Source organism: Crinia signifera, chromosome 2, assembly GCF_055691185.1.
Source record: "Crinia signifera chromosome 2, ASM5569118v1, whole genome shotgun sequence".
Taxonomy (NCBI): Eukaryota; Metazoa; Chordata; class Amphibia; order Anura; family Myobatrachidae; genus Crinia; species Crinia signifera.
Genome location: NC_139218.1, coordinates 243667656 through 244215909, shown reverse-complemented (window position 1 = coordinate 244215909; position 548254 = coordinate 243667656). Strand labels below are relative to the sequence as shown.

At 43.6% G+C, this 548254-nt stretch overlaps 6 protein-coding genes across 21 annotated transcripts; 1 reads left to right on the top strand and 5 right to left on the bottom strand.

Moving 5' to 3' along the window:
• Positions 1–7078: 7078 nt before the first annotated feature.
• RPAIN (RPA interacting protein) lies at positions 7079–12240 on the bottom strand. The gene is made up of 7 exons (XM_083174161.1): positions 12052–12240; positions 11127–11315; positions 10066–10138; positions 9045–9156; positions 8896–8959; positions 8002–8142; positions 7079–7223 (listed from the first exon to the last, which is right to left on the bottom strand). Exons 1-7 carry the CDS (start codon positions 12121–12123, stop codon positions 7194–7196), a joined length of 681 nt encoding a protein of 226 aa, XP_083030287.1. The 5' UTR covers positions 12124–12240; the 3' UTR covers positions 7079–7193.
• Positions 12241–30054: 17814 nt separating this feature from the next.
• DHX33 (DEAH-box helicase 33) lies at positions 30055–49062 on the bottom strand. The gene is made up of 12 exons (XM_083174160.1): positions 48696–49062; positions 45279–45439; positions 43731–43958; positions 43039–43209; positions 41930–42115; positions 41213–41324; positions 40668–40827; positions 38673–38761; positions 37674–37801; positions 34756–34959; positions 32490–32576; positions 30055–31472 (listed from the first exon to the last, which is right to left on the bottom strand). The coding sequence occupies exons 1-12, from the start codon at positions 48898–48900 to the stop codon at positions 31164–31166; spliced, it is 2040 nt and encodes a 679-aa protein (XP_083030286.1). The 5' UTR covers positions 48901–49062; the 3' UTR covers positions 30055–31163.
• A 5831-nt stretch (positions 49063–54893) lies between these two features.
• DERL2 (derlin 2) lies at positions 54894–67071 on the bottom strand. Its single transcript, XM_083174144.1, has 7 exons — positions 66809–67071; positions 64719–64784; positions 62992–63065; positions 61046–61139; positions 59178–59373; positions 56864–56954; positions 54894–55722 (listed from the first exon to the last, which is right to left on the bottom strand). Exons 1-7 carry the CDS (start codon positions 66899–66901, stop codon positions 55617–55619), a joined length of 720 nt encoding a protein of 239 aa, XP_083030270.1. The 5' UTR covers positions 66902–67071; the 3' UTR covers positions 54894–55616.
• Positions 67072–67128: 57 nt separating this feature from the next.
• MIS12 (MIS12 kinetochore complex component) lies at positions 67129–76258 on the top strand. Of its 14 annotated transcripts, none has more exons than XM_083174154.1 (4): positions 67159–67257; positions 69638–69727; positions 71453–71545; positions 75489–76258. In XM_083174154.1, the coding sequence occupies exon 4, from the start codon at positions 75509–75511 to the stop codon at positions 76190–76192; it is 684 nt and encodes a 227-aa protein (XP_083030280.1). In that variant the 5' UTR covers positions 67159–67257; positions 69638–69727; positions 71453–71545; positions 75489–75508; the 3' UTR covers positions 76193–76258. The 14 variants fall into 14 exon arrangements, with proteins under 14 accessions (XP_083030285.1, XP_083030280.1, XP_083030273.1 ...); XM_083174153.1 differs by lacking the exon at positions 67159–67257 and adding an exon at positions 67459–67668; XM_083174149.1 differs by lacking the exon at positions 67159–67257 and adding an exon at positions 67459–67668 and having other exon boundaries at positions 69635–69727.
• A 102783-nt stretch (positions 76259–179041) lies between these two features.
• On the bottom strand, positions 179042–428245 carry CAMKK1 (calcium/calmodulin dependent protein kinase kinase 1). 2 transcript variants are annotated; one of them, XM_083174142.1, is made up of 17 exons: positions 428087–428245; positions 372900–373395; positions 359116–359163; positions 335247–335300; positions 323446–323497; positions 322548–322681; positions 318655–318691; positions 296862–296883; positions 294912–295000; positions 239967–240166; positions 236840–236893; positions 233465–233538; positions 228228–228315; positions 226922–227050; positions 212222–212322; positions 204211–204252; positions 179042–181384 (listed from the first exon to the last, which is right to left on the bottom strand). In XM_083174142.1, the coding sequence occupies exons 2-17, from the start codon at positions 373293–373295 to the stop codon at positions 181312–181314; spliced, it is 1593 nt and encodes a 530-aa protein (XP_083030268.1). In that variant the 5' UTR covers positions 373296–373395; positions 428087–428245; the 3' UTR covers positions 179042–181311. The 2 variants fall into 2 exon arrangements, with proteins under 2 accessions (XP_083030268.1, XP_083030269.1); XM_083174143.1 differs by lacking the exon at positions 204211–204252.
• An 11796-nt stretch (positions 428246–440041) lies between these two features.
• On the bottom strand, positions 440042–533418 carry P2RX1 (purinergic receptor P2X 1). Of its 2 annotated transcripts, XM_083174139.1 has the most exons (14): positions 532915–533418; positions 501512–501659; positions 499101–499172; positions 496631–496697; positions 491444–491476; positions 472999–473086; positions 469117–469197; positions 463474–463615; positions 460653–460780; positions 455284–455374; positions 451339–451404; positions 446097–446192; positions 441855–441986; positions 440042–441439 (listed from the first exon to the last, which is right to left on the bottom strand). In XM_083174139.1, exons 1-13 carry the CDS (start codon positions 533064–533066, stop codon positions 441888–441890), a joined length of 1263 nt encoding a protein of 420 aa, XP_083030265.1. In that variant the 5' UTR covers positions 533067–533418; the 3' UTR covers positions 440042–441439; positions 441855–441887. The 2 variants fall into 2 exon arrangements, with proteins under 2 accessions (XP_083030265.1, XP_083030266.1); XM_083174140.1 differs by lacking the exon at positions 491444–491476 and having other exon boundaries at positions 532915–533417.
• Between the last annotated feature and the right edge of the window lie 14836 nt (positions 533419–548254).

Below are 548254 nucleotides of genomic sequence, written 5' to 3'. Positions count from 1 at the left end.
CTCATCCAACAGCTGGACCACATACAATACATTGTTTCGCAGTCCTTTTGCATGGGATGTATAGCATGCAATCTCAGTCATGGCTTTAGGATCTGATCGATCCTGTTACAGCCTAAAGGTGGCCATACCTCTACAGATTGATTGAATGACAGTTTTTGGCAGTTTTCCAGCATTTCAACTGTCATTACCAGGGGTTTGTTCCAATTAGTCCAATGTGACAATCGATCTGTAGATGTATGGCCACCTTAAGATCTGTGATTGCAATGCAATATGCATGGGAATGCACCTCACAATTGCAGGAAAAGGACATGTGAAGTTACACTTTATTTGATTTGTTGCAACAATTCATCGGAATTGCTTGAAAGGCGCCTATATCGCACTAGTGGATGGGGCCTTTTAGATCTACACCACATCTTTTCAAGCATTTGGGTGCAAATTGTTGATAGTCATACTCTCCCATACTTTACCAGATATTTCTTTCCACCAGACTGATAAATCTGTAGGTGTGCACCCAGCTATAGGGGGTATATTCAATATGGGATCCAGATTGTTGGAAACCCTGCCAGTTTACATCTAATCTGCCAGTAACTCGACAGTCTGAATTAAATTTTCCTGCTGTAGAGGGCAGTATTCAATGCTCCCGATTCCTCTGTTTTTTTTCGCCCAATCAGGCTGTTTTCACTCTCTGCTGTGAATCTTTTCATTGAAAATCTGATTCAATGTTCACCGAAAGCAAACGGTGAATGCCGGACAGTTCTGTTTCATGCTCTCTGCAATTCGCTGGTGTATTTCAATGGGGTTTTCACTGTGATTCACTGAGAGTGCATTCAATGCTAGGATGGAGAACTGCTTTCAGCATGATTTTCGCTGTGATTCACCATTTTGCATTCGACATCTTTGTAAGGTGAACTGGAATGTGATCTTTTAAAATAAAGTTTTTGTTTTTTTTATTAATTTTTTTGGTGTAAAAAAAATAAGTAATTTTATTATGTGAAGGGGCATGCTATTTGGATTCATGAATTGCAGCACATGAATATTTTAATTTTCTTATTTTTACACACAACGTCACAGGGCAGGGAGCCGCTCATTAGATATTCATTGTGCCTGGTCCCGCTAATTACATATGCACGAGCGGGACCAACACAGCACTCCCTGGGCGGCAGCTGCTGCTGCCTGTGTCCCTGCCACCCTCCTTCTCCCCCACACATTCTGGTGCAGACAGGGAGGCTTCCATCTCCCTGCCTTCTGCCGGCTCCCTGCGGCATTCGCCAAGGGTTCAAATTCTCCATCAGGGGCAGGGAGCCCCTGATGCATTGAATAGGGAAGGGAGGGCTGGCAGCGAATCTTAACAGGACTCGCTGCACATAGTGGAAATAAAAATTGAATACTGCCCACAGTGGATTAGTAATCAACAATCTATGGCCATTTCCGGCTTAAAAAAAAAAAGTTGTATCTGACACCCTTCAATGCTGTTAATAGTAGCATTCTCCAACAAGTAGTAGTGGCGCATATTGAATACCCCTATAGTCTGCTGTGGAGCATAGTTTGTAAATCACTAAAAAAAACTATGTACTTTTATACCAAAATAGCCAGCAGCAAGCTTGGTGTAACAATATTTCTCCCTCGGCCAGCAGGGGACACTGCAGTCATCACGTGTGGGATAGAGCTGGTGTACTGGAGGAGTTGGCACTTTAAGAAAATTTAGATGTGGCTGGCTCCTTCCCCCTCTATCCCCACCAGACCTCAGTCTTAGAAAAAAGTGCCTGGTGGAGTCGGTCTCCTGGGCAAGGGTCTCCTTAGGGAGACTAATTTACTCTTTTTTTTATTTTATTTAAATGTATTTTATTTTCTTTAATATATCTTATATATTGAGGACAGGTCTGCCTGCTACGTGGGAGCCTGGAGGGGTCAGGTCGACACTGCTCGCAGTGCTTCCTCCTGTACCCAAGCCACCAGAGCTTCCACCCCGGGGACCCGCTGCAGCTGCACGTGGCTTTGCGTCACAGGTCCACACCACATCCCCCACTCTCCAGGAGGTTATCATTCGGGTAAGGGCGCTGTGCGCCATTCAGGGGGGCAGCCAGATACAGCGCTCTGGCTGTATTGAGAGAGCAGCAGTCTGCGGTGCTCGCACGCTGACAAGATGTCGGGCGGAGCGAGGCTCTTAGCCTCCGCTTAGGGCTCAGTGCACTAAGCACTTTTGAAACTCACCCCATAAGATCGGCATGGGAAAGAGTCTGTGCAGGTGGGCGGAGCTTACTTCACCTCACGGCGGGCGCCTTTTCCCAGACAGCGTGGCTCTAAACTCTTCTCTGCTCAGCCCTGCAGTACCGGTTCACCGGACCCTGCACGGACTTTAGCGCTCTCCCCTGGGACAGCAAGTATCACTCTGTGTGTCATAAGGGGATTGATTTATTTAAAATTGGGGGGTTGTGGCTCCTTCCTCACTCCTGAACCACAGACCTAGGTTTTTGGTGGTTATCTAACTACATACCCTATCTTTGGGATCCTGTTTGTTTGCCTGTGTGGGTGATTTGTGTACCTGCCCTATAGTGTAACATGGCAGGAAGGGCTACCTCTTCTAAAGCAGCTCAGAAGGTGTACACCTGCAACAAAATGCAGGGTTCAGTACAACCAGCACATAAAGGGTGTATCCCTTTGTGAAGCCTGCTATGCAGCTGCACAGGTTTCTGTTTTCCCTCAGTCACCTATACCCCAAACTCCCACCCAGACTCCCGGGGATGCTTTGCAGGCTGTTCTGTCTAATCTCACTGCAGAGTTAGCAGCATCCAGGAGGGATAGGGAAGTTTTTCAAACCCAACTGTCTCAACTAACCACAACTGTGGATTCGTTGAAGCAGTCTGTGACTACTTCTTGCTGACCTTCTCCAGGTCCTGACAAAAGAAAGGCTGTTTCCACCCTATTCATTGCCAACGATGCAGATGAATATGGTAATTTGGAAGAGGGTGAGTGTCCTCCTCACCCCATTCAGGACCCCTTTCTAGAGGAACCTGTGGACGAGGACCCCCAGGGTGTAGAGGGGTTAATCAGGGAAGTTCGTACTACCCTTAATATATCGGATACATTGGTGCCTTCTCAGACATCTATTTTTGGTGGTGTTCAAAAACAGCCATCAAGGGCAAAATGTTAGACTTCATCCACTCCTGACGTGTCTTTGTCTCGCCTCTCTAAAAAACCACACTCCCCATACCGGGCGCGGTCTCGCTTAAAGAAGCTCCAGACAGACGCCTGGATAGCTCACTCAAAAACATTTATTCCACAGTGGGAGTACTTTTACGGCCAACTCTCGCCTCCGCTTGGGTGGCAAGAGCCATGGAAAAATGGGCTACAGACCTTATCACGGGTCTTGAACAGAACACCCCTAGGGCAGATCTGATATCCTTAGCAGAATGCATCAGGGACGCTTCCACTTATGTGGGAGAAGCGGTTTCTGATATTTCTATTCTAGGGGCAAAAGCCTCAGCTTCAGCAGTCGTGGCCAGATGCAGAGTTTGGTTGCGTTCTTGGCAGGCTGAGCCTAAAATAAAGAAGGCAGTGGAGGCCCTTCCCGGGAGATGTGCTCTTTGGGCCGGAGCTAGATAAACTTCTTTTGCAGTCCACAGGGGGAAAGTCCACTTTCCTCCCTTCATCAGCACCACCTCCAAAAAGGCAATTTGCGGCACCTACTTTTCGTGCCTTTCGAGGTAACACTGGATTCAGAGGTCGGTCCAGGGGTGGTTTCTTTTCCTACAGAGGTCGCAGAGGTCGTGGTGCTAGACCGGCACAGCCCTCCACCACCACATCTCATAGGGACCCCAAGTCCACTGATAAGACAGTGGCATGACGGTCTCCCCGCTCACTTGGGAGATCCCAAGGTGGGCGCCAGACTTACTTTTAGCGGAGACATGGAAAACCCACTGCAGGGATGCCTGGGTGCTCCAGATAGTCTCGCAGGGTTACAGGTTGGAGTTCACCAACCTTCCTCCAAACAAATATTTTCCAATAGGTCTTCCATCATCCTCAGAGGCAAGAGAAGCCTTGTGTAGCTCAATTTAGACACTCCTCTCGTCAAGGGTAATTATACCTGTTCCGGCTCATCAGGAGGGCAAGGGGTACTACTCCAGCGTTTTTGTAGTGCCAAAGCCAGACGGCACTGTCCGCCCCATCCTAAACTTAAAACAGCTAAACGATTTTGTGTTCTACCACAAGTTCAAAATGGAGTCTATTCAATCAGTAATAGCGCCTTTGGAAAAGAGAGAATTTCTTCTTTCCTTCGATATAAAGGACAAATACCTGCACATTCCAATCTGGGAACCGGATCAAAGGTTTCTAAGGTTTGCAATACAAAATTGCCATTACCAGTTCAGGGGGCTCCCTTTAGGACTCTCCTCCGCCCCTCGTGTCTTTACCAAGATAATGGCGTGTATGGTTACAGCTCTTCATCGCATGGTATCTGCTCATCTTTGTACTGTACCCGTCTGTTAGGATTAATGGTGGCCTCTTTCGAGGCTCTCCCATATGGATGCCTCCACTCTCAGACGTTCCAGGAGAATCTGTTATCTCAATGGTCTGGATCACAGATCCACAAAAGAATCACTTTGACGCTCCTCTCTCAAATGGTGCCTCCACACTCCCAATTTACTACAGGGTCGCAGTTTCAGACCCTGTACCTGGACCATAGTCACGACAGATGCCAGTCTCCGGGATTGGGGAGCGGTGGCCCTCGACCACAGATTCCTGGGGAAGTGGTCTCCTCAGGAGTCGAAACTCCCCATAAACATTCTGGAACTGAGAGCCATCAGACTAACCCTTTTACAGGGTCACCACCTTCTCAGGGGTCGACATATAAGAATTCAGTCAGACAACGTGACAGCGGTCGCTTACATAAATCAGCAGGGAGGCACAAGGAGCCATGCGAGAGGTTCGACCCAGAAGCCCATGCCACAAGCTTCTCGGCAGTTTTCATTCCGGGGGGGTGGAAAATTGGTAGGCGGACTATCTCAGTCGCCAAGACTTCCATCCAGGGGAATGGACCCTCAATCCAGAAGTCTTTCAACAACTGACCCTTCATTGGGGGATGCCTGAAATAGACCTGATGGCCTCCAGACTGAACCATCAGGTACTGCTCTATTGTGCCAGTTCCCTGGACCCAGCGGCAGTGGATGCCCTGTCCATACCGTGGAACTACAGTCTAATTTTTCCATTACTTCCAAGAGTTCTGAAAAGAATAAAGAGAGGCCACGTCAGTAATTGTAATAGCCAAGGAGGTCATGGTACTCCGACCTCTAGCTCCTAGTGGCGGACACACCATGGTGACTACCCCTACGACAAGATCTACTCCAACAAGGACCATTCGTCTAACCAAGCTTGCATCATCTACATTTAACGGCCTGGCTGTTGAGGCCGAATTGTTAAAAAAATCCCATCAGTAGTAATACCAACTATGCTTAAGGCTCGAAAAGGTGTAACTTTGGCCCACTACCATTTTAATCTCTCTAGACTGCTAAAATTCCTACAAGTAGGTTTTGAAAAGGGACTACGTCTGGAGACGCTAAAAAGGTACAAGTTTCAGCACTATCAGTATTTTTTCACCGTCGGTTAGCCCTCATCCCGGAGGTGCAGACCTTCCTAAAGGGAGTGTTGAGGCTACAACCTCCTTTTGTGTCGCCTACGGAACCCTGGGACTTATCCTTGGTACTTAACTTCCTAAAATCTGATTTTTTCGAACCCCTTGATACAGTTGACCTCAAATACCTTACTTGGAAAACGGTTATGTTACTGGCGTTAGCTTCTGCTCGTAGGCTCTCAGAGCTAGGGGCTTTGTCCTGCCGTTCCCCCTTCTTGATTCTACATAAGGACAGGGCTGAATTAAAGACAAATAGGTCTTTTCTAGCCAAGGTGGTTTCAGCATATCATTTAAACCAGCCTATTGTTGTTCCGTTTTTTTTCTGAGGACTCCGCTTTGTTGGACGTGGTGCGAGCTTTACGCATTTACCTAGCTAGAACAGCTCCCTTACGCAAGACGGATAGTCTTTTTGTTCTTTATGGTGCTGACCAAAGGGGTTGGCCTGCGTCAAAACAGACATGGTCTCGCAATATCTGTCTGACCATCAAGGAAGCTTATTCTCAGGCCAATGAAAGGGCTTCCTCTGGGATATCGGCCCATTCAACCCTATCAGTTAGCACCTCGTGGGCTCTGGCTACAGGGGTTTCCCCTTACACAGGTATGCCGGGCAGCCACTTGGTCCAGTTACGTTTGCTCGTTTTTATAAGTTTGACACCTTCGCAAGTTCAGAGGCATCTTTTGGTAGAGCAGTATTGCAGGAATCTCAGCGCTCTCCCACCCGGGAGTAGTGCTTTGGTATTATTCCCACACGTGATGACTGCAGTGTCCCCTGCTGGCCGAGGGAGAAATAAGGAATTTGGTACTCACTGATAATTCCCTTTCGCCAATGCAGCAGGGGACACTGCACGCCCTCCCAGCGCTAGTCTTCCTGCCATGTTATACTTCACGTATTTACCGTTATTCTGTTACGACCTCCATGACTCATGTTTAGGAGAGTATGACAGTTATGTATGCATATAGATTTTATCTGTTTGTCTTCTTGCTAACCTCTGTTGTTTACATGACAGGATGGTATCCTCCTCCTTTCGGGTATCTGCCCTATCACCTTCCTCTCGTGGACACAGTTTTCTAAGACTGAGGTCTAGCGGGTTCCCACTCTGCCGCCCGGCAAATACCGCTACCAGCTCCCCGGGAGTTCTTACATGCAATAAAACACATTTTTAGATGCAATAAAATTGCATGTAAAAAAGGACTCAGAGCTCAAGCTAAGTTGTATGCAATACATCACTGGTGCTAAAAAAAAAAAAAAAAAAAACCCGTAATGTGCTACTGATTGTAGCATATATTTTTTATCTTATGTGCAGCCCCTCCCACCTCCTACTCTGACCTGCACAAAACTGTGAATCAGGGTGGAGCAGATTGTCGGAATCGGGTGAAATCAGGCCAAGATCACACTTGTGTATGGGGGTCTTTATAGTTTAGGTCACAGAAAAAATAAAAATAAAAAAAAGATTTAGTAGCAAAAGTTTTATTGAAAGAATATTTACACTTAAACTGTACAGACAAATAAAATTAGAGACTTGAGCAAGATATGTCCTCACATGTAGAAATATATGCCAGCTTCAGTCTAGATTATCACAGACATCACATCACAAGCCTGAGAAAGAAAAAATAAAGTTATAAGATCTTGGAAATTGCAAGTCTGGATTCATTGTTTCACACAAAAAACTATATATAAAGCAGTACAGAACTGATGAGGGGTGGGGTGGGGTGGGGGGGGCAATGGACTCCCCAAGGAAGCCTTGAGGACCGCATTTGGAACCTCTGATGAACATTTACATTAAAATTGATGGTTTAAAATTTAAAAGCATGGTTCATGAGAACAATAAATTTGTTTACACATTGGACCAGAACAGACTTTCACTCTACCTGCAGCAGACACCAGGTACACACTGAGTTTAGTTAAGCTTAGATTTGTTCCAAGCAGATGCTAATGTCTGCTTTGTGTATTGTATGCTCTGCTGCAGTCAGGCTCCCTGCATTAGTGGTTGGGCCTGGAACACTCCATAGTGGGTAAGACAAGTCAGTGTTACTTAACTTTTCTTCCAAGCAGGGAGGAGCAATATGTGTCTTTGCCCCATGGTGACAGACTGGCTTCACCTTAATTTTTCATATTTTTATTATTTTATTTTATTAACAGTTTCTTATATAGCGCAGCATATTCCGTTGCGCTTTACAATAGCAGACAGTGATACAACAAAACAGTGTATTTACAGACAGTCAAAATGTAGGAGGGCCCTGCTCGCAAGCTTACAATCTATAGCCTCAATATAAAGGGGAATACTCCAGCTGGACTAATGCCTACAGTAGTGAGTCTCAGCAGATATTATGGTCCCATTACAATGCACATTATGCAAGAACTATTAAATACTTACATAGCAACTCATGAACAGACTGGGAACGCCCTCTGCACCCAGAGCAACTGAAAACACTGGAAGTTCAGAGCAGATGTTCGTGTGGGAAGACAGGTTTGCATCAAGTAATGCCCGAAGCTTTTCAACGCTCATGCCTTGGGACTAAATGTGCACATATAATATATACAGGTTACAAGTAGTGTAAAATATCCTTGATGAACCCTAGTTCTACAGAAACCCCCTTCCACACTGAATGGTCTCCGATTACAACATTGAAATTCTCATCCCTTATGAAACCTCCAACAGAATAACGGCAGCATGAACTAGCATTTGCCGCCCCTCACGCATTCTTACTAATCGCATATGCACTAACATACTATTAGTAACACAAGGGACAGCTCTTGCAATAAGTGCTGTCCCTTGCGATGCAGCTCCGGCGCTGGGCTTCTGAGACCAAGGATGCATGCACAGAGTGACAGCACTGGCCACAGGGCATGCTGGGAGGGATCTGTGACTGATCCCTCACTCAGCAAGGCTGAGAGAAGCCCATAGGCTTCTATAGGGTATCGCCAGCCCTGCCCCAGCGGATGGGGGTGGATTGAGGATACGAAAATGTGGTAAAAACCAGATAACAGGGGGTTCAATCACATTTTCATGTTAGTGCATAATAATGTCCCCAGCACCTGATTAGGCTGCCATGTAAAACTGCACAAACAGATACAGCATCAGGTAAATTGGTCAGTTGAAACATCATTTAACCCAGTGTCATCACTGCAGGAAACCAGCAATTGGTAGGAATTAAGGCCAAGGTTAACAGCCATGAGTTCGGTATCCGAACTAAACCATTTTAAAATTGTGTATTTGATCTTGTCCATCAGTCGTGATAATGGAATACAGTTTTATCACTCTACTTACTTTGCAGTTTATGTAGACTCCACACTGACATAAGACAAAGCAACTGGTTACCGTCAAGTAATTCCTGCAAGACAAAAGGTTATTTTCTCAGTTTTTAAAAGACTTCTAGCAAAGTGATTTCAGTAATAGAATGCAGATAAAAAACATACCGATTACATACAGGGCACACTATCTGGTTCACAGTATTCAGCCCAACAACAGAATCCAAGCACTCATCTTCAAATTGTAGAATGCTTTCAATTTCAGCAACCATTGCTTGCTCTGCAAAATACAGAAAATGTTAAGATGGGACCTAACATTAACTTTCAGTGAATTTACTGCCACGAACACACCAGGGCCCTTATTCTGGTTCACTTGCAAAGGTAAATTCCTTCTCAAAATGGACAAAACCATGTGCACTGCAGGGGGGGTGTAACATGTGCATAGAGCAGGGGTTCCCAATCTTTTTTGAATCCCGGCACCCTAGAGTATCGGAATTTTTTCACGGCACCCCTAGGCCCCCCAAAAAATTATTAGATTGCAATTCTTAGGTTCAGTTATGTGGTAAAGGGCAGGATTTGCTTCTGTTTGTACACATTTTACCACTGGCAGCCACCAGCACTGGTTTTGCCCATTAATAATTAACCATAAATAATTTGAATTGGTCCTGGATCACCAAACCGGGGCACCCCTGCAAGTGTTCCGAGGCACCCCAGGGAGCCACGGCACACAGTTTCGGTACCACTGGCATATAGAATTAGATTTGGGCGAGTTATTTTGTTTCTGTGCAGGGAAAATACTGACTGTTTTATTTCTACACTGCAATATAGATCTCACTTTGCAGTAAAATCCCCACCCAACTCTAACTCTGCACAGATTACATTTGTCCCGCCTGCAGTGCACATGGGTTTGTCCATTTGAGAAGGAATTTGCCTTTGAGAGTGAACCAGAATAAGGGCCTAAGTACCTGGGGAATACTTTAACCGATGTGCCTGGTTATTAAACTGTGCCTATCTGAAGGACTGTTATATATAGTTAAGCTTCATACACCACATCAGGTGTTTCATTTATTCCAAGTAATCCCAGACTGGGGGACACAGAACAGGTAGTATTACCAAGAAACTTCAGCAAACTTGTGCAGAACAGAAAGATACTGAAAGTACAGTAAGTGTTACAGGTGAGAAGAACTACCTTCTAAAATAAGCTCTTGCTTGATTTCCTCCAGCGATGTCAATTCATCAAAATCATGTAAGATGCCTAAAGCCTAAGGGAAAGAGCAATTGAGTTATGTAGTCAGGGATATGGATGCCAAGAAGGGATGGTCAGTGGCAAAATATTGACAATAGTTCTACATAAAGAAGTTACACTATAACAGTAGCGCTGACTCCTGCAGGAGACCAGCACCCAAATGCCAACATCATTTAAGTATGCAGTGCAGATTAGGGGCTGGAGTTAGGCTACAATGATACTTATGATGGATAGAGATCTGTTTTGGTGGTTAGAGGCCAGTATGGTATTGTGGAATTATATAGTATAGAGTACCCCAATGAGAACCAGAATTCTGTGCCCACCCAGGGAAGCAGACAGGTTAGCAATAGGAAAGCTCAGGCTTTTATAGTACAATGAGCCCAACAAGGGTCTCACTTACACCAGGTCAGTAGCAGAACCCAAGTAAATCCAATTACAAAGTTTTCACACACAGTAGTCTCATGCTGTAAGCGGATGTTGCAGTTTGGAATTATAGGTGATCATCCAGTATTCAAATATCCCACCCAAAAGGGCTATTATAAGAGGGACATTTAATAGACGTAGGGGGCACTAGCAGGACAAAAGTGCCAGGACCACATGGGGACATCATGAAGCTACAGGCAAGCATTTTCTTTTCTTTTTTTTTTAGCTCAATATTAGTGCCCTGGGTCATTTTCTGAAGCATAGCAGTGACTTTATTAATGCTATCGCCCACTGTAGTTCCCTAGTTTATTTTATGAAACATAGTAGTGCCCTAGTTTATGTTCTGGTCATATTATAGGGCTGCCAGTGCACATTCTGCAACACAATATCCCCAATACACATTCCAGCATAGTGTCATGTCATGTAACACTACAATGGCCTACACTACACTTTATTTTATACCACATTACAATGAACAGGTCCAAGGGAATAATTAGATTTATTACAAAAAGTTTATATCATCCAATGATAAAAGATGTATGTAGCCCATGGCAGCTACACCCTTGGGTATTAGACATTACCTTGGAGAATGAATCCTTTTTCCAGAGAGAGGGCAGACTTCCATCATCTGATTGCATAGCTTTCCATTCCTCTTCCATAACTTCTTGAACTAGGAATGAGCCACCAATGCCAGCATTCACCCTCTCTCCAACCTGTCGAAATCTATCCAGCAGTCTGGAGCGGTTACCCTTCAGTCGTTCCACACATCTCTACACAGATGGATTTATCAATATAGCATCATCCAGTAAAACAGTATGGTAAGCCTAGCTATTCTGTGTCTAGCTCTTTTACACCAGGACACTCATGGATTACAAGGATTTAGTAGAAACAAGAACTGGTCCAGCTCCAATTATGAAATGGCCAGGGGTGTCCTGTCCTGTGCCACCTGGCAGACAGGTAAGGAGATATTACAGACTCCCTATATGGTCCAGACCATTACAGTTTTTACTACATCACCAGACCTTACAGGGAGGATATAATCTCTCCCACCCAGCCTCTCAAGTGACAGCTGTCACACAGGCACCACCCAGACAGTACATTACAAGCTCCATAATGCCAGTTTAATCAATGAAGCATGTCCAGTCCGGGATTCCAGTGTCTGGCTCCAGTGTTTACCCATTCCCTGGATTACACAGGCTCTACAGCTGATTAAAAGCACGTAAATTGCAGGTTTGAAGCCAGACAGCCACAAAACAGGAGTAATATATCAGTGTCCCAATTTAAGAGAATTGTATGGAGAATTGCAGAAGATCGGTTACAGAACTTTACAGTTAAGGGCTGGTACATGAATCGGCACCCTATGTAAAGACAAACACCTACTGCACTCTACTGTTCGGCTTATCACTGTACAGGACGATACAAGGGCCTAGCTAAACTAGACTATAACAGCGTCTACAAGGACAGAGCTACGGAAAGAGCAGGCGAAGCGTAGTCTGTAGCGGTTACCTTCCTGTACGTCTCCTTCCATGGAGGGGTAGTCCCCTTATACAGGGCACGATGTCTCTTTCCAGCCTCCATCACTATACACACGCCTGCCCTTACGAGCACAAACACACCACCTCTGCGGCAATAGTAAGTATATATAATAACAGAGTCCAACGAGTACTTCCCATCGGCAATATTTAAATACCCGCCCACGTGTGACACGCTGCTATCGCAGGGCTTGACGGTTGTTGTAGTCCTCTTCAATTAGCCAGCACTGCCTCCTAGAGTACTAGCACCTATATTGCCCCTTATTCATAGACGCTATGGTACACGTCTCTAGCTGTAGTAAATGGCTTTTAAATAAGCTCTACAGTATATATGTAACTGTGGAAATCGTTGTATTAATAAATATGAATACTAACTGAGAACTAACGTGTGCTCATACGTACAAATACATATACAATGTGTCGTAACTGTTAGGTATATGCATACTCAGTGGCATAAGTTCGTCCCAGTTGCCCGGAGGCAAGATAAATATTGGTGCCCCCTTCCCCAAAAACACACACATACAGGGCCGCCGACAGGGGGGTCTGGGGGTACTTGAGTCCCAGGCCCCGCCGGCTGTGGGGGCCCGGGCAACTCTCCGGGATCCAGGTGAGCAGCACCAGCCGCCTCTGGTAGGAGCACAGCCTGCCCAGGAAGGGCAGCACAGAGCCTTCATAGTCCAGCAGCCTGGGCTGGAGACGTCGGCACTGCGGAGACCCCCTTCGGTGCGGGGATGGCTGAGCTGGAGGCCGGCAGCACGGAGCCATTCTCCTCGGCCTCGGGCTGCCTCATCCAGCCGGACTCGCGATTGCGGTCTACAGACATAATGTCGCCTCCTCCCCGGGGCAGCAGTGAGCTAACAGCGGCAGCCGATCTAGGACAGAGCACAGGGATGCGGGCACTGGCACATGCTGATGCACAGGTGATCACTATGGTAAGCAGCACACGCCTCCCCCTGCTGCCAGGCTCCCCAATGCGGGGGGGGGGGGTGCCCACTGCCCACCAATGTGTTTTTTTGTTTTTGTTTGGGGGGTGGTGGGAGCCGATCTGTCTGGGCTGTCCTGGACCCCACAATATGTAGTGGCAGCCCTGCACACATATACCATCTTCTATAACTATATGTATTCATGTGTGTATGTATATTGTGCACTGTATATTATGTTTAAAATAAAAAGAGTGTAACATCTATTTATCCTGCTAGAGAATTAACTGATTTAAACATACAAGGGAATAGAGGTGCCCCCTTGGGCATACCTCCCAACATGACCCCCTCCAGGAGGGACACATTGCTCTGTTTCTGGCCTTTCCTCTTAATGTAAAATTACCATCACCTGTTTTAAACAAGTTAATTGATAAGAAAGGCGTTTCACCACAGGTGAGGGTAATCATAAATGAAGAGGGAAGTCCAGAAACAGAGCATTGTGTCCCTTCTGGAGAGGGTCATGTTGGGAGGTATGCCCTTGGGAGCAGGAGCCCGGCGGCAGATGACTCCATTGCCTCCCAGAGTTACGCCTCTGTGCATACTTGCCTACATTTGAAAACTAGTTTCAGGGAGATTATAGTTAGTAGCAGAATTTTGCACAGCACCTCATTGAGGGGGTGTGCCATGCTCCACTTAAAGGGCGTGTTTAGTTCCATATATGGAGAGATTGTGAATGTGGCACCTAGAAGCGTGGGGTATGTACTACTACATCTGAAAGGAATCTTTTAAATGACATATCCAAATGTAGATGAGCCCAAAGCAGTTAGTAAGAGCTACTAAACTTGGTAAAGTGCTGGGTAATGGCGCTGATGATTCAATGTAAATGTATCTAGCTCTCATTCCTTTTTTCCCAAAAAAATGTAACAGTGTATTGGGGGCTAGGTGACATGAGGGAGATTGCTAGACTATTGAGGGAGAGAGGGAGATTGCTGCTATTTCAGGGAGTCTCCTGCAGAATGCAGGAGGGTAGGCAACTATGGATGTGTTATTTACTTGTTAGTGTTAATACACATGGCTTTGTTACCTGCCTTTTAAACACTTTCAGAATTATATATGGAGAGCATGCTTATCTTATTAACATTAACATCCTTAATAAAAAGGAAAGGAATTCTGAATATTTTACAGGGGGATCAAACTGAACACAGCGAGACTGGGTGTGTATGAGGTGAAATTAGTGTAGCAGGCTCAACATGCTTTACAAGATTTTACTGTAGCTATAAAAAAATACATACATTTTGTGGCTTGCTTGCTGCATGGTTGGCTTAGTGGTTAGCATTTTTGTCTCACAGCACATGAGACTTGAAGCTGTTTCCCACCAAGTGGATACTGGTAAAGGAACCCACGTAATATGCGCGTTCTGTATTGTCTTTGGAGAGACCTTAAAGAATTATTAAAAGTATTCTAATACTGATGTTAAAATACCTCCATTTAGCCTCATTTACCCCATAGAAAGCCAATATACCTGATAGTTTCCTATCTTCCCATATAGTAAATGGTGGGGATTAGGAGAAAGCTTGCGCAGGACAGAAAACAGTGTCATAAGTGAGGTGCACCAAAAAGAAGAAAAAGTATAAAATATAACTTTTAATGTATATGTGTGAAAAATATAAAACAAAAATTACACAAACAAGGTGAGATTCTCTTTAATTCTTGAAGTATATCAGAAAGTCCTTATTATCTCCTCTCAATTATAGAATCGGCTGTTTAGCCACATTAATCAGAGAAGAAAATATCCTCAGAGATATTGAATAAACATAAAATGAGATACGTTATTTTGTATATGGTACACTGAACCATAATATCTTATAAGGGGGATTACATTAGGCACACAGCATCCCCCAAGGGGCTTTTTTAACACGCACCTATCTCACCTTGTTTATTTGTTATGTGTTTTATATTTCTCACAGTTTTAACACATATACATTAAAAATGATATTTTATAGTTCTTCTTTTTGGTGCACCACACTTAGACAAACTGTCTTCTGTCCTTCTCAAACATTCCAATAATTTATGGGGGTTATTCTAGTTCACTCTTTCTGACAAAATCCTTCTTAGATGGACAAAACTATGTGCACTGCAGGGGGGCAGATGTAAAATGTGCAGAGAGAATTCGATTTGGGTGAGTTATTTTGTTTCTGTGCAGGGTAAATACTGGCTGCTTTATTTTTACACTGCAATATAGATCTCACTTTGAAGTAAAACTCACCCAAATCTAACTCTCTCTACACGTTGCATCTGCCCCCCTGCAGTACACATGGTTTTGTCCATCTAAGAAGGATTTTATCAGAAAGCGTGAACTAGAATAAGGCCCTTTGTCTGTTGGATAGATATCCATTAACAATATACTAACCTGGGTCCTCTGACCGAGTAAGGTCCATAAATATTGGGACATCTACACAATTCTCATATATTGGGCTATATTCACCACCACAATGGATTTGAAATTAATTACATTTTGATGTGAAAGTCCTGTCCAGGCACTGTCCTGACCCCCACCTGAGTGTCTGCAGTGTTGTTTGGTCTTATTTGAGGTCGGGAGGCCCCCTCTCACACGCTCCTCTGCCAGAGATCCAGTGCAAATGGTTAGTAAATGCCATGTGCATACAAAACTAGTCACCAACATATCCCCGGATACACCTTTTAGTAGGTGTATCTCTTTTTATGGTGTAGGACTGGCGCAATAATCATTATTATCATCAGCACTATCAAACTGCTTCTGATTTACCAACTGAGTATTGATATTTGGACTATTTCATGAAAACAAGATTCTCAGGAGTATATGTATGAAGCAGTGATAAGGGAGGAGAAGTGATAAAGTGCCTGGTAATTTATCCCCAGCCAATCAGCTCCTGACTGTTAAGTTACAGGCTGGTTTTTAAAAGGGAAAGTTAGGAACTGATTGGCTGGTGATATAGTACCAGGCACTTTATCACTTCTCCTCTCTTCTCACCCCTCAATGTGTAAAGGGCAATACACACTGGGCGATTATGCCCAGCGTGTATGGACAGCAATGATCGCTATCATCACTGGGGGGAAAGCCGCTCAGTGCATACACACTGAACGGCTTTCCCGCTGCCTGGCGCCATCAGAGGGGGAGGATGGCTTTGCATAGTGCAGCAAAACCATCCCTAAAGCCGCTCATCTGCTGGTAATACCAGCAGATGAGTGGCTGTCCCGGCAAAGATGCCACTGCTTATCGCTGGCCCGTACATACTGGGCGGCTTTGAGCTGAAAGACGCTCAAACTTGCTGTTTTGAGCAGCTTTCAGCTTAATGTTGCCCAGTGTGTATGGGCCTTTAAGGAGAAAACACCATGGCCCTTATTCAGATCTGATTGCAGTACAAATTTGTTTGGAAAATGGGCAAAATCATGTGCACTACAGGTGGGGCAGATGTAACATATGCAGAGAGTTACATTTGGGTGAGGTGTGTTGAAACTGAAATCTAAATTGCAGTGTAAAAATAATGCAGCCAGTATTTACCCTGCGCAGAATAAATTAACTCACACAAATCTAATTCTCTCTGCACATGTTACATCTGCCCCACCTGCAGCGCACATGGTTTTGCCCATTTTCCAAACAAAATTGTACTGCGATCAGATCTGAATAAAGGCCAATATGTGGATCTATTTGTATTAATTATATGTTATGTGGAAAAATAACTATCAGGACAGTCTCTGTTGTATTTATGACACATAAAAAGTATAGATAGGATAGTGTGATTTCCATCTACTGTAATCATTGTCAGGAGATAACTTTAGACTATGGTTATACAAAGTATATATGCATATACACTGCTCAAAAAAATAAAGGGAACACTAATGGCCCCCATACATTAGTCCGACTTGTCCTTAGGACAAGTCGGACCTGATTTCCCCCTGCAGCTCCCCGAGAGGACACAGGATTTGACACTTGATGTGCCAAGTTTTGCAAATGATACATCACATGCAATGTATCATATGCAACTCCTGGGGAGCTGCAAGGTGGAGGGGGGCGGGGGACATCGAGGTGGTGGGAGGGGAACGCTGCGAGGCGGCTGGGGGGGGGTGGACGCTGCTAGTAGTGCAGAGGCAGCGGACGCTGCGGGGGACCGTGATACCGAGGCAGCAGTAACAAAGCTGGGCAGGGGGAGCCGTCAGTACTGAAAAAAAAAGTCCATACAATGAATGGGCAGCCTGTGATTGGCTGAGCGCTCTCTCAGCCAATTGCTGACTGGCTGAGAGAGCGCTCAGCCAATCACAGGCTGCCCATTCATTGTATGGGCTTTTTTTTTCCAGCGCTGATAGCTCCCGGCTCCCCCTGCCCTCATCTACATTACTGCCGCTTCTGTGTCCCCCGCAAAGTCCGCTGCCTCTGCACTACTAGCAGCACCCCCCGCCCTCCTCCTCCTTCCCGGAGCATTGACAGCTCCCTGCTCCGGCTCCCCCTGCCGGACTCCTTCACCGGCGTCACCCACCCCCCTGTCCAACTCCCTCGCCGGCGTCTGCCGCCTCTGTGTCCCCTGCCCGGCTGCACATAAGATTTAAGCCGTGTACACACGGCAGCGATATGGGCTGAAATCGCTGGGAATATGGTCGCTGGCGACCATATTTCCAGTGATGGGAGTGTGCCCCGGCGATAAATCGCCGGGTGCGCGGTCCCGTTTTCAGCCCCATTATAATTGTTGGACGCAGGAGCTTGCTGTTGTCTATTCCATTTGCTCAACAGCATGTAAAACGATTTTTTTTCCTTGTGTAAAGGACATAATTGGGTACTAAATAGACCTTTTTATCCCACACGACTCACTTCATCCAGTATACACTGATCTGTTCCAGTTTTAGCATATACTTTTGCTGACATCATTTATATTTAATATGTTATATAGTTTTATTGTGTTTCCTTATTTCTGCAGTAGAAAAACAAGCGATCAGCACAGTGATATGCCCTGTACACACAAGGTCAGCAGAGCTTTGTGCTAAGCGACACTGAATCGCTCAGCACACAATCGAGAGAACACAGGCGATGATTAGATAGTTCAAGCATGCTTGAAACATATAGCCTGACTTTAGCAATGTACGGGGCCGCACATCGCTATGGGGCGTGTACACACACACACACACATCGATTTGTGCTTCATTAGAAATGGGGCTTAAATCGCCTCGTGTGTATGCCCCAATAGATTGTTGCATCACAGCCGTGTACACACTTGACACCATTTTAAACATATTTACCGATAACAACCATTCTTCCGTCAAACTCTTTTTTTTTTTTTTTTAATATATTTTATTAGTTTTATAATACATACAAGTACATTTCACATACATTTCAACCATTACAGCAATCTTCTTGACATAATACATTATCACATCTTATCAGGCGTTCGACCCTTTCTTGCCGCTAGATACTTTTAAGACGGATATTTTATCCCTATGTCTGCGCCATGACTAGATTGCCTAATGGTTAACATTTTATACATGACAAACTACACATTACATAACACCCCAGCTTGCCCAGCTATCGCTTTCTTCCCCTACATCCTATCTTGTTCTGCATGCTCTTAGGCACATATTCTTATCGCATGTATTAAGCACTACCATTGGACAGTCCTATGACTCATTACCTATGCCGAACATACTGCTATCTACCCTTAAGATCATTCTGCAACTACCACTCCTACTACACTAACTGGTGCCACATATGGTTATAACATTTTAGTTTAACTTTCTATGGGAAACTTCCGATCCTACTACCCTGATTAGTGCCCATTTAGGGTTAAAACATGTTCTTTGGCCTACAATGGGTCATATTTGCCAGCTCCATCGCTGATGGATTATCCCTTCACATTATAGATACTGACTGTGATGTGTTGTTAGTGTTTGTGAAGTTATTTATTCTTCTAACTACTCTTACTACGTGAGATTTGTGTAATCCCTAACCCCTTACCTTCCTCTATTCCTTGCGTATTCTACCTCTTCTTTATTAGTAATTTGTGCACTCTACTAATTATTTATATTGCTTTGTGTGCTTTAACCCTTCCCCCCCCCCTTTATTAATAATTTGTGCACTCTACTGGTTATCTATATTACTTGTGTGCCTTCGCCCTCCCCCCCCTTTTTTTTTTTTTTTTTTTTTTATTATAATTAATTTTATTATTATATTACTTTTAGTGATTAGTTGTGCATTTACTTCCATTAGTCTATCTAAGTCTGATAGGCTATTTTAGTGTCATACTTCCTTACCCCATGTGCCCCAAATCTTCTCATACTTACATATAGTGTTCCTGTGCATGTATATGTATCTTTCATGTGACGCCGTATAATCCACCAGCGATTCCCACTTCTTATAGTCTGGACCTACATCGGCCAGCCAAGTCCTTGCGATCATTACTTTCGCTAGGGCACACATATTTAAGATCAATGCTTTTGTATACCTACTTATACCACTACTTATAAATATACCCAACAGGCAGCATTTGACTGAAAGCCACTCATCCTTAATGCCCATATCGCTCATTGTTTGCTTGACCTTGACCCAGAACTCCTGCACATACGGGCATTCCCAGATCAGATGGTAAAATGTACCCTGGGTAAGTTTACATTTTGGGCATTTATCCGAGGTTCTTCCTCCGAACTTTATTAACCTTAACGGCGTTAGATATGACCGATGCAACACATACATCTGTACTTGTTGCACTCTAATTGAGTTTGTTGCCTTCGCAACTGCTGCCATCGCCTCGGTCCATTCCTCTATCCCCAACGGGCCCAAGTCTCCCTCCCATTTTTTTCTCGTCTCATCCATCTCCCCCACTTTTGACCGCAGCAACATATTATATAGTTTGGATGTTAGTTTCCGTTTATTATTGTCTCTCAGCATTTTCTTAATTGGAGAATCCCCGAACTCCGGCGGGTGTTCCTTAAATTGTACCTCCATCACACTCCGTAACTGGAGATATCTAATGGCATAGCCCCTGGGAACAGAGAACTCTTCTTGCAGTTGACTATATGACTTCATCTTGCTATTATCATAGATTTGGCACAGCCTGGTTATCCCCAATTTTCCCCAGGCCCAGGATATTTGCTGTTCTTTTGTTTCCCTAGTTCCCCGGGGTATGTCCAATGGATACTCCGTATCTAACGCCGTAAATTCCACAATCTTATTCGCTTCCCTCCATATTTTCACTGCTTGAGTGAGTATCGGAGCTTCTTTCCTATTTACCTGCCCTTTTACCAATTTTTGGATCATAGTTATCCCTCTTTCTTCCTGGCTCAACAGATCATAAATCCCCTCATCTTGCGGTGTGGTTGCTATCCAATCAACTAGAGATGTCAATTGGCTTGCCACATAATATAATCGGAGGTCTGGGAGACCCATTCCCCCCCCATCCCTTCTCCTCATTAGTGCCGCCAGTTGTATTTTGGGGCGTGAATTACCCCATATAAAGGACGAGAGCAGACTGTTTGTTTTTCTGAAAAAGGATTCTGGTACATACTGAGGTGCATGCTGCAGGGCATATAAATATTTGGGAAGCACTACCATTGTAATTAAATTTACCCTGCCCATATTCGTCAAGGGTAGCCTCCGCCATACCTTGATTTTGTTAGTTAAGTATGTTATTAGTGGATCTAAATTTAATTTCTGGTACTCCTTAGGGTCTCTAGAAATCCAGATTCCTAAGTACTTGAAGGTTTGGGCCCATTTTAATGGTGTAACCAAGTTGGGTACCCCCCGATTCTCGTGCTTTATTGCAAATATGTTGGACTTGGTCCAATTTATTCTAAAGCCTGAATAATCTCCGTACCTTTTTATCTCCTCCATCACTATTGGCACAGCCTGTGTGCCGTCGGCAGCGAAAATTAATAAATCATCAGCATATAATGCTGTTACGTCTGTGGTGGATCCTGCTTTTAATCCCCTAATTCCAAGATGTCCCCGCAGGATACAAGCCAGGGGCTCTATGGCCAAAGCAAATAAGGCAGGTGATAACGGGCACCCCTGCCTTGTACCCCTATGGAGAAAAAATGGAAATGATGTTTGTCCATTTACCGCCATTCTTGCCGATGGGGACGCGTATAACATTTTTACCCATTTGATAAACTTAGGGCCCACTTTCATTACTCTCATTACTTCCCATAGGTAATGCCACTCGACCGCGTCAAATGCCTTGACGGCGTCGAGTGACATCACCACTGGGAACGGATCGTCCACATTAGGACTCTGTAAATGTCTATGGAGTTTCCTCAAATTGATTGCGGTTGATTTCCCCGGCATGAAGCCGGTTTGATCTTTATTGACTATTTTGTCAATATGTTTATTTAATCTTGACGCAAGAATTTTTGCAATAATTTTCGCTTCCGTGTTTATCAAAGATATTGGACGATAAGAGTCCAATGAAAGTGGGTCCTTATCCGCCTTGAGCAGTACAACTATTTTCGCCTCCAACATGGATTGAGGGAGTCTGTTCTCATTATAGCTAGAGTTAAATGTTTCTAATATGAAGGGAGCGAGTGTATCGACATATCTTTTATATATCTCCCCTGGGATTCCATCGAGTCCCGGGGATTTCCCACTTGGTAGGGATTCAATTGCCTCCTTTATTTCTTGAATACTTAATGGGATATCCAATTCCCTCGTAGCCTCTAACGGGAGTGATGGTATAGTTATTTTGTCCAGGTATTCTCCAATATCTGCTTGACTATATTTAACCCTCGATTCATATATCCCCTCAAAGTAATCCCTAAACACTTCTCCAATTCCTTCCTTATCGGAGACCTCATTCCCCATTTTATCTTTTATTTTCAATATAATATTAGATGGCTTGTCTGCCTGGGCTATATTGGCTAGGAATTTCCCCATTCTATCAGCGGATGCATATCTAACATGTGCTCCGTGTAGCATCATCTTGCAGTTTTCATCCTCAATACATTCAAGCCACTCCTTCTGAACTTTTAACCAGGCATTTTTCCTCCCTTCATCCTTATTTGTAATATACAACCTTTCACATTCTACACATTCCTTCTCTAGCTGCAATATTTTATTCCTGCTAGTTCTTTTAACTTCAGAGACTCCGCTTTTCAATGTACCTCTCATGTAGGCTTTAAAACTGTCCCACACCACACCTCCGGATGCCGTATCCCTATTTATCTCCCAATATTCTGTCCAGTATTCCCTAAATTTCTCCTTATCTTTCAACTTCTCCAACCACCTAGCATCGAATTTCCAAAACCCTTGCTCTCTCCCTTTGTTTTCAGATAACTCAATCGCCACTGGGGAGTGGTCCGATATACCTCTATTTTTATAATCTACTTTTATCACCTCAGGCATCAATTTCCTAGATACTAACATTAGGTCTATTCTCGAAAAAGAGTGGTGGGAGGATGAGAAACAGGAGTACTGGACAGAATCTGGATTTTTTTCCCTCCAAGCATCCACCCAATTTAAATCCTTAATAAACTCATCAAATCCTCTATTATTTCTTCCGCTCCCCGCTGGTGACTTACTCCATCTATCCATCTTGGTATTTAATACATTATTAAAATCTCCTGTACAGATTATCGGTAGGTCCGGCGCTATGGAGATAAATTCCACCGCCATCTTTAAGACCTCATATGTAAATGGAGGTGGAATATAAGTCACCAGTAGGAGTACTCGTCTTATACCCAAGGTACAATCCAGAAATATATACCGTCCCAGTGGGTCAATTTTCTTCCCATGAAGAACGAAGGGGAGGGATTTTTTAACTAAGATCGAGATACCCCGAGAGGTATTAGTAAAGGGGGCATGGTATGTCCATCCCACCCAGGGTTTCTTGAGAGATAGGAGCTTGTTCCCAGTAAGGTGGGTTTCCACCAGGCATGTTACATCCGCGTTATAGTGCTTTATTTGTTTTAACACTAATGATCTTTTTATTTTATCGTTTATACCCCTGATATTCCAGGACAGTATTACCACCATACTAACTTGTTAACCATATGGGAATCATACAAAATAATCAACATAGATACTCCTCCATCCCCCAAATCCAAGGTATTATGATTATTAAGCTCATCCGGGTGGTTACAAAAAAATTTCTCAACCACCTCTGGATATGTTTGGGCACTAAGACCGCATGCAGAAAAAATTGTCACAAATACATTTACACATATAGCTGGGCACATAAAAACATTAAACATACTCCCCCCCCCCCTCCCCCCGCCCCGTATACCAACCTCCCTCTGGCATACATTACATCCCCCCTTTACCCCCAATCTTTTCCCCGAGGCTATTCTCAAAATGGCACACCCTAGCACGGTGAGCCCCCCAGACATTCAATTATATAAACATATTTTATCAGGTTGCACATCCAGTTGCTAATTGATAGCTGCCCGGAGTCCATTTATCAACCCAGACAGCCGCTTCATTTGCCGTCTGGAAAAAAAGGGTTTCCCCATTAGCCACCACCCTCAATTTGGATGGAAACATCATCGAATATTTAATTCCCTTTTCCCGAAGACTCTGCTTAACTTCATAAAATTTTGCTCTGTCCTTTTGGACCTGAATTGCGAAGTCGGGAAAAAGGGATATCTTTGAGCCATTATGCTCCAGGGGGCCCTTCTCCCTGGCCAGACGGAGTACAGTGTCCCTGTCTTGAAAGTTCAGGAATTTAATAATTAAAGTACGTGGAGCTGAGCCAGGTGGTAATGGTCTGGTTGGAACTCTGTGTGCTCTTTCAATAATAAATGCTTTAGAAAATGGTTCACTGCCGAACTTATCCAATATCCATTTCTCAACATAGGCTGTTGTATTCGCCCCTTCCTCACGCTCAGGCAAACCAACCAACCTTACATTGTTCCTGCGGATCCGTCCCTCCATATCGGACATTTTATGCTTAATCTCGCGAACCTGCTCTGACAGCAAATTAACTTTAGTGATCAGGACATTGTTACTGTCTTCCAAATTAGAAACACGTGTCTCTGCTTCTTTTATTTGGCTTTTGACCTCTTTAATGTCCTGCTTCACAGTGCTGACATCCATTTGGACGTCATTAATTTTTTCCATGAGGCGTTGCTCGCTACCTTTGATGGCTTCTAATACCTGCTGTAAAGATATCTCAGGGGGCAATGGAAGGTCTTGACCTTTTACAGGTGTACTATGTGGAGTTGAGGCCGGGGTTTGTGGGTTTCCACTGGGCTGGGACCTGGCGTATCTTTCCAGTCGCGCTGCTGCGGCTGTATTCCCTGTTTTCCCCATTTTCCCGTATTATATCGTCAGGGAAGGGGTTAGTTTTAGCGTTACACCACTGAGAACCAATTTACCGGCCTAACCCTCTTTACAGTAGCAACCCCTGTGAGCACACACAATAAGCAAGTAATGTAGGTATGATCGAATACAATGACAGTAGTCCCAGCAGTCGCTTTGTTTCAGATAGATCCTTAGGAACAAAATAAAGATAAGATTCTAACAGTGTTCGTCAGAGCGTTATAATAGGTTCCAGTGACACCGTCTTTCCATCAGTACAGACCCCTAGGGCCAAAACGCATTAAGTTTGTGGATGCCTTTATTACTGATCCTATTTGAGTACAGCAGTTACTGTGTTAGACAGGCCCTTCGGGTCCAACACTAGTGACCTGCCACGAGTCCAAATTCCACGGTATCTCTGTTAAAACAGACTCCCACAGTCCAATAACCGTGACTTCCAAACCGTGCCTACCCGACAGGCTATCAATAAGCACTGCAGTCACTTTTATTCAAAAACCGCCCCTGAAGTCAGCACACAATAGATTGTTACAGCATTTGCAGGTGCTTTTCCTTTCAAGCCGCACTGCAGCCACAATCTTCAGCTCCTTATCTCTGGCCCTTGCAGAGGAGCCTATAACAGGAGAATAGTCTCTGCACTATACTCACAGGCACCACTTACTTGAATTTTTCCAAGTGTTATCCGCACTGCCTACTCACAGTTTGCTGCCGTTGTGCTCACTGGGGGGGGGGAGGGGGGGTTGCTGTCCCCACTGCCCGGCTCTCACTCCAGGTCCTCCACTGCCCACCTTCAGGATGTCACCGGATAGACACGTGTTTTTTCGCGGTCCAGGCGCGGGTTGCTGCGGACTTCTTTGTGCTGCTGCATACAGCTGGGAATATCTCGGGGGGAAGGAGGGGGGAGATGCTGTCCCCGCGGCCCGTCTCTCACTTCGCGGCCGCCGCCGCCCGCCTCGAGGAGGAGACGCTAGCCGGCTATCAGCTGACCGGCGCGTCACTGCACAGCGTCGCACGCCTTCCCTCTCCTCTCGTCAGACTCTCTGCTGCCGATACTGACAGAGGGAGTCACCTTCTCGCACCCGCTCTCCGGCCACCAATGGACTCGCCGACCAGCCACTCCACACACGGAGCTCGCCTCTGGGTATATTTTATTTTCTGCCGCTCATATGCACATGACGGAGGTCTGTCTGGGGAGCTCGCTCACCAACTCCCTCACTCCCGCCCTGCCGTGGCCACGCCTCCGAACTGATTCTTCCGTCAAACTCTTAATACCGTCCAGTGTGTACTCACTACATCGCTAATGATGTGTGCTCCGGCTCACTAGCGACACCCCATGTCCTCAATAAGGGGATGTCGGTAGTGATCCAGCAGCATGGCCCTGTCACTAATGAGGTTGTACTGGGTGAAATGGATCATGATTACAGTACTTAATTTTTAGTAATCATTACCGATAATAAGGACAATTGGAAGATGTGGCAGATGAATTAAAAAGAGACAAATGTGAGGGTGATAATCGTCCAGTCATTCTGCTCCTATGTGCAAATTTTTCAAACAAAGCATATTGAGTTAGGAGCTGATTGGCTGGATGTTTATCACTCCTGATCACCCTCACATTTATCTCTTTTTAAGGCTTAATTCATCTGCCCCAATATGTGCTAATATACGAATATATCACACTAGTTAAAAACCTGTCAATATGGCTTCTGCAATGTACTTTCACTATGAGCTTTACAAAGGAGTAATTTGGTCTGTCTAGTGGTCACTTGTGGTACTTAACCTCATAGAGGTGATTAGTTAGCTTTTTATACAGTATATATAGATGTTTCAGACAGTGAAACATTAATCTTCTTATGGAATATTTATATAGTCCAGGTGGGGAAATTATACCTTGAAGTGAATGCCTCATTTTCTTTTATGTGTATTTTAGGCCACGATGAAATAATTATGATAATTGTAGTTAATTTGTGGCCTACATGATATATCTCCAGCCAAGATCAGACAGAAGCATTTAGAGAAAAGGGGTGTGTGATGTCATATTACCGCTGTAGACTTATTATAGGGTAATTGTTACCAGTTATACATTACACTGCAAACTTACAGTTTCTTCCAATACTCCAAACATACAGTATACTGGTAGGTCAATTCCCCCCACCCCCACCCCCCACAAAAAAATAATCCTAATGTGTGCATGTACATGTGAAGATTATATATGGGCCAAGTGGTTATCTGCAAATGTATATGTTTCTATGAGGATGAAAATAAGCTAGATTACTATTTTACGGACCAAATGTCTCCTTTGTGTACAAAAAATTGTCGTAACAGAAAGTGAAAGCTATTTTTGCAGGGAGACTGATCTGTTTCAAACTTGCTGTATATGAAGAGAGGGAGCTGTGAAGACAGAAACTGGAGGTAGCAGCCATCCTTTTGATGAGCTTTTATCCACAAGGAATACATTGCAAATAAATTGGTTTGTCAGTCATCTAAGAAGATGAGAAATTGGCACATTGATGCATTCCTCATAACAATATACCATATCCATCTGCATGAGGTTTGGGCTTATACTACATGACATGAAAGCACATCAATTAATATACAAATGTCAACTTTACCTCCAGCATATTATGGACCATCCCTTTAATTTTTCACATTTTTCTTCTGCCAAATATTATTTTATGTTTAACTTTTATTTGCATACATGTTATCCATAAATGTCAAGGAAACTAGGGGCGGGATGTATAAATATACATCGCCGCCCTTCGCATGGCAGCCGCCGCGATGCTGCCGCATATGTACTAACATATGCAGCTAGCATCGGGTTGCGGTGACGGAGACCCCCACGATACCTTTGATGTGGTCTGCGGGGGTCTCCATCACCTCCCGGCGGCTGCCAGCGTCCCCTCCTCCCCCCTGAAGCCGGATGTCGTGCCGGCTGTGACACCTGCTGGGGGAGGAGGAGATCAGGAGGATGTGAGGGGGGGCCCGCGGACATCGGGCCCATAGGCTTCTATAGGGTATCTCTGGGTGGCGATACCCTGCCAAGCGAAAACGGGGCGGACGGGTGATGGTAAATAGGAAAATGTGGTAAAACCCCCGTTTTACCGCATTTTCCCTTTAGTACATCCCGCCCTAGGTGTAAAAATTGCCACGCAAACCTTTTTATGAAACTCTAGGAGTGCCAAAGTTGCTGTGAGAGATTCTCAAAATATCCGTTAAATATGCCAGCGCCACTCACAGCAGCTGTTTTTTTTTGGGTGCAATATTTAACTAAACTTAAATTAATCCACTTGGCTGTATTTGTATTTATTTATAATAAAAGAAGTCACTGAGCAATGATGGCATTTTTTAGCAGCTATTTTGATTATCACTCACAGCAACAGTAGCACACAAAGGGTTAATGTTTCTGTGCAGAAATTGCTTCTATATGGCACAAAATGCATCCTATTGTAAGCCGTGGTCAATGTGCAATTGCCGTCAACTCGTTGTGATGTAAAATCTCCTCTTCTAACTATACCCCTCCTGAAGCAGGGATAGAGATTAAATGGTATCTGGTCGACATACACTAAGTGAACATTGACAGGTCAACACAAGCAAAAATGTCAACATGAGCATGGTCTATATATGGAAAAGATCGACATGAGTTGATGATTTTTTTTTTTTTTTTTTAACCGACTTGTTCATACATTACCATCCCAGTGGGCACAGAGGTAGAATATAATAGTGCCCCAAGCACAGCAAGACATCGAGCCATGCAAGGGAACATAGTAGACCTATACAGTGTCCATGTCAACATATGTAGACACATAAAATGCAAACATGCCATGACAACCTTTTCCTATGTCAACCTTCTGTCAAGGTCGATCTAGTGTATGTTGACCATTCATAGGTGTCAGCCTAGACATTGCTGACCATTTATCCCAGAAGCCATGGAAAACCAGGGGAACAAAACATTTAAAGTAATTATTAACATGAAACCATTTGTTAAAGACATCAGTATGCAACCCTATCAACAATAAGGAACTCAGAGTTTTCTGTATTGTGGATGCCTTTATAGATAACTGCATCTAACAGAAGAGTCTGGACACAGTTTGCCTCTTGCTGGCTGTATCAGAAAGGTTGCACACTCCTCCTCCTAGGGGACCATCCTTAAATAACAAATTTGTTTATTACTTGTCATTTTGAAGGTGATTATTTTACCCCTATAGCACATCCGGTATTATGATGTGTATACTCACTGGGGTGACCACTAAAGGTCAACATGGGCTATGTCGACAGTGAAAAAAAAGGCCGACATGGCGTTTTCAACTTTATTATCCCGAATGTTGACACAGTCAACATGGTCTCTAAAAAAGTGCACCCTTGCATGTCGAGCATTCCAGGCACACTATTTTGTTCTCCCACCACAGCCTAGTGGATGGTAGGGCATGAAATACCGCCTGTCAGCACGTCAGCTCAAACAAAAAATGAAAACCCCCATGTCGACCTTTTCACTTTTGCCCTAGCCCATGTCCGCCTAAGTCCATGTGTCATTTCGATCTTCATCGGTCGACCCGTTGCATGTCGACCTTAGTACTGTCGACTTAACAACCGTATATCCTTATGACAAAAAAGTTTTTAGGTTGTTTTAGTAAATGTACTAATTATTGTATTTATCACAGATATTATTATACACGTAATGTAACGGTGCGTACACAGTGTAATAAATATATATATATATTTTTTAGCATTTGTGACTATTGCATAAAATGTAGATAAAAGTGTTATTATAGTTAATATATATTGTTTTCTACACAAACTACTACACCATTTGATTGGTTTGTAACCATAAAAACATAGTGCAAACTTGGTGGTCTAAATAATAGATGTCACTTAGCAGCTCTGCTGAAGTAATTAATGCAGCAAAAGAGACCTCGGCATAGATGATTTTAGGGAGATTCAATTAGCCACAGCTTGACCTGCATGGTCTATTCCACTAGGTGCACAGGCCTATCCAATTATAGGGTCTGAGTCAGTCGCGCTATTAACTTCATGGTGTCAAAAGTCAGCAATTCTTAGTAGGCCACACATGCTTCGCGGTCTCTATGCAAAAGTGCCAATGTAACTTTTCAGTGACACTCACAGTGAGGAGTCAGTCACAGAGTGATTGACAGGAGACCATTTGGGGGAGGAAACAGGGAATGTCTCCAAAAAGACAGACACAACTGTGATCTTATACACATAAAACATGAGACCAGCAGCGCCTGAGGCCATTTTGCACTGCTAGGCGGGCACTCATGGATTCGATGTTCCTGTATTGCGGTTGTGATATCATACAGAGTTGCTGAACATACTGCGGTGGCTTCAGTAGGTGTCTCTGTTTACTTACGTATGGTTGCTACACTTGCATTGCCTCGCAGTTCCGTCACAAAAAAGGATTGGGTACTTATGTAATATCCGGGCTCCTGTTTTTCTTATGAGACCGCGGGGCTCGCCACACTATATAAAATCAACTCCATGCGTAGTTGGATAGTAGGGGTATGAAAAAATGGGAGCCCAGATAATACATAAGTACCAAGGATTGCTACTGCAGGCCCACAGACACACAGAACCCACAAACATCAGGCAACAGTTAATGTTCATCACCGCTGGCACCACTGCAAGGTGAATAAATTAACTGCTGCCTAAGGTTTTCATGTGATTCAAACCACAGCTAATGGAATCTGGCCCTATGATGGAGACAGATGCTGGACTAAAAGGCTAACTATAAAGTACAATTATCCCACAAAATGAAAATGTTTACATAGAAGCAACAGTGGGGGAAAACAATAATAGTACTCTGAAACATCAGGTAGATACAACAAAAAATATCAACAGACCCAAAACAATATATCCAAACAATATGAAGCAGTATGTAAATAAACAATAAGACCCCCCCAAAAAAGGGTAAACAGACATAATAAGAGTTCTCTTCCCAGCATTCTCAACGCATTGACTATCTGCCTAACAAGCAAAAAAATAAAAATAATCAGTTTTATCATTGAGAGTATAAGTAACGCAATAGTCTCTTCCGATGAGGAAGGAGTTTCCCTACGTTACTTGTGAGCATACATACACGTCGGTTTGTTCCTCCTAGGAGCTGTTATTGTAACCATTTCTCATCCTAAACACATGCACAGACTAATTGTCAAAGCCAACAGGTTGCAAAAAAAGCCTAATCTGTTATTCTAGAGATAATTTGGTTTGTAAATGGAATGAATAAAATTATACTATCCTACATCCCAAACGCATTTTAGGCTATTTGGTCACACCTCTGGTTTATAAATTTGCTAGCAGCATGTGCCTTGAATTTACCATAGTATCCATTCCATTCGGATATAGCTGCTATTCTGTGTATCTAGCCAGTAATACAACTGAAACTGCTAAATAGTCAGCATTCCAAGTTGTCCCCATTTTCCAAAATGTTGTTGAAATTACAGCTCCCCCCCCCCCCCCCCCCCCCAAAAAAAAAAGAGTAATTTTAGTACTCAATGTCACATTAATTACTTCTTATCCACCTGGAGCAGTCACTGAGCAATCCCCCCCCCCACACACACACCTTCTGCTCCTGCAGATTCACAGGTGAGCTCCACAGAAGCTATGCAGGCGCACTGGTGAAAATAAAACAGTATAGCAGCACTAGGGAAAATGGCGCGCACATTAGGGCACACAAAATAGAGTGATTTGCTATATGGATGTAGAGAGGGAGGAGCACCCTACTTGAACAGCTCTCTCTACACCCCATGCTATATAATGTCCCCCAGATAAGATGCCAGAGAGATAATCTTCTAATATATGTATATCCACACAGTGTGATGTCAGGATAAAGTAGCTGTTGACCATTGTTCCAATTCAGCACACACTGAAATATTTTACAGTCACTTGTTAGTTCTTAGCACTTTTTAACTTCCTTCTGAAATATTCCGGGGCTGCCTCAAATAGCCAATCTGCATCCACCACACACAGGTCTCTCATATAACACTTAGATGTGTGAAGAAGCTCATTGTACACAACACAGGCTGGTTTGCAGTGGAAAAGTACTGAGGAGGGGTGAATGGCGACAGGCTGATGCGTCTCCACAGTGGTGTATGTTCCATCTGGCTGCAGCTCTGCTGCATTCATAAACAGACCATGTGCTAAGCATTGGCGGATATTGCGCGTATCTGTTCTTGAGGACTCTATTGGCATGGACATCTGTAAATTTAATCGGAAAGAAAAAAAGTTTTAGATCAGATTGTCCTAGTGTACAGACATCATGGGCTATTCTCATTGTTCACACCCTTGAAAGTCAACCAGAACCCGCCCTGCGAATGGCGGTACGCCCACCCCCCACCCTTGCAGCGTATGTTTGCTTGCAGGGCCTGTGAATGGATATTTAACATAAACATCCATTTGCAGCCTGTGGGTGAAAACCCACATAATTCGATGGTCACTTAGATTTGCATGCACCATCAGGAGTAAGTAGGCGGGCAGCTGACATCCAATGAGGTCAGCTGCCCGCCCCAGGCACCAATGCCACGAGCCAAATACCATGGGAACGCTCAGCATTTACATGGGATCACCCATGATGCGCTGGGCGTGCCCACGGGTGCAACTATCTGCTGTCAACCTACGCAGCAGCCTTGGGTGCGTGTACCCGGCGAATAGTCTGTTTGCTGTGGCCGCATGCACACAGCATATGCACATGTGCAGAAATGCGGCTGCGCATACGCCAAGCATCGGTCCCTGTGCAAACAACCACTGGCTGCGAATGGACCAGAATAAGGTCTGACAAGTACAGATGTGTCCTCTTGTATTTTTGCCTCAGTATAAACTTCGAACAGATTGTGGTGCGAGCCTCCACTCACACGAGCTATCAGTACATTGCATGCCCACGCAACTTTACCATGATGCACATACGTGTGCGCACTGCATACACGGTACAAGAGATCACATCTGTATACTAAGAAAATGTAATATATTAAAATTATAGTAATAGATTTTAAAGTTAACACAGACCATTAATTTTAATATTTGCTATCGGAAACAACCCATTATGGCTTATTTTCATGTAAGCTTGCATGTAAAACACTGGGAATTTTAAATATAGAATAGGATAAATCTGAGTATATGCCTCATACGTATGTACACAAAAATTGATAGGCAATTTAACCATGCCACACTGTTCATACATTGTATACAACATACAGAATGATAAAAGAGAATAAATACCTTTATACAAATGTCTCGGAGTTGAGAGCGGACCTCTGAAACCAACATCATATTTCTCCCATTAACAAAGTTCTCTCTGCACCACTCCTGAGAGATAGAAAACAGACATTTAAAAATCGAAAAAAAAAAAAAAAAAGCATCTATATATAAAAGGGTAAATACGCCTCACCTCTGAGGTGAAGTAACGCTATTGACCACTAGAAGACACTCAATGGACCAAATTACTCCTTTAAGGCCCATACACACTGGATAGCTTAAAACCAAACATGGATTAATGTAATCTACTGCATTTTTCAGAAAAATAAATCCTGTTTTTTCTTTAAACAGCACTACGTCATTAAAAATGAGGTCCTCAGATCTTGGCAAATCCTTCAACCCTAACCAAGACACTGTGGTTTATGTAATAGACCACAAAATGCAGGCTCTGCAGCAATTCCAAAGCAGCAATTATTTACAAGGCAACCCCAGCCTGGTTTGGCCTTTGAAAGGATTGTCCAGTTACAAACACAGCAGAGGTGTATAGGATTTGTTGCCCTATTGTTGATATAAAATCAGACTTGCTCACGATTTTTACCAGAGCCTCCCACTGCCCCGCAAACCCCCTAATTCCTCCTGGTTTCTGGGACTCCTCCATTAAAGTTCTAACTGCGCATGCGCACCTGGATCGGGCAGATGACATCGAGTCGGCAACTGCAGTGTTGTGGGTAGGGGTGGTCGGCCTGAGCTACAGTGCACGCTTACAGGAAGTCACATTGGGAGAAGCAGAAGAGCCAGCAGCAAGGTCTCTTCTTCACGGAAGTTGGCTCCACCCCCACCACACTGATAATGTGCTGTGCATCAGGCCAGCCTGCTCCTCTCCTCTGCCTGCAGTGACCTGTCCCTTCCCTAACACACTGCTGGGTCCCTGCATCTCCAAGTGAATAGTGTGTGCCCTGGGGAGTGTGTGGGTGTTTTTTTTTATTTAACTGTGTGTGTGGAGTATGTACTGGCAGTAACGGGGGGGGGGGGGGGGGGGGGGATATACTGTATGTAATGTAATTAAGCGGTCTGAGTACTGGCAGTAATATGGAGGGAGGGGTGTGCATACGTGTGATGTAATGTGTGTGTACTGGCTGTAATGGGGGGGGGGGTGCTGTGTGCAATGTAAATCAGTGGTGAGTGTACTGGCAGTAATATTGGGGGGGGGGGGGGTGAATATGTGTAATGTAATATAATGGTGTGTGTATTGGCTGTAATATGGAGGGAAGTATATGTGTGTAATGTAATATAGTGGTATATGGACTGGTTGTGAGATGGGAGGGTGTGTAATGGCGGGGAGGGGGGGCTAATGTCATATAATGGTGTGTACTGGATGTAATATGGGGGATATGCAATGTAATATAGTGGTGTGCAGTGCTCGAAGTGTGCTGGTATGGTAAAGCATGAAATACCAGCACTTCTAAATTTGCCCGGTCCCTCCCCTGCAGATATGCTGCAGTATATACTAACCAAATCAACAGAAGCTCCTCTGCGAGGGACAAGGGCTGAAAAAAGCCACATCCCATATGATTCAATGTTTCCCAGCCATTATGCCCCCTTTCTTCATCTGCCCACAGGGGAATGTGCAGGCTGGCTGTATACGAGCAACAGCAAGCGCTCCTTCCCTGCTGTCCAGGTGCACATGGTACCATTGGCAACTCCCTACTACTTAACACAGCTGGATCTAATACTTCCCATACTATACAGGGCACCATCCAGGTGGCCCATCCCACACTACCTGGAGACTGGGCAACCCAGATCTAAGCAGCCTGCAGGATCCAGGGAGGGACACATGGTGTCCTATGTCAATATAAGATTCAGACAGGCTGTTATAAAGCCTCTTACTAAGAGGAGCTCTTAGTTATGTCAAATAGATGGGACTCAGGCTGTGTTTATAACTAGAACTGAAAGCTCTCTGTGGGAAGTTTCCTTGCATCTCAATACTGGGCACAACTTTATTCCTGTTTATTTTAAGGGAAGACGTCTGCAATAATGGGTAATAGAGAAGAATCTAAAATTGGTGCAGCACATGTCTCACAATCTATCTCCACTTTTTTTGCCTCTCAAATTCTCCCACTCGGTCTTTCACACTTTCTCCCTCTCACTCACACATTCCCTCTCTCTCTCCCACCTGTGTCTCTCTCACATGGCGCCTTCTACTAGCCGCAATAATCTCCCTGAAACTAGTTTTCAAAAGTAGGCAAGTATGATATAAAGGTGTTATTTTGTTGAAGACAGGAGGACTTGCCTTATTTTTACCCAGGTTTTTGAATGTCCGGAAGACATTGAGTAAAGTGAAGTGGTCACCCTCGCTAGAGATGAACTTCTTGCGTGCTGCCTGCACTTCGTCCCGCTTAGCAGGTGGATTATGGAGGACACTGTCCACCGACAGCAGAGCCACGATAGTCAGGATTTCTTCTGTGCAGTGAAATTTTGGAGAAAGAAGGATGGTCTGAAATACAGGAAACATAATTTTGTACTGTTTTGCCTCTTAGTAGGATACACATAATACAGTGTTATTACTCAAATCTGTCCAGTCTAAAGAAAAAAATAATAATAAGGAGTTAGCAGATAAAAGATTTACTAATCACAAACTCCTGTTTGACAAATTTCCTGTAGGTGCAGTGTCATCCACACACTTTAAATTATGGGCAGTCTGCCTGGCGTGCCGCATATACACCTGGCAACCAGGAGACGCCATCAGGTAGCCGCGACTAGCCTGCACAGATATATGACAGGATTGGACAACACGAACACCTGTGTCAGTGACTGAATGCTGAGGGAGAAAGGACTAGTCAACAAGTAAAAACCTGCACTGCCCCAGCTCCCCCAACCTGCTCCTGGGTCTAGGGTCCATAGGGAGCACACAGACTGCATAAGATGGACAGCACCGCTGGAGCACAGATGATTAGAACACGGGACAACTACCCTTGAAAATTTAAATTGTGGGGAGAACACTGGGCAGTGTGCATGAAGACGTGGCATTACTGCTAGTCTGGGATTCCAGTACCTACATAAGACAGGATTTATTAATAGGGAGACCACAACACACAAACAAATCCACTAAGGGGCACAGACTGTGTCCCAAGTGGATCGCCCACAGCCGCAGTAATGTGTGCACCCCCTGTTGTTCTCTGTTTGTAGGGGCAGTCAGTATTTCTTGGCCTCTAAAAAGAAGAGGAAAATTAAATCATTGTGGTAATGATTTAAACATTTTAGAATTGTGACAGCCCCTACCCACTACTTCTTGATGCCAACCCGCTGGGCTGGAAAACTTTTCTGGGGAGAACACAATGTAGGGGCCAATGTGTTATACCCTGTGGGGGACTGATCGTGTGCCTTGGCAATTCTAAAATCCTTTTTGGATTTGCCCTGTGCAAAGTTGCAAATGCATCAGTAATCCCTGTGCATTCATAAAAAAATCCATTCACAATTCCTGGAAAATCGAAAAGTACCTGCCAACTGTGCAAATTGAAGTGAGAGGTGATATGATTAGTATGTTCATTTACAGGATTGGGAATCATAAGGAACCGGTGGATGATTTTTTTCAGCAACAGAGCTATACTTAAAACACGCGGGCATGTAATGAGGCTCGAGGAAAATAAATTCTGTGCTGAATTAAGAAGAGGATTCTTCACCATGAGAGCAGTATTCTGGATCTCATTGCCAGTGGGGTGGATACAGCAACTACTGTTAATGAATTTACCACTAAGGGAATCCTATAGAAATTATTTACTCAAGCCAGGAGTTACAAGTCAAATAGATTGAACTCAATGGACGAACGTCTTTTTCGACCTTAAGTACTATGTTACTATGTATTATACATTAAGCTTTGACCGTTTAGGTTTATTGCATTTCTTCACAATGCATTTATATTGTTTACATTTGTCCCCACTGTAAGGAGCATACCGGACATCTCAAACCAGTGCCATCCTACCTCTAGAGCAGGGGTGTCAAACTCAAATTCATCGGGGGCCGCATCAGCAGTTTGGTCACCCTCAAAGGGCCGGTTGTATCTGTAGGACTATGTGTCCACTCTTTATTATCATAAATTATTGTTACTGCATTCAATTATTGTATACTCAGCAGTAGCATTTCCCTCCTGCTATTGCTGTGAACTGCAGTGCATTAAGGCACACGCTGCCTGCACAGGGGGGCAGCACTCAGTCTTAGGGCACATGTCCTGCTTATTATCATGGGACACAGCAATTAATGATGGGCTGCAATGTGCCAGGGCACACACACACATAGGCAGAGAGTTTGACACTTACCCGCTCTGATGCGTCCACTCCAGTCTGAGCTGCTCCACCACCAAGGACACAGCTGCGCTCTCACACAGGTGCATTTCCCCCTCCCTCCTGTGAGTAGCGCTCCTCGCACTATCTATCCAGGAGTGGGGGGCAGCGTGCTTCCGGTCACTGTGCAGTGCACACTCAGCAGTAAGTGACCTGGAGCGCACAGCAGCAGCAGCACCATTCACCACGACGGACCTGCTCTTTCCTCTCTCTGGCTCCTATACAGCAGGTGGGAGCGGAGGAGGGGTTGACGACCGGCGGCACTGCGCTAGAGGGCAGACATTCTCTGGCTTGTAGGCTGCCGCGCATGCGCTGAAGAGGCGGCTTTCTTGTTTAAAAAAAAAAAAATCGAGAATAAAAGGTGAAGGCTGGCGGCGGCTGCGCGGGCCACATGAAGAGGTCTGGCGGGCCGTATTTGGCCCGCGGGCCTTGTGTTTGACACCCCTGCTCTAGAGGAAAGCATGGCAGTCGCCTGCTTGACTGTGCCCGCCAAACAGCAAGTGAGATGCCGGATGGAAGAGGGGAAGGGTGCACAATGGACCACTGCTTAGCTGCTGGAGTTCAGTTTGCCCACCCCAACTGGTTCATATGCAGCCACACACCTCTCTTATGGGATGCCAATAAGAAGTTACATTTAAAGAAAATAGCTACACAACACCACTGAAGCATCTCAGTCTTGAACATATGGCATAATAAGGCTACCTATGTGAGGACACTTTATATAAAGCACACCAGCAATACACACGTACATGTGGGATGCTGGTCTTTGACAAGTTGTTTTGTTTGTTGTACAGGGAACTGCTTTGCAAATGCCAGCAGCAAATGTTGGGGGAAGGCACAGAGTATATTCTAGCAGTTGGAAAATAACTACCTTGGAGAACTTAGGCTCCAGAGGAAAAGCAGCCATCTTCCTTCCCAGGGGTGTGAGAATGATCTGGTCCTCCTTCCTCTCCAGTGCCCCCAGAAGATCCAGCTGTTCTATCGCAGCTTGTATGGAGTCTGGAATCAAACAATCACAGCTTATAAATGACAATATTGCAGCAATTATTGCTTGTACCAGTAAAATACTGGGAAGAAATGACAAGAAATTAAGGTATAACCCTTAACCCATTTTGCTACTAAATTGGGATACTAATATTAATGTCCACGGCTAGTCTAAGAGGCTCACTATAGCGATCATTAGCTTAATACATATATTGCAGACCCAGCCCAAGTATATGAAAGCAACAGACAAATCTGACATTTACTGCTTTCATTCTGTGTCCCTTATGTTAATGTGACTCTAGGGCAGCACGGTTCATACACAAAAAGTGGAACAGCTGACCAATTCAAGGGGAACATTCAGTAATTAAACTCAATATAAAAGTTTAATATGTAATTAATGAATAGAAGATATGCCAAATATCAGAGTAGGGTTATTTATAAAAGAAAAATGAACAAAGTACATATTAAATGGCAAACATTTTATCCATTCAAGGGCTCCTTGGAATAAACTGAAATAATTAAAGTTACTTTGTATATATTTACCAATATGATACACAAAAGGGTGAAAAACTGCTCTGGGATTATAGCAGCTCAATACTTGCAAAACTTAGGTCTAGTTTTATCACCTCTGGCTAAAACACGCATCTGCCTCTATGCAGCCAGTATCCTTATTGACATAAGGCACATCAAGTCTCTTTATTTGGCATAAGGCCAGGTACCTAAAATGTACGATTGGGCTGCCAATTATTAGTTGTTCAAGACCAAGCTGGTGATCTATTGCAATGGGTTAGAAGGCAGCAGGAACCTCTGATAATATAGAATTAGCCATCCACTTTACAAATGTCCAAACCAGTTAATGTACATCGCAGAACATACACGCACACACCTGGAGAGGGCTTGGAGACAAAGTCAAAAGTGAGAATCTTTGGAACCCTCAGGACAAGAAGCTGCAGCATTACACTGGCCAGATTACACCTGCACAAAGCATACAAAATTATTCACAATTTACATGTTAAATCTCCCTTTCCCTTATAATATAAAATATGAGAAAGAAATCTAGGACATCCTATATATCATATACATTTTAACAGTCCCCAAAATTTTTTATTTTCTTTTATTAATCCTACTCTTAAAATAATTTCCCTAACAATTTGGTTAACCCCTTTAGTGGTGGGTGTTTCTGGGGGCAGGACAAACCGCCTAGGACAGGGTTCTGCCCCCAAAATACTCTCCACTGAAGGGGTTGGTGCTGCTCCCCTGCTGGTTCTCCTGGCAGGCATTTGGGAGCGGCCAAGCAGGTGGTGCTGCCAGATGGTGCACACCTAGATGTCTGTGGTATGCCTGAAGATCTTCCGAGGGAACCCGCGCCAGCAGAGCAGCTCAGCTGGGGCATACCACTGAAGAGGTTATAGAGTCAGTATAAGAACACTCAGAGCTGAACCAAAGCCACCTTTGATGCTATTTAGGTGGTTTTCCAATGGGATAGCATCTGGATTTACTAAAGCCAAAACCGAAGATAATCCACACCTTAGAAAACAAATAAACATCACCATTATTTTTAACATTAGAAGTATAGAAACCCCAAACTTACCGGTGGCTTTAGAAAAAGCTAAATCTGCCCAAATAAATATTCTGCCCAAAGCAGATGTGTTTGTAGAAACGGGTGTGGGGTCCCCCAGGGCAGGTGATGCCATAGCAGGGAGACACTCAGCACGTAGTCCAGGGCAGGCCAACCTGTGGCTCTCCAGATGTTGTGAAACTACAAATCCCAGCATGCCTTGCCACAGTTTTAAATACTCCCTTATAGCAAAACTGTGGCAAGGCATGATGGGATTTGTAGTTTGACATTATCTGGAGAGCCACAGGTTGGTCATGCCTGACGCAGTCCTTCTGACATAATGTCAACCAGCCCTAGACTGATCAACCCACGTGTTCCTATTCATGGTGTCTTGCTCCCATGGGTTCTATAAAAGTTTGGCAGGGTCTTTAATACAAAAAATTACAACAATCTCTGTGTCTAGCCAATTTGTTTAATATAGATTTTTACTACAGGTACAAGCAGGCTCTGGAAATCTGGGTATGCTTGCATTTGTAGTTCTCCCAATGCCATCATGCCGTAGCAAGACTACTGCAAACAGTAGCCCCCCTGTAAATAACAGTATTTATTACTACTTATAACGTTGGTGCTAACCACCCTGGGGTACCGAAAAAAGTTTAAGCATTGATCAGCACCGGCTCCTCCTCACCTTTATCTCTCCCCCTGCCCAAAGCAGCTATTCATTACTAACAAATGCCCAAAGGACAGAGAAGGTGAAGAGGAAAAACAGGCACACAAAAAAAACACAAACTAAAGGCTATTTAGTTTACGCTATTGCGAAATATCACATGTGATACCCCGCCAACTCACCCGAAAGCTGCGAGGTGGCAGGATCCCATACAATATATACCATATGCGGTCCTTTTGCATACATTGTATCCTAATCATGACAAATCCTTGTGGAAGCCATAACCATCGCCAAATCCGATCAGACATGCATGGGATCAAGCATCAGATCCCGAGGTAAAATACACAAGATATGGCACTTTTCACACTATCAGGCAGATGGGTCGAAAGAGAGTGTAAAAGGGCCATTTCATATAAGAGGATGGGCACTTAAAAGGGACTTGTGGGCCTGGAACATTACAACCCAGAAAAACCTATGGGGGACACTGGAACACTGCAACGCTTTCCCGTAAGTAAGGGAACAATCTGCGGTGATGGTGGGGGTACAAGTACATCCCTGACAGTGTGTACTAAGGTGAAAAAGTACGATAACCACTGATCTTCTGCATGCAGTAGACAATATATTTATATACAGCTTTGAGCAGTTATTTAACTCACCTCTGTATTTCTGGCAGAGTCATTTTCTCAAGCTTCTCAAACTCATCCTCTGTATAGAGTCTATAGCATATGCCACTGTCCTCCCTCCCTGCTCTTCCAGTGCGTTGCCAGGCCTGAGCCTTGGATACTCGCTGCACTGCTAGAATTTCAAGGCCACTTTCTAAGGGAAAAGATATATTCAAATGAGGTGAGGAGCAGTCAACATCTGCTCTGTAAAGTGGTGACTGATGTGTGCAATGGTGAGATGGGTACAGTTATTCCGTGTAGACCATCACAAATATAACAGGGCTACATTACACAATGATGTTACAGGAAAGAGCAAAGGTGCAACATTCCAGAATGAAAGGGGTGCCAGAGAAAATCAATGCAGTGTTAGGCTATATTACAACATTAACATGGCTTGAACGACAAATAGCCAACCCATGTACAATGACCAGACTAGTCACAGCAAGACAGGTGCGGAAATTCATGGGTCATCTGTTTTACCTGTCAAGTATTTATGCTCATTATGTATATCTTAAATACTTCTAAAGACAAAATCTTACCAGGGTTATACTTTTTTGCTTTCACCATGCCAGTGTCTACTACATATTTGATTCCTGTTATGGTGATGGAGGTCTCTGCAATATTGGTGGAAAGAATAACCTTGCGGTGATCCTGAAAGAAATTAAATGCATCAAAGTCAATGAAAGATCTCAAAAAGAGCGGTCCTAGATTTATCAGTTATACTGCATCATTTAAAAGGGATTTGCTATCATTTTTCTGGTGAGAGAGGTTGGCATAACAATAGATGTTTATATAGATGACCAGGTCTGAAAAGATTATGATGTATTATTGCGCACAGTGCTGTAGTATCCCGGCCCCCTGTGCATGATGTTGTGCAGAGGGGACAGAGCCGTCAGCACCAGGATGAGCAGCACTGCTCAGCCTGTCCTGAGGATGCTCAGAATGGGTGTACACACTGCTGGGTGAAGGTCTGGAGTATACAAAGGATGCTCCAGACAGCACTGTAGCAGCTATACTGGCTGCAGGGAGCTGCTCCAAGCATCCGGATAGCCAGAAGTACTGTAGGGGCTGTGGGCCAGACAGAGTGCTCACACACCCCAGACACCTGCGTGACGGGAACCCCACTTATGGTCATGATTGTAAAAGACTTTCAGAATAAAATGAGAGTACTAGCCACTGGTGACACAAGAAGAATTTTCAACAAAGAACTTTCACCCAGCAACCCTGTGTGTAAGAATAGTTATGGACTCACATACCTTGGGCGCATTCTGGAATACTCTGAGTTGTTGTGAATGAGGTAGGGAGGCATAAAGAGGCATCACAGTCATCTGTGGGCAGCCATCTGGAAGATGCTTTGCTATGTCTCTGCAGGTCTTAGTCATTGCCTCAATTTCTTCCTGGCCAGTCAGAAACACTAGTATGTCATGAGATGCTGGTGCTTCCTTCAGGAACAAAAACAAGCTTTAGAAGTTAGGGCAAATCTGTTGGACCCGTGTATTTTATCAGTGTATAAATTACTTTAATAGAGGATCTCAACTAACAAAAAGCCCTCATGGTACTATAAAACATGAATATAGGCTACCTCCAGCATTTTGCATTAATAAGTCAGAGGATTCAGTGGCCATGTTTTGTCATATGGAAAAATACAGGTGTTGGGAGTTTTAAGATAGGTGGACGTGGTCACCCAGACTTTTAACTTTGTTTTACATGGAACTACTATTGTAAACCCTTTTCACCTCTAAGGACCCATTATATGCAGATCCAATCTCCGTCGGCAGCGGATAACCCTGAGGAAATACAAGCATACCTTGCGGGCTGGAAACCGGGTCCACGGCTGCAGACACACAGTGTGTGTGTGAAAACTCAGGTCTCCGCCGGAGACATACACGGACATTTGGAAGCACATACATTGGACTTTGGAGACGGGAGTAGAGGTACTGTTTTAACATCATATATTCCTACCCCGCTTGCTCCTACACAAAAATTGCTTTCTTCTATACAAAGATTGTTTTTTCTCATTGTCTTGGAAAACAGATATTGGACAGTGCAATACAGACCTTTTTTCCCAATTTTTTATTTTCCTTGCTTTTAAATAATTTGTAAATATTGATGTTTGAATTTTTTTCTGTGCATATCTACATTGTTTCAAGATGCGTGAATAAATTTTGTATTTTTTACCACCAAAAGGGTAAAAACAATTATTCTTCCACCTAAGCGCCTTCTATCTTAAAACTCCCAACACCTGTATTTTTCATAATCAATCGCTGGCTGATTGAACTAGCGGGGAGTCCGGATTTGGGCTGCTGGGAAGGGCGCGCTCGAGTATAACCACACAAAACCTATCTTCAATGTTTTGTCATATTACCTGATGAATTTGGAAGACTGTAACCAATGCCGCTTGGAGGTAGTCACTTTGTGACTGCTTGGTGTAGAAGACTTGTATGGGATGCTGTCTGCCTTCCAGGTAAAGAACCGGGGCCCCATTGAAGTAGTGGGAGAACAGATCCACATCCATTGTGGCTGACATAATAATGACCTGACATGAGAAAGAGGCAATTACCAGGATATCCAGGAAGTCTGGCCTCAGCTATATCAGACAAATAGAAAACATGCATAATGGTCCAAGTCTATTGGTATAACAATTTATCTAGTAGCAACATTAATAATAGGTTTATATTTTCATACATGGTGCCATTTGCCCAAATACATTTCTTGTAATGGATTAGTTTATTTATTTAATGCAAATAGAATTGCCCTAGGTAATTGGCCCATTATGCTCTAAGGAGCCCTCCTTCTCCCCCACAGATTCTGGAGCAGGCAGAGAGCCTTACATCTCCCTGCCTGCCGCCATCCCCCGGCTCCCTACTGCGTTAAAATTCGCCGTCAGGGGCAGCGAGCCCCAGCTGCATTAAATAGGGTGCTGCAGCCCTCCGGAACCCTGCAAATCGTGAAAAAACATATTGAATACTCCACTCTGCCAGCAGATGGCAGTGTTTCGGAGACTCACGGACACTAGACAAATAATATATATTTTTTTCAATCTCCTTATGTATTTACTTTTAGTGGTAGCTTCCCAAGCTCTTTTCTCTTCTTTTGGGCCATTTTGACAACCCCAAACAGTACATCAGTGTGCACAGTCCTCTCGTGAGCCTCATCCAGGATAACCACACTGTACTTGCACATCAGCGGGTCTCCTATAGCCTCACGGAGCAGCATGCCATCAGTGAGGAACTTTATTCTTGTCTCTTCTGACGTAAAATCTTCAAAACGGACGTTGTAACCAACCTGGCAATTAAGAACACAAATGAATAATTAAGAAAACTTGCAGATCAGAAAATCCCTATAAAACCAACTGTAATGAGCAAAAAGAGAGGATTTAGAAGGTACACTCTATTACTGAGTGTATCCGACCATTAATGCCATGCTCTAACACACATCTGATATTAGGAGTACTTTGTGAACGTGCCAAGTCAGCCTGGTTATAGTTACAATATACTAAGTCAGTGGTTCCCAAACTTTTTTTTTTTTTAATAAGAGCTCCCTAGAGCAGGCATTCCCAACCACGGTCCCCAAGACACACCAACAGTGCAGGTTTTGTAGATATCCAGGCTTGAGCACAGGTGACTTAATTAGTATCTGAGGGATTCTGATTAAACCATCTGTGCTGAAGCCTGGATATCACTAACACCTGCACTGTTGGTGTGCCTTGAGGACAGTTGTTTGGAAAGCCTGCCCTAGAGTATCAAAAATATTTTCAAGGCACCCCTAGACATAAAGTTTCTTATTCAGAAAAAAATAAAAAATAATAATTATATATATATATATATATATATATATATATATATATATATATATATATATATATATATATATATATATATATATATATATATATATACATATACATATACACACACGCGAGTCAAATTGGCGGCACTCACGGCAATAATTTCAAGCAAACAGCAACGTATAATCCATTGTATTACACGTTGCTGTTTGCTTGAAATTATTGCCGTGAGTGCCGCCAATTCGACTCGTGTATTGTGACCCCCAGATTGGAGGTATCATGGAGGGCACCGGCTGGACTTATAAGGTCAATACGTGCCACTACAGATCTCTCTCTCTCTATATATATATATTTAAGTAAATTGTTTTTACTTAGGTTTAATTATGTGGTGAGGGGGCAAGTTTTCGTACTATCGAATGTTTGTAAAAAAGTCATAGGGACCTTTTGAACCTGTCGACATGTTAACTGTTGACCTTTGGACCTTGTCGACCAATCTATCATGAGTCCGAATACCGTTTATCCACATAATTTATGATGGCAGCCACAAGCACTGGTTTTGACTACTTCACTGACCATAAATAATTAGACTTGGTACTGGACCACCAATCCAAGGCTCCCCTGCAAGTGTTCTGAGGCACCCCAGGGTGACACGGCACACACTTTGGGAACCACAGTACAGAGTAAACATTATTCAGAGTGCCAACCTTTGTAGGGTTGTTGAATATTGTGGAGCCGGGCACGCTTGAGCACAATGGGAATGACAGTGTACCCAGATGCTTGGACAATATAAATATAACAAGTAGAATCTGGTGGCATACCAGTTTACTGAGCTCCGTCTTCCTCTCCTCTGACACTCTGGTTGCCAGAGATATAGCTGCCACTCTGCGGGGTTGAGTCACACCAATGATACCTTGTCGCCCTATGCTGGCTTCATACAGATACTGTGGAATCTGAGTAGTTTTGCCTGATCCAGTCTCCCCTTTATAAAAATAGATAAAGATCTAACAGATTATAGAATACAACAACAGTACATAATTCCCTACATACACAGACAGATGGCAGGCGTAAATTTATGCAATTATGTTCTTTCTGAAAACAAACTGAATAAGTACCAGACATAATCGATGAGTCTCGGAATGGAAGAGAAGGAAATTGTTGGTGTTACTCCTAGCAATATCCTGAGAAATACAGTACAGCAATATCACACATTTTCTTGCGTATATTACAGTGCTCAATACAAAACGCACAGAGCTGGCTTCTGTAAAGCGATGGCATTCCATCTGTCCACATGGCATGGCGCAGACATTGGCAGTAATTGACTAGCCCCCAGTTTATTAAAGTGCAGGGAAAACCGCATAACATAGATGGTGGATGTGATCTCTTTCCAAACAACACAAGCTAGATTTCTTTTGTAAATAAATCACAAATTATAGGCATAATTTAAGATTAAATAAACACTGGTTTAAATGTTTTTAGGTTTCCTTGTTTTAAATAACAGTAAGTCTGTTAATGTATAAATGGGAAAGGGTTTGATTAGGTCATTCAATTTAAAAAGGTTATGTTTAAACTGATAAACGAATGAATTACACAGGTTATGTGGCTGCCTGACTTCAGGCCTGCAAATCAACCACAGAACCTGCGTAATCCACAAATGTTTAAAGTGCTAGCAGGGTAAAACTGGGTACACATACATACAATCGTCGGGCCGTTCTTCCGTTCTAGGTCGGATGGCCGTTCAATTGTATAGGAGTGTACGCTGTCCTGTACGAGCGATAAACAGCTAAAAATGGTCTTGTCTGTCCATACTCGGTCGGTCAAAGGTTCATTGCTGTTTAATTTTCATTCGACCGTTCGGGTCCATATCGGAACAAAAGTGCAGTGTGTAAGCACGTTCGATCGATATGCTGGACGTTCTTGCGACTATACTGCCAAAGCTATAGCTGCATGATCTCTCCTACAGCACAGCATGTAGTCACTCTCTCGATTGTCATTGTATGATGGTTAACACCCCTGCTGCACAGTACTTGTAATGCCATGTAAAAAGTGAAGTCCTGCAAACCGCTCTGAAGAATGGTGTATCTGGCCGTCTAGATGTAGTCAGCCGGCAGGGTGACTAGAGACAGACATACAGCAAAAAGCCAGGGTGCGCGTCTAGATGTAGTCAGCCGGCTACAACAAAGAAGAAAGAAACAAAGAAGAAAGAAACCAGGGGACCAGCGGGCACTGCCGGTGGGGTCCAGCAGTGGTGCCAGCGGAGGGGGGGGGGGGGGGGAAGGACATTGGAGCAGCCCCCCTTCTCCACAGAGGTAAGAGCAGCCACTGTTTAAAGCTTGAAAAAAAAAGAAAATAATGACAGCGCCTGGACTGCTGCGGCCTTAGATACACCTCAAGACTCCTAGGATCTTAAACCATGTATACAATAAAAAATGGTAATCGATTAGGCGCGGCGGTCCCCTCTTTTTAGATGATCAAAGTCTATCACCAATGGAATGTAACTAGCTCCGCAATTCTTCTGTCTGGTCGTTACTATAGAAATGACGAACTGACCTGGGAGAATTGCCCTATATGCACGTAGCAATTTCTTTAGATCTACTCTACCTCCGCATACACAGATAACGAAAACCAGTCAGAAACCATCACCAGGTGGCCGTTGAAATGCACACTCACCGAGATCAGGTGCCCTATGTTCGCTGAAAGGTTTCTTTGAATGCGTCACTCCTCCTCACAGGACACAGGTAACTTGCTGACTCCAAATGGTTTTCAAAGAATTTATTTTCCAGCAGCAAAAAATTTAAAAGACAAGTCTAAAACAGGTCTAAAAAAATGGGAAGAGAATCCCTAGGTGAGTGGTGGTCTGGGTTACCTCCCTATCCAGATAGAAGGACACCCAGCAGCTGAAGATGACAACCAGCACCAACCACAAACCTCCTGGGTACTCTCTCTGCCTCCAACCACCTGACCTGTGTCCTGTGATTCTCTTCCCACTTTTTTTAGACTAGTCTTTTAAATTTTTTGCTGCTGGAAAATAAATTCTTTGAAAACCATTTGGAGTGACGCATTCAAAGAAACCTTTCAGCAAACATAGGGCACCTGATCTCGGTGAGTGTGCATTTCAACGGCCACCTGGTGATGGTTTCTGACTGGTTTTCGTTATCTGTGTATGCGGAGGTCGAGGAGATCTCTGATCTCGGTGAGTGTGCATTTCAACGGCCACCTGGTGATGGTTTCTGACTGTTTTTTGTTATCTGTGTATGCGGAGGTCGAGGAGATCTAAAAAAATTGCTATGTGCATATAGGGCAATTCTCCCAGGTCAGTTCTTCATCTCTATAGGAACGACCAGACGGAAGAATTGCGGAGCTAGTTACATTCCATTGGTGATAGAATTTGATCATCTAAAAAGAGGGGACCGCCGCGCCTAAATCGATCAACATTTTTAATTGTATACACTGTTTAAAGCTTAACTGTGATGGCAAAGTTTTGTAAACTGTGGTACTTGATGCTTAAGCAGAATGATGCCCGTAGATGCGTTGGTTTTGATCACGATTGTCTCGCAGTTGAACTGCTGGGATCTTGAAATCGATATACAGACCATCGTAGGCACCCCATTTCAGTGGTTGCCAATAAAATGCTTCAGTTGCACTGCCACTAGTAAAACCCCTGCTGCTCTATATACCTTCACCTAGGGAGGGGGGGGGGGTCTTGCCCCTTGTGTAGGCCCGTCAAAGCAGCTCAATTTTGCCATTTGAGCGGCGTTTAGCTCAAAAGCCGCTAAGTGTGTACGAGCCAGAGGTGAGCCCTGATGTGCGCTCCTGCATCGTCGCCGGCAGCCACCTCTCATCTGCTGATTTTACCAGTGCACTTATCGCTTCCTGCTATGGAAAGTAGTCCACCACCGGGAAAATTTCTTAGATGGGTGAAAAAGCGATTTTCCCCATCATCATCATCACTGCCCATACATACTGGGCAAAATCACCCAGTGTGTATTGACCTTTACACATCCTAATCAGCATTACCCACATCATAGCTACTTTGCATAAATGACAATCTACTCTGGTGTATGCTACCCTCGGAAATGCATTATAGGACTATAAACACCCAGCATTTATAGATATGGGTCACTCACAGTGGGCACAGCTGGGTGTCAGGCGAAAGTAGTTGGAGGACATACACAAATACATGCAGGCGCATACTGTACATGGTGATGCATACACACACACGGCCTCTCTTCACTCACCGATGATGACCGCACTCTCCAGCTGCCGGAGCTGCCCGATCAGCTGAGCCCGGGCCTGGTATATAGGGAGACTGCGCCGCTGCTGCTCCATGGGCACCGGCTGCTTCCTGGGCCCGGGCTGCATGGTTCCTCTCCGGTTTGGTGTAAACGAAAGGGATCCCGGTTTGAACCTTTTGGCCGGCGGGTGATAGGAGTGCTGCGACATAGTATCATATGCGGGTCCCAGCGCTGCCTAATCGCTGCGTCCCCCGGATAGCCTGCAGCGGCGGCGGCCCAGGGGAAATCATGCCTTCCTGCAGCTGCTGCGCCACACGTGCTTCTCCCTTACCAGCTGCGACCACCAGGGGGCGCAGGCAGAGCTCTGTTGTCAGCGCTGAACACTGTCCCATTCCCTGCAGTGTGTGTGGCGTGCTATAGTATGTATGACTGTATGTTATATGACTGTATGTAATACAGTCAATGACGTAGCTGAAGTCTCTAGTCTAGTGTGTGCGAAACTATTACTGTTCAAGCAGTGTGTGTGATAGTGGGCTTATTTATCATTCAATATTGTTTTCAATAATAAAAATTAAAGAATATTGGTAAATGAGCAAAACCACAAAACAGCAACTTTCCGTACAAGACAATGTATGTGGTATCTATGTATATGTCTAGTCAAGTGTCTGATTGTGATTGTTTGGTACTTGTTTCCTAGCACGGCGCCCATCGCATCGTATACCATAAGCCTTAAGGGCCCTACATACACAGAGATGTGTGCAAGAGATACATAACGGGAGATTCAGCACAAGAGATTTCACTCTTGTGGCTCATTTCAGACAATGAGCCACATACAGAGAGATTTATGTCAGAGATTCAAATTGGGAGATTCAGCACGGGAGATTTCAAATCTGTCACAGAAAGTGAAGTAAAACACTGCACTTCATCACAAAAATTTTATTATTACTGAACACATCTAGCACATAACTAATGTCTTCTTTAATAAGTATTCTTTCACCTCCCCCTAATATTGCCCCCCTCCCCAAAAAAAAGTTAATCATTGGTGGTGGCTAGTGGACCCCCCCCAAATGTAATCATGATGGCTAGTGGTTCCCCCAGAACCGACCCCCCCCCCCATATGCAAACTTTTAAACATTGGTGGTACAGTGGGAACGGACATAAAAAAAAATACTTACCAAGTCCGGGGTCCAGCGTCTCGTCCTGTCATACAATCATTTTGTAAAATAAAAAAATGGCATGGGGTCCCCCCTCCCAGGCATGACCAGCCCCGGGCTTTTTGAGTGGTCCTGGTTCCCAAATTCCAGAGGACAAAGTGCGTGGGGTCCCCCGGATTTTGGGGACCAGCACCAGGCTCTTGAGCTGGCCCCGGTTTCCAAAATACGGGGGACAAAATGAATAGGGGTCTGGTGGGGGAGGGGGGTCAGGGGTGGCGGCGGCGGTGGGTTCTGCGGCGCGGTATGCGGCGTCTGCAGTCGCTCGCCCTGCTCATCTGCCCGCAGCCACACATGCGGGAGATGAGCAGGAGCTTTCTGAGCGACTGCTCTGAATTGTAAAGCCCGTCCGTTCTGAATCTTGGACAGATTCAGAACGGCGGGGGCGCGCATGTAAATCGCTGTGTGGGCTATATACACAGCGATTTACATGCATTTTCTGGCATTATCTGAGCGATTTGTTAGAATCGCTCAGAAAATGCCTGATTATCGTGCTGTGTGTGGGGCCCATTACAATGGTATGCATTGCGATGCGACGTGATGGCACCCGATGTTATACAATTTAAAATCGTATACCATTGTATATGGCATACAATGCGATGGGATACGATTTTAAATTGTATAAGCACCCTAATGGGTGCTTTCAATGTTAAATGGCCCCCCTATAAGATTATTAATTGTATAAGCACCGTAATGGGTGCTTACAATGTTAAAAGCACCTCCACGCCACCCCCACTATCAACGCCAACCAGAAGCGTGGCGAGCGCGAGGGGCGGCGGTACGCGTCCTCCGACCTTTTCATACCCCCACCATCCACGTCGGCATGGAGTTGATTTTAGATAGTGTGGCGAGCACAGCGCGCCCCGCGAGGGGGCACGGAATACATGTAAAGTAATACGCGCTCGACACACTATCTAAAATCAACTCCACATTGACATGGATACTGGGGGTATGAAAAACCCAGGGTTACTTTTCAAAATTGCTGTAAAAAAAAAAAAAAGGAAGAAGAGGTGGACGAAACATTGTCCACCATGCCATAAATAGCCACCCACAAACCACAGCTGTGGCCATGGGTAGCACTGCCCCCCACTACTACCCTTGCTGTGATCATGGGAGTCCTTTGGTGTATTACCACTGGCGGATTTAGGGGGGGGGGGGGGCACCCGGGCACGTGCCCCCCCCCCCCTGTCATTTCCGACTTTAAATTATTTATTTTAAACCTATAGATGTTAATTACTTTCAGCAGCTAGCAGTGGCTGCAGCGTTCCCAGGTATGCATCGCGGCTGGTGCACGGGTGACGTCACCGCGCACCCACACACCGCTAGTGAGGAGTTATGGGAGGCTGGTGGTTGGGGTGCACTGGCAGCAGCTGCCAGAAGGCGCATGGTTGAGAGCAACGGCACAGCAGTAAGGATCATGAGGAGCGGTGGCCGGTTTGCAGCTGCAGACATCGTTATAGTACAGTGCTGTAACAGTCTGTTGTCAGAAGCCCCGGCTGCAGAGAAGCCCGTCTCCTCTGCTCACCTCTCAGACTGACGGAGACTACCTGCAAGGGGCTGCTCAAACACTGGTGAATAAGAGCACAGTGCTGCAGCTACTTACCAGGTATGCCTGGACTGGTAGACCAGCACCATCCCCAGGTCATTGCTTCTATCCCACTGTCTGCCTTTTCTCCAGCCCACTGTCCCCTCCATCCAGTTTCTCCCATCCAACCAGCCCACTGCACCCATCTTTCAGCCCCACACCTAGAAACCCCCAGCCAGTCCAATCACAGTGTACCCTCATGCTGTATTTGTAGTCTCCCATATTTAATGCCTCCTTTTCTATTCAGTTTAATTGCCCCCTCCTTTATCCAGTTAAATGTCACTCTGTATATAAACCTGTCTAAAGTCCTGGTTAGGACAAATTTCCTCTCCCTGTCACCTTCTGCCTCTCCATGTCCCCTTTCTCTGGTCACTGCCACTCGCTGCTATCAAATCACTGCCTCATTCTCTTTATGTCAGTCCCAGCCTATCACCCTCTCCCTAACTTTATGTTACCTTCCCCTGGTGCAACCCTCTCCTTTGTTTTTTGTTTTATTTTAATGGGGGACACAAATCTCCATTACAGGCAACTGGGTTAAACTTGTAAAAAGACCCCCTCCCGCTGTATAATAGCATATTCAAAATATTGTATATACTGTAATATGTTTTTTTTTTTAATATGTCCATGTGTCTTAATGTAAATTTTGGCTCAAAACCTGTATTTTAATGGGAATTTTGGCTCAAACCATGTGTCTTTAATGTGAATTTCGGCTCAAAACCTGTGTCCTGGTGTGTCTTTTGGCTCAAAACCTGTGTCCTGGTGTGTCTTTTGGCTCAAAACCTGTGTCCTGGTGTGTCGTTTGGCTCAAAACCTGTGTCCTGGTGTGTCTTTTGGCTCAAAACCTGTGTCCTGGTGTGTCTTTTGGCTCAAAACCTGTGTCCTGGTGTGACTTTTGGCGCAAAACCTGTGTCTTGGTGTGAATTTTTGATTATTATGTGTGGCATAATGTGTAAGGGGCGTATTGCACTGGGAGGGGAATATTGTTTGCACATGGGGAAATGCCGGCAGATCACCGGTAAGTAAATGTACAAAAAGTAGATCCCGGATTACAAAGGTCCGGCTACCCCTGCCGTAGGGAAATGCTGCTCCCGGCCTTTGCTTACACACATGAACCTGCTGTGGAAGGCTCCCGGATGCTGCTCAGACACACTGACATGAGCTGGTGCTGCTGTGGAAGGCCTCCTTCAGCTTACCGCAGCAGCACCAGCTCATGTCAGTGTGTGTACGCAACAACCGGGAGCCTTCTGCAGCAGGCTCATGTCAGTGTGTGTAAGTGACGGCCGGGAGCTGCGTGTCCCTACAGGTCATCCTCATGCAGCTCCCGCCCACCGCAGTCGGAGGCCTCCCTTCCACTCCCAAGTACTGCCCGCAGTGGTACGCTCTGCTGGCGAATTTCTGTCCCAGCGGCTCCCACATGGCAACGAGCAAGTAAACCCCCATGGCAATGAGCATGGAACCCCTGGCAACAGCATGTAGGTAAGCAGCACTTATGTAGCATAATTTGTAATATGCATTACGGTGTTTGGCATAATACGTAATGGACATTATGGTGTGTGGCTTAATGTGTAATGAGCATTATGGTGTAAATTTTTGGTGGTGGCGCGCAATTACGCTGTTTCTGTTGTGTTTGTTGTGAATTTTAGCTTAATCCGTGTGGCATTACAGGAATTTTGGCTCAATCCGTGTGACATTATGTGAATTTTAGCTCAATCCGTGTAGCATTATGTGAATTTTAGCTCAATCCGTGTGGCAATATCTGAAATTTAGCTCATTCCGTTTGACGTCATGTGTAAGGAGAAAGTGTAATGTGGTATATGGTGTGGTACATTTCACTCAAGGACATGCCCCCTTTTCAAAGGCCATGCCCTCTTTTCCAGAGCGCGCACGCACAACTACATCCTACACTTTTGACGCCAAGGTGGGCCTGTGTATTTCAAATGCCAGGGCCTATTTATAATCCCTGCTCTCTCTGCTCTTCTCCTCTCCCTCTGCTCTCTGAGCGGGCACACTGGCACCACTAACACCCCCCTCCAATTCCCTCCCCTATCATGGTGCCCCCCCTGTCATTTTCTCCTGGATCCGCCCCTGTGTATTACCTTTGGTTTAATAAATGTAGTTATACTGTATGTGTATTTATTTTATTTGTATTATGTTTACCAACACAAATGTTATTTACCAATGTATTGCAATCAACATGGCTACCTCACCTGGTACCCGCATAGATGGGATGAAAAATACATGGACCTGATGGCCCTAGTCCAAGCAAAAGGGCACTGCAATTCATCCCATTTCGGGTTATCTCTTTTAAATGTGACCTATTCCACCCAGATTATTTTTCTGTATGGAGTGCTAGGACCATTTCCTCATGTGGTATATTTTGTGGCTGGAAAATAACCAGTGGCATTAATTACCCAAATGAATTGCTCCATTCTTATCCTCTCTATTTTTCATTTAGATTTTGTGTGGTTGTTGGCCTTGCTGTAAACTAAGGGGGTTATTCAGTCCTGATTGCTGCTCGGTTATACTGCAGAGCCCTATGATTAGGTATACGCCACCCAGTCGGAGTGCAATCCCATTAAAATGGCTTACAAAAATTAGCTGGATCTGCGATTCGCTTCAAATCCATTCACAAGCCACCCACAATCTAATTATTTTTCCACTGTATGCAGTCTTTGCCCAGGAAATACTCCGGCAGTTGGATTGGGGCCGAAGCAATTTCTCCTCTAGACCAGCGATTCTCAAACTATTTTGCTCTGAGACCCCGTCAGACAATAAAAATGATTACAGGACCCCAGCAAGTTACCACAGAACGGTCACCTCACGTGTGGTCTGCAGACAGCACATGCATGGCAGCACTGTGGAGGCACAAAATGATGCAAGGAGTGTGAAGTAACAGGCAATTCAACTGATTTTTCAAACTCCTTGAATCACTGGCTGAGAGATTGGAGAATAATCAGCCGGATGGTCAGCAACATGGAGTTAGTTGCAACCCCATGCAGAGATGGTCGCGACCCTCTTTTGGGTCAGGGCACACAGATTGAGAACCACTGCTCTAGACAATCCTGCATTGTCCCCGACACTCATGGAAGATCTGGACCCCCCCCCCAAACGCCGGCTTTCTGTCTATTAACTTGTGTACAGCTAGCGATCAAAACATTTGCAGTATTTTACTGTAGGTTGGCCTTGCGCCGGCATAGTCATTAAATTATTGCCCGGCCTGCAAATTTCCAGCTGTACAATCAGGTCTGAATGACCCCCGAAATCCTTTGTAAAAATAAGCTATGTTTTTTTAGGTTTGTAAAGCACCTTCAGTTATGAGAGACAGAGGGCTATATAAATAATTATGTCATAAATAATCAAATGTTGTTCTGTTACACATTTCTGCCAATACAATTTTGGACACTATTACAACTTAAAAGGATTTATTGCACACATTAAAAACTGCTGATACATGTTCCCCAATATGGTTATAAGGACATCACCATACCATATTATCTTAACTTAAATCCCAAAATAAGACAGATGGTGACATTTTGATGATGAACTCTTATTATAGTATAACCTATAAAGTCAGAAAACATTGCAGTTCTTATATGCCACTGCTTAAACAGTGCATGGTTTTTGTTGCTATTTCTATGTGTGTAAAAAATGACTAGCATTGCATTTTAAGTTACACAGCAGAGGAATGGTTGTTTGAGTTGCTCCACCTTACTTTGTGCATTATGTGCGAGGAGTACACTGGCACAGACTTATCAACACTTCACATAATGTCTGTGGTTGCAAACAGCAATACGGTTCATACATCTCAAAAAGGAACAAAAAAACGCACACCAACTATTAAAAAGCAATAAAGAAGTCTGCACAGTCTAGTTGGTAACCGTTGGTTTCCCCATTTCCAGTTTTTGTGTTCTTGGGTCCAAGAGCTTCAAGTACCAATGCAAACAAAACCTCAACTCAGAGGCACTGTGGGAAAATGAAAAGGTTTCCTTGGGTCATTCATTGGATTATAAAGTGCTTCCTGTTCTGGAGAACTGAAAGTCAGCTCTGCAACAGGGCCAATGTGCATTCCAGAAGTTATAAAATAAGTTCAGCTCCCAGTTGCCATGTTTCTCTGAACATCTTGTTAAATTAACCTCCAAGTCGTTGTCCTTCTCCCCAAGCAAAACCCCCAGGACGATCTTCGGGCAGTGGGTTGTAATTTGGGTCTTCATCTGGAGTATCGAATATTGCTTTCCTATAAAATAGATTATATTTAACTACAGACAGTAACTAGAAGTCAAACAAGATCTAACTGATACAGCAACGGGCTGACAATGGTGTAGTCTTTTCCTCATCAACCAGGTATTTCACACAGGTAAGTGGTCATAAGTAAACAAGAAGAAAGGAGACACAAATCAATGAAGAGATCCTCTTTTTCAATTTTTATAAAGGGACAGAAGTTTCTGATACACTGACCTGTGTAACAGGCCCTATAGGCAATTTTCCTCAGTAAGCAATTTATGCCAACAGTCCAAAAAACATATCACAATAAAATGATATATATATATATATATATATATATATATATATATATATATATATATATATATATATATATATATATATATATATATATATATATATATATATATATATATATATATATATATATATATATATATATAGTGATATGTTTTTAGGACTGTTGGAATAAATGGCTTACTGATTCACTTTACTGAGGGTTCATTCGACTTGGATGAAAAAAACCTTTTGTTGAACATAGGGCACCATATAAAAGGTGAGCCTTTTTACATGGGAATGGGAGACATGCGTCAATAGAGAAAGATACCTTTATGTGCCTATAGGGCCTGTTACACAGGTCAGTGTATTAGAAACTTCTGTCCCTTATAAAAAATGAAAAAAAGAGGATATCTTTATTGATTTGTGTCTCCTTTCTTCTTGTTTACGTATGATCACTTACCTGTGTGAAATACATGGTTGACGAGTAAAAGATTACGCCATATTCATGAATAGAGACAGCGCACTATTATTAGCCCATTGCTGTATTTGTATGTTCTTTTTTGGGGGTTGGTATCCCTGGTTGATACACTGTGCAGCATTCTTTCTGGCGTGATTATACCCCTTGTAAAAATCTTCTCAAGATCTTACTGAGAATTATAGACTAATTGTAGGGTACTCAATCAGTGCAAATATTTGCAAAATTCAGAAATATCGGCACTTTTCGGTGATAGGTTGAATTTACAGTTACACTTTGACAATTTAGTGGCCCTTTTCACCCATCTGCGGCCGATATTTTAGTCTGTTGGAAATATAAGTGAAGAAAATGTGTATGAAGGGTATCGGAAAAGCAGAAGCAATTAAACCAATTTACTTACAAAATATAAGGTGTTTTAAGAATTCTTCCACCTCCAGGTTGGTTAGGGAACACATCCTCTAGAAAGAAATAGATGTGCCCAACTGCAATACCTAAAAGAAGCCATACGGAACAGAACAGGTGAAATAAACATGTACCGATAAGTATACCTGGGTGACTTGAAATCAGAAATCTAGATTGGGATTGCAGAAAAGACCCTTCAGTTATATCTAGCTCATGAGTACGTATACGTGTAGTTTATATAGCATGGGTGTGTACCTGAGTCTTATACCCCTTTCACATTGCAAATGCCGGGTCACACCAGTTATTTGGACACTGGTCCTTCCTTGGAGCAACCTGGCATTTGCGAGGTGAAGCTCCACTCAGCAACCTGGCAATAAGGGGAGTTGGTAATGTCACAAGGGGGCAGTGCTTGGAGCAGACACTGCCTCCTCCCTATAGTGTAAATGGGCCCCGGGTTACCAGTTTACACTGCCCAGCAAACCAGGTAAAACCCTTCTTTTAACCCAGGTCGGCTGGGTCCGGGTTTTTCCCTAATGGTACTTTCACACCACATAGCGTTCCGGGTCGACCTGGCAACAACTAGGTCAGACCCCGGTTATTTATTTGGAAATGGTATTAGGGGTGTATGCAATTAGCCATACATTACATGTAGTTAAATTCCACTGCCAGCCCATTATCCTGTGTGATTACCTCAGGGAGCCAATTGAATCTTCTTCTATAGTAACACATTTCCCATACCAACCTATCCACTGTAATCGGCTTGTGCAAGCATTGGGCTTAAGGTAACAGTGGCACATATTAGTGATAGACAAGGCAGGCACACCATTTCTAACACTGGATCCTACTGTAAGTAAGAAGTACACATTCCTTGCATAGGTGGGATGCGGTCGGCAGGCTATAGCTTGACATGGAAAAGGCCGACATGGTCAAAAGGTCAACACAAGCAATAGGTCGACAGGAGTTTTTCACTTTTTTTTATTAAAGGACTTTTTTCTTACTTTACCATACAAGTGGACATATTTAGATTACAATAGTGTGCTCGGGGCAACGGGACACAATACAATGTCCATGTCAACCTAGCCACCAAAAAAACACACGTGAAAAACGCATGTTGACCTATTGCTTGGTCCACATTTTGACCATGTCGATCCAAGCGTTGCTATCCCCTGTCCACCAATAGTGGTTGACCTATTGACAGTCGACTGTGTCAACCCTAGGACCCATACCCACTAATGGCAGGTTACAGTTCCTATAACAACCTCATGGAGCCATTTATAGTAAAACCTAAATAGGCATTAGTTTATTGCCACAGTTATACTATAAGGAACTAGTAGTCAGCTGAAGACTTGGGTATGGAAGCTGATAACATCCTAAATTAAGTTTACAAGTATAAACGTGCTTATCTCAAGCATTAAATAAAAAAATGTATTGGTACCTGCTGCAAAATTACACATGAAACAGGAGTTTTGGGTTTCTAAATCTTTAAGCAAATAGATCTTTACAAAATCTAATGAGCCAGAAGCAGATGGACATGCTGAGTGCATTGCCAAGTCATAGAAGATTAGAGGTTTACGTATTTATCAACGGTGAGGGTTATATGTTCTTAGGGTAAAAAAAACCCCAAAACTGGGATTAGTGAAATAATCAAGAGTCATACGATGTAGTTTAATGGCTTTAAATAAATGTATATAACTATATGAACATACTGCTAGACAGCTTTAAAAAGGGAGGTGGAATAAAGAAAAATGTAAATTGTTGCCTGCTGAACTTTGTAGGTGGTGCGAGTTATTGTATTAAGTTGGCACTACATAAATAATGATTTACACATTTACCAAAAGATATTATGACGCAACTTTAGCAGTTTCATCCCTTAAGTGACGTGGGTTAGGCCAAAAGATTTCCAGGCTACACCACTTTCAGGTTCCCTGAGGTCCACAGCACTGATTGCCATGGCCTGGGAATCAGCATAATGCATTATACGATTAATCCCCAGACTTCTATTGGCAGGGGGTGGGGCTTAACTGTATAATGAATTATGCTGATACCCAGGCCCAGCAGGGTAGCTGGAAATCAGCAGTAATGATGGGGGTACCCGCTGGCAATTGGCCCATGCGATCCTCCCCTGCACTACCCCCTGGCCCACATTTAGAAGACACCACAGGGGTGTTTCTTTTTTTTTTTAAATAGAACAATAACCTGCCACTGAAGGGATACATGAATTAATAAATGCAGGCAAGTACAGTTCACGTCACCTGCTTTTCCCCTTAGAGTGTATGAGCACTAAGTGGTCAGCACAGAAATGCACATCTTACCCAAGAGGTCCACAATAATGGAGTTCCCCAGCAACAGCGAAAAGCCCATGAGGACCCATGGAAGGAATGGAGCCTGGAAATTGAGAAGCCCAAAAAAGTTCATCCGAACATAAGGATTCCTTCTGCTCCATACATACACCAGCATTATTGTAAAAGCTTGGCCTAGGAACACTAAATTGACAAACAGCCCAAAGATCTAAAGAGAATTAAGGAATATTAAACTCAATTCATCCAGTGTAAGTCACATTGCACTGAAACAGCCCCCAAACCTACTGCTTCATTCCATGCTATGGCCTCAATACCAACTGTTTTACAGTTGTGCTAATAAAGAGCTTCTGTTAACAGTGGGGGTTATTCAAACTTGATCGCTGCGGTGTGAATTCACAAGCTGATCACTCATCATGACTGTGCATGCATTCTCAGGGAGGGAGTGTGATGTCCAGCCTTGATCAGCCTGCACACTTGCATTCTGGAAAAATCATGCAATGGTGAGCGAGTTCTGAATGGGTTTGCAGATGGCCAGTGATCAGCAATTGATTCGCAAATAATCAGCAGACTTGTACTGTACGAGATTTCACTCACAATTTCACACAGCAGCGATCAGGTTTGAATTAGGCCCAATGACAAAACACGCTTCCCACCCCTTACACAAGAAAATAAGAATACCTTAGAGCTTTACTCAGTTTATGCCAAGTCAATTAAATTGGAACTAGGCTTTTAATCCATGGATCACTCATGAACAACCTATCCTTTAAATTATTTTCAATTGTACTACATTTAAATTAATCTTACTGCTACACTTCAAACTGTATTTAACCATCAGTGGATGAACCCATTACTTTATATACTGGGAGAGCCATTGGAAACATTAACTTACGAAAACCCTTCGCAGATCAAACAGTCTGGGTTAAAATGTTTAAATTGTAATTTTTTGAAATACTAAAATGGTCTACATTGAATGTTGAACAATATTAATGTTCTTATTTTAAAGTGGCAGGCCAGACATTGGACCTGGAAGGGTTAAATGTGAAGATGCCAAAGAATTGTGCTATAAACCAATTATTTCCATGCAATAGCATGTGGGAAAGAGGACTTAGTATAATGTTATTGCTGCTTTGGTGGCTATAAGCATGTTAGGAAATAACGATTGGTTGTTCAGAACTGTAGGGAAAACAGTACAATTGGGCCAGTTCTGTAAGTTGATTTACCCTGTTTAAGAAGTAGGCCACAATACTATAAAAATAAATAAAAAATAATCAGTGCCATTGAAAGGAGGGGGGGGGGGGGGTGTCTGTCTACTTTTTACCTTGCCAGGGTCTGTTGGAGGGGCCTGGGTCCTGCGTCCCCTCCCCTGCTGCAGAGATCCGGAAGTAGTAGTAGGGAGCAGAGGCTGCCGCACCAACACAGCCCCTCTCCCCTGCTCAGCACACACTGCTCAGTGCTGAGAAGGGGAGAGAGGCACACAGCCCGAACCCCTGCTAAAAAAAAATGGTTTACAGGGGGCATGGCCACAACCCCTTTATACCGGGGCTCAGCAGCGCTTTCAGTGCCCTGGTTGTATTCAGAAAGTCATAAGATTTCCAAAGACATATCACAATGAATGCCAAGAACAGAAATAGCATAGTCCCTTATGACAGCACCCTTAAGGGATCGTCCGATTAAACATATCTTCGAACTTAGATCGTCCCTTAAGATTATAAGGGGGTGTGCAAAGTTTGAAGACTATTGGAGAAAGCGTTCAAGAGTTATTGTGGAACATCCATACACACACATTCAATTATAGTTATATACAGTAGATATAAAGTATGTACACAAACGACACACACACACACTACAATACAAAACCCGTTTACTTATTAGAAGGATACAGCCATTAGAAGGCCACCAAAAAGGAACATAAATACAAAATCTGCTGTGCGACCACGAAAAGATCCTTCTTCAAGCATCCGACAGTATCTGTATCTGTAGTAATTGCCTAGTCAAAGAAAACGTCTCTCTAAAGAGCTGGATGAGTCCATGAAGTTATGGATAATACATTCCAACATAAAACCTTTAGCAATTCAATTGTTCAATGAAATAATTCCTTAGATATCTATAGCAGTGAAATCTCCCTTAATGCTATGTCAATGTTGAGCCATTTTTAAAGGCATATTACTCTAATGCACCAATGCCTTTTGTAGGAAGTTTCAAACCAATGATATGAGACTCCAATTTTACCTTGCAAATCAACTGAGAGCTTTTCTTTATTTTTTTCTCCATTTAAAAAGGTGCATACATGGAGAAATATGATCGCTAGCAATATATTGCTCAGTGTCCCGTTTTCATCAGTGACCAGAGATGGTCGCTGATGAAAAGGTCACACTGACGGGAGAAGAGGCAGGGGAAGTCGCTGGTCAGAGGAGCATGCTCCTCCAACCAGCGACCATTAGGGGGCTGAAAACGGGAGCGCGCACCAGGTGATTTATTGCCGGTGCACACTCAAAACACTCAGCGACCATATTGCCAGCGATTTTAGCCCATGTGTACGCACCTTTAGAAATAAAGTCTTCCTCAATGCATGCCATGTTCAGCGGGTTTCTAGGGCATGTATCACATGCTCTATAAGACTTAACGGTACTGGTTTCCTAGCACGGCGCCACCGATTTCAATGATATGAAATTGGGTCGATCGCATCGCATGCGATGCGCCCAAATTTACCCAATTTTTTTATTGTACAGCCACCCTCATGGCTGATTACAATGTTAAATGCCCCCACAGACCTGATTTTTAATTGTATACCCACCCTGATGGGTAATTACTATGTCACATGCCCCACATTGTTAACGCCACGATCAACGCCAACCCGAAGCGTGGCGAGCCAGCGAGGGGTGGCGGTATGTCCTGATTTTATATAGCGAGGCGAGCGCAGCGAGCCCCGCATTACTTCACACGTATTACGCGTCCCCTCGCCACACTATATAAAATCAACTCCACGCCGACGTGGATAGTGTGGGTATGAAAAGGTCGGAGGACGCGCTCGCTGCGCTTCGGGTTGACATTGACCGTGGCGTTAACAATGGGGTGCATATGACATAATTAACCATCAGGGTGGGTATACAATTAAAAATCGGGTCTGGGGGGCATTTAACATTGGGTCCAATGTAAAATCGGGTTACATGGGACCATTTTTACATTGGGTCCAATGTAAAAGTCGGGTCTGTCGCGTCGCATGCCATTATAATGGCATGCGATGCGACCAATTTTTTAATTGTACGGGAAATGTCTTTAAAGCCCGAAAATCGGGTTGGTCGGGTCTGATTGGGTCCCATCACATACCTTAAGTTATGGTATGCAATGGGACCCGACGGGCGCCGTGCTAGGAAACAAGTACCAACTTAACTAAACAGATTACCATTTAGCATGGTTTAAGTAATGGCCCGCATACACTATTCCAAATTGTCTGAAGAGCAAGCTAACACAATTTCCCGTGAACTCCTGACTTGGCACTTGATGTGCCATTTTGTACATGAGATAAAGCACATGCAATATATCGCATGTAAAAGGACTCCGGGGAAGCTGCCAAGGGAGTTCAATGGAAATCACATGCAATACAGTGCATATGCTAAAAAGCACCCATGATGTGCCGCTGATTGATACGATTCAGATTTCTCCTATGTCCTGCAAATATGATCCCTGACTCTGATCCAATGCACACAGGAAACCATTAATCTTTCTAATCAAGTAAAACTGAAACCTGAACATGTTAATGTGATCTACTTGTACACTCATTAACAATCATGCCATATTTAAGATGATAAAGATCTTAAAAGGATACAGAAAAATCATATTAAATAAAAAATTAAATCCAACTGGGCCAAAAAACAAGAAGTTTGTTATTAGTCGCCATACCTGGAAGGAAAAAACAAACAAAAACAAGACATAGTTATAAGCAATTCCACCTCAATATATAATACTAATCTATTGCATGACCACAATGAGTTTACTGTTAGCTATGCTTTTTTGAAAAGGACATAACATTTTTTTTTTTTTTTTTAAAGCCTCAATGTGCAAAAAGGGTTACATTTTTGAGTATGCCAACTGCTGACCGTCTAAACAAAAGCATTTAACACAGCTGACAGCTGTGGGTTAAGATCCTGTTTGATGCCCAGACTATGGACTTGCACACTTTTCCACAGACATCCAGAAGCGGTAAGAAAAAAAAATGTGTCCACCACAGCTATTGGGCAGAGCAACAATTGAACAGCTCTGATAAGACACCCATTTGTTTAGATGGCAAGCAGAGGGCGGGCTCTACAATTAAATCAGACCCCAAATATTTTACATAACAGAACTATAGAAAGAAAACATATATGCAAAGGTGCCCATACTTTTAACAAAAGTAAAAGAAAGGTAAATCATTAACTTACTATGCAGTGTACATAAGTAACTGCTGTATTGCATCAGTCATTTTCTGCCAAATATTTTTTATTATTCTGGTTGAGGGGATCATGCAATAAGAATTCTGAAAGCCAGTCAGTTGTTTATAGGTAAATATTTACCAATGAACTGTATCAGATATGAACATCATGAAGTGCTTAATTACATATTTCATTCATGTATGGCCTTGAATATAAAAAAAAGCTATTAAAAAAAAAAAAAACTGGTGAAGCTTTCCCCACGCCATTAGGAGTGATTTAACCTCACAGAAGGTAAAAAAAAAACAGGTCATCATTTCAGTGAATAGGACATTATGGTCCCTAACTGAGGGCATGAATCTACCAATACACACAGTAGATTTGTGTACACCAACCACAAAGCAATCACTAAACCTATGCTTGGTTAGAGAAGCAACTCCCTTATATCTTGGCAATCTGTTGGAGGAGTGAGTCAGAACAATGAGCATATTTTGTGCAAACTAAAGACTCCAGTTTGTCTGGTGTATATAATATAGAACCCTATGCAAACTACATACATAAGCGAGCTAAAATAAATTGGAAGCACTATAGGGTTCAAAATGATCTGTGTTGGTTACACTGAAAGAACATCTGTTGTGTTGAGAGGTCATTCTTTTGGATTGTTGATGCTGTACATTACAGATTATTCTATCAATTTGCCTGAAAGTACTGAAACACGGGACACTTGTCACATTTAATGGAACTTTTCAAGAATGGTAGCAAAAAACAAACAAACAAAAAAAATGTATGCTCCCAATAGCCCAGTAATACACAATGTTGAGGGCAGCACTAACGAGTCTTCAAGATAAGGAATCATAGACTGTATAGTCATTCAACATCTGTTCAGAAACATGTTCGACAAAGGTCAAAAGACCGAAATCTTCCTTATCTTTAATCCCATGAGAGCGCTATCAAGTAGCTCATATAATATACAGTAATTTTCTGTACGTGTCAAATTTTGATTTCAAATAGAACTGAAACCATAATACAAAGATAGTACACTACTTCCTGTGAGAAGAATCGGTTATAGAATATTACAGGGCCAAGTTGTACAGCACACCTAGTAAGCATAACATTAAGCATATAACTAAACTAAAATGGTATTTACCTGATAATGTCTAAATATCAATTCTGGGTTAAAGTATAGCTGAAATGGTGTTATGAGTTCTAATTGCTGAAAGAGAAACAAAAAGCAAATTGTTTTAGTACAATTTAGCAAAATAAAAAATATTGCACAGAACAGCATGGAATGTGTTAGCTGAATTCTCCTTTCTATTTTAAAAACCCAGAACACAATAGAAAATATAATAGCTTCACTTATTGTCAGTCGTACCCATACACGGTGCGACTGACAGGTGGGAGGTGATGCGTGCTCCCATGGACATCCAATCACATGGCACATAAGTATTTGCTGCCCATACTTTTTTAACTAGATTGCATCATATCTAGTTCAAAACAAATGGTGCTTTAGCCCATCGCATGTGTTTTGTTTAGATGCGATGCAATCTAGTTCCTAACGCACTGAGTTTATCGCTCCGTGTATGGGCGGCATTAGAGCATTTCGCTAACCTAGAAACAAGGAATACAGTTATTTACAATAAAACAAATCATTTATCTTTGCTTAAAACCAATGACATTAGCACCAGAAGCCTACTGTACATACCCTAATTCTGAGACATATTCTATATTATACCCCTTTCACATAACACTTATAACCCAAGTTATTGCTGGGTCGACCTGGGTTAAAAAGGAGGGTTCAGTATGAAAAGGCTTGACCCAGGTCAGTTCCGATCTCAAAATCCAATGCCCAACCAGTGTTTGCGATGTGAATACTGTATTAGAAAGAGGGTGTACAACAGGTATTAATGTAAAGACTATCTTGGAAAAACAAAGCCTTTGCAGGTGATTCAATTGTGCCATGTGCCCATTTGTTGTATATATACACGAATAGGTGCCTATTGGAGCTATTCAATTTTTGTTCCAATCAGACACCCATTAGTATATAAACTAGACACCCATTAGCTCCCAAACTAGACTTTTTAGCCACCTCCAGAGGCTACGGGTGAAAAAAATAAAATAAAAAGTGTTTGCTATGGCTGATGGGCATCTGATCTGAGCAAAAGATTGAATAGCTCCTATAGACGCTGAGCATGGCACAATTGAATTGTCCACTTTCTAAAATTACGGTTAAGCTGTGAGTTTATTTTCAATATAACTAAGTGTGGCTGTATGCCACACTTAGAATACTGCTGAATTCACATTTTTTATCACAACCCACATAGGGCTGCATCCAAAAATACACATGCCTGAGGTCAGATGGTATTCCTCAAGCTACAACTTTCAGTTTTTACTTAATTTAAACTTCTAAATTAAGCTAGGTACAGAATTGAAAAGATAAACAATACACAGTTTCGTTTGACAGCTGAAACAATGATTAGAATATCTGATTTCTATGTAATGATCACTCCAAATTGAACTACACATTTCCCTTAAGATTGTTAAAGTGAGGTTTTCTGATGATATTAGTACCCGCTAGATGTCAGGAGCCGATGGGACTGGCTTGCAGATGTCTGTCGGCTCCAGGTGCTGCGCAATAAGCGGATTGTCCAGCCGTGAATTAGCTGATTGGCCCGATTATTGCACAGTGATTAATTTAGTGTTACACTAAACAACAACAAAAAAAATTCTGTATATACTAAACACTAGCACCTAGATGGGAAAATAAAGAACCAAGTAGAGTAGAAATTTAGATTATTAATACTTCTTTGCAAGAGAGAGTCTATCATCTGGGACATACCCACTACTGCAACTAGTAAGGCAGAAGTACAGTAAGGAAGCCAGCAAGGACGTGTGTCACACACATTGCTGAATATCATACTCAAGACTTCAGCAAGTAGTGAGTAGATGGTGCAGCAGCCTCCTAGTTACTACAGAGCACCAGCCTCACTGTGCAGCTCCCTCATATACTCTCCCACTGCACTGACGTGTCCCTATGGCCAGGGTAGCAGCGCAGGGTAACAAGACCTCATGGCATGTGTGGGGCATGGTGTAACAGAGTACAGAGAACCAGGGATTGGCTTAATGAGCACAGATAGCTGGATGACAACCCACTAGGGACTCACACACAGACCAGTGACAGCTCAGTGCGGCCCCAGCGGGCACCTGTGTGTCAGGGGGTGGGAGGAGATCAGCCCTTACCACTACAGCGGTGGTGAGCACGCAGGCCGTGGTGTAGGAGCGGGTCACCGGGGGGATCTGCATGTATTCCTGCCGGAAGGTCTGGTACGCCATCTTGCTGCTGCCTCCCACCTCTCGCCCGCTCTCATCTCCGCCTCGGCCACAACTCTCTCACATCGATCACACAGACAACATTCAAAAGCCAGTACAACGCCCGTCCAATGAACGCACAGCTGCTCCGAGCTCTGTTTTCTTATTGGTCAATCGCGCTGTCGCTCCCGCCTACCACGTGCTCTATGTCACGTCTGCCTGGCATTGGTCCGCGTGGCGTCTGTTAGTGAGCCCTGATTGGCGATGGCAGCGCTCACTGACATCTGCCGCACGTCACCCGGATGTGGCAGGAGTAGAAGCAGGGTGGGGCTTCCAGGCTCCTCATTACGCGGATACGGATATTGCACATAGATTGCAGGGTGAGGGGCGTGTCTCACCTCATGCCACATACACCCGCTCGCAGCAGTGGTTGTATGTACAGTTCAAAAAAAAAAAAAAACTCTGGAAGCACATGTAATCTGCATGGTGTCGGTATTATCTGATTCGTATCGCGACAGTGAGAGGCTATTTCGTGAGCTGTTCGTAAAAATGAACTGATGGGTTTTTCCCAAATCAGCTATGGCCGTTTCTGGTCTTCTGGGTCGCGCGAGACAGGACGTCTGGTCCTGTTGCTGGGGGAGTGGTGTGGGTAGAGGTTGTCGGCCGGGCAGTTTCTACTGGTTGTTCGTGTTCGAGAGAGTTGGATTAGGCGGGAAGAGAGGCAGGGCAGTCGGGCAGCTGACTACTGTGTGAGACCGAGCGGTGTCTGTCTGTGGGTCATGCAACAGGAGGTAACCGGACCTCGCGTCCTGGCATACAGTGCTGTGTGATCCTATGCGTGTCCAGAATCTTAGTACTTTGGTTCTCGTCGGTTGCGCTCGGCTGCTTGGGCATATTGATGGATGGATGAATAGACAGCTGGGCACTCCAGTATATGTAGCAGGCTCCTGGGCCAGTCATATAACGTGTTATTATTGCTCCCTCTCAAATGCTGGTATTTTTGCAGTGCACTGGCTGGTGTAACCCGGATGATTTGTTACTTTGGTGGCGAATGACAGTAATGCTGTTGTAAAAATTGTCAATACTCGTGGTAACAGAACCAAATATAGCAGTACTATAGCCATCATTCAGTATGGCTTAATTCTAATACTGCAACATCATGGTTGGCATATATGAATATACAAATTGTACATAAGCCCAATAGAGCACATTTACTTTCACCCACCTACAACAAAGGCACGGGCTAAGTAATGCTGCCCATACACTTATGTGATCGAATGCAATGCAACATTGAAGTGCGATGTCCATTGCATCTTATGGTGCAAAAAGTGCTCCCTCAGCACCCGATGGCACATCGGGTGTTGAAGATGGTGACAGTAGCAGGCGGTGGGGGTCAGCGTAGCAGCAGAATTTGAAAATTATTGTAACAGTTTTTTAGCTGCTTCTGGTAAACCTTTACAGCGCTAAACTACACAGACAAATTTCCAGCGGTCCCTTTGGCCACCTCTCCCCAAACCTGCCACCAAACGTGTTCCCTCCACTTCCCACCCACGATTGCATTTGAGTGGTCGCATGTGGTTAAAAACCACATGAGATCCCTCCTGCGATTCAAAAGCTATTATGTGCAGCACATACTATCTATCAACAAAACATTTGACCATTGGGCCCATGCATCACGTCGCGTGGTCCCTAAAAAGTGCATACATTAATTTGATTTATCGAACTAATGTGGTCGACATTGAATATCTCACGAGCAATATCTCACGAGTGTATGGGCTACTTAAGATACATTAAAAAAAATCGGAGGACCTATAAAGATTCCCTCTTCCTATACAATTACCTGTGTGGCCTATAAGCAATGAAGGGAATTAATGTACTGTATATACCCCTTTCAGATCTCAAACCCAGTTCCAACCTGGAATTTTGAACCCATGTCCGACCTTTTCACACTGAACCAGATCACCATTTATAAGCACTGCAACGCATATTTAACCCTTCTTTTAACCCGGGTTATTCACGTTGGTGCTTTCACAGTGCACCTTGACTTGGCAGTTAAATAGGTTATTTGTTTGATGTGATAGCACAGTCTTGCAAATCTGAGGTTATTGTCAATGACAGGTATACGCCTCGATGTGGTTACTAATGGGCCATTGTGTCGGCCTACTTTAGGTTGACCACTGAAGTTTGTCATGGCTTAGTTCGAAAACTAAAATAGGTTGACATGCCTAAGGTTGACACAAGCATTAGGTTGACAATGGCTAGGTTGACAATCAAAAGTTCCATATGGGGTTTTGACTTTTTTTTGCCCGAATGTCGATACAGTGGACATTGTCAAAGTGTACCATGTCCCATCGCATGGCTCACTGCACTCGCCATGCTTCGGGCACTATTCTGTTCTCCCTCCATGCCCTAGTGGATGGTAGGCCATGAAATACCACCTGTTGGCTCAAAAAAACAGTGAAAACCCCATGTCGACTTTTTGACTGTTGACCTAGCCGTTGTTAACCTACTTGTTTCAACCTTCACCCATGTCGACATATTTCAGGTGTCGACCTAAGCCATGTTGACCTTCAGTGGTCTACTCAATGCATGTCAACCTTTGGTGCGTTGACCTAATGACCGTACCCACTGACTATCGTTTGTGACAGTGCTCGGTGTGTACGCATGATACAGTTGTCCAGGAGTTCACGGGAAATTGTTGATGACATTGCATGGTTTACAGGGTCAATCCTAAAATACAGTTTTTTTTTTTCCTAGCAGGTCCAACCATCTGAACGATTGACTAATTAACAAACCTTACATGGATTCAATTCATTGAGCACTTAAGCCCCATACGCACGAGAGGAGAAAGTAAGAGCCCTTCTGTGCGACATCTTTTACGGTACTTGTGTATTATCACGGCGCCCATAAGGCATACGATGGTATGTGATGCGATACAATGTTAGCATTATGGCTTAATTCTAATACTGCAACATCATGGTTGGCATATATGAATATACAAATTGTACATAAGCCCAATAGAGCACATTTACTTTCACCCACCTACAACAAAGGCACGGGCTAAGTAATGCTGCCCATACACTTATGTGATCGAATGCAATGCAACATTGAAGTGCGATGTCCATTGCATCTTATGGTGCAAAAAGTGCTCCCTCAGCACCCGATGGCACATCGGGTGTTGAAGATGGTGACAGTAGCAGGCGGTGGGGGTCAGCGTAGCAGCAGAATTTGAAAATTATTGTAACAGTTTTTTAGCTGCTTCTGGTAAACCTTTACAGCGCTAAACTACACAGACAAATTTCCAGCGGTCCCTTTGGCCACCTCTCCCCAAACCTGCCACCAAACGTGTTCCCTCCACTTCCCACCCACGATTGCATTTGAGTGGTCGCATGTGGTTAAAAACCACATGAGATCCCTCCTGCGATTCAAAAGCTATTATGTGCAGCACATACTATCTATCAACAAAACATTTGACCATTGGGCCCATGCATCACGTCGCGTGGTCCCTAAAAAGTGCATACATTAATTTGATTTATCGAACTAATGTGGTCGACATTGAATATCTCACGAGCAATATCTCACGAGTGTATGGGCTACTTAAGATACATTAAAAAAAATCGGAGGACCTATAAAGATTCCCTCTTCCTATACAATTACCTGTGTGGCCTATAAGCAATGAAGGGAATTAATGTACTGTATATACCCCTTTCAGATCTCAAACCCAGTTCCAACCTGGAATTTTGAACCCATGTCCGACCTTTTCACACTGAACCAGATCACCATTTATAAGCACTGCAACGCATATTTAACCCTTCTTTTAACCCGGGTTATTCACGTTGGTGCTTTCACAGTGCACCTTGACTTGGCAGTTAAATAGGTTATTTGTTTGATGTGATAGCACAGTCTTGCAAATCTGAGGTTATTGTCAATGACAGGTATACGCCTCGATGTGGTTACTAATGGGCCATTGTGTCGGCCTACTTTAGGTTGACCACTGAAGTTTGTCATGGCTTAGTTCGAAAACTAAAATAGGTTGACATGCCTAAGGTTGACACAAGCATTAGGTTGACAATGGCTAGGTTGACAATCAAAAGTTCCATATGGGGTTTTGACTTTTTTTTGCCCGAATGTCGATACAGTGGACATTGTCAAAGTGTACCATGTCCCATCGCATGGCTCACTGCACTCGCCATGCTTCGGGCACTATTCTGTTCTCCCTCCATGCCCTAGTGGATGGTAGGCCATGAAATACCACCTGTTGGCTCAAAAAAACAGTGAAAACCCCATGTCGACTTTTTGGCTGTTGACCTAGCCGTTGTTAACCTACTTGTTTCAACCTTCACCCATGTCGACATATTTCAGGTGTCGACCTAAGCCATGTTGACCTTCAGTGGTCTACTCAATGCATGTCAACCTTTGGTGCGTTGACCTAATGACCGTACCCACTGACTATCGTTTGTGACAGTGCTCGGTGTGTACGCATGATACAGTTGTCCAGGAGTTCACGGGAAATTGTTGATGACATTGCATGGTTTACAGGGTCAATCCTAAAATACAGTTTTTTTTTTTTCCTAGCAGGTCCAACCATCTGAACGATTGACTAATTAACAAACCTTACATGGATTCAATTCATTGAGCACTTAAGCCCCATACGCACGAGAGGAGAAAGTAAGAGCCCTTCTGTGCGACATCTTTTACGGTACTTGTGTATTATCACGGCGCCCATAAGGCATACGATGGTATGTGATGCGATACAATGTTAGCAGATGTTATACAATTTCAAATTGTATACCATCGAATTGTATGGCATATACAATGGTATAATATTTTAAGTTGTATAAGCACCCTAATGGGTGTTTTCAATGTTAAATGTGCCCCCTATAAGATAAATAATTGTATAAGCACCATAATAGGTGCTTACAATGTTAAAAGTACCCCCACGCCACCTGTGCTATCCATGCCAACCCAAAGCGTGGCGAGTGGTGGCGGTACGCGTCCTCCGACCTTTTCATACCCCCACTATCCACGTCGGCGTGGAGTTGACTTTATATAGTGTGGCGAGCGAATCGAGCCACCGAGTCCGAAGCGTGGCGAGCGCACGCGGAATACATGTGAAGTAATGCGCGGCCCCGCCACGATTCGGGCTCAGTGGCTCGCTGCGCTCGCCACACTATATAAAATCAACTCCATGCCGACGTGGATAGTGGGGGTATGAAAAGGTCGGAGGACGCGTACCGCCCCCCCCCCCTCGCAGGCTCGCTATGCTCGCCACGCTTTGGGTTGGCATTGATAGTGGCAGTGCCGTGGGGGTGCATTTAACATTGTAAGCACCTATTAAGGTGCTTATACAATTAAAAATTGTATATACAATTTAAAATCGCATCTCATTGCATTGTATGCCATATACAATGGTATACAATTTTAAATGGAATACAATGCCATATGACTGAATATCGTGGGCGCCGTGATAACACACAAGTACCTCTTTTACTCTCTCATCTAGTGTAAACACAACATCATTAATGATGTGCGATCCTGCTCATTGTTAACACCCCCCTTCTGTTCATTACAGACATGGTCCCCACTCCCTCTGCCAACATTGGCAACTCTTCATGCCCTTGCGGGTCCCCGCCGGCGCCCATATTGCAGGATACACACATCTCCGTGTGTATCCAGCATTAGTTGCCAGAAGGGACTGATTATCTATCTCTAACATTCATTTAGTGAGAAAATCTTTTCTCAACACGCAAGTTATAATTTGTCTCCAGAGTGAAAGTACAGCAATATTTTATATAAGGGGATGCACAGCAGGAGCACACTAACAGTGCAGGTTTTAGTGATATCCAGGCTTCAGCACATATGGTTCAATCAGAATCCCTCAGATACCAATTAAGTAACCTGTGCTCAAGCCTGGATATCTACAAAACCTGCACTGTTGGTGTGCCTTGAGGACCATGGTTGGGAATGCCTGCACTAAAAGAACAGAAGCAGATGGCACTACCACTGTTGTTCATCAATCCTAAAATTGTAACTAGCATTTCAATCTAACTCTAGATCAGTGGAACACCAAAATGGTGTCCTTCCTGTTTTATGCTAATCAGTACTAGGTAGAACCATAGAGGGGAGAACCACAATGTGCGAATTCCCTAGAGGTCACACTTGTACAATCTGCATGAGATCCAGATGAGATTTTGACTATATAGTCAAAATCTCATCTGGATCTCATGCAGATTGTATGGCTTTTATCCCAAGCGATCCATATGCGTTCAAGATGCGCACTCCCATATCTCACCCAGAAAGTCTTGGCTGCCCTGTCTATATAGTGCAGATCTGCACTATATAGTGTAAATTGTATGCAGATAGTCTAAATTGTAATCACATCTGGATCTCATGCAGATTGTACAAGTGTGTACGTATGCTGTGTACACACTTGTACAATCTGCATAAGATCCAGATGAGATTACAATTTACACTATCTGCATACAATTTACACTATCTGCATTCAATTTACACTATATAGTGCAGATCTGCACTATATAGACAGGGCAGCCAAGACTTTCTGGTTGAGATATGGGAGCGCGCATCTTGAACACATCTGGATCGCTTGGGATAAAACCCATACAATCTGCATGAGATCCAGATGAGATTTTGACTATATAGTCAAAATCTCATCTAGATTGTACAAGTGTGTACACAGCAGGCAAAATGACTGAGAATAGGCACAATAAATAACAGCTAGCCTTATTTTAAGTACAGAGCATTTGTAAAAAACAATGTTGTGTGTGAGACCCAGGAGCATACAAGATGAAATATTACAGATAGAAAAATAAAATGGCTGCAGTTTCAATCAAATTACTTGATCCCGACTGCTCCCTCATGGGGGTCCACAACCCCCATAGAGGAAGAATAAAATAGGTGGCGAGCGCAGCGAGCCCACAAGGTGTTTTCTTGCAATCAAGCCCCCCCCCCCCCCCCCCCCCCCTGCTGTGCAGTCGGGATTCCGACGTCTGAGTAATGTCTGTCGGAATCCCGACTGTCAGTGAATTATACCACACCCGAAATAATAGGGGATACATACGGATTACCGCCTGCATTCTCAAAGGAGAGAATCCTGACAGGATTCAGGTAAGTATACGAATAGCCTTTTGATGGTTTGGAAAATTGTGAAATGGATTTGTGAGTGCATAGTGATTGACGATCCATTCGCAATCCTCTTGAAATGTAGCAAGTGGAGTTTACTCTGTCTAGCCAGTGACTTTCTCCTCATAGTCCACTGGAAATGATCACATTAGCATTAACAATGCTGAAGTAGCCCATAGTGTGGACAGGTCAGGAGGTGGTTTAGGCCTGGATGGCACTAAGAGGGTAGAAATCTTCAAAGCAGGTTCTGGGCTGCTGCAAATGTGGATGCTTGGAAACTTCAGGCAGGCTCTTATGAGACAGCCTCATGGTGACAAGGTGTAGAATTAGCTATGTTGTAAGTTACTAGACATGTATAGTGCCAGGACCTTCAGTTTTACAGCTGAAACTGTACCAGCATCTCATCTTGCCTCCTGTACCTGACGGCCAGTGAATCTGCCAGCTGTTACCTAAGTAAGAAAAGGTGGGATGCATGTTTTGTAGGCATTGCCCCGGGATAAATGCAGATGACTGGCGGTTGGGGTGTGGGCGGTCAGAATACCAACCTCGGCTTCCCAAAGTAGGGAATCTTGATGGGTCAGGTAACCCTAACCCTCCCCACTAGTGCCTTTCCTCTGAATCTGCTGCTTATACCTTACGTCCCCACCTTACAGCCAAACCTTTCCCTGCCCCCATGCCATTCTTGAGCATGTGACCTCATTAATTTCCATACACTGACAGATGATTGTGCAGAACTGATTTCTTATTGGGTAATTTTCTAGAGTACCTGTCATTGTATATCAACTATTTTCTTCTAGTGAGAATTTTTTCTCAAACTCTGGTGCTTAAAGAGCTTAGTGGGCCAGATGTATCAAGCTTCAAAAGTGATAAACAACCAGCCAATCAGCTCCTACCTGTCATTTTTCAAACCTAGCCTGTAACATGACAGGAGCTGATTGGCTGGCTGCTTATCACGCTTCATTTTATCACTTTTTGAAATTGGTACATCTGGCCCAGTGTGTGATATTAACTACTGACAAAATGCACAATATATTTAAAGCTTCTGTAAACCTTGATGACTGTGTCCTATTGAGGCAAGAGATTGTACTCATTGCATCATAATTAATTCTGCATTTTTAAAAGTTTTCTTAAACTGCCTACATTTATTTTTAATCAATGGAAATGTAGCATAACATTGAAAAGGTCAATATGTAATATTTTCCCATGACTATGTTGCAGTACTCAAAAGTTAGACTAGATGGCACCAAAGCCAACAGGTTTATATCTTCCAGCTGAGAAAAAGGAACTTGTATACAAATGTATGGGATAAGCTTCCCTAGTAACAATAAACACTATATATAAAATCAGTGCTCTTGCAATGTTCATGAAACATGTAGATAATGTTAGTGCTATTTATGTTAGCTAAGCGCTATTTATAAATGTTAGCTGGATATAGTACTAATCCTTTTTTTTTTTTTTTGTATTATTGCAGATCTCCTCTGACCATTTATAATGTCTGTTGCTCCAATGTGTTATGAAACCCAATTTTTTGGGTTTACACCACAAACCTGCATATTCAGATTATACATTGCTTTTCAAGACTACATATTTGACATGGTGCTGCTTGTGGAATCGGTAATCCTGAAGAAACTAGGGAAATATCCTGGCTGTGGGATAAGTCCCTTTGATATTCGAGAAAGCACTGAGAAGTATCTGAAATTTATAAATGAACGTTTCAATTACTTGTTTCAGAAAGTAGAGCATTGTCTTTTACATCTTGTGCTTAAAATTCCCAAGAATGTTCTGTTGTCAGAAGATAAGGTTCATGCAGAATATCCCTACACAAAAGAACAGTTTGATGATCTGCAGAGAGTAACAATGACTTTACAGGAGCAGTACAAGGCAGAAACATTTGCTACAAAGTCTCTGTTAGCTGAGCTGGAAGAGCAGAAAAATGTGCAAACCGGGCTGGAAGAGATTCTAACAATGTTTGATGGGTTGGACAAAAGTTGCAGAGAGCATGGAAATATAGATTTGGAGAGTTTTGCATTTATGGTTCAGACTTCAAAAAAACTTGAGGTCACTGTGAAAGAAATAGATATGAAACATAAAAAACTGAAACATGATTTGACTTGCAATACTCCAGTCCAATTAAGATCTCGAAGATCTAACAAGTCAACAATGAAATTTTGTTGAATCTTACAACAAATTTTTTTATCTTTTAAAATAAGAATGTTGTAATAAAAAATATTTTGCTATAAATCCCTTTTGCTCTAAATTGAATTGTGGGGGTAGATATACTTCCTTGGTGCCTGCAGTATATTTAGGCAGAGAGCCTGATTTGCAGATAGGGTGCAGCAATCACTGTGGTTCCAAATTGAGCTGCCTAGCTGAGGTACAGGAGTAATTTCATGGGAGTGAGACACACTTCACTTAAGGTATTGGAAGCATGATTACAATGAGATGTCACCTGTTAATTACCATTTTACATAAAGTGGGTCTCGCACTGTGCTTATAACAGCAATTGGAGTAGGTTGTGATCAGAAATCAGCTACTTAGACATATAAGATAAGAACCACTTGGCTGATCTAGTCTGACACCTTTTTTTTATCTTTTTGGTAATTTCAACCCTATTTGATTATTTAAGTCTTTGTAAGGATGTCCTTGTGTCTTTCCCAAGCATGTCAATACTTAAGATGGTGGCATTTTAAGCATGTCAACATAATGTCCATCTGCTGTTGACATTGTAACTGATGATATTCTAACAGCATACCATTCATTAATATAAATTAAACATTAATTGTGTAATCGGTAATTTCGGAAATGTGATTATGTTGAATGTCTGAGGGCTCATGGTAAAGTATACAGAAGTGTGCTAGGCAGCATATGTAACCTTGACATGTGGAAGGGTATAGGTTACAGATGTTTCCCTAGTAGTCTTGGAACTCCCTCACACTGTGACTGAAGACCTATGACGGAAGGCAATTATACTGTTGTAAGTTGCAGCCATCGATGAGTCACCTTCAAATCAAAGGAAACATTTGTGCTGTAAATTATGTCTTGGGAGCTGCCTTCTGCAGTATTGGCACCCATTGTCACTATGGAAACCTAGGTTCAACGACTGGGCCTTATTAAGGCAGGTGGAAAGCTCTTCAGTGTGTAATGTTCATGATGACCTTGAGCAGCATGATGGCTATAAAGCGTGGATGGGAAAAAAAATTGCTTTATTTTCCCCCAAATATATACTTAGGTTTGTATTGCTAGTCACATGCGTTGCACGGTTGATTTAATTTTTATAAATATCTTTTTCTGTAGCCTGTTAAAATACATTTCTTTACCTTCGATTTGCATTGGGGGTAGAATAGACCACCTTGAGTCTAAATGGAAGAAACCAGTCACATAACTACTTAATTGTTCAGTAAGCAAAACAGAATGATATCTTGAATTTAAAATAAGTGACCTAGAAGACTGGTTCCATCAAGATAATATAAAAATGAGGTATTTGAGAATCTATACAGAAATCTGTCTTAAAGGACTTTGCTCTAAATTTATTTAAATATGCTTTTTTTCCTGACCTTACAGAAAAATATTTGATCAAATACACAGCATTACGAAATGTTTAAATTCACAAAAATTCTATATGAAAGACTGAGGCCCTTTATTGTGCTGAGGAAGGAACCAAGAACATCCAGATGTAGAATCCATTAACTACCACAGTATATCCACCAAAGACACTACACCAAGGGGTATATTTACAAAAGTGTTTGGTTTTAGAACCTTCTAGAACACAGGTCTTCAACCTGTGGCCCTCCAGATGTTGTGGAACTACATGTCCCAGCATGCCCTGACAGTTTTGGCATGCCCTTATAGGAAAAAATGTGGCAATGCATGTTGGAACATGTAGTTTCACAACATCTGGAGGGCCACAGGTTGAAGACCCATGTTCTAGAAGGTGCTAGTTAAAAGTAGTAGAAGTAGAATCTGATTGGTTGCTTGCAAAGACCCACAACAAGGGTCTGGAATATAGCAGGACGTACTACATAACTATCTAAAGATCAGACTTGGTAGAAAAACTCTAATTTTTAGAGATGCAAAAACTATCTAGAAACCCTTTCCTGTTTACTCAATGCACAAGCCTCAACAGCTCCCAATGCGAGAAACCTAGGACAGCTTTAGCAGAGGAGGACTGGCCAATTGGGAAAGTATGTGATTGTTTGGGGGCGGGGCAGAACTGCATCAGAGGAAGATCCATGGCAGAGAGGACAGCAGTCGGTGGTTAGCTTTTACGGGTTCTAAATAGTGTTTCCCCCCCCCCATTTCTAAAGGTACTTTGCAGTACCGTGCTATGGTTGTACAACTAATTGCTTTTAATGGTGTAATAATGGTAAACATTTGACCAATTATTGCAAAGGGTCTTAATTTGACTTAAAAAGTAAAGGCCAACATTATTGCTATGCAATCCACCCACTCTGAAGCCTCCTTCCCTCACAGAGAGACGTGATGGGTGACAAAGGCAGCACTTGTCTGATTTTAGCCTTTAACATTGCCTGCCTAAGGTATTCGGTAACATACATAGGTGTTCTTTATCGAAAACTGTAAATCCCCTAGTCCAACATCAACAATATTTACCAAATGGGATCGTTTACATAAGTTTTGCTGTGAAGTATGGCCCACGAGATTTCCTGTTTTTACTGATCAACATAGACCTACATCTTAGTATGTAAGGGCTGCAAGTGTCTTTTGGCTCTTGTGCTGGTCTAATTTATGCAAACCATATTCCTTGTATTATTATTTTTATGTTCCTATAGTCTGAGGAAATACAAATGTACCTTTTTCCTGCCATATTTGTTTATATGCTATGCCCCTTCCCTCTGTGTCTTTATTGAATAAAAACAATTAAAACAAAAAAACTTATTTTCCTTTTTAATCTTATTTAATCTAATTTTTCCCATAATTTAATCTTTGCAGTAGTTAGATCTGTTTTCTTTTTTTAAGCAAGATCACTTGTTAAGCAATATATTTGTGCGACTCCTTTGTGTGTTCTGTCTTGAACTGATCAATGAAGAAGTAGTAAACTTTGGCTTAAGGGTGGGGGTATATATATATATATATATATATATATATATATATGTTTAAGGTATGATTATTATAAAGCATATAGCAGAAGCATATTCTTTTACAATTTGTAAATATAGCAAGACTGGGTATTAGCAGACAGGTAAAAGGGCCCTGCTCGCAAGGTTTACAATCTATAAGATTACTTATGTATGCATGAGAAGTGCCACATATTGGTGCAGCCCATTGCAAAATTACTAGATGGTTACATGATCAAGTCTCACACAGCAACGTTGGTCTGGGACCAGTGGATTGTTTGATTATAGAAAAAGGACATGTAAGGGTATTAATTGCATACAATTAGATTACGTTGGCTCAATCATTTCATAAGTTTGGGTGGGAATATTAACATTTTGAAATAGCCAATATAAGTAATGTGAGCCAATGTGGATGGCGAGAAATCTGGAAAGGATATGTAAATTTGGTATATGCAGAGAGGATTCTGGAACACAAACAAGAAGTAGTATAGAAAGAGAAGAGCTAGGAACCTATCACTGAGCCTTTTAGTGTGGCAGCTGGGTATCTGTTTGATGGGTTGACAACATACTGTCAACCTGTAAAAGGTTAACTGGTACAAATGGTTGACATGATAATAGTCATGCCCCTTTTTCTTTTTCTTTTTTTTCTTCATTTTTTTTCTTTTTTGTATTTACCATCTGTGACCTGATTGGGAATAGTAACTTTCCTGAAGTATGGTGAGTGAACACTGTACACTAATTGGGGTTACATGTGACCTAAACTGGTAAATGGCATACACAAAAAAAGTAAACTTTTGTGTCGTGTGTGTGTGTGTATATATATATATATATATATATATATATATATTCTATGTCGACCAAATGACCTTTGGACCCATCTGACTTATGCCAAGTTGACCATGTTGGGTCGTGCCCTCTTGACTTAAGTAGGGTTGAGCCAATGATCCATAACTCTGCAACTGAGAGTAAGTGGATAGAAGGTGAATCTATAAAAATGTTGAAAGTCATTTGATAAATTGAGATTCAAGATAGGACTGTGAGAGTGGTCGACATTGTCAAAGCCATGGAGAGAGTAAAGTGAGGAATAGCTTCTTTTTTTTTTTTTTACGGAATCAGTGTTTATTATAATAAGATAGCAAACATACATTGTGGTATAAAAAGTTCCAGAGGGTCAACAATGAGTTGAAAAGATGTAAAATCAAAATAACATATTGTCCGTATTATGATTGCTGGTAAACGTATGTATAAACATAAACTGAGAAGAATAACACACTTTGATATAAAAGTATTAGACAAGAAAATAAAGGTAGTGGTAAAAGAACGTAAAGAGAAGGGAATTGGAGAATGGAAATGGCAGGAATAGCTTTTTATATTTAACTGTGATTAAATAATTTACCACCTTTTTGTGCGGGATCTGGTGCTGGGTTGTTTGATGCAATATATGATAGTTTCGGTAGCAATACCTTTTTTATTTTTTTCCATAATAGTAATCACTCCTGAGTCCTACATGAATTATGATGGAAAAGAAGATTTTACTTTTGTTTCGGATGAGCACAAAAGACAGATCTCTAGTGATTTGTGAGTGCATAGAAAGTGTAGAAATAAAAGAGTAAATACTTCCTTGTCATTTGCAGAATCAAGAAAAATATTATTCCAGAAGTATCAGGGATGGAATTACAATGGGAGTAGACAGAGATGGTTTAGTAAGGAGTGCGCACCTCTGGTAGGACCAGGAAATGTTGCAGTATGGAGCGTATACCATGAGGACTAGACCATGAAATTTGACCTCTGTTTTGTTCTGCAGACTGTTCATCTCTTACATCATGGATACTAACCAGATCCTATTGACCAGCTTCTGATGATTTGGAGAATTGGTCCTTTTCCAAACATTAGCTATTTGATATCTAGCTGTGCAGGTAATATGTAGAATAATGTTATTGACATGGGATGCAGTTAAAATCCCGGCGGCCGGAATCCCGACCGCCGAAATCCCGACACTTTCTCCCTCCTTGGGTGTCCACGACACCCCTGGAGGGAGAATAAATTAGTGTGCCGAGCGTAGCAAGGCACCGGGCCCGCTGCGTGGCGAGCGCAGCGAGCCCGCAAGGGGGGGCGATCCACGTCCCCCCCCCTTGTCGGGATTTCGGCGGTCGGGATTCCGGCATCGGGATTTTGAACGCCGGGATCCCGACCGCCGGGATTTCATAATGCTTCCATTGACATGATTAGACATCAGACTTGTCACGGACAGCAGCATACGGCGGGTCGCTACTCGCCCATCCTTGTCCACCAACGGCTGTCCGTGCGGCTCTAGTGCCAGTCAGAGGGTGCGGTGGGGGGCAGATCATCGCACCATGTATGGGCACCTTTAGGAGTGTGTGGAACCTTATGCCAATTCCCCAAAGCCGCAAATCTCCAGGTACACTCATGGCACCCGATCTACAATGGAACCAGACAGAACATAGAAACATACATGTTAAGTCATAACTCCCAACATGACCCATGCCAGAAGGGACACAATGCTCTGTTTCTGGACTTCCCTTTTAATTAATGTTTGCCATCACCTTTTTCAAACAGTATAATTGATACGAGGGAAGTCCAGGAATAGAGCATTCTGTCCCTCCTGGAGATGTCGTGTTGGGAGGTATGGCTAAACGGTTTCCTCCTTGCACTATACCAGTGGTTCCCAACCTTTTTTCTCTCCCATACCCCTTAATTAGGCTTTTCATTGAAGAGTACCCCCTCCTCTCAATTTGAAATATAGACAGTACTTACGAGTGGAGAGGAAGTGAGCATTATGCTTGTCCTTCTATTAAGGAGTAACGGATAGGAATCGTGCCCTTCCATGTCTGGTTGCTGGTTGTGTACTGTCTCCAGGGTTCCCCCAACACCTGTAGAATTAATGCTGCTGCTTCCTCCACCTGTGTCAGCACAAGGCAGATGATTGCTGATGTCTGAGGGCTGATGATGCGGATGATGCTAAAGACAGAACCGTGACACAACATGGTTCGTCTCCATGGCAATGGGTCTTCTGCCATCAAAATACTTTTTTTCATCTTCCGCCATTACCAATATTATTTTCAAGTACCCCCAACTGGTATGCAGAGTACCCCCAGGGGTACTAGTACCCTAGGTTGGGAACCACTGCACTATATGGTCGGTGCTGCAGCTACCGTTGAATAACAATCTCCTACAAGTAACAGTTAATGGTATTTGGTCCCTGGGTTGACTGTCTAGGTCGACACCTGTAACTGGACCAAATACCCTAGGTCGACATTGACAGGTCAACACAAGCAAAAGGTTGACATTGACATGGTCGACACTGAAAAGGTTTACATGAGATTTTCATGGTTTTGTTTTTGTTTTTTTAGACCGAGTTGGTTCATACTTTACCATCCAAATGTACACAAAGTTAGATTATAGTAGTGGGCTGAGCACAGCGAGGCACTGTGCCCTAAGCAGGCACAGTACTCTTATACGATGCCAATGTCGACATAGTCACAAAAAGAAATGAAAAACTCATGTTGACCTTTTCAAGGTCGACCATGTCAATATAGACCTTGTGCTGGCCTTCGGTCAACATCAACCTAGGGTATGTCGGCCATTTATAGGTGTCTACCTAGTCACTGTCGACCATGGCATTGTCGACACACTATCCCAGAACCGCAGATGGTATAATGTCTATGGTGAAAGAGAATGGTTTAGGATCTACATTTACACAACTACCTAAGAACTATATATAGGTAGGGTGCCACTACCACTAGCTGGAGCCCCTGTGGTGCTACATGCAGACATATTTCCATCAGGCTGAAAACCCCATTAGGGTAGGAGGCAGTGATGGCCAGGGGCCTAGTGAAGCAGGTAGGATGAAGAGATCATACAGGCAATTGTAATGTAGTATTGAGAACAGGGCTTAATAAGGCAAAATCGCGTCATATGGCTCCGCCCGCTCCTTGCAGGCCAGTGAATTGGGACTTTTGGGAGAGGGCAGTCACAACCAAGCCAGCCAGTGACAAGCAAGCCAGCCAGTGATTCCCCACCTGCAGTACATGATCGGCGCAGTTGCCACTGGAAGGGGAGGTGGTCAGAATCAAATATACATTAAATAGGTCGACAGGTTATAGGTCTACACATGAAAAATTTTGACATACCTTAGGTTGACATGAAAATGGTCGACCTGAGTTTTTCACATTTCTTCCCCCCAGAACAGGTGTTTTTTCATACTTTACTATCCAAGTAGACATAGAGATAGAATATAATAGTGTGCCAAGCGTATTGAGGCACCATGCGAGGGGATGTGGTGCACTTATATGTAAGTCAACACAAAAAGTCAACCTTTGCCATTTTTAATGTGTCGACCTATGGCCTGTCAACCAAATGACTGTCAACCTTAATATAGTTGACCCTATGACCCATACACGCTCAAAATAGCCTTCAGACTTTGCATCCTTTGAAATGCCTTTTGCTTCTTTCCAGTAGAGGTGAATTTACACTGATATAATAAAACAATACAATGTGCTCTAGTTCACAGGTTCTCAAAGTAGGTCCTCAGGACCCCACAAAGTGCATGTTTTGCACGTCTCCTCACAGAATCAAATGAAATAATTAGCTCCACCTGTAGATCTTTTAAAAAGGAGTCCTGTGTGGGGGCCTGAGGACCGAATTTGAGAACCACTGTGTTAAGTCGTCTCATTATGATATTTAGCAGAGGTCCTCTAGGCACTCCAACGGTCCAAGATTTAAGCGTAAAAATCCAGACATTAATCTAACTTTGCTATTTTTTATATTTTGCATGACTACCCTGAGTCTTTCAAACTATTATTTGAATTTAGAAAAATAGAGCTATTAATGTTTTGGGTATGTTCATTTTGGTACTTGTGTAGTTTCACGGCGCCAGCATGGCATGGTGCTACGGGTTCTACGCTCGCCACAAACTATGTAAAATAAAGTAACTTTACTCCATGCCAACATGGATAGTTCATACCCCCACTATCCATGTTGGAGTATCCAGCTTGGGCGAGCTGGCGCTGTGAAACTACACAAGTACCTTCATTTTTTTGGTATTTTTTCTAGCACTCCATTGTACAAATGTTACATGTACATAGTTCTTTTTAAATAAGAAAATAATAATGAAATGCTTTGACACTACCATAATTTTGTCACTCAATATTTTCAATAGGGTTGTGTTCTTACAATGGAATTATCTGCAATGCAATGATTTTTATGCAGCTTTTAGAAAGCCTAATTCTATTTAAATTGAAAATATATGTCCTAAAAATGTCACTGCGTATTATGATTTACATCTCAATTGCTTCTTATTTAAATCACAGACTTATATAAGCAATGTGATTAAAGAACTTTAATAGCTCAAACCATTTTTAATACAAAAACAAAAAGCTTGATTTTAAATGTTCTCCAAAATGATATTTTCAGCAGCCCCTCTCGCAGATCAGTTGTGCTGTGCAAGCTATTGAGCTGCGAAACTGCTGAGCTTATTGTAACTGTTTCAAATGGAGAAATATTTGGGTAGCTGCACAATGTTATTGTGAAAAGGGGTCCCTGTGCCTTTAACCCCTTAAATATACACATTATTATAAAAAAAAAATCAGACACCTGAAACTCCATTTAATATCTGCGATGCAATAAATTCTTTAATTCAAAACCAAACAAACAATATTGCTGTATTCCTATTTACAAACTGTGACAAATTCAAACTTGAATGTCAACAATGGGGTATATTCAATGTAGAGTAGTGCCAGCCCCCGCCACTGCTTGGAGGAGCAAGCGCTGCAGGGGGCGCCGGGTTCGATGCAGTACAGGTGCTGTCTGTGAGAAGTGCAGAGGCGTCCGGCAGCAAGATCAGCAAGGTGCAGAGAGGGACCTTGTTGATCTTGCTGCCGGCCACCTCTGCACTTCTCACACTGACAGGCAGCAGCGCTAGCAGCAGGAAGCAGGGGTGAAACCCTTCCGTCCTGGAGGACCTCACTGTCGCGTCGAGAAGGCGCCGGACCCGTTGCCAGGGATACGCGGCGGGCTGGACATGGAGCCGCTGGTCCAGGCTTGGAGCTACTTTCGCCGCAGGAAGTCGCTGGATCTTGGAGAAAGAGCCCTGTGACCAGGTACCATGGCGGCTGTGTGCCGTGGCCGGGGGTGTGATGGGGTGGAGGGCTGTGTGCCATGGCCGGGGGTGTGATGGGGTGGAGGGGGGCACCACAGATTTTTTTGACTTGGGGGGCGCAAAATTTGAAGTTATGACCCTAAGTAGTGCCTATTGTTCGCCGTCATAGCCACCCTCAGTATTCAACCCATGAATTGTTTGAAAAGTGCCATATGGTATGTGACTTCCCTCTGATTCTGATCTGATGTGCGGTCCCATGCCCATTGGATGTGGAGATCATGATGACTGCCACAAGGATTTGTCGCAGCCATCACTGGGATCGCATAGGATACATCATATGCAAAACAACCCCATATGATGTATCATACACAGTCCAGCCGGTGGTCAGATGCCATGTCGCCCCCCCCCCCCAACAAAAAAAACACACATTGGTGGGTAGTGGGCATCCCCCCCCCCTGCATTGGGAGCCTGGCAGCAGGGGGAGGCGTGTGCTGCTTACCATAGTGATCACCTGTGCATCAGCATGTGCCAGTGCCCGCATCTCTGTGCTCTGTCCTAGATCGGCAGCGCACTGACCACTGTCCTCCGTCACTAGGAGCACAGACACCCCGACACTCAGCCTCCAACCGGGGGGTCCGCAGCCCACAACAGCAGGGCCGGATTTGCGACACGGGCCTAGGGGCGGCACATATTAAGGGCGGCAGCCAGCAGGGAAGTTTTTTCGGGGGACGAGCTGCGCAGCTGCACGGAGCGCCGCACGGCTCATCATCCCACAGCAGCATCATCATCATCCCGTCATTCTCCAACACCTCGGTTGCGGTACTCCCTGCGTGTCGGCCTGGGCGCACTATGGGCTGCAGCGTCCTCCCTCAGCCCTGTTAGGGTGTGTTAACCGGCTCTTAGCTCCACTGCTGCCACTGACAGGATGTCTCAGCCCTTTCCCTGCCCGCCGATGACTGCTGCTACTGCGGAGCACGGTGACTGGCCTGCTGGTGCCTGCCAACACCGCTATTGCTGCCGCTGCCACCCGGATATTTCTGCCCTCTCCCTGCCTGCTGGTGTCTGCTGTGGAGGAGGAGTGCGGTGTCCGGGCTACCAGTGCCTGCCACCACTGCTATTGCCACCTCTGCTGCCGCCCGGGTGTCTCACCCCTCTCTGCCCGCCGGTGACTGCTGCTGCTGCAGAGGAGGCGCGTGGTGTCCTGGACAAGTGGAAGAGGTAACCCCGGGGAGCAGCACTCTTGTGCTCCCTCCACTCTGACCTATTTAAAAAATTTCAAAAGGGTCCTCCCTTTCGGTGCAGGGGGCGGCCCAAAAATGTGTGCCTACGGGCGGCCTGACCCCTAAATCCGGCCATGCACAACAGCCCCGGCGAGTCTCCTAGCCTGGGCTTGGAGAGAGGATCAGGACGGCAGAGGCGCCGCTGTGAATCAGGCTGCAGCCCGGGGATAGCAGCAGCAGCAGCAGGACCGAGCCCTCCTGGCCGCTGCATGCTGCCGCTGTTAGCTCACTGCTGCCCTGGGGAGGAGGTAGCATTATATCTGTAGACCGCAATCGCAAGTCCGGCTGGATGAGGCAGCCCGAGGCCGAGGAGAATGGCTCCGTGCTGCCGGCCTCCAGCTCAGCCATCCTCGCACCGAAGGGGCTCTCCGCAGCGCCAATGTCTCCAGCCCAGGCTGCTGGACTATGAAGGCTCTGTGCTGCCCTTCCTGGGAAGGCTGGGCTTCTACCAGAGGCGGCTGGTGCTGCTCACCTGGATCCTGGAGAGTTAGCCGGGCCCCCAGAGCCGGCGGGGCCCGGGACTCAAGTACCCCCAGACCCCCCCTGTCGGCGGCCCTGCCCCCTGTCATCTGTTACCTGCAGAATACTTGCACTACAGCATCTTCCCTGTCCTCTTTATCCTGATGGAATAAATCTAGCCTACATTATTCATTGTTGCTGCTGATGAAAGTATTGGACTCCATGCACCGCAGACAATTGATGTGCAACTCCTAATCTGCATTTATGTGATGACAGAGTTACAGGTTACACCAGTTTTCCCACAATAGCACACTCCACCATTACAACGCTTGGCTTGTAAACCTTTTTCACTGTTGTCCCTACTTGGCATAATGCCGATGGTGAAGGCAGCAGAGTCGGGTCCTGAGCCAGCGGGCAGTGATTATTACTTGGGGTATAACGTGTGAGGCACTACTGAGGATATTATGTGTGAGGCATCTCTCTCTTTGCTCTCAACTGCCACACTTTTCTCTATCCATTCCCTGGGCTAATTTCCTGAGCCTATAGTTCACCCACTAAGGGGCATTTTAGTTAAGTGCCGGGTAGCACTGTAGACTCACATTTTGGGTCAGTACAGTGCTTATTTATGCTCACACCTCATAGAGCAAGAAGATGCTGTGATTGGTGGAAATTATACAGTAGGGGCGGCCTACATGTAGGAGTGCCCTGTGTCCGCATTCTGGGTGTCGATTGGCTTAGCCACACCTCCCTGCCAATTTTACCCCCCAAAATCCCTCCCTCCCCATTTCATTGTGGTTGTAGCTGTTATTTTCTGGATAGCCAGTCCTCGTTTATTATGAATAAAATAAAATAAATAAGTCCAATTTCTTGTCTACAAGTACTTATTTCTTAGTTGATTAAGTTTATTTAGAGGTACACACACACAGCCAGTGCATACCTCACAACTGTCTCAATTTTGGTAGGGCCGTCCTGTGTACTGGGGACTGTCCCAACGGCAACATCCATCACCGATATAGTATAAGCAATTTCTAGTTTCTTACCATGCCAAAGAAAGCAGGTGACAGCGCTGATTCAACTCAACTGTGTTGATAGTTACAGTGTTGCACAGAGGTGTGACTGCTTAATACTGCCACTGTATGGTCCCCGTACTGCTGTATGTACACCATTGTTTCCATAATAAACCTGCAAGCCTGGATAAGGATCACTGTGTGGCCTGAATTTCCTTTCACCATTCACTGGTGCCTACTGCAAGCTACCTAGGTTCTAAACTAATAGGACACATCTAGAAATTAGAAATCTAGAAAAAAAGTTGTCCCGAATTTCGAAACCCTGTCGACCTAATGACCCTGTTGACCTAACCTATGTGGTACTACCCCACCTAGGTCTGAAATGCATTGAGCAACTGTACCCGTGGCTGGAGTGACAGTACCGCAATTGAAAAGACCACCGAATCCTGCTTGGGCACCCCGCAGTTCCGAACAACAGAGGACTTGCTATTTTGGCATCCAAGTTGGAACCACAGGCAGTGGTTGGTGAGATCTGCTCGTTTTCCATCACCGGCTGGTGATTACATGCTTGTTTTAACCCATTTTTGTGAGTGCAATCCTTGAACAAATTGTTCCCCCCTGTGTTATAAAGGAGTTGCACTATGTCATTTATTTTCCAGAAAAGCACTAAGGGATCAATTCATCACTTGTGAAAAAGAACTGGGTACTTGATATCTCCATACAGGAGAAACTTTGGCACTTTAAAGTGTAAGTGTCGATTTATTGTATCTCTCCGACCTCAGCGCCAGGAACACAGACATTTTTTCTGTTGTGCTATTTGTTTCCAGTTTTGGTGTAACTTGGTTTGTGTTCCCAGCAGCTTTGGTATATCATGCGCAATCTGTACAGACTACTTTTTCTCCCCTATGTGGAACTAGACTCATGTCCACCTTCCTGCATGTCGACCTAGACTCATGTCTTCCTAATGGTGTTGACCTAATGACTGTCGTCCAACATGCTGGTGACCCAATTACAGTATCCCTGACAAAACTGGGCACCAGCTCACCTGCCCCTGAAAACAAATGCTGTAAACCACAAAGTAATATGTATTTACATTAAATTACAAATATTTGTGAAATGTGCCTTTGTATACCATTTTAGCAGCAATGTAAAGCCACTGATTAACATGGGACATACCAGCCATTTACTTTTTTTGAAGTACATTTGTATAGCTGCTGCTGCTGCCAAACAAAGATATTTTGATTTAAAGCAAAGGTATGTTTCTCTTTTAAGCTGTATAAAGTAAAACCCTTATTAATGCCTGCTGTTAGACTATACATTTTGCTGTTCAGTCATGTACTGAAATAATGTAATATCCTGGGGCACTTAGTTCTATTTATTGCTCCCTTTCATATTGTACACCACAGCGCAGATCTGTGGAGCAGTGAGCTGCACGAGTTCTTTATGCTGGCCCATAACCCATTAGAAAAGGTATATTATTTACATTGTTCTCCTCCACTATATCATTCTGTTCACCTTCCCTCTAATTCCACCATTATTGTGTCAATAAGCAAAAGTTCACTGCACATACAATGATTCTGACTTCTGCTAGGATCCAGCATCCAGGTGCTCTGTAAGTTCAACATTTCTTGCTTGGATGACAGAAAATCCGTAAAGCTGTATGTATATTTTTAATTTTAAGCCATAAGTGTTTACAGTAGAGTCTGGTATTATATAGAGATGAGCAGGGGCTGGCTGGCAACTTTTAGCCTGGGGGGCAAGTTCAGGGTACTGGCCCATAAGAAACGGACGATCCTTAAATTAGTAGCAGATAGTCAAGCATGGCCGCCCCACTGCACAGTAAACATACTGGCTTAGTGAGCTTACAGATATGCAAAACATGATAAGCCATAAAAGTATGCTTATTGTTGTAATAAACATCTGCATGATTTCCTTCAGTGAAACTGCGAATGGCTCATTAAATCAGTTATGGTATGGTGTTGGCAAAATCATTAGATGTTTGCAGATATTATAATATACAAAGTATTATATAAAGCAAAAATCTACGTGAATATAATAATAATGGGCCAAAGATATAATTATAATAGGAATACTGTACATAGTAAAGTCCTTAAAAAAAAAAGCAAAATAAGGAGATACTGTATATATTTAATCCTGCCAGGCGGCGAAACCCCGCACGGCCAAATGCCGTGCCGCACACAGTAGTGAATAATGGACACTATTGTGTCCATACACACGGGACGGCCACGGCCCGGCCACCCGGTTGCAGCAGGATCCCACCACTGTAAACTGCTGTGTGCGGCATGGCTTCCTGGCCGTGCGGGGTTTCGCCACCCGGCAGGAGCCGGAGCGTGTGAAATAGCCCTTAGGGTCTCCCCAGCTGTGATAGCACTACAAGTCCTAGCACATTTAGCTGACAAGGTATGCTGGAACTTATAGTACCACCACATCTGGACAGACACAGTCAGCATTGTTGTTCTCCACCCAACCACAGCCGATTCTGCAGTGCTTACCTCTAATTGCAGAGCTGCAGGAACAGAGCACTAAGGGCCAGATGTATCAAGCTTCACAAAGTGATAAAATGGAGAGTGATAAACAGACAGCCAATCAGCTCCTACCTGTCCTGCTACAGGCAGAGTTTGAAAAATGACAGGTAGGAGCTGATTGGTTGGCTTGATACATCTGGCTCTAAGTGTCAAACTTGAAAAGACCCACAAAGGGAAGACCCTTCACCGCGCTGTCAGCATGCTCTAAATAACCAATGCTGCAGCCTCCATCTCTGTAGCAGCCTCCTGTCACATGGGGGAGGATTTGAGAACCACTAATGTAGTCAGACTGTGTGGGGCACTGGGAAGGTGGAAGAGGAAGGGGAGGAGCACACAGAACTCCCTAAATCATATTGCTGCAGCGCTCAGCGGGACTTCCTGTCTCTGCGATCCATTTAAGACATGGAGGATTGCACACAGCGCAGATGCACTGATAAGTACAGGTTGGTCCTGTCACTGTTCACAAAGAGCCCACTCCTGTACCACGCTAATTGCGGTCCTGAATGCTAGTATGACTTCTGCTTATGCCTGCGCTGCCGATCAGTGATACAATTCCAATCCGCTGCAGGGGGGCCTGGGGTACTTACCCCCTGTGATCCCCCCTTAATCCTACTCTGTGTCCACAATGTGATACAGCCGCCTATGCGTTGCTGCATCACAGACTGGTAATAACTGTGAGCTTACAGGGCTTCCATAGCCCTGAAAGTCCACCATTATCAGCAGTCTGTGATACGGCCGCACTGCCATGCATAGGCGGCCGTATCACACTGTGGACGTACTCATAGCCCTGTATGGTGGACTATGTGCCTGTGGCTGCTGACAGTAGCAGTCTGACTGCAGCTGCAGAAACCACTGGACCACCAAGATACTTCTCGAAGGACATGGCCCTGTACAATAGATGGCAGAGTGGCCCAGGGGGCACATGGCACCCTGCCCCCCGGCCCAGCCCGCCACTGGAGATGAGCGTGTCCGGATATCTAAAATCTGGACCCTACCAAACAGATCCGACCTGAGATCAGAGCGCCGTTCGGTAATTCCCACCAAGCTCATAGCACAGAACAAGGAAAAATTTCATCATCAATATATATAGAATTGTGCTTGCATAATCGCTAGCGCATTTCAGATCATATATATCAATATTCGAGACAGATAATTGGAATTTCGGTACTTGTGTACAATCACGGCTCCCACGATGGGCATCGTATACGGAAAAATCGCATCGCATGCGATCGCATGAGATCTGATGCGATGCGATGTCATTTTTCACAGAAATTATGGACATGAGTTGAAATCATGTAAAATGCACCCCAAATGTAATTTTTCACACTGTACCACCCCCACTATCAACGCCAACCCGAAGCGTGGCGAGCGGCGGCGGTACGCGTCCTACAACCTTTTCATACCCCCACTATCCACGTCGGTGTGGAGTTGAGAATAGAAAGTGTGGCGAGCGCAGCGAGGCGAGCGAACACGAATACCTGTGAAGCCCGCAAGGGGACACGGATACCTGTGAAGGTATCCGCGTCCCCTCGCGGGGCTCGCTGCGCTTGCCACGCTTCGGGCTCGCCACACTTTCTATTCTCGGCTCCACGCCGACGTGGATAGTGGGGGTATGAAAAGGTCGTAGGACGCGTACCGCCGCCCCTCGCGGGCTCGCTGCGCTCGCCACGCTTCGGGTTCGCGTTGATAGTGGGGGTGGTACAGTGTGAAAAATGACATTTGGGGTGCATTTTACATGATTTCAACTCATGTCCATAATTTCTGTGAAAATTGACATCGCATCGCATCAGATCACATGCGATCTCATGCGATTTTATAAAAATGCATAAAACACTTGAAAATCGCATCGCATGCCACCACATACGGCATGCGATGGCATGCGATGGGAGCCGTGAAAGTTCACAAGTACCGGAATTTCTTATTGCCGCTATTTGTAGCAAAATTAAACTATGCTGCTCAGATGTATCAATGTTCCCAAGCTGGGACAGGAGCTGCAATAGAAGCCCGTTCCTGTGATGTATTGAGAGAAGTGACTGTAGTGGTCTCTTGATTTTTCTATCGGGACACCTGCGCATGAGTGGCCACACGTGTGGTGGACATTTCCAGGGAGGGTTCCTCCAGAACCCTCTCCTGGTAAATTTTGCAAAGTGTACCCCATAGGCTACAATTATTAACTCTCTTTCATATGTCCATTGCTTAGTCACGACCACCACATGTTTTACTGGCTTGTCCACAACTTTCTCTAAACCTCAGATGGTGTTAGCAGTGGGCCAAACTCCAGTATGCATTCAAAAGCCTGTTCAAAAGGTTGAAGAGAGAGCAAGTACTGAATGCAAAATTGATATAGAACCTTTACCTTATATGCAGTACCATTCAAATGGAGTGGGTCGCCCATTTTTGATTGGTCAAAAATGTGCCTGCGGCTGGCGACAAATTTTTGTGTTTTCATACAAAAAGGTATTTGTTTACACACAACCAAAGTGAATTTATCACATGTAATTGGGTACTCTCCCTATTATTATTATTTTTATTACATTTTATTTATATGGCACTAGGGTGGCCAATCCCAGGATCAGCGGGATCCCTGGATTTGGCACCTAAATTGCCGGGAAGCTGCCTAATACAGGGCAATGTTGCAATTGCATCGCCATTATAAAATTGGTTTATGAAAAGCTTGCATTTTAGTGGTAGTCCCCTGCCTGTGCAGCCCCTAGATGCTTTGGGTTGCAGAGGCTGCGAGTGCGATGCCATGCAACCACCGTGCCCACCATGGGCGCCGGAACGGGGGGGGGCGAGGGGGCAGCTTGCCCCCCCCAAAATTACTGAGGCGCTAAAGTACCGTGGGCCCGTCTGTGTCTTGATGTATGTGTGAGGTCTTTTCTACACTCACATATCCTGCAGTGCTATGCGCGCTGGCGCCGCTGCGCCGGGTCTCTCCATCCGTCCTCCCTGTCAGACTCAGTCCCCTCCCTGCCGGCCGCCCTGCCCAGCGGTGTTTGATTGACACTTACAGTGTCCGACGCCGCGGCCGCCCGCCCCCTGCTGCTTCAGCGACGAGCGTCGCATGGGCATGGCATCCAGCATCCAGGTCCCCAGCGTGCTCCAACCCCATCCTGCTGCGGCCAGCGTGTCTGCCCTGCTGTGTATGGGAGGGATCCAGGCAGCAAAACAAAAAAAGTAAGTTGAGGAGATCTCTAAACTTGCTCACAATTTGAGTTAATTGGGGATGTATTAAGTTATGGGGAGTGTGTGAACAATTGATGTTCTGGGCATATGAGTGGTGTGGGGACATGTTCTGGGCATATGAGTGGTGTGGGGACATGTTCTGGGCAAATGAGGGTTATAGGGACATGTGCTGAACATATGAGGGATGTGGGGACATGTGCTGGACATATGAGGGATGTAGGGGCATGTGCTGGGCATATGAGGGATGTGGGGGCATGTGCTGGACATATGAGGGATGTGGGGGCATGTGCTGGACATATGAGGGATGTGGGGGCATGTGCTGGGCATATGAGGGATGTGAGGGCATGTGCTGGACATATGAGGGTTATAGGGACATGTGCTGGACATATGAGGGTTATAGGGACATGTGCTGGACATATGAGGGTTATAGGGACATGTGCTGGACAAATGAGTGGTGTGGGGACATGTGCTGGACATATGAGGGATGTGGGGGCATGTGCTGGACATATGAGGGTTATAGGGACATGTGCTGGACATATGAGGGATGTGGGGGCATGTGCTGGACATATGAGGGATGTGGGGGCATGTGCTGGACATATGAGGGATGTGGGGACATGTGCTGGACAAATGTTATTTTGTTACTAATAAAACTATAGTGTTTTTCTGTTTCTCTATTACTATTGATGAAAACATATTTCATTAACTATCAGGGGGTAACATATAGCAATTTAGGGGGCGCCAAAATGAGATTATATCTTGCCCCCCCCAACCTAAAAATGTTCCAGCGCCACTGGTGCCCACCCCGTAAACTGTCCAGATACACCTGCATTGTCCAGTACTGCGCCCCCCCTTCTGCAGCCCTTAGATTACATTCCCATTTTCCAGAATGTGACCACAGTTTCACAGCTCACAAATGTGCAAATTTTGCTTCCCGAATTAGCCTTAAAGTCCACTCTTATTGAATGTGATGGGTCAGTAGCGCATGCAGGGGGTTTTCTGAGTACCCAGAAACCCCCTCCAGGAGTCTAAGGACCTTAGTCTAAAAGCTGAGGGTCCCCTCTTTCCAGGGGTACAAGAATTTTAAAAATCGGCCCTTGGGAACCGGAGATATCTGACTTCAAAATAGTGGTCCCCATCCAAGCCTGTTAATTGCTCTTCCCAGTCAGAGCATCCCCGCCGCCGAGCGGGTCAGTTCACGCTTGCATATGCTGTCTTGAAAAAAGTTCCTTTTGTGAATTGAAACGTCGACCAGTTTGCATATGCCTATCAGACTGAATTAAAACAGTTATCCTTTATACCAAGACCCCTGGAGTGACTCAGATACTTTCCGAATATCTGCATCCCACTGCAGGCACCCGGGGCATTTGTTCACCTAATTGAGTGCCGGTTCAAAAACCCACGAGATATATATATATATATATACGTAGATAGATGCCCGGCACTCCAGGATAAGCTCAGTTCAACTGCTGCGGTGCCACGTCCTCCTCAGAAGGATATATGGTATCAGCACACTGGACGGCACTCGCATAAAACAACTCGCATACAATAAATGGAGTTCACACACGGAGGTGCAATCGACGTTTCGGGTAAACCCACAGATAAAGGGTCTGTGACCCGAAACGTCGATTGCACCTCCGTGTGTGAACTCCATTTATTGTATGCGAGTTGTTTTATGCGAGTGCCGTCCAGTGTGCTGATACTATATATATATATATATATATATATATATATATTATAATTATTATTTATATATATATATATATTATAATTATTATTTATATAAATTTGGTCTATCTATAATACTTTAACTGACCCCGCATATACTGGGTCACCTAAGTGTCCATCTCCGTGCTTTGCTCCGCCCCTCTGGAAACCCCCTTCTGAAAATCCTGCGTTTGCCCCTGATGGGTCATATTTAACACAAGTATTGTTAATATTTAATCATAATTTAGAGTCTGTATTTTTTTTGTAAGATATCTATAATGCATTGAATGTAGAGGGCTGTGCATAGGGATCATTACATAATACTTTGGCCAGTATTCAATGAGAAAAATTCGCCTTGTTTTATGGCGAGTTTGTGCTATTTTCACGTTGGAAGGAGCATTTTGCTCTCCAAAAGTGAACCACCCTATTCAATGTGATATTTTTGCTGTCTTTTTAAGTGATTTTCGCCGTGTCTCTCCGTGTAGAAATTCTCCATCTTTTCATGGAGAACTGGAATGTGAACTTTTAAACTAAAAGGTTTTTTTTTTGTTTTTTTTGGTGTAAAAAAATCAGGATTTTTTTTCTGTGAAGGGGCATGTTATTTTTATTCATGTGCTTATAGCACATGAATATATATTTAATAAAAAAAAAAATGTTTAATTATTATTTTTTTTTTACACAGAGCAGCCAGCAGGGGGCCGGAGCTCTCGAGCCGCTCATAAAATATTCATATATTCACTGAATCCGATCATTACATATGCACGATTGGGTGCAGTTAATACTGGGTCCCCCGCTGGCTATAGGGGGGGGGGGGGCAGCTTGTGCTGCCTGGGTCCCGGGGAGCCCACCTCCCCTCCACATATGTTCTGGGGCAGCCAGGGAGACTTTAATCTCCCTGGCTGCCACCGCCCCCCGGCTCCCTGCCGGCTCCCTGCCAGCTCCCTGCCGCGGACGCTCGTCCGGTGCAGGGGTTAAGACTCGCCGTGAGTGGCGGCGAGTCTTAACCACATTGAATAGTGGGAGCAGGAGTGGCAGCGAGCCCTCCGGAACAGGGCGAGTGCATGGCGAGAGAAAAAATCTCTCGCCATGCACGGAGAATTATTCTAGTTGAATACTGCCCTTAGACCCTGTGGCTTTATTGAAATATACCTTTAGAAATTGTAAGTTCCTGCAGTTTTTTTTTTGAGCTCCCAGTGTCAGAATATGATAAAATCAGTTCAACGCTGCCTATGACACAGCCCTAATTATCTGCACCAATTAAGATCCACACACAAAGGCCTTTGAGATTTAATAATCCATGATAGGTAGTGGTTTCAGATGGTATTTGTAACCACAAAATATAGCAATACATAAATCCAGGAAGTCGGTTACTTAAGTAGCACTGGAGCACATCCACATGAACCACATTAAGGGAATACAATTAGCCGTGGTAGTTTACTGTGGGATATTTTTTTCAAGACCTAAGCAGCTTCAATAAAAAAATCCCAGATATAAAGTCAGTATTTGCAAATCCATTACCAAAAACACATATGTCTGTGAGCAGTGCCTGATTAGCCAATAGGCTGATTAGCCTACAGCCTAGGGCGCCAGGGGGAGGGGGGATTGGGGGCTTTGTAGCCGAGAAATAAAATTAAGTCTAATTTATTCCATGCTTGTTAGCTATCATTCATCCCAATGTACTGTGGGGGGTAAAGTTAATAAGGTGATTGCTAGATTGTCACGCACCTTGGACCTTTAATCAGGCCCTGTCTGTAAGCTTATTACAGATTCTATGTTTTTTTTTTTTTTTACTAAGATGGGAGTTCTATTGAAGATGGGTATCCAATCAGAATATTCTTATTTATTTAGCACCTTCTAGAAGATAATAGATAGGATCTGATTGGTTGCCCAACTCTTCAACTCCCATCTTAGTAATTAAACCTCTAAGTGTTTTGCTTGAAAATAGATATTTTTCTAGAATATAAAAAGTCAAAAAGATAAAAAAAATATTGGGGATAATTTAACCCCCCCCCCCCCCCCCCAAGTAGTGTTTCATATCTCCCTACATTTGCAAATTGTAAAGGGAGCTTTTGAAAATATGTTCATAATAATAATAATGTTCTTTTTCTGCTTTCATATAAACAAGTGTGGTCTTTCTATTGCGGTATCCAATAAGCTGCCAAAGCTAATGGATTCAGCTAGGGCTATCCACGTAGCCCCAAAAGGTGGCATTTATATAGCACCCAAAGCAATCTGCTATAAACAACCGTGGGAGCCGCTACAGATCATGGGATCAGGATATAATCCCGGATCCCATGTGTAATTACATGATTGTGGATCCTTTTTCCGTTAATAAAAACAGAATATACAGTATAACTGGATAGTGCTATAATGACCATCAGACAGAAAAGTATTGCACCTAATAGGATGTCAGCATATGTATCCACCTACTCAGTCAATAACTGCAAGATACGCGTTACTGTCTTTTGCTGTAGTTGCATGTGCTAATGCTAATAAAAGGCTTTCCCCTGGTGCAAAGGGGTGTGGTGATGCCCATGGAATGAGGTACCCACTTTGTGCATTTTTAGATGCAATTATCGGTCACAACATCAAAACTAGAACCAGCCCTATGCCATGCTCCCATAACATGCTCCCATAACATGCCTATAAGACAGTGCTGTATCTGAATGTCCATGGGCGGTATGTAATGCTGCAGCACCAGAGTTCGGCTGCAGTGTGGGATGCCGGCCGAACTCAGACTTTTTTTAAATGGGCGATCACTAACAAGGTATGGTTTTGCTTTGTAAGTGATTGCCCCTTCCAGCAGAGTTGGAAGGAGGGAAAGGATAATCAGAGGTCTATAATAAACATTAGATGTAGAACATAAATTAGGGTATAGGTAAAAACTGGACCCAGACAAGAAACGGACAGCTGTCACCAGGGAGAGGAGGAGGGGGAGAATAAAGCCTCCGGGCATGTAGCAAAAACTGGAGCAGACCACACAGGGAGGCAGTAATCTCCCCTCCTTATGTCCCTGGTGAAAGGTATCACAGGCATCCCCCCGGACAAGACACCCTCAGGATGGGACACCCTCCGGACTGGACACTACAAGCGCCGTACTGAAGATTTTGATGTCCGGTCCGGGGTCTTGTCCGGGTCCGGTATTTACATAGTCCCCATAAATTACATAAAAATAATAAGTTATTACAAGGCATTAACAGCCTCACTTGTAGCACAAGTAATAAAAACATACAGCTGATGCAGTAAATACCAATTCCTAGATTCCAATAAAGAATTAAATGGTTTTGGATTGTGCGTGTCTGAGTAGTCAATACAACGCTCTCACCTTTGGCACACAAATAAATGACTCGGGCAGTGTCTCCCTCCGAAATACATAAGCTTTAAAAGTGTCTGTGGAGAGGAATGGAGGGATCAGTTTAATGAGAATAGTTTTTGGCCATAATAATGATGACACAGAGGAGAGGCATATAGGTTTTCGATGAGTGCCTAGTTATTGTAGACCAGTGGTTCTCATGTTGGACCTCAGGACCCCACACAGATCACGGTTTCCAGATTACCCGGCAGGAGCACTGTTTATCACCAACTGGCACATTTTGAAAATTCACTGGTCACCTGGAAAACATGAACTGTGTGGGGTCCTACGAAATGATTTTTAGAACCTTTTGTGTCTCTCCAACAGGTTTTTTAAAGATTATAGGTAATATTTGCATAGTGTAAGAAATTTTAGGAAAGTGCAATCCGTGTACACAGAGTCCGATTCTGAGTATCACACAGGCAAGGTGGCGCTGCATGTTTTGCCACATCTGCATCTTATACTAATACCGCATCGGTTTTGTTTAATACTAAGACGTCTTCTTGAAGTGACGCACCATCCAAACTATGGCAGGTACAGTTTCTCCATTTGACCTTCTGTGTGTGTGGCAATGGTGGGAATTTAATTGGGCGTGAGATATAGCGAGGTAAAAAAAAATCTTGCCGACTTCATGTACTGGATTAGCGTATATATATATATATATATGCACGCTCCTAATACCGGCTGTATTTAATTGCTCTAAAATCAAGTATTTGAAAATTCCTCCTCCAGAAATCCTGTACTTGCCCCATGTACTTGTTCCATCTGTGTGTAACAGCGTGGTGAGAGGGTAGATATCCCTGTAAGTAGTTACTATCAAAGTGCATAGTCAACATATCAAATACATTTACATGACTTTTTTTAATGCTAATTTATTTCTCCTAGTGAGCTATAGTTACCATATAGTAAAGTGCACTGTAACAGAAATAGTGTACATAATTCCTTCATCTCTGTACCCAGTCCGGTGTTTCCACCTGTGACTTTTTTCATGTAGTCCATGTATTGCACCTTCTCCTTCAGTCTCTGGCTCCTCCAGAACAGAGCACCACAATGATTGGCACCATTTATATCTGCAAAGAAAATATTAAATATGTTGGACAAACATTTGTTATTTTCTCCCTTAGCAAAATTAGGGCCTGGTTCAGGTCCGATCGGTGCCTGGCGTATTCACCCCGGGGACCGACGTTTTGGTTTTGCGCATGTATATATGCTTATATAAATATGTGCTGTACCACTTTGCGGATTCCTTCAGCGACTTGCACAGTAACCAAGGCATTCATTCAGATGGGCAAGATTGGTCAGGGGGAAGGAGCATTGTGGCACGGGGCGACGGGGGTGGGCATTCACTCGCTTGGCAGGTGGCGTTAGAGGGTCAGCTGCTTAGTGAGTCATTATGAATCACCCCCATTAATACTGTTTCTCTGGACAGGGCCGGCGCTACCCACTCAGCAGCTCCTGCAAAGCAGGGAGGCGCCATGCTGAAAAGGTGCTGTCTCCCTCCCTGCTCTGCTAAAGCTGCCTCAGCCCTCACTGTCACTGCCTCCTGCACCCCACCCGCAGCGCCTGTCTGACAGCGGGCGGCAGTATGGAGAGGCTGAGCAGCTCCCTGCACCGCGCACACACTGTCCTCCTCCTGTGACCTGCCCCCCTCTTCCTCACAGACACTTGCGCTGAGGCATGTAGAATGCCTGGATGACATTTCCTGTCTTGATCCGCCCCCTACCCATTGCTCCTTGCGACAGTCAGCTGTCAATCAAGTGAAGAACAGGCAGCAGCGCCGCCTCCCCTTCCTTCTTCTCAGTGTGCTGTGCCAGTGCCAATGCCAGTCCTCAACACTCCGCCCCCTCTATCTCCTCCCCTCTTCTTCCATCTCCTCCTTCTCTCCCCTCCTTTCCCCTTCAGTCACGAGTGCTGCACATACTTTTTGTACTGCTTTCAGATTGCATCGCACACACATTGCATCCATGCCGTGCGATGCGATCTACCCCATAGCGTATGCGATTCTCGCAGTGTGTATGGGCACCTTCAGTGCCTGCAACATTTTGCGGACACAGCACTGAGATGGTGTATGCATACATGTACATGCACCCGAGATCCTCCATAGGATCGCATGTTGCATACACTCCCACAATCGAGCTGCAGCTTGTTGCAATGGCAATGTGAAAGGGTGCAAAATGTATGGTTTGCAGGAGGGCGCCGGACACCCTAGCACCGGCCCTGTCTCTGGATATTTGTTTTAATATTTCTTCACATGTAGCAATCAATAAATGCACAAATAACACGTCACTAGTTGTTGCAGTTGTATATGGTGTGTTCAATTCGTTTGGCACATTTGTACAATAGACTAATGAATATCAGTTTAACATTTGCATAGTATATGGAGACACAATACATATATAAATCTCCAGTCTTTTTCCCCCTAGCAATCTGATGAAACTAGATCAGCTAGTGATATAGCCTTCTGATTGTATTTTGCACCCTCTGATATTAAACTTGTGCCCTTAGTAGTAGTTTCACCCAAGTGTAGACCATAATGTAGATCTCAATTATTGTCTGCATGGTTTTTTAGATTACAAATAGACATCCTAGCGGGAAAAACAATAAATTAAATGAGAGTTTACATCCTATTTTCACATGGTCGTGCTAAAGCCATAAAACGGCAGCTCAAGGTCAAATATATTGGTCTTCAAAATGTATCATACCCACATTAGTATAATCGTGGATTAAATGTAATTGATTTGGGAATAAATTCCCTGAAATCCCATAATCTGGATGTTAATGATATATTGCTGGTGTGTATAACTCACAAATATACTGATGCAGGACTTCACAAACACACGCGTGAACTGATTTCAGTAACAATTTAGGGGCATATTTATCACAATGAAAATTATTTATAATTTACAAAAGAGAAATCTAAACACAAAAATAGATAACCGCAAAGTAGAACAGACAACACACACTTGCTTTTGACAGTACAGAACATCCCTGCAGTTTATATAGATTGGCTTTTATCTTATAATACTCAGTACACTTATACTATATACAGCACACTACTTTTGTTCCTACACAAAATCCTTACACACTTACCCTTTCAACTCTTCAGATAACCTGCTCTTTTGGCCCCCATACACTATGCGATTTTGGTCCGATTTCATCCGATTTCGGCACTTGGTGCCGATAATCGGATGAAATCGGCCCAAAATCGTATGTGTGTGATATCTGATCCGATCCGATGCGCGGTCCCGTGCGCATCGGACCGGATCAGGGAGGTCGGACGGTCTGTACATACGATCACGTCCGACCTCCCTGTATGCATATGCCTGCCACCTGACAGGCATATGCATGCAGACACCGGGCGGGCAGCGGGTCCCTGAGCACCGGCTGACTGACCTGGCCGGGCGGTGGTGCGTGCGGGCAGCGGCCAGCGGTGGTGGGGGCGGGCGGCGGGTGCGGTGAGCGCTGCTGACCTGGCCGGGCAGTGTACTTACACATAGCAGCAGCGGGGACGGGCAGCGCAGTGGCGGCTATTATATTTTTAAAATACTTGTCAAATGACCGGCCGCTCTCTGATTGGCTGAGAGCTCTCCGGCCAATCAGAGAGCGGTCGGTCATTTGACAAGTATTTTCAAAGTATAATAGCCGCCACTGCGCTGCCCGTCCCCGCTGCTGCTATGTGTAAGTACACTGCCCGGCCAGGTCAGCAGCGCTCACCGCACCCGCCGCCCGCCCCCACCAACGCTGGCCGCCCCCACCACCACCGCTGGCCGCCCCCACCACCACCGCTGGCCGCCCCCACCACCGCAGCCGCCGCTGCCCGCCGCCGCTGCCCGCCCCCACTACTGCCGCTGCCCGCCCCCACTACTCCTCACCGCCCTGCAGCTCCCCGGGTTTTTTTTAACATGGGATAAATCGCATGCGATTTATCCCATGTAAAAAATGGCACATCAAGTGCCAAATTGTATGTGAGCCTCCCGGGGAGCTGCCGGGCGGCTCGCAGGTAAATTGGGTCCGACTTGTCCCTAGGACAAGTCGGCCTAATGTATGGGGGCCTTAGTTGTCCATACACAACTGAGATAATCATGTTAGTTTAGATCCAAGGCTCAAACAGGGGATCTATAATAGTATATTAACAAGCAATTGATTACTTACCTGTTCAATATGACCCAGTAGCAGGAGACGGAACATCGTTGAGTGCTGGAGGTCAGGTCCAGCATCGGACCTTGCCTTCAGATCTCATGAATCTACTCCCTTTGTGCAGTACAGGGGCAGATTGGGCCACTGGGAATTTAAGATATTTCCCATTGGGCTGGGGCCATATCAGAGGTGCAGGGCCACAAAGAGGATAGTATGCTCGCTGCTCCAGCAGCCTCTCTCTTACTGCCTGTCCGGAGTACCGGGTGATTGTGGCAATCAACCACATGCCTTCTCACTGCAACTGCTGCCACAAGCTTAGCTATCAGACACAGTCTAGGTTGCATCAGGGCAGGATTAAAGGCCTTATGGGCTTTGAACTAAAATGTTCAAGGGCCTATTATGAAAAATGTAGGGGAGGCCAATTCCATAGGCACGTAGAACCCATACACTATAAGCATCAATGTCTCCCTACATATATAAAAGTAGGGATGTGCACCAGCCACTTTTAGTGTTTCATGAAACGTGTTTTGGGTCTGTATGTTTTGCTCCTACGTTATTATTAACAATAACATTAATTTCTATCCTGAATACCTCACAATGTTGTTTTTAGGCCAAAAGGTTGCACTGAGGTAGCTGGATGACTATGCTAAGAGACACAAGTGGGCGGCACAAACACATGGCCCATCTAGGAGTGGCACTGCAGCGGTAGACATGATGGCAGTTTGAAAACTAGGCCCCAAAGAGCACATAATGCCCGAAAAAGAGGTACAAGATGGAAATGTCCTTGGCCACTCCCACCCATCCTTATGTTACGTAAATAGGATATGCAATCATTTCAGCGACAGGGTCTGCCACACTACTGTGGCTGAAGTGATTGGTTTGTTTGGGCCCCCACAAAAAAAAGAAGCAATTCATCTCTCCCTGTACAACCCGGTTCTACAGAGCCAAAATGTTGTCCTCACCCTCATCCTCCAATTCCTCACCCCCTTCAGAATGTACATCCTCATCCTCATCAAGATTATCAATTATCTTTAGGCTCTGGAGGCAATTACAGGTCTTCGTTGAAGAACTGAAAATTCATTTTGCTGAACATCATCTTCTCCACATTTTGTGGAAACATCCTTCTACACCACTCGCTTACCTGGTTCCCGACTGCACTAAAAACTCGTGCATGCACACAGCGTCTATTCTGTTCAGGCTGGAGGGACTTCCAACTGCCCTCCCTGCCGCTGGACACTGGCGGCCCCGGGTGGGGGGGCGGCACCGCCCCAAAATACCTGGACGGTCCTGCAAAAAATGGGACAGTTGGGAGGTATGCTACTACCTTGTCACATACTGTATGTAGGGGCTGAATTCCAAGCACTTCCTATATGCAGTCCAACTACTGTAATATAACATTCTAGCCACAAACTTCTAGTTTAAAACAGCCCTAGATGGTACAACTATAGATCATATTTTTTTGTTATACAGTAGATAAACAATATATTTGTAGCAGTATACCTACCACTAGGGGGCAATGAGGAAATGCAATTCCTAGAGCTGTTCTTCACCTTAAAATAAAAGTATGGTCTTTATACAAAATCAGTTTAATAGTTACATTAAGACATTTTAGCTTAAGCTGAGAGCAAACTAGATGATGTATACCCAGCCTGACCCGGCATGGACTCCAACATTGGCAAGTGCAACTGCATACACACAGCTATTCGGCAGCATGGTCCTAGCGAAAGTCATCCCCGTCAGTCCTGCATGTAGGATGTTGCTATTATCAGCAACATAGTGGGTACACACTAGACAATGTGCCCAATATGTTGGTCTAATCTGTTGGATCGGAAGACATGTTGTCTAGTGTGTACCCAGCAGGGTAGGGGGAAAGAGGCCTACAAAATATTAAGGGCCAGATGCACTGTTTCAACAGTGATAAAATCATGGTTGGCTGCCTGGGTCCGGACGGCTCCCCGACAGTCGGGATTCCGACAGTCATTCCTCCGACGTCGGAATCCCGACTGCTCCCTCATGGGGGTCCACGACCCCCATAGAGGGAGAATAAAATAGGTGGCGAGATACGCAAAGAGGTCTACCCAATTTCCTATTGAATGGTATCTTCTCGGACCTCTCCCAAAGAACAAACCATACTCATTTATCTGTAACAATGTTTTTGCTTTATTGGTTTGTTATGTTCTCTGAAAAATGACTTTAAAAATTCAATAAAAAAATTTCTAAAAAAAAATAAATAGGTGGCGAGTGCAGCGAGCCCGCAAGGGGCTTCATTGCGCTCCCCACGCTGTGCAGTCGGGATTCCGACGTCTGAGTAATGACTGTCGGAATCCTGACTGACGGGGTAATATACCACACTCGGCTGCCTGACCCTCTCGTTCAGGGAGAAAATGCCCTGTTCCTGGACATCCCTGGTAATGTAGGATTACCATCACCTGTGGGGAGCTAGGTAATTGATAAGAAAGGTGTTTCACCACAGGTGATGGCAAGCATACATTACCAGGTAAAGCTGGGTACACATATGTACAATCGTCGGGCCGTTCTTCCGTTCTGCGGACGAACGGCCGTTCGATTGTATATATATGTACGCAGTCCCGATCCCTTCGTTGTGATCGATAAACGGGCAAAAACGCTCTTGGCCGTCCACGGTCGGTCGGTCGAAGGTTCTTTGCTGCTTAATATTCTTCCGACAGGACGGCTCCATATCGAAAGAAAAGTGACATGTGTACGCACGTTCGATCGATATGCAGCCCGTTCCTGCGATCATTCCTCCCAAAAGCAGCACGCCCATGTGGGTGTTGACTAGCTGCGTCATCCCTCCATCAGCGCAGCATGTAAACAACAGGAAGTCTTCTCCCCCGTACTTTCCGCGCCATGCTGTTAAAGAATATTCGTTGTGTGTGCATTCCTTTTGAAATAAATAATATTATTCCTGAAGTCATCAGGATTGTTCTCCCGTATCTCCTGTAGCAATGGCATGTGGGAGAAGGTGTCTCTCCTCAGAAGCCAGTCTCTGGTCCAGCAGCTACGATTCTTGGTCCTTTTTCTTTTTTTAATAGCCTGCAATCTAGTGGCCATAGCAGCAAAAATGCACGCACGAGCCTTCCTTCTCCTCAAGCTCATAATTAAATTGTTTGTAAAAAGGGCCAAATGCACCGATAGACAAACGTACGTACGTATATCCTGTACAGCTAGCAATGATCTGAATAGTCACGGCTCTATTCACTGTACTACACGAACGATTCTTTGTTCTGTGATCACGCCTCGTTTTGGTATGCTCTTTTAATCCAGCCCATTATGATAATGTTGTGTGCATTTTTATCGTGCGAATAGCCAGATCGGGAGAGTGTGTACGGTGGTACAATCTTTTTCTTGCGATTGTTTGGACGGGAGTACATCGGACGTCGCAAGTAAAATTGTACATATGTGTACGCGCAGATCGGTCGTATGTTTTGGACGGTCGAACGTGTATTCGGTCGATCGAACGGTCGCAAGAAAAATGAAATTGTACATATGTGTACCCAGCTTAAGTCCAAGAACAGAGCATTCTCTCCCAGAAGGAGAGGGTCAGGTAGGAAACCCTGGATAAAATGTAGAGTGATAAACAGCCAGCCAATCAGATCCTACCTGCCCTGTTACAGCCTGTGGGGCAGATGTATTAAGCCTGGTGAAGAGATAAAGGTGAGATAAAGTGCAGATAAAGTGTAAGGAGATAACCAGCCAATCAACTCCCAACTGTAACTTAACACAGTTAATTGGCTGGTGCTTTATCTTCTTTCACCATCTATTCTCCAGGCTTAATACATCTGCCCCTGTGTTTGAAAAATGTCAGGCAGGAGCTGATTGGTTGGGTGTTTATCACTCTCCATTTTATCACTTTTGAAGCTTAGTGCATCTCGCCCTAAATGTGCTATATTTTAAATGCCTTATTAAGCAGAAACACAATTTAATGTCTGGCTGGCTGGGGTCGAAGAATACCTAATTTTGTAAACACTGATTATATTGCTCATAAAAAGTAAAGAATATCACAAGTTTAGACTCACAGTCATATCTGGTCGCCATCCATATAACATGAGGCTAGACATGTTTTTTCTGTTTTCTAAAACTCAGTTGAACATTCAGCAATAGCAGTTTAGCAACACACTGTATCCACAGGGGAAACGGTCATCTGTCAGACCACACTTAGGTCGACAGTCATTAGGTCGACCCCGGAAGGTCGACTGGCCCCAAGGTCAACAGGGTTAAAGGTCGACATGGGCCAAGGTCAACATGGGTTTAGGTCAACAGTCATTAGGTCGACATGCGTTTTTCACTTTTTTTTTTAGCCGACATGTGCCGACAGGCGGTATTTCATGCCCTACCATCAACTAGGGCGTGGTGGGAGAATAAAATAGTGTGCCCGTAGCATTGCGAGCGAAGCGAGGGGCTACGGTTCAACTCCAACTGTGTCCATGACTGTGTCGACATTCGGGGAAAAAACAGTGAACAACTCATGTCGACCTAATGACTATCGACCTAAACCCATGTCGACCTTGGCCCATGTCGACCTTAAGTCATGTCGTCCTTGACCCATGTCGACCTTGAGGCCAGTCGACCTTCCGGGGTCGGCCTAATGACTGTAGACCTAAGTCTGGTCTGACAGATGTACCGATTCCGTTATAGGAGGCAGCCAATCAGCTCCTGATATCTCAAGTGGAAAGTTGTACTATAACAGTTACATAGACCGTAAGGCCTATTATACATAAGACTTAGCATGCAATATCCCCAGTATACAATATATCCAACTTTTTGTATTCCAATAGCATTCTCTATAATAAGCATGTTTCTGTCCTTATGGGCCCCACACACAGCACAATATTCAGGCATTTTCTGAGCGATTTTAACAAATCGCTCAGAAAATGCCTGAAAATGCATGTAAATCGCTGTGTATATAGCCCACACAGCGATTTACATGCGCGCCCCCGCCGTTCTGAATCTGCACAAGATTCAGAACGGACCTGTCTGTCAATTCAGAGCAGTCGCTGAGATGCTCCTGCTCATCTCCCGCATGTGTGGCGCGGGGATGAGCAGGGCCATCTGAGCGACCGTCACTGAAGATGCTGCCAACAAGAAGCCCCGCTGTCACTCACCGCCGACTGAAGCCGCTGCCGCCCGGAAGCATTCCTGCGTCAGTCCGACTCCAAGTAAGTATTGGCTTCTCTCACAGCTCCCTGCAACGCACCCCCGGGCACCCAGCACACAGCAGTGTCATATATTACTCCCGCTATAGGCTGTCCTACTACTTCCGCTGGCGCTGCCGCAGCACTAATGACAGGACAGGCACCCCTGCTGCCGAGGTGATTACAGGGTCCACTGTCACTGACATTAATGTAGGGAGTCGGGACCCGCGGCAGCCGGCGCTAATGACTGGACCCGCTGCTATCGCCATTTGTGACAGGCACCCACTTCAGCCGGTGCTTATTACAGGTACCTTAATGGCGGGACCTGGTGGTTTTTGGGGAGCTGGCAGTGTCTGCGGGGAAGCTGCTGCTATGATAGGCGGGAGCAGCCTGCCCTGCCCCATCACAGACATCAGCCAGCATTGGCTTGTAAATACCAGGGACCATTGTGTTCTAGTAATCAATGGAGGCAGAATTGTCTGCAGGGCTGGTGATGAAATGCTCTCCCACATTGGTGCAAATGTCTGGTTGCCCCATATATATGGGGTGAGGTGGCTGCAGATGTCAATAATGTGCATGTTCCCTGGCTAATGTCAGGCTAGTCAGAGTACATGTGCTGGGACTTGTAGTTGTATAGATACTTATATGGTGCTGCGGAAACTTTGTCACCTAATACAAATAAAAAAGTCAAAAGTCAGTGTGTGTGTGTGTGTGTGTGTGTGTTTATATGTACAGTTTGTGTGTTTGCACTAGACGCCTATGTTTAGGAATGGGGATGGGGACCCCTATACCACATTATATATATATATATATATATATATATATATATATATATATATACACACAGTGCAGTTTGATGGCATGTGCAGCTGTCGTGACAGATTTGAGATCTCCCGTGCTGAATCTCCCAATTTGAATCTCTGACACAAATCTCTCTGTATGTGGCTCATTGTCTGAAATGAGCCAGAAGAGTGAAATCTCTTGTGCTGAATCTCCCGTTATGTATCTCTGGCACACATCTCTGCGTATGTAGGGCCCTTTAGAGTCATCCTTATTGATACAACTCACTGTAATCTATGTTTATTGAGGGCCTAAACATATAAATAAAATAAATAAATAAACAAAATTGTATTCAGTTAGCATCAATCCATTTTGACAGATATTTGTTATATATTGGATAATATTGGAAAAGACATTTAAAAGTTATCATCATTATTATTGTGATTTCTAAAATTTTTCACAGTGTCAAAAAATGTGGAAAACAGAGGACTCATAGTAAGGACAAAGGACACATTGGGGTATATTCAATGATTTTTGCGAGCTGTGACAGCAAGCAGTGCTGACTGTTAGCTGTCACAGCTCACACGGTCAGTATTCAACTCTCCCCCTGCATATGCCATTTCCCCATCACTAGGTCTCTGCAGCGACGGGGAAATGGAGTGTGCAGACGCTAAAACAGCTTGGCTCATGTCTAAATGCAGCAGGCTCCCTGCATTAGCCGCCGGCCCCGCTGTTTGGGGGAGTCCTCGCTGTCCTGTGACAGCAAGGATTCCCCCGGAACGTAGAATAGGGTGAGCGTCCGGCACGAAGGTTAAATGGCAAGGGTCGCTTGTTTTTCACAATCGCCACAGTTTACCTCGCCGGCCGTATTGAATATGGGTCATAAAGTAAGGGTATAGAAGGTAAAAAGCAGCAGTGAAAACAAAGTGTAGGGATCAGTGACTGCTCCAGGGGTGTGGCTGCAGCGCAGTCCAAAGTTGAAATAGCAACAGCAACTGACAGTAAGTCAGTTTGGGGTGACAGTTAGTAGCAGTGGGTGTGGCTCCCCGTTTGAACTTTGGATTGTGCTGCATCCCCCTACTGGAGCTGCCACATGTAGGGAGGGTCCTGACCATAGCAGAGCGTACAATCTGAAAAGGGCAGAGACAAATGGATCAAGTGGATCCTACAGCACCTTTTCAGAAGTGTGAGCTCACACTTCGAATTTTATAAAGATTCTGCTATAATTTTAAACCGACATACTGCTCATCCCGTGAACCCCTGAAGAAGTCTCCTCGGAGACGAAGCGCGTCGGGTTCTGTCTATGCGGTTTTCCATCCAAGGAATTCAAAACAAACAGATGTCTGTTCACAATTTTTATTAAATGTTATCAAAAATGTCAAGCATTGCATTACTATTTGCCTAAGCTGATCACTTAAGGTGTGGTATCTACACTAGCGCCCTCTACGCTCCATTTTCCTGATATATATATATATATATATATGTATATATATATATATTTAGGTCATGGAAAGACAGCACTCAGTTGCAGAAGTTTAAGGTGTATAGATGGCCTTATGGTGCATAGGTCCGTATTGCAGTAAATATATTGACACTCACCCTCCTTGTAGAGAGATAGAAGAACCGGCACTCCGGTAACATGGAAATGGTATATACACAGGGCCGTGTGTATATACCATTTCCATGTTATAAATAAAATCACGTTGGATTTTGTATTCTGAGTGCCGATTATTTTATCTCTCTACAAGGAGGGTGAGTGTCTATATATATATATATATATATATATATATATATATATATATATATATAGCGTCACAGGATTTCCAAGACCCAGCGGGCAGAAAATCAGCACGGCACTGCAGCAACTTTTCAAATGCTTTTATTTCCCTCTACGTTTCGAAGCTGTACGCTCCGTCTTCAGGAGGATATGTGTAACAAAATACCATAGACAGTGCTCACCTTTAAAAACCCAGACACAGCTCCACCCCTCAGTGTTTAAGGTGTTCAGTCAAACAGGTGTCCATGATGAATCTGCTAACCTGGTGAGAGATCTCATCAGTGTGCGACTCACATCACCATGACAACACTGGTACGCTCTCCATGAATCTGCAGGAGCGCCCAAATGGTGCAATCTCCATAGCACACTCAGAGGCTGATCGATGTCGACACCTGGTGGTTGAAATGGAAAACATGTTGACCTTCAGCCAAATCACGTATGGGCATGAGGCGTCCTGTTATACAAACAACATACAATAAAAAACAAACACGATACTACAGTTATATATCATATGAATGACAATATATATACACATTTACATTTACATTCACAGAAATGTCATCACAAGAGAAAGGAGATATTTCAACACATTATTGAAAATAAATGCTAACTAGTTCTAATCTAAACAAATCGCAACATTATAGCAAACTACCAAGGCAAGTGTACGTCCGTCTAAATAATTTAAATAAGCGTGTTCCACATGATACGCTCGTTCAGACCTTTGGGTGCAACTGTGTCTAACTTGAATATCCATGATGCTTCAAGTCTTAATAACTTTTTAACCCGATCCCCACCCCGAATAGATGCAGGGACGTGGTCAATAATTTGGTACTTCAGGGAACACAGCGGATGGTTGTGCTCCTTGAAGTGTACAGCCACTGGTTGGTCACATTTCTTACCCTCGAGGGTGGCTTTAATAGATGATCTGTGGGTAGCCATCCGTTCTTTAACTTTACGGCTTGTCATTCCCACATAATAAAAGCCACATAAACACGCGATAATGTACACCACAAAGCGTGTATCACACGTTAAGACATGCCTGATCTTATATTCAATGTCTGAATGAGGGTGTTTGAACTTACTGCCCTGTATAAGATAGTTGCAGGTTACACACTTCACACATCTGTAGCAGCCGGGCTTTTTGTGTGTGACTCCACTCTGTGGTGCCTGGTCAAAGCCGGTTATATCTGAGTGCACAGCATAAACAGGTCATCTATATATCTACAGAACATATGGATGTGCTGGCTTAACGGGTGTCGACATCGATCAGCCTCTGAGTCTGCTATGGAGATTGCACCATTTGGGCGCTCCTGCAGATTCATGGAGAGCGTACTGATAGCGTTAAAAAAGCTTAGCCATTGTATTTTGTTATAATAATCAATAATGTTTCAATATAAGGAAACTAATTCTTAACATATTAGCTTGTAACTGCAAAGAGAAAGTATCTGCACTCTGGTTTCCGAGAAGAACCACATGTCAGCTATCTGCGCTCATCTCAGAGTCAGACTAGACAACCAGAGACCACAAAGAGAGATGTGCAAAGAGATTGTAGCTCAACAGACGTGCAGATAGGAAACCAGAGCTGTATGAAACATATGATTAGATTAGGGACGCTAGACATTGCACGTACTCTTATGTTTTTCACCATATGTACGGGGGGGATATTTTGTAGTCTGTAAGCCCTGTGTTGGGCAGGATGTGTGGGCGGCCAGCTATGGCTGCATATAAATATGTGTTGTTCACAATTAAAGCCAGAATACTTTGAAGACATAACTGCTTGGTGGTGTCTCTCCTCATTGTGTTCTCACCAATGCATTGGTAAAAGATCTGAGAGGTGACCTGATTAATTGAAGGGATTTCTTAGTGCTTAAACAGCGTTTTCAGATGGGGGCTCGTTGCCGGATGACACATGGAAGGATCGACATCTAATGGCAAACTTCTAAACTGGACGAATCTCTTGGACTCTGACTGATAACCCCGGGTGAGTGGAAAAGATTGATTTCAGTCTATTTTACTCAAGTCAGACTCTTTGAGTTTCATCTGGTATTTTGTAGAAAACTATACATTTCCTGTCTTTCCTTGCTGTCATTATAGTAACCCAATTAACTGGTCACACAGCCTAGGTTATTTGTAGTTGTATTGTATTGTTTCTTTCTCAAGATATAATAGACTACATTGCTGCTATATATGTTTATGTTTTATATGTGTATGCAAGTTTTGGACCAGCCTTTATGGGGTTTGTTAGTTAACTAGACACTGAGGTATTGATCCGCCTGCCTCCTCAGTCGACAGTTTGTTGTCTCGTGTCTGTGTCAAGTAAACGTTGAAAAAATTGTTTTAAAGTTTAAACCAAATGAGTGTAAAGTGTATAAGGGCTGTTAATTAGTCCATAGGTACTCAAAGACCACCCTTGGCACTTGCTACCATAGGCTTGACCTGTCTCTTGTCAACGGTGGCCCCTGGATGTTCCTAAGGGACCGTACCAGCTCAGCCTTTACAATTGATCGCATTATTGTCATGTCTGTATATGTCAAACGTGTTTGAATGACTGATCCAAGTTCTTGCCTTTATGCTGTAGGCACTTGCAGCCAGTGTACAACCAGCATTGTGTTGTGGTATTATCCAGTATATGGTTTCAGTTATTATGCAACTTTAACCAGTGTTTTACAAATAGAGCACCTTTTAAGATAACCATTTCAGAAAAGGAAAAGGTTTGTTGTTATTGTGGGATGTCATTTGAATGCATAATTATTGTCAGGATATATAATTCTATCATATCTTTCATGTTTAGACAAATGGCCCATTAATCATTGCAATATACCAACAATTTGTCCAAAAAGTTTCCAAGAGTTAACAGAAATTAAATACGGTGTTAAGATTTCAAATATCATAGATGTATGATATGTTAAACCCAGACAAATTAAGTGGGTTAATTTTCAGAGTAAACAGATTGGTAAAGTCAGTGTCTAAACAAAAGCCAGCCAGTGATACACAGTTTACTTCCCGCACAACTACACATCCCGCTTCACCGCAATTGGATACGGCCAATACCCATAGAGCTTAATTACCTCTATCGGAGGGAACGGGAGTAAGATATAGGAGTGCTCACCTACAGAAGTTGTTGCGGAACGGGAAGGTAGGAAAAGGTATTAAAATCATCAATACCATTTTTAAGAGGGCTAATTTTTTCCCAAGTAAGGGACATTAGATCCACAGCAGTCTTGGAAAAGATTTCAAGTCACAGACGGTCATTGGTTACAGAGGAAGAAGGGTTATTTAGACACTGTACAAACATGGCAAATTGTTTCACAAGAAATTGATGTAGGAAAAAAAGGTCTGAACAGGAAGATTATATGACTGAGATAAAGCCACCACCGTATATGCTCCAATAATACATAATACTGTTTACAATGTTGAAACAAAAGACACCTGAAAAACGTTATTTAAAAACACTAAGTGATTCAGAAAAACCAGAGGATACACTAAGTCTTAAAAGACATAATCCACTATCCTGAGAAAAAAGTGCCCTGTTTGTGGGGAATGTGTACCGGAGGGCAGTGAAAATGGTCGATTTTGTAATATTGACTTGATGCAAAGGAGATTATGGGATTACAATACTAGTCCCAATAGAAATGGTAGTCTAAAGTCAAGATTTAACATACCTGGTAATGAATACCAAATAATGCCTGTCAGAATGAATAGACATCCTAACCCCAGACATTCAACTAATTTAGGACCTAATGATGTTGGGTATGTTGCAGAAAATGTAGAACAGGAAAAGTACATACCATGGTTTCCCTCAGATATTATGCACATTGCAAATGATTTACCAGATATCAGAAAGAGTCCAGCAAAATTTGAAAAGAGAATCAAACAACTGTGTTCAACACACCATGTTGGGTTGACGTAGAACAGATTCTTAAAGCCTCTATAGGAATAGGTGAATTCAATACTATTCAAGCCATAGGTGCCCAACAAGCACAAGGTAATAGAGGGGCAATTGAGGCAGCCCCAACTCCTCCTAATCGCTACACTATAGCTTCAGGCAAACAGTTGTTATATAGAGTGCAATTCAGATGTGATCAGATTAGAGACACTGCAGCAGCCGAGCCTGATTTGGTGCAAAATAACCTCACCATAAGACAATAGTATAACAGATTGTCAGTCAGACATGAAAATGTAGGATTTCCCCTTAACGGAGGCAATAATGTCAGACTGTTCCAACTTCTCTCCTTGTAAATGATGAATTTACACCTGTACCTAATGAATTTTTTTTAACCTCACCTACATGTCCAGAGAATCTGCTTGGAGGTGATATATACCAGTTATATTCCAGCTGCCATGAAGCCCAACATTGAAGCTGCAATCGAAGTTTACCTATTACAAGAAACTGCCACAGGGGTAAAATGCATTTAAGTAGAGTTTTATACAAGGTTCTAGCAGAAAACAACATTCAAGGTTACACCTATTTTGTTATGTTATGTTTTAAGTAAAGGTAGATGTTTATTAAGAAACCATTATTTGGCCAACTGCATTGTTTTCTTCTTCCCAAATGGGGGATGAATATATATATATAGAATGGGAAGAAGAGAGATCAATGAGTTAATTACACATGATGAGTTCATTAGCAACATTAATTAGAACATGTCTTATTTACAAAAATTAATTTGCTGGGTCAACATTAGTATTAATACCAGAGTTTGGTGTTGATTGGAAACATAGAGGTTATTGCATAGCTTCAGGTACACCTAATGCACATTCACAAACTGTAATAACATTGATGAAACATAGGAGGTTTGCAGTTATTAAATGCCAAGATCATATTAGACAAATTGATCTTGTTTCTAGGGGTAACGAATGATTGGTTGGTTGACATTGTTACTAGGGAGGTCCCTCCCATGTAATGACACATATAACAATAATTGTTGTTTGGTTTTGTTATTATATTAAGATTGATTTACTGAAAGAGTATCAAAAGGAATAGTAACTCTTCAAAAAAAAAACAAAAAAAAAAACCTGACATTTATTAGATGTTATAACAGTGTATTTGGATAAAGTCAGAAAATAAAAGAGTAACATAAAATAATTACAGAGAGTTATAAAAATGAATACAGCCATATGGCAAAGTAGTATTATTTGTTTAAGATATAATTAAGAGACAAGGGTGTTTATGAAATAAATTAAGATAAAGCATTTGTCACATTTGTAGAGGTTACAAATCGATATTATTGATTTTATTCAGTTACAGAAAAGAAGGTTTATGTACATATATGAAAGTGTTTACATGTTAGAGGTATGGCCTGAAGTGTCTGAAATTGAGCAGTTTACTGCCAGAAAAAAAGATTTTGCAAGAATTGGTATGTAGATATGGTTTATCAAGTGTCATAGAAAATGACCAAGGAACAAATACAGTATTATAGGGAAAGTTTTTCAAATAATGTGTGAAATAATGGGAATGGAATCAAAAATACATATGTCTTTATATCCAAAGGTGGTTAGGCCGGTATCTTACAAGGGAGAAAGGAGTGGCATGACCAGAAGCACTGCACTAGTGATTCATAGTATTTATACCACACCTGGGCCTCTGCTTAACCTCTCTCCACATAAATTCAGATGGCAGACCAGATACGATACGGTACTGATCCAAAGACTGACTTTGAAATTGCATCATCATTTGACTGTTCAATATGTTATCCACTTATTTAAGCAGTTACAAGACCTTCGTCGAGTTCAACAGGAGATCCAACGTCTTCTTCATTTGGTCCAGAGCACGATACACAGCCTGGAGACCATGTTATGGTGAGAAGTTTCTTGCATTCTGGTTCCTTTGCAGATACACAGCCTGGAGACCATGTTATGGTGAGAACTTTCTTGCATTCAGGTTCCCTTGCAGATTGATGGGACAGTCCTTAGCAAGTATTGCTGACAACAGATACAGCTATGAAAGATGCTGAGAAGGACATTTACCTGGATTCGCATTGCAAAACGGTGAGATGTTCAAGTTTTAAAATCACCAATGGCTAAGCTGTGTGCATACACAGAGACTTTAATAGAGTTCTTCAATCAAGATGGAAAGCATTGTTTATAACTGACTGTATACTTACGGGACAATATTCAAGTTGCGTGAGTGGAGTAATCATGGACATTGCAGTATTTGAAAGTATCGAAGATGTGAGTGTCCCCTCTAATGGTGCCAAAGCAATAGATACAGGAGATATAAGGAAGTACACCCCTTACAGATGGGAAACGATCCTCTTCTCCAAAGTACGACCACAAGTTTTAAAGTTCACAATTTCCGCCAAATGGTACCAATGGGGATTGCAGTATTTATAATTATCTACTTTGGAGAGGGGCCCAGTCGAGGTTCATGGTCTGAGTACAGTACCTGTCCATTAGTATGGATAGGGGTTATTTCACTAAGTCCAATTCCTTTGTCCCTTCTAAGCAGGTCAACAAGAACATTTAAGGATATTTATAAGGAACAGGGTACAACACCCTTTGAAAGATGAATTTGTGATTATTGTACTTCCACCAGAGGAGAAAGATATACTCTGATGTATGGATAACATGGTATATTATTCAAAAGAATATCTAAGTCGACGGTATCATTCACTGTATGGACAGGTAACAAATGCAACTGGTTGTTGAGTATGCATTAACACACCATTGATGAGTAATAACATGCCAATGTCACCATATGTCTCATATAAGGAAATAACTAAATAGTTACTTTTGGAAATTTGTGGGAAAAAAAAGGATTGTGATTTATATAAGATATCATTATTTTGTTTCAGCAAAATTATAAGTGAGATGAAGCTAGATTTTTGGTAAACAGAGGAATGTACACACTTCCACTACCAGGAAATGCCATACAAGATAAAAGTTTATGTAGGATTTGCGACAAAATTGTTACAATGCATACGCCATACAGTATGTTCTGCTGAATCATGTGCAAATATTTTTAAAGGTTTTCGGTTTATCGTATGCACCTTAGATTGAAATAATAAGGTATTTGAGTTTACACTACATATGAATGTTTCAGAGTTTAAAGTTATAAGTTAGGAATAATGGTTTGCACCATAGTTTTAGAGTTTGATGTTCTTTTTCTTTATGCTAAAACCAAAATTTATAATATTGGTTGAAAATATGGTTTGAAAAGATTACCAATAAAGTTTGAAGATTTTGCTATTTTGGAATAAAGGGAATATATACCAAAGTCTTATACAATAACCCATGATGAGTTGAATGAAGTCTTTTCACAGGTCAATCAACATCTAAAAAGAGACATTAATCCGGTTATTAGGAAATATGTTCCATTTATCGATTCTCCAGTAAAAATCATATGGATACCACCTTGGAAAATATCTGTATATATATATATATATGGAAATGGTGGTTATTTGGACAATCAACAAGAGATTATTGAGTTTGCACAATTTATGGACAATGTTACTGAACTTTACAATGACATTTTTAAATATGATGGACATGATCTAAAAGCTAAAAAGCAATGAAATATTACAACAATTATTTCGGACTTCATCTCATTACTGAAAGTTAAGTTTGGATAGGAAAAATGTAAAATTTACTAAGCCCCGAGCCAGACAAAGTAATTTACTGATGTTTTCTTTTAAAAGGTGTTGGAATTGCAATCATACTATATCTGTGTTTTAAGATACTGCTTTGCTGTTTTTCAGTTTGTCAAAAACGGATAAAGAAAGCTTGCGAATCATCTAAATATAAATCATTGCAGAAGAGTCTGGTAAAAAAAGTCCAACAGCAGTCTACCTTAATGGAGATGCGCCAACAGTCCGCCAACTGGAAACAGCCAAGGACCAACTCACTTGATAGGGTGTAGCATCCTACTTGTGGAAGCAAAGCCATGTTTCTTTTTATGCCATTAGAGTAGACTGTTATTGCTTAGACTTGTTGGGCAGAGAGATTGTAATATCAGATAATTCTGTAGTGTTTGATTATTATAAAGACGTGGGGAAATGATAGCGTTAAAAAAGCTTAGCCATTGTATTTTGTTGTTATAATAATCAATAATGTTTCAATATAAGGAAACTAATTCTTAACATATTAGCTTGTAACTGCAAAGAGAAAGTATCTGCACTCTGGTTTCCGAGAAGAACCACATGTCAGCTATCTGCGCTCATCTCAGAGTCAGACTAGACAACCAGAGACCACAAAGAGAGATGTGCAAAGAGATTGTAGCTCAACAGACGTGCAGATAGGAAACCAGAGCTGTATGAAACATATGATTAGATTAGGGACGCTAGACATTGCACGTACTCTTATGTTTTTCACCATATGTACGGGGGGGATATTTTGTAGTCTGTAAGCCCTGTGTTGGGCAGGATGTGTGGGCGGCCAGCTATGGCTGCATATAAATATGTGTTGTTCACAATTAAAGCCAGAATACTTTGAAGACATAACTGCTTGGTGGTGTCTCTCCTCATTGTGTTCTCACCAATGCATTGGTAAAAGATCTGAGAGGTGACCTGATTAATTGAAGGGATTTCTTAGTGCTTAAACAGCGTTTTCAGTACCAGTGTGGCAGATTCATCATGGACACCTGTTTGACTGAACGCCTTAAACACTGAGGGGTGGAGCTGTGCCTGGGTTTTTAAAGGTGAGCACTGTCTATGGTATTTTGTTACACATATCCTCCTGAAGATGGAGCGTACAGCTTCGAAACGTAGAGGGAAATAAAAGCATTTGAAAAGTTGCTGCAGTGCCGTGCTGATTTTCTGCCCGCCGGGTCTTGGAAATCCTGTGACGCTATTACATTGTGCAGGGGCACGCAGCTCATTATCCCTATTGGAGAGTGCCGGGCCGTGAGCTGACTACTAATAAGGACTCCCTACCAGGATTCCTGAATTGGGTTCGTGTACCTCTATTTTCATTTACCAAGTTGTCTTGGATATTGTGGACTGTGTATTTCACTGCAGCGATGGACATGGAGGGGGGTAATACCCACCCAGCTGCTTTCCATGCTACAGACATGGGACCACTTGAATTCCCTATTGGGGAGACCCTTAATATTTCTGCTGAAGAAGTGTCTCGTATTTTGTTTACAACGGATCTTGAACAAGAGAATGTGACAGCTGATGATGTTTATTACCGCCTGTTAAAGTTACGCAAAAGAGAGATAGACTTCCTTTTACATGGACAATCGTTGTCCGACTACTACCGCCAGAAGCTCATTCCCCGAGGCTTCAGGGTACGCAACACCCCGACTATTGGTCGCACAAGTCCAGAATTCGGCCGCCGCTGGGTGGCTGTGCTTAATAAGTGCAGCCTGGATCTCATGCTCCTGGTTATTGAACAGGCTGGAAAAGAACTCAAGCTTACTAAAGAAAAAAATTATGCATTTCAAACAGAGCATCAGACCCTATTGAATAATCATGAGCATGATAAAACCTGGACCAAACTACAGGCTCAATGCCAAACATATAAGGCTGAGCTCCTGCGCTTTAAGAAAACTAAACTTCTGACAGTGCAGCAGGACTATGAATATAATAGTGTATACAGATGGCTTACAGGATCTGAATCTACACAGAGGCAGTTTGGTACAGGTAATCGACGTAACTGGCGCAACAGACGTCAATATGGCAATCGCCAACCATCATCATCCCAGAGCGACAGCGACTTTAACATGGCTAATTCTGATGAACCATCCTCTTCTGCACTCCCCCTTTAGGGAGGGTTACCCGTGGCAAAACCGCAAAAACAAAGCCACCCGCAGAGGTGGTGAATGCGAAAGGAGGTTCAAAAGGACGCACCAATGCCAAGAACTGATTTTTAATCTCTCTCGACGCCCTTTGTCCGCCACCGAGGAGGGTGTTCTGAATAGAGGACTCTCGTTTATCCCCACCGTGGAGCACAATAACTTTGACTGGCAGTGTAATCTGCATCGGATTGGAAGGAACATGCGTTTGCGTGAACACTTCCAGGACTCAGCTACTGTGAGTGACTTTGATAATAATACTGTTGCAGCTTTTGCTAGACGTATTAATAAATCTACCTTTGATCCTATCAGCAACAATGCATCCATCAAGACTTTTGTTCGTCTTATGGATCAATCTATGAATAAATATACTAAAGCTAAAAATGTACAGCATAAGAATTTGTCCAGATCTGAATTTCAGGCCCTTAAATGCCTTAGCGATGATAGGAGTATCACTATCCGCCCTGCCGATAAGGGGGGTGGGATAGTGATACAAGACATTGAACAATATAGACATGAAGTGTATCGACAGTTAAATGTGACTAATGTGTATCAGAAATTGAGCCATGATCCCACTGAACGCTATCAGCGGGAATTGTTTGGGATAGTAGATGGGGCCGTGAGAGAGGGTTTAGTGGACTTGAAATGTGCTCAGGCACTGAAAGTCACGAACCCTATTATTCCGGTACTCTATACATTACCTAAACTACATAAGGATCGTGTTAATCCCCCCGGCCGACCTATCATATCGGCCCGGGGTGGATTATACCAACCGACTTCACAACTGCTAGACGTACTGTTACAACCACATGTATGCTGCCGTGATACATATTTAAAGGACACCACTGATTTCCTCAATAAATTGGGGAGGGCTGGTGACATACAGGCGCACACCATCATGTGCGTTATGGATGTCACCAGTCTCTATACCTCAATTCCACATGAGCAGGGGTTAGAGCATATGCGTATATTTTTAAACAATTTGCCTAATACCTTTGGTTTTGATATCCAACTTTTCCTTATTCTGTTGGACCTGGTGCTTAAAAGGAATTACTTTATTTTTGATGGGTCTATGTATCTGCAGTCATCTGGGTGTGCGATGGGGGCGGCGGTCGCCCCGGCATATGCTAATGTATTTATGTTTGAACTGGAACAGCATATGTTTTTTAGACACCCGTTAAGCCAGCACATCCAGATGTTCTGTAGATATATAGATGACCTGTTTATGCTGTGGAGTGGGGGCACTGAATTATTTTAAGAGATGATGGAGGACATCAATGAGATGGATTCTCCCATCAAATTCACTTACAAATCCAGTGGAAGTGAAATAGATTTTTTGGATGTCAAAGTGTCTCTTACTGATTGCAAAATTTCCACCGCAGTTTTCACCAAGCCAACGGACAGGAACACACTGCTTCAGGCAAGCAGTCACCACCCGCCATCTTTGAAGAAGGGGTTACCCTATTCACAGATGGTTAGGGTGGCACGGATTAATAGCAATCCTGATACCCTGCCAGTGGAACTTGACAAAGTGGTGTTCAAATTCCATGAAAGAGGTTACAATCTGCATACCCTCTTACAATCAAAGCTTAAGGCTCTGAGTTTGAATAAGAGCAATCTTCTGTGTTCTAATGTGAAAAGTAACAAAACTAAATTATTTCCCATGGTCTCTAATTTTGATACCTCGAGTGGAGTACTACCGGTGGCCACTAGAGCGTTATGGCCAGTGGTTGCCACTGATAGAGACTTGAAATGTTTCTCAGGTGTAAGACCCTTAAATTGCTATCAAAGAGGTCGTAATCTGAGGGACTTCTTAGTGCACTCAGATATAACCGGATTTGACCAGGCACCACAGAGTGGAGTCACACACAAAAAGCCCGGCTGCTACAGATGTGTGAAGTGTGTAACCTGCAACTATCTTATACAGGGCAGTAAGTTCAAACACCCTCATTCAGACATTGAATATAAGATCAGGCATGTCTTAACGTGTGATACACGCTTTGTGGTGTACATTATCGCGTGTTTATGTGGCTTTTATTATGTGGGAATGACAAGCCGTAAATTTAAAGAACGGATGGCTACCCACAGATCATCTATTAAAGCCGCCCTCGAGGGTAAGAAATGTGACCAACCAGTGGCTGTACACTTCAAGGAGCACAACCATCCGCTGTGTTCCCTGAAGTACCAAATTATTGACCACGTCCCTGCATCTATTCGGGGTGGGGATCGGGTTAAAAAGTTATTAAGACTTGAAGCATCATGGATATTCAAGTTAGACACAGTTGCACCCAAAGGTCTGAACGAGCGTATCATGTGGAACACGCTTATTTAAATTATTTAGACGGACGTACACTTGCCTTGGTAGTTTGCTATAATGTTGCGATTTGTTTAGATTAGAACTAGTTAGCATTTATTTTCAATAATGTGTTGAAATATCTCCTTTCTCTTGTGATGACATTTCTGTGAATGTAAATGTAAATGTGTATATATATTGTCATTCATATGATATATGTCTGTAGTATCGTGTTTGTTTTTTATTGTATGTTGTTTGTATAACAGGACGCCTCATGCCCATACGTGATTTGGCTGAAGGTCAACATGTTTTCCATTTCAACCACCAGGTGTCGACATCGATCAGCCTCTGAGTGTGCTATGGAGATTGCACCATTTGGGCGCTCCTGCAGATTCATGGAGAGCGTACCAGTGTTGTCATGGTGATGTGAGTCACACACTGATGAGATCTCTCACCAGGTGTAGCAGATTCATCATGGACACCTGTTTGACTGAACGCCTTAAACACTGAGGGGTGGAGCTGTGCCTGGGTTTTTAAAGGTGAGCACTGTCTATGGTATTTTGTTACACATATCCTCCTGAAGACGGAGCGTACAGCTTCGAAACGTAGAGGGAAATAAAAGCATTTGAAAAGTTGCTGCAGTGCCGTGCTGATTTTCTGCCTGCCGGGTCTTGGAAATCCTGTGACGCTATTACATTGTGCAGGGGCACGCAGCTCATTATCCCTATTGGAGAGTGCCGGGCCGTGAGCTGAATATATATATATATATATATATATAAAATCATAAATAATAGCCCAGAATGTTCAATCTGTGAGTGTGTGTATAATGCTGGGCGGAGTCTGGGTGGAGTATTACACACACTCACAGAGAGAGCCTGGAGCAGGGCACTAGAGAACTGCCCATAACAGCACTGGAGCAGGCCACCAGAGAACCGGCCAGTTACACACAATATAGGGCGCCAAGGCACATTTCATAGCCCATATACACATTTCCCCTTGCCAGAGCTGCACACGCGCCGCACATCCCCACTGGATGCCTATCATCAAACTCTGCCCACCCTCGTTTACTCTTGCGCCACAACTCTGCCCATACACAATGCCCACACACCACTACAATCAGGGCCGGATTTGTGCCTAGGCCCGTAAGGCACCGGCTGTTGGACGCCGTCCGGGTGTCCCTGCACCCGGACGGACGGCGAGTACTGTGTCATCTGACGCTGCGGACGCAGCGTCATCTGACGCGGCGGGGGACGTTGCTGGGCAGCGTCCCAAGCCTCACTCTGAGGCTAAGCGTCGGGGCGTTGCTAGGCAACGTCCCCGAGCTTCCGCCCGGCGGCCAGCAATGCGCGCGCCTGACGTTAGTCAGGCGGCGCGAAATTTGAATAAATAGCCGGCGTCTGCTGGGCACAGACGCCGGTTATAGCTTTTGCTTTCTTTAGCAGTGTGCTTTGCTCCCCGGTCCCCTGGGTCCTTGGTCCCAGCATCCTTTGTGGTTAGTCCCTGCTGCAGTCCTCCGGGTCTCCCAGCCTGTCAGCTGCTGTCTGCCTTTGGATTCCTGTGTTCCTGCATTTCCCTGGACTCCTCTGCTGCATTCCATCCTCAGCCTGTGAGCCTGCCGTGGACCCACAGCTTCCATCTTCCGTGGGTCACGTAAGTGCTCCAGTGGAGCTCAGGTCTTTTCCTTCTTTGGTTCCCTGGCCCTCCGTGGCCTAACCCCTCCGTGGGTTTATCCTTGGTTATCCTCTTTTGTCTCGTTGTCCCTGTCTTTTGGTAGATGTTTCCTCGCCCCCGACTGTCACTAGTGGTCTGGTTAGGCAGGAGTGTCACCGTTCATCCTGATCCCTGCTTTGGGAGTCACGGTCCCTTTGGAGTGTTTTTTGGGGACTCCCTTCTATCCGCTGGTGTCTGCGACTTGGTCGCACTCCCCGTCTTGGCCTGGTGCCGGCAGTTAGGGGCCTGTTCCTAGTTAGGTCCTTTAGTCAGCTTATCCTCTTGAGTGTTCCCCGTGGCGATCGCTTACCCCTTGTCACCCCATAAGACCTGGCTGCATCGGGGTCGGAGCGGGCTTAACTCGCTCCTTCGAACGCGGCGGCCACAGGTGAAGCCTAGCTCCGCAGGGGTTTGCCATCTGCCTCGGGGACTCAATAGAGAGAGTGTAGGATCCGCTGTGGCCGTCCTAACCGGCGGTCCCGGCTGTGGGCTCACGCCCTGTTATCTCTCCGCCTGGATCCCGCATTGTCCCTGGTGCCCAGGCCAAGGCATCGTAACACCGGCCTCAGGGCAGCACCAATTAAGGGCGGCAGGCAGGCTGACATTCTGTTAAATAGCAGCATGGCACAGCGGGTGGGCAGCGGTGAGTGACAAGCGCCGCAGACATGAATTATCATATGTCGGCGGCAGCGCCGCTCGTCACCCGCCACTGTGCTCAGTCAGTCACAGTGTGTGAGCCGGAGACTGATGGATACACTGTTCTAATCACTGTACTAATAAGTGCCTCCCTCTGGGTCCTCCGTGCAGTGAGCAGTCCAGAGTGCTTAAAAAATATTAAGGTGGGCTACAGTTACATTTTTAGGAAATTTATAAATAACAATGTATATACATATATGATTACATTAAAATAGGGGGGGGGGGGACACAAAAATGTTGTGCCTAGGGGCGGCCTGACCCCTAAATTCGCCCCTGACTACAATGCCTATACTGCACCAGCTCCCAGTGGACAGCCCACTCACCACTGCTGCGCACGGCCTCCTGCACTCCTGCACCGCAACTCTAGGAAAGAACACACGCCCACACACCCTTCTTCCACCCAGCTGCCTGTACTTAGTAAAAAAAACTCTGCCCACTGGGAGGAGCCGCTCACTGAAGCCCAAGGTCCGGGACTCCAGGGCACATTGATGCTTCACGAGAGATACGCTGTTATCCACCCTAGTATATATATATATATATATATATATATATACACATACACACACACACTTTACATTACTTTATTTGTATGGCTATATAGACAATTTTAGGGCTGGTCCCCGTTATTTTTGATGCATAATGTTCCTATTTTATTAACTATTATTGTTCCCAGTAAAACGACATTTGTCATGATATATTTGTTATTTTATATTGTCAATATTAATTTTATGCTATGTTCGGTAGGTTGCTTTAATAGCGCTTCCTTCTCAGCGGGTCACGATAATTGAATGTCACCCTGATTGCACAGTGAATGTGTTATAACTTGAGAGCCAACAGTCACTAACCACGCCCTCTGAAGAAGTTTTATATGAAATGCGTTAGGGTGGGGCTTGGTGACGTCTTTCCCTGCCCGCGTCTGTTCCTGGCTGGGCTTCCGACACACGGCATTCATGGAGCGTGTGTGCGGCAGGTGCTCGTGATTCTCAACAGTGCCCCGGACGGTGGTAGGAGATTTCCGGCCTTTTATTTAATATTAAACCTTGTGGTAACCAGCCCACAGTGATTTTAACCTTGGTACGAGCATTGAGTATCTATACCTTGTGTGCATGGTGCTGTATTGTGTAATTAAAAATCGTTTATACACTATGGAGCGCTCCTCTTGTTCCTTATTTTAATGCAGATTGAGTATCCCTTATACAAAATGCTTGGGGGAAAATAATTTTAACGAAATGACACCTACCAATATATATGCAAAGGTAGGGATCGCCACGAGCAAAAATCTGCAAATATTCTCGATATTAAAGGTAGATAATTAACTAAGTATAGACCTGCCAGGTTCATTGGGATCGTTAAGCCTAAGTAAACAAGAGAATTCTCTGCCCATAAAAATTGGAATCCAGAGGGCCATCCTAATTTTGCATCAACATGTAATGCTAATGCTTTAGTGTTTAATTTATTGACCATAAACCCGGAAATTTGTTCAAATTCAGACAATAATTTCAATAAACCCGTAAATGCTTCCTGTGGGTTAGTAAACTATAAAAGAAGATCGTCAGCATACACAGACACCATCAATTCAGTGGATCCAAACTGTATGACATGCCAGTCTGGTTGTAAATAGAATAGTTTAATAAGTTGGTCTATAGCCAGGTCGAATAGTAGAGGGGATAGTGGGCAACCGTGTCTGGTACCTCAGGCCAAATTAAAACTAGATGTATAAGGGCCGGTGCTACCCACTCAGCAGCTCCTGCAAAGCAGGGAGGCGCCATGCTGAAAAGGTGCTGTCTCCCTCCCTGCTCTGCTAAAGCTGTCACTGTCACTGCCTCCTGCATGCCGCCCGCAGCGCCTGTCTGACAGCGGGCGGCAGTATGGAGAGGCTGAGCAGCTCCCTGCACCGCGCACACACTGTCCTCCTCCTGCGACCTGCCCCCTCTTCCTCACAGACACTTGCGCTGAGGCATGCCTGGATGACATGTCCTGTCTGGATCCGCCCCCTACCCATTGCCCCTTGCGCCAGTCAGCTGTCAATCAAATGAAGAATAGACAGCAGCGCCGTCTCCCCTTCCTTCCCTCTTCTCAGTGTGCTGTGCCAGTGCCACTGCCAGTCCTCAACACTCCACCCCCTCTATCTCCTCCCCTCTTCTTCCATCTCCTCCTTCGCTCCCCTTCTTTCCCCTTCAGTCACGAGTGCTGCACATACTTTTTGTACTGCTTTCAGATTGCATCGCACACACATTGCATGCATGCCGTGCAATGCGATCTACCCCATAACGTATGCGATTCTCGCAGTGTGTATGGGCACCTGTAGTGCCTGCAACATTTTGCGGACACAGCACTGAGATGGTGTATGCATACATGTACATGCATCCGAGAGCCTCCATAGGATCGCATGTTGCATACACTTCCACAATCGAGCTGCAGCTTGTTGCAATGGCAATGTGACAGGGCGCAAAATGTATGGTTTGCAGGAGGGCGCCGGACACCCTAGCACCGGCTCTGAGATGTATTTAGCCTATTTATAGTCAAAAAGGCCGTGAATAAAGCCTATCATTTGCAGAGAAAGGGGTACTTGTTTCCTAGCACGGCGCCCATAGCATCGCATACCATAAGGCATACGATGGTATGCGATGCGATGGCAGCTGATGTTATACAGTTTTAAATTGTAGACCATTGCATTGTATGCCATATACAAAGGTATATGATTTAAAATTGTATAAGCACCCTAATGGGTGTTTTCAATGTTAAATGTGCCCCCTATAAGATAATTAATTGTATAAGCACCGTAATGGGTGCTTACAATGTTAAAAGCACCCCCATGCCACCCCCACTATCAACGCCAACCCGAAGCGTGGCGAGTGCAGTGAGCCCGTGAGGGGCGGCAGTACGCATCCTCCGACCTTTTAATACCCCAACTATCCACGTCAGCGTGGAGTTGATTGTATATAGTGTGGCGAGCGCAGCGAGCCACCAAGCCCGAAGCGTGGCCAGCCCTGCGAGGGGACGCGGAATACATGTAAAGCAATATGCGTCCCCTCGCGGGGCTCGGTGGCTCCCCACACTATATAAAGTCAATTCCACGCCGACGTGGATAGTGGGGGTATGAAAAGGTCGGAGGACACGTACCGCCGACGCTCGCCCCGCTTCGGGTTGGCGTTGATAGTGGGGGTGGCGTGGGGGTGCATTTAACATTGTAAGCACCCATTAGGGTACTTATACAATGAAAAATCGTATAGGGGCTTATACAATTTAAATACGCATCGCATGCGGGCATATGGGATGCGATGCGATGTCATACAACTTAATATCGTGGGCGCCATGCTAGGAAACAAATACCGAAAAAGGTAATAAATCCAACTGCCAAAAACAATGCTGAGTTTTTGCATATGAAACACACGTAGAAGGTGTTACTAAGACACCCGGTCAAAGGCTTTATCTGCATCACAGCTCACCAAGAGGGATTTTCCTCCAGTGACAGTCAGAGATTGAATCAAAACCGAACATTACTTGTCGTATGTTATGTACCGAGGACCTGCCACAAATATTGCCCGTTTGAGAGGGGTGGAGCAATTTTGGCAAAAGTAGTTGCAGTATTTGGGCTATGATAGTAGATAAATTGCTTGTGGCTATTCTGAGTTCCTGCTCAGTAATGGGATCAACTAAAGCAGCGGTGGCCAACCCGCGGCTCGCGAGCCGCATGCGGCTCGCCACGCTGAAATTTGTGGCTCCCATCGGGGTTTTGAATTTGGCGCCAATTCGGCTGCCAATTCAAAACGCTGCATCGGCAGCCAATAGGAAACGGCCGCGGCGAGGCAATCAGCGCTCGCCACGCCGTTTCCACCCCGGCGTCTGACATCAGACGCCAGCGGGAGGGCGAGATGTCTCCATGCCGGCGGAGCGCAGGAGCGCTCCTGAAGAGGCGAGAAGCCGCCGGAGGACGGCACAGAAGACGGCGGCGGAGAGAACAGTTCCGGCGCCGCTGAAGAGGCCAGAAGACGCCGGGATCAAGACAGAAGATCTCCGGCGCCTTCTGGAAGAACAAAGAAGATGGCTCCCGGAGAGGCCAGCGGGGGTGGGAAGCAAAAGAGCTAACGAAGCTCCCCCCAGCGGCCTCTCCCAACACCAGGTAGGGGCCTTTGGTCTCCTACCCCCCATCCACCCTAGACCACCGGGTGTCAGGCACTAGGCCCGTGGGCACATTCAGGCCCTTCCGGCCTGTGGGCGCATTAGTCGGGCCTTCTTGGCCCGTGGCTCATTTGTTTGTTGGGCCCTCCTGGCCCTCTAGGTGGGGCTTTTAGTTAGGAAGCTGGGCCCTCCAGCATAGGTGTTGCACTGTGGGCAACACCTGTGCTGGAGGGCCCAGCTTCCTAACTGTGGGGGCATATGATGTTTGGCACTGTGGGGGGCATATAATGTTTGGCACTGTGGGGGGCATATGATGTTTGGCACTGTGGGGGCATATAATGTTTGGCACTGTGGGGGCATATAATGTTTGGCACTGTGGGGGGCATATAATGTTTGGCACTGTGGGGGGCATATAATGTTTGGCACTGTGGGGGGCATATAATGTTTGGCACTGTGGGGGGCATATAATGTTTGGCACTGTGGGGGGCATATAATGTTTGGCACTGTGGGGGGCATATAATGTTTGGCACTGTGGGGGGCATATAATGTTTGGCACTGTGGGGGGCATATGATGTTTGGCACTGTGGGGGGCATATGATGTTTGGCATTGTGGGGGGCATATGATGTTTGGCATTGTGGGGGCATATGATGTTTGGCACTGTGGGGGGCATATGATTGGCACTGTGGGGGGCATATGATGTTTGGCATTGTGGGGGGCATATGATGTTTGTCATTGTGGGGGCATATGATGTTTGGCACTGTGGGGGCATATGACTGGCACTGTGGGGGGCATATGATGTTTGGCATTCTGGGGGGCATATGATTGGCACTGGGGGGAATATGATGTTTGGCATTGTGGGGGGCATATGATGTTTGGCACTGTGGGGGGCATATGATGTTTGGCACTGTGGGGGGCATATGATGTTTGGCACTGTGGGGGGCATATCTGGCACTAGGGGCATAAAGTTTTGTCATGTGGCCACTCCCATTGTGTCATATGACCACGTCCCTGGCCACTCCCCCGATCACACCCCTTTTTGGCGCGCGCGCCTTCGGCGCGCGCATGATGTTGGCTCTTTGGCTTGACCAACGATATTTTTCGGCTCTTTGCCTCTGACCGGTTGGCCACCCCTGAACTAAAGCATCATTTTCAGACTGCGACGATGTAGGGAGTGTAGCTCTTTGAAGGTAATCCATACCCAGGGTGGGAGGATCAGGGGGTGAAGCATACAAATCAGTATAATATTCTGAAAAGGAGTTCGCTATATCTGCAGTTGTTTTGTGATGGCCTTTTTCCAAAATAATATTTGGGATGTGAGTCAGCAGGCATTGTCCCCTAACTACCAAGGCTAACAGCTTTCCATCTTTATTCCCCCATCAAATCTATCTCTGTTTTTGAAAATCTAGGGAGTATTGGGACTTTTCCATGCATAGGGTGTCATACATAGCTTTCATGTCTAGATATAGTTGCCTAGAAACTGGGTTATCATTGTTTAATATGGCAGCATAGGAGGCAGAAACAGCCAAACAGTTCCAAAAAGTAATTATTCAATACCTTTCGTTTGGCTGCTACAGTACATTCACTATTATATGACCGCGAATAATGGCCTTGAAGGCAGCCCAGAATAGATTCATGTCATCTAAGTGTTGAATATTGTCCTCTACATAATTAAAAACATGTTGTTGCAATGCTAATTTGAAATCAGGGGAGGCGGCTAAATATGATGGAAATCACCATTTATGAGAATGGGCAATAGGGGAAGGTAATAACAATTCAAACCACATGGGAGCAAGGTCGGACACAACTATTGTTTCAATCTTTGAATGACATACTCAATTGGTCCGCCCACCGTAAGTATCATTTCTGAATATTTTTATATTTCAATGAGGTATCTTGAGGTATCTTGCAATTATGTATGTACTAGCTGACCCGCCCGGCGTTGCCCGGGAAAACCTTGGGGTTTTTTTATTTCCAAAATTGCTGAAAAATGTAATCTTACAGTATGCTGTGGCAAAGACCTAAGATTGTAATTTGTTGTAGATTTCACCATAATGTTAGAATGGGTTTGCATTGATATTCAATGACGGCAATGAATTCAGGTGTGGTGGTGTTGTTTGAAACACAACGATCCTGAGTTGATAACTTGTATGTGTTGATGAATTCTACATCCACTCCTGAGATTTAGCACCTATGACATAGCCTCCAACATCTGAGGGTCAGAAATCGGTACAAAATCAGAAAGGGATGTGGCCACACCTCCATTTCTATACTTTCAATGGTACAGTTTCTAGGATGTGTAAATACAGGTGCTGAGTGCGTGGAGACCGGGGTGGGCGTTACTTACCGCGCCATAATTAATAAAAAATTCAAGGCTCCCTGCCACTCCCGCTCCCCTCACCAATCCAGCCTGCAGCAGTCTCTGAGGTCTGGAGATCTGTAAAGCACATGCACCGGTCATCTCTACCAGTGGGGAAGCCCCTGAGTGTGGGAGCATGTCCGCAGGCCTGGCCACATGACGTCATAACGCGACGCAGGCTACCCGCACAACACTGCAATGCACCACTGGGAATGGGTGCAATGGGCCAAATTCTTCCCTACACCCGCCGGGCCAATCCACCGATCCAGCCATCGCAATCATCAATGGGTGCATTGATAAGGTTTGGAGTGTAAGAAGTTGAAGAAGAATAAGACTGAGATAAAGATTTTCCATGTTAAAGTGTCCAATTTACTCAATAAATCATGAAAAGATATAAGTGTACATAGAAGTACAATCAAGAAATAAAAGTAGGATTAAAAAATAAGTTCTGATTCAAACTCATAATTGTTTGGATGGGGGTGGGTTGTGAAACAAATCTATAGGTGGAGGGGGATATGGATATTGTGGGCATAATTGGTGTTTGGTACACCTACAGGGGCTACTCATTTGATGGGATTTTCACTACAGTGTCATGGTCACAGTGTCACCATAAGGGGATTCCCAATTCGGGTCCAGGTGGTCTTTTAGGAACCCTTTACAATCCCGTAGGTCTCTTCTCCTTGAGCCTACGGTCTCCCTTAATAATAGTCAATCACTGAGGGAGACCATAGGCTTTAGGAGAAGAGACCAACGGGATTGTAAAGGGGTCCCTAAAAGACCACCTGAACCCCAATTGGATTTCCCCCTACGGTGACACTCAACTGGGGACCCCCTGTAGGTGTACCAAACACCAATTATGCCCACAAAATCCATACCCCCCTCCACTTATAGATTTGTTTGGCAACCCACCCCATCCAAACAATTATCAGTTTGAATTAGAATTTATTTTTTAAACCTACTTTTATTTCTTGGTTGTACTTCTATGTACATATATTTTTTTCACGATTTATTGAGTAAATTGTACACTTTAATGTGGCAAATCTTCATCTCAGTATTATTCTTCAAATTCTTACACTCATAACATTCAAACGAATACATGCAGCGCTCATGCCCATCGACCAAACATTATCTATGAGCCAAAAGAGTCTGGGACACCCTCAAGGCAGAGCAGTGCCTAACATACAACTGACAGGGTGAGTGCAGTGTACCCACTTTGTATTGATCAAGGGGTGCATTGGCCAGGACAAAGATTTCTCAGTGCAACTGGCTGGGGAGTGCAGTGACAGGCTGGAGGACTGGAGAGACGGATATGCGGAAAAAAGAAAAAACGGTACATTAGGTACAGTTTTTATTTGCTGGTACAGACTGTTAAATAAACGTCAATTTTTTATGTGTTCTGTGTGTTGTACTGTTTTTGTGTGTGTGATGTAGTGTATGTGGTTGTGTGTGTTGCATGTATCTGTCCAATGCGTAAGTGTGTGAGGTGTGCTATGTATATACAGTATGTGTATGTTGTGTCTTTGTGTATATGTGCAATGTTTAAGTGTGTGTTTTGTGTATGTTGTACTGTTTTTTGGGTGTGTATGGTGAATGTGGGTGTGTGTTGTGTTGTTAGAGGTATGTTATGTGTGTGTGTGTGCTGTGTGTATCTGCCCTATGTGTAAGTGCGTAAGGTGTGCTACGTATAAATGTGTGTGCCGTGTGTATCTGTGCAATGTTTAAGTGTATGTGATCTGTGTATTGTACTATTTTTGTCTGTTTGTTGTAGTGAATGTGGGTGTGTGTTGTGTTGTTAGAGGTATGTTATGTGTGTGTGTGCTGTGTTTATCTGCCCTATGTGTAAGTGCGTAAGGTGTGCTACGTATAAATGTGTGTGTGTAGTGTGCCGTGTGTATCTGTGCAATGTTTAAGTGTGTGTGATCTGTGTATTGTACTGTTTTTGGCTGTGTGTTGTAGTGAATGTGGGTGTGTGTTGTACTGTGAGTGGTGTGTTATGTGTGTGTGTTGTGTGTATCTGCCGAATGTGTAAGTTTGTGAGGTGCGCTACGTATACATGTGTGTGTAGTGTAGTGTGCTGTGCCTATCCTGGCAATGTTTGTGTGTGTTTCTGTATCTGCACAATGTTTAAGTGTGTGTGTTTGTTGTACTGTTTTTGAGTGTGTGTTGTAGTGTATATGGGTTTGTGATGTACTGCATGTGGTGTGTTATGTGTGTGTTTTGTTGTGTTTGTATCTGTCCAATGTGTAAGTGTGTGAAGCTCGCTACGTATATATGTGTGTGTTGTGTACTATGTGTGCGTATGTGGTGTACTGTGTGTGTGTGTGCACGTGTACAATGTGTACATTTGTGTGTGATGTGTGGTCTATGTATATCCTCATTTATTCCTAATTGTTTAAAGTCTCCGCCATAGTGTTAGAATGTGTCATTCATACTCAATGACAGCAATGAAATCAGGTGTGGAGTTGTTCCTTCGCAACGGTTTCCCAGATCGTCGATCCTTTTCCCAGATCATCAATTAAGGCAAATTAAAACTTGGTGTTTTTTAAATTTCTAAGTGAAATTTCCCAAAAACGGCTTCGAGGTGCACACCACCGGGTACAGAGGTATCTTGTTGCAGAATTTGGTGGCTCTGAGTGCCACGGTGTGTCCGCAATGCAACGGACATGCACACACACACGCACGCACACACACACGCACGCACACAGACTCTTCAACTTATTATATAGAAGATACTTACACAATATATATATATATATATATATATATAAGGATCCAGGCGTCTGTGCACACTCCTATCCAAGGAGGTGGGTGCTAAAAACCATATACAAGGTATTCAGGGTGGACAATTAGAGGCAAGCACACCAAATAAAGTTGAAAGCATGAGAGTCTTTATAAAAAAAGTGAAGGCAAAAATCCAACTTGCAGTACAGTCATGATTAAAGGGTTGTTACCAATACCGGAGAACATAATCCATATTGCAAACAGCAAAGGTACAGGACTGCAGGGATGCCATATTCTAGCTCTACAGCTGTTTCGATGGATGTACCACCGTCATCAGGAGCATATATATATACAATCAGAATAAGAACAGGCGCTCCATAGTGCAGATAAAATATATATTTATTTGAAGACAGGTTAACATGAATAGGGATGGGATCACGTACCAAGACAGGCGGTATAGGGTACTGCAGACACAATCAGCATAATTTGGTGCCCAGCACCATTCAATCCTTGGCGCTGCTTACACCGCAGACTCCTTCGTTCTTACTGACGTCGCTAGGCCACGCCCCAACGCGTTTCATCATCGACTTCGTCAGAGGGCTGGCCTAGCGATGGTCAGTTGCTGTGTCCTCCCCAGGGATGGATGCCAGGTTGCTTGTCTGACAGTTGCTGTTTATAAGCTGTATGGAATCCTGATGATGGTCTTACACAAGACCGAAACGTCACGTCACGTCGATGGTACGTCAGCTTTTTTCATTGTGATGGAATAAAATACAAAAATTGCTTTTAAAATGGTGAGTGCCCTTTTTCACTTCCGATATACCTTGATGTTCAGTCATCTATAGGAGCACCTCCCTCATCTATGATGCTATATATGAGTGCGGACTTTATCAAAAATTATATATATATATATATAAATAAACAAACAAACAAGGAGGCACACAATACTGTAGTACAGTATGGTAAATAAAAGCACTCACATAGGGAGTTGTATTGAAATATTTTAACACAATAAACACATGATATATGATGAGAGAGCACAGCAACTACCACCGTCCTCCTCAGCGTCTGTGTTAGCCCTGGGCAAACTTAAGGGTTCTGCGTCACTGAGTTGTCCTTCGCATCAGTGTGGCTTCGTCCAAACATGTTTTATCCTTCAAAGAATTCATCAGTGGGTAACTCTGAATGATGAAACGCGTTTGTACAGAGCCACACTGACACGATGATGTCAGGAGCACAGAAGAATGAGCACCAAGACAGGTCCCAGAGGAGGAACGAGCGCCGCTGATCATCTTTTCTGGTTCAAAAATAGTGGTAAGACAGGTATGATAGGCTGGTAGTTTTAAGCAAAGGCATCGGCAAGCAGATGTTTGGTAGACTAGTGGTTACAGGTGTGCAACAGACATAATGCAATTAAAGAGTTCAGCTCTGTGGATTGATGATTCTAACATGATATTGAACTCTCCACCTAGATTAATTCACCCTTTAGGTGTTTCAGTTAGTTTAGACAAAACTTCAAGATTGCTCCCTGGCTCACATTGGATAGGTATAGCATCGCTATTAGGACACAGTGGTCCAACTAATAGTCGGTGCTAAGAAAAGGTCTCATCCCTGTGGATCCGCAAGATAGGATTCAACCAAGAATGGTGTTTAATTACTCAATTATTCCTGTCTTTAGTTTTATGATCTGATGAGGTACTGAATACATGCAGGAAAGCCGTATTGTGAGACTGTGGTCTGTATGTAAGATGTGGACTACCTAAAAAAATACCATTTGCAGTTGTCCTAGTTGGCTTTTATGTTTTGAGGGGTCATAGGGGGTATTCTGGTTGATTTTCTTGGATGCCTTAAATTCATAACTGCCTTGCAGCAAAGACTGGTTTGATCCCTGAATAATAAACCATTGTTATTGTCACTTGGTGTGGTGTTCTATCAGTAGGGTCTTCTTGGGTGTCCATCCTTTCAGCCGCAGGCTACCAACCAAGAATATCTTGAGGAGGGCCTAACCACTTCTAACTATTGTCCGGGAGAACACCGGTACAAAACTACACTTCCTCAGGGGTGGTATAATATTAAACCTTCTCCTCTCTTATACCTCCCTTTGCAAAACCCACACATGTTACATGCTTATCGCTCCTCACAAGACAAACACAGTCTACCCGTAATGCTCAAAAAATGGTTTAAAAACACCCAAAACTTTTTTTTTACTCAACAATGGCCAGTTTATACGTCTACAGTCGCATCACAACGGGGGTGCCAAATAATGGGGCAGATGTATTAAGCCTGGTGAAGAGATAAACTGGAGATAAAGTGGAAGGAGATAACGCACCAGCCAATCAGCTGTGTTTGAAATATGACAGTTGGAAGTTGATTGGCTGGTGCATTATCTCCTTTACCTTTATCTCCAGTTTATCTCTTCGCCAGGCTTAATACATCTGCCCCAATGACACCAAAATACTGGCTATTGGTGGTTACTTAACATCAAATGATTTTTCCTCCTGTGAGTGGTGCTCACAACTGCTGCAAGGCCCAGTAATCACTCGCCGGCTGCATGTATGGGCACAGTTTTGGGGTGGGCACTGACTTCATGCACCTGCCCCGAGCAGACAGGGAAACACCTGCATGCACTGGGACCCGTCCAATGTTTCTATGGGAGCACCCCTTGTTTGTCACTCAGGCTGCGAGCGCCTCCGTGAAGGGAATAGCTGCCAAAGGCAGCAACTCCTGCCACAGTGTAGGAACTGGCTCTGCAGACAAGACAGTCTCAGAGGGCAGCTAGTGTCTTCTGAACCCTTGGAGTATCTAAAACAGGTGTCAGGCTGGGAGGTCACACATACCCTTTTTCCAGCGTGCGCTGAAGGCACACTTACATACCTCCCAACAGTCCAGAAAACCGCGGGAATGTCCCGATTTTCAGGGATATTCCCGTGTCCCTCCCGCGGCCGACAGTGTCCCGCGGCGAAGGGGAGCTGTTGGGAGTGCTCCCTTTCGGCTGGTGAGCAGCGGTGAAAAAACCCGGTGCGCATGCACACAGCATCTATTCCCGCAGCCAGGGGGCTGGGGGCATGACTAGAGGCTCACAGAGCCTCTGGGTCATGCCCCCATAGCGTCAAAATGGGGGCGTGGCCTCACGGGTGAGCTGGGAGTATAGGCCATGCCTCCGAAATTAGGACACACCCCCAAAATTTTCTAGTCCCCTGTCCCTCCTCCGGCTCCCAAGAAGTAGGGAGGTATGCACTTATAGATCCATGCTGCCGCACTGCAGGGGTTATTCTGATTCACTCGGAAAGGCACAATCACTCTCTAATGGACAAAACCATATGCACTGTAGGTGGGGCTGATGTAACATATGCAGAGAGAGTTAGATTTGGGTGTTTTAGTGTTTCTGTGCAGGGTAAATACTGACTACTTTATTTTTACACTGCAATATAGATATCAGCTTGAAGTACACCCCCTACCCAAATCTAAATCTCTCTGCACCACCTGCAGTGCATATGGTTTTGTCCAATAGAGAGTGATTTTGCCTTTCCGAGTGAATCAGAATAACCCCCTGGGTGTCGCATAGAGTAGTGACACCACTGTACATCTGCTTTTACCTGTGACTTTTTCTTCTCTATGTGCACCATTTCCATGGCTAGTCAGTAGTGCCAAGTGTATTTTTGCTCAGCAATGAGTTTGTGAGTGTGTGTATGTTCATGCGTGTGTAAGTGAGTGTGTGATGTGTATGTGGAACCCCCTTCCCCAGGAGGGCAGCAGAAGAACTACATTTCCCAGCATCCACCTCCCCTCCCAACAGAACCCTCCCCATTGAGACATGGAGGTGAGGAGACCATCGTGGAAGTATAATTTATATACATAAATTGGTACTCTTTACCTAGCACGGCGCCCACGATGTCCATCGCGGTCATCGGGTGTAAAAAATCGCGGGCATCGCGTCCATCGTATGCACTAAAGTAACGGGTGCAACGCGACCGAAATGCCCGCGATTTCCCATAGGGATCAATGTTAAATTTTTCAAAGGACCCGATTTTTCAGTTCAATGCCTCAATGCCCGCGATTTTGCCATAGGAAACAATGGTAAATGGGCCACAGAGCCCAAATAGGCACCCTTAGCAGTGAAATGTCCCCCACAATTGTTAACGACATCCCACAAACCACGCGAACCCGAAGCGTGGCGAGCGCAGCGAGCCCGCGAGGGGCGGCGGTACGCGTCCTCCGACCTTTTCATACCCCCACTATCCACGTCGGCGTGGAGTTGAGAATAGAATAGTGTGGCGAGCGCAGCGAGCCACCAAGCCCGAAGCGTGGCGAGCGTAGCGAGCCCCGCGAGGGGACGCGGATACCTGTGAAGCCCGCGTAGGGCCGCGTTTACCTGTGAAGGTATCCGCGTCCCCTTGGTATCCAAGGGGACGCTGCGCTCGCCACGCTTCGGGCTCAGTGGCTCGCTGCGCTCGCCACACTATTCTATTCTCAACTCCACGCCGACGTGGATAGTGGGGGTATGAAAAGGTCGGAGGACGCGTACCGCCGCCCCTCGCAGGCTCGCTGCGCTCGCCACGCTTCGGGTTCGCGTGGATCGTGGGGTGTCGTTAACAATTGTGGGGGACATTTCACTGCTAAGGGTGCCTATTTGGGCTCTGTGGCCCATTTAACATTGTTTCCTATGGCAAAATCGCGGGCATTGAGGCATTGAACTGAAAAATCGGGTCCATTGAAAAATTTAACATTGATCCCTATGGGAAATCGCGGGCATCGCGTCGGTCGCGTCGCACCCGTTACTTTAGTGCATACGATGGACGCGATGCCCGCGATGGGCGCCGTCCTAGGTAAAGAGTACCCATTTTTTTAATACTCACTCTGCAGGGTTTTACAGAGCTGAAAACTCAGTGTCCAGTTTTTGTCAAATTGGATACCGCGTTAACCAAAATTGGGTGCGAGGTCTGCAAGGTTTATTTGCTCTCTAAACGTCGCTCCCAGTTGAATTCTATCCTATATGTTTACAACAATAATGTAAGATGCTGCCAGAAGTAAGAAAAATAAGCAAAGGATTTTATCAGCAAATGGCATTTTTAGAAGTAATTATGGAAAATGAAAATTTAGCAAAATCTAAGACAGCTTATTTCTACAGAGTAGTTTTCAAGCAGCCTCAAAATAGAATCAAAGCATGAAGCAATTAATTGCGAGATTCCATAATTAAATTGTCAAGTTAACAATTACTTTGTAATGACAGAACTTCATAAAAAAGTTTCTGAAAAGTTGACTTCTCAGAAGACTATAGAATAGTTGAACAATTTTAACAAAGACTGACTATATTGATTTATCCAGTAGAACTATTGCCAAGAATAGGAGGTACATGATGACGGTAATGTATCACCATAATTAGATAATATGGCCATTGGCCTCAGATTAACCCTTTGCTTGCCAACATCTCTATGAGATATTTAAAATGTCTGCTAAAAATGCCAGTGTCACTCACATTTGTTATATAATTTGTTATATAAATTCAAATAATAAATGTTGTGTAAAAATAGATTACATTTCCTATGTAAGGTAAACATTACAGGTCATTATGATGAATAAAAATGTTTGCTTGACAATTTTCACACCTATTTTACAAATTTAACGTAGCAATCAAAGGGTTAATACTTCTATGGTTTTATGCTGTAGCTACGACATTAACACTTCAGGATTTTGAGATTCATTTTACTTGAATCAGGGACAATTAACCAGTTCACACATTGGTAATGTATGTAGTGAAAATGTCGACATTCAGAACGTAGACAATGGGTATTATCTCGATAGTCACAATGTTGACAGCTTCGGTTAGTATTAGGCTTGGTTTAGGTCAGTGTTAACGTAGGGTTAGGGAATAAATACCCCCAAAACTCTATATCAGGGGTGGCAAACCCGCAGCTCTCGAGCCGCATGCGGCTCTCCCCCTTGTTAAGTGCGGCTCCTGCTCCCACTGCTGCCCCCCAAGCCCCCCCCGCTGCTGGTTCCCCGAATCCATCTCCTTCTGAGGAAAGGAGAGCAGGCATTGCGCATCTCTCCTACCCTACTGCGCAATTGTGCATCCTTGTGACTGGGCCGTCCGCCAATCAGAGCTCGCGGGCCGGCAGCCAATCAGGAACCGGCCCGCGAGCTTTGATTGGTGGATGGCCCAGTCACTGGGAAGTGAGGGGGGAAGGAGACGCGCGGTGTGATGTGCTGTGCTCTCCTCCCCTCGGTGACATGACATGACAGGACTGCAGGGGGACGCCAGACTGTCCTCTCCCCGCCCGGCAGCAGCAGCAACAACAACAACAGTGAGTGCTGCTGCTGGGAAATTTGCACTGTGGGGGCATAGCAGATTGTGGCACTGTGGGGGCAAATCAGATTGTGGCACTGCGGGGGGCATAGCAGATTGTGGCACTGTGGGGGCATAGCAGATTGTGGCACTGTGGGGGGCATAGCAGATTGTGGCACTGCGGGGGCATAGCAGATTGTTGCACTGTGGGGGCATAGCAGATTGTGGCACTGTGGGGGCATAGCAGTTTGTGGCACTGTGGGGGCATAGCAGATAGTTGCACTGTGGGGGCATAGCAGATTGTTGCACTGTGGGGGCATAGCAGTTTGTGGCACTGCGGGGGGCATAGCAGATTGTGGCACTGCGGGGGCATAGCAGATTGTGGCACTGTGGGGGGCATAGCAGATTGTGGCACTGCGGGGGCATAGCAGATTGTTGCACTGTGGGGGCATAGCAGATTGTGGCACTGTGGGGGCATAGCAGTTTGTGGCACTGTGGGGGCATAGCAGATAGTTGCACTGTGGGGGCATAGCAGATTGTTGCACTGTGGGGGCATAGCAGTTTGTGGCACTGTGGGGGCATAGAAGATTGTTGCACTATGGGGGCATAGCAGATTGTGGCACTGTGGGGGCATAGCAGTTTGTGGCACTGTGGGGGGCATACCAGCTTTTTGGCACTGTGGGGGCATACCAGCTTTCTGGCACTATTGGGGGCATATGTATGCATATTTGTCTCACACCCACCCAAGGGGTCAAAATAGACCACGCGCCTTTGACGCGCGCATGTTTGTTGGCTATTTAGCTTGACTACAGATATTTTTCAACTCTTTACCTCTGACTGGTTGGCCACCCCTGGTCTAGGTTAGGGCTAGACTGTGGGGAGGGGGGTTAAGTTTAGGCTTCTAGAAGGAGAGGTAGGGACATGATGGGGGGTAGGGGGGCTGGTTAACTGGCAGGGTACTGGAGTTAGGCACTAGCAGGGAGGGTGGGTATAGGGTTAGTCTGCTGAAAGTGAGTGTTACACTGGTACGGGGAGAGGGTTATGGTGCTACAGAATGGTGCCTGCTTCCAAACTGACACTGTCCAACCTGACCATAACTTACTGACCTTCTACTTCTGTCTCAGGATACTCCTCACATGCTGTGGCTATACTTTAGTGGGTGGTGTGATGTGCACGTCAAAGGCAGTGGCCAGCAGCCAGTGGGTGGTAGGAATAGTGAAGGCAGGCAGTAGGAGCTGTGCAGGCTGGCAGTAGGATAGCTGCATGCGGCAGTTGTAAGAGGGGGCAGCAGGAGAATTGCGGGTGGGTGAAAGGAGCAGTGTGGGAAGTCAGAGCAGACAGTGCCCCTGCTTAGGGAAGCCAATCCCGGGGCATTTTTTCAATCTCGGGAATGAAAAATGCTCAATCCCGGGATTCCTGGGATCCTGGGATCGGCTTCCCTAAAGAAAAAAAAATGTTTATTTACATGGAGCCCGGTGGGTGGCTGGGCATGGTGATGTTGCCGGGTGGGGTCAGGCCCTTAGTCTTTATGCACATAGGGCCAGATTCAGCAAAGAAAATAGGAAATCCCACCATATTTCAAAGCAATGAGAGCAAATGCATTTATATTATTTCTGTGCAGGTTAAATACTAGCTACTTCTGCATGCAGCCCACAGATATTAGCCAGCTGTTTTTTTACACTACAATTTTGATTTTATTTTGAACACACCCCATCCATATCTAAGAGGTATAACGAGTAATGCTTCTAAAAATGAATGTTGCCCATAGAAACCAATGAGATTCTGTCTATCATTTTCTAACATGGAATTGAGAAATGATAGACAAAAACTGATTGGTTCGTATGGGCACCTCTTTTCATTTTTGGAAACCTTAGTGAATATATCCCTCACTCTCTGTGCAGCATGGCTTTGCCCAGTTGCTTGGATTTTTGCATTGTTTGGCAATCTGAATCAGGCCCAGAGTTTTTAGGAGAACTGTTACAAATCTTACATATTACCATGGTAATACGCACAGTGCAGCAATGGAAAGCTCCTTGGAAATGTGACACGCCATAAGTAACCCTCAACATCTAAACATGGCATTGAGCATTCTAAGATTTACCTTTGGTAGCACGTTCATAAGCCAATAAGAAACTCTTTCCCTTTGCAGTCAGTAACCAAAGTATATAAGAATTTTATCCAGGTTTGTAGCAGCGATTCTGGTGTCAATTTCACAGCAAATGGGATTACCAGGGATTAAGTTACTGAAGTCTACAGAACGTTTAATTGAACATATACAATAAATAGCTCGGTACAGATAGCATGTATAAACAAATTATCCAGAGAAAAGCTAGTTTGGGTGTATACTGATTTTATGGAGTGTTTTCAAAGACCAGAAAGGGGCATTTACGTTATAACTTTACTTTAGGTTGCCAAGTACAGGTAGTAGGTGTGCCTTGCACAGGATAAAGCATTGCTTGACTGCATTTTTTGGGGTGGAAAATGTGTCTGAAAACAGAACTAGGCTTTCCCATACTATACGCTAAATCAAGGTTAAACTATGTGCAGCATATTCAATAAATATAGATATTACACAGTACAGAGCTGTACGGGAGTAGCAACAATACAGACTCTGGCTGCACACTGCCATAGGGCCTGATTCAGGTTCAATCAGTCGGGGTCGAACACCTTCTCAGAGTATCACACTCACTGAGATGTTTGCACAGAGAGGGAGGCTGGGGAACAGGGGGCTGGGGAACAGGGGGCTGGGGAACAGGGGGCTGGGGAACGCCCAGCGTCTTATGGGCCTTCCTATGAAAATACTAGGTGTTCCCCTGGGAACACAGGCATGAATGTTGATGCCTGCCCACGGTGGGTGGTTGACGTCACATTATGTCAGCACCCGCCCTCTTTTTGGCCATCTCTGTCGGAAATAAATGTCAGCATAGAATGACATTTATTTGGGAACGGGGGGGGGGGGGAATCAGTCATGCGGTCGTCGCATGCAAGAGCATATGCAAGCGTACTCATCCCCTTGCATGCAAATGTGGGTGTTCAGTTAATTTACCTGTTCACTAGGCTGCAAACATATGCAGCCTAGCAAACAGGTCTGAATCAGGCCCACAGTTCTGCAAGAAGTCTAATATATTTGACAACAAAGCTGCCTTGGAAGTAGCAATGAATTGCCCCTTTCTCACTGCAGGTCTTAAATGGTAAATTGCCATTTTTCCCCAGGAGCCGTTTATTAAATCTGCGCATATCTAATGAGCCACTAATTAAATATGCGCATATTTAATGAACGGCTCCATTATTTCCCATTCGCGGCAGGGACCCCCGCCAATGAAATGACAATCTCCTAATGGACCTTCCTCCGCGTCCTCCTCCTGAGCATGGACCGCGCTACACGGATCCCCAGTGCCCCCGCTGTCTGTGCACCAGCTGCAGCCTCCTCCTGCATGATGCTTTCATGCATCAGTCTGGGACCTGCCGACTAGGAGCCCTTCAATGCTCGCTGCCTACTCTGCCTACCATGCTGCCCCGCTGCCCGGATGCAAGGTACCAGCTGCAAGGTACCAGGGGAAGGGGGGGAGCAAGCTACCAGGGCAGGGGGGAAGGGGGTACCAGGGCAGGGGGGTAGGGGGTACCAGGGCAGGGGGGAAAGCGAGGGTACCAGCTGGTAGGTACCGGGGGGAGGGGGGGCAGGACAGGTACCAGGGGACACAAGGGGTTTAAACGGTATTACTGCAATGTGAATGGTACTTAAACGGTATTTAAAACGGTAATCTACTGCAATGTGAAAGCTAATACCGTTTAAAAATACCGGTTCTTTAAACGGCTTGGCAGTAGGAAAGCAGCATCTGTTATGCCATATATTCCCCCCACTTTTATTTCTCCGTTGTATATAATATTCACCGATGTGGATGGAAGCATCTTCAAAATCCCTAAAACACCTGTTTTACACCCGCTCCTTGCATGTAGACCCTATGATTGCACAAAGGCATCATAATGTGACTCCCATAAATAATCCCTACTGCAGATTATCGGCAGATCTTTCCTCTTTTAGTATCAGACATTTCCATCACATTCCAAAAACCTGACCCCAGGACATAGCATAGGACCAACATTACTATTGGACAAACATACATGGCCATGTTAACACTCAAGTGCTGCTACAGAAGGATGTATGGAGAAACCAGGGATTGTTTCTTGTGGTATACCAAAGTATATATATCGAGTGCTGCCGTGGGGTGGGTTGTGGAGCACACACTAGTATGGGATAGTCAGACCCATATACACAAGAATACAAGAAAAAAAATTAAGTGGTGCTGGAACAACAATGGTTTAATAAATATTTAAACATGTAAAATCGACTAAACATTATATATGCACTATTGTCTCTGTAAACTGATCATTGATCAGTTCCTATATTGCTGTCATTAATGGTAAAGTCCACAAGTATAACTCTTGGAATTGTGCTGTATTCCCTTTAGGGGATATTTCAAACGGGAAAAACTGTTGAAAGTACAGTTGGACTACAGCCAGCACCGTATTCATTTGTGGCTCAGTGGCCCAGGTCCAACTGCAAAAAAAGGCTGAGGTACCACTTTTCGGAGACATAAACCGTGCTTTTAGCAGCTTAGAACATCGGCTAGTGAATCTGAAGATACTACCCGTGACTGGCCTTCAACTTCCCAAGAGTTGACCCCTTTAGGGGTGAGCACCTGGGCAGGCCCCTTGGGGCGCAGAAGAGACCCACCAGGAGAAGAGGTCAAACGAGGAGGCAGGAGAGGCAGAAAACCTCCCAAGGGAACTAAAGCCTTTTTTTCAATTTTCAACAAACATGATTAAATTATTGTGCTCAAATCCGTAGAGTGATGCCTGTTTCTTTGCCTCTTGATCATCCGATCATCCGGGACAAAGGTATCCTATTGTATACAAGTCTGTGGGAGGGAAACCTGGCAATTGAACGTTTCAGCCAGAGTGCCAACAAGCCATAATTCTGCCGGAAGTACGCAGATGACCCGAAAGCTTGACGACATGTAATACAATTCGTCTTTAGTTCACTTCAATTGCTTCTTAAGTGCCATTATTTGCTGGAATGTATATACACACACATATATATATACTAGCTGACCCACCCGGCGTTGCCCGGGAAAACCTTGGGGTTTCTTTATTTCCAAAATTGCTGAAAAATGTAATCTTACAGTATGCTGTGACAAAGACCTAAGATTGTAATTTGTTATAGATTCCACCATAATGTTAGAATGTGTTTGCATTGATACTCAATGATGGCAATGAAATCAGGTGTGGTGTTGTTGTTTGAAACACAACGCTCCTGAGTTGAAAACTTGTATGTGTTGATGAATTCCACATCCACTCCTGAGATTAAGCACCTACTGTATGACATATCCTCCAACATCTGAAGGTCAGAAATCGGTACAAAATCAGAAAGGGACATGTCCACACCTCAATTTCTATACTTTCAATGGTACAGTTTCTAGGGTGTGTAATTACAGGCGCTGAGTGCGTGGGGTCCGGGGTGGGCGTTACTTACCGCGCCATAATTAATTACAAATTCACTGCTCCCTGCCACTGCCACTCCCTTCACCGAACCTGCCTGCCTGCAGCAGTCTCTGAGGTCTGGGGATCTGTAAAGCACATGCACCGAGCATCTCTACCAAACAGTGGGGCAGCCCCTGAGTGTGGGAGCAGGTCCGCGGGCCTGGCCACATGATGTCATGACACAACGCACACTATCCGCACCACTGTAATGCCCCACTGGGAATGGGTGCAATGGGCCAAATTCTTCCCTACACCCGCCGGGCCAATCCACTGATCCAGCCATCACAATCATCAATGGATGCATTGATAAGGTTTGGAGTTTAAGAAGTTGAAGAATAAGACTGAGAAAAAGAATTGCCGTTACAAAGTGTACAATTTACTCAATAAATCGTGAAAAAAATGTAAGTGTACATAGAAGTACAATCAAGAAATGAAAGTAGGATTAAAAAATAAGTTCTGATTCAAACTGATAATTGTTTGGATGGGGTGGGTTGTGAACCCCAATTGGAAATCCCCCTACGGTGACACTGTAGTGAGAATTTCTCATCAACTGGGGACCCCCTGTAGGTGTACCAAACACCAATTATGCCCACAATATCCATACCCCCTCCACCTATAGATTTGTTTCGCAACCCACCGCCATCCAAACAATTATCAGTTTGAATCAGAATTTATTTTTTAATCCTACTTTCATTTCTTGATTGTACTGTACTTCTATGTACACATATTTTTTTCACGATTTATTGAGTAAATTGTACACTATAACGTGACAAATCTTCATCTCAGTCTTATTCTTCAACTTCTTACACTCATAACATTCAAACAAATGCATGCAGCGCTCATGCCCATCGACCAAACATTATCTATGAACCAAAAGAGTCTGGGAAACCCTTAAGGCAGAGCAGTGCCTGATATCCAACTGACTAACAGGGTGAGTGCAGTGTACCCACTTTGTATTGATCAATGGGTGCATTGGCCAGGACAAAGATTTCTCAGTGCAACTGGCCGGGGAGCGCAGTGACAGGCTGTAGGACTGGAGAGACGGATATGGGGAACAAAGTAGAAACGGTACATTAGGTACAGTTTTTATTTGCCGGTACAGATGGTTAAATAAACGGCAAATAATTTTTTATGTGTTCTGTGTGTTTGTGTGTGTTGTACTGTTTTTGTGTGTGTGTTGTAGTGTATGTGGTTGTGTGTGTTGTATTGTATGTATCTGTCCAATGCGTAAGTGTGTGAGGTGTGCTATGTATATACAGTATGTGTGTGTTGTGTCTTTGTGTATCTGTGCAATGTTTAAGTGTGTGTTTTGTGTGTGTCGTACTGTTTTTTGGGTGTGTGTGGTGAATGTGGGTGTGTGTTGTGCTGTTAGAGGTATGTTATGTGTGTGTGTTGTGTGTATCTGCCCTATGTGTAAGTGCGTAAGGTGTGCTATGTATAAATCTGTGTGTGTGTAGTGTGCTGTGTGTATCTGTGCAATGTTTAAGTGTGTGTTTTGTGTATTGTACTTTTTTGGGTGTGTGTTGTAGTGAATGTGGGTGTGTGTTGTACTGTGAGTGTTGTGTTGTGTGTATCTGCCGAATGTGTAAGTTTGTGATGTGTGCTACGTATATATATGTGTGTGTAGTGTGCTTTGCGTATCCTGACAATGTTTAAGTGTGTGTGTTCTGTGTGTTTGTTGTACTGTTTTTGGGTGTGTGTTGTAGTGTGTATGGATTTGTATTGTACTGCATGTGGTGTGTTGTGTGTGTGTGTATCTGTCCAATGTGTAAGTGTGTGAGGTGCTCTACGTGTAAATGTGTGTGATGTGTGCGTATGTGGTGTACTGTGTGTGTGTTTGTGTGTACAATGTGTATGTGTGTGTGTTGTGTGGTCTATGTATATCCTCAATTATTTCCTAATTGTTTAAAGCCTTCACCATAATGTTAGAATGTGTCATTCATACTCAATGACAGCAATGAAATCAGGTGTGGAGTTGTTCCTTCGCAAACGGTTTCCCAGATCATCGATCTTTTCCCCAGAACATCAATGAAGGAAAATTACAACTTGGTGTTTTTAAAATTTCTAAGTGAAATTTCCCAAAAACGGCTTCGAGGTGCACACCACCGAGTCCAGAGGTATCTTGTTGCTGAATTTGGTGTCTCTGAGTGCCACGGTATGTCCGCAATGCGACGGACACACACACACACACACACACACACACACACACACACACACGCACACAGACTCTTCAACTTATTATATAGATATATATATATATATATATATATATATATATATATATATATATATAGTGGTAGAGATGTGACCCACTCGGGGTGAAGCATCACACGGCACTCCAAGGATTTTCAAGTGAATTCAAAATGATATTTATTGCAACAGTTTCGAGGCTGCTTGGCCCCTTCGTCAGGCTTACATCAAGAAATGTAAGCCTGACGAAGGGGTCAAGCAGCCTCGAAACTGTTGCAATAAATATCATTTTGAATTCACTTGAAAATCCTTGGAGTGCCGTGTGATGCTTCACCCCGAGTGGGTCACATCTCTACCACTATCTACTGCCTACAAAGGCACCCAGGTTTTTGATTCCAGGACAGCGGAGTGCCGGGTCGACACCACTTTATATATATATATATATATATATATATATATATATACCAAGCAAAGAAGAGATGTCACTCCGGGTCTTTAGTGAAAAGTGCAAAAAACTTTACTGTAGGATGTCTACGCCGTTTCGGGACTCGCCCGTCTTCACGACATGCACCTATATATACATGCATATATACATGGAGATGCCGGCACTTGGTACAGACTAACAACTTCAGGAGGTGCCTTCCACAAAAAGAAATATAGCAGCGGTATTCAAATAAATGAAGACGGGAGGCGGCACTCTCAAAAACGTGATAAACTTGTATTAAAAAGTCAAAGTGGCAAACATGTCAGCATAGCAAGACTTGCTATGCTGACATGTTTGCCACTTTGACTTTTTAATACAAGTTTATCACGTTTTTGAGAGTGCCGCCTCTGATTGATGATTGATATTTGCTAATTGGTATTTGCATGATACCCCTTCCTTTTCCTCTTGTTTCCCCCTTTTCTCTCATTTATTTACTATAAATTGATATTATGGTTTAGATATCTAGCACACATGGGATTCAGATAAAGTGTATACTTGTTCTTTATTTAGGTATGCATATAATATGGTATATCTATTACACTTGCATTTACATTGTATTTACGTTTCAATTCAGTTAAGCATAATCATTTCTGTACATGTACAACTGTTCTGATACGTTGTTCTGTGTTATAATTTGTATTGTCTAATAAAATAGACTTAAAAAAAAGCTGAGTAAAGGCCCAGTTTAGGTGGCCACACAGAGGGCTAATCAGGGCTTGTAGCTGTGGGAGGGCCTGATAGAGCTGCTAGACTGATCAGTGTGGGTAGACTGCCTGGGGAGGAACAAGTTTTCGGTACTTGTTTCCTAGAACGGCCACAATCGGGGGTAATCGTGTACCTTAACGATGTACACGATTACCCCGATGGACGATTTCCTTTGAAATTAGGTCCATTTTGCCGGCTAAGGCAAAATCGGGTCCATCGCGTCGGTCGGGTGCATTAACATGGCACGCGACGCAACCCGATTTTGCCATAGGGTTCAATGTTAAAATATTTTTAACATTGTAATCTGGGAAAAAATGGGAAATGGGCCAATATGGGCCACTTCTCATTGTATATGCCCCCCCCCCATTGTGAATGTCACCCCACGATTGATGCCAACCCGAAGCGTGGCGAGCCCGCGAGGGGCGGCGTTACGCGGCCTCCGACCTTTTCATACCCCTACTATCCACATCAGCGTGGAGTTGAGAATATAAAGTGTGGCGAGCACAGTGAGCCACCGAGCCCGAAGCGTGGCGAGCGGACGCATATACCTGTGAAGTTATACGCGTACGCTCGCCACGCTTCGGGCTCGGTGGCTCACTGCGCTCACCACACTTTATATTCTCAACTCCACGCCGACGTGGATAGTAGGGGTATGAAAAGGTCGGAGGACGCGTACCGCCACCCCTCACGGGCTCGCTACGCTCGCCACACTTCGGGTTGGCGTCAATCGTGGGGTGCCGTTAATGGGGGTTAAAATTGGGGTCTGGGGAGAATTTTACATTGAATCCAATGTAAAATAGGGTCCCAGGGACCCTATTCACATTTCAATCAATGTAAAAATCGGGGCCATCGCGTCGGTCGCATCAAAATCGGTGTGGCCGTTCTAGGAAACAAGTACCAAGTTTTCTTATGCAAGTGAGCCATCCAGTACTTTGTGTTTTGTTTAGATATAGTTAGGAATATCCTGTGTTTAGTTAGTACCTGACAGGCAAGGTATTTGCTTTTGATGCTTATTTTATTTTCTACTGAATAACACTGGTTGTGGCCAGTTGCACCACAAAGACTGGACTTGTATGATTTCGCAGCTGCTGCTGCTTGCTGCCTTCTACCCCTAGGAAAAGGCATCCAGCTCCCCTACAGTGTTACTATCTATCTATCTATCTATCTATCTATCTATCTATCTATCTATCTATCTATATATATATATATAGAGAGAGAGAGAGAGAGAGAGAATAGATTAGTATTCTTTCTTAACCCTTTGAGTGCCAAGTGAATTTGGCAAAATAGGTGTGAAAGTTGGCAAGCAAATATTTTTATTGATTATAATGACCTGTAATGTTTGCCTTATATAGGAAATATAGGGGGAGATTCTCTAAGGTAAAAATACGGTAAAAACCCCGTTAAAAATCTGGCGATGCCCCATAGAAGCCAATGGGCTTCTAACGCGAACCCACCGCCGCCCCGGCACGGACCCCCGCATCGCCCCCTCACCTGTGTCCGGGCAGCACAGAGCTGTGCTGCCCGGACCTGTGACCTCCTCCCTGCACTGATCCTCTTCCGGGTGCAGGGAGGAGGAGAGCCCGGCGCAGCAGCAGCAGCGCCGGGTGTGGGAGGGATGGGGGAGCCGCCGGGACCTGCTGGGACCCGGCGACTCTCACCGCAAAGGACAGCTCTTAACGCAAGAGCTGTCCTTTGCTATAATTATCGCATATGTTACTGCATATGCGATAATTATGTACGCGAAGAGAGGCGAAGGGGGGCGGAGCTGAGCGGCGAATATTAGAGAATCTCGCCCATAATCTTTTTTTTAAACAACATTTTTTAATTTGAATTTATAGAACAAATGTGAGTGACACTGGCATTTTTAGCAGATATTTATATCTCACAAATGTTGGCACTCAAAGGGTTAAATAAAAAGAGCTTATTCAGATTGTACACAGAATACAGTGTAATAAAGATATTACTAGTTTAGCAATCTATAATTGTGTGATTCATCCTTGCTTAATATAGCACAAGCTATTATACTCCCCCCTGAATACAAAATAAGCATGTAGAGATGCAAATTAACAATAAGCATGGATCAGAGAATAATAATTGTGACAGTCAAATGGCTGATAAGTAGGTTGATTCCTAATTAACTAATTAAAGGTTCAGATACCATTAATTTCCTCTAGACTTCTGGATTTAAGTGCACTGGCTTATCAGCTGCTTTTAATACATTTCTCAGTATCGGGCTTCTAGCAGTCCTAGGTGTTTCCTAACAGTTGTGGGCAGCAGGGTATTTACTATCCAGCGCAGCTCTAGGACAGGAGTTGACTCATCTACTGCTCTTAGCCTCAAATATGTAGAAAGGTAGTCAAAGTAAGGCTAGTAATAGTGTGACATGTACAAAACTGTACTACAGTGTAGGCGACTATGAGTAAAAGCTAATTTTGCCATGTGAAATAATTTCTTTCAATACCTATTTCTGAGCAAATACATATTGATTTATCATGTTTAAAGTTAAGTAACAATGTTTAATTATATTAAATGCATACTCTCCCTGCCACTCTCTACCTCTCACGGCCATTCACTACTTCCCTGCCGTCTCCTGTCTACCCATCACACACTGCAGGGCCGGTGCAAGGCACCGGAGCGCCCCAGGCGAGTCGGGGTGGGGGCGCCCCGGTGCCGGGGGGGGGGGGGGGTACCTGTCCTGCGGCGCTGTGTATTTAAATCTGGCGGCGGAGGCAGCGGGGGTCCCTGCAGTCCATTAGAAATAACGAGCGCTATCCGCCGGGCTATGCGGAAGCGCTTCTAGTGTGAAAACACTGGCAGCACGCTGATTGGCTGAGATCAGCGTGCGCCGTGCTGCCAGAGTTTTCACACTAGAAGCGCTTCCGCATAGCCCGGCGGATAGCGCTCGTGATTTCTAATGGACTGCAGGGACCCCCGCTGCCTCCGCCACCAGATTTAAATACACAGCGCCGTAGGACAGGTACCCGGGCAGCACAAAATGCCGCCCTCCAGTGGCCGGCGCCCTAGGCAAATGCCTAGATTTGCCTAGTGGTGGCGCCGGCCCTGACACACTGCCTGCCATTGACTCGCCCCGTCTCAGATGGGACGCCGGAGCTAAATGGGAGCTTTGGTCAGAATCCAAAGCTAAATGGGACTCACGGGGGTGGAGCTAAACAGACCTATTGGGGGCAGACCTAAATGGGACTCATGGTAGCAGAGCTACACTGGCCTTCCGGGGGCGAGCTACACAGGACCCAGGAGGTTGTTGAGCCTGAGTGCAATAGGGAGAAGAGAGGCTGCTGCAGGGCCACCCAGCCAGTAAGCCTGCACTCTGTGGGCGTTTTTAAGGTAAGAGTGATTGTGTGTATATATGTTGGGTTGGTTAGGGTAGGTTAGACTGCAGGGGCAGGGGTAAGGTCAGTGTGATAGAGCACAGTTTTATAGAGTGAAATGAGCGCTATTAAGATAAAGGAGGGAGAGATAAAGACATAGAAAAAATTTTTTTTAGAAAAAAGGAGAGGTAAAAGATGGAAAACACCTGAAAAATAAACGTAGTTAGTAATGTGTTTAAAGCTCTTTTGAGAAAAGGTTGGTGTGTCCGTGGTACCTGTACTGTCCCTAACGCTATCCAAGTTAGGTGCAGGTCAGCGGTGTTTCAGCAAGAGGCGGCGTGTAATAGCCGCTCGTCTGTGCTCCGTCTTGCCGGGTGACGTCACTCAGTGCGGTAGACGCTGCAGACGCTGCGGAGGTTCCCGATGAACGGGGAAAGCTGGGTAGAGCTTCGGGAGCCTGACAGGTTGATCCACGGGGAGCCCTTCAACGCGTTTCGTGCTTTGAAAGCACTTTTTCAAGAATGGCTGTTTGGGCATATCTTTGCGTTTTTTATTCGAAAAAACTTTATTTAAAAAAACAGGAAACAGGTAAAAAGCGGTGGGAACCGCATGTTAAAGTCCATCCACTTATATTGGACTAGCATTTCGACACATGTCTTATAAAAAGAAGGTACAAGGTGTTTTATAAAAATAGTAAAGAACAGAGAAAAAGAGAAAAAGAAAAAGAGTAGATGTTATTTGTGGTTTAAGACTGAAATAAAAATAAATAAAATAAAAGTTGTTATGAAAAAAATATAAAAAGAATTATAAAAAGGCACTGAGTTCAAAATCGATGTTCATTCCCTTTGGCATTAGGGTCTGCATTTCATAAATCCATTTTGTCTCGGTTTGTTTTAAAAGTTTAATGTAGTCGCCGCCTCTCCAGTGGCGGTCAACTTTTTTTATTCCGATGCATTGTAGGCCAGATGGGTCTTTATTGTGTTTCAATAAGAAATGATTCGACAGGCTATGAGTAGTAAGTCCTCTTTTAATATTATATATATGTTCAGAGAACCTTATTTTCAATTGACGTTTGGTCTGGCCGATGTATTGGAGGTTACAGGGGCAGCTTAAAAGATATATAACTCCTTCAGAGTCACAGGAGATATGTTCTTTAATGTTATATTTTTGTTTTGTGATTGATGATGAAAAGGTGGTAATTGGTTTGGTTGAGGTGTTTCTTTGGTTTTTACAAGCTTTACAATTCAAACAGTAATGAAATCCTTTTGTTGTTTTCTCTTTCTTTTTTAGGGTTGGTTTAATAAAACTTGTCACAAGTTCTTGACGGAGGTTTTTGGCTTTTTTGTAAATTATTTTAGGTTTATTGGATAAGAGTGGTTTGAGATCTTCGTCCAAATGTAAAATAGGCCAATTCTTCTTTAGAATCTCTTCAAAAATCGAATGGCTACTGTTGAATTGAGTGATAAACATAATATCTTCTGATAGAGATTGTTTTTTGTTTTTGTATTTGATGGTTTCTTGGCGATTTAAGTTCATGACTGATGTTAGTTGGTCATGGAGTGTTTCTGCTTTATAGCCTTTTTCCAGGAAATTCTGTGTCATTTTTTCACTTTGCTTCAAGAAGGTTCTGTCGTTAGTGCAGTTTCTTCGCAACCTTTTGTATTGACCCAGAGGAATGTTTTTTATCCAGTTCCTGTGGTGGTTACTCTGGACAGGTAGAATATTATTTCCGTCGACAGGTTTGGTGTATGTTTTAGTCGTGAGGGTCCCTTCTTCAATGCTGATTTCCAAATCAAGAAACGTGATTTTCTCTTTACTGATAACAGTGGTGAATTGCAGATTAAGAGTGTTGGTATTCAAATACTTGCAGAATTCATTCAGTTCAGTGTCTGTGCCCCCCCAGACGAAGATGATATCGTCAATATATCTTTTCCATATGACGATGTTTTTCCGATGTATATTGTCTATCCAGATGGAGTCTTCCTCCCATTTAGCGACAAATAAATTAGCATATGAGGGGGCGAAAGGAGTCCCCATCGCGGTCCCGCAGGTCTGGACATAGAAGGTGTCATTGTCCCAAAAATAATTATGTCGCAATATATATTCGATTCCTTCCATAATGAAGTTGATTTTGTTGGTTGCTAAAGTTGTCTTAGTCAAGTAGTGATGGGTATGATTGCAACCATCGTCATGGCGGATTGAAGTATATAAGGAAGTGACATCACTGGTGCATAGAGTATAGTTGTCCTTCCATTCTAGATTTTCTAAAATTTGAAGAATGTGAATAGTGTCCTTGAGATAACTGGGTTGAGTGCAAACTATGGGTTGTAAAAATGAGTCAAGAAAAACTGAAAGGTTTGATGAAATAGAGTTAATACCGGAGACAATTGGACGGCCGGGTGGATTTATGGTAATGGATAACTTCTACTCTGATAGAGCACAGGCCAAGGGGTGAGGGAGGATGTCAATGTGAAAGCGCGCATGCCACTGGTGAGGAAGGGCATCAGTTTGAAAGAGTGCAGGTTATGGGTGATTGAGGGCATCAGTGTGAGGGCACAGTCTGCAGGTTGAGGGAGTGCGTTAGTGTTGAAGAGCAAAGGCCACAGTGTGATAGAGTGGAGGCCGCGGGCTGAGAGCATGCATCAGTGTGAAAGAGTGCAGGACGCGGTGTGAGAGAGTGCAACATTGTGATAGAGCGGAGTACGCAGGGTGAGGAAGGGCATCAGTGTGATAGAGCGCAGGTTGTGGAGTATGGGAGTGCATCAGTGTGATAGAGAGCAGGACGCAGCACAGGGAGTGCATCAATGTGATAGAGCGCAGGAAGCGGGAGGGCATCAGTGTGATAGAGCGAATGACGCGAGGTGAGGGAGTGTGTCATTGTGATAGTGTGCAGGATGCATACTTTAAGTATGTTTAATAGAGCTCAGGCTGCAGGGTAAGGTGCCGTGTCAGTGTAATAGAGCACAGGGTAAGGGTAAGTGAGCACATCAGTGTGATAGAGCCTCGGCCGCGGGGTAGGGAGTGCATCAGTGTGGAGAGAACACAGGCCACAGTGTGTCCAGTTTATGTTCTATCATGGGGGGATGATAGCATTTGAGGGGTGGGGGGCCCTCAGAGTAATATCATTGTATGGGGCACCAAGATTTCTGTTGACGGCCCTGCCTCAGAAAGTGCAGTGCCAGCTTCTACACAGTGAGAAGAGACGGGTGCTGCACATTATGTTATAGTGAAGCACCCAAAAGGAGCTCATCCTTGTGATGTGCAAATAATGAAGCGATTGCATTAGCAATCACTTCACTTCTGTTTTGTGACTCTGCAGCGCTCCTGTACACAGTATTGTCTTTTAACCACACAGATGTGGCAGCCATTTTGTGGTAACTTGCTGGGGTTCTGTAATCATTTTTATTGTTAGGTGGTATCCCAGAGCAAAGTAGTCTGAGGACCAGTGGCGCACACAGGGGCTGAAAACTGAGGGTCCCCTATTTCCATGGGTACAAGAATTTTAAAAATCGTCCCTTTGTAACCGGAGATATCTGACTTCAAAGCAGTGGTCCCCATCCAAGCCTGTTAATTGCTCTTTCCAGTCAGATATTTCTGTCTGACTTAGAATTGTTTCTGATGGTATATTCCAAAAGCTGGGACTCTCCCCCTTTGACGGGCACTAGTAGCTTGTCTCTACTTTTCCCAGAACCAGAGAGATCAGCCTTATGCTAGCCACACATCAGAGCAACTTTCCTCCAACCATCCAACTACTTGCTTGGATGGAATAAAAATATGGTACTGGATGGGAGCAAATGTAATATATTTGCTCCCAAAATCTGGAAAAGGACAAAAACTGTCGCTCAGCTAGTTGATATACAGGGGTGGGGTCCTGGGGTGCACACCCATTGAGAGGTGCGACCCTGCGGAGACCTTTCAGTAGAACTGCATACAAAGTCAAAGGTGCAGGTGCACAAATTAAACTCCCAATTTCAAAATTTTTGCAATAAAATTTTGCATTTTTAGCGAGGTTCTTCGCTTAGTTATGGCCATAAGTAACGGCTTGCCCACCGCGACCAGGTGACCTCATTAGTCGGGCAAGTCCCTAACATTATGGGGGGTACAAATCTAGGGCACAGGGCACCCCAAAATTTTGGGGTGCCCTGTGCCCTAGATTTGTACCCCCCATAATTTTAGGGACTTGCCCGACTAATGAGCTCAGCTAGTTGAACCTGTTCAATTTAAACAATTTGACTGCATGTTTTTGTCCATTTTCTTGGGTTTGTGAGCACATTTCTGATTGTCCTTTGCTCCCATCCATTACCATATTTTTATTCCATCCAAGCAAGTAGTTGGATGGTTGGAAGAAAGTTGGTCTGATGTGTGGCCAGCATTACAGCAGCTGGTTACTGCTCCAGCTCCACACACCTGGTATGTAGTTTTATATACTCCTTGGCTGATTTCTCTGCCTCCTGAACTCTGATCCCCTAGTCCCCAATATCATTTGGTAGGTGAGATTCTCTAGTTTTTAATTCCATTAAAATCTAAGAAATCTATTTCTGGGAACTGGAGATATCTGCAGTCAAGCAAGCTGTCTTCCCACCAGAAAATTATGAGTAATAAGCCCACTCCACTATACACCCCTCCTCTGCATATTAAACATCCTCTACCACCCTGGAAGTTATGTATCAGGGCCCCTTCATTCAGCCCAATGCCCCGTTCTCCCATCCCATATCCCACCATCTGTGCAGTAAAGGTGAAATTAGTGGAAATTACTGATCCAGGCCCTACATGCTGAGCGGTTGATATAATGCCACCTACCACCCGCGGGACATCAAAGCTACCCCCACCCCTACCACTGGAGGATCGGTAGGGGCTCCAATGCATTGCTATGCCCAGGGGTCTACACTGCTGTTGACGCCCCTGTATGTATACATATATATATATAAAATTATTATTTATATACATTTGGTCTATTTGGTCTATCTCCGTGCTTTGCTCCGCCCCTCTGGAAACCCCCTTCTGAAAATCCTGCATTTGTCCCTGAGGACCCCGTATCCTTACGTATGCATTGCAGTAACTTTATTTTAATAAATGGTAATATGTATGCTTGCTTATGCAGTGTGCTAATATGTTTTAGTAAAAGCTGGTAGCAATGGTTAATGTAATCATTGATGGTACATCTGTAGAGGCTGGCAAACATGTCACAATTTCCTATATTAATACCTTTATATCTGGAGGTGGTTTGTGCCTCACTATAAAATTAGTTTTCTCTGAAGTCTGAGTGCAAGCAATTTATAGCAGATGAGATTAAGTATGTTTTTACTTACTGTAAGCATTTTAAAGGCAAAATATAGTTGTTGGTTTTTTTTTGTTAAAATAAAACCCAATATGAATTTCTAGCATTGTTCCCGTGGTCACCCTTACATAATAGCGCATCTCTGGAACCTTGCTGTCCATTGCACCTTTTTTTTTTTCTTTTCTATGGATCATACAAGTGTGTGTCTATTTTTTTAATTATATTATGCAACTTATTTATTAAATTGAATAATTATTTTCTCTTTTTAACTACTATAGATGTGTATTCTAGCCTAGTACCTTACATGATGTCATGCATGCATGTTAATATTTGGTACAGAGTGAAGGGCTGTCATCATAGCTGTATGAACATGGGCATATAATTCTGACATGAGCAGTAGTGCCAGCATTTAACCCACCTTTGCCCTGGCTTTATCCAGCGTATGAGGTTCTGAACTTCTGAACTCATCAACCTTCTACTGAATTACCATGTGCTGACCCTAATCCTCTTAGCTATTCCGTCTTTCATCCAAGCTGAATGTTGCTTCATGCACAGTTTTAACATCGTGTGTAGTATATTCCAGTGGTCAGGATGCCAGGAACCCAGCGAGGATTGTCCCCTTATGCTTATTTACTAATGAGTGTGGCTAGTATTGCACTGTAGATTATTTTAACACAGCTTTTGTACACATCTGATGCTGACAAATTATTATTAACAATTTACTTAAGGATATATTCCGCCCATATTAGCTACTCCTGATCTGGGGATCCTACTCTATGAACATCCACAATCCTGCAAACGTAAATTCTCTGATTAGTGAGCCATCTTACGATGCCTGCCGGGCGAGCGATTGCCCGACACAGTGCAAATTTACCCGCCACATTGCAAATGGATGTTTTGCATAAACATCCATTTTCAGGGAACCGTATGGGAGCAGGGCCGTTGCAAGGCACCGGAGCGCCCCAGGCGAGTCGAGGGGGGGGGGGCGCCCCAGTGCCGGGGGGGGGTACCTGTCCTGCGGCGCTGTGTATTTAAATCTGGCGGCGGAGGCAGCGGGGGTCCCTGCAGTCCATTAGAAATAACGAGCGCTATCCGCCGGGCTATGCGGAAGCGCTTCTAGTGTGAAAACATTGGCAGCACGCTGATTGGCTGAGATCAGCCTGCGCCGTGCTGCCAGAGTTTTCACACTAGAAGCGCTTCCGCATAGCCCGGCGGATAGCGCTCGTGATTTCTAATGGACTGCAGGGACCCCCGCTGCCTCTGCCACCAGATTTAAATACACAGCGCCGTAGGACAGGTAACCGGGCGGCACAAAATGCCGCCCTCCAGTGGCCGGCACACCTAGGCAAATGCCTAGATTTGCCTAGTGGTGGCGCCGGCCCTGTATGGGAGTGAATTCATTTGATGGTTGCCGACCATCGAATGATTTCCCCTCATTTGTAAATATAAAAGTCAGTCTTGACTGACCCACAGTATAACTGCGGCATCCAGGTCCAAGAACGGGGCGGGCGGATGACGTCCTGTGACGTCTGCCTCCCGCCCCCCCTGGCAGGCAACTGCCCATCTGCAATCGCATGGGAACGCCCAGCGGTTTCCTAGGCGCATCCACCGTTTTTGTGTGTTTGCTCCAGAAATGCTGGGTATCCCCATGTGCCAGTACCCTGCCCACCTCCATTCCGCCCACAAATACCTTGGTGACTGTGCAAGATGCGGAAGATGTCCGCACAGCAGCCCTGCACATGCGCATAGGACAATATATGCATTTGCGCAAAATGCAAACATCAGTCCCGGGAGAAAATACTCCAGGGACCTATTCAACCAGAATCCCTGAGTCCCGCCAGTGCTTCATTGCTATCACTACCAAGATTGGCAACCAAGTAGAACAGAAATCTAATAAACCTCCTGTATTCATTTACAGAAAAACAGGTCTCAACCATAGTATGAAATATACAGAAAGCTTTAAATCTATAATGTACCTTATATTTATTATGTATACGGTAAAAAAAAAAAGAAACACCAGCACAGGGATACTACAACTAGCCCCTGTGACTATAAGCATCATTTCTGGCAACGGTCCCTTATGGTCCTCACACGCTGTTTTAATTATTTGCTTGTATGACAACATGCATCATGTGAGTAAGAAAACACACCAGTCTGGGCTGCCACATCCCCCTCCCTTTCCTATTTACTATAACAGAGTTTGGCAAGCACCCTGCAGAATAGCAGTTTAGCTGATGCGTTTCCATACTATTTTGCAACAATTAGACAGCAGGACAAGGACATAAGAATTATATGCAAATCATCATCTGTGGCTTGACTTGTATGCGCCCTTCTCTTGTATACTAGAGGACTCTGCTATTTTGCAAATGTAACCAGGAGTTTAATCTCCATATAGAGCATTTCGAGTGCTAAGACCTTTATTCACCAAATCTGGCAAATAGATCAAGTTAAGAGGTTTCTTTTCTTTCCTTATTAATCCATTACATAAAATATTATATGAATTTGATTAAATAAAAAATGCTATTTGTATTGGCTTTTTTCTTTTGTAGCCATTCGTTTGTGGGATGCTGCAGAGTAAGATACTAAGATGATAGTCCAAAGAAGCGGAACAAAACCTGCAGGCGTGCTCTGAATGCACCGACTGGAACATCTTTAAATCTGCCGCTAATAACCTCAACGAACTAGCTGAGACTGTTATGGCGTACGTCAAATTCGGCGAGGACTTGTGTGTCCCATCAAAATCTGTCTGCATCTATGCCAACAACAAGCCATGGTTCACAGCTAAGCTCAGGAAGTTGCATCTTGCCAAGGAGGTAGCCCACAGGAGCGACAACAAACCCGGATATAGACAAGCCAGGAATACCCTGTGCGAGATCCAGCAAAAAGCTAGTGGAAGAACTTAACCTCTTCTACTTATAGGTTTGAGAATGCCAGTGATGCAGGGAACTCCCTGGCACATCCTGTTGGGAAAGCAGCTCCCTCGGGCTTGGCAGAAGGTACAACAACCCTCCACATTGATACTGCAGAACTCACACAGGCTCTTCAGCCGGCTGAACTCCAGGAAAGCACCTGGGACAGACAGATGTCACAACACGGGACCGTCTTTACATCGATCTTCAACAGGTCGCTCAACACCGTGATAATAGTGCCAACCTGTTTCAAGCGCACAATCATCAACCCTGTGCCGAAGAAACCTGTGGCATGCACAAATATGAACAACTAGAGGCCATTTGCCCTTACATCGGTGGTGATGAAGACATTGGAACGGCTGGTACTGGCCCACATAAAGTCCACTGTCAGTCCCCTAGTTGACCCTCTACAGTTTGCATACAAGACCAATAGCTTGGTAGAGAGGATGCAGTGAACCTGGGTCTGCACCACATCTTGAGGCATGTGGATACACCGGGCTGTTACGCAAGGATCATGTTCGTGAACTTCAGTTCGGCATTTAGCACCATACAACTTGGCCTGCTAGAAGTGAAGATGCTACAGCTAGGTGTCCCGGAAGGTCTATGCACCTGGGTGCTGAATTTCCGCACTGAACGGGAGCAAAGAGTCAGGTCGTGAAAATTCACCTTGGGAGCAAGGCTCACCAGCACAGGAGCTCCACAAGGGTGTGTTCTCTCCTCTTTCCTCTTTTCCCTGTATACAAACGACTGTGTCTCTGAGGACACATCGGTGAAACTCCTTAAATTTGCAGACGACACCACTCTAATTGGTCTCATCTCAGAGGGTACTGAGTCTGCTTTCAGGCGGGAGAGTGAGAGGCTGGTATCCTGGTGCAGAACTAATAACCTGCAGCTGAATGCATCAAAGATAGTGGAAATGATCATTGACTTCAGGAAGAGCACCCCCTACTCTCCCCCATCTAACAATCGACGGCAGTGCGTTGGCAGTAGTGGATTCCTAGGCACCATGATCACGAAGGACCTGAAATGGAGGGCCAACATTGACGGAATTGTGGGAAAAGCCCAGCAGAGACTGTTCTTCCTACGCCAATTTAGGAAGTTCAAATTGCTGCTGGAACTACTTCTGCTCTTCTATTCCGCAATTATCCAATCTGTAATCTGATCATCGATGATAGTCTGGTTTGGCATCAGCTCAGGACAGCAATAGATTACAGCGGATTGTTAGAGTAGCGGAAAAAATCATCAGTTCAGATCTTCCGGCGATTGAGGACATTTACAGGTCAAGAGTCACTAAGTGGACAGCGAGGATTATCAATGACCATCTGCACCCTGCTCATGACTTGTTTAAAAGTTTGCCATCTGGGAGGAGATACAGCTCGCAACCAGTGAGGACAGTCAGGCACAGGAACAGGTTTCTTCCCAAGCAACCATAATATTAAATGCTACCCATATTCCAGCATGTTCCCATATTGTCACTGTCATATTACTTGTTACTTGCATAAATTGCTATCACTTGTTATGTATGTCTAGGAGCAGTGGTGGTCGGAAACCAATTCCACGTGTATTGTGTTGCACTGTATACTTGGTAATAAAGCGATTCTGATTCTAATAACAGCATTATGTTATTGTTCAGTCTTACTAGGGTTGACAGTCACTAAGTCAATGCATGATCTAGATCGACATGTATTCAGCCCACACAAGCATTAGGTCGACATGAATTTTTCTTGTTTTTTTGTGTGTCTATGCTGACCTAAGTCAACATGGACACCACATCAGCAGGGTATGGGTCATAGGATTGACAGTGATTAGGTCGACCACTATAGGTCAACACACATGAAATAGGTTGACGTGGTCATTAGGTCAACATGTTTTTCACTTTTTTTGTGTGTCTGTCAACTTAAGTGGTCATGGACACCGTATAAGTGTACCGCGTCCCCTTGCATGTCTCTCTTTGCTCTCCATGATTTGGGCACGGTGCCTCACTACGCATGGCACACTATCATATTCACTCTATGCCCACTTGAATAGTAAAGTATGAAAAAAACAAACACCTGTTTTTGGAAACAATTTAAAACCCATGAAAACTCCTATCGGCCTTTTCCATGTCAACGCTTTTGTCTACTGAATAACCATGTTGATTCAATGTATGTTGACCTATTTCATGTGCCAACCCAACGACTGTCATCTTATAATAGTCTTGCTATAGATTTGGAAAGGAGTGCTGCACGTTTAATCTACAGGATCCGATCCGATGTGCTAAAGCGGACCATAATGAGTGCAATATGCGCAAAAAAAAAATCAATTGAATACCACCCTACAATCTCCCCTTACTTTAGATCAGGGTTGCCGACTTTTGTAGTCTCCTCTCCAGGAGAAGAAGCCCGGAGAGCAGACTTTCAGTAAGACTTCGGGGGGTGGGGCTTGAGTGTGTCGTCATTAAGCTCTGCCCCATGATGGTAAATGGCCCGATTTGCCTATCTCCGTGGAGGGGGCGGGGCTAAAATGACACATTATGACACTTTAGCCCCGCCCTCTCATTGGAGATCAGCAGATAGGGTTATTTAAATGCCACGGTCAGGCAGAGGAAGCCGCGATCAGGGGGCAGAGCGGGGGTCCCCCAGATTCTGGGAGGGTTGCTAACCTTTCCGGGGGGCCGGGAGGGAGACCCGATTTTCGGGACCCTCCCTGGTATTCTGGGAGGGTAGGCAACCCTGCTTTAGATGGGAGATCAGGCACAAAATAACAATTGAATACTACCCATTGTATTTGCATACCTTCCAACATTGTAATATGCAGACTTGGGAACCCGCGCATCCCCAAAAGGGGGGATGGTATTGTGGGCGTGACCATGATTTTGAGGCCATGCACCCATTTTGCCACAGTGGGGGCGTGGCCAGCTGCTTTTAGAGTGATGTTCATGCCTCCACAGCGGTTAAACAGGGGCATGGTCTCACGTTTGTGGTCACTCCCAGTGAATAGATGCTAAGCCCATGCGCACAGCCTCTATTCACCATTGCTGTCAAGCAGAGCAGGGAGTGTCAGGGGGACACCCAACTGCCCCTCCACTTTCGGAAGCTTACGGCTGTGGATGAGAGACAAAAAAATATCATGCCTGTCCAAAAAAAAAAACGGGACAGTTAGGAGGTATGTATTTATTTATGCAGCGTTACATAGAAGACATTTAAATAACTGTAGGTTTGCTTACCACTTGCTGCTTTAAAAAAAAGTTTGGAAAGCTCCGTCCTATACATAGCACAGCATCACTTCTGTATTCCTGTATAATGGATGTAATTCCCAGCAAATGTCACTGCGAACTGTGTATCTATATCACAGAGCAGCATAGCATGGCTTTTGTATTCCTTTATTCTGGAATTAATTCTTAGTGTAGGTCACTGACAATTGGACAGTACCACTTGTGCAGTCATGTGCAATGGATGCAATTCTCGGTATATGTAGCTGAAATCTACACAGCACTACTTCTGATCTCCTGTATAATGAATTCTCTGTATATTCTATAGCTGCACCGCATCACTTCTTTAATCCTGTGTTCTGGATTTATTTCTTAAGGCCCCATAAACTATGCGATTTGGGACGGATTTCTGAGAGAAGTCGCATATTGTATAGGCACCATTAGTATAGGTCACTGACAACTGGATTTATTTCTCAATATATGTTACTAATGAATGCACAACACCACACGTGTAATGGATGTGATGCTCAGTATATGTCGCTGACAGCTGCACAGCACTGTTGCTACATTCCTACAGCATTACTATATTACAAAGCCCCGGCACCTTATTGCAATTTTCTGCAGTTCATGGGTTAATAGGGAGGGGGTGGAGCCAATATAATGTGATTCCAATAGAATTGTGTTATTTTAGCCCTAATGTTTTTGCGGGAAACCTCCCCATAAATATAGTGCACTTGCACCTGCAAACAAAGAATAACTGCTGACTGGCTTGGGGTGAACAGGACCGGGACTGCAGATCCAGCCAACATGGGAAAAGGTTGACATGGGTCTAGGTCGAAAGGTCATTAGTTCGACAGATCATTAGTTTGACAATGTCTAGGTCGACAGTCAAAAGGTTGACATGGGGTTTTTCACTGTTTTTTGAGCCGACAGGCAGTATTTCATGCCCTACCATCCACTAGGGCATGGTGGGAGAATAAAATAGTGTGCCCGACGCATAGCGAGCGCCCTTGAAACTGTGTCCATGTCGACTGTGTTGACATTCAGGTAAAAATCAGTGAAAACCCCCATGTCGACCTTTTGACTGTCGACATAGATATTGTCGAACTAACGACCTGTCGAACTAATGACCTTTCGACCTTTTCCCATGTCGACCTAGACCCATGTCGACCATCATGCTGTAGACCAAATGATCCCAACCCCAATTACTCACAGTGGTGAATATCTCACCAAATTGAATTGGGCCCTATTGCTGGGCCAGATTAACAATGGGACAGATGGGGCTGCATCTTCAGGCCTCCACATAAACTTAGCTCCAGGCCCATAAGGCCGGTTTCACACACTCCGGCTCCTGCCGGACGGTGAAATCCCGCACGGCCAGGGAGCCGTGCCGAACACAGTAGTTTATCATGGAGCGGATGGCCACAGCCGGGCAGCCGTCCCTTCCAGTGGCGGGATCCGTATGCAGCCGTGCGGCCGGGCCGTGGCCGTCCCGTGTGAATGGACACAATAGTGTCCATTCACAACTAATGTGTGCGGCACGGCTCCCTGGTCGTGCGGGATTTCACCGTCCGGCAGGAGCCGGAGTGTGTGAAACCGGCCTCAGGACTTTAATCCGGCCTGGAGTACATTATGACTTTATTTACTATATTGCATACTATATAGTATATTATTAATGTGCGGTGTTATTTCTTCCAGTAATACTATATTGCCACAGAGCTGGCTTTCATGAATGGCCCTTATTCAGATCTGATCGCAGTACAAAATTGTTCTCAAAATGGGCAAAACCATGTGCACTGCAGGTGGGGCAGATGTAGCGTGCAGGGAGAGTTATGGTTAAGGATACAATCTGCATGAGATTTTAACTACCGGTATATATTCAAAATCTCATCAGGATCGAATGCAGATCGCATGGGTTTTCTTACCCTTGCGATCCCGATGCGCGTTCACGTATCGCAAGCAGAAAGCCTTGGCTGCCTTGGCTATATAGTGCAGATCAGCACTATATCGTCAAAGTTGTATGCAGATTGCATGCTGCCGTGCAATGCGATGGGGATCGCAACGCATGGTACTCGCACTGCGTGTACACAGCATTAGATTTGTGTGAGTTATTTTGTTTCTGTGCAGAGTAAATACTGGCTGCATTATTTTTATACTGCAATTTAGATTTCAGTTTCAACATACCCCCAAATTTAACTCCCTCTGCACATGTTACATCTGTCCCACCTGCAGTGCACATAGTTTTGCCCATTTTGAGAACAAATTTGTACTGCGATCAGATTTGAATAAGGGCCAATGTGCGTAAATGCTGAGACTAAACACTAATAAATAGAGCCCCGATATATGCAATGCAAGGTCCCCCACAGTGACCCTGCAATAAGTCACTGTGGGGGACTTATTGCTGAGGTCATCAGGGGCAGTGGTAGGAGGCAGTGCTTGGAGCCGACGCCGTCTACTCCCTATAGTGTGAACGGGACTCAGGTTGCTGGACCTGGGTCGGAATGCCGGGTTGCTGGATCCAGGTATTTTCTGGAGACCCTTTCACACCGCAAAATGACCCAGGTCGGACCCGGGTTATTTGTGCTATGTGAAAGAGGTATAAGAAAACCTGTTTTGTGCAGAATTATGATAATGCTGCAGGATCGGCACCCACAGCCAACTTCTGTGATCTGCTGCTGTATTCGGAGACACAGCATTGATTCAACTGTGTGAACAGTAACTGAGAACAGGACTTTTGGGGCACTGTGCACATTCGCAATATGGCTCCTGTGTAGACACAAACATGTACTGGTAGGTTAACTGGATTCTGTGGTATTTCAATTATAAATGTTCTCCTAGGTAGAACAGAATTGTATGATTAAATACACGGTATAAAGGTATACATATGGATAGCCAGTGGTGAGGATGCTGGTGGTCACAATATCGCCACCGGCATCCCGTTGGATGGAATACCTTTCCCCTCAATCCTTCTTTCTTGCAGCATAAACCTACTTCACCCCCCACACAGCCTAACCCTAACTCCCTATTCCAAGTGCCTAACCCTACCCACCCCCACAGCTAAACCCATACTAGTGCCTAAACCTATACCCCTCAATGCTACCCGTATACTTAAGTTCAGAATCCCAGCAGTCCGAATTCCAGCAACGGCATTGTCATCGATGTCAGCATTCCGGCACCCACTCCTGTCACTAGTCAGGATGACAGTGTCGGTATTGTGACTGTCAACATCCCCACCACTATATAGAACGGTGTAATACGTATGTGGAAATTAATATGTTCACAAACAACATATATAAAGTGAGGTTTGAAAAAAACAAAATCCCTTCAACAGCTGCAGGGCCAGAACTGCTGGATCACCGTATCATACAGCAGGAACTGTTGCATTCTGGTGGACTATGCACAATAAAGAATATCTATCCTTGTGTATCAATGCCTATTTCCCTATAGATTGTAAGCTTGCGAGCAGGGCCCTCATACCTTGGACTGTTCTTAAATACCCAGTTTGTTTTATCACTGTCTCCTATTGTAAAGCACAACGGAATATGCTGCGCTATACAAGAAACTGTTAATAAATTAATTATCTTCCGGCGGGGTCTGCAGACTAACAATGTCCCAGCCCCAGAGCATGCTATTGCCACTGGTGTAATAAGCATGATACTGATGTTATCTAGTCATGACCTTTTCTGTCACCAGGTATAACCCTAGTCCAGCATACTCAATATATAGACACTGTACGAGATATCTAGAATGAAGTATTTTGAAGAAGAACTTTAACTTCCTCCTTAACTATTCAGTCCCGGATGTTTTTGACAGGAAAACGTCCGGGATTTGCATTTGCAGATGCGGCTCTTTGAAATGCCAAATCTGCATTTGAAGAAACAACTGTTAATCTTTGAATTAGTGTCAGTTTCGAGAGAAAAAGATATGGATTCGCGGATTCACGTCTTTTCTGATTTTAGCATTGATTCCAAAAACAAGAAAAAAGGAAAAAGATTTAATAGATGGAATGCGAATAGGAAATAGCGGCATTGAATACCCCCTATATGTTATATGTGACTATACAGTACCTTACACAAGACATTGTTAAACTGTTATCATCTATTGCAATAGTCGCCTTCCTGGTCTTCCCCAATACAGACTCTTACCACTACAATCCATCATGAATGAAGTGTCAATGCTAATCTTCCTCACCAGATAGTCATCATCTGCAAAACTGCTGTCAGTCCCTCCATTGGTTACCTGCCTTCTACTGTATACAATATAACATTATTTTACTCACACACAAGGCCATGAATCAAACTATACCAACGCACGTCTCTTCGCTTATCTCAGAATATCTCCTAATCCGACCTCTTCGCTCTTCACAAGATCTAAGTCTCTCTTCCACACTTATTATTTGCTCCTATTCATGATTGCAGGACTTTCTTCAGGCTGCACCCACTCTATGGAATCCCCTCCCATGCACAATAAGCATCTCCCTACTCTTAACTTCTATTAACCTTGAAGCATTCCCTGAAAATTAATATCTTCAGGTAAGTTTATGAAATAGATAGATTGTAAGATTGCAAGCAGGGCCCTCCTACCTCTATGACTGTCTGTAACAACCCAGTTTGTTTTTACAAGGTCTTCAATTGTAAAGTGCAAAGTAATTTACTGCTCTATATAAAGCTGCATACACACGGGGCGATTTGTATGTGCTGTGGGCGATAAATTGTCGGGTGCGTGCTCCCGTGTTCAGCCCCTAATGGTCACTGGAGCATGCTCCTGCAACCAGCTATTTCACCCTGAGGCTCCCACGACAGAGACTCCTTTTCATCAGTGACCATCTCTGGTCGCTGATAAAAATGGGACACTGACCAATATATTGCACCATGTGTACACAGCTTAAGAGCCTGTTAATAAATAATAAACATATTTCTTAATCATCAACATGTATGTTACAGCATTGTATCTTGCATTACACTAGCAAATAATGGATTGGAAGAAACCTCATGGCCCTAGTTTGAAATTCAGTTGATAAAATCACAAGGAAATTAATTCCAGATATACAGTACTACCCAGAAATGCACATACATATGCTCGGTTTCTAGGAAGTGCACCTGTGACTCAATGAGTGCCAAATGTTATAGCTGTTGTGGACACTGCAGGGAATCAGTGAAGCCAAGTGTGTTACGTGTTCTCATTTGTTAATGCCCACTGGGAGACTGCTCTCCGCAGAGACATCATTAGAGTGTAGTCGCATGTGGTTTATAAAGTCAGAGAAGCAAATGATTGCCTGGAAAGTGCAGATTGGAGAGGAGAGCAGAATGATGCCTGGCCTCACACTGTGCAGCACCAGACAAGACTGAGGAATAAATGATAATTGCGCACGGTAACATGTACTGTACATGTCTTGGCCAGGGTCTGTTGAATTAAAAATACATTAGTCTGGATATTTTAACATATTCAAGTTATTATGTAACTTTCTTCAAATGAGCATTATACTGATAAATCAGTCAGAATTTACAGCTATGTAGGCTGTGATCCAATTGTAGAAACATTTTTGGTAGTGAGTGACAATTTTGTATTTGTTCTATTCACAATGTCATACTGAGACAGTACTTACAGTTTTGCTACACAAGGAATTACAGGAAAATGTTATACAATCCAGATTGTGACTCAGGGGAGGATTACCCAAGGGGAAACAGGGGCGGTCACCCCAGGACCCCCACACATTCGGGGCCCCCACATCCACCACTGCAGCGGTGGCATGTGGGTGGCAGGCAGTAAGGTTGGGCAGTCTGGAGTGGGCAGGGGGTCCCTGCTGCGGATGGGAAGTCAGTGACGGTGGCCCTGCGGCGGATGGGAACTAGACCACCACGGACCACACTGCCCCGATCCCTGCCTCCGTCCGGGGGGTGAGGTGGAACCTGCCTCCATCAGGGAGGGGGGTCGGGTGGGCCTGGACCTTTTGTTGTCCAGGGCCCCCACAGACCCTAATTCGGCCCTTTTGTGAATGCATTGTTGGCCACTCTGTGTAACCACATAACTATGACTAATATAAGTATGGAGGGCATTAGATGATGGGCAGAATTTTACATATTCATTATGATGACATTAATAAAAAACACCTACTTTATAAAACAAACAAAATGATCAGTAGAATGGTGGCGTGAAATAGTTGTTTAAGAGAAGTGTTCGTCATTCCATCATAAGTGACAGAAGGGTGACAATTATTGATATCTATGTAAAGCAAAATGGCTCAGACCCCATAAACTATAGGTAACAGCCCATTCATCTTCCAAAGGAATTCAATAATCTCTCTCTCTCTCCTACATGTAACTCTACACCCATGTTTTAATCATTTCAAGGGAAGGTAGAGATGTGCAGCTCACATGAAACACGTATGGGTATGTGTTGCAGAATGCTCTTAGCAGAGGATCATGTGCACACAACGCAAATTTAAGATACTTTATCATTAAATGATTTTATACACGTGGCCTTTAGCAATAAGTCATTTACCTAAAGTTCAACCACCCCCTAAACCTGTTCCAATCAACAAAAACATGGGGTGCGTAAAATTTTAGCTCAATCTGACAACTGCCAGGCGACCCCCAAACTTGTTGAAGTTGAAACAGAGTATACGCATTGATTAAGGGTAGGTATGTGTGAATGTGTGGTGTAAAAGGGGTGATGATAAAGCGGTACTATTCTATTTGTTTTTCTAATTATTCAGTGGCGTAACAATAGAGGGTGCGGTTATTATAGGTCCCGAGCGCAATCCCCTGCACCCTTTTGAATGATTATATTTTGTTAAATTGAAAATGCAGCACCGTGCTGAGCTAGAAGCTGTCACTATAGTTGCTGGGGGATATGGTCGAATGGTCGACCCCAACTAGGTCGACAGTCATTAGTGCAACTCCGTTGGGTCAACAAACAGCGGCGGAGTCCCTGCCACAGGGTTCTAGGTTGACATGGATGAAGGTCGACAGAGGTCTAGGTCGACACATACCTTAAGTTGACATAGGTTAGGTCAACATGGGTTTTTTGAGCCGACAGGCAGTATTTCATGCCCTACCATCCACTAGGGCATGGGTCCTCAAACTGCGGCCCTCCAGATGTTGTGAAACTACAAATCCCAGCATGCCTTGCCACAGTTTTGCTATAAGGGAGTGTTAAAACTGTGGCAAGGCATGCTGGGATTTGTAGTTTCACAACATCTGGAGGGCCGCAGTTTGAGGACCCATGCACTAGGGCATGGTAGGAGTATAAAATAGTGTGCCGAGTGCAGCGAGGCACCGTGCCCAAAGCATAGCGAGAGATGCAAGGGGATGCAGTGCACTTCAAATTGTGTCCATGTCGACTTTGTAGACATTTGGGTAAAAAAAAAAACAGTCAAAAAAACCATGTCGACCTTTTTGACTGTGGACCTAATGCACGTGTCGACCTTAAACCATGTCGACCTTCAACTTTGCTGTATGTCGACCCAATGGTGTTGACTAAATTACTGTCGACCTAGTTAAGGGCAACCATTCGATCCATACCCATTGTTGGTAGAGAAGGGATGGGACAGGACACAAGGCACTCGGCAGCATAGAGCACCAGACTATAGGGGGCGCTGCAGCTCCCTACTCTATCTTCGATTTGCCGGGCCACCCCTGATGAAGTCTGGAGGACATGTTGGGAAACTTCTTCTACCTACCTTAAACTGCTATGAGTTAAGTTAATACAGCCGATTAATCTATTACCCATTATTTGACTGCCATATCTTTTTCACATCTATATACATCCTATTTTTTATTTTATACCTTTACGCATTCAGCCAATAATTTGCAGATTTAACATGGAAAGTCATAATCTTATGTGTGTGTGTGTGTGTGTGTGTGTATGTATAATATATACATATACATAAACACACAGTGCTTGAAGTGGGGTGGTATGCACCAGTAAGGCATACCTCTATTTCTGTGCACACGGCTGTGTTAAGATTACATTCCGGAAATATGATTATGTTGTTTGTGGTAAATATGATTATGTTGTGTGTGGTCTATAGCATTGGCGTGAGGCGTGGTGCTGACGGTAATAAAAAGGTTCATGCACATAAAACTTTTATTTTCAGAATTTTTAAGACCAATTATATTTACAATGAAACATCTAAACCAGAGGCGGATCTACAAGATCTTCTACTAAGGTGAGGTCTGATGTACCTCAGTCTCTTCATGAAGCTGGGATGTGTGGCTTGGTTGGTGGGTGTACAGGTGGCACGGTTTCCATGGAGGGGACACACGGTAGGCGGGTAGTGTGTGGTGTGTCCCTTCAGCCCCCAGTGGTAGTGATTTGCTGTCATCTGCCATTAAACTGTGAGAAACGACCATGGAGAACGGACACAAATATATTTCTAAAAAATAAATGTGCCCTTCGGACTGCGGCTAATGTATTTATTGCTGGGTACACCACACCCTCTATAACACTTCACAAAACAATGAAACACACAAACGATAGCGCTGCACTCAAGGTTTCTTTAATTTCTCAGCAATGCACACATTCACCCTTCAATAGAGATCATTTTGTGTGTCAGCTCACCTCAATAAGAGGCCCTATATGCCGCAAAAAGTATCTTTATATTCCTCTCCAGATGGAATGTCTGTGAACATAGGGCCTGTTTTGAAGGTCAGTACTTTCTTTATTCTTGAATCACCCATGTTCGAGTACCCCAGGAAGGTGTATTGACCTGTGTAAAAGAAACCCCCACGTGCATATAGAGCATTATCACCAGGTTAGTGTGGTAACATAGAATTCCAAATTCAAATTTGAGGATTTGATTTGAAACGCCGATCCATATTTGAACGGAAGTCTTAATAAATATAGATATTAGAATACTATGATATAGGACAGATCTATAGTTTGTGTGTTTCATTGTTTTTTGACTTTAGAGAACTTCCCACCACAGCCCCTCCTACCCATATCAGCTACTGCCATGTGTATGGAGAAGTGTGTCTGGCTCAGCCTTGTTAGTGGTTGCCCTATGGATGAGGCTGGTATGGACCATTTATACTGTATAGGAAACTACATTTGTAGTAGCTGGGTCTTTGTGGGGACCTGTATATACGAAACTGCAGGAATCGGGGATGGGGTTTGGTAGGGACCTGTAAAATGGAGCTGGGTATGTGTCCTGGTAGGACCTACAGGAATAGGAGCTGGGGAAGGTGCCTTACAGGGTGATACATACACGGTCCTGGTAGTCAGGATGTCAGTGGCCATAAGACCAACCCCAGCATCCCAGGCCAGAGCATCCTTTCCCATGACCCCCTCACCCTCCTTGCTGCTTGTCCCTAACCATCCCCCTGCAGCCTAACCCTCATTTCCCCACTAGTGCTTAAACCTAAACCCCCCCTTCTTTGGTCTGACCATTACCCACCTTGGCATACTTCTTTTTGGGATGTCGACTGTTAGTATTCCAGTGTTAGCATTCTGAATCATTTGAAGTTTGAAGAAGGTAGTAAGGCTGTCCGCATCCAGACCTTATCCCCTGATGGGAACTTGTATATAGGAGCGGTCTTCTTTTATACTATAGTATAGAAAAGAATACTATCTAAAATTAATTTGAGGAATCCTAGGTGTACCTCAGACTCACCAACATTATATTCAGATTTCACTGCCCCCACTTACACCACTGTATACAGTGGGCACAGCCTGGGGTGCAGCGCTGAAATTAGGGAGAGTGTTCCGCAAAGGCTCAATCCAGCCCTGATCCAATTGCTCATGAAAGATGTTGTGTACAATAGCTATACAAAAAATATCATCAACACAATATTGTGCCACACCAGAATTTTATGTTTACTGAAGTATGTAAACAACCCTAAAGTTGATTTAACTGTTAAAAGGAGAACAGTCATCATGATGGTATTTTTTTGTATATTCTTTAAAAGCCTTCTGGGTGAAACGCCCGTAGGCTATTATTGGGCTGTTATGTGATCCTGAAAGTATGATTATAATGTATATGTGGCAGTCAGATAGAATGTACACAGAAATGTAATAGACTATAACACATTGTGGCAGTGTAGCACTCAGAAGAGAGTGATAAAGGCTTATTGAAACAGAATAGTGTTCTCACTCATGCTGCGATTATTGTATCAAAATTTCTAAGAACTTTGAAAAAGTAGTTCATTTATATTGGAATTCTGCAGCAGATATTTACAAACGCTGTATCATCATCAGCACGGTACACTGCTGTATTAACAAGCAGCAGCAGCTCTGAATGTACCCAGGATTTATGGGGACAGCAGCATAAAATAAATATTTAAGGATATGTAAAAGGGTAAATCGCACCAAATAGTGATCAATAGAGACCGGATTATATGCATTTGCATATTTATTTGCATATTTGCCCGATTTTCAGCAGAAATTGCATATCTGACCTAAATGTCCTGATGGTGCATATTTGGCATAGCGCGGTCGGCGCGGAGCGTTCACCCTCACTTCCTGACTTTTTTTTTCTTTATGTGAGGAAACACCGCTGATAGGCTGACAGAATCGCCCATCAGAGGAATGGATTGAGCGGCCTGTCAGCGCGGCGTGGGGTGGGATGTGGGTGGAAGAGCTGATACGCCGCAGTGTGTACTGTAGGCTCTTCCAGCTACATCCCACACCCGCCGCGCTGACAGGCTGCCCGCCGCGCTGACAGGCTGTCCACCTCTGCTGACACGCGGGGAATCACTGCGCGCCACACGGGTGCTGGAGGCCCCGAACAGTGGTGCTTCTGGACAGAACACTGACCTCAACCAACGGATGGCAACGGTGAGTGTAACTTACAGCACAGTTTCTGCTGGGGCAGTACAGTATGTGCGGTTTTGCTGGGGGCATTATGTGCGGTTTTGCTGGGGGCATTATGTGCACTACTGCTGGGGGGCATTATCTGGGTTATACTGCTGGGGGCATTATGTGTGTTATACTGCTGGGGGCATTATGTGTGTTATACTGCTGGGGGCATTATGTGGGGTATACTGCTGGGGGCATTATGTGGGGTATACTGCTGGGGGCCATTTACTACTTACTAATTGTATGCTGATTTAAATAAAAAACTATAAAATTTCACTTTATTTTGTATTTTTTATTTAGCATATTTTGACGCTTTTCATGCATATTTTAAGTATTTTTCATGCATATTTGCATGCATATTTCGAGCTTTTTATGTTGCATATAATCCTGTCTCTAGTGATCAATTTAGATCCAACGACACCCCATTGAATACAATTCCAGGTACAAGAATATAGTACCTTCAACGATATGTGTACACATGTAGGTTTAGCAGTGGGTTGAAATCCAAGTTTTGCATGTGAACATCTGAGTGACCGCAAACAGCTGAGGGGAGTAACATTTGCTCACTGCCACATTATTCTAGATCTCAGACAAAATTGGGAACACCCAGACATATAAACCAGAGATATAGTATTGTGTTTAGTATCTGACAGCCAGAGCTAACAAGAAGTATAGCTAATTATAAACAGTAATAATAGTCAAATACATAATGGCCCATTACGAATATTATTTTAAAACACTATTTTCTTACTTTTGCACATGCCTTTCTTTTCATATTTCACCGTTTGAGTTTATTGGTATGTATTAAAATTGTTCAATATTATAAAGTGTTTGACTTTTATATTGTAACTGATCCCAGTGTACTAAGGGGGTTATTCTGGTTCACACCTTCTGGCTAATTCCTTCTTAAATGTACAAAACCATGTGCACTGCAGGGGGGCAGATGTAAAATGTGCAGAGAGAATTAGAATTGGGTGAGTTATTTTGTGTCTGTGCAGGGTAAATACTGACTGCTTTATTTTTACAATGCAATATAGATCTCACTTTCAAGTAAAACCCCACCCAAATCTAACTCTCTCTGCACAAGTAACATCTACCCCACCTGCAGTGCACATGGTTTTGTCCATTTGAGAAGGAATTTGCCAGAAGGAGTGAACCAGATTAACCCCCATAGATCTACTTATCGTTTTTGCTACACATCGCATTAGGCTTGGAACTCTTGACTGAACGATAAGCTGCCAGGTACCCTCCAAAAGATAAATCTAATAAGGTGGCAGGCTTGGCATTAATGACACACTATCCATTACAGAGGCCACAATCATACCTGCCTACCTGACCCTCGCCATGCGGGAGAAAATGCTCTGTTCCTGGACTTCCCTGGTAATGTATGATTGCCACCACCTGTGGTGAAACGCCTTTACCTAGCTCCCCACAGGTGATGGCTATCATACATTACCAGGGAAGCACAGGAACAGAGCATTTTCTCCCGCATGGCGAGGGTCAGGTAGGCAAGTATGGCCACAATGTATCTTTCCTCCTGTTCTTATTACAAACTGTGCGCATGAAAATGTATTTAATGTTTAATAGAGAGTATTTATACAAACCTTAAGATGTGCGATGAGGTCACGTGTCACCCTTTTTATGCTAATTCCTTTATGTTCAAAATGGAGGCTCTTTTTTAAGAACAGTGAATATAAAAAAATATACTCTTTTATACCCGGTACATAGACCATGTTTTTCTTCTATGGGTAGCATCAAAGCAGGAATTTATTATAATTAACAAGGTTGATCACAATATAAAGTTTTCCTGGTACTTGTGTAGTTTCACGGCTCCAGCATGGCGCCGTGCTACTTCCGGTTTGTACGCTCGGCAAACTATCTAACAAACTAACTTAACTCCATGCCAACATGGATAGTTCATACCCCCACTATCCATGTTGGCATGGAGTTGATTTTAGATAGCGTGGCAAGCGTAGCGAGCCACCGAGCCCGCAGCGTGGGCGAGCAAAGCGAGTCCTGCAAGGGGACTCAGACATACATAGTTCTAGTCAAACCCACAGATTGTAACACTTTGTTGTTATCAGCTACAAGTCATCATCCAGAATTGTTAAAAGAGGCGACTGATATTTCCCCACGTTTTACATGTTACTTGAAGTAACGATACAGATGAACATAGACATTTCAATCAGATGACAATCAAATTCTTGGAGATAGGATACTCCAACAGGCAATTGGTAGCTGCCAGTCAAAAAGTTAGCTATACCCAGGGGTTCCCAAATGAATCATGGCGCCCTAGTGTATCACAGTTATTTCATGGCACCCCTAGGATAAATTAATTTCTTAATAAATCTGGAATACAACTAAGCAAAAGGTCCCTTTAATATCATCATAAGGTTTAGTTATGTGGAGGTATACATTTGTGCTCCTGATTGTCCACATATTTTTGGATTGGCAGCCACTAGCACTTGTTTTCCAGATCACTGTAACCATAAATAATTAAAATTTGTCCTGGACCACCAACCCGAGGCACCCCTGGCTATACCTATACAAGAGTTGTATAATTCCTTTAAACAAATAAGAAAAGCAGAAGTGTGGTATAAAACACGGACAGTCGGGATTCCGGCAGTCATTAGCCCGACATCGGAATCCCGACTGCGGGGACTCAGACAGCGGGGTGAGCACAATGAAGCCCCTTGCAGGCTCGCTGCAGGCACAGTGGCTCGCAGTTTATTCTCCCTCTATGGGGGTTATGGACCCCACGAGGGAGAATAGCTGCTGCCCGTCTGTCTGGCTTTTAGCAGTCGAGATTCCGACATTGGTGTAATGACTGTCAAAATCCCGACTTCCGGTCAGTCACCCGGCAAGCACACAATTCAGTAATATGGGTTAATAATTCTACCACCATTCATACTATGGTTAGTACAGGAAACAAGTTTTGGCCAGCTATACAAAATTACTCCAATTTATGAGCTAAATCTTCCCTTTCATGCTACAAAGGGGGCATAAATATAATCAGTCTGAATCAGGTCCTATGTTGTAAACATACTGTAGACAGAGCCACCTTCAGGGAGGTACCGCTGGTACTGCAGTCCGGGGCCCGGGCTCCGAGAGGGCCCGGCCCCCAAAGATTGCAGAGGTTTCTACCGGCAAAAAGCTCTTTACGTTCATTGCTGCTGGACTAGTCAGCAATGCTGCAGGCTCCTTATCACGCACACAGGGTTTATATGGGAGTTGCAGGAGACTGTTGGATGGTGCCTCCTTTTTTCTGCCAACAACTTCTCTCCATACCCAAGGGTTACACACTGTCGGTTCCCTAGGGTTGGGGAGGTAGAAAGAGGGCAATTAATACAGAGCACCCTGCTGTTGTGTGCTATGTAGGCTGGAGCACAGTATTCCCTGCCCCAGCACAGTGAGACACCGCCAGAGTGAAAAGCAGCAGGACTGACAGCAGTAGCTTGGCTGGGAGTGCTCTTTCCTCCCTCCCTAACTGCAGAGCTGTGCCTGTAAGCCCGTCTCCAGTGCAAAGCACCACTGGGAAGAGGTGTGTGTGTGTGTGTGTGTGTGTGTGTACACCTGCAGGGTGATTCGTGTTAGCTATATTGGATGAGCCGCAATGGCAGCAAGAGTAATTGGTAGGTAACTATTATTATTTAGGGGGAGGGGTTAGGTAAGTATGCTGAAGTGGCCGGTAACTAACTAGCAAATCTGTGCAATACCCTTAGTCCAGTCTGTCCTGCCGGGTGTCCACTAGCCCTGCCTTCCCTGCTCCCAAGCCCAGCTCTGTGCCCCTCAAAACCTTCCTTTCCTGCCCTGTGCCTCCTCAGTCCAACCTTCCCTGTCCTATCCACGCACATACTGACATTCTAGGGTTAATTTTGTTGGGAGACGATTAACCTACCAGTATATTTTTTTGGATTGTGGGAGGAAACCGGAGTACCCGGAGGAAATCCAGAGCAAGTACTGGAGAATATACAAACTCCGCACAGTTAGAGCCATGGTGGGAATCAAACCCATGACCTCAGTGCTGTGAGGCAGTAATGCTAACCATTACACCATCCGCACTGCCCATATACAATAACAGGAGAAATAACAACAACAATAGACTCAATGACAAAATTGTAAATATGGATTTTTTTTTCTTTGAGGTAAAAAGAAATAACAGTAAGAATGTATGGTAAATCATGTAACGATTATAATATATACAATTTCCAAATACTGTACATGCTGTCTGGTGACAAACTAAATAAAAAGAACATACACATGGTTCATCAGGCAATTATATAGCACATGAATAGTAAAATAAAACTAGAAAGCAAAATACATTAAAAAAATAAAGTGGAACAACCCCCGTGGATTATAAATTGGTGGATTAAGCATGTAGTGGCTGACAAAATATTTTTATGAACATTAAAAACTATAGTAGCCCATTGTTCTATTCTTACCCACAAAGAACACCCATTTGTATTTGAATGTAGTGTTTGCATTTAACTTGCATAATCTTCAAACAATATAGTACATTTGCACAGTAACTGCTGGGAAATGGATGGTTTTTCTTTTCACTATCCTGGTATCACAGGCAATCAAGAATTTAATTTAATAGGATGAGAGTTTCAGAAAGTGAGAGAAAATCACTTAGAAAGCCATTTGCCATCTGATCATTGAATACACTCACGGCGAATCCCATTGAAAAACCACAGCGAATTGCGGTGACTAACTGACGGCGAATTGTCCGTCATTCACTGTTCACCGTCGGTGAATATTGCACGTTGAATAGGGCGAATCACTTTTTCAGTAAAAAGATTCACCTTACAGCACGAAAATAGCACACATTCGCCGTAGAACATGGCGAATCAGCCTCATTGAATACTGCCCTCAGTGTTGAAATAGTAACAGAAGATATTACACTATGCTATACAGTATAATATGCTATAGACATGGTCAAATCTAAACTTTATCAATAATCTATTTATCAATGTATGCTTGCAATTATATCTTATGTTTAAAATATAAAATGGGAGCAGATTTTAAACTATATCCTAAAATAAAAACATTTGCTTTACTTGATGTTTCAGCTTTCTATTATCTTAAAACAGTAACATTTTTCTTTACTGGGAGTCATGTTATACTACATAGTACTTTGTCACCTAGAATAGTCAACCATTGGTATTTTTGAAAAGTTATTTAATTAGACAGCACGTTTCTTCATAGACAGACAACATGTTTAAAAAATACCTATAGATTGATGACATGCTTAAATGTATTAGCTGTTTGTTTTGCAGTCCACAACTTCTGTTTTAAATAAAACAAGCTGTAAACAAGAGATGGAAAACCTTCAGCAACATCCAGATCTCCCATGATGGCTTGCAAGCAGAAATATGATGTAATTTGTACACGGATGACATCATTCATAGCAGCAAGCTAATCAGTGGAACATACAAAATAAGGTGAAAATGGGATGTACGGCAGGTGCAAAGAAGAAATAGCCCTTCCTGTTGCAAATGTAAACATTCCTATATGATAACCGGTCCGCTGACTTGAACTAAGCCGTATTTACAGCCCAAAACCAATGTCCCTGCACTTAGACAGGAAATGTGCAAGTTTACACTAATGCAACACAGTTAAAATCAATGCTATCAGCAGCAAGCATGGTTTCCCAAAATAGTCCCTGTACAGCCCTCTCTATACATGTGTATATACATATAAAAAAAAAGATTAACCCCCATCCCATAGCACTAGAGAAGTCTGGAGGCGGAGCTCTAACGCTATAGAGCAAGGAATGAATTAAGGATACATTTTAACAAAAAAAAAATCTTTTGGTGTTTTTCAATTTAAATAAAAAGACATTCATAGGTCAAGCAATCTTCAAGCTACACAGTCTGTATACTACAGAAGCACAGATGGAGAGGAGGCACATTGTTCATGGTTTTTCCTGTACACATACACATATTAACATGTACATGCAGACATACACATTTAGCACAAATAAAGTCTACCAGTTGCCTAAACATAGCCGTAGCAGCTTTTTTGGACAATAATCAGCCTTTAAATAGAAACTATGTAACTGAGGCACAATGTTTCATGCCTCATAGTTGTCACTACTATAGGTCCTAAGAAATAGACTGCATTCACACGATGATTATTATTTCAGCCTACAAAATGGCTGCCTTCACGGTGTGAAACTGATAAACACATTTTAATATAGACAGTCACTATTTGATTATCGCATTCCTAAATAATTATATATGTTTTACAAAGATCTGTTGTTTGCATTGTTTACAAACCACAAGCTTTGGTTCATAATGGTAATGAGGGTGCAAGTCTGTGCAACATAGGGGAGCGAGGGGTATAGCAGCAGGCGAGTTTCATCCAGGCATGCAAGTACTCAGGACGTCCCTTCATCTTCCTCCACGTCAGCCAGCTCAGAGTCCTTCAGCGCCTCTCCACTTGCTTGCTTTCTGTGTGAATGAAAAACATGGTATTATAGGTCGGTGGTTTACTCATGTTATGTTATATGTGAGGAACTAATTTTTTCACATTGTTTTTAGGAACCAATTTAGAACATTTTATGTATTTATAAAACCATAAAGAAAAAGAAATATAGTTGGAGATATGAGATTTTTTTTAAAAACTAAACTAGGCTACAACATCACTGCATATATACAACTACTATTTACAAATACCTTGTAGGCCCTCTCACACAAAGTCCCAGACCTCTGGCTTTTGCAGGCTATTACATGCAGGGGTATATTTATTAAGCCTGTTAAAAATTTACAGTTAGGGGCAGATTGGCTGGCAGGCTTGCCTACCCTCCCAGATTTGCCGTGAGGCTCCTGAAAATCAGGTACCCCTCCCAGCCCCCGGGAAGGTGGGCATTCCTCCCGCATTGGCAATGCAGCCCCCGCAACCCCCCTTCGTTCTGCCCAAAATAACGTTTTTGTGGGTCCACAGTGAGGGGCGGGGCTAAAATGATGTGAATGGTGTCATTTTGTGTCATTTTAGCCCCTCACCCAATCCAGAGACTCGCAAATTGCAGTGTTTGCCTGCCATGGGGCAGGGCTTGAGGATGTCCACTTCCCCCCTCCCCCTGCCATACTACAATCGAGTAGCAAATGTCGGCAACTATGTTGGCTGGTGAGTTATCACTGGCCACTTTATCACTTCACCAGGCTTAATAAATATTCTCCTTGGTCCCTTATGTCCTAGCAGCTACAGTAGCATGGCTCTAAAAGTGCTCTCCCCTGATCAGTCACGATGTGATTAGGTTAATGGTAGTGATTCCCAGGACAACTATCCAGAGGTTGAAAATGCCCATGCATGAACAAGCTTTCAGTTGTCATGACATAGGGTCAGATGTAACAAGCATTTAAAAGTTCAAGATGTAGACATCTAAGCCTTCTATAGCAACCACTGAACAAATATCTATCATTTTATAGAACGTACTTAAGAAATGTTAGGTACAAGCAGATTGGTTGCTATCGCCAACTTCTCCACTTGTCCGAGTCTTGATATGCCTCTCCCGTGGTCACCAACATGTATGCAATAGTTACAAATTCTAGACCAGGGGTGCATAGGTGCCGATTTTATGGGCCCGAGCACCCACGGAAATTGATGAGCACCCACGGGCCCGAGTCCCGCTGCTGGGCCACCATATTAACTTGCCCCAAATTCACATTCTGACACAGGGAATGTGCCCGAAATTCATATTCTGACACAGGGAATGTGCCCCAAATTCACATTGTGACACAGGGAATTTGCCCCAAATGCACATTGTGACACAGGGAATTTGCCCCAAATTTACATTCTGAAACAGAGAATGTGCCCCAAATTCACATTCTGCCTCAGGGCACCATAAAACAACATCCCATTCAACTGGTCCCTTCTGCAGCATACCCCTAACCATTGCATCTGGTATAGTTAGACTGTTAAGGAACATTATGCATTTCTATATAAAGAAATGTCATTTAAATTGAAAAGTTTAACAGTTATGCCATATATGAGCCTAATTAACTATGGTGGAGCCAGTTTGCATATTCATGATGCACACATGTGTGAACCTGATCTAACATGTTCAAGCTTAAATTAATCAATGGTTAAAAAATGCTAATTATCATCGAATGATCCTGTCCTTGTCCCCCAACGTCCCCCCCCTTTCCCCGCATCACAGCATACCAACCACATTCCACACTTTGATGTGGCCATGGTTGCCGCACAACCTTCCTGCCCCACATAGCAAGCACATTATTAAGTCAGTCTTACACTTTATTATCTGAGTGCTGCTGCCACTCTGCCTCCTCCGCTGCTCAGCTCTCCTGCCAGGCGACACCTCCTCTGTCCTGCATTTCATTAGTGCGCGGGTGCATGGTGACGTCACCCGCGCAATGTACTGCTGGGACAACTGAAGCCAGAAGAGGCTTATTAATTAATTTTAAGGTAATGGGGGCTTAATACTTAAAAAAAAAGATTGCGATCTACCTGCGGAAGGTCCGCGATCGACTGGTAGTTTTGGCCACCCCTGATCTAGACACTTTCTATTACAGGACAAATTTGTCTTTCAGAGCATGCAAAAGATTTGGCACTCATGTATTCACAGCGCTTCATTTCCACATTTTGTTAGGTTACATCCTTATTCCAGAAAGGAAAAAAACAATATTTTGTATAGTAAAAATTTGAGCCTTTGTGCAATACATATTGATGCACCTTTGGCAACAATTATTGCCTCAAGTCTTTTTGAATATGATGCCACAACCTTGGCACACATATTTTTGGGCAGATTCACCCATTTCTATTTATAGAACCTCTCAAGCGCCATCATTTTGGATGGGAAGCGTTGGTGCATAGCCCATCTCTCCAGGCATGTTAAATCGGATTCAAGTCTGGGTTCTGGCTTGTCCACTCAAGCACATTCACAGTTGTCCTGAAAGTCAAGAGTGCCCTGGAGCAGGTTTTCATTCAGGATGTCACTTTACATTGCTGCATTCATGTTTCCCTCTATCTTGCTGCCACCACCATGCTTCACTGTAGGGCCTGGTGATGAGCAGTACCTGGTTTCCTTCAAACGTGATGCCTGTCATTCATGCCAAAGAGTTTAAATTTTGGCTCATCAGACTAGAAAAAAATGGTTTCTCATGGTCAAAGAGTCCTACAGGTGCATTTCGGTAAACTCCAGACGGGCTGACATATGCTTTTTACCAAGAAGTGGCTTCCATTTGGCCACTCTAGCATACAGGCTTGATTGATGGATTGCTGCAGAGATGGTAATACTTCGAGAAGGTTCTCCTCTCTCCACAGAGGAATGCGGTAGCTCTGACAGAGTGACTATCGGGTTCTTAGGTCACCTCCCTGACTAGGGCCCTTCTCCCCCATTCACCAGCTCTAGGAAGAGTCCTGGTGTTTCTGAACGTCTTCCATTCAGGGATGATGAGGGCCACTATGCTCAGTGGGACCTTCAAAGCAGCAGATATTTTTATACACCCTTCCCCAGATTTGTGCCTAGAGACAATCCGGTCTCTGAGTTCTACAGACACTTCCTTTGACTTCGTCCTTGGTTTGTGCTTTGACAGTAAGGGGGAAATTTACTAAAGGAAATTTGTAAAAAATAGGTGTATTTGTATCCAGAAATACACTTATTTTTGACATTTACTATCCCGAAAATACGGCAATTCGTATTCGTATTGATAGCACATCAATACGAATACGAATTGCCGTGTTTTCGGGATAGTAAATGTCAAAAATAAGTGTATTTCTGGATACAAACACAGCTATTTTTTACAAATTTCCTTTAGTAAATTTCCCCCTAAATGTCAAGTGTGGGACCTTATCTGTAAGGTGTGTGCCTTTCCAAATCATACCCAATAAACTGAATTTACCAGAGGTGGACACCAATGAAGCTGTAGGAATGTCTCAAAGATGGTTAGTGGAAACAGGATGCATCTGAGCTCACTTTTGAGCTTCATGGCAAAGGCTGTGAATATTTATGTACATGTGATATCTTAATTTTTAACGAATTTGCAAAAACCTCCCTCAAATTTTTTTTCTCATGTTGTCATTATGGGGTATTGTGTGTAGAATTTTGAGGAAAATGTAATTAATTGTGGAATAAGGGTGTAACATAACAAAATGTGGAAAAAGTGAAGCGCTGTGAATACTTTCCAGATGCACTGTATACAAGAGGATGTTTGGTTTGAAAAAGCACATTGGTTCTGTCCTACAGCATGACACATGTTCCTGCTTGACACTTCTCTGTTATGAAGAGAATTTCGTAATTATTTACTTAGACAACAGCAGCACACCAATAGATTGATCATATATTTAAATAATTACTGAATTCAAAAACCTACAATCCTAGGCATGCACACAGAAAGGTGGAGGGTGCTGGTGTGCACAGGCACACCCTAATGTCTTGTACGTCACACACACACCAGGACAGAAATGTGCCGATGTTCACAGCTGACTCAGCCTTGACTAGCTAATTACTTATAGCACTGGTTCTTAAACTCGGTCCTCAACAGTTCACGTGTTTCAGGTCTCCACACAGAATCACAGGTGAAATAATACCACGTGTGATCTTTTGAAATGTGTCAGTGAATAATGAGTGCACCTGCAAGTTCACCTGGAAAACGTGCACTGTTGAGGGTACTTGAGGACCGAGGTTGAGAACCACTGGCTTATAGTACGCAACCACACTGTGAGGGCGCCGCTTCACTGTGCAATTCCTAGCCTGCTGCTATCTGCTGACCAGTGCTGATGGAGCGGACATTAGATGGTTCCCTGAATCCTGTATACCTAGAGCAGGTTCTGTAAGTGAAGGAAGATGTAGGCTGTGAGCGGAAAGGGGTGTTTTTTTGCCAGAGGCTGGAGGAGAGAGGGTTGCGGTCCTGTTAGATGGGAGAGAGGGGCTCTGTACAAAGAGAGGTGATTACTGCGATGGGTAATGTGATGTGTGCTATTCCCGAAATAAGTAAGTGATGTAAGGGATGGTGTCTAACTAGTACATTTACAGCTGTAATACCTATCTAGTTACCATGCTGTAACTAACATGTTCTTAATCTTGTTCACATGCGGGCACCTTAATGCTGGGATCAAAATATTCAGAGCCAATCCCACATACCTATTCCATTCAGCACTCCCCTTTCTTTTCCTAAGTCTTACTCTCTCATATATAACATAGGGTTAAACACGCCCAATAGGTAGTAATATTCACTCCTCCAATTGAGCAGACCCTGATAAAATATGTGCTGTTCATGCCTACAATTTAGATTTGGTCTGAGCCAAGTAAGTGAAGATACAGTGTATTACTTAATGGCAGTGCAGTATTCTTCCATTCAAGCTGGTTACAGTTGTCACTACAAGAAAGATACAGCACTGGTAATAATTAACTGTACATTATCTCAACATACTAATTTCCACCTAAATCAAAATATAACGGTTGTCATCATAGGATATTGAGCTATAAAGGTACGTTTGTTGCAGCATCCCAGTGGTGTTATAACGTTTAGCATTTATAATCTGTATTTCTACAGAATGAAAAACACAGAATGTAGCATGTCTTGCAGATACAGAAACACGAGGAGTAATCATCCAATCAATGGATACATTTAGAGGAAAGATCCACATGATATACTTGGCAGATAAGACCAGAGGAAAGCTTTCCGGACCACACTGATAACGAAAATCATTTTACAGCAGTCTTTCAAAAAATAAATGCTGTGACATAAGCTTCGATCAGTCAGTCAGGGTTATGAAGCCACTGTAAGAATGATGTAATGAAGGACTCCGCATGATTCATGGTAACTAGTGCCGAGGCAAGTACAGTATTCTACAACAGCAACAAAGATCTGCCTTCTAATTGCACAGAAGCATTAATTTTACATAAATATCCACCAATATGACCAGGTGATCCTGATTGTAGAAAGTGTTAATACAAGTATTCTAAGGGATGCTGGAGGTTGTGCGGACTGTGTCTGCTCATTGTATAGAGCAGTTTTAGAAAGAATACAAAATCTTAATGGAAAGGAAACAACTGATAGGCAGTGGCATACCAAGGGTGCAGCAGCTTTGGGGCCTGGGCTAATACGCGTGCCTGCAGCTCCCCCTGTACTCAGGCACTAGCTGCCCCCAGCTCTGCATCATATTCGACCGCTGCCGATATCATATCCTCCCCACCCTTCTACCAAGGCTGCAGCCACAAGGAGGATACAGTGTAAACGGGTGTTACCTCACTGTCTCAAGTGCCGTGATTTATGTGCATTTAGGGGCATGGCCTAATGCTGGGAAGTACCCACCCCATTCAGAATATTCTGCAGCTAGAGTCAGATAGTACTCAGGTAGTACTCTCCCTGTCCTTCTAACTCTACCTGGCATAATGTGCAACAAGGGCTCTGCCTGGCGTAACGTGTGATGAGGCTCTCCTTGGTGTATTGTGTAATGGGGAAACTATGTGGCATAATGTATGAAACGGGGCTCTACCTGGAGTATTGTATATAAGGGGGCTCTACCTGACGTATTATGTATAAGGGGGTGCTACATGGCATAATGACTAACAAGAGCTCTACCTGGTGTAATGTGTAAATAGGACACTACTTGGGGTAATGTATATGAGGGGGCTCTACCTGAAGTAATATGTATAAGTTGCACTACTGTTCTGCAAAATTTGAATAATGGAGACTACTGTGCTGCATAACATGAATTGGTACTATTTTGTGACATCGCCCATTCCCCATGAAGGCACACTCTGGTGTTATTTTAAATATAGGGGAGAGGGGGCACCAACTCTTTCTGGCACATGGCACCAAAATGTCTAGTTATGGCTGTCTCTCTCCTTCTCACCTTGGCTCTCTCCCTGACCTTGTCCCTTTTTCTCTCTTGCTGACATACTCTCTCCCTGAACACTATTTCTTTCCTAGACACCCTCTTGCACCCCTATTTCTCTCTCTCCCTGACACTTGCTCCTCCCCTTACTCTCTCTCGCCGACACCTTCTTTCTCCCTGATCCCCTCTTTTGCTAATCTTTTTCTCTTATTCCCTTTTTTTCCATGAAATCCCCCATCTAGCTCTTCTTGCTCCTCCCTCTCTCTTACACCCTTTGTCTTTCAACCCCCCCCCCCTTCCTCTTTTTCTCTCTCTCCTGCAAGGAGCTTCTAGGGACAACAGCAGGCAGGGGGGTTGGAGAGCCCTTTCAAGATTTTGCGATGGGGCCCACAAAGTTCTAATTATGCCCCTACAGATAGGTAGTAGTAAATAAAAACACTTTAGGTCAGTTACTCTGTATAAATGGGCGCTCCCCTTTCCGGACTCATCGAAATAAAACAAAAAAAAACATGGAAACTATACTCCCCTTCTGATGTTGTCTGTTTCTTGTCCCTGGATTAACTTTTCAATACACTGGGTTGTGGAGGTTTGATGTGGTCACGTTGAACATCACAGTTAGGGGTCGCGCTGTCTGTCATGCGGGCCGCGTGGTATGGTCAGGGCGCCGGGGAGCAGGGGCACACAGGAGGCAGGTCCCATGGTATCGTTTCCATTTTTTTGTTTTATTTCGATGAGTCCAGAAAGGGGTGCGTCCATTTACTGAGTATTTACCCATTTATCCTAGTGTCCTTTTTCAGAAAGCCGGGAAGCTTTCTATATACTCAGACAGGCTGAACCCCTTGTGTAGCGCTACGCAATTTCTCAAAACCACTCAAATTCCATTCAGTTGCTCTGTATGCCTGGGCCTAATGACCAGTGGCGGCTCATACCTTATTGTAGAAGTGAAATCAAGGTCCAGGCGCCTGTACAGTAGAGAGGACAGGCACCGGGACCAGAGCATAGGCAGTACCGACGTAGGTACTGTGCATGCACAGACCCCAGATTTTATAGGCTGCCACGCAGCAGCCCATAGAGAGGCATCCCGGAGGGAGGGAACAGATCCAAATGGACTGCCTTGGGTGACTGGCTGGTCAGACTTCCAATTGGAAGTCAGTGCCAGTCACAGTGAAGCCAGTGCAGTCTCACAGACTGCATCTGGCTTCACCACAGTGGCGGATTTTACCTGGGTGGTAAAAACCACCACTGCTAATAACCTTAATATCTGCACATTCCTAATTCAACTGAAGATTATTCTGTTACAAACACTTACAGTTCTAATTATTGTTAAAACATCAGCATTTTTAGTCCTACCTCAGAAGCGATTGTCCTGATGGACGTTCATTACAAATGGTGTAAACTAAGGGCCAGATTCAGTACAGCAAGTCATTTTGTGCCTGGAACAAACCATGTTGTAATGCAAGGGAAGCAAATGCAACCATATTTTTTCTCTGCAGAGTAAATACTGGCTAATTTTGCGTGTAGCCCATAGATTTTAGACAAAGTTATTTTTACACTGCAATAGATTATAGTTCAAATCTAAATCTCTCTGCATATTACATCTGCCCCACCTGCAGTACAACATGGTTTTGCTTTGCTAACAAATCTTAAATCGGGCTGAGAAAGTGGTGTAGCATTAAGATTCTGGATGGGTTGCTAAGGGCAATTGTACTTTATATTTATTAATAAAATTAATATGAAATTAAATAAAATCTGACCTTGAGAGTTTACTTGTGTGGAAGGACTTACCTTTTTTGTAACAAATTAGGGATTTCTATACACTGTTTTGGATGCTCACATAATGCCAGTATTAAAAAGGTAAATAGCACAACATTTCACTTTTCATAAAAGATCACTTTCAATATTTCAGAGAGACATTTCCATGGCCAGAATAAACATTTGTTGAAACAACACATTTTCCTACAGCTGTGCCTGAGGGAAGTTGCTCGTCTTCGTAATCCATTTTCCCAGAGGCTATTAGAATGAGCTTGAACACGAAGAAAAAAAAAAGAAATAATGACTTCCAGCCTTGGATCAAAGTTTAATCTTTCATAAACACTGATGTCCTAGAACTCCAAAGGTTTTGCCAATTGCAACTTAACTGGTGGGTAGAAGTGCATTGTTCCTGTACTAATACTCATACCCAAGCTCCTGATGAAGACGCGAGCTAGCGTCAAAACGCGTTGAGCAGCATCCAGTATCTCTCCACTGCACCTAACTGCCATTTGCACAATACCAGGACTGCACTATATCCCGCACTTTATTCCGGACTGGTTTCACTATTGTCTCCAGGACCTCTCCAATTCAGCAGCTATCAGCAGTGTCATGCCAGGTATGCTTATACCAAAAGGACTGCCATAACAAACCTGCTTGGATCACCTGGACCTACTGGGCATTTATCCGGATGGGGACATAACCTATGCAGCTAGACCTTTAAGGAGACTTTCCATTTCCCCCGTCTCCCCCTGGTAAATATAACGTGCTGGTGCCAATATTGTGGAGATATTTACATCAGAGAGCCTCTGTCCTATTATATGTATTTTTAATGTATTTTTATTGTTTATGAATTATTATGAGAGCTCTCATTGAATTATATTTTTATTATTAAATGCTATAATATTCACATGTGGTAGTGTATACTTCTTCAGAACAAACCTAGCGCTGTACATCCACCTTTTTCTTGTTCCTATACTAAGTATGTCAGGAATGGACCAGTGCATCATCAGGCCACATGGCAAAACTGGGGTGGGTCCGGCGTTACAACTAAATAAATAAATATATATTAATACAGCTCGGTTCTCTTTTGACCTTTGGGCTTTAGAGCAGATATACTCCCTACAATAACAATTCCTATACATGTATTTCTTCTGTTTTTACCCATTGAATGCATCGTCTGTGTATCAAAATGCAAACTAGATGCACAAGCAGCTTTTTCTGATTAAAATGATATGCAGCATGCCTATATTCTGTATGTAATTGTGACAGTGTTTAAGAGTCAAACAGTGTAACTGTTACACAAAACATAGACAAGCCGCATTTCACTGTATGTGAGTGGATCTGCATAACAAATAAATTACATGTACAGAACATGAGTTATTTTGATAAATCAAAGTATATTTAGAATTTTTATGGTTAGAAATAATTTTTTTTAATGTTTATTACAAATGTGCTCTAATTTTGTAATTGTAATTTCATTTAAATATTGCCAAGTAAAACTCACCCAAACAAACCAGCTCTAATTTATAGAGCTTCATGCAACTGTTAAGCAATATACTTTGCATTCTGGTGGGTCTGAATAAATCGGCTGCTTCCTGATCTAAATACCACTAGAGTTCACATTCGATTTGCAAACAGAGCATAACACACCATAACATTTTGCAGGTTCCAGAAATAATTCGGACAGTCTAGCACAGGGCTGGGCAACACCGGCCCTCCAGATGTTGATGAACTACACATCCCAGCATGCCTTGCATCAGTTTCAGCATGGCCACATAGCAAAACTAATGCAAAGCATCCTGGGATGTGTAGTTCACTAACATCTGGAGGGCAGGTGTTGCCCAGCCCTGGTCTAGCATCTAACTTTGAGTGATTTTTTTGTAGATACTAAAACTAGCTCTTATTACATCCTGGTCTATGTATTTTTTTTCCACTGTATTTTTGGTACTGGCTGAAAGAGCCTGGGGATGGTTATGCTTAGGGGGGAACCCACGCCGTTTAAAGAAATAATAATAATTTAACTCTCTCACATTTTATACACATAAGCACTGCACAGATCTGACTGATCCATGTGTGCATCGTGTTTGGCAGCCAAACACGAATCACCAGAGGCGTAGGGAGGGCGGAGCCACCGGAGCTCATGCTCCGGGCGCCGATTGGTCGAATGGCGCCGCCGGCCCGCCCCCCCTCCGCAAATGATCCCTGCATAAGGAGGATCATACTTAATAGTGTAACGGTAATGGCGGGCAGCGTGCGCGGTGGCTGCCCTGCCCGGCGCCTGTCTCCTGCTCTGCTCGCCCGGCGGTCCCTGCCGCCAAGCGCACCGTCCGGGCGGCTGACTCTCTCCTGTCTAAATTGCTGCTGCCCGGTCCGGCTTCCGGGCAGCGCAGCAGCACTCCAGTCACCTGGATGTTTCTGGGTGATTACTGTGCAGATGCACAGAACCCAATGACATCCGTTTCCATTGTAAGCTGAAGCCTCTGAGAGGTTCTCAGAGACTTCAGCGTTCCCAGTAATCCAGTGCGCGGATGGCGTCATGACGTCGCCCGCGCACCGCAAGTGAGGAGCAGGAAGCAAAGCAGCAACAACGGAGAGATCACAGCAGCATGGGACTCGGGAGCCCTGTGTCAGTGGGGGATTCTCATAAGCAGTGAGGAGGCACAGCGGCAGCACGGAGGCTCAGCCGGCAGCGGGGATCCTGGCAAGTACAGTAAAATTGGGGTAAAATGCACTACATGTGGGGTGGGAGGGTTTTCTCCAGTCTTCTATGCTCTTACACGGAGGGAGGGGGAAGTGGGCATATTCACAAGTGTAATATCGTCCCAGTTGCTGCCTGTGATTGAAGTTTTGTGCCTTCCTTAAAAGTACATAAACATTTTTAAAGGGGCACAAAACTCCATCACAGGCAGCTACTGAGACAACATTACACTTGTGAAGAGACCCTCCTCCCACTGCATAACCATATTTCGGCTCAATCTGTGTGTGAATTTCGCCGCATTCTGTGTGACTTATTGTGACTTTTGGCACATTCCGTGTGACTTTTTGTGAATTTTGGCGCTTTTTAGTGTGACTTATTATGATTTTTGGCACATTCTGTGTGACTTATTGTGATTTTTGGCGCATTCCGTGTGTCTTATTGTGATTTTTGGCGCATTCCGTGTGACTTATTGTGATTTTTGGCGCATTCCGTGTGACTTATTGTGAATTTTGGCGACACTCTGTGTTACTTATTGTGAATTTTGGCACACTCTGTCTGTGTGACTTATTGTGATTTTTGGCGCATTCTGTGTGACTTATTGTGATTTTTGGCGCATTCCGTGTGACTTCTTGTGAATTTTTGGCACATTCCGTGTGGCAAAATGTGAATTTCGGTGCATTCCGTGTGGCAGACTGTAATGTGAATTTTGGCTCATTCTGTCATGATGTTTAAGGGGCATATTGCACTGGCAGGGGAATATTTTGCAAAGGGGGAGATTCCGGTAGATCCCCAGTGAGTAAGTGGATCCCCGGTGAGTAAGTGTACAAAAAGTAGATCCCGGGTTCCAAAAGTCCGGCCACCTCTGCTGTAAGGCATGGTTGAGGTTTGTGGACAGAGATGGGTAGTATGTCTCAGAGGTATCTTTTGCTTCCAGTACATGCTTGGTGTAACTGCCAATGCAAATGAGGACAGCAGCCAAGACAGCAGTGGGCACCATGACCATGTGCATGATGACAGGAAGATAATGGCAGAGATGGGCACATAACAGTGGCTGAACTCCCGGAGACAATGGAGTCATCTGCCGCCGGGCGCCAGCCTTAAAGGGGGCACTGGCTCCATTTCGCCCGATGTTCTGATCACTTTTAGAGGTGGTGCCCGGTTGGTAGTACCCTTGTACGCAGCGCCCCCCCCCCTCTCGGTAGTACCCTTGTATGCAGCGCCCCCCCTCCCGGTAGTACCCTTGTATGCAGCGGCGTCCCCCCCAACCCCTTCCTGCCACTTGATTGTACTCACTGAGTGACAGCGGCCTTAGCAAGTGGGGAGTCGGGCAAGGAGCCGCGAGATACGGCAGGGGACTCTGCAGCCAGTGCCAGTGCTACTCAGGGGGGGGGGGGGGGGGTATTGGAGGAGGCATACAAGCTTCCCAAGCGCTGGCTGTAGCCTGGAGGAGAAGAAGGTTTTCTGCTGCCGTCCTGTTATCCCGTTATTCAAGGTGGATTTCTTTTATTTTTTTTTAAGCTAATTAATGATGTTAATAAACAGTAATAAACTTGGGGTTTGGGGGATTTGTGGGGCCTGGGGGAGGGGAGGGGGGGGAGTGAATCTCTCGGGCTTCTGCTGCCGCCCTGCTGTGCTGTACAGTATTTATCTTTATCTGTATATATATTTATTTATTTACAGCTGTCAGCATCTTATATAGCGCAGCAGATTCCGTCAGTGTCTTATATAGCGCAGCAGAATCCATTACAGCGTCTTATATAGCGCAGCAGAATCCGTTACAGCGTCTTATATAGCGCAGCAGATTCCGTTACAGCGTCTTATATAGCGCAGCTGATTCCTTTGGTGAGTGGAAACACTTGTAGCTATCATTGCTTTGCACAGAAAGGACTTCTCAGGCAGGGGTATTGCTGCTAAGAAGATTGCAGCAAAAAATCTATTATTTATCAGATCATCAAGAAACTTCAATGAGAGAAGTTCAATTGCTGTGAAGAAGGCTCCAGTGCGCCCAGGAACATGCAGCAAGTGCCAGGACCATCTTCTAAAGTTTATTCAGCTTTCATGATAGCACAGTTTGCCAGAAGGCAAAAGTGATAGCCAAGTAACTCGGGAAAACAAAACATTGACATTTTGGGTTCATGGCCAGGAAATGCCTCAGGCTATAATCCCATTGAGAAGTTGGTGGTCAATCTTCAAGAAGCTGATGGACAAACATAAACCTACAATTCGGATAAACCCAGAAGTTCATTGACAGCATGCCAGGGCAAATTGCAGAGGTCTTGAAAAAGAAGGGACCACACTGCAAATATTGACTCTTTGCAAGAATAGTCAATAAAAGCCTTTGACACTTATGAAATGCTTGTCATTTGACTCCACTATACCATAGTAACATTGACAAAAAGATCTAATAGTAGCAAACTTTTTGAAATGCAATACTTGTGTGTCATTCTCAAAACTTTTGGCCATGGCTGTACCTATCCTCCTCACTTCAAAATAAATTCAGCTAATTACTACATTACATAGGAAACCTTATCAACATAAATCTAATAAAGGGATACATTTTCCCAATATTGTTACAGTTATCCTGCCTCCCTGGTGAGATTCTTGACAGAATGGTTACAAGAGAATGCAGTTTATGCCAACACATCCCTTGATTTACCATGACCTTAAATACTTTATTCATATCCATCAGCAGCAAGTTCCACTAGAGGTACATTATAATCCCTTACTAATGAAAGCCATACACCTCTGGCACATTCTGTGCCACAAATCTTGCCTTAATGCTCATAAATTATCTACCTCCTGTTCTTATAGAATTTACACTTCCAGCAGGGATGGGTGGCTGGTCTATCCTTGTATGATTTGGAGGATACCAGGGCCGTAACTAGGGGGGGGCTGGGGGGGTCACGCGCACCGGGCGATGGAGGGGGTCCGGTAAAAGGCAGCGGGGTTCCGGGTATCCGCTGTAGCGGCAGCTTGACTCTGTCCATCTCTACTCACTCCTACTAGCACGGCGGCGGGAAGCGCTGGTGATGACTTTGAAAAGACTTGCTGGACTCTGATTGGCTGAATTTAGTCAATCAGCGTCCGGCAAGTCTTTTCAAAGTCATCCCCAGCGCTTCCCACCGCCGTGCTAGTAGGAGAGACGGACAGAGTCAAGCTGCCGCTACAGCGGCTACACCAGTCCCCGGAACCCCGCTGCCTGTCCCTGGACCCCCGCTGGCTGCACACAGGAGTTTTGTAAGTTGTCAGTGGGAAGGGGGTGTCTCCGGCACCAGGGCCAAGGCGGTCATTCCCCCCCCCCCCCCCGGTCAGGCCCGGGCGCCGGAAACCCTAGTTTCTGCCCTGCACACACTGTCAGGAACTCCCTCAACTGAGTCCATTTTATTGAGATTAATTTATTCCCAGATACTACTGTTCCCTACTGCTTGATTTGAGCAACTGTAAGTGGTACCTGCAAAAAAGTGGAGTCCCTTGCCTTGATCAATACATGAACTACATCTCCACTATGTATTATTGACAGTTAATATAGTGAGTGCAGAGACCCTGTGATTGATATAGATATATAGAAATAGACAGTCTGCACTATTTTAATTTATTTATAGATTATATATACACACACACTTGAAGTGTGTGTATATATAATCAAGTGCTATAGCCAAATAAAGGTTTGTAAGAAGAAAATCAAGAAGCCAGCACATCCACTTGGAAGAGAAAAGTTTTTATATTTAAATTCTTAAGTCCTATCATTCTTCAAGTTGCAGTAGATGGATGCAAAGACAATTTACAAAAATACTGGTATTGAGCAATCCACGGCATCATAATCATATCAGCATGATGAATCAGAGTCAGGTCTCAAAAATCCAAAGACTAAATATGGTATAAATGGCACTATAATGAAAACTACTGAGGAAGAGGGATCTAGGGTGTCACTATTTCAGGGGACTTAAAGGCAGGTAGGCAATGTAAGAAAGCAATGAAAAAGGAAAGTCAGATGCTTGGTTGCATAGGGAGAGGTATCAGCAGTAGAAAGAAAGAAGTAATAATGCCACTGTATACTTCATTTGTACAACCTCATCTAGAGTACTGAATTCAGTTCTGGAGGCCATATCTCCAGAAGGATATAAATACATTAGAGACTGTCCAAAGAAGGGCAACTAAAATGGTGCATGGCCTACATCACAAAACGTACCAGGAAAGACTAAAATATCTTAATATGTATACTTTGGAGCAGAGACTGGAAAGGGGGGGAATGATAGAAACTTTCAAATATATCAAGGGCTTTAACAAGGTACAGGTGGGAGACATTCTTCACAGGAAGAGGAGCAGCAGAACACGAGGACATGCACTGAAACTAGAGGGAGGAAGATTCAGGGGAAATTTGAGGAAGAATTACTTCACAGAAAGAGTAGTAGATAAGTGGAATAGCCTCCCATCAGAGGTGGTAGAGGCAAATACAGTAGTATAATTTACACATGCCTGGGATAGGCATATTGATATCCTTACAAAAAAAATAAGGATCAAATATGGTTTGAGGTAACATGTTTAAAAAAGGGGCAGACTATTTTATTGTTTGTAACTGACCCAGAGACCTCGTTAATCTCACTTCATAACATATTGGATAGCTTTAGCGCTGCCTCATTTTATAAACTGAATACCACTAAGTCAGATGCCCTCCCCATTAATATTCCTCCTCAGATCGTAAGGTCCTTGAAATCACGCTTTCCCTTTAACTGGAAAGATACTTCCCTGCTCTATTTAGGTATTTCTATTCCCTCCAACATTCAAAATGTTCATACAGTTAATTATACTCCTTTGCTGACCCAGTTGACTACCTTAGCTGAGTCCTGGATGAACCACGAGGTCTCTTGGTTAGGCCGGTTAGCGGCATATAAAATGATGTTACTTCCGAAATTAATGTATGTATTCCGTGCCATCCCTTATGCTGTCCCCAGTAAACTGTTGATCCAGATGAGAAGACTGATGCTGACATATGTGTGGAAACGTAAGCCCCCCGATTAGCTTACACTCGTATGACCCGCTCTCGGCCACAAGGGGGTCTCTCCCTTCCTGATCTGAACAGATACCATGAAGCAGCCTTACTCTCCCAATTATGTGATATGTCTCTTCCACCTCACTCTAAACCTTGGGTTGACTTAGAACGTACCCTCTATAATGGTTTTCCACTTGCTGATCTTCTGTGGTTACCCAGACAACTTCGACCTAATTCCCCTCTGTCCCCTGCTTCTGTTCTTGACACCTTGAGAGTATGGGACCTTAGACACTCTAGCCATTTTGATTGTTCACTCCCTACTAGGAATGTATCCCTTAGGGCCTTAGATATGTTATTGCCTCATCTCCATATTTCCTATTGGGAAAGCCTGGGTATTGACTCTCTTACAGGCCTCTTTTCACAATCCTCTCTTCTATCAATCTCTGACCTTAGAGAAAAGTTTCCCTTGGGCCCCTCAGCTTGGTTTTATTACTCACAACTTAAACGTTGGGTAGAAAAGGTGGGTGGATCTCCAAAGTCTTTCCATGCCCCCCCTGACCATATTTTAAAGAGATTAACTACAGCTTCATCACGTGGGGCCATATCCTTTTGGTATGTCTTACTGTCCCCTCCGGATTCGCTAGTTAAGTCCCCTGCTCAACTGAATTGGGAGAATGACCTCCACCGCACCTTTACTCTGAAACAATGGGAAACTATCCATAGGTCTTCTTTTTACCTTTCTAAATGTACCAATCATGCTGAAATGCATGTTAAATTACTCCATAGATTGTACTTTACCCCAGCTAAATTACATAAAATATGGCCTGCTACCTCTAAACTTTGCTGGCGCCTCTGCAGCCACGAAGGTACCATTTTCCATGTTTTTTGGGATTGCCCTATTATACAGCCTTTTTGGCTTAAAGTGTTTAACCTCATCTCTGAAGTCCTCGGTCTCACACTATCTCCAGACCCCTCTGTGGCTTTATTACATTGGTATCCTAGCTCAGTACCCAAGTCTGCCCGCTATGTTTTAGGCCATATCCTACTATCTGCCAGAGCCACTATTGCCCAACACTGGAAATCCCCTGTCATACCCCCATTTGACAAAGTGGTCTCTAAAACTCAATTCAATTTTGAAATGGAGACCAAAGGTGTCTCTTACTCCACAGCACTCTCTTCTCCTGTTATGAAATGGCTCCCATGGCATGACTATGTCACAGAGGGAAAGGGAGCACCATCAACACATACTAGGTCACAGTCTCAGCCTTCTCCTTTTGATTTAAACGAGTCACCTTCAACGGCCTCTGATGTCTAACATATTCGATGTACTTTGCTTATCTTTTGTCCTTTGTCTCTTCCTTTGTCATTACTTCAAACCATCAATACCTCTGTATGTCCTGCTCCCTCAATTCCCGCACCCCTTTCCCATTGTTACCCCATTTTTTTTTTTTATGTTGTTTACCCCCTTGTAATTAAGATGAAAAATTTGAAATAAAGATTGAATGTTGAAAAAAAAAAAAAGGGGCAGACTAGATGGGCCAAGTGGTTCTTATCTGCCGTCAAATTCTATGTTTCTATACTGATATGAATATGCAACTTGGAGTCTGATATGACTTGTATTTGGACATAAAAAATGATTTTCTTCAAACTGGATGTGCTGGCTTCCCGATTTTCTTCTATCAAACCTTTATGTGGCTACAGTATTTCATAAGTGATTATAAATATATACATATACACAAACAAACAGAGTCGGCACTCTCAGCCTCCTAATAGAGCTGCCCCGGGTACCTTCTACAATGATTAACAGCAAAATAGAAGAATAAATAAGTCACTCCAGAGGTCTTTTTTCACAGAATTTCTTGTATTAAGGTAGGTACATCAGATGAGTCAACGTTTCAATGCCCTAGGGCATTTTTCCCAAGACACAAGGTTGCCCAAGAGAAACAAATACAAAACATTTGTATTTGTTTCTCTTGGACAACCTTGTGTCTTGAGGAAAATGCCCTAGGGCATTGAAACGTCGACCACTACTGGGTTGACCCATCTGATGTACCTACCTTAATACAAGAAATTCTGTGAAAAAAAAGACCACTGGAGTGGACTTATTTATTCTTCTATTTTGAGATATATATATATATATATATGTCACAGGTGGGCACTCCACTTGGTAAAACACAGTCCTGGTGCCAGGCACATAAAGTTTGATAATAAGAAGGACTTAACCCCCACGACGTGAGGAATGGAGCCGGGCACACGGAGTTGAAGAATTGGTGATTTAATAAGTCAGCATTATGTAGACAGTAACAACTGTATTACCCGACAGCCGTTTCAACTGCTCAAAGGCAGGTTTCAACCCTCCTTCCACAAATGCCTCTATTAAATCCTTCTCTAGCCTTTTAGACGCCCCAGTCTCTAAATATTCAGCAGCCTCTCCGAAGATCTACTACAATCTGAGTTGCACAAAACAAAAAGCCCTTTAACAGTTGGGCCAATATAAAGATGTGATCTTCGTGGATAAAAAGGTGGCGGGGTAGTAATTCAAGATTTAAAAAATTACATAGCTGAAAATTACCATTAATTAGAAGACAGCGCGACTTATAGTACCCTACCAATGGATACCATGGCAGAGTTTAAAAGAGAAGTGGATAACATTCTACGTGAAGCACACTTGGAAGGAAAATTAACAGTAAAATACTAGGGGGCTTTGACCCATGAACACCCGGCCTTCACTTTTTTTGTCCACGGTCCCCAAAATTCACAAAAATTTTCAGGCACTCTTGGGCAGACCAATAATATCTGCCCGGGATTCCATCTTCCATCCTATCTCTATGCCTCTGGACACTATTCTGCAACCGTTGGTGATCAAACAACAAACCTTTATAAAGGACACCACAAGCTTTTTACAACTTTTGAATCAACATGGGGATATTCCTAAAAGGTGCCATGCTTTGCCCCATTTATTAGTGCAACTTATACACCAGTATCCCGCATGCAGCAGGACTGGAGGCAATGAGAGAATTCCTCATTCAGGAACAAGTGACGGAAATGGATCACAACATTTGCCTTCTCTTCAAGTTAACCCTTGAAAGGAATTACTTCCTTTTCAATGGAAAATTCTATCTACAGCATACAGGGTGTGCCATGGGCACCCTCATTCACTAACATCTTTATGGAGAGCATAATTTATTCTTCAAGTATACTAAAAGGTAGCCAATAACATCTTGGCATATGCATGGTTTATTGATGACCTATTTATGGTCTGGACAGGGGGTGAAGAATTCAATTCTCTCATGACCAACATTAATGGCACAGAATCTTCTATAAAATTCACTTTCCAACATGATTGTTTCTCCCTCATTTGGATGCCACAGTTGAGGTAAACAACTGCAGATGGTCAAAGAGGGTGTTTTCCAAACCTACAGACCAAAACAACCTGCACCGGCTAACAGCCACCACCCAAAGCGCTCATTAGAGGTCTACCCAAATCTCAGCTGATCAGAACAGCCAGAATTACCAGTAAACTGGAATTATTATCAGAAGAACTTGATAAGGTGGTTCAAAAATTCTTCCAGAGAGGGTATGATCTGAATCTCATGAAGATCTGTTACAGTCTAAACCAAGGGAAAGCAAAAATATAATTCCGTTGAAAACCAAGCACAATACATCTAGCCCGGTCATCCAAAGAGCTACCAGGGCATTATTGCCCATAGTGGACACTGATAAAGACCTCCCCTGTTTTAAAACAGTGTTCCCCATGGCTTGCATCACCAAAGCCAGGAGCATTAGGGACACTATTGTACACACGGACAGTTACAGGGTTTAATTTCACGGCAACACCACAAAAATTTCCTGATGAAGGCACCCGGTTGTTACCGATGTCTGGGGTGTACGACTTGCAAGAATATGCTGAACAGTACTCAAGCACCTTTACTCTAACAAAGTGTTTAAAATCGAACATGTTCTAACATGTACTTCTACCCACATGGTGTATGTCATAATATGCCCGTGTGGCCTACACTACATGGGTAATACTAGTAGAACTATAAGAGAACGTATGGCCCTCCACTGGTCAGCCATCTATATGGCCCTCCACCGGTCAGCCATCTATATGGCCCTCCAAAAAAAGACTTTAGATCAGTCAGTTGCCAGGAATTTTGCAGAGAAAAATCATCCTTTGACATCGCTACAGTTCATGATTATTATTCACCAACTACTGTAGCATCCATCAGAGGAGACAACCTACTCCAATTGGAAGCCAGATGGATCTTTGTATTGGACACAACCTTCTCGCTGGGATTAAATGAAAAATGTAGTTACAATGTCTTCAAGTGATCCTGCAAGGAACTGAGAGTGGTTCATTGCCTTACTGTGTTTTCATAAACTACTTTTACATTAATACCGGTTTCTTCCTCATGTTTCTCATCTTTCACTTTTTTTCTATAATTTGTTTCATTACTTTTTAGACAAAGCTGCATACCTTCCCACCGCTTTTGTACAGTTACAGCTGCATCGTTTGTATCACCCTGCTGTAAGAGTAATCCATTGGGATTGCTACAAACATGTTTTATGCATAGCATACGATCACATTTTTCTATAGATCTTTTTATAGGATTCAGAATTTGTAACATTTATATCTCACTTATATTTGCATTGCTTAAACTCACCCCTCCCATTTTTATTGCATATACTTTTTTTGCGTATGTTTTTCACATGTCACTACGGGCCTTATTCTAGTTCACTCTTTCTGACACAATCCTTCTTAGATGGACAAAACCATGTGCACTGCAGGGGGGGGGGGGGCAGATGTAAAATGTGCAGAGAGAATTAGATTTGGGCGAGTCATTTTGTTTCTGTGCAGGGTAAATACTGGCTGCTTTATTTTTACACTGCAAAATAGATCTCACTTTGAAGTAAAACCCCACCCAAATCAAATTCTCTCTGCACATTTGACATCTACCCCCTGCAGTGCACATGGTTTTGTCCATCTAAGAAGGATTTTGTCAGAAAGAGTGCACTACAATAAGGGCCTAAGTGCTTCCAGCACCTTATAACACTGGTATTTCATTAAACCACTTTTTCACTTTTTTATCTGTAGCAAAGCCCCATAGAGTGCATGCGCCCCATAGATGCACACGTTTTCAAGCTCCTAGCATAGCGCCCCCAATCTGGGACACGGCACATGCACAAAAGAGGGTGGCATCCGTCCGTCGCCACTGAGACAGTGTTGGCAGGATGTGACATCAGCCCACATCCGGGCGGATGCGGAAGCTGGTCCGGACCACTGAGGGGGTGATGCCGGCCGTCTTCTCACATTGGTGTTCTGTTCTTTTATAAGGTAAGAGTAAGTCTCACTTGACTTCATGTATGCCTTGAGAAAAGGGGACAAGTGCTCTCTGAAACCTCAGCCTCATCTCATTAATAAGAATCTTGTCTTTATTTGAATACACATTTAATCTAAGCCTCAGAGTGCCGCTGCTTTATTTCTCCTCATTTACCTATTTGTGCATGGAAGGAACCAGAGCAACATTGACTACCACAGGGAGTGCCGGACCGCCTATCTAGAAGAATAAACAGGAGCGCTCCATAGTGCAATATCAAAAATGACACATTTGTATTCTTTAAAAAGTTACACTCTTTCGTTTGTTCAGCAAGTAGACGATGCCAGGCCCCGCCCCTACGCATTTGTATCTGCTATTTATATAAAAGCTGCTGTCTCCGGCCGACAGAGGAACTGCTTTGAAGTACTGCAGGGACGTCGGCACTGACTCTGGGATGATGAGGGTGGTCAATAGCTAGGAATACAGAGTGTAACGACTCCAACACTCTGTACAGGACACAGAGATTCACGCTGATATACACTACGGTTGTGTTGAACCGTTCTTTGCGGTACTTTACCTTGTACTTGTCCTTGCTTGGAATACTTTTTAAAGAATAAAAAAATTTCATTTTGATATCGCACAATGGAGTGCTCCTGTTTATTCTTCTAGATCTGAGAATCCGGGTATTGGTAGAGCAGCCAGGTTGAAAGTGAACCTAAAGTGCCAGCAAATCACATTTTATCAGGATAAGACTCACCGACTTGTGGACATTTATTTTTGAAGGTTATTGCGCACTCATTTCTTATATATATATATATATATATATATCTATAAAGCGGCGGGTGATGGTGCGGCACTCACGGCAATTTTCACAGAAACACGAATAGACCAAGATATGATCAACGTTTCAAAATTTATTAATTTTTTCGTCAAATAAATAAATAAATAAATAATGGCATGGTGGCAGCACTCAGACCTTTCTTCAATAACCCTTGTATTTTCCTAATAATCAGCAAATTCTATGGGGAGTTCTTGGAAGCCTCTGACTCTAGTGCACATGGGGAAGCTCTGAGAAATAACCGAGCACCTGCTATGGCAACAAAGTCTGGCATATCATACTGTAGACCAGATTAGAGAAGTGTACAAAGCCTGGTCATATACAAACATATTGTAATGTTACTTCATTTTGTGTAAACCAAATCCCAACAAAAAGGAAAGGACATAAAGTGGAGCAAAAACATTGCTAGAGGATGCAAGATAAGTTGAGCGCACACTACTCATCGAGTAACAAAAGGAAACATGAGGTGGCAACTTGAGTTAAGATCTGTATGGAGCAGATTGATCTGATTTAAGTAAGCTGAAAATGACAGAAGGGATGCGGGATGGTACCAGTAGGTCTCTGGGGGACAGGGTAAGAAGATAGAGCAGTAGCAATGTTAAATTGCACAATGCTGGTTAAGATTAAGTATGACAAACTGATGTTTTTGTAGCTTTGTTCACGGTCCCCTAATGAAAAAAACAAGTACAAAAAAGCAAACATTTCTCAGCATTGACAAAATTACATTAAGGGAGAACTAACATTGTTAGCAAGGGGAGGGCAAGTAAAAACATGGTTAATTTGGATGGTAGGTGTTACGCTATACGCACAGTACTGAGGACTGAAGACACACTGAACACACGCCCGTGTAATTAAAGGGGGCATAACACAGAAATTACCTTAAGTGTGGATGCAATTTTAAAGATGATTTAAACTGGCACCTGTTCCAAGATGAAACAATGATACAAAAAGAAAAGAAACAGCAATAAAATTTCTGGAAAATAAAATATGCAATGCTTGTTTTTTTTCTGGTTTTAATGACAGCTTAAAGAATGTAATTAAAAATATAATATACTGGATGCATAGTGCATAAATAAAAGGTAGCACACACATTATATGGGGAAGCTTTATCTACTCATGGGAAAAGACATTTGAAATGCTTTACATTTTAATGAGAACTGAAAGCCAACACAACTAAGCAATTGAAAGTTTTAGCAAAAACAGATATGAGAAAACAATACTCTGGTTGTGTATGTCTTAACACTACAGCATTGTGCAAGTTGTTTCAAATCGTATAATATTTTCTACATTTATTGACAGTAGAGCGACATGTGAGTTATGTTGCCATGGAAACAACATTTCCAAGCACCCCATCATTCTTTATATACAAGGAAATTGACATACGCTATTCAAAAGATTTACTATGTATGTATTACTGTACATGTCTCTGTCTCCCAGCAATTGAGAGGGGACAAGAAAAAGTAGTAAGGCACAGGTTAAGGGGTGTGTAATAATGTGTAAATTCTCAGCATTTGCTTCCATGCCATTTTTGCCAAGTAACGACTTTGCTTATCAGTGCTAAAGTGCAAGGGAATATGCCATCTAATTTGGATCATGCAAATAATAGCATAATAGCTAGCTAGCCTTGCCCTCGCTCGGGTGCTGAACGGAATCCCGACAGTCATTTACCCGACGTCGGGATCCCGACTGTTAAAACACCAACAGACAGGTTCCCGATGGCCACCGGCTTTTCTCCCTCGTGGACCCCATAGAGGGAGAATAGAATAGGTGGCAAGCGTAGCGAGTCATCGTGCGCGCAGCGTGTCAAGCGCAGTGAGCCTGCAAGGGGCTTTGTTGCGCTTGCGATGTCGGGCTAATGACTGTCAGGATCCCGACTGTCGGAACCCTATACCACACCCCCATCGCTCAGTGATGGGGAGTTGGTCCTATTCTGACCAGGCTGTTATCTGTATACACTTTCAATAACTTTGCGGTATTCCACTGGGTGCACTGGTGTTCTCTGATGGTTCAGATATAGATTTGGTAGTTAACTGGTGTCTGAGTATATGGGCTATAAATAAGATAACCATGCTATCCCTTTATACTGGTACATTCATTAATTGCACAAGTTCTGTGACTGGCTGACTTCAAGCCTTCATTTCAACTAGTTTATCATCATCAGCAGAACCTGTATAGAAATGTACACAAGCGTCCTAGTTTAAAGTAATGGCATGGAAATCCCAGGACTTCTGAGCCCTTTAGACAAAGCTTCAATCTACTGCACTCCCCCAATTGCCACCAATACCCACTTTCCAGCTTCTTCAGTGAAAGTGTGAATGTTTTAGAAGCTCCACAGCAGCCACCTGCATTAAGTACAAAGTTGTCTTCCTAATAGACTGCTTTCATTTTGTGAAGACAGACTCTGTTACACCACACCAGAGTGGACTACTGGTAGAGCAGGCCCTGGATAAGCCTAGCTATATTATTGTGCACTGGTTGCAAAGAGAGTAACTTTCTGAAGTTGTATGTTCTCTCAAACTTACATGGAATTGTTAACACTATGGCATATATTCAATGCAGCTGGTGTGTGTGTGTGTGTGTGTGTGTGTGTGTGTGTGTGTGTGTGTGTGTGTGTGTTATGGTGAGGATAGCTTTTTTTTCGCGAGGACCACAAAAAGCAAGCCATCCTCGCCGTTTAACCCCCTCGTCGACCTCTCACCCTATTCTGTGTTCCGAGGGAATTCTCACCATTCTGGATTCCCCCGAACATTGAGGTTCATGGCTAATGCAGCTAGCCTTGATGTTTTCATGGCCGCACACACTTTGCTCTTTAGAAATAGCGAGGTGGAAACGGCGTGTGCAGTGGGTCAGTTGAATACTAAGGGTCGTTACAGGTCACAGTCCTAGCTCGCCTGATCGGCACTGAATATACCTCATTGCTAAGGTGCGTACACACGTACAGATTTTCTGTCTGATCTATCTGGTGGGAACAAAAACCTGGAAATGGATGGGAGCATATGACAATCAAAAATTTCCACCCAAATGCAGGAAAACAGAAAAAAATATATATGCTTTGATAAATTTGTTATATTAGAATGATTAACCAATTTGTCTGACTGATCACTGTCGGTTTTCAAGGTTTTTGTTCCCACCAGATAGATCAGACAGAAAATCTGTACGTGTGTACGCACCTTTAGAGAGACACCTTTAGAGGGTGGTCAATCTTTGCTGCTGTGAGAAAAACAAAAAACGGTGATCATTTGCAATGCAAAACCAAGTTGATTTTGCCTTGTAAAGGATTGCTGCTTTTAAAAAATAGAAGTAGAATTTGAAGTGGTCAAGGATGTAGTGCAAAGTAATATAGTAAAAAAACAAAATAAAAAAAACCTCTTTCAGATTTTTCCATACATCTATCATTGCATTTCTATAAAATATTTCAATTGCTAGATATCCATTATCCAAATGCACTATATAAGGGTGGGTTTTTCGGGAGGAGTTGCGCCGTGGACTATACAGTATATGATAACCCTGCTGCAGTGAGTGTGGAGGTATACTACCAATAATACCTCTAGTTGGTCTGTGGGGGGGGGTTTCACCTTACGGTGTACACTCTGCGCTAAGGGTATACCTTTTTGGAAATGTTTGTCGAGGTTATATAACTCCTATATTTATACAATCACCACTATTAGTTTCTCTTTGAAAGAATAATGATTTTTATTTAAATGTACATGCGTATTATAATAAAAACACAACACACAATATAAAGGGTGGTTTTAAAAGGCATTAATTGCCTAAATAAAATAATATAAAAAATTCATGTAAAAAAACATGCACATATAGATTATCTATGCACATGTGGGCTCTAGTACCGGTATACACATACAGAGGGGTATACAAACTGGGAGACACACTGGGGGTAATTGTCCTCAGGAATTGGTCCAATTCATATATGGGCAATAATATGATATAACAAGTCTCCGTTTAAAGTGGATTATCCACTAAAGCTTGATACCTGATTCTCCGGTGGGGTGAAGGTAACGTGGAAGTGTCTGCCGGCAGACTCCTGTTAGTATCCTCTTGACCAGAGGAATACTCAGCAGGTCCAGGTGCAGCGATGTGTCAACTAGTTTCACCAGGTAACTGGCTTCTTCAGGATGATCGCAGTAACTGGTTTCCTTCCTGTTTCTCCTTTTATCCCCTGGTGGTAGGCGTGGTCAGCATGACTTGTCAGTTCCTAATTTGCCAGCTGTCAGTTCCTAATTTGCCAGCTGTCACTATTCTGTTGTATAGTCACTTCGTATCGCGCTAGGCGGAGGGCGGGGTCAGCGTGACCTAGCTGTTCCTTATTGGGCAGCTATCTACCCAGCGTTTGGTCATTCAGTGTGCGTCGCGTCATTTCCGCCCTTCTCCTTCTGTAGCGTCCTCGATCTACTTCCGCCCTTAGTAGCGCGGCTTGCGTCTCTTCTTCTTTTGTTTATGGACGGTTGCCTTGGTTACCGGGCTGTCTTCTCCTCGTAACTTATCACTCTTGTTGTGCTGATTGTCCTAATATCATTCCCATATTGTTGTAGCTGTCAGAAGCTTCTGTTCAGCGAAATTCATTGTTATGGAGTCCCTTCAGCCTCTTAGTCCCGTTTTGTCAACGGTGATTATTAGATGTTATTGGATACATAAGGAAGGGGTTGGGACTTTAGACACAAAAGGTATGACAACCTATAGTTTTTGTAATGATGCTGATATAATAAATCATGTGTATATTCTGGTGGCGTTGTATGTATCATTCTGGAATTGCACATCCTAATGGTCTGACCATTAGGATGTGCAATTCCAGAATGATACATACAACGCCACCAGAATATACACATGATTTATTATATCAGCATCATTACAAAAACTATAGGTTGTCATACCTTTTGTGTCTAAAGTCCCAACCCCTTCCTTATGTATCCAATAACATCTAATAATCACCGTTGAAAAAACGGGACTAAGAGGCTGAAGGGACTCCATAACAATGAATTTCGCTGAACAGAAGCTTCTGACAGCTACAACAATATGGGAATGATATTAGGACAATCAGCACAACAAGAGTGATAAGTTACGAGGAGAAGACAGCCCGGTAACCAAGGCAACCGTCCATAAACAAAAGAAGAAGAGACGCAAGCCGCGCTACTAAGGGCGGAAGTAGATCGAGGACGCTACAGAAGGAGAAGGGCGGAAATGACGCGACGCACACTGAATGACCAAACGCTGGGTAGATAGCTGCCCAATAAGGAACAGCTAGGTCACGCTGACCCCGCCCTCCGCCTAGCGCGATACGAAGTGACTATACAACAGAATAGTGACAGCTGGCAAATTAGGAACTGACAGCTGGCAAATTAGGAACTGACAAGTCATGCTGACCACGCCTACCACCAGGGGATAAAAGGAGAAACAGGAAGGAAACCAGTTACTGCGATCATCCTGAAGAAGCCAGTTACCTGGTGAAACTAGTTGACACATCGCTGCACCTGGACCTGCTGAGTATTCCTCTGGTCAAGAGGATACTAACAGGAGTCTGCCGGCAGACACTTCCACGTTACCTTCACCCCACCGGAGAATCAGGTATCAAGCTTTAGTGGATAATCCACTTTAAACGGAGACTTGTTATATCATATTATTGCCCATATATGAATTGGACCAATTCCTGAGGACAATTACCCCCAGTGTGTCTCCCAGTTTGTATACCCCTCTGTATGTGTATACCGGTACTAGAGCCCACATGTGCATAGATAATCTATATGTGCATGTTTTTTTACATGAATTTTTTATATTATTTTATTTAGGCAATTAATGCCTTTTAAAACCACCCATTATATTGTGTGTTGTGTTTTTATTATAATACGCATGTACATTTAAATAAAAATCATTATTCTTTCAAAGAGAAACTAATAGTGGTGATTGTATAAATATAGGAGTTATATAACCTCGACAAACATTTCCAAAAAGGTATACCCTTAGCGCAGAGTGTACACCGTAAGGTGAAATCCAAATGCACTAATTGCATGTAATATACAGGGTTTTCTTTCCAATATTTGTACTATGAAAAACAGATCTTGTAGACTATTTTATGTGAATGACTTATAATAATAATAATAATAATAATAATAATATAAGTAAAAGGGTATAGAATTAAAAGGGTATAGAATACTCAAAAGAAAGTGGGGAGAGATAAAGCTGCAGCCATGTTATAAACCTTGCAAAATGACAGAAGTGTATTGGTTAGTATTTTATCTCTCTCCAAGCATTGATAAATCTCCCAATAGTATAGTAAGGTAGCAAGTCCATTGGAGGTCATAGACAAGTACACTGGCTAGAATGTCTATTTGCTCCCTTTATCATTGTTCATATTTTTATTTTCTTATATCATAGAATCAAAATGCACTTATGCTCGAATTCTGTTTATGGAACACTAAATAGTGCCATTTAAAAAATGTGGTTGTAAGGGTGAAGTCACTCCACAGGGGTGATGCTCGGGGGGCAGGGGTGATATTTGCGGCCACGCCGACCTCCATGGGGGGCTGCTCTAAACTGCCGCCCTCCAGTGGCCGGCGCCCTAGGCAAATGCCTAAAGCTGCCTAGTGGTGGCACCGGCCCTGATTATTTATACATATTTACGTAGTAGGAAAGTTTACAGGGGCAGTATCCATTTACACATTAATCAAGATGGAATATGGTACAGTACAGTGGATATTTTGCAATTACATTTCAGGCTGACAGTAGTATCACAAGCATCCAAGTGACGTTCCCAAACATGTGCCAACCCTAGGCACATGCCTAATGGGTAGTTCGGCACTGGTTATACATTGTGCCTGGACCAGGGCCTTAACTAGGTGTGTGCAGGGAACTGGCAGGGGCAGGCTGGAGATTTCAAAAGTCCCATTGAAATAAATGGTCAGCTGGTGACTGGCTGAGAGAGTTGTCTGTGCGCACAGTCCCTATTTTGAGTGCGGGGAAGAGGGGCACCAAAATGGGGATACTGTCGGTTGGTCGACCTAAAGATGGTCAACAGTCACTAGGAACACAAGCATTAGGTCGACATGGTCTAGGTCGACAGTCAAAAGGTCGACATGGGGTTTTTCACTGTTTTTTGACCAGACATGTGCCCACAGGTAGTATTTCATGCCCTACCATCGACTAGGGCGTGGTGGGAGAACAAAATATAGTGTGCCCGAAGCATGGCGAGCGCAGCGAGCCATGCAAGGGGACGAGGTGCGCTTAAATCTGTGTCCATGTCGACTGTGTCAAATAACGAATGAACTAATTTATCCACATTCTGGTACTATTCACCTTTTCAAATGTCGATGCTTCTTAACTGCTAGATGTTTTTATAGAAGCTTAATTACATAGCCATGAAACTATAAATACAATAGTTTATTGAATTATGTATCATCTGCATTGAAAATGGGGGTAAATTGTTTCAAGATCTTCCAATTTTGTGCATCATATTTTGAAAACATCAGAGATACGAACCAGTTGGACATTTAAGACTAAGAAAATTGGAGGATCCTCTAGGGACATGCGTGTCCGAGATCTGCTATATGTTTTTATGCTATTCCATTGCTTTATATATATATAGCAGTGTATAGAAGGAACATGTTGCCAAACTTTTTATTGAATCATGGTGCCCTAGAGTATCATCATTTTTTTCACAGCAGATCTAGGCCAAAAGTTTCTTATTCAGAAATTTTTTTTTCAGTAAATTCTATTTATAGCATGTCATCTTTAGGTTCAGTTATGTGGCGAGGGACAGAAATCACTCCTGTTTGTTCACATATTTTATGATTGGAAGCCACAAGCACTAGTTTTGAACATTAGATTGACCATAAATAATTAAATTTACCCTGGACTGCCAACAAATAGCACCAGTGCAAGTGCCCTGAGGCACACAGGCACTGCTGTGGAAAAACCACTGGTATAGTATATGGAGAAGGAGTACATGGAAGTGGCAGTATGTTTAATCTAATAAAGTGACACTTGAACACAAAAAACAAACAAATCAAAAAACTTTCCCTTCAAGAAACCAAAAGTGAAAAAACAAAAATCCCTGGCTGAGGGCTGCAAGAAGCAACAGATTGTGGAACATTTGGGTCGTGGGGGCATCAAGACTGCGCTGTGATAACAGATGGTAATTGAAGGTAGACGTTAACATTGTGGCTGGCCTCCAGATATTTCCCTTGCTTGCTCCAAATGAAAATATTAGCATGCAAAAATGTGTTTCGTGAAAAATGAATAAGAATCATCTATGAAATTAATAAAAAATGTAATCGTGTGAAAACAAAACTAAGACATAAGTAAACAACAACACATTTTTTACTGGCTTATTTGGAGAATCCATAGCCACATGCAATGACAGAAACTGCTGATATTTGTTATTCTCTTACAATGGGCCGTGAATAAATCATTGTGTAAAAGACTTGCAATCTATTCCTGTAAACATTTAAAAAATCAATTTACACCAATCCCAGATTTTTTTTTTGCCATAGACTTAAAAAAAACGATCAAGAAGGTATAAACCTTCATCCTGGAAATAAGCAAAATAACAGACATCTATCCAACATGACCTCAGTATATAGACTACCCTGTGAGAGAAACCACACATTGAGCTAAAAAGATTGCAGAATAACCTATAGGATTTGAGTATGGTATTGCCGGAGTATGAGCCTTTTAGAAAGTCTTTTCTTCTATGCAACTAGACTAATAAGATGACATTCTATCAGGCTCACATAACTCAGTCATGACAGCCCCTTCTGCTTCTCCTCAGAAAGCACTGTCAGTGCATAGAAATGAAAACATTACAAAATGTAGAACATGAAACTAAAGTGTTTAGGCAGCATTATGATACAGTGAAGGTCTATTGTTCTGTTAACTTACATTAAAAGGTTTCCAGGAGCAGACATCGATCTTTCTTCTCTCCTTGTACATTCAAATGGATTTCCAAATGACCGTTTCCTCAGCATTGCTTTCACCAGAATCTACAATACAGCAACAGTGTCAATACAAGAACATGCACATACTGTAAATGCAGGTAGACGTGGACATTGGTTTAATATACTTATGTTGCTGTGAAGTAAAAAGACCAGCCCATGGCAATATTGAGAATCTCTGTGTGTATACAAAGAAATGGATAACATTGAGCCAGTGGCTACAAAACTTTCTCCAATCACAGTGCCTTAGATTATTAGCCTTCATCTAATTGTTCTGTGGCCAGACATTTCTTAAGGCCCATACACACTAGACGATATTGGTCACAATATCATTTAGAAAGGGCTTTCTGAACGATATTGTGAACAATATTGTGCAGTGTGTATGCTATGCATAGTTAACAATGCGCGCTCCCGCACATCATTAACGGCCACCTCCCTTGTCCAAACATCTTTGGACGAGGAAGGACATAGTCAAAGACGGCCATGCTGCAGCATGACCATTGCTCCCTCTACCCGCTGTCGGCTGCATCAGTAAGTGTGTATGCACTTGCCGATACCAGTCGTCCCCCCCCTGCCGGGCCCCGCTGCCGCCAATATCGGCGTGGCCAGGATCGTCCTAATGTGTATGTGTATAAAGAAAGTCAGCAAAAATCACTAAATTCATTAGCTTACAGTACCTCTTCTTCTTAGATTCAGTTATGTGGAAGTGGACAAAGTGCTACTACTGTGCACATACAGGTATGTCCCTCCCCATTTCAGCCACTGCATGCGTAGGTATTGCTGGTGCAATTATTATTCTCATCCATGTGCAACTCATTATTGGGGGAGCGCATACCATGCAATCCTATATACTGATTATGCGTATGCAGTGCACAAGTGGTGGCAATTGATGAGCATGGTCTCATCTGTATATTATAATAGGCTATTTATTTGACCCCCTTTTCATACTGTAATTATGTGCTACAGGTTTACATTAAGTTTTACCTTAGACAAGAAGTTCAGTGACAAATACAGAGTACCCAGAACCTCCCCTGATGGATTGAGTTTTTTTTTTTCTCAAATGGAGACAGCGGTCTCTAAACTGCAGTGGAAGGCCCACCATTAGAGAGCTGCCCCCTCACATCTACAATGCTGTGATTTCCAGGTTTATGTCAAATATGACATAAAATATACAAAGCTGCATAATGTGCGTATATATATATATTTGCACGTTAATATCAGGGCCGGATTAAGGGAGGGGGTGATAGGGGCGGCTATCTTGGGACCCCTACACATTAGTGGCCTCCACATACCAGCATAAACCCACCGGGCTACTGACTGTCACTCACTGTGCAGCATGGGCTATGACTACAGCGGTCACAGCAGGCAGCAGCAGCTGCTGAGAAAACACAGCCAGGAGTTAAAACGGCCGCATGTGCTGACACAGATACTCCCATGGGCCATGGGAGTGTGGAGGCATAGTTGTGAGCTGTGTCTCTCACGCTCAGCTTACGACACTGCATGGTTGGCGGCAACAAAAGCTCACACACACTTGAATGACTTTATCAAGTAAGTAAATGATGCATCTCTCAGTGCTCTAATTCTTTGGAGGTAATAATTAAAATTTTTAGTGGACAGGACACCCAACCCGGGCCCTCTTTTGCTTGCCACCTCAGGGTGCAGAATGCCTGTTAGCAGAAATAATTGAATAGTTACCCCTAAGTGGTCAGCTTATTGACATTTGCATAGATTATCTGTAGATAAGTCTGTTTTAGCACTTGGTATGCCATGATTTCGACTTTATACTAGACAGGCCAGGTTTTCTGGATATTGGCTGTTTTCTGCCTTTCTTATATCTTCTTTCTTAAGGAATTGATCACAATCACAATGCGGATTGATGAGTTATACTTTATTTTTATAACAACCATTATATAACTTTTATTGATAGAGGCCCCCACAAGTTTGTTGTCCAGGGTGCCCACAGACCTTAATCCAGCCAAGGGTATAATGACAGAAAATTCAGTAAGGTGATTGGACACATTAGATCTCATGGCTCTACATTATTATTTCCCAACCACTGCACACTTCCCAGTGTAACCACAGCCACCCTGAACCGCTTCCAATTGTTCCGCTACAATCTGGAAACAAAGCCCACTATAAACAAGATTGTTCAGACACTACTCACTAACCTTCCTCACTGACCGCAGCACATCCCCACCATGCAGATATATGCACATCGTAGGTCAGTTTTTTTTAAACTCACTGAACAACAAACAAGATTTTAAGATTGCCAAGGTACACCATCTTGCGCCCACATGGAAAAGCACACTGGCCCCCACAGGAAAAAACAAACCCATTGTCAGCTATGTGAAATAAAAACAATCACACTGGTAATGAAAACAAAAATACATTGGTCCTCACATGAAAACAAATATCACACTGGTCTCCACAAAAAAAATAAAAATCCATTGCATTATCCGCCAGAGAACACAAACAACCCCCAGATGAACACAATACAGTCTGTGCCAGGCTGACCTGCTTGCAGAATTTTTTTCAGAGTGTAGTGCCCCTCGGGGTAGGGTTGACAATACCCTCATATGAACATCACCTGTTTAGCTTCCATTATGTTCTCCTAGGTAGCTAGTGGGGACAGAATAACAATCAGGACACTCGACCAGCTCCTCATCTAGCTCCATGTGAGTCATCTTCTCTAAATCTGAAGCAGAGTCTTAAGCAATGTGTCCTTGAACTGGGACACTGGAACTGACACTTCCACCATTGTTGTGAAAGAGGGAGCAACAACAGCCACCGCCAACCAATGACGATTAGCAGACGAAGATGAGGAGCCAGCAGCCAGATCTGGACCCACTGACTTCAGAGATGGGTGATATCATTTGCCCAGGATACAGAGACAATCACATGTCCAGGATTCAGAGACAGTACTAGAGCCGGAAGAGACCAGTGAATAACAGTTGAACTGGTGGGGTCTGTAAACCGGTGTGGACATCTCTAGCTCTATGGGCACATCTGAGAACAAGTCAAGGCACAGTTGTTGAAAAATGCTGCCTAAGGTCGTTGAACGCCCTACAAGCACACAAAAACATTAAGACTGTTCAGAGCAAGACTGCATACCCAAGAGTGGTATAACTAACTTATAAACACTATTATAAGTCATTGTGACTAATAATTGTTTTGTATAATTTACCGCCTACTGTATCTCAGGGACGGGGTATGGTCTGGTAACTAAACAGTAGTTTATTGCAACGAATTTAACAAGCAAGCCAATAAAGAGGCTAAGTTCCACAGCTCTAGATTTGCCATTTGGACCTTGAGGAGTACACATGCACCTAGCACTAGAAGGAGTGGTCTCCTTCTGATTGTCTATCAATTTGAACTCTAAAAGGTGGAAATACATATCCACTATTAGAGGATTTAAAAAGGATTTTTATTCCAAACTGGGTCATATAGATGCTTATGAAATAATTTATGTGAGCATGAATGAATAACCGCAAAATCCTGCCAATATAACCCGTTAGTAAACGGTTCGGAAACAAAATTTACATATAAGGATTCACATCCAAGCTACTAGACATTAGGAAGGCGTTAAGGAGCTTCCAATAAAAGATTATTTCAAAATATTTGGCACACCCCTGATGAAGTCTCTTGAAGGAGACGAAACGCGTCGGGTTTTTTGATATCATCCATAATCAAAGGATAATACCAAAGACAAGAATTAACTGCAAAAAAGTTTGGTTTTAATGTTTTTATGTATGTGTCAATAAATGTATTTTACATGAAAGAAATTGTACAAATTGGACAAATAAGGATTGGGAAAAACAGAAATTCGTTCAACTCTAAATTTATGTAAGGGCGCCATATAACACTATTGTAGGGTGATTTGGATTGTGGGGTTCTACTAGTAGAGGACCAAGTGTTATAGGCGACCAAGAGTCAGCATTTAGCGCAATTCTAGAGATTTTGTGTGATAGATATATAGATATATATATCTCTATACACATATATACACACACACTCTGCAGTTACCCATTGACCAAGTTTATACTGCCTTTACTCTGTTTTGACAGTGTAATATTCTCCCATGCAGTTTGCGGCCAGTAATGACAAGTGCAAGAGGGCCGCCTGTCTAAAGTGCCCCAGGTCCCCCGAAGGCTTAATACGGCACTGGGCGGGGGTTAGGTTTAGGAGGCAGGGTTTAGGCACTAGCAGAGAGGGGGGAGGGTTAGGGTCAGGCTGCAGAGTGGGGGGATCATTCGGGATAGGGGAGCAAAGGGAGGTTAAGTATACTACCTGACTGCTGTCTGGATTCCCTACTTTAGTGTGCCTGAGTTGGCACTCCAAACCAGTCATTAATATGTATTCCCTTGATACATCTCTCCCCACTAAGATCACCTGTCTGTCTCTAACAAGGCCAGTGGTAGCAGTACCAGGGGAACTAGTAGAGGTGCACTGTAATCACCACCAAAACTGAACTGTACATTTTGATACCACAGGATCTATGCTAGTAAGCCTTAAGGTTTTATATGTAGATATCCTTTCAGACATCACTTCATACTAATTTCTGAAAATCTGCTAGCGGCTTAAAGAACGGACCATTCCAGAAAATAAAATATCTCAAGATTTCAGAATAAAAATGATATGTCAGCCTGCTGAAATATGTAGCAAAATGAAATATAGGTCATTCATCTTTTCCGCAGAGAGAAATAGTTTAATTACGTTTGCATACTTAATAGCACTAGCTCTGACCTATGGGGAAACTCTATGTCCTAATTAATATATATCACCTGTTCAGCTTGACTGCCTACTGCATTTTAGGAGTACTCCTCAGTAAGAAACACACACATCTTTGCAGATTTCCATGGAAACCAAAATGCTCTATTACCCATTTATGAGAAATTAACAATGTCATCCTTCAGTGTGATTACCACCAACTATAAATGGATATGTATATCCATAATCTCTGCAAATATACATGGAAATATGAGGTTGATTTATTACAGGAACATGTAAAAAATAGAAATAGTTGCATTACTAAGGGGGCTGTACTGACAATGACAGGTTCAGTGTACTTCTGTAATGCTTTTCGCCACCACTTATGTTTTTTTATTTTTCCCATCAAGCACTGGGTCCACTTATACCTAAAGGGGGAATATAAATCTGTGGCTCGCAAAGCGAGCCACTGTACCTGAAGCACGGCGAGAAAAGTGAGCCCGCGACGGTACAATCCAGCTGAAATAAAAGAAAATAACCTACACCTACGTAAATTACAGATGAGGGCATCTAACAACTTCCGTCCTCACCTAACGTTACATCCAGGTTAAAGAACAGAAGTAGATCTAGACACATCCCTTCAGTAATGCATAGGCCTTATCCCAGGTAATAGTAACAAGGAATCCACAGTCTGTTCATTTTGTAAATAGAAAGAAAACAATTATGGCTAGAGGGTAGGGGGTTGGCCATCCACCATCAATGTTAACAAAACATCAATGGTTTATTGTTAATGTTGAATAATTTTGCCATTGATGGGGAGGACAAGATGGTTTCCCACCATCAATGGTATAGAACAGGGCTTGACAAATCCCGGGGGCCAGGTCGCCATGGCAACCAAATTCTGCTTCCTCGCAACTAGATATTTTTTGCAGGGAGGAAGCAGAATCTGGTCGTGGGCGGTGCTTGACACCCCTTGTCCCCCTCCTGACTGTCCAGCAGCAGCGCTGCCCGCCCGCCCCCCCCTCCGTCCTCACAGACCAGCAGCAGCGCTGCCCTCTCCCCCTTCTCCCTCATTGACCAGCCACCAGCGGCAGCGCTGCCTGCTCCCCCTTCTCCCTCATTGACCAGCCACCAGCGGCTGCGCTGCCCGCTCCCCCTCCATCCTCACAGACCAGCAGCAGCACTCTATCTCTCAACCCTCCCCATCTCTCCCACTCTCCCTCCTGCTTAAAACTCTGTATATGGATACATTAAATTACATAATTTAACTCTGCCATTTTTCACTAGAGCTATTTCCCTTATTTTAAAATGCTTATCTATTAATTACATTTACTTATCACTGGTTTACCATCGCCGCCCTATGGTGTATAGCTCTTCTTCCTATATTATATTTGTGAATTAGGTGCAGTACTGTACAACGGAATGTGTATAAAGGGCATTGCTGTGTGGTTCATTTGAATAAGGAGCAATACTGTGTGGTGTAATGTAAGTAATGGACACTACAGTGTGGTGTAACGTCAATAAAAGGCACTACTGTGTGGCTTAACATGAATAAAGGAAACATGTATGATGGAATGTGAATATTGGGACTATGTGTGGTTTGATGTAAATCGGCTTGCACTGCTTTATGGCGTAATTTGAATTTGGGGTGCAGGACCTGTAATGGCAGCTCTGTGGAGAGCAGGGCTCCTGGCAAAGGATAATTATTGGTCTGATCTCTGATCATTTCCTGCAGCCTCCATGTGTACATGTGTCCAGCAGCACAGATATATCAGGATTTGAGTGATGTATTATTTAATACAGGGGTGCATGTGATGGGTCAGTGACATGATTGTAGGAGGAGTAGAGAGGCACAGACAGTTCTCTATGGGCCCATTTATATTAAATCGCTTGTTTGCTGGGAATGATCCTACTGCTCTCCCCTTCCTGACATATCACCAGCAACGCGGGCAGTGGTGGCCAACCTTCCTCTAGCTTTTTTTGTGGGTTATTTATGGTGCCCATACATGGTACATTTTGTACTGTGAGAGGCAATGCACATACATCACAGGGTACAAAATATATGTGCAGCATGTACTTTTTAAACTAGATGCAATGTAATCTAAATCACAACGCATGGTACGCATCGCACTGTTTGGACATCCTTAGTTTGCCTGGCTCCTAGATTTAAAAAAAAAATTGTCAAGCCCTGGTATAGAACAATATCTTTTTTTTTTCTACAGAATATCGGGACACTGAACATACGGTAGCTCTGCCCATAATACACGCAAAGCCCCACCCATAGATTTTGATTGGCCCATGAGCCAATCAATCAGTGAAAAGACAGGGATGACTATCAGCTTGTTAAAACATAAATGGTTACCTTTTGCATAGTATACAATCATCAATGACCAACTGCTATATTATCATTGATGATAGGCACACTGATTCCAGCAATCCCTAATACAGGGTGCAAGAAGTTGGATGATGGAAGATAACTGCATATTAGTTTATTTTATTAACATTTCAGCTTTTATTATAGAAAATGTATCTCTTTTTTTCTGAATGTGTATTTGACAGCACTATATTACACCTGTAACATACTAGGTTTTTCGCCTGCCTATAAAACATCACAACTTCCAAAGGGCAAATATGATTTTGAATAATCAGAGGTACAGTACAAGGATACGACTGCAGGTGACCCTGCTTTCTTGGACTTGGCTGAAGACTGGTTTTGTTTGCTCCTTGGGACTTTTTATCTTTGTATTTAGAGGTACAGTACAGCCTAATTTCTAAATTAAACATTTTGGGAGGTACGCTAAATAATTAAACATAATGAGAGTATGATTGGACTTGGCTAAACTGAATACACTCTAGAGCTGCAGTCATCTAAATGTGTTCTCTCCAGTCTTAAAGCTGAACCTAATGCTGCTTGCGGTTAAACAGTAGAGAACACTTGGGAGCAGATGGCACTTTCCATCACTGAATATGAAGGAGCACAGATATAAAAAAGTAATTATGGACATAGTGGTCCCCTAAATGAAACCTCTGATGTAAGTACTGTAACTTATACTGCAATTTGCATGGAAGGTAAATTAAAAAGTGGAAACGGATATCTTAAAGTAACTGAAAAAGTGAAAGGTGGGAATAGTGAATTTGTTCTGCTCATGAACCTTTATGGCTCGTCACCTTCATTGGTTCAATTTTTATTTATTTCTATTTTTAAAACCACTCAGGATAAATAAACCATGAGTAAATAGAGAATAAAATAGTCATATGTGGGGCAACACGGATGGTTTAATGGTTAGCACTGCACTGAGGTCATGGGTTCGATTCTCAAAATGACCCCAATTTATCCACACATATCCACAGCACTTTACAGAGAATATTTGAACATTCACATCAGTCCCTGCCCAATCTATATTCCCTACCACATATACACGCACACACATTCACTCTTGGGTCAATTTGGTTGAAAGCCAATTAGCCTACCAGTACATTTTTGGATTGTGGATGGAAACCGGAGTACCCAGAGGAAATTCATCTAAGCATGGGGAGAATATACAAACTCCGCACAGTTAGGGCTACGGTGGGAATCAAACCCATGACCTCAGCGCTGTGAGGCAGTAATGCTAAGCACTATGCAGTTCATGCTGCCTTGTGTGGAGTTTGTATATTCTTTCCATGTTTGCGTGGGTTTACTCCAAGTGCTTAGGTTTCCTCCCACAGTCCAAAAATAAACCCGAAGGTCAATTGGCTGCCAAAATGAACCCTAGAATAATTGTGTGTGGGTGTACATGTGGTAGGGAATATATATCGTAAGTGCCAAAAGGCAGGGACTAATGTGAATGTTCAAATAATATCTGTAAAGTGCTGTGGAATATGTGTGCACTATATAAATAACTAGTAATAATAATAATACTAATAATAGTGGTATTTATGGGAGTTTGACAAAATGTATTACATTGAATGAAAGTGTTCTTTGCCACAGAACAAAAAGTGAAACCTGCAAAGGCGATAAATTATAATGTTAGAAAGCTTTGAGATAGTGGAGAATTTGGAGCCGAACAGGGGAGTAAATGTTATGTAATTCTTCCAACACTCCTGCTAATTCTATTTTATCTCTGTTATTGCAAATGGGGCTGTGCAAGTGTTCGAAATCCTCACTTACTGTGGAAATAAAAGAAAAATGTATTCCCTTTGTACATGAGAGCAAGTGCAGAAGTGACATGGGGATTTCAAATACTACATTAGGCGTAAGCTCCACTTTAGTAGGAACTGAAGTGAATGATTAATAATTCTCTGCTCTGTAATAGTAGGTGCTAAATAAATAAGGGTTAATAATTTATACCAAATCAGCTCAAGGGATAAAAAGATCACTACAAGTCTTACACAACCTGTTCAACAAATTTTAGTGGAGCTTTGCATTAACAATTCTGAAAGCTAATGTTGTAGGGCTGGCTGCTTACATTTCAGTGCACAGATGGCTGTTTATTAGATAATTTTCTTCTAATAAACATTGTGTTCATTTTTTAAATGCACAGAGAGCTTGCCAAGTGCTACTGAATTAGTGCCAAAATCTGACAAGGCCTAAGCTAAGGAGGATTTTGAAGTACTGTATTTGCTGGCGTATAAGACTACTTTTTCCCCCTGAAAAACAGGTCTTATACGCCGGGTGCACTTATATAACAAACTCTATATTTTGAGTGGAAATGTTGGGGTGTCGTCTTATACGCCGGTAAATGAAAATTAAATGAAAAACACTAATTCTACAACCTATTTTTCACAACCAACAGATTTAAGCTCTCTGAAATATAATTACACCACAATACATGGCTTCACATAAAATAAAAAATATATATAAATGAGCAATTCATTATCTATTTATCACAAACTGATAGTTCATAATGAGATGAAATTGACAAATTGAATGACTGCAACCTAAACAGCCTGTGCAAACCCATTGGCAATTGAGTGCCTTAAAAGTTTAGCGCACTATTATATTTACCATCATCAGTTCGATTGCACCCATCTCCTGCACTTAAGGCAGTATCCTATTAGCAGTGGTAATTAACTGCTGCTAATCTGTTTTCCTGGAACTATCCTAAAAACTCAGATGCCAGCATCCTGAGCCCACAATGACTGCACTTATCAGGTATTGTGATTTGAGGGCCTGATAAGCAGCTCCCAAATCTGAGATAACACATGGGTCCAGGAACTTATCCCAGATGTGTTATTGGGGGATCAATCAGGGCCGGCACCACCACTAGGCAGCTTCAGGCATTAATGGAGGGTAGTACTGAGCTGCAGCAAGCAGCCGCCCGTGTCGCAGGAGGAAAGATCCCGCCCGAGGAGCAGGAAGAAGAAGGAATTACTCATCCCAGCGTCAGGAAGCAGGTAAGCCGTCGCCGCCCCCTACCCCAACTGGCGTTTGATTGCCGCACCCCCTCCCACAGCCTGGTGGTATTGGTGGCTGGCAACCGCACCCCCCCCCCCCCCTCCACGGGATTTTAACTGCGGCAAATGAATGGCGTAAGGCTCCCGCACCCCCCCCTTGGAGCCTGCCGTTTGCCAACCCCCCCAACACAGTGATCATCGGGTGGCGCCCGCACTCCCCCTCGCGGACGGTACTCCAGAGGACCTCGCACACACCTCCGACCCCCATGCAAGGCATCTCACCCCCCCTCCCCCTCGAGCGGGTGAGACGTCTGAGGCGCTGAAATGCCTTGCACCGGCCCTGGGATCAATGCACATTTTTCAGATACCATCAGGCTAAATTGCGATATTAGCCCAATTTGTTAGACCGAAAAAGGATGGGGAGGTAATAGGATATTTCTTTTCGCCTCCCAATCTCCTCCTCTGTAGGGCAATTGAGCACCAATCATTTACTGCTGACAATCCAGTGGTAAATACCTGTTTGGTACTAGAAGACAGTACACTAGCACATCTTATATTATTTAACAATAGGGTGCGCCTTCCAGCCCCCATCCGCGACCCCCTTTCATCTATATTTGTGTATATATTGCACACTCGAAGGTGAGGCTTCTTCTATTTTGTTATTTGCACCCCTCTCATCTACACTTGTGCTTTAATTAGCACAAGTTCCTATATTGCTGACTACATATTAAAATAGATCCTATTTAAAAAGGTACAGAAAGACCTGGATACATTTATTTTATGTGTTAGTATAAGAATACGAGGTACACATATAATGCAGTTCACCTGGATGTGGTGGATGGGCCATTAGTCTATGCTAAGAACTTCACTTATACACAATTTGCATGGATTCGGTATGGAATCCCGGCATTTAAAATCCTGACGCTGGAATCCCGACCGCTAAAATCCCGACAAGGGGGGTACGTGGATCGATCAGCCTTGTGGGCTCGCTGCGCTCGCCACACGGTGGGCCCGGTGCCTCGCTACGCTCGGCACACTAATTTAGTCTCCCTCTATGGGTGTCGTGGACACCTACGGAGGGAGAAAGTTTCGGGATTTTGGCAGTCGGAATTCTACCGCCGGGAAATTAACTGCATCCCATTTGCATATACTGCAGAATATTATGAAACAAAAAACAAAAATTTCAGCCCTGCCGCAAAAGGACTAGCTGACATGTCAGTGATTCTCTCGTTAACATAGGTGAGACTGTTGATGAAGGCAAGGGTGTCATGCTGATTTAGTTTGAAATCATTGTTCTTCCTGTGTTAACTATGGTTACTTGCAAGGAAACATGCAGTCATAACTATTTTGCCCAAAAAGGGCAATGCACCTCATTCATCGGATCATCAAGAACTTCAAGGAGAAGGGTTTAATAGTTGTGAAAGCTTCAGGTCAACCAACATCATCCAGCAAGCACCAGGACCATCTCCAAAAGTTAATTTAACTGTGCGATTGGGGCAACACCAGTACAGAGCTTGCTCAGGAACGGCAGCAGACCGGTGTGAGCGCACCTGCACACACAGTGAGTAGAAGACTTTGGGGGATGGCCTGTTGTCAAGAAGGACAGCAAATAAGCAACTTCCAGAAAAAAATATCAAGGACAGACTGATATTCTGAAAATGGTACAGGAATTAGAATGCTAAGGACTGGGGTAAAGTAATTTTCTGTTTCAGATTGTTTGGAGCATCTGGAAAAACACTTGACCAGAGAAAGAAAGGCGAGTGCTACCATCAGTCCTGTGTCATGTCAAAAGCATGCCGAGACCATTCATGTGTAGGGTTACTTCTGAGCCAAGGGAGTGGCCTCATTCATAATCCAACCACCCAAGAACAGTTTGGTGATGAACAATGCCTTTTCCCTGCATGATGGAGCACATTGCCATAAGGCAAAAGTGATAACTAAGTGGCACGGGGAATTAAACATTGACATTTTGGGTATATGGTCAGGAATCTCCCCAAACCTTAAGCCCATTGGGAAGTTGTGGTCAATCCTCAAGAGGCCAGTGAACAAACAATAACCCAAAGAGTCTGAAAAACTGCTAGCACTGATTAGGCAAGAATGGAAGGCCATCGGTTTGTGGCCCTGAAGTTAATGGACAGCATGCCAGGCGAACTGCAGATGTCTTAAAAAAAAAAAAAAAAAAAAAAAAGGTTAAACACTGAAAATATTGATTCTTTACATAAACTTAACATAATTGTCAATAAAAGCCCTTGACACTTATGAAACGCTTGTAATTGTACTCCAGTATATCATAGTAACTTCCAAAAAAAAATTCTAAAACACTGAAGCAGCAAACTTTGTGATACCCGATAGTTTTTTTATTTTCCTTTATGGTACTAGAAGCCTCAACATGGTAGCACATCATAGGGTGTAAATCCAGACCGCCCCCCCCTCACCTCCCTTTTAATATTTATTAAGTCCAAAGTGCAAGCTCACTGTCTGTTAGGATCAATCAGGTGGTGGTTGCACCTGTGAGATCAAGTACGAAGTATCGATTTTTGGCACTTTGCGCATGTGCACAACCCATTGGAATGGGGCCTGAAATGATGATTGCTGATGAATGACAAGTCTGCTACCGTCTGGGGAAAGGAGAGTCGCCAGCAACAGCCTCATTTAGGAAAACGGAGGTATGATGCCGACATTTACAGTAATCAGGATATGGTCTTTAGGTCGACACAATGAAGGGCGACATACATTAGGTTAACCACTAAAGTTCGACAGGGCTTAGGTCAACACATCAAATAGGTCAAAAGGGTTGGAAGGTCATCAAGGTTGGAAGGTCGACACAAGCATTAAGTCGACAATGGCAAGGTCAACAGTCAAAAGGTCTCATTTATTTTTAGACTACTTGTGCCGACAGATGGTATTTCATACCCTAGCATCCACTAGGTCAGGGATAAGGAACCTTCGGCCCTCCAGCTATTGTTGCACTACACATCCCAGCATGCATTGCTACAGAGTTTTGCTCTTTAGCCATGCTAACACACTTGCAGGGCATGCTGGGATGTGTAGTTCAACAACAGCTGTAGGGCTGAAGGTTCCCCCATCCCTGCACTTAATGCTTATGTCAACCTTCCGGCCCGGTTGACCTATTTCATGTGTCGACCTAAGCCCTGTTGACCTTCAGTGGTAGACCTAATATATTTTGACCTTCATAGTGTCGACCCTATGACCCATGCCCAATCTCCTGGCCACTGCGATGTGCGGCTCGCTTGGCACCATAGGTGATGAAAGCCGCCTGATGGTGGGAGAGAAATCCCAGGATGCAGCTCAGATCACTACTGCTGCAGGAGGCATCTGCTTGTAATGGATGCCTCTTGCTGTATTACAAGCAGTCTATCTAAAGCACGGGTGTCAAACACAAGGCCCGCAGGCCAAATCCGGCCCGACAGACCTCGTCATGTGGCCCGCGCAGCCGCCGCCAGCCTTCACCTTTTATTCTCTTTTTTTAGATCTTTTTTTGAGAGGTTTTTTTTGCACTGCCGGCGGCCATGTTCCTGTGGTCTTTTAAGATGTCTGCGGCCACAGGAACATGGCCGCCGGCCTCCACGGCTACGTGGAGGAGGGCCCGGCAGCCTGTTCCCTCTTATCGAGGCAGTGGCAGACGCTGGGTGGGGATGTCATGACGATGACGCTTCCCACCCACGCGTCTGCAGAGAGGAAGGAAGGCAGGCCGAGTCGGGGGCCGCAGCAGGACAGGCCACGGCGCAGAGAGTGGAATTGAAATTACTGGAGCCGCAGCAGCAAAGGAGCCTGAGGGATAAAATACAGTAAGTTGCATGAAAAAACAATATATCTGGTGGTGGTGTCATGGCGTTACTTTTATATTATACAGGGGGAGCAGCCTGTGGTGTCATTATTATTGTACAGGGGGAGCAGCCTGTGGTGTCATGGCATTATGCCATGACACCACAGGCTGCTCCCCCTGTATAATAATAAATGCCATGACACCACAGGCTGCTCCCCCTGTATAATATAAAAGTAATGCCATGACAACACAGGTTGCTCCCTCTGTATAATAATAATAATGCAATGACACCACAGGCTGCTCCCCCTGTATAATATAAAAGTAATGCCATGACACCACAGGTTGCTCCCTCTGTATAATAATAATGCAATGACACCACAGGCTGTTCCCCCTGTATAATAATTTGTGTCATGGCATTACTATTGTTATATTATACAGCGGGAGCAGCCTGTGCTGTCATTGCAATATTATTATACAGCGGGAGCAGCCTGTGGTGTCATTGCATTATTATTATACAGCGGCCCTTTGAGGGTGACCAAACTGCTGATGCGGCCCCCGATGAATTTGAGTTTGACACCCCTGATCTACAGTATCTGAATTGTCATTGACCTGATAACACAAATACAGCCAGGAGCAAGTAATACAACAGCATACTAGGTCCTAAAGGGTTAAACCCCTATATTCTGTGCACACATCACTAGGAAACATTAACATATTAACAATGCAATCATTTTACTATAATAAAAAACTACTGTATTAAAAAGCACATTTTCATACCACAGTTGTCAAACTTGGTATAAGTTTGACGGAGTTTTTCACTTCTTCCTCAGTAACCTCTACAATTGTGCAGTGTTCCTCCTCCAGGGGCAGTGGGTCCTCTCCATTCTTAGTCACCCATGGATGTACCTGAGCAAAAGGAAAGCCATGCAGCAAAATTACATTTTTGTTTAATGAATGTATTTACTGCAAAACTGCCATTAAGTTCTCTTGTGTTGCTTTGTGCTTTACACTAAGTACCGTGTAGTCAGAAAATAAATAATCAGTGTAGTATCAGCATAGATTGCATTTTGTACTATGGGATATTATAGCAGAACAAACTGTTTACTTAAGAAAACTGAAATAAATGACTGTATTTAATTTAATTTATTTAGTTAATTAAAAAGCTGATAATAAAATTCCTTCACTGAAAAGTACACGTACTGTATAACAATGATTAGTATGAGAAATGCTTGCTGGTTTGAGGCGTCTGTTGCTTGGGATTAAAGAAGAAACTGGATGGTGTCAAACAGTTACAGTAATCTTGTCAAATGTCAGAAAAATAATATCGAAAGTAGGCCAATAGCTACTTCTAAGACTTTTTTAAGGGAAGGAAAAACAAAATGGAAAAATACGGGCGGCTGATGTCACATGACGGGCAGTGGAGGTCACGTGACGTCAGTGCCTTCTCTGAATTCGACCATCTCTGGCCAAGATAAGTCAGTTTAGACTGACTTATCTGCAAATGGGGAAAAAAAATCATTTGATGGCCAGCGCCTGCGCAGTATGTATTAAGTTACTGCTGCAGGGGACAGGGGTGTGCACCTGCGCGGACTTCCAGGGACGGCGGCGGCAGTGGAGGGGTATGTTTCAGGTTGCATTCAGAAAGAAAGGCAAACTTTTCTAAATCCGACAAATATCCAAAGGAATGAGCACCCCTACCTAGTAACAAAGGGATTACATAGGTGTACATTCAATTAAAGATATGGGTATGTTTTTTTTTTCTCCAGTAAATGATCAACTCTTATTTAAATACACAAAATCCAATCTAAAAAAAAAAAAAAAAAAAGAATAGAACGCATCATACATCACATGTAAATAATGCAATCTATAGGCTACCTTAGCACAGTGGTTCTTTCATTTGGATTGTAACTGAGAACAAATTATAACATTTATCTGTTTGAGTCCCATATCCCCTCTTTCTCCTGAGGATCTGGAAACTGAACTGTAAAACTTGAACAAACCTGTACTCCTAAATAAGCAATAAATCATCCGATTATCAACATACTGACAGTAAACGGTTTGCATGCCATTCATTACTAAGTACCTTTATTTCTGGAACAGTTGTGCGATCTTCTGGCTTTTTATCCAGCATTCTCACAACCAAGTCTTTTAGTTCATCACTAATGACTGGCCTAAAAAACATCACATTGAACAACTGATTTTTCCCATAATATTGAAACATATTCAAATTTGTAAAACATCTTAGATGTTGTTCAATTTCTACAGTATACTATTAGGTGATGGTAACAACATTGGTTTACTGTACTGCAAGGTTGTGAAATTTTATATCTCCCTTTAATAAAATATAGGTAACTATTATACACTAATAAGCCAGCTCGAAGCAAATGCTTTGAAAAATAGAAGATGTAGTTTCACTTGCTGCCAACAGATGGCAGTGTTTCGGAGCCACACGGACACTAGACATATATAGATGATGAATATATAGCTGGCCTTATAATACAGAAGTTTAATGTCATCCAGTATGGTAAAGAAAGTTCACAAAAAATAAACCGGAGGTGCATAACGAAGACCTCAACTGATTGGAATGAGTGGGAGGATATTAACCCCTTCCCGACATATGACGTACATTTACGTCATATGTCGGTTGCGGGGGAATCAAGCCAGCTCACGGAGTGAGCTGGCTTGAAAGAGAGCAGGTAATGGCTGTATATTACAGCCAGGTACCTGCTCTCACGGCCACGAGCGGCGAGTTCGCCGATCGTGGCCGTTTAACCCTTTAAGCACCGCGGGCAAAGCGCCCGCAGTGCTTTAATAGCTGATCGGAGGGGGGGCGCCCCCCTCCGGCGCCGATCGGGGCCCCCCGCGGCGAGATCGGAGGGTGCCGATCGGTTGCCATGGCAGCCAGGGGTCTAATGTAGACCCCTTTGCTGGCCGTGTCAGCATTCCTATTACATCCTGCCTGAGGCAGGATGTAATAGGAAGTGCTGAAAATCACTATGTTCAGCCATAGAGCTCTATGGCTGAACCTAGTACAGGCGATCGCGCCCCCTAGTGGTCAAGTACACTAGATGGCCTTGTAGTAAAAGTAAAAAAAAAAAAAATAAATAAGTTTAAAAATAAAAAAAAATAAAAAAATATTAAAAGTTCAAATCACCCCCCTTTCCCCATTTCACAAATAAAAATAAATAAAAAATAAAAAAAATAAACATATTTGGTATCGCCGCGTTCCTAAAAGTCCGATCTATTAAAATATAACATTAGTTATCCCGCACGGTTAAAGGCGTAAACGGAAAATAATTCCCAACACCAAAACTACGTTTTTTGGTCGCATCGCCTACCCAAAAAAAAATAACTAAAAGAGATCAGAAAGTCGCCCATATCCCATAATGGTATTAATTAAAAAGTACACTTCAGCCCGCAAAAAATGAGCCCTCACCCAGGTCCGTAGGTGGAAAAATAAAAAAGTTATAAGCCGCAGAACATGGCGACGCGACGCAAATTAGAAAAAACGTAAAAGTTTCTATTTTTTTTTTTAGTGGTAAAACATAACGAAAACTATATAAGTTTGGTATCACCGGAATCGTAACGACCCATAGAATAAAGATAACCCATCATTTTAAACGAACTATGAACTCCAAAAAAACCGTAACCAGCGCAAAATTGTGGAATGGCGTTTTTTTTCTTTTTTACCCCACATTGAATTATTTCCTGATTCCCCAGAATATTATACGGTATAGTAAATGGTACCATTAAAAAGTACAACTTGTCCCGCAAAAAAAAAGCCCTCATGTGTCTATATAGCCGGAAAATTAAAAAAGTTACGCTTATTTGAACGCGAGGAGGAAAAAAAAAAAAAAATTAACAAAAAAGGCCTCGTCGAGAAGGGGTTAATCAAGGGTGGGATTGCAAAAGGACTGAGAAAAGCATAGAAAACTGAGTGGATATTCAATACATTTTATTTAAAACATAATTACAGTATATAAACAGTATACATATAGATCACCATTGTATTTTTAACCCTTTGAGTGCCAACAGCTCAGTGAGAGATGCTCAAAATATCTGTTAACGCCAGCATCACTCACATTTGTTATATAAAGTGAAATAAAAATTGTGTGAATAAAAATTATATTTCCTATATAAGTTACACATTACAGGTCATGACAATTGTGATGACAATATCCCTTGGCGCTCAAAAGGTTAAATACATTGTTCCCCTCTATATAGCAGTATGTTTATCAATTTTATAAATTAATTTGAAAGGACTAATCCAAAGAAAGTCACTATGGTATTCTCACGGATTATGGTATAACTCTCTCCTCTAGGTAGCAGAGTTTACAGTGAACAATTTGTTACAAGAACTGACACTGAAGGGGTAATTCAGTTCAGAGCTATGCCTCGTAGGGAGGACGGCTCCGTTGGAGCGCAAGGAGAGAGCGTGTGCTACCGGTCCACTCTCCACCTTCCTTTGCTGCCCTTAGTGAGATAGGAGCTAGAACGCGCAGAAAGTAGGGAAGAGGGTGCAGGGGCACAGTCTCTGTCTGCAAACAGAGAGAGACCATGCACCCCTCCAAAAATGCCCCCCCCCCCCCCACTGGCATCGAGAATGTAGGAAAGCAGCACTTCAGTGAGCATTATGTGTATAAGTGGCACTAATGAGAACATTATGTGTATAAACTGTATTGTGTGTAACAAGTAATTAGAAGCCACACTGTGCCCATGATTTGTAAGGGTATATTTGGTACTTGTGAGTTATCTGGGCGTCCGATTTGGGTACTTACGATTTGCATGCGATTTGCATTCGATATCGCATACGATATCGCATGCGATATCGCATGCGATTTACGATTTGCATGCGATTTAGCATGCGATTTGCATAAGATTTGCTATTCATTTCATTACCCCACTATCCCCAAAGTGTGTCTATCAACGTGAACCCGAAGCGTGGCGAGCGCAGCGAGCCCGCGAGGGGCGGCGGTACGCGTCCTCCGACCTTTTCATGCCCTACTATCCACTAGGGCGTGGAGTGAGAATAGAATAGTGTGGCGAGCGCAGCGAGCCACCGAGCCCGAAGCGTGGCGAGCGCAGCGAGCCCCGCGAGGGGACGCGGACACCTGTGAAGCCCGCAAGGGCACGCGGATATCTGTGAAGGTGTCCGCGTCCCCTCGCGGGGCTCGCTGCGCTCGCCACGCTTCGGGCTCGGTGGCTCGCTGCGCTCGCCACACTATTCTATTCTCACTCCACGCCCTAGTGGATAGTAGGGCATGAAAAGGTCGGAGGACGCGTACCGCCGCCCCTCGCGGGCTCGCTGCGCTCGCCACGCTTCGGGTTCACGTTGATAGACACACTTTGGGGATAGTGGGGTAATGAAATTAATAGCAAATCTTATGCAAATCGCATGCTAAATCGCATGCAAATCGCAAATCGCATGCGATATCGCATGCGATATCGTATGCGATCTAGTACCAAAATCGGACGCCCAGATAACTCACAAGTACCGTATATTTTTGTTTGTGGGACATAAAATGGTGTCAGTGGCATAACTCTGTGTTGCATAATATGTAATAGGCATTACAGTGTATGGTATATGTAATAGGCATTACAGTGTATGGTATATGTAATCAGCATTACAGTGTATAGTATACAGTATGTAGAGGGCATTACGGTGTGTAACAAAGTGAAAGAAGCATTACAGTGTGTGGCACATTTTGTATTGGGCATTATGGTTTATGCCATAATGTGTAATGGGCATTGCGTGGCATAATGTGTAATGGGCATTGCGTGGCATAATGTGTAATGGGCATTGCGTGGCATAATGTGTAATGGGCATTACGTTGCGTGGCGTAATGGGCATTAAGGTGCATGGCATAATGTGTAATGGGCACTACGGTGCATGGCATAATGGGCACTACGGTGCACGGCATAATGTGTAATGGGCATTAACGTACATGGCATAATGTGTAATGGGCACTATGGTGTGTGGCATAATGTGTAATGGGCACTATGGTGCGTGGCATAATGTGTAATGGGCACTACGGTGCGTGGCATAATGGGCACTACGGTGCATGGCATAATGTGTAATGGGCATTACCGTACATGGCATAATGTGTAATGGGCATTACGATGCATGGCATAATGTGTAATGGGCACTATGGTGTGTGGCATAATGTGTAATGGGCACTATGGTGGTTGGCATAATGTGTAATGGGCACTACGGTGGGTGGCATAATGTGTAATGGGCACTACGGTGGGTGGCATAATGTGTAATGGGCATTATGGTGGGTGGCATAATGTGTAATGGGCATTACGGTGCGCGGCATAATGTGTAATGGGCATTACGGTGCGCGGCATAATGTGTAATGGGCATTACGGTGCGCGGCATAATGTGTAATGGGCATTACTATAAGACGACAAAATTACTAGGGGGACTGCCGAAATATGCCTGTGCTACAGGCATCATGTGACCTCTGGTTTATGTTTTTTTTTTTATTGCGACCTTATGAGGTGTTGCTTTACATCTATAACCCTGTGGATTGATTTGCAGAAGATTGTATAAACACATCTGTAATGTATGGGGTTCACGAATTGCATCGGAGACCAACCAAAAGTTGTGGGTAAATCAGGTTTATCAACATGTTGAATTGGGATACAGTCATTGGGTCACCAGCATGTTGATTGACAGTCATTAGGTCGACATGAGTCTAGGTTGACACGCAGGAAGATTGACAGGAGTCTAGGTCGACATGGGTTAGGTCGACAAGGTTTTTTTCCCACATTTTTTTGAGCCGACATGTGTCGACAGGGATATTTCCTCCTCTATCATCCACTAGGGCGTGGTGGGAGAATAAAATAGTGTGTAGAGGCCCCGTGCCCTAATGACCCTGTTGACCTAATGACCCTGTCGACCTAACCCATGTCAACCTTCCTGCATGTCGACCTAAATGCATGTCGACCAACATGCTGGTGATCTGATGATCCATACCTGTTGAAATTGACAGAATAGTTGGGGCTGTAGTCTGCTTGTGTATGGTAACAATCAGTGTATTTGCAGACTGTTCATAATATAAGTATGAAAAGAAAAGGGGTTACATTATACGGCAAAATAGATATTCACTTGATGATGATATTAAACAATATAGGGGTGCTCACAGAAATGGTTTATTTTTTAAATATATTTTTATGTTATTGCCGATGTATGGGCCCCCTAACTGAATTGCTGCTTTCAATGGAACAAGGTACAGTAACTGCAGCACAGAGGATTGTCAGGTTTTGTGCACTTCATGACAATACAAAATAACAATTGTAGAGAGAAATCTTACGTACTGTTCTGGGAACTGAACTGGTTTATGCTTTATGATGTTATGAAGAACCAAAATATATTCATCAATGAAAGGGCACTGAAGTATAAAACACAAACATGGTTATTATTAAGTATGTAGAACAAATCATTTAGTCCTAAAACAGCAGACTCTGCATTTTAGCCTACAGTGATTGCTAACATTTTTCAGGAGCCTCACAAGGTCTCATTGGTTCCATAAGAGGGCCACATCTTCTCTGCAAAAGGTAATACATTTGTACTATTATACCGGGGGTCGGAGACCAGCAGCGTAAACCATACTCTCTTGCTCTCTTGGAAGTTGTGGGAGACTTGCAGTTTTCCGAATAGTGCAACCCCTCCACCCCAAGTAGCGAGTCTGTGGGGAGGGGATGAGGCTAAAATGATGCAAATTGCTGCAAAGTCTGGCTTTGCGCCCACAGTGCCAGGCACCATTTCTTTTCCGCACATCTCCCAAAGAGGAAGAAACAAAAAGTAGTGAAGTGTGGCATAAATTCTATCATACATGGCTACATAGGCAGCTCATTCATAGATATTGGAAACACTAGAAGTTGAGAACTTTTTTAGCTTATGGGGACAAGGTGCTAGTTGTATTTTGGAAAATGGAAGGATTTATAATCAAAAGAAAGGAACACAATAAATATTACGGTTTGAAGGATTTTATATTGAATACATTTTGGGTACTTATATGATAGTTGCGCGCCCACTAAGCTATTTGCTTAGTTTTACACATCCACTCGCCACGCTTTGGGCTCTATATATAATCACTTCCACGCGGACATGGATAGTGGGGGTATGAGCGTAGTAACTATAGTGGGCTCCCATCTAACGTAAGTATCTATTTTTGAGTATATGTGCAATAATACAGATTATACTATTTACATGTAAATGAAGCAAAGTTTTCTTTGTCAAACGAAGGAGTGAGCAACTCCATCCTGGTTACAAATTAGTGTGATATAAACATTAAATAAACATGACTGCTCTACCATGTGTTTAACTGTGCATATGACCAAATGCAACTGACAGACATCGTCCATGTGGCTTACTTCAAAGCCATTCAGTGTATTTGACAATTCCCGTAAAGGCTATGTTTGGTTTAGTAAATGGCTTTACAGGGTAGCATGATGTAAATGGAGATACCTCTGCAGCCCAGCAGACAGTGCTTACAAACCATGTAATTGCTATAATATAGTATGGCAGGTATAGTATCTGTCAGCAGGTCTCTTCTAATTCGTGTATATGATAAGCACATTGGCCATTCACACATACAAGAGGGTAATTAATTAGTCCCACTTTTCCTATTGTGGGTGTTTGACCGTTTTGTATCATTTTGCCCATGCCTTTCCATCATTTTTTTTTTTGCGGGGGGGGTTAAATGAGTGGTTAAATGAATGGTTAAAAACTGTTGAAAACTCCCACAATTCTCTGATCCACATGCTTTTTGCCCATGTTGCATTTTTTGTTGCACTTGAAGAGGGTGCACAGAAATTTTCCCTACAAAACTGCATCAATTCTTGCACCAACTGACTATCCCCTTAGTCATATATTATATACTAGGTGATTCATCGTGCCCTACGGGCGCTCTTCACACCGGCGTAAGGGGCTGCGCCCCCTTAATTTGTGAACGTTTGTAGTGTGAGAAATATGGTTAGATTTGTATGAAAGATGGCCTGTATTGCAACTTGAGTTATAGGTGAAATGTGTTAAATAGAGAGCACATGATTTGGAAGGGGGTGTGTATTCTTTTGTTTAATTAAAAAGTGGTTGTTTAGGGGTGTGTGTGTGTGTGTGTGTGTGTGTGTGCGCAATAGTATAGTAGGGTGTTTTTGAGTCAGCGGCTCCCCACTGGCGGAGGTCACGACACAGTAAAACAGGAGGCTGGGTAGTGATAGGGATGTGTGGGCATAAGGGGGACTAAAGAGGAGGGTGGGGGACACTGTGCAGCTTCTGCCAGTGGGTGAGGGTCCAGCGTGGCAGCACAGGAGTACAGGACGGTGGCCCTGAGTCAGTGTCTCTTCATACTGGGTGGGAGTTAGGGTGCATGAGAGCAGGAGGCTGGGCTATGAGGTATGATAGGGTTATGTGGGCAACACAGCGTCAGCGACTCCCCAGTGGTGGAAGTTACGGTTCAGGAGAGCAGGAAGCTGGGTAGTTATAGGGGTGTGTGGGCATACGGGGGACTAAAGAGAAGGGTGGGGGACACTCTGCAGCTTCTGCCAGTGGGTGAGGGTCCAGCATGGCAGCACAGGAGTACAGGACGGTGCCAATGTGTCAGTTTCTCCTCCTACTGGGTGGGAGTTAGGGTGCATGAGAGCAGGAGGCTGGGTGGTAAAGAATGATAGGGGAATGTAGGCAACACAGGGTGAGCGGGTCCCCACTGGCGGAAGTTATGGGGCAGGAGAACAGGAGGCAGGGCAGTGATAGAGGTGTGTGGGTATGAGGGGTAGTAAAGGTTTTTGGCTGTTGCAGAGTAGGGATAGGCATTGGTGCAGACGCCATCGATGGTTGGCATTGATGACGATTTTGCACCCTGCCATCGATAGTAGTAACATACTACTTGGATAACCATCGATTGTTGTAGCTATCGATGGTCATCCATTATATCTGACTGAATAGGCCGTGGGTCAATCAGAACTCGGTGGCGGGACTTCCAGGTGTGGGGGGGGGGGGGGCCTGGGGCAGAGCTATGCTCCGTGTCCCGGCACCTTAAAAAAATTTGAAACTTGATCGGTTCTCCTTTGCCATTGATGTAGGGAAACCATCTGGTCCTCTCACATCAATGGCAAAAGTATTCAACATCGGCCATAAACCATCGATGATTTGAAATCATTGATGGTCGATGGGCTCCCCTAGAACTGGAAGAGGATGTCGCTCCCGGCAGTGGGTGAGCATCTCCTCCCACTGGGAGGGAGTGAGGGTGCATGAGAGCAGGAGGCTGTATAATAGTGTTATGTGGGCAAGACATTGATAAAAGTTGTGGTGCTGGTGCAGAGGACCATGGGGACACAGCTAGGGCGGCACCTGCTTGTGGTGGTACAGGATCCCCCATTCTCATGGGGGTATGTGAAATGCGGGAGCGGGGTCGCGGGGGTCCGCTGGGGGGGGGGGGGAATTGCCGGAAGGGGGTCTGCAAATTTCGGGAGTCCGCAAATCGCGGGAGGGGGCACGGGGGGGGTCAGTGAATCGTGGGAGGGGCGCGGGGGGTGCCGTGAATCAAGGGAGGGGGGGGCAAAGGTGGTGTGTGTGAGCGAATCGTGGGAGGGGGGCATGGGGGTCATGAATTGCAGGAGGGGGGGTCCGCAATTCATGACCGCCACCGCAATGCACACACACACACACATATATATATATATTCTTCTTACCTTTCCAAATACGAAACAATACAGCGTGACTCCCATTGCCCATACATCTAGTGCCTGGTAATGAAAAGAAACAATGGCAAATGTTAGTACAACACACTTTCTTCTTCACATTTTAGCATTTGCAGTACAAAAGTATTATATAATGTAAGGGGCAGACTAGATGGGACATTTCTGTGTAAAAGGTGCATATACACAGATAGATTTGGGCAACGATTCAATGTCTTTAACAATTTATTCGGAACTCCTGCACAAAGTATTTGGTGTCAAATGATGAACGATTGAGCAAATGATTACACATGAATGATTGATCTTTAACGATGGTGGAGGGAGAGGGAGCCAGTCAATCAGCCCTACCAAATCGTTCATCGTGCATACACATGAAACAATTGGTACACATCACCAACGATCGGTCGCTGATCTTGCTGCATGCAGGAAAGATCAGCGGCCTCTACCAATGACCGATGGGTACGCGCATCGTCCGATAAATCGTTCACACACACGGAACGATTTGAGTGATTGGTCATTTCAATCCGTCCGGAATGCCCAGATCTTTTGCCAAATCTTTCCCGCGCCATTACACTAAACTATTGCAAGAATGTATCTATTTAAACTTCAACTTGTTTACTCATCTACTATCTCAAAAACAACATTTTCAAATATGTTGAAGGTTAAGGGGTGTAAACAGGGTGCAATGTATTTTCTATTCAATCCCGATCGAATTGGGATCAAGTCCCAGGGCACAGTGTACACATTCGGTTTAGACTATGATCTGTACTATACAGTCTTACCCACACAGTCTATTTTTTCTATTCAATTTCGATACCATGGGGCTCCGCATCGTGATCAAATCGAAAGTGTTTGATTTCCAGTAGATTTTGCTTATAAAAGCAAAATCTAATAGAAAAATAGACTATGTGTACGCCCTATTAAAACTCCATCAGACTTGTAGCTTATATTGAAATAATCTAGAATAAATATTTAAAATAAGTATCACTTTATTTTAAAGGCAGTCTTTAGACAATATAAAAACCACACCCCCGCTGGCTGTTGTACTGTGCTAATAACATAAATTATGACTAAAGGTCCACTAGAAGACACAACAATGATAAATGATAAATAAAATCTATGTCACTGTCGCTGCATACAGACATGTGCAGAAATGGTTCTGCGAATGCGTATATGCACAATATTAGTACGCTGCCTGAATTCGCATCTGAGCAAAGCGATTTGAATAAGGGCCTAGATGAGAAGATGTAACCACACAGTTCAAAAAATGGTCAAGTGGTTCTCAACCTTGGTCCTCAGGACCCCACACAGTGCACGTTTTCCAGGTCTCCACACAGAATCACAAGTGAAATAATTAGCTCCACCTGTGGATCTTTTAAAATGTGTCAGTGAGTAAGGAGTGCACCTGTGCACATGCTGGGTGACCAAGAAAACGTGAACTGTGTGAGGGTCCTGAGGACCAAGGTTGAGAACCACTGCCTAAGGTGGTCCTCAAGGCACATTAATGGTCCAGGTTTTAATGATATCCCTGGCTGGGCAAAGATTGTGAAATCAATCTCATTGAAGTACTACCGTAAGTCAGTCACCTGTGCCCTTGCATGGACATACTGAGGGTATCTGTATGAAGCAGTGATACAAGTGGAGAAGTGTGCCATGGTAACAGATCAGCATTGCTGTGTGCTGTGATTTATCAAGCACATTCTATGAAATTACATGTAGCAGCTGTTGGTTTCCTTGGCACACTTCTCCACACTTATCACTACTTCATACGTCAACACCCAGGACCATTAAAGTTCCTTGAGGAACGCGTTGGTGATGGTTGTTGCAATCGTCTGCAGATTACATGATTGGCCAATATGTTGTACACTGTGCACCCAGTTTTAGAGTCCTCATTAAGTGGACTTTCCTTTCTGGATTATTATTTTTAGAGGTAGCATTGATTTGCAGGCTTGTATCTCTTCACGTAACTGATGACTGTTGGTTAGCATTAAATACAACTGCGGTCTTAGTTTACATATGTTGTAATAATGGTACACCAACAAGCAGTTTTCGGTGCCATTGGTCATAGAAGTCTTTCAGAGCACTGAAACCACTGATTTACGCTAAGCATGCTGGGTTTTTTTTAGCATTACCCTGCCATCAGTCACTGCGGATAGGCATTTACAGACACATAGGGCGATTCAAATGTCATATCACGCCCGATCTCCCATCTAAAGTGACAGGAGGTCATGGGGCAATATGCGGTTGATTTTTTCCTTCACATTATCACGCCCATTAAGGTCGGCTTTAGGCGCACGAAGTGGCTAAACCCGACCAAACTAATGGGTGCATCACAAAAAGTCAGTTTGCAAACCCAAATGGATGAGTTTTCTCAGCTTTTAACTCAGCACCCCTGGGGGTAGCAATCTGAAATGACGACGCAAAAAAATGTTTTTGAATCCAGCCCATAGACTAATACGATGTTGATAGCAAAATTACATATTTAAACCACAGGCAGGGTAAAGAAAAACCCTAATAATGGAGGTGTCACAAGCCACTTGTTAACTGGACATATTTAAGATAATTGAGGAAAACAGACTGTTACTGTGGGGCAGAGGCATGGAGTCTGGTAAAGTGATAAAGAAGTGATACAGTAGAAGGTTATTAACTAGTTACCATCAACTCCTAACTGTCATTTTTCAAATGGCTGATGCATTACCAAATTCCACTTTATCACTTTATACACGCGGCCGTGTGTTTTATGCTGGGATAACAGCCATGTATAAAACAACTCATTTAATTCACTGCAGTTTGCGAGACAGCTACAGTATGTGCTGGTACAGCACAGCAAGCGAGAACACATGGGTTTCCCAAACCATCAAATGCACATCTGCAACAAGACAGCTCACACAAGCAGCAACACTTCCCTTGATATCCAATTATTTGGGGCCAGAACTACTATAAATCTGAGCATATATAATCAGTGGAGATAATGTATAATTAAATGTAGATATTCATTTCACACATATATGTCATTTGTTTGAAAGTGTGCAGGAAAATGAATTATTGTGTGATCACACATTTACAAATATGTGAAGCATTTCCACTGGCATGATATATGAAAGCATTACACCAAACATACCTTCCCACTGAATCCCTGTGCCGAATCTGTAAGTGTCTCCGGGGCCATGAAGGCTGGAGTCCCAGCGGTACTTGACAGGAGAGCATCGTTTCCTTCAAACTGATTGCTGACCCCAAAATCAGCTATTTTCACATGACCATCATCTCCCAGAAGTAAATTTGATGGTTTGATATCCCGATGGATAATCTTCTGGTAATGCACTGAAAACAAAAATACACAGACTGTTTTCCTATAAGCTTGTGTAAACAATTACAGTACATCATCCATATATACTAATATGGGTCCACTTCTAAGGATAGGTCAGGAAAAACCCCTTATTGTGTCACATTTTTTTATGCTCCAGGATATGTCATTCCATTAAAATATACGGCCAAGTATTTTCTTACCAACCTAAAAAATGTCCCATAAGGGTGATGGCCTGCAATGATTTCTAGGATGAGGTAAAACACTGCTTTTCTGAATGTCTGGTTCTACAACATTCATTTCACAATAAACTTTAATATAAATGTGTTCATTACTATTGGCTTCAACCAAGTGACATCACTAGGGAGGTGCGTACCACACACGGGTGTCGCTAAAGTGCTGTCTACTCCTCGCGATCCACAACAGAGGGCAGGCTTTTCCAGCGGAGTGCTGCCATAAGGGCAGATTATATTTTGCAAATTTTAAAAAAATGGCAAGGTGCAGTGCACCCTATTGAAAAAAACTCTAGCATGAAGAGTGTGTGCAAATGTGTGTGTATAGATTGCACAAGAGCAACAGGAGCACAATGTGAGAGAAGCAGAGATTGTTTTCTAAAATGCAACATGCATGGAACAAAAAACTAGCTCTTCTTGGATTTGAATCGGAACTGTGCAGTGTATGTAGTACTCTAGCAAATTATTGGATCTCTTAAATTACAACATTTGAGATCTCATCTAATGCAGGATCTAGACTTTGCATCAACATGCATGTTGACAGTCAATAGGTTGACACAATTAGACAATACGTCAACACAAGCAAAAGGTCAACATGGCAACGATCAATATGTGAAAAGCCTCCTTCTCGGTGAGCCAGTTGCAGTCCGTGACTGCACTGGCTACACTGTGGCTGGCAGTGACCTTCCGTTTGAAGTGCAACCTGCAAATCACATACAGTACAGGCATTTCCAGGAGGAGTCCCTCCCCCAACAGATTCTATGACAAAGCGGAGGCTAAGCTCATAGCTGCCTCACCTCTGGTCTCCACTGTCAGCCCTGTATTTCCACTGCAAATTAGGTGAGTTTTGAATAAATGTATTATTAAATGATATATTATTAAATTATTACAGTAATACAAAGGTGATATTTATAATCATTTTACAGTAAAAACTCTGGTGTATAATGGAGTATGACAGATGAGGTTTAGAATCTCTCAGTACATGCATCTGTGCTGGGAGACAGAATCCATTATTGTTAAACAGCTGTCACACATCCACTGTCACAGACATCACTGCTCAGTGATAGTATTGGATTATACATTGCACAATTGGTAAAACCTGCTACAGAATGATGCACACACATGACAATTACCTGAAATTAGATTTTTAGGGATCACATATGTCACAATTCAATACTTGCCAGCAGCACTGCAGAAATGATTGAAAAAAAAATCTGGTTGCTTAGCATACTGCCAACAACTGAAACTCAGCAGTGCTGCACTTTATCAGTTTGAATTTAGAACTGCAAAATCCAAATACCCCTTACTGCAATATAGATTTATATCCTCACATGCTAGGAACAACAACACAATAATATTTATATTCATACAGACATTATTTACAATCTTCTAGATTTTTTTTTATTCTAATATCAATCTATCCAGCATCCTGACCCCTTTCACATCGCCAAAATAACCCTGGTTATTGCCGGGTTGAGGTGGACTATACCCCTTTTCCAATAGCAGAAATAACCCAGTAATCTCCGCGGGGACGCGCATCTACCCGGGATTTTCTGCTAGTGGAAATGCTCCCTTATAAATATCCCGGTTTGGATTACCCGGCAATCCTACCGAGATAATCACCAGGGTAGCTCCCGGTTTGTACCTGGGTTCAGGGTTAGTGGAAATGCTGAAAAACAGAGATGATTGGAGCTTCTGGGGTATTTTTATGTGCATTTTGTACATGTTTATGTGCACTTTTTACATGTCTAGATACACCAATGGCTCCGGTGTCCTGCAAACAACAGTTTTCACAATAGCGAAAAGGTTTCATTAAGGGGTATTTGGGATTAAAATAAAAGCAAAACTTTTTTAAATAAATATTTCTGGTCTATTCTTTAATCAGAAAATGTTTTGATTAATGGTGGCCCTTTTGATGTAATGGTGGCCCTGTTTTGTGACCTCCCCCTTGGTAAAGCCCTTTCAAAAGGGCCTTTTCTTATTTAATCTACTGGCCTTACCTGGGTTAAGTGTAAACGCGGCCGATCCAGCAATTTACTGACTAGCACTGCAGTGGAAATGTGTCTTTTACCCAGGTCCAACCCAGTCTCGATCCGGGTACAAATTACCGGGTGTGACCCAGGTTGCTAGTGAAAAAGTGGTATTAAATATCCCGGGTTGAGCAACCCTGCATTTCAACACAGGATATAAGCAGCGTTATACACGGGTTGGATCCGGGTTAAATGGCTTTTTAATGATTGAACCCGTGGTTCATTGTAAACTGCTTATTGGCTGCTCATTGTGGGTCTTATGACATCAGCAGCCTATGCCTGGACAGCAGAGTGCAGAGGAGAGTACAGAGAGGATTTTGATTACTTCCTGCACACACAGCCATGGCAAAATGGAGTCTTGAAGAGGTGAAGGAATTGCTGAGAATAAGGGGTGAGGCAGAGATTACCAGGCAGCTGACAGGAAGAGTCAAAGATTCTGTTGTTTACAGAAATGTTGACCAATTACTGGAGCTTTCACAGAACTCAGCAGCAGGTAGTTAATACCACTTTTAGATATACTACCCGGGATTTTAGACCCGGTTCAATCCTGGGTTTTTTTAAATCCTGGGGCCATTGCAGATGCGCAGGACCTGCGATTTTAGACAACTAAAATGCCAGGTAGAGCCATTCAGACATACAGTAGTCCCGGGATTGTGCAGGTGCACGAGAACAATCCCAGGATTTTGCAGTATGTGTGAAAGGGGTATTAGTAAATATATTTTATTATATATACAAATACATACACACACAATCCTGCACTCACACCGTATTATTTTGTAGATAACGAATGGGGTGCCTTTAAGGACCAATAGAACAGTTCATACATACACTTCCAAGAGTCCCACTAAAAAGGACAAAAGCACTCACCAAAGAAATTATAATTCTTTTAGTTTGAAAAAGCAGATAATGTCTTAAACAAAAGCAGGAACTGTAACCTGTAATTTTAGTCCATCCAATGCTTTGGTCCGGAACTGGGACCTTTGTTAAGGAATAGTAATGGTGACAGAGAAAACTATATTGTAGCAGACAGCAGATCAATCTCCTGGAGGAACTGGAGCCTGAAAGCTCTAAAGAAAAACTACTTGAAAATCCATGATCACAACAAAAATAAAAGTAAAGTCAGGGGTCAGCATTGTGCTCTGTCGGCCATGATTGCTGCAATGCTGTGAGCTGGCCCTACCTTCTACTTTTGTCCCCTTCTTACTTATCTTTCTGAGCCAAAAAATAGACCATTTAAAATGGGTGCCGGACGGGGTCCCGACAGTCAGGATCACGACAGGCATTCACCCGACGGCTTTTTTCCCTCGTGCGGGTCCACGACCCCCATAGAGGGAGAATAGAATAGGTGGCTACAGCGTGGTGAGCCGGCAAGGGGCTTTGTTGCGCTCGCCTTGCTGTCTGGGTCCGGCCAGTCGGGATCTCAACGTCGGGATAATGACTGTCGGGATCCCGACTGTCGGACCCCTATACCACACCCATTTAAAATTACATACATGGTGTTTTAATGGCTGACTGAAAAGGTGCCAACCTGGCAATAACCCGGGTCAAAAGTGCAATTAAAAGGGTCCAACCCAGGTCGGAGCCGGGTTGTAAATTCTGGGTTGGACCCGGGTTTGCAATGTGAAAGTGGTATTAATATATAGAAATACTATTCTTACATATGTACAGAAAGCACTGGGTAGAAAGATATGAAAATTCCATACCTGGGAGACCCTAAATAAATATTGTGGTCACATACTGTATGCCTGAAAATGTTGACCACCTAGATTCACAAAGAAAATGCTCTGTTTTTGAACAGGAGCCGATTAAGATAGCACATTCTTAGGTACTTATGTAGTATCTGGGCGCCCGATTTTAAAATCGGGTCGGAAAAATCGCATCGAATCCGATCTGATGCGATTTTCCATAGGATTCAATGTTGACATAGTCCTGTTCATTTCCTTACTATCCAAGTGGGCATAGAGTTGATTTTATAAAGCGTGGCGAGCGCAGCGAGCCACCGAGCCCCGAAGCGTGGCGAGCGCAGCGTGCCCCGCTAGGGGCCGCGGATTACGTAAAATGTTTCCCGCTGCGCTTGCCACGCTTCGGGCTCGGTGTCTCACCACGCTTTATAAAATCAACTCTATTCCCACTTGGATAGTGGGGAAATGAACAGGACCTTGTTAACATTGAATCCTATGCAAAATCGCATCAAATCGCATCGCATGCGATATCGGATGCGACTCGATTTTGCCGAAAATTGCGTCGAATCGCATCTGATTGTATGCCTTAAGGTAAGGCATACAATCAGAAAATTGGCAGCCCAGATACTACATAAGTACCCATTCTTGAAACTTTAGCTTTCTCCTATCTATGATAGATCTTCCCCTCTTCTTTTACTTCACAAAGTGGGAGGAGCCTTAGACTGCACAGCCTGGACATAGGACACATGTAGGGTGCTACCTGCTGAGACATGTAGTGCAGAAAGCAGGAGGAGGATAGTGCAGGTGCACACTCTAAATACAAATGCTAAACATATTCATAATATTGCATTTCAGAGGTTCTTAGCATAATGAAGGCCATTATTACGGGCTTGTCCACTGCGCCCAGATGACCTCTATTGGACAAGTCCCTAACATTACTATGGGAAAAGTCAGTACATTCTGTACTATTTATATTTGCCGGTACAGACTTTAAAAAATGGTACTGTACCGGCAAATTCAGTACAGTTGGAGGGTATGTATATATAAGGACTTACCCTCACATTGCCAAGCTGAATGTGCAGTCTTGAGTGCAGCACTCCATGCTAGTTAAAACCAATCTGGAACAGGTGGGAGGGGTGCAATTTTATTTACCTGTGCTATATTTTTAACTTGATAGGAAATAATGTTTGAGAACCGAATATTTGAAGTTACCAACATTCTTTTTTTTTTTTTTATGTGGGCAAATCAGCCATAAATCTGGACTCACATGATTTATACATACTGCATGGCTGCTCTGCTGTTAGCTCACTTTGGGTGAGATGTACGAAGCCTTGAAATGTGATAAAAAAAACAGAGTGATAAACCACCAATCAGCTCCTAACTGTTATTTTCCAATCTAGCGTGTGCCATGACAGTTAGGAGCCAATTGGACGGCACTTTATCACTCTTCATTTTGTCACTTTTCACACTTAGTACATCTGGCCCCTGTACAGTGACAATGGTAGTGCAGTGCCATCATGTATGTCACATTACCCTGTAACTCGATTAATATATCACCACATGAGTAGGGCAGGAGCGTTCTCACAAATCATAATGGCAGAACATGAACTGGAATACAGCTGTCAGTCAGCCTGGCTGCAGGTTTCCAGTGACTCATGTTAGATATTGTAATAGTTTAATCACACAGGACTGTACATTAACCCCATAATGCTTTCAGCAATTACAGCTGTGAATCAATTTCTATGGCAACTGATCATTTCAGCAAAAGAAAAAAAAAAGCTACTACACTGCAAAATGCTTTTAGCACATCATCTCTGGCTCCAAAACAGTGACACATCTGTGACAGGAATATGACAATCCAGCTGATGCTGCCAGAATTTGTAAGCTTCCCCAAATAGCCCATTCAGTATACAATGGTCTGCTGGCAGTTTTGCAGCTTGTTTTCCAATTTTGGCAAACTGTGCTGAGTTAATTCAATGTGAAGAAATATGATAATCTGTTCATTATGTTCAAATTACTGGACAACAAACTCAGTAGGAACAGGGGAATAAGGAGTATTGTATACTTAAGTTAAATGGACCGTATTGCAGGCAGCTAAGAAGTGTTATACCGATTCTACAGATGAGCCAACAAGATTATTCCAATGTAAAAATGTTCTGTTCCTGTTGTCCCTATTAAATGTCCTCTCGCAAACCTACAAATCTAACCAACAAATTACTGCTTATTGTACTGGTAATTAAACAAACTAGCGACTAGTCATGATAACTAGTGAGTTCTATACAAGCAACATTCAGAAATGGTGGTTGACACAGAACCCTAGTGAAAAGGGCCTCTCTCTAACCCGCAATGTGTAAGAGAAAGGCCTATACAAAGTATTGTACAACATACATTTTCGATAACACAGATTGAGAAAAGGGAAGACCAGGAGCATTCAGTAGAACTTAAATGTTCTAAAAGTAACTTAAAGCAGAGTAAGTAATGTTCTTCGTCCATTATATATCAAAAAAATTATAGTCTATAAGAAGACTCAAGAATGTCAACCAAACTAAGCTGTAGACAATGCCTGAGGATTTTACTTGACCATTATTAAACAATTGGCACTATTCTTTGTGACCCATAAACTAGAACACAGGTACTAACATTATAGTGGATGAGTAGAACCAAGATAGCCCCATTGCGTACTCAAGTTCTCAAAATTGGTTTCAAACAATTCCTTACATAAAAGAAAGCTTACGCGCAACCTATACTTGGGTTATGGTTACAAATCTTTATTTCTCTATAGATTGTAAGCTTGCGAGCAGGGCCCTCCTACCTTTTGACTACCTGTAAATACCCTGTTTGTTGTATCACTGTCTCCTTTTGTAAAGCAAAACGGAATATGGTGTGCTTTATAAGAAACTGTTAATAAATAAATAAATAAATAAATAATCAGGTACAGCAATTACCAACCATACCATACATTGGAAATCGAATTCCTATTCCAGGGACTTTGTTTACAATCACCTTCAACATCCTCCTTATGTCATTTGTAAAGCAGCCCACATTTCTTAATACAATGCGCAGTATTCAATGTTTCATGGCGAATTTGTGCTATTTTCGCTTTGGAAGGTGATTTTTTTGTGTCCGAAAGTGAATCACCCTATTCAATGTGCACTTTTCACCATCTGCGAACAATGAATGACTGACAATTCGCCGTCTGATAGTCTCCGCAATTCGCTGTGGTTTTTCAATGGGTTTTTCAATGTGATTCGCTGTGAGTGTATTCAATGAGAAGATGGCGAATTGCTTTCTAAGTGATTTTCGCCGTGTGTCACTGTAGCAATCGCCATCTTTTTATGGTGAAGTGGAAAGTGAACTTTTAAAATAAAGTTGTTTTTTTTTTAAAACAATTTGGTGTAAAATAATCAGGAATTTTATTATCTATTATTATTATATGCTATATATTTTTTTTTTTACACATAACAGCCAGCAGAGGGCTCCCTACCCGGTCCGCTGCTGGCTCTCCCGGGGGGCAGCTTGTGCTGCCTGGGTCCCGGGGAGCCCTCCTCCCCCCCCCCCACATACATTCTGGGGCAGGCAGGGAAACTTTCATCTCCCTGACTGCCGCCATCCCCAGCTCCCTGCAGCGCCCGCCGCAGGGGCTAAGATTCGCCGATAGGGGCAGAGAGCCCCTGCGGCATTGAATACTGGTACAGGGAGGGCTGGCAGATAAGGCTCCAGCCCTCTGGAACACGGCTACAGTTCAGCGAATTCTAAACAAGATTCGCTGCACCGCCGAATTTAGTCATGGAATACTGCCCAATATGTCTCTTGAAATATAGTCAGACATGGTGCAATTAGGACTCCTTCAATTTTACCCGTGGTGGTCTATCATCCAAAAATACATGCAAAAGGGAAACATGGAATCTCCAATAGTGAAACACCATTTATTTATCAAATTCAGCCATAAAAACACAGAAGCAGTGCAGCGTACCAGAAATAAGTATATATCATCGATACATGCTCAGGACAATAACTAGGTACCTCCCTGGAACAGAAATCGACCATAGGTGAAATGGCTGGCCTCATCTTGTTTTCTGCCAGATGGAGAAAAGGAATCGTCCAGCCATTCCAGATTTGTGGATAAGCGATCAGTAGAGGGGTAAATGAATTGCACCAAGTAGTGGTACCAGCCCTAGATTCTATTTTGGTCTTGTTTTGCCTTGTAAACTTTTAGACATTTACCCTAGCAAAAAAAAAGATAACAAGGTGCCCAACAATGATGCTCGTTGCCACCTGAAACAAACCAACAACATCTGTACTTTGGAAAATCTTAGCACAAACTGTTTACTATTTAAACTTTAAAAACTATGGGACAGATGTATTAAGCTTGGAGAGGAGATAAATTGGAGATAAAGTGAAAGGAGATAAAGCACCAGCCAATGAACTGTGTTTGAAAATGACAGTTGGAAGTTGATTGGCTGGTGCGTTTTCTCCTTTCACTTAATCTCTTCTCCAGGCTTAATACATCTGCCCCTATGATTGGTAGCTTAATGACAGTCAGTGCTGGCACAGAGCACACTGAAGGCTCAGACTCCCCAGGTTGGTGTTCCAAAACATGCTAACGTCTGCATTCCCCCCAAAAAGGTCTCAAAGTAAATCTTATTATTTATTTATTCATTTACAGTTTCTTATAACGCAGCACATTCCTTTGCGATTTACAATTGGAAACAACAGTGATTAAACAAACTGGGTAGATACAAATCGACATGGAGGTAGGAGGGCCCTGCTCGCAAGCTTACAATCTATTGGGATAACAGGAGGGATACATAAGGATAGAATTCCATAGCATGGCAGTCTCATCAGATTACAAGACAGTCCTGATGCGATACAATTAGATATAAATGCTACTGGAGGTTGTGTGAGGATCCTGAATATGATAAGCTTGCCTGAAGAGGTGAGTTTTCAGGGAACGCTTGAAAGTTTGGAGGCTAGAGGAGAGTCTTAGTGTGTGTGGAAGGGCGTGGATAGGGTGGGTGCTGCCCGACAAAAATCCTGCAAGTGTAAGTGGGAGCAAGTAATGAGTGTGGATGAGAGACGCAGATCTTGTGCGGAGCGGAGCGGTCGGGTGGGGATATATTTTGAGATAAGCAAAGAGATATAAGTCGATGTAGTCAGAGTAATGGCTTTGTATGTAGGTAGAAGTATTTTATATTGAATGCGGGCAACCAATGGAGGGACTGACAGAGCGGATCAGCAGACGATGAGCGACTAGCCAGGAAGATCAGCCTCGCAGCTGCATTAAAAATCAATTGTAGTGGCGAGAGTCTTTTTCTTAGAAAGACCGGTAAGGAGGCTATTGCAATAGTCAAAGCGTGATATAATAAGTGCATGGATTAGAGATTTTGCAGTGTCTTGTGTAAGGTACGGACAAATTTTGGATATGTTTTTTGGATGCACGAACTGCTATTAATGTTGGTACCGTGGCTATGAGTCAGTGCCACAGTATAACATATTCTAGAGGTAACTTAGTGAATGCCCGAGCTGAAGTCACTCGATCAAAGAGTACATGTCAGAAACTGCCACCTGGGTAGACTTAGAAATCAAACCTGGTTAATTTGTACCAGAGATGTGACAATAAACGGACTGAGCATTAAGTAGTTGGTGAGGGTCTCAGTCGTTGAGAATTTCGATGCACACTGGAGATATATCACATACGCACAATTTAATTGGCGGAATATGGGATACACACAGAATCCATTTATGTATTAATTTCCAGTAATAATGATGATAAACCAGATGTGTTACACATATAAACTGAGTTTTACATATCCACACTGGAATCTAAGACATACTCAATGAAACAGGTATGGATCATTGGATAGACTGCAACTAGGTCGACACGCATTAGGTCGACACCACTAGGCTGAAATGACTGAAGAGAGACAGGGTTGTTTGTCACTCGCACAGGACTGTCCTCTAATATTGAAGGGACACTATTAGGACCCCCGTACGTAATTGGTAAAGTGCTGTGTCTATAATGTAGACTTCGGAGGTGTGCTACCACTGGACAACAATATATACATGGACACAGTGTTTCAGAAGAAACAAGAGAAAAGAGATTGTCCCTGGTGTGGTGCACCTATTACAAAAATGATACAATAATATTTAACTTTTAATTCATCATTTAAAAATTTGCGAAATATAAAACACAGAAAACACTAAATAGAAGTGATAGACAAAAAGATAGAATAAGTGTGTTTAAAATAAGGTGGCTGGGTGGCGACGCACTGTAAAATGTTCTGTTTCAATTCTTATAGGGATATGTCCTCACAGGTTTATAATTTTGTGACCCCTCAGGGAGAGAGATGCTCATATCTAGCTACCTGAATAATGAGTCAAAATGCCTAGGCACTGTATGTTCTGCGTATCCTATTCGTCAGGGTGGATGCTAAATTGCCTATTACTATCCTGACATAGGGGTCTCACGCGACCAGTGTCAAATTGTGGCAAGAAATGACAATCTAGGGTTTGAGGGAGCTAGAGTCATCAAATTTACAAGTCAAATGCAGAGTGCTCTAAATGTGTGAATATGGTGAGCTGCAAATATATTTTGAAGCAGCCACCTGTTATTCACAAAACTGTGCCCGTACAGTATGTCTGTGCCGCGTCCAAAATTTGTATATGTGTGTCACCAAAATAACAGTGTCAACACGACCCTTGGTTCATAGGGTCACTCCAACATTAGCAGTGTATGGATATCGCTGTGTCAATGGGTGGTTATAATTCCACATTAGAAGGGCCCTGGTTCAAAAGTTCACTCCAGCGTTATTAATGTGCGGGTATCGCTATATCAAGGAGTGGTTATAATTCCACACACAAGGGGCGATTGTTGCGCTAATACACAGTCTGCAATGTTAATAAATAAATCGGTCGTGATTACCCTTGAGGGAAAAAGCTGACATCGGACATGGTCATAGATGTTTATAATAATCCCATGTGGGGTGACCCCGTTATACCAGGTTCCGTTGTATTTATAGGTGGTTATAATTCCACATTCAATTATATCTGGGAGTGGTTTTAATTCCACAGTAACAGCGTGATGTTCAAGAATGTGTAGAACAGTTCAGAAAAGTGCTGAAATGAGTGGTTATAATTCCACTTTATAAAACGCCAGAGACAGAACACAGTTTGAAGTGTTGGCGCGGTCACATGTATATTAAATGTTCAAATATGGGCAAGTGGACGCACTGTCCCTCAGATACACATAATAATTTACAAATAATTCGCAGTTATGTATCTGCTTTACAGATTTGAATAGAGCTAACACAATGTTGGTTGGGACTCGCAACAAACTGTAGGTTTCAGCACCGTGGCTGCGCCTGCAGAGTCCTCAGAGTAATGGTTATACCGTTTAATTTTGTACAGGACACATAGTATAGTAACAGTATCAATAATACATCTGCAGCGCTGTGTTTGTTCAGAGGTATAGTGATCCAGACTGCATGTCGAATCTGCTGTCTGGGTGAATAAGTTTTCACAATAACCCCCTAGGGATATATCAGCAGTCGACTATGCAGTGTCGGCACTCGACTTGGCAATGACTCAAAACTGCTATTAATGTTGGTACCGTGGCTATGAGTCAGTGCCACAGTATAACATATTCTAGAGGTAACTTAGTGAATGCCCGAGCTGAAGTCACTCGATCAAAGAGTACATGTCAGAAACTGCCACCTGGGTAGACTTAGAAATCAATCTGCTACCAGGATTATATATCGCAATAAGGCAATATGTGACAAACGGGGGGGACAGTATGCCAGTAACCCTTTCTGTACCTTGTTCCTTGGGTCTCGACACCGTATTCTTCACCGCTGTCAACTCTGAAGTGTAGACAAGTACCTGTACCTTCAAGATGATGAGTTGGATCAGTGACTTCTCCTTATGGGAGCCTGTGGCAGAAAGGATGGACACCCCAAGCAGCACACCCCACACATAGAGATCACACCCAAAGTGACGGTGACAACAATATTTATTATGCAGGAAACCACTAGTCATCTCTGCAAACCAAATATTGTTAAGGTCAATTACATGCAATAATCATCAACACAATGCACGGTTATTATTGTGGATTCAATAACAATAACTGCAAAGGCACATAAATCCTACTATCACACACACTGGCACAAAGCACATATAATGGTAAACATTCAAATATAGACATTACAATTCAATATATAAAGGCAAGTAACACTGTCTCTAAAAGGCGGTAATATCGGAATTGTCCGCAAGGTGACGCTACCTCAGCCATGTGTCAGTTAATGTCTTCCAGATGAAACCGTGAATTGAAGCAAAATGGTGCACGGTATTTGTAATCCAAACAGGTATATTAGAAGAATAGGAACTTGTAGTGGTTATTTGCAAAGCACAGCATAGTCTTCCAATGGAGGGTGCTGTGACTATACAAAACCTCCATGAACAGTCTCTGTCTCTCTCTGTCTGTGCTGCTAGCAGTAAGGTGTCCTCTTCCTGCAGCCTTCTGTGCTCACAGGCCTTTGTAGTGGGAGGTGATTAAGTGTCCCTTTCAAGGCCCAATGTGAGGAATTAAACTTGGGAAGTTTGCACTGTGTGGCCTGGGCTGAGCTTTCTGTGTCTGCTTCACATCTAGGGACAAGAAGGGGCCAGTGCTGCCTGATATGCACTGCCTGGGCTTCAGGGGTACTGTGGGGTGCCTTCAGGTGGATACTGGGGCAGTCTCTCAGGGCACATTCCGAAGGGGTTGATGGGCTGGCAAGGGCTGTGTGTTATTGGGGTACCTGTACTAACTGCTGCAGTTGCTGGCTCCTGCCAGTCACTTCTCTCACTTGTGGCTCCTTCTCCCACAGGCACACACTGTCTGCAGCTGCTGCCTCTGTCTTCCACAGCATGCCAAGCTGTGTCCTCTCCACATGTGGTCCTGTCCTCACTTGCCACACTGCTTCTCACTCTGCTGCAGCCATGTCATGCTGCTGCTCTCCTCACTCTCTCTCTCTCAACTCAACTTTCACCTCTCAGACCTCTGCCCAATAGCAGCACAGCTCTGTTTCCCTCTCTTTCAGGGATTCTGTCAACTCCCCTGGGTCCTAGTGCTCTACAGATGCTCTCTCTTTTGACTGCTCCTGTTACAAGACCACCAGGAAGGGCAATTAACCCCTGAAGCCCCAGTCCATAGGGGCTCCATAAGAAGCATTTGGCTGCAGTCCCAGTTTAAGCACACAAACAGGGGTACCTCAGGACTGGGGTACCACAAATGCCCCTGCTGGAATTATGCATGTCCCCATGCATACTAAAACGACTCCATGTCCTAAGAAAAAGTATTTGGAATATCACATAGATTCAACAGACTTCAAACACTTAACGGCAATAAAATTAAGCATGAACAAGTATATGCATTTCTACCTATTTCTTTTTTACTGTCACATAAATACAGTAGCTAGAGTGTGCTCACAGGAGCATCCATCCGTCCGCCACAGGACTCCCATCCCTCCGCGGCAAAGGTTCTCTGGGGATTCACATGGACTTTCACTTTAGATCCCGGCATGCGATCTTCAATGAACACGTTTCACCTCTTTGTCATGTCTTATGGACCTCAGAATAGCCTGTCGTATCCGAAATTCAAACTCTTCTCCCGTAATCGTTGTATATTCCTGATCTATACCAGGCTTCTCTTCATTGGAATGGTTCTCGGCCTTCTCAACTGTCTTTGGGTTTTCCATAGTGGCCTTAGGTTCAGGCAGTGGTATGGCTAGCTCTGGGTGGTTGGGTTCTAATGGCTCCACTTTCTCAGTCACGGCCATGTGGGCTACAACTTCAGAGCACCTTTCCTGGTCAGTTGTACTGGCATCTGTCTGCCTGAGGTTTGCTGCCCAGTAACCTGTATCTTCAATTCTTGGGATGTAATCTCGCTTTGGTTCACTGGAAACCTGAGGCCTAGCTATTTCTGGCAGGCTTTGCTGTACTGTCCCCCTCTGCACAACTGGTTTCCCCCTCTCTTCCTGCAGTTCGCATTGCATTGGGACATCAGATTCTGGTGGTCGGGGCATCTGGTCAGGTCGAGGAGAATTAGTATTATAAATCTTGCTGTTCACCTCCCTGGTTTCTTCTTTGTTTCTGCAGTGCTGGTAGTCTTGCCGGTAGTAAGGTGGAGGCCCTCTGTAACATGGACAGTGCCAATGTTGGCCTTGCTCTGTGTCATGTCTGTTACCTTGCACTGGGGCTCCATTCAGGCCGGTCACTTTCACGGCCTTGATGCCTTTCTTTCCATTCGCCAGCTCGAACTCCACAACTTCGCCTCTTCTCAGACTCCGGAAACTCTTTTCGGGATTGGTATTCTGAATGGCGGTGTAGTGTACATATACACTTCGTCTGGTATCTGCGTGTTTGATGAATCCATACCCACGCGGTACACTGAACCACAGGACACGACCTGAGATCCTACTTGGGCTGGTTCGTGATTTGTCTGCCGCATTTATTACACCAGACATTCTCATGGTGTTTTGAAGGACTTCGGGCGTACCTCCTCTTATGGGTCTTCTTGAGGTCTGACTGCATGCAGGCCCACTTTGAGTATTGAGTTGAATGTTGGGGTGTCGTTCAGATTTCTCAGGCATGGCCCACCGGGGTCGATCTCCTCTCTCTCGTTGTGGACGCCACTCTCTATATCTGGCTTCATTTTGTTCTAATCGTTGCCCCATTCGGGCAATGTCTAGGGCTAGTTCCGCCAACTTGCTGTTGATAGCGCTCAAAGTGTCTTGTCCTGCAGGAGTTTGTGTTTCTTGAAGAACCGTTCCTTTTTTCGCAACTGCTCCATATTGTTTAGCTTCATGGTGGCCCTCTGTATCATCTTCTTCAGCCATTGCATCTTCTTCAAAATCAGTGTTTTGGTTCTGGCCCAATATTTCTAGTGCTGATTCTTTGAATTCGGCAAATGTGCAATCTTTTTCTTGCCGTTTCCACATACGGAGTTGGACGCGGGTGGTTTCCTCTTGTGCTCCTTCCACAAAGAGGTTTATCAACATCTCATCTGCTTGTTGCAGCTCTCGAGGGTCCATGGCCTGTACAGCTTTCATGGCTTCCTGCAAGCCCAGCGCGAACTCGCGCAGTGATTCTCTGTGTCTCTGTTTTCTAGCATATAATCTGCTTTTTAATAAGGGTATTGTCTTAGAGTCGAATATTTGTGCCAATTTCCAAAGTATCTTGTTCGCTGTTGTCTTGTTGCTTTCTGCCCATGCTTTCACTTCCCTCAGGGCGGGGCCTTTTAATTGCGCCAGTAGTATTTCTTTCTTCTGTTCCTCATTCAATTGATATATTTTGAATGTTGAGTTCATTTGGTCTTTAAATGCCTTAAAGGTGCTTGTACCCTGGGTCCGCATGTCTCCGGAGTACGTAAGTAGCCACGCGGCTCCGAAGAAGTAGGGCATCGTGATTGGCGCCGCCATTGCCCTTGGCATTTCTGTGTCTTCTGGTGGTGTCGGGAGACGTCTTGGAGGGGATGGTGGCGGAGTGCTGGGTTCCAACATGCTTTCGATCCGGTTCGTTGACGCCAAGATTTAGATGTGACAAACGGGGGGGACAGTATGCCAGTAACCCTTTCTGTACCTTGTTCCTTGGGTCTCGACACCGTATTCTTCACCGCTGTCAACTCTGAAGTGTAGACAAGTACCTGTACCTTCAAGATGATGAGTTGGATCAGTGACTTCTCCTTATGGGAGCCTGTGGCAGAAAGGATGGACACCCCAAGCAGCACACCCCACACATAGAGATCACACCCAAAGTGACGGTGACAACAATATTTATTATGCAGGAAACCACTAGTCATCTCTGCAAACCAAATATTGTTAAGGTCAATTACATGCAATAATCATCAACACAATGCACGGTTATTATTGTGGATTCAATAACAATAACTGCAAAGGCACATAAATCCTACTATCACACACACTGGCACAAAGCACATATAATGGTAAACATTCAAATATAGACATTACAATTCAATATATAAAGGCAAGTAACACTGTCTCTAAAAGGCGGTAATATCGGAATTGTCCGCAAGGTGACGCTACCTCAGCCATGTGTCAGTTAATGTCTTCCAGATGAAACCGTGAATTGAAGCAAAATGGTGCACGGTATTTGTAATCCAAACAGGTATATTAGAAGAATAGGAACTTGTAGTGGTTATTTGCAAAGCACAGCATAGTCTTCCAATGGAGGGTGCTGTGACTATACAAAACCTCCATGAACAGTCTCTGTCTCTCTCTGTCTGTGCTGCTAGCAGTAAGGTGTCCTCTTCCTGCAGCCTTCTGTGCTCACAGGCCTTTGTAGTGGGAGGTGATTAAGTGTCCCTTTCAAGGCCCAATGTGAGGAATTAAACTTGGGAAGTTTGCACTGTGTGGCCTGGGCTGAGCTTTCTGTGTCTGCTTCACATCTAGGGACAAGAAGGGGCCAGTGCTGCCTGATATGCACTGCCTGGGCTTCAGGGGTACTGTGGGGTGCCTTCAGGTGGATACTGGGGCAGTCTCTCAGGGCACATTCCGAAGGGGTTGATGGGCTGGCAAGGGCTGTGTGTTATTGGGGTACCTGTACTAACTGCTGCAGTTGCTGGCTCCTGCCAGTCACTTCTCTCACTTGTGGCTCCTTCTCCCACAGGCACACACTGTCTGCAGCTGCTGCCTCTGTCTTCCACAGCATGCCAAGCTGTGTCCTCTCCACATGTGGTCCTGTCCTCACTTGCCACACTGCTTCTCACTCTGCTGCAGCCATGTCATGCTGCTGCTCTCCTCACTCTCTCTCTCTCAACTCAACTTTCACCTCTCAGACCTCTGCCCAATAGCAGCACAGCTCTGTTTCCCTCTCTTTCAGGGATTCTGTCAACTCCCCTGGGTCCTAGTGCTCTACAGATGCTCTCTCTTTTGACTGCTCCTGTTACAAGACCACCAGGAAGGGCAATTAACCCCTGAAGCCCCAGTCCATAGGGGCTCCATAAGAAGCATTTGGCTGCAGTCCCAGTTTAAGCACACAAACAGGGGTACCTCAGGACTGGGGTACCACAAATACACCTTGTAAATCTAAGGTGTTGCAGGCAGAACCCTGTAATCGGGTTTTTTTATCTAATAACCTGTGGGAAAAGATTACAGATCAAAATGCATTTCTAACAAAAGTGCGTCGCCAATGACTGAAGGTCGACACAAGAATTAAGTCGACATGGGGAAGGTCGACAGTCAAAAGGTCAACATGGCGTTTTTCCACATTCCCCACCCCCACAAGTTGACATGAACATCTGGAAAAAAAAAAAATGTCGTCCTAATGCTTGTGTCGACCTAACCCATGCAACCTTCAGTCATGTCGACCTTCCTGCTTGTCGACCTAATGCTCGTAGACCTAGTGACCGTATCCCAATGAAATGACCCTCTGGTTATATAAAGGGAAGCATGCAAAGATATCTTCATATTCCCAATCATTGTTACTGCATAACAGATGCTGTCAGTATGTAGTTTAATCAATTATTCAGCATTAATGCACTGCTGGGTTATTGAGGTACAATAAGTGATTCCCACCTCTAGTGTTTCTTGCCAATATTTGCAATTTTGCCTATGTTACAGAAATTTCCATGTACAGAACATGTTTATTAAACCCATCCAGGCATACACAACATAGAACAAGGATGCACACAATGCAAAATCATTTCCAGGAACTTTTTTCTGCTGAGTCTTCGCAATGAAGATCACCACGAGCAATACTATTTGGCAGACCTGGAAGCACTAAAATCCCTATCATGTCATGTTAACCAAATTAGAAAATCATACATTACTATTTATTAAACATGAACTATAAGGTCAATAAGAATCCAGGATAAAACAGCAGAGAGGCCGATTTACAGTGGAATGCATTTGTGCTTTGTGAATGGATACTGTGGTTTTTGTTTTATCAATGCTGATGCTCTGATGCATACGCAGCTTAGAGCAACTTCATACCTCCCAACTTCTGGCTGTACGAAATAGGGACACTCGCGCGGCAAAGCCGCGCGAGCGCCCGAAAAGGGGGCGGGGCGTATGCATTTTCATACGAGAATAGACGCTGTGCGCATGCGCACAGCGTCTATTCTACTAGATTGGGGGTCTCCCAACTGTCACCCCCCCGCAGCGGGACAATGCCTGCCGCGGGTGGGACAGCGGGACAGGACCCGAAAATCGGGACTGTCCCTCCAAAATCGTGACAGTTGGGAGGTATGCAACTTGCAGTTGGGTGTATGTAACTCACATTTACATGTTCCTGAAAGTTGAGAGACCACAAGTAACCACACGCACCTACAGAAAATTAGGAGTCTCTCCTACATCGCGCTCACTTCCTAGTGAAGTAGGCGGAATGAGGCCATATTACAGCAAATCTCTGATCTGTATCATGGGACTAAAATGGTGCAAATAATGGGGGATTCAGCATGAGAGATTTCCCTTAGACTGAATATCTCAGATAATAAGCCCACACACAGAGATTTGTGCCAGAAATTCACAATGGGAAATTCAGCATGAGAGATTTCAAATTTCTCACAGAAACTGTTTAAGCGACTTCAGGGGAATAAAAAAAAGGGTACTCTTTACTTAGAACGGCGCCGCCGATCAAAATCGTGGTCATCGCGGGTAAAAATCGCGGTGATCGCGGTAATCGCGGGCATCGCGGGTAAAATTGGATGATCGCGATGCCCGCGATCACCGCGATTTTCCCATAGGAAACAATGTTAAAAAGCCTGATTGACCGCGATTTGACACTTAAATGCCTCAATGGACCCGATTTTGGCATATAAATCAATGTAAAATGGGCCACACAGCCCAAATAGGGCCAATGAACCGTTAAATGTCCCCCCAAATTTTTAACGCCACCCCACGATCCACGCCAACCCGAAGCGTGGCGAGCGCAGCGAGCCCGCGAGGGGCGGCGGTACGCGTCCTCCGACCTTTTCATGCCCTACTATCCACGTCGGCGTGGTGTGAGAATATAATAGTGTGGCGAGCGCAGCGAGCCACCGAGCCCGAAGCGTGGCGAGCGCAGCGAGCCCCGCGAGGGGACGCGGATACCTTCACAGGTAGACGCGTCCCCTCGCGGGCTTCACAGGTGTCCGGGTCGCCACGGACACCTGTGAAGCCCGCGAGGGGACGCGTCTACCTGTGAAGGTATCCGCGTCCCCTCGCGGGGCTCGCTGCGCTCGCCACGCTTCGGGCTCGGTGGCTCGCTGCGCTCGCCACACTATTATATTCTCACACCACGCCGACGTGGATAGTAGGGCATGAAAAAGTTCGGAGGACGCGTACCGCCGCCCCTCGCGGGCTCGCTGCGCTCGCCACGCTTCGGGTTGGCGTGGATCGTGGGGTGGCGTTAAAAATTTGGGGGGACATTTAAGGGTTAATGGGCTCTGTGGCCCATTTAACATTGATTCCTATGGCCAAATCGGGTTGATTGAGCCATTTAACACTAAAATCGGGTCCATCGCGACTTTTAACATTGTTCCCTATGGGAAATCGTGAGCATCGCGTCGCGGGCATCGCGGGTGCATTTATGTGCGGCCGCGACGCGACCGACACGATTTCCCTGTTTAACATTGGTTTCAATGGGAAATCGCGGGCATCGCGTCGGTCGCGTCGCGGCCATACATTAATGTACCCGCGATGCCCGCGACGGGCGCCGCACTAAGTAAAGAGTACCAAAAAAAGTCTTCAAATTTAAATAATGGGTTGGAATAAAGCCTGGGGAAGGATCATCTTCTTTGTCTAGAATAGAAAAAAATAAACAATATTAAAAAATGGCGTGGGGTCCCCCCATGAGCATGACCATCCCTGGGCTCTTAGAGCGGTCCTGGTTCACAAAATATGGAGGACAAAGTGAGTGGGGGGTCCCCTCTATTTTGGGGGCCAGCACCAGCCTATTAAGTCAGCCCTGGTTTCCATCTACAGGGGACAAAATGAATAGGGGTCCCCTGTATTTTGGGGACCAACACCAGGCTCCACTAGCAGAGGGGTGCCATGGGTTGAGGAGTCGGAAGTGCTGCAGGTGGAGGAGGGGTCGGGGGTGCTGCATCGCCCACTCAGAGGAGCTTCTGAGTAACTGCTCTTAATTATCTGACCGGGCAGATTCAGAACGGCGGGGTCTACACACACAGCGATTTACATGCGTTTTCAGGCATTTTCTGAGTGGTTTAGTAAAATCGTTCAGAAAATGCCTGAATGTCGCCTGTGTGTGGGGCCCACAAGTGCCAGCTCATTGTGATAACAGGGACAGTACACTCACAAGTGGATGGCGAATGTACTGTATTCACCATGGTTAGAGGATGTGCATAGAGTGAATAGAGAAATGTAAGCCATAATGTATGCAAACAAATTAGGCCCATAATATGCAGAAATGCACAATTTTACATTCTCAAAGGGCAAACCTGTAAAACTCTTGCTACCAGAGGCAGAACTCTGGGAGGCAATGGAGTCATCTGCCGCCGGGCTCCTGCTCCCAAGGGGGCACCTCTCTTCCCCATCAAGATTGAATCAGTTAATTGAAAGCAGTTGATATTGCTAATGTGGCTGACTCCCCCTTCTAACATCATTTTTGCAAGTATCACACCCTGTATTAGATCCCATGACCTTACTGGAGACAGACACCTTACTGATTGAGCTATTTGGGGGGGGGGCACCAATACTTATCTTGCCTCCGGGCAACTTGGATGAACTTACGCCACTGCTTGCTACTACATAACAATGCACTACTATCCAAAAGCGCTGTGGCGGGATCCATTAAAATTCAACTTCAAATTGAATATGTTCCAGTAAAATATACTTTTGCCACCTTTTTGTACGTTTAACTCTGTTTAAAAATATTTGGCCATGCTATAAGGCAGTTGGACTGCAAACAGCCAGCAGACACAAAGATGCCTGCATTAAATGGTTTACAGCAGACAATGCAGTAATATGCATGATTAGAAGGGAAGCCCATTACTGTTCAAGGGCAATCGCAATCCATATGACTGCACTGTAGTCTGTTTAGTATTACCCGCACATCATCCAGTAAGCCAAATGATATAACAAACCCAAGAAAGCTGTGTCAGCACAGGCAGGCAGATACATACAGCTTGTGCTTTTCTACTTCAAGAAGCTGCTGTAATAAGAACAAGCAGATCTCAACTTTCCTTATTGCTACAAACTGGCATCTGTCGGACAAACTGTATTTCTGTATTGACATCATGGAACATATTTCTGTGGTAGGGGATCTAAAGGAGGTTGCCATGCACAGATGCCAGATATAAATAGTAATAAAAAAAATAATCCCTTGGACAAATGGGTCTATGCCTATTATGTAAAGATCTATACGTTTATTTATACGTCACCAACATACTCCATGCACATCACAACTGGAAAAGAGAAAAACGCATTAACAGACAGATATAACTTAAAAGGACAATATTTGAAAGCTCACAATCTAGGAGAATACAGGACTTTGATATATGAGGTTAAAGTGCCATGTACTGCATTTGCATTCAATGGAGAAAAAAATTCTTGGAGCTACAGTATGTGATACTGTCAGCAGTTGTAGCTCTCATTCTCTCCTGTGCTATTGATCAATTATTTCAGGTCTGCATTCAATGTACAGTTACAAGTAAGGGCTCTAGCATCCAAGTAGTGCCCAGGTTCTCAAAACCGGTCCTCAGGAGCCCAAACAGTGCATGTTTTGCAGGTCTAATCCCAGACACAAGTGAAATAATTAGCTCCACCTGTGGATGTTTTAAAATGTGTAAGTCAGTAATGAGTGCACCTGTCAGGTGACCTGGAAAACGTGAACTGTGTGGGGTCCCGAGGACCTAGTTTGAGAACCCATGAAGTAGCGCATATAACAAAGCCATAGCAGACAAGAGGTTTATATCTTACTAATTCACAGGTATCGCGATTAATTATCGGGGCGCCGTGCTAGTACACAAGTACCCAATTTATTGAGTTGGTAAATCAGCACCAGTGATAGTGTGTAGGAATCTTACTTTGCCAACATGACATTCCAAAACACGGACGACAATTCTACAATTTTTTTTCTAAGTGTCAGTAACTGCAAATGTTGGCATGAACGTTTTTTTCAGTGCCGAAGGCACATTGGATTCAATTAGGGTAAAACACCACAACTGTGTATAATGTTTGGCTGAAGCCTCTGGCATCTTCACAAAATCCAACAAACTTTAATTCAAAATGCTTTAACACCTTCACTGTGGGTGCCAGTTGGGGCATGTCACTCACATATGCCTTACAATGGTCAATGACCTCATCTGCAGTGAAAGGCCCACTTTAAAGTAACAAATGGGTACTGATCATTGTTGGGGGGAGTGTGCACGTGTGGGGGGTGTCATTGGCAGTCATAAAAGTGATGTACCTACAGCCATTCTAAAGGTCAGTACCATGAGACCAAGTCCCCATAGCTCCCCAACAATGGTATTTAAAACATTGTAAGCAATCGGAGAACTTATTACCGGACAAGATCTCCCACACCAGGCAATATCTCCCACACCTATAAAAAAATAATGGATTCTAAGGATGAGTGTGGAGCTCCAGCAACCTATGTTCCACAAATGTAGGGGTACTCTTTTAGATGCTATCATCCGTGATATTAATGAAGCCTATGCCCCTTCCGTGGGGCCTCAGGGTAAGCTAGCACTAACTATTGGCATCAAGGTACTTTCTGATACGGGGCGCCAAATTGTGCAGTTACAGTTCTGGATCTGTTGCTTGAGCTATGTACATTTGTTACATGGCAGTGCCATTGTACACATACTGTACTTTAAGTAATATACACTTCACGAACATTTCTAATGATTACCAAGGAATTTAAACTTATTAAATCTGTGCAAACATAGCAGCCATGCAAAACCAGTGGGTGTGGATCGATCCAAAGTTATGGCCCATAATCTTCTTATGGGGTATTCTGGGTGAGATATGCAGATAGTTAATGGAAAAACTGCTTTTTGCTGCCATTTAGGGTTCCAGCTAAAAATAACCATGAGCTTCCAGGAGTTGAATTGCATTGAACGCTATTACCAGACACTTACACTTTACCACAATATAATAATCTTGGCAAAGATTTTAGAGATTTTCACTCACTACCAGATGTTAATAAATAATGTTCTGTAATTGCTTTTTAAGTAGACACACTGAGATCAGTCCGAAATAACAAATACAATAAGGAAATGCAATTACTCTTTGATGTACAGTATGGAAGCTTTGGGGTATAGTCTGTAACCTTCAAACAATCTGGAAGTATTAAACCACTGGAAATAATTTGAAATGCAGCAAGAACAAATATAATGCATGTCTTTAATATTAAAACAACTTCACTTCTAATCATGCTGGGCTTATATCCATCATATTGTATCTGCAGTCTGTATAAGCAATGTTGGGAGTTTATTATGTTATTACTAAAAGCAATTTGAATAATTAGTATAGTAATATATTTAATCTATCCTTTTGTTATATTTATAGCTGCCAAACATAAATGTCAACCATAACAACAAATTTCATAAGCCTTTTATTGCTTATGCATTGGTTAACTGATCTCACATTAATTCAAACAAGATTACAAAATGTCAAGTACTGTACAATCTAACATAATAGACCTCAGTACTTTAGCAAATTGTGTGCACAGAAAAATGTTAAGGTGCCCATACACGCTGCGAGAATCGCGTGCGTTATGGGCTAGATGGCATTGCATCGCACGGCATGCGTTTTGCATGCAATGCGTTCCGAAAGCAGTACAAAAAGTATGTGCAGCACATACTTTTTTGTACTGTGCGATGCGATGCCCGTGGGAGCGTGCATCCTATCGCAGCGTGTATGGCCACCTTTACAGTCTCTAGCAGTGGTGGCCTTTACATCTGTAGAGGAGGAGGGCTGCCGTGATGCCGCCTCCTGCCTTGCTGCTGGTCCCTGCTGCCGGTCCCAACCTCCATTGCGAAACCGGCGTATGCACAATAGCTTCTTTCGTACTGTGCATGCTCTGGCCCTCAGCCTCTATGGGCTGCATCGGGAGCAGACCATAGACGCATAGTCATGGTCCCAAGTCCAGTGCACGCACAGTATCGTCCTTGGTACTGCGCATACACAAAACCCATTTTTATGGGCTGCCCCCACAGCAGCCCATAGAGCAGGGGTGGCCAAACCTGTCCTCAAGATCTACCAACGGTGCATGTTTTCCAGGCAACCTGTGGATCTATAGTAGGAATGAATGCAGCATGTTTTAAATGTGACCGTTAGCAATGACTACAGCTGTGCACCAGCTAAGTGACCTGGAAAACGTGGACCGTTGGTAGATCTCGAGGACCGGTTTGGCCAGCCCTGCCATAGAGGAATCCAAGAGGGATGGAACACCTCCCAATGGAACTTCCTAGTGTGACTGGCAGGTCGAACTTCCAATAGGAAGTCACTGCCAGTCTCAGTGAAGCCAGTGCAGTCTCACAGACAGTGGTGGATTTATACCTGGGGGGCTGCAACTCTACAGCCCATAAGTAAAAACTGCCACTGGACTCTCTTGGTAAAACCAATAATATTGCACCAAATCAGCCCATCTACCTAACTGGAGCTAAATCAGGCCTGGAATCCCAACAGTGCCATTAAAATAACTACCAATCTCCCAAGCATGCCAATGTAAGCCATCTGTCTTTATAGAATAGTTTTGACCAAAAGGATATTTGGAAAAGAGTATTAAGTAACCAATAGCGCACCACACAGAAAAGATGGGAAATAGATACATACACATGACCTAATACAGGGTATCCGGTAGATTAATGGTACATAGGAACAGGCTTAGTAGACCTGAAACAAAAGATATGTCTCCAAACACCCCCAAAAAGGATGTTTTATATGGGATGATTGGAGACAACGCAGAAGAAAGTTGGTGCAATACTGAATAAAAACAAAATATTTATTCCTAAAAAGCACTCACAAACAAAAAGGTATAATAATAATAATAATAATAATAATAATAATAATATCAATCGAACAAGGCAATTGCTGCTGGGATCAGAAATCACCACCCGTTATGAAGGCAACAGCAGCTAAGGCTGCTGTTGCCTTCCCTACGGATGGTCATTCCTGAGCCAGAATTCAGAATTGACCTACCTTCCCTGATGACATCGCGGGTGAGAGGAAGTGTTTCTACCAGCCCAGCAGCAATTGTCTTGTTGAATTGTTATATGCCTATTATATACCTTTTGTTTTGTGAGCGCATTTTAAGGAATAAATATTTTGTGTTTTATTCAGAAGTATTGCACCAATTTTTTTCTGGGTACTTGTGTATTTTGGCGGCGCCCGTCGTGGGCATCGTGTGCCTTAACTTTAAGGCACAGGACGCGACGCGATGGACCCGATTTCTCCATAGGCTTCAATGTTAAAATATTTTTAACATTGAACCCGATGGAGAAATCGGGTCCATCGCGTCGCGTCCTGTACCTTAAAGTTAAGGCACACGACGCGACCGACGCGATGGACACGATTTCTCCATAGGCTTCAATGTTAAAATATTTTTAACATTGAAATACTGTCGGTCGCGTCGGACTTGTGCCATTATAATGGCACAAGATCAAATGTAGTTGTTAAAATCCATCTAACATAGAAAACAATGGGAAATGGGCCAATATGGCCCATTTCTCATTGTATATGGCCCCGTCATGTCCAAATATAAATGCCCCCCATTGTCAGCGGCACCCCAGTATTGACGCCAACCCAAAGCGTGGCGAGCGTAGCGAGCCCGCGAGGGGCGGCGGTACGCGTCCTACGACCTTTTCATACCCCTACTATCCACGTCGGCGTGGAGTTGAGAATAGAATAGTGTGGCGAGCGCAGCGAGCCACCGAGCCCGAAGCGTGGCGAGCGCAGCGAGCCCCGCGAGGGGACGCGGATACCTTCACAGGTATCCGCGTCCCCACGCGGGCTTCACAGGTGAAGTAGGGGTATGAAAAGGTCGGAGGACGCGCACCGCCGCCCCTCGCGGGCTCGCTGCGCTCGCCACGCTTCGGGTTGACGTCAATACTGGGGTGCCGCTCACAATGGGGGGGCAGTTATATTTGGACATGACGGGGACATATACAATGAAAAATGGGCCATATTGGCCCATTTCCCATTTTATTCCATGTAAAATGGACTTTATCAAGTCCATCTTATCTTGTGCCATTATAATGGCACAAGACCGACGCGACCGACACGATTTCAATGTTAAAATATTTTAACATTGAAGCCTATGGAGAAATCGGGTCCATCGCGTCGGTCGCGTCGTGTGCCATGTTAATGCACACGACGCGACGCGATGGACCCGATGGACCCGATTTTTCACACACGATGGACGCGATCCTCATCGTGGGCGCCGCCAAAATACACAAGTACCTTTTTCTGCGTTGTCTCCAATCATCCCATATAAAACATCTTCGGTTTCAGGTCTACTAAGCCTGTTCCTATGGACCACTGATCTACCGGATACCTTGTATTAGGTCATGTATATGTATCAATTTCCCACCTTTACAGTGTGGTGTGCTTTGTACAAAATCTCAGATATCGCTATCGGTTACTTAATACATTTTACCAAATGTTCATCTTTTGTTGGTGATTGACAAAACTCCAATATTACAGTCACCTCAACTGCACATCTGTTATCTTGCGCTAGAATCTGGAAATAATTTTTCTTTGTATTGACAAAAAGGATGAAAAAACATAACTGAAATTACCAGAAGGTTGCATTACACTACATGTGGTCTGGACCCTACCTCAACCAACCTTTTAATATGGTGTATGGATATAATTGTCCCTTTAGGGTTACTGCTTTGTAGCTGGACCGAGCACTGGTGTATATATTGCAGAAAGAGAAATTTTAAAAACACATTTTTGAAAAAAAAAAATGACAGTCTAGTTAGAAAATTTGTAACAGATGGTTTACAAGTTCTGGTTGCGACAGTCAGTGGCGATATCTATCCCTATCCAGAGGTAAAATGGAGGCTGATCGCATCATTCTGGCAATTTAAAGTGCCTTGCTGGCAGTCCTTGTAGTACCTAATATCAGACACCACAGATCATGCACTGCTTTGGACCTGCTTTTTTTCAGAGTTCAGAGGCTGTGTATTTGCAATAATAGTTCAATGCTATTTGCAGTCAGGGTATTTTTCCTGAACTAAAGGAAGCAATTGTTATCCAGTACCAAAAGGACTCTGCACTAATTGCTCATTTAACACCTAAAATGTGCAGCACAGTACCCAGGGCCAATGTAAGGTTCTTGGAGCAGTAGGCAAAACTTCAACAAAGCGCTCCCCCTTCAACCCCACATTGCCACCAATACTCACTTTCCAACCCACTCAAGTGAAAGTTTGTAGGTGACATCTTAGAAGTTTCACAGCTGCCACCTGCATTGGGTACACTATGGTGTCTTGTTCATAAACATCCTTCATTTACGGATAGACATACTCTGCAGTACAAAATCCCAATAACCCCCCCCCCCCCCCCAAGACCCTGGCACCAGTGTTCCCTCTAAGCTGTGCGCACGTGCGCGCGCGCACACACCTTGACGAGCGTGCGCACAGACATTACAAAAGAGCGCACAAAGCAGCAGTGGTCCCTTTTTGCAGTTGTGGACTCAATTAATGTGTGTTTCACCCATTAACTACATTGTGTGCTGTGTTTTGAATGTTTAAATGTATAATATAATTTTGAAGTAAAGTTAACACAAATGCTGAACGTCATTTTCCAGTTATATATAAGTGACGCACAAAAATGTAAATTTTATTCCAAAGTTGCACAGCCAAAATCTTTAGCCGCACACAGCCGTCGTAAAATTAGAGGGAACATTGCCTGGCACCCTAGGTTTTTTGGGCTATAATCAAATAGTATTTATTACATATATTTCAAATGTGAGACCAAGCGATTATTGCATATGAACGCAATATTTTTAAAAGTAACAAAAAATGTAATAAATAAATACAATTTAGCGGTTTTCCAGCACTTTCTTCTTTATATTTGATGTGTTATATCTAATCAAGCGTGGGTAATCCCCAATATAGAAAGATGACTGTTCAATATGAATCCTTCTAGATCTCTAAGCAACATATGACACTGTGGACCGTGAAATTCTAATTGAGTGCCTGAATAATTTCTGTGGACTGGGTGGCACAGATCTAAGCTGATTGCAATAATTTCTCACTGGCAGGTCAGACAGAGATTCTTCTGGAGTATCATCATCACCATTACCACTGCCATGTGGTGTCCCTCAGGGTTCTACACTATTTCCCATGCATTTTCAGTATACATGCTACCACTGGGTGAAATGATCATGACATGGCCTGCATGAACCACTGCTCTGTAGATGATACACAACCAGGCCTTACAGTGGTCCTGGAGAGGTGGGGGAACTTATTTCCATTTGCCACCCAATCACCCCCCTTTTCCCATTAGGCAAAGCCAGGGCCAGTGGTAGGGTTTTTTGGCATCCCCTCGCAAACTATAATGCTTCTTTGTTACAATTAGTATGCAGGACCAAGGTGGAACTTCTCAGTAAGCTCTTGAAAATATAGAAACATTACATCTGATATAGCAATCACCAGTCTATATAACAGTGCAGTCTTTGAAAATGCATGTTACAAAAAATAAAACACAATTTCAATGATTGTTATAGCACAGAGAAACCAAATAGTACTATTTCAATTAAGCCTAATTTTCAAAAACTATAAACGGTCAGTATATAAAACATTTAGAATGGATGGCACAATAATTAATACAATAATTAATACTATGTATGTAGTCCTTTGAATTTAATGCTCTGTAACATTACAGTTAATCAGCAACTTAGATAAAAGGTGTTCTTCTAGCATTTGGTTCTAACCATTATAATGTTGATATCATGTCGACATGGTCATAAGATCAACGTTAACCACATCAACATTCATATTAGAATTAGTATGCAGGACCAAGGTGGAGGGTGAATTAGCCCGATGCCGGGATCCCGACTTGCCAGACGCAGAAAGCAGGGTGAGCTGTGCTCACCACACTGTGGGCGTAGCGAGCCACCTATTCTTTTCTCCCTCTATGGGGATCGTGGACCCCCACACAATGTTCCCTCTAATTTTACGAAGGCTGGGTGCGGCTTAAGATTTTGGCTGTGCAACTTTGGAATGAAATTTAAATTTTTGTGCGTCACTTATATATAACTGGAAAATGACGTTCAGCATTTGTGTTAACTTTACTTCAAAATGATATTAAACATTTAAACATTAAAAATACAGCACACAATGTAGTTAATGGGTGAAACACACATTAATTGAGTCCACAACTGCAAAAAAGGGACCACTGCTGCTTTGTGCGCTCAGTTGTAATGTCTGTGCGCACGCTCTTCAAGGTGTGTGCGCGCGCACGTGCGCACAGCTTAGAGGGAACACTGCCCCCACAAGGGAAAATAGCAGGTGGTCGCCGGGAATCCAGCCGTCGGTGTTTTGACAGTTGGGATCCCAACGTCAGGTAAATGCCTGTCGGGATCCCGACTGTCGGGACCCCATCCGGCACCCCCCTTAAACATCAGGTATCAGCCAAAATCAAACCCTCATTCTTTCATGTGAGAAAAATAGAGATTCTGGAGCACTTCCTTTAGAAGGTATGCCTAAAGTCATAAATGCATTTGTAAAAGCTCCCAGGAAAAGAATTACAGCGCTTGCAGATGGTACAAAATGCAGCTGCCATGCTATTAACCATTCAGCTTCATACAGGTAACACCCATCCTCTACTCCCTTCACTGACGTGAAAAATGGTGAATCACTTTCAAGATAGGCTTACTGACTTTCAAAGCTCTTTATAACCAGGGTCCATGATACTTGATACTTGAAGCAGCTTCTGATTCCTTACTGCTTTGCTCAATCACTGTAATCGGTAATATATAGTTACATACATACATACACACATACTGTACATACATACACGCACACATACTGTACATACATACACACACATACTGTACATACACACATATCTATACACCTTTATATTGTGACATCAATAAGAGACAAAAAAACATGCACTAATGACTGAACTGTATGAAAAGGCTATAAGGATTTTTAAATATTGATTTAATATAGGAATGGTTTGTTATTTTCTTCAAACACCATCATTTTTTATAAAGCTCTTTGGGATTTTGCGTGCACACAGCTATAAAAGGTCAGTCAAAAGGAAAGCATTTTGAGCAAATAAAAAGACTTAATAAAGAAATGAAATCTGCCCTTTTCAATCGCTCAGGATTCTATTCTACTAGGAGAAAAAAAGTTTGCACGCAACATATTGATTGCAGTCAACTGTACTGTACACATCACAGTGTTTTTAACTATGTACTAGCAGAACTAAACCTATTTTTATGGTCCCACTTCCTCTACCCATTGGCGTACCACCAGGCATGGTCCTAGGTACAGATAGTTTATCTGGTGCAAGAAGAGTAACATCAGTTACAGTAACTATACAGCCTCCAGTAAGCTCTTGAAAATATAGAAACATTAAATCTGATAGCAATCACCAGTCTATATAACAGTGTAGTCTGAAAATGCATGTTACAAAAAATCTAATACTATTACAATAATGGTTATAGCACAAAAAAACAAAAAGGTACTATTTCAATTAAGCCTAATTTTCTAAAACATAAATGGTCAGTATATAAAACCACAGAATGGATGGCACAATAATTAATGCTATGCGATTGCAGTCCTTTGAAATTGAATGCTCTGTGAACATTACAGTTATTCAGCAACTTAGACAAAAGGGGTTCTTCTAGCATTTGTTATAACCATTATAAATGGTGACATGTCGACATGGTCATAATATCAAAGTTAACCACATCAACATTCATGTGTACAGACCGTGATGAACTACTGACATGTTAGAATGTCAGCACATCCTCCTGGTGGCCCAGCAATGACTTACCTGCTGCAGGTGGCTATAGCAGCATCCAGGCTTCACGAACCCTAATACAGAACCTTAATCCTAACCCACATCCCCCCACCACCAGCCTATCCCTAGCCTCTAGTCTCCTCTTACTGCAGGCCTGGTTAACCTGTGACTCTCCAGCTGTTATGAAACTACAAGTCCCAACATATCCTCCCACCGATCAGTTGGTAAAGCATGCTGGGACTTGTAATATCAGAAGTTCCACTGGGTGGCTATGCCTGCCCTAGATATTAATAGAAAAAGAATTTTTTTTCCACCTAGGTGGAAATATACAGGTGCTAATGGGATGGGTTGTTGTACTAGCTGCTCACACCCAAAAGGGGAGGTCAATCCCCAAATAATGTCAAAGAAGAAAAGAGAAAAATATGGTGGAGTGCTAATTAATATTAAATTAATATTATGTATTAGCAATGATCAATTGGGCATCACATAAAATATATTATTTTATACTAGCATATACTCATATTAAAACATAGGAAGTGTATAAAATAAATTGTACATACACATCAAATAAAATCAAGTAAGCACTCAAATGTAGTCTATACGGTGGAAACAATAAATTGGGGTCAATCTCACATGTTCCTATTATGTTCTTCTCTGGATGGTTACTGGAAATCTCCCTTATTGTCCATGAAAAGAACTGGTGCTGTGGGTATCCATAAACCTGATGGGAAGCCGATTTTCTTAGGTCCACTTGTGAGATGTAGGTTGGAAGTGATCTCTCGATCTGGACAGGCTCCAATATTGGCAGGTGGTGGTATCCCAAATAATAGTCTAGTTGATCAGTGGAAAGATGGATTGTAAAATGGGGGAGAAAGGGGGGGACTTGGCGGGTGGGAGAACTGGTCCAAGTGAGGTGGAGGAGTAGTCCAATGCCAAATGTCCGTGTGCTATGCTAACACGTTTCGTTGTGTTCTCACAACTTTATCAAAGGTGTGCCAGTAGTAAGCTAGTCAGGGTTTATATACTATTGAACAGGAAGTACATCGTTTGACCTCTGGTCAATTGATCAACAAAGTTATGTAATATACATTTCAATCTATCCACCACAGTCTGAAGGAAGACTGTGTGGACATTTGAATAATAGAAGGCAGTCAAGGTTATAAAAAGCACATTTAACAACATGTATAACATCTAAAATACATGTATTTCTTCTCTTTTCTGCCCTAGATATTAACCTTAGCATACTTGTCTGTCCAATCTATCTGGTGGGAACAAAGACCTGGAAATATATGGGAGAAAAATTTGCTCCCAAATGCTGGAAAACAGACAAAAACAATTGCTTCGATAAATTTGTTGTATCAAATTGATTTAACCAATTTGTATGAATGAACATTGTCTGTTTTCCAGGGTTTGGGAGCAAATTTTTCTCCCATATATTTCCAGGTCATATTTCCATGTCTTTCCAGACAGAATAGACCGATAAAGCTGTGTGTGTATGGCCATCTTAAGGTTTGACAGACTGTTTAGAAGGACATCCAATTAATGTGTTAAACTGAGTTACAAAAAGGAGATAAATGGTTTTACAGACTTTCATTTTATATAATCCATTCAGTATAATTGTTACAGTCTCAAATATTTGCTCGAACACAAATGAGCGCTAGATAATTAACTGAAAGAGTTAAGACATTACATACACCTAGTATACTTTTACTAGCCAAATATCTATTATGGTGAGTTATAGGACTCTAACTTATATACACTGCTATACATTTTACAAGTGTTACAAAGATCCAGGCCACATCCATGCTATAAACTATACACTGTGGGCCAAAACACTGCTGTATTATATAGAAATAGTTCTAACAGTCTACTGTTATGGCCAGGGATGGCGGGGGCTGCTGGAAAGCCCAGAGAGCCGCATCAGCATTCTTCCAGTTGGACATCATCATTTATGTATGTATTAATGAATTTATGTATGGGAAGAATGCAGATGAATAGCTTTGCCTTTCAGCTTTATGTATTTTTCCCTCTTTACTATGTACTGTAAGGCAATAAATGTAAACCATGGATGGTAGAAGGGCACACTAATTTAGTAGCTATATAGTCACTGCAGCTGAATACAATCCTGATTAAGTGTCATGTGGAAATTAAATCTAAAGTAAATATACATACATAATCATAACACAAGCTAATGAATAATGCAGAACTGGAGTTACTTTAGAGGTTTATGTAGTAGGTGGAAATTATTCTGGTGACCTCTTTCTGGCATATGCTGTAGTCCAGATGTACATTTATTGAAAGAAGCGGCTCTGTATAGATTTCACTAGATCATTTGTGAATATTATTAAAAAGTAACAAATTTTCTTTGCATAGTTTGACATATCACGGGGGACTCTTGAGATGACAGTGACCCTGGCATCTAGGTTGTCATCAGGAGACAGGTGCCGGATTGCTGACATTGGGGAGGATGCTGGAACCGGAACCCCAAATATAAGTAGGTTGGGTGGGCTTAGGTTTAGACACTAGCAAGTCTTACTTTTAGGCTGTGGCAGCGATTAGGGTTAGGCTGAAGGAATGGAGGGGATAGGATTGGGTAGCAGGGTATGGGGGGAAGGCTAGGGTGAGGCTGCCAGCAGGGGGCTTGAGAGGGGGGGGGGGTTGGGTTTTGGGGGCAGGGTGAAAAACAGCATCTTTACTTAGACCCCGACGGGGATCCCTCCATCTGTATCCTGGTGTCTGTATTAGGACAGCCAGCACGTGTACGTGTACCGACAGGGGAATATATGTTACACTTTGTGTAATTATATAACTCAACAGCATACTGGTAGTATACATAGGTACAACTACAAAGTGTACTCACTGACTTGAACAACTCTACAACTGAATAGCATGATAATTTCCTAAGGTTAGAGTAGAGTGAACTAGTAGCTTAAGTTAGCCAGTAAGCCAGATAGCGTTGTAGGCAGCAATAAGAATGGGTTCTATATTGCACCTGTTTATTTGTTGTTGTTGAATGGGACCCTTCCTTCAAAACATAATGCCACCTCTGGATGGCAATATGTATGCTTGCACTAGAGAAAAGCCCAGAAAAGCTAGAACAGTTCATGCTTTTTCCAACCCACCCTGTGAATGTGCTGGCTACCGACTCATGCTCCCCTCACTCTTGTTCGCATCGGCTGTTCCAGTAGGTAATTTATTTAAATAAGTCTGTATTTTATTTGTGAAAATCAACAAAGTGCGATTTAACTTTTATTAAATAGACTCATAATATATTCCACACGTGTGAGTAGAAATTAACAGTCTTGTGGGTTCTGGTCTCCTTCACCCTACTGCCATGTGTTGAATGTATGCAATATCATGTATAGAACTTCTATCCAAATTTGGGACAATTCTCAAAAAAAGCCATTATTAAATTTCTATACAGTCCAAAGATTCTTCCAAGTCCTTGGCTGTCATGTCTCTATGAGATGCAGAACTAGATCAGGAAGGAACTCCTTTCTTCCTCAATCCGAATAGGATCTCCAACTGTAATGTCTCATCTTGAGAGACCAGCAATTCTGTAATTTCCTCTACTTCTTGGGATGTGGTCATTGGGTCGACAATGTTTAGATCAAGTCAAAAGGTCGACCACTATTGGTAAACAGTGTCGAAATGTCAAAACATAAAAAATTATGACATGCATCAGGTTTTCATGAAATTTTCTTTTGAAAACAGCCTAGTTTGCACTTTACCACCCCAGTGGGCAGAGTGAAAAAAAGTGAAAAACTCATGTTGACCATTTTCCATGTCTACCTTTTGACCACGTTGATCTTTTTTATGCTTCAACCAATAGTCGTTGCCCTATTGACTGTTGACCTAACAAGACCTACTCTACTTCTCTTGCCATTTCCACAGACACGGGCCCTTATTCTGGTTGGTGCGGTCAGAGCCGCACACGGGGCTCCGACCGCACAAACCAAGGGCCGCCCACCGGACGGATCGCCACGGCCGTCCATACACGGACGGCTGGCGATCCGCACAAAAATGGTGGAGGCTACGCCTCCACCATGGTGGGAGCTGCCCCCTGCCTTCGATGGTCGACGACCATCGAAGGCAGGCCCGCACGCCGCGGCAGCTCCCGCAAGCTCAGACCACACGGACAATCGTCCGTGTGGGAGCTTGTAAGAGGGCTGAAAGCTGACATCCGGCGACGTCAGCTTTCCGCCCCCATGTCATGGTAATGAGGGCGTCATGCCCTCATTACCATGCATACGCCCCGCGTTTTCATGGGAACGCCCATGAAACGCGGGGCGTACACATAGGGAAATGAGGGGCTGAAGCCCCTCACGCCCCTATACGCCCCCTTTGCGGCGGACGAAATCCGTCTGCGGCGAAGGGGGCTGCACATGCGCAGAATGACCTCTGCGCATGTGCAGACAAAAAACATCGGCGGTACGGCCGCACGCGGGCCGTACCGTGCCGATCAAAATAAGGGCCATAGTGACTTCTTTTGCAGTATTTTCCAAATTGTCCAAATAACTTCAAGTATATTTTCTTTCTTTTGCGCTCATGTATCTGTTATAGTTTTAATACCACCCAAAATCATGAAACCTTTCCAAAATGCTTTTATTCATTTGGTCATAGCCCCGGTACTGCATCACTGTCTAAGGCATTTATAGCCTTAGAAAAAAGTTCTTCGTAGGTAATAGGATTTAAATGTCGTCATTAATCTGTATTCCATTTGCTGAAGTAATGAAGTTGTAGTTTCGGGAAGAAAAACAACATTTATCTCTTTGTACATAGCAATTAAAGCTCTAAAGGTGGAATGTTTTAACTTGCAATCACCAGCTGCATTTAGCCTTAACAAAAGTATTAATCTGTCTCCTGCAGCCGTGAAGTTAGGGACGCACTTCTCTTCTTGAGCAATAAAAAGCTCCTTCCAATATAATGCAGTTTCATCCACATTAGAAAGCTGTTACTGGATATATCCACCAGATTAGATGATCCTAGCTGTCTCCTGTTGACAACCTTCATCAGCTAGAGTATCTGCTATAGTGGCATCACTACGCACTTTGATATTGTGAAGTTGGTTTCTTTCCTTAAACTTCTACAACCAGCCTGTGCAGCTTCCTTGCCTCTTGCGGACTACATAACATTGAAGAGATTTATGACCCGATACAGAAATGTGCACCAACCACAAGCAATGCAGATGATTGTAAACAGCACATGAACAGAGACTTCAGGAAATCCCTGAATGGCATGGGTTACACAGAGGGCGCGTGCAAAGGTGCCGTTACGATCAGAAATGTGAAATAAAAAGTAGTAGGCTTTCCAGGGAGAACGCAAAAAAGTCCATGTTCCATGGGTAGGTTATTGGTTGTGTCTAGATCCACTTCTGTTCTTTGACGAGGATGTGAAGTTAGGTGTATTTTCTTTTATTGCAGCTGGATTGTAGCCTTGCACACTCTTATATTCCTCCTCCAGGTATATGTGGACCCAGTGCATGATGGGTAATGTCAAAAGACAGAGGTGGTTCTAGCTACAACCCTATGTTATTATCGGTGTATCTTTAAAACAGATCCTAGACACAGCTGCTGCCACAGAAGCTATACTCTGATGGAGAAACTGCAGGTCCATGGTGTGCCAATCGTGGTGTGTATCACCAGTAGTGTTACAGCATACAGAGATGCTGAATGTGGGCGCTCAGCCTGCAAATTCAGGCGCAGCCTTGTACACCATTGGACAGCCAAAAGAAGCATATGAACATTAGCACAGCCAAGAGTGGACGCAGCAGTACCCACTCTGTATCAGGCCCTTAAGGCCCCCATACACCGATGGATCAGGTTGTGAAATTGCCCCAAATCTCATGTGTAGGACATCTGATCCAATGCACATTCCCGATGCACGGGTGGCGGGGGTGAATAAAAACAAAACAAAAAACCTACAAATGAATTGATTGATTGACTGATCGCTCTCTCAGCCAAAATAGTGGCTGCCCAAATGGTCGGCAGCATCTAGATCGACCGTAACAGAAGATGCGGACGACGGGAACATGGTCGACAGGTTTTCACTTTTTTGTCTATTTCGACATGAGCACCATATAACTGTACCGCGTCCCCTCGCATGGCTTGCTGTGATAACCATGCTTCATGCACGGTGCCTTGTTGTGCTCGGCAAACTATTCTATTCTCCTTCTATGTCCACTGGGATGGTAAATTATGAACAAGTCGGTTAAAACAAAAAATCATGGAAAAACATGTGTTGACTGTTATTGTTGACTACAATCCAACCTTTTGCTTGCGTCAATCTTCTCAATCTTGTGTTAAGGCCCCGGGCTGCGCGGGGGGAGTTAGCCCGATCTTGCCCGCTGGGTTGTCGGGCTCTGGCTTCTTCATTTGTCTGTTAAATATCCTGCTCGCTCCCTTCCTGGAGAGTGGATGTCCTGCTCTAGGACAGCTGGATGTGCTCTCAGAGACGTTAATTGAGGTCCTTGGTCGACTGGGTGACCTGCCTTTCATCCCTGATGTGTGCGGTGCTGAGCCGGTTAGGCCTCACCGTGTTCTCTGAAGCACTTCCCCTTCTGCAGTGTCTGTAGATACAGTGTCGCCTGGCTCCCCGCGCGGGAGTCATATACCCTGCACGGAAGGGACCATCACTATCTGTTGCCGACTACCGCAGTGAAGCTCTCCCGGGCGCTTGGGGCCTCTCTTCAGGAGGACTTTATCCTAAATTTTTACATCCTGTGTTTGATCCCGCTGTGCTTTGTCTGGTGGAAACTCTCCTGAATGCGATATATGCCTCCTCTGGCAAGCTCCTTTTCCAGTTAGATGTGATACGAGAGGGTATCTTGTACTCTACCACTATTCCTGACCGATGTGTTTCACCTGCTGAGGGTGTTCGCTCTACACCCAGTGCTATGGAGCCCCTGTGTATTTCTGCATCTGATTCTGACTTGTATACGTATACGACAGCGGTCTTGTCCGAACCTAAGGATACTTGCTATAATATTCCCGTGAACATTGGCTGTTTGGCTGCTTCACCGCAGTCTCCTCTTTTTGCAATACCTGCGATAAGATCCTGGACTTTAAATGCCCATATTTGTGTATTGCTATATGCCCACGTCTGTTGGTTTCCTGATTTTTCTGGCGTTCACTGCACTGTTACTTTTTTTTTTTTGACTATATGGACTTGAGGACTGGCCAGATTGACGATTTATGCTGTATTGCTTTGCGAGATCTCTTTCACAGCTTGTACTCATTCTCCTTTAGCAATACCACTGCGCTCGATGTATCCTTGATATAATATCCTGTAAGTAAGGGGGAGGGCAGGGTGGTGGTGGTGGTGGGGGGGGGGGGGGAGTTAGGTAAGATTAGCATAGTTTAGGAAGTTAGAAGGGTAGTAAATGGGATCCAGGTACGCCTAAGTTGGTGGAGGGTTGTACAGGGTGGGGGGTTTTATGGGGGGATTATTTTATTAGAGTTAGTGGGTTTAGGCTTCCCGACAGCTGATTAATTCTCTGATGCACTTCTCACCTATAGAGTTGCAGTACCATTTACAATATTACTCTGATTACGACCCATTATTTGTTATTGGTGTATGTGCCCGGATGGCGCCTTCGGGCTACTGCACTATATCCTTATTAGTGAAGGGAGTCTGTACTGTCTAATTTACCTATATTCATATATCATCCTGTGTATGTTCAAAATATTACTCATCACTATGCGGCATTTGTTTTTGCTGTCTCTGTCGGGATTTTGTAAGTTGTTTACATGTTTTGAAAATGCAATAAAAAATACTCAATTGAAAATTTAGACCCATTAGCATACAGCACCGACCCCGGGCAGGCGGAACTCCCGTGACAGCGACTACCTGGAAGTCGCGCTGCTACAGGGTCTGTGGAAGCATCTACACGATTAGACACTGGTTCATCAGGCACAGCGACACCAGACCACAAGGAGGGTAAGCAACAGTTAGCGGGACGCCGCATACTGTACCCGTTTACACATACCTTCTGGAGTCTGTTACCTTTTGTTCCATCTTCTGGACATCATCTACTTCACCATCAGTGGTTATCATTACACCACTTTTATAAGTCCACACTTATTAAAATCCTCATCCCCAGCAGACTACAACAGCGTCACAGACGCACCCACCATCCCCATCCCCTTCAGAGACCACTGCGGTCACCTGCCATTGGACATAGGTCCCTACCCAGGGAACTATGGTTTAAAGCATGGGTCTTCAAACTGTGGCCCTCCAGACATTGTGAAACTACAAATCCCAGCATGCCTTGCCACAGTTTTGCTATTAGGGAGTGCTAAAACTGTGGCAAGGCATGCTGGGATTTGTAGTTTTACAACATCTTGGAGGGCCACAGTTTGAAGACCCATGGTTTAAAGGGTTCCCGTTTGATACCCTAAAGCCCCACACTAAGGCCAGGCAGAGTGCTACCAGAGTGTTACCTCACTGGACTTATTTCTGTTGAGATACTCAGGACTTGACAATTGCACGTCAATTTAGTTTTCATTCAATAAAACTAATTACTTCTAGACAACATTGATTCATTTCCAATTCTTTAAAATACACAAACCAAGGGTGAGCGCTAAGTGTATCTTTCCTTCTTGCATGACCCACAGGGTAAACGGACTACCCTATACACAGTAGCTCCACACATCCAATATAGACCAACATAGTCAATTGTCTATTCCTTACACGCTGACCGATTTGAGCCCTATCGCCTTTCTACTCTACTCCATATCGATCTTTTGATTGTCAACCTATTGATTGTGTCGATCTAATGACATGTCGACCTTAGCACTGTAGACCCAACAACCATATATCGGTCTGGTTACCCCTAATAAAGTAAATGCGGAATACTGCATCATTTGAAATAAATAGCGCATTCAACAGAAATGGTATTTTAGGAGCCCCAGAGCTTTACATCCAAACTTGAACAGTAATAGAAGTAATAAATGTCAATAAATGTCAAGTGCAAAAGGCCCTGCACTCTTCTTCACCCACAACTGTGAAATTTAGAGTCTTCAAAGAGATTATATATATATATATATATATATATATATATATATATATATATATATATATATATATATATATATATATATACACATACATACACACACACACACAATTTAGGGTTGAGAAGTGCTACATTAAAAAAAAAGGTGCACTTCGTAATTGTCTACAAAAGCAGAAAGAAAAATGGATTGTAACATTAGTGACATATTGTTTCAGTTCCATCTGGTAAACATTACTGCATTTCCCCAGCATAAGAGGATTTCAGGTGGAAAGAAGCCCCAGACATTGGCAGCAGTTCTAATCAGGTGAAATGTTTTATTCTTGGAACGAACAAATATCCCATTTAATTCCTGGCTATCAGTCTCCTATTCAAGATCCTAATTTATAGCAGAGTGCTCTGATTTTTCCTGTCTACAAAGTAATTTATTCGATGCAGCCAGGAAACCTAATCCAAAGTGATGGAAGCAGTGGAAATTGTTTTTTTTTTTTGTTTTTTTTCAAATGTTTCCCTAATCCCAACCTGGAACAGTTTCCACACAATAGCCAGCTGCTGTGTAACAGCATAAGAGAGAAACTAACACCACAGCATTTGCTAGCAAAATGAGTACACAACCCATGCATGGATAGAACTATTATTATTATTAACAGTTTCTTATATAGCGCACACAAATTACACAGCGCTTTACAGAGCATAATTATAATCAAAAACACATAACAAATTACAGTACAAGACAGTTTAGGACAAGTACATGGTTAAAATGGATAGTTGCATCAGGGGACAGGACACTGAAGCAATCATCAGGGTGGCAGTGGTTTATATTTTCTAAGAAAGGCACATGAGGAGAGAGGGCCCTGCTCGTGAGAGCTTACATTCTAAAGGGGAGGGTTAGACAGACAGGGGTGACACAGAAGGGAAAGAAGTGGGCATAAACAGTAGGTTAGGATGAGAGATGGTCAGGTTTTATGCAGGAGGGTGGGAAGGGGTCAGCTTAGTCTTTGATATTTTAAGTCTAAAAAAGCGGTGGGGTCATCCAAGAGTAGACAGCAGAGAGACAGTTGGAGATATGAGTGAGGATAGAGGGAGAGAGATCAGGAGAGGAGAGGTAGATTTCAGTGTTATCAGCATAGATGTGATCATGGAAGTCGAGTGAGCACATAAGCTCACCCAGAGAGGACGTATAGAGAAAGAGAAGAAGAGGGCCAAGAATAAAATGTCAGGGGACACCTACTATCAATGGAAGAGCAGGAGAGGTGAGGTCATTAGAGGTACAGCTGGTCATTTTCAAAACAGACAGTGCAAGTACAAGCTTTAACAGTGATAGTAAAAGTTGTTTGCAGATGTAAGAATGGTGATATTATGGTTGAATTGCCAGATTAAGCAGTCAGGAGTAGTATGTTGTGTGAATGAATTTAACTCACTCCAAGCAGACTTTGGTTTTCTCAGTTGTTGTTTTGTCCTTCAGTTTCACTTCGGTTCGGTGTAACGCTGGTATAAAGCTGTAGTTATGAATCAGTTTTCCCACTTTAATAACGGCCCACTTCAATCTAGGCCCACAGATAAACTCTGGCCACAGCCGTATTCAATGACTACTAGAGTACTCTAACAATGCATGAGTTCCCAATTCCCAATAATTGGAATCCACTCACTCAGTCCCCACCCCCTACAACACATAGCAATAAAAGTTAAGACTAGTTTGGGTATTTTGCATCAAACAAAGGTAATTTCTTTTACAGCACATTCTGGTCTGTACCAAGAAAAGAGAAGTATAATGTAATTTCGAAATATGGACACTTCAGAGGTTTCTGGAAATGTCCAAAGTAAAATGTCATACTGCTAAGAAATACTATAAATGGTATCCAACTACCTGCAATCACTGACCGTGAGTAATTGCTTTGTCCAAGTCCACACAATTAGCAATGATAATCCGGCATGTGCTGAAGCTTATCTGGGAATTGCTAAATCCCTGAGAGTAGTCCCATTTCAGAGTGAAAATGGGAATATGGTAACTGAAATCACACAGGTTTCACTGAACCTGTGAGTTTTTGGGAGAAAATGTGTTTGTTCCAGGTGATCAAATTAAATAACTTCATGAAAAGGTTTGGATAAACCCTGGGAAGAATGGCAAAAAAAAAAAAAAAAATATATATATATATATAGAGTAGACGAAAAAGCAGGCACTCCTGGGACTTGGTTAAATGCAAAAAACTTCTGTATTCAGGCAAACATGCCAAAAAGGCCAACGTTTCGGGGCAACAACGCCCCTTTGTCAAGGCAATACAAGTGGTATAAAACGGCATTTGCCGTTTTATACCACTTGTATTGCCTTGACAAAGGGGCGTTGTTGCCCCGAAACGTTGGCCTTTTTGGCATGTTTGCCTGAATACAGAAGTTTTTTGCATTTAACCAAGTCCCAGGAGTGCCTGCTTTTTCGTCTACTCTGTTTATTGTTTAGCTAGGCACCAGGGCAGTTGCCCCTACGAGGAGAGTGCCAGCCCGCAGACCCACATTATATATATATATATATATATATATATATATATATATATTTATTTATTTATATTTCAACGACATGTTTCTTCGGGGCTAATTGTATGTTATTTCCGAAGATGCTCTGACTGGCACCATCTTTCTAATGGTGTGTACACACAGTGTGATTTGGGTTATCAATTTTTGACTATAAAGTCAAAATCGATGGCAAATTAGTGCAAACTGCACCATGTTTGTCAGCATGATCCAATCACGATGCGCGTCATCAGAATCGAAAGTAGAAATAGTCTATTTCGTCTTCTGTATGTGGGAAGGAGGGCCATGATGCTAAATGCAGCATCCCCCCTCGCGATACCTCCCTCCCTCCCTCCCTGCGCCATTCCTCCCTGCCAGCCAATGCCAGCACCCCGCCAGCTGCCAATACTGCATTGCATTCTATTGCTCAAGGATAATATCCGTCTATAACAGTATCATTAATAGATGATACTTTATGCAAACAAGTTCCCACGTATCTGAATGTAGCTGTTATTTTTAGAATATACAATAGTTTATAAAATGATACTCGCCATTTTTATATTTATTAATTGTACACCAATATTTTATTTATTTTGATAGTGCCCACAATGTGTAATTGGCATCTGCATAACCTGCTAACCTAAAAGGCCATACTATTATTTCTCTGAAACGTTTCCTGTGATATATTTCTAAACCAAACGACACTTAAACAATTAGCCTAATTACAGATACACGCAGAAAAACTGTTGCATAAGTTATAGGTTATTTCACTAGAATAGAACAAAATGATGCTTGAATGTGACCTGTGTACAATATAAACCCATCCCTTACATCACTATTCTACAACATGCAGTTATGTTAAACCTGAAAAGCTTCAGTATACTAGGATCTGAAATCATGAGACAACTTTCGTTGTTACACATTTATTATGTACTGTGTTCGCTTCATCAATTCTGAATTGTAGTTGCATGTTGATCCTTTCTGATGCTCACCTGTGATTTCCTTTCCTAGTGAGTTTCTATTTTGCCTTTGTTTCGTTTGTGCACAGATGCCGGGGATCTCTTCTGTGTTCTGTTTAGCTTTATGTGGTCGCTTGGCCGGTAATGAGGGAAAAAATGACTCACAGGAGAGCATTTTTCTAAGGAAGTGGCAGACCAGAACAGCTACCATGGAGCTGAGATTTGCTTATAGGTCACCACAAACAGCTGGAAGCAAATCAAATTCCCTCTAATGAAAAGTATGAAATGTCTTTCAATATCTTTTTAGGACTATAACAGGTTATTTATATAGAAGTAAGATTTATAAATTGATGTATAGAGCTGCTCTCAATAAGAAAAGATGACAAGAGTACTAAGTATCTACAATTCTGTCTAAACACAGAAAAACAAACATAAGAATTAGAATATAATTTATGCTATGTCGACCACTACGGCTTTGAAGTGTATATTTGGAATCCAGCATATATCAATTTGTTTTTTAGTGTTTTTAGTGTATTGTGAAAGGATTGATGCTGTTTAATTCATTTTTATGGGCTGCTAACTTGTATCATAAGATTGTTTTTATTATAATGCATTTGATATATGTTTTTTTATGAAAAAAAAAATTTCTGTGCAGAGTACAGATTTTGGTATCAGTGCCAAAGGATTACATTTTACCATCGAGAATATGTATTGTACAGATGTATTTCTATTTTTTAATATGTGTTTGTCCGACTCCACTCAAAGCATTGAAAAACCTGTTGCTGTAGCGACATAGATTGAACACAGCTGTTGCATAATGAATGAGCGAGAGGAGGATAAAGAGAGGTACCTGACCAACGCTAGGCCAGCCCTCTGACGAAGTCTTGGATGACGAAACCCGTAAGGGGTGTGGCCTAGCGTGGACGTTGCTGAAGGAGCAAGCACAGCTCCAACACCTATGAGGTTATATTTTATGCTGATGTACATTGCGGTTGTGTTAACCGCCTTTTAGGGTACGTGACCCATTGCTTTTAATGCTGGAAGAAAAAAGGGATTTTTGTAAGAACTTACCGTTCGAATCCCTTTCTCTGATATGGTCCTGGTGACACAGCTTCACATTGGGATGTAGGAGGGTCCGCAGGAGCCAGGCACCTATCCTAAAGCTTTTGGAGGGTAGGCTCCTCCCCTACTGCATCCCAGATTCCTCAGTTCAATCTTTCAAAGCCACTGGAATACATTAACTCAGTACAACGCCTGCACATATCATATGCACAATTTTAAATTTAACTTTTCAACCAATTATAACATGAAACATCATGAACACTGGCATACTTACTGAGCGTAAGGGAGGGATCGCTGTGTCACCAGGACCATATCAGAGAAAGGGATTCGAACGGTAAGTTCTTACAAAAATCCCTTTTTCTCTTTCAATGGTCCTGGTGACACAGCTTCACATTGGGACGTTCCAGAGCCGGTCCTTTTGGGTGGGTACGCTCAGGTCTGCAGTTCTCATCACTGCTCGCCCGAATGATGCGTCCACCGACGCAAACTCATGGAACCTATTGAATTTGGCAAAAGTATGAACAGATGACCAAATGGCAGCCCTGCAAACCTGCTCAGCTGCTGCCCCAAGTCGAACCGCCCAAGAGGTGGTAACCGACCTGGTGGTATGCGCATTAATCCTGGCCGGTACAGGCCTACCAACTTTAGCATATGCAAACGCAATAACAGAGCGCAACCACCTAGCAATGGTCTGCTTAGAAGCAGCCCAACCAATTTTGTGTATGTCATACAAAACCAGTAAAGTATCAGTCTTTCTGACACTCTTAACTCTGTCCACCTAAACGCGCAAGACGCGCACAACATCCAAATTCCTCAATTTGTCCCTTTTCCTAGAACCCTCTGGGGGTTGAAACACAGGCAGAACCATCTCCTGATTTAGATGAAAAGCAGAGACTACTTTTGGTAAAAATCTTGGGGTACTGTCCGAAAGACAGCCCTATCATCATGACATATAAGGGAGGGAGACTTGTAGAACAAAGCTCCCAACTCCAATACTCTTTTTTCTGACGCCACCGCCAACAAAATACCAGCTTCCCTGTAAGGAAACTAAGGTCAGCCAACCTTAACGGCTCAAAAGGCGCCTTTTTAAGGTACTCCAGAACCAGAGATAATTCCCCTGGCGCTACTGGTTGCTTGTAGGGAGGGTTCAATAGAGAAAACCCCCTGCAGGAAGATCTGACTTCCAGTATTAATGCAACCCTTCTTCGGAAAGAAATTGACAAGGCCGAGATATGTACTTTGAGTTACTGAAGGCTTAACCCAGAGGAAAGTCCATTCTGTAAAAAACTCCAACAATTTTAGCCACTTTAAATCGGGATGTGTGTGATTTCTATCTTTCACACCATCGAATATAGGTCTTCCAGACCCTATAATAATTTTCAGAAGACTCTCTGGCTTTAATCATCGTGTTAACCACCACCTCTGAGAATCCTATATTCCTCAAAATGGCGGTTTCAACTGCCAGGCCATCAAAATTAATCAAGCTGAATCCAGATAGTTAAACGGTCCTTGTCTTAGACGGTCTGACCTCAGAGGTAGACGCCATGAGTCCACAGAGAATTTCTGAAGCCTCGAGTACTAGGACCTCCTTGGCCAATCTGGGGCCCCTAAAATTACTGGAATTGTCAGGGCCTGTATCTTTTTCAACACTCTTGCCAGCATTGGAACTGGTGGAAAAACATAAAGAGAATTCCCCTCCCAGGGGATAGACATGGCATCCACCGCTTCTGCCAGTGGATCCCTCATCCTGGCATAAAACCTGGGTACCTGATGGATGAATCTGGATGCCATCAGGTCCCCCTCCAAGGTTCCCCACCTCCATGTAATCTGGTGGAATACTTGTGGGTTCAGGCTCCATTTCCCTTCCATCAGCTCCTTCCTGCTCAGGAAGTCGGCCTCTATATTCTCCATTCCTGGTATAAATATTGCTGATAATGCTGGAACATTCTGTTCCGCCCACAAGAAGATTCGGGACACCTCCCACATAGCCAGCTTGCTGCGTGTGCCTCCCTGGTGGTTCAGATAAGCCACAGCTGTGGCGTTGTCAGTCTGAATCCTTAAAGGGGCCTCTGCAACCTGTCTCCCGCTAGAGAAAACACTTTCCACACAGCTCTCAGTTTCAAGATACTGATCGGTAAGGCAGATTCCTATGGAGTCCACAAACTCTGCAGACGCAGGTCCAAGACTACTGCCCCCCCCAGCCCCTGAGACTGGCGTCGGTAGTGACTACCAGCCAGCTCCAGGACTGCAGTGACCAACCCCACTGAAGGGAGTCCACGTCTGTCCACTATTTCAGGGAGGCTCGAGTTTCCGAAGACAGCACTATCTGTTCAGATTTCATGGTCTGTGTGATTCCTGACCAAGCCTTCAAAATATTCTCACTGGAACACCCGAGAGTGGAACCTGGCAAACTGCCGCGTCTCGAAAGACGCCACCATCTTCCCCAGCAGCTTGAGGCACCTCCATACTGATGTGCTCCGAGAGCTGAGAATCTCCTGGACTAAGGCAACCAGATCCCTGGCCTTTGCCTCCAGTAAAAATACCCGATGTAGATGGGTAACCCGAATGACCCCCAAGAATTGGAGTCTCTGTGACGGCACCAACTGAGACTTTTGTAAGTTTAAAAACAAGCCGTGAGCCTGCCAAAAACCCAATGGCTTTTGCCAAGTGACTCTTCAACATGTCTGCTGACTCCGCTCTGAACAGCAGGTCGTCCAAATATGGGATCACGGTGTTTCCCCTCAGTCGAAGCACAGCCGCCATTACAGACATTATCTTGGTGAATACCCTTGGCGCTGAGGCCAGGCCGAAGTGCAACGCCTGGAATTGCAAGTGTATGGTCTCCTATCTCAATAGGGCCTGATGTCCTGGGTGAACAGGAACATGAAGGTACGCGTCCTGGACATCCATGAACGTCAAAAATTCTCCCTGGTCCAGGCTTCACAGCACTGACCATAGAGACTCCATTTTGAAATGGTCTACCCACAAATGGATAATTAACGACTTTAAATTGAGAATCGGTCTGAAAGACCCGTCTGGTTTGGACACCCGACACAGTGGAATAAAAGCCTTTTTTCCATTCCGCTCTGGGGACCGGGATCACCACACCCTTCTCTAAAAAAGAATGAGCCGCTCCCAAGGGAGCTGTACGGAGCCGAGCCCCTTTTGGTATTGGCGTGGGAATGAATCTTCTTGGAAGAAGACCCTTGAAGGGAATTCTGTAACCCTGGGTTGTAATTTCTAACACCCAAGAATCCCGGTCTAACAATGCCCATGCGTCTTTGAACAGTGTCAGATGTCCCCCCATCTAGACCACCGCCGGGCAAAACCCTTGGCAGTCATGCAGATGGTTTGTCCTCTTCTTTGTGTTTTGGTTTCTTATTTTTGAAAGGAACCAAATTTAGACTTTAGGACCTTTCCCCTGAAGGGCTGCCCTCAGAAAGACGCACCTCCTCTAAGGGAGGGCCGCAAGGCTGGCCTGAAAGCAGAAACCTTGATGTCTGCTTGGCTGCAGGGACTGGCAGGAAACTACTTTTGCCACCTGTGGCCTGCTTAATAACCTCTTCCAGTTCAGAAGCAAATAACAGCTTTCCTTTAAAAGCTATTGTCTCTAAGGCTTTCTTAGACACATTATCTGCCTCCCAAGCCTTAAGCCAGAGGACTCTCCTGTCATTTACAGACACTGTGGAAACTCTGGCAGCCATTTTGAGAGCTTCCTCTCAGACTTCAATACATGCTCTGCAGCCGTTTTTAAGCTTCTCTGCAAGCAATAACACACAAGGGTCAACGTGTAAAATAGTGCACAAATTTCTGGCCCACACGATCATGGCCTTAGAGACCCAGGCTGAAATCATCAGAGGGCGTAGGGTGTATCCCACCCCTTAAAATAATGCTTTGAGGTTACCCTCCAGCTTTTAGTCTGCGGGGTCCTTAAACGCTGCTACCCCTTGTACTGGTAGCACAGTGGCTCCACCTGAGGTCTTGATACACGTGTCACAGAAGCATCTACCACTGGGACCTTTTTTCCAGAGGTCAGCATGCGCCTCAGGCATGGGGTACAGGCTTAGAAATCTTTTAAGTATCTGAAGCCTTTTATCAGGGGTTTTTTTAGGCCCCTTTGCAGGGAGATATCAGAATCTTTACGCTGTCTCATAAAAAACAACCTTTGCAGGAGTTTATCCTTCACAGACAAATTTAATGCCTGTTTAACAGCAGTAATAAAATCCTCTACCCCTGAGGCTGAGGACTCTTCAGAAATATCACCCTGGTTTGGTTCTGTGTAGTCTCCTACCTCATCAGCAGCTAATAATGGCTCTGAATAAGACCTTTTAGGTGTCCCCACAGAATAACCATAAAACTTGTGCAACAAGTAATTTAAACCTGCTGATTCCCATAGCAGTATCCTGCATGACCAGTAATAAATCAGGATCTGTCTGGGTCCGAGGCACAGAGCTAGGGGACTGCTGAGAGAATGGCAATGGTCTAGGGAAATTACCAGCCATCACTCTGCCTGTCCAGTAATGCACCAAAGCATTTTCAGACCTGCCTAGGGCTTGGCCCATGCAAGTTCCGATGTACTACCCTCTGGAGTTCACTCCCCATGGGTTTCACAGCAGCGCATATAAATACATAAGTCCCCCTCAGGGACAATTCTCAGTGTACAACCACTGCAAGCGCTCAATGCATTTGAGGCTCCCTCCCCCAAGACCACAGGCTGTTGCTCAGACCTGATGTTCTCAATTAACACAGTCCCAGCATTAAATGTACAAACATTATATACAGAACCAATATACTCAGTTCACTTAGCTTTCTGTAGTCTTCAGAATGGGGAAAGCGATGCCCAGGAAATCCAATCACTCTGTCAGGATCTGTAAGCCAGCTCAGCTCCGCTGCAAGCGTTCTGAATGGCGCCAAAACAGAGTGAGGGAAGGGATCAAGTCCCTGCCGCTGCGGGGTCTGTGACTTTTGGCGCCAACTACCCCCAGACAGCCGCTCCCATTGTAGGATCTCCTTGTTCCAGTATCTCCCCCTCAGCTGGGGACCACTCGGAACATGCCTGTAACAACACTGCTGTCCTCTCGTATCAGGAGCTCAGTGTGTAAGCTCCGCATAAAATGGCCGCCGCCATCACGGAGCGCCTGTCCCCCATGATCCCCACCTAGCGTGAAGCCGGTTTCAGAGCGCTCCGGAGCCCAGGCAGCTTCTTAAAAGAAGCTGTAAGCGCTGCACAGGGAGGCCAGACAGCGTCTCCCATGTGCACAGTGAGCTGACAGGACGCGCTTCTGTCAGCTCCTGCTGCGCTAGCAGTGTGAAGATTCACTAATGAGAATCCTCACACTGTGCCTACCTAGCTAGTGTAAAAGTTAATAAAATAATAAAAACCCTAACTAGCTCTACTCCTTCGGCTGCTCCGGCAGCCCTTTAGAATAGCACCCACTCCAGTGGGCACCTAACACGAACTGAGGAATCTGGGATGCAGTAGGGGAGGAGCCTACCCTCCAAAAGCTTTAGGATAGGTGCCTGGCTCCTGCGGACCCTCCTACATCCCAATGTGAAGCTGTGTCACCAGGACCATTGAAAGAGAAATCCTTGAAATAATTTTTTTTTACTTTTGATAACGCACTATGGAGCGCCCCTGTCTCTTTCTAGAAATCTTCCACCTGTGAATCCAGGTACAAAGAGGGAGCAGCCGGTCTAATTTTCAGACTACAGTGCAGGAAAGAAGTGAAACTTGGGTGATACACCCTTTTGGACGTTTCTAAGGACTTGCGCACTTCTGTTGGTATATATATATATATATATATATATATATATATATATATATATATATATATATATATAATATATATATATATCTCCAAATCAATTAAATTTTCTGGACGTGCAGATCTCCATAGAACAATCCAAAATTAAAACTGGCTTATATAGAAAGCCCACCGACCGGAACAATTTTGTTCTGGCGAGTAGCGCACACCCCACACATAACAAAGCATCCCTACCCTACAGTCAATACCTAGCACTCAAGGAACTGTCTATTATGACAGATAAATTCATTGAGAGGGGCTACAAACGCGCAGGGTTACTACGACAACAACAGAAGGCCTTACTTAAAACCAGAGATGACTTGTTGAATGCAGAAAAAGATCCAGATAAAAAATCTGACAAATTCATTTGGGTGAATTTATTCACCAATGAATCACACAAAAAAATACATAAAGTAAAAAAACTCTGGACAAAAGTCAAGTCCGATTCAGAATTGAACCTTGGCGATAAATCCTTAATTCTGGCATATAGAAAAGGGAAGAGCTTAATTGACCACCTGGTAAAAACCGATATAACCAACATGGGTAAAACACCAGTGAATACATTTTTGGGCAAAACAAGAAAAGGGTGCTACAGATGCCCCAACTGCACATCGTGCAGTTTCATGCAAACTAGTTCTTATATTTCTCATCCGTATACCGGCAAACGGTTCCCGATTAAGCACTTCCTCATTTGTACAACAAAATTTGTTGTTTATATCATCTTCTGCCCATGCTCTCTTGCCTACATAGGCAAGACTGAGAGACAATTCACATCGCTATCAAGAAGGGCATGAGCAATCAACCTCTTGCCCGACACTATGCTACGGTTAAATACATCATTCTCGACAATGTGCCGCCATTAGCGAGAGGTGGAGACAGAGGGAGGAAGCTTTTACAGCTTGAGACCCGCTGGATCCATAATTTGGGTACCCTGGCTCCTAGAGGCCTCAACAAACAGTTGGGATTACATTGGTTCTTGTGAGACACACAAAATATCCTTAAATTTAAGATTATTGCCATTTCTAAATAGCTCGTGCTGTCTAGTGGGATAAATTGTCAAATTAACACCATCAAGTATTTATGGTACACAGATTACCCTTTAGAGACACAGGCTCGATCAGAGCTTCAAGACAAAATGCATTGAAATCCCTAAACATAAACGATATTGAGTAGACCATCAACTGGTAAAATTTTATTATAGAAAAGTTATTAGTATTTAACTACAACAGATAAATTTAGCTTATGTATCAGATCTCTATATTATAAGCATTGCAGCCCTTTAGAATATGACTACTGTATTGTACTAATTATTTATTAGTTTTTTTCACTTATAATGCTCATTATTATTGTCAAGTATGTAATTATTCAATCACAATTTCATATTTTCTATATCTATTTTTTTCTATATATATATATATATATATTTATATATATATATATATATATATATATATATATATATATATCTATATATATCTATAGACCTATATCTATAGACCTATATCTATAGACCTATATCTATAGACCTATATCTATAGATCTATATATCTCTATATATCTCTATACATATATATATATCTATCTATATCTATAGATATATATATATATATATATATATATATATATATATATATAGCAGTTCGCTGTCTTTTTAGTTTGTCTGTACACTTGATTGATTGGTTTGTTTATCGTGTGGCACCATTGATTTGAGTAATGACAGCGGCAGACTCACTCACATACACACACACACGGATATTCTTCAAAAGCACACGTTTTGTGTTTTTTCTCCTGCCTCCTTCAACAAAACTTTATTAATTTCTTTCACACACAGACGAGTTGCTGCGGCAACGATCCATTTGACAATGACGTCAATAACGGAGCGCCCACGGTGTCAACGAGTGACCACGGTCCCTGCTCACATCAATGACACTGCACTATTTATAGAGGTAAGTTCACCTTGGTTATGTATGTAAGCTGTTTTGATAAAAGCCCGGAGGGGCTGAAACGTCAACGATACCTTAAGTATTTAAGTGTATTTCTTTCATTGGCTAAGTCCCGAGTGCCTGCTGAAGGCACCGCGCCCTGAGAGTTTACTTAGAGATATATATATATATATATATATATATAGGGTCAATGATCAAGCGGCACTCACGGATTTGATGCAAAACGTGGAAAACTTATTTATTCATCCGACATGTTTCGGGCACTCAGGGGTGAGGACGGGCCGCGTGCCCGAAACATGTCGGATGAATAAATAAGTTTTCCACGTTTTGCATCAAATCCGTGAGTGCCGCCTGATCATTGACCCTATACTAGGACCAGCCAGTCTATACTGGAAGGCACTGGGTCAGTATTATCAGCATCATCCACCTGGGAGTGCCGGCTCACACAGAATATATATATATCTATATATATATATCTCTATATATATATCTATCTCTATATATATATATCTATCTCTATATATATATCTATCTCTATATATATATATATATCTCTATCTCTATCTATATATATATATATATATATATATATATATATATATATATATATATATATATATATCTCTATATATATATATATATCTCTATATCTATATATATATATATATATATATATCTATATATATATATATATATATCTCTATATATATATCTCTATATATATATATCTCTCTCTCTATCTCTCTATCTCTCTATCTCTCTCTATATATATATATATATATATATATATATATATATATATATATATATATATATATATATATAGATATAGATATAGATATATAGATATAGATATATAGATATATCTATCTATCTACATACGGCAGTATTCAATGCTCTTGATTCACCACTTTTTTCGGCGAACAGGGCTGGTTTTCAGCGAAGCTGTGAATTTTTTTCTTTGAAAATAATATCCGCCGTATTCAATCATCTCTGTTTGCCGAAAGCGAACAGTGAATGCTGCCCAGTTCTCAGTTTCATGCTCGCTATTCACTTTTGGTTTTCAATGGGAAAAGCAGCAGTTCACCGAAAGTGTATTCAATGCCAAAATGAAGAACAGTGTTCACTGTTTTTTGGATGAAGTTCTCTATTCCACTTTCGACATGTTTTGTAGGTGAACTGTAATGTGTACTTTTAAAATAAATGTTTTCTGTGTCTAAAAATCAGTTTATTATTTTAAGGCTCGTGCTACTTTTATTGCTTGCCATGCAACACAAATATATTTTTTATGCAGGGGGGCAGGGACCCGCTCATTAAATATTCACTGCGCTTGGTCCTGGCTCATAACATATGCACGTTGACTGCTGCCTGGGTCTCCTGGCCCTCCCTGCAGTTGCTACATGTGTGCAGCAGCCATCCATCCCTCCGCAGCGGCCGCCCTGTTCCCCTTCCGGCCTGTCTTCCGCCATTCTGCCTGCAGCCACTGGGTCGCTGTATTGGGTATTTTTGCTGCATGGGGCAGCGAGCCCCTGAGGTGTTGAATACAGTGACCGCTGGGCTGGTGGCAAATCGTGGAGGACCGAGATTCACGGCAAGTACACTGTGAATCCAAAACAGGATTCACTGCTGTGTGCTCGCCGTGCAGTTTAATACCTGCCAGAGAGTTTTTGAAGGACATATCACAGAAAAGTTACAAGTTATGTACATTCTTTCAAAATACTTCCCACCTCAATAAAAAGCAAAGAGGAAAATCTTTACAAAAGGATAAGTTATACAACTAGTGATAGATTTGAGGGCATCATGCGTCTACACAAATACATGTTTGAGCTAGAGTAATCTGTGTAATTGAATACAGTGAAACATATTGGATTCTTGGATAAGCATTAATAAGACAAATGTACTATATTTAAGGCAACTAAAATCCCCTATTACATGGGGGCACCATACTCAAGTACTATTACACAAAGGTGTACAGGTAGGTCAGTGATGGCTAACCTTGACACTCCAGCTGTTGCTGAACCACACATCACAGCATGCCCTACATCATTTTTAGCATGGCCAAATAGCAAAACTGTAGCAGAGAATGCTGGGATGTGTAGTTCAACAACAGCTGGAGTGTCAAGGTTAGCCATCACTGGTGTAAGTACTGGGGTACTCAGGATACCTCAGATGCCAGGCTTCATGTTGCATACACCTGCAGGACCAGGCATGGATTTTCATATCCCATTGTGCCATGTAAACAAGCTACAATTCTGAGACTCAAAAATGTAATTCTGCTTGGGGAAGAAGGGAATGCTGGTGTTTATTTAACACTCTAGAGATTATTTTGTCATTAGTGCATAGAGAACAAAATTCTGTGTATATTTGCATTTTAATAAACCTACTGTATGTGGCTAGTACGTGAAAACAGCATCCATATACCAACCGGAAAACGTATTTGTGAAAAAGCATATTTCTTACTTCCCCAGTGACTAATTTAACGCTTTACAAGGCTAAACCCCTTAAGTATGAATAATTAAAGAGTATTTTGTGAATTATTTCCTTCATCAGTAAAGTGCTAGAAGCAAAGTACCGGAAAGTGGACAATTTGTTGAAAACATCATTACTCACAGTATTCAATACCCAGCACAATGTCCCTGAAGTAAATACGAGCTTGCTCTTCTGAAAAGGGATGATCACATGGTACTTCCATGACAGGTCTGAGAGGATAAAAAAAATATATAAAATCATCAAAAAAAAGCAGCTGGTATAATAAACATCAACACAGAACATACAGGTTCACCTAACAAATAAACGGTGTTAGAGGATAAATTGACTCAATCTAAAAGGAAATAAATTACAGTCAGTTTTAATTCTATGTTTTATTCTATATTTGCAAGAATAGGATCTTTTGGAAAAACAACTGGGTGGTGATCGTGTGATCGCATGAAACTGTGGTCTCATCGGAGTGTCATGTAGTGTTCATTCTTGCACCCTGCACCTATCACAACCCTTGCAGTTCCACTTTCCTGTCTGAAGCATCACTATGGTAGCACACTATCTTTCTGAGATACATTCCAGAGTGTGCTAGAAGCGCCAAAGCAGAGAACAAAAACCCAAGCTGGAAAGAAGAGCTGCATGGGTTGTGACAGATGCAGGGTGCTAGAAAGGACACTAGACCTTGCCACGTAGATAGAGGTCTGTGCTATTCTGTGTTTTGTATACTGGGAAGGGAATCCTGGTACAGGTGCAAGAATCCTTCATCGGTGTAAGTGCCAATACTAATATTAATGGTTACAGCTGCAAACAGAAAAATAATGGGCGAAGTGCCCGTTTCATGCCACTTGGATTATCATAAGGTACGGTAGTAAATCAGACTTCTGTGGCAGCACACAAACACAACCACTTAACATCTGAATCAACCATATACAGTATGTGGCTGGGATTTTTCTTTTGCCATATTAGTACCTTAATCAGGTTGTTTTAGATCAGGCATGTCCAACCTGCGGCCCTCCAGATGTTGTGAAACGACACATCCCAGCATGCCTTGCAATAGTTTTAGCATTCCCTAATAGCAATACTATGGCAAGGCATGCTGGGATGTGTAGTTTCACAACATCTGGAGGGCCGCAGGTTGGACATGCCTGTTTTAGATTGTAACATACAGTGGAGGCAACTATTTTATATAATAGGCCAATACAAGAATTAATGACATCCCATTCTGCACGGGTTATTCATGTATTTTAAATACAACCTAGAAAATTATCACTTAAAAGTTAAATAATGCAGTGATCAGTTATAAATCGTAACTGCTTTTGTATGCGCTATATAAGACACTTAATAAATAAATAAATAGAAAAGGACAAAAAAAAATTGGTGGAAATACTGCGGCTCTTTAAATTTGATTGAAAAAAGGTTCAGCAATGTCTACACAACCACAACATTTAAGGAAAGCTTTTGGTATTTTCATTTCATCTAAATCAATGATATCAAGGATATTGATAGAGGTTTTTAATATAATGGAATGCAACTATAGACTGTCCATTTGATTTATATATACTAAGGGAAATGGCAAAGCAACGTTGATCCCTAAGGAAAATGACATGTGGGAATAACAGGAGAATATAAATACATCAGACTCCAAATCCATATTCACAGATTTACAGAAGGATTTCCTATTTGTATACTGTTCAGGACTTTGCTTTATTTTCCTTCTTATAAAACATTTATGAACGCCACACATCTGCTGGTATTGGAAAATTGCTCTGATATTGCGACGTGGATGACCATAAAGTCATGAAAGTTGATAGGCTCATTCGGCATGTCCTCAATTCTGGTTGGACACTGGCAGATCACTGCATGTGGGTGTAGTCATCTGCTGCACAAACAAGGGGGTCTGCATTGAGACCCATCTACAGATTTATGATTAGTAGAACAGCTACCCAATATCCATTTGTAAAAATCTATCCTTTATAGAACTAATACCCAAGCAGACAGAATTTTATCTTAATAATAATGGTTTGATATTAGTTACAAAAAATTATTAAATAATTAAAAACTATTAAATGTTTGATTACATACCCTTTGCGCAGAAGGTCGAAGACTAAAAAAAAAGAAGAGAAAAGAAAGTAGATGACTTTGATAAAAAATAATTTAAAATAAAAAGAACAAAAAGCTAAATATTACCCAAATTAATTCCTGCATTTAACAGGTGTTTTTGAAAAGAAAGATGTTATTGGGTAATCTTTTGCTTTTTTTGTTTTCTAAACTTTGATAATGCAACACGTGAAAACTTCTTTAATTAATAAAGCATTTTGGTATACAAGGCCATTACAGCTGCACATACACCCTAAATCAGGCATGTCCAACGTTGTCCCGCCAGATGTTGTGAAACTACACATCCCAGCATGCTTTGTCACAGTTTTGCTATTAGAGAATGCAAAACTATTGCAAAGCATGCTGGGATGTGTAGTTTCACAACATATGGAGGGCCAACGTTGGACATGCCTGCCCTAAATCAAAGCACATGTTGGGAGGGAATTTTTTTTAATCCAGTGTTTTAAATAAGGAAACTGCTTTATGAAGCCCACCATTAATTTTAGAGGGGCCCAATATTTCCCCGACTATACCTTCCAATGAAGAGCAGGTATTATTTTTCATACTCATCAAGAGAACAATTGTTTGTAGCTACAGTAGCTACCACTTACTGTATGTATCAATCGATGAATCATTATGAACACTTCTGCTGCCTTGAAATAGTTGCAGAAGGTTACCCAATAGACCAGTTTAAATCAAAACAGAAAAAAAAAAAAAAAAAATTTTTATTCCAAATAATTCTGTTACTTTTGTTATCCATATCTACGGACTTCTGCTGAATCTGCAGATTAAATGTCCAATAATTCATGTCTCATTGATTTGGTTTCTTATAATTGTATGGTTTCATTATATGCAAAAGACTGTTTTTAAGATATTTAACCCCTTCCTGACAGAGCTAGTTTTTGCGTTCCTGACAGAGCCATTTTTTTCAAATCTGACATGTCTCACTTAAGTGGGGATAACTTTTTTTTGCTTTTACTTATCCCAGTGATTTTGAGATTGTTTTTTCGTGACACATTGTACTTCAAATTAGTGGTAAATTTGGGTCGATACAGTCTGTGTTTTTTTGTGAAAAATACCAAAATGTCGTGAAAAAATGGAAAATTTAGCGATTTGCAAAATGTTAAATTTTCTGCTTGTGAGACAAATAATCATACCACTCAAAATAGTTAATAACTAACATAGACCATATGTCTACTTTATGTTTCCATCATTATTTCAACTTCCTTTTAATTTTTTTGGACACTAGGAGGCTTACAATATGAATAGCAAATTCTCAAATTTTCAAGAAAATTTCAAACACTGATTTTTTTAGGGACCAGTTCAGTTCTGATATGACTTTGAGGGACTTGTATGTGAGACACCCCCATAAATGATGCCATTTCAAAAACTGCACCCCTCACAGTATTCAAAACAGCATTTTGGAAGTTTGTTAACCCTTTAGGTGTTTCACAGGAATTAAAACAAAGTGTAGGTGAAATTTCAAAATTTCATTTTTTTTGCAGATTTGCAATTTTAATACATTTTTCTAAGGAACACAGTACATTTTACTAGAGAAATGTGACTAAAAATTGATTCCCCCAATTCTTTTGTTTTCAAAAATATCCTATATGTGGCCCTAGTGTGCACGTTGACCAAACCACAGGCTTCATAATAGAAGGAGCACCTACTTGATTTTGGAGCCTCCTTTTTATGAGATTATTTTTTAGGCACCATGTAGGTTTCTAGGCACCATAAGATGCTAAAATTTAGGAACCCCCCCACAAGTTACCCCATTTTGCAAACTACACCCCTCAGGGAATTCATCTAGGGGTATAGTGTACATTTCAAACCCCCAGGGGTTTCACCAATTGTGGTACAACTGGGCAGTGAAAATGAAAAATTACATTTTTTACACAAAAATGCAGTTCTGGCTCAAAATTTTTCATTTTCACAAGGAATGAAGGAGACAAAGCACCCCAAAATCTGTGCCCCAATTTCTCCCGAGTACCGCAATGCCTCACATGTGACCAAAAAATACCAGTTGGGTGCATGGCAGGACTCAGAAGGGAAGGAGTGATTTTTGGATTTTGCAGCTCAGATTCTGGTGGAATTTTGGTGGGTGCTATGTCGCATTAGCAAGACCCCCCAAGCACCAATACAGTGGAACCCCCCCACAAGTGACCCCATTTTGCAAACTACACCCCTCAGGGAATTCATCTAGGGGTATAGTGTACATTTCAAACCCCCAGGGGTTTCACCAATTTTGATACAAGTGGGCAGTGAAAATGAAAAATTACATTTTTTTACACAAAAATGCAGTTCTGGCTCAAAATTTTTCATTTTCAGAAGGTATGAAGGAGAAAAAGCACCCCAAAATCTGTGCCCCAATTTCTCCCGAGTACGGCAATGCCTCACATGTGAACAAAAAATACCAGTTGGGTGCATGGCAGGACTCAGAAGGGAAGGAGTGATTTTTGGATTTTGCAGCACAGATTTTGGTGGAATGAATGGTGGGTGCTATGTTGCACCAATACAGTGGAACCCCCCCACAAGTCACCCCATTTTGCAAAGTACACCCCTCAGGGAATTCATCTAGGGGTATAGTGTACATTTCAAACCCCCAGGGGTTTCACCAATTTTGATACAAGTGGGCAGTGAACATGAAAAATTACATTTTTTTACACAAAAATGCAGTTCTGGCTCAAAATTTTTCATTTTCAGAAGGTATGAAGGAGAAAAAGCACCCCAAAATCTGTGCCCCAATTTCTCCCGAGTACGGCAATGCCTCACATGTGACCAAAAAATACCAGTTGGGTGCATGGCAGGACTCAGAAGGGAAGGAGTGATTTTTGGATTTTGCAGCTCAGATTCTGGTGGAATTTTGGTGGGTGCTATGTCGCATTAGCAAGACCCCCAAAGCACCAATACAGTGGAACCCCCCCACAAGTGACCCCATTTTGCAAACTACACCCCTCAGGGAATTCATCTAGGGGTATAGTGTACATTTCAAACCCCCAGGGGTTTCACCAATTTTGATACAAGTGGGCAGTGAACATGAAAAATTACATTTTTTTACACAAAAATGCAGTTCTGGCTCAAAATTTTTCATTTTCAGAAGGTATGAAGGAGAAAAAGCACCCCAAAATCTGTGCCCCAATTTCTCCAGAGTACGGCAATGCCTCACATGTGAACAAAAAATACCAGTTGGGTGCATGGCAGGACTCAGAAGGGAAGGAGTGATTTTTGGATTTTGCAGCACAGATTTTGGTGGAATGAATGGTGGGTGCTATGTTGCACCAATACAGTGGAACCCCCCCACAAGTTACCCCATTTTGCGAAGTACACCCCTCAGGGAATTCATCTAGGGGTATAGTGTACATTTCAAACCCCCAGGGGTTTCACCAATTTTGATACAAGTGGGCAGTGAAAATGAAAAATTACATTTTTTTACACAAAAATGCAGTTCTGGCTCAAAATTTTTCATTTTCAGAAGGAATAAAGGAGACAAAGCACCCCAAAATCTGTGCCCCAATTTCTCCCGAGTACGGCAATGCCTCATGTGTGACCAAAAAGTGGCAGGACTCAGAAGGGAAGGAGTGATATTTGGAGTTTGCAGCACAAATTCTGGTGGAATGATGGTGGGTGCTATGTCGCATTAGCAAGACCCCCAAAGCACCAATACAGTGGAACCCCCCCACAAGTGACCCCATTTTGCAAACTACACCCCTCAGGGAATTCATCTAGGGGTATAGTGTACATTTCAAACCCCCAGGGGTTTCACCAATTTTGATAAAACTGGGCAGTGAACATGAAAAATTACATTTTTTTACACAAAAATGCAGTTCTGGCTCAAAATTTTTCATTTTCACAAGGAATGAAGGAGAAAAAGCACCCCAAAATCTGTGCCCCAATATCTCCCAAGTACGGCAATGCCTCACATGTGACCAAAAAATACCAGTTGGGTGCATGGCAGGACTCAGAAGGGAAGGAGTGATTTTTGGATTTTGCGGCTCAGATTCTGGTGGAATGAATGGTGGGTGCTATGTGGCATTAGCAAGACCCCCGAAGCACGGTGAAATTATGAACCTAATATTCCATAGATGTGTGGTATATTTTAAAACACTCCTTTATACATAGGCCGGGTTTGTCGGGGCAAGTGTCACACTGGAAAATAGTTTGCTTTCTTATTCCCTTTTTATAGCAAACTTTGCACCTTTTTTGTGTCCTGCCCTTTTTTCCAGTGGAGGGGATTTCATCAGGAAAATGCTGCCCTGGTACAATACGGGGGCCAGTACTAGAAGTACTGGGGCCCTCTGCCTGCTGGTTCCCAAATATTAGGCCCTTTATGACTTCCTCTTGAAAGTGCATAAATGTCCCCCTCTGGCCGGTAGAACGGAATAGCACGTAAGCGTTATACAGTGCCATCTGGATGATATACACGGCCACCTTCTTGTACCAGATTTTTGTTTTCCGCAGGGCACTGTACGGCTTCAGTACCTGATCTGAAAGATCCACTCCGCCCATGTACCTATTGTAATCCAGGATACAATTAGGTTTTGAGGTGTGGGTACTGGTACCTCGTACAGGGACGGAGGTGGTACTGTCTCCGTGAATTGTTGTCAGTATAAGGACATCCCTCTTGTCCTTATATTTGACCAACAACATATTTTCGTTGCATATTCCCCTGCTTTCACCCCTTCTCATTACTTGGGCAATGTGCGTTTTTGGGAGGCCTCTTTGGTTCTTGCGCACAGTACCGCAAGCTGCTGTACCTCTTGAACCAAGGGCCTTAAACAGGGGGATGCTAGTGTAAAAGTTATCCACATAGAGGTGATAACCTTTATCCAGGAAGGGGTGCACTAAATCCCAGACAATTTTCCCACTAACACCTACGAAGGAGGGGGGGCATTCTGGCGGTTCAATTCTTGAATCCTTCCCTTCATAAACCCTAAACCTGTGGGTGTACCCTGAGGTGCTTTCACACAGTTTATACATTTTTATGCCATACCTTGCCCTCTTACTGGGAAGGTACTGGCGGAATTTAACCCTTCCTTTAAAATGTATAAGGGACTCGTCGATACAAATACATTTTTCAGGGATGTACACCTCTTCAAATTTGGCACTGAAATGATCAATGACCGGCCTGACTTTGAATAGCCGGTCAAAGGTGGGATCATCTCTAGGTGGGCACTGTGCATTATCGGTGTAATGTATAAATTTAAGAATTGTCTCAAATCGAGTCCGGGTCATGGCCATACGGTAAAATGGAGTACTGTACAGAACATCTGTACTCCAATATTGCCTAATTTCTGGCTTTTTTACTATGCCCATATGAAACACCAGACCCCAAAACGTCATCATCTCTACTGCATCTACAGGGGTCCACCTAGCAAATGATGACGTGGGGTTTTGAGCAATAAACTGCTGGGCATATAAATTAGTTTGGTCCACCATTAAATTTATAAAATCATCAGAGAAAAATAATTTGAAAAAGTCAATTTCTCTGAGACCTGTGGAATCAAATTGGATTCCTGGCATGGCCAAAAACTCAGGAACCTGGGGCTCAAAATTGTCTGGTGGTGGGGTCCATACGAGATCAATTGTTGGGGGGGGGGGGTCTCAGCTGCTCTACGGGGGCGTCTTTGAGGGGGTCCCTCATCACCAGAGGAGGAAGAGGAGCTTAAGACGAATCCTTCAAATTCCCCGCTTGCATCACTGGCTGTGTCAGAGTCAGAGGCAAGCATGGCATATGCCTCCTCCACTGAATACATTCTCCTGGATGACTGGGAGGACATTTGGGATGCCATTTTTATTTTTGTGTTACTGGTAGTGAAATGTTTCAACACGTGTATAGTGTAGGGGGGGGTACAAACTTTATTTCAACCCGGGGGGTATGTAGTGTGTAGTGTGTATGTAGTGCAGGAAAAAAAAAAATACTTTATACCAATAATAAAAAAAAAAAATGAAGGGGTTAAAAATAAAAAATTGAAGGGGTTAAAAAAAAAAAAAAAAAAAAGGTCCTGCGCCAAAAATTGAGCACAGATGTTGGTCAGTAACGTCTGTCACTGAACAGCGCTCAAAGGCAACAGGAATTTGATCAAAAAAAAAAAAAAAATAGATCAACCCTGTGCCGAAAAAGCTGATCAGTGATGTACGTCACTGATCAGCGCACAGTGGCCACAGGACACCCACAAAATCACAGTGTGTGTAAAAAAAAAATTAAAAAAATACCCCACAGCACTCACAAAAAAAAAAAAAGGTGATCAGTGATGCGACACTGATTACCAGTGAGGTGCAGCAGGTGCACAACCTTTGGTGCAACTGACAGTGCAACTGACAGGTATATATAAAAAAAAAAAAACCTCTGTACCCCCAAAAAAGTTGCTGATCACCTCAGATATAGTGATCAGCACAAAAGGCGGGGGCAGCAGACACAAAATTTAGCACTCTCTGTCACTATCTCTCTCTATCTCTCTATCTCTCACTATCTATCACTCTATGACACTGCAGCAGCAGCACTGACAGGTATATCTATATATAAAAAAAAACCTGCGCCCCCAAAAAGTTGCTGATCAGTTAATTTATACTGATCAGCACAAAAGGAGGGGGCAGCAGTCAGTTATATAAAAAATATATAGCACAATCTGTCACTATCTCTCTCTATCTCTCTCTCTCTATCTCTCTATAACTATCACACTGCAGCAGCACAAAATATAGCACTCTGTCACTAGGCCTCTCTATCTCTCTCTCTCTATCTCTCTCTATCTCTCTATCTCTCTCTCTCTCTATCTATAACTATATCACACTGCAGCAGCACAAAATATAGCACTCTCTGACACTATCTCTCTCTCTATCTCTCTCTATCTCTCTATCTCTCTCTATCTATCTCTCTATCTAGCTATTACACTGCAGCAGCACAATTTCACAGCACAGGAAGGCACAAGTAGCAACAGGATCCAGGAAGCATCCAGCACACTACAAGCACAGATCAAGCAGTGATCAAGCAGTGATGAAGCAGTGATCAGGTAAGTATGGAGCAAGGTTCTGGTCAGTATATGGCGGCAGGTGGGCACGGTGACCGCACTGCACGCTATTCCAGACCGGAATGGCGTCTGCAGTGCAGTCACCGTTAGTTTAAACCCCCCTCCATGGCTGTGATTGGTCCGTCGGTCCGACGGACCAATCACGGCCTTTGGGGGCGGGCGGGGTGAGGTGGGGTGACACCAGTGTCACCCTTACACCCCGCGGTGATTGGTGCTGTACTTTACAGCACCAATCACCTCCGATCCCGTGTCACCGGCGAACGTTATTCGCCGGTGACACAGGAAAACGCTGTGAATGGCTGTTCACACTGAACAGCCAATCACAGCGATCGCCGACGGGGGGGCGGCATCGCAGCCCCCCCTGGGCATGCACGGACATGTCTGCTGTCAGGGACAGCAGACATGTTGAAACTGTCACCGCGTCTATAGACGCGGTGACAGTTTAAATCCATGACGTACATTTACGCCATGTGTCGGGAAGTGCTTCCCGACCATGACGTAAATGTACGTCAAATGTCGGGAAGGGGTTAAGCTGTAATGTGTATGGAACTGTGGCGCTCTTTATTTGTACTATTTTTGTTATTTATCCAATGTTATGCCAAGTTTTGTCTCCCTGTACGGTTCCTTTGTACAGCGCTGCAAAACACTTGTGGCGCCTTATAAATAAAATTATAATAACAACAACAACAACAACAACAACATGGGTTTTTTCAATTCTTTATGATACCCCTTTCACATCGCACTTTTAAAACGGTATATTGCCGTTTTTTTCCATTTTAAAACGTTTCAGGCTGCAGTGGGAAAGTGCCAAAGTTGATTTACCGGCTAAAGTTAACCGGTATTTCAACACGTTTAAAAAGCAGAGTCCTACACGTTTTAAAGCCGTTTTTTTGGCAGTTTGAACAGCTCTATTTCAATGGCTTGAAACGTGTCCCTTGGGGATTAAACGGGTTGAATGTTTGAATGGTATTAAATGATTTTTAAAACGGTTTTCACCTGCAATGTGAAAGGTCTCAAGGCTCAGACCCGTTTTAAAGTCCCATTTAAGAATACCGTGTCATTACCCATTTCTGCAATGTGAAAGCAGTATGAGTCAACATGTGGTATTTCATGCTCTACCATCCATAAGACATGGTGGGAGAAAACAAAAATAGTGTGTCGAGCGTATTTACATTTTGACAGGTGTTTGATATACACTCTATAATTTATATTACAGATCTCATGTAAATGAAGCACCTGCTCTGCAGTGCACTTCAGAAATCAAATGCATCATCAACATAATCCACATAATCCCCCATTCATCTAAAGCTGCCAAATCATGATGTAATGGACTGATCACTAATTTACCTTCTTTATTTCTCCCAGTGGCTTAACTATAGAGGTTGCAATGGTTATGCTTGCTATGGGGCCCTACCATTTCAGGGACTGGTTGGCCCTGCAAGCAATGCCGCTGCATCAAGTTTTTATTTTAACCACAGCGGGGAAGGCATGCATACCGGTAATAGGCAGCAGCCAGGCCCTAGCAGCAGCAGCAATGAGCGGAATCTTGGGGATGAACTGCACTGAACCTCCCCCAGTTGCATCAGCAAGACATCAACAGCCATTGCCTCCCATCCCCCCCACCGGCAGTACCATGGTACCTGTGCCAGTACGGGGGGGGGGGGGGGTATGGATGTGTGCACATAAAATGGAGGCAAGGTTTTTTCCATCTATGCCCAAATATGGTGCTCTGTCGGTCTTTCTATGCCCGCTCTCTATCCATCCATGACCCCCTGTGCATCCAGGACCTGTAGTCTGGTAGTAGTGCTCATTCTAGCACCCGCTATCTTTGAAAACCCATGAAGTTCCTCTTCCCTGCCTAGAGTGTCGCTGTCTGCTGTAGTGCTTCTAGCACAGTGTGGTCTGTATATTAGCACTGATATGCAAACCAGACCTGTGCTAAAAACACCACAGCAGACAGCAACACCCCTTCCTCTCCCTTAACCTCCCTCTTTTTTTCCATGATATACCCTCTTCCCCTGACCCCCTTCTCACTCCTCCCTCTTCCCCCTGACACTCTTCTCACTCCTCCCTCTTCCCCCTGACACTTTGTCTCACTCCCCCTAACGCTCTACCTCCTGCCCCACTAAGGGACATTGTAGTGATAAAGGTGGTGGTTGTGGGTGGGCTTCATGTTCAGGTCCTGTTTTCACGCTGAATTAACCGTGTGCGAATCATCGAGACACCGGGCACACTCTTCCGGCGGGCCGAAAAGTGCTCGGACCTCCATAGGGGTGCCCGGTGTCGTGATGATTCACACTCGGCGAATCGTCCGCACACACCGTGGTTAATAGGATCAACCCCAAAGTTTCAGTTAAGCCTCTGATCTCTCCTATTCTTTACTAACCACATTTTATTCCAGTATCATATCTTTTCTGCGCCCTTCTACATTGAAAGCTTTAATAGAGCTTCTTGAATGTCCATTAACTATATATATATATATATATATATATATATATATATATATATATATATATATATATATATATATATATATATATATATATATATATATATATATATATATATATATATATATATATATATATATATATATATATATATATATATATATATATATATATATATATATATATATATAGACAGCACTTACCTATCCTGGGAACCAGGTTAGGAAACAGACCAGCACTCACGTAGTTTGAGTTGAAGAAAAAAAAGGTGTATTTTCAAAACATTATACAAAGTGTAGTGCAGCAAGGCTGACCCAACAGCCGTTTTAACTGGATGCCTTCCAGTATTCGTCAGGGAAGGCATCCAGTTGAAACGGCTGTTGGGTCAGCCTTGCTGCACTACACTTTGTATAATGTTTTGAAAATACACCTTTTTTTTCTTCAACTCAAACTAAGTGAGTGCTGGTCTGTTTCCTAACCTGGTTCCCAGGATAGGTAAGTGCTGTCTATCATTATCCCTCTTGGACCCTGCACCGCATCATTCCTTCAACATCTGAGTGCCGTTTTGCTTCTCTCTCTCTCTATATTATATATATATATATATATATATATATATATATATATATATATATATATATATATATATATATATATACACATACATATATATATATATATACACACACACACATACATACACATACACACACACACACACACACACACATTATAATCCTATGCTTAAAATGTAATAAATAGTTTTTGGTGCAGAAAAAAAACAAAAAACAAACTGTAAAATGTAGATTGCATTACCAACATGCGATATTGTGGTAATTTGCTGTAGGCAGGAGCAAGTATTTATTGGTGCTACAGGAGCCTTTCCACCTGAACACGTTACATGTAATTGATGTGAATGAATAAAGAAACTGAATTGTTTGCCAAAATCGCAATACTGAACAAAAAGCAAAAAAGAAACAAACAAAAACAAACAGTGCAATGTGTTTATTGCTGTTGTGACAGACTTGTAGTGGCAGCTGTCATACAGCAAATTTGTTTTGCATGACATACCAAAATGTATAAAAATTGTAAAATATCATGAATCAATACAGGTAGGTTTGAAAAGATTATCATCTATAATTAAATTAATTCAAATGAATGCATCTAACTTAAAATGTTGTAACGGTACTTATATGTTAGTTGGGTGCCCACTAAGCTATTTGCTCAGTTTTCTGCACACCCTCGCGGGGCTCGCTGAGCTTGCCAACCTACTCAACTCCATGCCAACATGGATAGCGGGGGTATGACCGTACTAACTATAGTGTGCGCCAACTAACATAAGTACCGTTGTAACACATCCAGGTTGGTGTTTAGACAAAGGTTCCCAGACACACTGATTACAGTAAAGGTGCCCATACATGGTACAATAATTGGATGTGTTTTGGACGAGATCTCATCGCATGCGATTTGCGTGCGATGTGATCCGAACCTAGTTCAAAAAGTACATGCAGCACATACATTTTGAGCTTGGCGAAGGGATGTGCGCGGGAGCGCGCATTGCACCTGAAAACCGCACCGTGTATGGGCACCTTAACTGGTGCATTATGTGCAGATTGTTGTCTGTTTTGGTGGACATGAGGCTGCAGTGAAGTGGGCAGTACGGTGCTATACTGTATACACTGACAGCATAGCAGACCATTTGACAGTTATTTAAATGATTTTCTCTAATTAGCAAGTGTGTAATACAAACCATACAAAAAAGTTAAAGAAATAAATATAACGGACGCCTCCAAATGGCAACACTGTAATGTAACATCTAAATGATTTTTTATTTTTCTACACATTTAAACATGTAGTTGAGGGCAGTATCAATATTTACTATATCAAACCTTAAAGTTACTTGTGCAATCAGTTATCTGGGACTATGGGGAAGATTTATTAAGCCTGGTGAAGTGATAAAGTGGCCAGTGATAATGAGCCAATCTAAACCTAACTGTAATTTTTTAACCAAGCCTGTAACTTGAAATTTAGGAGCTTAGTGGCCAGTGATAAAGTACCAGCCACTGTATCACCTCACCAGTCTTAACAAATGTACCTTTAAGTGTGGCTTATTTTCATTGTTGTTGTAAGTTAAGTGCAAATACATAGCGAGCAACAACAAGAAAGGGTACATGTTTCCTAGCACGGCGCCTACGATTTTCATCTTATGCCATTGTTTTGATCGCATCGCATCACATGGGACCCGATCGCATGCGATGCAATGAAAACGATTTTTTAATTGTACAGGCACCCTGATGGGTGATTACTATGTAAATGCACTCCCATTTGTTAACGCCAGCCCCACTTTGAACGCCACCCCGAAGCGTGGCGAGCTCAGCGAGCCCGCAAGGGGTGGCGGTACGCGTCCTCCGACCTTTTCATACCCCCACTATCCACGTCGGCGTGGAGCTGATTTTATATAGTTTGCCTGAAGCTGGAGCTGATTTTATATAAATAGACAAACAATGTATATAACTCTCAACGGCGCCAAAAGGTGGGTGAAGTATTTGCAAACATAAAGGTGATAAAGGAGGTGATAAATGATGCAACAATACTTCCTTTCATTAGACACGGGGTTCCATTAGATCCTCAAATTCAATCGGGATACCCCCAATGGGTAGAGTGATTCAATGTATGTGGAAACAAAAAGGCTTATAATGGTGAAGCCAGTTTTTAATTACATACACGAAAAACACATGATACAATACTGTACAATATTAAAAACAATGGATTCCGGGAGACAGGATACAACAAGGAGCTAATTACCAGCTGTAGTATCAGAACTGGTGGTTAGTCAGTTCACAAGCTCTGAATGAATCAAATAGTCACCAGTCCAAACGCCCGGGTGATCGGTCTGGGAGAGGTTGATCCAGGGTAAAATAGAGTCCTTCAGTCCGTCTAACCCGGAAGTCCTGATGCCACAAATAATGCCAACGCGTTTCGACCCGTAGAACTAAAGGGTCTTTTTCAAGGCTGCATGTGTGGCTAGTGTTAAGTCCTCCTTTTTATAGCCGACTGTCCAGTCGCGGATGTAAAATCTCTATATACGATCATAGATCATGAAGCAGGTATAGAGGCATGCACTGAAGCACTTTCAAAAAGCACCTTACAAACCCCCCTACAAAAGTTTCTTATTGATGGTATCAGATTTATTCTCGTCAATAATTATTTTATGTTTGACGACACTTATTTTATTCAAAAGGTCGGAACAGCAATGGGTATCAGGTTCGCCCCCAGTTATGCCAACTTATTTATGGGTAAGTGGGAACAGGATGTGATCTGGACCCACAATCCCCATGGGGCGAACCTGGTATCCTGGAAACGCTACATAGACGACATTTTGTTTATATGGAAGGGGGGACGGGAGTCTCTATCCTCATTTTGTACATATCTTAACTCTAATCTTTTAAATATTGAACTTTCTTTTAATATAAGTGAAGCCATAGTAGATTTTTTAGATATTTCTATTTTTATCCAAAATGGTCATGTTTGCACAAAAACTTTTACCAAGCCTACTGATTCTGGGACATATATAGAAAGTACCAGTTGCCATCACAGCAACTGGTTAAATTCTATCCCAGGGGGGCAACTAAAAAGGATCAAAAGAAATTGCAGTGAAGAGGAGACGTACAAACTCCAGGCAGACCAGTTGGAAAAAAGGTTCACCAACAGTGGATATAGCAAAAAAGTTATTAAACAAGCGAGAGATCTGGTAGATGGCACGGACAGACAGTCTCTGCTTGAAACCAGAACCGATGCTGTAAATGTTGGGGAAAAACATAATAAAGCGGAGTGGGCATTCATTACAAATTTTTCTGCTCAACATAAATACATTGAAAAATCACTGGGATATCCTTTTGAGGGACCCGGTAATAGGTGGTATTATCCCTAAAAAGCTGCAATTTATTTATAAAAGGGCGCAGAACCTTAAAAATAAATTGGTTAAAAGTGCCCTTCCCCCCAAAGAGAAACAGGGGAATATCCTCACCAAGGGTTTCCACAGATGTGGGATCTGCCCCAGTTGTAGAGAGGTAAAAAGCGATGGCTCTAAGAAAACTGAGGAGATAGCCATCAACGGTGTCAAATATGTCATTAAGGATTTTTTAACATGTAATACCAAAAACGTGGTTTATATGATAGAATGTAAGTGCAATCTAGTTTATATTGGTCGGACTTCTAGACCACTGAAGGTCAGGATTGGGGAACATCTCCGCAATATAAAAAAAGGGTACTTATGTAGTATCTGGGCTCCCGTTTTTCTTATGAGACCGCGTCCCCTCACGGGGCTCGCTGCGCTCGCCACGCTTCGGGCACGGTGGCTCGCTACACTATATAAAATCAACTCCATGCGTAGTTGGATAGTAGGGGTATGAAAAAATGGGGTGCATTTAACATGGGAGCCCAGATAATACATAAGTACCAAAAAAAGGACTTCCCCTACATGCACTATCATTGCACTTTAAAAAAGTCCATAATAGTTGCACTAATTGCATCATCAAGTTCTTAGCCATTAAATGTGTCAAATCAAACCACCGACTGCGGAACTTGAACACCCAGCTGGCCAAAGCAGAGATGCGCAGCATATACGATTTTGGCACTCTGAAACCAGGAGGTTTAAATGCGGATTTCGAGATCAAATGGTTTCTATGATACACATATTTTTATGGCATATTTATAGTGGGATTTTTATGAAATTTTTTATGAATTAATTTTTTTTAATTAATATTTTAAAATATATATTTTTAATCATCCTATCTTTTTAATCCACGTTTTTGGTAAAGATATCTGGTTTGTAAATATATTATCTTTTTATGTATTCATATCTTTCTATATATGTAAGAAATTCTCCCTATATGCACTTTAATATTACGTATGTAACCTAAGTATGAGTACTGGCATCCTGAAATTGTAGCTCTAACAGCTTTCTGCGATGTCTCTATGCCGCCCCTCACAGATGGGGCTCAGACGCTGTCTCCGTCTATACGGAGTATGAAGATCAGGAAGTGCGGCACAATGACGAGCCGGAAGTGACGTATCGCAATACTGGACCCGGAAGCGGTCGGCGGAGCAAGGAGGTGAACGCTCGTTACCGCTGACTGCTTCACCTGGACAGTCGGCTATAAAAAGGAGGACTTAACACTAGCCACACATGCAGCCTTGAAAAAGACCCTTTAGTTCTATGGGTCAAAACGCTGTGGGGTTTTAGCATCAAACGGGTAGGCACAGGTGAGGATTTGGCACAGACTTAGACAGTGACATCACGGCTTGGGTCCAAAACAGGGCTTGCCTGAGTTTTATTGCAGCACTCAGAGCAAGAAACTAACAACAGCCTTTACACTTCAGGCAAAACAGAAAACAAAAACCTGCTCGTCTGAGCTCTAACTAAACAGAATAAACGTCCCTCTCTATACCAGGGCCACACTATGTGACACTGGACACACACAGCAGATATAGATCAAGTAATGCAGTACTTACAGCCTTGTCTCTCTCTAGCAGCAGCTTACTGCCTCCAACACCCAGGGAGAGAGAGAGAGAGCCCTAAGGAGAGGGCTGACTCCTTTTTAAAGAATCAGGTGTTCTCCTGATTACCAGCCCAGGACAGAACACCCTTTGTAAGCCGGAGCTTACCACACAGATTGAAATAGCCTGCAGTCTATATGCCATAAGACAGGATTCTAGGGGAAAAGTACCTGCCGTCTATGACTTTCCCTGCCACTGTCTTACATACCCTCCCCCTCTGTTCGAACCTGTGGGGTCGGACACTGTCTGCCAACTGGCAGTATGTTCGGGATAGGGCATCGGCATTACCCTGAAGCCTTCCTGCTCTGTGTTCCACTGTAAATTTGAAATTTTGCAAATTGAGAAACCATCTCATGACCCTTGCATTTCTCTCTTTGGCTTGGTACATCCATGTAAGTGGGGAGTGGTCAGTGATTAGTCTAAAGGAGCGTCCTAAGAGACAGTACTTTAGGGATTCAAGGGCCCACTTGATTGCTAAGCACTCCCGCTCGACTATACTGTAGTTTCTCTCCGTAGGTGTGAGCTTCCGGCTCAAATATGTTACCGGGTGTTCCTCTCCACCAACTTCTTGGGAGAGGACAGCACCTAGTCCCACATCAGAAGCATCAGTCTGTACGACAAACTCTTTTTTAAAATCTGGAGTGATCAGGACTGGTTGATTACAAAGGGCCACTTTTAATTCTTGGAATGCCCTTTCAGCCTCTGGGTTCCAGCTGACCATAACTGCCCTACCTCCTTTGGTAAGATCGGTTAGGGGCGCTGCTATGGTTGCAAACTGGGGAATGAACCTACGGTAATACCCCAGAATTCCCAAAAAAACCCTGACTTGTTTTTTTGTCGAAGGACGAGGCCAGTCTTGGATAGCCTCCACTTTATTTATTTGTGGCTTTATTATACCTCTCCCGATAACATACCCCAGGTCTAACATTTTCTGGACCTCCCCAGATATGGCCTGTCTACGCGCTTCTGGTACTCTATAGGGTTTTAAGCGTACCCGAACTCCAGGTTCGGTGACAATGTCATGTTTTATGGCTGTGGTGCGCCCTGGAAGTTCTGAGAACACATCATAATTCCTTTGTACTAACTCTTTGTCAGCATTGGGGTATTGGGGCTCACCATTTATGACTTTAGGATTTTCCCTAGCTCTTAATAAGGTGGGATCTCTAAGTTGAGCAGTCCCAAAATTATCACGTGACATCTCTAGCTCAGGCATGTCACATGCTTCTTCCTGCTCCTCAGCTTCACCTGCAAGAACAGCTAGGGGAAAACGGTCAGATTCAATAGTGGTCACCCCTACCGTTTGAACCTCAGTATCCTGATCAAAAGGCTCAGGACTAATCACAGGGCACACATTCTCATTATTAACATCATTTCTAGTGCAGTGTACATTCTTTTTCCACAAGTCCCAGAACAATGGGAAGTCTCTTCCCAGGATCACACTATGCATCAGGGTCTCTACCACGCCCACTTCATGGGACACAGTTCCACAAGTACTCTTTAGCTGGACTAAAGCTGTGGGATACTCCTTGGTGTCCCCATGTATGCACAAGACCCCTATGTAACGTCCTGTGAGTGTCCCAGGGTCTACCAAGCTGGCATGGATGAGAGTAACTAAACTCCCAGAGTCCAGTAGAGCCCTCCCGGGATAACCATCCACCTTTACATGACATATTTGCTGTCCAGTTTCTGACACAGTCTCAGCAGAGAAAACAGAACGTGCATATAAAGAGCTTCGCCAGGCTGTATCACACTCCATTGGCTCAGAAGTAAGGGGGCAATTGGCAGCAATATGCCCAGGTCCATGACAACGCCAACACTGTATGCGGCCCCAGTCTTTTTGCGACCCAGGTTTGGACCCTACTGTCCCTTGGGAACGCCTCTCCACTGTTTGTTCCCCATCTAGGCCACCTCCCTTTACAACATTATTTACCCCTCTAGTAAACGGAACAGTCTTACCAGATGATCCGGCCGCTTTGCTGTTCTTGAGGGTGGAATGTCCAGGAGGCACTTCTTGGAGTAGATTTTCAGTAGCTCTGTACCTCTCAACCAAGTTGACAAGCCCCTCGGCATCATTAGGGTCGCCCTGACCGACCCAGCGCTGAACCTTTGGAGGTAAGGAACAACGATACTTGTCCAGCACGACTCTCTCCACGATCTGCGCTGGTGTAGACTCCTCTGGCTGTAGCCATTTCCTTACCAGGTGGACCAGGTCATACATTTGGGACCGCACAGGTAACTGTTCAGAAAAAGTCCAGTTATGCACCTTCCGGGCACGCACACTCATGTTTACGCCTAAGCGAGCAAGGATCTCTCCCTTGAGTTTCGCGTAGTCGTTAGCATCCTGCTCACTCAGATCAAAATACGCCTTTTGTGGTTCTCCAGTTAGAAAAGGTGCTACCACACCTGCCCATTGATCCACGGGTAACTGTTCACGCTCTGCTACACGTTCAAACACCGCAAGAAAGGCCTCTACATCATCCGTGAGAGTCATCTTTTGCAGAGATTTCTGTACTGCAGCCCGTGTGTTTGGAAGCAAGGGTTGGGGTGTTTGCACACTCTGCGCCACACTCTTAGCCACATTCTGTATTTGCTCTTGTAATTGCAGATTAATTTGCTGCTGTTCCTTTAAGGCTAGTCTGTTGGATTCAAGCAGTAAAACATTGGTTTCAGCCTGGGCACGCATGGCCTCCTCATGCACCTTTTGCTGATGTGCGTTGGCCTGCCGCTGCAGCTCATTTGCCTGCACCAAGTGTTTTAAAAGGTCCTCCATTTTAACAGTCTCCTGTTGCAGTGTTACAGCAGCCTTTAGCCAGGACATGCAAGTATCAGTGCACTCCAGACACTCACTTGTGGCTGGTTGCCTTTAGCAACAACTTCCCGCTTGCTGTAGCAAAAGTCCTATAGTTCGATGTATGTCTCTTTAAGTGAGATGCTTGCTCGCATTCTCCACCATATGTGGGGTTTTAGCATCAAACGGGTAGGCACAGGTGAGGATTTGGCACAGACTTAGACAGTGACATCACGGCTTGGGTCCAAAACAGGGCTTGCCTGAGTTTTATTGCAGCACTCAGAGCAAGAAACTAACAACAGCCTTTACACTTCAGGCAAAACAGAAAACAAAAACCTGCTCGTCTGAGCTCTAACTAAACAGAATAAACGTCCCTCTCTATACCAGGGCCACACTATGTGACACTGGACACACACAGCAGATATAGATCAAGTAATGCAGTACTTACAGCCTTGTCTCTCTCTAGCAGCAGCTTACTGCCTCCAACACCCAGGGAGAGAGAGAGAGAGCCCTAAGGAGAGGGCTGACTCCTTTTTAAAGAATCAGGTGTTCTCCTGATTACCAGCCCAGGACAGAACACCCTTTGTAAGCCGGAGCTTACCACACAGATTGAAATAGCCTGCAGTCTATATGCCATAAGACAGGATTCTAGGGGAAAAGTACCTGCCGTCTATGACTTTCCCTGCCACTGTCTTACAACGCGTTGGCATTATTTGTGGCATCAGGACTTCCGGGTTAGACGGACTGAAGGACTCTATTTTACCCTGGATCAACCTCTCCCAGACCGACCACCCGGGCGTTTGGACTGGTGACTATTTGATTCATTCAGAGCTTGTGAACTGACTAACCACCAGTTCTGATACTACAGCTGGTAATTAGCTCCTTGTTGTATCCTGTCTCCCGGAATCCATTGTTTTTAATATTGTACAGTATTGTATCATGTGTTTTTTGTGTATGTAATTAAAAACTGGCTTCACCATTATAAGCCTTTTTGTTTCCACATACATTGAATCACTCTACCCATTGGGGGTATCCCGATTGAATTTGAGGATCTAATGGAACCCCGTGTCTAATGAAAGGAAGTATTGTTGCATCATTTATCACCTTCTTTATCACCTTTATGTTTGCAAATACTTCAACCACCTTTTGGTGCCGTTGAGAGTTATATACCTTGTTTGTCTATTTCTGTAATTAGGAGTTAAGAATTCTCCTCATTTATAACTTTGGTGGCAGCCTTAAGAAGCGCAGAACCAGGGATAACATATTGTCTTTCTATATCTGATTTTATATAGTTTATACCGAGCCTGAAGCATGGCGAGCGCAGCGAGCCCCGTGGATTACTTCACATGTATTCCGAGTCCCCTCGCGGGGCTCGCCACACTATATAAAATCAACTCCACGCCGATGTGGATAGTGGTGGTATGAAAAGGTCGGAGGATGCGTACCGCCGCCGCTCGCCACGCTTCGGGTTGGCGCTGATAGTGGGGGTGGCGTTAACAATGGAGGTGCATTTAACATAGTAATCAACCATCAGGGTGCCTGTACAATTACAAATCACATGCCATTGTAATGGCATGCGATGTGACGCAATATTAAAATTGTACAGTGCGGCTCTTAAGACCCGAAAATTGGGTCCCATCGCATAGCTTAATTAGTGGTATGCGATGGCATCCGATGGGCGCCGTGCTAGGAAACAAGTACCCAAGAAAGCATATATATTGGTAAATGGACACTGAATTGAAAGAAATGTGTGCACTGTAAGCTTTATTTTCAGCTGGTCCCATGCCAAGCTTTGCTAGGCTGCTGCCTAAACCCATTACATAAGGAAATAGTATTGCTCCTGTATACAGATGAGAAATTTGCATTAGAGAAGAGGCAACCCTTCAAAATATATGGCCCCCATACATCAGCAATCACAATTAATTGCTTCTCAGATCCAGTGATTCCCCCCCCCCCCCCCCCACCCCCAGATAAATGGTTTCTTTAATTTAACTTGCCCACACATTACAGATTTGTTTCAGTGATTGGCAGATTTTTCCTGTTAGAATGCGCACACACACAAAAATGAAACTCCAATAAAACCAGATTTTTAAACATGTGTAAAAATCTGATTCAGCAATCGATTGGCGATCCCTATTCATTTTTGATTGGGATTGCCAAAAGGGGGAGCCCACACATTAAAGATTAATTGTGGCAATCATCTCCAGAACGGAGGATTGTCACAATTAATTGCTGATGTATGGGGCCCATAAGCCTCTTCTCTAGCAAGCAGGCACTTAGACTAACGGTTGGTTGTAATGCAGGGTGCGTGGTCCTGAAACAGGAAGATTTTCTTTCACCACTACTGTATGTTAAGCAAGAAGTTAAAGAGCAAGGTATTCTTCAGAACAACCTATCACTAGCTACACAGTCTCAGCAAACTTATTAGGTAATTAGCAACAATATCTAATTTCCTAAGCAATTATCACATTTTTAAAACAATAATACCCTTTAATTGTCCATATTTTGCTGGAATGGTCCTGCATATAAGGGCAATGTCCCTCCTTCCCACTGGTTAAAATGTTCCTATAGCAGTGGTCAATGTATTCCACTGCATGCAGGCAGCATCCAAATCGTGCTGACAGAGGGAAGGGGGAATGCAGGGTACAATTCCGGCATGACTAGATAGGAGTGTTTGATGCACAACCACCTCACCTGCCTTTAAAATATTGGAAGGTGCGAGTCTCCAAAGACTCCAAAAGAATAGAAAACCTTTCCAGTGTGATTGGAGGTCTCTCCTGCATGCTAGTAGACCTACAACATTCTGGGTGTGGAATAGCTCACAGACAATGTCTAGGAGGACAAGAAATGGTCATCATGCACAAGTTTTGTCATTGTTGACCTAGACATCGGTCAGCTATAAGGATACTAAAATTTCACTAGGTATCATGAGAATGGGATAACCATTCCTTTCTACTGACTGCATGAGATATCCCATACATTCTAAATGTATATTAAGCACCCAAACATTGCAGCCGGCATCTCAGGAGGCGATGTCTACCTGGCTGCCTTTGTGCCCAGAGAGCAAAAATTTAATTGGTTGTAAAAGATGGAGCACATGAAACGGAATGGCAATAAATAGGCTAGTATAAAGCTGTGTACACATGCTTAGATTTTTCTCTGTTTTCGATTCGATTTTGCTTATAGAATGTTTTTTTAGGACACTTTCGATTTGATGCGCGCTCCCGTTTTCTCAAAATCTAATAGAAAAATCTACTGTGCAGCCAAGGAAATCTCAAATTTGATCCAGTAAAGCGAATGAGTACATTGTGCCTACATTGTGAAATCGAAAGCAAAAGTACAGATCTAATGCCAAATCGCATGGGATGATCTAATGCCAGATCTAATAGAAAATTGAATCGAACATCAAATCTAATCTAAAGCAAATCTAAGGGTGCATACACAATGTACAATTTTTTGACCAATTTGGTTGAAAGACATTTCCATTTCCATTGAACCCAGTGTCCTGGACTAAAGATGTTGACGAAAAATATTGACGACAGACGAAAGAAGAAAGAAAGATCTAGCTACAGTTTATAGGCTCTTTTTGAAAGATATTCAAATTGAGCTGCATGCACAGTTGACGAACAATCTTGATGAACAACTGGCGGGTATGCGCATCATCATTCATCGTTTGTTTGTTGACAATATCTTTTGTCAACATCTTTCGTCCAGGACACTGGGTTCAATGGAAATGTCTTTCAACCAAATTGGTCAAAAAAATTGTACAGTGTGTAGGCACCTTAAGTGTGTGTACAGGGCTTTACACTTTACTTGTTAAATGTGCTCTATTCTATATGTAAATAGCACATGAAAGTGGTTTCTACTTTAGTCCATACACTAATTTAGCATATTTCTACATATACAATACAGTACATTCTTAAATACTGTATGATGCACAGAAAAAGAAACTCTATTACCCATATAAAGATTATCTTCTGCTGGATCATCCAGGACCTACAATATAAAATAAAATGTATCAGATTAAAAGCTTTAAATAATTGTTTATAAGATAAAGTTTGTCCTAAATATGTCCTACATGCAGACATTGATTTTTGTGTACTTGTACTTTGTTTTCGGATTCTGTGTGTATCAAGTTTATATCTGTATGTATATTAATATGTTCATTTTTCCATAACCAATAAAACATTTAATATTAAAAAAAAAAGCTTTAAATAAATTATTCACTTGAAAAAAAAACATTAACTGACCTACACTTTCCCATGTGTTGACAGTAATTAGGTTGACCACTATTGGTCGACATGGGCAAAAGGTCAACACAAATATATGTCAACATGGAAATCGAATAAGTGTACCGCATTTGCTCACCATGCTTCCGGCATTATAATAACTTTGTACTGTACAGTATGCCAACGTGAATAGTTTAATATGAAAATCCGCCTTTTCTTAATGAAAAAATCAAGTGGACCTGTTTCAGGCCGAACGATTTGTCGTGTTGGCCTTTTGACCATTTTGATGTTATTGGGGAATTATGCTTCAAGTGCCCCCACCCACAGAACTGCTATAAACACATAGGATCAGGAGCTTATCCCAAATCGGTTATCGTTTGAAAAATAGTACGTTTTCAGCATGAAAAAAACCAACAGGCTATAATTGGATAGCCTGATCATGGCAATCGGGCTAAAATTGCAATAATAACCTGTGACTGCATTCTGGTGCCAGAAGAACTACTGCCGAAAGAACACTGAATTACTATGCAGACACCAGAATCCTGACAGCCAGCATCCTGAATGCAAGTATGCTGGGCAAGCGGGGTAGAAGGAGGAGTTGGTTATACCGCTTTCAGACCGCACTCTAGACCCGGGTTATTGCCGTGTTCTTGCGGCCCCAACACGGGTCAAGGTGCGGTCTGAAAAGGCCACCACGGGTCGAGCAACACGGGTGTTCAACCCTGGTATTGACCAGGGTTGAACACGGCTATGACCCGTGTCAAGTGCAGTGTGAACGGGTGCCTGGGTCGAGCGACCCATGTCCCGTTCACAGTATGGAGGAGGCAGCACTGTCAGCTCCAAGTACTGCCTCCTCCCAAGGCCCCGATGACACACCGCCGCCCAGCTCCGCCCCATGTGACGTCACCGACTCGGCAATATGCCGTGTCGGAACTTTCAGACCGCATATGCCGTGTTGCTCTGGGGATGGGACCCGTGTCCTAATCCCGTGTGCGACACGGCATTTGCGGTCTGAAAGTAGTATTAGTTACTTACGGAGCCTTGTCAAATAATTAGGCACACTCAAGGGACAACACCTCCAATCAATACCATAAGTGAGTACTTACCAGGGATTCCTCTTTACCAAATACTTGCTAAGCAACCCCAAAAGATCTGTTTTTTCAGCCAATAGATCAGACATCCGGGAACTTATCCAGGACCCATGATTTATTGTCCGATATTGGGTCATTTACAGCATGGTAAAAATGGACTGTAACTGGATAGCCTAATAGTACTATAAGCCCATTTGCGTACTCCCCTTAAGCAGTTCAAATATGGTACACCATAGTCTCAGGATGGTAAAATATCCTTTTGTCAGTGTAAATAGGAAACAAAGCTTCATAAAGGGTGAAAATATTGTTTGTAGTCTTATAAAGCTTCAGCGGGTGATGAGAAAGGTCTCTCACATCTAAAAATATATATTAACCGTTTGAGTGCCAACGTTGCTGTGAGCGATCCTCAAAATATCCATTAAAATGCCAGCGTTGCTCACGGCAAAGTCAAACAGTCAGTGAAGTACCAATTTCGCTTGGATCTGTTATGAGACATGGTGATTCTTTGTGGAGCATTGAACTGCAACATGAACTGCTAATAATGCTAGAAACAGTTTTGAAACATTTAATCATTTCAATGTGAAAAGTAGTATTATATTTGCTGTGTTGTGATAGTCTGTACACACAGTACTATATAAAATACATTCCATGTGATATAATGTTCAGTGGCCCTATCTAGGAGTATGCAACTGGCTACCCCGTAGAAACATCTGATGTGAAGAACGTTAGCTGTTATGATCCCAATGTTGGCAGACCGAAGCACACAATAACAGGTACACACCAGACAATGTGTATGATATGTTGGGTGACATATTGTCTAATTTGTACCCAGATAAGGGGAATTTAAGATCATTGCAGTGCTGATCACAGAAGACCAGCCTCCAGTAGCTCCAGAAATCCAGACCCCTGAGTGCCTTCCTACTGTATAAAGAGTCTAGACCAGGGCAGTGTGTTGAAACTTGGTCCCATGCCCTCCGCACCTCATCACCTTCCTCAGCCCATTAACACTGTCCTCATTCCCTCAACACCTTACTCAGCCCCAGCCTCCATCACCTTCTTCAGCATCATTACCTTTCACTGCAGCCTGCCTCAGTGCAGACGGGGACGATGTGCGGTAACATGACCTATGACGGCATGCTACTGTGTTGCCGACTGTAGGTGCATGCCTAGACCTGCCGCATCTGGAAAAAGCCCAGTACTGGCTGGTCCAATCTACAAATGAGCTACGCTGTGGGTAAGCAGTGGCAGCATAGTGCCTTCTACAATGGAACCACCCTCCCTACACCTATGTATGTGCGTGATAATTCCTATACAGTACTGTGCAAAAGATTTAGGCAGGTGTGTGTGAATAGTTTACTTTTAGAATTACCGACATGCAAAGTGAATGAACAGAAGAGATATCTTAAGTCAAATTAATATTTGGTGCACCCTTTTCTTGTACAAAGTCTGGGAATTTGTAGGATTATCGTCAGGTGTATGATTAACCAATTATAGCAAACAGGTGATAATGATCATTATTTGCATATGTATTTATATTAAAAACTAATCTATAAACACTTCTATTTTTTAAAGCATTCTTCTTGATAAGATTGATTCTACCCGTGACCGTCAAAGGAAGTTTCCCCCATACCGTTATGCGTGATTTGAGGTAGTCTATTTGGGGTTGGATGTTGAGGCTTATGTAAGAGGAGGGATCGCTAGTGACCCAGACGCCCAGATATTTAAACTTGTCAACCCACTTGAGTGGCATGGACACACTGACAGTGGCGGGGGCCAGACCCCTATGTGGTAGGATGCAGGATTTGTCAAAATTTATGAAAGCATTCTTACTTTGTAGCATTTTTTCACACCTGGCTAAAGGTCCGTACACACGGATACACGGAAGCGTTCAGACATCGTTCACGAGTGTATCAAATCGTTCATCGTGTGTATACACGGAACAATTTGATACACTTGACAAAAGATTTGTCTATGATCTTCCTGCATGCAGGAAAGATCATAGACCATCGTTAATGATTCACAGGTACGCGCATCGTGAATGCACCGAACGATTTGAATGATTGATTATGCCAATTGATCGGGAACACCCACATTGGGCTTCAAATCGTTCTGAAATCGTTCCGTGTGTACCCAGCCTAAAACTTTCGCACAGTATTAAATGCGTATGCATATGTACATATACACACACACACCTCTTTCATTGTCCATAAAACTATGCTTTTCATTTTATTTTAGGCCAAAGAGGCCACCTGTCTTAAGGGCCGCAGGTCTCCAGAAGCCTTAAATCCAGCTCTGAATAGAGAGGGAGTTCATGCATAAATAAAGGCCACTAGGTACAATGTAGATTGAATTGACCTAAAATGCTCATGCAGGCAATGGAACTGTAACTACTTAACTCTCTCCATAGAAAAGATTTTACAATGGCATTCAACGGCCATCAGGATAAATTCACATTAAGGTAGGAAGTCACATTTAATAAAAAAAATTTTTATATTTAGGGAATGTTTAAACTTATGATTTACTTAGACCTACCTCGACTAATCTAACAATATTAATATGGTCCAACTTTTTTAAAATGGCTATTTCTTGGTAAACCCTGTCCAGTGGGGCCATTGGCTTGGCCTGTTCACCGGATGCGGTTTTCGATCCCCTAGGGGGAGGACGACCTGTAGAAAGAAAGAAAAAAAAACATTACAAAAAAACCCAACCAAACCATATAATTTCAGCAAAGATGTGAATACATAAAAAATATCAAATGTACTTTCAGATGCATTTATAGTAAACTATAAAGTTTACAAACATTATACCTGTACATGAGACACATATATATATATCCCAAATAAAATACTGTAAGCGCAATGACATGTTTGGGTAATGAAGGAGACACGGCCAAATCCTGGGGGCTTGGCGACAACAGTTAAAAAAAAAAAAAGGACCCCCTCCAAATATGCACCTCCAAGATGGGAACCAATTTCCCCCTCCCTGTACCGTGTGCCCTTTCAACAAGCTTGAGCCCAGGTGATTAGTGTCCACTCGTCTCTCAGCAACCCTGTGTCTAGGACTGACTAACTCTCACTCGTCTCTCAGCAACCCTGTGTCTAGGACTAACTAACTCTTTGGAATTAGGCTTAAAACTAGGCTGAGTATCCTATTATAAGTGTGGAAGATAACGCCATATTCACATGCAACCGTCACACAGGAAGTGCCTAAAATCAGGTGCACTCCTTCAAAATTAGGACCTTTAATGTTTATTGATCATAGCATTAGTAATACATACTGTACTGTATAACACGACAGGGTTTAATGGTGGATCACTACTGAAGTTTAGATTCATAACTCAGATTTGTGTAGTTTTATATATTAATGTGTACAGTGATTGTATGGTTTAAACCAAATATGTATCTAATTTAAAAGCCATTAATATACATACGTGGAAAACCATATTGCTTCAATAATCTCTTTTTCGAAAGAACTTTCATAGCCTGAAAAAAAATAAAAATTTTATGAATTGCCGCAGCAGTATATCCTAAGTTACTAAATACAAAATGTAAAACCAACACATTAGCAAGCACAGGGTTCCCCCAGTTGGGGCGGCAAACTGTTTCAGTAATAAATAAGTATTAGCCAGTCATTCTTATAATTGCATTTCAAGGGTCTACATACATTTTGAGTCTCCCTTTTCCAAAATGACACGTGCAATAAGAAATTGTGAGCACCACCGATAAAATGACACCTTTGCTTCCGGATAGGTCAACGTACAAACTTTGTTTCATACACAAAATTATGAAGAATATGGGATACAGGTATAAGATGTATGCAAAACATAAATGCATACTGTGTTTAGATTTGGGTCCCATCCGATAGATAAATAATTATGGCATGCAAATATCCAAAGAGAATTTTTCCGTATTATGGAATAATAAGTTCTTGTTGGCTATTCTCCACACAATAGATGTCCTCAGTAAGTAACTCCACTTTCGAACACGTTGTGCGATCTGCTCTGACGGCAGTGACAGATAGCTCAAATGTGTTGGTCAAGTGGAGTTACTTACTGAGAACATGCATTGTTTGTGGAATAGCCAAAAAGGACCTTTTTTTCAGAGGAACATTCTGGAATTTGAATTGGAGAGCTTGACTCTAAAACATTACTCCTCAGTAATATGTTAATTATATGGAATTCATAATATTCTTTTACCAAATCTAATGGAGCATCTATATCGGGGGACAAAGAAACCTTTACGTATTTCATAAAAAAAATTCTCAGCGTGAGTAGGGAATGCCTTATCCCATCCCTTGAATTTATAGAGATACCTTTATGTGTGTGTACCCACCTTATCCTGTGAAAATGCAGGTGCCTTTTGTTTAATCTCAGGTCATATCTGGTTTGTTAAAGATACCTTTATATTTGTGTTTCACCCATACTTCGCATGAGTACGGTACATTGGTAACTAGTCCCCATGTTAAGGGATTAAATAAATCCTTTATTTGAACATCACTAATAAATTAATTAATAATACACATCTAGGGTGTACAATACATTCATCTTATAATGGAGCATTACACCTTAATGGATATTTTACATTTTTATGGCACCATCCGTATAACACGAAAAAATTAAAAGCATCATATCCCCAATCATCTTCACATTCAAAAGCAAGATCTCCCATATTCAATAGGGGTGGCAATAATAACAAAAGCTACTACTGCTTTAAGAAGCGCAGCTGTGCTGAACCTAATAATTACAACTTTTAATATTTAAAAAAATTTTTTTTTTATAAATATATAAATTTTACATAAAAATAATTATATAATATCACAATATTTAAAGTGCAATTCTAAATATAATTTTATAAAGACATTACAAGACAAACATAACATTCCATAGCTGCGATTTTGCATTTGAGGATATGAGGCCTATGAAATGGTTCAATGGCTATGGAAAGGATCTTTATACAGTTAATACTTGAGGCAGCAATTACCAGTCCCGCATCACAATGTTGTCTTTCCCAGTGACCATATATTTGGCAGGCACTTTCCTGGATATTAGGACAGGTAGATTATAGTCCTCCTTTGTAGGTATACTCCATATCCTGCATAGGTATTCCTCAGTTCATATACCATGGGATCAGGGACCACCTGATTGAATGAGTCCCAGCAATATGTGCGGTATGCGGTGAGGTTTACAATATGCTTTTTTCCGCCTTTGTATGTAGTCAGCGGCTTCCTCAGATGTGCATACTGCACATATTGCTGGGACTCATACAATCAGGTGGTCCCTGATCCCATGGTATATGACCTGAGGAATACCTATACAGGATAAGGTGTATACCTACAAAGGCAAGGCAAAACCAGCAAATGTAATTTTTATGGCAACTTACAAAATAGCTTTAGAATCTGTATTTGTCTTCATTTATCTCTCCTACATGTCAAAATCCTTTATTTAAAAATGTAATAGAATACAGATTTATTGTTTGCCTGCTCAGTCACTTAAAGCAAATTTACACTGACAGCTTAATTTAATATTGTTTATATTACTTCTGTTTCACAGAGAGGTTTTTAGAATTAAATTGGAAGTTTCTAAATTGGCTTTAGTTATTTTTTATATAAATGCTCAGTAAATTGTGTGGGCTTAGCTGCATTTATAAATATAAGGAGATGCTCTATATCAGTTGTTGCAAGAATCTAGACCCTGCATCTAATCAGAATTATGATTGGGAACTTCGTTCACCCGACACCACCACACTTATAATGCACACACATTGGCCCTTATTCAGATCTGATCGCAGTACAAATTTACTTGTTTCCTAGCACAGCGCCCATCGCATACCGTTACATAGGGTATGCAATGCGATAATCGGGTAAATGAGCCGGATTGTACAATTAAATATCGCACAGCATCGCATGCCACGCGATGCAATTTTTAATTGTACAACCCTGCGCTCGCCACACTATCTAAAGTCAACTCCACGCCGCGGAATACATGTTAAGTCATCCGCGTCCCCTCGCGGGGCTCACTGCGCTCGCAACCATGCTTCGGGCTCTGTGGCTCGCCACACTATCTAAAGTCAACTCTACGCCGATGTGGATAGTGGGGTTATGTAAAGGCGTTGATAGTGGGGGTGGCGTTCACAATGGGGGTGCATTTAACATTGTAAGCACCCATCTGGGTGCTTGTACAATTAAAAATTGAATCGCATGCCACTATATTGTATGCGATGAGATGTATAAGATGCTGTAAGATCAAAATCGTGGGTGCCGTGCTAGGAAACAAGTACAAGTACCCAAATTTGTTTGTAAAATGGGCAAAACCATGTGCATTGCAGGTGGGGCAGATGTAACATGTATAGAGAGAGTTCAATTTGGGTGGGGTGTGTTGAAACTGAAATAAAAACAGTGTAAAAATAAAGCAGCCAGTATTTACCCAGCACAGAAACAAAATAACTCACACAAATCTAACTCATGTTACATCTGCCCCACCAGCAGTGCACATGGTTTTGCCCATTTTACAAACAAATTTGTACTGCGATTAGATCTGAATGAAGGCCATTATGCAAATGCTTGTTTTTTTGCTCTATTGCACATTTCTAGAGACATATCTATCTTCAGGTATATATAGACACCTTCGCAAACTAGAAACCGGAGTTTACGGAATTGTACAGTACAACCTCCTGTCACCGTAGATCAGAATCTCCACCAAAGTTGTGCTTCTACACAACTGTCACCATATGTTTCTACAAACCCCTCCAGGCATGCCAGAGCAAATCAAAATGAATGAGATGAGAAGCGGATAGTGCACAGTGCTTCTCAATTGTGCGAGTTGTAAATGAAGTCCACTCATGGTCAGATTGGCCTGCAGGTATACAGTACAGGTATACAGTAGAAATTCCCAGTGGGCCCCACCCTCTAATGTAAGATTCCAAACTGTGCATTCAAATGACACCTTGGGGCAGATTCAGACCAGCTCGCGAGGGTGCATATATAGCGAGCAGGTAAACACAACAAATCTCCTCAATAACATGGGAGCAGATGCGTTTGCTGGCACATCCGCTTGCATGCGGTTCGCACCATAAAATGATGTTTCTACTGCCTTTCTAATGTACAATTCCCAAATTCCCATGCAACATCAGTCGCCCACCACAAGCAGGCATGGGCACGCCTGCGTTCACAGAGGTACGCCCTGCGCTCCTACAGGCACAACCAACATTTTTGTGTGCACCTCCATAAAATGTTGGTCAGTCCCCTGCATCCCCCCCACCCATCCATCAATGAGCGACCGCCCCGGCGGGTGTGAAACGCACCAATTGCTTTCATTCTGGTGGTTTGCGCATGTGCAAATACCCGCCATTGGGGACGGGCCGAATTCGGACCTGAGTGATCAAATCTAAATCAGCCCCATTATTACTCTATTAGAGGATTAGCAATCTGGAACATATGAAACATGGAAGAACATGGGTACTTGGTTTATTTTTTCATACAGAAACTATACCAAATGTCGCCCTCCTGCCAATCAAATATAGCGGTCGGGTGAGCAGATCTAATGTTTTCTTGTGTGAAGATATAAAATTAAAGCAAATTGCTACTAAATGGTCATGTTTCTTAGCTGTGAGGGGGGTTAGTTGGCATTACAACGACATAGAAAAGACAACGTAACGTGATCAGATTTCACCTGACAAACCCATGGGTTAGTACACAGCCTTACAGGGCTGCAAAGAAAAGCCTTGAGTGCAGCATATAGCAATAGGCGTGCGCAGCACATTTTATTAGGGGGTGCACCGTCAAAGGGGTGTGTCTAACACCACCTATTGGTTGTGTCTACCATCATCCATTGGCACGGTCGTCTCTCGGCCACACCATAATCTCCTGCCTATATCAGTTTTAATGTTAGAATTACTTTGTTTAATGGTACATGCAAATAAAATCAGAAACATATATGGATAATGCAGGTATGTAGTGATATGAAAATGGTCTAGTACAAGTAACAATGCAGAACACACATCATTAATGGTTGGGCCCTTTTATTAGTGGATTACAGTCTTTGGCAGAAGGCATTGCTTGTATTGCTAGCAGCAAGGAGGTGTTTTTAAGGGTGTGCACAGCATTAGGGTGTGCCTGTGCACCCCTAACACTCAATGTGTGCACACATATGCATATAGCCAAACTTACTTGTGGGTGAGTTGTGTGATGGCTAACTGGATCAAACTCCTAATAATTTAGTTGGAAAAAATAAGAAATTAACCAACACTTAACACTTCCCAGCGGTGAGAACATCGATAACTGAATCTGTTCCGTAACAATGAGTAATTGGTCTTTACTGGACCTAATACAGATCCCTTTGAGTTTTAGACAATTGCTGGAGTGGAGTAAGTGCATTAACCCTTTCAGGTCCAATGTCTAGTCAGGCTCAACAGCCCTAGTAGCAGATCCAATGGCGAGCCACTTTAAAATAAGAACATTAACATCAATGTAGACCATTTTTAAATAACAAAACAAAAATTTACAATCAATTTAAACATTTGGTACTTGTGTATTTGCAGGGCGCCCACTAAGCTATTTGCTTAGTGGGCTATTCTGCATAGTGTATATTACCCAAAAGGAGAATAGGAAGATTGCGCTAATGTATACACAATAAATTGTATCAATTTCCAATGCACCATGGAGGGGATCACATGTACAGCAAAAGACTGGAGTTAGCGCCCAAATCCACCTCCGTTTCTTCGGTGGTAATATATTCTGCATAGTGAAATCGCATCGCATGCAATTTTGCGATGCTATGGGATTTTCCTTAGTTAATTTTTAGCACCCATGCACACCCCAACTACCCACGTCACCCCGAAGCGTGGCGAGCCCTGTGAGGGGATGCGGATTACTTTACATGTATTCCACGCCACACTGTATAAAATAAACTCCACGCCGACGTGGATAGTGGGGGTATGAAAAGGTCGGGAGGACGCGGAACCGTGTCCACTCGCCACGCTTCTGGGTGACGTGGATAGTGGGGGTGTGCATCGGTGCTTTTAAAATTAAGTACCATCACATCTCATCGCATGGGTGCTTATACAATGAAAAATCGCATTGCAAATGGCATGTGATGCGATCCACGGGCAGGGGTGCACTAAAAATTAAATAAGGAAATTCACATCGCAAGAACCACATACACTGTTTTTCTTTCATATGGAACGATTTACTTACGGTTGATAATTATAGTATGTGATATGTCTTTTCTCTTCAAAAAAAAAAACATAATAAAAAAAAAAAAAGAACTTAATGTCCACTCTCACTACGAATATGAAACAGCAGATATCCCCTATACCCTCCTCAGCTTCTAATCCTCTGATTCGGTGGTTTCCGTGGCATGACTATTGGACACAAAGACCATAATTCTAATAGGATTATATTTCTCAGATGTAATGTCAATGCTAACCTGCTTTTCTTCTAATTCTACTTTACAATTGTTATGTACAGTATAGCCAAATGTATTTGTCGCAACGCTGTGTCTACGTAATTTTATGTATCTGTGTGCAATGATTCAGATTTTAGGTTTTCCATTCCCTTGTTCTCTTCCTTCTTTAATTTATGTCCCCTTTTTTCTATTATTTTCTTTACTTTGCTATATAAAACCAATTAAATAGATTATTGAAAAGAGGGGATGGTCTCTGTCTGCATGGTAGTTACGCCTATAGACCTAAAGGTATGAAATACAGGATTGTCTTCCCCTTAACCCCTCGTACAACCAACTTACATCTTTCTTGGCAATTTTATATGCATCTTGACCCTGCACGCCCATTTCTCTGCTGCTCCTCATTGCTTCTACTCTCCTATTTTCTTTTAAGCAGGTTAAATAAATTGGGAACCGTAGTTTTCTAGTCCGCTTCCTGTCTGCTGTTTATATACTGTGTATTATTGAATTATATAATGGCTTGTAAAATGGAGCATGAATAACATGGGAGCATGAATAAAAACATTTCTGCAAAAAGAATATAGAACATGAACTAATTAAAAATGTGCTTTTATGTAGGGAGCAACAATCAGGGATGAAATGACTCATTTTCATTATGTTGCCATTTCAGCTAGAGACATTCCATTGTAAAGTCATTAGAATGCATAGGAGAGGTCGCGTCCTTCTCTTTCCCCTGCTTGTGCTTTATGTACCTTACTGAACAGTAAATCAAGCTTTCAAGAAACAATTATTTAGCTATGATTGCAAAGCACAAAACCATGAAAGGTTAGGTCTATTTTTTTAGGATTTCTCACTATAAAATGCACTTTTTGAAAAAATGATTAGACATTACTTCAACTTTCCATCTCTCCAGAAAATGATTCTTCAGACCAAGCCTTTCAGACAGTGTGGGATAAAAAGCAACATTCTGAGGGGTGTGGCATAGAAGGTTGACCCTAATAGGTCAATAAGCAAAAGGTTGATACGGAAAAGGTCAACATGTTGGAAAGGCTGAAATGAGTTTTCACTTTTTATGGTGTCAATGCCGAAACCTAAACATGTGAGCCCACAATTAGTGTACCGCTTTGCTCGCCATGCGTTGAGCCAGGATCCTCGCTCAACTACTATTGTGCTTGGAGCGCTTTACCGTTGCCAATAGGAGTCCACACTGATGGTAGAGAATGAAAGGGTCTCAAAATTTTTTAGAAAACCTCATATCGATATTTTCATGTGTCAACCATTGCCAAATCAACCTTTTGACCATGTCCACCATCATGGTGACCTATTGATGGTTCATAGTCTGTCAGCCATTTGGATACCACATTTAAATTTGTGGTTCACTTTAGCAATCCATTTTTACAGGTTTGTACACAAGATCCAATCACTGATACATGTGATAAATTAACAAAGCTGCACAACTGTATCAAAGATGATAACAATGTAAAAAAAAAAACATAAGTTTACCATGAAGTAAATGTTATCAGATCTGACAGGAATGAAGCTACATATACTTCAAATCAATATGAAAATGCTATGTGCACAGAGAAATGCCCCAGCTATAGTTTATCATCGAATTAGCATAAAGCACGCTAATAATCACAGTTTACGGTCAACCAGAATCAGCCCCAAAGTAGGTTGTTCTTGTGGGAGGCCACCAATGCAATAGCCTCCTTACAGGTGTCTTGAGTCCCCCATGTGTGCTCAGGTAACAGATCACAAACTGGCATGCAATCAAACAGCTGGCAGTGGTCATGCATAGTGGTTTCTCACAAACATGGAGATTTGAAGTCAAAAGAGGGGATGGTCTCTGTCTGCATGATAGTTACGCCTGATAGTTACATAAACTTGCCCTTTAATCCCACCATTATATAATGCACTCCACAAAACAAAGGAGTAAGAATATGGTTGCGCCCCCCCCCCCCCCCCCACACACACACAAAAATTCACACATCTAAAAAAATTGCATGTTTTTTGTTGAGTGTACTTTAAAGTGAAAGGACATTACACATGATGCCACACACTGTAGTGCCTTGTACAATTTATGACATTGACACACCATAATGTCCATGACACATTATGACACACATGTAATGGGCATTGCAAATTATGCCATACACATAATGCCCCTTCACCTATTTGTTAGCTACTGCACGGAAGAGATACAAAGTAATAACTCCTAATAAAAATAACTTGTGAACGTGAACTTTAATCATTATATTTGTAGACACTTACTGCTCTGCAAACTGAAGGGTAGATCTCCCCTCTGGCAGTCAGCAGCAGCGGGTAAGGTGCGGGTGTGCTGTGTCTAGGATCAGCAGCAGCGTGTGTGGCCACAGTATTGGGATACAAACACAAGATAGGCAGAACGGGGCCTCATGTCTATAGTTGTGGCAGACAGATTCTCATCCCCCCCCCCCTCTGGCCGCACAGAGAGCAATGAGACTGGTAACACGGTAATTGCGGCACACGTTGGGGGAGGGGGCTCCGAGCTGCTATTCTTGTCACTGTGCAGAGTCGGGTGGCTGTTCCCCGGGGTTGTCAGCCATTAACTGAGATATCCAGTGCGAGAAAAGTTCCCGCGGCAAAAACGGTGAAGTCAGCTGCAGCGCTAGTAGTTCCGCCCCTGGGTGGAGCATGTCCCCGGATCAGTGTGAGAGATGGGGGCCGGGGATGACAGCGGGGAACGGTGTGTGCTGCTGCCTGCTGCGTGCCGGGAGTTCAGGGGAGCAGGGAGGGGGTCAGTGTGCTAACAGGTGGCTACAGTCGCTATAGCCCAGAACTGTCATGCTGGGTGTGTGTGCTGTATAACGCTGGGTGGGAGCGCGGAGTTGACTATGACTCCGCCCAGCGTTACACACACTAACAGATTGACAGTTCTGGGCTATTATATAAGATAGTGTGTATGGCGGAATGATGTATCGTTCAATTGCGTTGCATTGTCACTGGGTCACACATGGTTCTAGTGCATTCCCAGCTTTAGAGACTAGGATGAAGAGCTAGCATTCATTTGGTTAGGGTTATGCTCTAGGCCACAGGTCTTCAACCTGTGGCCCTCCAGATGTTGTGGAACTACATGTCCCAGCATCCCCTGACAGTTTTGGCATGCTCTTATAGGAGAAAATGTGGCAATGCATGTTGGAACATGTAGTTTCACAACATCTGGAGGGCCACAGGTTGAAGACCCATGCTCTAGGCCCTTGATGGCTAACCTTGACACTCCAGCTGTTGTTGAACTAAACATCCCAGCATGCTCTGCATCAGATTAAGCATGGTCAAATAGTAAAACTGAAGCAGAGCATGCTGGGATGTGAAGTTCAACAACAGCTGGAGTGTCAAGGTTAGCCATCAAGGCTCTAGGCCAAACTGTATTCAGTCACAGAACCCTAGAGATTGTCCATGCTGTCAGGATGGACAAATCTGGGAGTTTTAACATGAAGACCTTCCCCCATGTCATTTTGAATCACAAATCATTCATTGTTGGGTTCAGTTGGGACATCAGCAGAAAGAAGGCTAGATGTTTGAGGGATTTTAGATAAATCATCTTTTACAAATGCAGTGAGGGTTACTACAATTTTCTATGTAGAATATTTTTCATTAAAGGTTATATTTACAAATGTGTTCTCATACATCAAGCCTCAATACACCACACGGTGTGAGACCCCTTGAGACTTTGATAGCGGGTCTTAGTCACAATGCAATGTAACTGGGAGATGCTGCTTACTTTGATATGCAATACTTGTATACAGATGTACACCTAACATAGGACTAGTGCAAGTTTCAGTTAATTTCCCAGGCTGGTTTTCCATCACAGTCGCCCCTTAGTCATGATAGAATGATATAAATAGTGGAGTGCTATATTGTGCTGCTACGGAATGTGGTATACAGATGGAGCAGGCTCCATCTTTGCAGGGGCTGGCGATTATCGCCAGCGGCAGGCGCGCACCCCGTGGCTACAGAGCTGGCTCCGCTGCCCCGCCCCCCTTCCTGAAGAGGAGACTGGCAGGATGCCGCCGCGGTGCCGCCCTGAAACTGGGACGCGTGTGCGTGTGAGACGCACGCGCGTCCCAGTCAAATGGATAGCCTCTGCGCCGGCTATCGCCAGCGCAGGCATGCTGGCGATCCCCGGCCAAGGATCTGAGGTGCTCCATATGTATGTTCATGACACTAGAGGTGACAGTAGAAGTTTCTGGCTGCCGTTTCCATGTTGGCCACAGGAGGCTGGTATTATGCACAGGGGTCACTACCACCGATACAAGAATACAAATGTAGCAATAAAAAAAATACTAGGAATAATTCTTATAATGCATGACATGTAATACAAAATGGGGATACACTACTGTGACACACACAAGAAAACATATATATAGTAGACGCTACAATAATGGGTACTCTTTACCTAGAAGGGCGCCAGCGATTGAAATCGCGGGCGTCGGGGGTAAAAATCGCGGTCATCGCGGGCATATCGGGATGGCCGCGATGCCCGCGATGACCGCGATTTTCCCATAGGGAACAATGTTAAAAAGGCTGATTGACCGCGATTTTACTGTTAAATGCCTCAATGGACCCGATTTGGCCATAGGAATCAATGTTAAATGGGCCACAGAGCCCAAATAGGCCCAATTAACCCTTAAATGTCCCCCCCAATTTTTAACGCCACCCCACGATCCACGCCAACCCGAAGCGTGGCGAGCGCAGCGAGCCCGCGAGGGGCGGCGGTACGCGTCCTCCGACCTTTTCATGCCCTACTATCCACTAGGGCGTGGAGTGAGAATAGAATAGTGTGGCGAGCGCAGCGAGCCACCGAGCCCGAAGCGTGGCGAGCGCAGCGAGCCCCGCGAGGGGACGCGGATACCTTCACAGGTAGACGCGTCCCCTCGCGGGCTTCACAGGTGTCGGCGTCGCCACGGACACCTGTGAAGCCCGCGAGGGGACGCGTATAACTGTGAAGGTATCCGCGTGCGCTCGCCACGCTTCGGGCTCGGTGGCTCGCTGCGCTCGCCACACTATTATATTCTCACTCCACGCCCTAGTGGATAGTAGGGCATGAAAAGGTCGGAGGACGCGTACCGCCGCCCCTCGCGGGCTCGCTGCGCTCGCCACGCTTCGGGTTGGCGTGGATCGTGGGGTGGCGTTAAAAATTTGGGGGGACATTTAAGGGTTAATGGGCTCTGTGGCCCATTTAACATTGATTCCTATGGCCAAATCGGGTCCATTGAGCCATTTAACAGTAAAATTGATTCCTATGGTAAATCGGGAGCATCGCGTCGTGGGCATCGCGGGTACATTTATGGCCGGCCGCGACGCGACCGACACGATTTCCATGTTTAACATGGGTTTCAATGGGAAATCGCGGGCATCGCGTCGGTCGCGTCGCGGCCAGACATAAATGTACCCGCGATGACCGCGACGGGCGCCCAACTAAGTAAAGAGTACCCAATAATGTTATGTAATATGGAAAATAGGTTATTTGCGCATATGTGGATCACCTAATGCGGATAAATTAGTATATTACAGAGCATGGCATCCTGATGTACAATTACATACTAGGAGGCTGGGTATGAGATTATTGAACCATGTACTGTAGGACACTGCTACAGATACTACTATATTCTGTGCTGGCATTAAAAATAAATTAGTGCCCATGTTAGACACTTTAGTTCAAACACTTTCAGTCCTCATACAGGTCTGAAATAATGAGCTGGATTTAGCATTTCCTGGTATTAAACATCTACAAGTATTAAACTCAGACAGAATAAGGATGAAAAAAATATGGTCATAGATGAGATGTAACTTACATAATACTTGTCATCACTTTGATTGTAAGCCAGTTTCACAACACCATACGAGCCCTATAAATAGAAAGACAATTGTTACTGGAGAACAATACATTCCGAACAATGGGCGTGATGCGGACGCAATGACTATGTCGGATGCAGTAGCGTGGATTTTGGCCACTACGAATATATCAATGCCACAATATGTATATGTGAAATTACTTGCAGCTGACACCATTCAAAAATGGCGAGTCTTTTAAAGACATTTATCATATTTTTGTTGTGTGATTATTGGCAGCAAAGGAGCAGCAATTCAACCATCTGAGGGTAAGTGGTCAGTATAATTATTTGAGAAAAAACTAATTCCAAGCAAAAATAAATTGTTTGTCCAAATAGAGAAACCGACCCCTGTATACCGCAGCAGGTAGCAGGATACCAAGTACATAATAGACAACATACTATACTCAGTCAAATCGAGCATAACAAATAAATGCTCAATGTTACAGACGTTGTCTTCTACAGGTATTACAGTATCTGCAATATTTATTGCATACAGAAAGAACAGGGAAATTGTACTTCAAGGACACAAATTAAGGCTGTCATTACAAATGAGTAGACAAATAAAAATCTTATCTTTTTTGTACAGTAGGTCACATGGACAGAGGCAATGAAGCCAACGGTGGGACTCACATATACTATGAGGGTAAAATATCACATCATGTCTCTTATGTACTATAGATTACCTAAAGTGATTACTTAATGGATAACATAAGCACAGAATAAATATGAGTTGCCCGTAAGAATAGTGTTAGTGACTGTACAATATATTAACACATCTTATTGTTTTCAGAGTTCAATCCAGTTGAAGAACCACAAGAGGCTGTGACAGCAGAAGTACCGGAGGACAGTAAGTATTAAACCCCTCACACACATATTTATATAAAAATATAAAAGGCTAACTACTCCTCCCCTCTGAGAGGACGTAAGCCACTGACCAATCGAGGCCATGGACAGACCAAATTACTCCTTTGGAAAGCTCAAAGTGATAATACATTGCAGAAGCCGTCATTTTGACTGGCTTTTAACTAGTTATACATAAAAGTCTATTATATCAATGACTATGGGCGCCTTTTATGCAGTGAGACATATTTTATGCAGATAGAAGACACTCAGCAGTGTGAAACAAGAAGTGGTGTTTAAAAATGTCTATATAGACAGCACATGTACTAAGCCTTTGGGGGGTATTCAATGTGGGGTTACGGCTGTCAAGCTGGCTTGACAGCCGTAAACCCTGTCCCGTTCTCGGTCAGCTCGACTGAGAAATCGCAGGTGGGATTCAATGTCCCACCCGCTGTGGGGTGAGAAAGGGGCGTGGCTGCAAGAAGTGGCCGGGAATCACCGAGCTGCGGCCGGGAGCTCGGCACTTCCTGGCAGAACGAGCCCGACTGCTTGTGAAGTCAGGCTCCTTCTGTAAGATCCCCTGCTTAATGCTGTCAAGGGAGACCGCATTGAATAGGGCCCGACGGACATCTACACCATCGGGAGATGGTCGCCGGTGATTGAATATCCCCCTCTATCTCTGATAAAGTGGGGAGAGAAACTACCAGTCAATCAACTTATGTCATTTTTTAAAATACATTAAATTCATGAGTCATTCCTGAAAAACAGTGCCAACATATCTGCTAAAAATTGTAGCATCGCTCACATTCGTTACATAAATTAAAATAAAAAATGTTGTGTAAAAATAGATATTTCCTATATAAAAAAGGTAAACATTACAGGTCATTATGATGAATAAAAGTTTGCTTGCCAATTTTCACACCTAATTCGACAAATTCACTTGGCAATCAAGTGTTAAACTCTAAAATGTGTCTGGTAAAATTAGTGTACCCACTCTTACTGTAGTATGGATCATCTCTGATCCACCTGCCTCCTCCAGTCATCTGGTGATAAACAGTGTCTCGACAGTTTCCATTATCTTAACCTGTGTGAATACTAGTCATTGGGGCACAAAATCTGGCAAATGACACCCCAGAAGAGCATTTACTGGCTTGGGCATGTCCTACTCAGCCCAAATTTTAGTATATACAAATGAATGTTTTCACCAGATTATTGATCTTGATGCTCTGACTGTTGGCACCATTACATATCTACTAATTCAATTTAAAAATGAGGTTGCAGGTGACTTCATTCCCAATTCAGATTTGCCATCAATCAATAGATGACCTTGGAGGGCATACTGATCATTTAGACCAACATGGAGGAATTTAGTAAGCTCTGCCCATGACCTGATAGTGTCTCATGAGGCTCTAAACTGATAGAGTTTATGGTACTGAGGGATAGAATTGCTGATCTAGACGACCAGTTGTGCCAAAAACATTTAAAACTTCAGGGAGTTCCTGAAACGATATTTTCAGTTTTATCCTTTGATTTATTTATTGATCATATTCACAGACTCCCTCATGCGCGTACACTACTTTCAAATTAAAGAATTATCGCTGAAATCTTCTAGACCATCACCTGATTCTTGGGATTTCTACAGCTTTTTGGAGAACTTCCTCAAGCTACAATGCCATCTGGAGGGTCAATATTCTTAACGGATGGGGATTTTATACTAAATTGCTAGTTTGTCATGAAGGCTCCCCTATCTCAATTTCTAATCTAGAAGAAGGCATGAAAATTCTTTCTAAATGGAACATTACAGGCTTTTAAGTAAGCCCTTCACCTGATCATTGACTTCAGCAGGACTGGGGTCATAGTCATAAGGGTCTGGGGGCGGTTTCTGCCTCCACAGGGAACACCAGACCTTTTGTTGTTTACTAAGGTTTTATCTGTATGCATCTAGTACTGAAATGTAACAGGATACGGTCACTAGGTCTACAAGCATTAGGTTGACATGACAGAAGGTCAACATGGTCATTAGGTCGACATGGGGAAGGTCCACAGTCACAAAGTCAACATAGGGTTATTAACTTTATTTTGAGCCGACATGTGCTGACAGGTGGTATTTCATGGCCAACCATCCACTAGGGCATGGTGGAAGAATAAAATAGTGTGCCAAGTGTAGCGAGGCACCGTGCCCGAAGTGCATCGAGCCATGCGAAGGGATGCATTTTCATACATTTCAGTGTCCATGTGGACTGTGTCGACATTCGGGACAAAAAAAGTGAAAAACTCCATGTCGACCTTTTGACCATCACCCTTCTCCGTGTCGACATCCATTTATGTCAACTTTCCTGCATGTTGACCTAATTCATGTCTATGCTATGATCCATAACCAATGTAACTACTGAGCTTACAAGATTTCCTTCTGTTTGATTGGTGTCCCCTAATTTTCATTGACATTGACCTGCTAATCTGATCTTGTTCTTTTATCCAGTATACAGATTTGTTATTATACCAATGTTTTATTGAACTCTGTTCTAAGTTATATATTATACTGTATGTTATATATTTGTTAATCTTTCTGTGCTGGGAGCACAGCAGGTGTACTTACTTGTATACAAGTGAATAGAGATGGGGTATACCATGGGGTTTACATTCACTTTAGTATATCTAATGGGAGGTTAGCTGCTACCACCCCAGTCAGAGTTATGTGGCCCATATTATCATATGCCAAAAGCAATTCAAGGTTAGGTATACTTTTATAAGATAATTTTGTTCCTAATGCCTTTATTAGTGGTTTATGGCAAATATTACATCCATCAATAATATACAATTTTTATAAGAAGCATAAGAACAATCTGTGATTTTCGTGAGGTGGAGTACTTCTCATGCGCTCCAAAGGGGGGGGCTGCTTGCAGGCATACCTGTAAAGTCTAACCTTTTAGACTTTGTTAACTGATATAAAAGAAGGGGGGGGTAATTAACCTGGCTTAACGCCTTCGTTGTTTGAACAGCACGTGATCAAAAGTGAAGATAAAAGAAAAATACTTCCTTTCTATGGGTGATCTGATGTTATGCAGTCCTTCTATTGTTGTTGTTGGGTCCTCAATAATTCGGGGTTCATGGTGTCAGAGGGAGAGGGTCAGGAACTTTCCTGGTTTACAGCCTGATGTAAGATTCAGAGCGGACACCTCCAGCGATGTTTTCCACTATGCACACACAGTTGTCCTGCTTGGCAAAGAGGTGTCCCATGGGCCTCGGATGTGTTACAAAATCGCTGAAGGTTTTCTGAAAGATGCCCATATAGTCGCTATTCCCAAACCAGGCAAAACACCCACTTACTGTATGTATAAAGCTATTGCCCTATTGCATTACTAAATACTAATGTTAAAGAATATACTAAATACTAATGTTAAAGAATATGCTAAATTACTTACTAAGGGCAGTATTCAATGAAAAAAATTTGCCGTGCATGGCGAGAGATTTTTTCTCTTGCCATGCACTCGCCCTGTTCCGGAGGGCTCGCTGCCACTCCTGCTCCCTCTATTCAATGTGGTTAAGACTCCCTGCCACTCGCGGCGAGTCATAACCCCTGCAGCGGACGAGCGTCCGCGGCAGGGAGCTGGCAGGGAGCCGTGGGACGGTGGCAGCCAGGGAGATTAAAGTCTCCCTGGCTGCCCCAGAACATATGTGGAGGGGAGGTGGGCTCCCCAGGACCCAGGCAGCACAAGCTGCCCCCCCTATAGCCAGCGGGGGACCCAGTATTCACTGCACCCGATCGTGCATATGTAATGATCGGATGCAGTGAATATATGAATATCTAATGAGCGGCGCGAGAGCTCCGGCCCCCTGCTGGCTGCTCTGTGTAAAAAAAAAAATTTAAATTTTTTTTTTAAATTAAATATATATTCATGTGCTATAAGCACATGAAAAAAAATAACATGCCCCTTCACAGAAAAAAAATCCTGATTTTTTTACACCAAAATTAAAAAGAAAAAACCTTTTAGTTTAAAAGTTCACATTCCAGCTCTCCATGAAAAGATGGAGAATTGCTACACGGAGAGAGACGGTGAAAATCACTTAGAAAGACGGCGAATATTTCACATTGAATAGGGTTGCTCGCTTTTGGAGAGCAAAATGCTCCGTCCAAGGCGAAAAAAGCACAAATTTGCCATAAAACAGGGCGAATTTTTCTCATTGAATACTGCCCTATGAATGTTTGTTTTACCATCTTTGATTAAACCTGCTCAGGTGGGGTTTGTACCAGGTAATAGGCCCCAGATAATGATGTGTTTGAATACTGCAATTCCCTTAAAAGACCTTTTACGGATTCTCTCCTTGGCCACACTCCGTCCTTTCAGATTTGAAGGAGGATACTTGATTCTATTTTAGTTTTGTATACCCCCTCACTAAAGTTTTTGTCAATGAAAGTTACTCCGTAGGGTTTTGATATTATTAACCCTAGAATACATATATGGGTAATAAAATACCCAAAAGAAACACTTGAAATGACTGCATGCCAAAATTACGTATATGTGTTCTAGGGTTAATAGTACTTGGCAAAAATGCTCTTTATTCATTTTAATATTTGCTCTGGCAATTGAGGCGTCTGTTTGAGAATATTAGATCTGTAGATGCTATAAATGGCCCTATTATAGGTGGAATCTTCCATAGGATTAGTTTACTTGCAGATGAAATCTTGCCCGAAACTTCACTTGTTTCTTTTCATCTGGTCCTTGATATGTATGATAAGGTTTCGTATTATTAAACAACAAAAATTTACATTTACTGTACCAGCTGCTGTCCAAAGCCTGAGGGCCAGATGTACTGAGCTTGAAAAGTGATAAAATGGAGAGTGATAAACAACCAGCCAATCAGCTCCTACCTGCCACGTCACAGGCTGGGCTTGAAAAATGACAGTTAAGAGCTGATTGGTTGTCTATTACTCTCCATTTTAATCACATTTCAAGGCTTAGTACATCTCGCCCTGAAAGAGGAGTAAATTAACGCTTGGCAATTCAGGTACCTCAAGATTCTGGGTGTTCATCTGGCAAGGGACAGTGATTTATTAGACTGTAATTATGGTCACCTATTGAAGGCTTTTTAGGGTCTTGCCAAAGAGTTGATGGTTCATGAATTTTCATGGTTCTGTTATACTGCAGCAGGTAAAAATGACATTATTGGCAAACTTTTGTACCTTTTTTTGCACCACCCCAAGATCATTACCTAGGGCTAGGCCGATTTGTAAAAAAAGAAATCAGATATTGTATTATACGATTCATGTGATGTGTATATGTATGTTATGTTTTGAACTCTTATACTCAAAACTCAATAAAAAAAGTTTATAAAATAAATAAATAAATCAGATTCTCTCTCACTACAATTGGAAGCATGTTAAAACCTCGAAACTCTCTACCTTGTTAATAATACTGGTGGTGTGGCCTTCCCTGATTTAGAAAAGTATCACTCAGCCTTTATACTTAGTCAGGACAGAGATTGGTTTGCATAGGATGCAAAACCCTGGGTAGTTATGGAATGATCTTTTGCAGTATGCATCCCTTACCTTTTGCAGATGTATTCTTGGTCTGGTCTGAGTAAAGCCTTCGGCAGCACTACAACAATCTGGCATAAATTTGTATCCTCTAGAAGGGAGATCTTTTTACCTTCCACTGAGTTGTCCTTAACAACCATTGCTTGTTCAATCCCCAGTACAGTACAGTATTATTGGTGCAATTATAAACTGTACAGAAGTGTGCACTTTAGACCCTTACTCCAAAACTGCCGTTCCCACCACTTGATTCATATGCTCCTGCATATATTTTCCAAAGTCTCATTAGGTAACATTCTCTTTTGCAGAAATAATTTGCCTTTTTATTTTTATAAAAAATTTTCATAGTTTCTTTCCTTAGGACTCTTCCGCGCTCCCCTGACTTTCTCCCGCTTTCTCAAGTCTCAACCTTTCTTTGATCAGCACTTGATTTTGTCATATACTGAAGATTATACTTTGCATTATTTATTGTTCTTCTTTTCATCTTAATTATTTACTTTTTCTGACAGCTTCACTATCTGAACTACAGTATGTGCATCCATTTTTTTTGTTTTTCAGCTTGATTACCTGGGCTCAGCTCCATGTGAAAGGATCAACTCTGATCCAACTCTGATCCACCTCGGTTTCGCTACACAGGGTCATGACCAGGTTTATTTGTGGATCCAATCCCGGTTGGTTGTGGTTTGAAAGTTATGACCTGGGTCATTTAATGTTACTATGTTATAGTGAAGTAAAATTACAATCATTTAATTAAAGACACAGGCTTTTATTAACAACTGCTTTAGGTTTATGTAAAGAGTAAATATTTGTTGACCCTTCTTTGCTAAGACCTCTGCAATTTGCCCTGGCATGGTGTCAATCAACTTCTGGACCACATACTGGAAAAGGCATTGTTTGTAACCAAACAGTTCTTGGATGGTTAGGAAAAGTTGCTCTTAGTGGATGTTTTGGTGCCATTCTTTATTCATGGCTGTGATCTTAGGCAAAATTGTGAGTGAGCCCATTCACTTGGCTGAGAAGTAACCAAACCATGAATGGTCAGGACTAATGGAAGCACTCACCTTTTCTCAGGACAAGCATTTTTTCAGAAGCACCAAACAATCTGAAAGGGAATCCGTCAAAGAAAATGACTTTACCCCAGTCCTCAGCATTCTCATACCTGTACCTTATGCAGAATATCAGTCTGTCCCTGTTATTTTCCTTGACGAGAAGAGAAGTGGCTTTTTTGCTGCCCTTCTTGATACCAGGCCATAGTCCAAATGTCTTTGCCTCACTGTGCATGCAGACCCACTCACACTAGCCTGCTGCCATTCCTGAGCAAGCTCTGGACTGATGATGCACCAACCTGGCAGCTGTATTAACTTTAGGAGATGGCCCCAAATGATTGTTTGAGGTGCAATCTTACTAGTAGTAATATCCTTGCCATTGAAGCCCTTTTTATGCAAAGCAATGATGGCTGCATGTGTTTCCTTGGTTAACAGTGGAAGAAAAATGGTTCCAAACACCACCCTCCTTTTAAAACTTCCAGTCTGATATTCTAACTCAGGTGAGAGTTTTGACGAGGGCAAGGCTCGACATCAAGGCCATTCTGACTGTGTTAACAAAAGAATGACTGACTATGGGACAGATGTATTAAGCTTTAACAAGAGATAAATCCAAGGGTGATAAGGGGAGATAAACATCCAGCCAATCACCTGCTAACTGCCATGTTACTGCCAACATAACTAACATAAAATAGCTAACTAACTGCTAGTGTTTGAAAAAAGTCAGTAAGGAGCTGATTGGCTGTACGTTTATCTCTCCTTATCACCCTTGCATTTATCTCTTGCTAAGGCTTAATACATCTGCCCCTATGTCAGCTGGTCCTTTTGTGGCAAGGCTAAAATGCAGTGGAAATGTGTTTGGGATTAAGTTCATGGTCATGGCAAAGAGGGCGTTTAAAAAGATGAACTGTAATTAGTTACAAATGATCATATAAACTGAGGTAGCGGACTTTGGAAAAATGTATATTTGTGACATTCTCACTTGGTCACAGCTGTAAATGAAGGGCCTAATTCAGACCTGATCTCAGGAAAACATTGTTTGCAAAAAGGACAGTCAGTTAAATTTGGGAGAGTTATTTTGTTTCTGTGCAGAATAAATACTAGCGGATTTATTTTTATATTGCAATTTAGGTTTCAATTTGAACACCCCCCACCAAAATCTAACTCTCTCTGCACGTTACATTTACCCCACCTGCAGTGCACATTGTTTTTCCCATTTCAAGAACAAATTTGCCCTAGTGATCAAGTCTGAATTAGGCCCCAAGTACAGCTCACACTTAAATATGTGTTTCTTGCCAGGACAAAAAATAGGATTTTGGGTACCTACCGGTAAATCCTTTTCTCGTAGTCCATATGGGATACTGGGTTTCACTACTATGGGGATTGAGACCTCCGCAGGAGAGACAGGCACATAAAAGAACTTTCAGTGTGGGTGCACTGGCTCCTCCCCTCAATCTCCCTCCACTAGTCAGTTAATGCAAAAACTGTGCCGAAGGAGAGCATGTGAGGAGTATGTGATAATGTATTGTGGTGAGATTCATCCAGCACACCCAACCGAACAAAACAACATATAAAAAAGGTGAATCCTAACAACTTCAGAGGACACCTGTAACTAGAACAAGTCTATAGACATATCCATCCTATAGGAAACAAGGCAATAAGCCTAACAATGAAGTAGGATCTGACAGCAGAAAAGCCGCACCGAGGCGGGCTCCCAGTATCCCATCTGGACTACGAGAAAAGGATTTACCGGTAGGTACCCAAAGTCCTATTTTCTCTACCGTCCAATGGGATACTGGGTTTCACTACTATGGGGAGGTCCCAAAGCTACCAGAACGGGTGGGAACGTGCGGAGTCTGCTGTAGAACCGCATTCCCGAACTGGAAATCCTCCCTGGCCAGGGTGTCAAACTTGTAGAACTTCACAAATGTGTGTTGCCCTGACCAAGTTGCAGCCCTGCAAAGCTGCATAGCCGACACCCCTCGAGCAGCAGCCCAAGAGGTACCTACAGACCTGGTTGAATGAGCCCTTACTGAAAAAGGAAGCGATAAACCAGCTGATGCATAAGCCTGTTGGATAGTACATCTTATCCACCTGGCAATGGTACGCGTTGAAGCAAGTAAACCCTTCTTCTGCGCATCATAAAGCACAAAAAGGCTGTCCGTCTTACGGAACCTAGCTGTGCGCTTGACATACCCCTTAAGGGTGAGGACCACATCCAGGGAATCTGGTATACCCGGGTGTGCCGCGCTCGAAGGGACCACAATAGGTTGGTTTAGGTGGAACACTGACACCACCTTTGGAAGGAATTGTGGTCTAGTCCTGAGCTCCACCCTATCGTTATGGAACACAAGGTAAGGGCTCTGACATGATAAGGCCCCAAGCTCGGACACCCTCCTGGCCGAAGCTAGAGCCAGCAGAACAACTGCCTTCCAAGTGAGGTGTCGCAGCTCAGCCTCCTCCAGTGGAACAAACCGGGCTGATTTTAAGAAAGTAAGAATTACTTCCAAATCCCATGGTGCAGTGGGAGGCACAAAGGGGGGCTGGATCCTCAGAACCCCCTGTAAGAAGGTTTGCACTTCCGGCAAGACCGCAATCTTTTTCTGGAAAAACACAGACAGCGCGGAGATTTGGACCTTTAAGGAACCCAATCTGAGTCCCTTGTCCAATCCAGCCTGGAGGAAACATAGCAGGTTGTTTAAGCGAAAACTTGCCGGAGGCAAGTCATTCTTCTCGCATCAGGCAATATATCTTCGCCATATTACATGATAATGAGAAGCCGTCACCGGCTTCCTGGCTTTGATCATTGTAGTAAAGATAGAGGGATGGAGACCCTTGTGGACTAAGATCTGCCGCTCAACCTCCAGGCCGTTAAACGTAGCCGCTGTAAGTCCTGAAAGATGAACGGGCCCTGGAGGAGCAGGTCTTTTATTTAGAGGCAGACGCCACGGGTCTTCCACTAGCATGGCCTGAATATCCCCGTACCAGGCCCTTCTTGGCCAATCTGGTGCCACCAGTATGGCCTCCGTCCCCTGATGCCGGAGCCGCTTTAGCACCCGAGCCAACAAGGGGAGAGGTGGGAACAGGTACACCAATTGGAATTCGCAGGTCCAGGTGAGAGCGTCCACCGCTATCGCCCCTGGGTCTCTGGTCCGTGCACAGTACATCGCTACCTTGTGGTTCAGTCGTGAAGCCATCAGGTCGATCTGAGGGAGCCCCCACAGATCCACTATGGCATCGAACACTTGAGTGTGAAGGCCCCACTCTTCCGGGTGAAGATCGTGACGACTCAGGAAGTCCGCCTCCCAATTGTCGACCCCCGGGATAAAAATGGCAGACAGGGCCTGGACATTCTGTTCCGCCCAAGACAGAATCTTTGACGCTTCTCTCATGCAAGGCATGCTCTTGGTACCACCCTGCCGATTTATATAGGCCACTGTGGTGGCATTGTCCGACTGGACCTGGATCGCCTTGCCCTGTAACAATGGAGCTGCCTGCAACAGGGCATAGTAGACCGCCCTCAACTCCAGCTTGTTGATATGAAGGCCCGACTCCAGTGGAGACCATCGACCCTGGAGGCGGACTCCTTGTGTCACAGCCCCCCAGCCCCTCAGGCTGGCGTCCGTGGTTACCAGAATCCAGTCCTGGATCTGGAACCGTCTGCCTGCCAACAGATTGGATGAATCTAGCCACCACTGTAGCGAGATCCTGGTTCTTGTTGCAAGGCCAATCCTTCTGCGCATCTGCAGGGGGGATCCGGACATTTTGTCAGAATATCCAATTGAAGGACCCTGGAATGGAAACGGCCAAATTGTACGGCTTCGAATGAAGCCACCATCTTGCCTAGAAGCCGGAGGCAAAGATGGATCTGTACCAGGGGGGACTGTAGGACCTCCCTGACCAGCTGTTGTATTGCACTGACCTTTTCCATCGGCAGAAAGACTCTTTGTTCCGATGTATCCAGGATCATGCCCAAGAAAACCATCCTCTGTGTCGGAACCAGCGATGATTTGGACATGTTCAGGATCCACCCGTGGTCTCTTAGCACTTGTATGGACAGATTGAGAGCACTGCTCAAAGCCTCTGCCGACCCTGCCTTTATTAGCAGGTCATCCAGGTATGGCACGACATTCACCCTTCGAAGCCTGAGTAGTGACATCATTTCCGCCATTACCTTTGTGAACACCCGCGGGGCAGTCGACAGGCCGAAAGGCAAGGCCCGGAATTGGTAATGGTCGTTCCCCAAGGCAAACCTGAGATAGATTTGGTGTGGGGGCCAGATAGGGATGTGTAAATAGGCGTCCTTGACGTCTATAGATGCCAAGAACTCCCCTCTCTCCAGACTGGCGATCACGGAGCGCAAGGACTCCATCCTGAACTTGAACACACGCAGGAAGGGGTTCAGTGATTTTAGATTCAGGATGGGCCTTACTGAGCTGTCTGGCTTCGGTACCAGGAATAAGTTTGAATAATATCCCTGGCCCTGCTCCGTGCTTGGCACCGGTATAATTACCTGAGACTGAAGCAGCCTGGTAATGGCCCCCTGAAGGAGAACCTGATCCTCCTGGGATGCTGGAAGGGCCGACCTGAAGTATCTTCTGGGAGGGGGTTTGTCGAATTCCAGCCTGTAACCTAGAGAAATGAGATCCCTGGCCCAGGAATCCATACCAGAGGCGTCCCACACATGGCTGAAATGCAACAATCGCGCTCCCACCGCGAGAGTGTCTCGTGGCGGGAAACCCCCGTCATGCTGCAGGCTTAGAGGAAGCCGCTGCATTGGGACGGTCCTGGGAGCTGGAGGTGTTAGGCTTTCTAAACTTGCCTCTCGTACCTCTGTTGGCATTGGAGGCGCCCCTAGCCTTGGGGCGAAACCTGTTCCCACGAAAGGACTGCTGGGAAGTACCTGTGAAGGTACGCTTCGCTACTGTGGGAGCTGATGGAAGGAAGGTAGATTTTCCCGCCGTGGCCTTGGAAATCCAACCGTCTAATTCACTTCCAAAAAGCCATTCTCCTGTAAAGGGAATACCCTCCACACTCTTCTTTGAATCCACATCCGCAGACCACTGACGTAGCCACAAAGCCCGTCTGGCTGAAACCGCCATGGCTGAATTGCGCGCGTTTATTGCGCCCAATTCCTTTTGCGCCTCGCACAGGATCTTAGCGGTATCCTGAATGTGACGCAGGCTATCGCCTATCTGGGCCACAGTCATTTCCCCCAACAACCCTTCCTGAATCTGGGTTAACCAGGTATGAATGGCCTTAGCCATCCAGCAACTGGCCAAAACTGGGCGCTGGGAGGCCCCACTAGCCGTGTATATGGATTTAAGGGTAGCTTCCAGCCTCCTGTCCGCCCCGTCCTTAAGGGTGGATACACCTGGGACTGGTAGTAACACCTTTTTAGAAAGGCGGGAGACAGATGAGTCCACTACCGGTGGCTCCTCCCACTTCTTCCTACCCAAAGGTTCAAAAGGATAAGCATTAGTGAACCGCTTTGAAAGAGTAAACCTCTTATCAGGGTTTTGCCATGCAGCCCTGAAAACAGTTTCTAACTCTGCCTGCTCAGGGAAGTATACTGGCTGTTTCCTCTGTGTCATGAAGAAAGGATCTCCTTCTGCGGATGCCTCCACCGGGAGATCTAAAACATCCCTAATGGCCCTGATAAGCGGTTCAGGACCATGCACTGCTGCCTCAGGAACTGGTTACTGCAGAACCTGCTCCTCACCCTCCTCTAGTATGTCCTCATCATCATCATCTGAATCAGGGGCCATCGCAGCAGCCGGCCTTTTTAGAGGCTGTGCGGGAGGAGGAGGTACATTAAGAGTATGAAGAATATCCACTCTGGCAGCTAACATGGACAATTCTCTCTGAACCCTCTGCGTTTGCTGAGTGTTAGTGGAAAGCTGTGAAGCCACAGAATCTAACAATGTCTTTATATTGGAGGCCCAAACAGGCTCCTGCTCATCAGCCTGAGATGGCCCCACAAGCTGTGGGGGCACCCCACTGATCTGAGTGTCAGCACTACTGGGCTGTGGTGACATACAAGCCTCACAAGTAACTTGGGACTGTGATTTGGGCACAAACTTGGTGCTACACACCATACAAGTGAACTTTTTCACCATGATGAGACAGTACCTCTGCGTGCAGCAGTACAACTCAGCCCCCACACAGTCACACACGTGCACACACCCCACCACTGGATGTTAAAACAGACTATGTGCTTGTTTTATGTGCGTTTGTAACTAATCAGTGGGGGAAAAAACAGAGCAATTGGGGGACCAAGTGCACCCTTAACCTGAGCTCACAGATCTGGGTGAGCTGGTAACGCTAAACACAGTGATATGAACAACACAGTGCCTAAAATAAGCCAGATAGCGCAGCCGCGCTAAATCGCTATAAAACCTGCTGTCTCTGCCGTGCTGCAAGGACCCGGATCCACCACGCCAGTGAGGAGCCCTCTGTAATGGAGTCTGGCAGCGTGTGAAGAAGCAGGAAGTGACAGCGCGCGCCCAGCAGAGCTTGGTCCCGCTCTGAGTGAAGCCCCGCCCCCCTGTACACAGAGCTGGCGCTTCCATACGTTTATACTGACACATAATAAAGGTATAATATTATATACATATAACCTGAGGGGTGTCCCTGGTGGTCCAGCGGCAGCACCCCTATGTCAGTTTCTAGACGCGGGGTTCACACGGTCCCTGCTAGAGGGCCGCCATTACTGCCCGTCGTCTTGCCGCACCAGAAATGGCTGCGGGGTCCCCTTGTGAGACCCCCAGCCTGTACTCACCACTGAAGTCTTCGGATCTGTCAGGGGTGTGCGGCGGCTAGGGGGCTTGCTCGCCACAGCGCAATGCTGTGCGGTGACAAGCCCCACGCAGGACCGAATTGTCCTGTAGCAGGGTCAGCTCTGCACCTGAAGAGGTCGGGGACTGACCCTTCCCCTGACACCCACGAAGCAGGACAGCTGTGTGGTCCCCACAGCGCCCCAAAATAACAAACTTTGAAAATAAATGTAGAAAAACTCTGGAGCATCCAGAAGCACTGCCTCTCCTGAGGCACATTTTTCAAAACTGACTAGTGGAGGGAGATTGAGGGGAGGAGCCAGTGCACCCACACTGAAAGTTCTTTTATGTGCCTGTCTCTTCTGTGGAGGTCTCAATCATCATAGTAGTGAAACCCAGTATCCCATTGGACGGTAGAGAAATATATATATTTTTTAAATATTTGAAAATATGATTTTCTTTGTTTTCGATTTTGCTGGAACAGTACATGCTGAATGTAGGTTGCTAAGCATCATATTAATAATATGTAGGATAGTTAATGCTTGTTCTGCAAGAGACATCCAGTATCTAAGCATTGTGTCAAAATGTAATTCTGTACTGTGTGTGCATTGTACCTCATGTTCTCATGGTTATATCATCAGTGACTGACTGAATGCGTGTTTGAAAGTATGCATATAATTAATACACACTTCATCCCAGTCCAGACACACACACACACACACATGCAATCTAATAGATCTGGCACGCCACAAAAATGAGCAACCCGGGTGAACAGCATCCAGAATAATACACAGGCTTTCAGCAATATCGTCAATCTAGTTTATTGAATTATTTTGGGTATCTGCGCCCCTGTCATCAGTATTTCTTACAACAGGGACGCAGATCCATGAAATGTTATATAAACTACACTGAAGTGATTGCTACAGATGGAGCTGCTCTCATCAGTGATTCCCATCTCGACCTCCCCCCAGATATCAGAATGGGGCATGCGCAAGAGACGTTCATGCACCCCATACTCGGCAATGGGCAGGGCCGTTTCAAGACAATTTAGCTCTCAGGGCGAATAAATAAAAATACGACCCCCCCCCATGGTATTGAAGAAATTGCGCGCGCACAAAAATAGGGTGTGTGACTTAATTTGGAAAGGGGTGTGGCTTAATATTAGGGCGGGGTCTAGCAGGAAAACAATTACCTTACATTACACTTTTGCAACCTGCATGACCAGACATTGGTTACTGCAGGAATTGTCATTGTCCTCCTGCACTTAAGTTGGCGGGCTGAAGGCCACACAGTGACATAAAAAATATAAAGGCCCACACAGTGACCTAGTACGCCTCACAGATCAAGGCCAAACAATGACAGGCTACTTAAAATCATTATACACTATTTATCCGTGATGCCAATTACATATTACGCCACACACTGTGATGACAATTACATATTACGCTGCACACTGTGATGACAATTACACATTATGCCCCACGCGTCGCTACCGCATAACTGATGCCGTTTACTAATATGCCCCCAGTGCCAGATATGCCCCCACAGTGCCACACATATATGCCCCCACAGTGACAGCTATGCCCCCAGTGACCGCTATGCCCCCACAGTGCCAAACATATATGCCCCCACAGTGACACACATATGCCCCCACAGTGAAACACATATCCCCCACAGCACCACACATATATGCCCCCACAGCACCACACATATATGCCCCCACAGTGACAGCTATGCCCCCACAGCACCACACATATATGCCCCCACAGTGCCAGAAGCAGCACAACTGACTGTCTCACTCTCCCCCTGCTGCCATCACCTCTGCCGTTGCTGATGTTGCTTCTTCTTCTTCCATGGGGAGGGGAGCACATTGCGCGTCTCTCCTTCCCCTTCACTGTGTATCTGAGCTGTCAGCCATTCATATCTCGCGGGCTGGCTCCTGATTGGCTGCCGGCCCGCGAGCTCTAATTGGCTGACAGCCCAGTGACACAGTGAGCAAGGGGAAGGAGACCCAGAAGTGTAGCTACAGGAGGCATCTGATGGGAAGTACATGGATGTCTGGCAGAAAAACCATTGTTCTGTATATTTTGTGGTCCTGATGAAGGGGGTAGATCTAAAATCGAAAATGTAATTGAACCATGTGAATGCAGTAAAAGATATGCACTGTTTTTTATTCGATTTTGCTTATAGGAGGCAAAATCGAATCAAAATCGGATGCTTTTTAGCAGCATTCGATGCAGATTCAATCCTGATGCGTGCTCCTGTGTATTGTAAATCAAATAGAAAAATAGTCTTGCCTGCCAAGACTATATAGTACAGATCTGTACTATATAGTCGGTACTCTTTACTTAGTGCGGCGCCCGTCGCGGGCATCGCGGGTACATTAATGTATGGCCGCGACGCGACCGACGCGATGCCCGCGATTTCCCATTGAAACCAATGTTAAACAGGGAAATCGTGTCGGTCGCGTCGCGGCCGCACATAAATGCACCCGCGATGCCCGCGACGCGATGCTCACGATTTCCCATAGGGAACAATGTTAAAAGTCGCGATGGACCCGATTTTAGTGTTAAATGGCTCAATCAACCCGATTTGGCCATAGGAATCAATGTTAAATGGGCCACAGAGCCCATTAACCCTTAAATGTCCCCCCAAATTTTTAACGCCACCCCACGATCCACGCCAACCCGAAGCGTGGCGAGCGCAGCGAGCCCGCGAGGGGCGGCGGTACGCGTCCTCCGACCTTTTCATGCCCTACTATCCACGTCGGCGTGGTGTGAGAATATAATAGTGTGGCGAGCGCAGCGAGCCACCGAGCCCGAAGCGTGGCGAGCGCAGCGAGCCCCGCGAGGGGACGCGGATACCTTCACAGTTATACGCGTCCCCTCGCGGGCTTCACAGGTGTCCGTGGCGACCCGGACACCTGTGAAGCCCGCGAGGGGACGCGTCTACCTGTGAAGGTATCCGCGTCCCCTCGCCACGCTTCGGGCTCGGTGGCTCGCTGCGCTCGCCACACTATTCTATTCTCACACCACGCCGACGTGGATAGTAGGGCATGAAAAGGTCGGAGGACGCGTACCGCCGCCCCTCGCGGGCTCGCTGCGCTCGCCACGCTTCGGGCTCGGTGGCTCGCTGCGCTCGCCACACTATTCTATTCTCACACCACACCGACGTGGATAGTAGGGCATGAAAAGGTCGGAGGACGCGTACCGCCGCCCCTCGCGGGCTCGCTGCGCTCGCCACGCTTCGGGTTGGCGTGGATCGTGGGGTGGCGTTAAAAATTTGGGGGGACATTTAACGGTTCATTGGCCCTATTTGGGCTGTGTGGCCCATTTTACATTGATTTATATGCCAAAATCGGGTCCATTGAGGCATTTAAGTGTAAAATCGCGGTCAATCAGGCTTTTTAACATTGTTCCCTATGGGAAAATCGCGGTGATCGCGGTCATCGCGGGCATCGCGACCATCCAATTTTACCCGCGATGCCCGCGATTACCGCGATCACCGCGATTTTTACCCGCGATGACCACGATTTTTATCGGTGGCGCCGTTCTAGGTAAAGAGTACCATATAGTCAAATCAAATGCATTTTGCATACCGTTCGATTCAATCCCAATCGAATCGGGATCGAATTGCAGACAAAATCACACCATGTGTAACCAGTTAGTGGTGCATCTGGGTGCCCCCTGAAAAACAGGTGCTTTTGGGGACTATTTTGCACTTATTAAAAGATGAATAGGCCCCTTTATGTGCATCTTGGGGCCATTTAGATTGGATTCTTACAGGGCCAGATGCACCAAGCTTCAAAAAGTAATAAAGTGGGGAGTGATAAAACAATCAGTGCCTGTCATGTCACATGATGGGTATAAAAATGCCAGTTATAAGCTGATTAACTGGAGAGTGATAAACGATCACCTAATCACTTTTTTGAAGTTTGATGCTGGCCCATAAAATCTAAGTCTCTTCTATCATGGGTATAAACACTGCAGTACTAGTTCATCGTATTAAATATCACCATTAACTTCAGTAATTTTCCTTAAGTATCCGATTAACAATATTGCCATTAAATTATTTGGTATCAGGGACTGTATCAGAAACACATTTGTGTGTGTACAAGAAAGGGAGCATTCTTGAGTCCGAAGAAGCTTTCTTTCTGAATAAAGGATAAAAAATATGTACGAGGCACTGGTTCCTTACCAAGGTCACAGGATCATTAGCTGGTGAACTACAAAGCCCAGCATCTTACTGCAACATTTGCTTCTCAATTTCGCTGGTACTGATATTTTCCACAGTGTTTTTAGCCCTCTTCTTCCATTCTTTAAAGATGTCTCTTATGTCCTTGAAAGCACCACTTGTTTTAATTTCCTGCATAATTAACTTTTGATAAAAAAGTGTGTGTTTTTCGGCTTCCTTTGCTTGGTTTCTCAGCATTTCTAACAAGCATCCAATTGGCAAACTAATTTGCACCAATTACAAAAGGAATCTTTACCCTTCTGCAGCAATAATGGCTCCCTGAGTCAGCTCTCAAGCCAGCATTAACTGGTGCCTCTAACCTAAATGCCTCCTTGGCTTTCACAGACTTCAGTTCCGACCACCTCCCAAGTTCATCACAATCCCAAACATACTAACTCTGCCCAGATGCATGCCTTGGGACGTGATGCATTGCGTTTCCATTTCCGCACTGTTCATGTGCACACATCACTGCATGCATAACAGAGATGCTTTCAGCATTTAATACTGCACACATTTGCATATACAGATGGAGCCTTTTTCAACTATCCTTCTCTGGATAGCCATGGTGAGCCAAGGCCTATTGTTCTCAGCTGCAATACAACACATATTACTCACTTAAACCTATTAAAAGGGCAAGATGAGGATAGCTCTATCGGTAGACATAATTTATGTTCAACTTAACATTGGCCACTGTATTTATAGATTTGCCATTACGTATACCAAAGCTGGATCTGCTTTCCTTCAGATACTTATAGGCAATAAGAAAAAAAAATATCGGTACTTCCTCATCTTTGCACCACCGCTTACGCTACGGAACTAACGTACTGTACGGCAATTCACAAGGGTTATGTTCGGCGAGGACCACTTTTTTCCTTTTGCAGTAAAATGTCTCTTTGCTGCAAATAAGTCACCGCATCCTCCTCAGTTTGAGGTAATTTAAATAAAGTAAACATCTTTTACCTAAAAAAATGCCTCTAGAGCAGATTTGTAACGGTTGCCTTGCCGAAAAGCCTAATGGAGTGGCTAACGTAACTGGCGTAGCGGTAGCTGCAAAGATGAGGAAGTACCAAAATATCTTACAATATTAATCACAGACCAACAATGTAGAAGAAAAACATTCATATAAAAAGTAACTACCACAGTACTGCTCTACTGTTTATTTTACATAATTTACTTGACGGAGCAAAGAAAACATTATGTTGATTCTCATTATTTTGAAGCTAGCTAATTAAGATGACCTTGAGTCATAATTTAAAATGTCTTTGCAACATATAGGAGGGATACATTTTGCAGTGTAGGTGTTTGGGCTAGAATTACATTTAGGAGTTTACTTTGAAAACAAGGAAATTCTAACAGGGAGAGTAATATAAAAAAAAACATGGATGAATTGTGTTGTATCTTGAACTACAAACCAAGCATGCAGCAAGTGAAGAGACAGTCTATACACACACTCAGGAAGCACCATCGCCCAGCGTGCAAGGCCTGGGGCAGGCACTATTGCTGCTGCCTTTGCCTTGAGTGGAATTGCAATTTGCAGCCAGTATTACTGTTGCAAGGCTGCCCAGAGCATCCCATGGTGTTGTTTGCACCGCCCTCTTGGTGTGATGTCAATGTATCACATATTCAGTGGCCCTGCTTGGGTCCAGGTCACCTTTTCTTGACATCACATGTCGTCAGCATCCGCCCCCCTTTTCGGCGATCTGTGGCCGGAATTTTTTTTTATTTCCGAAGGGGAGAAGAATCATTTGAAAAGTGTACGACCATCGGATATTTTCTCTCCCATTCGGCCACTTGAGTGGAGGGTGGACGTTCAGCCGGACGGCGTTTATCTGTTAGTTAGGCTCTGAACATAGGCAGCCTAGCGATCAGGTCTGAGCAGGCCCTTAGTTTCATAGCAAGCCCTGTTATCAGTGTACCCTATGATTGATGCAAAACTCCCAAAGTTTATATGCACAACTAGGAATTTCATCTACATGCTGACCTTTGTTTACGTGCAAACACCCCACTACCTGACAGATGTCTCCTTTCAGCCGCAAGTGGATTTTAAAATGTATCTGGAATACCCATATACTGTATTTGTGCACTCCATTCTGGAGTATAGGCAACAGGCAAGATCAAACCAGCTTGTATTCAACGGTGTATTGGCCCCAAAGAGAAGCATTAACAAGTATGTGAGATATTGAAATGACCCATATAAGTACACATTACAATCAAACAATATAAATGTACACACAATTCGTGTAACAATACATGCACACTTGAATAAAGCAATAACCCAGTCAATTAAAGTTCAACCAGTGCGTAAAACATGTCATTATGCTATGCACAGACTCATGCTGAACAGAGACATCAAGGATCTTTATAACCGCATTCAGTCAAATCATGTACCTGATGTACAGAAGAACAAGGCTAAATGACCACGCATTTCCATTTAAAAAGTTTTTTTTTTTTTCTGAAAGTCACTCAGATCTATCTAATAAATTCCAGTCTTTTCTATTCAAAAGATACACTGACTTTTAAACCAGGGGCTTTGCATACAAATGTCTTAAATGATTATTTTTTATTTTTTTTAATGAAGAACAGACAGGTAGATAAAAAAAAATATCCCCATGGCACCAAGCTGCTGTGACTAGAATTAAGCAGTCAGGGAAGTTCTAGCTGTGGACTTTTTATATATTGGTAATTGTTGAAAGAGCTTGCCAAAGCAACAGCTCCATGAGAAATGATTGCTAGCTGGTTATACTAATTACCTAGCCAGCTTGATGTGTATTTCAGATGTAAATTAATGTAATGAAAGAAGAGACAGGATGAAAAATACCGGAGATATTTCCAGATGAAATGGAAGTTGTCAGCCCTCATATTTTATACATTTGTTCATTAGCAAAGACAAAAAGACAATTAGGAAACCTCACTGAACCTATGGTTTAAAAACAATCATAGTAACCGTGCACTAATGAAACATAACCAGAGTGCACAAGAACCACATACACATGCAGGGCCACCAATAAGGGTGTGCTGTGGGTACAGCTGTTCCTGGCCCCACCCACACCACTGCACTGAACAAAGCGGGTACCAGAGCGCAGGCTTAATCAACCTAGGGTGCCGGCAGCCAATAAAAATGCTGCACCAGCTTTTGAGCCAATCAGGGCTCGCTTAAGGACAGCCAAGCACGGGAGCCCTGATTGGCTCACCAGCCGGTGCTGTATTTTATTGGCCATATGCATCCTGAGTTGAAGAAGCCTGTGCTCCGGGACCTCCGGACTGCAGCTCAGCGTAAGTGGAGATGGGGGAGCAGAATCTCAAGTGAGGAGCAGAAGTTAAGTGAGGAAGGGGGGGGGGGGGGGTGTTGTGCCCTGGACTGGAAAGGAGTCCTGGGCCCCAAATTTCCCAATGGCAGCTCTGTATGTCTGTATGTATGTCTGTATGTATGTCTGTATGTATGCATGCATGTACATACATACAAAGTCATAAAGTCAATGTTAACCATGTAGACAATCATTGTGTAAGTTTAAAGTGACGATATGAAAGAATTTAGACATTGTCCCCGATTGGCCAGCAGTCATTTATCTGCTTGGAGTGACTGCAGCAGCATCTTCTGGGTCCCATCGGTCATGTGATGGTCCCTTAAGAGGCCAGACTACCAATCCTCCAGCATTCCTGTATTTCTGCCCTATACCTAACCTGATCTCCAATGCCAGTCTAAGCCCCCCTACGCAGCTTAACCCTAATGTCGAAATTCTGACAATGTTGACATTTTACCTGTTAACATTCTAAGAAAGCCATCATGTTACCGGTTGACATTTTCATAATATCTACATATTAACTGTCGACACTGCCATTGTTTAAATTTTTTACTACATCAATCATTTTGTATATGGCAAGAGACGAACATTTCAGATATGGGCACCATGGTGATAAGGTAAAGGATCATTAGTCTATAAAAAGTCCCCTTAATTCAAAATAAATAATAACAAGAAGCTAGTTATATGGTAACCATCACCGAAGAGCAATGACATGCTTCTCAACCACTGCCCATTGCAGTAACAGCCATATGGCCCAGACCAATGAGCTTTATTAAAGGAAATTCAATCTCAACTGAATTTGTGGGAAAGCAAAAGGTGATATACCAGTGCTCTAATATCTTTGTTCGTGACATTGCAAATGGTAGTGAAGGGAAAGTATGCCTTTTTGCAGATGACACAAAGATATGCAACAGACTAGACACACCAGGAGGGGTAAATCAAATGACTGATGATCTAAGTAAACTTGAGAATTGGTCAAGAGCATGGCAACTACAGTTTAATGCTAAAAAATGCTAAATCATGCACTTGGGACTCAAAAACCCAAAGGCTCAATATAGTATCAAGGGTACTATAATGGAAACTACTGAGGAGGAAAGAGATCTAGGAGTCACTATTTCAAGTGACTTAAAGGCAGACACAATGAGGAAGGTTAGTCAGATGCTTGGTTGCATAGGGAGAGGAATCAGTAGCAGAAAAAAAAGACATAATAATGCCCCTTTATAGGTCATTGGTATGGCCTCATCTGGAATACTGTGTCCATTTCTGGAGACCATGGGTGAGATTTAATAGGATGAGAGAATCAAAAAGTGAGAGATTTGGTAAGAAATCTCCAGTTTTTTTAAAGCGGCAATCATTTACACTGCATAAACCAGTTTAAATTTGCAGTGTAAATGATTGCCGCTTTAAAAAACCTGGAGATTTCTTACCAAATCTCTCACTTTCTGATTCTCTCATCCTATTAAATCTCCCCCCATATCTTCAGAAGGATATAAATACATTGGACAGTGTACAAAGAAGGGCAACTAAAATGGTGCATGGCCTACATCACAAAACTTACCTGGATAGACTAAAATATCTTAATATGTATAATTTTGAGCATAAAAGGGTAAGGGGGGACATGATGGAAATCTACAAATATATAAAGGGTTTTAACATAGTACACTAGGGAAATTTTCTTCAAAGGAAAAGAAGTAATAGAACACAAGGACATGCACTGAAACTGGAGGGCGGTAGGTTCAGGGGAATCGTTAGAAAAAATTAATTTGCAGAAAGGGTAGTGTATAAGTGGAATAGCCTCCCATCAGAGGTGGTAGAGGCGAAGACAGTAGAACAATTTGAACATGCTTGGGATAGGCATATGATTATCCTTACAAAGAAATAAGGATTAAAAAGGGTTGAGATTACCTGAAGGGTAAAAAAAGGGGCAGACTAGATGGCCCAAACGGTTCTTATCTGCCGTCAAATTCTATGTTTCTATGATATCGGTTATTCAATGTTGTGACTACATATCAATGTCTGAAAATGTTGGCTTGTACATTATTGACTCTATTGTTTAGACCGAATTAAAATATGTAGAAATGTTGTAGTTTACAGTGCACTTACTTTGCCAATTTCACTTTGCAATTTGTACTGGTTCAACTGCACACAGTCCTTTAAAAAGAGAAAGAAAGAACAGTTACTGTACAAATGACATATGCTGCTGCAATAATACTTTCAAGAGTAATGGGCCCCATACATCAGCAATCACAATTTATGGATTTCCAGTTAGGGTTTTTTTGGCCAGATAAAAGGATTTTACAATCTATCTGACTTTGCACACACATTACAGATTTATTTCAGTGATCGGCAGATTTTTCCATCTAAAAATTGCATCTTCATATCTGGAAATTGCCCAATCGATTGTTATTTCAGCTGTTCATAATGTAAATAGATGAAGAAGACAAATTAGGAATGCCCACACATCTAAAAAAGATCCGCAGATAATACCAGATTATTAAACATGTTTAAAAACCTGATTAAGCAATCGATTGGCGATTTTGATTGGGATTGCCAAAAGGGGGAGCCCACACATCTAAAATTAATTGTGGCAATCATCTCCATATCTGAAAATTGTCACAATTAATTGCTGATGTATGGGGCCCTTAACAGCATAAAACAGCATTTGCTACACAAAAAAAGGTTCAAGACCATCAATTAAGAAACAGCTCCCTATTTAGAGGTCACTCTAGTTTCTTAGTTCTAAGAAACTAGAACTAATGTTTCCAGGACATGTCCAATGTCAGAAACTCTAACACAAAATAAACAAGATGTATCTTTATTAAAAAAGACATAGGTCATGCACATCTAAATTGTAGGTGTTTCCCTCTTGCGATGGTAACAAGTTTCCATCAGAGCATACAATTCATTGCGCTGTTACATTTTCAAACAGGGATCAAGATCTCCTGATAATGTGATTTAGAGAGACCAGCATCTGAAGGTCTTCACGCTGCGGGAGGATCTGCTTTCTTCAGTCTTCTGGGTGTGTTCAAATGTCTAAAGCCATGTACACACTATATGATCCCTGCTGCCACAGGGTGCTGGCATTGACAAGTAGATACCAACTTGCCTATGCATGTGTGAGGGAGCGGTGGCACTCCACTGCCTTGTCTGTGCATGATGGAGGGGGTTGTTAATGACTTGTAGGAAAACTAGTCTTTCATGGTTGGAGGCATACACACTGGGCTATATATTTAATGCTAATGCTAACGCTCGTGCAAGAATGAGCGATATCGCACATTATATCGCCTAGTGTGTACGGGGCATTATGATGATTTTCTGGGTGTACTTTATGCTGAAAATATGGTTTAGTAGGAAAAATTGTACTACATTATCTTCAGGAATTCCAAGAAATGGACATGCAATACATCATACTTGGCCAACTTGTGGCTATCCAGATGTTGTGAAACTACAAATACCATCATACCTTGCCAAAACTCTGGCAAGGCATGCTGTGACTTGTAGTTTCACAATAGCTGGAGAGCCACAGGTTGGCCAGGCATGCAGTACAAGGTCTCTAGTTCATTTAGGTTGAAAAGACTGTAAACGCATCTTTGAAAAACACTTCCAAAACCAATATACAGAGGTGTGTAAATTGGACTGACAGAAGAAATTCCACATATACAGTACTAGAAACATTTTTACTGACACACTGTTAACAACTATTCATACTTTGTATGATATGCTTTGAGGTTTACAATATTTTTGATACGGTTTGAAACATAGGGGGAAATTTACTAAAGGAAATTTGTAAAAAATAGGTGTAAAAATAGGTGTATTTGTATCCAGAAATACACTTATTTTTGACATTTACTATCCCAAAAATAGGGCAATTCGTAGTCGTATTGATGTGCTATCAATACGAATAGCACATCTGCACTTCTAATCTTCCATCCCCCGAACATCCCCTCTTCTCCCACTATCTCCATCAGCATTGGTGAAACCGAGATCACCTCCACCGACCAAACGCGCTGCCTCGGTGTCATCATTGACTCCTCCCTCTCTTTCACCCCCCACATTCGTGCTCTCTCAGTCTTGCCGCTTTCACCTACGCAACATCTCACGCATCAGACCATTCCTCTCCACTGACGCAACCAAAATTCTCATTCACTCTCTTGTCATCTCCCGCCTTGACTACTGCAACATCCTTCTCTCTGGGCTACCTCTCACCCACCTCGCACCTCTCCAAACCATTCTTAATGCTGCTGCTAGGCTCATCTTCCTCTCCCGCCGCTCTACCTCCGCCTCCCCCCTCTGTCTATCTCTTCACTGGCTCCCCATTCCTTTCCGAGTTCTCTTTAAACTCCTCACCACCACCTACAAGGCTCTCTCCTCCTCCACCGCTCCTTACCTCTCTTCACTGATCTCTATCCACACTCCCTCCCGTCCTCTTCACTCCATCGCTGACCGCCGACTGACCTCTCACCTAATCACCTCCTCCCACTCCCGTGTCCAAGACTTCTCTCGCGCTGCCCCCCTGCACTGGAACAACCTCCCGCAACCCATCAGGCTTTCTGATTCCCTTACCTCCTTCAAGCGCTCCCTCAAAACCCACTTTTTTCGACTAGCCTATCCCTCCTCCTAACCTCTTTTGATCCTCCTATCCTGCCTCCGTTCCTACTTATCCTGTTGTTTTTCGTTCGTCCACCCACCTATTTTTAGTATGTTAACTCTTATGAGTAGGGTCCTCCTGCCTCACGTACTCACCCTACCTCTTTACCTCACCTGTCCTCCTGTCCTGTTCTTCCCTTCCTCTACTTCATCTTCAGTCTCCTCGACAATTTTGACACCTACTTCTGAACTGATGCTGATTTTATTTCTACCAGCTATACCCCTATTTATACTGTATTTTTCAACACACCCTGTACGTTACCTTGTCATTTGTTTTTTGTTTGCTATGTACGGCGCTGCGGACACTTTGCGGCGCCTTATAAATAAACGTACTACTACTACTACACCTATTTTTTTACAAATTTCCTTTAGTAAATTTCCCCCATAATGTTTAAAGAGTGTTTCAGAGTTCCCCTTAGGTCTTCATCTCTATACAAAAATAATTCCCTACAAATTTTCTCTTTTTAAATAGAGAACCAAAAAAAACTTAAACAACACATAAAAAAAACTCATTGCACTGCAAAAAAGTTTTACGTATTAAACCCAATACACACTAGACGCTATAGCAGTGATGGCTAACTTTGACACTCCAGCTGTTGAACACCACATCTCAGCATGGCCGTCTACGGTTTTACGATTTGGCCATGCTAAAACTAATGCAGGGCATGCTGAGATGTGTAGTTCAACAACAGCTAGAGTGTCAAGGTTAGCCATCACTGAGCTATAGTTTAGGAACAATATAGTCACTGATTTCCCTTGAACTCCTGGGCAAATGTTAAAGTGCTATACTCTGAATGATATTGTTAATCATGTTGCTTAGTGACAACGGGAGTGTGCATCAATAACTATATGGAGCGTACAGACTGGGCGATGTTGCAAACAATCTAGCACAGAAGGGCCAAAATGAGCGATATTGTGTGTAATATCGCTTAGGATGTATGGGGCTTTAAGGTTCATACACAGTCTACTTTGTAAATGATGTAATGTCATTAATAATTTCCCTTGAACTCCCGGACAAAGGATATAGGGCAGTGGTAGCCAACCCTAGCCCTCGAGGGCTACCAACAGTTCACATTTTCCAGACAACCTAGCTGCTGCACAGCTGCACTCATTAATCACTGACACATTTTAAAAGATAAACAGATGTAGCTAATTAGCTCACTTGTGATTCTGTGAGGAGACCTGCAAAACAGGCACTGTTGGTAGCTCTCGAGGACTAGGGTTGGCTACCCCAGATATAGGGCATACACACTGTGCAATCTTGCAAAATATATCATCAGTGGCAACATCCAGAAGAATGCAGTAGTTAGTGATGCATACAAATCTTCATGCATGTTAAAAAGATCAGTAGAAATTACAAATGGCCTACATACTAGGCGATGTAAACGATTCTTCTTTCAGAACTGCCTTTATCGTTCATAGTTTACAAAATTGTCTAGTGTGTATGCACCGTAACTTTGTAGCCAGTAAGTCAAACACTATGGGCAGTATTCAATGTGAAAGTTCTCCGTGCATGGAGAGCGTTTTATTTCGCTCTCCATGCACTCTCCATGTTCCGGAGCCTCCTGCTCCCACTATTCAATGTTTTGAAGACTCGCCGCCACTCGCGGCGAGTCTTAACCCCTGCAGCGGACGAGCGTCCGCGGCAGGGAGCTGGCAGGGAGCCGGGGGACGGAAGCAGCCAGAGAGATTATAGTCTCCCTGGCTGCTCCAGAGGAATGTGGAGGGGAGGGGGGCTCTCCTGGACCCAGGCAGCACAGGCTGCCCCCCGCTATAGCCAGCGGGGGACCCAGTATTCACTGCACCCGATCATGCATATTAACGATCGGGTGCAGTGAATATATGAATATCTAATGAGCGGCTCGAGCGCTCCGGCCCCCTACTGGCTGCACTGTGTAAAAAAAAAAAATATATATTTTTTAAAATTAAATATATATTCATGTGCTATAAGCACATGAATAAAAATAACATGCCCCTTCACAGAAAAAAAAACCTGATTTTTTGACACCAAAATTAAAAAAAAAAAAACCTTTTAGTTTAAAAGTTCACATTCCAGCTTTCCATCAAAAGATGGAGAATTGCTACACGGAGAGACACGGAGAAAATCACTTAGAAAGACGGAGAATATTTCACATTGAATAGGGTTGCTCGCTTTTGGAGAGCAAAATGCTCCGTCCAAGGCGAACAAAGCACAAATTCTCCACAAAACACGGAGAACTTTTCTCATTGAATACTGCCCTATGAAAGTAAAAAAAAAAAAAAGTGTTGTAGAGTGTAATAATTTGGAGACCTCGGTTACTGTTCCATAGACTAGAACAGAACAGATGTTTTATAGGGATACAAAACATCAAAACCGCTTGAAAGGACAGAAACCATTAGAAAAAAAGAATAATATTTGTAGAAATTAAGTGGCCCTTCAATGTAAAAACGGTCAACAAAATGGAACAAATTTATTTTGTCTTGATATTATTTTTCTTTTGATCCTAAAAGCTTTCACTTCATTTCACCCCACCTACTGTATGTTTCCCCCTACGAGTTTAATATATTAATATTTATTGTTAAGTTTCTATATATTTTGGGGTCACCAAAGGCACTCAGACCAGTCTCTGGCTACATAGCACTCTATACAGCTACCTGCAATGCACTGTGGGGCTAATTCAGAGTCGTAGACTTATGCAATTGTGATTTTCTCAGCAATAGAATTGCATACGTCTTGTGGGGTGCATTCCTTAACAGGTCAGTGTCGTTTTGACTACACGAGAGGCTTCTACACAATATAAGCCAGGTGGTTATGGCTGATCAGTTTTGGCTAAAAGCGGATACAGAGCATGTACTACACCAATTGCACAGTGCGTATACTACGCCAGTGAGTGTCTGCTGCGTGAATATGCAATATGTACCCATGTACTGTAGATTTGCCTGACTCCACCAGTAATAGGCAAGATGAGACCATTCTAAACTAGGCTGCATGCTTCAATTGTGTTTTTGCGTAGTTGTGAACAGAAGGAGACCCACTAAAAGTTGCATATACACCTGGGGAAGATTTAAGAGTGACTGTTTATTTACATAAGCCCACTTGTGAAGACCTTATATTGTGGTTATACAGTATGAGAAACCAGAGACTACAATATCCTGGGCACGCACTTCATAGAACTCAATGTGAAAAGCTGGAAATGATCTATACAAGCACAGTGCTACACTTTTTGTGCCTGGCCAGCCACAGGTTAATATATAATAAAAAATGAGGAGAGCGAGCGCTCTATAGTGCGTGAATCCATTTTTTTAAAGATTTAATGAGGGTACAATAGAGTATACACAGTGAGGGTAATGTACCGGACAAAGCGGTACTAAAACCGCAGATGAATCACATAGACACACTGTCTCAACAGCGAATTGTTGGCGAGGTTACACTCAGCGTGTAGTCTCAGCTGGTAACAGCGGTGGTGGTGATGGAATCCACAGGGTAACTTCGGTCAGAGATGACGCTAGGCCATGTCAATGTCTGGTTTGGCTAAAAAATTTTTAGCCAAACCAAACCAGACATTGATGAAATATGGCTCATTGATCATAAGCATCGCTACCGTGTCGTTCTTCAACGACGAGTAGTTCATGAAAACTTGGCCCACCTGATTGCTTCTCCTGTCCACATCACGATTCCGGTGGCCATTTTGTTTTTTGCGTGTGAAGCCTCATTTTGGTGTATGTGTCACCTGCGGCCATTATAACATCGTCAAAACCGACAGACAAATTGATTTAAAAATGGGTTTCTGACCAAGATCGAACATTGAACCAACATTGAAGCGTTCACATAGAAAGCATTGGAAAAAGGAGATTTACTAAAGATTAAGCGGAGAGACGCGTTAGAGAAAGTCCCAGCCAGAGACACCTTGGATATCTACCCCATTCTGCAAAAGGTCAACAGCCAGGAAAAGTCGACACACTTGCGTCTGTCAATCCCTTGCCTCCAGTGCCAGCATCTCCAGCGGGACTTGAGAACTCCAGCAACGTACAGGTGGCTGCAGCATCGGTGAGAGAGACGCCCCCAGCCCCTCTCACTCAGTGGTGCAAGCAGGGAGAACAGGAGCAAGAACCGGACCTTCACATCACAGGTCCGCATCTCCCGTGCACTCTCACTGAAGTTTCCAGCCCCTGTGAGAGGCGCCGCTGCATAACATCCCATAGTGAGCGCCCGGGAGGGTAAGAGCAAAGACCGGCCTACCATCCATCCAGGTCAGCTTCCCCCCCGTAGACCCGTACCGGAGGGACACTCAATTGCTTAAACATCACCCGGAGTTTCAGCGCACGGGAGGCGCAGGTGAGCGATGCCAACCTTGGCGGCAATACTACAACCCGACTAGTTATAGTTAATCAGCCGCCACAATTGTTGCAGAAAATATACAGTATGTTACAGTTACAAAGACTTATAAATCGTTTGACCAAAAAGTAAATATCCAAGGTGCACACTTACTATCTCAAAGTGAAATAATTTTATGCTATATTGTAAAAAATATATTTTATTGTGTTTATTATTGTTTTGTTTATAGGTGTCCACCTAAATACATTTTAAAATGTACTTTTATAAAATTTGGTGATCTACAAAACCATAATTTAAAAACCAATTTGTGTGAAAGTGTATTCCTACATGGTGCCAGAATATTAGCGCAGTCTTTCCTATCCTCTTTTGTTTTACAATTTAGAGACAGATTGAATGTGAGGAATGAAGGACAATTCAGAGTCGAGGATAACCCCTAGGCAGCGAGCTTGTGGAGTAGGATTGATTATTGTGTTCTCAACAGTGATAGAGATATCAGGTTGGTAACTACTCTTGGCTGGGGGGAATATAATTAATTCTGTTTTGGAAATGTTGAGTTTGAGGTGGCGAGATGACATCCAAGATGAACTGGCAGAAAGACATTCAGAGACACGGAGCAATACCGATGGAGACAATTCCGGGGAGGATAGACAGATTTGGGTATCATCAGCGTACAGGTGATACTGAAATCCAAAAGAGTTGATTAGTTTCCCAAGTGAGGAGGTATAGATTGAGAAAAGCAGAGGACCAAAGACTGAACCTTGTGGTACTCCAACAGACAGAGGTAGTGAGGATGAGGTAGAATCAGAGAAGTGAACACGGAAAGAGCGATTAGATAGGTCTTCAGAACACATCCCTTTCTTGGTTGTCTTCTTACCTACTAGGGATTGTAGTGTTTGACACTGTCGACCACTCTTCTTATACAAAGGAGAGAGATCTAGAAGAATAAGAAGTGATAAATGCCCTTTAGCTTTAGCAGTGGCCAGATCATTGACTACTTTAGTCAGTGCCGTCTCAGTGGAGTGTTGAGCGGTTACAGATTTTTAGTTAAGCTTGGGATAAGCACAGAAGACAAACCTTTACTGACTTGTAAGGGTATAGGATCAAGAGGAGAGTTAGTAGAGTAGGAAGATGAGAAGAGTGTATATACTTCATCCTCACTTGTGGGGTAAAATGAGGAGAAAGTGGCAAAGGGCTCAGGAAAGTAAGCAAGCAAGTCGCTGGCTGAATAAGAGCATGCCATTTCATCTTGGATTTTAGCATTCTTTTCTTTGAAGGAGGAAGCAAGCTCTTGTGCACTGATATTGGCAGGTGGGAGGGTGAAGAAGGGTAAATAAGTGATTTAAATGGGTTAAAAAGTCACTTTGGGTTAGTGGCATAAGAAGAGATGAGAGATTGAAAATAAGTTTGTTTAGCAGTGTTCAGAGCATTACAATAGGAGTGGTAGGTAGTCTTAAATGTGACAGTCACTTGGATTTTGAGATTTACGCCACCGACGTTCAAATCTACATGATCGTTTTTGCAGGAGTCTTGTTAATTTAGACTGCCACAGTTGCATCTAAGCCTATGTGGCTTGTGAGGAGCAGCTGTAGCAGCTTCATTAAGGGCAGTTTGTAGAGTCTGGTTCAGGTGGGTTAGAGCAGTTGTTGCAGAGAGGTTGAAAGTTGTTGAAAATCAATAGCATTAGTATTTCTGCGGGTTAGAGGAGGCTTCCATGATTTAGGTATTATAGAGCTTGGAGAAATGGAGGAGGTTGAGAAGGTGATAAGGTTGTCATCCGTAAGAGGGAATGGGGCGTTCGTGAATTCAGAAACAGCATAGCCTAGTGAATACAAGGAAGGAGTAATAACGTATGTGTGAGGCTGGGTATGCAACACTGACGATGTAACCAATGAATGTGATAAAATAAGATATTTTATTCGCTGATATACAAGGGTGTAGATACACCTTACGGGGTGTGGGTGGAGGGGGGGATTGAAAAAGACCCCAGCGGGGTTGAAACGCGTTGCACATCACCTTCACACGTTCAAGTTCTTTCCAGCAGTCTCCTCCCCACCGGGAGTGCAGCCCGTGTTACTCCAGGAATTGGAAGCACCCGGTAAACGCACCCCAGCGGGACCCGGAAGTGCTTCTATTCCTGTGGAAGCGACACGGTTTTCTACACTGGTGATCTGCACGGCTGTGCAGACACCAGCAGGATACAGTCCGTCTACAGAGAAGCGGCGTGGGACGGAAGTACTGAAGAATCCAGCGGGCACCAGGTAAGTGTTAGGTGCACCGCCAGGGATCCCATAGAGGACGCTCTTTCCCCGAGCGGCACCTGGCAACTTACGCTGACCTACTGTGAGAGACTTTTGTTAACATCCAGGACCTGCACAGCGGTATCGCTAGAAGCACTCATCCTCCAAGCTCCATCCCCCCCAGAACACACGGACTGCGTTCACCTCAGGAGGTGAAGCAGGGTGTGCTCTGTCCTCCCATCCCATCTGTCTGGACTCAGGCTATTGTTAGCCACCACCTGCCCTCCTGCACCCCTGCAGAGAGCCCCACTTGCCTCATTCCCATCCCCCAATCCCCCCCTCCACCCACACCCCGTAAGGTGTATCTACACCCTTGTATATCAGCGAATAAAATATCTTATTTTATCACATTCATTGGTTACATCGTCATTGTTGCATACCCAGCCTCACACATACGTTATTACTCCTTCCTTCAATTTAAAGCCAGAGCGCTAGTCACCCCCACATCTCTAAGAGTTAACCCAGGTTTGGACAAACCAGACTCAGCAGCCGGCAACCTAGGCAGAGCGCCCATCTCCCTCTCTCTCTCTAGTGAATACAAGATCAAGGCAGTGTCCCTCCTTGTGAGTAGAGGAGTCAGACCATTGGGAGAGGCCGAGAGAGGAGGTTAGAGAGGGGAGTTTAGAGACATGAGGAGAAAGTGGGCTGTCAATAGCGATATTGAAATAACCCATGATGATGGTGGAGAGGTCAGAAGATAAGAAGTGTGGGAGCCAGGCAGAGAATTCTTCCAGAAATTGATGTTTGGGAAACCCAGGAGGGCAATAGATAGCTGCGACATGCAGAGAGAAAGGGGTGAAAACCCTGATAGAGTGAACTTCAAATGATGTGAATGTGAGTGAAGGAACCAGTGGTAGGACTGTGTATGTGCACAGCTGGGACAGTAATATACCTACCCCACCTCCATTAATGTTAAAGCCTCCTCAGCATGCCTCCTGTTATTATTATGTGTGAGATGAATGTATTTCTGGTATTGTTTGTAAAATCATGTCTGCTATTATTATGTGTGAGATCAGGGCATGTCTTGTATTATGCGTGTAAACTTAATGTGACCAAAAGGGGGACTGTCTGCCATTTCCCCCTGCATCCATCTGTATAGTTCTCTGGAGTTAGGATCAGAGGCCCCCGGTTGGTGGTTAGATCAGCATGGTCCAGAGCGGGCCAAAGGTGCTCCGCCCCCCCTCCACTAGAGATCTCTTATCAGACTTGGCTCTTGCATTTTACTGGGTAAAGGAATGTGTACAAATCACTTCAAAGCAGTGGACCAATCCTTCATGTAAGATAATCAATTATTTAGGGACATACTAGTGTCCAGCAGGGAAATGGTCAAAATCCCAAAGGTGGGGGAGGTATCTGCAGGTATAACTGAACATGTCTCCCTATAGCAGATGTTACATCTTAGGTGATCAGCAAGCTGGCTGGAAGCGAACCAGATGTTTCATGTGAAGTCCCCTCACTACAGAATCAGTACTTACAGTTCTGTAATTTTTTTTAATTCCCTTTTATTTATTTTTTGAGTTGTATTTCTTCTGTGTGCACTTTTAAAATCTTTGTAATCATCTTTGTAACCATTTTTATCACTAAAGCTCTGAAGTATTTTCTTGGCATAAAGCCTACATAATTCCAGTTCTGAATTTGTGTTCTGAGGACTTAAGCCAGAAGAGAACGCTATGACCTTCTTTATATATTGTATGTCCGGACATATGCAAGCGTCGTTCATTGAATTTGCATTGGTGGCAGTGGCCTTATATAGGGGACCCGTGCGTCCAAAGTTAACCCCAGTCACTGCCGGAGCTGCGCAGGTTGACGTATCTGGAGGAGCGACCGGTGGGTCTGTGACATTTGGTGGCAAGCGGTGGGATTGATAATTAATTTTCTTTTTAAGAACTTAAGTGAGTGTGGGTAGAATTCTGTGTGAAATACCCACATCACCAGAATCAGAATTTAGAGTTTTACTATAATTTTAAACATACTGGGAAGGCACATGAGCTATAGAGGCTCCGGCTAACCTAAGATGTATGCCCACTTTAGTCTCCCACAGTGCGGCTTTCAAACATATCAAGGGTTTTAACAAGGTCCAGGAGGGATGCATTCTTCATAGGAAGAGAAGTATTAGAATATTGGGACATGCACTGAAACTGGAAGGAAGGAGGTTCAGCAGAAATCTGAGGAAAAATTACTTTGCAAAAAGAGCAGTGGACAAGTTGAGTAGCTGCCCATCAGAGATGGTAGAGTAGAACAATATAAACATGCATGGGATAGACAGAAGGTTGTCTTTACAAAGAAATAAGGATTAAATAGGGTTTAAGGATAGCAATATGGTTAACTAAGGGGCAGACCAGATGGTCTGAATGGTTCTGATCTGCCATCAAATTTTAGGTTTCATACTGAAAAGTAGTCAGACCTAGATTAGGATATTGTGATACATAAATCCATATAAAATCAGCAATAGAAGTTATTGTACCTAAGCAGAGCTATTATCTCATCATAATGAACTAACATATACTCTTGAAAGATGGAGGTTATTACAGCTACTACTGTACAGAAAACTCAAGAGTTCATGGTTCTATAAAATTAATTAAACAATTGGAGAAAGCATTGTTTAAGGAAGAAAGTACAAAATGCACTTCAGTATTCAATGAGGTGATCTGAAAGTGTAAACGTGCATATACACTGGCCAGAAGGGGCGGATTGGGTTAGAAAACCAGCCTGGGAAATTTCTGGCATCAGCCCTAATGGAGGTGGCATCTGATGAGAGGTGGGGTTTGCATATATTAAAGTGTAAAAGAATAGCATTACTCCGGGACTGTCCGCAGTATAGATAAGGCTTTTAATATGACCATATTGAAATCCTTATCTCCACTGATCGTCCTGGAGAGACGTTATACTTTTACACTGCATTTGGAAGCAATATAATGGCGGCTGTGGCACTCACCTGCCAATCCATATACAGCAATAGTGCTTAAAAATCGTTGCCCTCCATAGCTGCAGCCGACAACAGGGCTGGAGCTGGCAAAACAAACTGGTGACAGCGGCACTCAAAATAAAACAGAGCCAGAGGCAAGATTGCCAACATTTCCAAGCATGTTACTATGGGTCCGATTCAGATCTGAACGCACAGCTGTTTGCATGCGTGAGGTCTTCCTGCGATGAACTCCTGCAACTTTTTCTAATCACTGGCTGATTGAAAGCGAATAATGAATGGGGAGCGGGTGGTGGGTTCTTTTTTCCTGGTGGGCACTTTGACAAGGCGTGTGGGGGTGGAAACCGGCCATTTACTGGGAGTGCCTAGGAAAATGCTAGGCATGCTGAAAATAAACCCCATTGGACATGACAGGGAAAACGCAGTGTGCCCGTTTTTTTATCGCAGCTTGTTGTGGCAGGTGGAAAAATAATTAGATGGCATGCAGGTTATATATGATTTTGTACATCCAGTCGCACAGCTAGCACATTAATTCACAAGGCGAGATTTCACTGGAGCGGCAACTTAACTGAACACAAGTGGATGCAAAATCGCAGCCGTACGTTCAAATCTCAATTGGGCTCTGTCAAAAAAGCGAGAGCATGCTTTGAAAAAAGTCGGCACTGGTTCGGTTTCATTTCCAGTGCCACCGTCTCGAGATGGCAGTCACCGGCACCCATTTTAATTTTTGTCAAAGTTTTTGTACTGGCCAGTAGTCTGCTTGTCGCTCAAGCGCAGCAGCCCTCCTGGTGGCCTTTTTTATTTCTGGCAAAGTTCTGGTTATGGCCAGTAGGCTGCCTGTCGCTGCAGAAATCTGGCCCACAATACGGGCATGCCAATCCGCCACTGTCCATACATACATATGTAAAGTAATAGTGTATTGGCACTAGTAATTAATGTCCATATTGTGGTTTTCCTAAAGTCCACAGTATGAAGCAGAAGTCTTATCCAACATTTTTTTAAAAAAAGTCTTAAATATGAATCTGGTACAAGCCAACAATTCTCTAGTTGTTTCTCAGAGTCAAGTAGAAAGTAGAATGGGTACTTGTGTATTATCATGGCACCCGGCCGTGATAATACAGGAGGTAGCAGCAGGTAAATTTAAATATTAATTAAAAAAAAATTGGATGGATTCACGATTACATTAATTTATATTATTTCAATTGTGAATTGGATGTATTATAAGATTTTGTAGGATTAGAAAGGAATTAATCACATACTGCAATGCAAGAAAGGATGTGTGTTTAAAACTCAATGCTTGGAAATGCAGTGTAGTCATGCTACAATAGAAGTTTGGCCATGGGATAAACTGTTCTTTTATAGCACACAAATGATATTTGTTCTAACAAAAATTCATTTGGATTCATTTACTTGTTACAGAATACTTTGTAGAAAGAAAGACAATATAGTTAAATGAAAAATGTAGGGCACACGTATGTTTTCGCATGCAATACAATGCACTCCACATTCTCTCAGGATAAGAACAAAAAAAATACTTGAAAATAACCAGTTTCTCCTACTACGTGGGTGCATCAGGATTCTGGGAAGATAAAGCACTGAGATGTAACGCTTTCTAGTGGATAAAAAGGAACTATAGATGAGACCTGGACGTGTGGGAACACTAAATATAAAATATTTATTTCAAAAGCCTGAAGCCATAACTTACATCAGAGTCAGAAATAGAGACCCGGTTGGATTCGATTGTTGGCCTTCGGATAGTTCGAGGAGAAACATGCGATGAAGGACCAGTTGCATATGGACCATAGGCCTGGCTCTGTGAGGGGAGGCAGCTACTTGATGGCCTTTCCTGAAGGGATAACTTCCTGTTTGAAAGCCCTGGTCGAGATGTAGCTCTTTGGAAAAAGCTCAAGTCCCTCTGATCTTGGGAAGAAAGAAACACATCCTCACTGGTTTCAGAGCTCATACCATTATTTCTCAGACTGTACATTTCTCCAGTAAACTGAGCATGTGGGCCCCCTGTTTCTTCCTCCACTTCTATAGCAGCAACTCTCTCAGCAAGCTCAGTCTGATTGTCTTTACTAGAGCAAGAACCACAATCCATCGTGTCAGTGTGGGAAAATTCCAGCACAGTCTCTGGGGTGCAAAATGCAGTTTCCAAATCCAATACAGCAGATAGTCTTAATTAAGGCGTTCTGTCCAGTCTATGAAATAAGAACAAAATGTCAATTAATGTCAACATAGAGAAAACAAGTCAGTATTGTCATAATTGCAACAAAAAGACAATCTCTAACAGTTATAACTTTAGGGCAGTGACTTCGCTATGGGGTTACAGGTGGCACCCTACTAGGAGGCGACACCAAAAATGTAATCTCCTGTGCAGGAACAGGAACAGAATGCTGCAGTGTGACATTCTTCTGCAGCACTCTTCTCCCATCACAAAGAAGGAACTGGCAGTGCAGGTAGCTCAGAATCACTGGGGATGCCGGGCACTCCAAGAGGGCGGCCACGTGACCATTCCAGGTAGATAACGCCTCTACAATTGAGGGAACCCAGGAATTCCTGTGAGGCCTCTCCCCTTTGTTATAGACCACACCCCTTTTCTGATGCACCAGGTGTCACCATTAACGGTGATGCCTCTGCTTTAGAGTATATATTTATAGCTAATGAGATAGAGGGATAGCTAGCCAGAGAGCAAGAGAGAAAAATATAATTTCTATAGTTAGTTACTTTATAGCATATTATAATAAAAGTTTATAGAACTTCTGGCTATAAAGGAATTTAGGGACTCATTTAGTATCCAGTGTAATTTAGGGGTAGATTTATTAAGCTTGGAGAAGTGAACTGTCTGGTTTTTATCACCGACCAATCAGCACCTACCTGTGAAGCTACAGGCTTGGTTTGAAAAATGACAGGTACTGTAAGAGCCGATTGGCCGGTGATAAAAAACAGACAGTTTATCACTTCACCGAGTGTAATAAATCTACCCCTTAGTGAGTATTCCCAAAATTACAACTGCTGGCGGTAAACAGCGAGGAGGCAACCAGCATAGGGCAAGGCCACCCCGCTTTCCAGTTCTCTCTCCGCACTGTTAGTGCAACGTTTTGCTTTTGCATTGCTGTAAAGCGAGCACACTTGATCCATCCATAGTGGTAAACAAGTGTGCCTTTTATTAGGCGTTATCTAAAAGGCGTTAGCCTTTTATTGTACAGGATTACATCTCTTAAACTGTGTACACACTGTCCAATCTGTGTGAGCGATCGACATGACGATATCAGTTATTAGATCCTCGTGCATAGCGTTCAGTGTGTGCCCACTACATCATTAACAATGCGTGCTCCCACAGATCAATAACGTTAACGCAGATAGTCTGAATATGCCATGCTATCAGACAATATAGTCAGTGACTGCATGTTTGTTGGGGTCCCGGTGACAGCCCTGACAATATCCTTTGAGGTTTACCCCTTGGATCATTGGTGTTGCCGCATATTGTACATGTGTACAGACCTTAATAACCAAAGTTAATAGAAGATAATTACTGTAGTTCTCCTCTGACATACAGGTTACTGTAATTATTACTCTATTATCATAAGATTATATACTGTATTAGTAATTTCATAAGATTATATATAATTCTTTATATAGTTTTTACCACATGCAGAATAGACATTGAATCATACAAGCAAAACTGCACCAGGAATTATCCTGTATTATCTGTGAATACATATTCAGAGAGACTGAACATATTATCTTTCCATAGCTACGGTACCACTCCTGTTTATTATTTACCAACTGAAGCTGGGTACACATTAGTCCATATCATCCATGAACGAGATCATTAATGATTTTCACCTGAACTGCCTGGAACTCCTGGACAAATGATATAGTGCAAAACACAGTGACCTATTAGCCACATCTGGGCAATTGGGCTGCATAAACAGAGGACAGAGGGGTCGTTAACCATCAGCAGGAACATGCTAACATGCATGTTAACACTACTGTGCATACATGTTCATCTATATGCATGAAAATAATTTTTAAAGATATCATAACATTAATGGTGATCGGCTAATGTGTACCCAGGTATAGGCTCATCCCACAAAGAAATAAAATATTTATTATATTCATTTTCATTATATCATAGCAAAGAATGAATCTACCATGTTCGTTTTTCATACAAGTCAAAATGCAATACAACTCATGATTAAACCTATGATGAACTTTTGAGAGAAAATTAAACCTGTATAGTTGTGCTATTTAATAAAAACAGTATGCATGAATAGAGGATTCCTTTAACTAGAAGTTATTATAATTAATCTCTAGCAGTCACATCAGGTATCCAATTTACCCAAGGTCTTAGATTATTTCAACATTTTGTTCTGCTATAAAAGGATCCCCTCTTTCTAGGTTATCCACAAATACATTGGGGTGTATTCACTGTTGGTCGTTAGGTCCATTCTGTCTAAAACAGCACATTTTACGCCTGGAAAAAAAGTCTAGATGAATTGTAGTATTCACTATAATTTTTTCTAGACAGTCTAAAGCATTTCACCTGTCAACTCTTTTCGTTTGCCTCGCCTGTCTAAATGAGCCATTTAGACTTTTTTTTCACTTTGTCTAAACTCCGTCATGTTAATCTGATTTAGCCTATTCAGTGTGTGATTGTCTAAATGGATTCTACAGTTTTCAGGCAGGCTTTAGACAAAGTGAACTACACAATTTCTTCTGTCGGGACTGCTCTACAAAACCTTAAATATTATTTTATTTATGTAGTTTTTGACATGAATCGATGTAATTTATTTTCATTTTGTTTGTAAATATATTTTGTATGTTTATTATTGCCCATATGAATATATTTTGATTTTTATAATTATTTTTTTTACTCTACCCAGGTTAGTGGTCTGGTGCTGGGTGAGTGTAAAACTTTATATTTTTCTTTCAAACTCCCCTGCTTCGTTCATGTAAATGCAGGGGAGTTAACTGGGCACCAGCTGTTTTTATTTTACTGTGTTCACCCCTCCCTGCTGGGTAAGACCTGTCCCCGGAGTGAAACTCCGTCTGCCTGCATCATTTATGCTCACACGCTGGCAGCCAGCCCCCCGGCTGCTGACACAGCGTGACCCGGTCCCGGAGCTCTTATACGGCCCACCCCAGACACTTGTATTGCGCTCTGCTGTGTCCCCCCTCCCTGCTGGGTACAGGTCTGCCCTGCATGATTTATGCTCACACGCTGGCAGCCAGCCCCCCGGCTGCTGACACAGCGTGACCCCATCCCGGAGCTCTGATGCGGGCATGCATCTCACCTCACCTCAGGCTCTCCCCATGGTCCCCCTTTGCTCCGGGCTGTGTCAGCAGCCGGGGGGCTGGCGGCCAGCGTGTGAGCATAAATCATGCAGGGCAGACGGAGTCTGTACCCAGCAGGGAGGGGGGGACACAGCAGAGCGCACTACAAGTGTCTGGGGTGAGCCGCATAAGAGCTCTGGGACGGCATCTCACGCCGATCGCCGTGCCACGTCCTCGCCTCCGGCTCTGCGTATGGAGGGCTCTGTAGCGTGCAGCAGGGGACGCCGTGGGCGGACACTGCTGCAGCTGATTTCCCTCTACGGGTTACTGCCGCCCGCCCTGTTTTGCTAGTCCCGGCCGGTGCAGTGTGTCTTGCTGGTGCGCGCACGGGGTTCCAGCTTCCCAGAGGCTTTTACTGCGCTCTGCTGGGTACAGACTCGTATTTTTTCAATACAGACGGTAATTATCTGCAATTAGCGGTATCCAGCCACTAATTGATGGTTAAATATGTGTGGAAAATACACTTCATTTTCCAGGCATATTTCGCAGAAGCCTGCACGGATTAGTCAGATCCGCGCAGGCTTCAGTGTAAAAAAATATAGAAAAATAAATAATAAAAATGGCGTGGGGTCCCCCCCCACGGACGTAACCAACCCCAGGCTCACAGAGCCCGTCCTGGTTCCCAAAATATGGGGGACAAAATGAATAGGGGTCCCCCGTATTTGAAGAACCAGCACCAGGCCCAACCAGCCAGCAGGGTAATGTCACAGCTGGGGGACACTTCTTATATAAGGTCCCACAGCCAAAACATTATCCCCATGACTGGTCAGCCTGTGCAGGGGTCCTGGGGACCACATCAAGGAAGGCCCCCCCCCCCCCCTCCAGAATTTACCTGCCCAGGCTGAAGCCTGGGGCTGTCCCCTGTACCCCTGGGCGGTGGGTACCGGGCTGATACATGGTGTAAAAATTGCTGTGGAACTATGAGTCCCAGCAAGCCTCCCCCGCATGCAGGGACTTGGAGAACCACAAGTCCCAGCATGCGGGGCATTAAAGGGCCCACTGGAACTTGTAGTTCCACAGCAATACAAATAGTAAAATAAACACACACTGACACCAGAATAATAAACCTTTAATACACACGGAGCCCACACATACTGATACTTACCTATGTTGACAGGGGGGGTGAAGGAGGCCAGCAGGGGGTGGAGCGCAGCAAGCGGGGGTGAAGGTGGGCATCATGGGGGGTGAAGGGGGGGTGTGAAGGTGGGCATCAGGGGAGTGAAGGAGCCCAGCAGGGGATGGAGCGCAGGAGGGGGGCGATGGAGCCCAGCAAAAGGGGGTGGGGGTTGGGAGGGGGCGATGGAGCCCAGCAAAGGGGGGGAGGGGGCGATGGAGCCCAGCAAAGGGGGGGAGGGGGTGAAGGAGCCCAGCAAAGGGGGGGGAGGGGGCGATGGAGCCCAGCAAAGGGGGGGGGGAGGGGGCGATGGAGCCCAGCAAAGGGGGGGAGGGGGTGAAGGAGCCCAGCAAAGGGTGGGGAGGGGGTGAAGGAGCCCAGCAAGGGATGGAGCGCAGGAGGGGGGCGATGGAGCCCAGCAAAAAGGGGTGGGGGTGGGGGTTGGGAGGGGGCGATGGAGCCCAGCAAAGGGGGGGGGGGGGGGGGGGGGGGGCGATGGAGCCCAGCAAAGGGGGGGGGGGGGGTGAAGGAGCCCAGCAAAGGGGGGGGAGGGGGCGATGGAGCCCAGCAAAGGGTGGGGAGGGGGTGAAGGAGCCCAGCAAAGGGGGGAGGAGGGGGTGAAGGAGCCCAGCAAAGGGGGGAGGAGGGGGTGAAGGAGCCCAGCAAAGGGGGGAGGAGGGGGTGAAGGAGCCCAGCAAAGGGGGGAGGAGGGGGTGAAGGAGCCCAGCAAAGGGGGGAGGAGGGGGTGAAGGAGCCCAGCAATGGGGGGGGGGGGAGGGGATGAAGGATCCCAGCAAAGGGGGGGGGGGGGGAGGGGATGAAGGATCCCAGCAAAGGGGGGGGGGGGAGGGGATGAAGGATCCCAGCAAAGGGGGGGGGGGGGAGGGGATGAAGGATCCCAGCAAAGGGGGGGGGAGGGGGTGAAGTATCCCAGCAAAGGGGGGGGAGGGGGTGAAGGATCCCAGCAAAGGGGGGGGGGAGGGGGTGAAGGATCCCAGCAAAGGGGGGGGGGTGAAGGAGCCCAGCAAAGGGGGGGGAGGGGGTGAAGGAGCCCAGCAAAGGGGGGGGGGAGGGGGTGAAGGAGCCCAGCAAAGGGGGGGGGGGAGGTGGTGAAGGAGCCCAGCAAAGGGGGGGGGGGAGGGGGTGAAGGAGCCCAGCAAAGGGGGGGGGGGAGGGGGTGAAGGAGCCCAGCAAAGGGGGGGGGGGTTGAAGGATCCCAGCAAAGGGGGAGGGGGGGTGAAGGATCCCAGCAAAGGGGGAGGGGGGGTGAAGGATCCCAGCAAGGGGGGGGGGGTGAAGGATCCCAGCAAAGGGGGGGAGGGGGTGAAGGATCCCAGCAAAGGGGGTGAAGGATCCCAGCAAAGGGGGGGAGGGGGAGAAGGAGCAAGAGGCCAGCGGGGGGGGAGAGGGTGAAAGAGGCCAGCAGGGGGTGAGGCAGAATACAGTAATACAGTGTTGGCAGCAGCCGGACAGCGGGCGGGGGGCTGATGGACAGCGGGCAGGGAGCTGACAAACAGTGGGGATCCGGACAGCCGGAGCCCCTGTGCCTGCGCGCAGTGACCGGGGTGCCGTGCGGGGCTGGGCTCACAGATAGTGTGCAGCTCGGTGCTGCGGGGAAGCCCCCCCCCCTGCAGACAGGGCACCGCTTGTACCTGGTGAAGCGGTGCAGGCTTTGTGACACCGGCTCCCGGAGCTCCCTCTCCCGCGAGTCTGTTGTGCTGCAGGAGCGGCAGTATCTGTCAATTCGGCTGGGAGCTTGTATCAGTCCCTGCAAATACTGATACAAGCTCCCAGCCGCATTGCCGGATACTGCCGCTCATGAAGCACAGCAGACTCGCGGGAGAGGGAGCTCTGGGAGCCGGTGTCAGAAAGCTTCACCAGGTACAAGGTATTTGTGAGCCCGGCACCCCTGTCACTGCGCGCAGGCACAGGGGCTCCGGCTAAAGCCCCCGCCGCCATCTCCCCTCCTCACTGGCGGACAGCGTGTGGCAGGCAGGGGGACACAATGGACAGAGACATTGCCCCTTGCAGCCAGGCCAGGATCCGTCTCCCCCTCAGCCGGCTTCTGCTGTGCTCTGCAGGCAGCCCAGTTCCTGGCTCAACCCAGTCACGGAGCTCACATCACAGTCACTAAAGGTCTCCCCATGGTCCCCCTTTGCTCCGGGCTGTGTCAGCGGCCGGGGGGCTGGTGGACAGCGTGCTCCATTAAAGGGAAGCACGCAGGCTGAATAATCATGCAGGGCAGACAGCAGGAGGGGGGCTGGCGGCAGGCAGGCAGGCGTGGGGACAGGGGGCACTCCATTACAGGCCAGCTCAAAGTTCATAATTCGGGCAGGGGGACAGCACCACAACACATCTCCATACAGCTAATGGCGGAGGAGTGTGTGTCTGACACTGGCCTGCCCTGCAGGCGAATTGGACATGCCCCCTTTCGCCTCATAGGGGTTTTAACGCCAGGAGGCGTTCCGCCCTGTATTCACTCTGAATACACTAATTGGTGGAAAGGTGAAAGCTAATCCGCCTGTCTAGCTGATGTAAAAGCTAGAACAGGCGGAACTACAGGAGTTAACGATGGACCCTGAATACAGCCCATTATCAGCAAAATTATACAATAGGATTAATGAAAAGTAATAAGTGTTAGCATTGATGTCACACTCTGATTAGTAGTACTTATGAATAGTATGTGTTCACCTGTACATTCATTAAATTGACACAAATATAAAAATGTTCTCAAACAAAAATACAAAAAAAACAAAAGTTCCCAATGGTCAAGAAATATGTTCCATCCACATCTGAGGCCAAATTGGGGGTGGGTTAAACAATTTGTCAACATTTTGACTCTTATCTTGCTTGCAATGTTAACTTCTTTAAACCAAATTATGTGGCATATAACTCAAGTTTAGTAAATACTTGTTTTACGGAAATATCTTAAGTCTGACAGGAGATTTGATTTTTTTGTGTAACTACAAATTGCCCTGACACGGGGATAGCATTAAACCCAGTACATCATACATTATTATAGTGTATAATATAAGTATAGTGGGCAAAAAATGAGTATGGAGTAAATTAGTGCGCTGGGGGCAGCTTAAACTATACAGTGGTTGTGTCACAGCACACAATACATAGAAAAAAAGAAAGAATACTGACAGTTTCTCAAGCGCTCCTTATATGTAATGATCCAGGGTTCGCAAATACTCACTATAGCGAGTATTTTACCCACTTTGGAGCACCAGGGACTCATTTATTATGAATAGCTGGGTCCCCTGGCACCCAGCCATTTTGGCGTGCATGCCGTGTTAATATGTGTTACAAGGTCGGAGGGAATCTGTTTCCCCCTCAGTTGTTATGCGACCGCGAAGAAGACACAGCGTGACTAACGGCCGCTTCACACATCTGCTGGGCGTGAAAATGAAAGGGTCCCTGTCACCGCAGAGTCTTAGGCAGCAGTGCACGGAAGCCGCGTAAGCTGGCTCCTGCACTGTGCCTCAACAGACGGCTGGAGCCAACACCAGAAGCAGCTGCTCAGCAGGGGAACAGAGCTGCAGCTGGTGTGAGGACGGAGCACGAGGAACTGAAACCAGCATTGGGGGCCAGAACCAAGGAGGTGTGACAGTGAGGACGGAGCAGACCCGGGCAGGAAGTAGAGGTAAAAGGGGTGCGTGGTCCATTTAGCAAGCTGCTTGGCTGTGTCATGTAAGGGGATTTATTGCTAGCAGGACTCGGGCTGCAGACTTACCTCCTCCTCTCCTACCTCGCGGTGCTGCTCTCTTTTGTCACTGTCACCTCCTCCAGGCTCTGAGTGCTGGCTGTTAATGGCCCACTTTGTGGTAATATTGCCACAAAATTGGCCAAGAGCGAAATGAGCATGATCTATCAGTATAAAACATTGATACCCAGTGGTCTTAATAAAGACTTTAAATTAAAATGGTTATTATACTGTTGTGTTATTGACTGACCTTGCCTGTCTCAATTATTGTCTGTTTTTAGTATTTTATATCAGTGATGTTGCATAACATGTAAAGTAATGTAATATCCTTTTTCTTTATTTTATGGTCATAAACGCATTTTGCACAATCGATACCCTCAAGTTACTTATTGCACATCAAGATTCCCACATTAAGCAGTCGATTAAATGGCGGTGAACCGCAAAAACAACTTCAGCCGGGTACCTGTGGAACACATACAGGATCCGGCGCTATGTGGGACTTCTGGTCAATAATACGTCAGTATAAGGGGGCTACATCCGCCGGGAGCGTTCCATACGCGGACGTGGTGTAACGCATGAGACTTCAGGTCCGGCGCCTGTGGAACACAAGGAAGTTCCAGTTGACGGCGCCACACTTCCGGGAGGAAGGTGAGATTCAACAATCATCACTACACCTGGCGGGACTGTTCTAAAGAAAAACTGGAGATAAAAACCCAGTATTCCAAGGGGGCAAACTAGCTGGTAGAAGTCTGTGTCTGTAATTAGGTCTTTTTAATCATTGGATGTACGGGTATAAATACCCGGATATGGGAATAAGTCTTTATGCCTTGATAAAAGGACATATTGTCTGAATCGCGTTGGTGGAGTGATACTGGACGGAGCACCTGGTCTTCAACACCTACAGCAGCATCCAGGGACGCCTGAGGTTTACTATCTATGCTGTTTTGTCTCCTTTGTTTAGTGGACAATTATTTCCGGTGAGAGTCCATTGTTTACACCCATTAAGATCTGTAATGCATTTTACCTTATTAAAACGTTATTACTCCATTTGGAGATATATCTTTTGGTTTTCGCTGCATGCTGAACGACCTGGGAAGTAAAGGAGGATCGTATTGGAAACCCATTTCTCCCTCAATCTTGAGCGATTGTTGTCTACTTAAATTAAGTGGACAAAAATACAGGGTACGGTTCTCATTATAGATGGTTTAATATAACTTATACTTGACGGTATTACACCATATTTGGTCTCTCTTTTTTTATGTCACATGAGCTGATACCAGTGATGTACAATATGGAGTGATATTTGGATCATTACATATAAGGAGCGCTTGAAAAACTGTCAGTATTCTTTCTTTTTCTCATTATTATAAGTATGGTATTAGACCCTTTGGTATGTTTGTATGATTGTCGGAATCCGGTGCCAGTTTGCAACAAAATTATTAATTTGACAGTCAGATATATTATGTATAGTGAAGTAAATTTGGAGTTTACAAATCTGATGTCGACCATTAACAGGTCTTCTCCAACCTAAATGACTTCTCAAATGTCTCATCTGGAAAATAGCCATTTGGACATCCTGATGTCACTGAAGGATGGCATTATCAGTATGAATTTATTGATAAAGCCTACTGACAAAAACACCCTCTTGAAATCCAAAATCTTTCACCCTATTCCCCTAAAGAAGGCTTTACTCAGATCCCAAATTTTAAGAGTGGCCAGAATAGTGACTGATCAAACACTTCTACCAAAGAAGATTATATTTCCTATATAAAAAGGTAAACATTACAAAAAAAAAAAAAAACATTAAGTGCAGCACAGTAGCACCCCAACTTGTGGGTAATTGAATGGATCCCTAAAGTCAAATTTATAATCAAATAAATCTAAAAACACAGCATGTTCTCCTACACATCACATCAGCTCTTTCACTGAAGTTCCAACTGCCACAATTCATAATAAGATTTGTTTTACAGCAGATAGCTCCTAGCCGCAATACATCAATCAACAGAGTCACAGTGTCAACCTGTCAGTCAAAAGCCAAACCCTGATAAAAGATTGTCGTCATAAGGACTGATGTATTTATCCAATTGTTTCTGAAATTCAATATGCTTTGCTCATGCCACTGAGACAGTTTCATCCAATTAAGGTAAAGATTCTACAGGAACACCTTACAATAGGACTTAAAGGGTACTGACATAACGTCAAGCTTGAGTGAACACTGAGCCTTAAGGTAATGCATGTAAAAAATGATGCGTCAGTAAATGGAAGCAAATATGACAGTCTATAAAAGGATTTAACGAAAAGCATATTTCCAAAATAACCTTTGGAAGACACAAAGTTTGTGGTCATTTGTCTCACACACAGCATAAATCCCAGATCTAAATTTGGAATACTACAAATATGAATCAATTGCAAAAAAAGGATATCCTTCTATAAACAATACTTAAATGGTAGCAGTATTTAATATTTATCTAAATAATATAAATATAAAGCCAGAATAGGCAGCACTTTGCAGAATGTAAAACCATCCTTTAAATCGCCCAATTAAAGGATGTTTTTACAAGTCTGCAGAGTGCCGCCTTTTCTAGCTATTTATTGTGGGGTCCACAGGCCATCTACTGTAGGAGGGCACCACAGCAATTACCACTGCAAATCATTGCTTTATATATTATATAGAATACTCCAGTTCGGTACATACCTTAAAAAGATTTAAAAAAAGGATAGACCACCACACCCATACCTTACTGGAGTATTCACCATCATGCAACTAATGTTTTCATTCAAGTGTGAATCTTTTTCAAGGCTATATTATAGGCTGGTGGTTCCCAGCCTGGGGTACAAGTATCCTTGGGGGTACACTGCAGGCCAATTGGAGGTATTTGAAATTATTATTATTATTATTATTATTATTGATAATGGCAGAAGAAGAAGAAGACTCCCGATGGCAGAAGAAGTCTCCCGTTGCCTTGAAGATGATCCACGTTGCATTTCTTATGGTTCAGTCATCAGCGTCTCCTCCTGCTTTTGCCTGATCAATTCACTCGGTGCTACCTATACTGCCCTCCGAAATCAGCATTCATCAGGAATTAGCGGGAACCCCAGAGACCGTACATAAACAGCAGTCTGACACAAAAAAACCCTATTCCTGACCTCAAACTACTCCTTAAAAGGACGCAAATAGGCATATGTATACCACTCACTTCAACTTCACTCGTAAGTACTGTATCCAAATTCTGATTACAAGCTATTGGGCACAGCTGGGAGTGGGATTAGGTGTTAAATTAGTCCCACTGCAGAAAACAAATAAATCATGGGGAAATTCAATTTTTTGTTTTGCAGGGCTGTATGTTTCAGACCTATATTGGAACTCAACAATTGTTTCTGCCAAAGGGCGCAAATTTATTATTTCTGTTCACATGCTTCTGGGGAAGCGAGCACAGGATCGGTAAAAAGTAAATTTTTTGGGCATCCCAAACTGCAATTTGGGCTTGCTAACTAGGATTTAAGACAAATTTAGCTGCTTTGGGTGAATAAACCTGGAAAAGTTGGGTGCAACAAGTGGGATAAGTAATGCATTACTACCTGGTGGCAGAAACAATTGAATACCTCTAAAGCAGGCATGTCCAACGTTGGCCCTCCAGATGTTGTGAAACTACACATCCCAGCATGCTTTGCCACAGTTTTGCTATTCGAGAATGCTCAAACTATTGCAAAGCATGCTGGGATGTGTAGTTTCAAAACATCTGGAGGGCCAACGTTGGACATGCCTGCTCTAAAAATAATAATAATAATAATAATAATAATAATAAAAAAAAGTATATAAAATTATTCTCAAAGATGTCAGGGTCTAGTAGTTGAAAATAAGGTACTGGTTTCCTAGCACGGCGCCCACGATATTCAGTGTGGCATTGTATTCAATTTAAAATTGTATACCATTGTATATGGCATACAATTCGATGCGATTTTAAAAATTGTATAAGCACCCTAATGGTTTTTTCAATGTTAAATGGTCCCCCTATACGATTTTTAATTGCATAAGCACCTTAATAGGTGCTTACAATGTTAAATGCACCCCCACTATCAACGTAAAATCTATGCTGCTGCTTCGAACTACAGCATTAGAAACCAAGTATTCCTTCTCTGCTAGGGGTTCATTATATCCTTGTGTGTTGTAGATATATTCTGTTTTGTGCAGGGTAAGTTTCTCCTATATTCACTGCGTATACACTCGCGCCGATTAGCGGGCCATTCTGAGAATATATGCAGACAACTATAAAATTTATTTCTCTGCTAATAATTTTAAATTAATAGGACATAGGAGGGAAACACAAGGACAGGCACCAGTAATAGCATAGCAGCCCCACCAAGTTGCAAGTCCAGAAGAAAAACTATATAATACATAAGTGCCTCAGAGGGTTATGCATGTAGAACTTAAATAGGATAGGCTTGTCTTGCTTGCAAGCATGTGAATTTTCATCATTTAAATAATGATGTAGCCAAGTGATGCTGTGCTGCTTTCAAAAACTATCTCCAAATGAGCATACACAAGTAAGAGAGGAATGTCATTAGTTAATGTACTGTTAGATTATTATTATTTTTTTTTTCTTAGAGGGCTCATTTGGCATAGAAACCGTTGAATGTCTTCAAGAGCAGCTGTCTTTCTACTGAAAACATGAACAGCACACTATGCTTGTCAGCACTGCTAATCATAATATCAGCAAAGCCTCTTTTCATCTGCACACCTAGGTGACCGCTGCACTAGGATTAGCTGTTGCCGCATTTAGTACAGTAAAGACTTTATCTTCATTGTGTTTAGTGGATGATTGTAAAGACATTCCTCCCGCGCAAGAATAGTTGTACTACAAATCTCTCTGCCCTTCCATATCTAGCATTCAGTCTCATGTTTGAGAACACTGGTGACTACTGTCTGTTGAAATGTTAATGGTTCATGTCATGTTTATCAAGGCTGGGATTCTGGTCCTGCATTCCGAGGATGCTTTGCTCCTGGAGAACAGAGAAATAAAATAACCTTTTTCTCATTTAACTATTTTAAAGGTGCAGCAATATTCGGTGTTGCCAATATTACTTCCTATATGATTACATAGCTCCCCTTTGGGTTTGCTTGATATAAGGATGCCTTTAGCAATAGGTTGAGATTAAGGTGGAAAACTGAGTAAATAAAAATCAAAAGTATGGTTCTAAAGATAACCTATGGAAAATATCTACAAATCATTGGTACTGTAAATACAACAAATGGCCATATACAGTAATTACATAAAATACAATAGGCATATGTTAATTTACTGATATTTTTCTGATAACAATAGAACAAATTATAAATACAGTATGAACACAACAGCAAACCAGAGCCATCTTTGCAATCCCTGCTGGTCCTTACCATCTAAGAACAGACACCATTTTTCAAACCTGTCATGTTATACACAGAAAACAGACAGTGGGGGAAATTTACTAAGATGTGTATTCTACTTCACATGTGATGTTGCTATGGGCAACCAATCAGAATCTACTTCTTATTTATTTAACACCCTCAAGAAGATAATAGACAGGATCTGATTGGTTGCCCATAGCAACATCACATGTGAAGTAGAATATAAATCTTAGTAAATTTCACCCAATGTGTCACCATTTTGGGTAATATATCAGTGATCCTATGAGGCTATTATTCTCTCTTTAATACATTCAATATCTCTCACGTTAGGTACACACCAGGACGATTTGGGCTCCAATCCCCGATTTTGACGCGTCGTGTGACTGATTGTATTTAAAAAGCGCAGAATCGTATTGGTTTTCATTCCGATTCTGATCAGACGTGGGCCCTCGCCGGTCGTCTGACGGATTTGGAGATTTTATCTACTGCAGTAAAGATTTGTTATCTACATTGGATTGGGTACAGAACATGTGCCTAATCAAAGGAAATCGTTGCACGATCAGTCGTCCTGGTGTGTACCCTACATTACACAAGCTTGACCTTTAAAAAAACAAAAAATAAAAAAACCACCACATTAGATAGCCACTGCAGAGCATTGATCCATACTAGAATCCTTATACTATTTTTGAAACAGATATTTAATTATAAACTATATCAGCTCATTTGGCATTTAATGGTTACATGGCTTTTTTTCTGGCAGCGCACAGTAAAACTTTGAGTATAAATTATTTTGACTAGTTTTGGAAACCAGAAAAAGTGTGAAAAAATACAAATAAAATAAAAAGATACAGGGGGCATCTGAATGCTTGTTTAGAGTATAGAGGCTACTATATATCTTGTAACTTTAGATCAAATACAAAATCCGAGATTATCCGCAACAGAGGAAAGGACTAAAGGTGCCCATACACTAGTAAGATTTATCTTCAGATCTGGCTGGTTGGAACAAAAACATGGTTATCATACCAGGTATCTTTTGCACCATCCCAGAATGCTACAAACTTTTGCTTATCTTTCTGACTTCGATATAGCATTACCGCTACACTACAATGTAGCCCGGTAAAGCGAGGGAGGATTCTCTGAATTCATGCTGGGCTAGATCACTATGCTCAGGCAGCATTAAACTGTAGGAACCAGAAGGAAGAGGCTGTCAAGCAGGGAGATCAAAGAAGCCGTGTTACAATATGAAAATTACTGACAGTTGCAGGCCCTATTAAAAAAAACAGGTCATAAAAACTTTAATGCCTGTATAAGTTATTAATGTCATCCTTGTAACATTGGTTTAATACGTCATTATCTCACTGCTTGATTTGATCACAGAGTGACAGTAGCAGCAGTTCTCTCACTTTATACAATCAGCAAAAGATGTCCTACCAGCTCCATAATGTCAAATTATGTTTCTCAATAGTAAGTAACAAAACAACATTACTGTTATGGAAAATCTACATATACAGTGATAGGAGAAAACAAGTCTCACAGTCTCACAGCCAAAGTTACATCTGCTAACATAAGGGCACCCACAGAGCAGAATCCCCTCTAGAATAGGTGGGTAATAACCATATTATAGTCATCACAATGGAAAAATATGTTTTCCACAGATCTCTTCTATACTTGTCCATGCTTACTGTATATGGTGGCACTGCTTACAAAGGATGAGTCTCTTCTTACAAAATATATGCACCTCTTCTAGTTATTGTCTGTTCAACACTAGTAAATTAGCAATAACTGAAACCGTTGTATTCTGTTTTTCAATTTTTTTACCATCAGAATGCACAACCTACTACTAAGCACTGAGGTCTTAATGGGTGGTTCGGTGTGATGCTAACATTCAAGGCTGCCTGCCTTGTGCAGGTTGAGCATCCCTTATCGTGACCATGAGAATTTTGGATAAAGGGATATTTATGGTTTTTGGGATCATTTATTTTTTGTAATACTTATCTGTTACCCTGGTGGTGCCCCAATGATCCCAGGACGTCCACAGTGTCCCCCGGCATCCACGGAGGCCTTCAAGATCCTCTTCAGCGGTCCCAGGAGTGCATTCCGTGAGTTCATGAGCATGACGGTGACGTCACCGGCACACTCGCACAATGCACACCGCTGAAGAAAATCGTGAAGGCCGATCTGGGGATTTGGTAAGTCTGAAAAAGACAGTTTTTGGAATATTTCAGATACTAGATCTACGGATACAGATCGACAATCATGACCCAGGATTCAATACCCCCTATATATGGTTAGTGTGGAGTTAGGACAGATTGATCACCGATAATTTTAAATTATTTAATGTGCAATATACTTCTAGTACAGTACATAAATATAGACATAAATGTAGTAAAATAGGAATTAGATAAAAACACACAAAGGGTGAATCGGTGCAGTGTAGATTTGTTGGAGTATACCTACATGTAGAAGCTAAACGCCTTTTATTTGCAATTTTGAAAAAAGATGCAATAAAGATCCATAAAGCATTTTTTGGCAGAAGTTTAAAAAAATTAAAAAATAAATAAAAATCGAAATGTGAAAAATAGAATACGTTTTAGTGATGTGGCCATGTGACTAGCTCAATGCACAGGGGTGAAACATCCAAAAGAGTTATTGTATAACACATACATGTTTCAGCAATGATAATATCTGCACATACAGTGTTCTAGACATGCCCACTCAGGTCAAGATTACGTAAAGGTTTCTTTTGAAGTAAATATTTCATCTTTCTGTTTAGATGTTGTTGTTTTTTCATGGAAGGTCCATGAAGCAAGGACATTTCACAAACTAATTTAGCTCAGTAAACCACTGTGACCCTAGGAAATTATTTGTATGGTTATCCTTTATTATAGCCTTAGACTACTTATATTTTTTCATCATATTACAATATCTAGTCCCCCGACAACAAACGCTAATCTACACATGTTTTAATAACAAAATGTTTTGGAAAACTGTTTTTGCACATGATTTCTACCAGATTAATCTAAAATGTATTATGTATAATATTATAATGATCATTTATCTTATCAGCTATATAAGAAAATTATAATAAATAAAATAGCTATTTACTGCCATTCACAAGCACATGGCTCCTTGTAGTGTTGACACAAAACACAAATCATCAAGGAGGAGAAAACCAGATAAACTGTATCATAGGATAAGTACAGACCATGTGTTCATTATCAGACAGACACTCTCACTCTCCATCCAATGACACAACATATGCAATTTTACACTGCAATGCTGGGAAACACAGATTACAGTAAGTGGATGTCACAGTAAAATACGCTCAGGCCAAAATCAGGAACAGAAAAGCTCTACATCAGTTCAAGGAGAATACAAATGGCAAAACCAATGTTATACCGATAAAAACTGCAAAAAGGATTCACAGATTTGAATTGCTAAAGCACCCTGAAAAAAAACAACCCTAAAATAGAGCATACTCCTAAAACACACAAACCTCATTTTCCCAGAAAAAAAATGTTAGCTCGGTGGTACAAAATGTGCAAGGTAATGGTTTCAGCAGTAAGGTAAAATGAATTGTCAAGAATCCAGAACATTTTATTTTCTTTGGAATCACAATACAGTAAACAACATGTATGCAGTGTATTTGCCACTTGTCCGTGCATACTGGGAATAGTTGTTGGTATAAGCAAGCACAGGCTGTGCAACAACTCAAACCCCTACCCACCCCATTCTTGGCCAAATGACACAATATGGCAGTTCTAGATTGGACCTCTGCAGACATCACTGTTGCCACGCACACTGCCAAGACTGCCGTCTGTCAATTCCAGTGCTTAGGTGACAAATTATGTATAGGCTGGGCCTGCCAAAGGGAGTATATATAGCAGTGGCGGTTTTTACCTATGGGCTGCAAGGCTGGAGCCCCCCAGGTAAAATCCTCCCCTATAGTGAAGCCAGATGCAGTCTTCCTATTGGAAGTTCGACCTGCCAATCACCCAAGACAGTCCCATTGTGAGGTGTTCACTCCCTCTAGGGCTGTCTCTTTGGCCATAGAACCAAGGGCCTGTGCATGTACAGTACCTACATCGGTACTGCACATGCGTTGGTCCCAGTCATCTGTATTGTACAGGCATCAGGACCATGATTTCACTGTTGCCGAAGCAGCCCATAGAAGCTGGACACATGCACAATAAAGAGGTGAGTATTGCACATGCGTTGGTTCCAGCGCCTGTCATCATTGTAAAGGCCGGGAACACTGCAGCAGTGGTGGCAGCGAGGACCGGAGGAGCGGCAGTGGTGGGGACAAGGAGAAGGGCTGGCAGCAGGGTTGCATGCATCACAGCCACCACTGATATATAGTATACTCTATGGTTTATGGTAAACATAAATTTAAGAAGTACAAGCCAAATAGAAAATCACTCTTTGAAAAAGCTCAGCCACGAGCAAAAAGCGTTAGAGAAACAGTACCCAGCATCCACATTTTGCACTCTTAGTCCAGAAGCCAGCTTACAACTGCCCGTCACAACGTGGGAATCGGAATGGCTGTGTGTGGGGGTGTGGTATAACATACCAACAGTCGGGATTCCAACAGTCATTAGCACAATGTCGGAATCCAAATGCGGGGACTCAGACAGCGAGACGATCGCAACAAAGCCCCTTGCAGGCACAGTGGCTCGCTATACTCGACCACCTATTTTATTCTCCCTCTATGGGGGTTGTGGACCCCCACGAAGGAGAATAGCCTCTGCACATGTGTTGGGCTTTTAGCAGTTGGGATTCCGACATCGGGGTAATGACTGTCGGAACCCCAACTGCAAGCGAGTCCTCCGGCACCCTTGTGTGTCACCTAGACAAACAAAGCTCCCCTTTACAGCTGTAGACCATACAGCCACAATAAGAGAGACCCACCTACCAGCTGAAGCCGGTGCTATCGGTCACGCAGGTAAGACGCGTGTACCGCCATTCCATCTTTCTCCGAGAGCCCCCAGACAGGCACTGCTCACTGATCAAGGACTCCCACTGTGGGTGCCGTGTCCCGAAACCACTGCGGTTTCTACAGTAATCTTCACCATGCTACGGGGCCAGACCAGACAACCATATATTGCAAAAATACATCTTACAAGCCACATTTGTGTGAACTTTACAATATACAAATATAGCTGGATAATAGACAGAAGTGCAAGTAAATCAAAATGAGTGCTTGATAGTAGAGACGTGGTTAACATAAATAATGCTGGATTGGCAAATCTGACAACAAATTGTGAGAACTAGTTTGCTTAACAGAAAACATGAACTTTACTTTAATTGTAAAAAACTACCCAAAAAAGGATTGAGAGTAGTAAACCTACTATATACACTTTGAAAGTTTTTGGCCCCTCAATGCTGTATGCTCTACCTTCGCTACTGTACTTATAGATCATGGTCATATTTTTGTAAACAATCATTTTACAGTTAAAATCAGGGGATTAATTAAATAGACATAACATTAAAGGCTCACAACTTATTTTACTGCACATTAGATTTATGTCAAGCAGGTTTGATACCCAAGCTTAAGCACAGATTGTTTAATCAGAATCCCTCAGATACTAATTAAGTCACCTGTGCTCAAGCCTGGATATCTACAAAACCTGCACTGTTGGTGTGCCTTGAGGACCGTGGTTGGGAATGCCTGTCCTACAGGAATGGATCACTTTTGCCCAGCAATGTCTGGGTGTTTATCCCTCAGTGCTGCCTGTGTGCACTGTTGGAGGTCCTTGAGGATTGAGGTTGAGAACCACTGGTCTACAGTATATATATATATATAAAAAAAAAAAAATATATATAAATAAATAAATAAATATATATATTATCTGGGCTCCCATGTTAAATGCACCCCATTTTTTCATACCCCTACTATCCAACTACGCATGGAGTTGATTTTATATAGTGTGGCGAGCGCAGCAAGCCACCGTGCCCGAAGCGTGGCGAGCCCCGCGAGGGGTTATGGTCTCATAAGAAAACCGGGAGCCCAGATATTACATAAATATATATATATATATATATATATATATATATATATATATATATATGTATGTGTGTGTGTGTGTGTGTGTGTGTGTGTGTGTGTGTGTGTGTGTGTGTGTGTGTGTGTGTGTGTGTGTGTGTGTGTGTGGTGTGTGTGTGTGTGTGTGTGTGTATGTATGTATGTATGTATGTATGTATGTATGTATGTATGTATGTATGTATGTATGTGTATGTATGTGTATATATATATATATATATATATATATATATATATATATATATATATATATATATATATATATATATATATATATATATATATATATATATATAACAGTATAACATGTAATTCAACTAATCGTGTCTGTGAGGCTATAAAAGCCAAGTCCAAGATCCGGGAGGAGGAGACAACAACGACGACAACAACAACTTTTAAAACGGTAAATTGCCGTTTTTTTCCCTTTTTAAAACGTTTAAGCCTGCACTGTGAATGCACCACAGCCGATTTACCGTTTAAAGTTAACTGGCATTTCGAACCGTGTAAAAAGAGTCCTACACGGTTCCTTGCCGTTTTTTTGTGCAATGTGAATGTGTAGAATGTGTCTGAAACGGTATTTCAGGCAAACAACACAAGCTACAGAGCAAAATGACAGGCAATGTTGACACTCTGGCTTGAAACGTGTTCGTGATGAACCGGTTTCACTGCTATGTTGAATGAGACTTAACCGGTATTTAAAACGGTAATCTGCGGCAATGTTAAGGCTCTGACCCGTTTCAATTACAGTTTTAAAATACCGGTTTTTAAAACGTGTCGGCGATGTGAAAGTGTTATAACAGCTGTTGTAAGTGAGCTCAAATCAAGACTGCTAACCAACCAAGTCTATTGATATGGATAGTCACAAAGATGCATATTATCACCGGAGAACACTAGCCCTGACAGATCGCTCAGCACACAGACGGCCATCTAAGTCCAATCAGACTACACCAATAAGCTGTTATAGCCTAGTGGGCTAGACACAACTATTGCGCACAAGAAGACCCATGTTAGAATTTCAGTTCAAACAAATAGGGCATACTTATAGAAGCTAAGCGAAAACCTTTAAACAGCGGAACATGAAGCATATTGAAAACTAAGGAGCACTTAGGTCTTCCATCAGGGGTAGTGTGGCTTTCACCCCACTGTATTCTTCATGCAAGAATTCCCATATATTACTCCAGAATCCGGGGGTCCTGGCAGTGGATACCTTGGTGGCATAGTTAACTTTTCAGCTGGCTTTAGAGTTCTGTCATTCCCAGAGTTTCTTCAAGAGAGTAGGACAGAAAAAGGTTGCCTTCATTTTGATGGCTCCACAGTGGCCTTGCTGTTAAGAGTGCCGTGCATGCACAGGATTACATCTATGGTTTTATTTCCTAATGAGATTTGAGCAAGGAAGCAAGCAAGCTAGTAGTTTCTTAAAATTACTACAGATTTTGGAAAAACATCGGCTTCCTTTCAGCTGCCTCTTAAACTTTCCTTCAGACTGGTGTGAAGACGTCCGTTACGCTAAGGTACAGTTTTCTCCTCTTTACAAGAGTATATGGCTTCTTTTTTGAGAAGTGCTTTTGTTTTTTCAAGCTCTCTTTGGTTTCAACAGCCTTTTATTCCCCTACAGCTCCTTCAGATCTTAAATTTGTCTTGCTAATTACATTTTGTACATCATAAGATATCAACAAATCCACTTCTACATTTTGCATAGACTCCATACTCCAGAATCTATGTTGTGTGCTGGACTTCGAGAGAATGACCTTTACCCTAAATATAGGAATGTCAAATCAGGGTTCTGGCATATGTTATGGAGCTGTTCGTTTACACCTTTTTGGACTCAGGTATGGCGCGATATAGTACTTACGTCTCCTTCTATCCATTACCACAACCCTCAATTAGGTCTATTTGGACTCTAATTAGAATAGTCACATTCATTATCAAAAAAAAAAAGGTTTTATACCTCTCCAATTGGCCAAGGTCATTATAGCACGGTGGTTTGCCGTTTAAATAGAGGGAGTTCGTCAATGATGTACTGAAGCATGAAAAACATATGTACAAAACTCAAAATGCTATGGCTAAGTTTCAAGAGAAACGGGGTGGGTGGTGTAGTTTAAGACACTGCAAATCATTGGATACCTAAATTTGCTTGCCATCAGTCTGTTTATCATTTTTATGCCTGTGGGGAGGCAGGCTGCTTTTATAGGTTATTATTTTCAAATTATTGGAATTAGTTTTTTTAATTCTTTAAAAACACACTTAATATTGTGTAACCTCTTTATTTCATATTTGAAGGCTGTACGGTTTTGTTTTTTTTATTTTCGGGGTTTGTATAAAATTAGTTTTCTTACTTTTTTGTTTGTCTTTGTAAAAACAGTCAATAAAATACCACTTAATAAAAAAATCTACCTACAGTAAATCAGTTTGTAAATCATAAAGCAGATTATTACTGTTATTAATATGTTTAATTATGTCCTATGGAGGACACATTCATTTTCCCAGCATTACGTGGAGCTTCAGCTTTTGAATATGGCAAATGTACAAGAGTCAAACTGTGAATAACTGAAATGTAACTGAAAGAGCATCTGAAAAAGCAGATATGTACAGAAGCTTCTAGAATGTGTCAGCCACTTGTCAGCAATGCTAGAATGCAAAAGTCTGGAAGAGAGAGAGGATAAATCTACATTCTTTATTCTGAGCTAAAGCAGCAGAGTTTCATGCAGATGTAAATTAAATTTAATTTTGGGGGGTGTAAATTATACATTTCTGTAAAGTACTATGCATTTTTATATATATGTTGTTGAAGTTGATGATGCAAAGGGATGGATTGACGATTGCTCAAGTCCAATATGTGAGGTGCATGGCCAAAACGAGGTTTGCCACAAAATTTGAAGACTCACCAGCCACAAAAGAAATAAAATAGGTACTATAGTACCTTGATAACACACCTAGCCCAATGTTTTGTTTCAAGCAACATAAGAACATTTCTTGTGTGGACTTTGGGTGGTATTCAATCCCCGCCCCTATTTCTGACAGGGACATAGCTGTGGGCGCCTATTCAATACCATCTTACCCCACAGCATTGAAGCGACATCTCGGTAAAAACGGGCCTGACTTGAATAGCAGTCGGGCCTGATTTGCCGAAAACGGCCATGGATTGTCAAGATCACTGCTAGATCTCGACAATCCATGGCCATTTTCGCAGACATGCCCCCTTTTCACAGACCGGCAGGTGGGACATGGAATCCCGCCTGCCTATAAATAGGGAGTGGACCAAAAACAGGCCAGGGTACCAACAGTCGGGACCTGGCATTGAATACCCCCAATATATCGGTTTTACCATTGAGAAAAAATGTTTAAATGTTTATTTTTTGCCCCATCAAATTATAAACTGAATATTTTATTGTGATTACAGTCTGTTCCAATAATCATCCCTGTCGCCATTTATCACAAATAAATCTGCTCTTTTTGCACTAGGTGCACCTACTTTACTTTACAATGATTATGTAGCGGACAGTGGTCCTTCAGTCCATACACTGAACAATATAAATCACTATTTGGAATTTCCACTATTCTGCACATGCACAAATTTCTAACACCTTAAACTGCGGTTGAATTATGAAAAATCTTCCCGCAGTCTGTGCTGGCAAGGGGTGATATTGGGAGGGTGGCGACATGGTGTTGGGAGGATGTGGTCCGGACAATGAAGGGATGTTTGGACCATTTGCAGGGTGGGTCACGGCAGCTGCACGATGTCACATGCACTTGTTGCAGCTTAAAACATGGCAGTGCACAAATCAAGGCTGCACAGAATTGGGGCGAACATAAGATGTGAACGCTTCTGTTTTTTTCTCTCGTATTTTTTTTGATGCAACTGCAAAACTTTGCAATCACATTGCAGGGAGGGAAAGCAGTTGTAGTTTTGAGATTTCTCACAAAAACTACATCTGAATCAGGCCCATTATTAGTACTATTATGTTAAGCTACCTGTATACAAAGTTTGCTACTCTTTGTTTTAAAGGTATCAGTCTATTAATGGGACAGTTCAATCTCAACTTTTAAAGGCACATTTGCAATCTAATGGCTTTGTCATTCTAGTTAGTGGCAGTATACTATACCAAACATCAAATATGCATTTAAACCAGGGGTGTCCAAACTTTTTGCGACGAGGGCCAGTTTTGGTGAGGTGAAACTGTGGGGAGCCGACCATTCAGCCTGACATTCTTTGAATCATTAATCACATCACAATGGTCCCCCACTCTGCCCCTTCACTGTATATTCCCTAGACTGCCCCCCCCCATTTCTCTGTATTTCCTCCAGCCTGCCCCCATTCACTGTATGTCCCCCACTCTGCCCCCTTCACTGTATATTCCCCTGCCTGACCATCTTTCTCTGTATGTCCCCCAGCCTGCTCCTCCTTCACTATATGTCCACCTTATATTCCCCACTCTGCACCCATTCACTCTGTCCCCTAGCCTGTCCCCCCTTCTCTGAATGTCCATCACTGCCTCCATTCACTGTATGTCCCAAAGCCTGACCCTCCATTCACTGTATGTTTCAAAGCCTGACCCTCAATTCACTGTATGTCCCCCAGCCTGACCCTCTTTTACTGTATGTCCCCCACTCTTTCCCCATTGACTGTATGTCCCCCTGCCTGCCCCCTCCCTTCTCTGTATGTTTCCCAGCCCCTTGTGTGAGCCAGAGAATGAAGAGGCATAGCAGGAAATGCAAAGACAGGAGATGCTTGGGCTCCCGCTACCGCTCTCCTACACTCTGCATGTTACGGGAACAAGCTTCCCCCTTGCTGCACCCCCTCCCCACACACTGCTGTCACTGTGATTGCGGAGGAGGGTGATATACAATTGCAGCTGCAGGGGTTGGATGCATACTCACCCAAAGGACACCAAACACATCTCACTGTGGCGGCCGGCATCTCCTCACTGCTGCAGACAGAAAGGTAAAGGCACGCTCGCCGAGGCCCCACCTTTAGTGCTGTGTGCCCCGCATCTGATGCTCCACCCGCTTCTGGCTGCTGCGGGCCGCTTTAAATGACAGCACGGACCGCAATTGGCCCCCGGGCCAGACTTTGGACATGCCTAATTTAAACTATTTCATTTCTAGAATGTTATACAGGTTGAGTATCCCTTATCCAAAATGCTCGGGACTAGAAGAATTTTGGATAACGGAAAAAGAAAGAAAAAGAAAAAGAAAAAAGAAAGAGAAAATAAAGAAAAGAAAGATGCCGGTAACTCTGCGAACATGTACAATGTGTATACTGGAGAATGAGAACAGGTAAAATGGGCCCAATTCTGGTTCACTTGCTAAATCAAATTCGCTCTCTAATGGATAAAATCATGTGCATTGCAGGTGGGGTATATTTAACAAACCCCACCCAAATCTAATTCTCTCTGCCCATATTACATCTGCCCTACCTGCAGTGCACATTGTTTTGTCCATTAGAGAGATCATTTGCTGAACCAGAATCCATCCCAATGTGTATTATGGAGAATAAGAACCCTTATTATACAATGTGTGTCCTGGAGAATGAGAACATGTACAATGTGTATGCTGAAGAAGGTTACAGATTGCCATAAACAAACTTAAAGCATAGGCTTTTCTTTAAAGAGAAGCTAGTCATAAATGTTCCAATTACTGAATAAATTCTGCTTTTCTGTTCAAATAAAATCATTTTTGTTTTGCACCATGGAGTTTATTTTCTCTTTACAGAAATCATGCTCCTTGAAGCACAAATGATTAGCTCACACATTCCACACACATGATTGTTTTCATGTATTTGCAGATCTTTGTCTAGATTAAACGAAAATACTGTAGGTACCCCATGCTGTGCTCTCTCTAACATTTTTGTAAAGGGGCATGTTTTTACCTTATATAAGTGATCGCAGGTTCTATTACATCTGGATTTAAAAATGAACTACCAATGAGGCAATATATAAGCATGAGGCTCCATGATGTCTCCTGTTAATATAGACATCTTCCAGCTCATAGAGCGACACAATCATGAAAAAGATATGTGTGTGTGTGTTTTGACAATAACATTTATGGTACTACTTCCTGTCGTTGTTTAGACAGATTAAAGGAAAGAAGAATCTCTGTCCAACTTGTGATGGGGGTGGCCAAAGTTTCAAGCACTTAACAGTATAAATTAATCTGGAATTGTGCATATAAATTAGCTACCCATTACTATCCCATGCCCAGCCTCAAGATTTTCAAACTGTCAGAAAAACTGTATTGGTAGATTTTAAGTGACAGAGTTGTCTGCTGGGAAAACACTGATCCCCATCTTACAGCTACATTCCTAAAAAAAAAAAAAAAAACCACACAACAACATGGTGTGGTACAGTATGTACATAAAATAAAACATATTCCACAACAACTCTCCTGATAACTGCTCCATCTCTTAGCATAATGCTGAATAGCTTCTTGGTTTTAGTCTGTTTTCCCTAGTGGTATATACAGTATGGCAGGATGCCCCCTCAACCTTTCTGTTCCTTTTCCATTATTTTTTTAATGATTTACTTCTTTGTTATTGTAAAACATGTACTATATAGATTTCAATTCTAGCTGACCATTTATTTACATTAATCAGCTAATGCACTCAGATATCCCCTTCCTATCACTCCTATAGGGCCTACACACATAGCGATTTTTAGCTATTTTCTAAGCGATCTGACTAGATCACCTAGAAAATTACCCTACATCAGTGTGTGTGTGTGTGTGTGTGTGTGTGTGTGTGTGTGTGTGTGTGTGTGTGTGTGTGTGTGTGTGTAGGGGCCAGCGATAGCGGTGCGCGACCCCTCACGTCGTTATCGCTGGTAGAATGAAGAATGAACAGTGAATAAAACAGAGAACACTGACATGGTCAGCTCACACAGTGCTGACAGCTCGCTCTGTGTGTGGGCTGTCAGCGTTGTGTGCTGAGCAACAGTGGTGGGTGTTCAGCTGACCTAGCATAACTACAAAGCCTACACACAATTGGCATGTGTGTAGGCCCAATTAGCTTCCAATCTGAACTCTTGCTCCAATTGAAAGTTGTATTTAAAGTTTTCAATACAAAGATGAATTTAAAAAAGTAATCAAAGAGGACAGATGGTACTTGTGAGTTATCCGGGCTGCCGATTTTTTCATCGCGCCCGAAAAATTGCAGGCATCGCGTCGGTCGCGGCCGTTATAAAATTATTACAGTAATGTTAAATGATGTGCAAAATAAAATGACAATGTGAAATGGGACAATATGGCCATTTCACATTGGATAGGTTTTTAAAAAAAAAGTTTCATGGCCCCGTTAACGCCACCCCGCTATTGACGCCAACCCGAAGCGTGGCGAGCGTGTACCGCTGCGCTCGCCACGCTTCGGGTTGGCGTCAATAGCGGGGTGGCGTTAACGGTGGTGGGGGGCCATGAAATATATATTTTTTTAAAACATATCCAATGTGAAATGGCCATATTGGCCCATTTCACATTGTCATTTTAATTTGCACATCATTTAACATTACTGTAATAATTTTAACATTGCTGTCTATGGGAAATCGGGTCCATCGCATCTTTTAACATTACGGTCTATGGGAAATCGTGGGCATCGCGTCGGTCGCGACCGACGCGATGCCCGCGATTTGGGGGTAAATCGCGGGCATCGCGTCGGTCGGGTGTCCTTAAGTTAACTAAACTTAAGGACAAAATCGGCAGCCCGGATAATTCACAAGTACCGGATAGAGGAACAGGAGTAATTTCACACCAGATTGAAAGATTTTAGAGTCTGAAGTAAACAAGTTTAATATCCTAATTATACTGGTGACAATGGCAAGAGCTATAACTTGGGCGGTGCAGGCGGTGTGCAAGCACATTTTCCCTGCAGGTGCACTATCTACATCCTCCTTGATTGACTGGCTCTGTATGTGGTAGCAGCTGCAGTGCAGTCCGCTGTCTGCATTACAGCAGGAGGCGCTCGGTAGACAGTGTGATTTCCCGTGTGCTCAGCCGCTCTAGTCCTTTCCTACAGTGTTGTAAGTGGACTTCCACGTACAGGAGTCTCCCGAAAAGTGCTGCAGCACTGTTGCTGAAGAGAAGTTAGACATAATGTAAGCTAAAAAAAGATGTGCTCTGTGGGTAGATGTATGATGAGGAATGAGGAGTATGGACTCTACCATAGCATAATGGACCTTATTCTGATTGATTCGGTCCTCTGTGCATCTGGAGGACCGATTGTGTGCGTTCGCGCATGTGCAGCCTACACAACTGGCGGAGATGTGCGTGGGGGGGTGGGGTGCCAGGCAGCCTCATTAGCATATGGGAACGCCCAGCATTTTAGGTGTGTTCTCATGCTAATGAGGCCGTGACACGGGTGCAGACAGCTGACATCACAGATGCACCATATAGGTGTTTCTGAACTGCGAGCGCTGGAGAAAATATTCAATGGTCGCCGACCATCGAATGATTTCTCCCCGCCTGCGAATGGGTGATTATGTAAATCATCCATTCGCAGGTGTGCAGGGAGTTGCGTCTGCGATAGGGGGGGGTGGCCGTCACTGTGGGCGCCGCCTGATGGACTCCCAAGGCTGCAAATTTTGCAGCTTTGCGAGTAAATCAGAATAAGTTCCAATGTGTATAAGGTCCTCTACTGTGCGGTCTAATGGACACTACTGTTCGGTGTAATGTTAACTGGTACTAATCTGTGGTCATGCACCTTCCCCCACTATTTAAATATGGGGGAGAGGGGGCACCAATTCTCTATCTGGCACAGGCAATCAAATTATCTAATTATGGCTCTGACTATGACCTATTTCATGTGTAATGCCAATGTAATATATAGTTTGTAGTGAAAAGTCAGGGGTGGGGAACCCTATTAGCTGCAGTGATTTACCGCAGATAACGGATCGCTGGTGGCTTACCTATTAGCCTCAACCGCCTCCTCTTATGCACTGATGCTGTGCTGATCAAGGGCACTGTTTTGCCTCTATAAAATTACAAGGTTCATGCTTTATTGTAGCCCAATACATTTATATGGCAAGTAAACAAAATTAAAATAGAGAACCATTAAACTTAAAAAAACAACAACTCAGCTTAACTATATTTCCTTTTGACCACTAAATAGATTACTTCTTAATTAAAACCATGTTGTATGTTGCATGCTCACAGCAATAAGTCATTTAATCAATAGATATAAAAATTTCTATGGTAAGTCTATTTCCTGTTCAATCAGGCTATTTATTTTGAGATGCGGAGTCAGCTCTATTCCAAAAGTCAATTTGCCAGATCAGCACTCTACATGTATCGGATCACTGTGCCTGCTCATGTGAAAGAATTGGATTTGTTATGTTGTATAGTTAAGAACCCAACTTGTCATTCATGTAGTTGATCACATAGAGGGGTCTTTACATTAAATTATGGATAAAAACAGCGCTAACTCCCTGCGCTTTGTATTAAATAATCCAGAGAGTGAATTTATCACCCGGCAGGTACCCAGGCAGCACTTCCAAAAATATGCTGTTTCAATGCTGAGCACTCTTAAGGCCCATTCACACTGGGGGCGGGACTCTCTAAAATCCGCAGCCCTCTTCGCCCGGCATCGCATTTCTAATGACCGCATATTCTCTAAAATATGCGGTCATTAACACAAGGGACAGCTCTTGCGATAAGAGCTGTAACTTGCGATGCGGCGCCGTTGTTGGACTTCCGGGTCTATGACCCGGGAGTCCGTCTGCGCATGCGCAGACTGACGTGCCGGCCGCAGGGCATGCTGGGAGGGATCCGTGACTGATCCCTCACACACCGCTGCGGTAAGAAGCCCATAGGCTTCTGCAGGGAACCGCCAGCTTTTGCTGGCGATTCCCTCCGCAGCGGTGACACTGCGGAGGGAGGTTAGAGAATACAGAAATGCAGTAAAAACCCCGATAACGGGGTTTTTACCGCATTTCTGTGATATAGAATCTCGCCCTGGGTGACTTTGAGCTGAAAGTCGCTCACAACAGGAGGTTTGAGCGGCTTTCAGCTCAAAGCCGCCCAGCATGTATGGCCCGGTGATAATCGGAGAGTGCTGCTGCACACTCCCGCAACATTGCCGGGAAAGCCGTTCATCTGCTGGTTATACTAGCAGATGAGTGGCTTTCAGGAAGGCTTTGCATAGCGCTCCGCTATGCACCGACACCCCCCCCCCCCTCCGTCGGCACCGGGCAAGCCGTTCAGTGTGTATGCACTGAGCGGTTTTCCCCGCAGCGATGAACACGATCATCGCTGTCCATACACGCTGGGCATAGTCACCCAGTGTGTATGGACCTTTGGGTTACATCCCCTTATACTCTGCATCTTCTATATCAACACATCCTTCTTTGCCATATGCATATGCTCCTGTGTGATATTAGTAGTGTCAGGAAAAGATAGTACATTTAAAAACTTTGAAAATTCTAATCTTGATACTATTATATTTCTAAAACTGCCAATTATATTCATGAGACAATAATAAGCTGGAATGTTAATTAGTGAAATAACTTGCTTTATAATTAGTGTGACTCGGCTTGTGCTTCCATTAAGGTGTGCACACACTGTGCAATATGGTTGCTGAACAATTTTGGCTTGGTGCACTGAGCAATATATTGCTGAGACATCGGCAGCCCGGGACCGCCCACAAAGGTGACGTTGGCGGACTCGGCCCACCCACCTTATGCTGCCAACTTCTCCACCTGTCTACAGAATGTTTGCTACATCTTCATAGTCTTTATCAATAAGAAAACCATGGACCCAGTATTCAGAGGCAGGAAAAAAAAAAAAACTAACCACTGTTACCATATTATTATACAGATATTGGCATGAAATGAAGCTACAAATGACCAACAAGATTAAAGAACTAGATCATATTGAAGCTGCACAGAAGTTCCAGACTAATATTTAGAATTAAATATACATTAATGATTTTAAGCACATAGGTACCAATGCAGAGTTGACTTTAAATCTTTTACGGACGTACTTTTTCTCACAGCGTGCGCACCGGAATAGAGGTTACAGAGAGATGGAATTGAGGGTATTGCTACGCCTGTTAACAGTCGTCCACTTAGCATCAAGGATAGAGCTGGCGCAAGTGAGCACTGATGAGGAAGAAATCAAGTATATATTTTATTACACATACACACATACATGCAATTGAGGCGGCACTCGTCAGGCTTTTGCAGATAAAAAATCTTTATTCCATTCCGACAGTTTCGGGGTTACCTCCCATTGAGGAGGGGCTTACCCTACTCACAATTACTCAGAGCAAAACGGATAACATCTGATGAGGCTAAAGTAGCAGCCACTCTGGATAGGGTGGTCAATAAATTTGTTCAGAGAGGGTACAATAAAAGCGAACTTCAAAAAACCAGGAGCGAGTGATGTCTCTACCACGCAACTCGCTGTTAGTCAGTAAACCCAAATCCGATGACAAATTGGACAAAGAAGTGGTTCCGTGGGTCCACAAATTCTCTCCAGGTGATCATGCGGTCACTAAGAAAATTAAACAATGGTGGCAACCGATAAAGATCTCCCCTTATTGCACAACTCCCGTTTCTTACCGAGTCTGACTAAAAATCCTAAAGACACAGTTGTCAAATTGGATATAACGGGGTGGGATAAGAAACAACCAGCGCAGCACTTTTTGTCCCAAAAAAGGGGGTGCTACCGGTGCCTGGGTTGCACCACATGTAGAGATATCTGGCCCTGCGAAAAATTCAGACACCCTCACACTGGCAAATATTATACCATCAACTATGCCTTAACATGCACTTCAACATATGTCATCTATCTTTTGACCTGTCCATGTGGTTTGTCCTATGTTGGGAAGACCCAGAGGCAATTTCGGGAAGGAATGGCCCAACATAGGACAGCCATACACCAGGGACTTATTAAAGGTTCGAGTGATAAGCCAGTTGCGAGACACTGTTTTATTTAAACATAGTGTCGCAAGTATGAGGTCAATTATTATCGATCACATCCCTCCATACATACATACATACATACATACGTAGTATAACCAAATATGGGAGGTTTATCAATATAAAAGTGTTGTAATTTATTTATATAGTGCACACATATTCCACAGCACTCTGCCCCAATAGAGCTAACAATTTATATTTTTTACCACGTTACCCAGATTCTAGGGTTAATTTTGTTGGGAGCTAATTAAGCTACAGTACCAGTATATTTAGGGATTGTGAGAGAAAACTCAAGCAAGCACAGGGAGAATATACAAACTTTATTATGTACAGTTGGGAATCAATAGAACAACATAGCAATAATTACAGGATACCTCTGTTGTTAATCTTCATCTGTAAAACCCAACACTTTACCACAACAAAAACATTGTTTGGGGAGAATAGTAACAAATTCCCCTTTGGACACATTGTAAATAAATAATATCACTCATAACCAAAACCTATTGATGCCAGATTTACAAAGCTAGGAGGATGGTTCACATGTGTGATGTTCACTACTTTATTCCAATTTCCCAGCAGGCCAGAGCAGGTAGACTACGGCTTCCCCTATTGGCCATATCTGTCATACATCACTTGTAAGAAGTCCGGGCTGGCGGAAACATGGTCAAACATTGAGGTTTGTAGTGTTAAAATTTTCTATTTGCATCTAAAAGTGCACATCAGTAGCAGATATTAAAACAATTTGAGATGCATGGTGATCACATCAGTTCAAGTATATCGATTTGATGCACGACCGTCAGGACAGACATTGATGAGGAGGAGTTGTCTGGCCGTCCAAGCACGCCCACCATAGATAGTACACACACACACACACACACACGAGATGGGCAAAACGGGTCGCAAAAAAAAAAAGAGCTGGGATCCAGTGATCAACCCGTAAAAAGAACCCAGATCTTTTAGACAGATAATAGGCTCACATTGAAAAAGGGTTAATTTCATAATAATTACGCATAAAATCTCACGAGATTTCCCCTGTACTTAAACTCCTACACAACCATCATACATGATAAAAATCAAAGAAAAAAAATGACGGATCACCTTTTTGGATCGGCGGCTCGCTCGCTCCTTACAATGATCCGCTTCATTCGCGAATGTCCCATCTCTAACACACACACACACACACTATAATTTCTGTACAATATTTATTCACAAAGGAAAAACACAAAAATGAAATAAGTGTATTCAACATAATAACGAAAAAAAAGTATGGTACTATTGTGACCTTCTGAAATTGGCAATGCATTCTTAATTTTTGAAACACATAAAAATGAAACACATTGTTTTTGTAATAATTTCTAAAAAAGGAACACAGAAACAGTGCAAAAGAATACTAGCTGAATAAACTGTCATAATTAGCTTTCCAGCAGAGATCTATTCATGGTTCTCAATTGCAATCAAGATAATAGAACGGGTGAAAGGGCCTGTGATCAAAGCTATACAATATCAGGGGTCACATTTTGTTCTCATCAAAGTAGCTACTAGAGAGCAGGAAGTAGAACCATAAAACACCCTCTTATTAAACTTTCAAAAGTATTTTAGAATTATTGTGGAATATATATGTTATTTTAACAATGCTTTTAAAATACACATACAGTATTAATAAGGCAGTATAATGTAGAAACAGTATGCAAGTAAAACACCAAAAAGAGTGTTACTGGCAAGATGGGTGGCCCATCATTTTTAAGTACCTTAGGAAGCACATTTAAGAAATGTTAGTAAGATAGGTTTCTAGTGTTCGCACTAGGATGCAATTATGTGCCATTTAAAAGGTCTATAATAGCATACGCCATGGCACCCAGGGGTTCCTTGGGGTACTTGCAGGGGTGCCTTGTGCCCAGGAAAGTGTCATATTATTTATGGACAATGTGATCAGCAGCCCAGTGCTTGTGGCTGCCAATCATAACATAACATATGTTGACAAAAACAAATCTTTTCCCTCACTATGGAATTTAACCTAAAGATGACTTATAAAAGATGACACACACACTTTACTCAATTTATTATTGCTTTATAAGAGCTCCATAAGTAACTTTTAGCCTAGGGGCACCGGGAAACAAAATTCTGTTGCTCTAGGGCACAGTGATCCAAAAAAGTTTGAGAACCACTGGCATACACCATTTATTTTTTTAGTAATAATTTTTGGGTGGCACCCACTAAATGGATTTATAGGATTATCCTTTCTAGATCTCTTTCTCCTCGACCATACATGTTGTATTACATATTGCTTTTACCGCTATTAACAGAGATGTGCAAAAGATTGGCTAAAAATGCCAATATCTCTGCGAGAGTTGGTTAAATAAATGTGTCAACATCTTTGTGAGATGCGCAAAATATCAGCAAAAAATGCCGCTCTCCCCGCACCTGCCGGTCCCCTGTACGAGGCCAGTGCATGCGCAGCAACTACATACATACGGTGCATGCGCTGGCCCAAGCCTCCATTGGCTGCCTTTGTATCGTCCGCGGTACTGCACATGCGCAGAACCTGTTTTGAGGGCTGCAGCGCATGTGTGCCAATGATTGGTGGTCCATGACCAATTCAAAAAAGCAGACCTGGTGGTTGTCAATCAGAATATATGTGAACAAAAAAATAGAACAACTGTACCCACCACCCCTAAGCAGCCCATACACGCTGCGATGCGGGCTGTGCTTTGAGGTGCGCGCTCCCGCGGCACCTCATCGCACAGTACAAAAAGTATGTGCTTGCAATGTGATGAAAACAAAGTACAAAAAGTATGTGCATCGCATTGCATGCACAATGCATGCACAGGCAATGCGATCCGTGCTTGTTAAGCACAGAACGCACACCCGTATCGGGGCGTGTATGGGCAGCATAACTGAACCCAAGGATGACATTCAAGTACAATTGATTAATTTACAAATTGTTGCAGAACTAATCCATAAGAAACTTTGGTACTTGTTTCCTAGCACGGCCCCACCGATTTTGATTGTGAGCATCTCGTCGGAAAAAATTGCGTCGATCGCATCGCATGCCAACCAAATCGCATGCGATGCGATCTACGCGATTTTCCATTGATTTTAATGTGAAATGCCCCAAAACACCCCATTTGTATAGAAACCCCCCCTGATGTTTTAAATGACCCCCAATTTTAACGCCACCCCGCTATAGACGCCAACCCGAAGCGTGGCGAGCGCAGCGAGCCCGCGTCCTCCGACCTTTTTATACCCCTACTATCCACGTCGGCGTGGAGATGAGAATAGAAAGTGTGGCGAGCGCAGCGAGCCACCGAGCCCGAAGCGTGGCGAGCCCCGCAGATACCTTCACAGGTATCGCGGCCCATACAGGTATCCGCGTCCCCTCGCCACACTTTTTATTCTCAACTCCACGCCGACGTGGATAGTAGGGGTATAATAAGGTCGGAGGACGCGTACCGCCGCCGCTCGCGAGCTCGCTGCGCTCGCCACGCTTCGGGTTGGCGTCAATAACGGGGTGGCGTTTAAAATTGGGGGGGGCCATTAACCATGCTTTTTTAACATATTCAATGTTAAATGGACCATATTGGCCCATTTAACATTGTCACCTATGTGAAATCGGGTTGATCGCATCGCGGGCCATTATAATGACCCGCGACAGACGCGATCAACCTGATTTTCACTTTAACATTGTTCCCGATTGGGAAATCGCGTTGGTCGCATCGCGGCCCCTTATTAGGGGCGTAATTTTCAGTTTTACCGGCAATTGAGCCAGTTAAACACAGAAAATCGGGTCCATCACATGCCTTAAGTACCTTAACTTAAGGCATGCAATGTACCACGACGGGGGCCGTGCTAGGAAACAAGTACCAAAACTGAGATTTAAAAAAAAAAAAAAAAAAAAAAGTACAGGAAGCACTTAATGAAAAGATCCAGTCTAAAAAATAAGCAGAGTAATACTGATGAAATTTCTGACCCTACCCCTTGTCATATTTCAATTAATGTACTGCAGCACTTTTCTGTGCTGGATTGTTCTAACTCTATACATCAACAGCTGGCCCAGTCTTTACCTCCTTGTAAGGCCATATCTATATATGCTATATATATTTCTACAGAAATCTAGATCACTCTTAAATATCCACTTGTATGTCTAAGCATTGGATATTATATATTAACAGTTCCTATACTAGTTTGGGCCGTAGCCTATTCGCGAAAAATGTTATAATGAACATTCTTGTTATTTTCCATAATACCTATTTATCACTTGTCAGACACTTACAAATGAGTCCCTCCTCCATCAATATCTTCCCAAAACTACAAACACCTCTGAATGTGCATTTCTACCCATTTTACCTCAAAGACGATGTGTAACAGGGCTATAGAACATTATATTGTCCATTAGTGTGGCTGAAACAAAGAAAATTCTAGAGAAATGGATGGCCTCTGGATATAAACTGTTCTCTCATTCCAATTGGCATGGGTTGAGACATTACTGCACACTAACTCCACAAGACATTTTGGGGCAGATTTATTAAGCTCGATGAAGTGATAAAATGTCTGGCTTTTATCACCGGCCAATCAGCTCCTACCTGTCATTTTTCAAACCAAGCCTGTAACTTCACAGTTAGGAGCTGATTGGCCGGTGATAAAAACCAGACACTTTATCACTTCACCGAGCTTAATAAATCTACCCCTTTTTTCTGCATATGTTAAACCATCCTGAGACCATAGAGCTACTTAAAAACACATAATTAAAACATGGCTTAAGGTCCACTCTAGCACCCTTGACCTAATCAGTGAGGAGGACATATTTAAATTTTAAAAGGGCAAAATTGTAGACGCAATGGAGAGCTACTGTAGCAATACAACACATAAAATGTTACCCTTCAAAAAATTAAAATGTCCTGATAATTAGGTGCAGGGTGCTAAATGGAACACTAGTTTTATGTACAGAATGGCAATGTATGCAATCTATAATTCAACGTAGTGCTACATATTATAATTGGTTACAGCTTATCTTACTTTTTGCTTCCCTGAGGCAAAAAAAAAAACTTGCTAAGCATAGCATTTGTTCGAAAGCTAAGGGTTTTGCCTAACAAAACCATATATAAATAGCAGCTTGTAACACCAAGTAATGAAATTAACACGAATGTTAAAAAAATAAAAAAATCTATTAAATAAGGAAAAACCCTTTAAAACTTTATTTGAAATAAACTATATGTAACTATAGTTAATTGTATTTAACTGTATTAAAATAAACTATAAAAGCATAAGGTTATATGTACTCTCCTGAGCAATAATATGTCCCTTTTTAGTCACTGTCCTGATGCCAGAAGCGTATTCAGGAGCATGACTGATTACTAATACCATCCAAACATAGACATGTATTAGATTGGGCTATAGTTCACCAGTAATATATTTGAAGTAAGGGCCATAGGGCCACTTATGCAGAGTGAAGCTGGCTATACAAGGAATTTGGATGCACTTGGGCCACTGTGTGCGACTACGGAAATTTCATAATATCATAATTTCATAATGTACAGTAGACGGTTGAATGTCGCATGATGAAAACTAGGAGCCAAAATACTGTTTCCCTTCATAGAGGAGAATAAAACTTGTTAACCGAACTAGTAGAATACAAATATATCTGATAGGGCACAATGGAAAGTCACCATTTACCAGCAAGGCTGGTAAAAGTGATCACCACAGGGAACCGTGGAGAGTGCCCAGTACAGACTAATCTAGCCGTACATCAACATTCATCCAATTAGTTGGCTGGATGGAATAAAAATATGGTACTGGATGGAAGGAAATGTGCTATGTGATTTGCACTATGTGCTGGCTGACAGAACCCTTACAATAGAATCCCTCCTCCTGAGGGCACACACACACACACACAAAAAAAAAGGGTTTATCATAATAATACAGTTGTCATCATTTAACACAGATTTTGCCTTACGGTTTCATGAGCTGCAAGGAAAATGCACCCTCTGAGCCTTAAATCTTGGGGTAACCCATAAACTTCTGTACTTTATGAAGAATCTATTGGTTAATATACATTACTCACAGCCTTATTCTGGTTCACACGCAGCACTGCAAAGTATGCAGCACTGCCCGCTCCCCAAATTTTAGTATAAACATCCATTTGCAGCCTTGTGTGGATGGACAAAATCGTTTCCATGGTCAAGACCATCGAATGTCTGGAGCGTACACACAAAACTAATGCACTCAGGTGCCTTAGCATTGCATGCATCCTGTATGAGAACAGGGCAGGCAGCTGACATCCTGTGATGTCAGCTGCCTGCCCCCAGCAACCTCGACACTGCATAATTTCCATGGGGACGCCCAGCGTTTTCACTTGGCATTCCCATGGGTGCATCCACCCGCTGATGCTCCATGCCCAAACTGGTATGTGCGAATGGTACGACGCAGTTCCCTGTTTACACCAGTCATCTGCACATGCGCAGAAATACGCATGCGCAGACTCCAAAAAAATATCGGTCCCCTGTGCGAACGCTCAGGGGATCGAACGGACTAGAGTAAAGGTCCTTAGTCCTACGCAAAATTACAGACAACAGAAGGCTCATCTGTAGGTCTACGTGTATGGAAATTTGTTCTTCTAAACAATGCCCTCATAGAAATAGGATATATGAAACGTAGAAAAAAAAAGGCCAATTGCTTAATTGCTCAAATTCACTATACAAACCACAACAAAGTTTATTTGCAAGAGTCAGGGAAGAACATCCATGTTCCAGGTATAACAATTCACAAGTTTTCATAGAACTACAGAAAGGGCGTGCTATAGTAGGTCGACAATGACTACGTAGTCAATGATCTCGGTTAACATCACACAACTTTAAATCTGTTTCAGACAGCATCAATGCTGACATCAAGGGAATCCGATTCTAAGAGAAGCTTTCATAAGATGAATCGGCTAGCATGTGTAACATACTTACTGGAAGTAGACAGCAAACAGCATGATCAGCACTTTTCATTTATAGATCCTTCTGATGGACGGATTGAGCCGTCCTCCTCAATTTCTACATTCAACAACTCTGGAATATGCCAGACAAGTGTCTTTACTGCCAACAGATGAATCTTAAAAATTGCAGTTTCATTCTCTAATAACGTCCACAGTACCATCCATAATGGACTATGGGCCTTATTCTAGGTAACTCTGACAAAATCCTTCTTAGATGGACAAAACCATGTGCACTGCAGGTGGGGCAGATGAAACTTGTGCAGAGAGAGAATTAGATTTGGGTGGGGTTTTACTTCAAAGTGAGATCTATATTGCAGTGTAAAAATAAAGCAGCCAGTATTTACCCTGCACAGAAACCAATAACTCACCCAAATCTAATTCTCTCTGCACATTTTACATCTGCCTCCCTGCAGTGCACATGGTTTTGTCCATCTAAGAAGGATTTTGTCAGAAAGAGTGAACTAGAATAAGGCCCTATGTATCAAGAAAACCACAGTGCCAAAGGGTCAGCATTTAGTGACATCATGAATTTACTGCAAATTATTATATATGCACTTGTTCTGTCAAAATAGAAAAAAAAAATAGAAAAAATAATTTTCTTAGTGTTAGCAAGTAATTAAACTCCAAAATGTAAACAAAATATTTTCAAACTGATAAAAAGAAATTTATATAATGATCAAAATTTAAATGAGGACATGCAATATGGTTTCTTTGGCACCTGTATTATGGTAATCTTGCGGTGTTAAGGTCCATATACACTGGGCGACTATGCCCAGCGTGTATGGACAGCGATGATGTCAATCATCGCTGCGGGGAAAGCTGCGCAGTGCATACACACTGAGCGGCTTTCCCCCTGCCCAGCGTTGCATAGCGCAGAGCTATGCAAAGCCGTCCTGAACGTCGCTCATCTGCTGGTATATACAGCAGATGAGCTTCTTTCCCGGTGATGATGTGGGAGCGTGCAGCAGCGCTCATCGCCGGGTCACACACACTGGGCGGCTTTGAGCTGAAAGCCGCTCAAACAGGCTGTTTTGAGAGGCTTTCAGCTCAAAGTCGCCCAGTGTGTATGGGCCTCAACAAGAAATGCATGCTTACAATTTTGGCATGTTTTGTAAATGTCTGGTCTAAATTGTTGTGAGGACAGTGAGGAAAGAAAATCTCAACTCCGCCTAACTCACAAAAATATCCCCAAGAACAGCATTAATAGCATTTGAAAATCTGAATTATCACCCAACGTGGTGATTTTCAAATGCTATTAATGCTGTTCTTGGGGATAACATTTTTGCGATAGGGGGTGGATATTGCTGGGAATATGGTCGCTGGGGACCATATTGCCAGTGATGGGAGTGCGCCCCGGCGATAAATCGCCGGGTACGCACTCCCGTTTTCAGCCCCGTTCTAAATCGCTGGTCGCAGGAGCTTGCTCCTGAAAAGAAGACACAGCAATATATTACTCAGCAATATATCTCCCCCGTGTGTACGCACCTTTAGACCATGTCAAATTGGATGAGGATGTGGATGTCCAAATGTTAATGAGGTCATTAGACACAATCGTCAAATTACCAGATTTGCGGCCAATTTTGCAGCACACCTGACAGCCAAGATGATAAAGGTCAGCTAGTGATTCAGTATGAAAGCGTCACCTTGTCTAATGGGGTTACTTGCATTAAGGCATTAGAAGCTAGCACATATTAGACTAATGAAACCTAGTATAGGAGTTGTAAGTATGATATATCTACAGCACACATACTGTTTGCATGGATATAAAATCAATGTTTTTCTAAGGCTTGCAAGTAAGAACAAAATTAACATATGAAATCTAAAAAAAAAATAAAAAAAAAAAATCTAGCATTTACAACCCCACGACCCAGGTATCAAGAAGTGTGAATTGTCGCAATACTCTTCAGACATATTGGCATCTTAAAACAAAACACATGCAGATATGGTAACAAATAGTAAGGCGGACATTTGTAGAGAGGAAACTCCAGTGGTCAGTCCAGGACTTAAGACAAAAAAAAAAAAAGGGAGGGGGTGGTAGGGATTAGCAAATTTAGTTCAGACTGGGAATTGTGACTAAAATAAGACTGTACAAATGACAGTAGTACAGGTGGGAGTAGGACAGACTCCAAAGAGGCAGGTTTCCAGAGAGTTTCATACTGTAAATAGAATGCAACATGGTAGAAGACTTAGTGGTTATCAAAGAAGGGGTGAAGTGTAGGTTAAAATCAGGTTAAAAAAAGGTGTCAGGGATAGGACTTCAAGATGAAGTTTCAGACATGCAGAGGACAATGTAATTTTAAATCATTATGGGGAGCAAGTGTAAAGACTGACAGGTCTGCTGTGGCATTTAGAACAGACTGAGGGGGGTATTTAATGTGGGCGTTTCAAATTCTCCGTCTGTAGGGTTACGAAAAGGGGTTGTGTCGGCGAAAACGGCCGTGCCGATCGAGCAGCTGATTAGGCAAGCTATAAAAAACTGTTACAAATCAGTTGATTGATGTTGGGATACGCATTACAACTGGGCAAGCATTTAAATTTGCCCGTCCCAGCTGTAAGGTGAGTGTCGACAGTCCCTGCAGTCAGTGTATGGCCAGAAGGATGCACACACATGCAGATGAACAGATTTATTGAAAGATATGTCAATGACCTAACAGACCGACAAATCCTCTTCAACACATTGAAGAAGTGAATAGATATTTTTTTGGGATATTCGCAAAGGCAATGACAGTTATTTGCTAATCGAACATGCAGACAGTCAAGGAAGTATACACTTGCTAATGAGAAAAATAATTATCCAACATATTCAAAGACTGTGTTTTCTTAGAATATTTTGGAGGGGGGGGGGGTTCCCACCCCCTGACCCTTTTTTCATACTTACCAAGTCCCCCAATGTCCACGGCGGCCTTCAGGCACTTCTTCAGCTGTCCCAGGGGTGCATTGCAATGCACCCCAGGGACAGCTGAAGAAGTGCCTGAAGGCCACCGTGTATTTTTTTTTCTTCTTCAAGGGGGCACAAATCTCAATAGAAGCAGCAACTGGGATGAAGAAATTGTGGATAGCAGCGTTGTCTACTCTTGGATAGGGAAAAAAAATTTGGGGGTTAAAACCAATCAATAATTTGGATTAAAAGCAAAAGATTGGACTGATTTTACAATAAAATGCAATTTATTATATCACATTCATGAAAAAAATAATCATGATCATCTCTCATATACGATAGTGCACAGAATAGAATAAATAAATGAAATATGGGATAAAGTCTCACAGAGAAAAAAAAAACAAACAATGGTGGGACCGTCTGTTCCTAGAACACCTGAGTAAAAGTCAATATGGAGTCAATGTAAATTGTAATTACCGTCCACCTTAGTAGGCCAGGGGATCCACGGGTTGGGATCATTTGGTCTACAGCATTATGGTCGACAGTCATTAGGTCGACCAGGGAAAAGGTCAACATGGTCAAAGGTCATTAGTTCAACATTGTCTTGGTCGACAGTCAAAAGATCGACATGGGGTTTTCACTTTTTTTTTTTTTTACTTGAATGTCAACACAGTCGACATGGACACAGTTTAAAGTGCACCGCATCCCTCACTGCGCGTCGGGCACACTATTTTATTCTCCCACCACGCCCTAGTGGTTGGTAGGGCATGAAATACCGCCTGGCAGCACATGTTGGCTCAAAAAACAGTGACCGCATCCCGGATTCACATACCTCCCAAAAGCTTCAAAGCTGGGCATAAATTGCTGGATTATCCAAAGTGAGGAACTGGGCAGGGTGGAGATGTCTAAATTAGAATAAATGCCAATGAAGCAGGGCAAGATCATCGGAGGCTGGTTTGGTTAGGTCCAATAAAAGAAGTGTGGGCAGCAACTTCTGTTGTGTTTCGCCGTCTCAGCGGCTTTATCAAAAAGGTATTTGAGTGTTGCATACCTCCCAACATGACCCTCTCCAGGAGGGACATATTACTCTGCTCCTACACTTTCCTGGTAATGTATGATTACCATCACCTGTGGTGAAGCACCTTTCTTAGCCAGTAACCTGTTCAACACAGATGAAGGTAATCATGCATTAAGAAGAAAGTCCAGAAGCAGAGCATTGTGTCCCTCCTGGAGAGGGTCATGTTGGGAGGCATGTAAATATATTATATGGTCCCAAAAGGAAGCTTTTAGCAATTGGCGCACGCTTATTTGTGCTTTTGGGAGGTATATGGATCCCCTGGCCTACTAAGGTGGACAATAATTAGAATTTACATTGACTCTTACTCACCAGGGGCGTTATAGGAATGGACGGTCCAACCATTGTTTTTTTCTCTGGGCAGTATTCAATGTCATAGTTCTCCGTGCATGGAGAGCGTTTTATTTCGCTCTCCATGCACTCTCCGTGTTCCGGAGGGCTCGCTGCCACTCCTGCTCCCTGTATTCAATGTGGTTAAGACTCGCCGCCACTCGCGGCGAGTCTTAACCCCTGCAGCGGACGAGCGTCCGCGGAAGGGAGCTTTCAGGGAGCCGGGGGACAGAGCAGCCAGAGAGATTATAGTCTCCCTGGCTGCTCCAGAGGAATGTTTAGGGGAGGGGGGCTCTCCAGGACCCAGGCAGCACAGGCTGCCCCCCCTATAGCCAGCGGGGGACCCAGTATTCACTGCACCCGTTCGTGCATATTAACGATCGGGTGCAGTGAATATATGAATATGTAATGAGCGGCTCGAGCGCTCCGGCCCCCTGCTGGCTGCACTGTGTAAAAAAAAAATGAATTTTTTTTTTTTAAATTAAATATATATTCATGTGCTATAAGCACATGAATAAAAATAACATGCCCCTTCACAGAAAAAAAAAACTGATTTTTTGACACCAAAATTCAAAAAAAAAACCTTTTAGTTTAAAAGTTCACATTCCAGCTCTCCATCAAAAGATGGAGAATTGCTACACGGAGAGACACGGAGAAAATCACTTAGAAAGACGGAGAACATTTCACATTGAATAGGGTTGCTCGCTTTTGGAGAGCAAAATGCTCCGTCCAAGGCGAACAAAGCACAAATTCTCCACAAAACACGGAGAACTTTTCTCATTGAATACTGCCCTCTGTGTGAGGCTTTATCCCATTTTATTATTTTGTGTGCACTTCGTGTATACCAGAGATATGATCATGATTATTTTTTTTCATGAATGTGACTTAATAAATTGCATTTTATTGTAAAATAAGTCCAATCTTTTGCCCTTAATCCAAATTCTTGATTTGTCTTAAACCCCCCCCCCCCCCCCCAAAAAAAAATGTTCCTAACCAAGAATAGACAGCGCTGCTATCTCCACAATTTCTATTCTGTTATCTATCAGGGCTAACCAACCTGATACCTTAGCAGCTTCTAAGTGAAGTACCTCAAGTCAAGCGCCACCTCTCCCCTTCCTCCCCCTCCCTAGGGGGGGGAAACATATTTTTTTAACCTTGTATAAGCAACTGGGATGAAGTTGCACTTGTGACCCCCTCCCACCACTTAACAGAATTGTGTGTCATTCTGTGTGGCATAACATGTATTTTGGCTCATTCCATATGGCAAAATATGAATTTTGGCTCATTCCGTGTGGTAAAACGTGAATTTTTGGCTCATACTGTGCGGCATATTGTGTATTTTGGCTCATTCTAGGTGGCAAAATATAAATTTGGCACATTCCTCATTCCATGTGGAATATTGTAATGGGAAGTTTGTCTTATTCAGTGTGCCATACTGCGTAAGGGGCATATTGCACTGGGAGGGGAAATTTTGCTCCGGGGGGAGATGCCGGTAGATCACTAGTAAGTAAGTGTACAACAAGTAGATCCCGAATTACAAAGGTCCAGCCAGCTCTGCAATAGACAACAAGTACAGGGTACATAACCATAGCTTATAACTGCACTTATAATTCCAAATATTATGAAAATAAAAACTGGAATCCAGGCCAAAATCACAGGCCAGTACTTTAAGGCATAATATAGAAAATGTTAAATACATCACAAATGTATAACCTAGCAAATGTCTCGACCCAGTTAGAGAAAGACTATTGTACACCTAGCAACCAGTGAGAAGGAAAGAGCTCCTGGCTAAAATATCAGGAAAGAAAAGCAAACCTCATAGCACATGCTAACCTTATAGCCCATGCTGCAGACCCCTTCCATCTGCAACCTGTGCTTCCCTAGGAGTATAACAGCTGTAACATGACAAGAGCAGCCGGAGAATGGGGAGAGCAGCTCTGCAGGGATAGGAGAGTGTGAAAGATGTATATGGAAGGAGACAAAAGGATGCAGGTGACGCTAAGCACTGGAGGCAGCACAGACAAAGATCAAGTAAAATAAAGCTGGAAAGCACCAATGATGAGTAATGTTAGGAGGTTAGCGTGTGAGGTGATTGGTAGTGTGCATTATTAGGGGGGAGAATCACTTCAGTTATGTTCCAATACAATGTGAAATTCTCATAGTAGCACCTAAAAAAACATTATGATCACCTTACTTACTGCACAAATGAAGAAGAATTATCAAGTCTGTTATTGTCAAAATTATTTCTTTAAACAGTGCCTTCACCTAAATTTGTTAAGGTGAACATATAATGTCAAACAGAACTCACAATTAGGCAGAAAGGCACCAGGGGCTGACACAGAAAGCCCCTTGTAGCCTTATTAGGAGTAAACAAGCTACCACCTTCCTGAATTATTGTGGTTAAATATTATTTGAACTTGATCAAGGGGGTGGGGACAGACAAACAAAAATCCCTATACATCACTTTATGAGGTCAAGTGAGGTTAAAAAAACATTATAGTTTGTATAATGTGTGCGTATGTGTATATATATATATATATATATATATATATATATATATATATATATATATATATAATTTATTTTTTACAACAAAAAACACAACATTGTCTTACATACAAATTTACAATTCTTAATACTTAAATATAAAAAATAATAGATACTCAAGCATTACAAGGGTCATTTTTGAATCCCTTAATATTTTCTTTCATTAATTTCCAATTTGGGATCTATACCAATAGATCGCTAACTCATGGTTCCCTACCTGACCCTCTCCATGAGGGAGAAAATGCCCTGTTCCTGGCAATGTAGGATTGCCATCACCTGTGGGGAGCTAGGTAATTGAGAAGAAAGCTATTTCACCACAGGTGGTGGCAATCATACATTACAAGGTAAGTCCAAGAACAGAGCATTCTCTCCCTGAAGGAGAGGGTCAGGTAGGCAACCATGTGCTAACTGCTTACTTATTCCCTGTCCTGCCTCCAAGATTTTGGCCCTACCTTTCCCTATCACACTCTTCCGCTCTACAAAACTTTAAACAAGCTCCCAAAAGCCACTTCATCAAACCCGGCCATCTTTCATCCTAACCCTCTGTCCCATGCTCACTCTCTGCGACCCAGCTTTAGAATGCAAGCTCTCACAAGCAGGGCGCTGTCCCTTCATGTGCTTTTCCTCAGATTATTTTCTACTCCATGCTCCCCTTCAACAGCACCTAACACTTATGGTGCACACACACATATGGTAGGTGCGATTTGAGCCATACAATTTGTGCTATACAAATTGGACTGAACACTGGGTGCAATTTGAACTACACTACAATAGTCTATTATATTGTACATGCACTCTAGTTCAAAAATACCTGACTGCACATACTATTTTGCCTTGCGATATGGACTACACGGGAGTGCGCATCACAAAATAAGCAGTGCTATTTGAACTAAAGTTCAAAATCTCACCATGTGTGGGCACCATTAGTTTCTGCCAACCTAGTGATTATGACAGTGTCCTGTCCACTTAAGCTTATCTTGTACTGCAAGTCCAATATTTTCTTATCCCCACCCTGGCCTTCTGGCTAGGGTATCTTTATTATTTATTTCTCTTCCCCCTCTCACGTTTGTCACTTTTCACGTTCCTTGTTTTTTGTAGTTTTGTCACGTTTTTGTTGGGTAGTGTGGTCGACCCTTTCGGGCCTTCCATTTCCCCAATGTGCCGAAGCTCTCGCCTTTTGGGGAGAGCTTCGTGCCCCCCGAGGACGACCCCAAGCCGTAAGGCGGAGGGAAGTCTACTGAGGGTCTCTCCAAACCTTCAAGTGCGGAGGACCCACCGTCCTAACCCTTCCGGGGGTTGAGGAATGAGGGTCTCTCTCAGCTTCGGCGAAGAGGACCCACCGTTCCCTATTTTCCCCTCTTCGGCCTTATGGTTGAGAGGGGTTAGGGGAAAAACGAGGCCCTGTCTCCTTCGGGAGACGGACCCACTTCGATCGCATGGCCCCCTTTGCACGTGTTTAGGCACAGCACTGGTGGTAGGGAGCACACCTCGGGCTCCTGAGTTTTTTCAAACTCATTTTCTTATTTTGCATATGTGTTTTGTTAGGTTCTGTTGAACCCTTGTAGCGCTATATAAATAAACAATGCTGATAATAATAATAATACTATTTAATAAAAGTTCCAACTGTGACATTTCTGTATTATAGAACCACCAGTCATATACATGGGCCTTCGTAGAACAAAAATCTAGAATACACATCTTGTCACACAAAGGTCTCGCTATAGTTCTAGCATCATAGCAGCATTTGCTCACTCCCAGCAATATAAATCATTTTACTTGAATTTTTCATGTCTAATAAATTCCCCTAGCCCAGCCAAGCACAGTCTCCTTTCTGAGGCTCGCAGGAATGCCATATCAAATTGTACAAGGTCACCGAGAGCTAGAATGACATTTTCAGAAGTATGTGTTGCTAATAAAGCACCATTATCATCCTCAACTATTGTTGAAACCTACTGCCCTAACATAACCAAGGCAAATGTTATAAATTATAAAATGGCATAATAGGCTATTATAGTATCATATCTGAATAAAGTCTGAATGTGAAAGATATACATATTTTGTGAGGAGCCAGACATTGCTCAGTGTTTGTCAGAAGCTGCTGGATGGGATCCAGGAAATGCTGAAGTCACCTGAACATTCACTGAGGGAAAAAAATAAAATTAAAATAAAAACGATTGATGATTAAAAGATAACCATCTAATTTTCATTCACTTTGGTGACTAGCCTATGATAGTCTACAGCTAGACCTCTTCTGACAGCATTATATTATACAGATTCACACCAACTGCTCAATGCACCATCAATTAGAACGTAACAGAGTCGCTTGTCAGCATGCAAGATTCTAATTATCAGGCAATAGGACGACTGATTAGTGCCCTGAACATTCCCATTCTAAACTTACCATTATGCCAACAGCAAATACAGATCTTGTGTGAGACATTAAAGCAAATGCGGCAGGAACATAATATGCCATCACTCTAATAGAAAATTAGTTTACTCAAGTCTGTTTCCACCTAAATTGACCATGTGTCTTCCTCCTTCTTAACACTGGTACAATGCATCTATAAGGAGTCAATTCAATTAGCCATGGGTTGTGGTGCATGTTCCCAGGGCTTTTCAGAGCCAAACCACCAACCTCCAGGCAGCAGGTAATGTGTATTTCTCCACACACAGACATAGCATCCCACACAATTAGAAATAGGCCTCTAATTGAATAGCTCAGGCCACCCTACCCAGTGGGAGAGGCCACACAACTTGCTGCTAATTGAATCTGCCTCATATTGGTAATTTGCCTTCAGTTTTTGAGAGATAAGGTGCATACACACGGGGCAATAGGTCGCTGGCAATCAATCATATTGCTCAGTGTCCCGTTTTCATCTGCGACCAAAGATGGTCGTAGATGAAAAATCTCACCCTGCCGGGAGAAAAGGCAGTGGAAGTCGCTGGTCGGAGGAGCATGCTCCTCCGACCAGCGACCATTCAGGGGCTGAAAATGGGAGCGCGTACTCTGCGATTTATCACTGCTGCACCCTCCAATCACTGGCAATATGGTTGCTCAGCGACCATATTGCCAGCAATAAGTGTACCGTGTGTACACAGCTTTAGATAGATATTTCTAGCACCCTGCATTTTTCAAAACCCATTTTCTCTGCTGGGGGACATGCCTGGTCTTCAAAACAGTGTTGAAATAAAGATCACACTGTGCTAGAAGCACCACAGTAGAGAGCAATACCTCAGACAGGGAAGAGGAACTGCATAAGTTTTAGAAGATGCAAGGTGCTAGAATAAACACTACTATACTCTTCTGAACACATCAAATACTGCAGTCACCAGTTGGCATTAATAGACCAGACAAATATCACAATTTCATCACAGTTTATCTTATTTATTCTTGGAGACTTCAAGGAATTAGGGCATGTGCTAACTCAAGTTTTATAATTCCAGACTTCTCTTCAGTCTCTAAATCAACATCCCTTGTGCAAATGATAGTTCCCACAGTCATTTAGCCTAGATACAGCATTTCACATACTGTAGTACTATGCAAATGCTATACAGTACTTCTGCTGGTGACTTGTTTGGCTTACAGTAATTTACTATGGGAAGACAGTCTGAAAATAACCCCTGGAGCTATTCAATATTTATCCAATTTCCTCCCATATTAAAGGGTGTACACACAGGCTATGGCTGGGCGAATTTGATTAGGCGATTTGGTTAGTCAAAATCAAGTTGTAGCCAAGCCGACAGAGCCAGCATGCCCAGCCAGTGGCCGTGCGTACAGCCAAATACACTGTGTGCGGCGGCTAGTCTAAATGATTTGCCTGCATAGTCTATTTGGCCATGCGGTGCATCTCTATCACCCTCAGTGTATACACGGGGTGATTCTGGCTAAACATTCATCCTGTGAGTACAGGCAGGGCAGCCAAGAGGGGAGGGTGGGGTACTAATTACCTGGGCCCAGGATTGCTGTAGGGCCTGGTGGGGGCCCTGGTCCGACCCCCCCCCCCCATACCTTCCCCCTCCATCCCTCCCATGCAGCAGCACACACCTACAGCACGTGCTGTGCTGACAGCAGGCTCAGCATGACAGTCTCACTGACAGTGTGAGAGCTCATGCTGAGCCTGCTGTCAGCACTGCACATGCTGTAGGTGTGTGCTTCTGCTGAGGTGGAGGGGTGGGCAATAACACTCCCCCCTCAACATTAAAAAGTGTTGTTTCGCCCACCTTAAACATTTTGGGTGTGGCCTAATCCATCCCGCGATTAGGCCACGCCTCCAGAAATTTACCTGTGCCCGGCACACCTCTCGGATGCCCTGAGTACAGGCAATGGCCAACGTGTATTATGTCAAAGATTTGGGGTTTTAAGTGTACAGAGCTATATAAAGATTTCTGTTTGCATATCAGAGGGTGCAAACATAAATCCATAATAAATGGACCCTGAGGGTTTACCGCAACTGCGACTAGCCTGCGGGAAACCCTGTGTATTATTGAATAAGTAAAGATCAGGCAGATGCTGTTAGTGCTTTTCCTGCATGACAACTCTCCCGACATTATAAACCACATGCAATGCGGTCACACAAATCCCTTAACGCTAAAACCCATGCAACCAACAGGAAGGTCCTGGTAAAAGGACCAATTTTGGGTACAATGAAAATCCCTCTGCATGCAGTGAAAATGGATCAGATAAGCAAAAGGTATATAGCACAAATATGTTATTCTGACATGCCTTAATAGGTATTTTCTACAAATACTTTTGAAAATTAGGTTTGAGCCCTGCTAAAAAATAGACTGTAATATGTACTGCAGAAGAGTGATTGCACTTGGGCAACTTGTCCAACACTTCCCCTGTACTAGCATTCCAGAAAAAAAAAAAAAAAGGATTCAATTAAATGCAACTTATACATTGGGCAGGATATAATGCTGCTTGAGTTTGGTGGCCGTGCGGATTGCCGGCCAAACTCAGACTTTTTTTTAAATGGGCAATCCCTTACAAGGCATGGTTTTGCTTTGTAAAATTGCTGGCCACTGAATTTGGGTGGAATTACATACAATCATTTGTTTGTTATAGGTTTATGAGAAAAATAAAAGGAACAAAGATGGATTTTTGGAGCAATACAGAAAGAAAGAATAAAAAAAATTAAATTAAAAAGTCAACTCAAGGTCCAAGTAGTATTATTATTGTTATATTTTTCATGTAAATGTTCCAAATAAAAAACAGATGTAATAAATGAATATCCTTCAAAGACCCAGAGGATAAAGCCTTTATTCAATGGGCTGCCATTTAATGGCAGTACTTAGAAGTCTATTCATCTAACCAGGAGAGGTATACAGCAGAGATAATTGAACAATGTACAGTACTGTACTTACTGTTCAGGGAGAAACATCCAATAAATCACTGCACAAATGTAATGTTAGCACGGAATGTACAAATGAATAGAAAGGTTTGGAAAATACAGTAGGTTCCAGTTTGCCATTGTCATATCAGCTTCATTGTTATATTACACCTGCAATGGTCTGCCCCAATATGCTTTTCGGTCGATGCACGGGTATTGCAAAAAATCCTCAATTAGCTCATTGCAAGCGGAAAAGCTTTGTGGTTCAGGAGTCCGGGATTGTGATCATACTGAATTTCCCCAAGCGACTACCATTCATTGTATCAAATTAGCAGCTGGATATCGTAATGCTGATGTATGGCCCAAATTACATTACACTGTATGGGGTAAATTTACCAAGATGGGAGTTCTATTGAAGATGGACTGTTGTCCATAGAAACCAAACAGATTCTACTTCTTATTTAGCACCTTCTATCTAGAAGATAGATAGAATTGGATTGGTTGCTATGGGCAACATCCCATCTTCAATCGAACTCCCATCTTTGTCAATTTACCCCTATGGAACCAGTTTTTCTTAAAAAGTAAAAAAAAAAAAGTAAATACTGACTGCATATGTTTTTCTTTCCCCTTTGAGTGCCAAGTGAATTGTCAAAATAGGTGTAAAAATTGCCAAACAAACCTTTTTATTCATCATAGTGACCTGTATTGTTTACCTTATATAGGAAATAGAAGCTTTTTTTTTTTTTTTTTTTTTTTAACACAACATTTTTTTATTTGAAGTTATATAACAAATGTGAGCGACGCTGGCATTTTTTAGTGGATATTTTCAACATCTCACAGATGTTGGCACTCAAAGGGTTAATCTTGTGTAAAATTATAACTGTTCTGGATAATTCGGTCATGAACTACCTCAGAAAACTGATCTATTTGAATTAACAGTTTCCCACAAACACAGTGTATAAGCAAGCCAGTATATTCTGATGACTGAAGCATGCAATCAAGAGCCTTATTTCGGTCACTTTACTTTAATTCTGTTCATCCTTCGCCATCCCAGTGGGCATAGAGGGAGAATATAATAGTCTGCCTAACTCAGCGAGGGGATGTTCAACCTTTTGCGTGTGTCAGTCTTTTCATATGTTGACCAATTTGACTGTTGACGTATTGATCTATATATCCCTATAGATTGTAAGCTTGCAGCAGGGCCCTCCTACCTCCAAGTCTGTCTGTTGTTACCCAGTTTGTCTTATCACTGTCTACTATTGTAAAGCGCAACGGAATCTGCTGCGCTATATAAGAAACTGTAAATAAATAAATACCCAGCACTCACAGCCAAATGGCAGAACAAAGGAATAACTATAGGCAGGCACTCTCTAGAGGTGGGCATACAAACAATTTTGTGTCCTTATAGAATTTATTTTTAGAATGCTGTATTTATGAAGGTAACAGTTTAGTTTATTATTTGACTAAATAAGGTTGTAACTAATGACGATATATTGGCTGATAAATTGATCAACCAATATCTCATTTTAGTGATCAGCCAGTAAGTACCAGTGATATGTCTGAACAATGTCGTTCATAGACGTGTCAGCTATGCAACACAGTCCACAGCCGATTCCACTAAAGCTATGTTTACGAATTGTGCTGGTTGTACAGGCAATCCACTGAAATCCTGCACCAGGAACCGGTGGGGATTTGACAGCTCAACTGGGCGAACACCCTGCCTGATCCATCCAGAGAAATACAATGCCTGATGATCAACTGATCTGCAGACATTTCTTCTTGTGTGTACTCAGCCTTATAGGGCCCACCCATGTAGCGATTTCAGGCCATTAGGAAAGCAAAGGACAGGTCTTACGATAAGAGCTATCCTCTGCGATGGGTGTGGTATAGGGTTCTGACAGTCGGGATCCAGGCAGTCATTAGCCCGACTGGCCGGACTCAGACAGCATGGCAAGCGCAACAAAGCCCCTTGCGGGCACGGTGGCTCGCTACGCTTGCCACCTATTCTATTCTCCCTCTACAGGGGTCGTGGACCCCAACGAGGTAGAATAGCCGGTGGCCGCTGGGAACCAGTCTGTTTTAACAGTCGGGATCCCGACGTCGGGTAAATGACTGTCGGGATCCCATCTGGCACCCCTCTGCGATCCATGGACTTCCAGGTCTGAGACCTGGAAGTCCATCTGCGCATGTGCAGAGTGACGGCCGGCCACAGGTCATGTAGGGAGGGATCTGTGACAGATCCCTCACACAGCGCTACAGAGAGAAGCCTATTGATCTGCTTTTTTGCAATTTACCATGCCATGTAGCCTCTCAGGCAGTGGTGCAGAGCTCTATGGTTTAGTTTTCTGCAGCATAGCTATTGGGGTATGGTTAAAAACTTTAACTGGACAGGCTTCATTCATCAATTTCTATAATTACTGAGTTTCTAGTGTCCATACTGGGAGGTGCCTGTCCGGTGTATTGTCCGGTTCCGGGTTTTACTTTGTCCCATATAAAGTCGAGGTCTGTTTACCATATCTATCAACAAATGACCATTTATAAATTTCAGCTACATGCGGTAACTTTTTACATCCGAACAACACAATTAGAATTTGTAAAGTAATGCAAATAGCAAAGCTGGATGCACACAATAAAGGCCCCCATCCACTAGGGCGTGGTATCGCATGCGGTACCCTGCCAACTCCCTTGACAGCTATCAAGAGGCCAGATCGCATACGATACATTGGTCTACTGACTGCAATGAATATTCCTAGCAGCCTGTAGGATCTGCGATGCGAGGCGCACTGGAGAGCCTTGCGATGTGTCACTTTTGCACTAGTAGATTATCTTTACCATCTGGAGCTTTTGTGAGCAAAAGGTTGATTGTAATTTGTTCCCAGACATAGCCAGATTTTTGTTCCAACCAGACAGATAATGGTGGAGATGCTCTAAAGCAAAAATACAGTAAAATCCCCGTTATCTTGGTTTTTACCGCATTTCCACATGCTGTAAAGCCCACGCGCCGGGACAGCCCTGCAAAGAGCGATACCATGTAGAAGCTTATAGGATTTTCTCACCTCAGCTGATGTACTCTCTTTCAGGAGTGTAATTAGCTAGCAGAAATCCTAAAACAAAAGCATCATCTGTTACTAGGGCTAGCTCACAGAGATTGGGAGGTTACTACTCCCCAAGGGAGAAGCACTGAAAGACAGACAGGGGTGCAGGGGTTAATTGTAACCGGGCTAACAAGTTTATTAAGGCATTTGAAGGAGGATCATCTCACATGATCTGTTCCACAAGAAAGACACATTCCTCCTTCTTAGGCCAGTTAGTATATCCTGGGTGTACTGAGGATTTCTCTGTGCTTTGCAGAAATGGTGAGCTGCTGTGATGCAGGAACTGCAGCTGTTTCTGACTGACAAGGGGATTATTTTGTGGTCTATGTTAACTCTGCTGTTGAACCACTAGATTATTAGCGTGGCAGCTAGGGGCTCAACCACATGGGGCAACCCCTTTCCTACATAACTACATCACTGGCATTTGGAGCAATGTGGCATAGCATGAACTGGGGGCACTAAAGTATAGTGGTTTTGGTAGATTTGTGTTGCCGAGAGCACATACTGTTAATACCATTGGTAGGGTCACCCACAAACGTTTATCCAACCCTGGAAGTACTCATGTAACTTCCCCATTGCGCTTACATTGCATTCATATATTAGTGAGCAGGAAACCTCACATCCATATGGCTATAACCAGCCTGATACTCAGCTCAGCTAGCACTGGCTGCTCTTTTGTATCTAACCTGGAGTGATGGCAATTTTTTCTTGACTGCTGTGAACAGACAGACACACACCAGCAGAGCCCAATACACACGGGCAGCATTAGCACTGAGAGATCAGCCTGGGGTGCAGACACACTGACCATCAATCTCCATGAAATAAGTCAGTGCACATATCACATGTATGCAACACACAGTATTAACGGTTAATTGTATAAAGGTTCACACAAAGGTGGCATGAACACTAATCAGAAGAGTATCCAGGATAGCTGTCACAGTAGGCTGCAGTACATTGCTCGTGTAATCATAGTTCCATGTCACAGCGCTTAGCTATACTAATCCAGGAGCACAGACAGCAGAACACGTTAGAGGTAGTATGCGCTGCAGCTTACAAACATGCATGAGCACTCCATCCATCACATGTATGGGATATTGCATGGGGAAGCTGGGCTGGGACATGCGGGGGTTCCTGAGTGTGCATTGCACGGGAGGAATGACAGAAGCGTCTCTCACCTGTGCAGCAGGAGCCACTGTATACCCGCAGCACTGCCGGCCGCTGGGCTCTGCAGCCTCCCCGCTCCCCGGCTGCTGCTGTACATGTCAATGTGCTGCTACTGCCTCTGTTTGCACTGGCTCCACAACTCCAGCCTTTCCTCCACTCAGCAGCCACCTAACAAAACTTTACTCCCAGAGCAGCCGGGTAAATGTGTAAATCCCTCTCTGATTGGCTGGCACTGGGAAGAAGCACGATTGGCTCTTCCCTTTGCAGCAGCTGGTATGTGTGTAATAACCTCGGCGCTGGGATACATAGGGAATTCACAAGTGGTCAATACCTTATGGCTACATCTGGCCCAGTCTACAGCTCTAATCGATAGTATCCTGGCACCTTTCCAATGCAAACACAGCTCTACAGCCATTCATTAATAGCAACAAGACAATGCACATTTCCTCACACTGAGCCACAGTTCTCAGGAACCCTTCAATGTGAGGGAAGTCCAGTGACTTCTGCTTTTGGTATTATTACTTCCTGCTAAATGAATGACAGATTTGTAATAAATGAGCTGCTCTATAGCAGACAGAGTACAATTTAACATTGGTACTATTGTTTATAAAATGTATTACTCTGTCTGGGCTGTTGGAAGCCAGCAGCAATTACTCAGCCTGATACATTTTCAATAAACATGTTCCATTATATATCTGTAGGGATTTATACAGACTCATTTTTTAATCCTCAATCCTTTTATTATCCATGAGTTGTATTTGTTAAAGCCAATGGGTGCCGCCGTATGGAACTGCTTCTATATAAAATGCTCTGTTCCTGGACTTCCCTGGTAATGTATGCTTGCCATCAACTGTGGTGAAACACCTTTCTTATCAATTACCTATCTCCCCACAGGTGATGGCAATCCTACATTACCAGGGAAGGCCAGGAACAGGGCATTTTCTCCCTCATGGAGAGGGTCAGGTAAGCAACCCTGATATATATATATATATATATATAAAATATATATACACTAAACATCGGCACTCACCTTTCCTTGTTTTGGGGTGCCCTATGGCTTGTGACCACATTGTTTAAACAGACATTGCAGGGGCTCTGCACACACTAAATTAACTGGTAATAAATAGTGGAGATTTGGTTCGTGAATTGATCAATGCATTTAAGCCTGCAGCCCCCTTCACGGGACCCCACTGCATACCTCCCAACAGTCCCGATTTTAGCGGGACAGTCCCGATTATCAGGGCCTGTCCCGCTGTCCCACCCGCGGGCGGCAGTGTCCCGCGGTGTGGGGGGGCTGTTGGGAGTCCCCCCCTGTCAGCTGCTAAGCAGCGGGGAATAAACGCTGTGCGCATGCGCACAGCGTCTATTCCCGCAGCCAGGGGGCTGGGGGCATGGCTAGAGGCTCACAGAGCCTCTGGGTCATGCCCCCATAGCGGTAAAATGGGGGCGTGGCCTCGTGGGAGAGCCGCAAGTATAGGCCACGCCCCCGAATTAGGCCACCCCCCCCGAAAATTTCACCGCGCCTACGGCGCGCAGCAGCATCATCCCCAACTGCTGAATGCGCAAAGTTGGGAGGTATGCCACTGTTCTGCAGGTCCTAACACTATCGCTCAAAATGGCTACAATACACAAAGCTATCACATCAATGCTTGATTCCAGGCAGTGGCAGAACTCTGGGAGGCAATGGAGTCATCTGCCGCCGGGCTCCTGCTCTCAAGGGGGCACCTCTCCTCCCCTGCAAATTGAAAACCATTAATTGAAAGCCATTGAAATAGCATCTGTGGCTGAGTTCTGAAATATATATGTGTTCTTTATCTCTCCATATATAAATAGATATATATTTCATAAGAGACATACAGTATATGTGTGTGTGTGTGTGTGTGTGTGTGTATATATATATATGGTTGTGTGTGTATGTGTTTGTGGATGTGTTGGGGGCACCAATATATACTGTACCTTGCCTCCGGGCAACTGGGATGAACTTACACCACTGATTCCAGGCATGCTATCTGGTCTGAGGCTCACAGCACACTATGCTTTTATAGGTGAGCAGTATTAGGACCTGCAGAAAAGTGGGGTCCCGTGAAGGGGGCTGCAGGCTTAAATGCATTGATCAATTCATGAACCAAATCTCCACTATTTATTTTCAGTTAAATTAGTGTGTGCAGAGCGCTTACAATGTCTGTGTATATATATATATATATATATATATATATATATATATATACCAGCAGATAGGGACCATCAATCGTATCGATGCCCCCAAGCACGGCACTGACAGGACTTTCTTAAAGAAATTCTTTTATTTTCTCAACGTTTCGAGGAATGTATCCCCGTCGTCAGGAGTAATATATATATATTATCCACATTTTTCAATTTTAGTTGAACTAAGGACTAAATTCAAAATGTTATATATGTACAAAAATACGTGCTTTAAGAACATTATGCCAGACCAAAAATTGTGGCAAAGTCCTGAAACAGATGGTTGCCAAGTAGGTTGCTATGAGCAGATATGACAATACAGAAACCTTGGATTAGGTATGATTGAGAGAGGTGCAGAATCAATATGAAACATTCTGTTGCATGAATAAACATCTCTAGCAACCCATCACCCTGATACCATAGTAGTCAGTAGGTCAAACCCTTATGGTCCACATGGATTAGGCTAGAGGGGTTGAATTTGCCAAGCATCTGCGTAGGGCCCAGCAGGTCCCAAAGGGCCCCATAAAGATATCCTGGCCATCCAAAACATTCCCAGAGGAGCACTGCATTACTACTGCATGACATCATGACATCACATGGACCTGTCCACACTCCCAAAGTCCCTTTGATGCTCTTTAATAGGATAAAAAAATGTTTGTAAAGTAAACAGGCAGTCAGTTTACTATAATGTGACACAGGTATTTTCCAAGAGACCTAGGGCCTTATTCTGGTTCACTCTTAAGGTGCGGGGGGAAACAAATGAAGAGTCTGTGCTGTGGAAAAAATTGAGAAAGCCGCATGAGCGTGGCGAAACGCGTCTTGTGAGGAGTACCGTAGTACCACAGACCGAGGACCTAAGGGACTTATCTGCAGCACAGACTCTTAATTTGTTTTCCCCCAAATCCTGGTCCCCGGCACAGGTGGTTAGATACGGCACAGAGTGATTCCCCAACAGCCGCCGTATCCATACACACACGGAGAACGCACCCACCGGAGACAGTGTATTTCAGCCTGCATTTGGCTCGCTGGCCAGTGCAGCAGCTGGGTGATTACCTGACGCCGCAAGGCGATCGGCGGAGCATGCATCCACTCACCAACTCGGTACATGCTGCAGTCCAGCAAGAGACCCTGGGAGATGGTGCCAGCCACTCCACAACCATCTGGGCAATCACCAAGTGCCATTAACGCCTACTGGTCATCTAAACATCTGAGACCTGGCAGTGAGTAGGAATCCACCCGCTCACCCTTTTTGTTCCATTTGGGAGGACATATCATCTATCCCCTAAAAGCGCTGGAAAACCTACCCCTTACTGTGTGACTGAAAAGATCTGTGCAATCTGCGCAATCAGATTGTCCAATCAGGACTTGGTAACTATAGGTTACTTTTTATATATATAAAAAAAACACAATTGCATTGATGTGGTTATCTTAATTTAATTGTATTATTGCACGCATACAATTTATTGTTTTATGTCATTTATTAATTAAATTGTTTTTTTAGTTTACATAAGGCGCCTACTGGTTCTCTTTCCCATAATACAAAATCTGCTTAGTAGGTAAGTATGATGGTGAAATACTGTAATTGGTCTGATTCATATGTGGTTGGAGTTACTTGCACATAGTAAGTAGCGATACCACTAATATGGTAAAGGAGCCCGAGGTGTCACTCCAGCACCATCAGGCGACTTGCAGCAGCCATGAGAGATGCACGCTCCCATTGCAGAGGCCAGAAAATCCCTGTGCCAGGAGAGGCAGTGATCAGGTCTGAATCAGATCCTAAATCTCTCTACATTCGCCCCATCCGCAGTGCAACATGGTCTTTCCCAGCTGCTTATATTTTTGCTACATGTACATTGAACAGAAAAAATATAACCCGTAACCTATCTGCACATGCCCCTCCCCCACAGTGCAACATGTATTTTTCAGGTTGCCTTCTTTAATACTTTACTTGGCACTGATTCAGAGATGTATGCTAATTAGATGGTTAGCACACTCCGATCAGGGCTATCTAAACCGCATTATGGGGCCCGGGCAAAGCATTGCAATGGGGCCCCTAACTACACAACCTCATCTATCTCTGCACTCCTCACTGATGATGTCGGGAGTAATTATGTTACACCCGACATTCATTGTACCCACTGGAGGAGGACAACAGGGGGAGGAGGGATTGCAATAAGCAACATTTTTTTTTAAATTTGCGCTGAATTAGGCTACTCTGGGGCCCCTATACTTACGGGGCCGCTGGGCAGTAGCCCACTCAGCCCAGTGAGAAGGATGGCCCTATCTCTAATGGTGGGAGGACTGGGCATGTGCAGGATGCCTCCTGTGCATGTGCAGCCCTCTGTCTGTGAGTTAGAACAAAGTGTTTCCCAACCACAGCTACTAATTTAAATGCATTTTGATGCATTTGTGATCAAAATCGCATGGCATCGCATGGCATGCGATGGCATGCGATTTTTACAACAAATACATAAAAAACTCGGAAAAATCGCATCGCATGCCATCGCATGCCAATACATATGGCATGCGATGGGAGTCGTGAAGGTATACAAGTACCAAACATTTTTTACACAAGTAAGCGTCTGATGCCATCAATGACTCATGCACAGTCCCATGTCTGAGTACATTGCTTGTCTTCTACCATTGCAGTCAAGGCAGTAGAAATCCTGGCAGGGACTAGGTACATTCTGGGGGTGGGGCATAATAGGGAGGTGTGGCCAAGCACCCTTATATAAAATACAGAAAAAATACGGTACTTGTGTAGTTTCACAGCTCCACGCTACGCTACGTTGTAACCGTAGGCCAACGGAAGTCCAGCGTAGTGTCCCTACAGCAGCTCTGCGTAGTCAGCATAGTGTCCCCATCAGGCAGCGTAGTCATCATACTGTCCCCATGAGCTGCAGCTCTGTCCCGGAGTCCATGGCAAGCCTAGTGAGCGCCAGTAACCCCCAGATCCCCTGCGCTGGCGGACGCCGGCGGAGAGGCGCTCCATCTGCCTGGGACACATGAGCTCGGTATGCAAACGCGTCTCAGTAATTCGTGCAGCAAGGTACGGCAACCCTGGCCGTGTCCGCTTCAGTGAGACGGTCAGGGTTAGGGGTTCGGTCGCGCGTGCGTCTCGTGCACAAAGAGGGGCTGTGGGCGCAAGTGGGTCTCATGCACAATAAAGGACGCATTTGCCAGTGCTCTATGTTACATACTGGAAAATGCCTCCATTTCAAACTGTCCTTTTAGCACTGTGCTAAGGTTGGTGCTGTCACAATTACAGTTCGCCACACTTTATAAAATGTACTCCACGCCAACGTGGATAGTGGGGGTATGAACAGGTCGGGAGGACGACACTGACTATGGTGGCTGCGGGAACACGACGCTGATTCTGACAAGGACGCTGGCTGCGGGAACACTACGCTGATGCTGACAGGGATGCGGACTACGCTGGCTGCGGGAACACGGCGCTGGTCCTGACAGGGACGCTGACTACGGGAACACAATGCTGATTCTGACAGGGACTCTGACTATGCTGGCTGCGGGAACACAACGCTGATGCTGACAGGGACACTACTCTGACTACGTGAAACTACACAAGTACCAAAAATACTTTGAGCACCTGCCTGGCCATACTGCATCCCAGCACACAGCAGCATGTGCTGGGTTGAGAAGAGCTGCTGCTGTCTGGTAAATAGGGCCCAACTGGGCCCCTCCATAAGATTTGGACCTGGGTAATTTGCAACACCCCCCTCCCATCTCTCAGCACCACTGATTGCAGTTCTCATTCCATGGAGAAAACTAGATCGGAAAGCATGTATGTTTGCAATGTACGTACAGCAACTCTCATCACAAATAATTACAGGCAAACATTTCACATTTTTCTGTTCACCCCCATGTGTCACTGTGTAGTGAAGATATTCTCACATTTGCACCCTGCGGTCAATGAAAGTGGGGGAAATGTTATGTCACACCAGCATAACCTTCCGGTTGGAGTAATGACAGCTGAAGACCTGTTGAATTCTAGTTTTTTAATTAATGCAGAATAGCTTGCACCATATGGAGTGTTATGAGGGAGCTACCAAACAATGAGACAGGAAGGACAATGAATGGGTGCGCTGGGAAACCAATGTAGTGGAAGAAGAGGTCACAGTGGCTGCTATTGTTTCAGCAATAAGTAGCAACTGTCCTTTTAGCACTGTGCTAAGGTTGGCGGTGTCACAATTACAGTTACTGTAATTTTACCAGCACACTCTGAGCTTGCTGTCAAAGGATTTTGTTTTCACTGATTTCGAGGATGATTGCCTGGAAATCAGCCAATCAGCTTTGAGAATTGCAAAAAAATAAATAAATAAAAATCATAATATTTTATTCTTAGTGTATTAATCACTTTATTATAGAGAATCCATACATGGTGCAGCCTCTGTTTTTTTCTTCTACTGCTATTTGGTCTTAATGAAAAATTAGTTAGCTCTTGAGGGCCATCTAGTGGATTGTTGATTCTGTGACACTAAAAACTGCCCACACTACTACTAAGTTAGACTTTGACAGTGTTTTTTTCATTTAATAATTAAAAACTACAACTGAGAATATCTAGGAAACTATCAGTGTCTTTCTGATGAATCCAGTTTTGTCCAGTACATGTAATATTATCAATTAATACTGTGACTGTCACATAAAACAAAAATGAAATCTGAACTGGACCACTCCATATCCAGAGTATCATCTACATTAAGTGGTTTATCCAATGGGCCTAGCCATATTGCCAATATCATGTTTGCCTGGAGTGTTGTCATGATATGGTAAATTGGGACATACTTTCTACAAATAGTTGAATAAAACACAAACACATATGAAAAGTAAAATGTTATTACACACTACAATCATCCACTCATACTCACCAAGGGATTCCCTTGAGGGCCCATTCTCTTTTCCATGTAGAATCTACAGTGTGTTCCTGTGAAAGAAATTATACTCACCCACCATCTTCTCTGCTTCTCTGCAGGGCAGGCGACAGGGGGGGGGTTTCAAAGGTGACACCCGTCCTGGGCCATGAACAGTTGAGGGGCCCCAAGACTTTGAGGGACTCAGGGGCTGCAAGTCAGAGCCCGGCTCTCTATCCCAGGCAGCACAGTTCCCCTCTCCAGCAGGCTATCTCAGGAGACCTCTTTAGTGTGTCCTGCAGTCCACTTCCCGAAGACCGCATGTGCCCCAGAGCAGCCCTGCAAAGTACTGTCCGGGTAGGGATTCCACCTTTAGCCACTGCAGAAGAATATTCTGCCATAAGCCTCATCAAAGTCCCTGCAGTCACTACTGGTGGGTTCAGGGCAGCCGAGGGGGGGGGGGGGTGCTAATTACCCGGGCACAGGCTTGCTGGAGGGGCCCCTCCAGTGGGAGAGGTCATGCTGAGCCTGCTGTCAGCACAGCACATGCTGTAGGCGTGTGCTGCTGCTGAGATTACAGTTTTTAGAGTTTTCATTCGCCCGCCTCTAAACATTTTGGGGCGTGGCCTAAGTTCGGGAGGTGCCCACACCTCCCACACTTAAACCACGTCCCCAAAATTTTACTGGGGTAGGACTTTAAAATAAAACTTTTCTTATGGAAAGTACATTTTGGCCCAGAGCAGGTTCAGGAACCCAGTTCCTGATTATGCCATATTTAATTAGAGGTTCAGGAACTGTGGGTGAGATTTAATAGGCTGAGAGATTCAGAAAGTGAGATATTTGATAAGAAATCTCCAGGTTTTTTAAAGCGCCAATCATTTACACTGCAAAATCAGTTTGATTTTGCAGTGTAAATGATTGCTGCTTTAAAAAAACTGGAGATTTCTTACCAAATCTCTCACTTTCTAAATCTCTCATCCTATTAAATCTCACCCTGAGTTTCTGCTGGTTCCTGCTGAAAAATAGCACTGTTTACAATGTTGTCATTATGTTGACATTGTTGAAATGTTTTGTTATCTGAAGAATTCCGACATGTTCACAATATTGAACCTTTGGGTAAGACACTGGGAGGAGGGTAGGCTTCAGGACAGGAGGGCTACGACGATGGGTAGGGTTAAGGTTAGGCTATGGGAGGGAAGGGTAAGGGAGGGTTAGACACACACACACCCCAAAAAAATAAAATTACTGATATACAGTAGACACCATATTCTGAAATGGGGAGAGAGATGACCCCTGCTCCCGGTGTGTGTTGCAGGTGTCTCTGTGTGTCGCACAACAGCTCTGCTCCGACATCTATGTCAGCTCTCCTCACACAGCCAGAAGCATCCTTCCCCAGGTCACTTTCCTTCCTTCATCCCAATTCCTGCCTCTGATTGTTGCTGGAAGCAACAGGAATGGTAGGCATAGGCAATACATTTGGATGGGCAAGGGGAAGGCGCTTTGAGTGGAAAGGAGCAGAGCTGCAAATAGGTCTGGGGGCGAAGCTTCAGAAGAGTCTTGGGGTAGAGACTCAAGCACATTTGGGGTAAGGTTTCAGACAGGCCACAAGGTCATGAGGACTTTGACCAGCTGGTTCATGGAGAATGGGCAATGTTACTTTGAACAACCGGGAGGTCAATGAGCTGAGCTGTTGGTGGTGACAGGAATATTTATTTCCATGACCACACTGGCTGTACTGCAGGGGACTGTGGGCCTATTTTCATTGCAGCTCCATTGTTAACCTGGCCCTGCTAACATAGGGGTCATATTGCACATTTAGGGTAAACTTCTGAGTCAGACACTAGTAATGCAGTCTGTTGTTGCTATCTGCTTACTGTGCATGTGCCGAAGAGAGAAATTGCTGACTGCGCATACAAATCGAGATGGATTTTGCAGATCGGACACCTTCTACTGACAGATCACATGCATGGGGAGGGGTGTGTGGGGGGGAGGGGGGGGGGCAGGTGCAAATCCTGATGCTAGCAACTGACACAAAAAAAAACAGCAGTTACAGATGTAGCCATGCTTATGGTTGCTGTGCCAATCCTCACATGCCACATACATTGATTATTGTGATTTTGTTACCAGGCGTGTGCATCCAATTTGCTCTTGAGGCTCATAGAAAAGCATTGATCAGTGATTTTGCGCCACAAATCACGTATGAGCAGCTGTATCTCGGCAATATCTGTATGCTGATATTCCACATATACAGGGGTTGTTCTTTTGCATTGGTTAGAAAGCTGGCTGCCATCGCCGTATGTAAAGAAGCCTCAGTCTCAGTTGCAGTGGCGTAACTATAGCACCGCAGCCCCCGTGGTCGCGCGGGGGGCGCTGTGCATGTGGGGGCGCTGCGGTGCTATAGTTATCCCCCTCCCATCCGCCACTTGCCCGCCTGCCGCCCGTCCATCGCCCCGCCCATCCGCCGCCTGCAGCCTTACCTGTCTTCAGTGGTGGACGGTCATTCTTCTGCTAGTGAGACGGACCACAATAAAATGTCCGTCCCATATAACAGACTGTTCTGTGAAACTGTCTGCTGTATGGGGGCGGACATTTTGTGTTGGTCCGTCTCCATAGCAGAAGACTAAAGCCAGCAAGGGAGCCGGGACCAGCAAGACAGGTAAGGCTGCAGACGGGGGAGGGGGGTGCGGCGGGGAGGGGGCACCCCCCCATTAATGACGGGGGGGGGGCACCCAATTCACAGTTACGCCACTGCTCAGTTGGTATGAGTAGAGAAAGACTCATGCACTGTTCAGCTGTCATTTACCAGGCCCTGAGAAGGCCAGAATATTTACACTGACAAACAGGGTACATGGCCCTGATGATCTCCTGTGAATCCCCTTTGCTCCCCCCACGCTTCTCTGTCTAACTTTAGACTGCTCCTAATGAGGCCTACACATGGGGAGATGTGCTGCTGAGCGTTATGAGCAATGCAAGATCGCTCAGAATGCTCAGCATCACTGTGCTGCATAGCAATGTGCCGCTGAGCGATCTGTCTCCGGTGAGAACACTGGCCCTGACACCAGCGATTACAGATGTATCCAGCATGCTGGATATTAATTGCTGGGACAATAGCGACACGCAGGGCCTCGTATCGCTATCGCTATGCTTCTACACACAGAGCGATGTAGGGGCATCTAGTGAGATCGCTTAGAAAATGGCCCTAAATGGCTGCGTGTATTAGCCTACATTATTCACCCTTACCAGTGGCTTTAACTGTGTCGTGCACCAATGCATTACCATAAGGAGGAGTTAGAAGTTTTCTGAACACACTTCTTTCTTACATAGGTTAGCAGTGATCGGAACAGAGCAGAGCAGAGCATCCTCCTTCTGTCTTTGCAGCAGTAAGTAGTAACCTGTGAGAGTCCTGTTTTTTTTCCAATGACTGGTGTGGGGCGGAGGAATTGGGGAAGGAGTTACCACTGCCCTCTATCACTTAGCAGGGCAGTGGTAAATTAATACACATGCACATCATCTATTCACCGGGATATAAACAGGCTGTGATTGCTCCCTCATTGCATGAATAGAAATAAACATATTTGCCCGTATTGTGCAAATCCTTACATTTAGGGGCTAATTCAGATTTGATCACTATATAGAGAAAAAGGAGTGCAAGCAAAAAGTCACCACTCCAGAGGAGAGAATACACACCTCGTGCAAAATAACAAATGCATCGCCAATCGACGTGCATTCGCAAACCCATTCGCAATTCCCAGAACATCGAAGAGTATCTGCCAGTGGTGCAGATTGTAAGTAAGTCTAAAGGTGTGTACACACGGCAGGATATGCCGATCAGATCGCATCGGACTCGCATCTCACGGCATGCTAGAGGGGCACAATTTACCCTATATAGTGTTGCCTGCCCTCTCTATCTGGCTACTGATTTGCGCTCACACGATTTGCGTGCATCGGCAGCGCATTGGGCTCGCAAGCCCTAAAAAAGCATGCGATTTGCATGCGATATGGCTTCCGATGGTCCCTATATCGGGAACATCGGAAGCCATATCTTACCGTCTGTACACACTATAAGGCTTTTACTAATCTGCAATTGAGACTGCAACTGGGAGTGGTCTGACATCAGAGACACACCCTAAAACACCTGGACTCCTCAGAAATTGGCATGTTTTCATGAATGCTAAGCGTTTACATTGCCACTTGCCGTTTGAGGCCACTTATGTGTAGAGCAAACACTGTGCGCAGTCAGCTGATAATCGCTAGATCCATGCTGAATAAGGCCCATAGTTTTGTACTCATCAACATCACAACATAATTGCACCAGGTTATAACTGATCTCCCTAGGGAAGACAGGTACATTTACGATTCTTTCACACTCTGCATTGCCTGCAATTCCGTTCACATGCCATCTCTAAGGGGGTTATTCTAGTCCATTCTTTCTGACAAAATCCTTCTTAGATGGACAAAACCATGTGCACTGCGGGTGGGGCAGATGTAACTTGTGCAGAGAGAATTAGATTTGGGTGGGGTTTTTCTTCAAAGTGAGATCTATATTGAAGTGTAAAATCATGCAGTCAGTATTTTCCCTGCACAGAAACAAAATAACTCACCCAAATCTAATTCTCTCTGCACATGTTACATCTGCCCCCCTGCAATGCACATGGTTTTGTCCATCTAAGAAGGATTTTGTCAGAAAGAATGAACTAGAATAAACCCCTAAACTTTGCTGCGATAAGAACACCCGTTACAGCCAATTGATTTGCAATACCAGGGCTTGTGTGCATATTTAGTTTTCAATAAACAGAATAATTACATTTAATAATGCATTTCGTATGTACATCAAGATTAAACCAAGTAAAAGGGACATTTTTCTGTTTTAATTAAATCACATTTATTTGCTTCTGTATTATAAACAACATATAAAATAGCTCTGTGATAATCTCCAATAACTTAACTTACATAAAAATATTGGAAAAACTGTAAACAAATGGTTTAACAATTGTATAAAATCCATAAATGTTCATAGTGAAAATAGTGTATTCTTCATTAACAATAAAAAACCCGTAAGGAATAAATGCAAAAACTGGACACAACTGTGAGTAGTAAAGTATATCCGACTGAGGGTGTAAGTGGCTCCAGTGTAAAACACAGCAGGTTGCTGCAATTTACAGCGGAGGGCTGGCTGCGGTAATATCCCGTAGAACACAGATGATGGAAGATGCAGAGAGGCTAGGGCATCCTTCAGTACTAATAGGACAATCAGTATAACACTATATTTAGGGTGAAACTTACTAAGTTCTATTTTACATGCAATCTTGTTATGGGTAACCAATCATATTTTATCTGTTATCTTCTAGAAGGTGCCAAATAAATAAGTAGATTATGATTGGTTACCAATAGCAACATCCCATGTGAAATAGAACTTCCATCTTAGTAAATTTCCCCCTCAGGGCTATTTCACACGCTCCGGCTCCTGCCGGGCGGCGAATCCCCGCACGGCCAAGAAGCCGTGCCGCACTGAAAAGTTTACGTCCTTTCCAGTAGTGGGATCCGGCTGCAACTGGGCCGTGGCCGTCCTGTGTGAATGGACACTATTCACTATTGTGTGCGGCACGGCATTTGGCCGTGCGGGGATTCGCCACCCGGCAGGAGCCGGAGCGTGTGAAATAGCCCTCAGTCTCAAATTTACACTAAAAGAATAGAAAACAAACAATCCATGTTGAGCTATCTATCTAGTGTATGGTAGGTAATGTATGCAGATGTGTGATTGGTAAATGTAGTATTGGAAAATAACTCTCCAATGTCTATGTAATTGCTAGCTGTCAGTCTGCTCTGTCATAAATTCAAGTAGCAATTTAACCTTTGCAAATATACTGTAAGCCTGCAATGGGTCTGTGCAGATTCTTGATGATAATCATGTTTCCATTACCTCCAGTGAATGGACCGAGCTATTCTTTTTACTCTGTTCAATTTACTGATGTCCTTACAGCACATACGAAGTCTTGTTAAAGACCTGCAAAGCTTAGTACAACATGCAGTGAATGTGCAATTGTTCTGAAATTAAAATAAGTTTTTTTTAATTGGTTTTGTGTGTTGCTGTCTGGGATTTTATATATATTTACATTAGTATAATTGCAACACGGTTATGTAGGTAATCACAGTATTCTATAACTTTTTTGCTTCATTGTAGCCTTCAAATGGTATGATATGTCATCAACTGTTCTTGGGGTATGGAATGCAATGTTTCAATTTCAATAACAATGAAGTAGAGGAAGTAATTGATGAGCGTCCATTTTTGCATCTCTGTAAAAAATAAAAAAAATAAACCCTTTACCAAAATGTGGTTATCATGTCATAGGTTCTGAATTTACACCAAACTTGAAAGGAGTCACTTGTCCTCTATACAATGGTACCTCAACTTCTGCTTTCAGTTATGCAGTCCTCGAGCTATAGCAATTTTTTCAGGACACTATTTTGTTACAAAACTTTTCTCGACAGTACACCCGGCTAACGAGTATAAAGAAGTTCATCATATTCACGTCAAAAGACTGATTCATTTTGTAATAAAAAGTAATGATTTAAAAATCTATCCTGTATACTTTTAATAAGCTTATTCATATATTTAAACTTAACAACTATACTGTAACTTTGCACCAACATGGTACAAAAACCAACAAATATTATGCAAAGGTATTTTCTATATAATCATTTTACATACTGAGTGCTGTTGACAAAAACATGTCCTTTTCTGTTAACTCGTGACTGCTGGCACTGAAATTGCAGACTCCTGTCCATTATCCAATTTGGTGTCATTAGTCTGGTTCAAGGATTCCACTTTAGTCAATGTTTTCTGAAATGAGTAAAGGGAAGTCAATACTGTGGGTAAATTGTAAAGCGAACAGCTCTAAATTAACAAATACATTTAGCCAACTTCTAAATGTATCAATTTATAGGTACATTTAGACTACAGTGTATTGCAATGAATATGTTCAATTACATTTTAATGATTTAAAAAAAAAATGAGTGCTATCCTCAACATCATCATAGTTTATATAGTTATTTATTTACAGTTTCTTATATAGCGCAGCAGATTCCGTTGCGCTTTACAATAGTAGACAGAAATAAAACAAACTGGGTAACAACAGACAGACTTGGATATATAAATCGTAATAGCTTTTACAACTCTGTAATACTGATATGACATACAATGAAATGATTAGCGCACAATGCAGAGTACAGGCATGCGATTTATGACCAATGTGCACCCCAGCAAGTTACTGCAGAAGGACATCACGTTAAATGTGTAGTCAGCAGACAGCACATACATGGCAGCAGTGGCGGATTCAGGGGGGGGGGCACCCAGACATGTGCCCCCCTGTCATTTAATTTTGTAGCTGAGGACCAGGGCTTTCCAACGAGCCCAGCCTCGTGTCTCTACCCCCCCCCCCCCCCAGGAACCAGAGATATTGCCTGGCAAAGCTGTAACGTTTTTTCCCCATAGGATAATATGGGACCCGTCAATTCCGACCCCCACCGGTTCCAACAGCTACCAGTTCCCCCCCTGGCATCACAGAAGCTTGATCTTCAATTCCAAATCGCGGGGCCTTCAATATGATACCAGGCTAGTCCATATCGGTCAATCGGTTCCAGAGATATTGCATGTAAAACGATTTTTTTATTTTTGAAATGTAATTTCATGGCTGTTCATGTTCTTTGAGGGCAGATTACTCTGGAACCAAATGTTCCAGTTTCACTGGACCAAAATCATTCAAAGCCCATTAAAAAGTTCTTCAATATGATACTTGTCTCATGTAAATGGGTCAGTTGGTTCCAAAGATATAGCCGGTTAAATGAGATAACTGGTTAAAGGGGGAGAGGGGTGATTTTCTCTCCCCCTCACGCCAGAAAATGCAGGGACTAGGCTGGTGTAAAAGGGGCCAACTTGGGAATGCATTTTCTGGTGTGAAAGGGGTATTATTTCAAATAGCAGGGACCTGCAGTGCTCTGAATACAGCCAGGCTCTGCCATTGTCAGTGGCTATCACTTCTGCCTGGCGGCGGCTGTCCCCCATTTACCGAGAGCATGTATTCCCCCTTGGCAATGAGCATGTAATCCCACATGGCAACGAGCATGGAACCTCTGGCAATGAGCATGGAACCCTTGTCAATGAGCATGTAGATAAGCAGCACTTATGTAGCATAATTTTTAATAGGCATTATGGTGTTTGGCATAATACATAATGGACATAATGGCGTGTAACTTAACGTGTAATGGACAGTATGGTGTTAATGTTTTATGCGCGCCTTTGGTGGACAATGTCCTTGTTTATGAAACTTAATCTGTGTGGCATTATGTGAATTCTGGCTCAATCAGTGTGGCATTATGTGAATTTTGGCTCAATCCATGTGGCATTATGTGAATTTTGGCTCAATCCGTGTGGCATTATGTGAATTTTGGCTCAATCCGTGTGGCAATATGTGAATTTTGGCTCAATCCATGTGGCATCCATGTGGCATTATGTGAATTTTGGCTCAATCCGTGTCCTATTATGTGAATTTTGGCTCAATCCATGTGGCATTATGTGATTTTTGACACAATCCATGTGGCATTATTTGAATTTTGGCTCATTCCATTTGGCATCATGTGTAAGGGGCAAGTATAATGGGGTGTAGTATTTTGTTGCATAATGTGTAGAAGTTGTACACTACACTCAAGGAGACGCCCCCTGTTGAGTGGCCACACCCCCTTTTCCGGAGCGCGTGTTCAGCGCGCGCACAACTACATCCTTCACTTTTGTCTCCATGGTGGGCCTGCGTATTTTAAATGCCAGGGCCTATTTTTTATCCCATTCCCACCGTCTCTCTGCTGCTCTCTTAGCATGTACACTGGCACCACTAACACCGCCCCTCTCCCACCTAAACCCTCTTTTATTATGGTGCCCCCCCTGTCATTTTATCCTTTCTTATTTGTTATACAGTATGTGCTCTATCACAATTATTGACAATTTATAAATTCTGCATAATTCAGAACTAATAACAATCAATTACATAAGAACATACTATGGCGGTGATTAAGAGCCAAATTCAGTCTGGGGACCAATTGTGTGGCTCTGCACATGCGTATTGGGGAATAAATACATATACAGAGTCACTGTGCAAATGCCTTTCGGTAACTATCACAGAAGCTTATGTGTTCGCAGACATCTGGGTGTGCAATGGGCGGATAAGGGCCTGGCACATGGAGACACCCAGTGTTACCTGGGCATGCCCACAAAAATGGTGGGTGCCTCCAGAAGAACGCTAATGCTGCTTTCAGACCGCATCTCTGGCTTTGACCCTGTATTTGGAAACGTTTCCAAAAACGGGTCTGCCAGATAAAACCCCTTTCACACCGCAGCACTTAAACGGTATATTACCGTTTAAGTGCCGATTTTTTGACACTGGCAGACCCGTTTTTGGAAACTTTCCAAATACAGGGTCAAAGCCAGTGCAGCCTTCAGCCCTCCCCTCCGTGCAGCTCCCCCCTCCTCCCCCCCCTCGCGCATGTTGACGCCCCCGCGCCGCCCCCCCCCCCGTGTGTCGGCGCCCCCCAGTGTCGACTTACCCCGTGCCGGTACCTCCGTTGTGGATCCCGGCACTGCAGCTCAGTATGCTCGGAAAGCACTTATGAAAAAAGTGTCTTCCAGAAAATGGCTGCCCCATAGGAAACCCTGTTTAAAAAAACTGTCTTTCGTATGGGGGCAGCCATTTTCTGAAAGACACTTTTTTCATAAGTGCTTTCCGAGCATACTGAGCTGCAGTGCCGGGAACCACAACGGAGATACCGGCACGGGGTAAGTCGACACGGGGGGGGGGGGGGGGGGGGGGGCGCTCCAGTGCTGTGAATACTTAATGAGTGCTCATTAAGTATTCACTGTGCTGAATTTAGGACCCAGCTCATTGGCTGGGTCCTAAATACCGTTTCAGAACCGATTTTGAGCCTAAAATACCGGTTCTGAAACGGGTAGGACCCTGCATTTTAACCAGTTAGAAAAAACGTTTTTTTCTAACCGGTTAAGTGGTCCTGCACCTTTCAGACCGCACACATTACCGTTTTAAAACGGTAAAAAAACGGCAATATACCGTTTTTAAAGTGCGGTCTGAAAGGGGCATAGGTGTCCTAGTGCGAATGCAAGCGGGTCGAAGCCTGCACGGAGCGGGCACTAACGTCACATGACGGAAACTAGAGAAGCAAATAAAAGACAGTCCAGACTGACTTATATGCGGACACTTAAAAAATCATTAGATGGTCGGACGTACGTTTGCATGTGAATGGATGTGTGAGCGTACACATCCATTTGGTGTACGCCCGATCGCTTAGCAGTGAAAGACTGCTGCTTAGTGAAGGAACATGAATCACCCCCTGTATTTCTTCTTTGTTATTCTCTGTAAATCACCATTATGATGGCTGCATTGACAAATCTAATGAACAGAATGTACTGTACACTTGTTGCAACATATTCTGACTACACGATTTGCTATCTTACAAACACTTTTCATTAATTCACAGAGGATGCTTTTATAGGCAGGACCATAGTTATGGGGTGGGTCAGTCGTAGCGCAGTGCAGGGTACGGGACCTAGGGGGGCAGCATCGTTGCTGTACCTGGAATTGCAGCCTAGAAAGTCACCAACTGGAGAGTCCTTGTTACACTCTGGGTGCCCTGATTCTCATTGGAATGTCACCAGTTGCATTGTTTATGGATTTTATCTCACACTGACGTGTGGTATGCTTGTACTGTATACTGTTACATAGATAACCATTTTACTTCTATTAGTGAGGCATTCCTTCATGTATTACAAAGAAGCTAAGAAAATATAAGCTCCTCTATGTAGCTGTACAAAGACATTAAAATAGGAGCTATTAATATATGCCAAATAAATTCATAATAAAAAGAAAATGAAATAAGAAAATGTACTTACACTTTCATTACTTTTTGTATACTTAAATTTTTTTTCCTTGTAATAATTTCTTTTTGGAAGGACATGTAGTAACACCAAGTCGCATACGACAGTTGCCTGAATGTATCAAAAGAGAAAAAAGTCACACAAATGAAAAGTAAACTTTGACGCTCAGGGGGACATTTACCAAAATGGATTCGTAGAAAAAAGGTGTATTCGTAGGGAGAAATACACCTTTTTTTACGAATTTGTATTTTCGGGATTTACAATCCCAAAAATACAACAATTCGTAGTCCTAAAGATGGAACATTCGTATTTGTAGTTACAAATACGAATGCCCTACACCATCGATAGGATACGACAGAAATCACCATTCAAAAGAATGGTGGTTTCTGATTTACTAAGCAGCCGTACTGACAATACGGCTGCTTAGTGGTGTGAAACACCCACGCAAATACGACAGGAAAATAGAACACCATTTTCCTGTTCTATTTGCGTTTTAGCCTGCACGGATCAGTCAGATCCGTGCAGGCTTCAGTGTAAAAAAATAGAAAAATAAATAAATAAAAAAAAAAACGGCGTGGGGTCCCCCCCACAGCCATAACCAGCACCAGGCTGAAGGAGCCGGGGCCGGTAATTAAAAATCAGGGAGCCCGACAAATAGGGGTTCCCCGATTTTTAACAACCAGCCCCAGGCTCCAGGTCCGGGGCTGGTTCCCAAAATACGGGGGACAAAATGAGTAGGGGTCCCCCGTATTTTAAGAACCAGCCCCAGGCACAACCAGCCGGCAGGGTAATGTCACAGCCGGGGGACACTTATAATATAAGGTCCCGCGGCCAAAACATTCTCCCTACCGACCAGTCAGCCTGGCCAGGGGCCCTGGGGGAGTGGGGACCCCCCCAATGAAGGGGTCCCCCCCCTCCAGGACTTACCTGACCAGGCTGAAGCCTGGTGCTGTCCTCGATGCCCCTGGGCGGTGGGCATCGAGCTGATAAATGTTGTAAAAAAAAGATGAACCTATTGTTTTTTACTGTGGCACTACAAGTGCCAGCAAGCCTCCCCAGCAAGCTGGGACTTGGAGAACCACAAGTCCCAGCCTGCTGGGCATTAAAGGGCCCGCTGGCACTTGTAGTTCTACAGTTAAAAAAATAGTGCACAAAACACACTGACACACTTTTAAAATAAAACTTTATTACACACAAAGCCCACACATACTAATACTTACCTATCTTCTTCCCATAGGTCGCCCTGGTCCTGTGTCGGCGTCTTCTGGTCCTGTGTCGTCTTCTTCCTCCATGTCGACCGTCGCTGTCGCCGTCCGGATCCGACGAAATCCATTTGGGAAGCTGTGGAAGGAAACCATACTCACCTGTCCCAGCGCGACGTAGTCCAGGTAAGGGTCTTTGCAAAAAAACAAACCGACACCCGAATCCAAGCGGACACGACGGAGACGCACGGTGTTTACATCGTGCGGCTCCGCCTCCCGAATGCCGCTATTGGCCGCCTTGCGGCCTAGCGGCCAATCAGGAGCCGCTAGGCCGCAAGGCGGCCAATAGCGGCATTCGGGAGGCGGAGCCGCACGATGTAAACAAACACACGTGCGTCTCCGTCGTGTCCGCTTGGATTCGGGTGTCGGTTTGTTTTTTTGCAAAGACCCTTACCTGGACTACGTCGCGCTGGGACAGGTGAGTATGGTTTCCTTCCACAGCTTCCCAAATGGATTTCGTCGGATCCGGACGGCGACAGCGACGGTCGACATGGAGGAAGAAGACGACACAGGACCAGAAGACGCCGACACAGGACCAGGGCGACCTATGGGAAGAAGATAGGTAAGTATTAGTATGTGTGGGCTTTGTGTGTAATAAAGTTTTATTTTAAAAGTGTGTCAGTGTGTTTTGTGCACTATTTTTTTAACTGTAGAACTACAAGTGCCAGCGGGCCCTTTAATGCCCAGCAGGCTGGGACTTGTGGTTCTCCAAGTCCCAGCTTGCTGGGGAGGCTTGCTGGCACTTGTAGTGCCACAGTAAAAAACAATAGGTTCATCTTTTTTTTACAACATTTATCAGCTCGATGCCCACCGCCCAGGGGCATCGAGGACAGCACCAGGCTTCAGCCTGGTCAGGTAAGTCCTGGAGGGGGGGGACCCCTTCATTGGGGGGGTCCCCACTCCCCCAGGGCCCCTGGCCAGGCTGACTGGTCGGTAGGGAGAATGTTTTGGCCGCGGGACCTTATATTATAAGTGTCCCCCGGCTGTGACATTACCCTGCCGGCTGGTTGTGCCTGGGGCTGGTTCTTAAAATACGGGGGACCTCTACTCATTTTGTCCCCCGTATTTTGGGAACCAGCCCCGGACCTGGAGCCTGGGGCTGGTTGTTAAAAATCGGGGAACCCCTATTTGTCGGGCTCCCTGATTTTTAATTACCGGCCCCGGCTCCTTCAGCCTGGTGCTGGTTATGGCTGTGGGGGGGACCCCACGCCGTTTTTTTTTAAAATTTATTTATTTTTCTATTTTTTTTTACACCTTGCAGCCTGCACGGATCTGACTGATCCGTGCAGACTGCTAGAAATAATTCGTATTAGCGGCCGTATATACGGCCGCTAATACGAATCATTACACCATCGGAGGGTTACAAAGCAGCTGTATATGACTGCTTTGTAACTGATCCTCCGGAACACGACTTTGCATACGACTTAAACAGTCGTATGCAGTCGTAGGGAAACTACCAATACGAAAAACTAGGTTTTTCATATTGGTAAATTTCCCCCTCAACAACAAAATACACTGATGCCCCTTTCAGACCGCACTAAAATAAACTGTATTTTGCCGATTTTTAACCATTTTGAAACTGTAATCTGTGCGGTCTGAAAGGTGCAGAGTGATTTTACCGTTTCCAAAAAAGTTTTTTTTTTTGGACCTGCTTGTGCTTGGACATGTTGGCCCCGCCGGCGGCTACACACATGCACCTCAGCTAGAGCGCAGGAGAAGAACAGATGCGGGAGGAGGCCTCAGAGGTGAGGTGCTGCAGCGGGCCCGGCGGAGGATGAAACCAGGCCAGGTGTTGAAGGAGACGTCGCACAGGGGGGTAACGGGCTGTGCGGGGTGGCTAGAATGGTGAGGCTCCGTGTCACCGCTAACACAGCGCAGCCCAGGTAGGAGAGGAGATGGGGGGGGGGGAGGTGTTCTTCCCGGTTAAACAGTTTGCCGGACTTTCACACCGCAAACCTGTTTCAGACCAGGTATTTACATGCGATGTGAGAGGGGTTAAACTTGCTTTGACCCGGTTTAAAAAACGCTTTAAATACCTGGTCTAAGCAGGTTTTGCGCTGTGCAAGCAGCATTACGTTATCTAGTATAATAGCAGGCTGCTTCAAAACCAACCAACCAATTTGTGCTCATATGGAATATTTTAGTTGCAATAGTGTATTTCGCCACACAGGGGGGATATTTCCTAAGATCCCTGATTAAGGTCGATCCGGTGTAAAAACAGCTTCACTGTGTAAAACAAACAGGCAGCAGTTCCATGCTACAGCTTGGGGCAGCTTTTTATATAAGTTCCCCCAGACAAAACATGACACCCGACCAAAAAATGAAGCATGAGCACAGAAGGTGCAGAGTAGTGAACTGACAGGCAGCACCAGTCCAAAAGCAGGTGTTAGCTATAGAGGGGTTTGGGTTGGGGGGGCTGATTTCATATTTTTATGTCACCTGCTTCGTTCTGCAGTGTCCATGGATAGAAGGGTAAGGTAAGGGCTGCTTTTTATTCTCTGAAAACTTTTAAGCTTTCCATGAAAGGGAGGCGGTTCTGCCAGGTTGACAGATCAGCAGTAGGACAGGTAGTGGAAGCTAATCTATAATCTGATAGTGGAAGCTATTCTCTTCCTGTAGGCACACAGTGGGCCTGTCGCATCAGACGTGACCATGTTAGGGAAAGCCCAGCCTGGTTTGGCAACCTGGCGAGTGGTTCATTTATGTTTGTAAGGGATGGGTGAGAATGGCAGTACAAAACATAGAGACTGAGGGACAGTGTATAATATGATGAAGCAGGGTATACCCATGGGGGTGTGGGTGAGAGTACAGAACATAATACAGATCAAACAGGTGAGGGGTGAGGTGAAGAAAGCACAATATAGATCTAGGGGTTGGCACAGTATTAAACATGCAGGTTAGGGGAGGTACTTTTGTATTGTTGCTATGGGGCTCACAGATTCCTAACTACGGTACTTGTTTCTTATCACGGCCACAATCGCGGGCATCGTGTGCCTTAACTTTAATGTTAAATTATTTTAACATTGAAACTGAGTCCATTTAACATAGTAAAAAATGGGAAAAGGACGAATAAGGGCAATTTCTCATTGGCTATGGCCCCGTCATGTGTGTAAAAAATAATGGCCTCCCATTGTGGCCGCTACCCCCACGATTAACGCGAACCCGAAGCGTGGCGAGCGCAGCGAGCCCGCGAGGGGCGGCGGTGCGCGTCCTCCGACCTTTTCATTCCCCTACTATCCACGTCGGCGTGGAGTTGAGAATAGATTAGTGTGGCGAGCGCAGCGAGCCACCGAGCCCGAATCGTGGCGAGGGGACGCTGATACCTGTGAAGCCCGCGAGGGGACGCAGGGATCTGTGAAGGTATCAGCGTCCGCTCGCCACGCTTTGGGCTCGGTGGCTCGCCACACTAATCTATTCTCAACTCCACGCCGACGTGGATAGTAGGGGAATGAAAAGGTCGGAGGACGCGCACCACGCGCCACGCTTCGGGTTCGCGTCAATCATGGGGGTGGCGGCCACAATGGGGGGCCATTATTTTTTACACACATGACGGGGCCATACCCAATGAGAAATGGCCCTTTTACCATTTTTTACTATGTTAAATGGACTCAGTTTCAATGTTAAAATAATTTAACATTGAAGCCTATGGACACGATGTACCCGATTTCTCCATAGGCTTCAATGTTAAAATAATTTAACATTGAAGCCTATGGACACGATGTACCCGATTTCTCCATAGGCTTCAATGTTAAATTATTTTAACATTGAAGCCTATGGAGAAATCGGGTACATCGCGTCGGTCGCGTCGTGTGCGTTTTGGTATGCACCCGACGCGACCGACACGATTTTTGCCGACACGACCACCACGATAGAAATCGTGGTGGCCGTGCTAGGAAACAAGTACCCTAACTACACCCCTGGTGGGAAGTATGAGATTAATAAAGTTGTGAAAGGACACACACTTTTCTGGATACATTTTAAAAAAATGAACTTACCACACCAAAAATACCAATTCCTGAACCTATTGTTGTCATAGTTGGAATTATATCAAATTTTCCTCCCTGTCAAATAAACATTGGGAATAGTTTAATATGAATCGTATTATGTATAATCTGACAACAGTGCTTTGCACATTAACATCCACTTAAATGTTCTCACAGCACTCTTCTTGTATTTCAACTACAGCTCTCTTACTCATCTACAGTCTATACCTGCATCTATTCTTATTCACTTCCTTATATCTCAGCTGTATTGTGTACTAAGAATTGTGCTTTAATTGTGTTATGACTAGTTCTGTGTACCCTGTACTGTTCTTTTGTGTTCTATATGTACAGTACTGGCTGGTGCAATCACCATGTGGCGCCGCTGATTGGCTGCCTGGTTGCTGCTCAGTAATGATATGTTCCCCATGTCTGTGCCCCTCATTAGAGTACATCTAGTATATATATCAGTACTGTTACTGGCTACCTAGCTGGCTGTGCAATCACCATGTGGCGCCGCTGATTGGCTGCCTGGGTGCTGCACAGCTCAGTAATTATATGTTCCCCATGTCTGTGTCCCTCATTAGAGTACATCTAGTTTATATATATCAGTACTGTTACTGGCTGTGCAATCACCATGTGGCGCCACTGAATGGCTGCCTGGGTACTGCACAGCTCGGTAAATATGTTCCCCATGTCCGTGTCCCTTATTAGAATGCGTCTTGTGCATGCAGCTAACAGCTTCTGTTGCGTTGTCCCAGCGAAACAGAGGCTGAGAGCGTGATTGGGCGATGCGTCTCCATGGAGACGCATAGCTCAGCCAATCAGGGCTGAGCTATGCGTCTCCATGGAGACGCATCGCCCAATCACGCTCTCAGCCTCTGTTGCGCTGGGACAACGCGACAGAAGCTGTTAGCTGCATCGGAGACAGCCGGTTGTCCCCGCTGTCAGTGCGGGGGTAGCCGGCTCTGCAGCAGAAGGGAGACCAGCGCTGGATCCTGGATCGGTGAGTATGTGGTTGTAAAAGTGAGGTGTGTGAATGTGTATGTAATAAAGTTTTACTTTTCTGTGTGTGTGTGTTTTCTTTTAACATTCTTTTTACAGGTGGACTACAAGTCCCAGCGCGCCTATTAATGCCCCGCATGCTGGGACTTGTGGTTCTCCAAGTCCCAGCCTGCGGGGGAGGTCTGCTGGGACTTGTAGTTCTCCTGTATAAAGCAATGTTAGGATTGAAAGATTTTACACCATCAGGCCGGCGTCCACTGGCCAGGGATGCCGGTGACAGCCCCGGGCTTCAGCCCTGGACGGGTGAAGCCTTGGGGGACGGGACCCCTTTATTGGGGGGATCCCCACTCCTCCAGGTACCCCGTCCAAGGCTGACCAGCCACGGTGCTCATGGTACGGCCGGGAGACCTTATGTAAAAAGTGTCCCCCGGCTGTGGCATGACACTGCGGGCTGTTGGAGCCCGGTGCTGGTTTCAAAATACGGGGGACCCCCAGATTTTTTGTCCCCCGTATTTTTGGAACCAGGACCGGTCCAAGAGTCCGGGGCTGGTTTCAGAAATACGGGGGACCCCTGCACTTTTTGTCCCCCGTATTTTTGGAACCAGGTCCGGCTCAATGAGCCCGGGGCTGGTTATGCTCAGGAGGGGGGACCCCACGCAATTTTTTATATATATATTTTTTTAATACAAACCCAAAATCGCACATAAGCTCAAATTCGCACATTTTCAAGCCTAAAAATCGCACATTTTCATGCCGAAAATTTGCCCATTATCACACTCAATCGCACTTTTTAGCCTCTAATGCGCATACCATTAAATATGCGAATTATGACTAAAAAATGCGATTTCTGAAAATGCGAAGAGCGGTGATGTGGAGTGCGAAAAATATATGCGCTTTTCTCTCAGCCCATAGAATGTCACCCCAGATGTTCCTCTGAAACTGTGGTCACATCCTCCTCCTGCATTTGCATTGCCAAGTGTGTATGGGCCTTAACTCTCTCTTCAACTACCATCCTATCTCTCAGCTTCCATGCCTCTCCAAGCTACTCAAGAGACTTTTCTACTCGCCTCACACACTTTCTTAACTCTCACACCCTATTAGACCCACTTCAATCAGGCTTTCGTTCCTAACACTCCACTGAGACAGCACTGACTAAAGTGGTGAATGATCTGGTCACTGCTAAGTGCAAAAGCCATTACTCACTACTCATTCTTCTAGATCTTTCTGCTGCGTTTGCCACTGTTTGTCACACTCTTCTCATACAAACACTATACTCCCTAGGTCTTAATGATACAGCCCTTTCCTGGTTCTATAGAAACATAGAATTTGACAGCAGATAAGAACCACTTGGCCCATCTAGTCTGTCCCTTTTTTAAACATGTTACCTCAAACCATATTTTATCCTTATTTTTTTGTAAGGATATCAGTATGCCTATCCGAACCATGTTTAAATTGCTCTACTGCAAATTTCCCCTGAATCTTTCTCTCTCTAATTTCAGTGCATGTCCTTGTGTTCTGTTGCTCCTCTTCCTGTGAAGAATGTCTCTCACTTGTACCTTGTTAAAACCCTATGTATTTGCTCTTTCAATGTCCGCTTCTCTGATTCCACCGCCTCTTCAATACCTCTATCAGTTCCGCAAGGCTTAGTTTCAGGACCTTTACTTTTCTCAATCTATACCTCATCTCTTGCCATCTCATCTTGGATGTCTTCTCGCCATCTCAAACTCAATATTTCCAAAACGGAATTAATCATATTCCCACCTGCCTAGAGCAGTTACCATTCTGATATCTCCATTACTGTTGACAACTCGACAATCTACCCTACCCCACAAGCTTTTTGCCTAGGGGTCATCCTCGACTCCAAACTGTCCTTTGTTCCCCACATTCTAACTGTCTCCAAATCATGTTACATGTATCTATAAAAAAAATCAGCTAAATCTCTAATTCAGCTAGACAGCTAAATCTCTAATTCATGCACTCACTACTGTATAGCCTGCATTGACTATTGCAATAGTCTCCTTACTGGTCTTCCTAAGCACAGACTCTCGCCACCATTTTAAATGCTGCTGCTTGGCTGATCTTCTTAGCAAGACGTTCATCTGCTGTTCTTCTCTGACAGTCCCTCCATTGGTTGCCTGCCTTTTACTGTATTCAATATAAAATACTACTATTCACATATAATTCTATTAACCATACTACTCCAACTCCATTTCTTTACTTATCTCTAAATAGGTCCCAACTCGACCACTCCGCTCTGCGCGAGATCTGCGTCTGTCTTCTGCACGGATTACTAGCTCCCATTCACTATTACAGGACTTTCATTGGGCTGCCCCCACCCTATGGAATGCGCTTCCACACACAATAAGATTCTCCACTAGCCTATCAACTTTCAAGCATTCCCTGAACACTCACCTCTTCAGGCAAGCCTATCATATTTAAGTGCCACACACATAACTCTCTAAGGCACTTATGTATTATATAGCTTCCCTTCTGGACTTGCAGCTTGGTGGGACTGCTATGCTATTACAGGTGCCTGTAATAGGGTTTCCCTACTATGTCTCTATAGATTGTAAGCTTGCAACAGGGCCCTCCTACCTCCATGTCTGTTATTACCCAGTTTGTTCTATCGCTGTCTACAATTGCAAAGCGCAATGAAATCTGTAAATAAATATGTGATCCTTACTAAATCAGGCCTAAAATCCCATGGAGTAAGCACACAAGGCTAGTACCATAAAACCACTACATATGATGACAGTTACCTGGTCCTTTATAGTAATCCACTAAATGCAGCCACCCAGTAAGTGAGGATGCTTCATGTAGTGGGTCCCGCATACAATATAGTAAGCTAAGTTAAAGACAAAATTTTATGTCCGTGTGTTATTTTACCATGTTAAAAATATAACTGCAGTTGGCAGAAGTATGTATATAGAAATAATGAAATATTTTTTACATTACCTCTCCATTCACAAGGATGTCAATACGAATACCAAACACCTTGAATAACGTCCTTTTCATTTTTCCATCCTCTTTGTAATATCTTGCATATCTTGGAATTGCAAAGTTTTGAAAGATATATTAGTAAACCCTTTATAAAGAATTATTAAAGTTTTGGCTACATAATATTCCCCACAGTTTTTGGAATATACAGATAAGGGATAATCAACCTGTATATATATAAAATACACTAATCATCGGCACTTAACTTTCCTAGTTTTGGGGTGCCCTATGGTTTGTGACCACATTGTTTAAATACAAATCACAGGTGCTCTGTTAATTAACCATTTAATGTAATGAACTATCAATTAAAAGCAGTGTAGATTTTAGCCCTTATTCTGGTTCACTTGCAAAATTCCTTCTCAAATGGATAAAACCGTGTGCATTGCAGGTGGAGCAGATGTAACAGAGAGAGTTAGATTTGGTGGGTTTTTACTTCAAAATAGGATCTATATTGCAGTGTAAAAATAAAGCAGTCAGTATGTTCCCTGCACAGAAACATAATAACCCACCCAAATCTAAATCTCTCTGCACATGTTACATCTGTTACATCTGCCCCCCCCCCCCCCTGCAGTGCACATGGTTTTGTCCACTTGAGAAGGAATTTGCCTTTGCGAGTGAACCAGAATAAGGGCCTTAGTTCATGTATGTATTGATCAATGCAATTAAGCCTGCAGTGAGTGCAGAGCCCCTGTGATAGATATATAGATATATATTGTAGGGGCTCTGCACTCACTACATTAACTGATATTAATAAATAGTGGAGATTTAATTCATGAATTGATCAATGCATTTAAGCCTTTTCAGCAGGTCCTAACACTATTGTTAAAAATGGCTACAACATTTTGCGCAATAGTGTTAGGACCTGCAGAAAATCTAAAAATAAAAACAAATAGTATTTTATGCTGAGTGCAAAAAAGACCATGGGGGTCATTCTGGTTGACCCGAAAAGCTGTGAAATTCACCTCAACTAAATTCTGCACGCACAAAGGTCTGCCTGCTGCCAGCAGACTGCACCCACACGCATGTGAATGGATGTTTTGCATAAACATCCATTTGCATCAACCATTTTACGTCAACCATCAAATGATTTCTATAACTCTCTGGTGTTTTGGATCTGCGGGCTCCCTGTACAGGAAGTGAGCGGGCAGCTGACATCCGCTGACATCAGCTGTCCACCACCCCCCTGCGTCACAGGTGAATTTCCATGGGAATGCCCATGAAATGCTGGGCGTTCTCACGGGCGCGACCACGGCCACCTCCCCACGCCCCCCTGCACTGCTATGTAGGAGTGGCTGGCAAATAATCAATTTGCCGTGGCTGCTCACACAATGCTTGCTGCGCATGCGCATAAATGTTTATGCACATACACAGTCATGAAACATCGATCCCCTGTGCAAATGCGCATCGAATTTTACAGCAAATAAAGATTTCTTGGCCCATATAGTCTGCCCTAAACATCGGTAAAACCAGGTGGCACTGCAAGTTGGGGCAGATCTGAAATGCCCAAACTCAGTTTAAAAATAAACCTTTCTACTATGTGTGGCTAACATGCACAATCAGACCATATATATCCTGCAAGAAGCAAACACATATCTGTATGTACACATAAAGGTTTTCACCTCCTATAGTTTATTTTGTTTTTAATGTTGATGGGGGATAAAGAGTGTGGGATGTAATATGTATTCACGTACATATGTCACCATGCATTAGGGTCAAGAAATGTTACGCAACTGCAGCATATTTACTGATGAGCGCCAATAATTCCCTTCTGTATTAAAGGTCCAATATGGGGTCTCTTGTATGCCACCCTTATTTGCCCAGGACTATACTCAGCACACAACCATTTCAAACCGCCACATCTGAAGCCACCATCTAACTTGTTACGCATACAGATGGAGCACTTCTCAGCCAGCGCCCGGGCTTGCCAGAATGCCCCCGCTGGCAATCGCCGGCGGAGAGGCGCTCCATCTGACTGGGATGCGTGAGCGCCTCACACGCATGAGCATCCCAGTTTTTGGGCAGCGTGGATGTGAACCCTGCCTGTCTCCGCTTCAGTGAGATGGGCAGGGTTAGGGGGAGTGCGGGAGGCGGCGGGGACTAGTGGACATCGACGCGGCAGCGAGCATCTTGTGTGCACACGTCCCCTTCTGGCGGCTGGCGGGGGCTGGTGATTGGCGATCCGACCACCAGACCCTTGCTGAATGAGAGCGGCTCCATCTGTATAATATACAAAATACCAATTATGCATTAATGCGCCACAGGAAAAAGGTTTTATTAGAAGTAGTTCTTTTTAGAACAGAAAAAAATAATAAGGTAAGTTTCTATTGGAGATATAATATACTGTTGTTAGTCATGGCCAGCAACAATTTATTTATAAGAAGCCATTTTTTTACTAGTAGCAAATATATTATATTATACAGGAAGCAATTAATCTGTATTTGTAATAGGAGCACCACCTTTAATTTTGTGATGGCATTTATAATATTGTACCCTTGTAATATTATAAGTGTCTGCATGCACAAAGGCACAAGTGCATGTTGGTACTAGTGCTAAAAGTGTGCACTATAAAATGTTTGCAACATATGGAGGTAAGCGGTGAACCAATCAAACTGTTTCTTGCTACAGGTTAGGAGTACAGATCTGGGGGTGTATTTATTATCTGTTGGTTTGTTAAAGCCACAAAACATTGATGGAGTGAAAGGGGCAAAAGAAATGAAAGATAAAACCAGTTTTAAAAAGTATCATTGACAGATGAATAAATAGTAAATATACCCACTGATTTATGAGTGATTTAATTGTTTAGCACAAATCATATTTACCTACTCTCCCAGAATACCCTGGAGAGTCCTCCTCTACCCTGAGAAAATTGTCCACCCTCCCGGATACCACCCTCTTCCTCAATGACAGGAGGATGTGATTCCTGTGATGCTATTCCTGAAACCACACCACTACATCCCAGAGGACTCCTCTTGAGGGTAAGTATGGTACAAACATTTTACAACACACAGGACCCTTATTGTCTTTGTTGACATGCAACAAATGTTTAGCATGCAACATTTCTACTGAATACCTCAAGATAAAAAATAAATCTTAAGGGACATACACATGGGGAGATTTCAGCCCCATTTCTAAGCGATGTGCGGTCCCACGCATTGCTATGGCCTGCCGGGAAAGGCAGTGCTTGCAATGGCTTTCCTGCTAGATCACTGGGCTTTTCATATTAAAAATAGGAAAAGCCCCGCTCAGCACGATCGCTCAGCACACAGCATTGCAGGTGTACAAGTAGTTACTGCGCTGAGTGATCATGCTTAAGCACATTGCTCAGCCATCCTGCACCTTTGTGTACAAGGCTTAGAGTCATATTGCTTAACAACATTTTGTATGCAGTATAACCACTGAACACACTCATGGGGACTCATATATTCACTTGGAAGCTGTTCCCCAAACTGTTGCAGGGGTTCCCATGAATGGGTTGTCCAGTTTATCCCAAACCAGGTTGATGTAATTTAAGTCTGGAGACTGTGCTGGTAATTTCATGCTTTTTAGAGTTTTATGTTTCTACAGTATTCATAACTTCAATAACATTAATTTTCAGTCAATTCTTGGCAATTTTGACCACCTCACAGCTCACAATATTGTTTACCAACATAGGCCAAAGACTGGCTGGCTAAATAAAGCAACAGAGAAGCAGCACAAACACACAGCAGTTATGGTATTAGCAATAACCAACTGAACCAACTGTCAATAGAAAACAATTCAACATAGAAATTTACTATGAATCATGTGTGGACTATCATTGCTCAAAAGTAGTAGAAGTCAGCAGCGGCTCCTAAGTAGGCATAGGAGGGGCTCTGCCGCTAGTTGGGGTCCCGGCACCTGTACAATGCTCAGTAGAAGCTGCAGCCCATTGAACCCAACTAGGGTTGCATTATAATGCAGGGAGTGGCTTTCTACAGAAAGCCAGCTCTCTGCTTTTTGCAGCTCGGACTGCCAGTCCCAAAGAGAGAGAGAACACCTCCCAATGGGACTGCATTTACTGCGAGTGACTGGCAGGTAGGACCTCCATTAGGAAATCACTGCCAGTCACAGTGAAGCCATTGTGCAGTCTCACAGACTGCATCTGGCTTCACCGATACGGAGTAGGGTAGTGTGTGTGTGTGTGTGTGTGTGTGTGTGTGTGTGTGTGTGTGTGTGTGTATATATGTATATATTATATTATATATATAATATATATATATATATATGATTCTATATTACAATTGTATATAGAAAAAATGGGAAGAGACATATCCTGCATGTAGAACAAAATGTAGCAGCGCTAAATACTTAATAAACAAGTGAAAGATTTAAAATTAAAACATTTTTAATAAACACAGAACTTAAAACATATACCAGGAACCACACTGTATGGACTATAAAATAAATAGGGCCCAATAGTGGGGGGAGGCAATGTTTATGTCCCAATTGGTGGCTAGTCGTGCCCTAATTGCATTCCAAAATTAGTTACCGCTGGAGGAAGGAATCTGGACAAATTGTCCCAATAGATCTAATAAGATGTTATGTCCTCTCTAGAAGCATTGTGTAGGTGAGCTTAGCTAGCCAATGATGGATGGCTCATGAGATGGCAAGGTAGCCAGTTGGGAGCCTCAGTATAGAAGGGTGTCCAATTTGTGGGTTCAGATAATGGGTGCACCTCCTGGTATAGATTTTAATTTCTGTGTTTATTAACAATTTACATTTTTAATTGTTCACTTGTTCATTAAGTATTTAGAGCTGCTATATTTTGTTCTTCTTGTATTGTGTGGGAACTGACTAATCCTTCCTTTTTAGCAGCTGCATCTTGCGAACCATCTCATTACCAAAGCACAAGTCTCATTCTGTGCAGAAAAGACCTTGCACAGCGAAAGATTCTCGATAATCGTAAATGTACATTGGTCCTAGTACCTGCGTCCCACTCTGAATAATGCCCTGTGTACAATAACCATGCATTAGCAGCTAAAAGCAGCACATTTTACAGTAGATTCCTACTTTCCTGACAATATGCTCCAAGCTCATCCATAACTGGTGGAACATTAATGACTTGTCATATTCAATTATTTTAGCACTTTAAAAATATAAAAAATTGCACAAACACCCACACCTCTATATTCTGTATGGCACAAGTTTTTGTCTGACTTGGAGATATTCCTCTGGTCACCATGCCCTGCCGATGGAACCCAGCCTTCCAGTAGCAGCAACAGACACCTCCTATAGGCATATCTGCAGATGCGTTCATATCTAATGACATGAATACACCTTTACAAAGTATACACAAGCACCTGACATACCTGAAGTTAAATCCCTGTGAGGCAGAATTCTGATCATGCAGTCCATGAAAATCATATTTAGGTTTACAGTATTTCAATGGCCAATCCAGATCACAGTGCCAGTCTATTACAATGTTAACTGTTCCTCCCTGCAATTGAAGACATAATTACTATTTTGCATGTATAAGAAACAGACTCACTATTATTCATATAAGAGCTTGTGTGAAGTGACCTGTTTTAGAAATTGACACTGGTCAATTGCTAATCTCATACTTACAGGACTTTTTATCATAGTTTAGAAGTAACGGGGCCTACACACGGGGAGATATGCTGAGCGTTCTGAGCAATGCAAGATCGCTCAGCACACAGTGATGTTCTCCCGTGAGAACACTGGCCATGACACTAGCGATTACTAAATTGACATGCTGGATATTCATCGAAGTGCGATAGCGACATGTGGGGCTGCACATAGCTATGGCCCCTAAACACGAAGCGATTTAGGTGCATTTAGTGAGCTTGCTTAGAAAATGCCCTGAAATCACCCCGTGTGTAGGTCCCCATAACAACTGGTATCCCCAATTGCAATTGCACTGCAATTTACCACATGCATAAGCAAATTCAGGGAGGGTTTCCAGTTGCCCAGAAACCTTCCTTCCCCACAGCCTAACCAGCGGTCACTACATGCAATATAAAGGTCGGAATGGAACTACTGCACATGCCCAGAGGCAGTAGATTTTCCTACCAAAGCTGCTGTGTGTGTGTGTGTGTGTGTGTGTGGATGTGATTACTCAATCACTGCACCAGTGGTGGTTTTCTGTTATCAGCGGGCCTGCATATGTCTGCATACTGTATTAAATAAATTGCACTTACTTTGAGGCAGACCATAGCTAGTTACATGCTAATTATTATCTTTCATGGACAATCACTCTAAAAATCAAACATTTGGTAACGCCCTCCAGAAATCCTGTACCCCTGTCACTGTGCCCTTGCTATAAACACTACTGTTCTGCAAAAGTGTTCTTCATGTTGCTGGAAGCCTAATGCTGCATTTACAATATAGTAATTTGACCAAGAGAAGACCAATCAAAGCATTTCTTGCATTGTTGGTCCTACATTGCCAGATAATGTTCATGCCCTCCTGTTACATATGAATCAATTATGATAATCCCTTTCTCCAGCAAAACACTTAATAAATAGACCTGTGAATATAGCCTCAGACATGCATATAGCCTAGTTCACAATATGGAACATGGCTGTGAGTGACAGGAAGAGGCAGAGTGTGACAGGGAAAAAAGGTGGGTGTCGGGTGGAGGGTAACAAGGGCAGCAGTGGGCTCCATAGTCCTCAAGGGCACTGCACCTGCTGCTCCAATGGTAGTTCTGACACTGGTGTAGAAATAGGAATTGCAATGGTTGTCTGTAAACAGGCCCATTATCTTTTATTGCACAACATCACTGTACTCTAAGGGGTACATTTACTAAGATGGGAGATCTATTAAAAATTGCTCTTGGCAACCAATCAGATTCTATTATCTTCTAGAAGGTGATATAGTGCTATATAAGAAGTAGAATCTGATTGGTTGCTATGGGCAACATTCCATTTTCAATAAAACTCCAATGTTAGTAAATGTACCTAAATCATTGACCTTTGCCCCATTTATATTACAGTATATGCAAGTTTGCTTCTTTATTCTGCAGAGACAGATTAAAGGACACATGGGAATGGAGCTGAAGATATTGAAGGGCTTATTATAAGAAGAGAAAAGATTTCTAGTGCTGTGTGGGAAAGGCAAATTTCATAGCTCCTTCTGCCAACCTCCTGCATCTCATTCCCTACGGCTCATGCAGAGAAAAGAACGTGAACAGTGGAAAAAACATCCCAACTCTTCCTCATGCTGGAACAAGCTCCTGTAGACGAGACTCCCCCACCCCAAAATCAGGACTATATTACAATGAGGTCAGTTGTTATATCCTGACATCTTAAGCTATGCTATCCCCACGGTTTGCATGAATACAGGCCATGCATGGTATATAACTCACATACAAAGTCTTAAACCATACTTCTCTGAACATCTCCAACTTCACTTCATTACACATTCTCCGACCTACTACACTCTCCCATAGACTGCCTCCTTACCTGCTCCCTGATCACTTGGCCAATTTCACCGTCTTGATTTCTCCACCCTCTGGAGGGATGCAGTCAAAATCCCGACGGTCAAAATCCCGAATGGGTCAAAATCCCGACAAGGACAAAATCCCGACAAGGACAAAATCCCGACATATAGAATGTACAGGTGAAACAGTCTACATGACTTTCAGTCGAAAGGTGCGAGGTCGACATGGGTTTTTTCACTGTTTTTTGACCTGACATGTGCCGACAGGCGGTATTTCATGCACTACCATCCACTAGGGCGTGGTGGGAGAATAAAATAGTGTGCCGAGCGCAGCGAGGCACCGTGCCCGAAGCATCGCAAGCTATGTGAGTGGCTGCGGTTCACTTCCAACGGTGTCCATGTCGACTGTGTCGACATTCGGGTAAAAAAAACAGTGAAAAAAACCATGTCGACCTCGCACCTGTCGACCGAAAGTCATGTTGACTGTTTCACCTGTACATTCTATATGTCGGGATTTTAAATGTCGGGATTTTGTCCTTGTCGGGATTTTGTCCTTGTCTGTATTTTGACCGTCGGGATTTCATACTGAATCCCCTCTGGAACCCCCTCTGGAACCCCCTCTCACGCTCAATTATTGCATGAACTTGTCTGTATCAGTTTGTACATACTATGCTGTTCTTTCCCCTTTGCATAGTGCTTTGGAACTAATAGGCATTACTGACAGATTACCTTTCGTGCAAGGTCACTAAACTTCTTTCCAGTTTGTTCCACAATGTATCCAAGTCGAAATACAGGACAAAAAGGATCATTATCTTTATCATAAAGACATGTTTTTATATGATCATTGGTTACTGATTCAATTAAATTCTGTCTGAAAAACAGAAACAAACATTAAACCAAACAAAATAAATTACAATACAAGTATCTCTTATCTGAAAACACAACTAGAATGTTTCAAAAAACAGAAAAAAATTGAAACGCATTGCATATTTCTGCTGGGTGATTTTGTAATTTATACAAACATGATGACAAAGTTGTTTTCCGACATTTACAATAAGAAGCACCGCAAGTTAGGCGAGGGATACTAATATAACTATGTCACTTTTAGCAGATCCTATAGCTGGTAATGGTGTCAGTGGTGTGTGATAGATGTTAGTCCACACTGTACATTACTTAGCCAAGTCTATTATGCATGCACCAATGATACAAAGGGGAGCGCAGGTGTTGAGTGAATGATGGAAGCACACACCTTTATCTGTACATACAGTGATGGCCTTGAAGTATGCACATTAGATCTGTATATACAGTAGGTATAGCAGTGGTGGTGGTGGTGGTGGTGTAACTGAGGTATAATTGGAGACTCTCAGGGACATGCTATTCAGCATGGAGGACATGCGCAGACATGCACTCTCTCCTAGCAGTAACTTGAGTATAACATTGGGGAATATTAAAACATATTTAAGGAGATGTAAGGCTTGGTTGGTACTTACAGAAACTCAAAACTCCCAATCTTCTAGTTAATAGAACCCATGCCTGTATGATAAAATGTCCCACAGGGGGCTTGTGCATGGTACATACTGATACTAGTTCCAACCTCCAAGCCAGATCAACTACTAAATTCTCCTGTACCACTATGATCACATGAAAATAACAAGTATATAAAGAAAGGTAAATAAAGGCGATATGGTTTCCATCGCCACCCCTAAATGCCACAGTATGTCAATCATGCTGTTGCTAAGGAGGGATTATGCAGAACTTGCTCTACACATGTGCAGAATAGGTCTTGTGTAGTTCCACCACCATTGGGTTAGTACGGAAACCATTAGGTTACGTACTAACCTAAATCAGGCCCATAGTCCTGGAATTTTGGATTAGGCCTGAATTTCTCCCAGACCTGGTGACAAAGAAAGGGGCTAGTTGGTGTTTGAATAGACTCTACTGGTCGAGGTAGTGGGACTTTCTTGCAAAGCAGTATACAGGACATTTCTTTGTGAACTTGAGCCATGTAAGGGCGATGACATCGTAAAATCTATGCGTGGGAGACCTTGTGCCTTCATCAAACTTATGACACTATGGCCCTTATTCTAGTTGATTCGGACGGATGCGTATTTCGGACAGGAACCGAGTGTTCATAGCCCCGCCTAGCGTACGGATCGTTCACACGATCCGAATGCAGTAAGACGCCGAGCGTACGGACCGCGAGTGGATGTTTCATGTGAACATCTCCTCCATCTGTGGGAACCTCCCCCATCTTCTGATGGTCGCCGACCATCGAATGATGGACCAAGCAGTCAGGCAGCACCGAGTGCTCCAGAGCACTCTGACATGTTTCCGTATGAAAGCAGGGATGTGGGCGGGCAGCTGGCATCCGGCTATGTCAGTGGTCCGCCTCCCACACGTGCGTCACGGCCGCATTACCATGCGTACGCCAGCGTTTTCCTGACTGAAAGTCGACATGCAGGAAGGACAACAGGGTTAATAGGTCGACACAAGCATTACATCGACATGGGGGAGGTCGACAGTCAAAAGGTCGACATGGGGTATTTCACTTTTTTTGTCCTGAATTTCAACACAGTCGACATGGACACTGAAATGTAGCACTGTGTCACCTTGCATGGCTCGCCATTTTATTCTTCCACCAGTCCTTAGTGAATGGTAGGGCATGAAATACCTCCTGTCGGCCATGCGAAGGGACGCAGTGCTACATTTCAGTGTCCATGTAAACTGTGTCGAAATTCGGGACAAAAAAAAAAGTAAATTAAAAAAAAAAACCATGTCAACCTTTTGACTTGCGACCTCCCCATGTTGACCAAATGCTTGTGTCGACCTAATGAACCTGTAGACCTTCCTACATGTCGACCTTCAGTCATGTCGACCTAATGCTTGTCGATCTAGTGACCGTATCCCCTTCCTGGATAACAAAAACTTCCCATGTAACAGACACTTCCGGTAAGTCAAATGGATAGCAATGATGCAATCCAAATACAGCATAGATATGTAACCACGTTCATCTATCCCCAATCACCACCACTCACTCCTATCTGTCACGCCAAATTTGCAGGCTCCATAATGTGACTGCATTATTTCCACATGATAATAATTCATGCAATGGTATGAAAGTTAATATTCAGAATGGAATTGTATTATGATTATTATTATTATCCTCCTCCTTAAAGAAATGCCTCCAGCAACCCAAATCCTCAAAAATAAAAGTATCTGACACTGCAGAGATTTCTCTGTTATCCTCCTAATTAATAAGCCGAATATGCGGCCAGGACCGTGCGTCCTAAACCCCGCCTTCCGTACGGATCGCTCACTCCGTCTGAATGCGGTAAGCTGCTGACCGCACGGAGCACGAGTGGGTTTCTCATGTATACACCTCCTCCATCTCTGGGAACCTCCCCCATCATTCGATGGTCGCATACCATCGAATGCAGGACCGAGCGGTCAGGCAGCTCCCGCGAGCTCAGACCACTCAGGCATTTCTCCGTGCAAAAGCAGGGATCTGGGCGGGCAGCTGACATCCGGCAATGTCATATGTCCACCTCCTACACGTGCGTCACGGCCGCATTACCATACGTACGCCCAGCGTTTGCATGGGAACGCCCATGAAACGCGGGGCGTATGCATATGTTAATGAGGCCAAACAGGCCTTCACGCCCCTCTCCTCCCCCTGTTCGTAGTGTAAACAATTCATGCAGGATTTGGACGTATGTCTCTTTCGCACATGCCCAGATATGCCTCTGCACATGCGCAAACACAAAACATTGGCGGAACGAATGCACGCGGACATATCCGCACCAACCAGAATAAGGGCCTTAGTTTTAACTCTTTGATAAATTCCCCACCTGGGATGAAACGCATTAAAGACCAGGAGGACGGACCCGGTACACAATCCTTTTTTACTGTTGGAGCGCTAATCCACATGCTCTAATACGGGACTTTGGCTTGAGAGGAGGGAAACCGCACAAGCACCTGCAGCCATTGCGGACATCAATTTGTATTGCTGGCAGAGTGTTTACTACGAGCAGCACGGAGGTGAGACTTGGCCATTCCACCAGACTGCCGCACTCCCCTTACGGCAACCGCTTAATACACACGGCAGTGCAGAGGCAGACTCCATCACTCCACTGATTGCCTTAATGACAACTCACTCAAAAACATTTCAGTTCAGGATTAGCTCCACCTAATATACAGGTCCACAGGATCCAGAGCCCAACAGATCTACAGCATTGCTGTAAGTATCTGAAGTAGATATTACAGTGTTGTTAATGCCGACAAGAAGCACAACATGCTCTCACCTTTGACTCACCAACAATTTTTCCAGACAACTATGCCCTTCAGAACATCTCTAGATTTCTTAGAAAGTCACAAAGAACAAAACTATATGTAATTTCACACCTAACTCACCAAATAATATCTTGTAACAAAATAAATCTGTTATTGAGTCAAAAGTCCTTTGTATACTTGTAAAAATTTATATCTGCCAGATTTTGCAGTGAAATTTTTTTTTTAAAGCACATGCATTACTTACATTTTCATATTTAAAAAAATATATATTTATTGACAGGAAAAATATAAAACAATAATTTCTTCACCATAATTGGGTAAATCCTTAACAATCATATAGAAATGAAAAGCAAAGAACATGTAAAATAAATACAGTGTGTTCACAAATCCAGTTGTATACATACATGTATATTGGCATAAAATAATCATTATCGGATATATAATAGAAATTACGCATTCAAAAATAATACAATGACAATATGCAGTCGGTGAGTAATATAATATATGTAGTAGATAGAGTGATCATCTCCAGATCATACCAGGAGGTATTGTGAAAACTATTCCGCAACGCCTCTTTCAGAAATTTTCATATACTTTAATAAAAACTATTCTATAAAGAATTTTCTTAGGTACTTGTGTATTATAGCGGCGCCCCCGATTCCCATCGCGTGATGTTTTAATCGCATCGCATTGCATGCCATGCACCCGATGGCATGCGATGAGACGCGATTTTTGCCCCCTATACGATGAAAGATTGTATAAGCACCCTAAAGGGTGCTTTTAAGCACTGTAATGGGTGCTTACAATGTTAAATGCACCCCCACGTCACACCCCCCCCCCCCCACACTATAAACGTGAACCCGAAGCGTAGCGAGCGCAGCGAGCCCGCGAGGGGCGGCGGTACGCGTCCTCCGACCTTTTCATACCCCCACTATCCACGTCGGCATGGAGTTGAGAATAAAAAGTGTGCTGAGCGCAGCGAGCCACCGAGCCCGAAGCGTGGCGAGCGCAGCGAGCCCCGCGTGGGGACGCGGATACCTTCAAAGGTATCGGAGTCCCCTCGCGGCCTTCACAGGTATCCACGTCCGCTCGCCACACTTTCTATTCTCAACTCCACGCCGATGTGGATAGTGGGGGTATGAAAAGGTCGGAGGACGCGTACCGCCGCCCCTCGCGGGCTCGCTGCGCTCGCAACGCTTCGGGTTGATGTTTATAGTGGGGGGGTGGCGGGGGGTGCATTTAACATTGTAAGCACCCATTAGGGTGCTTATACAATGTTTAATCGCATCGCATTGTATGGCATTGTATGCCATATACAATGTCATACAATTTTAAAATTGTATGGCATTGTACAATATCGCGCGATATCGTGTCGCATCGCATACCATCGTATGGCTTATGGTATGCGATGCGATGGGCGCCGCCAAAATACACAAGTACCTTTTCTTAATTGTCTAGTCAATCGATCATTCATCATTGATTGTTTTACATTCAATATACAAGAAATCTTACAGGTCTTGAAATTCTAATAACTCAATTTCAATTTGCCAATGGATATGGGTCTTAGGGTTCACAGTAATAAGGTCAACAGTCAATAGGTCGACCACTATTGGCTGACAGGCCATAGGTTGACACATAAAAAAGGTTGACATACCTTAGGTCGACATCGCTAAAAGGTCAACACAAGCAATAGGTTAACATTAAAAGGTTGACATAAGTTCTTCATGGTTTTTGTGTGTCTATGTCAACACAGGTCAACATGGAAACCTTATAAGTTTACTACGTCCCTTGCAGGGCTTGCTTCGCTCGCCATGCTTAGGGCATACTTTTATAATCTAACTCTATGTCCACTTGGATAGTAGAGTATGAAAAAACACAATACTTTAGAAAAAAACATATTGCTTGCGTCAACCTTTTAACCAAGTCGGCCTAAGGTATGACGACCTTTCTCATGTATCAAATTATGGCCTGTTGACCAACAGTGGTCAACCTATTGACTGTTGAGCTTATTACTGTTGACCCTTGCCAACCTGCAGTTCTCCCTACTGTGTTACTTGTATTTATATATGTTTTCATACATACCTATTAACTTTATGCTTGGGGAAACTAATACTGTTTTTGATAAATAATGTGAAGTTTTCTGCCTGCCTCAGCAATGGAGGACTGTAAATCGAACAAAAGACAATTAGCAATTAAACATTTCATGCCAATAATTCTAATAATCAAATACTAGTGTCAAATATACACAGCAGATAAGAGCCTACTATGGTTACAGCAATAATATTTATCTAACAGCAAACATCTACAGTATACCCAAGAACATTTACATTTGTATTATTAGACCTCTGCTGCCTCATGGTGGAAATAAAGTACTGGCCGAACACATAACACACAGTATCTGCTACAAGATGACAGCATGAAAGACATATGAATATGCTTAAACAATAAATAGCTTGCTGTGCTCCTAATGGTGTAAAGCAGCTCGATAAATAATCACAGTCCCCGATGTTCGTGGTTTACGCAGACAGGGGGCTGGAGCAGGGGAATGCCCAGCATTTTATGAGCGATCCCATAAAAGCGCTGACGCGGATATCGGACAGAATAATGCCCCTTTCCCACTGCAGCTAAAAAACTGTAAATTGCCAATTTTCAGTGCAATTTACCGTTTTAAGGCTGCAGTGGGAAAGTGCCAGTAGGGAAGCCAATCCCGGGGCATTTTTTCAATCCCGGGATTCGGGATTGAAAAATGCTCAATCCCGGGATTCCCGGGATTGGCTTTCCTAAAAAAAAGACACCCTAGCTGCCCCACATTTACCTTCATTTGAGGGTGCAGCAGGGTTGCCAGGAGCCCGGTTGCTGGGTGGGGGGGACGGGTTTTCCATGGTGCGGGATGGCGTGCTGGCATGCTGGCTGGCTTCGCGCTGGCTGGGTGGGCGGGTAGGCTTGCTGGCTGGGCGGGCAAGTGGGCTTGCTGGGCGGGTTCATAGCTGGCTGGGCGGGCGGGTAGGCTTGCTGGCTGGGCGGGCGGGTAGGCTTGCTGGGCGGGTTCATAGCTGGCTGGGCGGGCGGGTTCATAGCTGGCTGGGCGGGCTTGCTGGCTGGGCGGGCGGCGCGGCATCACATTGCCGGGCGCGACCTCTGCCTGCGCAGCATGACCTCTGATCTCGTCACGCTGCGCAGTGCTGCCGGGAGAAGTCGGGCAGCGTCTGAGCGATGCTCAGACGCTGCCCGGCATTAGACTGCGCGCATGCGGAATCTAATCCCGAAATCCCGGGATTGGAAACTCCAATCCCGGCGTTTTGGGGGCCAAATCCCGGGATCCCGCCGATCCCGATCCCGGGATTGGCCACCCTAAGTGCCAGAGTTGAAATACCGTTTAAAGTTAAATGGTATTTCAACCCGTTTTTAAAGCAGAGTCCAACACGTTAACATAACGTTTGAGAGGCAGTGGGAATGCCTCTTAAACGTTATTTAGCCTTCAGGCAGTCCCAGTGCCTGATGAGACCTAGTAGTTCTCACTTTGTGCATGTGTAATGAGTGCACGTGCTTAGTAAAGAGCCGCTCATTACATATGCGCATATGTAATGAGTGGCTCATTAGTATGCACGTGCACTCATTACATATGCGCAAAGTGAGAACTACTAGGCAGTAGTTAACTGGGACTGCCTGTACCCTGCATGGACCCCCGCTGCCTCACCACTGCCCTGCATCCCCGTGCAGGTAAGTACAAGGGGAGGGGAGGTGGGGGCACAGGGCAGGTACGGGGGGTTAGGCACTCTTTACACTTGGGGGGGGGGGGAGGGATTAGGCACTCTTTACACTGGGGAGGGGGGGGGGGTTAGGCACTCTACATTTTACACGGTTCACTGCAATGGGAATGGTACTTAAATGGTATTTAAAACGGTAATCTGCTGCAGTGGGAATGCTAATACCGTTTTAAATACCATTTAAGATTACCAGTACTTTAAACTGGTCTGCAGTGGGAAAGCAGCATAATAGTCAGTCTAGACTGACTTTTATTACCGGATGGGAGAAAAATCATTTGCTGGTGTGCGACCATGAAATGATTTCTCTCCCGTTCAGCCGCATGAAAGGAGATGTGTTAGCGAACACATCCACTCGCATGTTACAGAGGGGAATCCCATACCAGGGGATGTTCGGCCTGGCAGCGAGCAGTGTTTACCTGTTTGTTGGGAACATCCGCAGCCTAGCAAACAGGTCTGAATCAGGACCTTAGTCTGCTGATTTCAGATTTATTTTATATGAATATCCTTACCAAGAACTAAGGTTTAAAAAGGGCTGAGAATATACCTAAATGATAAAAAAAAAGGGTCAGACTAGATGGGCCAAGTGGTTCTTATCTGTCATCAAATTCTATTAAATAGATCAAATTAATTTTTAAAGGAATCGTAATGACTTTGTCGCGGTCCTCTGCATTCAGGTCATACAGTATGTAAAATACCATAATATCTATATATTATTGGATCAGAGCTTAATAACTGTATAGCAGAGGCAGAACTACTATTGGTGCAGCAGGTGCAGTGAACCAGGGCCCCTGAGGACTACGGGGCCCACTGCTGCCCCTGTTATCCTCTTCCTGTTACTCTCTGCCTCTCCCTGTCACCCACTGCTGTGTTGCATATTGTGAACTTAGATAAGGGTGGAGGAGAGGGTCTAAATTATATTTTTGCACCTGGACTCACCACCCACAAGTTCCACCACTGCTGTATACAGATGGAGCCCCTCTCATCTTTGCTCAGCTCTCGCCAGAACGTTCCCGCTGGGGAGGGCCGACGGAGAGGGACTCCATCAGACTGGGATGTGCGCACTTCTCACGTGCGTCCCAGTCTCTCAGCGGCTGGGCAGCGGGACCCTGCCTGTCTCCATTTCAGGGGAGGGTTTGGGGTGGGGAACGTCTTGTGCGTACCCCCTGGTGGGGGCTGGCAAGATGAAACGGGCTACATCTGTAGCTTTATACATTTCAGATCACCATGAGAAATATACAGTAAATATATTTTTCCAAATCTTGTGTACTGGTATCTACTGTATATTCCATTACCGCAACATAATATGACATTGGTGTGTATTATTGGTATAACTTTTCTGTAATTTCAGCATTTACACTGAATTATTTAACATTATACTGCCTGCATCCAGCCCTTGATATTGGATTATATTATTACAATAATTGTCTGCAGCCAGCCTTTATCAACAGAGTTCACTTTTGCATACTCTCCAACATGACCCATTCCATTCGGTACACAATGCTCTGTTCCTGGACGTCCCTGGTAATGTATGATTGTCATCACCTGTGTTGAAACACCTTTCTCTTCAATTACGTAGTTCCACACAGGTGCTGGCAATCATACAATACCAGGGAAGTTCAGGAGCAGAGCATTGTGTACCGAATGCAATGGGTCATGTTGGAGGGTATGCTTTTGCAGCTACCAGCACAAAGCATTTGACCTTGGAGTACATTATTAGTTTAGATCAGGGGTTATCAAACTCGGTACTCAGGACCCCACACAGTTCACATTTTCCAGGTCACCCAACAGGTGCATTCATTACTCATTGACACATTTTAAAAGATCCACAGGTGGAGCCAATTATTTAACTTGTGATTCTGTGAGGAGACCTGCAAAACATGCACTGTGTGGGCTCCTGAGTTTGAGAACCTGTGGTTTAGCTCATCTGCATCATTATCTGTCCTCTGCATACTTATTTACTTAGTAAATGGTGCACTGAATGACATTATTATACTTGCTATTAATGTTCTGTCCATCTATGAACTACAGCAATACATAAGCCTCTACTTGGAGTAGAAAACCTGAGTAATGGCAGTGCGATAACCATTAAGGGAAAGGCAGTTTCTATAGGTGAAGAAAAGGTCCTATAACTTTTATTCTGGTATTGTCATAACAAATATTAGGTTGTATGCTCAAAACTTCAAAGATAACAACATACTCAGGAACAACATCATCATTTTCCACAGGACACCAGGCATAGACTTCACAAGACTTGTTGTAAGTTATGCATTTTCCAGTCAGGAATCCTGTGAAAGATACATAGACCATTTATTGCATACACTAAAACATGTCACATTGAGAATTATAATGTACAGTAATGTAAAATGTTGTATGTATGCACATTTTGTGGGTCTCAGTAATGGAGGACTGAAAGTGGATCTGTCACTAATTATGCAGCATCAGTATTTCAGTTATTATATAGTGAATAATGCATGACTAAACATAAAACACAATAACCCTGCAATCTTCTTGTTCTTTAAATCTGTGTGTAACGGATTCAGAGGTATATTTTAAAAAGCTGTGAATAGCCATTTATTAGTGAAAAGCCCGGACGTTTTCAGGGAGGGTCAGCTCCAGCTAGGGTTACCACCTAGGACCTTTAATTCCGGACACATGTTAATTACACAGGTTCTGTGGCAGTTTTAAATCAGGTGAAGTGGAGTCTTGAAGTCAGCCAGCCACAGAACCTGTGTAATTAATATGTGTCCGGAATTAAAGGGACTAGGTGGTAACCCTAGCTCCAGCCTGGATCAGCCTGATTCTATCGTACAGATAGAAACCCAGATATAGGTTCTGGGTTACCCACAGACTGCACAGACAAGAAAAATCATTCAATGGTGAGTGAGATGCGGCTATTTGCCGATTGGTTTCTTTGTGGCAGCGCAGCTGCTATCTGATCACAGGGCGCTGAAATTTTGCCATATTTCCCCACAGTCACGTAGCGGAGACCAGGTCACATATGTGAAAGTGGTATACAGCCACTGCTCTTCTGCTTCACCAGAAGTGTCATCAAGAATATGGCATTGAGTGACTCATAAGCTGAGTAACGTCACTTACATCCCGTGCGTGCTATATTGCCTGCACTATTATGGACAAATTGGCAGAGGAAACATAATACACATTTTTACTTGCAGATGTTTCCACCAACTTCCACGTCACATCTCCAATTTACAGTGCAATAATGCTTCCACCAGCTTTCTTATCCTATGTTGTACACAGTTCACTGCAATGCAAACAAATTGAGCTACTGTATTCCCAATCAGATAACTGGAATTACACAGAATAATAAAAAAAAAAAATACCTTTAACCCCTTCCTGACACAGCCAGTTTTTGCCTTCCTGACAGAGCCATTTTTTTCAAATCTGACATGTTTCACTTAAGTGGGGATAACTTTTTTTTGCTTTTACTTATCCCAGTGATTTTGAGATTGTTTTCTCGTGACACATTGTACTTCAAGTTAGTGGTAAATTTGGGTCGATACAGTCTGTGTTTTTTTGTGAAAAATACCAAAATGTCGTGAAAAAATGGAAAATTTTGCAATTTGCAAAATGTCACATTTTCTGCTTGAGAGACAAATAAACATACCACTCAAAATAGTTAATAACTAACAAAGACCATATGTCTACTTTATGTTGCCATCATTATTTCAACCTCCTTTTAATTTTTTTGGACACTAGGAGGCTTCAAATATGAATAGCAAATTCTCAAATTTTCAAGAAAATTTCAAACACTGATTTTTTTAGGGACCAGTTCAGTTCTGATGTGACTTTGAGGGACTTGTATGTGAGACACCCCCATAAATGATGCCATTTCAAAAACTGCACCCCTCACAGTATTCAAAACAGCATTTTGGAAGTTTGTTAACCCTTTAGGTGTTTCACAGGAATTAAAACAAAGTGTAGGTGAAATTTCAAAATTTCTTTTTTTTTGCAGAGTTTCAATTTTTAATATATTTTTCTAACGAATACAGTAGATTTTACTAGAGAAATGTGACTAAAAATTGATTCCCCCAATTCTTTTGTTTTCATAAATATCCTATATGTGGCCCTAGTGTGCACGTTGACCAAACCACAGGCTTCATAATAGAAGGAGCACCTACTTGATTTTGGAGCCTCCTTTTTATGAGATTTTTTTTTAGGCACCATGTAGGTTTCTAGGCACCATAAGTGCTAAAAGTTAGGAACCTCCCCCACAAGTCACCCCATTTTGCAAACTACACCCTTCAGGGAATTCATTTAGGGGTATAGTGTACATTTCAAACCCCCAGGGGTTTCACCAATTTTGATACAACTGGGCTGTGAAAATGAAAAAATTTAATTTTTCATTTTCACAGCTCAGTTGTATCAAAATTGGTGAAACCCCTGGGGGTTTGAAATGTACACTATACCCCCTGATGAATTCCCTGAAGGGTGTAGTTTGCAAAATGGGGTCACTTGTGGGGGGGTTCCACTGTATGGGTGCTTCAGGGGTCATTCAACCAGAATCTGTGCTGCAAAATCCAAAAATCACTCCTTCCCTTCTGAGTCCTGCCATGCACCCAACTGGTATTTTTTGGTCACATGTGAGGCATTGCCATACTCGGGAGAAATTGGGGCACAGATTTTGGGGTGCTTTGTCTCCTTCATTCCTTGTGAAAATGAAAAATTTTGAGCCAGATCTGCATTTTTGTGTAAAAAAATGTAATTTTGGCTGGGTGGGAGGGAGGGCTGGAGGGAGGCTGCCGGGAGGGAGGGCGGGCTGCCGGGCGGGTGGAAGGGCGGGTGGGAGGGCGGTTTGCCGCTCAGTGGTGATCGGTGCTGTACTTAACAGCACCGATCACCACCGATCTCTGTGTTACCGAGCGGCTTAAGGTTTTGGGCATTGAAACGAAGGTTATTGAGACCAAACATAAAAAATACCAGAGAGATAAGACGGACTATGAACTTAATAGAGTCAGGTCCTGGCATACAGAACAAAAGAAAAAATCAGAGTATATAGATCATAGGAGACCAGAAAATAGAGATTACCAATATGAAAAAAGAGGTAACTACACCCCCAGACCCAACTATACACAGAATGGTTGGAGGGAGGTTCCCTTCAAAAATAGAAGGACACCTTCATATCATAGAGGTCCCAGACAATATACATCTAGACCCAACAGAATAGAAAGAGGGCATAATGGCTTTATTCACAGAAATCGCTATGAAAGATTAAACTCAATATCAGATGGGGATTCCAGCAATTTTTTAGGGCAGGGCCCTGCCCTCCAAGGTCACAGACCGCAGCCCCCAAATACCCCGGTGGGTTTAAAAAGACGCAGAGGGGAAAGAGAGGAGCAGGATTATGTAGAAAGAGAACCAAAAATGAGAACCCTCAAGTAACAACAGACACTTATCAAAAAAAACCCTCACAGATGTGGAAAATAAGGTTCTTAAAAAAGGTTTATCCTTCGCACCATCAACAGGGCCCACTAAATTCGATCTATATATCGATCTTAATCTTTATATCAGAAAACTCACTCTGAAACGCCACTATTTGAAAAAATCAGACGCCCCACTCAGAAATTGGACCGATATATCGGATACACAAAAAATGGAACCACTAACTAATCTTAAACCAAAGTCAACATATTATCCCGTGGAGTCAAAGGGTCCCCATTTAGAATTATTTTCTGATCTGGTAAAAAAAGAAATTGACCATCTAAAAACCAATAATAATAAAAAATATGGCCAAAAAAATCTATCAAAAAAAGAATTTGAAGCGCTAAGAAATTTATCAACTGATACTACCATTGTCATCAAGAGTGCTGACAAGGGGGGGGGGGTTGTTATTCTTGACCGCGAGTATTATGTAGCTGAGGCCAATAGACTATTGGGGGACACCACCTCATATCAAAAACTAAATGCCGACCCTACAAATCAGTATATTACTGAATTGGAAGACCATCTAAAAAGTGGTTTAGCTTCTAAGGTTTTGTCCCTAGATGAATATAGATATCTCTTGAATCCTACACCCAACCTGGCTACTTTCTACCACCTGCCAAAGATCCACAAGAGTTTAGAGAACCCCCCTGGCCGCCCAATAGTGGCTGGCATTGGATCTTTGACAGCCAGGGTCTCCGAATATGTGGATACTATAATTAAACCGTATGTCCCAAAATTGACTACATATATCCGCGACTCAACCCATATGTTACAGCTTATGAAGGATGTTGTATGGGATGATGGCCTCCATTGGGCATCAATTGATGTCCAATCATTGTATACAGCAATACCCCATGAAGGGGGAATCATGGCCGTTAAAACTGTTTTGAGTCGTGATCCATCATGTTTAGAGTCAACAAGGGACTTTGTATGTGACTCCCTAAAATTTGTGTTAACACACAACTATTTTGAATTTTTGGGGGAGTGGTTTCTCCAGGTTTGGGGCACGGCGATGGGGACGATCTGTGCCCCAAGCCTGGCAAACCTGTATATGGGTGAGTGGGAGACTCAGTTGCTGATGGGGGCATGGGCCCATAAAATTTGTTTTTTTAAGCGTTTCATAGACGATATCATCCTTATATGGAGGGGTGACAAATTTGAGTTTGATCAGTTCATGCTGGAATTGAATGTGAACTCTTTTAATCTGAAGTTCACATCGAATTTTCAGTCAGAAAAAATAGAATTTCTGGATCTTATACTGAGTGTGGAAAACTTCCCAAGAATTCCCTATGTGGAAACATATACCTTCTTCAAAGGTGTGGACAGTAATAGTTACTTAGAATATGAGAGTTGTCACTTCAAGCCCTGGAAGAACAACATCCCGTATTCACAGTTTCTCCGTTTACGGAGAAACTGTACTAATATCGAGATGTTTGACAACCAGGCTAAAGTATATGTTGAAAGATTTAGGGAACGGGGGTACCCTAAAAGTGTGGTTGAAAGTGCACTCGAAAAAGCCAAAATCCTGCCTAGAGAAGATGTTTTAGAATATAAAGAGAAAAAGGAGGAGAATGAAAATGGTCATAATTGTTTATCACTAAATATAACGATGGGGAGCGAAACATCGCCAAAATCCTGAAAAAACATTGGCATATTTTGAAGTGTGACCCCCTACTTGGACCAATGTTAGAGGAGTCCCCCAAAATCGTGTATACTAGAGCTAAAACCATCAGCTCATGGGTATCCAAAAGCCAATTGGAACCCATTATCTCAAATGAACAAACTAATAATTCCTCTTTTCTCTCTTTAAAAGGCTGTTTTCCCTGTGGGAGATGCAAAATATGTCCCTTCATTCAAAAAGGGTCTGCCTTTGATGGACCAGATAACCTGTCTTTTAAAATTGGTCACTTTATTAATTGCAATTCAACCTATATTGTATACCTTCTGATATGTCCCTGCGGGTTCCGATATGTGGGAAAGACCAAGCGCTGTCTAAAGACCCGTTTGTTGGAACATGTCAGAAATATCAAACACGGCATTACCAATCATAGTGTGCCAAGACACTTTAAAAGTAGTCATAATTGTAATCCCGCAGGTCTAAAAGTAAGGGGTATTGAAATGGTCCCCCAGAACAAAAGGGGTGGAGACCGAGATCGCGCTCTATTAAGACGCGAAACGTACTGGATTTTAACCCTTAATACTTTATCACCTGTAGGGTTAAATGAAGGATACGAAATCACTCCATTTATAAACAAATAAATAGAAAATAAGATCTGCTTTACCTGTTTTAAGAGCCATGGCTAATCAATAGGTTAAGGGTAGCATCTCACTACCTCGTTTTCATTATCTGTATGCTCTTTTATTATCTGTATGCTCTCTGTATGTATTTTGAAATGGCATTTTGAAATATTGTTTATGTCTATGTATATGCTTTTGATGTGAAACTATGGTGTGCCATTTTGACTGCATCATGAGATATGCATTATTTAGGACATATTTTATTAATTTGTCCCCCCTAATACTCTATAAACATTTTAAAGAATCAATTACATTTGCCAATATGAGCGCTGGTTCGTTTTGCTGGTAAAGTGTATGGTCTCTGTATTTATATACTCATTATCCCTAAAAAACTTACTTTTATTGTAAGTAGAACGTGCATAAAATTAATTTGTTTAAGCACGCACTAGATGGTGCATATTAGAGATATGAATTTGCCCTCTAGATGTATTACATACATGCATGTTGTCATAATACTACATAATATAGCTATGATATATGCCATGATATATGTTATTATTCGTTTAAACTCAGCTGCCCGATAACATGCCGCGATCTCTGTAATCAAGAAGCCCGGGGCTGGTATTACACGCCCCTTAAAGAGAGTGTCGTTTTCATTGGTCACTGCTGTCCTCATAACCTGGAGCCGTCTGTCACCAGCCACGCCCTCTGACGAAGTTTGACTACGAAACGCGTTAGGGCGGGGCTTGGTGACGACGTGCTCCTTCCTAGCCAGGATCCCCCTGCCGCATCTGTTCCTGATAGACGCTGTGGTGCACCGTGTCCTCCGTGTCTTCCGTGGAGTGTGCGGTGAGATTCCATGCTGATCTACAGTTGCCCCGGATGGTGGTAGGAGCTTGCCTGGCTTGTAATTTTACACCATGTGGTAACCAGTCCACTGCTGTTCTTTTATTGGTACGAGTCTTTATCGATTGCACCGGAGAATTTTAATGTTCTAATAAATCACTTTGGTTTTACACTATGGAGCGCTCCTCTTGTGTTTCTATTTGAACAGATCTTTTGCTTGTTCCCGTGAGTCCTGGGAGCTACCTTGGAGTGAGCTGCAGTCCGGATTGGGACTTATAGTGTGCTAACAAGGGATTGAAATATCCTCTTGTTTCCTACTGGTATTGGACCATCAATTCAGCGCTGACTTGTTCCACCTGTATTCCATTTTTCCACAGACTTTGCTTTGGACTCTTAGGTGGACTTAGCTGCTTTTTTGTGGTTGTGTGTAAAAAACATCTGTGAAAAGTATTTTGTTTTATTGTCAGTTGTATAACTGGTGTTTTAATATGTATAGAAGCAGTGACTTAAATGATAGAAGGCAGAGAGAATGTAATCGTATATTTGATGAAAAAATCATCCCTCAGGTGTTTGATGAGTCAAGTAATACAAACCCTGACACTCTTTACATGCTGGAAAAACTCCTCATCCGTGAAACCAAAACCTGGTGGGACATAAAAAGTCTAGATAATTATGTCACCTGCGGGAGAGTTCCCAGAGGTCTAAGATTAAATAAAATGCCCACCACTGGTTTGGAGGATGAGAAGTTTATGAAAGAGTGGTACCAAATATTAGACGAATGCTCTTTTTCACTTATCAAGTTATTAATAACAGAAAAAAAGAAAAATCTGAAGGAAATCGAGAAACAACTCGATGATATAAAACCAGATTTGGATAAGGTTAAAGATAGCGAGATATTTAAAAAGAAAAAGGAAGAGATAGATAAAAAGGTTTTGGGCATTGAAACGAAGGTTATTGAGACCAAACATAAAAAATACCAGAGAGATAAGACGGACTATGAACTTAATAGAGTCAGGTCCTGGCATACAGAACAAAAGAAAAAATCAGAGTATATAGATCATAGGAGACCAGAAAATAGAGATTACCAATATGAAAAAAGAGGTAACTACACCCCCAGACCCAACTATACACAGAATGGTTGGAGGGAGGTTCCCTTCAAAAATAGAAGGACACCTTCATATCATAGAGGTCCCAGACAATATACATCTAGACCCAACAGAATAGAAAGAGGGCATAATGGCTTTATTCACAGAAATCGCTATGAAAGATTAAACTCAATATCAGATGGGGATTCCAGCAATTTTTTAAGGCAGGGCCCTGCCCTCCAAGGTCACAGACCGCAGCCCCAGCCCCCAAATACCCCGGTGGGTTTAAAAAGACGCAGAGGGGAAAGAGAGGAGCAGGATTATGTAGAAAGAGAACCAAAAATGAGAACCCTCAAGTAACAACAGACACTAAGGGTATTTTCAATTTATCAAAAAAAACCCTCACAGATGTGGAAAATAAGGTTCTTAAAAAAGGTTTATCCTTCGCACCATCAACAGGGCCCACTAAATTCGATCTATATATCGATCTTAATCTTTATATCAGAAAACTCACTCTGAAACGCCACTATTTGAAAAAATCAGACGCCCCACTCAGAAATTGGACCGATATATCGGATACACAAAAAATGGAACCACTAACTAATCTTAAACCAAAGTCAACATATTATCCCGTGGAGTCAAAGGGTCCCCATTTAGAATTATTTTCTGATCTGGTAAAAAAAGAAATTGACCATCTAAAAACCAATAATAATAAAAAATATGGCCAAAAAAATCTATCAAAAAAAGAATTTGAAGCGCTAAGAAATTTATCAACTGATACTACCATTGTCATCAAGAGTGCTGACAAGGGGGGGGGGGGGGGGGTTGTTATTCTTGACCGCGAGTATTATGTAGCTGAGGCCAATAGACTATTGGGGGACACCACCTCATATCAAAAACTAAATGCCGACCCTACAAATCAGTATATTACTGAATTGGAAGACCATCTAAAAAGTGGTTTAGCTTCTAAGGTTTTGTCCCTAGATGAATATAGATATCTCTTGAATCCTACACCCAACCTGGCTACTTTCTACCACCTGCCAAAGATCCACAAGAGTTTAGAGAACCCCCCTGGCCGCCCAATAGTGGCTGGCATTGGATCTTTGACAGCCAGGGTCTCCGAATATGTGGATACTATAATTAAACCGTATGTCCCAAAATTGACTACATATATCCGCGACTCAACCCATATGTTACAGCTTATGAAGGATGTTGTATGGGATGATGGCCTCCATTGGGCATCAATTGATGTCCAATCATTGTATACAGCAATACCCCATGAAGGGGGAATCATGGCCGTTAAAACTGTTTTGAGTCGTGATCCATCATGTTTAGAGTCAACAAGGGACTTTGTATGTGACTCCCTAAAATTTGTGTTAACACACAACTATTTTGAATTTTTGGGGGAGTGGTTTCTCCAGGTTTGGGGCACGGCGATGGGGACGATCTGTGCCCCAAGCCTGGCAAACCAGTATATGGGTGAGTGGGAGACTCAGTTGCTGATGGGGGCATGGGCCCATAAAATTTGTTTTTTTAAGCGTTTCATAGACGATATCATCCTTATATGGAGGGGTGACAAATTTGAGTTTGATCAGTTCATGCTGGAATTGAATGTGAACTCTTTTAATCTGAAGTTCACATCGAATTTTCAGTCAGAAAAAATAGAATTTCTGGATCTTATACTGAGTGTGGAAAACTTCCCAAGAATTCCCTATGTGGAAACATATACCTTCTTCAAAGGTGTGGACAGTAATAGTTACTTAGAATATGAGAGTTGTCACTTCAAGCCCTGGAAGAACAACATCCCGTATTCACAGTTTCTCCGTTTACGGAGAAACTGTACTAATATCGAGATGTTTGACAACCAGGCTAAAGTATATGTTGAAAGATTTAGGGAACGGGGGTACCCTAAAAGTGTGGTTGAAAGTGCACTCGAAAAAGCCAAAATCCTGCCTAGAGAAGATGTTTTAGAATATAAAGAGAAAAAGGAGGAGAATGAAAATGGTCATAATTGTTTATTTATCACTAAATATAACGATGGGGAGCGAAACATCGCCAAAATCCTGAAAAAACATTGGCATATTTTGAAGTGTGACCCCCTACTTGGACCAATGTTAGAGGAGTCCCCCAAAATCGTGTATACTAGAGCTAAAACCATCAGCTCATGGGTATCCAAAAGCCAATTGGAACCCATTATCTCAAATGAACAAACTAATAATTCCTCTTTTCTCTCTTTAAAAGGCTGTTTTCCCTGTGGGAGATGCAAAATATGTCCCTTCATTCAAAAAGGGTCTGCCTTTGATGGACCAGATAACCTGTCTTTTAAAATTGGTCACTTTATTAATTGCAATTCAACCTATATTGTATACCTTCTGATATGTCCCTGCGGGTTCCGATATGTGGGAAAGACCAAGCGCTGTCTAAAGACCCGTTTGTTGGAACATGTCAGAAATATCAAACACGGCATTACCAATCATAGTGTGCCAAGACACTTTAAAAGTAGTCATAATTGTAATCCCGCAGGTCTAAAAGTAAGGGGTATTGAAATGGTCCCCCAGAACAAAAGGGGTGGAGACCGAGATCGCGCTCTATTAAGACGCGAAACGTACTGGATTTTAACCCTTAATACTTTATCACCTGTAGGGTTAAATGAAGGATACGAAATCACTCCATTTATAAACAAATAAATAGAAAATAAGATCTGCTTTACCTGTTTTAAGAGCCATGGCTAATCAATAGGTTAAGGGTAGCATCTCACTACCTCTTTTTCATTATCTGTATGCTCTTTTATTATCTGTATGCTCTCTGTATGTATTTTGAAATGGCATTTTGAAATATTGTTTATGTCTATGTATATGCTTTTGATGTGAAACTATGGTGTGCCATTTTGACTGCATCATGAGATATGCATTATTTAGGACATATTTTATTAATTTGTCCCCCCTAATACTCTATAAACATTTTAAAGAATCAATTACATTTGCCAATATGAGCGCTGGTTCGTTTTGCTGGTAAAGTGTATGGTCTCTGTATTTATATACTCATTATCCCTAAAAAACTTACTTTTATTGTAAGTAGAACGTGCATAAAATTAATTTGTTTAAGCACGCACTAGATGGTGCATATTAGAGATATGAATTTGCCCTCTAGATGTATTACATACATGCATGTTGTCATAATACTACATAATATAGCTATGATATATGCCATGATATATGTTATTATTCGTTTAAACTCAGCTGCCCGATAACATGCCGCGATCTCTGTAATCAAGAAGCCCGGGGCTGGTATTACACGCCCCTTAAAGAGAGTGTCGTTTTCATTGGTCACTGCTGTCCTCATAACCTGGAGCCGTCTGTCACCAGCCACGCCCTCTGACGAAGTTTGACTACGAAACGCGTTAGGGCGGGGCTTGGTGACGACGTGCTCCTTCCTAGCCAGGATCCCCCTGCCGCATCTGTTCCTGATAGACGCTGTGGTGCACCGTGTCCTCCGTGTCTTCCGTGGAGTGTGCGGTGAGATTCCATGCTGATCTACAGTTGCCCCGGATGGTGGTAGGAGCTTGCCTGGCTTGTAATTTTACACCATGTGGTAACCAGTCCACTGCTGTTCTTTTATTGGTACGAGTCTTTATCGCTTGCACCGGAGAATTTTAATGTTCTAATAAATCACTTTGGTTTTACACTATGGAGCGCTCCTCTTGTGTTTCTATTTGAACAGATCTTTTGCTTGTTCCCGTGAGTCCTGGGAGCTACCTTGGAGTGAGCTGCAGTCCGGATTGGGACTTATAGTGTGCTAACAAGGGATTGAAATATCCTCTTGTTTCCTACTGGTATTGGACCATCAATTCAGCGCTGACTTGTTCCACCTGTATTCCATTTTTCCACAGACTTTGCTTTGGACTCTTAGGTGGACTTAGCTGCTTTTTTGTGGTTGTGTGTAAAAAACATCTGTGAAAAGTATTTTGTTTTATTGTCAGTTGTATAACTGGTGTTTTAATATGTATAGAAGCAGTGACTTAAATGATAGAAGGCAGAGAGAATGTAATCGTATATTTGATGAAAAAATCATCCCTCAGGTGTTTGATGAGTCAAGTAATACAAACCCTGACACTCTTTACATGCTGGAAAAACTCCTCATCCGTGAAACCAAAACCTGGTGGGACATAAAAAGTCTAGATAATTATGTCACCTGCGGGAGAGTTCCCAGAGGTCTAAGATTAAATAAAATGCCCACCACTGGTTTGGAGGATGAGAAGTTTATGAAAGAGTGGTACCAAATATTAGACGAATGCTCTTTTTCACTTATCAAGTTATTAATAACAGAAAAAAAGAAAAATCTGAAGGAAATCGAGAAACAACTCGATGATATAAAACCAGATTTGGATAAGGTTAAAGATAGCGAGATATTTAAAAAGAAAAAGGAAGAGATAGATAAAAAGGTTTTGGGCATTGAAACGAAGGTTATTGAGACCAAACATAAAAAATACCAGAGAGATAAGACGGACTATGAACTTAATAGAGTCAGGTCCTGGCATACAGAACAAAAGAAAAAATCAGAGTATATAGATCATAGGAGACCAGAAAATAGAGATTACCAATATGAAAAAAGAGGTAACTACACCCCCAGACCCAACTATACACAGAATGGTTGGAGGGAGGTTCCCTTCAAAAATAGAAGGACACCTTCATATCATAGAGGTCCCAGACAATATACATCTAGACCCAACAGAATAGAAAGAGGGCATAATGGCTTTATTCACAGAAATCGCTATGAAAGATTAAACTCAATATCAGATGGGGATTCCAGCAATTTTTTAGGGCAGGGCCCTGCCCTCCAAGGTCACAGACCGCAGCCCCAGCCCCCAAATACCCCGGTGGGTTTAAAAAGACGCAGAGGGGAAAGAGAGGAGCAGGATTATGTAGAAAGAGAACCAAAAATGAGAACCCTCAAGTAACAACAGACACTAAGGGTATTTTCAATTTATCAAAAAAAACCCTCACAGATGTGGAAAATAAGGTTCTTAAAAAAGGTTTATCCTTCGCACCATCAACAGGGCCCACTAAATTCGATCTATATATCGATCTTAATCTTTATATCAGAAAACTCACTCTGAAACGCCACTATTTGAAAAAATCAGACGCCCCACTCAGAAATTGGACCGATATATCGGATACACAAAAAATGGAACCACTAACTAATCTTAAACCAAAGTCAACATATTATCCCGTGGAGTCAAAGGGTCCCCATTTAGAATTATTTTCTGATCTGGTAAAAAAAGAAATTGACCATCTAAAAACCAATAATAATAAAAAATATGGCCAAAAAAATCTATCAAAAAAAGAATTTGAAGCGCTAAGAAATTTATCAACTGATACTACCATTGTCATCAAGAGTGCTGACAAGGGGGGGGGGGTTGTTATTCTTGACCGCGAGTATTATGTAGCTGAGGCCAATAGACTATTGGGGGACACCACCTCATATCAAAAACTAAATGCCGACCCTACAAATCAGTATATTACTGAATTGGAAGACCATCTAAAAAGTGGTTTAGCTTCTAAGGTTTTGTCCCTAGATGAATATAGATATCTCTTGAATCCTACACCCAACCTGGCTACTTTCTACCACCTGCCAAAGATCCACAAGAGTTTAGAGAACCCCCCTGGCCGCCCAATAGTGGCTGGCATTGGATCTTTGACAGCCAGGGTCTCCGAATATGTGGATACTATAATTAAACCGTATGTCCCAAAATTGACTACATATATCCGCGACTCAACCCATATGTTACAGCTTATGAAGGATGTTGTATGGGATGATGGCCTCCATTGGGCATCAATTGATGTCCAATCATTGTATACAGCAATACCCCATGAAGGGGGAATCATGGCCGTTAAAACTGTTTTGAGTCGTGATCCATCATGTTTAGAGTCAACAAGGGACTTTGTATGTGACTCCCTAAAATTTGTGTTAACACACAACTATTTTGAATTTTTGGGAGAGTGGTTTCCTGGGCGGCGAGGGGGGATGTCTGCTGTCAGGGACAGCAGACATCTCCAAACTGTCACCGCGTCTATAGACGCGGTGACAGTTTAAAGCCATGACGTATATATACGTCATGTGTCAGGAAGTACTTCCCGACCATGACGTATATATACGTCAAATGTCGGGAAGGGGTTAAGTTAATTATTAAATGATATAAAAATACAAAATAAAATCAATGTTCCAGGATAACGGAACTGTGGGTTCTATTTATAAAAGTTATAAACTTGTTTTTTTCCGGCATTTTAGCAGGAATAGAAAAGGTTATCACTATATTTACTGTGATAGCCCTTTTACACTGCCGCAGTAATTTGAGCTGTACCTTAATGTCAAGTGTGAAGGTACTCAGAAATTAAAACCAGGTAGTTTGCAGGTTTGGTTCTGGGATGCACCCGAGTTAGGTGGCAGTTTAAATGGGTAACCAGGGTTGTCCATCCCAGCTCCCAGTCACGCCTAAAGACCCCATACATTGCAGCGACTTCTCCCTTCGGAGAAGTCGCACGCAATGCTCTTTGTGCCGCCTAGGATCACATATATTGCATGCAATCCCAGCTGAGCAGGCCCGTCTCGGAAGCAAACCAGGAGATTGCTTATGCAGCAAGGGTGATTCGGAGGGTCCAGTGCGATAAGCAAAGGGACCGCACATTGCATCTGACCTGCTGTCAGTCACCTGCAATATAGGCTCTTTTCCTGTGACAGATTGCTGAAACCACAGGAAAAGAGCCCAAATTGCAGGTACATCGTCCAGTTTATGGGGGCCTTTAGGAAGAACTGCATTCCTGGCGCTTGGGAATGATGTAATCGATAATTGCTGGCAGAGGTAAGCCCCAGCAATATCCAAGTAGTGTGATAATACCCAGGAATTAAGTGAAAAAAGGGTATAAGACTAAAACAGAACTCCGAGGCCAGTATTCAATGAAAATGTTCACTATGTGCAGCGAATCCTGTTTAGGATCCTCTGCACATTCACCGGTATCCAGAATGCTGGAGCATTCGCTGCAAGCCCTCCCTCTCCCCCTATTGAACGCGTCAGGGGCTTGCTGCCCCTGATGGTGAAATTGTACCCCCACGGCGAATGCCGCAGGGAGCCGGTGGGACAGCGGAAGGCAGGGAGATGGAAGCCTCCCTGCCTGCGCCGGACGCTACACACAGCCGCACGGGGGAGAAGGCAGCACAGGGTCAGGTCGGGTAGCGCTGGCAGGCAGGGGGTCCCGACCTGACCATGAGCTGCCACACCCTGCTGCATGCCACCCACCAGCAGGCAGGGGGTCCCTCCAATTCAGGGAGAAGGAGGGCTGCGCTGGTCCCGCTCATGAATATGTAATGAGCGGGACCAGTGCAGTGAATAACTAATGAGCGGCTCCCCGCCCCCTGCTGACGTCATGTGTAAAAAAAAAAAAAATGAAATATATATTCATGTGCTGCAAGTACTTGAATCCAAATAGCAAACACCAAAAAAAAACCAAAAAACTTTATTTTAAAAGAACACATTCAAGTTCACTTTAAAAAGATGGCGAATGCAAAACAGTGAAACACGGCGAAAATCACGGTGAAAGCAGTTCTCCATTCTAGCATTGAATACCCTCTTGGTGAATAAGAGTGAAAACCCCATTGAAATACACCAGCGAATTGCAGCGAGCATGAAATGGAGAACTGGACGGTATTCACTGTTCGCTTTCGGCGAACAGTGAACATTGAATAAGGTGAATCAGATTATCAGTGAAAAGATTCACCGCATAGAGTGAAAACAGCCCGATTCACCAAAAAAAAACACGGCAAGAGCACTGAATACTGCCCCCAGAGTTGAAGCATAGAAGTGCAGTCTCCACGGTTTACAATTGGATCTGGGAACTTCTTCAATCTGAAGAACACACAATGGTTTCACAATGCAAAAGTACTGTAAAAAATATTTATCCACTCAAACTGGGGAACAGCAAATAAAGAATGTTCACCTCTTGCTTTCTCCCCCAGTGCACTGCATCCCCATCCCAATCCCGCTTATGGCACACTCTGTGCATGTGCCAAACATAAGAAAGATTGTGCCGTCTTTCACATTTGCAAAATACAGGAAAAAAGGCCCGCACCATGGTTCTTTTCTCCTTGTTAGTAAATCTTGACATTAGAAAATATATTAATAGCACAGTTATGTGTAAGTGATGGGCTGCAAAAAAACTGCAATCTTTTTTTTGTACTAGGTTCTGGATTTCTTTTTTAAATAACCCCCATATATTTGAAGCAGCTGGTAAATATAAACAGAATAAAAAATGTTATATCTCAAAATTACATAACACAAGTTGAAGTACAAATAATAGACAAAAAAAAATTGAAATACCAACATTTTGTCCTTTGCTGATAATGTTTTCCCTTCGGTTGTCCACGCTGACATCACATTATTGGTTGTAAAACATTACAAAATCGTCATGATCAAATGAAGTTCCTGCCAAACACATCCCAACAATCACCTCTCTTTCCAAGTCACTGAGGTCTAACCTTGCATGACAGCCATATCCATAGGCAATCAGGATAGTCCAGCATGCTTTGCATAAATCATTACCTGCTTTATTAGCATATGAGCCAAATCTGTGGGAAATCCCTTGCATTCAACATGCTTGGTTCGCCTCATTTATTTATACTCAACTACCTGTATGATCTACACTAGTGGTCAAACTCATGTCCCTCCAGCTGTTGTAGAACTACACGTCCCAGCATGCTCTGCCACAGATTTATATAATGGATTGCTAAAACTGTGGCAGGGCATGCTGGGACGTGTAGTTCCACAACAGCTGGAGGGGAAAGCCAAAGCGGACCAAACAGCTTTACAAGGATAAGGTAATAAAGATTTCACCTAATTAGGGGTATAGTTCAATAGAGCTACAGTAAAAAGATAGACAGACTCTGTAGATCGACCCCAAATGGTCAACATGCAAAAGGTCATCAGGGTCAAAATGTTAACATGGAACAGATAAACAGTAGAAAAAGTTGACAGGTACAAATGGTCGAGAGGGTCAAAATATCGATGTGAAAATGATTAACACAAAAGTGGTGTAATTTTGTATGTTTCGCTATATCTGAGCCAAATTAGTGGAAACAAGAACCACTGCGGGATTGCTTTGCTGGCCATGCTTGGGACAAGGTCCCTATTCACAATAATAGTCCACATTGATTGTAAATGATTAAAAAGTTTTAAAAATACTTACAGTATGTCGAGCATGTGTAGACTATTGTCATGTTGACCTTTTGAATCTGTTGACCTTACGCACGGTCTATCTTTTACTTGCCAACCTTTTCCCCCTATGGATCTTTTGCATGGTGACCAGTTGGGATAGACCTATTGACTGTATCTTATTGTAGATCTATCAACCAGATACCATTGAAACATATGTCCCTACATTGTTTAGCAGTAAATGTGATCTGTGTCATGTGCCTTTTTATTACAAGTAGACATATATATATATATATATATATATGTATGCTATCTGTTTCTACTGGAATTATGGCTTCTCTTTATTTTTTAAAGCGCCCAAACTGGTGATAACTATCACAGTGTATTCAGGGAGGTTTTTCCACAAAGAAACCTAGGCACATATCTAGGGCCCAGCAGGACCCAAGGGCTATCTAAAACATTTCATACACAAAAAAATTCGTTATGGGGGTGCAGTTTCCAACATTCAGGGTTTATCATAGCATACACAAAAAAAGAGACATTGAAATCCTGCACTACCCAGTAGAAACACCTAGTAGGTTGCATTAAAAGTTTCCTGGGTTTCTTCCACTCTAATAAACGGTGGAAACGGCTACCAGGCAATAAAGCCCCTACAAAGTGTGAGACGCACGGCTATAACATATAAAGTGTGAGACACACAGAAATATCTGATAGGTGGCAGCTAAGCCGTATCATCTATATTGCACAAAGAGGTACTAGAGAGCCTAATAGGTGGAGATAATAGAATAATACCTGGACTGTGCAATAGATATAAAACTCCATAGTTCCCCATGTGGAAGTTACCAACCTGGACCTACAAATAAATAATCCAGGGTTATAAGGTACTCCATTACCGACACCAATCTGTGCTGAAAAAATCAGACATTTTTCAGGCTGACACCAGTATTTTAACACACACCTTTCTTTCTTTCTTTCTTTTCACCATGATACACATCCTGTGTATGTATATGTGTAATTTTTAATTCTTGTTAATTTCACTGTTACCTCCCGGAAGTGATTATATAAGGGAGTCTTAAAATAAAATTAAAAGTTATATTTTAATAATTTTCTGTGCGTTCCCGAGAACAGTCCGCTTCTCTTTTTTTGTGTATGCTATGATAAACCCTGAATGTTGGAAACTGCACCCCCATAATGAATAAAGGATATATCTTGGGGATAAAAAAAACTTTTCAAAGATTATCAGTGTGCAGGTATATACCTGGCCCCCAAAAGGAGCTAATACCCTATCCGAAACATTACCAGTGGAGCATTGATTGACTACTGCATGACATCATGACATCACATGGACCTTCCCATACTCTCAAATTCCAATTAATGTTCTTTAACAGCGGCAGCAGGTAGTAAGCTACTTCCAAAAGACCTGGAGCATGATTCAAGATTTCTACACAATGCTGATAGTCACACAGCCGAGCATTTATCGGTAGATTGTGCATGCACCAAGGTATTCTATTGATGCCGCCTGCAATCAACAGCAAAAATATAGTGCTATGGACTTTTGGAGGGAGAAGGGCCCCAAATCGGTATCTTGCCTAGGGCCCCCTGAGGACTAAATCCACCTCTGTGTGTATTGCTGGATATAGCTTTCATAATGTCTCTCTGACAAAGGCTACCAATACCAAGTGTTGGAACTGTAATTCGATACATTGAATTAGCATACAAATAATTGCTATTTGAATAACACTAATTAGTTTCATTGTACATTAGAATTAGCACTACATAAAAAACCACCACCAAATAATTTGATATATACAGTATATATAATGTGTTACCTGATTCAGACATTGCAGGCCCATTGTTTTCTCCTTACCAGTGATGATTGCAATAAAAACAAGCAAAAACAAATTTCACTATATTTGTAAAAAAACGTATGTTGTTATTCATATGTGTTTACTATTACCTCTGATATGTTTAATTATATTTTACACAGTATGAATCCACACTGCATAAACTTCATTACAGAGATCCCATTGTTAGTGATTCCTATGTTTCTGTGCCTACTGTTGAGCATATGGCCTCACTGACTTAGGCAGGGATGGTTGCTGAGCCACATTTTGCAGGAGCTACAATGATGATCAATGCTCAGTTTTATCATATATCACATGGACCAAAGAGGATGGCTACATGGAAGACTGGAACTGAACAAGTCACATAGAATATGAACATAGAATGAAGATAAGAACCGTTTGGTCCATCTAGTCAGATGATGGATAGATAGATAGAAATGAAAAAATTATATAGATAAATATAATGCAGGTAGGTTGATAGATTTGAGGTAACATAACACTATATTTAACTGTACAGTTGTGAAAACTAATGGACCCTAAAAAACAAAAACACCAACATACACCACCCCCACCCCCCACCCCCACACACAAATACACACAAAACCCCAGAATCACCCCAAAAAATTAAATTCATACATATATTTGAAAAAAGAAAAACTTACAGATGTAGCCACGGGCCTCATTGCTGTGCCAATCACCATGTACGACTTCCATGGCAGTTGTAATGATCCTGACACTACGTATGTGCATTTCATTCGCTTCCGCAACTGAGCGTTACTGCATCTGTACATGATTACTTTAATACCAGCTGTAAAACGGTGACTCGCTAATTTCTCAGCTTTACATCCACAGATTTGAATGCATCTAATGTTATCTCATTTTAAAAATTAACAATGACTTTTCTTGAAACATAGAAAGAGGAGGATCCATTACTGAGGGAAACGTTGTTTTGCATTCATTTTTATTTTCAAAATATTCTTTCTACTTTTATCATTTATTTTAAACATATACCTAACAGGGCTGTCAAAAGTCGAAATCAACTTTTATATATATATATATATATATATATATATGTATATTTTATAATAACAATTTTTGGTACTTGTTTAGTTTCACGCCACCGCCGCCGCGCGCACAGTCTGTTACAGAAACTTGGCAGCTTGCCAGAGGCTCTGTTTAACTGTGCGCGTGCCGCTCTTGCTCTGCCTGACTGTGCTCGTGCCGCTCTAGCTGTAAGCTACGTATTGACAGCTACGGTAACAGCGCGCTGCCCAGATGCTGACAGGTCACTGTGGTACTTGTAGTTCCACAGTGAAATAGGCAGCGCCTGGGCAGCGCTGACAGCAGCGCTGACAACAGGGGCAAGTGGAGACACCCTTGGCACAACGCTGACGTGCCAGGGCTTCTAAACTACACACCCCGGCACACTGCTGTGTCCCCCATGTACACGCTAAATTCAGACGCAAAAGCGTCTGAATCCAGTACACTATTAAAAGCCGCCCACAGTGCCACTAGTCGACGCAGCAGCTGTTGACCTTGTAAATCCCACTATCCATGCCAACCCGAAGCGTGGCGAGCGGCGGCGGTACGCGTCCTACGATCTTTTCATACCCCCACGATCCACATCGGCGTGGAGTTGAGAATGGAAAGTGTGGTGAGCGCAGCGAGCCACCGAGCCCGAAGCATGGTGAGCCCCGCGAGGGGACGCGGACACCTGTGAAGCCCGCGAGGGGACGCGGATATCTGTGATACCTCCGGCGACTAGTGGCACTGTGGGCGGCTTTTAATAGTGTACCCCTAGACCCAGATTTAGACTTTTGCGTCTAAATTTAGATGTACCCCTACACCCAACTGAATCCAGGCGCTTTAGCGTCTGGATTTAGATGCCCCACCACCTGAGCGGCTTGCAGGGAGCCAGGCGCCTGGATTCAGACGCTTTTGCGTCTGAATCCAGGCGCCCGCCTCCTTCTTAGCGGCTTGCAGGGAGTGTTAATCCAGGGGCTTTAGCGCCTACATCCCGTCAGCGTTGTGCCCAGGGTGTCTCCACTTGCCCCCGTTGTCAGCGCTGCCCAGGCGCTGCCTATTTCACTGTGGAACTACAAGTACCACAGTGACCTGTCAGCGCCTGGGCAGCGCGCTGCTGCTGCCCGGCCGCTACGCTGTTAACGTAGCTGTCAATACGTAGCTTACAGCTAGAGTGGCACGAGCACAGTCAGGCAGAGCTAGAGCGGCACGCGCACAGTTAAACAGAGCCTCTGGCAAGCTGCCAAGTTTCTGTAACAGACTGTACCCAATTTTTATTCAAATAAACTTTTGATATACAATTTACAATATTCAAGAGTTTCAAGTAATACATACAAAAGGGACAATGTCCTTCCAAATATTGCAAAGTACACTGTGACTATTCAAAATCTAGGACAAGTACATGGCGATTTTTTTTACCCTAAGTTTGCGTAATGACACAAGTGTTTTACTGTACTATATGTTTTAAGACATGTTCCTAAAATTGTCCAAAGCGTTACAAACGTATTTACTCTCACTTAACAGTTTCAATTAAACTTCTATATTTTAACCAATTTCCATCACTTATTGAATTGGCCAGCTCTAGATGTTATCAGTAGCTCATTAGCATAAATAACACATCCCTATCATGCTGTGTCACAAACCCACTTTAAGTAGAGAAAACCTCTAACTACAAAGTCTTGGTCTATTCCACAGCTGGGAAGCTTCACACACAATGCAAAATGGATTGTGTCTGATTTTTTTCAGCAGTCAGAGCTACAGTACCATAGACAGAATCCAAATTTGATTCCTGCAGATATTTTCTCTTGCAAATAGTGAATCGGACCATGAATTCTTAAATGCCCGATGGTAAAGACAACCACAAGGAAGCTGCTGAGTTATCTTGGAAAATTAATCTCTGTAACAAGTTGAAGCATTTGTCACCTGCAGATGTTGTTCTATGACTGATGAGTATATGCCAGTCTCTCATTGGAAACTGACAGGACATTGGCCTCTCCACTCCGGTGTAGTTTTTTACCTACATACTCTGCCGAGAAGTAATTTCGTCAGTGCCAGACAGTGAGCTGGAACTACTTGCATCTTTGACAATGTTCCTGTATTTTGTATACACATAAGTAAGCGGTAAGGCCCTCTGCCCACTTTTCTAGTCGAAAGATGAAAGGAAGCCTTTTGGAGCCGTTGATTCTCTATTATTGACTAGATGATCTCAAAGATGCTGTGCATAAATGCTCAACTCCAGTATCCCAGAACTTTGATGATTTTAGAGCTAAGGGTGTACAGGAGGACATACAAAAATGGCTTAGACAAGTATTGGACAAGCAATCTTCATTATTTTGAAGAGGTTGTCAGACATCAGGGTTCCATATCCTTCTACCTGACGCAGGTACATCTGTTCCAGTTCCGGTTTCTGTATGTGTGTTGTCTCCTGCTATCTTGATACCAACTCCAGGCTGCGCACAAGACACAGCAAGCTCCACCAGAAGCTCCAGACTCTGTACCATGCACTGCAAGCTCCACCATCATCTCCAGACTTGGCACCATACACTGGAAGCTCCACTCAGCTCCAGGTTGTGTGCCATAAACAGCAAGCCCCACTATATCTTCAGGCTGTGTCCCACACACAGCAAGCTCCGCTGTCAGTACTCTTTTACTTGACAGGTCTCATAAATGGATAGGGTTTAACAATGTAATGTTCTGCAATTGTATTACTGTAACAATTGTTATTTAGAGACATCATTTGGGATATATTTGATTATATGGTTTCAGATATAATTTGTTCCTGTCTTGAAAATCACCTAGCATCATGGGATGGGATGTTTGACAGTAGTGGAAAAAGGTTTTTGTCTCTCATACCTACATTCTCTCAGGACTATAACACTGGAAACCACAAGTAACACACTGTACAACACACACTATGGGCAGTATTCAATGAGCCAAATCGCGATGTGCAGCGAATCCTGTTTAGGATTCGCTGCACAGTCACCGTGTTCCGGAGGGCTGGAGCCTTCGCTGCCAGCCCTCGCTGACACAGTATTCAATGCCGCAGGGGCTCACTGTCCCTTACAGCGAATGTTAACCCCTGCGGAGCCAGGAAACGGCGGCAGGCAGGAAGATGGAAGTCTCTCTGCCTGCCCCAGAACGTATGTGGGGGGGAGGTGGGCTCCCCGGGAGCCAGGCAGCACAAGCTGCCCCCCGGGAGAGCCAGCAGGGGACCGGGTATGCACTGCTCCCGATCGTCCATATGTAATGATCGGGAGCAGTGAATATATGAATATGTAATGAGCGGCTCTTGGCTCCCGGCCCCCTGCTGGCTGTTATGTGTAAAAAAAAAAAAATAACTTTTTAATTAAATATATATTCATTTGCTGTAAGCACATGAATAAAAATAACATGACCCTTCACAGAATAAAATTCCTGATTTTTTGACACCAAATGTAAAACAACAACTTTATTTTAAAAGTTCACTTTCCACTTCACCATGAAAAGATGGCGATTGCTACACGGTGACACACGGCGAAAATCACTTAGAAAGCAATTCGCCATCTTCTCATTGAATACACTCATGGCGAATCCCATTGAAAAACCCATTGAAAAACCACAGCAAATTGTGGAGAGTATCAGAAGGCGAATTGTCCGTCATTCACTGTTCGCAGACGGTGAAAAGTGCACGTTGAATAGGGTGATTCACTTTCTGACACAAAAAATCACCTTCCAAAGTGAAAATAGCACAAATTCGCCATGAAACATGGCGAATGGCCTCATTGAATACTGCCCTATATTGTGATAGTGTTTCTTTGACAATTCCCCTCATACAGTATGCATGCATCATCTCAGGGACATAACATTTGGAAACCACAAGTAACATGCAGTACCACACACCATATAATGTGTTAACAGGGCTGTAAAGCTTCCCCTCATACACACACACCCTCTCTGGAACACAGGGCACCACAAGTACACATACCACATACAGTAGTACCACACACACTAGAATGAGATATTGGAGCTGTGACACTTCCCCTCATGCACACGCATCCTCTCAGGTACAAAAAAACAATATTCTAATTTCTATATATTGCAGCATACAGAGAGCTGTAATTATTCATTAACATTTTGTTTATAGCTGAAAACATAGTTACAATTCTATACCTTGACTCTGTCGGAAAGATATGGCTTTGCAATCATCATCAGTTTCACAAGGTGCTACATCAGGAAGCTGAAACAGTCAAAAAATACTAACAAATGTTATGCCATTATTATTTACTTAATACAGCATCATTATACATGAAAATAAATCATTAGCATTTAATAGCCAAATAAAGAAAATGTGACATTTTATTCATGGCCCAAGACCAACAACTGGTAACATAGTATTGTAACATCACATAGCAATAACATCACACGTTACTAATAACCCGTAATAAAAGGAAAATAGGATTTTGGTACCTACCGGTAAATCCGGGTCACTGGAGTCCATTACAATGGATATACATGTGTGGTTAGTGGGAGCTAGGAACTACTAGTTTAGAGGTGTATGGCTCCTCCCCCTCTACTACACATCAGCCACCAGTTAGGAAAATGTATATTGAGAGGAGATGGAAAAGGATAGGAGAATAAAATACATGCATGTCAAAGGAACAAAACCACCAGGAGGCAAATAGATGGGAGGGCATCCAGTGGCTCCTGTGGATTCAGAGAAACTGATTTACTGGTAGGTACCAAAATCCTACTTTTCTTTTTCATCCAACAAAAGCCACTGGAGTTCATTACAATGGGTAGGTTCCACAGTTATCAGGGACAGCTCTAAGGATCCTGCAACAACAAATGACCAAATTGAGTGGCCTAAGAATCAAAAGTTTCAAATTTATTGAACTTCACAAATGTATGAACTAAAGACCAAGTTGGTGCATGGCAAAGTTGTAAAGTTTACGCACCTACCAACCTAGTGTAACTGGCAGATAGTGAAGATGGTGGCTTTTTATGGGGTGTGGACATAGGATTGCAGGATGGTAAGCCAAATCCACCTTTCTAATGTCTATTTGAAGATGGCCAACCCTGACGTACAGAATCATAAAGGACAATGAGGCAATCAGTTGTCAATGCCATGGAAATTGGGTGCCGTTATGTTCACATAAATCTGCAATGCATAGACAACCGTGTAGAAAAATTAACAGAAGCATCCTGTAACGAAGGAACTATGATTGGTTGATTCATGTAAAAAACACTGAGACTACTGTAGCTTATGAAGAAAGGATGCCTGAGTATGTAGTTCATACCAATCTCCGTGAAAGTACAAATACAGGGATTTGAGGATGAGAGAATCGAGCCACACATCTTGGATCTGTTTTTTAGTGACTTTGTTATACTTCGAAACCAAATGCAGAAGCTACCATTGTGGTTACTCATTGATCTTTCTAGACTGTCACTCAGAGAATGAGCTGTAGCGCAGCAGCGTGCCACTAGGTTGAGGACCACCACCATTTAGACAAAAGGTGTAAAGGAGGCAATATATAGAGAAATGGTGGAGAGGAGAAGAAATACAGTAGGAGGGAGGGACAAATCTATTATCTGCTGCATACTAGGCTGTTGTTATGAGTCCCAAAATGGTGTGGCAAACAGCAATCAATACACAATATAAGTCCCCTATTGGTGTATATTGTTAGTAGAGATGGGGACCAAGCCCCCTTGCACCCTATCTGCGATGTCTTACTTATGCTGGGGTAGGCCAGTCCCCCACACATTGTCATGCAGGGCTATTGCCCTGCTTGACCCACCCTCATTGTACCACTGGGGCTGTCACACATCTTGACCAATACAGATGTGATCTGAAATGTCCTGTATTGATTCACTATGCCCTATATTCCAGCTCTATTTTCCTGACTGTGTCGCTGCAGTGATCAAAAGAATGGTGGCCAGTGCAAGGTATTTGTTTATTGTTACACAGAGTGTGATGTCTTGAAGTTTGTGTTTCAGACAGAGACGAATGTGAGTGACTAAGCTGGAGTTGGAGGGAATCAGGTACTGAAGCTGGAGACACCAAAGTTGCAGGATAGAAAAAATTGGGTCTGGGGCTGCAGTTGGAGAAACACTGGTAAGCCGGCGAGACACTGCAGGGCAGGAGAGACCAAAGCGCGATGGAGAGAGACTGGAGGGCTGGAGAGACAGAATGGGGCTTGGGCTGCAACTGGAGACACTCAGGTTTGAGAGACACTGGAGGGAGGGCTGGAGCTGAAGAGACACAGTAGGCCCTTTGCCTGGGCCCAAGCTTGTTGGTAGGGCCTGTGGAGGCCTGGTCCAATTCCTGAGGAATATTTCGTTGTTGTTGAGGGGGTGTGGTCATTCATCTTAGATCTAGCCACACCTCCATCCTGCATTTTGCCAGAACAGAGTTGTCAATCCTACTCAAAATCACAAATCAAGCAGTAGCTTGTCAATAACAAATATAACTATGCTCCTTAAATATACAGTATAGTACTGTTTGTAGAACCTGTATGAATGTACTTAGAAAAACAGAAGTAGAAAACAGTATACTATAGAAAATGTTTTTATTGTAATACTAGCACACTTTTGTAAAAAAGGACTTCAAGCCTCCAAAGTAAAGTATATCACTTGTATATACCTCACTGCAGTTTCCCATTTGTTGTCCTGGAGTAATTATAAAGTTTGTCATCACAACAGAAGAACTGTCTCCCTGCAACATAAGCAGAAATTACACCATATTAGCAGTAAGAACAAAGCTTCAGTAGCTTGGAGACATTAGTAACTTAAATGGAATGTAAACTGAACTCTTGTTTGACCCCCATAAGATCTATTGGCACTTACTTGAAAAGTAATTTCAGTTGGTTAAACTATATCTGTTTTTCAGACAGCTTGCAAATGACAGTTCCTTCTACATACTGGGTACTGTAAGAAATAGGCTCAAGATGCTTGCTTATTCCCCCACCCTGCATGAGCAATAAAACCATTCTCATGTTATGGACAGGGCCGCCGAGAGTTGTGCCGGGCCCCGGTAAAATTTAGGGTGTGTGGCTGAATCACGCCCCCAAAATGTTTAGGAGGGGGTGAAAAAAGTTGAGCAGCAGCAGCACACACCTACAGCATGTGCTGTGCTGACAGCAGGCTCAGCATGAGCTCTCATGCTGTCAGTGAGACGCTCACGCTGAGCCTGCTGTCAGCACACCACATGCTGTACGTGTGTGCTCCTGCTGCTGCCCGGGAGGGATGGAGGGGGAAGGTACGGGGGGTCGGACCAGGGCCCATCCAGCAAGCCCGGGCCCGAGTAATTAGTACCCACTCCCCGCCCCCCCCCCCTCTCAGCGGCCCTGGTTATGGATGGAAACATCAACATCTTAACATGAATATTACAACCAATATTACAACTGATATTATCATCAGCACTTGACCATCAATGTCATAAAAAGATTGACTACTAAACTTCAATGGCTTGTGACAAAAAAAAAAAATGAATGTTTTATTGATATCAGCTTCTGAGATGTGAATAGCAATTAGAGGAGGCCCTTCTGTGCTCACAAGCCCAATTTTACCTTCAGTTGATGAAAAACATCAACAGCTGTAAAAAAAATTGATGGCAGGGAAACATCTACTTGATTAGGGAAATGGATAAATTAGCATTAACACTCTGGGGACTGGAGTATAATGCTCCTTGGCAAACAGCATAAGTAGGCCCAATTTTTGTACAGAATAACTTCAAATGCAGGCAACAATGATACTGCTAATGTACTGCAGATGAAGAATTAGGTCTACCTGCAAGAACCAGTAGTAAGAACCCACAGGAGGTGATTTCATTTCATTTCTTGAGCTCACTCACATCTCCCTGAAGTATGGCACGCATTCATTACCTAAATTAGGAAGGCAGGAAGCTGCCCCCTTTCGCATGGGGATGCCCAGCTTTTTCCTAGACGGTTTTAGGGAAAAAAAATACATTCTGGAAACTATGGTTTTCAGAATAAGAATAATTGGGATAACGGATATTTGGATAAGGGATACTCAACCAGTACTAATTTAGAGTGTGGGCAACTTGAATTGATTGTAAGGAGACACTAAAATATATTAGTGTTAAATTTAGAGATTTGGAGTTGGGAGGAGAATAGGAGACAGAGGGGAGGTTACAGAGTAAGGATATCAGAGAATGGTTAGTGTGGGAGGAGACAAGAAGGAGTAGGGTTTTGCAGTAGCAGAAGGTGATAGACCAATTTGGAAGTAAGGGAAATAAAAAGGTTGGAAAGATGTTTGGATATGGTAGTAAATTAAGAGACAGGTCTGGTAGGTCAGAGATATCTGAGGTAAATCAAGTCTATGAGTACAAGGGTAATTGGCATACAAAAATAATCAAGAATTATATCATTATTTTTCTTTGTATAGATGACTTGATGATGGTTTAAAATTGAATTTTCCCACTAAAGAAACTTCCTCTTCTTCATAACACCCCCCTTACTGATATAAATGTCACACAAAGGCTCCGCTAAACTACTGCACTTCACTTTAAAAAGGAGAGAAATACATAAAAAACACTTCCTGCTGTTCTCTGGAGAACAATGCTGAATAAGTATTTTCTGCTGATCTCTTGAAAATGGTTATTCTAATCACCCTGTACATTGGGTCAGGCATTGCTGAAATACTGGATCTTATTTACTAATAATGGCTAGAGATACCAACATACACTTCAGTGAGCTTTGTAGGGTTGTGATCATTCTCAACCACAGTAGGATGGATGTACACAATTCACTACCTGATATAAGGAAGACAAAAATCAGGTGCAAGTCCAGCTCATAAAATGTTATTACTCATAGATACAAAACAGATAATTAAAGTATTTTCCCAACAACCAACACCATCCTGTTAGTTATCAATCAGGAGCTAGGAAATCCCTACTGCGTATCTTATATGAATGCTCAAGATGACTATTATTTGTATATTGAATCATGAGATATAATATATACTGCATGTGTTATAAATAATTCTATAACAATCTTTTTTTCTATTTGCAAATGACTGCAGGACAGTTCTTACCTGCGGCGGAAACACATAGTCAGCAACATCCCAAATTTCTGTGCCCATGTTCTCAATATTGGTAATTGCTATGCCTTTAAATTTAATGGAGACGGAGCTGATGATGTCATCTACATCCTGGTACCCTTTTTCATACAGAAACACCCATCTAGATTCAAACAATAAAAGAGTGCTATTAGATTTTTAAGTAATATAACTACACATGCAGTAACCAGTGTCTTTTACAAGACACATTAATATGGGTGTGGTATAGGGTTCCGACATTAGCCCGACGTCGGGATCCCGACTGGCCGGACTCAGACAGCATGGCGAGCGCAACAAAGCTCCTTGCGGCCACGGTGGCCAAATATTCTATTCTCCCTCTATGTGGGTCATGGACTCCCAGGAGGGAGAATAGCCGGTGGCCGTCGGGAATCTGTCTGTCTGTATTTTACCAGTCGGGATCCCGACGTCGGGTAAATGACTGTCGGGATCCCGACTGTCGGGACCCTGTCCGGCACTCATTAATACAGTATGTAGGTTATGTATACTGCAAAAGCTTTTCCACTTTTATACAGGAGCACCATTTCTGTGACCTTTAGTGTGTAGTGTGAGGTTTTCCTTACTCTTTGAACCTCAATAAAAATCCCAGTGGACAAGGTGTGCTGGAACTTGTAGTGTCAAAACAACTGAGCAGGAAGTCAGTGGTCTAGTTACCCATATGGCACCAAGACTTCTTACATCTCTAAACAGTGCTCCAGATTATGGTGTAACATGTGATCCAGACTGCAGTCAGTGCAATTACCGCAGGAATAGTCTGGCGTAATGCTGACTGTAGTGGTTTTCAGTTGGCACGACAGTTATTAAGGGGAGGGGAGGATGAAGAGGAGGTATCTCACACTCTCCCAATACCTGGAAGCGTGCCCCCCACCTACACCCACAGTCGTGACTGCGGTCACAGTGAGTATAATATACGGTACTTGTTTCCTAGCACGGCGCCAGCGCTAAAAATTGTATCCATCAGGACCCCAAAAATCGTGTTGATCGCATCGCATGCAACCAAATCGCGATCAACGCAATTTTTACATTGGAATCAATGTAAAATGGTCCCTGAGACCCGAGGGGTGGCGTTGCGCGTCCTTCGACCTTTTCATACCCCCACTATCCACGTCAGTGTGGAGTTGATTTTATATAGTGTGGCGAGCGCAGCGAGCCACTGAGCTGGAAGCGTGGCTAGCGCACGCGCATTACTTCACAGATATTACGCGTCCCCTCGTGGGGCTCGCTGCGCTCGCCGCGCTTCGGGCTCGGTGGCTCTCTGCGCTCGCCACACTATATAAAATCATCTCCACACCGACGTGGATAGTGGGGGTATGAAAATGTCGGAGGACGCGTACCGCCGCCCCTCGCGGGCTCGCTGCGCTTTGGGTTGGCGTTCATCGTGTGGTGGCGTTAACAATGGGGTGGCATTTCTCATGTAAAATACCCATAAGAGTGGGTATACAATGAAAAATCGGGTCCATTGGCCCATTTAACATTGTTCCCTATGTAAAATCGCGTCCATCGCATCGCATGCCTTAACTTAAGGCATGCGATGGACGCGATTTTTTCATTGTAGGGGAAAAGGCTAAAAATAGCCCTAAAATCGCGTCGGTCGCATCCTACGACGGGCGCCGTGCTAAGAAACAAGTACCTAATATACTTCTGAGAGTCTGACCGGAATTGCCACCGCTAGAGTGTGCAGACTGCAGAAATATGGAACAGCATTGGACATGCTTACCCCCTGACCATGAGTGGCACCACTACCACCAATACCACCACAGGTGGTGCAACGCTTGAGCCATGGCACTGCAAAACTGGCCAATATTTCGATTCCCACCATGGCCCTAACTGTGCGGCGTTTGTATATTCTCCCGTGCCTGTGTGGGTTTCTTCCGAATACTCCGGTTTCCTCTCACATTCCAAAAATATACTGGTAGGTTAATTGAAAACAAAATAAAATTAACCTTAGAATGAATGTGTGTACGTGGGGCAGGGACTGATGTGAATGTTCAAATATTCTCTGTATAGTGCTGAGCGATATATGTATGCACTATTTAAGTACCTAGTGATATTATTATTATTTCCCTATGTGGCATTTATTGCATATTTTCAATAATGCTTTATTTTATTAGGAAGGGGTATCCCATCTTTTGGAAGTCTCCACTCCCCTAGGGCATTGCTCCAGCTAGCTGTGACTCCACCTAGCTGGGACTCGGGAGAGTGGCATAGTGTTAAAGGCACTGGTCCTAGCAGAAGCTGGCATAGGATGATATCTGCATACTGCATTCCCCAGGTCGCTGCATTTGAAGCTCTGCACTCCTGTTGCCTTCTGCCAGCAATCAAAGAGAAAAGGTACATCTCCAGAGCGCAACACAAGGTTTCTGTCCAGGGTAACACAAGGAGCCTTCACCAAACTCCACATATAGCCAAAGCACAAACAAAGATTGTACCTACTGGCGAAAACCCTCATGTAGATTCTTAAACAATATAGGGGGAAATTTACTAAGAATACGAATACAAAAAATTGTATTTGTATTCTTGATACGAATGACTACGACTGCTTTGTAACCCTCCGATGTCATATTATTTCGTATTAACCCCCATATATACGGCCGCTAATACGAATTCCTAAAGGCAGTCTGCACGGATCAGTCAGATCCGTGCAGGCTGCAAGGTGTAATAAAAAATAGAAAAATAAATATATATATTTTTTAAATGGCGTGGGGTCCCCCCCACAGCTGTAACCAGCACCAGGCTGAAAGAGCCGAGACTGGTAATAAAAAATCAGAATCATTCAGTGGAGAGGCGCGGAAGATGAAAGATCTCTGCGCCTCTCCACAGTCCGATGCGGGGAGCTGCCGGAATCGCCGGCATGTGAAAGAAGACCAGGATTACGTCGGATCAAGAGGACAGATCTTCGCAGGAGGACCTGAGTGAGTTGGATTTCCTTCCACATGTCCCCCATGGATTTCTTCGGACCCGGACCGGACGTCGACACAGACACCGCTGACATGGAGCCGAACGCCGACATGGAGCCGAACGCCGACATGGACCAGGACACGGACCAAGACCCAGGGACCTACCTACGAGCTCAAGATAGGTAAGTATCAGTATGTATGGGCTTTGGATGTATTAAAGTTTTATTTTTATTGTGTGTCAGTGTGTTTATTTGACTATTTTTATTACTGTGGAACTACAAGTGCCAGCGGGCCCTTTAATGCCCCGCATGCTGGGACTTGTGGTTCTCCAAGTCCCAGCATGCGGGGGAGGCTTGCTGGGACTCATAGTTCCACAGTAAAAGGCAATAGTTTTTATGCTGTTTTTTTACACTGAATCAGCCCAGTGACCACCGCACAGGGTCACCAGGGACAGCACCAGGCTTCAGCCTGGTCAGGTAAGTCCTGGAGGGGGGGACCCCTTAATTGGGGGGTCCTCACTCCCCCAGGCCAGGCTGTCAGTAGGGATAAATGTTTTGGCCGCGGGACCTTATATAATAAGTGTCCCCCGGCTGTGACATTACCCTGCTGGCTGGTTTGGCCTTTGGACTGGTTCTTAAAACACGGGGGACCCTTAGTCATTTTCACCTGGAGCCTGGGGCTGGTTTTAAAAAAAAAAATCGGGGAACCCCTATTTGTCAGGTTTCCTGATTTTTTTATTACCGGCCCAGCTCTTTCAGCCTGGTGCTGGTTACAGCTGTGGGGGGGATCCCACGCTGTTTTTTATTTATTTATTTCTCTATTTTTTAACACTGAAGCCTGCACGGATCTGACTGATCCGTGCAGGCTTCTGCCAAATACTCAAAGAGCTCAATTTCTGAGGAAGCCGCCGAGTCCCTAAGGAGGCGGGGAAACGCGTCACTATACATTGTTTTATTGAGCATCCTTTCTTTTTTCCACCTCCGGATTGGAGCACTGTCTCCCTGTTACCTGCTGAAACAAACCAGGAGCCCGGGCTTCCAGAAACGGACTATCGCTGAATACAGCTACCCGGTACATAAATACAGGTACAGGGAGATACCTCCCTTTCTTCTTTTTGTGTCTGGCCAGACAATCTAAAACAGAGAGCTCATGCCTCTGTCTTTTTTATAGTGGACAGATCACCATTCATCCACTTTCCAGGGGGACAATATAAAGCTGGAGAACAGCAATATCGCTCACCACCTATCCCCACTGGGACTTTTTAAAACACCCACCGTGTCAGATTACATGTTTTTTAATATATGTTTTCTTTTATAATATAAATCCTATGCAAATTTTTTTTTTTTTTTGTTTTTATTGTGTACCCGATCACTGGCCAGTGAATATTAGTGTAATAAATATTCCCTTTGTATATACAATGTTTCCAGCGCGCTTTATGTGATTTTTCTTTTTTTGTTCTATGCATCTTTGGAAATAGGCATTTCCGGATATAAACGCTGCAGGAACCTGATGCAAACCTACACATACATTTGATTAGTGTCTATTTGCAGCAGCGTATAGGGTTCATACCCAAAAACTGTAAACTTTTAAAACATTAGTGTGGTAGTTGGAGTTAGCGCCAATATTTTTTTCTTGTTCTGCCAAATACGACAGGAAAATAAAGTGTATTTTCCTGCCGTATATTCGTGGCCATTTTACACTAATTAGCGGCCGTATTTTTAATGCGGCCGCTTAGTAAATCAGGAACCACCATTCTTTTGAATGGTGATTTCTGTCGTATTCTATCGATGGTGTATTCATTCGTATTTGTAAATACAAATACGAATGTTCCATCAATATGAATACGAAAATTTGTATTTTTGGCATAGTAAATGCCAAAAATACGTATACGTCCCAAAAAAAATCATATTTCCGTATGAAAATACGATTTTTTTTCACGAATTTTTGTTAGTAAATTTCCCCCATATTCTCTTACACAAAAAAGGGTTCATTCTTAATAGGCTTAACTTTCTTGATGTTCCGCGGACTGACCCACTGCACACACACTCACTTTTTGCATCCACTTATGAATGAGGTCCAAAATATCCTATTTTTGATCCACACACTTTCTGCCAGACTTAACAGTCTAGTATCTACATATTCTGCAAATGTACCGCACTGATCCTGTGCCGTCAGACACAGTACAGCTGCAGACATCTAATGATAGATCATCTGCAGCCACGGTAAGAAGGTGGCAATGGTTGCTGTTTCATAACAAGGGGATGGGTGAGGGTGTCACCTCCATTTTGTTGGAGTACCAGGGCCAGGGTCTCCGTATTCCGACATAGATTTCTTTGCCTCAGGGACGGTCATACAGTGGCCAGTCTGCATGACCTCAGGATACACTCAGTTGGCCGACGGTGGTACAAGTGATCGATGCTGCGTCTTTTCGGATGCAGCAGTGAATCACATATACAAGCAGAAGGCATCCAGTTAAACCAGACACCCGCTGCTACATCAACATATCTGAGCTTCTGCTTCTAAAGGTGCCTCTAATGGTCGTATAAGGGGATCGGGGATATAAAAAAAAAAAATTAAATCCTGTTCCTGGTGGGGATAGCGGAATCTGACATTTTTAACATAATTTCCCGAATCCTACAATGGATCATCAATCATCGATACCTGCCAATCATCACCTGTCGGCAGATCGGTGGGTTGGAGCATGGCACCAGCTGATGTATGGGCCCCTTGAGTAAAGAGTACAATACAACCATATCTGAATCACCCCCCAAATATCTTACACTATTTGAGGAGAGCCATCTCGTAGGCTACTGTAACTCACAAGTTATTTTTGTGAGCCTATTTAGCAGGTGATTTATAATGAGGAATTGCGTACATGGACAGGTGGTTCCCTGAATCGCCACTTGGTGGCATCTGGATTCAATGGTTTATAATATATATAACTGCTCGCCAGGAAAGTAGATAGCATAAACAGCACTGTCCTGATCTTGCACGGGGCAGATCCATAGTCCCCCTCAGCATTTTACTCTCAGGCCACTACAAAGTGCAAGGGAGACATTTCTTTCCCTCAGAAGCGCTGTAGCCTTTGTACCTGCTCCTACTCTCTGTCACACTGAGTATAAACTGCTTATTGCTAGAATATTGAGAGTCAATATTTAATAATTTAACCACAAAGACCAATAGTAGTCTGGATTCCTGGCAAATACAACATAGTTAAATGCCAATTCTCATGGCTGCCTGCAACTCACAGGCTATTATATTTACCCATTGGTCCTTTAGAGAGAGAGGTGATTTATGTTAGCTAGTGAGCTAGTGCCAGACAGGCCAGGATTTATGTTTATGTTATTTATTTTACTGTATAATTCAACTAACTCTGATAAGTTCTCAGACCAATGTGTATTCACAGTAAAAAAAAGGGGTGGATATTGCTGTTATCACAGATTCTACTTTGCCACCTTAGTGAAACAAAATCCCTGAATAGCCCAGATATATATTGCAGCATACAGGTGTCACATCATAGCACAAATGCTTCATAAAACTCCAGTAGTACCTACCATAGCCCACTGGCCAATACAAATTCATATTTTCGTATAAACGGCCTCTAAATACAAATACGAGTTGGCAGCATGCATGTATAAGTCAGATCTGTGCAGGCTGCAGTGTAAAAAAAAAAATAGAAAACATAAATACTTTTTAAAAAACAGTGTGGGATGCCCTTCCACGGGCATAACCAGCCCCAGGCTCAAAGAGCCAGTCCTGGTTTTAAAAAATCAGGGAACAATTTAAATAGGGGTTCACCATATTTTTTAAAACCAGCACCAGGCCCAAGGGCCGGTTCTGGTCTCCAAAATACGGGGGATAAAATGACTAGGGGTCCCTCGTATTTTGAGCACCAGCACCAGGCCCAACCAGCCAGCAGGGTAATGCCACAGCCAGGGTCCCTCCCTCCAGAATTGACCTACCCAGGCTGAAGCCTGGTGCTGTTCCCAGCAGCCCTGGGTGGTGGCCACCGGGCTGATAATTGTGTCAAAATTGAAATAAACTATTGGGTTCTGCTGTGGAACAATGAGTCCCAGCAAGCCTGGGCCACATACTTGAACATGGAGAACCACAAGTCCCAGCATGCAGCCCATTAATGGGCTTGCTGGGACTCTTAGTTCCACAGCAGAACCAATAGTTAAATAAATAAACACACACTACAAAAATAAAACTTTTTTACATTCAGAGCTCACTCATACAGGTATTTACCTCACTTGACACGTAGGTAGGCCTCCATCGATCTGCCTGCTGGTCCTGAAGAAATCCAATAAGGGTACCGGTGGAAGGAAATCATACTTACGCGGGTCCTCCGGCGAAGATCGCGTCCTCTTCTGTCCATGTAGGCATCCACGGACTTGGCAAAAAAACACACCGACTAATGCAACTCCCACAGAAGAGAGCTGCAAGATGTGCTTGTTTACATCCTGCGGCTCCTTCTCCCAAATACCACTATTGGCCACCCAGCGGCCTAGCGACTCCTGATTGGCCCCTAGGTGCCACTAGGCGGCCAATATAGCTAGGTGGCCACTATTGCACTGTAAAATTAAAGCAACCAGTATTTACTCTGCACAGAATCAAAGTTACTCCCCCAAATCTAACTCGCTCTGCACATGTTACATCTGCCCCACCTGCAGTGCACATGGGGGGATATTTTGGTTCACTCTTTCTGATAAATTCCTTCTTGGATGGACAAAACCATGCACTTCAGGTGGGGCGGATGTTACTTATGCAGAGAGAATTAGATTTGGGTGGGGTTTTACTTCAAAGTGAGATCTATATTGCAGTGTAAAAATAAGGCGCCACAAGTGTTTCACAGCGCCCTACAAAGGACCAATACAGGGAGACAAAACTTGGCATAACATTGAATAAATAACAAAAATAGAGTACAAATAAAGAGCACCACAGTTCAATACACATTACAGCTTGGATAGAAGTAGTGAGGACTCAATTAACATACAACTAGAGGCTTGAGGCCAATGCTGGAGATCAGTATGCAGACGAAGATGGTCACTGAGTGTTTGAGTATAGGAGATCTGTGAGTGAAATGTGAAGAGAAGTGGGCTTTGACAACAGGAGGGAAGAGGGTCATCGGTTATGGGTTATCAGGGTTATCAGGTCATTGCTTCTCCCTTCATGCATCTACTGTATCATCTGCACTAATTGAATGGCTGGTTCAGAGATGGGCGCTGTTTCTGCAGTTTGCTGATGGTTGTAGAGCTGTGCATGCATCAGAGACACAGCAGCATGTCAATCGAGTTGTGGTTCATGGGGCACTTTGACTGACGTTGCTGTAATGTTGGTCAAAGTGCCCCATACACCACAACTCGATTGACATGCTGCTGGCATTTGGGGATGGGAAACATTTGAGAAAATAAGGTCATATCGCCCATTTCTTGGCATGCCAAAGCCAGTGGTTGCATGTGCACGTGCAGTTTCACTGGCCCCAGTGGATTCGTTATTCCGGACATCCTGAGTATTCTGAGGGTAAGGGTGTGTGTGCACACATGGTGATATTGGCACAATGGCCCTTATTCTGATCGGTGCGGCCGGATCCGAATATGCGGCCAGGACCGTGCGTCCGAAACACCGCCTTCCATACGGATCGCCAACTCCGTCCGAACACGGTAAGAAGCTGTCCGCACGGACCGCAAGTGTATTTCTCATGAAATACGCCTCCTCCATCTCAAGTAACCTCCGCCATCATTCGATGGTCGCAGACCATCGAATGCTGGACCGAGTGTTCCACCAGCTCCCGCAACCTGAGACCACATGGGCATTTCTCAGTGCAAAAGCAGGGATCTGGGCGGGCAGCTGACATCCGGCAATGTCATATGTCCGCCCCCTACACGTGCGTCACGGCCGCATTACCATACGTACGCCCAGCGTTTTCATGGGAATGCCCATGAAACGCGGGGAGTATGCATATGGTAATGAGCCCAAATAGTCCTTCACGCCCCTCTCCACCCCCTGTTTGTAGTGTACACATTTCATGTGGGATTTGGCCGTACGCCCCGCTCGCACATGCGCAGAGATGCCTCTGCACATGCGCAGACACAAAACATTGGCGGCACGAACGCACGCGGATATTACCGCACCAACCAGAATAAGGGCCAATATATTGTTTCTGACTGAATTAGAACATCATATAATGTATATTGGGCAATGTTTTTGCCTGATTGTATGTTCCCCAAGGTCACATGCAATATTTTCTGGTTGGCCGAGCTGCAAGGCCAATAGGAAGATGTTGCTTGGGACTCTGCAGTGTGATGAAGGACTGAACGAGAGATTGCTCCTTTGGTCATTACATTGTTCTGGTCAGGGCTGGATTTGCCACTAGGCTTGTGATGCACGGGCCTAGGGGCAGCACATATTACGCCCCCTAGGCTGCCTGTGAGTCAAAGTGGTGACTGACAGTGGCATAACTATTGATTTTTTCTATTTCTTTATTTAAAATACTAGTTCTGCTGTGCCAGTTTGGGGCCTGCGGTTTTAGTACCGGGAGGGAGCGAAGCAGACAGCCACTGCCAGTTTCAGTATTCAAAATAGAAAAAGAACCGTAGGCAGGGCCAAAGCTGCTGTACAGGGAGTGTGTAAGTCTCCCAAAATGTTGTATCAGAAAAAAAGATATGGATGTACAGCGCTAGGTTTCTACTGAAGAAATGTACACTACCACAAATGATTTTATATATATCTATTTAATAAATCATATTATATTAAAATATACAATTAATGAGAATTCTCATGATACAATGAATATATGCAAATTATTAAAAGACAATGTTATAAACAAAGGGTATAAAATATGAGCTCCACAAGAATGTTGCACACATGTATAGTTACCAGTTGTACTGGAAGATTAGAGGTGGAAAAGGCTCCTTGCTAAGTTTGCTGCATAAATTGTCCAATCCGGATAATTTCCCATTAGGTCCAGGTTGTTCAGAGCAAGTTCATATGAGGCAGTCCTTTTGGTATGTGCATACCTTGCATGACACTGCTTGTGGCTGCTGAACCAAGGAGAGGGGGGGGGGGGGGGGGGTGAAGGTCCTGGAGGTAAACAGTTGACTGGTCTGGAATAAAGTGCAGAGTATAGTGCAGTCTGGTGTGCAAAGGAGCAAATCGGGGTGCAGTGGAGATGGTGCTCAACGCGTTTCAACGCTAACTCGCGTCTTCATCAGTTTTTCTGCGAGGGAGGCGGAGCAGCTGTCCAGAAGCTGCTTGTGCAGAATGTAGGAGCCACTGCTCGCCTGCTGCTGCCACCGATGCTAGAGACACACCATAGCAGGGGTGAGGTTGGAGGAAAAGCAGAGGAGCCGCTGCTGCTGCTGCCGTCGATTGCCCAGAGCTGCACCGCAGCAAAGGGGAGGTTGGAGGAAAGGCAGAGGAGCCGCACCATGGGGGGGGGGGTAGGCGGAGAGGACAAGGGCCCGCTGCTGTCGCAGTCAGAAGCCACCACTGACAGAACCTGCACCTGCCATCATATGGAAGATCCATTGCTGCTGCTGCCCAGAGCTGCTCCGCAGACACAGAAAGAGCCACTGCTGCATCTTTCCCCAGCTTCGGGAAAGATGTAGCAAGCTGTAGCAGTCTAAAGACCTGGTGACGGTGAACATCCCTCAGTCCGTTTGTCAGTCTGTTCTCCTTGTCCGTCTTTGCCCCCACGCTTCCCTCCATCTATGCTGCCCCCCTGTCCATTCGTCTGTCAGTCTTTCCCCCAGTATGGTGTTCTGCCATCCTTCTATGCCCCCTGTGCCTTGTCCATCCGTTTGTGACCACCAACCATCTGTCTGTTTATCTGTGGTGCTTTGCCCCATATGTCTAGTCTATGTCTCTCATCCATCCATCTGCAAACCCCCCCCCCCCCCCATCTATCTATATTTCTATGGTGATTTGCCCTATCTGTCTATGCCCCCATGACAAAAAGGAATATCACAGTCTATTGGCTGCCAAAAATATTCTGCCTAGGGGTGGCCTGACCCTAAATCCGGACCTGGCTCTGGTATGTACTGCTGATGCAATGTTGACCTATCAGATCATTCTGATATGTTGCCCAGATGTCTGATGAGCCGGCTGATGCTCACATAGTGGTTCCGTTGTTATACTGAAGATGCCACACAGTCGCCGCATACAGCGACTTTGTGCTACAGTATGTATGGAAGTACGTGGCCGGAAGTCCGCACACTTGCAGTGCGCTTACTTTTAGAAATACAAACTTAAATGAGTACTGCATAAGTTTAATTCTTAAAACATCAAGGGCGAGATTTAATGCCGCCCGTGTCCAGCGGCAGTGCGAGCTGTCCGTCAAACTCGGATGTTTTTTTAAAGGGGAATTAACTTGCAAGGTATAGTTTTTGCCTTGTAAGTTAATTCCCCTTTAAAAAAAAGGCGGAAATCTCGCACTGCCGCTGAACTCGGGTGGCATTACATCTTGCCCTAAGTGTTTATAGCTGGTGATTATTTCACTTTAAACATTTACGCACATGTGTATTATCAATTCAAGTTATATATTTACATTACGTTTGATTTATGATAAAAGTCAAACAGTTGTTCAGTAAGAAGGTACATTTGTAATTAAAGTAATGGACGTATCATGATGCTATGTTGCCACATACTGTGACCACATGTATACAATTACAAATGCATTGTCAAAATGAGATCATTTTAAGGAGATGTACATTTCTACTAAAATATCATCCATGTCATTGGGAGAATGGCTTCAAAATAAAATGATACATTATATGTAATGAGTATGTCTCTTTTTCCAAACTGGGGCTCAACATTCCAGGATCCAGACAAGTAGCAGCAGGTAGTCACACCTATTTCACTCCTAATTCAGGCCTGAGCACTGCTGTGCGAATTTGCAGGGGCCTGCAATTAGATAGCCACTGCACAGACAGAGTCAAATCCCACCCCATGCAAGTCTGCAAAAGACTTGGGAATGGATCGCTGATCGCCGGCCCTCTGCAAATCCATTTGAAACTTACTGACCATCGTAATGATTATCCCAGTCTGTGTACCCAACTCTGACCCCTCCACAACTGTGTGACTGAACCAGGTCAAAGCTGACGTCACACACCGTTCACTACCTGGGCTCGTCTGCATTTTTTCTGGCAAAGGCAGGTGTCCGACCCCAAACGGCGACTTCTGTCAGTCAAACTGCGAGTAGATTGCGATTAAGGTGCCCATACACGTTGCGATTTTAACATGCGTTTTGAAAAGCATTGCATCGGTTAAAATCGCACAGTGTACATGCGGGGATGCGATGCGCGTCCCCGTAGGTACAATATTGTATAGTACAAAAAGTATCTGCAGGCAGTACTTTTCGTGCTACATCGCATCGCATCAGTTTGTGGTACATGCGATGCGATGTCTATTAGCAAACTATACAGTACAGTAGCTCGCATCACATCCCCCTAAAAGTGCCAATATCGCACTGCACATATGAAGTTCAAAATGCACAGCACACATATTGCAACGTGTATGGGCACCTTAAGAACCATAGCTGTTTTTTTTTTCGCTGTTTGATAACCGATTTGAATTTGCACCATAGCGATCAGGTCTAAACAACCCCTCTTTTATTCTGGTTAAAAAAAAGAAAGTCTATTCGTGGCACACTGATAAACCGACTTTATGTAGAATAAATATTTTCTAAGAATATGAGTGAAAAACTATATATGATGCACAAGGAAGAGAAAAAAGTCACACTTTATTTTTCCTACACACATCTTTATTTTAAGAATATTTCGCTGAAGTTTAACAAGCATTTTAAATAAACTAATAAAAGTTAATACATTTTGGGGGAAATTTACTAATATGAAAAACCGAGTTTTTCGTATTAGTATTTTCCCTACGACTGCATACGACTGTTTCAGTCGTATGCAAAGTCGTGTTCCGGAGGGTCATTTACAAAGCAGTCAGATACGACTGCTTTGTAACCCACCGATGTCGTAGGAATTCGTATTAGCGGCCGTATATACGGCCGATAATACGAATTATTTGTAGCAGTCTGCACGGATCAGTCAGATCCGTGCAGGCTGCAAGGTGTAAAAAAAATAAAAAAATAAAAATAAATGGAAAAAAAAACGGCGTGGGGTCCCCCCCACAGCCGAAACCAGCACCAGGCTGACAGAGCCTGGAGCCGGTAATTAAAAATCAGGGAACCCGACAAATAGGGGTTCCCTGATTTTTAACAACCAGCCCCAGGCTCCTGCTCTGGGGCTGGTTCCCAAAATACGGGGGACAAAATGACTAGGGGTCCCCCGTATTTTAAGAACCAGCCCCAGGCAAAACCAGCCAGCAGGATAATGCCACAGCATTAACCCTACCGACCAGTCAGCCTGGCCAGGGGCCCTGGGGGAGTGGGGACCCCCCCAATAAAGGGGTCCCCCCCTCCAGGACTTACCTGACCAGGCTGAAGCCTGGTGCTGTCCTCGATGCCCCTGGGCGGTGGGCATCGAGCTGATAGTGGTGTAAAAAAATAGAACAAACTATTGTTTTTTATTGTGGCACTACAAGTGCCAGCAAGCCTCCCCAGCAAGCTGGGACTTGGAGAACCACAAGTCCCAGCCTGCTGGGCATTAAAGGGCCCGCTGGCACTTGTAGTTCCACAGTTAAAAAAATAGTACAATAAACACACTGACACAATGAAAATAAAAGTTTAATACATACATTACACACATACTGATACTTACCTTTCTTGATCCCGTAGGTAGCCCTGGTCCTGATGTCCTGTGTCGTCCTCCAGGTCCATGTCGGCTGTCTGCGTCGTCCTCCAGGTCCATGTCGACGGTCCGTGTCGTCCTCCAGGTCCATGGCGGTGTCCGGGTCCGAAGAAATCCATGTTGGAGCTGTGGAAGGAAATCCTACTCACCTGGTCCTGCGCTGAAGAAGTCTTCTCTTGATCCGACGTAATCTAGGTAATGTTGAAGCTGTCGCCGTTCCCCGCTGTCTCTGCATCGCGCTGAGGAGAGATGCTGAGATGTTTCATATTCGGCGCCTCTCCTCAGACTGAATTCTATTGGCCGGCCCAGCGGCCAATCAGGAGCCGAGAAAGTCGGCTCCTGATTGGCCGCTGGGCCGGCCAATAGAATTCAGTCTGAGGAGAGGCGCCGAATATGAAACATCTCAGCATCTCTCCTCAGCACGATGCAGAGACAGCGGAGACAGCGGGGAACGGCGACAGCTTCAACATTACCTGGATTACGTCGGATCAAGAGAAGACTTCTTCAGCGCAGGACCAGGTGAGTAGGATTTCCTTCCACAGCTCCAACATGGATTTCTTCGGACCCGGACACCGCCATGGACCTGGAGGACGACACGGACCGTCGACATGGACCTGGAGGACGACGCAGACAGCCGACATGGACCTGGAGGACGACACAGGACATCAGGACCAGGGCTACCTACGAGATCAAGAAAGGTAAGTATCAGTATGTGTGTAATGTATGTATTAAACTTTTATTTTCATTGTGTCAGTGTGTTTATTGTACTATTTTTTTAACTGTGGAACTACAAGTGCCAGCGGGCCCTTTAATGCCCAGCAGGCTGGGACTTGTGGTTCTCCAAGTCCCAGCTTGCTGGGGAGGCTTGCTGGCACTTGTAGTGCCACAGTAAAAAACAATACTTTGTTCTATTTTTTTACACCACTAACAGCTCGATGCCCACCGCCCAGGGGCATCGAGGACAGCACCAGGCTTCAGCCTGGTCAGGTAAGTCCTGGAGGGGGGGACCCCTTTATTGGGGGGGTCCCCACTCCCCCAGGGCCCCTGGCCAGGCTGACTGGTCGGTAGGGTTAATGCTTTGGCCGGGGGGACTTGCATAAAAAGTCTCCCCCCGGCTGTGGCATTACCCTGCTGGCTGGTTTTGCCTGGGGCTGGTTCTTAAAAAACGGGGGACCCCTAGTCATTTTGTCCCCCGTATTTTGGGAACCAGCCCTAGAGCAGGAGCCTGGGGCTGGTTGTTAAAAATCAGGGAACCCCTATTTGTCGGGTTCCCTGATTTTTAATTACCGGCTCCAGGCTCCGTCAGCCTGGTGCTGGTTACAGCTGTGGGGGGGACCCCACGCCGTTTTTTTTTTTTTATATTTAATTATTTTTCTATTTTTTTACACTGAAGCCTGCACGGATCTGACTGATCCGTGCAGGCTTAAAGCAAATACGTCAGGAAAATGGTGTTCTATTTTCCTGTCGTATTTGCGTGGGTGTTTTACACCACTTAGCAGCCGTATTATCCACACGGCTGCTTAGTAAATCAGAAACCACCATTCTTTTGAATGGTGATTTCTGTCGTATCCTATCGATGGTGTAGACATTCGTATTTGTAATTACAAATACGAATGTTCCATCTTTAGGACTATGAATTGTTGTATTTTTGGGATTGTAAATCCCGAAAATAGAAATTCGTAAAAAAAAAGGTGTATTTCTGCCTACGAATACACCTTTTTTCTACGAATCCATTTTGGTAAATGTCCCCCTTTATTGCATTGTTATTTAGTGTACAGGGATTGGATCCTTCTTTTTCTCTTCCTTGTGTATCATATATAGCAGGGCTGGGCAACACCGGCCCTCCAGATGTTGATGAACTACACATCCCAGCATACCTTGCTTCAGTTTTAGCATGGCCACAAAGCAAAACTAATGCAAAGCATCCTGGGATGTGTAGTTCATCAACATCTGGAGGGCCGGTGTTGCCCAGCCCTGATATATAGAGTATTTCACTCATATTCTTAGAAAATATATATTCTACATGGTACTTGTTTCCTAGCACGGCCACAGCGATCATGATCTCGGGCATCGCAGGTAAAAAAATTGCGTCGATCGCATCGCATGCGGGCTAAAAAATCGCATGCGATGCGACCGACGCGATGCCCGCGATTTCCCATAGGGAACAATGTTAAATGCCTCAATTTACCCAAATCAACATAGGGAACAATGTTAAATGGGCCAGAAACCCCCAAAAACACCCCATAACAGTGAAATTGTCCCCCAAAATTAGTTAATGCCACCCAACGATGAACGTGAACCCGAAGCGTGGCGAGCACAGCGAGCCCACGAGGGGCGGCGGTACGCGTCCTCCGACCTTTTCATACCCCCACTATCCACGTCGGCGTGGAGTTGAGAATAGATAGTGTGGCGAGCGCAGCGAGCCACCGAGCCCGAAGCGTGGCGAGCGCAGCGAGCCCCGCGAGGGGTCGCGGACACCTTCACAGGTAAACGCGTCCCTTCGCGGGCTTCACAGGTATCCGCGTCCCCTCGCGGGGTTCGCTGCGCTCGCCACGCTTCGGGTTCACGTTCATCGTGGGGTGGCGTTAACTAATTTTGGGAGGCCATTTCATTGTTCAGGGGTGTTTTTGGGGGTTTCTGGCCCATTTAACATTGTTCCCTATGTTGATTTGGGTAAATTGAGGCATTTAACATTGTTCCCTATGGGAAATCGCGGGCATCGCGTCTGGACCATTTAATGCTTTTTTAGCCGCCTTCGATGCGACCGACGCGATTTTGACTTTTTTCAATGCATTTCAATGGGAAATCGCGGGCATCGCGTCGGTCGCATCGCAGGCCACTAAAAATTTCCCGCGATGCCCGCGATTGTGGCCGTGCTAGGAAACAAGTACCTTCTACATAAACGGTTTATCAGTGCGCCAGGAATAGACTTTCCTTTTTCTTGGTCTTTGTATCCATTATTGACTACTGTCTGAGGCTGCACCCCCTCCATGATAATAATTGATGCTAAATTGATAAAAAAAGGAGGGGTATTATCCATAAACTGTTTCCAATCCACAATTACATTTAATTAGACCTAGTGCGGTAACCCCAATCCCTGCTTTCACCAATAACCCACCGATGGCCAGCTTTAGAATTGATATATATATACAATGAATAAAAAAATCCCAGGGCATAACACCTGACAATTTCACAAAGACCCTTTCACACTGAGACAGGACACGGGAAATGACTGCTTGCCCTGGCAAAAACCCAGGTTTTTGCGGCAGTGAGAACGGGGTATTAGATGCCTGTTAGCTGCGGGAGATACAATTCCAACTCACAGCCTCCTGAGATGCTAGAAGAAACATGTGTAAAGTAAATTGTTTGGGGACCCAAATGGTGGTTTGGGGACATAACCACTTCTTTGGACGGGCATATTCACTTTGCGCAACTAAACCTAGGGCTTTTAGGCATAGCAATACTAATTGGCACACAAACAGAGAAACAATTGAATTGTTCCATTGGATAACTATTCATATAGACTCTCAGCAGGGCTTCCCCATTATAATCGTCCCCGATATAAAAAAATACTTCTTGCCCTTGGCCACCCGTGAGTATGTTGACATCGATTTTTCTCAAGAGGGTAGTATAACTTTGAGCATGTGGCTCACCAGAATGTTAAAATTAAAACAGGTAAAATTCTATATATATCATTAAACCTGCCTTCGGATCCTACCACTGGTATTCAGGCATTAGATCTACAGTGCCTAGGTAGACAATAAAAAGGTTAACAATGACTAATCAGTCAGCTCCTATTTTTTTTTTTAAACCAGTGATATATGCGCATGTGCAATTAAAACCATATTGAGGGGGGGGGGGGGGGCGGAGCTGCAACTTGCATTTACATTCAATGCTGAAAATCCAAAACGGTTACATGTTAGTTTATGGGACTACTAAACTGCACCGCTTGCACCCATGCTCTTTAGTACAGGGCTTGACAAATTTCTAAAAAATCTAGGAGCCAGGATGAAAATGTAGGAGCCAGAAAAAAAATAGTGACAGTGTGCGCCAAAAAGTAACACCATAATGCCTATTACATATGTCACATACCCATTACACATACCACAATGCCCATTACACATTATGCCACACTCCGAAAAACCTTTTTGCATACTATACCACACACAATAATGGCCATTACATATACAACACACACCGCAATGCCCATTACATGGTGAACCAAACATCGCATTGCCCATTACATATAATACCACACAACGTAATGCCCATGGCATATTATGCCACAGTGCTGCTTACTTACATGCTCATTGCTATGGGTTTCTGGCATGATGCCAGGCAGGGGCAGACTGAGAAAAAATGACGGGGGGGGGGGGGGGTGCCTCTGGTGTCTGGTGCCTCGTGCCTCTGCGTGAGCAGCGGGTCCCCGTGGCTGGTTATACTATCAGCATTTACAGCAGCCTCGGGTGCCCCTGTTAAAACAAAGACACTTAAACAGATGGCCCCGCAGTGGTTTATTATGTTCAATATAACAGCCAGCACGTCGGCAGCCCGGCAGAGTGCGGTGCACAGCTCTCCCGGCTGCCGCTGCATCAGAGCAGGTCCGCAGTGCACCTATTTCGAAACTCAAGCACGGAGCAGCATTGGTTGCTCCCGATTAGCTTGTGAGCCGCCTTGACTTATGTAATAGTCGCGCCGCGGACCTGCTCTGATGCAGCGTCAGCCGGGAGAGTTGTGCACCGCTCTGCCGGGCTGCCTGCTATAATGAACAGAATAACACGCCGCGGCGCCATCTGTTTACGTGTCTGAAACGGGCACCCCAGGCTGCTGTATGTGCTGAAAGGATAGCAAGCCACGGGGACCCGCTGCTAACGCAGAGGCTGCTGCCAGCTCCCTGCGCCTCCATGTCCCTCTCCCGGCAGCCGGGAGAGTTGTGCCCTGCTCTGCCGGCTGCTGTCGCGGTGGCTCTTACAGTATAACCCACAGCGGGGCCCGCTGCTGTAAAGCCACTACTCTGCCCGGGGGTTCTGCTTCCTGGCAAATCTGGTCGCCAGGAAGCAGAATCTGGTCGCCATGGCGACCTGGCCCCCGGGTTTTGTCGAGCCCTGCTTTAGTACTCTCCTCGCCGGAGTCCTACAGCAGCATAACTACCCTCCAGAACTGTATACCATCAATCTGCACATGAAACGCATAAAAAACGGGAAAATGGGCAACATACTGAGGAATCCTAGGGATTTGTGTATACTGTATACTGCTTGTGTTGCTGGCTACAGAGGAGGGGGCTGCATAGAGAGTGCACACGGCCCCCTCCTCTTATCCCACCCTGATTATTTGTCTATATATAAATATATTGTTACTTGGCATATATAATGCAGGTCCGCCTTATAACTGAGCATCCCTTAAAGGATATTTTACAGGATAAATAAAGCTTTTGATTGAATGACTGATTTACATTTCCTGTTCAACTGTGTGTCAAGTCTGTTAGCAGCTAATACCCCTTTTACACCAGAGGTTGGACCCGGGATATTGCCTCTCCAGTCCGGGGCAGGGCATGGTGTAAATGGGCTGAAAAAAAATAACACGGGTACTGTTCCCCGGGAATCTGACCCGGCAAATGTTCAGCGTCGGACACGGGGCTTATCCGGGGCGCAGGGTGGTGTAAATGGTCATTATCCGGGTTATTTGGAGGGTAGAGGGGCGCGAAGAGCTGATTGGTGCTTCTGCAGCTCTGGCAGATGATGTCATCAGCTGGAGACCCGCAGGGGGCACATGTAGCAGCGCAGCAGCAGCGTTACCACGCTCTGTGCTGCAAGCACACTCCACACTGTGTTTACAGCCTCATCTGCTGCAGCACACACTGGCTGTGACAGTGTGTTCCACTTTGGCTGACCCCAAACCTGATCTGCACCATCATGTCTGCAACTGCAACACAGCTACTCCGTCTGCCATCTTTGCTGCAATGCTAGGAGCAGAACCCACCCCCTCCCTTTTCCCTTTCTTGTGACATCTCAAACAGCCCAAAGGTCCATTTTTAATGACACCAGCAAGGAAAGACAGGGCTGATCCGTTTTCAGTGTTGACTGGCAATATCCCGTGTTCGATTTCCCGGGTCCTATCCGGTATTCTGGTGTAAAAGTGGTATAACAAATGCTAAGGGAGGCATTTGTTACAGAAGTTACAGGAAGTCTGTTGTGTTTAGCAATATATATATACGCAGCATCTATTTTTGAGTCTGGAGTTCAAATCTTTGTAAGATAGCATGCTCAGGTGCCTCCAATAGTCTTCAGACTTTTAAATACGTACAAAGTAGTTGCACTTTTCTTTGCAGGTAAAATGTTTTTTGTTTTTTACCTGGAATAAAAACTATTTTACCGGGAAAGAGAGTCTTGGAGTGCCACTACTTTAAACGCATACTGTATGTATATATATATATATATATATATATATATATATATATATATACAGTGGTCGAAGTGGGGCGGTATACGGGGGTATGGCATACCCCCACTTTAATCTGAAGATAAAAAAAAAAAAGTTTTTTTTTCCCCCTCAGGATGCTCTCTGATCACTCAGCAGCACATATTGTGCTTTTGTAATACCCCTGTACAACGGGGCAGTCTGGCAGGGGACGTTGATGGACAGGGGGGTGTCCGAAGGTGCGCACTATATTCACTCTTTACTTTTCCATACCCCCACTTCAAAATTTCCATACCCCCACTTCAAAATTTCCACTTCGACCACTGTATATATATATATATATATATATATATATACAGCAAGGCAAAGGCTTCACTCGGAGACTTAAGGTGCCCATACACTAGTAAGATTTATCTGCAGATCTGGCTGGTTGGAACAAAAACATGGTTATGGATGAGTGACAGTTTGTCAGTTTTCCATCATTTCCAAGCAAATGGTCAACTGTCATTTGCTCTCATCCATAACCATGTTTTTGTTCCAACCAGACAGATATGCAGATAAATCTGTGTGTGTATGGCCACCTTTAGTTGCAAACTTCAATGCAACCTGTTACAGCTGCCCCTTTAATTCTAAGTCAGGTGTTGTGTTAGGTGACTGCCTCATCTTTAAACGCCATAAGGCACTTGGCAGGTGAGCTTTAAACCAGGAAAAAACACATGTCCACTTTAGCTATGATGTGTCGGCAGTTGGCAGGCTCTTGAGAGACAATTGTTAGTGTAGGACTTGCAGTGAAATGGGGTCCCTTGGCGATGGGCTGCAAGCTTAAATGCATTGATCAATTCATGAACTAAAACCCCATTATTTATTTGATTAATTGTATACTAAGGTGAGTTAGTTCATTATGGAGAGTGTTGAGTCCCTGGGCGGTATTCAATGAGCCAGAATCGCTGGTCACAGTGATCCAGATTTAACATTCGCCTGCCAATCGCCGGTTTTTAGCTGTGAATCGCCATGCATGGGGATTCGTGGGGAGTCGCCAAGTAACCCTATTCAACGTGGCTGAGAATCGCCGGCCCTAACGGCGATTCTCAGCCATACCGGCGTTTCCCTATACAGCCGCATTAATGTAGTCAGTTGTTTAAAAAAATGCAGAGAAATGCCAGAAAAAAGCAAATTACCCTGTACAAACGCTTCCCATACAGCATACGGCAAACGCTGGGTATTCTGCTCTACGGGCAAACGAAGGAGTGAGGTGGGGAGGAGAATCATGGGTAAGTGAGGTGCACCATGGGTAAGAACAGTGCTTTGTGGGAGAAAAAAAAAATGCCTGAAAAAATTAAATATATATTTGTATAGCACTTCTACGACCATGACATCACACAAGGGCAGCAAATAATAATACATTAGACTTGCATAGTTAAATAGAACACTTCAAACCAATTATTTCACATGTTCCTATAAAAGTTCACCAGAAAAAAATGACGAGGGACACTCGGTGAGGAACGGCGATATGAAAGAAGAAAAAGGAATCGCCAACTTCTCATTGAATACACTTTTGGCGATTCCCCTCAACTACCGTCGATTCCCCATGTAAAATCCTATAGACCAAAAACGGCGATTTGGAGAGAATAACATTTGGCGATTGCTGCTTCATTCACCGGTAGTCATCGGCGATTTCAGCTCATTGAATACGGTGATTCGCATTTGGGGCTCCAAAAATCACCGTCAGACACGATAAAAACACAGAATCGCCATAAAACTTGGCGATTCTGGCTCATTGAATACCGCCCCCTGTATTTGTATATATATATATATATATATATATAGGGTGGTGACTCACGGCGGCACTCTCAGACTTCACACAAATAACGACAGTTGTCAAAAGGTGATACTTTTAACGTTTCAGTGCCCGTGCACTTTTATCAAGAAATGACAGAATAAAAAACAGTGTGTAACTTACCCCTATATAGAGGAACAGTGATACATCATGTGGCAGACGCTGCTTCCGGACGCCGCCGTGAGGTAGGGCGCTCAGGAACTGCGTCATCACATTTCCACAACATGTTGCCTAGCAACCAAATAAACAAATCGCGTGTTATAGGTAATAATATGAATAAAGTGAAATAACACATCATGAGTGATAAATAATATGCATAAGTGTTAAGATGCATCAAATATAGATGCAATACAAAATTAATGATTAAAAAGTACAATACAATAATGTTAAAAATTACAGCGTACATTGGCTCCAATAGATGGTAAACTGGGCACGTGTGACAACCAACTGCTATACAATTTTGAGAATTTTCAAAACAAACGTGGGTGCTGGAACAGTTTACCTCACTGGGACAGAATGTGTCAACGAAAATTCTGTGTTGACTGAACATGTGTCGATCACTGTAGGGCCAATAGAGGCTACAGGGGCTCTTGAATAAGTAACCCCGCCAAGTAAAAGGTCTGTGTGGACCATGATCATGTTAGTGGACGGATGGTATACCATCTGACGATGTTAAATATGATAAATCAACTAATATCCATAGATAACTAAGGAGCAGTGGACAGGGTGATATGCTGATAGCACCCCATGAGTATATAATGTGCAAATAGAAAGGATTATGATCACTATGGCGATCTCTATAGAAATGCATGTAGTCCCAACGTTTCGTTGAGGCCTCTTGGTGCCAATGTGCCCAGTCTCTCGATCCATTTAGATTCCAACTGTAAAAACTCATAGCCCCAAACACACAGCGACCCGCCGCGGGGGGCAAAACAAGAGGCGGAAGGAAGAAAAAGAACGCGAAGTAAACACTAATGATAGCTTGGTGTTCAATCTCTCCACCAGGACCCTGACCACCACTGAACTATCTATTCTCCAAAAAGGATTGTCGTTTATCCCCACTGCTCCATTTGATACTCTCCAATGGAAAATTGACTCCTACAAACTGAACAGGTCCATTAGACTTAAGGAATTTTTTGGCAAGAATCCGACCTCCCTGACCTCTGAGGCGTTACCTCAACACCTTATGCCGCTTAAAAAGAAATCCAGCTTTGACCCAGTTAGTGTCAATGCCTCCTTAAGGACATTCAGCAGACTCCTGGACAAGGACACTCCTAGATCATCCGTAGACATTAAACCACGATTCTGGAACATGACGAATGAAGAACGGACTGCCCTACAACAGTTATCAACCTACAAAGACATTACCATCAGACAATCTGATAAAGGCGGCTCCATAGTCGTCCAGAATATCGTGGATTATAAAAATGAATTGGATCGTCAGCTGGCTGACACAAGCACTTATAAATTGCTTATTGGCGACCCAACCCTTTCCTTTAAAAAGGAACTTGATTCTGTCCTATCCCAGGCTTGTTTACAAGGTTTCATCACTGAGAAAATTAAAAATTGCCTTATCACTACACATCCAATCCGACCTTTATTATATTCATTACCCAAAATACACAAGAGTATGGTCAATCCCCCAGGAAGGCCTATTATAGCGGCCAGGGGATCAATCTTCCAACCCATATCCGTATATCTTGATGGATATTTACAGCCCATCATACAGGCCAAAAAAACCTGCCTTAAAGACACAGCAGCCCTGTTGTCATCCCTACGCACGTTCCAAGATCTACCCAAAGATTGCCTTCTATGTACAATAGATGTATGCAATCTATATACGTGCATTCCCCATGCTATGGGGCTTCAAGCCATTAGGATGCTACTCACCAATAACCCTCTCTACACAGGTCCCGACTTGGGGTTTTTTCTCACGCTACTCGAGATGGTACTGACCAAAAATTATTTTTATTTTAATGGGAGGTACTATCTGCAGTTAGCGGGGGTAGCGATGGGGTCCAATGTGGCCCCATCCTACTCCAACGCTTTTATGTTTATGGTAGAGAATGACACATTTTTTTCTAACCCTATTACAGCCGCAAACGTCTATGCCTATTTTAGATACATAGATGATTTGCTGATTTTTTGGAGGGGTACTAAAGCTGACCTTATGGAACTCATTGAGACACACAATCTCACTGACAGTCCAGTTAAATACACATATCAGATCAGTGACACCACGGTTAATTATTTAGATGTCTCCATTACCATACAAAACGGACGTATTTCCACAACCCTCTATCATAAGCCGACAGACAGAAACAACCTATTGCTGTCCTCCAGTGCACACCCTGCCAGCCTCAAGAGAGCTCTCCCCTATAGTCAATTCCTTAGGGTACTACGCATAAACAGCGATAGACAAAACGCCCTCAGTGAGCTGGAAGTTATGTGTAAAAAATTTCAAGAAAGGGGGTATGACACCAAAACCATTCTACTTATGAAAAATAAAGCTTTGGCAGTTCCCCTTGAGAGCCTGAGACAACCACAAAACACCTCTAAAAAAAACAAAAAAGCACATGTCTGGACGAATACGTATAACCACCAGACTCCAGGGTTAGTTAAAAAGGCTAAGAGTTTATGGCCCATCGTTAGATCAGATCCTGATCTACAGTTAACCAATCAATCACTCATGCCAGCATATCGTAGGAATAAAAATCTTAAAAACTATTTGGTTCACAATGATATTACAGACATGGTCAAATCGAACAAGAGCACATTTTTAGGCACCCCCAAAAAAGGTTGTGTTAGGTGCCCCAATTGTACCACCTGTGGGTACCTACAGACCGGGACCACGTTTAACCATCCTTTTACAGGCAGAAAAATACCTATACATTACCGACTGACTTGCACCTCTCGCTACGTGATATACCTGATTTCCTGTCCCTGTTCCCTTCCCTACATTGGAAAAACTGAATGTCAGTTTAAGGAAAGGATGGCGGCCCACCGTTCAGCCATCAAGGCAGCCATCAAGAAGGGTGACAGTGAACAGCCTGTGGCAAGACATTTTGCCCAGGCTAAACATAGCATCACTGCCATCAGGTATATCATTATAGACCAGGTCCCTCCACTAAAACATGGAGGGGATAGAAATCTAAAGCTTTTACAGTTGGAATCTAAATGGATCGAGAGACTGGGCACATTGGCACCAAGAGGCCTCAACGAAACGTTGGGACTACATGCATTTCTATAGAGATCGCCATAGTGATCATAATCCTTTCTATTTGCACATTATATACTCCTGGGGTGCTATCAGCATATCACCCTGTCCACTGCTCCTTAGTTATCTATGGATATTAGTTGATTTATCATATTTAACATCGTCAGATGGTATACCATCCGTCCACTAACATGATCATGGTCCACACAGACCTTTTACTTGGCGGGGTTACTTATTCAAGAGCCCCTGTAGCCTCTATTGGCCCTACAGTGATCGACACATGTTCAGTCAACACAGAATTTTCGTTGACACATTCTGTCCCAGTGAGGTAAACTGTTCCAGCACCCACGTTTGTTTTGAAAATTCTCAAAATTGTATAGCAGTTGGTTGTCACACGTGCCCAGTTTACCATCTATTGGAGCCAATGTACGCTGTAATTTTTAACATTATTGTATTGTACTTTTTAATCATTAATTTTGTATTGCATCTATATTTGATGCATCTTAACACTTATGCATATTATTTATCACTCATGATGTGTTATTTCACTTTATTCATATTATTACCTATAACACGCGATTTGTTTATTTGGTTGCTAGGCAACATGTTGTGGAAATGTGATGACGCAGTTCCTGAGCGCCCTACCTCACGGCGGCGTCCGGAAGCAGCGTCTGCCACATGATGTATCACTGTTCCTCTATATAGGGGTAAGTTACACACTGTTTTTTATTCTGTCATTTCTTGATAAAAGTGCACGGGCACTGAAACGTTGAAAGTATCACCTTTTGACAACTGTCGTTATTTGTGTGAAGTCTGAGAGTGCCGCCGTGAGTCACCACCCTGCATATCGTGCCCACTGTCATAAGTGAGCTCCTATACGGAAGGCACCAAGCGCTTATGCCCCAAACAGCCCTGGAGTGCCGGCCAGCCACAACCAGATATATATATATATATATATAAATATATATATATGTATATGTATATATATATATATATACTGTATATATATATTTAATTTTTTTTCTTCGTACAACGTAGTATATATACACTTATACAGAGGAGGCAGTTACAAATTGTGGATGAGGACTGGTAATAAATACTATGTTCAGTGCCTCACTAAACAGTATGCGTTTGGTATGGTGAATATCTTTTTTGCTGTGAAAAGGTCAGACATCAGACATTGTGGAAGGTTAAGGTTGGCAGGGTCAAAAGGTCAACACAAGCATTAGGTTGACATTGGGCGGTATTCAATGTGAATACCGGCGACGTGCAGCGAATCCTGTTTAGGATTCGCTGCACATTCGCCACTGGTCGCCACGTTCCGGAGCCTCGCCGGCTCCGGTATTCAACGAGTCAGGGGCTCGCTGCCCCTGACCGGCAAATATGAGCTCCTGCGGCGAATGCCGCAGGGAGCCTGAGGACGGTGGCAGGCAGGGAGATGGAAGTCTCCCTGCCTGCCCCAGAACGTTTGTGGGGGGGAGGTGGGCTCCCCGGGTGCCAGGCAGCACAGGCTGCCCCCCGGGGGTGCCAGCAGGGGACCGGGTATATTCACTACACCCGATCATGCATATGTAATGATCGCGTGAAGTGAATATATGAATATGTAATGAGCGGCTCAGCTCTGGCCCCCTGCTGGCTGCTCTGTGTAAAAAAAAAAAAAATTTTTAATTAAATATATATTCATGTGCTTACAGCACATGAATAAAAATAGCATGCCCCTCCTCAGAATAAAATTCCAGATTTTTTTACACCAATTGTAAAAAACAAAACACTTTATTTTAAAAGTTCACCTTCCACTTCACCATAAAAAGATAGCGATTGCTACTCGGTGAATCATGGCGAAAAAAACCTTGAAATGTATTCGCCATCTGGTCATTGAATAGGGTGATTCACCGTTTTAGTCAGAAATTCGCCTTACAGCACAAAATCGCCATAAAAACCTGGCGAATCAGCCTCATTGAAAACCGCCCATTGTGTAAGGGAGACAGGCCTAAATGTTTTTTTTGCAGGGTTTTTTTGAGCCAACATGTATTTCATGACCTACCATCCACTAGGTGTGGTGGGAGAATAGAATAGTGTACTGAGTGTTGCGAGGCACCGTGTCCAAAGCATGGTGAGCACAGCAAGCCATGCAAGGGAACACCCTGCTTTTTTTCTGTGTCCATGTTGAGATTCGGAACAAAAAACTTTGAAAAAACCCATATTCACAAAGGGTGAGCAATGTTTTGCTACTGCGCATAAGCAATTACGCGCATGTGCGGGCTCCGTTTGTGAATGAATGTGGTGACTTTTATAGTCATCGGGTGTTCTCACAGAGCTGTGTGGGCAGAGGGGAGTTGGGCGGTGGGCATGGATCGTGCCCATGGGCGTTCCCATGCAAACGCTGGGCATTCCCATGCTAATAGCGCCATGAGCGTGGGTGCAGGGCGCTGCAAATCTGAGTCACCGGAGTGAGAAATTATTTGATGGTCGGTGACCATCGAATGATTTCGGCCCCTGGTGTCAAGAAGGGCAGGAAAAACATCAGGGAAAGGCTGATATTCTGCAAAAGGTAGAGGGCAATACAGTAGGTTGACACCAAAAAAGTCAACAAGGGTCAAAAGGTCAACATGAAAAGTTTGACATGGTCAAAAGGTCTACATGGTCAAAAAGTCAACTTGAAAACGGTAGACACATGAAAAGGTCGACATGAATTTTGAAAAAAAAATTGCATTGTTTGGACTTTTTCATAATTTACCATCCATGTGAAGTACTATTAAGAACAATAATGTGTGCAAAGAGAGGAACCAGGATCAATGTATTGCAAGCAAAGCGAGCCATGTCAGGGTATGTGTTACACTAATTGGGGGTTACACTAATTGGGGGTCCATGTCGACAGGTGTTGACATCGACACCAAAAACGGGAAACCTCATGTTGAAATGTGTCTACCTTTCACATGTCGACCTTTTGACCCTGTTGACCTTTGTCATGACAAACAATGCCTTTCACAGCAGGATGGAGCACCTTGCCATAACTAATACCCCTTTTACAGCGCCGCAAAACCTCAGGTCTTCGGCGGGTCAGAGGCGGTATAAATGGGACACACTGTGTCCCTTTACATGGGACTTCTACCCAGGTCCTGATCTGGGTAGAACACGGCTAGGACCTGGATAGGGGGCGGTGTCAATGGGTACGCTGGGTCATCCGACCCGGTCCCAGTTACATCAATGGGGGATGTGCAACCTGCGGATCGCAGCATCCGCAGGTTGGACAGGGGGTACAGACAGCCTGCGCTGCTGTCTGCTATACTCTGCAGACAGCAGCGGTGGCAGTGAATGGATGCCTGTGTGCGGCATCCATTCACCTCCCGGACGACGGATGGGGGGTGCACAGGGGCTGGGGGCAGCCCAGCAGCTTACCTTGGTGCTAGGCTGCCCCCAGCATGGCGATCGGCGGTCCCAGCGGGGATGACGCGGCCTCGGCGCTTGGAGTTGATGTCATCTCCAAGCGCCGCCTCTGTCTACACTATGGGTGGATACCTCCCAACATGACCCATGCCAGGAGGGACACAATGCTCTGCTTCTGCACTTTCTTCTTAATATATGATTGCCATCACCTGTTTTTGAATAGGTTAACTAATAATAAAGGTGCTTCCCCACAGGTGATGGCAATCCTAAATTAAGAGGAAAGTCCAGAGGCAGACAGAGTGTCCCTCCTAAGGTGCGTACACACGGGGGCGATTTTGTCCAAAATCGCGGGAAATCGCGGCTCCCCCCGGCAGTTTCTTTTTCATCAGCGACCATCACTGGTCGCTGATGAACAGGAGAAACTGAGCAATATATTGCTCAGCCATATATTGCTCAGCCATATATGGCTGAGCAATATATCTCCCCCGTGTGTACACAGCACTAGAAAGGGTCATGTTGGGAGGTATGCGGGTGGGCATCGCAGTGTAAACGGTGTAAATCCCAGATCCGACACTGCTTGAATCCTTCTTCCAAATGCCGGGTCGGATCCAGGATTTTTTGGTGTAAAAGGGGTATAAGTGGCACAGGGGAATAATACATCAAAATATTGTCTTCATGGACAGGAAACTCCCCAGACCTTAATCCCATTGAGAACTTGTGGTCAATCCTCAAACAAGAACCCACAAATACTACAAATACTGACAAGTTAAGCATTGGGCTTAAACTTGTCAATAGGTGACCCAGAAGTTGGTTGACAGCATGCCAATGCTGTTTTGCATTGTAGTGGATACCCCTAGGTCTGGCGATTTGCAATAAGGGAAAAGTGACCTGTGTTATCCAACTACTTCTCTGGGCGCAATCAGCACAATAAAACAAATCATCAATTCAATACTGCCCCTACCACCCTTCTCCTGATCTTTTGTCACAATTGATAGATCAGGCACGATAAAACAATTGAATCTCTTCATATAGATCAAAGTTTAAATGCAAAACCCACATAGGCAGACATTGTTAAAATGAATGTCACAAAATAATTTTTGAACACCAGAGGCCAAATGTAATTGGGTGTGATAAACAGAAAGTGAAAGATTTGGGAAGAGTTCTCACATTTTGTTTTTGAAGTAGCAATCAGAAAATGAACCCGCTTTTTTTCAGTGTTAAGCCCCGTACACACGGGGGAGATATATTGCTCAGCCATATATTGCTAGCAATATATGGCTGAGCAATATATTGCTCAGTTTCTCCTTTTCATCAGCGACCAGAGATGGTCGCTGATGAAAGGGAACCTTTGCCGGGGAGCAGCAGAGGTAATCAGCTGGTCGCAGGAGCAGCGATCATAAGGGGGCTAAAAACGGGAGCGCGCACCCGGCGATTTATCGCTGGTGCGCACTCCAATCACTGGCAATATGGTCGCTAGCGACCATATTTCCAGCTATTTCAGCACCTATCGCCCCCGTGTGTACACAGCTTAAATGATTGCCACTTTGAAAGATTTTGGGAGAGTTTCCCCATTTTTTTACTTTCTGATTCTCACACCCTATTACATTTGGCCCCAAAACTCCTTTCACCTGGGTCACATAATTTCTTCATCTGTGGTAAATTACTGCAGTTAATTTAATACCGGCATAAGGGGCCCATTTATCAAACAATCATTGTGTCTATGACCCTAAAAACACAAATTTTGGGGGCTAGCTACCTCTGATACCTACTGCAATCCATCCATTGTTGTTCACTGCTGCATCCCCTGGCTGCCAGAATTCTCGATATACACCTCCACAGCTATCACAATCTTTCCATTGCAGTAGCCCAGTGGTTCCCAAAATGTTGGTAATTACGGCACCCTAAAGTATCAGAATTTGATTCACGGCACCCCTAAGCCAAAAGTTTCTTATCAAGAAATTTTGGAAAAAAATTATAATGAATTAAATTGTGTTAATTTTATCCTCAAGGTTAATTTGTCCACATATTTTATAATCTGAAGCCACAAACAATAGTTTTACTTATTATACTGACCAATTAATTTACTCCTGGACCACCAACCCGAGTCACCCTGAAGGTGACTCAAGGCACCCCAGGGTGCCACAGCACACAGTTTGGGAACCACTGCATTAGCCCATTGTAGCCACTGGGCTAGTTTGTGGGATGTAGTTCCAGCAGGGTTACCAGGAACCCTCAGTTGGAAATGTGCATAGCAGTCACCCACCCTGACTACACATGCGCAGCGTCAATGGCACCACCACATTTAGCTCCTTTCAAAGCCCCTTTTGCCGCCTCAGCCGTGTGATACATACACCTGATATGAAGGCATTCTGCAATTCGAGGCTGAGTGCAAATAACGCGCCCATGTTCCATTGCAAATGCATTCATTGATAAATGAACTCATAATTACGGTGACTATAATTATAGCACCCATTGAAATAAACAATGTTATTGCATTACAGATTATTTTCATCCAAACATACATATCACACACAGGTCAAGGGCACAGGTTACATTTGAATTCCTGTCAGTATGTACCTGATACATCGATTAATCGATAAATATAGTAAAAATAAGAACTTTTCTGCCAAGCTAAGCAAATACCATGTCATAGAAAAGTATCAGTATTAATAACCAGCCTTTACTGTACAGTAAGATATATATTGCATTATGAGTATTACTGCATCTGTGCCCTAAATGCATGTGAGTTCCCAATGCCACTAGTGATAAAGGGGCTGCCATGCATACAGTACAGTATGCATCAGTCCCTCAATGCTGCAGTGCTCATTGGTACTTCTAGTCCTCCTTACCCCACAATGTAGCACAGGACCCCAAACTGGATGAGTCTGAACGTCAGTCCTATTTTCTTGTCCCGGACCAGGACCATCCGGGGGGTGTCATACTCAAAGAAAAAGTCCGAGACATTCTTCCTGAACTTGTGCCCCATCGTGCGAGCTCCCATGGAGAGGGCAGTGAGAGCAGTGGCCGGTGCTGTTAGTGTGCAGGGTGGAGTCCCGCTACAGGATCTGGCTAATGCCTTGTTTGTTGAAGAGGCGCAATAAAAGCAGATGATTATCCCCGATGGGCGTCATACAGCGCCGAGGACTCCTGTGCTGAGCATGCTGTGCTGGGGCTTGCAGCAGATTCCCTATACATTACCCATGTATGTATCTGTTCTGCTAAGACAGGGGTGGGAGGCAGCACTGGTGGGGGCGTGTGGCTGCCATACTTCAGGCTATTTACCACATATCGCCGGAATTTAGCAGCGCTGCTAGTTCTTTTCAGCCACCACTGACTGCAGAGTGATGTACTGTATCAGGCTGCTATACCACCACCATAGTGCTCTGCAGATTGTTATCACTGTAGTGAGTGCACAACTATATATGTAAGGGAAAGTACAGTGCAGAGCTTCCTGTACAGTAGGAATTATATGATAGTAATGAGTAAGTTTATTAAAGTGTGAGTTTTTAGCAATGAGTGATGTACAGTAGCCCATAGCAACCAATCAGAGTCTAGCTATTATGCATTAGAAGGTGCTAAATTAAGAAGTAGAATCTGATGGGCAACATCTCTCACTTTAAAAAACTTACACTTTCGTAACTTTACTCCAGTAGTATAATATACTTTGTACTATACAGGAAGCTCTACGCTGTAGTTGCCCTTACAAAAGGTGGCCCATTTTTAATTCAATATTTATGGCCAATTTGGGTGTTTTCTGGGTTTAGCCGTAAATATAAGTTCCAATAGCTTGTATGGTGGAGGGACTGCATCATATACCAGTACAATAGATACAGTATTCACATATAACATACAGTATCCACATATAACATACATTCACAAATAACATACAGCTCCAGTAGCCTGTACAGCCGCAACGTATGCACGTGCCGCCATCTTTTTCCAGTTCTGCCAGAGAGGGACCTTTCAATTCCTCTGCAGGAGATTCTGATGCGCATTGTGGCTTTTTCCATATTACATATGAACATCTAGCAAATTGTAAATTATAGTGGGTATCCAATTACTCGCGATCATTGGCCGCTGGTATTTGCTTCTCTGGGGGCTATCCAATTAGCCCCAATGCCAGCAACATTTTATCTTAAGGTGCATACACACTGTACAATTTTTTTACCTATTGTTTTTACCCTTCTGAACAATATTGGTCAAAATATCTTTCAGTGTGAATGTGACGAATGATGATGCGCATACCCGCCAGTTGTTCATCAAGGTTGTTCGTCAGCTGTGCATGCAGCTCAATTTGGATAGGTTTCAAAAATACTGTAGCAATATAAACTGTAGCTAGATCGTTCGTCTTCCATCAACATCTTTCGTACAGGACACTCGGTTCAAGATAAATTGGTCATCAATGTCTTTCAGCGAAATTGGTAAAAAAAATGTACAGTGTGTACATCGGGGGATTACCGGTACTATAGCCCCTGGCCATGACAGATGGGGTTCACTGGCTCATTTTGCACTGTCACAGCACTCAGGGGGTTATTTTGGTTCACTCTTTCTGACAAATTCCTTCTTGGACAAAACCAAGTAGTAGTGTATATGGTTTTGTCCATCTAAGAAGGATTTTGTCAGAAAGAGTGAACTAGAATAAGGCCCTTAGTGCAGTGGCGTAACTATAGCTCCGCAGCCCCCGCGGTGGCAGGGGGGCGCAGAGAAATTGGGGGCGCCGCCGGGGGGGGGGCTGCGGGGCTATAGTTACCCGCGGTCTGCGTCTCGCCCGGCTCTCTGTCGGGACCTTCCTGACGTCACGGTCCCGGCCGGCTCCTGCTGCAAGGAAAACTGACAATTAGAAAATGGCTGCCCCCATACTGCAGACAGTTTTCTGTCTGCAGTATGGGGGCAGCTATTTTCTAAGAGTCCGTTTTCATTATAGCAGCAGGAGCCGGCCGGGACCGTGACGTCAGGAAGGTCCCGACAGAGAGCCGGGCGAGACGCAAACCGCGGGTAAGTAGGGGGGGCAGGTTAGGTGTGTGTGGGGGGGGGGTTTGGGGGGGCGCCGAATAAATGTGCTGCGTGGGGGCGCTAAATAGTTAGTTACGCCCCTGCCTCAGTGACATCTAAATATATGCAGTGCTGCGGCTGACTGATTATGAAAGAGGCTGGCTGGCCATATGAATATATGCAGCGGGCTGGCAACAGGTGCCTGTTTGAATTTTGAACTGCGCCGCAGCTCCACTTCTGGTGCCTCCCTGGTTGTATCTGTCTTTCCTGGCGTGCGAGGATAACCTGCCATAAGAGAACCTGACCCATGTAGACACGTTACTGTTTAAGTAACAGTTACTCATATGAATGGTGGTATTAAATGATGTATCCAGTGTGTGTGTGTGTGTGTGCCCTCAGTTACCACGGGATACGGTCACTGGGTCACCAAGAATTAGGTCTACATTCATTTGGTCGACACCACTAGGTCGACATGCATTAAGATGAATATGACTGAAGGTCGACATGCAGGAAGGTTGACATGGGTAAAGTCGACAGCGCCATAAGATCGACATGGGTTTTTTCACAGTTTTTTGAGCAGACAGGCGATATTTCATGCCCTACCATCCACTAGGGCGTGGTGGGAGAATAAAATAGTGCGCTGAACGTAGCGAGGCACCGTGCCCAAAGCATGGCGAGCGTAGCAAGCCATGCGAGGGGACGTGGTGCTACGTTTCAGTGTTGGGTCAAAAAACAGTGAAAACCCCATGTCGACCTTATGACCCTGACGACCTTTCCCCATGTCGACCTAAGTCATGTCGACCTTCCTGCACGTCGACCTTCAGTCATGTCGACCTTAATGCATGTTGATCTAGTGGTGTCGACCTAATGCTTGTAGACTTAATGCTTGTCTACCCAATGATCCCTTTCCGTTACCACTATCTGGAATGATGCTAGGCAGCAACCAGTCTTCCATGTGTGTGTGTGGCAGGAGGGAAGATATGTAGCCCCCAATCATCCCTGTATGTTTGTGAGAGGCAATAGAGCAGTGGTCAGGGAATAGGGGTAAATTTCCCCAAATGGGGTAAAAATTAAATTCCTGAGGGTAATGGACGGTCGTGCTGCCGGGCATGCATATGAATCTCTATGCGTGCCTGGCTGTGTCTTGGCAGTGCGACCGTCCATTACCAGGAATTTAAATTCATTGCATATAGAATCTATATATATATATATATATATATATATATAGATTCTATATGCATTCCCGGCTGTGGCCCTTATTCTGATTCGTGCGGCCAGAGCCGCACACGGTGCTCCGGCCGCACAAACCAATCCCCGCCCACACTACGGATCGCCACGGCCGTCCGTACACGGACGGCTGGCGATCCGCACGAAAATGGTGGGGCGTACGCCTCCACCATGGTGGGAGCTGCCCCCTGCATTCGATGGTCGGCGACCATCGAAGGCAGGGCCGCACGCCCCACCAGGTCCCGCAAGCTGAGACCACACGGACAATCGTCCGTGTGATAGCTTGTATGGGGGCTGAGAGCTGACATCCGGCGACGTCAGCTTTCCGCCCCCATCACTGGCGTCATACCCTCATTAGCATGCGTACGCCCCGCGTTTGCATGGGAACGCCCATGAAACGCGGGGCGTATACATAGGGAAATGAGGGCATGAAGCCCCTCACTCCCCTATACGCCCCCTTTGCGGCGTAGTAACGTTATGTGCGGCGAATTCGCCTGCACATGCGCAGATTGACCTCTGCGCATGTGCAGACGGAAAACATCGGCGGTACGGCCGCACGCGGGCCGTACCGCTCGAATCAGAATAAGGGCCACTGTGTGTGTTACAGTACTGTAGTGTAGACCTGACGCAGTGCAGTGCATCAGGCCCTTGTGTATAACACACTTCCCTGTGTGATGTCCCCGACCCCGCCTCCAAGTTCACCCACATCTTCAGTAGAGTGGACTGGTTGCTGCGCCATCTCGGCAGCGTGCAGTCTGTACTGCCACTGCCGCGCTGAGTTTCTTTGTCTGGTTATAGGCTCCTGTTAAGGTATACCCATCTCTAGTCTAGGGAAAAATTTGAACAGAAATAGGATTTGCAGAAAGTAGAGGGTTTTAGACTCCTCTCCAAACTGCAGGTCCTGGCGCTTTAGTTAAATATAATTAATGTGAAATAAATAGTCCACTGCTGCTGCAGGTGTTTAGTGAGTCTGCTGGAACTCACAATAAAGGTAAAGAAAGAATTGAGGGTTTAACCCCTTCCCGACATTTGACGTACATTTACGTCATGGTCGGGATGTACTTCCCGATACATGACGTAAATGTACGTCATGACTTCAAAGTGTCACCGCGTCTAGAGACGCGGTGACAGAGGGACGATGTCTGCTGTCCCTGACAGCAGACATCTTCCCTCATTGCCCAGGGGGGGCAGCGATGCCCCCCGCCATGGGCGATCGCTGCGATTGGCTGTTCAAACGTGAACAGCCAAAAGCAGCGTTTACTGTGTGATGTGTAAAATTTAGACTCTGCTGCCCCCTAGTGTCCAAAAAAATAAAAGAAAGTTGAAATAATGATGTAATAATAAAGTTTAGATATGGTCTATGTTAGTTATTAACTATTTTGAGTGGTATGATTATTTGTCTCACAAGCAGAAAATTTTACATTTTGCAAATAGCAAAATGTTCAATTTTTTTACGACATTTTGGTATTTTTCACAAAAAAAAAAAACTGTATCGACCAAAATTTACCACTAATTTAAAGTACAATGTGTCACGAGAAAACAATCTCAAAATCACTGGGATAAGTAAAAGCAAAAAAAAGTTATCCCCACTTAAGTGATACATGTCAGATTTGAAAAAAAAGGGCTGTCAGGAAGGCAAAAACATGCTGCGTCGGTAAGGGGTTAAACACCATGGGAGTAGGGAGTAAGCAGTACACGCATGAAGCAGTCATTAGGCACGTGTGTAAACGCAACAATTATTCCTGTAGGGAATAATTATAAAGCTCACCCTCCATTTTGTGTTGTTGTTTGGCGGAGAAGGATGGGGAGCCGGACAGGTCGACGGCTCAACCCTGTAGTGGTTGCATGAGTGTCCCCAGATTAGTTTCGCCCCAATGAACGGGGCAGGCGGGCGGTTGCCTTTCCTGTTACGGTGATGCGCACAGTTGCTGCCGGGTAAGAGCGGCTCCGGGGGAGAGGACGGCACAGACTAGTGACCACAGAGAATTCCAACGTAGAGCGGAAGTGACGTTGACGTGTTTTGTTTCTATGACAACCAGAAACTTTTTCATGACGAGTTTATGGCTTCCACTGATGTGCTATTTAAAGGCTGGAGTGCTCCTTCTAAACAACCAATTAATCATTAAATTTAACAAATAATACTAATAAAAGTGTGTCCAGTGTCATTATACAATTCTTAGATACATACTATAAATAAAACAAATATCTTATTTTAGGCAATATATTGTATGGCAGTAAAGAGAGTTCTAAAGACATTTTTATACTCAAAACTGATAATTGGTTTAATAAAGTCAATATTCTGCGTAGAATATCACACAATACATCTTAATGTCTATTTAGGACAGAATCCATCTATAATGAGAGGATATCTCTTGATCTTTATTTATTTATTTGCTTATTTATTTATTTATTTATTCGTAAGAGGTGATCCTATAGATTGTTAGCTTGCAGCAGGGCCCTCCTACCTCCAAGTCTGTCTGTTGTTACCCAGTTTGTTTTATCACTGTCTACTATTGTAAAGCGCTATATAAGAAACTGTAAATAAATAAATTAATTAATTAATTATATTTATCAGTTTTTAGTATGTGGTTAGACTAGCCCAAATGAAAAATTATAGAAAATAGAAAAATAAAATAAAACTGTCACTATATCATCTTGTAATACTGACACTAATAGTGGCCTGGACGTCACATTATCAATGGCTATACACAACACACAGTCATACATGGTAATCATCATCATCAATGGCTGCCAGGCTGTGTACCGTACTAGCAGCATATATCCTCAATTTCTGGGGGTACAATTATATGATTTCCTTCCTTTCAAATCAAGGGGGTAACATTGGGGTATCTAAATATATTTGGGGTACAAGGTAAAAAGGTTCCCTGACCCCTGCAGTAGAGTCTGAGGGTGGGATGCTGTAAAGCAAAAATGCGATAAAACCCCCGTTATTGGGTTTTTACTGCATTTTTGTGTGCACTAAAAACCGCAAGGTAGGTTACTGATACCCCATAGAAGCCTATGGGCTTCTCTTCGCGACCATGTCATCCCATACCGACCCCCGCAGTCGTGCACTGGCCGTGCTGCTCCCCCCTCACCTGTGTACAGGCAGCCTCCTGCTGTGCTTCCCAGACCAGTGACCTCCTCCTCCTCCCTAGCACAGTACTTCCCCTTCCAGATGCAGGGAGGAGGAGAAGAGCCCTGCAAGCAGCCGGGCACAGCAGGAGGGGTGGATAGCCACCGGGGACCCGCTGTCACGTCGCCGGCTGCTTCACAAAGTGCAGTTGTTAACGCAAAAGCTGCCCTTTGTGTTAATAATCGCATATATTAGTGCATATGCGATTAGTATCGATGCGGTAGCAAGCGATGTGCAGCGAAGTGGGGTAGCGGATGTTAGTGCATCCTCCCTGAGTATACATTGCATCTCCCATCTACCTCTGTGTCTGGCGTGTTGTGACTGTCTTGGGAGTGTGTCATAGCTTGCGTCTTGTACGCAGTCAAAATGGCTCTGGTATTTTAGGGTGGGCCCTGCCTATTTTGTTTTGGGCCTCACAATTTTATTTTTTCATAGCAGCTTTTCTTGTAAAGATATGGTTAACTGCTGCATATTTCTCTGGCAGGAGTGATAATACTGTTGTTTTATGTAGATTCTATAGCTTTACAAGTGCCCTTGCATGTAGCTTCCAGAACTGACAGGGCTGGGACTGCATACACACTTGTCTCATTGTCTTGTGACATATACTGTAGCTACTGTAGTGTTGTTGTAGTACAGTAGCACAAATCATTCTGATCAATTTCATTAATACTCCTTTCACACCAGCAAATGCAGGGGCATACCTGGGAATTCTGTCCCAGGTTCATGCCGGGCATTCCCGGTTGGCTCATTTCACACCAGCCTAGATTCCCGGGTCAACTTGGGTCTAGTGCTGGTGTGAATGGGTCCTGGGCCAAAAATCCTGGCATCTGACAAAACATGCAACTGAATGCAAAATAAATCATTCTTGTCTATACTCGTTAGCATTCAACGGAGTGTGAGGAGGATAAGGGAACCTGTGATTAGGAGCAGCATAAATGTATGGATTGGAAGAGACTGTGAAAATGGAGTTTGTAGAGGAATGCAGGAGACTGATCCATAAGGAGAATGAGGGAGAATCAAAGAAGAATCAGTGAAAGAGCTAAGAGGAATGATCAGGGGCAGATCCAGGATAAAATGACAGGGGGGGGGGGCCACCATGATAAAAGAGGGTTTAGGTGGGGGAGGGGTGGTGTTAGTGGTGCCAGAGTACATGCTAAGAGAGCGGCAGAGAGAGGGTGGCAATGGGATTAAAAATAGGCCCTGGCATTTAAAATACGCAGGCCCACCATGGAGACAAAAGTGAAGGATGTAGTTGTGCGCGCGCCGAAGGCACGCTCCGGAAAAGGGGGTGTGGTCACTCAGCAGGGGGCGAGTGTAGTGTACAACATCATATACAACTTCTACACATTATGCAACAAAATACTAGATCCCATTATACTTGCCCCTTACACATGATACCAAATGCAATGAGCCAAAATTCACATAATGCCACATGGATTGTGTCAAAAATCACATAATGCCACATGGATTGTGTCAAAAATCACATAATGCCACACTGATTGAGCTAAAATTCACATAATAACACATGGATTGAGCCAAAATTCACATAATGCCAAATGGATTGAGCCAAAATTCACATAATGCAAAATGGATTGTGTCAAAATTCTCATAATGCCACACAGATTGAGCCAAATTCAAAAAATACCATACGGATTGAGCCAAAATTCACATAATGCCACACGGATTGAGCCAAAATTCACATAATGCCACACGGATTGAGACAAAATTCACATAATGCCACACGGATTGAGACAAAATTCAGGTGTAGGTAGATAAGGTGAAATTTGTAACCCAATGATAAGATGTTTACTGCTCAGCTCACTTTTGGAGCTGAGCAGTACACATCTTATCATTGGGTTACAAATTTCACCTTATCTACCTACACCTGAAGGTGGCCATTATTGCCGATTAACTTTGAGTAGTTTCTCTATTTGTTTACCCATCTTTAACAGCTGGTGGACATTATGTTTTAAATCATCTAAGGACATCCCATTTCGTGAAATTTCTCTATCTAGAAGGTTTCCAAACCTCAAACCATTGACTGTGTGACCACCGTTGCCTACTGTTGTATTGTGCCCCTGAGGAAGTCGTGTTCACGACGAAACGCGTTGGGCCTATTGGGCGTATTTCGACCACTGTCAAAATTGAAATACCATCATTCCATACATTGTAACTGTATTGATCCGACCTTTGTTTTATACTGCTATGCTCTGTGAGCAAATGTTTATTAAATTGTTCTTATTCTAAAAACACTGTCTAAATAATTTAAGGTCTCAGCGCACCCTGAAAACCCCCATTTCTCTCCATTTCTATACTGGGTCCCATCTAACAGGGGACCCCTTCAGGGTTGCTGCTTATCTAACTTCATTGAGCGCATTGTGTGGCCCCTTCTTTTCGATATATATATATGTATATGTCCAATTTGCCCTGCACTCGAGCAGTACTAGCAAGCACTCAGCATTGTACTTACAAATATGAGTCCCTGTGTGTGTGTGTGTGTGTGTGTGTGTATATATAGAAATTCTTAGCAACGCGCTCAGCTGACCCTGCACACCCATTGACACAGCAGCCAATAGGCTGTGTGTATTCCATCGGGCACCTGGGGTCAGCAGGTCAGCAGTGGCACGGCTTAGCCCTAGCTGAGCCAGTCAGTGAGCCGAGCGGTGCTGGGCCAAGACAGGTAGTCGGGACTCGGGATCGCAGTCCTCTATCATTTATTTGCAGCATGTCCGACTCTGAGCGGGTCACTCACCGTTCATAACTCGCCGCTCATCACTAACCGCTGCCTGCACCGATTGGCCATGCTTGCTGCTGCTGCTGCCCGCTCCACCATCCAAACCCATGCTGCCTGCTGCCACGTCAGTCAGTCACCACTCTGTCAGTCTGACTGTGACTCACAGGCAGCATGGCTGCCTGCTGCCACCCATAATATGTGCCGCCCCTAGGCCCATGCCGCCTGGGCCTAGTGGCAAATCCGGGCCTGTATATCTACCTATCACTAACCCACTGCACTCACACCCTTTATACACCTATCTCCCCACCCACACACACACACATCTTACTATAACTTACATTATGGTGCTGATTGAGGCTGGAAGGATGCGGTGTCCTTTGAGAACTCTGAGCTCTGTCTTTGACCCCCGTGTGGGCAGTGAGTACAGCCAACCAGGTAAATGAGGAAGCCGAGGATGGCGGGGTCTGAGCATATTCCCCTTCCCTGCAGAACGCAGTCATAGATCTGCCTGGGTGTGTTTATGTCGGAGGTTCCCCAGCTGGCCGCTGCAGGCTGAATGTGAGCTGTCACCCTGCCCCGTCAATCAGCCTGCCCTGAGGTACTGGCCGGCAGCAGGAGGCGGCGACTATAGCGTTCATGCTTACTGTCAGAGCTCCCAGGAACCGCTACCTAATATCAACACGCTTGGGCCATCTTCTTTGTACTGCGACATCACGCGTCCCAACTGTAAAAGGCTGCCGTCAATTTCACGTGACAATGTGCAGTTCTGGTTTTCGCACCCGCATAAACCCGGCCGGGAGGAGGGAAGGCAAATTTAAGGCTGCATTAATGGATCAAGCGGCCCAGGGGGCACATGGCATCCTGCCCCCCAGCCCAGCCCGCCCCTGCCTGGGGGTCAGTACCCCAGGGCTCCCATTTTTGAAAAGGAAACCCGCTAATCTGCAGTGCTGTGATCCCTCCTCAGTCTTGGCTTGTAGCTTGCACGCTGTCAGCCAGCTCCGCCTCCTCCTTGGAAGTTGCTCCTATTGCTTGTCCGCTGCTTTTGTATTGTGAGTCCCAGCAAGGCAAACAGTAGCGAACAGGATTATCACTGGCAGATATTTAATTTCTAAGCAGTGGCGTAACTATGAATTGCCCCCCCCCCCCCCCCCCTTCCCGGCTCCCTTGCTGGCTTCATTCTTCTGCTAGTGAGACGGACCAACACAAAATGTCCGCCCCCATACAGCAGACAGTTTCAGAGAACTGTCTGCTATATGGGGCGGACATTTTATTGTGGTCCGTCTCACTAGCAGAAGAATGAAGCCAGCAAGGGAGCCAGGATGGGACCAGTGAAGTCAGGTAAGGCTGCGGGCGGCGGATTGGCGGGCGGCAGATGGGAGGGGGACCATATAGCACCACAGCCCCCCGGCACCCACACATGCACAGCGCCCCCCGCGGCCGCGGGGGCTGCGGTGCTATAGTTACGCCTCTGTTTCTAAGTAATCTAGAGATAACCAACATATGACCAAGTTAATAGACAATCTAATGTACTTTATTGGCGGTGCTCCCAAATGAATTCAACAACTGAATTGAGAAAAGAAAAATGTCTAAGATAGACAAAGGGAGAACATGAAAAGGATTTTAGGTCACACTTTTGTATAAATAGTAAGGGTGGGCTGTATTAACATACATCGCCACCCCTTGACACGCCCCCACCACGATGGTGGTTGAATATGTACTAACATGTGCAGCCAGCATCGTGGTGCGGTGATGGAGGCCCCACGTGATACCTATGATGTGTTGTGCGGAGGGTTTCCCTCACCTCCTGGGCTATGCAATGGTCCCCAGAGTCTCCTCCCCCATACAGCTGGAAGGACATCCCCGGCTGTTACATGCTGCTGGGGGAGGAAGCGGAGGACGGAGAGGTAGGAAACTACCGGCAGGCGGCGATAGAAGCCCATAGGCTTCTATAAGGATACCCTGTCCTGCGATGACGTGGCGGCCGGGGATTAGTGAATTTGAAAATGCGGTAAAACTGGGTTTTACCGCATTTTCATCTTAGTACATCCCGTCCTAAAGATGAAAAGATGTACGAGTTAAAATATAACTTTTATTTTAAGTGAACTGTGCAATAAAAGTTACATTTTAACTCATACATCTTTTCATCTTTACTATTTATACAAAAGTGTGCCCCAAAACCCTTTTCACATTCTTCTTTTGTCTATCTGATGATGCTTTCACACTGCAAAACCGGGTCAGAGCAAGTTTTACCCCTTTCATGCTGCATGTTGTAAACGGGTTGGGATCATTTGGTCTATTGCATTATGGTCGAAAGTCATTAGGTCGAATCCATTAGGTCGACATGCTAAAAGGTCGACATGACTCTAGGTCGACATGGGAAAAGGTCGACATGATTCTAGGTCGAAAGGTCATTAGTTCGACAGGTCATTAGTTCGACATTGTCTATGTCGACATTCACAAGGTCGACATGGGGTTTTTCACTGTTTTTTTACCTGAATGTCAACACAGTCGACATGGACACAGTTTAAAGTGCACTGCATCCCCTCGCAACGCTCGCTGCGCTCGCAATGCGTCGGGCACACTATTTTATTCTCCCACCACGCCCTAGTGGATGGTAGGGCATGAAATACCGCCTGTCGGCACATGTTGGCTCAAAAAACAGTGAAAAACTCCATGTCGACCTTGTGAATGTCGACATAGACAATGTCGAACCAATGACCTTGTCGAACTAATGACCTGTCGAACTAATGACCTTTCGAATTAGAATCATGTCGACCTTTTCCCATGTCGACCTAGAGTCATGTCGACCTTTTAGCATGTCGACCTAATGGATTCGACCTAATGACTGTCGACCATAATGCAGTAGACCAAATGACCGCATCCCGTTGTAAACAGTGTATTACTGGTTAATTACCATTTTTTTACATTTCACATTGAACCCATTGAAAGGTAAAACTGGTAATTCACCAGTAATATACCTGCTGCATTCCTGCTCTTCATATGTGACCATGGTGGCAGGAACAGAAGGGAAGGGCCGGCGTCATAGATCCAGCATAATGACGCCAATGCAGCATTGCCCAGCGATGCCGGATGTGCGTCCAGCACGCTCAGTATGTATACTTTAAGTAGGTAATGCTGCTCTGTTTTATGTTTTCTAGACCACGGGGCCCCTCTGATTCTTGGGGCCCAGAACGGGTGTACTTTTTGTACCCACTGTCGCCGGGCCTGCACATAGTCCTAGAGCTGAAATGTAGGCGTGTTGTGTCAGGTGGTGTGACTGGATGCAGCATACTGATGCCGACATCCCGGCTCCCCTCACAGCACGACACTGGGGCTAGCTAATGGGTTTAGGTACTAATGGGGGGGATTCAGGGTAAGCTGCGGGGAGGGGTAGGTTAAACAAGACTGCAGAAAAAGAGGTTCTGCATCAGCACCAAAGTACTACCTACCAAGAACCTACTAGGGCTATAGTCACGTGCAAGGCATATAGCTGTTTTGTCCCATTTAGCCATTGCCCCTTGATTGTACCCTGCTGTATATAGATGTGGTTGGCACTATGGCATCTATCTTCTGAGTAGATAACCCTAAATAACCCAGGGGGGAGACAAAGGGGTCCATTTATCATATAATACTTGTGGTTAATTCCCTGAATATACCCGTTTTCGGGGGTTTGCCACAAATATTAATTACCGTACCTCCAAAATGTATGACCGAGGGACTACAGCAAGAATCTCCAATGCCTGCTGTGATGCCACCTGCCCCACTCGCAGCCACATCCCTCATAGGTTTCTATGTGGGATGCAATGCTGCCCGATGTACTACTATCAGGCAGCATCGCAACGAGTCCCGCAGCTACTGCCATTTGCAAGCTCTCCGTCACCTGGCTGAGCCCGTGTCCCTGCCTCTGCTGGTTACTGTATACCACCGATAGGATCTCATATTGCAATGTGATCCTGAGAGGTAAGATCCCGACCAGACCGTATTGTAAATGTGATCCTTAGTAAAGTGTTGATGCATCAGTCACCTCTGGGGCTCAGTGTAGCTGCACAGATCCTCATAGCCCACAGTACTGCACCAACCTACCATATACTTGTTATTACACATTACATTCCCACAGCTATTATTACACATGAATATGGGCAGGGGCGGATTGGCCCACAGGGAAACCGGGCCATTTCCCGGTGGGCCGCGCCCATTAGAAGTGTGAAGGGGCCGCACAACCCCTGGCTGGGCCGCGGACCGCGTAAACCGTCACCTCTGCTGTCAGCGGCAGCTTCTTGCCCAACAAAAAGATGGCCGCCGCCAGCCTCAGCTCATACCAAAGTCAAAATTGCCGCGGGAAGGCTGGTGCGCATGCGCGGCCGCACGCAGCTGCTCCTGTGGTCCTGAGAATGGCTGGCGGCTGCCCCCTGTAAGCACATGATCTGATCCCCAGCAGGCAGCTGCGCACAGGGGATCAGAATGGGCGGCGCTGGCTGAGGCACTGGTCGAGGTACAGTAACAGTATAATAGCCTATATTATAAAAAAAAAGATTATATGTGTGTGTGTATATGTATATATATATATATATATATATATATATATATAGATATAAAGATCCACAAAAAGCCTGCACTCGCACAATTTTCTAATAAAGCAACCTTGGGGTGTTCTTTAAGGACCGCAGGCTATGCCTGTGTCCATTTACAGAAAAAGAGCCTACCATAGGTAGGTAAGAACACTCGCCAAACCACAACTAAAGATACTCCTAGTTGTGGTTAAACATAAATGCAAAGTCAAAAATACACATAAGGTAGTTTAACCTGTTTCTTTCAGTCCATCTACCGACGTTTCGGTCAGCAACAGTGACCTTTGTCAAGGAATGGAAGTCAGGAGACAACAATGCTGCATAATAATCGGGAGACAACGGGGCCAAATCCCAGGAGAGAGGAGGCCACACGCTGCAAACCCCTGTGTCCGGCTATAAATACCTGAATCTAATGCGATGAATGGCGCCAATGCATCATGCGTTTCCGAGCCTTGGAACGCAAGCCTTAGCTGCTTCCGGCCCTTGGAACGCACCTGCCGCACTTCCGGTATTTCCGGGAGTCGCGGCCAAGACAACTAAATGCAACAACAGAAGAACGAAGCAATGTGGAGACGGTGTCTGGGACAGTGGCACCGCAGCGGGTGCCTCCGTCACATCATCATCCAGTGACACCTTTGTAGAGATTAGCATGCGCCGCGCTCATAGACTAAATCAAGAGCTGCATTCAGATATACGGGACAATCATAGTAGCGTTCAGTAACCATGGTGACGGGGGCGGATCCACAGCGGGAATGTCCTCCCCCTCACCACTAAATCGTTAAAGGGATGTGTTTATCAGGTATAAGCCGGGCACTTGATCAGACTGGTCGGTGACCCACGGAGGACACCGCCATCACCAGTGAATTTGCAAATAAATACAAACAAATATAAACATAAATCTGCACACACATAAATGGGAACAATGCGGGTGAATGAACAAGTATAACAAATGGAGACATGGGAATAGATTCACAATCCAGCAGCAGCAGCTGCCGACTCGTTGGTTCATACAGCTGAGTGTGTCAACGATGAAACGGTGGGTGCTGAATAGTGGTTTGTATGTTGAGTTTACGTTGTTTAAATAGATTAGAGAGAGATTAACAATGTTTTAATATTTTAATCAGATTGAAATGTTCATAGTTAATCGGTGTCATGTCTACTCTAATAAACTTTGTAAAACACCAAAGGAGAGCTTATTGTGGTTTTTACTTCTTACTTGAGATTATGTTATCTAATTATGATTTTTGTGCACAAAAAATTTTTTTTGTTAGTTTTTTGTAAAATTTTATTGTTTTTTATTGTTCATTTAACACTTTTATAATTTTTATTAATTAATTTTTATTTAATGGTTTTATATTTTTGTTTTTTAATTAATTATTTGTTTCAATTAAGTGCTGCTGGATTGTGAATCTATTCCCATGTCTCCATTTGTTATACTTGTTCATTCACCCGCATTGTTCCCATTTATGTGTGTGCAGATTTATGTTTATATTTGTTTGTATTTATTTGCAAATTCACTGGTGATGGCGGTG

What these genes read in the sequence shown, in the direction of transcription:
- RPAIN (XM_083174161.1), bottom strand. Translation starts at nt 12,123, where the DNA reads ATGGAGGCTGGAAAGAGACATCGTGCCCTGTATAAGGGGACTACCCCT. An exon ending in AAAAGGATTCATTCTCCAAG is followed by an intron (nt 10,139 to 11,126) that starts GTAATGTCTAAT and finishes TCTTTCCCTTAG; the next exon opens with GCTTTAGGCATCTTACATGA. An exon ending in GTGTGCCCTGTATGTAATCG is followed by an intron (nt 8,960 to 9,044) that starts GTATGTTTTTTA and finishes TTTGTCTTGCAG; the next exon opens with GAATTACTTGACGGTAACCA.
- DHX33 (XM_083174160.1), bottom strand. Translation starts at nt 48,900, where the DNA reads ATGTCGCAGCACTCCTATCACCCGCCGGCCAAAAGGTTCAAACCGGGA. An exon ending in GGAGAGTGCGGTCATCATCG is followed by an intron (nt 45,440 to 48,695) that starts GTGAGTGAAGAG and finishes ATTTTTATAAAG; the next exon opens with GGGAGACTGGATCAGGCAAA. An exon ending in AAAACCTGGGTAAAAATAAG is followed by an intron (nt 32,577 to 34,755) that starts GCAAGTCCTCCT and finishes TCTATCTCTCAG; the next exon opens with GAGTGGTGCAGAGAGAACTT.
- DERL2 (XM_083174144.1), bottom strand. Translation starts at nt 66,901, where the DNA reads ATGGCGTACCAGACCTTCCGGCAGGAATACATGCAGATCCCCCCGGTG. An exon ending in TGATATTTAGACATTATCAG is followed by an intron (nt 63,066 to 64,718) that starts GTAAATACCATT and finishes TTTTCCTTCCAG; the next exon opens with GTATGGCGACTAATAACAAA. An exon ending in CTTAAAACACCTTATATTTT is followed by an intron (nt 55,723 to 56,863) that starts GTAAGTAAATTG and finishes TCTATTTTATAG; the next exon opens with GAAAGCAATATTCGATACTC.
- MIS12 (XM_083174159.1), top strand. Translation starts at nt 75,509, where the DNA reads ATGTCTGTTGCTCCAATGTGTTATGAAACCCAATTTTTTGGGTTTACA.
- CAMKK1 (XM_083174142.1), bottom strand. Translation starts at nt 373,295, where the DNA reads ATGGATTGTGGTTCTTGCTCTAGTAAAGACAATCAGACTGAGCTTGCT. An exon ending in ATTGTTTCGTATTTGGAAAG is followed by an intron (nt 233,539 to 236,839) that starts GTAAGAAGAATA and finishes TTTATACTTCAG; the next exon opens with TGCCCTTTCATTGATGAATA. An exon ending in AAATTGCATCCACACTTAAG is followed by an intron (nt 181,385 to 204,210) that starts GTAATTTCTGTG and finishes TCATTCACACAG; the next exon opens with AAAGCAAGCAAGTGGAGAGG.
- P2RX1 (XM_083174139.1), bottom strand. Translation starts at nt 533,066, where the DNA reads ATGGGAGCTCGCACGATGGGGCACAAGTTCAGGAAGAATGTCTCGGAC. An exon ending in GTCCTGTGCTACATTGTGGG is followed by an intron (nt 501,660 to 532,914) that starts GTAAGGAGGACT and finishes GTTTGAATCTAG; the next exon opens with ATGGGTGTTTCTGTATGAAA. An exon ending in ATCTTTCCGACAGAGTCAAG is followed by an intron (nt 491,477 to 496,630) that starts GTATAGAATTGT and finishes ATCACTGGTAAG; the next exon opens with GAGAAAACAATGGGCCTGCA.